This window comes from Acinonyx jubatus, chromosome E4 (genome assembly GCF_027475565.1).
Source record: "Acinonyx jubatus isolate Ajub_Pintada_27869175 chromosome E4, VMU_Ajub_asm_v1.0, whole genome shotgun sequence".
Classification (NCBI taxonomy): Eukaryota; Metazoa; Chordata; class Mammalia; order Carnivora; family Felidae; genus Acinonyx; species Acinonyx jubatus.
In genome coordinates, this window is record NC_069395.1 from 55,889,595 (window position 1) to 56,466,310 (window position 576,716).

General features: G+C 40.6%; 9 protein-coding genes, 3 long non-coding RNA genes, 1 other non-coding gene and 1 pseudogene across 49 annotated transcripts in view; 9 read left to right on the forward strand and 5 right to left on the reverse strand.

Moving 5' to 3' along the window:
* The window catches only part of LOC128313063 (uncharacterized), a 10,156-nt gene extending 6,062 nt beyond the window's left edge, over window positions 1–4,094 (forward strand). The window contains exon 3 of the long non-coding RNA XR_008293219.1: window positions 819–4,094. This is a non-coding gene — a long non-coding RNA (uncharacterized LOC128313063). The remainder of the gene's footprint in view (window positions 1–818) is intronic.
* Window positions 4,095–42,998: 38,904 nt separating this feature from the next.
* Window positions 42,999–43,124, reverse strand: LOC113595696 (uncharacterized; annotated as a pseudogene).
* Window positions 43,125–79,514: 36,390 nt separating this feature from the next.
* On the reverse strand, window positions 79,515–97,608 carry NTMT2 (N-terminal Xaa-Pro-Lys N-methyltransferase 2). Its single transcript, XM_027046326.2, has 4 exons — window positions 97,256–97,608; window positions 86,771–86,946; window positions 80,551–80,800; window positions 79,515–79,786 (listed from the first exon to the last, which is right to left on the reverse strand). The coding sequence occupies exons 1-4, from the start codon at window positions 97,407–97,409 to the stop codon at window positions 79,515–79,517; spliced, it is 852 nt and encodes a 283-aa protein (XP_026902127.1). The 5' UTR covers window positions 97,410–97,608.
* A 35,507-nt stretch (window positions 97,609–133,115) lies between these two features.
* Window positions 133,116–306,350, forward strand: KIFAP3 (kinesin associated protein 3). Of its 5 annotated transcripts, XM_053209388.1 has the most exons (22): window positions 133,116–133,222; window positions 134,711–134,830; window positions 158,729–158,860; window positions 161,647–161,801; window positions 163,845–163,900; window positions 164,447–164,588; window positions 173,000–173,099; window positions 174,150–174,274; window positions 175,954–176,052; window positions 199,332–199,510; window positions 210,548–210,710; window positions 235,654–235,754; window positions 243,570–243,678; window positions 245,146–245,258; window positions 245,784–245,949; window positions 246,585–246,710; window positions 250,749–250,847; window positions 256,021–256,106; window positions 269,370–269,559; window positions 275,345–275,444; window positions 301,835–301,903; window positions 305,883–306,350. In XM_053209388.1, exons 2-21 carry the CDS (start codon window positions 134,751–134,753, stop codon window positions 301,878–301,880), a joined length of 2,367 nt encoding a protein of 788 aa, XP_053065363.1. In that variant the 5' UTR covers window positions 133,116–133,222; window positions 134,711–134,750; the 3' UTR covers window positions 301,881–301,903; window positions 305,883–306,350. The 5 variants fall into 5 exon arrangements, with proteins under 5 accessions (XP_053065363.1, XP_053065364.1, XP_026902192.1 ...); XM_053209389.1 differs by lacking the exons at window positions 301,835–301,903; window positions 305,883–306,350 and adding an exon at window positions 276,755–276,788; XM_027046391.2 differs by lacking the exon at window positions 301,835–301,903 and having other exon boundaries at window positions 133,117–133,222.
* A 6,633-nt stretch (window positions 306,351–312,983) lies between these two features.
* On the forward strand, window positions 312,984–313,090 carry LOC113595689 (U6 spliceosomal RNA). The gene has a single exon (XR_003416260.1). It is a non-coding gene; the product is annotated as a U6 spliceosomal RNA (small nuclear RNA).
* A 5,646-nt stretch (window positions 313,091–318,736) lies between these two features.
* SCYL3 (SCY1 like pseudokinase 3) lies at window positions 318,737–360,543 on the forward strand. Of its 12 annotated transcripts, none has more exons than XM_027046468.2 (14): window positions 318,820–318,958; window positions 319,502–319,608; window positions 323,927–324,157; window positions 331,138–331,323; window positions 333,328–333,441; window positions 335,374–335,430; window positions 336,612–336,714; window positions 337,953–338,064; window positions 340,399–340,476; window positions 342,490–342,629; window positions 344,346–344,530; window positions 354,128–354,299; window positions 358,707–359,401; window positions 359,905–360,543. In XM_027046468.2, exons 3-14 carry the CDS (start codon window positions 323,993–323,995, stop codon window positions 359,962–359,964), a joined length of 2,067 nt encoding a protein of 688 aa, XP_026902269.1. In that variant the 5' UTR covers window positions 318,820–318,958; window positions 319,502–319,608; window positions 323,927–323,992; the 3' UTR covers window positions 359,965–360,543. The 12 variants fall into 12 exon arrangements, with proteins under 12 accessions (XP_026902275.1, XP_053065368.1, XP_026902270.1 ...); XM_027046470.2 differs by having other exon boundaries at window positions 323,967–324,157; XM_053209391.1 differs by having other exon boundaries at window positions 318,855–318,871.
* A 104-nt stretch (window positions 360,544–360,647) lies between these two features.
* On the reverse strand, window positions 360,648–405,659 carry FIRRM (FIGNL1 interacting regulator of recombination and mitosis). 8 transcript variants are annotated; one of them, XM_027046460.2, is made up of 25 exons: window positions 405,426–405,659; window positions 404,665–404,734; window positions 402,537–402,564; window positions 401,371–401,459; window positions 399,282–399,386; window positions 398,647–398,787; window positions 397,059–397,224; window positions 395,541–395,625; window positions 393,528–393,666; window positions 386,246–386,326; window positions 384,761–384,825; window positions 381,654–381,802; window positions 381,255–381,384; window positions 379,551–379,737; window positions 378,728–378,810; window positions 378,327–378,378; window positions 376,598–376,687; window positions 371,530–371,715; window positions 369,231–369,353; window positions 368,110–368,205; window positions 366,206–366,319; window positions 364,312–364,416; window positions 363,591–363,671; window positions 362,543–362,662; window positions 360,648–360,879 (listed from the first exon to the last, which is right to left on the reverse strand). In XM_027046460.2, exons 1-25 carry the CDS (start codon window positions 405,470–405,472, stop codon window positions 360,679–360,681), a joined length of 2,733 nt encoding a protein of 910 aa, XP_026902261.2. In that variant the 5' UTR covers window positions 405,473–405,659; the 3' UTR covers window positions 360,648–360,678. The 8 variants fall into 8 exon arrangements, with proteins under 8 accessions (XP_026902261.2, XP_053065357.1, XP_026902260.2 ...); XM_053209382.1 differs by lacking the exon at window positions 405,426–405,659 and adding an exon at window positions 405,051–405,190; XM_027046459.2 differs by lacking the exon at window positions 404,665–404,734 and having other exon boundaries at window positions 402,537–402,576; window positions 405,362–405,504.
* Window positions 405,526–408,402, forward strand: METTL18 (methyltransferase like 18). 3 transcript variants are annotated; one of them, XM_015062289.3, is made up of 2 exons: window positions 405,526–405,677; window positions 407,033–408,402. In XM_015062289.3, exon 2 carries the CDS (start codon window positions 407,243–407,245, stop codon window positions 408,347–408,349), a length of 1,107 nt encoding a protein of 368 aa, XP_014917775.2. In that variant the 5' UTR covers window positions 405,526–405,677; window positions 407,033–407,242; the 3' UTR covers window positions 408,350–408,402. The 3 variants fall into 3 exon arrangements, with proteins under 3 accessions (XP_014917775.2, XP_014917777.2, XP_014917776.2); XM_015062291.3 differs by having other exon boundaries at window positions 405,635–406,092; XM_015062290.3 differs by having other exon boundaries at window positions 405,649–405,787.
* Window positions 408,403–454,542: 46,140 nt separating this feature from the next.
* SELE (selectin E) lies at window positions 454,543–463,216 on the forward strand. 2 transcript variants are annotated; one of them, XM_015062321.3, is made up of 13 exons: window positions 454,543–454,628; window positions 454,943–455,026; window positions 455,618–456,004; window positions 456,353–456,460; window positions 456,874–457,059; window positions 458,011–458,196; window positions 458,850–459,038; window positions 459,159–459,347; window positions 459,590–459,766; window positions 460,265–460,375; window positions 461,361–461,382; window positions 461,488–461,560; window positions 462,451–463,216. In XM_015062321.3, the coding sequence occupies exons 2-12, from the start codon at window positions 454,969–454,971 to the stop codon at window positions 461,543–461,545; spliced, it is 1,671 nt and encodes a 556-aa protein (XP_014917807.2). In that variant the 5' UTR covers window positions 454,543–454,628; window positions 454,943–454,968; the 3' UTR covers window positions 461,546–461,560; window positions 462,451–463,216. The 2 variants fall into 2 exon arrangements, with proteins under 2 accessions (XP_014917807.2, XP_053065242.1); XM_053209267.1 differs by having other exon boundaries at window positions 454,564–454,628; window positions 454,947–455,026.
* Window positions 463,217–470,222: 7,006 nt separating this feature from the next.
* SELL (selectin L) lies at window positions 470,223–491,838 on the forward strand. 3 transcript variants are annotated; one of them, XM_053209836.1, is made up of 10 exons: window positions 470,223–470,379; window positions 471,191–471,272; window positions 473,465–473,851; window positions 474,772–474,879; window positions 478,904–479,089; window positions 480,277–480,462; window positions 482,031–482,159; window positions 484,731–484,757; window positions 486,092–486,110; window positions 490,688–491,838. In XM_053209836.1, the coding sequence occupies exons 1-8, from the start codon at window positions 470,365–470,367 to the stop codon at window positions 484,742–484,744; spliced, it is 1,107 nt and encodes a 368-aa protein (XP_053065811.1). In that variant the 5' UTR covers window positions 470,223–470,364; the 3' UTR covers window positions 484,745–484,757; window positions 486,092–486,110; window positions 490,688–491,838. The 3 variants fall into 3 exon arrangements, with proteins under 3 accessions (XP_053065811.1, XP_014917778.3, XP_053065812.1); XM_015062292.3 differs by lacking the exon at window positions 484,731–484,757; XM_053209837.1 differs by lacking the exons at window positions 482,031–482,159; window positions 484,731–484,757; window positions 486,092–486,110; window positions 490,688–491,838 and adding an exon at window positions 481,686–481,965.
* LOC113595672 (uncharacterized) lies at window positions 482,271–511,604 on the reverse strand. The gene is made up of 4 exons (XR_003416230.2): window positions 511,462–511,604; window positions 503,612–503,804; window positions 493,987–494,110; window positions 482,271–483,171 (listed from the first exon to the last, which is right to left on the reverse strand). It is a non-coding gene; the product is annotated as an uncharacterized LOC113595672 (long non-coding RNA).
* Window positions 511,605–520,163: 8,559 nt separating this feature from the next.
* SELP (selectin P) lies at window positions 520,164–559,712 on the forward strand. 9 transcript variants are annotated; one of them, XM_027046403.2, is made up of 17 exons: window positions 520,165–520,301; window positions 529,207–529,297; window positions 530,904–531,290; window positions 533,524–533,631; window positions 534,083–534,268; window positions 535,014–535,199; window positions 535,794–535,979; window positions 537,464–537,649; window positions 539,285–539,470; window positions 543,124–543,309; window positions 549,173–549,358; window positions 550,725–550,937; window positions 552,178–552,363; window positions 553,814–553,933; window positions 557,043–557,073; window positions 558,337–558,392; window positions 559,047–559,712. In XM_027046403.2, the coding sequence occupies exons 1-16, from the start codon at window positions 520,299–520,301 to the stop codon at window positions 558,389–558,391; spliced, it is 2,496 nt and encodes an 831-aa protein (XP_026902204.2). In that variant the 5' UTR covers window positions 520,165–520,298; the 3' UTR covers window position 558,392; window positions 559,047–559,712. The 9 variants fall into 9 exon arrangements, with proteins under 9 accessions (XP_053065808.1, XP_026902204.2, XP_014917779.3 ...); XM_015062293.3 differs by having other exon boundaries at window positions 550,728–550,937; XM_027046408.2 differs by lacking the exon at window positions 550,725–550,937.
* LOC128313127 (uncharacterized) lies at window positions 543,061–548,064 on the reverse strand. Its single transcript, XR_008293388.1, has 3 exons — window positions 546,416–548,064; window positions 544,595–544,744; window positions 543,061–543,892 (listed from the first exon to the last, which is right to left on the reverse strand). It is a non-coding gene; the product is annotated as an uncharacterized LOC128313127 (long non-coding RNA).
* Window positions 559,713–561,698: 1,986 nt separating the features above from the next.
* F5 (coagulation factor V) overlaps window positions 561,699–576,716 on the forward strand; it is a 74,489-nt gene continuing 59,471 nt past the window's right edge. For both annotated transcript variants that reach the window (XR_008293389.1, XM_027046402.2), the window contains exons 1-3: window positions 561,699–561,997; window positions 565,972–566,063; window positions 571,713–571,835. Coding sequence is in view for 1 of the 2 variants with exons in the window: in XM_027046402.2 (XP_026902203.2) it covers window positions 561,840–561,997; window positions 565,972–566,063; window positions 571,713–571,835 (373 nt within the window). In the remaining variant the exon portion in view is untranslated. The remainder of the gene's footprint in view (window positions 561,998–565,971; window positions 566,064–571,712; window positions 571,836–576,716) is intronic.

A 576,716-nucleotide genomic window follows, 5' to 3' on the forward strand; every position in this document is an offset into this window, starting at 1 on the left:
TCAAGAAATAAAGACAAGAAGAAGGGAAAGAGATGAAGGACTGTGCTACTCCTATAGGATGTAAAAAAGGGAAGAGAAAGCGTCTTCAAGGTGTGTGAATTTAGGAAATGGGATACACACACACACACACACACACACACACATATGGCTTGTTTATCTTTTAAATTTCCATCCATCCATTCAGCAACACTGTAATGAGCCCAATAAGGCAGGCATTTAGAATTCCTGGGGTGGAGGTGATAACAGCACAAAACTCCTGCTCCAAAGGAAATCACAGTCTCCCGGGGAAGAAGACGCGCAAGGGAGGGGCATGAGCGACAATAACAACAATGACAAAATACGGCCTGTTAGCAAGAAGTACCGTGCAAAGATGGCAGGCAGGGCTCTGCCGGTGGGGAAGGGAGGGCTGGAGAGGGCTTGCGAATGGGGGTGATATCCGAGCTGCGTTCTGAAGAAGCAGTTCGGAAGCAGGCTGGTGGAAGAAGGCACCCCAGGTCAAAAGAGTGGCCTGCTCACAGAGATTGGACTCGAAAGGGCCTGACGATCTGGGGAGCTGGGATAATTCAGCAAGGCTTGAGCTCAGGTGTGCGGCATCATGCTGAAGGCCATTGACTACATTCCACAGATGGCGGCAAGCCATTGGAGGTTTCAAAGGTGGAGAGTGATGTCACTAGATACAGAAACCGGAAAGACTGTTATTGAAGCTTGCTTCTAATTTAGAGGATGGAAAGGAAGTAATGGAAGGAGGAGAAAAGAACAGTAGAGCCTAAGTTTATTTCCACTAAATTCCCATTTTTTTATTGGTCCTGTTCTCCTAGGTTTATTGTATCTGTTTGGCAAAGAAAGGCCCTTTTTGACCTGAGATCAGGAGAAGGGGAAACAAGCATGGAGGATGGGTTTGTCGTCACAGTGGTGTCTTTGGCTTGGAGACGTCTTGGAGCAGTACTGCAGGTGAAAGAGATCTGCTTACATACCAACCTGGATAGGACCTTGACATTCAGGTGATCTCCCTTTTAGTTTCCTTCTCAACATGGCCAGCCCACCGAGGAAAGGGAAACGGACGGGGAACCTCATCCTCTACCCAGTGCACCACTGGCCGTCCTGAGAAATGAAGCTGGGGACTCGAGAGGGAAACCAGAGCCCTCTGCTTCTTTCTGTTATTCCTGACAACAGATGGAAGAGAGGCAAACCCTCACCTCCTGTGGTCACTGCTGATACTCAACTGGGAACCTCGTTCTCAGTAGCTACAGACTTTCCTAATCACTCATCTTAACTAAACCTGACACGGGGTTCTATTGCCTCTCATGAGAAAGGTCTTGGGAGGCTGTAAACCTACGTAGTTGGGAAAAGAATGTCCCGCACCGAAGGGGGAGGAGAGGAGCTACAGATTTCCAACTTTCACAGCTTGTCTGCCTGTGGAGACTGTGCTGCAGTGTGCTCTTGAAATCATTTGGGTGGGCCTCATTTCTGAGGAAATAAAGAGGCCCCAGAACCTCCCGAGTGAAGGAATGATTTCCAGATCGTCAAGTGGAGCAGCCTCTGGCTCCACGAGCTGGATGTGCTTGGCTGTCTTTCCATGTGGCTGGCCAGCGTCCTGAGGTTAGCAAAGCAGAAGGCAAATCTTTGGGGAGCCAAGAGACCTGTGCACGTGCCAGTATTTTTGACAAATGCTTGGTTAATTGTTGCCTGTGATTCCGCTCCTGAGACGCAAACTCTCTACACCAGGCACCAAGAACAGCCTCCTCCTCCTACCTTCCTAGAACCCGGCGGGGAAACTTCATAATTACATACGTTTGAGCTAAGCATCTACCCCACAGGAAATGGACAGATCAGCCCCTGGAGATTAAAGAATGATGCAGGGCATGGGAAAGTAGAGAAGTCTCCTGGGTGAGAAGGAAGATAAACACACAAGTAAACCCAAAGATTTTATCCACCGATTTGAGAAACTCAGGGTTTCTTGTAAGAATACCAAAGAAATGATGGTCAGAAGAAACTTGGGCAAATCGCTGAGAAATCTGGATCATTCCATAACTGGTAAATAATTTAGCATTTGGAAACCTCAACATTCCAGGATGGAATTCAATTTGGGATTAGTTACTGGAAATCATGGCATATACAGTGAACTCAAAAACAAATTATGCATACGCAGAGGTGAAACAGGGATCTAAACTGTCAAATCCATGACCTTCGTGAATATTTTCTTCAAGGTCTAGCCCTTTTACAGTCTTGCCTTTTTTTTCCCCCTTATTCAAGCGATAGACTGAACTGGTAAAGAGCCCATTCCATTGCTCTGGAGGTTGATTTCAGTGGAAATCCATTTTGACTGACTTTTGTCAAAGGGTTTGAATCAAGAGATTTATGCATTAGATATCAAATTTAACCTCTCTCTATAATAGTACCGAGGTACTTCATCGTTACTTCCACCAAAGGGCGATTTTATGAAAAATGACAAGAGCATGTCAAATCAATTTCACAGCAAGACCTTCAGGGTAGTAAGTTCCAACAAGAAAGTGAAGATGATGAGTAATTAATTTAAGGAGTAGGTAATTCACTCTCCTTGAATCCAAACTGCTCAAAGAAAATGGAAACTGTCTTGAAAAAAAGTTTAATTTAAAATCATACAGATGAGAGAGAGATGTAGTTGGGTAAGGGATTGTAAATATCTAGGGAAATCTGTAAATAACCTTGCACAGAATGTTAACTTAGTAAATGAGAATGCAAGAGAAGAATACAAGAAAATAAAAAAAAGCTAAATAACAAAAGTGTCATCAAGAAATCAGTGAATCAGACAAGAATCGTGTTGGCAAATTCAGACTTTAAAATCTGATCAAGACACTTAGGGGCGCCTGGGTGGCTCAGTCAGTTAAGCATCCGACTTGGCTCAGGTCATGATCTCATGGTCCGTGAGTTCGAGCCCTGCATCAGGCTCTGTGCTGACAGCTCAGAGCCTGGAGCCTGCTTTGGATTCTGTGTCTCCCTCTCTCTCTGCTCTTCCCCTGTTCACACTCTCTTTCTTTCTCAAAAATAAATAAACATTAAAAAAAAATCTGACCGAGACACTTAGTATAAGGGATGGAATAAAATTAAACAAAGGCATGGAATAGTCTAAGCAGAGAGGGAGAAAAGAAAAGAAATTGGACCGACTTTTCCTTTACAAAAAAGTAAAAGAAATAACATATCTTGGACAACCATATTGACTTCCTCTAGGGGGGAAAAAAGTGTTTTATTTTGTTTCAGTTTGTGTTTTTTTTTTTTTTAAACTAAGAAACAGCTGGGTCTGTCTGAAGTAAAAATAGTGACCAGAAAACTTGGTTGGGTAAAAGATCCCACCAAAGCTCTGAAATTAGTACAAGGATCTTTGCACACAGAGCATACTTTAAGAAGCAATAGTAAACATTCTGCTATGCTTTATTTGAAGGGGGAAAAAAAGTTAAAAAGCCCTCAATGAAGTCTTTTTCAGACATGTGTCATGGGCTTTTTGTCGCTGAACTATTCCATATTAACAAACTAAGTTGCTTTTCCTTTCATTCCTTTGGCCACAGGACAGACAAAATTCACCAATGTCTCTACCACAGACATTCTCAGATGGTGCTAATAAAAAGAAGAAACCCAAACCAGAATTGGTGGTCCACATTGTGAGAGTTGCTAAATATCATCACAAAGCAATAATTATCCGAGAGCACGCTTGGTGGCTCAACATTCTGAAATGCAAATGTCAAGAGCGTATAATCTGGATGATGTGGCTAATGGGAGCTCATGTTTTGTGTTGGGTGGTCTTCTGTGCTGCCTGGTGGTCTTGTTTCTGCCTGCTATGACAGCACTAATGGTTTCATGTAGTCCCCAGTCCTACACGGGATTCACTTGTCTCTCCTTAGTAATGCACAACAAGTCATAAAAGACAGGCTTACCCAGAAATGACACCGCGAGGATTCCAGACATTTTCTCTCTTGGTGGTGACAGTTCCAAATCAAGTTGGCTCAGTGTTTAAGTCAAAGCATTTTTTCAAGTGGCGGCTCGAAACACAGCTTTAGATCTGGAAAATCAAACTGGCCTCCTCTTGCCTCTTCCATCATTGCTTGTAATAAATATTCAACTCTTGGACCGCAGCTAGAAGCTTATGATAGATGACGCAGAATAGAATCCAACTCTCTCCTGCCCAGATGTAAAGAACTCATCTTTGGTTAGAGAGACTTCACTACCTTTTAATAAGCATAGGCAGATCATTTTACAGACTTACTTGTCACACTCATTTAGGATTTATTTCCCAAGGTCCCACAAAGAGTAGCAAGGGAAAGTTCAGAGCACAGCTGCACAGAATGTCAATATAATCTCTGTTCAGGGGATCAGAATGTGACACACCCCAAAATTAATCCACTCAGCTATCCTTGTTTTAACTCCAAAGTGGGTACCAGAATGTTCATCAGCGTAAACTGACCTGTGAGTCCGTACTTATAGGACATCGGACCAAAGATTTCATCTTAATGAAATTTGGGGGATCATCAGTTGGACTGGGTCTGGGCATTCAGTCCCAGTCCGTATAAACCACCCATCCCTGCAAATTCCTTCAGCACTCACTACCTCTCCCATTCACTGGCCATTTTACTATATTTGGCCTTGTATTGTGGTTAACTTTTCATAGAAATGGCTTTGTTAAACACAAATTGAGTTCCTACCAACCCTTCTTAAGACCTAGGAAAAGCTTCCAAAAAACAATGATACTTGAGCTAACCATTCTAGGTGCTTCTATTTCATCCTGAAGAAATGCCCGACACAGGACCTGTCACACTATATTGTATCAATTTTTCTTCTTGGTCTGTTTCTCCTTCTTTATTGCAAGCTCCTGAAATCAGATACCAAACATATCCGTCATCAATTACTCAGCATCTAGCACTCTGACCAGTACGTAGCAAAGGGTTCATACATTTCTTAATGAGTAGATTAAACTTGGCCATGTTGGACTGGAGAAAGTTATTGCAAAGATGAATGCATCTCTATCCCTTCCCTCAAGGTCTTTCTAATATAAGCTCTTGTAACGGCACAGAGCAGCTGCTCAATAAATGCTGGTCAGTTAGTCAATTCTCAGTTACTTTTCTCCAAATGGAAAGATAATACTACCAAAAAGAATGTATGCCAGTAGAACTAATTACGATTTTTGTTTTCTTGTGATATAAAACCCTTCGTCTTCTCACACAGAATCCCAAGCACCTAAGAACAAGAAAGGACCAAAGCATGGGAAATGTGTGCCACACCAACCATAATATCTGAAGTCAAAATTTGTTCTTACACGAGGAGAGGATGTTCGAAAATAGGACCATCCTGGATCATCCAAGATGTTTGGTTTTTAGTACTACTGATTGCCAGAAGAGTCAAAACACATTCTATTCTTTAAGCATTTCCATTTGAACTTTCACAACTGTATGAAAAAAATAAGTATGAATGCAAAGATAAGGGCTATAAACAGAATGTGTATTTCTGCATCAAAAAAAATACATGAACCGATGAATGCACACATGAATAAATAGTCATTTGAAACCTTCACTAATTTACATACATTATCAAATAGCTTAAAGCATGATATCTAATTTGAAGTCAAAGCTAAAACATACCAGAAAAGGAAATATCTCTATGAACAGATTTAAAAGGAAACTGCTACCCTTCTGGAGCTGACATTATAGTAGATGAAGACATGAAACATAATAATTGAGCAAATTATATAGTACATCACAAGGTGATAGGTTCTAATGAATAGATTAATAGATCAAATAGATTAAAAAATAGAATAGAGCCAGAGGGATCACAAGGGTGGGAGATGGGTTTGAGGAAACTTACAATCTTAAAAAGGTGGTCAGGGCAGGCCTGATTGAAAAGCTATAATTTGAGCAAAGCTTGAGGGAGAAGAGTGAGTTATCCATGTGGGTATCTGGGAGAAGAATGATCCAGATGAAACTGCTAGCTCAGAGGCCTTGAGGCAGGAATGTTCTCGTTGTGTGCCAGAAAAGGTGAGACCAATGTGACTGGAACAGCAAGTGAGGGGGAAATCCTGAAAGATGAGATCAAATATGGGAGACAGGGCAGATCGTGAAGGGTCTTTGGGCCGTCACAAAGACTGGCTTTTCCAATGAATGACGTGTGAAGCCATTGCAGGATTCTAGCTCTAGGATTTGACAAGATCAGACTTGCATTTTCAAGGCATCACTCTGGCTGCTTTACCGAGAATAGACTTTAGGGAGTCAAATGTAGACTCAGGGAGACCATTCAAGGGGCAATGACAGTAATCCACGTAAGGGAAGATCGTGTCTTGGCACAGACTAGTGATAACAGAGGTAGTGAGAAGTGATTTGATTCTAAATACGTTTTGATAGTAGAGCCAACAGGATTTCATGGTGAGTAAAATATGGAAGGAGAGATGAGTCAAGAATTTTTCAATATTGTTCATCTGAGCCACTAAAAAGAGCTGCCAAAAAACTGAGGTGAAAAGATAACAGATGGGGCAGGTTTGGGGAGGGTGATTAGGAATTCGATTTCGTACATATTATGTACATATGGAAATGATACATGAGCATTCGAAATTCAGTAGTGAAGGCTGGAGATATAAATGTGGGAGTCTAGGGTCTTGATGGTGTTTAAAATTATGAAACTGAGTAAGTTCACCAAGGGAATGAGTGTCAATAGGGAGGAGAATCCGGGAGGTTACAACACTAATAGTTCTGGAAGAAGAGGAGGAATCAGGAAAAGAGACCAAGACAGCATAACCAAGAGGGCAGGAGGAAAACCAAGATAGTGCCGTGTTCTGGGAGCCAAGTGAGTAGAGGATATCAAGGACGAGTGTCACCCAACTGTGTCAGAGGCTGGTGCTCTAGCAGGGAAAATGAACACTGAGAAAGACCACTGGATTTTCATCAAGGTTGTTAGGGGCCCTGCCTAGACTAGCTTTGGTGAAAGCAAAAAGCTGAGTGGAGGGAGTTAAGAGGGAGCGGGAAGAGAAAGCTGGAGACAGCAAGCATATACAACTTTCTCAAGAAGTTCTTTCGGACAGGGGAACAGAAAATGAGGTGATAGAGAGAGAAGTGGGGTAAAAAGAAGGTGTTTTGCTGGTGGTCTGAAGGTGCCCCGAGGGGGTAGTTTTCAAGATGGAAGAAATAATAGCATGTTCGTAGCTTTTGGGAAGTATCCACGAACGGGGGCGGGGAGAATTATTATCTAGGAGTCAGAGGAGAGCATTGATGGAGAGATTGTTGTTGAGAAGGTGAAATTGGAGGGGATCTGGTCTTCGTTATTCTGTTGGTGGTGGTTTGTGTTATAGCCTGAATTTTTTGTTTCCCCAAAATGTATATACTGGAGCCCTAATCCCCAGGATCTCAGAAAATGACTATACTTGGAAATAAGGCCCTTGAAGAGGGAATTAAGTTAAAATGAGGCTGTTAGTATGGTCCCTAATCCAACATGAGTAGTGCCCTTATAAGAAGAAGAGAGAAAGACACACAGAGACTGCAGGGATATGGGCACATATGAGGAACGCAGGGAGCAGGAAGCCATCTGCAAGCCAAGGAGACAGACCTCAGGAGAAACCAGACCTGTTGACTCCTTGATCTTGGACGTCTAGACTCCAGAACTGTGAGAAGTATTTTTCTGTTGTTTCAACCACCCAGTCTGTGGCATTGTGTTGTGGTGACTCTAGGAAACCCATACAGTTATTTCTGTTTGGGGTGGTTTTGTTTTTGTCTTACTGTGTGAGGGGGTAGTTGTTTTTTTTTTTAATTTTTTTAACGTTTTATTTATTTTTGAGAGATTGAGAGAGACAGAGCATGAGCGGGGAAAGGGCAGAGAGAGGGGGAGACACAGAATCCCAAGCAGGCCTCAGGCTCTGAGCCGTCAGCACAGAGCCCAACGTGGGGCTCAAACTCAAGAACTGCAAGATGATGACCTGAGCGGAAGTCGGACGCTCAACCGACTGAGCCACCCAGGTGCCCCGAGGGGGGTAGTTTTTAAGATGGAAGAAATAATGGCATGTTCGTAGCTTTCAGGAAGTATCCATGAATGGGGGCAGGGAGAATTACTATCTAGGAGTCAGAGGAGAACACTGATGGAGAGATTGTTGTTGAGAAGGTGAAATTGGATGGGATCTGGTCTTCGTTATTCATCCCAGAGCTCCTCTTAGTCTTGGGCCTCAGTCAAGGACCCAAAAATAAATTTCTGATTTCTTGATGGTTGTTGAACCAGAATCAGTAAACTTAATTAGGGAAAGGAGGAGGCTCTACTAAACCAGACTTCTGGAAAAACAGTGGATCTGTTAACAGAAATAGATTTAAAAAGAGAGAGAGAGAAATTGTCTTTAAGTGGCAGGAAAGAGACAGAAAGACAGAACTGAGGAGAGCCAAGAAAAAAAAAATAGGATGAATTTAACTTTGTCAGTGAGAACTTGGAGCTCCATAAGCTATGTAGGTAGCGATGTTCTTGTGGGTGTCGCAACCGTCGAGAACAATTTAGCGAAATCCAATGAAAGGGATGGAGTCTTACAAGTGAATCTTCCCTCAAAGGTTTTATTTTCAATGAACACTTTTCTTACTATGAAAAAATCCCTGCCACCACACCACCCCTCCCCTTCTTTAAAAAGGTGTAATAGTTATAAAAATAATAATGAGATGAAAAAACGGTTTGGTAAAGGGAAGCCGGTGCAGAACAAGTTGCAGTTAGTGGGAAGGAGAATGACTATTCAGTCTTGGCATCTTTGAGATGTTTAACAATGGGCCTAGGACGGTACAGGAGATAAAGGAAAGAACACTATGTTTATAGAGGAAAGTGGATCATCTTACTATCCCATCTCATCGCATCCCCAGATTAGGATATCTACAGAGACTAACCCTATTTTGCAGTGGTGGAAGAATCTTAGCATAATGAGGCTAAGAGATTTCATTCACTGTAAATATATTTTGAATGGGTCCCATATGTTTCAATGAGTCAGTACCAAAATGAGGACTGGAACCCGGGACTCCTGGTTCCTAGCCAGGACTCTACCCACAAAACTATATTTCTTGTGCTTTCATTTTTGACCTTGAGTTAATTCTCAGGCTCTCGCACACGCTCTTACTCTCGCTTTCTGGTTCTTTCTCCTTGCCTTCCTCATACGCCGTAGATGACCCTTGTACATGTCCTCCGTAAATCACTCTATAAAGGAGCTCTTTTGTTGTTCTCTTCTCCAGGTACCCAAAGGAAGATTATGGCAGAAAACCAGGGCTCCACATTCAGGGAGATAATTGAAGGTCATTCAGCTGAAAATAATTCATATTTATCCATGGCTTCCTTTACCAGAGCATCTGGTTTCTGTTAGTCAGCATGGTGTCCTCTGTTCTGACAATGGTGGCCTACAGTAACCACATTTTTGCTAAAAAGAAAAGAGTGCTTTCTTACATCTGTTCCCGAGATGTTTTTCAACTCTTCCTTGTACAAAGCAATGCTCTGCATTTGGATGAACAAAGACTAAAACTTGATGGTATTAGGTACTAGTGACTAAGCCTGCTCCTGGGAAGCTTCTCTGTTGCTCTCTCTTTCTGTCAAGATCAATCACAGAACTGAAGATTAGGAAAGCGAAGGTCAACCAGTTCGTCCTGCTAACTTTTGCCAGAGCTTCACCATTCTAAGCAGGATTGGATTTCTTCTATTTGTAGAGAGATTTTCTGTTCTTAACTCCATGTATGGAGAATAGATTAACTCACTCACTAAGCTATGAGCTGAAACCTGCAAGCAGGTTTCAGGGTACCTGCCCTCAGTAGGAACTCATTTTTATTTTTACTTGTTTGTCCATAGCTGTCGCTTAGCAACAGGAACTTGTGCCTCTGTTGATAACCATAATCTCTTTCGGCCTGTTTATTTAATAAATGACCCTTTCGCATTACCTACTAGTTATCTCTTAAGAAACTAATTAGTTGGTTAAAGGGACAAAACATGAGAGAGAAGAGAAAGGAAAGTGGGAAATACACATTTCTTACAACAGGATAATGTAGGAAAAAACCAATATCCATAAGTATTAGAAAGACAGAACTTGGAAGTGTTTATTTATTTATTTATCTAAACTTGAGAGAGAGAAAGAGAGAGATTGAGAGAGACCAGGGGAGGGCGGAGAGAGAGGGAGAAAGAGTCCCAAACAGGCTCCGTGCTCAGCACAGGGCTCTATCCCACCACCCTGGGATCATGACCTGAGCCGAAATCAAGAGTCAGATGCCCAACCAACGAGCCACCCAAGTGCCCCTATCTTATTTTCAGATGAATGATATCGCTACAACTAATAGTAATCGCTAAAACTTATCAAAAGCTTTCTGTGTATGACGCGTGACGCCTGACAGGTCTAGTGCCTCATTCAATCCTCACAGCAAATCCATGGAGCAAAAAAGATTCCTATACTGATTTTACATACAAATAAACTGAGTCTCAGATATGTTTGTGGCTTTGGCAGCAAACAGATGGAGCCCTCAAAAATAGGTTCATTGGAGGAGGTTTTAATAAAAACACTGCCGAAGTATAGGCAGGGTAGAAGGCATTCGTAAGGGATAACATAGCACCCTGATGCAAGTCGTGTTGGGGCCCTTGCCACCCCCAAACCTGGGGCAGGAGGCAGTGATTACCAGAAGCCAGAAAGAGAGCTAAGTGGGGAGGACCACCTGACAGGACACCCCTTTGTAGAGGGAAGCAGCTGGCCTGAGGAAAATCCAGGGAAACGGGGCATAGATATCCCCTCAGGCTTCCATGTAGTGAAAACCAGCCGGAAGCCCCGGATCGAGGGATCCTGTGGATAAATCCACAGAGGGCAGACTACTAGGGAAGAGAACAGGTGGGGAGGGTGGAGAATGGACCATGATGGGCACAGCCACCTTTCGAATGTCACAGTGACAGAGCAGGCCGCTAAGTGGAATCAAGGTCACGAAGCGATGGAGCGAGGATTCAAATCCACAGTTGCTTGGCTTTGGAGCTCAGGCTCTTAACCACCATGCTCTAATGCTAATGCCTTGAAATGGCAAAGAGAAGGGAGGTTAATTTGGGCAGCCTACAGTATAGGAGGATATGGAGAGGTAGAGAGGCGGGACCACGCAAAACTAGGACAGTCTAACCTCTGGCTAGACTTCCCTGAATCTGTTTTCACTTCCACCAGGTATGTCTACAACACAAAAGGCAGCCCTTTTCTCTCAGTGCAGCCAATATCATCAGTTTCATTCTAATTGCTTTAACCCAGCCTAGAATTAAAAAAACAAGCCACCCAACCTTGTGCTTGGAGACAGTATCCTGCTCCGGCAGAGTTTTGGCATCATGAACAACTGCCTCTTCCGTAAACCATCCATTGTTAACTGGGGTCAGAAAGAAAGTGGCCATGAAATTTTCTGTTACTTTTTCTTACCGTTCGCACCTTACGTAATAGAAGTACCCCATCGTTTCGACCGAGCCCGATTTGAGACATTTTGTTATCTATGGCGAAAAGAAAAGTGAGGAGAGGTGATTTGATTACAAGAGGGTTCTTCAGTCTATAAGAGGAGTCCCTTTAACACACACACATACACACACACACACACAACGGTAGCAGTGATAATACAGGGGATTCTTCCAGGCTGTGGTCAGCTGACAATAAGCTGAGCCTGAGAGTAGCAGTGCTTATGGAAGTCCACATGAGGTCTAAAGCCCCTTTGAGGTCTAAAGAGATGTCTCATAGCAGCTTACAAAATATTGTTCTGGAACACCCCGTGCCAAAAGCAAAGGTGAAAAACAGGACTGTGAGTTGGAGAGAAAGCCAAGAGAGCCCGAGAGAGCCAAGTAGAAAAGGCACAGTGGGAGCATTTTGGAAGAATCCAGGGTTGTAACAGGGCCTCTAGTTTCATTGACATATGATGTAAGAGTGTATCAAGTTGAGTTAGAAATCAAATTTCCAGAATAAAACTTCACTAGAAGAATAGAAAGACATAGGCTGGTTTGTTGCCTGGATCTTACTTTACTCCTGGAGTAAAAAGGAAAAGAAATGGAAAACATGGGAAAAGATAAGAGACCTAAGAGAACGAATCCCGAAGATCGAACATCAAGTAACAAGAGTTTTGATATGAGAGAATAAATAGAGGGAAAGAAGAAATAATCAGAGAAATAAAACTTATTTTTCAAACTGGAAGGGAAATTCAAAATGGATGGTTCCACCCAATGCCAAGTAATGTAGATGAGAAAAGAAGCACATTTAGGAAAATCCTTGAAAATAGTAAAAAATGAAAAAAAGCAGACCATAAATGCCTCCAGGCAATCATTTTGCAATATATATGTGTGTCAAATCAACACTGTGTATACCTTCAACTTATACAATGTTGTATGTTAATTATATCTCAATAAAGCTGTGGGGCAGTGGGGGTGGGGGGGTGGGTAGGAGGGGGAAGTCTCCAGGGAGAAGAGCAGACTTCTTGTCAGTAAAACCATATGAGAGAGAACAATATCTTCAAGTTCAAGGCCTAGAACTTTCGTTCAGCCTAGAATTTTATTTATTTTATTTATGTTTTTCATGACTTGATACAGATATATTGCAAAACGATTACCAGAGTAAAGGTTAATTAACACCTCCATCCCTTCACATAGCCTCCTTTTGTGTGCGTGTGGTGATAACATTTAAGATCTACTCTCTTAACAACTTTCAAGCATGTAATACAGTACTGTTAATCAAAGTCCCCATGCTGTACTTTAGACCCCCAGAACTTATTAATCTTAGAGCTGGAAGTTTGTACCTTTTGATCAACATTTCTCTATTTCTCCCACTTTTGGTTCCTGGAAGCCACTATTCTGTTTCTATGAGTTCAGCTTTTTTTAACTTCCACATGTAAGGAAGGACATGAAGTATTTGTCTTTCCCCATCTGACTTATTCATTTAGCAAAATCCCTCAGGCCCACCCATGTTGTCACAAAAGGCAGAATTTCCTTTTTTTTTCATGGATGAATAATTTTCCATTGTGTGTATGTGCACGTTTTCTTTATCCATTCATCCATTGACAAACACTTTAGATTGTCTCCAAGCCTTGGCTATAGTGAGTAATTCAGCCTAGAATGTTTTTTAAGTGTTTGTTTATTATTTTTGAGAGAGAGAGCACGCACCCGCGTGTAAGTGAGTGGGGTAGGGGCAGAGAGAGAGGGAGAGAGAGAATCCTCAGCAGACTCCATACTGTCGGAGCAGAGCCCAATGTGGGGCTTGACCTCAAGAACCGTGAAATCATGACCTGAGCCAAAATCGAGAGTCAGTTACTTAACCAAATGAGCCACCCAGGTGCCCCCAGCCTAGAATTTTATAACCAAACTATCAATCAATATATGAACAGAATAAACCTATTTTAAGATAGGAAAAGACTACAAAATTTACTCACATTTACCCACATTTTGTGGGAAGACAAAAACAAAAAGCCTCAGGGGCACCTGGGTGGCTCGGTTGGTTGAGCGTCCCCCTCTTGATTTCCACTCAGTTCATGATCTCATGGTACTTGAGATTGAGCCCTACATCAGGCTCTGTACTGACAGCACAGAGCCTGCTTAGGATTCTCTCACTCCCTCTCTCTTTCCCTGCCTCTCCCCCACTCATGTGCATACTGTCTCTCTCAAAATAAATAAGTAAAAACTTAAATTAAAAATAAACAAAAAAGCAAACAAATAAATTTTAAAAAGCCCCAGGTGATAGGTCTAACCAGTCCAGACAGCTAGACAAAAATTCCCTGAAGGAGGTCTCTGCAGGGGTAAAAAAAAAAAAAAAAAAAAAAAAAAAAAAAAAAAAGAGTGAATGGTGTTGATTTGCTGCCTTTTTTAAAAAGGTGGTAAAAATTAAATAGGATAGACTTCAAGATGCAGTAATTGGAAAAACTCAAGAATATGGTCAATATAAAGCACATATACACAAAGGAAAGAAGGAAACTCGGGATTGATATTTAAAGAGAACCCTATAGGAAAGGCAGAGTCCAAACAGGAACACAACTAAATAATGGCACGATTTCCATCTGGAGTTCTGGGTCAGAGAAGGGCTGGAGACCGGAAAACCAGTTGGGAACCTATTTCAGCTGTTCAGGCGAGAGATAATGTTGGTCAGATCCAAAGTCATGGCAGCGGAATGGAGATGAGTGGGCAAATTTTAGAAATATTTAGGAATTAAAATAGACAAACTGGAGGTTGATATCAGAGAGGGAAAGGCTAAGATAGACTCCTGAGGTTTGGTTTAGAAATCTGGGCACAAAACCGTACCATTCACTGAGAGAAGAATCACGCCAGGAGAAGGCTTCGAAATGCTGCTGAAGGGAGATCCCAATGAAAATGGCCAATAGGTAGCTGGACATAAAGCCTGGAGCATCAGAGCATCAGTGGTTTAACACGTGGCATCTTAAGCAATAGCAGAGGGTGGCTTCCCTGGGCTTGAAAAGCAAAATATCAATGAGCAAACTTCTCGAAAAATAAGCAGCCCAGAATTTATGTGGAATCTTCCTAAAACTACAGCTTACTTGTTTTGATCCATACAGGTGTTGAACTTAAAGGAATGCGTTCTACCTGGGTGGCTTAAGTCGGTTAAGTGTCCGACTTCATTTCAGGTCACGATCTCATGGTCTGTGGGTTCGAGCCCCATGTCAGGCTTTGTACTGACAGCTCAGAGCCTGGAGCCTGCTTCAGATTCTGTGTCTCCCTCTCACTCTGCCCCTCCCCTGCTCTCTCTCTCTCTCTCTGTGTCTCTCTCTCAAAAATAAACATTAAAAAATTTTGTTTTAAAAAAAAGGAATGTGTTCTAGGGCATCTGGCTGGCTCAGTCAGTAGAACATATGACTCTTGGTCTTGGGGTTATGCATTTGAGCCCCACAGTGGGTGTAAAGCTCACAAAAAAAGAAAAGAAAAGAAGAAAGAAAAGAAGTCATTCCATTTCACTCCCCAAAAATAATTTCAGAATAACAAGAATTTGACTTTTGTCTCCTCCAACTCCAGGAAGTTGACACACAGTCCTTTAAGACCACTTCTTTCTCTCTTCAGTCCACTTCTCGCACAGACCACCGTGAGTCTCCTTGACGCACTGGTCTTCTTACCTTTCTACCCCCAACATTTTCCTCTCAATCCTTCATCACAAACTCTTAAAAAACAAAAACAAAAAAGATTCAAGCAAATCAGGACCGCGGCTGCCCGGTGGGGAAAAGAAAAAGCCCGAAGTAGGCCACGCTAGAGTACTTCTCAGCGTCAGGGAAGAAGATTGGAAGTTTGCATTTACCGACAAGCTTTATCCCATTCTATAGGTACTGTTGCTAAAGGATGACCCAGCAGTATTAAGTAGTCAACGTAGTCAGTAGCAAAGTGCTTTCCAGAAGAAAGCCAGCTTCCTGGCCACTAACAGTCCGCACAGGGGACACAGTTCTGGATCTGGCCCTTACCTTGTCGGTGTCTTTCCATTGTCCTCGGTCCTGGGAAGCCTGTCTCAAACTAATCGAACTCCTGGTAGATTGATGTTGATCAACCCAATTGACTGCCTCTTCCTCCACTTATTTTGGAATGAACCCTCCTTCCAGGGTTTGGAATCATGATCCTTCCCCACCCATGATACCACCTTCTCATGAGCAGAACAGTCCATAATAAAAACGCAACTTAGCGAAGCAGAGAATAGAAGCAATTGGAAATACGTATGACCTTAAGCAAAGCTTCACCTGCGTGCTAGAGACGGGGCTGAGGGTGAAGAAGCTTTGCCCCACAGCACCTGAGCTGACCGAGCCTCTGGGTCTCCCAGGTCCCTGTGTCCAGACTGCCCAGTTGTAGCGCCCTTTCCCATTTGTCCAGGCAGAACTGTCTTCTCTGTACTCAACTCTTTCTCCGTAGAAAGTACAACACAATTGGGTTCCAATTACTAAATTAAAATCACATTCTAGAACTGCCTGCTTGAAATTACACCCAGGTGACCTTAACTGGAGTTTTGTGTGTTCCCAAACACTTCAGGAACATATTTACAGACAGTCTCCAGACTTACTCCCACAGATGGCAAAACTTATTTCCCCTATTTCCAATTTAGGAGGAAGCATCTCCTTGCTGTCTTGATTGTACTGCTGTTATTCAACAGAAAAATAAAAATCTCTCAATATCTGCCAGGCCTGTTAACTCCCTCCCTCTCTTCTGCCTTTTGTTTTCTTCTGTCTTCTCTCGCTCTCGCTCTCTCTCGCTCTCTCAAATGTACTTCCTCTAGCTGTCCACAAATCAAGAAGTGTAAAAATAAGAATTTTTCATTTCTAAGTATAAGAGTCACCAGCCGAAGCAGAGATTATAAATAAAATATTTGGAGGTGGGTAAAGTCTGATTTGAGTATTAGTAGGAGCTTTGCGTTAGATGGTTTTCATAGATTTTTCTCTGCATTTTTTCGTAAATTGTTCATCAAAGCCAAAACTTCTGCAAATTGTACTTTGATACGGCACAAACAGAACTTGCATTGATTGATTTGTTTCACGTTCTATCATAATTCCAATTACTATTTTACCTTAGATCTCCTCTAGGGTGTCGGCCTGCCACTTGGGGACATTGAGGAAGGGGTGTGACTGTATTATAACAGTGCCTGGCAAGCAATGTGCTGATTCGACGTGACAGCCCAGGCACTGGCTTCCTGTGCCCTCCCGTCTAGACGTTTCTCCCGCCAGCTTCCTCCAGACCTCACAGCCTTCCCCTCCTGTTTGAGGAGAAACCCGGAAGGATCATTCAGTTTGATGATGCCCGGGCGGAGTGGCCAATAATTCACCAGGACAGAGAAGGGATGAGGTGCGGATGGGGAACGGACGGGGAGCAGCTTCTCTGAAGGCTGGAAAGAGAAGAAGAAAGGGGCCATAATGCATCATCGATGCCCCTCTCTGGCCTCCTGGTTCAGGTATCAGTAGCAAATGTCACTTATGCTTCTGCCATTGTTTTCATTTGGACGCTCGGGCCCTGGATGGAAATCTGGAAGCTCTGCTGAGAAGTTAGCTCTTCCTTTAGCATTCCCGCATACGTGCCCAGACACCCCTCCGCAGACACAAGCGGCGCACCCCGCGGAGGCCACATGTGCGCCCAGGAGCACGTGGCCAGGCAGACAACGAAAACGCCCAGTGGTAGCCAGAACCACGGCAGCCACAGATGCCTCGGGCAGCAGACAACACGTGTGCTTGCAGCCTCACTCCCACGCAGACACAAAGACCCACACACAGATGCCACCACCGCACCCACAGCCCTTACTCACTCAGCTGGGACTCTCCTCCCACGTGCCCTATTTGAATGCAAGACTGTCTCCAATTAGGATTGCCCGAGTCCGTCTCTGCTGGACTAACGGAACTTCTGTCTGTGCCCTCCGTGAACGCTCGCCTTCTGGACTGCTCCAGACAACCGAGGAGGGAAGGGAAGTCAAGTACAGCTCACCGGACACCTGGGGGGAATGGGGATTTGAGGAGCTGGGTGGGAAGGCCGTCAGGGCTTGTACGGCCCCACCCCCGCTGGCTACTTCACCGGATGGACACCTGGGTGGTCGGGGAAATGGTAACAACGCAGTAATTACTAAGGGGGTGACCACTGAAGCTAAATGAAGAAGAAAAATGTGACCTACTATGGAAAGTAAATGAGCTTTTAGAACTAAACAGACTTAGATCCAAGCCTGGCAATGTCATTTACTGACTGTAACCTTGGGCAAGTTATTTAATGTCTGAGTATCAGTTTACTCAACAATAAAGTCTACACTGCAATATTCTTGTGAGGATTAAGTGTAATGATATATGTGAAGTGACTATTACAGTGTTTGGCTTCGTAAACATGTGTTTTATTTTGTTATTGAAGTTGTTCCCAAAGTATCCTATGAGCTCCCCGGGCAAAAGGCAATGGCTTTGATTTTCAGACTAAGCCAAGTTAAAAAGGTCACATGTTCACTCTTTCCTCAAGAATAGAGAGCCACTGGGAGACGCCTGCGTGGCTCAGTTGGTTAAGCGCCCATTTCGGCTCGGGTCACGATCTCACGGTTCATGGGTTCGAGCCCTGCGTCAGGCTCTGTGCTGACAACTCAGACCCCGGAGCCTGCTTCGGATTCTGTGTCTCCCTCGCTTTCTGCCCCTCTCGCACTCGGGCTGTTTCTCTCTGTCTCTCAAAAATAAATAAACATTACAAAAAAAAAAAAACTTAAAAAAGAATAGAGAGCCATGGGTAAGCAATATTTGATAAAGGAATAAACAAATGATTGAATAGATGGATGATTGAGTGAATAGCATAATCGCGTTATACCTGTCATCCTTAGAATCACCAGTATCCCATGCTGAATCTAGCACATCGTCCTAGTGCTAGGGGCTTCTCAGTTTAATGAGAGAGACACCGAGAAAAAAAAACATTCCAATGAAGAGATGTATTGCAGGAGGAGAGGAAGAGTAACTCTACTGAGAGACAAGGGGATGTTCCAAGAAAGTTCTTCTAAGCAGTGATATATAATCTAGGTCTTGAAGGATAAATGAGAGTTTGTTGGACAGCAAAAACTAATAAAGCCACTCCAGGAAGAAAAGAGATCATGGGCAAAGGTAGAGAAGCAGAGAAGATGCGTCTTTGGGACAAAATGAATTCTCTAAAGTGGCTCGGATGCAGGTGACATGGGGTACTAAGCCAAGCGATGAGACTAGAAGGAAGTTTTCAGAACCATCTAAGGAAGACCTTACATAAGGAGTATCTTTGCCTATGAAGACATTACTTTTTTTTAAAGTTTATTTATTATTTTAAGAGAGGCAGAGAGAGAGGGAGAGAGAGAATCCTAAGCAGGCTCCACACCATCAGTGCAGAGCCCTATGGGGGCTCAAACCCACAGAATCATGACCTGAGTGGAAACCAAGAGTCAGACACTTAACCTACTGAGCCACCCAGGCGCGCCAAGAGGACATTACTTTTAATGCAGAAGGCAAGGAAGTGACATGGTCAGATGTGCATTTTAAAAAGACCATTCTACCATCAGCCTGAGGATGGGTTCAATCAGGAAGAGGCTGGGGCTGAGAATATCAGTCAGATTCAGTCCTCACCCTCTTTCATACACATTAAGGCAATGGTATCCACAAGACAAGGAAACAGGGATTCTAAATAGAAGGATACTCAACAAAAATGTACAAGGTACTAGAATATTGATTAAGTTGGTGGAACGAGAAGGAAGAATCACAGATGACTGAGAATACAAGCGTATGTGACTTAGGAAATGTTGTTTCCTCAACCAAACTAGAGAGCTGCTCAAGTTCTCTATTGTTGCATAATGATTTACCCCAGAGCCTAGTGGCTTAAAATAACACAATCATTTTATTATCGGCTCCTATCAGTGTAGAAGCTCCCTGGGCTTAGCTATAGGGTTCTTGCTCAAGGTCTCTCATGTGTTGCAGTCAGATGGTGTCTGTGGCTACAGTCATATCAAAGGCTTCCTCAGTCATGCCTGGAGGCTCACCTTGACTGTCAACTGGAACTTTGCTTGGAGTTATTGACCAGAGCATCTCCATGGTCTAGGCTTTCTCACAGTATGGTGGCTGGGTTCCAATAGCAAGTATTCCAAGAGAACCAGGTTGGAGTGAATGGAGTCATTATGACTTGGCTGTGGAAGTTACATAAGGTCTCTTCTCCCACCAGTCACTTCACCGATCAAAGTGGTCACAGACGTCCACCCTGGTTCAGGGAGGGAGCAGCTCTGGATGGGAGGACTGACAAACAAGATCACAGTGAGATCTGTCGTGGCGGTCCTCCCATGAAAATACAACCTGCCACAAAAATGTAGAAAGGACAGCACATTCGAGCCCCGGTTTAAATGTGTAGGGTTCCAAAAGCCTGCAGGACACATGGATGAAGAAGATAAATGGGAAATAACAAATTTGGTTTGGGAGTTCAGGATTTGTCAGGATGTATGAGGTAATGGAAGTCATGGGAGCAGCTGTGATGGTTATCCAGGGAAAGGGAAGAAAAGAGAGAAGAAGGGAAGAGAACGGGGGTGGGGACGAGAGGGAGGGGAGGGGAGGGCTGTTAACTTTCACGGGACTGCAGGAACAACGTACCCACAGACTGGGCTAAAGACAACGAAACATATTGTGTCACAGTTCTGGAGCCTGCGTCTGGAACCAGGGTGGTGGCAGGGCCATGACGCCTCTGAAGCTTCTCACGGAGGGGACTTCTCTTGCCTCTCACACTCTCTGGTGGTCCAGGTGTTCCTTGGCTTGTGGGAGCATCGCTCCGATCCTTGCCTCTGTCTTCACGTGGCTGCCTTCGCAGTGAATACGCTGTGTCTACATGTCCTTTTACTTATGTGGACACCTGTCATATTGGACTCAGAACCAACCCTACCTTAGTACAGCCTTCTGTTAACGTAGCTAATTGTATCTGCACAGTGACCCTCTTTCCAAATAAGGTCACATTCTGAGATACTGGGAGGAGTCAAGATTTTAGCATATCTTTTCGGAGGGGGACGCAATTTGACGCATAATAGCGAAAAAGGCGAGGATGACAGAACCAGAAGCCCAGGGATGTCGCAATGTAAGGAGGAGACCGAGAAGGAGGAACCAGTGGGGGGGGGGGAAATGAGAAGGAAGACTTGGGACCAAGATTTGGGGATGAAAAAAATGTGATCCAAAAGAATTTAGCCAACAAAAGGCCTGAACGCTCTGCATTTGAATCACGAACTGAGAGGTGATTAGAGACTTTTGTGGGACCAGACTTAAGAGAGGTGGGCAGGAGCTCATGGGTGGGATGCTAAGGACCAAAAGAAAGATAAGGTGGCAGCTGCCAGTCTGCGTCCCGGGGCGGCAGAATTCCATAGAAACTCCTTTCGAACTTTGCCCCAGAGCTAGCTCTAGCTAGTAGCTAGAGTTCTTCTTCTTCTTAGCTAGTAGCTAAGTTCCATACTCAGAACTAAAAAGAATACTTGAAGGCGAGAGGGAGAGAAAAAGAGCATAACTGTGGGGAGCAAGCTGGGACTGCCATTTTAGAACCGTCCTTGTGGTTTCCCCATAAGTGGAAAAGCAGCTTTCCAGCACGATCTGCTCCAGGATGGCTGTTTCAGGGCGAGCACCCAGCAGCCGTTGACGGGAAGCGGAGGGAAGGCGGGGTGAGAGCAGCAGACGCAGAGGCGGGACCCTACAAAGAGCAAATGAGTGATATTTCCTTGATGCCTAAGGAGCATCCAAGCAGAGAGGCGGTTCTGGGCAGCTTCCTTTAAACTTCTTTAAACAGCTTCTAGGAGCGAGAGTCTGGGAGAACGGACTCTTCCCCAACACTCTTCAAGTGCTCATTTCACCCCCCACACCCAGACCCCCTGCTTTCTCACTCTTCTCATAGCCTCTGCTCTCTTCCATTACCTACTTCTAGCTCTTGCTTTTCTCTTAGCTCTTTTCTCCACCCATAGTCGGCCTCGTCACACCCAGACAACCGCCGGGACAAACTGTCCCACTCCCTTCCTGAAACTTCGGTTCCACCCATAACACCCAGGCCAGTAGTCCTCATCGTCGTCCACATTTCCCGAGTCTCCACGGCAGGCAGAAAAAGAGAACGACAACACCTGTGTGGCTCCCCCAGAAGGTGGAGTCAGATACACCCACAGCCCTGAAATCCAGGCCGTGAAATGGTTAGAAATGGCAGAATTGGAGCTAGGGTTTTCCAAGGTGAATATGGCTAGGGCGGCGCTTCCGAAACTGATCGTTTCTTCTCACAGTGGGTGAGAATTTGGATTCTCTCCCGAGGGAGTTGTGTTCTAACTGGTGGAGCGCACCTTGGTACTAGTGATCCGCCTCCTAATTTGTTAGCTTCCTGGGAGAATAGGGTAGGAGAGGGTGGTAAATCCATTTCTCCCCAAGTGTGTGGAATAATAAATGGGACGTCATCTTTATTTTTTTTAATTTTTTTTAACGTTTATTTATTTTTTTGGGGACAGAGAGAGACAGAGCATGAACGGGGGAGGGGCAGAGAGAGAGGGAGACACAGAATCGAAACAGGCTCCAGGCTCTGAGTCATCCGCCCAGAGCCTGACGCGGGGCTCGAACTCACGGACCGCGAGATCGTGACCTGGCTGAAGTCGGACGCTTAACCGACTGCGCCACCCAGGCGCCCCCGGGATGTCATCTTTAAATGCTCAGCTAAGGCACTGAAAAGGAAACGAGTTAAGAAGTGTGGCCCAAAGAAGTAATACAAGTATTCTCATATGAAATCTAATGATTAATATTACTCGGGAGGCAGCAGAGTGTAGTGGGCAAGAAGGTACAATCCAGAGCCAGACTCTGGTTCAGATTTGCTCTGCTGGAGCCAAGTAGTCAACGTCTGGGCGTGACCGTGGCACCAAATCCACAGAGTTAATGCGAAGACTAAGTGAATTAATATACTTAAAGATACCTGCACAGAGTGACACTACATAAATGTTACTTCCTAGTAAGCAAATTAACAGTTAACTAGGTACCTAAAACTATTTTAGTGTTATTTAAACATTCTAGCCTCCTACAATATAGCATGGTGTATTTTAAATTTTTTTTAATGTTTTTATTTTTGAAGGAGAGAGAGAGAGAGACGGAGCATGAGCGGGGGAGGAGCAGAGAGAGAGAGAGGGAGACACAGAATCTGAAGCAGGCTCCAGGCTCTGAGCCGTCAGCACAGAGCCCGACGCGGGGCTCGAACCCATGAACTGTGAGATCGTGACCCGAGCCGAAGTCGGATGCTTAACCGACTGAGCCACCCAAGCTCCCCAAACATGGTATATTTTATATAGCACATAGTATAATAGAACATTTTTTAATTTCTGTCAGTTTTATCTTAAGCCATTTTTCTTATAAACACTTTAAATTTTTTCGATCTAAAATAGGGTTTTTTAAAATGCAGCTTTTTGTGAATGATGTTTGTTCTTTACTCGAATGTCCAGCAACATAAACAGAATATATTTTGTTTTTATCAAAGGAAATAAAATGAGGTTAACATTGAAAATGAACAGCAGATTTTTTTTTAAACCTGGCTTTTGATAAATACACAAGCTATTGTTTTCTACAATAAAATACAGCCAGTGTCTACAATAAAATACAGCCAGTGTTTTCTACAATAAAATACAATAAAATACTGCTATCCTGAGCATGACCAGATTTAATTAATGAAATTTAAAATCCAGATTCCTAACCTCTCTGATGTTTAACGTGTGACTTTAAAGAAATTGATAATCCATCCCTGATTTTACTTTGTAAATATCCAAGTGACATTGAACCAGCTAACTTGGGGTACAAGTAACATATATTGTCCTGCCATCACCTTTAAATGATCTACCAGCCTACACACACACACACACACACACACACACACACACGCACACACACACACACGCAGAGTCAACTGCCCCTTAGTTCTAGATGGATTATCCAGAATTGGGTCATATGACCACCTGTAATTGCAAAGGAGTCGGGGAAAACGAGGAGCACGTTACTTACAAGCGTCTTAGATCAAACATGATTCATCACCTGGGCCTAGGTGTTGCCACCCTGAATGAAGTCAGGACTATGTCCAGAAAAAATTTAAATGTTGGAAAAATTGATCAGAAAAATAAGAAGGGTAAGAATACTGGCTTTGAGTCCAAAAATGCCCAAGTTGTCTCAGGAAAATTTTAAAAGGTGCAGTTACTGACAGTTATATGTACAATCAATATTGATAGTTACATGAGACAGTTACATAGCTTTGAAATAAAAGTAGAATAAATACCACTGTCAAAAAAAAAAATTAGGGCTGTGTTATCAAGGAAAAGGAAAATAAAGCTATTGGGAGGGTAACAGATAATGTCTGTCACAATAATTTACCACTTACTGACAACTTATAGGCACAGGCCTAGCCGCTTGACATGCATAATGTCCTGTAATTTTCAAAAACACTGCAAAATAGTCATTTGTAAATGCTGGCTATTCTCTGTTCCTTTAAATAAGGAAAACGAGCCTCACTAAAGTTGTAAGTACCTTGCCCAAGGTCGAACAACTAGTAAGTGGCAGGCTGGAATTCGAGCTCAGGTCTGATTCCAAGTTCATATTCTTTCTATAGTGTCACACCGCCCATGACTTTACACTTTGTTCCCTGGCCATCCCTAATTCCATCTGGCTACAACACATACCCTTGACTTCATGCTGTCCTGATCACAAAACTACCCCTTCTAAGTCATCTCAATCTTGATTTAGAAGATGGCGTTTTGTCTTTAACTAGGTCAAAATGTTGGAAATATAACAGCGAACAGAACACACAGGTTCCCGATCTTTGAATTTCCATTTTGTAGGGAAGAAAGGCATTTGACATCTAAACCAAGGTAACTCCAGATAGAGTCTTACAGAGAAAATGAAACAAGATAAATGTGGTAGTCGATGTATCTGTGGGCTACAGTTGATGTGATGGCTAGAATGGAGCCCCGATTGCTAGAAGGAGATAGTCTGGTCAAATTGGGGGAAAAGAGAACTCTAGGCAGCTGGCTTACGATGTGCAAAGGCCCTGAGGTAGGAAAGTTCCACGGTACCGCAACTTGTGGAATAATGATTGGAGAAAGACATGGTAAGAAATCGGATTTGAGAGGATCTGTATTTTATTCAAAGTGCAATGGGAATTTTGCCGAGTTTGAAATAAGCAGGGCTAACAAGACCTAAATTTGTTTTCGTCACCACGGTAGCTGTGAGAAGGTAGCTTGACGAAGTGCATCAAGGAAGTGGCAAAATTTGTTTGCTCATTCAGTCTATTTTACTTGGTTTTGCAGTACCACTGCGTTTTGTCACCTTCTCGTGTTTGAGCTCCGATGAACTGTGGCCACTATTTTCTCCTTAAATGCTTTTAAAATACGTGCCTTAACATGCTGGCAAAATTCGCCCTGATATTCAGCATCTCCTCCTACGTGAACAGACTGTATCTACAAGGCAGTCCTGAATCATCAGTTCATTCGGCCTCCGCATCCAGAGCTCCCCGACCCTTCCAGAAAAGAAAGAATTAACGGTCAGTCGCATATCTTTTTATAGATACAGCCTGTCAGAGGTTTAGCTTGGTATCATTTGCCATGATAAATTACAAGCTCCCCCCCGCCTTTTTCTCTGGGTTCATGAAATTAGCATAATAGAAGTAAGATTCTCCCAGAAACTGTGTTCTGGGGTTTGTCAGTGTGTTCCTAATTGAAATTATGAGTGAAGAAAGCGAGGAGAAACACACGTCCCTTTTGGAAGCCTCCACTGTAAATGTACTACGGTTGAATGCTAACTCCTTCTGGAAAAACCATCTTAACTTAGTTGCAGTGGGAACTGATATTAGTGCTAGTGTTCCTTCGAGAGAAATCTAAATGCCTATGACCCCGCCTGTCCCGTTCTGTTCTTTCAGTATCTAAGCCCTTCAACAAAGACTTGCCAGCCATCCTCAGGATGTGCTTTGTGTATCAAGTTTAAGCTTCTCAAATTCTGGTGGAAGGGAGATACGAAGCAGCAGAATGAATTCTTCGTAAATAATTTAAATTTTCGCTGTCATTGATTTGGGTGAAGTTGACTTTATCCACCGGTCACAAGACAAAACTGGGGTCTGGCCGTTAGATGGAGACTTGAACGATGGGCGAAGGACTGAGGCGACTGAGGCCAGAAGGACTCCAAGCAGGAAATCTTGGGCTCATGGATCTTTACGGTCTGAACGATCCTGCTTTAAGGATCCTGCTTTTAAGGGGAAGGTCTGCTTTCGGGAATCTTCAGAGGGTTGAAAACAGACCCCCAGGTGATCAGTGCGGAGAGTGAAGGTTTTCAGTCACAATATCCCATTCAAGCATTCGTGCACATTTGAAGGAAAGAAAAGAAACCACACGATATTTAGTGCCTTTTAAGCCCAGATAAAAACACACACCAACCCCTCGACTTCCTGGCCTAATACGCCTCGGGTATGGTTGTAAAGCCTGGTCCAAACTATAGGAACAATGAACCAGGAAGCCTTGGTGCAATTGCAGGGTTTCTGTAGGTCCCCGATTGTGAGTTAGTCTCAGCGGCCAAAACAGTGGTTTATAAAACGTTGGGGGAAATGGGTTTTTTATTCCATTCTCTAGATTCCAAATAAATCCTGGCTATTAGGGATTGCTGGCCAGTACTTGGTTTATCTACATCACCTCCTGTTAATTAAACAAACACAAGATTAAGGCAGCTGCGGTTGGTTATCCCACACATTTTCGCTTTCGTTTATTTGCTTATTTATTTTTAAGAGAGCGCAAGTGGGGGAGGGGCAGAGAGAAGGGGGCAGGGGATCCGAAGCGGGCTCTGCCTGGACAGCGGGGAGCCCTCTGTGGGGCTCGAACTCACAAACCGTGGGATCATGACCCGAGGAGAAGTCGGACGCTCAACCAACTGAGCCACCCAGGTGCCCCCTATGCATTTTCAATGGCAACGGACTATATTAGTTGCTGTTTTAGGTCTTACTGGTTTGATAAATATATTTGTAGAGCTCAGAATCTCAAACAACTGTTAGGATCTCATTCCCCACCCATCTATTCTTCATCTCATCCTTCATCCTGCAACCTCTCCTTCCTCCCCACCCACACACAGCCATGCTGCTTATGTGCTTTGTCGATCTGAAGGCAATAACACTTGTGATCTAACCATGTGACTTTCTCTTCTTGGCAAGCCAAACAAATCACTGCCTATTTCTGTACTTCCCTCTCCTTTTATCAGTGATCGGGCCGGGGGCGGGGGTGGGTGGTAATCATCCTGGCCGCCTACTTTGTTTTCATGGGTTTGGAGAGGACTGACATTCGTGGAACATTGGAAACAAAGAAGAAAGCTGCTTATAAGTGCCTCGAATTACTATTTTCACATGTCTTAACTGCCATAACGAGAAGGAAAATCTTCCCAATTGGGAAGGCTTTCTGAAAATTAGCCCCACTGCACCAAACCTTTGATCCCCTGGTCAAACTGTCAATCTCTTGAGAACTCAGCTTTCTTGTGAAATTTCCAGGCTGTTCCCCAAACAATTGGTTGCATAAGTTTGAGAGCCAGACCCACAGAGCTTCTCTGCATTTTGGAAAGTTCCCTAAACAGACATAGGTAACGATAGCACGAGCACGGAGACCGGGGAGTGGGGCTGCCCTGCCCTCCCCAGCACACAGCTCGCTTTTTGCTTTGCCTTGCCACCTCTTGTTTTTATTTTCTCCTCCTACCCTTCTTTCTCCAGTCCCCTCTTCTCTTCTATCCTTTGTTTCCTCCCCACACAACACCTCCAGGCCTTGGACCAGGCTCTGACATCACCTGCTTTGCTTCGGCGGGTCTGCCCCTTGACGTGGGGATGCAAGATGTTTCCACCATCAACGAAAACCCAGATGGGACACCATGTATGACACCTGGAGGTGAAGTTCTTGGTGGCCAACTGCTTCAAGGAAATTTTTTTTTTCACAATGTTTCTGAACTTTTGCCTCCCCAAGGAGTTAAAAACGGGGCCAACATTATGTAAAGTGCCATGCCAAATAACTGAAAACAAACAGTTGGTATACTGTCGGACCGTGCTAGTTTTCACTTTTCTGAAGTGTGAGGTCAAAAGTCTGATTCCTTTGTGTTGAAAGCAGGGTTTGTTTGCTAAATTGGAATACATATAAATGGAAAATAGATTGGATAAAAAAATTTTTTAAATGTGTAACAAATTATACATCTAACTTTATTATACATTTATAATTTACTTTGGTGTAGACTCCTTCTTGATTTAATAATAAAAGGCACTATGCATGCTATTCTGTGTGTTTTTTATATCAGTACATAAGCTTATAGCTTGCCAGTTTTATGTACAATTAAGAAGTGTATAAAACTGACTTTTTGCAGTATTTTTGCACTGTTTCCTTTCGATTTTATAGTGTCTTATTTAGATCAGTCCTAATTGCATGTTCCTTATATTTTCTCCGCCCTTGTCATTGCTGTAAAATGTCTTATACGTGACTACAAACGTGAGATCTTTATTCTAGCCTTTTTTGTAAAAGATTATCCATTGATTTCCATATGCAAGAAGCCATTTTAGAGGAAAAAATCATAAATCCCAATAAAACCATAAATAACAATTATAAATAAATTTTAATAATTACCATAATAATAATAAATATAAAATAATATACATTTGTGTTTATTAAATATAAAATCAATAAGAAACATAGGTAAGCAATTATAAATTTGGGAATTGAAAAAATAGATTCAAATATGCAAATTGAGATAAATGGTATTATTGAGACTTTTCATCTATTAAAAGCTTTCGAAATAAATCATAAACTGATTTCAAGGAGCAATCTTAAGTGAGTGATGTTTATCAATATAAATTAACTTAGCGCCTCTTGTTTGGGAGATTCTTATATGTTCTCTCTTTTTTTTTTAATTTTTTTTAACGTTTATTCATTTTTTGAGAGACAGAGCGTGAGTGGGGGAGGGGCAGAGAGAGGGAGACACAGAATCCGTAGCAGGCTCCAGGCTCTGAGCTGTCAGCACAGAGCCCGACGCAGGGCTTGAACTCACGGACCATGAGATCATGACCTGAGCCAAAGTAAGACACTCAACCGTCTGAGCCACCCAGGCGCCCCAATATATTCTGTCATTTGTAAGTGATAGTCTTTGACATTTCATAATTAGTAGGACCTCCTGTATGAGCATAAATGAGAAGCTATATATATACATATAATTGGATCAGAATTCCTGAAGATTAAAACATATCTAAAAAGAACTCTCCCAATGAGCTCATCCCCACACCAAAGGTTTTAAAGAGGTGTCTATAATTGTTCTGTCACCTCCTGCTGCATTCCCCTCTTTCGACTCTGGGAGAAGACTCTCACCTCTTTCGACTCTGGGAGAAGGTTCCATGGACTAGGTTAAGAACCATATACATCAGCCTGTTCAAATAATTATACTTACTCTTTGCAGACACAGTTTTAAGGAAACCAATTCCAGAGATTTGATTTCTATATCACTCTTCCCTAAAAGCACTCTGCCTACATAGGTGTCTTCAGTGAGATCTTCGTTGGCCTTCTCTTTCCCACTTCCCTTTGTCCGTAGCCTGTCACCCACTGGGCAAAAGAAAGGTACAGCTGTCCCCCATCCCTGTCGGTGCCATGCATCGTTCTCAGGTAGAATAATCTCAGGGGTCCCAAATAAAGCAACAATTTTAAATATTTGTGTCACTTCATTTGACCAAAACACCGTAAACTGTCACCACCTATCACACTAAGAAATGCAGTATTTCTTTTTCCCAGCACAATTTTATTTTTATATACACTAATTATAAAAAATTATAATTTATGGAGATCGACCTGATCATTTGCATATGAAAAATAGCTGTAGTGATAATACAGAAGAAAATTTGGGCTCTTAGAACTGTAGGGTTACAGAAATCTTTTCTTTTGCTGGGCTAAGATAGCAAAGGGAATTTAAATTTAGACATGAAATTCTTGACAACGGAGATGATAAAAAAATGGAAAAATTTTAATGTTTGTTGCACAGGCATAGGAAAGGGTAATCAATAAAAGATATTTAAATATAAAATTATGTTACATTGGTATAAAATTCTGAGGAAGAGGTAGCATGGAAATACAATTTTAAGGAGGAAAGAAACTGATGAAAAATATCTAATTATTAAAGAGATTTGTATGCCTTTAAAATTAGATGATGGTTGGGGCGCCTGGGTGGCTCAGTCGGTTGAGGGTCCGACTTTGGCTCAGGTCATGGTCTCGTAGTCTGTGAGTTCTAGCCCTGCATCGGGCTCTGTGCTGACAGCTCGGAGCCTGGAGCCTGCTTCAGATTCTGTGTCTCCCTCTCTCTCTGCCCCTCCCCTGCTCATGCTCTGTGTCTCTCTCTGTCAAAAGTAAATAAACATTAAAATAAAAGTTTTAAAAATTTAAAAAAAATAGATGATGGTTGGGGCACCTGAGTGGCTCAGTCAGTCAGTCAGTCAGGTGTCAGTTCAGCTTGGGTCATGATCTTGTGGTTCGTGGGTTTGAGCCCCTCATCGGGCTCTCTGCTTCTGGTGGGGAGCCTGCTTGGGATTGTCTCTCCCTCTCCCTCTGCCCCTCCCCTGCTGGCTCTCTCTCCCTCTCAAAATAAATAAACAAACTTTAAAAAAATAAATAAATAAAAATAGATGATGGCGTACATAATATTGCTGTAGATATATTTAAAAAGAAGAGTAACGGTTTTACTTTAAAATTCAATTTGAACATGCCAGCAACTATATCTTTTGAAACTATATAAATTTATGATTGAGCATTTTAGTTTTGAACTTTAAAATGTGCAAAGGGACACTATAATCTGTCAAAATTATCTTAAGATACATGAGAGAAACAAAGAAGGTCCCTTATAAAGAGAATGGGCTCTGCCTCGTGAAGCTTACATTCCCAGCTGAAAGAAGCCAGACAGGCAGGGAGGGTAAGCGCCAGGTGGCATTTTGTGTTCTTTCAGGAAATACATCCTGTCCTTTCTCCTCCCACCTGGAGGCACCCACCAAGCTAAGAAAAAAGAAAAGAAAAAAAAAAACAACTCAAGGTAGACTATTTCCCTTCTTTAAAAAAAAAAATAATGTTTATTCATTTTGAGAGAGAGAGAGAGAGAACGAGTGGGGGAGGGACAGAGAGAGAGGGAGACACAGAATCCGAAGTAGGCTCCAATCTCTGAGCGGTCAGCACAGAGCCCGATGCGGGGCTCGAACTCACAAACTGTGAGACCATGACCCGAGCCGAACTCGGATGCTTAACCGACTGAGCCACCCAGGTGCCCCGAGACTATTTCCCTTCTAATCTAAATGGAGTTTAATGTATTAAATGGCAAGAAAATACAAATGGATCCCATAGGTTCCTCTATGTCAAGGGCTTCCAGTATTTCCAAGTGACTAGACTAACCTTGTGCTTCTCCTATGTCCAACCACATGCCATTAGCCAACAAAATACAATGCCTAGCAGCAACATACTAACATTTTATCTAAACGAAATCAGGTTTTATAAATGTCCACCGACTGACGAATGGATAAAGAAGATGTGGTTTATATATACAATGGAATACTACCTGGCAATGAGAAGGAATGAAATCTGGCCATTTGCAAGAATGTGGATGGAACTGGAAGGTTTTATGCTGAGTGAAATAAGTCAGGCAGAGAAGGACACATATCACATGTTTTCACTCACATGTGGATCTTGAGAGACTTAACAGAAGACCATGGGGGAAGGAGAAGAAAAACAATTGCAAACAGAGAGGGAGAGAGGCAAACCACAAGAAACTCTTAAATACAGAGTACAAACTGAGGGTGGACAGAAGGGGGAGTGGGGGAGAGGGAAAATGGGTGACAGGCACTGGGTGTTGTATGTAAGCCAATTTGACAATAAATTATGTTTAAAAAAATAAATGAAATCAAGTAAAAAGTACATCACAGAGAGATTTGAATGAGAAAGAAAAACACATAAAGTATTCAAAAGGGAACCATGGAAGAAAGAGACTATGATCCTGCTATGACAGTATAAAGATCTGGGAACTGATTGGATGTGTATGTTACCTAGAGATGTGTGTGTGTGTGTGTGTGTGTGTGTGTGTGTGTGTGTGTGTTGGGAGCAATTTTTCCCTGTGCTGCTACCTATTTGCAGTGGACTGAATGGCTGAGTCCCCCAGAATTCAAATAATGAAGCCTTAATCCCCAGTGTGCTTTTATTTGGAGATGGGGCATTTGGGAGTTAATTAAGTCAGGTAGACGGAGCCCTCACCATTGGATTAGTGCCCTTATAAGAAGACAAACACGAGGGATGGTCTGTCTCTCTCTTTCTCTCTCTCCCCCTCTGTCTCTCCCAGGTGAGGATACAGCAAGAAGGCAACTAACCATTTGCAAGCCCAGAAGAGAGCGCTCACCGGAACCCAGCCATGTTGTCACGCCAATCTTGAACTTCCAGCCTCCAGAACCATGAGAAACAGGTTATTATTGTTGCAGGCCCCCAGCCTGTGATGCTTTGTTACAGCAGCTGGGACCAGCTAAGACCTTGACCTCTGCAGTGAAGCATGCCCAAAGTCTGCCTGACTTGTTCTTCCCTACCACACGCTTTTCTCTATCTCTCAGGGACAGAAAGCCAAGAGCTAATTCAGAGTGTGTTTCTGCACCAAAGCCATTGCTAAGAACACCTAATGCCTGAGAAGAGAACAGGGAGAAATGAAGATAAGAGAAAAAATCTTAAAGGAAAAGGATGCAAAGAAAAAAAGATGAAACCTGGGGAAAAGTGGGAAAAATCAAAACTAAAACCATGAGAGCATATTATCCAGTCTCATTGGAAAGGAATTCTATCCTTAGTTGGATACAAAGCAAATTAATTTTACCCTTCTTGGCATTATTTTAATGCAGTCATTCAATGCTCCCTAAATATCACATTGGAAAAGCCACCTATTGAGTTTTCTGAAGAAACAGCCGGGATGGAATTTTGGACGATGCCTGAGTGCATTAGCTAATTGGAAGGGTTGTGAACTAACTTTCAGTGGAGAACTAATTTTGAGTAGAGTTAGCTCTTTCTAGTGCTCTTGTAAAGATAAAGGGAGAGAGTAAAACCCTATTCTTAGGTTTCACCCCAGAGGAAGATTTACAGTGAAGTTAATGACACTTAAGCTTCTAGGTCTTCAGCTACATGGACTCTATCCAAGGCCCTGAGAGGCCACATCTGTTTTTGTAAATTTTCAGAAGTAAGATATTTGAGCCACAATCAGTTAAGACCGCCGTCTCTTTACATTCTCACTTTCCTGTCCACGCATTTCCATACATTCCATAATTACGGGGTTTGCGGTCATTTCCGTGTGTACGCAGTGATGACTGGCCGGGCTGGTGTAGAAATGGCATCCAGGCCAACTTCTGTGGCCACCTGTGCTTTCTGACCATTGTCACTACACAAAGGTGTGGGGCCAGAGGGCATACTGAAATGGGAACATGTCCTTGGTCCCGGTGTTGGGAGTACATAGGCAGTTGGGAGAGAAGGAAGCTTGTGATTAAGAAGCCAGAAGCCAGTATGAAGAATATTCCTCCAGTCGTCAGTGGTGTAAACCTTCAGATGTGTCACCAATGATGTGCTTTTCATAGATCAAGACAGACCTTCTTCCCTGACAGGGGTATAATGCAGCATGTAGAGTTATAACACGTCGCACATTACGTTTTCCATTGTGATGGGAGTTGTGAGAAATAGAATGTTAGAATTATCAGAGTGCCTATGTTTGTAGAGCACACACTGGGAGCAGTGGTACAGTGAGCGTGACTGCGTTTGAAGCCACAATTGTATTCACCTAACCCCAAAGGAGTAAAACAATAAATTTCAATCGACTATGCTAAAGGAGAGACTCGGCTATCTTTGTAGTCTCTCTGTAGAAAATATTACAAAAATGTTTTAATGTGAAAAGGCAATCAAAAAGTACGCAGTCAAAAAATGTAGGAAGACAACATCGCAATAGGTCAGGCGGTCAATTAGTAAAAATATTATGTTATTTTCTTGGTTTTGTGATGTTCGCAGTATGGGTCAAAAAAATTTTTTTGAGAGAGAGAAAGAGAGGGTGCAAGTGAGGGAGGGGCACAGAGAGAGAGAGAGAGAGAGCAAAAGAGAGAGAAGCAGGGTTCACCGGAAGCGGGTCTCCAGCTCACCTGATGTAGGATTCGAACTGGCGAACCATGAGTTCATGGCTTAACGACGGAGCCACCCAGGCGCCCCTTTAAATTTTTTCAAGTTCTTTTTGGGAATCTCTTTTCTCTTCCTAAATTCTTGTTTCTGCCTACGTCCTTAAATTGCAGAATCTTCAGGCTTCACGAAACCCCATTTGCTCTGCTCCTGAATCCATGCCTCATGGATAGAGGTAAGTGAATGTGCCTCCTCTTGTCTCTGTTCCAAATGACATCATAAGCTTCGCCTCCTGTGCTTGAGGAGCGATCATACAATCGCCCTAAGAATAGGTAGGAGTTATTAACATGCATTTCTTTTTCTTCAACAGAGTGAAATAAGGGCTTACTCTCTGGATTTCCAGATGCACTTAAAATGAAATAATAATGTTGGGCCAGTCTTGCCCTGCTTTAAATTAATCACTCCAGGAAGAGACATTAAAGCTTTCAGACCACCAGTGTGCATAAATGCTTTAGTGCCCCAGACCATACACCCTCTCTTGATTATTCAGGACACAAGGAAAGTTAAACGCAGTAAATGAGGCTGTTTTATGATCCATTTAAATAATCTGAAAAGGAAATTAATACTTTTATTACTTTTTATAAGTGAAAAACTTCCTTAAAAATCTATAAGAGTTCTTTATGTTAGAGTGGTTAGGACTACTCAAACCAAAACATGGATCCAGAGAAATAATGGAAGGTTAGGGAGAGGATGCATGGCCACACAAATCAAAACGGAATAAACAAGAGAGGCTGGAAAGTAATTTGGAGCTAAAAAAAAAAATCACCTCAAACAGAGCCAAGAAAAGTCACTCGATTAGAAATCAGGTTGTAATTTAAACATAAAATATTTCTTAGTCTTTTTGAATAATATGAATTTTTTCTAGGGCTATGGCACTTTGGAAGGGGATTCTGGAGAAAATGTGGAAATAGTTTGTGACTCTCCGCCCACATTGGTCCCTTCAATACGTCTTTATGTGAGAAACATCCTATTAGTCACTTTGCAAACATCCCAAACTTTAAGTGCCCACAACAGTCCAGTAGAGAAAGTAAAAATGTCCTAACGGGATAGAAAAGTTTACTTCTCTGATGTCATCTTTTACCTACGTCTGCCTCAGTCACTTCCAGCCATCCTGGCTGTTGCTCTGTTTTTGAAATACGCCTCGCACACTCCAGTCTCAAAGCCTTTGAATTAACTCTTCCCTCTGCCTAGATTCTACTCTCTGCTAGATTCTACAGGGCTCCCTCCTTTACTGTATTTAGATATCTGTTCAAATGTCACCTTCTCTGAGAGCCCCTACCCCGTAATTCTTTGTCGCGTTAGCTTGCTTTATTTTTCTTCTGAGCATGTCACAGCTTTTCAGTTCTCTCTAAAAGTCCTTAAGAGCTAATAAGCATTGGGAGATGGAACTTAATCGTTGCATAGCTGAAAAGGAACACGGAAAGTAACTTTGCTCTACAAATGTGTCACACAAATGCCAGCTTCTAATCTGAAGCTCCAGCTGCCTCTGGGCCTCAAAGGGTAAAGGAAGGACACAGATACTAGAAGAGGGAGGAGAAAGTTGTGTATAGAAGCTGCCTCAGGAAAAGCAGTGAACTTTGGTTGAGCAACAGAGCCCACTTTGGATGATCCATGAGAGAGGGAGCCGAGGGATTGATGTCCTGACTTCATTCTCCTCCCTCTTTCCAATCTTCTACCAGGGCTCCTGCTGGGCCAACCCAACCAGAAGCTAGAGAGGAGGGAATCCTTTTGAAATAATCAACATAAATCGATGCTTTAGAAACATTCCTGGGGCACCCGGGTGGCTCAGTTGGTTGAGCGACTCTTGATTTCAGCTCAGATCATGATCTCACAGTTCATGGGATCAAGCCCTGAGTTGGGCTCTGCACTGACACCATGGAGCCTGCTTGGGATTCTCTCTTCCTCTCTGTCTGTCCCTCTCCTGCTCATGCTTTTTCATTCTCTTTCTCTCTCTCAAAATAAATAAATAACCCCCCCCCCCCGCAAAAAAGAAAAGAAACACTTCTAACTGTTAGTGTAATCTGGTTATTTTTAATTGTAATCTGATTATTTTTAATTTGGTCTTTTGCATTTTTAAGAGAAACGCATTTGCAGGATTAGTTTACATCAGCTTAGAAGATTCCTGTCTTATTTTTCTTTTATAGTGGAGAGAAGATGCAGAGCTTAAGAGGAATGGGTCGATGGATGAAGACGTTTCTTTCCTCACTTGCACTGGCTTGATCAGACCATCTGCCAACAGGATCTTGCCTGGAGTCTCGGCTCTACCATTTACTAAATGGTTGGAAATGGTGTGTTTGCCAGGCATGTTTGCTGTTGTGTAAAATGAGGAGGACTGGAGCTGAAGTCAGGAAGTCAGTGATGTTATATGTGATGTGACTTCCCCCATAACCGCAAAGGTCTTCAGTAAAACTGCTAAACTAATAACAGATTTAGGAAAAGCAGGCTTTATGTTTGGATAACACAGGATGAATGCAAAACAAGGAAGAGAAAACTAAGAAGAAGGAAACCATCAGGAATTGACAGAAATTACAGGCATAGTTCCAAACTTGCACAGGCATCAAGTTGGAATCTTAAGCCAAGTTGTTCTAAGTCTGCAAGGGAGAGTAGAACTGACGGGTATTCAGCTGACGGTCCGAATACCCCTAAACTTCTCCAAGGATTTTTATGCTTTAAAATTTTTCATTCCACTTCTTTTAATAATCCCTCTAGTCCAGAACTTCACGTCTAAATTTAAGGTCTTATTTCTGTAATTTCGGCTGAGTCTCATAGTTGTAGCAATAACCATAATAGCTGCCAGGTACCAGCAATGGAGTCAGGCTGTCTGGATTTGAGGTCTCAGCTATGCGACTTACAAGCTCAAGCAAATTACTCACACTCTTAAAACTATACAGTCTTTTCATCCATAAAATGGGACTATGATGTCTGCATCTATCATAAGGCAGTTGTGACTCTCAAATACATTAACATATACAAAAAACCTAACAGAGTACGTGGCACTGAGGAAGTCCTCGATAATTTTGTTATTAATATCATTTCCATATGTTGAGCGCTGTTTAAATAAATCATCATATTTAGTGCTCATAAATAATAACTCTCAGAATTAGCTGTTTTAATCTTCAGTCTACAGATAAAGAAATTAAAAGTCAGAAAGCCTAAATAATAATTAAAAAATAGCTATTTTATCCATATCCTGCTACATTTATTTATTCCTGTGTCAACGTGATCACAGAGAAATAAATGTTTGAATGAATCAATGAATGAATACATTTCCTCCTCTGACCTTTTGTGGACCCAGAGAAGGGAAAGAAATAATTTGTCTCTTAATTCTGCCATTTTTTTTACTGCTCACTCACGCTCTAAAACCAAGGATTTAAGTGCCAATTTCATTAATGTTCTATTTTCTTTTTCTTCCAGAGAAGCAATAAAAATATTTATATGAAAGAGATGTAAACCATATTGCTTCCCAAGCTCCGACACCTTGACGTTTTTCTTTCTTGATTCTTCTACAAGCTGCCTTTGGAACATAATCTATGCCAATTGAAACTATCAAAATAAATTAAAAGTATAATTTTGCAATTTCTGAACCAAACATTCTATAAAAACTCTAATGAATAACATGTACTTTTCCTTTTTCTCGCTAATATAAATTTATTCTCCCAAAAAAGTAATCTAATCTTCTTGGTACAATTTTTCCTACAGAAATCCATACTCTTTATGGCTCATGATTTCCTTACTCTTTTCCAATCTCTCTTCGCAGAATGTAATTTGTGAGTCTTTGAAACTGACATTAAATGATCTAAATGGTCCTGACTACCAGCACTTTCTTTCTCTGTTTTGGAGCTGGATATGTAACTGAGGTTAGTATTAAGTCCTACCGAATAGAGACAGTCCTTCTTCTAGATATAGAATGCTCTACTGAGGGGCACCTGGGTGGCTCAGTTGGTTAAGCGTCCAACTTCGGCTCAGGTCATGATCTCACAGTTCGTGAGTTCCAGCCCCGCGTCAGGCTCTGTGTTGACAGCTCAGCTTCCTCTCTCTCTGCCCCTCCCCTGCTCTCTCAAAAATTAAGCATTAAAAAATTCTTTAGAAAAGAATGCTCTGCTGAGACAGTCATTGGAACATAATTACCATCAAATGTCTACAGTTTCCATTTGTCACCTACTGCTGATTCTAATCTTCTGCTGGTTTTGCAAGTAATTCTTTACTACTAAGCAGTTCAATTTCTTCCTTTCATTTGATTTAAGGATGTAATGAGAAGTACGCCTGTGGAGGCACGTACATCAGTCCCCAAACTACGCTCTGCCGGCTCCTAGACTACTCTGTCCCGTATTAGTAGGAGTCAACATGTACAATATGGACCCGAGGGCATGGGAACTAAAAGGGCAAAGTATAGATCTGACACCTGTCTACTATTGTGTAGCATTTAGTAAAAGACGGACTTCTTCAAAATTCAGTGGATTCAGTCTTCTGTGATAGTACAGTGTCCTCTTCTCTAGACATCATAGGCAAGTAAAGAACTGTAACTTTGTTACGTAAAAGTGACCGACCATCGATGGCTCCCAGAGAAGGGCTCTTGGTTCAGCCTCTTTGCCTACTTGTGACATTGAACACTGGCGGTGCCTTGCTCTTTGATTTGCCTGTCAGCGTGCTCTCAGTTTGCTACCTCTCTTCCAGTGAGCTATCCATCCTCACGAGTATTCCCTAACTTTTGAACCTTCATTCCCACACTCAACAAACAGGCACAGAAGGGGAGATAGAGAGATGAACAGCACCGTCTTTGTCCTCAAGGGGCTTTTAGGCTGCTATGCAGAGATGAACAAGACATTAGATAGTGAACTAATATGTTATCAGTGACTCTGAGTTCCCTGAAGTATGGAATTATTTAACTTTCCCTCAAAGTCTTTGGGGGAGAAAAGGCTGTTGTGTATCTGTGGTTACAATATCTCCGAGCAGGAATTGTCTTTCCCTCTGTCGCCGACTGGGCTGCTTTCACAAAATCAGGGGATTTCAGAGCCAACTCTCCTTTCACAGATAAGTGACTTGAACCGAGAGAGGGAAAGCAAGTGGCCCGTGGCCGCGAGGTTTATAGGAGGCGAAGCTGGGCCAGAACCAGACCTCCCCGTGCCCGCTGCTCCTGCTGTTGAGCCTCGTAGCAGCTCTTTCGGGGCTGAATTTTCCCTGTGAATCCGTAAATAACCCCATCCTCGGTGACATAACGGGTTGGTATTTCCCTCCAGTTCCACAGCAAGGCCTGCGGATCTGAACAGGGGCAAAAATTCACAACTCTCTGGATGGAGCAAACAAATTCTTCAGATTCCATGTCAGTTCGTGGAAGATTCGCTGTGAAAGCCAGCGACCTCTGGCCTGCAGGCTGGAGAAGTGGTTCTAAGCCCATTAAAATTCATGCTTAGAGCCTGATAGATCATATGGGAGCTGCTATAACAGAAATCATTCCTGAGGTCACACGGTGCGTTAACCCCCGTGCTCCCCGACACAGTGATGACGGCTCAGATAAACAATCCTGGATTTAATGAATCCTCAGATAGACAAGTTTATCCGGGAAAAGGGTGAGTGGTCTCCCCCAAGGCTGCCTGATGCAGGATACAGTACAGAAGATCAAACAGTGACAGAAACCTGATGATGTTTGCTTTCCCAGTGGTAAAGATGACACACAGATATCCTGTGACCAAGTAGGAAAAGGGGAGAAGTAAACAAGGAAGGGAGGGGAGGGAAGTGGGGAAGGGAGGATACAGGAGGGAAGGGAGGACAGGGAAGGCAAGGAAAGAAAAGGAGAGAAGGGGAGGGGAGGGTCCTGGAGGGGAGGGAGGAAAAGAGGAGGGAAGGAAGGAAGGAAGGAAGGAAGGAAGGAAGGAAAGAAGGAAGGAAGGAAAAGAAAGAAAGAGAGAAAGGGAAGGAAGAAAGGAAGGAAGGAAGAACGAGAAGGAAGAAAGGAGGGAGAAAATGGCAAGAAGGAACATTGTGTCACCAAACTGACGCCTGTCAGATAAAAGAGACTGGAGCCATAATTCTTCCCAGCGTTTCTAATGGGATTTTAATACAGCATTTGGCCATCATATTTTTTTCATTCCTTCAATGACATACATGCCTGAAGTGTAGCCACGGAGCCTCTGAACTCTGTATATTTCTGTAATACACAAAGAAAACAGCCGTCACATCCATTTTAAGGAACTTTTAAATACATTACAGTGAGGTCCATAGGCCCCGGATCCGAAGGGAACTGCACAAAGCCTGTCTGTACATCATCTGTGACGGGCCTGAATTCCAGCCAAGGCAGGGTTTTTTTCTAAATAATAAAATAAAATACTGTGTTTTTTTAAAGGAACATTATATTTTTAAACTGGAAATCATTGTATTTTGTATCTTATGTGGCATCTGAAAGTGATTTAGTTGAACAATGTGGTTTCTGATTGGTATTTGAATTGGTTCCAGAACATTTTTCATAATAACCATCTTAAAGATCCCAATTATCTGATCCTCTTTCCCCCTTTCACATGGTTTCGTAGGAGGTTTCCAGAGAAAAAGAGAAACCTGCAAGGGCAGGCAAGCCAACTCACATCTAGCTAACCCGTGTTTGCCTGCTAGGCTCGAAGGAAAGGGATTGCTAGTTATTCTGAGTTGTCCAGGATGCATTTATGACTCAATAAAGGAGGCCTTGGCATTACCAGAATAATTACTTACTCAAACAAGCCTATAAAACCAAAGGGCTGCCCCAACTAAAAGGTAAGCAGAGAACTTTTTCCTTTTAGTGCTAACATGTAAACCTAGTAAACTGTATTTAGATTTCTATAAAATCAGGTCTGGATGCAAAATGGCTGCTTGATTTACCAGGTGGGCAGCTGAGTCAATTCCCCAGGGTTCCATAGGGGCTGAGAGAAGGCAGTCCTATTAAATATGAAAGAACGCTCATTCATAAATGGACCCAGCCTCATTTGCGGCTTGCAGAAATTGTGGCGTGGAGGTTAAGAAAGCAGGTCCTGGAGTCAGCTGCCTCTGAGGCTGCCTCCACCGCTATTACCCGGTATCACCCGGGAGCAGAGATCCACATTCTTTGTGTCTCAGCTGTATGGTAGAGATCACGTGATGCCTGTTTTACGGGATCGTTGGAAGAAATGAATAGAACGCTTCATGTGACGGGCTTAGAACGACACCTTGTCTAGAGTGGGGCACACGATAAATGGTAGCTCATATGATTAGATGTAACAGAATCATATTGCAATAAACAGAAGCTTTTATTATTACATACATTAATGACAAGAATAAATAGTTCTTGACCACTAAGCGGCAACACATAGTGCCCGACGCCATGCTAAGCATTTCAAATATGGTGCTTCACATAGTCGTCTCCAGGTAAAGTTCTTATTTTAGGTGAAGTTTCTGTTAAGCAACAGAACTGAAAATAGAGCTATACAACTATAGGATAGAGTACATACAACTATAAATAGTAAATACAACTATAGGATACTCAGCTAAATTTGATTTCAGATAAACAGGAAGTAATTTTTTAGAATGAGTGTGTCCCAAATACCGCATGAGACATGCGCGTAGGTGTGGCCACCCTAACTAGAAATCAGGCCCCCAGGTCGATTTTATCAAGCTCGTACCTTTTTGTTTCCTGTCACACAAAAGGTTCTATCTAGAATGTCACTTATGCCATGTATATTTTATTCTCTAGCATTTTCCCCCAACCAGAGGGTTCTTAGATTAAAAAAAACAATCCAGGAATTGTGTGTGCTTACCGACTACGAGGAAAAGTGAAATGTTCAAGACGAAGAAGCTGAGGCAGGTACAGAGTATAAAGCTGGTGCGTCAAGCCCCGTGTCCTCGAGACGATGATCTCAAAGCACATCCGCGGTTACTGAAAGCACTTAAAAACAAAGTGGCAAAATAACATTTTATATTGAGAAAAAATATGTTTTGCATCATAATTTGCAACTACATACTACACCTAACATGGCTTTTTTTTTCCTTTAATGGTATGGATTCATAATCTGATTCACTCATTCAATAAAAATTATGGTCTTTATGTCAAGTTACTGTGCAGATGCTGAAGGAAAAAAAAAACAGACACTGTCCCGGGCTTCAAGAAATATACACTTTAGTGAAGAGACGTTAAGTAATTAAGTAAGCACAAAAACAAATGCAGAGTTGCAGTCATCACAAGATCTATGAAAGACGAGTACATGGAGAGATGAGCCTAGAAGAGGGGCACTGGAGTCCAGAAACATTTTCCATGAAGTAAGAAGATGCCCTGATTACCTGAGCTAAGATCTGAAGAATGAACAAGATTTGACCAAACAGCGTCAATGGAACGATTAATAGCATATTCAAAGTGCCACAGAAGAAGGGAGCATGGAAAATATGAGGAAATGACAGAATATCTCTTCAGCTGGTGTGGAAACGTGGGGCATGGGCAATATTGGGGGTAGATGGGGCAGGAAATGTAACGTACTGATTACAGGAGACCAGTCCACGGCAACAACTAGACCTAACCCCACCATGACTCAAGACAGTGTTTATTTCTCTCTCCTATAACATTCCAAGGCAATTCCAGGTTAAAGGTTGTGATGAGGGATCTTGGGGAATCCACTGGCAGAGACTCGGTCATCTTTCAAAGTCAACATGAGTATCGCCATCCCAGCCACCTGGTTAGGGTCATGAAGATGCCTCCCAGAGGTTCTTGGAGCCTGGGCCCGGAAAGCACAATTACCACTTTTGCTCACATTCCATTGGCGAAACTCGGTCACGTGCTCACGCCTAACAGTAAGGGAGTAAGGGATGCTGGGATATATAAATCATCTACGTCACAGGAGGAAGGGGAATGGGTATTATTAACGGCCTGCGGTGTCTGCCAGAAGCAGGTAGAGCCAGATGATGTGGAATTTTAGTTTTGTCTCAAGGCCGATGCAAATCCATAGAGGGGATTTAAGCAAAAAGGAGCGCGGTGATCAGATATGTATTTCCAAGAGATGACTCTGGCGACAAAGTGGAGAACAGATCAGAAGGCTGTCAGAACGGCTGTAGGGAGATCATATCTTTGAGGAGGGTGTTCTAGGCCAGAAATCACGGTAGCATGGAATGGAGTCGTTGGTGGTGCTAGAAACAGGGAGCAGGACACAGACGCGACAGCACCAGGCGACAAAGCAGTGGCTAGGGAACAACAGGCAAATATGTAACAAGCCTATTGTCTTTGCTTAATGATTTTCTACTTCCTGTTATCCCCTGCCTCTCCTTTTGTACCACTAGGCTCCTTGATCAGCATCAGTAACAGCGGAGGTATAAGAATCATCAGAAGGAATTCCTCGAATTTGGACAGACCTATCAAAAGGGCTTTACGGAACCTCAGGACAGAGTCCCTAGGGTGCAAATTGGTTCAGCACAGCCTGGCCTTTTTTTGTTGTTGTTTTGTTTTAAATACCAGGCGTGAAAAATGTTTTTAAACTGATAAGAACAGATACTATATTTGATCTTAGCCAAAAGGCCCAGAAGCGATTGAAAAATGTTTTTAAAAACAGACACCGAGAATGAGCATAGGACAGGAATCAGAAAACAGAGGACTCTTATCTCTGTTTGATTGTTTTCTGATACATAAAATGGGGACAATAGTACCTATACCTCCTACTCCTTATGCTCTGGATGTTGTGGGAGTCAAATGCCATGGAAATCGCATGTACCGGGGCACACAGTGGTTCGTGTTAATGGGGTTCCCTGGTGTTTGAAGTTTCCGTAATTGCTCGCTCAGACTCTGGAAGGAGGCATTCATCAAAGTATTTGCACATAAAGGGTTGCATGTTCAAAAGCCTGTTCATTCTTTTCTGGTTTTTACTGTGACCTAATATAACAGTAAGTGAAAGTTATTTGCCTAGTATAACGGCCTACGCAAACACAAGACATATACGAGTGTCGTTCAGCGTGTGGTTTAATTGAAGATCTGGGAGCTCGTTGGTTGAATTTACTGGTGTGAAAGAGGGAGCTGCCCAGCTGGATCTTCCTCAGGACTCCTGAACCTTGGTTTCTCCCTTAGTCATCTAGTAAGCTAAAAAGAGGAATAGGCACACTTATTAACTTCAAAGCACTGTTCTAAGTAACGTGTGTGTGAATAAATATGCACACGTACGCATGCATAGGTACGCATGCATACGTATCGGTATAAATTCGCCTCTCGCCACATTCCTGTCTCGAAGATCCTGTCAACGCCACCTCCATTTTACAGGTGAGGAAACTGAGGCACTTAGAATCTAAGAAACTTGCCCAGAGTCACAAAACTATTAAATAGCTGAGCCGGAATTCAAACTTTGGCACCTCGACTCCAGGGTCCCTGCTCCTGAATCCCATGGTGCTGCATCTCTGTAACAGTCTAAATGCTGAGTGAAGGGCTATATTCTACCCCTATTAAGATTATCCTCATTCTAGTTATTGCATTGTTTTCTCGAGAGGTATTTTCACTGACAGTCATCTGACTAAATTACTCCAAGAATTACCACTTGGCCCCACAGCTATTTCAGGGAGGCTGCTAAGATAATCCCAGATGGGTGGGGGAACTGGAAAATTCCACAACGGACTACAGCCAGCTAAAGTCTTGCCCAGCAAGGAGCAGGTTGCCATCACAGAGTTGCTATGTCTGCATGACACATTCCAGGGCCTTCCTTTCCTAGTGTCCACTGCCTTGTGGGAGGGTTATAGAGAAGGCAGTACTTGAACTGAATCTTGGAAGTTCAGTAGATGCTCATCGACTTGACAAAGGAAAAGGGATTTCAACTAGAGCAAAGAAAGAGAGAAATCACCCAGAAGGGATGAGCAAAGGACTAGCAAGAATGGGGAGAGTAGAGGTCAAGTACAAGAGGAGGCTGCCAGAAGCCAGGTCACGCAGGGCTTCATGGAATTAAGTAACCTTATTCTGTGTAGCTCCAGGAAGCCACTGCAGGGTTTGGAGCAGATGGGTGATAAGTTTAGAATATCAGAGAAAGTATTAGGTTTAGGGGAATGATCATGGTGTCAGCTTTGGACTTTCTGGGATCGAGAAAGTCAACGTGAGCGACATTCGGCGGCTGTGTTCTGTGGACAAATGGACACTAAGGGGACAGTTTAGAAAGAGAGATACGGGCAGGAAACAGATTTGAGACATGACACCCTCCCCACCCCCACCGCCCCCCAGTTCTCTGGCAATTGAAACCAGGAGAGTAAATGACATCTTGCCGGTGAATATATACAAAGAGGCAGAGGACAGAGACTGGGACCCTACGGTCCACATTTGAGGGCGGTGGACAGACGAAGAACGGGTGTGGGGAGAGGCAACGAGTCAGGGGAAATCACATGCGCAGGGCATAAGCCAAGGGAGGAGGGAGCATTACTGAAAAAGGCGTGGGCAAAAATGTCAGATGTCTCAGAGGGGGTCAAATGAGGTGAGGGCTGAGAAACCCTTCCTACATCCATGGAGTGACAGGGCCAGCTCCTAACAGCAGGAGGTGGAAAGTGACTGCGAAGTTAGGAAATGAAAGGAGAGAACAGGTGGAGAGGCTTCTGAGGAAGGAGAGCAGAGACAGCAAGTTAACAGCCATCCTACGTTCTGCTTCTCGGTCGCCTGGTGTCTTCAAGAGCCTGGGAAGAGAGACACGGAGCGACACGGCCCTTGCCTCCCTGTCAGCCTCTTAGAGCAGATCGGGGCTGCAGACACCTTCCCAGCTGCAGTTTCACGTGGGATGCCAGCCCTCAATTTTTAGGGTCATTTTCCAAATCCCTCAGCCGTGCAACATGAGACACGGGACGCTCCTTTGAGACCCAGTCGCCTAAAATATAATGAGAATGTGTGACCGTCTCCGAATGCGGGGCCTTTCGGTGTGCCAAAGGGCACGCTGCCTGAACGGAGTCTGTCTGTTGTCACAAAGCCCAGGTAATTTCACAGGCTTAAAGGACTTTTCGCTGAGCATTTTTATTTTCCTCTAGGGTTTATTAAGTAAGTTTCGTTCATAATGATCATGTCATCTCGGGGGTGTTATTTAAGACAAAAATATTCAAAGGAGCCCAGCCCTGTAGAGGTGTCCCCACTCTCCTTTCACCGTGTTTAAAATGCCCCGGTTTGTTACTTTGACCCCTCCCCTTACTTGTTGCCTCGTGGGACATGTCAGTTAACCTCTCAGGATCTCAGTGGGTTCGTCTGTGTGAAAAGGGGACTGGACAAGATGCTCAGCAAAACCGTATCATTCTACACCAGGGGTCAGCAACCCTTTTCTGTAAAACACCAAATAATAAACACGTTTGGCTTTGCGGGCCACGTGGGCTCTGTGGCAACCCCTCAACTCTCCGGTCATGATATGAAAGCAGCCACAGACACAATGTATACACAAATGAACATGGCTGCGTTCTGATAAAACTTTATTTACAAAAACAAACAGTGGGCCGGATTTGGTCTTCAGCCTGTAGTTTGCCAACTCTTGTTCTAAACTTTAAACGTAAGTCTTTGAAGAGGTGCCTGGGTGGCTCAGATGGTTAAGTAGCTAACTCGTGATCTCAGCTCAGGTCTTGATCTCTGAGTCACAAGTTCAGGCTCCATGTTGGGCACGAAGACTACGCAAAAGAAAAACCAAAATGAGTCTTCCAATTTACTAAGCTAGACCTCTTAGACTCACCTATTAAAATATTCAGGGGCACCTGAATATTCAGCCACGTGGGTGGCTCAGTCAGTTAAGCGTCCAGCTTTGGCTCAGGTCATGATCTCGTGTTTGTGAGTTCGGGCCCGCGTCGGGCTCTGTGCTGACAGCTCGGAGCCTGGAGCCTGCTCTGGATTCTGTGTCTCCCTCTCTCTCTGCCCCTTCCCCATTCATGCTCTGTCTCTCTCTCTCTTTCTTAAAAATAAATAAACACTAAAAATATTCATATACCAGGGACACGGGTAGCTCAGTTAAGGGTCCGACTCTTGATTTCAGCTCAGGTCATGATTTCATGGTTCATGAGGTCAAGCCCCATGCCAGGTTTCTCACTATCAACGCTTGGGATTCTCTTTCTCCCTCTTTCTCTACCCCTCCCCCCACTTGCATTTTCTTTTCTCTCTCTCAAAATAAATAAATAAATTTTAAAAATATATTCATATCCCAGAAAAGGCAAATTATTCAGTTACTGTCAGCCATTATGTGACGGGAATCATAATATTTATCTCGCACACTGCAAATAAGAAAAAGCAGAGTCATAGAAGGTTTAGCACTTCATTGGTAAACCATCTAGTCTACCTCAAAGGGTAGGTGAGAGAAACTAATGATACTAATAATCCAGTCACACTTAAAATTCAGTTTGATCCTATAATTTAAATCATCTAAGAAGTATGTAACGTTTTTGTTGTTAAAAACTCCCAATCTCAGACCATGTGGGTGGCTCAGCCAGTTGAGCATCCAACTCTTGATTTTGACTCAGGTCATGATCCCAGGGTCATGGGATCGAGTCCCCTGCTGGGCTCCATTCTGAGTGTGGAGCCTTCTTGGGATTCTTTCTCTCTCCCTCTGCCCCTCTCCTCAGCTCGCTCCCTCTCTCTCTGTCTCTCTCTCTCTCTCTCAAAAACTAAAAATAAATTAATTTAAAAAACCTTCTTTTAATCTCAAACCTCTTTGAAAGCCTTCCTTTCCCCTGCTTAAAGGTAGTGATGCACAAATGAAGGAGGAGGTTGAAGAGGAGGGAGGTGACTGTGGGACCTCGAGGGCCATAGGGAAAAGCAGGGTCTTTGGAAGCATTGCCCCCTCCTTCCAGCTCTGGGATACCGTCCTGGTCAACAAGGTGCTGTGTACCTTGCTGGCATTCCACAGCTAAGGTCTGTGGTCAGGGTCATTTGCCATCTCGTTGGTCTCCGCTCAGCAGTAACCTTTGGCTGACGTTGCCTCACCTCCACGTCTGTCGGTGGCAGAGACCCCACTGAGGTCCCATTCATTAGGCCCTGGTTTGACATACGTGTGCCTTGCAATCCTCCCTGTGGAACCACTTCAACCCCTCCTCCAGGGCAGTGACACCCCCTCTGCCAGGTTCCATAGGGAGATTCTCAGCTCCTTCCGAAATCTGTCTATGCAACCATGGCTCATGAAAATGTCAACTGCAGACCCTTTCTCTGCCTGAGTTTTCTGCATGATCAGGTCGGTGTGACTGTGACCCAGCTTGGTTTAAGGGCAGCCACTAAGCTGGCCTCCGCCTGTGTCAACCTGTTTCTTGGAGTTCTCTTTGACTTACCTACGGGCAAACGAAGTGAGAAATGTCTGATTCCTTCACTGCTTTACTCTCTCCCCTACTCTCCTCCTCCAATCTCTGGAGCCAAGAAAAGAGGATTGGCTTCTTTTTTTTTTTTTTTAACTACCCATCCATTATCCCCCAGCTGCCTGGGAGCTGCCTAGACCTCAAGGGAGAAGAGCTGTCTTATCAACCCTGGAGGAGTCCCAGAGCACAAGCCCGCCAGGCTGAGTTGTTCAAACGTTAAAGACAGCAGTGAGGGAGTTCGGGAAAACTTTCCTATTAATGCCTGCTTGGCTCTCCAGACCGTTGTTCAAAACCTGTTTTGTGTCCTAGAAGCTGACTCTTTCCTATCTTTCTTCATTGAATTCTTTGCGCAACAAATCATAATCTTTCCCTAGATTGAGGCATGGGTGAATGCATTTGGAGCCCTAAAATGAAGATCTTACACTCTAAGAGGTCAAATGAGGAGTGTATATTTCCAAAGTAGTATGTCATTGCAATCAATCTCTTAATTTATTCAATAGGTATTTTGCCTTTTTCATGAAGACAGCTGCATAAGGGGAAGTTTCTGAGGGAAATAATCTTAGGATGGGTTGGTATTAATGCAGAAGAACATTGAGAGGCAGCTGTCGGTACATCAGGAGAGGCATGCTGGGTGTCCAGGATTCAAAGCATGGCCACGAGGCAGGGGAAAGAGGAGGAAGGTTGTAGAAATGCATTTCATAAATGTGTCCAGGATTAACATAGCCCAATATTACCATGGGAGTAAAAGACCTGAAGTCTGCAATCTAGGAAGAAGTTCTGGAGAGAAGATTGGAGTAACAAGCTAGAGCGATGAATTTGCATTATCTGAGCCCTGGGACCTCAAGAGTCAATACTTTTGGGAAAATGGTGCCAGGGGGTGTAGAACCTTGTTTAGAAACAGAGCAAATTTATTTGATTGTCTATGTGCAGTTCCCTCGACTTTGGGACCAGACTCCAAATTCAGGAGGTGTTGATGGTGAAGGATCCGATAGAATGCCCCAGGGAGAAAAAAGGGAACAGCTCAAGGAAAGCATCCAAATATTTAGTAACTGAATAGATACTTTATATTAACAAATGGATGATTGCTTATGGTCAGAAATGTATACCTACAATTTAAATGCCATCTTGCTACCTACAAAGCCATGGAACATCCATAGGTAATTTACTCTTGACTTTGAAGTGTATTATATAATTTTAGAATTGTATTTTTTTTCATAATTATGCCATCCCATGGCTGACATCAGCATTTCTTGAGCATGTGCTGACTAGTAAAGGGATGGAAGAAGAAGTTAGGAAAACAAGCCAACCTCACATTAAAACGTTCCTCAGAGAGTGCATTGATTGACGACACATAGGATTCACGAAACAATCCCAGGCACTCGTGTATATGGAATAAAGATTGCGCTGATTCCTATCCTCAAGGAGATTAAGGTCTAATGGGAGGGAAATAAAATACGTAAAATTAACATAAATACAGGCAGATGTGCACGGCAATTTTAAGAGTGAGGTGGTCATGTGGAATCAAGAATTAGGCTGATTAGTTGGGGAATGATTAGGTAAACCTCAAAAATATATGTAAAGAAAATGGGGATGCAGTATTCAAGGTGGTTATCAAGGTTATACCTGTAGCATGGAATCCCCAGCATCTAAGAGACTTTATTTCTAGGACTTGTTTACTACCCAATACCCAAAATACCTGCAGGGTTTAAGGATCTGTTACCAACCCTCCAAATTACTATTCCTCTAACAACAACACCGAAATTAAATATGAGAGCTTGCTATAGGGTGATCGCAGATATATGTATGAAGATATGTATCAGCAACTCAACCTTGTCAGGCACCCACAGTGGTGGTGTGGATAGTGTAGAATATTCTCTTGGCAGGTTATCTGCGATCGCAGCCCCCAAAACACTTCTTTGGCCCTGCTTCTCTTCACCAACACACTGTGCATCCCAGTGAGTATGTATCTGTGCTCTGGGGCAGCTGAAGAAGAGAATATATTATGACCTATTTTGCAGCTCGGTGTAAACAGGTTTTTAACGAGCTGTTCTTCTCCAGGCCAGAGGAATCAGGAAGAGGATCTATTTTCTGTTTATGAGCAATGCTTAAGACATAATTTCAAAGCAAGGAAGGAATTAAAAGCAGAAGCAAATGAGAAATCACACTCCTTTCCCAAAGGGGGATCCAGAAAAGACATCCCATTAGAAAAGAAAAGAACCAGAAATTTTTGAAAAAAAACATCAGTATAGCAGAGTCTAGAAAGAGCTTCGAAAGGCTCTGGAATCCTACAGGCTGTGCAGTCATTTGCCAAAAACCACCCAGCAGTTCTCTGGGAAAAAAAAAAAAAAGCCCATAGGGACTGAAAACATTGACTAATAATTCTTGAATCCATTTCCACAATATTATTCATCTCTGCCAAGGTCAAGTTTGGTCACTGCATGGCTGGAGGTCTGGGCATGCTGTTCCCAGTTTTATTTTTACAGTAGTTATGGAGCCCTTTATATTTCCAAGGGCCCTCCTGTCACTTATTACCCACCCGTCCAGACCACCCACCCACGCTCCCACACACAATATGTCCAGACACACCCACAAATACCCAGATTCTTTAAACCTTATGGTGATTCAGTCTACAGGAATATTGTTTGCTCCAAATGACTTTGTTCTACATACTTGGAGTTTCCCAAAATACATCCGTTTCCCTCTCTGGAGACCAATCTGTGGATCTTTCCACTCCACAAACATTTACAGAGCACCTACTGTGTGTAGGGCACAGACGGATGTAGGAGCTAGAAAAGTCTCGCCAGGGGGCCAGGAAGTGACTGTGACTTCCATCCTGTGAGGAGGTGGCCTCGTTTCCCATAACCAACCGGGTGTGGGGGTGGCGGTGGGAGGCCCTATCTGAATGGAAACCATTTCTCTCACCCACCCTTCCTTCTCCCTCCTTCCTTTTCCTTCCCCTTTAATTCATTTCTGCGTCTTTTGTGTCCTTCTCACTCTGTCCTCTCCTTCCTCCCCCTTTCTTTTTCTTCCTTAGAAAATGGGAGGCTTCTAAAACTACTTCAGAGGTTCTGTCAGCCTCGGGAGACATCACCATGCTTTTCCTGCCTCCTTCACAAACCACCCGTGGAATAGGCCCTGTGGCCATACAAACTCTAAATACATAAAAGGAGGGGGAAATACTTGTCCTAACTCAGAAGAAACTGACTTTGAGGAAACTACTTTCCTCCACATCCTAACACGGGTGCCTGCCTGCCAGAAGGAAGGCCTGTGCTCAGGGCTGACAGCAGCGTGAACCTGCAGCCTTCCCAAGCCCCACCCCCACCCCCCAGGCCCTGAGCCCTTAGGATAATTTATGAGGTGTCAGGATATTCCTGCCACAAGGTCAGAATAGAATGGTTTTTACACTTCAGCTGCCATGAAAGAGAAACAATTTAATTCTGTTTTACTCTGGCACTGTCTGTTTTCACAATGAACAGGGGATTTAGATCTCCTCGAGATTATTTGTCTAAGCAGAGACCAAGCCTCTTGCTGACTCTCGAGAGGTCTGATTCCACTCTGGCTGCCTTCTCCTTCCTTCCCAGCGAGGGAAAGAGGCACTCGCCTTTCCTGCTGTACCAGAATGAGGTGGGAATCCATCTCACCCAGGCAAGTGAATAGACCAGATAGCTTGAGTCACCCCATCCTCTCAGGGTTAGTGGGAAAGAGTGGTTCGGGCATGGAAGAGGTAGGAGCGGGCCCTCTCCTAAATTCAGCCGGCCCCAGAGTCTGCCAAGTCGTGGTCTTGAGTCTGGAGTGGTGTTTCCCTTGGCCCGGAAGCACAGCCTCCTGGCTCCTCCTGCAGCTACAGACACAAAGACATTCCGCTGAGCGGCCTGGAGGCCTGCCTGCCGGCAAAACCCAATGTCTCCTCGGAGAGATCTCCCAGTACGGTCTCCATACTCCCTCGCGGCCGGAGCAGGCAAGAAGACAAATGCAAGACAAGCCAGCTTCTCAAGACCCCACCAACCCCCTTCTCCAAGCCGCACCAGGAAGGTCATCTGAGAATCAGAGCAGGACAGATGATCCCATTACGGGACAGTCGCCCCGGATGCTTACGTGGTGGAGAGGGGCTCCTGGATTCTGGGGCCTAGAAGCATCAGGCCCTCTGGGACCAATCCATGCGATCTGCTGGGTTAAACTCACCTCTTAGGGTTTGGCCACGTGGCAGGCTCTAGAAAGACAGGAACCGTAATAGGGTAGCTAGAATTCATCAACCTTTTAAAGCCATTGATGGGAATGAGATAAATCTCTACATGCTGATCGCTAATAATCTTTGAAAAACATGAAGCAAGACAAGCAGAGGTACAATACAGTGAGATTGGTATGCCAACGTGCGTATAAAAAGAGGCCATTTTCTATTAATATACACTTACACGAAAACAGAAGAAGCTTCTGGGGGGTTTTGTCTTTAGAAAAGAGATCTAGAAGACTCAGAGTCAGAATTCAGGTGGAGATTCTCTTCTCGCTTACATATTCTTTTGGATTTCACAAAAACTTTTTAACCAGGGACTCATATTACCTTTACAGAACAAGTTTTTATTTAAAAAAAAAAAAGAGTAAAACCCCAGAGAACGGCAAGGAAACGATTGAAGTTTACAATGCCACTTTATGTCGGGCCGGCCAATTCTCCAAAAAACCACTCCCCTCAATTAAAGCAGTGAATTCTTGGTGGGAAGGGTAAAGGAGCTATTTGGTAAATGACCTCTCCAAGTTCCCTGAATAGTAGCACTTAAATGTGCACGGCGGAGTTCTTCACTTTCTTGTGGGCGAGGAGATTAATCCCCCAAAACAGGGCTCAGTCCATGCATGTAACCTCCTGCAATTTAGCATCCAGGAAGCCTCAGTTTCAAGCAACGTGCCGAGTCAAACTGGCTTGCCCTTGTCACAGTTTCTAATGTCCCTTCTCTATACTACTTGCCACAGTCATAGTTATCCGTTGCATTTCCAGAATGTCATTGATCCGAGGCAGGAGTGTGTATGGGAAAGAGCCTTGGATCCTAGGTCTCGGGTGTAGCTTGGTACATCTTCTCATCTCTCTGGGCTTCAGTTTTCTTATCTGCGAAGAGAAAGGTTTAAGAGGCCCCTGGGTGGCTCACTCGATTAAGCGGCCGACTTCAGCTCAGGTCACGATCTTCTGGTTCGTGAGTTCGAGCCCCACATCAGACTCGGTGCTGACATCTCAGAGCCTGGAGCTGCTCTGGATTCTGTGTCTCCCTGTCTCTGCCCCTCCCCCCACTCACCCTCTGTCTCCATCTCTGTCTGTCTCTCTCTCAAAAATAAATAAGCATTAAAAAACAGTTAAAGAGAAATATTTGCATGAGATGCAGTACCTTAAGATGCCCTAAGTGCTACAGGTTCCTCACTCCTTGAAAATACAGTTGTCAGGCTGCTGGAAGCTGGTGGCTGGGACACACGGCAAGCCTGTCACGGGGGTCCACACCTCCATCTGACCTTCAGACGAATACATGCAGGAAAGTATCTTCTGACGTGCTTCTTTGCTAACCAGAGATCATGGAATTGGTGTCCCAAAGATTCTGTCCACTGGGGCACCTGAGTGGCTCAGTTGGTTAAGCGTTGGACTCTTGGTTTTGGCTTGGGTCACAATCTCACGGTTTGGGAGTTCGAGCCCCTCACCGGGCTCCGTGCTGACAGCGTGGAGCCTGCCTGGGATTCTCCCTCTCCCTGTCTCTCTGCCCCTCCCCCACTTGTGTTCACTCTCTCTCTTTACCTCGCTCTCTCAAAAATAAATAAGTAAAACTAAAAAAAAAAAAAAAAAAAAAGATGGTGTCCACCACCAGACCAGGAAAACAAGGTTCTGGAAGTCCATTCCGCCCTTCCACGTGACAGAAGAAACTACTACATTGTGAAGTAAGGCCTCAAGACTTTGGATGGCTGGCCCACTGCCCGCCACGTCAATCATCTGATAAGCGCAAGTGGCCACTGAGGCCTACATCCCTGGGTAGACAAGACTTGCTCCCTAGATGAAGGCCCCTCTTCCCAATCTCCGTCCACTGCAGCTGGTCTGGGATATTGGAAAGTACTTTCTCCATGTCAGGACAAGGAACTCTGGTACAGCAGCCTGGTACCGCTGTCAGGGTCCCCAGGAGGCAGAGAGGTCGAGTGACGGTGAGAAAGGAGTAAAAGAACCCTTCGGATGGCAGCCCCCAGCGGCCTACTCTGCTCTAACCTCAGATGGGAAACTTAAAAGAACTCGGTTAAGGCAACACCTGGGTGGTTCAGTCGGTCAGGCGTCGGACTTCGGCTCAGGTCATGATCTCGTGGTTCGTGAGTTCGAGCCCCGCGTGGGGCTCTGAGCTGACAGCTCAGAGCCTGGAGCCCGCTTCGGATTCTCTGTCTCCCTCTCTGTCTGCCCCTCCCCGACTCACGATCTATCTCTCCCTCTCTTTCAAAAATAAATAAACATTAAAAAGAAATTTTAATTAAAAAATTTAAAAAAATAAGGAGCTCAGTTACCAGCCAACCTAAAACGCATCTAATTCGTTCTCTACAAATTTCTCCTCCTCCCGGGGCGCCTGGGTGGCGCAGTCGGTTAAGCGTCCGACTTCAGCCGGGTCACGATCTCGCGGTCCGTGAGTTCGAGCCCCGCGTCAGGCTCTGGGCTGATGGCTCGGGGCCTGGAGCCTGTTTCCGATTCTGTGTCTCCCTCTCTCTCTGCCCCTCCCCCATTCATGCTCTGTCTCTCTCTGTCCCAAAAATAAATAAACGTTGAAAAAAAAATTAAAAAAATTAAAAAAAAAAAAAATTTCTCCTCCTCCCACGTTGTTCCCTTTCCAAATAGAACTATCCCTCATTTCTTTCCCCAAATATTCCAATTTATCCTTGCCCTGTGCGACCTATTCTCCTCACCCCTATAACACAGGCTTGATCGGTCTTTCCCGTTAGTTGTGCTCTTGAATTTATAACCTTGCCACAACTTCTGTACTCTAATATAGTGGTGAGAAACACAGATTCTAAAGGGATAACAGAGGCTAAGGGTTAAGAACGTGAACTCTGGAGCTAGAATGCCTGGTTTAAATTCTAGTCTTGGCCTTGACAAGATGGCAGCAGCCAGATGGACCATCAGTGGCTTTGAACCTGCTGGTCATGGAGGACTGGGCCCTGCCCCTCAGAAAAGGGCTGCTGGCCCTTTAGAAAAATCTAACAATGAACAGTTCATGACAAGACATCCAAAAATGTTTGAGCTAGACTGGTGAATGCTCTAGCTGGTAATAATGGAATGAAATTATGGATTCCAGGGGAGGAAAAAGGCAAACTTATGGCTGCCAGCTTTAAGATATTTGGCTGTGGTTCTGAAAATGACCCAAGTTCATTAGCCATTGAATAAGTTACAGGAAAATAGTTGAAGAATCTATACCAGTCAAAAGCACAGACATTCCCAAGGAACTGCACCTTCCTCCCAGGGAGGCTGCATTGCGCCACACTAACCAAAGATCACAGTGGCCCTGGTAAACTATAAACTGGAAAAGAATGTCAAGAGATGAGAGACAGAGGGGCATCTGGGTGGTTCAGTCTGTTAAGCTTCTGACTCTTGGTTTCAGCTCAGGTCATGATCTCATGGTTTATGGGTTCGAGCCCCATGTCAGGCTCTGTGCTGACAGCTCGGAGACTGCTTGGGATTCTCTCTCTCTCTGTCTCTCTCTGCCCACCCCCGCCCGGGCTCATGCACGTGCACATACACTCTCCCTCTCTCTCTCAAAATAAATAAATAAACTTAAAAAAAAACACTAAAAAAAAAAAAGAAGAAGAAGAAGAAATGAGAGAGAAGAAATGAGTCAGTGGGCAAACGTCCATTGGATCTAGCTCTCCATGCAGCTGCCCTAAATGTCAAAAAGCCTGAGATACTGCAGTTAAGGAGCCATGGGACACATACAACATTCTGCCACTTATAAAGCATTGCTCTAATGCAGGTGACAGCTAAAGGACTTAACATAGGTACACTGCTAAGAAGGATGCCTGACCATAGGAACTATATTTCAAAAAAAAATTTTTAATGTTTATTTATTTCTGAGAGAGAGAGAGAGAGAGAGAGAGAGCATGGGTGGGGAAGGGGCAGAGAGAGAGGGAGACACAGAATCCGAAGCAGGCTCCAGGCTTCAAGCTGTCGGCACAGGGCCCGACACGGGGCTCGAACCCACGAGCCACAAGATGGTGACCTGAGCCAAAGTCTGATGCTTAACCGACCGAGCCACCCAGGTGCCCCTATTTTATTATTATCATCATTCTTATTATTAGCTATCTAGGATATTAGAGTGTCTTTGCGGACCTTGACACACTGGGCCAGGCTCACCCAAAAAAGTAAGAATGCTATTTCTGAATCTTTCAGGCCTTTCCAGAGCCCCTGACCACTTCATCCCTTCGTCATGACTAGAGTTCGCCCTGTTTCTTCATGCGCCACGTGGAAAGCCTCATCCATCTTAAGTGACACGTGTTTACTTACACACCTACCCCTCACTTGTCCATTCCCTCTCAAAAAAACAAAGCTTGCCTTGCTCTTTATTTTTGAACCATTCTCCTCCACTTTCCTGCTCAAAGTTCTAGTATTTAGATTAGAATGCTAACAGAATATCAAAAAGTTTGAAAGGAGCAGTCAAACTGATGATAATATTTAATGGGATTCTGGTTTCCTCACCATCTTTTTTGCCTGAAAGCAAAATATCCCAGATGTGTCTGCCTTCCGTTGAGGGAAACTGAGGAAGGCATTTTCCCCTGTGAAATGAATAAACTGGTGTAGCAGACATTGTTCACCATCTACCCAACAGCCATCTGCCCCTCTTACTTACTCATAAACCTCCAAATGTATTTCGGTAGCAAGCCCAGGCTTCCTACTTTTGGGGAAGTTTAGCCCCTTCTCCGGCCCCACCTGCCATTACATTCCCTTTGCCAGCAGTCAGACGTTGGCATATGACCCAGATCTGGCTAATAAAACGGAAGAGAGAGTCTGCTGGGAGAGCCGGGTGGGACAAGCTTCTGGTAACTAGGTTATTGCTTTAAAAAAAGAAAAAACCATCCCACACAGAAAAAGTTGTTTTCCTCCATCCCTAAATGTAACGAGGTGAAAAGATGGTGCTGCGGCAGCTATTTCAGCATAATGAGGTACAAGTGTAAGGACAAAAGCCAACATGCTGACGATGGTAGAGTAAAAAAAGAGAATGAAATGAACCACTGTGATCTCCAGACTTCTTTTTAACTTTTTTAATTATTTTAATGTTTACTTATTTTTTTTTAAACGTTTATTTATTTTTGAGACAGAGAGAGACAGAGCATGAACAGGGGAGGGGCAGAGAGAGAGGGAGACACAGAATCGGAAACGGGCTCCAGGCTCTGAGCTGTCAGCTCAGAGCTCGACGCGGGGCTTGAACTCACGGACTGTGAGATCCTGACCTGAGTCGCAGCTGGACGCCCAACCGACGGAGCCACCGAGGCGCCCCTCCAGACTTCTTTTAGTAAAATGTAAAGCAACTGTAATTTGGTCCTCTGTTACTTGATAGCTGATCCTAACTAATATCAATATGCATTTCACGAGGAATGTTGAGTCCTTTGCAACAGCACATTCATTCCTCCTTGACGATCTTCAGGGAGATCTAATAAATAAGTATTTATTCTCACAAAGATCTTTCTATATTTCAAATTATTGTCTTGCCTCTATTATTTTTCTTTATAGATTTTTCCGTTAAAAATGATTGCTTATAACATGATGTTATGGTTATCTCACCCCAATTAATTCCAAATTTTCACAAGTACAAAATCATTTCCTTCTCTCAGGCTCTGCATTTAAATGATTATAATTTTGTTTGACTCTTTCTACCCCTATATTTATTATTGTCTTCCTAGAGAGGCTTTTATTAAAAGCATGGATTTGGAATCAGAGACCCAGCCATGTGAATGGATAAATTACTTATTTTTTCTGATACTAAACATCCTAAAAATATTGAGGGGGCACATGGATGGCTCAGTTGGTTGAGTGTCCAACTTTTGATTTGGGCTCAGGTCATGATCTCACAGTCATGGGATCTAGCCCCTTGTCAGGCTCTGAACTGAGCATGAAGCCTGCTCTCTCTCTCTCTCTCTCTCTCTCTCTTTCTATCTGCCAATGCCCCTCTCTCCTGCTTGTGCTCTGTTTCAAAAAAACTTTTTTAACAAATATCTAGGGCTGAAACCAAGGTGAAACGAGATGGCATAAGAAAAACACTTCCCTAAGTCTTGGCACAGACTGAAAAGTCAAAACAAAATGTGGAGAAAAAAAGAAAAGGAGGGATCAGGGATGGGGAAGAAGAAAGTGAAGGAGGAAACATAAAAGAAAATGAAGAGGAAAAGGAAGATATCAAGAGAAGAAGAAAAAGAAGGGAAGAGGAAGGAAGAGGAACAGAAGAAAGGGAAAAAAGAGGAAGAGAGGAAAGAGGCAAGAAAAAGAAAAAGGGAAAAAGGAAGTTGAAGTCAGAAAGAAAGGAAAAGAGGAGAATAGGAGGAAAAGACAAGGAAGAAGGACAAGAAGATGAGAGGTAGGGTGCTGATGATGGCGATGGTTTGAGCCCAGAGAAGAACTCTGAGAAACAGGTTAAGGCTAAGGTTAAATGTTAGAACCCAGACAAAGCCCTGACCATCTACACCTTCCTACCGTGCAACTTTTCCCCCTAGAGCTTTGGTATTTATGTGTGACTGACTCTCATGCAGTTCGAATCTAGTTACTCCAAACATCACTACAAAGAAAATTACAAAGGATTACAAACCTTGGGCAATAGTCCTCGTATTTCAAAGAAGAGGTTGATTCATCAAGATTCCAGTGCAATCAAAGAACTTGGAGAAGTCCCTGGAGTCTGTTTCCAGCAAATGCGAGGTATGGCTCAATTAAACCAGCAAAAAATTAAATGAGCGATTCATTGGGCTTCTTCTGTAATGACCAGGTGTCCTCCTTCTTCCGTGATGACAGGACAAGAGAAAAGAGGCTTTTTTTTTTTTCTGATACAAGGCGGGGGGGGGGTCTTCCTGACGGTGAGGGCTGGTAAAAGCCCCATTGGTTACAAGTTATTTCCTACAGAGTCTACAAACACTGGACTGATTTCATGCCACTGGGGTCAAGTGGAACACAGAATGAGGATAGGTAAAAGACTAGAAAAGATCTCTAAGGACCTTCTAGACCCACACTTCTGTAGGTCAGCCCGTGCTTCTCTGTTTTCCATAATGGAGAATTGGGGGAGGGGTCTCCCCATCACTTCCTTAGGTTTGTCTGTATCAGCTCTCTCCTTGCCTTCCAGTCTCCCTCAAGGGCTGCCATGGGCCCCGTGTCTACAGCCCTGTCCTTCCTGCGATGAGAAGCACGTGCACCCTTCCCATTTTGTCTGTGCTTCCGGCTCTCAGTGGTCTGCTTTCTGAGCCCGAGACTCTGTGACTTTCCCTAGTGCTGCATTCCCACAAGATCCCTCTCCGTTTCAGGTTGTGTTATCGTCAGCAACGATTTCTCCCACCATCCACGGCTAGAAGCCCCGGCTCTCTTCTCCCCGCTACAAGGTTCGAGCTTGGTCCAGTGCTGTCCCTCAAGGCCTTCAGCCTAACCCCCGCCCTCTGGCCCTGATGCCTTCCCTCCCACGCTGAAGTTTTCACTCGAGAGTTCCAGTAGGGTGACGTCACCCGAGAAAGGCAAAGGAAGGAAACGCTGGCATTGGCCTGAATTAATAACGGAGAAAGGGGAGAAGCCTAATCTTTCCAGTGCAGAAGATGTGTGCATTGTTTGTTGGGAGTAGCCCTCAGGGAGGCCGAGATTTCAAGCTCGGCATTGACGTGGCGCATTTTTCAATTAGACAATATACTGCATGGCATGTCCCTTCCTCCCCCAGCCCCTTGTCTTTTATTACCACATGACTTCATCTCCCCGTGTGACTGACAGAGCCCATTGGGCTCAACACTGATAAAAAACATCTGGGGGAGAAAAATTGCAATTTAGAAAACAATTAAGGACATCAATTTCAATTCATTTAGTTGCCCGGAGAAAGAAAAGTGCTTTCAAAGACGTAACTTGATCTCCAGGGGTCATGGATTAAAGGGCACGCAGACCCGTTGTTCGCCAGTTGTCGTGCGGAGGAGGGCATCTTAGTTCGGAGGTCCAAACGCAGACATCAGCTCCTATGTTGCAATGTTTAACAAAGGGTAAACCACAGAGAGCTTCCCTAATTTTCTCATTTCTTCTCCTTTTTAAGACATTCTTTCCCTTTTCTTCCTAAATTCCCTTCGAGGAAGGATGTGTTCTCTCTCTCAAATGCTCACCACATGCTCATTTGTTATGGGAGTTCTGTAAGGGAACCTCGGTTTACTGTTAAAGACCCCATCCGTGGGCCTGATTGGGTGTGTGTGTCCGCGCGGCTGTGTGTCTGTGTGTTACCGACTTTTCCTTCCATTTTTCCCCACTAGCTCTGTGAGCACCCGCGGCTCCGTTGCTTTAAAGGGCTCGGAACCTTTATGAATCCAGGTGATAGCTTTGCATTCGCAAAACCTTAAATAAAGAACTTTATTATGTTTTCCAGCTTCATCGAGGAATAATTGACGTACGTCACTGCAAAGCTTAAAGAGCACGGCATGATGGTTCGGTTTATGGATACTGTGAAATGATTACCACAGGAGGCCCAGGTGACATCTGTCTTCTCATATAGACACAATAAAAATAAAAGAAAGAAGAAAAGAAGGAAAAAAATTCTCTTTGTGATGAAAACTCTTAGGATCCCGTCTAAACTTTCCTACATATTGCAGAGCAGTGTTATACACAATATATATATACACGTGTGTGTGTGTATATATATATATATATGTGTGTGTATATATATATATACATGGGTGTATATATATATGTGTGTGTGTGTGTGTGTGTGTGTATATATACATGGATATATATATATATATATATATATATATATATATACACACACAGTACAACTCCTTTACTTTACCCATTTATTCATCGATGGACACAGATTATTTCCCTGTCTTGGCTATTGTGAATAATGTGATGGACACGGGGTTTCCAAGTCAGTGTTTTTATTTCCTTTGGATATATTCCCAGAAGTGGAGTGGCTGGGTCGTAGAGTAGTTCTGTTTTTAATTTTTTTTTTGAGGATTCTCCACACTGTCTTCCATAGGGTCTGCACCAATTTGCAGTCTCAACAGCAGTGCAGGAACCGATTTACATTCCCACCAACAGTGCACAGGGTTTCCCTTTTCTCCACGTCCATGCCGGCGTTTGTTATCTTTGGTTTTTTGATGACTGGTAACGAACGGGCATGAGGGGATGTCTCACTGTGGTTTCAATTTGCATTTCCCTAACGCCCAGTGATGTTGAGCAGCTATTCCTGTACCTGTTGGCCGTTCATATATCTTCTTTGGAGAAACGCCTACTCCTCTCCTTTGCCTATTTTGTAACGGGTTGTTTTTGTTGCTATACACGTTACTTAGGTAAAATTAGAACCAATGCTCTCGTGTCTTGAGCACCTGCTGTAGGATAGCCACTATCATCCCACCCGAAATGTAACATCTACTCTACTTGCCTCAGAAGGTGAAGGAGGGACAGTGAAGTAGCCCCCAAACTGAGAAGGCATCTTGAGAGTGGGAAACGAAGCAGGTGACTCCATACGGTTTACAGAGTTGTAGCTGGGCTAGCTTACGGGTGGGGCAGGGGTCCATGGCAGCTGCACAGTTACTGTCCCCAAGTCCGGACATCAGTCCGCAGATTTTATAGAGCCAAGGGACACGCAGAGGGGCGCCGTGGTGAGATCAGAAGGCTCGCATGTGCCTAGTTGACAGCTAGCTTTGATTAGGTCTTGTGCTACCTGTACGACAGAAAGGGGAAAGACTAAGTTATCTCTAAAAGATTCGTGGGAGGCCAGAGCGAGCTTTGGGAGGCCCCCCAAGCTTTGGCAGGCATTTGTAAGGCATATATGTTAATCTCCAAGCAGCCCAGAACACATAGTTCCCAAAGAGGCCATTGATCTACATGGAAAAGATGGCGGGCCAAAGATGGAGTCAGTGTTGTCAGCACTCCTGCAACTTGTCACATCAATCCCATTAACCAGGTATTATCATTCCTACATTTTACAGTTGAAAACTTGATTCTCTCATTTTAAAGCATTAAGATTTGTGCCCACACAGGGGCGTGCCTGGGTGGCTCAGTCGGTTAAGCCTCCAGCGTGGCTCAGGTCGTGATCTCACGGTCCGTGCATCAGGCGCTGTGCTGACAGCTCAGAGCCCGGAGCCTGCTTCCGCTTCTGTGTCTCCCTCTCTCTCTGCCCCTCCCCCACTCATTCTCTCCCTCTCTCTTTCTCTCTGTCTCTCTCTGATATAAATAAACTTGAAAAAAAACTTAAAAAGATTTGCACCCACATAAAAAAAAAAAGGAAAGACGTGAAGCCAGATTTGTCAGCTCCTAGATCACATGCAGAGCAACAACAGACTAGGAAATAAACTCTGGAAGGTAGGATCTAGTAATAGCTCTGAATTGAAAGTCTCCAGCGATGTTTAAGAGAACATATACAAAATAACTAGTTAGTACTTGGCCCAACGTAGTTCCTCAATAAATGATAGCTCTAATTATTACGTGAAACCATCTCCACTTATCCCCCTGCCCTTATCCTCAATTTCCCTCGAACTTCCTGGTACACACTGCTGAAGTTTTCTTATAGTCCCCACTTAAAATCATCACCTATGCAGTCTAAAGACCTAAGAGCAAGGTCCAGAAGCAGGCATTTGATGTTATCTGACTGCGAAGTAGTAACTGTCAGGAAATCCTACTCCCAGAAGCAGCCAATAGGTGGAAACAGTCCTACAGGAGACCTCGCTCACTTTTTATTAGTCTGCCTTGGCAATCAGCTTAAAACACAGCCACTGCCACAGCATGTGTTTCATTTTGCCCACTGCAGAGAATATAATTACAATAATATATCGTGAGGCCATATGGAAGCGTGAGGTTAGGGCCTACACAGTTTGTAATGAGCCAGAGTTGACTGACAGGGATCACTCGACAAATGGACCACATTGGCACCGGGAGGGCTCGGGGCCAGGGAACATGAGCGAAGAATGGATCTGGTGTCAGAGAATGGATGGTAAAGGAAAGAGAATAAGGACACGTGGGTTAGATGGCATGAAAAGGCAGAGGGGGCTGGCAGAGGAGCCACTGGGGGAGTCGTTCCTTGGTTGAGCCAGGGAGCCTACGGGCTACTGAAACTGAAGGATCTGGGCTCCTGGGTAGGGAGCCTTTCAGCTTAGGAGAGTCAGAAGGTTGCAAGGAAGAATTCATTTGACTTAATGGTAGGGTAAAGGGATAGAAGGGGAAAAAAACCCCAATTCTAGCGGTAGAGTATTTGGGACCCTGGAAAATCTTCACAGTCGAGCAGCGGGGAGATCGCTGTGAACTGGAATGTTTAAGGCACACCTGCTAAGGAAGGTCTCTTGATAGGATGTGGGGAGATGAGGAGAAATCTGGATGACCAGCTGGTTAGAGGTGAACAACTGAACAATATCAGGAAGACAAGAGCGGGCAGGGTAACAGCAAGGAAAAGACTGAACTGAAAATGTGTCTAAAGACCATCCCCTACCCCCTCACCCTCCCCTACGCCCACCCAAGTCTTGTGTTTGGTTTCTTGATGACAGTAGGAACAGGAGAGCTGTTCCTCCTGGAACCGATGGGCTTGCAGAGAAAGAGAAAAGTTGCTCATGTTATGTTGGTTTGGGGTTTGTTTTTATTTTTTGTTTGTTTCCATTTGGTTTGGTTTTCCACCTCTCCAGGTCAGCTCAGGACAAAAAGTCAATTCAAATTCAAAGGTATCGCTGAACTTATCAGAACCATTTGTCTTCCTTGACGTTAAAACGCAGGCAGAAAATGTTGCAAAATAAGATTTCCAGTCCTTCTGGCCCCTGCGGGTGCCAAGAATGCCCCATGACTGCCCTCTGAGAGGCAACAGCCCTTCAGATCATCAGGAAACCCTGGAGCTTGCTAATAAAAAGAAAGTGATTTTCCATACAAAGTAAACAGATCCCTCCTGCACATCTAAATGGACTTGGCTTCAGATGCGGGTGAAGGCTTGGGGTGGAGTTTTAATTTTCATATTACAGAAGCTCATTCTGAGCTTGAATTTTCCCGTAATTCTTCAAAGCACAACAGAACCCCCTGTCAGGATATATCCAGCAACTGCATTCTTGGAGCAGCTATAAATTAGCTTGCCTTCCCTTTTCCCTCTTGACCTTGAGGCTCCTTTCGGGGACCCAACAGAAACCCTTTAGGAAGCAGGAAGTGAAGCTTAGAGGATCCATTATCTAGAAGGATCTTTCCTGTAGAATCTAGTCTTCTTCAGTTTCCCCCCAAATGGAAACCTGCTCTCCAGTATCGACCTATCATAATCGATTCCAAACCCAAAGCATCATCTCTCTGGGCTGAATTGCTTTGTCGTTGCACAGCTGAGCAGGAGATTTCTACACTAAAATTTTCCGTGTGAATTAGAAGACAAAAAGAAAGAGAGAACTCTTTTCCCTAACATCATCTTTTTATTTATGAAACACTTCTGAGCTTATTGGCGCAAAGGCACAACCTAACATAGCATTCAGGGTGGTCCATTTAAAACAGTCCCCTTTAAAGAGGATGGCTTTAAGTGTAGCCCATTGTAAGTGGGTCACCAGATGTAATTGTTATGTCAGTCCTTCCTGGCATTGTAAAAATAGGGAAGACTTTCAGGGGTTGGGAGTGTATGTGGAAAACACAGAGAGGCTGGGGGAGCTTTAGAACCGTGAGAATAAAGGAATCTACCAGGAGGCTTGATAACTGGGAAATAAAATACAAGTAAACAAATGGGAAATGGGTTCAATCTCGATGCTAGTATCTTTGTGGTCACAGGTAAGGCTTCTGTTTTTTCTTTTGTTTTCTTTTGTTTTGGATGTTTTTAACCACCCTGATGGTTGTATTTGTGTTGTATTACTCATTCAGTATATATTTACCCAGCATCCACCATGTGATAGCACTCAACTGAAGGCTGGGAATATGATAACAAAAAGGTAAAGGCAATGCCTTCCAGAGCCTATATTCCAGAGAAGATATAGATATAGATATAGATATAGATATAGATATAGATATAGATATAGATATAGATATAGATATAGATATGATGTGTTGCTGACTACATCAGATACTCATAACGTTTTGGAGAAAAACTCAGAAAATGAGGAGGGAAGGGTAGAAAGAGGAGTATTGGGGAAGTTCCCTTTAATAAAGGACACAAAAGGGACAAAGTATTTTATTCAGTGTTCCCTCTACTCCTCCTCCCTCCACCCACCCGAACCTGACTCATTGTCTCTCCAGAGCTGGTCAGGTCTCACTTCACTTTCAAAGGCAGAGATGGCAGGCGGAGAGCGGGTCCCAGCCCCCTGAGAAGGCCTGGACCAATGTTACTAAGGCTGAAAGAAAAGGCTGGACTGGCAGAGACCTACTGCCTCGTCCCAAAATTTAGGCCTCGAATGATGGTTCTCTTTCCTTCCTACTGGTCTTTGACGTCTGCCTTCAGGACCTTTTTCTGGTATTGTCTACCAGTTGTTCATATATTCTCTCGGGCATAAAGGCCCAGTGTGGGATTTACGAGCTGAATCCAACTCCCAAAGTTTGGCCTGCCTCTTACTTCCAGCTTGGTGCTAATCCACTCAAACAGAAAGAGAGAAGCAGAGAAATGTCAGCGTTTCAGTTATTCACTTACTCAATGGACATTCGTTGAACACCTATTACAAGCTAGTCATTGTGCTGGAAATGAGGCTGTGAACCACACAGATCTGACTTCATATGCTGTGGGACAATGTACAGAAAAGATGGAAGTTTCTTCCCCTACGAAATCCACCTTTATCTCCTGATTTTTATGGGGACCCCATTGAGAGAGTCTTGCCACAGCCCTCATTTCTTAAATCACTGGTGAGTGAAACCCCAAAGAATCCCGGATGTATGAACCAGGAAAAATCTTCCTAGATCTTCAAATAGAGAGTAGACATCCCACCCCCATTATTCTCTTTCTTGTATATTTGCTTCATGGCTTTTATTACAATTAAGATTACAGTTTATTTGAGTACATGCTCATTTCACATCTGCCCTTGACCAAATTGAAAGTTATTTAAGTCTATTTCCCTCCCCATTGTGTCCCCAGTGCCCGGCACGGTGTTTGGAGTGTATTAGGTGCCAAATAGATACTTGTCAGCTCGGCGAATGGGTGAAGAGTTGGACAAATGAACCAAGCCCTTCTTATTCATTGGAAGAATTTGGAGTTAACACGAAAGATTAAAACTTATCTTTTATATATTTCTCTGCAGGAGAGATCATGGTCATCACACTCCAGATTAAAAGCGATCCATCATAATTTCTATCGGAAACGAAAATTTAAATATGCCCCTTTGTACACCTAGTCTCCTGGCCTCACTGTCCATCCTCATCGCCATGGGTTAAACCTGACCTGAGTATCACACACCAGACCCCAGACCAAGGACTGTGTGATGAGAGCTCATCTGTCCTTTGCCAAGATTCTAATGTTCCACTCTAGACAATCTGGGCTCCTGGCTCCCGAAAATGCTTCTTCTGTGGCCAGGCCTTGAGGCCCCAGGATCTGCCCACATTCCAGAGAGGGTTAGGGTTTCTCATTAATCTCTGTCTGACCCTGTCCTCAGATTAGCAGCCACTGAAATGCAATCCCTGTAATGAGAAATGAGCAGCCTGACCCATGTTGTTTCTCTGAGACCCGTTGTCTCCAACTTCTCACCTCTCCCAGGCACAGCACGTTGACTGAAAGAAGCCATTACAGTGTTCTCACTGCCGAATGATCGCCCATCACTCCAGAAAGTGTGCAAAGGAGTCCTTCCTTCACAGCTTGACATCTCTGCCCACATTTGGCATGAACAGAGGAAGCCTCCCAGGGTAGAGAAAGGGGATGCACTTAGGTTCTAGAGAGCAGAGTTGACACTCTTTCCCAGAATGAAAATAAAAGAGCAGGGTCTAGAAAGGATTGATTCTTTAACAATTTATCATTTTATAGCTTGTGCTCATTTATTTCCAGAATGTCATACTGTGGCGTTTGAGGGTACAGGAGGAAAGGGTTATCTAAGGTAGAATATGGGAACATCAGAAAGAATCCAGAGATCACACAGGCTTTGGGGTTGGTAAGGGCAGAGGTAACCTCTTCTAGATCATCTTTGATACAGTTATTCTACACTACTGTATGGTACTGAAGAGCTCAGAGCTCAACTCTAGCTGTGTAACCTCAGGTAACTTACTTATATCCTTTATGCCTCATATGCCTTATATACTGTTCTGTTAAATGGGAATTAATATGGTACTGACTACCTAGGAACATCATGAGGGCCAAGTGAATTAATACATCTAAAGTGTTTATAGGAATGCTTAGGAAATAGCAACAAATACTTGCTATTATTATTTAACATCAAAAGTGTGAATGAGATGTTGGATTGGAAACTTCCAAAGCCAGTTCCACCTCTAAGATTCCAGGATACAAGGGCTCTTTCTTCAGACACACACGTATTTAAAAAAATGAAGGAATCTGTTGAGATGACTCTTAAGCCTGGAGAAGAGACTCAATCTAAATGGAGATAGTGTAACCACTATTATAATTTTTACTATAGCACTTCTCTTGAAGCGATATGTAAAATTCTTTGCGTATGGGTGCATACATACAGAAAAAGGGCTCATAACTGTTATCAAATTTCAAACCTCAAAAATTTGGTTTACTGAAACACACCGTACAAATCAGAATAATCTGAAATGCAAGTTACTTGTGTGCTTAATTACCCTGTGTGTTTTCTATATGTAAACAAACAAAAAATAAAGGAATTACATTGGAAACATTTCTAAAATGTGCTGAAGTTAGTTAAATGGATTGTAAATCATGATAAAGCAATAAAAGCTTGCCCAGGGCGTCCTTGCTGTAGATTTGGAGCACTGATCTAATAATACACTGTAATAATAAAGAAGAGATGAAAAATCTCATGAAAACAAGCAGAGAGAGCCAAAGCCCAAGGACAAGTCTAGAGTTTGACCAGTGGAGGGTCAGCAGTTCTTTTTGGACAATCATCTGATGTAGTGAATGTCTGCCTGCGGCCTCTTCTAGAAGGCGTGGGGCGGGGCCACTCTGGATTATCCTTTTCTCTATAGATCCATTTCTCCAAACCAGGAATCAATGGCAGTGGGAGCATCTTGGGAGCAAGCTCCAAGGCCAGTCCTCTCCAGAGTGGCCACGCCTCTTAAAAATAATCTGAAGGGGAGGGGGAGGAGGGGGGCAGGCACCTGGCTGGCTCAGTGGGTTGAGTCCAACTTCGGGTCATGATCTCATGGTTTGTGGGTTCAAGCCCCACCTCGGGCGCTGTGCTGACAGCTCGGAACCCGGAGCCTGCTTCGGATTCTGTGTCTCCCTCTCTCTCTGCCCCTCCCCCACTCCTGCTCTGTCTCCCTCAAAAATAAATATTGAAACAATTTTTTCAAAAATAATCTGAAGAATCTTCTGACATTATACGTGAGTGGGACAAGGATTTTCTGGATGCTGGGAAGAAAAAGTCATTTCTCTCACCCAGGCATAGGTGGGAAAATTATTAAATCAAGTTTAGGAAACTCTACTCGCTAACTTACTTACAAGTTTTCCTCATGTAGAACACAATATCTAGATCTATCTACGTAGAGGAACAAACGACATAAATGTATACTTATTATAAACATAATACTTTTATATTCCCAGACATCATCCCTACAGATTATATCAAGAGCACAGACTTTGCTATCAAGCAGGCCTGGGTTCCCAATTGTGTTTGGTCCTTTAACCAGCCACTGATCTTGGGCTATTCTCTTAAACTCTTAAAACCAGGGGCGCTTGGGTGGCTCAGTCGATTAAGTGTCCAACTTGGGTTCAGGTCATGATATCATAGCTTTGTCAGGCTCTGTGCTGATAGCTCAGAGCCTGGAACCTGCTTCAGATCCTGTGTCTCCCTCTCTCTCTGCCCCTCCCGACTCACACACACATGCTCTCTCTCTCAAAAAAAAACTAAACTCAGTTTCCAAACTTAAAAATATGAAATCTACATAAAAACATGTAAAACATGTATCTCACGGGGCTATTGAAAAAGTTAAATCGCATCATAGATGTAAAGAACTTAGCATTCGCTGAGTGGTTACTGCTATTAATACCCTACATTTGAAAGGAAATTCCCAAAGCGGGAGTGAGGAGGAAACAGAAAAAAGTACTCCTCCTTCTAACTCTGGAGCCAGGGAAAGGGTCAAAGGGCTAATTATTCCAGAGACACCCTAACATTTCACGTCAAGAAATGGTGGCTTGACTGAGAACCACACCCAGAAAGGACTAATGAATGAATGGGACTCAAAATGCCTCTGGCTATTTCATCGTTTGGCAGGCCTGGCTCTCATCATTTAAATTTCAGTTTAACAATAAGTATTGTCGCAGAACATCTGGCAGACACAGAGGGCCTGTCTGTCGCATTCCTTTTTCCTTCTTGACAAATATTCCTAGAGCGGGTGAGATCCAGACATTCTTCCTTGACATCCTTTTGTTCTTACAATAACCCAGATCCTTTCTGTACGCATGTTTAATCCAGGGGTACGGGAAAATTGTAGCCTACTTATTCTTGCTAAGGTCCCAAGGGCAGGTGTTGGCTGCCTTTCCAAAACACTTTTTTTTTTTAATTTTTTTAAATGTTTATTTATTTTTGAGACAGAGACAGAGACAGAGTGTAAGCGGGGGAGGGGCAGAGAGCGAGGGAGGCACAGAATCCGAAGCAGCCTCCAGGCTCCGCGAACTGTCAGCCCAGAGCCCGACGCGGGGCTCGAACCCATGAGCAGTGAGATCATGACCTGAGCCGAAGTCGGACTCTTAACAAACTGAGCCACCCAGGCGCCCCCCTAAGACACTATTTTAAAGAGTTCCTACCAAGAGACTGCTTAATTGCATTTTATTGCATGGCATAAACATGCTACATGATTGGAAATTTCCTGAATATTTCCTGATCTCAGTCACCAAAAACACTCAGACACCAAAGACAATTTTGGAGTATCTTCCCAGCTCACTTCCTTGAACCTCGTCAGATGCAGCCCACAGCGGGACGGGGTGGGGGCGGGATCTGATACACACAGCCACCCAGCACAGGGGAGTGGACAAGAAATGAGGCTCTGACTTAGGCCAGGCCAGCTGGTGACCCTTTCCTGCGAAATGAGAACGGAGAACAAGATCAAGGGCTACTGGGAAAGAGTCAGGCACTCTGTGAGGCACTCTGGGGCTGAATCCAGAACAGGCAAACCAGGAAGCCCTGCTCGTCTTTGTTTTCTGTTAAGGAGATGAGGGAACAAAGAAAGTCACCCTCAGGCAAAGAGAAAAGGGAAGCAGGTGCGACGGGAGAAGCCAAGACTTGAGATGGAGAGGGTCTATTTCCTGGGTTCGCATGGCTTCCTTGACTCTGGTCCCACCCTGAGGCCCAGCTGCACTCTCCCCCTTGAGTTTTATAAGGCACTCTTGCCTCCATGTACTAAATGTTGCCCTTTTGGCCCAGCTAGACCAGTGATCCGGCGTATTTCCCTACCTTCCGTTTCCCTGAGCGCCCTGGCCCCGCACATTGTACACAAGAAGGCGTATTTCCTATTTAGGGCCTCCATATGATTAGGCCGCTTTACCCGAGTTTATATTTCTACTTTGCCTGCGTCTAACAGAGGCCTTGTCATCGGTAGGGGAAATGCTCGTTACGCTGTTCCTCAGTTTCCAGAGAGAGGCACGATTTTCTTTCCACTTCCAGGAGAGATCAAAAGGAGAAAGGAGGAAGGAGCACTTCTCTTTTATCTTCCCTCTCGCTCTAGTTTCACTGGGGAAAGAAAGCATAGATGCCGGACAAGCTTTTCTTGCCGGCCTTCCATCCTCGCTGGGTCAGGAGAGATTGCAGATCTCGGCAAATATGTCTCGGCAAATATGAACCCTTCAGACCTGAGTCTCTCCTGCTGGGGGTGGGGTGGGGGCAGTCAAGCCCCAAGATCTAGACTTGTGGGGTAGCGGGGAGACGGGCAGGGGAAGAAGTCTTATTTGGGCTCCGGCCTTGCTTTATAGTTCATTACATTAACGTTTCATCTTTGATCTCTGAGTCCATATCTAAACGGGCTAAACTATTTAGAGGGAAAAATATGATCAGTCCCTGAGCATCCCCACCAGGCTTGAAAATACTTTAAGGAATGTTGAGTTCCACAAAAGAAACAAATATCTAACTACAGAATAAGGTACTCATTAAGCCTCTGCTGAGTGATTGCCTGTTAAAAGGTGGATCATCTGCCAAGGTATCTTAGTTATTCTCATTTATTCCCTAAACTCCAACACTTAAAAGTTACTCCTCCCAGTGACTGTGGTTGAAAATCTTCAAGTACTTCATTGATTCCTTTCTTTCTCTTCCTAACTACACCCAAACCATTGCCACCCCTGTTGATTTCACTTCCCCTGAATTTCCCCTGCTCCTTTGGGCACTGCCTAAGTTCAGGCCCTTTAATCTGTGGTTTTAACCACTGCTGGAGCTTTCTGGTTATCTTCCTTGTCCCCAGCCACTTTCTACACTGTAGCAGAGTTCACCTTTGTGAAATAAACCTGGTGAGTTCGTGCCCTGTCTAAAAACCTTTAGTAGCCCCTTTAGCTAATAGGAAAACCTTAATCTAGAGGATCTATCACAATCTGCCCCAACCTACAAATTTCAGCAACTTCATCTTCTTCCATCACTGTCATACCCCAGGGTTTCTGCAAAACAGCCACTGTGGTCCAGTCTGATGCCCCGGCCAGATTCATCTACTCACCATTTCTTAAATTCTGTGTCTTGGCACATGCTATCAAATGCCCAACCATTTCACTATGTCTGGAATATTCTTTCCCAGATTCTCCGCATTAAGAACAACCACTTATCCTTGGAGTCTTATATAAAATTTAAATCATATATGAGATAGGTACCCTCCATACCCCTCATTGCTATTTTCAAACCATTGTCCCTTCCCCCTCTGTCTTCCCTAGACATTCTCGGGATTGAATCTCTTATAATTAAATCATACTGGGGGCACCTGGGTGGCTCAGTCGGTTGAGCGTCCGACTTTGGCTCAGGTCATGATCTCATGGTTTGTGAGTTCGAGCCCCATGTTGCACTCTGTGCTGACAGCTAGGAGCCTGGCGCCTGCTTCAGATTCTGTGTCTCCCTCTCTCTCTGCCCCACCCCTGCTCATGCTCTGTCTCTCTCTGTCTCTCAATAATAAATAAACTTAAAAAAAAAAATCATACTGCCCACTATCCCTCATTGTGATGTCACCAACCAACCCCCCAGTTATGCCCCTTTACTTCCCACTGGTTTTACTTCCTGGTTCACTTTTACTATCTCCAGTCCTGCTAATGTCTCCATTCCTGGATGATCACCATGTACACAGTAGATGATTCAGTAGACTCTCCATTTCTAGAACTCCTCTCTTCCAGTGATCTGACCTTCCGTACTACCTCAGCCATTTATCTGTATGTTCAGAGCCCTAGACCTTCTCTTTACCAATAATCCTTCCATAACACCAATTTAATTCATTCCATTCTCTGACCATAACATCTATCTATCCCTCCATTTCCTCTAGTGACCCAGTTCCAACTTCACCAGGATCTCCAACCCATTGATCTATCTTTTCATTATCTCTAACCTTCATGAAATTCTCTCTCACCACCTTACTCATCTTAAAGTCCGTGACTAATCAATAGACTCAACCTCTTTGTATATACCCTTAATTCCTTGGTGTACTCACTTGGCAAAACTACAACCCTGGCTAATTTTACCTAATTTGTGCCTTCGTTCCCGCCAAAGAATGAGCTGAAGGCCAACGCTCTTGATCATGAACCTCCGGTGAACCTAAATGTTGCTTGATGATCATATTCTACTTTTCTGGCCTATTCACTCTACCGCATATGCGATGGCTACCTTGTTCATTCTTATCTCTCCTCAGACCCACAGCACACCGCCTCGGTCTTCATTCTAGGATGATGATCGTCTTTCCCACTTCACTGACAAAGTTAACGCCAACAAAAAGGGACTTCTCTAAATTTCCGTAACCATCACCACCTTTCCACCAGAATCTATACACATAAACCCTTACCTCCCACCTGCAGCTGAAGAGGACTTAACCATGCACCTATCAAAAGTCAATCTCCCCGCTTGCAAATGAGATCCCATCTTTACTCAGTGACAATGCTCTAGAAATCCTCCCATTTCTTTTCCTGAATCACAAATGTCTCCTTCTCTCTACCAAATCCTTCCCATCAATGTACAAACACATAATTTATTTCTCCCATCTTAAAAACAAAAACAAAACCCTTCACTTACCCTTACTTCCCTTGCCTGATACTGCCTTGTTTGCAAATTTGTATTCCTTCCTGGCAAAACTCTTTGAACAAGTTGTCTATATCCATTCTCTATAATTCCTTTCCTCCCATAGTCACTTATAATCACTGCAAGCCAGGTTTTTTTTTCCTACCCACTCTACCAAAGCTGTTTGTTCGCAGTTTTCCTCTTACTTGACTTATTACAAAGGTTTGATGTAGTCAGTCCCTCTGTCCTTGATATTTTCTTCACGCGGCTTCCAGAACACTCAACCCTTGGTTTACTTTATTGGTCACTCCTTAGTCTCTTTTGCTGCCTTTTCCCTCTTCTTCCTAAGCTCTTAATGATTACACACTTTAGGGCTCACTCTTTGTTCTCTTCGCTATTTTCACTCATTCTTTCAGTAAACTCATCCAGAATCACAACGCTTAATACCACCTCCACGCTAATTTTCCGTCTCCAGCCCAGACTTCTCTCCTGAACTTCAGACTTGCACATTCACTCCACTTCTCAACGTCTTCTCTTGGTGTCATCTAAAAACTCAGAAATGTTGAGTTTAAGCTCTTCTGATTCCTGATCTCTCACCATGAAAACTGCGTTGTCACCCACTTTCCGTACCTCAAATGATAGCAACTATGTTCTTCCGGTGGTTCAGATCAAAACTTTTAGACTCATCTTTGACTTCTGTCTTTATTACACTCCCACACATACCATTCAGCAAATCCAGTTGGCCTTCATTTCAAACATATCCAGAATCCAAACACTTCTCACTACCTCCAGCGCGATCCCCCTGGCCTGAGCCACCGTTACTTTTCTCCCGAGTTACTGCAATGTTCTCATTTAGGAATCGGCAAAGTGGTTTTGTAAAGGGCCATGTAGCAAATATTTTCTGCTTTGGAGGCCATACTAGTCATTGGGCACCCAGTCATCTCTGCTGTTATAACGCAAATGGGCATGGCTGTGTCCCAACGTTAAGTTTGTTTCCAAAAAAGCAATGAGCTGAATTTGGACCCCAAGCCATAGTTTACCAACTCCTGATCTATCGGGCCTCTTTGTTTCCATCCACTATGATCTTTTCTCAAGTCAGACCATGTCACTTCTCTGCTCAAAGCCCCTACACGATCCACAGTCGTATCCCTAAATCTCATACCCATTGCACTCTCTCCTTAATCCACCCTGCTGCAGCTGCACCGATCCCCTCGCCGTTCCTCAAATAGGCCAGGCACGCTCAAGACTTGGGCGTCAGCACTGGTTGTCCCCTCCTCCCCCAGATATCCACACGGCCCCTGTCCTCACCCTCCTCACTTCTCTGCTCAAATGTCACCCTCATCAAGGAGGCCAATGCTGGCCACTATTTGAAATTACAGCCTTCCTCCATGACTCTCATGCCCCCTTACTCTTCTCTATTTTTCCCTTCCCCCCCCCAAACTTACCACTTTCTAACATCAATAATAATTTACTAATTTATATTACTGCATCCCTAACCTTCCTGGAATACAAGCTCCATGAGGCCAGGGAACTTTGGATTTTATTCCCTGGTGTATCCTGAGACCCTAGAGCCATGGATGACACATAGGAGGCATTCCCAAAAGGTGGGATGAATGGAATCCGTGTGGCATCCCTCAAATCCCAGAGATGTAGTGGGTCACTCAAGTCTCTATATTACTTCAATTCTTTTTCCGTGTTATTCTTATAGTCCTTTTTGTCCTGACTCATTTCTATGTAGGTAACCGCCTTTCCTATCACAACACATGATCTTCTTGGACATTTGCTATATGTTTGTTTGCCTGTCACGTAGCAAAAGGTCAGTCATGCCAACGTAATGAACCTACAAAGGTGCCACATATGCGTGGTTCTCTGTCGCCAAATCACTCACTCCACGAGCCAGTATTTGAAAGGTCTCTCCCCATACCCCACTCTCGATACATCTATACACACACACCGCTAATTGAGATCCTTTAAAACTCTTTTTCACATATTTGCTTAATTAGCTTGCATTGACCTCTGCAAAAACACTGGCCTCTGACGATCCTAAGAGGTAGTTTCCTGGCATGGACACCAGAGCATCAAAGAGTCAGCTGGAACGAAGGAAAGCATAACACAGCTGGATTTAATTATTCATGACAGGCAGCCGAATATATCTGACACAGGTCTTCTCCCTAACACATCACTCAAAACAGGCCGGTTTCAGGAAACGGTAGAGAGAGAGAGAGGAAAAAAAAAAAAACCAGGATCAGGCCAAAATGTGTCCATAATACAAAGCAGATCATCTTTCACACGGATGACCTTATGCATTTTGCTTTATATTTTTATGATGGCCCCACATCTATAAGACTGCTGACCCTTTAAGACTCGGCGTGCTCCTATGTTGGGGCTTAGCAGTGGTGGCTCAGGTTCTCGGAAGAGGAGGTGGGTGAAGATCGCACCCATTCGTGAATCATCGTACGAGCCAACGGTCCTCCATGGTTCACGTAGAAGTGCAGGCATGTTTGCAATTAATTCATCTGGGAAGCGCAGGTGAGCACTTTCTACTTGCCTTCGACATTCACAGAAGGATTAACTGTATCTACGATCCAGTTTGTTTCTTTGGGCTTTTGCTTAGCAGGAAACGGGTGAGGATTTTAGGCGTTGCTTTGTTACGACCTACCCATAATTTTAATATTTCTCTCGTATGAAATCCACCCTCTCACCTGATGAAACGATGGGCTTTGGGTTGGCCATGCCCTTGGGTTGGCTCCTATTAAAAGAAGAGATTTCCTAATTAGGCAGAACCCAATTTTCTTGCTGCAGTCTCCTCCCAGATGCTTGATCCCTGAAGTCACTGCCTTCTTGTTTCTGTGCGTTTCCCGGTCCTGGTGAGCTTGCATTGTTGGATCACGGTTTTGACCAGTCTTGCACATCCCCGTGCTCGTACAACTGCAGAAACCCTTGCGGTTTTGTCCTGCTGCTTTGCTCTGATTTACGTTTGAAGCCAGAAATGTAGACTTCCCCTGAGTCTTTTTGCTTGGAACGTCACCTTTTATACGTTCAACAAAAACTTGGGTTTCAGCTGTCCTAGGGCTTATGCCTGTGACTGAGACTCTAACCATGAATGCTCCATTAAAGGGCTCAGAATTTAACAGAGAAAATAGCAAGGAGACTTGATTAGAATGCCACATGATTAGAGCTGTGATATGTTAAGCAGGGAGTGTGAGGGTAGCACGGAGTGAGGGCACCTAACCCAGCACCTAGGGGCTGAGGGAAGCTCTCCTAGACTCAGCAACGTCTAAGCAGTCTGTGCCAGACGAAAAAGGATGAGAGATGTTCTGTACTAAGGAGGTAACATCTATAAATGCTGTGAGCTACGAATCATACCAACTTTAGGGAACGCAAGTAGTTAAGTACAGGAGCAGGCGATGTGGAAAATCTGAGGCTGCGGAGGGAAGGCAGGGCTAGATCACAAAAGGCTTTATATGTCATTCTAAGGAGGTGAGGATTCATGCTATCACTGACGGGGAGTCACTGAAAGCTTACACATGACACGGTCAGGTTTATATTTCAGAAAGACTGGCATCGGTGCGGAGAATGGATTTCGCTCTGTAGCTACTCCCCTGAAACTGGCCCCTACGCCCGCCTTCTCTACCTAATCTTCCTGTGGCTCTGAACAGCTCAGCTCCACACCCCTTTTCCCGTCAGTATTCTCAAACAAAACTAATGATCAGAATCACTTAAGAGCTTATAAAAATACAGATAATCTGAGCCTACTTTTTCGAACTGGATCCTCATGGGAATGGAGCCTGTCAGTCTCTGTTTTATAAAATCTTCCCATGTGATTCTGAGGCAGTTGGACTAGGGACAGAATTAGGGGACTAACAGAGACTGCTACTTGCACCACAACACAGATATGTCGATGAACATCAACAGTGAGTTTGGCTTGTTGCGTTAGATTAAAGATGGCTGGCACTCTAAATATCTTCCTTCTACATGATCTACACCTCTACTCCCAGGACTAGGAAAATCAATCCCTTACTTAAACCCTCCAGAACGTTCTCCTGTTGTTTAAATAACATGTCCAAACCTTAACACAACCCATTAGGCAGCGTAGTCTGGCTCCAATGATCTCTCCTCTCCAGCCACCCTTCCCTCTACCTTGTACTTGTTATTTGCGGGGGGGGGGGGGGGGGGGGGCAGGCGGGGTGGATATTGATGCAATTTACAACCCCAACTTCTACTTTGTCAATTAAATTAAGGGTAGTTATGGAGTTGAGAAATTGTGTAAATCAGTAAAGATCTGAAAACTGTCTGAAAAAGGGGTGCCTGGGAGGCTCAGTCGGTTGAGCATTTGACTTCGGCTCAGGTCCTGATCTCGTGGTTGGTGAGTTCGAGCCCTGCGTCAGGCTCTGTGCTGACAGCTCAGAGCCTGGAGCCTGCTTCGGATTCTGTGTCTCCCTCTCTTTCTTCCCCTCCCTGACTCATGCTCTGTGTCTCTCTCCCTCTCTCTCTCTCTCAAAAATAAATACACATTAAGAAAAACTGTCTGAAAAGAATTGGAAAGTGACTTGACTTAGGAAGAGAAAGGGACTGCTGGTCAATCTTCAAGACTCATCTGAGTTAAAGAGCAAATTTCCACATCCACATTATTTCCATATTATTTCCATGTTATTTCCTCCCAAGCTCAAGAACCCAGGGGCAGAGAATATTGATAACTTGTCAACTACCATTTGCGTATTGGCAAAGCAGAAAGCCAAGAGATAAGAGAATTAAGGGTGCTGGTGTAAAAGAAACAGAAAGTTTCTGGAACGGGCCTAAAAAGATGATTCGGCTAATTTGTCCCAAGGGACAGAGGATTAAAACGTGAATGCCCGTGTTTAGCCGTATGCGGTCTGGTTGGCAATGGTTCACCATTTGATTTAGTTTTGGTCTTAGGCTTGTTCTCCAGTGGCTCTCACTGACATTCTGTCATGTTACCCTAGAGCATGGTGAGTAACAACAGTTAGAAGGTTCCAGAAGCAAAGTAAATCACTTCCCAGGACATAAATGAAACCACCAAGGTAATCCTATAATGAGGTAGCAAATGCTTCATAATGATTGTTTTCCTCCTAAGTTAGAACTCTGACTTACAAACATGATTTTTACGGTTACAGCATATCCATGCGGTAGACCTTCTTTAATTAAACTGATGTGTTGCATTTCGCACAAGACTCCGTCTGTCTCAAAACACAATATATGTCAATATACAAATATACGCCTCAACATGAAGATATTGGAGTGCTTCGAAGATAGGAGCAGTGACATTTAAACATTCTGATAATAAAAATGAAATGCTGTGCTTGAATGGTGTTAGATTATTTTTAATTAAACCAATGCCTTAAATTAATCCCATTAGTTCAGTTTTCAGGTTTATCATTTCCCTTCTTTTCCCAACGTACATTCACATCAATGAAAGCAACGGGGCCAGACGCAATGAGGCAAGCGGTGTCGGAGGCCAGTGGCTAAAATTAGATTATCAATGACATTTACTTATCTGTTCACAGCTGAAATTTCAACGGTACAATGTTTTCTCCTGAAACGAGACGCTTCCTCATCACTGAAATGCAGGTTTCTGTTATCAGATTACACCCATATTACATCACTGGGTGGTGAAACTGACCCCAAATAGAAAGCGAAACCATATATACTTTTTCTGTGAAGAGAAAAGCTAAAGACAAGATTAAGCAATGGGTTTGTTTTCATAAGATTATTTTGACCCGTGCCTTTCGTAATTAGGGTGAGCTTTTACTTCTAAGAGAAACAGTCGTCCCGGAGAGGAAGGGAATAGAATGCATCTAACATGAGGGCAGAGCAAGGCGGGCCTAGACCTTACCCCATCCATCCCGGAATACTCCATAATGCAAATCTTCAGGGACCAGGGCAGTCTAGAATTTGTGAACACTGCTCCCTTTTCTGGTTTTGTGTACAATGTACATTTTGGGTGTATACGGCAGTCTCTTAAAACAGTTTTCCTGATGTTTCACTCCATTTATCTGCCGGGAAATCCACCGAGTGTGTGCACGTACTTATAAAATTAGTGGAAACTTGTACATACTACATTGAGCATTTCCAGACATGCACTGGATCCCTTCTCTCCATCCCGCCACGCCCCCGCCCCCCCCCCCCCCCACCGCCGCCGTGAATTATGAGGAGCGTACTTCTGTCCCAAAGCACCCCTGTGCAGTCCGGCCCCATTCCCACCTGCTGGTCAGGACTGTCCATCACTGTGCAGTGCGAACATCCACACCGGGATGCACTGTTCTGGAAAGCCATCCTGCTTCTTCTGGCCCAGCACCACCAGCCCGCTCTTCCTAATGAGGCTCCGGAGGATGTCCATGTCCCGAGTCACACTGCTGTCCGAGAGATCGAAGATACAGCCCTCCCGAGCCACGTTGTCCTTCAGTATGATGACACCGTTTTCCTTCAGGCCAGCTCGGCACCGGGAAAGAAATACAAGAAGGTCTTTGTCGGTCAGGTACCCTACAGGTGAGGCCAAGTAGATGGGGAAACAGGATGGAATGGTGGGGGGTGGGGAGGGAAGGGAGTAGGAAGGTAGGAAAGATCACAAGGCTAAGAATCAGGAGACCATTGGTTCACTCATTCATGAATTATTTAATAGCCTGAATTGTTCTGGTTGTGGGAGGCTTCGATAGGAGGATAGGTATCGTCTCTGAGGAGGCTCAGTGTCCCATCTATAAACTAGATATTATGCCACCTGTTCTATCTACCTCATAGGCACGAAATAAACTATTGCCTTTCCCATGAATCCCCGCCATCGTCCCCAGACAACCCAACTTTGTCATTACTGCTCTGTGTCCCCTAGATACACACACTGAGACCAATATCTAACTCACTGCTGTCTCACTTCCTGGGAATTTAAATCTAAGGAAGTCCGGTTTTGCCCCTACATGGGGATAAACTCTTTTTGACCCCACTTTTTCAAGTTTTTCAAGTATTTGGTTTTCTTTGCAGGGTTAGGTTGGTCCAAAGGCACTCCATCTCCAAGGATGGGAATTTTCAGGCTCATGACAGAGGATGTCAGGGGAGACGGTGGGAGGACCAGAGCTTCGGGGGGAGTTTCCATGATGCCTAAGGCTGCCTAACTACCCTTAGCACAACTACGACTACATCTCCCCGAACGTCCTTGCTCCCTCTCCGCAAATCCTCAAATTAGCCCCAAGTATTGTCTTCTCTCTCTCTCTCGGAAGGGGACAAAGGCAGATGCCATGCCATGCAGGACTGACCAGAGACCCACTGAATCCAGATGACATCATATCTCCCCAGTGGGGGTGTAAATTCCTGCAGGTTGTAGCAGTGGTAGCTTTCTACCTTGTCCCCGTTGACCTGCAGGTAGTTCTGGGCTTCGACGAGGAACGATTCCATCATGTCCACCAGTTCCACGCTTTTGAAAACCGGCAACAAGACATGCTTGCTGACCCTTCCTATTCCAGAGCCACAATCCAAGGCACAGTCTGTCCCAGCTCTCCCGGGGCCCTGCAGAAAGGTACCTTGTGGGATGCTTCAAGTACAGACACGTACCCTGAGTCTAGGATACTCCGGTTACCTCTTTGAACCAATTTTATTTAGGTCAATTTTCATATAATAAAATGTACTATTTTAAGTGTACCATTCAATGCATCCAGGCACGTACCGACTACCACAAATAAGTTCTAGAACATCCAATTGGCTCTTTCAAGAAATAGCCAACACTGCTAGTGTTTACTTTCTTTGTTTTATCCAAATAGAGGTCTTGAAAAGAATTACAAAGTAAGATTTTAGAAAATAATGTTTTAGGTCTAAAAACTCAGTAATTTCCTCTAAGAAATGGGTCATAGAAAGCCCTATAAAGTAGAATGTTATTAACTGTAAATTTGGGTCAAGCCCACAGCTAAATGGACCTGCATGGTAGCTTATTGCTTTGTGAAAGAGAGAAAGAAAGAAAGAAAGAAAGAAAGAAAGAGGAAAGAAAGAAAAGGGGAAAGGACAGGGAGGAGAGGGGAGAGAGGAAGGGAGGGGAGGAGAGGGGAGGGGAGGGAAGGGAAGGGAGGGAAGGGAAGGGGAGGGAGGAAAGGGGAGGGGAGGAAAGGGGAGGGGAGGAGAGGGAGGGGAGGGAGGGAAGGGAAGGGAAGGAAGGGAAGGAAGGGAAAGGAAGGGAGAGAGGAGACGCGAGGTGAAATGAAGCGAAGCCGGAAAACCTTACAGACAGAATTTTACTTCAAACCCACCCCGATGGCACACAGCACATTCACATGGATAGAAGGTGTTTGTGGCAAAGTCTCCTTATCTCTTTTAATGCTAGAAATTGTTTCCTGTCTTTGTAAGAGAAACTGTACGATGTACTGTGCACAAAACCCCCTAAAATTGTTTTTATAAAGTAGGTCTCGGGGACCCTGGGTGGCTCAGTCAGTTGAGCGTCCAACTTTTTATCTTGGCTCAGGTCATGATCTCATGGTTCATGAGATCGAGCCCCACGTGGGGTTCTGTGCTGATGGTGCAGAGCCTGCTTGGGATTCTCTCTCTCCCTTTCTCTCTAACCACCCCCCTCTTTCTCAAGATATAAAAATAAAAAATCAACTTTAAAAAGTAATAAAAATAAAGTAGGTCTGTACACTAAATTAACCGGAGGTGAAGGATGGATAGATGGTGGAGGAGGAAATCAGCCAATGAAAACTTTCTCAAACTTGCTTCTGTAAAGTAGTATATTCATATGCACATATGCATATATATATATATATATATGGCCAGCTGCACATATGCATATATGCATATATATATATATATATATATATATATATATATGGCCAGCTGAAACTCTGAGATATATATTATTCGGTCTGTCTATATTATCTGGTCTAAATTATTTGTCCATAATTGGGATGACTGCTAAATAGATTTTATGCTAGAAATTATAATAATAAGATCTTGCCAATCAAGATCTTAAGGAGAAAGCCTACTCTTGTTTTCTCAGAAACTAAGGATTTAAGAAAAGATTTGAGCAGAAGGAAACATCAGAAATGCCACTTTCTAGTCCACTCAAAGGGCCTTCTGTACAGCAATAAAGGCACAGTGAAGAACAAAAAGTGAAGACATTTTGGCTTCTTTTCAAATGGAATCATAATAAGCATGATTTATCATGGGCTTATATATAGAAGCTCTTTGCATCTGTAATAACTAACATCAAAACAACTCCACAAGATAATGATTACCCCCCAGTTTGAAGCTGAGGAATCTTGGGTTTCCACAGCTAATGGCAGACCTAGAACTTGAACAGGGAACTGTGTGAATCCAAAGGCAGTTCTACCTTAGAGCAGTCCCCTCAAGCGCCAACTCCGATTCCCTTGATAGTATCTGTCCGATGCTACGTTGAAAAAAATTCTAAGGCTTCACTGAGACTGAGCAGGAAAGAGCTCTGTGATTGACTAGTGATGTCTCCCTTGAGTATGGGAAGGGGGACGTGGTGGTACCCATACCATGTATTTGCCATTTCCACTTACGATGCCACCTCCCTCATTCAGATATTATAACGTAAACTAAACTCATTCAGAGAAAAAGAAGACCTAGGCTAAAGGCTTATGCTGTGAGCGCCATAAAGAAAACATCCCTTAAGTAAATCCACAACATAAACGCGATGGGTGGGATAAGTATAGGAACGTTATCGTAAGCTGTCGAAATGATCTTAGTAGAAATGTGTATACTCAGAGATTACTACAAATTTTTCTTACCATTACTTGGCCTTAAAGTCTCCACAGATCATGTTGTTCACATTATCGTAGCAAGTGGCCTTAGAATTAGAACCATAGAAGGATAAAGCAAAGAGGGCTCAGAGACCTATGCCAGAGATGTCAGATTACAATAGCTGACCTCCTTTTTCTCATTGAACAAATAAACCTGAAGCTGCTCTTGTTAAAGTGAGGCAGAGCCTCACCCGCTCACCCTTCCTGTCATTCTCCCAGTAGGACCTTGAAGGATCTCAGCAAAACCCTAGAGTGCTTAAAGCACTCATGTCTAATTTCCCTACTTTTTTATACCAAGAAACTGAGGCTCAGAGAGGTGAAATGTTTGAAATAGAATTCCCTTGAAAATTCTCACTCTCTGATTTATATTTTTCACCAACGGAGACGTGCGATATTTGACTATAATTACTTTCGAGACAATGGTCATTTACAAATACAGAAAGGTACCTTTCACCCAAATTGTGTGTACTGCTCGCCTCTCACCACTGTGGCTTAGTTGTATTTATTGTATTTCACTGCATACGGCTGCCACTGCCTCCCATATTCTTTCTCTCTCTCATTCACATGCAGCTCGTATGGGAAGGGGTATTTAAAGCCCATTCTCGGGGCGCCTGGGTGGCTCAGTCGGTTAAGCGTCCGACTTTGGCTCAGGTCATGATCTCACGGTCCGTGAGTTCGAGCCCCGCATCGGGCTCTGTGCTGACAGCTCAGAGCCTGGAACCTGCTTCGGATTCTGTGTCTCCCTCTCTCTCTGCCCCTAACCCACTCGCATTCTGTCTCTGTCTCAGAAATAAACAGACATTAAAAAAGAAAATTTAAAGACCATTCTCAGGCACATCTCCTGCCTCCTGGACACCAAGGCTGCCTGTATTGAAATCTGATGTCCTTCTATGAATGTGACTGGACCTATATACAAGGTGTGATTTCAAAACAAGATGTTTTGTTAATTCCATTCTCATTTATGGTATTGTCTTCATACTTATGGATTCATATAAAATAGTAAAATACTCTTGGGAATTTGGTTTTTAGTTTTGATTCTGCCTATATGTTTTGTTTTCAAAGACATCATTGTAAGTTCATTCCTGTGGGATTTAAAACTCAAAAGGAAGTGCTGAATGCCACTGTATGGAAACCGTGAAATATAACAAGTGAGACCCAGAGTTTTTAATCATCCAATCTCTGAGAAATGTCAATAGATAAATACTGTCAAATACTGATTACTTTTTACAAATTGCCACTTTCCCCCACTAGAAAGCTAAAATGAGGACCGTTATCAGCTGTGCCATTGACATCACCTTGGCATCATTTGTTTATTTGCTAAAGTAAACATAAATGCAGCAAGTTTAAACAACTTTTCTCGCTGTCCTCTGTCACTAAGTGTTGAAAGGAAAGCAAAACTTCAAATTAAACAATCTGCCTTTTCCCAGTTGACATAAGGATAAATCATGTCAGATACTCATATTCCATAACTCCTTGTATCTTGACCTGGATACTAATTTAGCAGATTATTGAGGTCAAAGTACAAAAATATCATTTCTTTAAAAAGACTGTTTAGACTCAGTTAGAGGTCACAGTTTCACAATGAGCCTTGTCTCCTAAGAAGGACTCCTTATATTTGTTTGAAAAGAGCAGGCTCCTCTTTTCCAACACAAATATGCAAGCACAAGGCTGTTTCCTTTCCCAGGTCCATGGGCGTTGTATGGGCTCTGTCTGACCAGCATCCCTGTGGTCAGCTTGGCACTCCACATGGAGTGACAAGACAGCTGGGTTACTAACTAAGCTTCTGAAATGCACTGGGATCAAAGTCAGCCTCACCACGAGGCAGGCAGAAGGGAGAGCTTTCGGCCAGGCCGGAGGAGATTTGAGGTCTGTGGTACACACACACACACACACACACACACACACACACACACACACCAAGGATTTTTCTGCTTCATGAGACAAATGGAAAAAATATGTCACGGTTAAGAGTAGAGAGTCTGGTGTCAGACAGGCCTGGCTGGACTTCAGTCCCTGCTCTGTCTCTTACCGGCTGCATAACCTTGACGACTTAGTTAACGTCTCCAAACCTCGGTTTCTACCAATGTAAAAAATACGGATGATAATAGTACTTACCTTCTAGAATTCTTTTGAAAAGTAATCAAGACGATACTTCTAAAGTGCTAGGCAGAGGGACTATTGCAGGAAAAGCACTCCGTGAAATCAGTCAGTGATACTGATTTAGAAATACTCCGGGTTATCCTGACCTACAAACATTTATGGACGTCATCTCCAGCTTCATGGTCCTTCGTGGCCACAGCTGATGTTCAGACACGTCGGCCCCGATGGATGCTCCATCCTGATTTAACTTCTCTGCTCAGACACTTGGTGCTCCATGGAGGTTGGATGTGAAGTGAACTTCACCTTAACACTCGGGATATTCTTGATAGTGCACTTGAAAACCTAACTCAGATATTTATAATATTGATAATGCTTCCCTTATCAGGATACAATGGGCTCCAAATTTCAAACAGATGACTTCCAAATGAATTGGAACGAAACCCGGTTGCCAGTTAGGACTTTGTCTTCAGTAGGACCAACAATAGCTTTGTGGTATCGGCAGCTTTATTAAATCTATTCTAGCAACTAAATGAAGTTCCTGAAACTCTAATGAATGCATTTTATGAAAGCCTGTTATTACTTTTTTTAATTTTTTAATGTTTATTTTTTTTTGAGAGAGAGACAGAGACAGAGACAGAGCATGAGCAGGGGAGGGGCAGAGAGAGAGGGAGACACAGAATCAGAAACGGTCTCCAGGCTCCGAGCCATCAGCACAGAGCCCCATGCGGGGCTTGAACTCACGGACCGTGAGATCATGACCTGAGCCGAAGTCAGATGCTTAACTGACTGAGCCACCCAGGCACCCCAAAGCCTGTTATTATTAGTAGTAGCAATAAATTAGATTTATTGGGTAATAATTATGCACAACAAAGCAAGCACATTTCTTTGCACATTGGCTCATTGGATCTTCGTATTATCCTCTGAGGTAGGTTCGATGGTTAATGCCCTAGTCACAGGTGAGAAAACTGAAGCTTACAGCATTTAAGGAACCATTCCAAGGTTGCTTGTACATTAAATAGAAGAACCTATTGACTATAGAGCTGAAGATTATTGTCCCTACCCTCTACTGTCTTGTCTCCATCTGACAGGGAAGTGAGGAAGCAGTTTCACCCAACCCCGGGGCTACAAAGAGATCACATTCTTTCAAGGCGAAGTCTGAACTACGTATTAAATAATATAAAGAGATTCTACTGTACTTCTCATTTTTAAGCCAAACATAGGCATGCACTTCCTTACTATATTACATTTGTATTGCAGGAAATCAGTAAATCGCCCCAAGATCCCAAATGGCATGATCTCTCATCAGTCATCTGGGTGTGAACGGTTTCATCTGGAAGACTATAAAAGAGATGTCTTCTTAATCCCCCAATCGTAGTATTAGCACTGCTAGTTCCCTTTCCCCTGAAGCATGAGAGATTAGCTGAGGCTATAGGATGGTGAAAGGCCAAGGGGGATAAGCCAGTGGTTTGATGCGACCCATCCCTTCTGAACATTTTAAAAGAGGCTTTCGGGCTCAACTCTTGGCTGAGCCATATGGCTTTAATACGACTTAAATGACCACACAGAAGCATGTGAGCTCAATGTTTGTGAGGACTTTGCTTCCTCATCAAGCTGCAGTTGCATAACTCACCCCAACAAACTTCCGAAGGAAGTCCCGAGAAGCCTGGATATCTGGGATGGACAGTTCAATGAAATTTCCCATCATACCCTCTTCTGTAGCTGGTACTTCTTGATAGAAAAGTTTAGCTCTGGCATAGAACTGCATCTCCCCATTGATGATTTGACTTGTTAAAGCATACAATTTCACTGCAAATGAAATATTAATATTTATCAATATGTATATGACAGAACAAGTTCAATCTTATCACACATGGAATTGTTTCTCAGAAGCCTGCCCATTTGTCATGTGGAGGAAAGGGCACAGTCAGAAGATCTGGGTCTGAGTTCTGGCTCAGTGACTTACTCAATATGTAGCCTTGAGAAAACTTCTTAACCCCTCTGATCTTTGGGTAGCTCATGCATAGTGGCATTTTCATGACTTAATGACCCTATAGTTTAATGAAACTGTAGCTTATTACTGTATATATTTTTTTAAGTTTGGCAGTATTTGTTATCGTAGAATAAAGAATGTCACAAGGACGCCTGGGTGGCTCAGTGGGTTAAGCATCCAAGTCTTGATTTTTGGTTCAGGTCATGATCTCAGGTCATGGTTCATGGGCTCAAGCCCCACTATGGGCTCCTTGCTGAGTGTGGAGACTGCTTGGGATTCTCACTCTCCCTCTCTCTCTGCCCCTCCTGTGCTCTCTCTCTCAAAATAAATTAACTTAAAAAAAACACAGCATGTCACAAGTTTCACAGTGAGTTTTATCTTTGAGCTCCAAGTGTTTTATGAGGATTTAACTGTTAATCTTTACTTCTAATCACAAAGTACATTTGGGGTAGCTATTTTTTCACCTCTTTTTAAGCAACTCACACTGAAATATCTCTTTGTACCAACATTACAGAAAATGTGCTTAAGCTCTATCTTCTGAAAATAAAATAATTAAAAAATGTTATATTTATTGAGCAACTCTTCTGTAGCAGGCAGTGTGCTAGGCACATTCTCATATACTACGTCACTTCATTATTTTAGACACCGCATGAGGTATTATTTTAACACATTTATTTTTTGAAAAACATATGTTCCAACTTCTGAGAGGAAAATTTGCATGCATTTAAGTGATCTTTGTAGATGAAAATACACCTCTTCAGGTATAAAATAGTATGTTATACCTCTTCAGGTATAAAATATAAAAGGGTTGCCATATTAGAGGACATTCAGGAGGAAATGGTAAAGAGTGAATGAAAGGAAGGAATTTCTCATTCAAGAATGTAAACTGAATGCATTTGTCTTTCCTCCTTCCCCATATTCCCCCCAAATTGTTTTAATAACCTCAACACATAACTGAAGAAAATGAGGGGGGGGGGGTCGCCACCGATGGATTCATGACTTCAACAAATGTCTGGAAGACAAAAAAGCAGATGGAACAAAGCTAAAAAATTTGCAGCCTCAGATAGTTGCAAAAGGAAATAAGAGTTAATAAAAAACCAGTGAAAGGGCAAATGCACCCTCCCAAAAGCAACTGATAGCACAACTGTAATCCTGGGCAGGGAAGTATCTTGTCTTAAAAAAAATTTTTTTTTTAAATTAATCGCCTAAGGAGACCTAAACCAGTTAGTATAGGATCCTGGAATACCACTTATTTTGTCATAGAGAGGACTCTAAGCATCATATCTGCTCACACAGGTGAGACTTTAGTAAGATCTACTAAAGACATATATACCAGAAGAAACATTCTCCATTACCTAGAATCATTGACCCTGTTCTTTTTATTCCTAACTGTGGATGAACAATGATTTCTAAACACATGGGGGTAAAGTGGCAGTCTGAAAGAAAAAATAGAGATAAACAATCAGAAATGACCCCAAAGGAAATAGAACTAACTCAAGAAATGGATGAGAATTTGAACCAAAACTAAACAGAAAATTCACATATCCTTGGAGAGATATGAGAACTGGTGCATCCATAAATCAATGATAAGATGCCAAGAAAGCGATAATTCAACAAATAATAAAGACTTCTTAGAAATTAAAGTTTTGATTACCAAAACCTTTGGAATACAACTTTGAGTAAATTTGTCAGGACAGAAACAAAAAGACAGATGTGGAAAACAGAGGTAAAAAGATTAGAGCTATAAAGACTTAATTCAGGAGGCTCAAACATCAAACCAATTAGGATTTTTAAGAACAGAGAAACAGAAGGAAGAAAATTATCAAAGAAATAATAGAAGAAAATTTCCCAGAGCTAAAAGTGATTGTAGGATCGAACAAGTTCTGAGCAGCATGGATAGAAAAAAATAACAATGATGAAATAAATGCCACATTTACACAAATCTTTAGGAAATTTCAAAATGCAAAGAGTAAGAATTAGAAGATTCTAAAGTTATTTAGAGGGGAAAAGGTGGTTGACCCTCAAGGGTTGCCAGATTTAGCAAATAAAAATATGAGACACACAATTAGCTTTTAATTTCAGTTAAACAATTTCATAGTATAAATATACTTGAAATATTGCATATCACATGAGACATACTTACACTAAGATTATTTTTTGATTATTTTAAATACAAATTTATTTGGAGTTTTATATTTTATCTGGTAACTCTATACTCAAAGGACTAGAGTCAGGCTTATAACACAAGTCTCATTAGAAACACTAGACAACAGGGGCACCTGTCTGGCTCAGTCAGTAGATCATGTGGCTCTTGATCTCACGATTGTGAGTTCAAGTCCTATGTTGGGTGAAGAGATTACTTACAAATAAAATCTTTAAAAACAAAGAAGCAATGCCATCAATATTCTTAGGGAAAAGTATTTTGAAGCTAAAACTTAATACCCCATCAAACTGTGAAAGACTATTTACCTACCATGGATTCATTCTTCAGAAGTTTGTTGAAGCAATATTCTAGCCCAATGAGCGTTCAAATCAAGAGAAGATACATGTTAAAAGACAATGAAAGTAATCCAAGAATCCAAAGAAAACAAATTCCCAAATGACAGATACTTAACAGATCTAGAAAGTTTTTATTACAACAGAAACTATGGGCCTCAGAAACATAAGTTCACCCAGAAGTAGAATGCATTGGATTCTGGGCAATAGACAGAGTAGATAAGAAGCAAGGAGACATTAGTGATATTCTAAAGAAGACATATTTTTAATCTCAACCATCACAAATAAAAGATAGGTGGAAACTCCAAGCAAAATACACAACAGTACAAAATGTTCTGATCAGGAGGTAAAGCAAACCAAAATAGACATAATTTGCCAGTAGAAAGAAAAGAAACAATAAGAGAGAAAAGAGAGTCTATTGACATAGTCCCAAATTGTGATTTTAGAAGTTACAAATCCAACAAACACCACTTATATTAAAATATTCCATCATAATACATTCCATCTATGGAGTTACATCAGTATTTTCCGACTCAAAGACTTTGGAGCCACTGTTTGGATCTTTTAATGGTCATGAACTTACTGAAAGGGATATAAGAATCAGTTCCGGTCTACATCATTTCTAGAGACTAACAATATCATATACTATATCTCCCATATATACTATTATACATTGATTGTTTTTAAAATGTCTTCTAAAAGTATTAAATATGTAGATGCTTTTTGCCATCTTATACACATATTAGCAACTGACTGGGGAAATACAACATTAAAAGGAGAGTCTTCATGTTGAGAACATTGGGAACCACTCACCTACACCAATCTCCCTTCTCTAGCACTTGGTAAAGTGTTGTGTAAACAGCAGGTGGCTCAATAAATTCAACAGGGATGGCAAAAATCAAGCATAACTGTCCCCATAGCGTGACTGCTCCAAATTCTTCAGTATGTCTCAGAAAACCAGGCTAGGAAATCACAGTTCATAGTCTTCCCCGAGCTCCATGCTCCCCGGGATCACAAGCGAGCCACAGCCCAGGAGTTTCCTTGATCCAACCAAAGCAGCAAAGCAGCCACACTCATCATCACCTTAAGTCAACTAGTTGGTGAAGTCCATTAAAAACCTTAATCTGGAAATGAGAATGGTCCATTATGCCAGCAACATTTAGACCACAAGTGAATGCCAAGCCCAGCAGGGGTCAGTCTCAATAGGTAGGTTTTTATGGTTATGGGCTTGAGTTCTCATTTTCACCTAATTGACAGGAGCGTTTCACTAAAACGATATATGAGGTGTCATGGCCAGCCCCAGGTTCTCCCCTCCTGATAGCTCCTGCAATGGTGCAAGTTGACTCAGATAAGGTAATCAGTCATCAGCCTGTGCCTTTTTACTACAGAAACACATCTTGTAGCTCATTCTTGTAGGACTGTGAAACTTGGGGTAGTCTAAGACGGAGTTCTTGATATAGTTCTATTCGTTCTTGATATGATATGGTGCTTGTTTCTTGACCTACATTATGGGCTGACCTCCCAAGAACCTTGCAATAGTTTACTTGTTACAAAAAAGAAAGTAGAATACTAGTTGATTTGCCCTGAAGAATCTAGATCCTGTGAACTCTCTGAGGAAAATGTAAATAGCTAAGTGCTTCCATCTGCTGAATATCGTCTTGTCTTTTCATTTCCTTTTTATTCCTTTTTGTTTTTCTAAATGGTTGGTTATAGTTAGTTTAGACTTTATTCCAGACATTAGAACTGTTTGTCAACTGAAAATTTATCTGAGAGGATGGGTAGGCTAAGTTTAGACGTTTAGTTTGAAAAGATTTGAGATAGGATATTGGATCATGCTAACCTTTTATTTATAAGCAAAAGAAAGAAAGAAAGAAAGAAAGAAAGAAAGAAAGAAAGAAAGAAAGAAAGAAAGAAAGAAAGAAGAAAGAAAGAAAGAAAGAAAGAAAGAAAGAAAGAAAGAAGAAAAATTAAAAAAGAAAAGCCCAATTAGGACATGCCCTTATGAAGGATAAGACCTTCCATAAAAGAAATTTGCAGATGAGCCCTTCCCAATTTAGCTATTAAATAATTAATGATAAAAATGAAAGGAAGGAAGGGAGGGAGGGAGAAAGATCTAGGTACCATAGAATATTATTCAGCCAAAAAAACGAAGGAAATCCTGCCATTTAAAACAACATAGATACATGGATAGACCCTGAGGGTATCATGCTAAGTGCAATACATCACCGCAGAAAGACAAATACCATATGATCTCACTTGTACGTGAAATCTTAAAAAAACTGAACTCATATCTATTTTTTTCACCAGCAGGGCTGGGGAGTAGAACTTTATCAGTATTTCTGGTGGAATCCAAAGGTCTGGTGTGCCAGAATGCTAGAGTTATCATTATCAAGTCTCAGAATTGCCCTGAGGGGCCCTGTAGGTTTGATTTGCTCCCTGAATGCCTTAGCCATCTGGTGTTTCTTGTCTCTAAAATAATGCACTGCCTACCCTAAAAAAGTTTTAGAGGGATGTTTCCTTTTCAGCTGAAGATGAGTTCGGTGTTTCCTAATTCTTTTCAGGCTTTAACACCAATGAGGTAACAAAAGGGAGGGCGGGAGGGACAACACACTTTTCCCACCACACATCACATCCCCTACTCACTTGGCTGACGTCTTCCCAACTCTCTATTTCTACTTGAGCGTCCTACCTCACCTACTATCAAATTTTAGAAGACCGGAAGTCAGGCCGAGATAGTGGGGACAGATTTCAGGTGAGAATATCCGCGGAAGGGTCAGAAGCTGATTCAGCAAGTCGCCATGCCTTGTCTGCACCTGTGCGGCATTGTGTGGGGGTCTCTGTCACTCTGTTTCCACTTTCCATGAAAACTGCCAGTGTGGGTCTCCCTACACTGAATTCCTCACGAGAAGGCGATATCTTACTTGTCTGTGCCACCCCAAGACTTACCGTTATGCTTAACCCATAGCAGGTGTCCTTTGACTATTCGCTGACTAAATGAATATTGCCTTGCGTTTTGTTCTTCGAGTAACATACAGGTTCAACAAAATGGAGAGTGGCTATAGGGAAAAGCTGACATAAGTGACACAAGTTACAGTTTTCATATAGTTTGTAAGATATCTATCCTCCTAATTAGGCACACCCATGTAATAAGAAAATAGTAACTATCATTGATCGCACATGGATGTACGCCCTACCTATGCTAAGCATTTATATTAACTGAATAGGTGAGAGATGGTATTATCCATGGAAGAACACGAGGCAGCAAGAACACGAGCCCAAGATCGAGTAGCTAGTGAGGACACAACTGGAATTTAAACCCAGGTCTATTTTTTTTTTAATGTTTTATTATTTATTTTTGAGAGAGAGGGATAGAGAGAGAGAGAGAGGGAGAGCAAGTGAAGGAGGGGCAGAGAGAAAGGGAGACAGGATCCGAAGTAGGCTCTAGGCTCTGAAGTGTCAGCACAGAGCCCGATGCGGGGCTCAAACTCACGAACCACGAGATCATGACCTGAGCCCAAGTCGGATGCTTAACCACCTAAGCCACCCAGGCGTCCCTAAACCTAGGTCTATTTAAATCCCAAACCCGGATCTCATCCGTCTCATGCTGTGTATCTGAAAGTCTGCTAAATAAAAAGGGGAGTTATCTGGTTCTCCATTTCTTTAAAGAGAAAAATAATCTCGCAGCTTTGCGAAGGGAACAGTAAACATTTGAACAAAGCATCACTGTTCAGGGAGTTGTAGAGCAACACCGGCCACGGGGGTGAAATCAATTTGAAAAATGCCAATGGTTATACGCTGAGTTTTATTTGGCAGTCCCACGTGTCTTACAGGAAGTGTTTTTATTAACTCTGGCTTTTAATTGTGATGGCAGAAAGGTGACCATTGTTATCAATTTCCTCCTCAGAGACTTACTCTTCTAGAAAGAGTCAAGTAAAGGGTGGGTACTAAGAACTTGTGGGAACAGTACACCAGGCATTGTACTAAACACTTTCTTACCATCTCTTCACATTTTCTCTTTCACTCCTCACCATGATAACTCAAAACGGGGATTATGCGCATCATTTTGCAGATGAGTGATGAGTGACGCAGAATGATTTAGTAACTTAATATCACACAGAAACGAAGGGTCATGGCCAGGTCCCGCCCCACCCCGATTCTGCTGAACTCTGTGGAACCATTGTTCTAAAGGTGAAGTTAGACCAAGACTTTAACGAAGTCCAGGAGTGCTAGACTCTTGCTCAATATATAACTAATAAATATTCATTGACTTCTGTGTACTTGGAAATACACGGTGGATAGTGCTAGAAGAATTACTGACTGGCTAACTTACGGGAACGTCTCCATCAGGCCTTGCATGAGCCCCTTTGAGCCCTGGTATATGAACTGGAGATGTATATAATTGTTCTCCTGTTTATTTCCTATCTGTGCACAAACAGCCACCTTTGGAAATTTTCATTGGGAGGCAGCAGGATTTTGAGGTTCAAAAAAGGCAGATTTGGAGTCAGACCGCTCGGGTCGAACCCCGCTCCACCACCCAAAGCCACGTGACCCGCGGCAGGTTACTTCACCGCTTCCTGAAGAGGGGTTGTATTCAGTGGCATAGCTGAGCCTTCACTGGAGATTTTTAGGATGCACGCTTTTGCTTCTCCACGAATTTCTGAAGCTAGTCGAGGATATTTGAGCAAAGGTCCCCATGACTGAATGTCCCTGCAGAGCGTGCTGTGAGGGACTGGCTACCCAATGCAGGCAGTTAGCAGGAGGGAGGAAGGAAAGGAGGAATCAAAGAGTCTGGTTAGCCACATCCTTCCCATAATTACCCTAAACAACAAACTCTCTGTGTATACCCTGCAGTAGCCATTCCTTAACCTTTTTTTTTTTTTTAAGGGCTTTATTTTCATTTCTGTGAAGTTTTGAAATCATCAAAAGGCGGGGGAAGCCAATTCTAAAACACCTGAGTGGAGCTGGGGAGGGAGAACTACTGGCTTCGTTTTGGGTTCAGACTAAAAAGCGTTAACACCCACGGCTGCTTGGGAAGTCCCATAGAGTGAGCTGAGCTTAACATCTTTGGTGATACCTAGTCTAAGGAAGACCTACATGGTGACATTAAAAGAGGTCTGGTTCTGAGGAAGGAAAAGGAAAAACAAAAAGAAAAACAAAAACAAAAACAACACGAGTCCTTATTGAGCCTTGACGGTTTTCACGTATGTAACTGCATTTAATCCTTCCGATTGCCCTGTGGTTTTGAGGAAAATGATGCTCAGAGACTTCAGGAATTTGCATTAACTTTGGTGACTTTTCTATCAGCAGCAGTGCCAGAAGTCGCACTCAAGACTTTAGCGATGTGCAACTGATTATTACTAAGGGATCATTTAATCTGTTGCGAGCAGGTATTGATCGAGTTCTTTCTATGGGCCAAGAACCATGGCAAATGCTAACTATATAGATAAAGAAGAGGAAAAGTAAATGAGTCTCTATTGTCATGGGAGCTAGAGCCACTGATGAGGCCAGGCAGATAGAGCAGAGAATAGACCCTGTCCCCAACTCTAAGCAGAAAATTTACACTGTTTCCTGTTTTACTTTGGGCTTACATGGAAGACTTTGTCAAAATGTTTGTCTTTTATTAATAATTTTTAAGAAATTGGAAATCACTGATAAACTATCAGCACATTCACAGAAGAGAAAAATAGGTAAAATCAGAATGACTCTATTGGGTGAAAAAAGGGATTTAGGCAAAATATAAATTATAGCCTACTTGTCCCAGTCAATTTTCATTTGATTTTCAGATGATACGGAAAAGGTTCCTTTCCGATTCACCTTCAGCTACTTTCAGGGGTGTGTTCCTTTTCCTCTCTAGTAATTTGGTTAAATTTTTTTTAATGTTTATTTATTTTTGAGAGACAGAGCACGAGCAGGGCAGGGGCAGAGAGAGAGAGGGAGACACAGAATCCGAAGCAGGCTCCAGGCTCCGAGCTGTCAGCACAGAGCCCGACGCGGGGCTCGAACCCACGGAGCGTGAGATCATGACCTGAGCCGAAGTCGGACGCTCAACTGACTGAGCCACCCAGGCGCCCCTCTAGTAATTATTTTTAAAATCTGGCAGCCATCTGCCCCTTAGTGAGTATCCTAGTAATTGTAATTGATATCTTTCCCCTGATATCTTTCTCTTGATAGCTGAGGCCACCAGGCTACTGTTATCGAGATGGGGTGCACACAAGATACTCAAGAATTAGTTCTGGAAAAACAATGCTCTGCTGGTGTGTGGAGCAACCAGAACATCCTCACCTTCCAAATGGACTGCTCTAGTGTTCTCCAGTTGGATACAAATGAGATGCATGACACATCCTAGAAGAATTACTTGTGGGCGGTGTGATCTACCAGAAAGAACCCTGGTCTTGGGTTCTTGCTTTGGTATCTAGATGAGATCTGTCTAGATTAGATCTCATCATCTCTGATTTTCTTTTCCCTGCTTGAAGAAACAAGATGGGGGGGGGGGAGGGCGGGAGGGGGAGCGGAGGTGCACAGGTGGGAAGAAAAAAATAATGCTACTTTCCTTTCTATCCCATAATATGGCTGTGAGGATCAAATAAAATTACAAATACGGAAAAATTTTAAGAAACATTGTCTAAGTATGAGATGAGTGTATTTGTATGTCGAGAATTAAATATCCCTTCAGGAATGGATTTATGAAAAGAAAATTTTGTGGTCTGCTGGTTATCTAGTTTCTTGAACGCAATACAAAGAATTATTAGTTCCTACGACGTCTGGAAAGCCTGGCTACATCAAGGGCACAATGAGGCTTTGAGACAGCCTTAAGAAAACAGACTGGGGCTGATACATACTGTTTCTGCTTTCATTGGGGGAAAATATAAATCAAAGGGGGACACTTCACTCTTTAATCGCCAGTTATTTCCTCTTCAGTGCTGTTAAGAGTTCCTTGAAGTAACCACTTTCACAGAGGCTGAGAAAAGTAGTGGAGACAAACCCGATAAGCTTTTTATTGCCCATTGTCTAATTCCCTGAAAGCTAGAGGAAATAACGAAAATGGAGACAGACCACTGCCCCCAGTTTTTTCCTTAAAATTCAAAGACCAAAGTAAAATTTGCTCCTTTTCGGCTCTCTATTATTGTGACTCAGGGAAGCCAGAAAGGATTGTGTGTGGAGCGTGGGCTCATACACACATACACACACACACACACACACACACACAGACACCTTGCTCTATTATGGTTTAGTGTTTTTTTTTTTGGACCCTTAGTTGATATACTATTGCATTAATACTCTCACCTTTGTGTTACCTAACCTGCCCCCCCGTCTCGATTTTTGCAGATATTAAAAATGTCCTCTAAAACACAGGAACTGAATTTCTGTGAGCAAACCAACACCCTGGGAAGCAAATCACAGTGGCTGAGGGTGCGTGGAAATCCCAAAGTGGAGGCCTGACCTGCCAGGCAGCACCCGACCCGGCCTTTGCGCCCTGCAAGAAAGAATGCCATTGAAACATTTAAGCCCACTGGCATTGGTCATGGGTTCTTTTTATCTGAAAAAGAGTCCTTGTTCTAACTCCTCTTGCGCGACCTCGCCACGGTCCCCCCTTTCTGGTCCCTTCTCTAGTAGCTCTGACTCACTTACCCAGGGGAATTTTTTCCAGCAGGTAGAGATAGCTCTGAAAGAAGTCATTGCGAATGGCTCTGTGAAGGATGAAAGACATGCTATGTCGACAGAGTTCGTCGTCGGTCTTCTGCCAGCGGGATCGAAAGGCAAAATGGGCTCCCAGGTGGGCCATGGTCAAGGGGGATGAAAATTATTCCTACAGAGGCAGGAAGCTTGCCTGGCCGTTTCTTTGAATTAGCCTTCCCTTCCTACACGAACTTGAGACTGTCATTTTAAACCAGCCCCTGTCCATCCATATCAGGAGAGGCTGTCATGGGGCGTGGGGGAGGGGCAGCAGACACCGGAGGTCAAGCTCCTGGCGCATGCCTCCGTCTGATTGCTTGGGCGACACCGCTCCAAGCCAGCAGGTGCTAAGTAAAGATGAAAACAGGCTGAGTGGGATCCTGCTTCATCCAGGAAAAAGCAGCGTCCGTCTGTAACTTCAAACAGGGACGAGCACAACCCACTAACACCCTGACTAGTTGCTCTAATTTGATTCCTAAATTGGAATTAGCCTAATTTCCATTTCAAAGTGCTGGGAACATTTTGCAGGAGATCCTGTTTCCTGATTTCCATCACTCCCCCTGGAACACAGAATCCTCAAGTTACAGGGACCCTTCAAAGTCATCCTCACCACCCAGGCTCCTCTCATCAGTGCAAATTTGCCCACATCATTTCGTAGAGGCGGATATGGGTTTCCCACTTTTAAGGATTCTCCAAGAGACGCAGTTATATGAAAACCTGTTTTGATGTTCACTACCCATCTCTGCCAGCAAATCTTTCCTTCTAGATTGCTCTAAACAACACCTCATCAGGTTAGCCTGTTTCTTCCTCTCTATCGTGGGGATGGTTTTCCTCATAAGTATTCACTTAGTGTCTGTACCTCTGATAGGCCCTTTACCCTTCCCACATACTTTGTACCCTGGAGGCTGACCTGTATTGAGATCAGCGGACTCTCTTGCCTTCTGGATTCTAGTTGGGTCCAGCCAATGGGTGGTGCCAGCAGGAGACTGGAGGAGAATAAGCCGATGTATTTATTCCCCTGGCACCTTCCCTGTGGAGATGCCATAGGCTGACTTCTTCCTTTGGTGGAAAGTCATAGCTCCTGGCTGGCATCTTCTCATGCAGATATCCTGTCCTACTTCTCATAACTGCTCCCTCCTCTACTGCCTCAGCCCTCCGGGTAGTGACGTGCCATCCTGTCACAAGCCCGGGAGTAATGCGCCATTCCTTGCAATTTTGCTATGCTTACCTACACCTTTTTAAATAGTCCCTTTATTTTTTTTAATTAAAAATTTTTGTTAATGACTATCTATTTTTGAGAGAGAAAGGGAGAGAGAGGGAGAGAACGCAAGCGGGCGAGGGGCAGAGAGAGAGGGAGACACAGAATCCAAAGCAGCCTCCAGGGTCCGAGCTGTCAGTGCAGAACCTGGAACGGGGCTCAAACCCAAGAATGAGAGATCATGGCCTGAGCCAAAGTCAGATGCTTAACCAACTGAACCACCCTGGTGCCCCCTTTTTAATTATTTTAATGTTTATTATTTATTTTTTAGAGAGAGAGAGAGAACACAAGTTGGGGGGCAGAGAGCGAGGGGGACAGAGGATGCGAAGCAGGTTCTGTTCTGACAGCAGAGCCTGATGTGGGGCTCGAACTCACCAACCATGAGATCATGTCCTGAGCCAAAGTCAGATGCTTAACTGACTGAGCCACCCCGGAGACCCATAAATAATCCCTTTATTAAACCAGCTCAAACTCTCAACTTGTGAAGGCTGTCTCTTTCCTATAGGCACCATGACTACCCTTTTATCCCTCTAATGTTCCTAACAGGAGAGTCCATAAGAACTCAATGCTCCATTGGACCCATATCATGTGGGACCACAGACCACCCACCAACCCCAAACATAAGCACACACACAGATGCACCAATGCGCACCTTATGCATTATGGTAGGCAGCATCTAAGATGGCCGCCAAAGATCCCCTGCTCCTGCCTGATAGTCACACATCTGTGTCTTCCTCTTTCCTGAAAGTGGGGTAGACTTACTGACTCACTTCTAAAGAATAAAATATGGCAGACACGATAGGGTATCGCTTCCAAGATTAGGTTGTGAAAAAGCCTGTCTTGGACATTTTCCTTTGCTCTATTGCTTGTTTGCTCTGAGGGAAGCCAGTGCCTGTGGTGAGCTGTCCTGTGGAGAGGCCCACATGGCAAGGAAAGTGTCTCAGTGCCACAGGCCTGGAGTCCAACAGGAGGAGCTAGATTCTACCAACAATCCTGAGTGAGCTTGGAAGATCTTCCCCCAGCCAACCTAATAAAAGACGCCAAGCCAGCTAAGCTATACCCAAGTAACCAGCCTACAGAAATAAATGTCTCATCTTCTAAGCACCTACATTTTGGAATAATTTGTCTCAATGCAGCGATAGATAGCTAATTCACAAATCATCAGTGGAAGTTTTCTAAGATGTGGAATCTAGTCATGATCCTTCTTTATGTTTAATTGACATGTTAGTCTTACTGGCCAAGAAAGTAAGGGTTCTATTTCTTTGACTCTGACTTATTTCCCTTCATTTTCCTCTGCTTCTATTTTCCCATTTCCCTCACCCTACCTCAAGGGGAAGCTATTCAATTTTGATGGAATTGTCCCCATCCCTGGCTTCAGGAATTGCCCAAACTGTAATCCAAGTTACCATTTCCTTTGCTGCAGCGTGTGGTTCATGAAGGGATATGTCATCCCACCCTGAGCCAATCAACACACAGTGTTCTCTCAGGTCCAGTTTTCATTTGGAAGACGGTACATTTATCTAAATCTGTTGTTAATTCCAGCTTGGGTTGGGTTTTCTGTGCTAGCCACCCGGAGTCTCATCTAACACAAATACCATCCTGCTTTATTTGCACTCAATTTTCATGAGGATGGAGAGAAAGCAGCTGACATCAAACAGAACAGGGAAACCACAGGAGCATTTCATGGTGTTAAGAAGAAAGACTTAAAACAAATTTCTTTTTCATGTTTATTTATTTTTGAGAGAGAAAGACAGAGTGTGAGCAGGGCAGGGGCAGAGAGGGAGACACAGAATCAGAAGCAGCCTCCAGGCTTTGAGCTGTCAGCCCAGAGCCCGACATGAGGCTTGAACTCACAAACCGGGAGATCACGACCCGAGCCAAAGCTGAAGGCCTAACCAGCTGAGGGGTGCACGCACCCCAAGAAGAAAGACTCTTAAACAGATTTGTTGAAGTCAGAAACTCATTTCCACCACTTACATACTGAGCAACCTTGACAAATTCTGGGTCTCTGAGCCTCACTTTCGTCTTCTGTAATACGAAGATAATGATAATAGTATATATCTCATATAATTTTCATGAGGACTGAAGATACTCCAAGTAGAACACCACAGTGCCTGGCACACAGTCCATGTTCAATAAGTGGTAGGTATTCTCGTTACAGTCTTTGGAAGAAGGCTGATGATAAATTACAGGTCCTGAAAATACTTAGTACCTATGGCTCTTCTTGGGTTGTTTTCAGTGGGACGCTGTCCCTTCCCATGAAATTTCACCACCCTACGCAGGAGATTATTCTCACTGGATACATTGCGAAGTTGAAGAGAAAAGACATCCAAATGAACTGTGCTATTAGAGCTCATTCATCTATCCTTCAGAATTTTCTATTGCTGGAGGGAAAACTAAGCAGCGGCCGAGGAGAACGAAAGGATCCCCTTGTGTTACCTGTATTTGTCAATGCATCTAACAGGAGGCACATTCTTAACCTCAACATCCATAATGTTTTGACAACCTCTCCTAGGCTGAAAAAGGTCAGGATGTTTGGTCCCAGGAGACAGACTGGCAGCCACTGACTCCAACTGCTCCCCATTCTCTGGCAGTCGATACCGGCAGGTGTCTCGGTTTTTACAGAACTAATTTCTTTCGCTCTAAAATGGACATGAATTACTTATGTTTGGAGAAGGATCATTAAATGCTCTCAGATCTCTATACTGCAGACCCGTATTCCTGAGTGGGGAGGAAGGGCTCACTGGTTTATACAAAATGCTTTTGTCAGCTTTTGTTTATCTCGGTGGGTCGTCTTAGATTTCGCGACTATTTCTCATACGGGTATAGCTTGCACCAGTTTCTGGCTCGTTGCGTTTGTTTCCTTATGCGAATAATTTTTCTCTCCCAGCTGAGACGTTCTGTTTGTTACCCCCTCACAGCACTCACTTACATTCACACAGAGTGAGTGAGGTTATGATATAGATCTCCAGTCTACCACAGGCATCTAATTTCCAGGCAGGAAAGGAAAGCAATGAATGTAGAGGAAAGAAATACAACAGTAGCAAGAGAAGGTGGGAACTCTTAAGTTCATTCAGATTGGTTTGCCTTGTCACAAGGGATCACTTGGTGAGGAATAAACCACTGTTAAACAGTAAATTAGCAGGAAGAGAGACTCAGAAGTAAAAAAGGATACAGGGAAAAAAATCTATAGAGAACATATTCATTCAGTAGTGTGATAAGTTAAATACTTGGAAAAATGCACTCAATGTAAACTACCTATCAAATTAAGATTCCATTATACTTTAAAGTGAAAATTCAACAAAGAGGATAAATAAAGATATTTTCAGGCCAAGATTGAGTTTACCATTCATAGGCATTCAATGAAAGATTAACTATATATATATATATATATATATATATATAATCATATATAATATATCATGATATATCATGATATCATATATATGATGTCATATATCATATGATATATGATAATATATATATATGATAATATATATAATTAACTAAGGCTAAAACGATAAGCCAAAATCAGTGAAATTAAATTTAGGATAAAATCATCAATGTATATTCTTGTACACAGGTTTCAGTGAAAATCAGTGGTGAGAATACGGAATGAGTAATTCTGCTTGATAAACTCAATGTGCCTTTCTGCTAAAATGGGCATGGAAATAGACTTTAAGCTAGGTGAGACATCGCTATGAAAAATAGTGCAAAAAAAAGAGCAACTCAAACAGATCACCAGGCCTCAATTTACCTTGTACTTAGAGTATCTGCCTGTTTCTTTATGTTGCTTTTTTAAGGAAGAGGCACCCAATCAAAATCACCCCTGATTATAACTTGGAAGTCATTGATAAAGCCCATTACCTGATATGTGATTGGAATATATGGCCCAAGAGGAGATTTAGATGACTACTTTCACCCACGGTAGAGCCTCATAGAATACAGAAAGGCTGCGTGTTAGGTATACGAAGCCATCAGATTCAATGTTAGCAGTCAGGTTTCAACTGCACGTTCATTATTAAATGAAAATGGGGCTTGAGGCAAATGACCCTTTGCAGCTGAAGAAATATTTAAGCCCATAATGTTCAGGTGAAGTCATTCAATTCAACAGACGGGAAGGCTGGAGCAGCCCTTGAAGGACCCCTTCCCGTCTTACTGAGGAGGAGAGAAATCAGTTGGGCTGCCTAGTTCTCATTAGGGGGTTTGATTCCCCAGCATTTAAATTAAAAATATATATATTCACATCTCTAATGAAGGGAATAATGTCCCAGCCTAAAGCAACTGTTTGGTGTGTGTATATGTGCATGTATGTGTGTGTGTGTTTGTACTTTTCTCATTTCCCTCACTTATGTTAGTTGATGAAATTATAAACTATAAAATTATAAAACATTACACATAAATTGTACATAGTACATATAAATTATATATTATATATAATTGTATTATTGTGGATTTATTATATGATCTAATCTTAAAATATATTATATATAATATATTATTTATATTACATGTATATTTATAACATGTTATATATAACATAATAAAATATAATATAATAAATATAATATAATAATGTAAGTTATAAAACACTCAACTTCTTATCACACTCTCCTTTAAAATATAATTAAGCTTGATTTCACATAATTTCCATAATCTAATATTTCAACAGGACTTTGGATGGGTAAAAGTGCAAAGAACACTATCCAGGCAAATTAATCTTTGCACATTTTCCTTAACCAAAAAATTAGATAAGTATTAATAAAAGAAAATAAAAGTATACCTCTTTTCTTTATCATACTTAAAGAGTTCAGAAATACGATGAAGTCTCAGGTTGACGTCCTCATATTTCAGTTTTCAACCCTTTTTTCTCCTTTCAGCAGGAAGGCAAGTTGAAAGAAGAAGTAGAAATGTGGGTTGGAATGTGAAAAAGATCTGCCTTATCAGGAGTTATGGGTCTTCTTTATGGATTAGGGAACGAGCACAATGAGATGGGCAAGCAAGTGGGCCTTGGCCTCCCTACCCTCTCATTGGCCAGAGGAGCCGAATTTAATTTTATATATGAGAATTCCGCGTAGACTTGCCCTTGAAAACGGCGTTGTGCTCCCATCACAATACTTCTCGTGTACCTGATATCCTGGCCCATCACAATACTTCTCGTGTACCTGATATCCTGGCTCCTACTTAATTTGTCCCTAGTGTTTTACTCAACAATGTCTTCATAAGTATATGAGCCTCCCTACTTATCCTACTGTGCATTTAGCAAACTAAGTTTGGAGCTAAGCATTCTATTTAAATTAGCCTCTGATATTGTGAAACTGAACATATGTCAGGACCAAATATCAATTTTTAGGAGCCCTAAATACTGAAAAGAATATGCTGCAAAGAATCTGAAAAGAATATATATATATACATATATATATATATGTGTATATATATATACATATACGTGTATATGTGTATATGTGTATATATATACACGTATATGTATATATATATATACACATATATATATACGTGTATATATATATATATTATATACGTATATGTATATATATATACGTGTATATATATGTATATGTATATGTGTATATATATATATACATATACGTATATATATATACACACGTATATATATATGTATATATATATATATATATCAGCTAATCCTGTGGGATGCCATAGTATCAGCTCCAACCTTACATTCTCGCTTCGAGTCCCCTTTTTGTTTCTGGGACCTTGAAATTTCCCCATTAATTTTAAGCACAAGAAAGTATTCACAAATTTTAATTGTTGTCAGGCTACTATAACAAAATACCATTGACTGGGCGGCTTAAACATAGACATTTATTTCTCACAGTTCTGGAGGTTGGGAAGTCCAAGATGAAGGAGCAGACCGGTAGACCCATTCTTTATCCCCAATACCTAGTATTCCGTCATGATTTAATCTATTGAAAAGAAGTACCTATAAAAGGGGAGGGGGGGCGGTAATGGTTAAAAAAAAAACCCTGTATATTAGCAGTAAAGCAGCAAGAAAGTCTTGCTGTTGCAATTTTCCATCTCAAATTATTTTAATGAGGCTCTTCAGTGGGAGAGGGGAAAAAATATCTTCCATTGTACAAGCCGTACGGGGCCCTGGGAAACCAGACATGAAATAGTTGAGATGGCCAGGTTGTCACCAGGGACTAGGGATTAGAACCTGGTCAAAGCAGCAAATAAAAAAAATTTAAAAAGCTCTTAAAAGAACCTGACAAGGGAAGCTTAAATCTTATTTAAAGGGTTGGGTTGTACTAAGCCTTAAAAAATTCAATCCTCTGGAGGACTATATCTCACTAAGAAAGCTCCGTGTAAGTTTATCATGTATCCAACACCTACACATTGGACCTTGGAGACCGCTAGGATAATATTTCCTCTGGATTAGCACTGAAGCTTGGAAGTGACATTCGTACGAGGCACACTTTAAACTCTAGGGATTTTCTGATTACGGAATGATAATTCTGAGGGGGGAGAAAGTGCTTACTGCAGACAGAAGTTGCCATGATTTATATGTGTTGGACAATCTTCCTTTTTCACACAAGGTAACTTATTAGACCAAGGATGTTTTGCTTTTCCTTTTGTTTTTAACTAACGTTGTCTTTTGATCGATATTAAGGATACAGCAGATTTGTGTTTTTATTTTTGTAGTTCCAGCATGCCCAGAAGAATGACTGTATAAATCCTAGCTACAGGTGACATCAGCTATTAAATTGTACACATAGCACAGAAGCATTAGCATGAAATGCCAACGTCAGGCCAGGGTAAGCATTGAAGCTTCACTGACCGGTCCTTCTCTGCACAGGCTCAGTGGACCACTCTCCAACGCTGGCTCTGACGAAAGCCAGACAATAACGAAGTGAGGCTGAAAAGCTGTCCCCCCCTTTGCTCTTGGCGCATCTATCAAGATCTCTGGGATCACTGTGAAATCTCCTATCTTTCCAGTTATAAAAGTACTTTGGATGAATTCAAAACCTAGTGACAACCAAAGTCATAAATTACGTGACTCCCTGGGGTCATTTTTTTCCAGGCTGATTTTAACAGTGCTTTGGCCAGCATGTATATTTTGTGCAGTTGGGAACACTGACGGGTTCAGGGACGTCATTTAAAATAACCGGTCTCTCTGCGCACATTTGTACGCATACATCCAGGGTATCTAGAGAATAAGCAAGGCAGACTTGCATTTGAAGCCAAATTAAGCCTTCTAACTTTTGTTCCACTTTATAACCACAGACCGGATTCCTAATTGACTCATCTCTTTTATAAATCTGTGAAACCTGCCAGTGGTAGGACGGAATAACAGATTATGGCCAGATCACAGCAAATCCATCACCTCTGGTAGAAAACAACTCCTAGATTTACTGACTAGGTCAGTAAAATAATCATTATACAGAGAATTCTTCCCTCTCAACACGAAAATGAGTCTTGAAGCCAACTGTCATAAGCCAACCATCAGAAGACTTTTTTCTTTTTTTACACTTCCACATATTCTATAGAATAAGGAGTAGAAACCTAGTGCAAAAAAATTCCTGGCTGTAATTCACTTATCCACTCTGTCCTCTCCTTGCCTTTTCTGTTTCCCATTGCTCATTCCCTGTTCCTCTCCTCATTGCCTATACTTCCTTTATCTGAACTCTGGAGGTTTTATCACGGCCCAAAACCCATCGTTGGTTTTTGAGGTGTGTGAAAGTTCTGTACATACTCGGAACAGTTTTACCAAATGTTTAAAAAATTAGGATGTGCACATTTTTAGGAAACCGTGAAAACTGGTGGTTCTATTTTTTAATTAGTTTTCTTTAGTTTTGAGAGGCAGAGAGAGAGAGGGTGTGGGGGGGGGAGGGGCAGAGAGAGAGGGAGACACAGAATCGGAAGCAAGCTCCAGGCTCTGAGCTGTCAGCACAGAGCCTGAGGCGGGGCCCAAACTCACGAACCTTGAGATCATGACCTGAGCCGAAGTCAGACGCTCAACCGACTGAGCCACCCAGGCGCCCCAAACTGGTGGTTCTTAAAGTTAGGCAACTCTAGAACCACATTTAAAATCAGCATTAGCCAAAGAGCGACCAGAATAATAGAAAATTACCAGCAATTTTAATATTAATTAATGTTAATATTCAATACAGTGATTGAAAGCAAAATTCCAGATTTGAAGAGCCACGCGAAGCCGCTGTGAACAAAAGGAGGACCAACGGAAGAGCAGGTGAGCAGATCAGTAATGACTTTTGTAGACTGTATTGCACATCATCTGAGGGAAAGGGAGCAAACCCCAAAGGTTAGAACAGTTGTTTGGGAAAATCACGGAACACTGGCAGTCGGAATGAAAGTTGGTGTCTAAAACTATTCTGCACCTGTGTATTCTTTTAAAAATAGTTTTTTTGATCATCTACCATTTTAAAAGGTAAGTAAAATAAGTAAAACACTCACCCTGCTGCTATGTGGAGAACAAGCTATCTGGCAAGACAAGAAGGGAAGCAAGGAGACCAGTTAGAAGGTCTCTACAGTAAGCCAGGTGAGGGATGACCGTGGTTCTGACTGTCAGCACTGGCCTTGTGAATGGTAGCAGAGACAGCTAGAAGAAATCATAGGAGATCTTCAAAATTATGAGAAAAAAGTTATTTCAGTACTAAAATGCTGCTACTCAGCTGAACTATCGATTATGAAGTATTGAAAGAATTTTTTGACATGGAAGAAGGCACCAAAAATTACCTGCCATGCACCGTTTTGCAGGAAGGTACTAAAAAATGTGCTACATTGGATTGTTAATTCTAAATGACACAGAGCCCTTAGCATTTTATTTGAGTAGAGAACACATGAAAGTCATGGAGTTTTTTTTAATTTATAGTCCTTTTCTAGCTCAACAAATAAACCTCAGATGCATTTATAATTTTTCACCAAAAAAAAAGAGAGACATACCATTTGAATATGTTGCCGTGGCAGCAAATTGTTAAGTAAAACAGCCAGTCAGATTTACAGATTTCAGAAGTAACATCCCTAGCTGTGCTATGTTCAGAAGTAGATTTCAGGGGCGCCTGGGTGGCTCAGTCAGTTAAGCGTCCGACTTCAGCTGAGGTCACGATCTCGCGGTCCATGAGTTCGAGCCCCGGGTCAGGCTCTGGACTGATGGCTCAGAGCCTGGAGCCTGCTTCCGGTTCTGTGTCTTCCTCTCTCTCTGCCCCTCCCCCCGTTCATGCTCTGTCTCTCTCTGTCTCAAAAATAAATAAACTTTAAAAAAAAAAAAAAAGAAGTAGATTTCAAAGGACATAGCCACAAATTCTAATGTCCAGGGTCTAAAAGTTTCCCTTGTACAAATAATTGTTCCCAAACAGTTTTGAACAACTAACACGATAATCAAACCTATTTTTACACAAATCTTAAGACTGCAATCCTTAAGACTCAAGACTTCTAAAGGCTTTTCCAAATCATCATTTTATCAAGGTGAATGATAACTTTCCCTGATATGTTTCAGTCAGGGATATACAGTTTTATTGTTGCAGGATTTTCCCGAATAAATGAAGCAGCTTTCAGTTGTATAAATTTCAATGGCTTCAAAATGTATTTGCTATATTTTGCTGTTGTTTGAAGTAAGACCTCTTAACCTTCTTTTGTTAATTTTTTTTTCATTTTGTCTTATAGTCCAGTTTTCCAAGATAAACTCAGTCTTTTTTCAATGCCACCTTTTTTACCAGTACTTTTTCATGAAGTTATGAAACGTGTAAAAAAAAAAAAAAATCAGTTAATTGATTAAGAAAAATGGATTTATGCAACTGAAAAGAATGAGGAAATGGTTGTTCCCCCCCCCCCCTTTGATCTTTCTCATATTTCTTTCACCAGCTGTTTGGAAGGTCTGAGATTGTTAAAGCTAAGAATTGGAATCCTATTAGATAGCACTGAGACAAAAAAAAAAAAAAAAAAAAAAAAAATACCCTCGTAGCTCAAAGTTCACATTATGAAATGAAAGGATAGAATGTAATTATTTAAAAAGGGACTACAGGGGCGCCTGGGTGGTGCAGTCGGTTAGGTGTCCGACTTTAGCCAGGTCACGATCTCGCGGTCCGTGAGTTCGAGCCCCGCGTCGGGCTCTGGGCTGATGGCTCAGAGCCTGGAGCCTGTTTCCGATTCTGTGTCTCCCTCTCTCTCTGCCCCTCCCCCGTTCATGCTCTGTCTCTCTCTGTCCCAAAAATAAATAAATGTTGAAAAAAAAATTTTTTTTTAAATAATAAGGGACTACAGGGCACGTAGTAGTTTTGGATTTACAAAATCTGGGAAAATGGGGAATCTGTCATTGAAGAAGAAGAACATCCCTAATATGAAAATGTTAACGAAAAATCTCCCTACTGTCAGGCATGCAGCAGTTTTAAAGACTCACTGGTCCAGTTTAGAACAAGAGGATGGAAGTCTCCAGGAGGAATCGAATCAACTACCTGATGTGTTGATATAGTGGGAGAGATGAGAAGTGTTAAGACGGTGGGGCACCTGGGTGGCTCAGCCAGTTAAGTGTCCAACGGCTCAGGTCATGCTCACAGTCAGTGAGTTCGAACACCGTGTCGGGCTCTGTGCTGACAGCTCGGATCCTGGAGCCTGCTTTGGATTCTGTGTTTCCGTCTCTCTCTGCCCCCTCCCCAACTTGCACTCTCTCTCTCAAAAATAAGTAAACGATGGGGCACCTGGGTGGCTTAGTCAGTTAAGCATCTGACTTCGGCTCGGGTCATGATCTCACAGCTCGTGGGTTCGAGTCCCGTGTCGGGCTGTGTGCTGACAGCTCAGACCTTAGAGCCTGCTTCAGATTCTGTGTCTCTGTCTTCCTCTCAGCTCCTCCCCGACTCATGCTCTGGCTCTCTCTCTCTCTCTTAAAAATAAGTAAACATTAAACAAAATAATAAATAAATAAATAAATAAATAAATAAATAAATAAATGTTAAAAAAAAGTGTGAGGCAAAATTTGTGATAGGTGGGCATAAACCTTAAGAGACTTATAAAAGGAGGGATTTAGTGATTCCAGAGAAAGCTAAACATCATAAAAGAATAAAAATTGAAATAATAATGACATGGCCCAGCTATGAATGTCACTTATACAATTATAATATTGCAAATAGTGAATATGAATTTAACAAAAACATTGCAATTTAACACCTTGAAAAAAAAACAAGAGTAAAGTATGGATAAGAGACAGGGGTGTGAGAAACCTGAACCTTCATTGTCCACTATAAGGATGTCAACAGGTAATATCTAGAGCTGAAAAATAATGACAAGCAGTAGTAGAGGCATGTTATTTAGAGGTCATCTAGAAAGTGCAGAAGAAACAGCCAAAAGAGTTGCCTCTAGAAAGCACTACTCAGAAATAGGTGGTTGGGCTGGGGCAGGAGACTAATGGACCTTTGGTGAACCCTGTTATCACTACCATCAGAATATATCGACCCTCAGGGTCTAAAATAGTGCAAGCAATTTATTTATTTCGAGAGATAGAGAGTGAGCAGGGGAGAAGCAGAGAGAGAGGGAGAGACAGAAAATCCCAAGCAGAGAATCCACACTGTCAGCACAGAGCCCCATCGTGGGGCTCAATCTCACAAACTGTGAGATCATGACCTGAGCCAAATTTAAGAGTTAGACACTTAACCGACTGAACCACCAGGCACCCCTAAGATGGTGCGATAATTTAAAGGCTATGGGGGGGGGGGTGCTCTAGGTTTCACCAATGCAACAAAGATAGCTAGGATTAGAGAGGAGATTAGCAAAGTAGGACAGGCGCTTGATGGCCTTACTTCTGTTCCTTTTCCATGAAGCTTCGGGGAAAAGGCAGATTAGAAACAAGGCAGGATAAGGGGCAGACAGCATTACTTCCGGGTGTAGCCAAGTATTTAAGGCTCTGAGGCGTTCTTCATCTTGATGACCTACCTCCTTGATACTATGCCGTCCTTGATGGGAGACTGGATCAATAGACTTTTTGATGTTGACCCTGATGTTGACCTAAAGAGTTCCTGACCTGGGCTTAACCATCTACCTCAGTTGTCCTGTTTTCTGATTTTTCCACAGTCCCCTTCTTGCCTTAACCATCTGACGCTTATTGCTAATGTTCCTAACTGTGGCCCAGAAATCTGATGTTAATTCTCTGCATTCTTGATCTTCTTGCAGTTTGCTGCATCTGTTATGTCCTTCATGCTAATCTGTTTCTCTGGCCAGCCTGGTCGCCTAACCTTGATCTTTGGCTGCCACAGTTGACAGAAGGTTTGGTTTAGTACTCACGATACGATTTCTGATTAATACTGCCATACGGTCCAAAGCTTTTCTCCTGACAGTGTTGTTACTGTGCCAGCATTGGTTGGCTTCAACTGAAAAGGGGTGGTGGCCAAACCATATATCCGCAGTTAAACCAGAAGCCTGGACAGGTTAGCTCAGATACTGACAACGAAGAAATTGAAATTTGCTCCTGGGATGAACAAGTCACAATAGGAGATTCTTGGACAAAGAATCTTGGACAAAGAAACCTGCTCTTCAGGCCCTTTTTCCCAGAGAAGGAAAAGAGTCCAAAGAAAGAGCTGGAAAGGTCATACAGGAACGTCAGCTCTCACAGGAATTCCCTGAGTATACTTTAGGGTTGGAAGGCTTACCTTTCAGCACTCCCACAATGTCTGTAAACCTAATTTCATGTTGGAATTGTTAAAGACAAAGAATGTTTAGGCCTCTGGATAATGCACAGTCTGTAAATATCAGCAACCACCTCCAAGTGGATAAAATAGTTCTTGCCTGATTAAATTTCAGTAGATTAATACTGACACACTCATATTTGACTCTCCGAATTCTTTTTTGGCTTTCTTTTGCCCTTTTGTTCAATAGCCCCTGAGTAAATTAATTGAGATGGGACCAAGAAAAGAAGAAAGTAAAGAGGGAATTTAATAATATACTGGGTCTAGAGGACAGAAATATGTGTAATTTCTTGTTCCTTCTTAGAAAGCCCTTCTAATGGATAGTAACTCTCTTCCTTTCTTGGAAAAACAACAAGGAAGGCATCAAAAAGTAGTGAAAACAATACTTTCCTTGTATTTAATATATATTAGGTTCTGGGTCTTTGTACACACTAATTCAGTTAATTCTTACACCAACTCAATGAGATAGATATTTAATGAATAAGGAAAATGAGATTCTGAGTCATTAAGCAATTTGCCCAAGGTCATTCGGCTACTGGTTGAGGAGATGGGACACGAAACAGACTATATAAGCCCAGAGACCATGATCATAACTTCAAAGACATATGACATTCCCATCAACACTAGGAATGGAAGGAGATGATAATTCAAACTGTTAGAGGAATGACTAGGGTTTAGATGGTGCTGCTCAAATCCAAAAAGAAGTGCTCTCCCTTCCTTTATCATTCAGCCAAGAACCCAAAATATCTCCCAGGAAATCAAGTGAGAATTTCAATTCCACCCAACAGTTATTTTCTTGAGTGCCTATTAATCCCAGTCTCTACAGTACAGTCTGGGGTATATAACAGTGAGTTAATAAAGGCATAATATCTGTCTTCAAGAAAGCTCCAGACGTTTTGGAGTATGATAGCTATTATAAAAGTATGATCACTATTATAAACAGGGAAGGGGAGCAAAAACCTGTGGGAGGGAAAAGCAAGGGTGTTCTATGGTCTAGAACACAGCAACTCTCACTTAAGAAATGAAGGTTGAGCTAAAATGTAAGTGATAATACGAGTTAACTAGGCAAAGACTTTGGTCAGATCTCATAAGGTAGCCTAATGAACTAGACCCAGACGGGTAGAAAGCTGGAGAGACACGGCTGTTTCCCTTTGACAGAGCAGCAGGATGGAAAGGAAGTTACCACAGCCATGAGTAAGACAAAACAGTGGAAATTTTAAATGTCAAAAGGCCACATGTGAGCTGGCATGGCATTACAGGATCTCGAGAGTTCCGGACACAAGGACGGTCTGCAATGTTCGTCCACTCTTTTCATGGTGTTTATAACTGAGAGGTCATGAAATGACTGAGAACAAGACAGGAGGATAGAAAGTCATCTGCTTAGTCACAGGTACGCAGGGCATGCCAAAACCTGAGGACAGAGTGGGAAAAGTGAGCGAAGCCTCTGTCTGCTCTGGACCCTGTACTGAGTATAAGGCAGTGGCTGTCTGTCACTGGAGAAGAAAAACGAGACTTGAAAGAGATTCCCTCTGAGGGTCTTGCAAGTAAGGGCTGCTTAAGTCCAAGGGCAGAGGTGGAAAACAAGATGGAATCCCCTCTACCTCCCCTCTGTCCCTCCCCCACCCCGACACACACCCCAAGCCTTGCACCAAGCACTAGGCAACAACAGTCTGATGCTAAGGGAAGCAAAGGAGGGTGTAGAGAGGCCCCACTCTAAAGACACAAGAACACAAATCTCTCCAAATTTAAGGGATGAGGAACAGAACTGAGAAAACCCTCCTGCATCCTGGGCACTGACAAATATGAGACAATAGCAGTCTAATCCTAGAGAAGAGGAAAGAGCATTGAGAGAGACCCATCTTTTGGCACAGATGCACAGGCCTGTTAAATTCTGAGGCCAGGGAAGGACAACTGAGATATGTGTCTTATAGCAAGTACAAGAGAACAATAGCCCACCATGGGGAAAATGCAAAGCCCACGGTGCCCTGAACATAATTAAAGCAACCACTAGACCCAGACCCAGTTCAATTACAGACTACTTTAACTTCATTCTGTAATTAATGACCTCACAGAAAAAGAGAAACACCCTATTCAGAGAGGGCATGTTATTTACCTCATTACAAAGTACACTTCTACTCAGCATCTTCCATTCAATCAACAATTCAAGACTGGCAAAAATCAAGGAAATATGCCCCATCATGGAACTATAAAATGGAACAAACCGAGAGATGGCCCAGATGTTGGAATTATCAGACAGGAACTTTAAAATAATCATGATAAAAATGTTTTTAAAATCTAATGGAAAAATGGACAACCTACATGAAGAGATGGGAAATTACAGCAAAGAGATTATATAAAATATTCAAATGGGGAATCTAGAAATGAAAAAATATAATACCCGAGATAGATAATACTCTCAATAAGTTAGAAACAGCAGAAAATAGAATCTTTGAACAAACCCAGAAGGATATACTGGTGGATTCTATAAAACATTTTAAAAAGAAATACTATGAATATTGTACAAACAGTTCAAAAAAAGAGGGGGAGGGACACTTAGCGGCGGGTCTCATGAGAATGTATTACCCTGATACTAAAATCAAGGAAAAGAAAAACAAAAAAAGAATGAAAATTGCAGACCAATATACCTTATGAACATAGATGCAAAATTCTTCAGCAAACATTAGCAAACTAAACCCAGCAATACATAAAAAGGATAGCACACCATGACAAATTGGATTTAGCACCAGAATACAAAGTTTTTTTAACATTTGAAAAATACTCAGTATAACTCTCCACATCAACAACTTAAGGAAGAAAAGTATTATGGTTGTTTCAGTAGATGCAGAAAAAGGATTTCACACATTTATGATACAAAAATTTTTCAGGGTGTCCAACTCTTGATTTCGGCTCAGGTCATGACCTCACCATTCGTGAGTTCAAACCCCAGTCAGGCTCTGCACTGACAACACGGATCCTGCCTGGGATTCTCTGTCTCTCTCCCCCACCTCCCCGTTCTACCTTTCAAAAATAAATGAATAAACATTTTTTAATTTCATCAACATAATTACAGAAGAAAATATGTGCAACCTTATAAAAGACATCTACAAAAACCTTGCTATTAATATTATGCCTAATAGTGAAATAGTGAATGCTTTTCCCCTAAGACTGGGAACAAAATAAAGATGTCCACTCTAATCACAGGAGATCTAGCTTGTACACTAAACCAAAATAAAAATAGCATTAAAATGTAAAAAGGAAAAATTGTACCTGCAGATGACAGGATTACATGCATAAAAACTCCTAAGGTACTAGAGGCACCTGGGTGCCTCATTTGGTTGAGCATCTGACTCTTGGTCTCAGCTCAGATCTTGATCTCAGGGTTGTAAGTTTGAGCCCCACACTGGACTCTGTGCTGGGTGTGAAGCCTACTTATAAAAAACAAAAAAGAAAAGTAAAGAAAGAGAAAAACTCCTAAGGTATTTATAAGAAACCTACTAGAATTATAAGTGATTTTTAACAATTTTGCATGGTACAAAGTCAATATATAAAAATCAACTGCATTTCTATGTAGCAGCAATGGATAATTAGAAAAATATTTTGAACCGTACTATTTACAATAGCATCAAGAAACGTTAAAATGTTAGGAATAAATTTAACAAAAGACAGGTAAACCTTTTCTTCTAAAAAGTATAGAACACTGCTGAAAGAAACTAAAGTAGACCTACATGAAGATACACCAAATGCAGGGAATTTGTCAATCCATTCCCATCGTCATCACCATATTGATTTAGATTCAATGCAATTCCACTCAAAATCCCAGAAGTTGGGGTGCCTGGGTGGCTCAGTCGGTTAAGCATCTGACTCTTGGTTTCTAGTTCAGGTCATGATCATGGTTTCGGCTCACATCATGGTTTCAGATATCAGGTCATGATCTCCCATGATCGGCTCTGTGCTGACAGTGCAGAGCCTGCTTGGGATTCTCTCTCCTCTCTGCCCCTTCCCTGATTTTGTTCTCTCTCTCTCTCTCCCTCTCTCTCTTTCAAAAATAAATAAACTTTAAAAAATCCCAGAAGGCGATAGATAGATAGATAGATAGATAGATAGATAGATAGATATAGATAAGCTGACTATAATATGTAAACGAAAATCTAAGGACATTAGAATAGTCAAAAAGATCTTGAAAACAAAGAAAAACGTTGAAGAACTCATACCACTCAGTTTCAAAACTTTTCTTTCCACCAACAGTACAAGAGGTTTCTTATTCTCTATATCCTTGCCAACACATGTTTCCTATGTTTTTTATTTTAGCCATTCTGACAGGTCTGAAGTGATATCTCATCATAATTTTGATTTGCATTTCTCTGATGATGAGTGATATTGAGCATCTTTTCATGTGTCTGTTGGCCATCTGGATGTCTTCTTTGGAGAAATGTCGATTCATTCCTCCTGCCCACATTTTAATTGGAGTATTTGTTTTGGGGGTGTTGTGTTGTATTTCTTTATATATTTTGGATACTGCCCTTTATCAGATATGTCATTTGCAAATATCTTCTGCCATTCAGTAGGTTGACTTTTTGTTGTTTGCTTTCCTCTGCAGAAGCTTTTAATTTTGATTGAGTCCCAATAATTTATTTTTTATTTTATTTCCCTTGCCTCAGGAGACATATCCAGAAAAATGTTCCTATGGTTGATGTCAGAGAAATTACTGCCTGTGCTATTTCAAGGATTTTTATGGTTTCAGGTCTCACATTTAGGAAATAGGAAATGGGGATAAGGAGTGCCCTTGTTGTGCTGAGCACTGGGTAATGTATGGAATTGTTGAATCACTATACTGTATACCCGAAATTAATATAGCACGGTATGTTAACTATGCTGGAATTAAAATGAAATAAAATAGTAATTAAAAAAGAATATATATATGTATATATATACATATACATATACATATACAGAGAGAGAGAGAGAGAGCCATATATATATGGCAACTTTTTTAAGCTACAGTAATCAAGTGTGTTGATTTTAAGTTACAGTAATCAAGTAAACTACAGTGTGTTATTGGCAAAATGAAAGAGAATAGAACAGAATGGAAACCTGAAATAGACTCACACATGTAGAGTCCAGTGGTTTTTACAAGTGCACCAAAACAAATGGTTCTGGAATAACTGGATATCCATATGGTAAAAAATGAAAATCTTATAAAATTTTACTTTATTAGTCAGGATTCCCCAGAGAAACAAAACTAATGGGATGATAGATAGATAGATAGATAGATAGATGCTGATTTAGAGCAATTGGCTCATTCAGTTATGGAAACTGGAAAGTCCAAAATCTGCAGGGTTGGTCAGCAAGGCTGGAAACACAGGGAAAAGTCAGTGTCGCAGCTCCAATCCTAAGGCTATTTGCTGGCAGAGGTCAGTCTTTTCTATTCAGGCCTTCAGCTGATTGGATGAGGCATGCCCACATTATGGAGAGCAATCTGCTTTACTCAAAGTCCATTAGTTTAAATGTTAATGTCATTGAAAAACACCCTCACAGAAATATCTAGAATAATTTTTGACCAAGTATCTGGGCACTGTGGCGCAGCCAAGTTGACACATAAAATTAACTATCACAGTTACCTTTCCAGGATTATGAGAGGAATAACATAATACAACTGTTTTAACAAGATGATCTGACTGCTGATTGAAAATAGACTATAAGATGACAAGTGTGAATTCAGGCTACCAGTTAGGAGACTACCGCATTAACTCAGATAAGATATCTTGGAGATTCAAGCCAAGTTGTTAGCACTGGAGCAGTGAGAAGCCATCAGATTCCAGATATAGTTTAAAGGTAAAGCTAATAGAGTTTCTCAACAGACTGGATGTGAGATGTAAAATAAAGAATCAAGAATAAATTAAAAGTTTGGGGTCCAAACTACTGGGAGGATGAAGTATCCCACAACTAATGGAAAAGACTGTGAGTAGTGCAAGTTTTGAGAAAACCTCAGGACTTTAAGATGTCAGATATATAAGTGGAGATGTTAAGGAAGTAGTTGGATTCATAATTCTGGAATTCATAAGGGAGGTTAGAGATATAAATTTGGGAGTTATCAGCATACATGTAGAATTTAAAGTCCAGAGAGTAGATGGAATGAGAAAGAACTGAGTATGGACAGAGAAAAAATACCAAAAACCCTAGGCATTCCAAAATTAAGAAGTCAAAACATAAGTATTGTTCAGATTCAGTAAATAATTTTTAAAGAAAATAAAATTTTTATTGGAAAGCCATCTTTTAATAAGATAGGTTGAGCTTCATTTTTCAATTACTTAATATATCTGTAGATAAATAATTTATAACTAAAATGAAACAGGAATGATCATAAATGCTATTACAATTTCTTTTAATATGTGTAGACACTGAGAAACAGTTCTTATGGTATGGGAATAGAAGTTTTATTACACTATAGCTATATATTTATTTATACTTATCTTCTATATCAAAAATCCTATATGACCTATTACCAAAAGTTATTTTTAAATTTTTTTTAATGTTTATTTATTTTTGAGACAGAGAGAGACAGAGCATGAATGGGGGAGGGGCAGAGAGCGAGGGAGACACAGGATCGGAAGCAGGCTCCGGGCTCTGAGCCATCAGCCCAGAGCCCGACGGGGGGCTCGAACTCACAAACCGTGAGATTGTGACCTGAGCTGAAGTCGGACGCTCAACTGACTGAGCCACCCAGGCGCCCCCCAAAAGTTATTTTTAATTAGATATTAGCTAATGTTTAACTTCCTTCCATTTTGTTGAAAGCAAAAAAGTGGAAATTTTATTTGCAGATGCAGCTGTTATCCAGAAGCAACCATTTACTCAATATTATATTAACATTTCACATTGTCCTATTGATTGGAGCCATAGAGATTTGTTTAACCCAAAAAAGCCTGAATCATAATATTATGCTGAATATGATATCTAGATTGGGACATGAGAAAAAAGAAACAAAACATCTGTGAAAAAGGAAATTAGGAAAGTAACACCTGCCCCTCCAAGATAGGTGCTTTGTCAGGCAGATCAATTTTGAGAACAAATATTTGTCAAGGTCAAAGATCTGGTCATCTATTCCTTTAATTTTTTTTTTCAGGCATTTTATCCCTGAGGAAGTCTTCACATAGTATCCAGGGTCTCTGCATTCTAGTTCAAGACTAGGATAAAAGCTGAAAAGGCTTAGAATCCAGACCCAATTTGAAATGGTGATAACAAAATCTTCCATTTGCACAGGAAGTTTTAGTTCATAAAATGTGTTTATATTCATTATCTCAATACACTCTTTCAGGAATCAGGTGAGATAAGTAAGACAAAAGAACAGAACAAAAAACCTTAAAATGTGGCTTTAGATATTCTCCTTTAAAATGCTTTGGCAACAGTGCTTGAAAGATTTGTTTTTTTATTTCTTCTCTTCTACATTCAGATACTATTATCCAATGATCTTCACCTAAACAGACTTTGGAATAAATATATATAGTGACATTTCAATACTTCCACACTGCATTTCCATTTAGGCCCAAGCTACATGCACATATGAAAATATTCATCCACAAGTAAAGTTAACATAATAGAAAAAAAATGTTTAATTTTTTTCAAGGTTAATAACATCAGGTCCACTTAACTCAGAACTTTCCTACTCGAAGCAGCTTTCCTCACTTCTTACTACAAGTATTAAAACTATGTCTGAAAGTAAAAAGTTATCCAACAAGTAGATTTGAGGATGAATATCAGTCTACACAGTAAATCTGATTTTCCTCAATGAAGTTCCCTGCCTCTCATGCTTATGGATACCTGTATCATGATTTTCTTGGCTAAGCCTTAATTTTATGAAGTCATCTACAGTCCTTCCACAATTAGCTGTGATAAGAGTATGATGGATAACTACACTCACATTTTAAGTCTCTGAAGAAAAATGAAAAGATTCAGGAATGATTTACTTCAATCTACTCTGTGTTAAGAAACACTAGTTAGAAATGGTAAGTGGCGTGGGCATTGATAGCATTATACATAGGCACATGTTAAAATATAATGTATGAAATAAAATTGCACTAGACTGGCACTGATTTAATTTTATATTGTGTAAGACCATATGGCTGAGATCATCCTATGCAATTTAACTCTTCAGCACCATGGTCAGCATCTACTTTGCCTATAAGTTTCTGCATTGGCTAGCAATGAATATCACAGGTATCACTTGCTTTCAGAGGTTAAGGAATCCTTAGGTCAGTCAACCAACCATCCATTTAATCCCTGAATTTTCTCTATTGCCACTGAGACTCTAGCTTGGATGATTAGCATCATTCTATGTTATAGTAATATACACAGTTCACTTTGCTAATGCCATGAACATAAAAAACAACAACAACAACAACAACAACAACAAGACTAATGCAATTCTAAAGCTCAAAAAGAAATATTTATTCTAATTATATAACCTGGTTTTAGTGTCCAGGATATGCTGGTTCATTAATTTACTGATATTACTTCTTACTACAAGCCTCCATTGAGGCAAACTGCTCTAGGTTTCTAGGAACTGAAATAGCTGAGAAGAAGAAAAAAAAAGTATGTGAAAGATAAAACCCTTTATCTCAAAGAATTCAAAATATGTGGTGCAGACAAGGATGCATCAAGTTATAACACTATAACACTGTAATAAATTCTATAATCGAGATAAAAGTGCTAGGGGAGAAGAAGGAGCAATTCATTTTATTTTGAGAATCAATGACTATTTTCCTAGGACAAGTGGCACTGAAAATGAGTCAGAATTTTAAAGAGAATAAGCAAGGGAAGAGAAATCCAGGGAAAGCAAACTATATGAGCTAAGTTATAGAGTACCGAAGAAACACACTTATATGACTCGAAAAGAGAATATGTGGCGGGTAGACTGAGGAGGTAATGAGAAGCCAGATTAGAAAGGCCTTCAAGTGGCATGTAATGTATACAAGTCCAATTACTATGCTGGGATTTGGGTTTGCAGAGCTGGTGCAGAAATACGTGAGGTCATTAACCAGTATCCTAAAGAGTAAACACTGAAGAGATCAATAAATCAAAATGTCACATTCCTGCTGGACACATCAGAGAAATGCTGGTTAGCTCACTTAAAAGGAACTTTTTTATTATTTTTAGCCAGAATTTCTCCAAATTGGATTTGGTCTTTTGGGAGGTTTGGTCATGTGGGAAGAATTCACAGTGAACTGATCTGTGGAGTTCCAAAATTGCTTAAAGGTAGCAGTAAAAAGCAATAGGAGGTAGTGGCTTACTTAGCATAATTTAACAAGAACTAGAAAGTCTCATGTCCACCAAAATAGATTTCCTCTACTGAGATGCCTTGGTTCCTAAAATTATACAATTCATTCTTTTGTTATATTCCTCATTAACATCTTGATATTAACTACTGGAAGATACATATTCCTTTTTTTAAGTTTATTTTGAGAAAGACAGACAAAGAGTGTAGAGGCAGAGAGAGAGAGAGAGAGAGAGAGAGAGAGAGAGAGAGAGAGAGAGAAGCCCAAGGAGTTGCACACTGTCAATGTAGAGTCTGACGTGGGGCTTGATCCCACAAACAGTGAGATCATGACCTGAGCTAAAATCAAGAGTTGGGCATTCAACCGACTGAGCCACCCAGGTGGCCCCTGTAAGACACATATTCTTTTTTTTTTCAATATATGAAGTTTATTGTCAAATTTGTTTCCATACAACACCCAGTGCTCATCCCAAAAGGTGCCCTCCTCAATACCCATCACCCACCCTCCCTCCCACCCCCCATCAACCCTCAATTTGTTCTCAGTTTTTAAGAGTCTCTTATGCTTTGTCTCTCTTCCACTCTAACCTCTTTTTTTTTTCCTTCACCTCCCCCATGGGTTTCTGTTAGTTTCTCAGGATCCACATAAGAGTGAAACCATATGGTATCTGTCTTTCTCTGTATGGCTTATTTCACTTAGCATCACACTCTCCAGTTCCATCCATGTTGCTACAAAGGGCCATATTTCATTCTTTCTCATTGCCACGTAGTACTCCATTGTGTATATAAACCACAATTTCTTTATCCATTCATCAGTTGATGGACATTTAGGCTCTTTCCATAATTTGGCTATTGTTGAGAGTGCTGCTATAAACATTGGGGTACAAGTGCCCCTATGCATCAGTACTCCTGTATCCCTTGGGTAAATTCCTAGCAGTGCTATTGCTGGGTCATAGGGTAGGTCTATTTTTAATTTTTTGAGGAACCTTCACACTGTTTTCCAGAGCGGCTGCACCAATTTGCATTCCCACCAACAGTGCAAGAGGGTTCCCGTTTCTCCACATCCTCTCCAGCATCCATAGTCTCCTGATTTGTTCATTTTGGCCACTCTGACTGGCGTGAGGTGATATCTGAGTGTGGTTTTGATTTGTATTTTCCTGATGAGGAGCGACGTTGAGCATCTTTTCATGTGCCTGTTGGCCATCCGGATGTCTTCTTTAGAGAAGTGTCTATTCATGTTTTCTGCCCATTTCTTCACTGGGTTATTTGTTTTTCGGGTGTGGAGTTTGGTGAGCTCTTTATAGATTTTGGATACTAGCCCTTTGTCTGATATGTCATTTGCAAATATCTTTTCCCATTCCATTGGTTGCCTTTTAGTTTTGTTGGTTGTTTCCTTTGCTGTGCAGAGCTTTTTATCTTCATAAGGTCCCAGTAGTTCATTTTTGCTTTTAATTCCCTTGCCTTTGGGGATGTGTCAAGTAAGAAATTGCTATGGCTGAGGTCAAAGAGGTCTTTTCCTGCTTTCTCCTCTAGGGTTTTGATGGTTTCCTGTCTCACATTCAGGTCCTTTATCCATTTTGAGTTTATTTTTGTGAATGGTGTGAGAAAGTGGTCTAGTTTCAACCTTCTGCATGTTGCTGTCCAGTTCTCCCAGCACCATTTGTTAAAGAGACTGTCTTTTTTCCATTGGATAGTCTTTCCTGCTTTAAGACACATATTCTTAACCATGAAAGAGACCTGCTGGAAAAACATGAAGACATTGGATGTGTGCCAGCCCCCAAAATACACTTGGTATATACAATATATTAATCATCAAATTTCAATAAAGTAAATAAACATTTACTGACTACCTACTGTATATCAGGAACACTAAAATAAACTAAATTAATAAAACATGGATCCTTTCTTTGAAGAGTTTGCACTTAATTGGGAAAAATAGATGGTAAAAAAATAATTCCAATATAATACAGAATGTGCTCTGATAAAAATAAAAACAGGGTTCTGTGGATACTTACTTTAACCCTGTCAGGAGGCTTGGGCAATGATTCATAGAGGAGGCAATAATAAAGCTACTTCTTAAAGAGCAGTTCTTTAAAAGAGAGTGGCAAGGAATATTCTAGGTAGAGAACACAGCATAAGCAAATGCACACCTGTAAAACAGCATCCTTTGTATAAAGAACAATATGCAGGGTGGGTTTTTTCTGTATTATCAAGTCCTAGATAGGTAGTTTGAATATGGGAGATCCTAAAACATGGAAGAATTCAGATTACTCTCTGTTTGCCAATAATATAAGTTTTATTATGGTGGTCCTTACATTTTGACCTGCAAATTTGTTGGTCAACACTTCAACAGAATCAAACTCAACGTTATACTTATTTACTTATTTACTTATTTAAATATGTATTAAGCTAGTTAGCATGGGAAAAAATTTTAAAAAACAACAATTGAAAAAGTCAAATGACAATATCATTTTATATTTCAAGAATCAATATCAAGATGTTATTACCTGCATAGGGAAATGTATGTCATTGTAGCCCAGCTTTACTAAAGATTGATCATTCTCCTATTAACTCAACAGTGCACTCCACAAGTAGTTCAACTGTTATTAAAGAGGTTTCTTGGAATAAATGATTTCTGCAAATGAGAAGGAGAAAAATCAAACAAAAAGGAGTTAAGTGCATTGATCCTAGTGAAGAGAGAAAAGAGTCGAATTCACTCTTTATTAACTTAATTGAGGATGTATTTGCTGAAGACCTCTGATGTGTTCGGTGCCATTTTCAGAGCTAGAAAAATAACAAAAATAAAATAGTCTGATGGCTCAAAAATATATAGTCTGGACAAAGAGGCAGTCACAGGAACAATATGCGCTTGTGACAAGCTACAAAATCAGACAAAAAAAATCAGTTAATTTTACTTGAGAAATTGAAGGGTTAGGAAAGTTTTCATAATGATGACATTAAAGCTGAATCTAAAATGAGTTCATCAGGTGAACAAATATAGGAGGAAGAAGAAAATTCATGGAAGTTCAAAGTGTATTTGTATTTGAGCACTTCCCCAGCTAATGTGGAATGGCTACAGGTATCCCACACAGGGTTATATATGATATGCTGAGTTTAGCTCTTCTGTAGGTAATGGAAATTTAACAGTAGCTCCTAAACAAGCATGTCATAAAGTCTGTGTTTAGAAAGAAAGGTTTAGGGCACCTGGGTGGCTCAGTCGGTTAAGTGTCTGACTTCAGCTCAGGTCATGAGCTTCAGCTTCAGCTCAGCTCGTAGTCCATGAGTTCAAGTCCTGCATCTGGCTATGTGCTGACAGCTCAGGGCCTGGAGCCTGTTTCAGGTTCTGTGTCTCCCTCTCTCTCTCTGACCCTTCCCCACTCACTCTCTGTCTTTCTCGCTCTCAAAAATAAATAAACATCAAAAAATTTAAAAAAAGAAAGAAAGATTTATCAGCAAATGTAAGATCAGTTAGAGGTGAGGCAACCATCTAGAAGTCACTTCTAATTGCTGAAGTCAGTTCCATTTCGCTAATAGACATCGCTTCTTTTGTACTTGCTACTCTCTCTGTGCCCTGACATCGCTTCTATGGGGAGTTCAGCCTAGCACTTTCCCAGGGAGTGAAAACTCATTGCCCACTAGACTCTAAAACCAATGAGGGTGGGGACTGGGCCCCTCTCATTCACCATCAAGCCCCTATATAGCCTGGCACATACAAGGTTCTCAAGAAATCCTTGTTGAATGGATGAATGAATTTGGAAGTGTTTAAGAGAGAGAATCTTCATGATTCAGTGATCAGTTACATCTGTGGGATGTGAAAGTAGAAGGAATCAAAAGTGATTCCATTAACTGAGAAAAGTAGTTCATATGAGAGAATTCTTAAAGAAGAGAATATGTGTTTTTCTTGGGCATGGTGACAATGTGGAATAAAGCAGAAAGAAGGTAAGAACAAGAAGTTAGGGGTAAATCAAAAGAAGTGCTTGTAATAACAGGTGGCAGCACCCAGGAAATATTATTTCAAAAGATCCATGATTTAGGAACCATGATGGACTGAATGACTAACTTGAAATTCTGGAGAGTGGCCTGGGGAGGCAATTTTAACTTGAATTGAATTTTTTGCCTAATACTCACCAAAAGGAATTTGAGCTTCTTTGGGAAGAGTATAAGACACAAAGTCTAATCAACCTGGGAAGGACAGGGTGGAGCTTACTAAAAAAGAGTCCTAAATTCCAAATGGAAAAAAAAAAACTGGCCTCTACAGCTATGATGTGTGATTTTAAATGGCCTCTCCATATTTCTGCTAGAATTCTGGGATTTTCATGCTGGAATGTGATGCTAGATTGATAATACAATGAACAAGATGATTCTCTCTGAAGTATTCTTAAAAATTTCCATTTAGAGAGGAGGAGAATTTTACACCATAGACTATTTCATCCTGTGTGTAGTAGCAATGGAAAGAACCAGCTGTGAACATGTGAAGGCTTTCTAGTAGCTCTCCTATGTATCCAATATCCAGCTCTCCATACCCAACACTAAAAGCCAGAAGTTAATTCCAGAATCTCAGGTGACACAAATTTACTTCTTGTTCTGCTATAGCAATTTGATAAATACACAGAATAAAATTCTTTATTTAAGATTTATATTCTGAACACTTAACGTGGTCCAGCCCTTTGGTAGACTTTGGGCAGAAATTTTGAGTAGTATTATCTTCCTTTTTAAATGTAAAGATATGGTCATAGTCACTTGACTTCTGTCCCCTTACGATTCATATGTTTGAAGCACCAGATCTCGGTCTGTATTTGGAGATGGGGCCTCTAGGAAAGGGATTAGGTTAAGTTAGATCATTGGAAAGAGCCCTGATCTTGGTGAGAGTGGTGTCCTTAGAAGAACAGATGCCAGAGAACTGTCTTTCTCTCTCTTTACATATGAGAGCATCTTGGAAAGGCCATGAGAGGATTCAGTGAGAGGTGGATGTTTATAAGCCAAGAAGAGTTGGCTTATAGGAACCCACCTTACCTGACCTTGATCTGGGAATTCCAGCCTCTAGAACTCTGAGAAAATTAATGTCTGCTGTTTAAGTCACCCAGCCTGTGGGATTTTGTTGTGGAAGTCCAAGCAGACTAATACAACTTGTAAGTAATATGTTCAAGTCCTCTGTCAAATTTCAAGCTTTTTTTTTACAGTTCAGGTTTTTGTTACATGTATTTTAAAAGCTAGTAACCCAACTAGATAAGAAAAATGCACACAAAATAGAAGAAGACAACAAATAATAAAATGTTCAATTCAATACAGTCAAATGCAAGGAAGAGGGCATTATTGGAGATTTCATGGAAGATTGAAGTACTGGTACAACTTTGACTAGATAGTAGAAAGATGGTTGGGTGGAGATGGTGGAGAAAATATATAAGAAAGAGCAGAAACGAGCCTGGACGATTGGGCAGAAGGCTCTTATATTTCATGGGAGGACTGGGATCTGAAGTTGGGATGAATGAAGTACATAAGGCTGGTTGTGGTTTGAGATGACGGCAGAGCCTAGGGCAGGTGCAGCAGGAGAAGCACATCACAAATGTACTCTACTCCACCCCTGAGGCAGCAGTGGAGATTGGGTTATGCCTGGCAGAACGGAGTACCTTTACCACAAAAGCCAGGGGCAGGCTGATGCCTAACCGTCCGTCATTCAAGGAGCTTCCCTGGAACAGGAGTTTTACAAGAGGGTCCCTCACTGAAAAGAAGTGTCTAATAGCTGTAGCCATGGTCCACAGTCAGAAAGTTCTTTAGTAATAGGAAACAAAAAGAGCTAGAGAGAAGCCTGGAGTCTACAACAGGAATGGGTGCCAAAGGGTATGAAAATGTACCCAGGATTTGTTTAGATCAGGTATGGCAGGCCGACAGATCCGAAGATGACTACCATTGAAAAGACGGTTTATTATCTACAATTCTCAAAAGAAAGGGGCCCTTCATGGCTTGCAGAGCCACATGGAGAAGCACTTGGATCTGTCAGGAGGCAGAAGGAAAAAAGGGAAAATTAGGGGTTTGAGGGAAGGAATGAGTGAAGCAGGGTAAGTACATTGCATAAGTTTAGGATGGGATAGACTGAATAATTTCAGTGGGTAGGGTGGTCCCTCGTTGTCTAGTACATGGCCCTGGGGTGATTTAGGGCAGGGAGACTACTGGCCTGGTGTGTGAAAATTTGAAAATGGAGGGGATTGGAGGTATGAGCTATGATTGGTTGGTTTGCATATGAAAGGTGTGCGCATAAGCCAGGCGTTTGCTATCTCTAGGAACTAGATAGCCTCTGTAGGGCAATCCCTCCCCAAGCCACCCAAGATGTCAAATATAGAAAATTAAAAAAAAAAAAAGATTAATATAAAAAACACTTTAAAATATGTAGAATGAAAGAGTGAACTGAAAGAATAATTAAGAGTCAGAAGGCAACATGAAACTGATATCTGGATCTTAAAACACTTGATTTAGCCACTTAGGTTCAGATTAGATAGATAGATAGATAGACAGGTAGCTTTTTCTCCCTGTTGTCCTAAAAGGGGCACAGCATTACCAAGCTGAGATTGGGGAGAGCCCCTATGTAGTTAGGCAAAACAGAAGTAGATTCAAAAACTGCATTTTGGGAAATTTATGAAGTCATTCAGGCCCAAGTACGTTATCCTGCATATGATTGGGGTGAAACAATGCACCTCCAAATTTATAGTTACTATATTCAGCTATCAGCTTATATTACCTCTCAGTCTCTGGCCCAGTAACTTTCAGTTCTGAAGATCTATTTAAAACACATGATTTTAAACCACATTCCGTTAACAAGCTGTTTTGAATGAGTTTCTTTGTATAAGTAATGCTACTTTGTGCTTGATTTGTTCAAAAGCTCCTTAAAATCCCCTGAACCTCAAATGTACTCCCGTGTCTTACTGCCACTCTCATTTATGGAAACACATGTAAAGAAACACAGATATTTCATTTCTTTCTTTCTTTGCTTTTTGTGCCCACAGAGCAAGCTAATTGTGCTCCTTTAAAGCAAAGTGACAGTTTTTGATTCAGGTTGATTTAACTTAAAAAAAAAAATTACTTAGGACAATCAAACATGAGCATTAATGAGAAACACACGCGAGGCTCCAAATATTCTGAGAATGAATGCAAAGCAACATCCCGATGAACGTGGGGTCGGGTTTCCTGGACCGTTTCTGCACATGCGCAGTCGGAGAGCGTGAGAGAGTGAGCGTAGGTGTGTGACCGTTCATGACTGTGAGTGTATCTGCACATGTTGTGAAAGCCCGGCTTCCGCTGCAGCTCCCGGCAGCCTAGCGACGCGATCTTTTACATGTAGCAGGACACACTCCAGGATATTAACACTCTACCATTTCCAAGGGCCTCTGTTCACACCAGCTCCAGAGTAAACACCATGAAAGAAGGAGCCTCAAGCTGCTAAAAAGCACACAAAGCAACAAGGAGAAACAGGTCCAAATCTCATAAAAATGGAAAATGTTTCAAGAACAACTGCCGGTTTGTTCAGAGAGTGCCCACAGAGCAGGAGGGTAAATAAAACTCAGTACCTGTTAGATTTATAGGCAAATAACCATTATCTACTATGTGTAGATGAGTGAATGGTAATTTTATGCAAACCACAATAAGTAAATTCAAACAGTATGAACTAAGCCTGCACAGTAAGAGCAGGAAGTTCAAGGAAAGAAAAATAAGGAAACGGTGTTTTCTGTGTGGTGTATCACCAACCTGGGAAATCCATTACAGAGCCAAAAACTGGAACAGGATTTTATAAAAGCGCTAGCTTAAAATAGAGCTATAAATCCCTTAGGACTTGTGTGGTGATTTCATACCTGAAGCAAAACTCTGCTCCCCACGATCTAATTGATTGGCTTTACATAGAGGATTATGGAGAATTAGTAAGTTGGAATGTTTATATGACAGAGTATACAGTGTAAATTCCTTGGGAGCCTTCATGGGACATTCAATTTTTGAATGAATCTGTTTCAGTCAAGTATCATCAGTAGACAAGCACCCTAACCAATGGAGCTTAGAATTTTAGGGACCTGTGTCTGAGAGCTGCATAGCTTTCTATTCAAAATTGATCTTTTAGAAGATTTTTCAAAAGCGGAACGTTCAACTTTGGCCAAGTTTAAAATCTCTTTAAATTCTGTGAAATTTTTAAAAATCTCTTTTTTTAAAAAAAAAATGTTAATTTAAAAAAATCTCTTTAAATTCTGTGAAATTCTGTAAATTTGAAAGTGAAATCAAGGTTTTTCAGATTCAGATTTCATTGACTCCTAATCAAATGTAGTTTCCTAGGCCGTAGTAGAAGATAAGAAAGAAGGCTTTTAAAGGATTATATAAAATCTCTATAAATGGATTAATTAAAATAAGGGGACCAATTTACTTCTAACAAACCAATTTTAATGAGGCATGTGTCAAAGAATCTAACATTTGTAGATTCCATTTGAAAAGAATGTGAGCATAAAAACATAGTGGAAAGTGTTCTTTAGAGCAAGATGACTATAGGTTTTAGTAAAGTTAATTTTGTTTAAATTTGTTGAAAAGCTCTAGCGACTTCACATTATGGGGTAGATGCATAGCATATTAAATGAGCTTGCAGAGGCTTTGAAGTCAGAAATCACTGGTTTTAAATATAGGCTCTGGAGGGAATGAGGAGAATTGGAGAAAGGAAGGAAAGGAAGAAGGCTGGGAAGAAGAGGGGAAGAAGGAAAGAAGGAAGGAAAGAGCATGCGTTAGGCAGATTATCTGTACCTGGCATTATCAAGATGCTTTACGTATACGTCTATCTTCAGCCGCTAGTTGTGTGATCTTGGACAAATAACTTTATCTCCTTGGGCTTCAGATTCCCCGGAGCATACTCTAGAATGATGGTAGTGGCAGCATAATTTTTTTGGTGATCCTTCCAAATCACATTAGAAAGATAGCATCGAGGGGCACCTGGGTGGCTCAGTTGGGTAAGCACCCGACTCTTTCAGCTCAGGTCAACATCTCACAGTTGTGAGATCGAGCCCCATGATGGGCATGAAACCTGCTTAAGATTCTCTCCCCCTCTCTCTCTGCCCCTCCCCTGCTAGGTTTGTATCCAGTAATATTGAACTTCAAGTACAAAAAGCACAGACAACTGTTATCAACAGGCAAATCCTCAAGGAATATTGTTGCCATGAGCCCTTCCTAAGAAATATACTCAAGCATGAGCTTCAAGCAACCAAAGTGACTACAAAGACATTGAAAAAACACTGGTAGCATTGAGCAATGGGGGTTACTGACAGCAAAAAGAAGTGAACAGCAGGCACTGTGTTCCTTGAGTAAATAATACAGCACCACTTATTATCTTGCCAAAGGAGTCCGGCATGAGTTTGATCAAGCCTCTGGATTTAGCTGCAAATTAGTACAAAATATATTTTTTCAGGAGAAAGAGACTAGACTCCATCATAAGCATGTGCTCAGCAAATCCAGAATGTGGAAAATCTAGAGATAAAAATCTGCTGTCTCCTCAATAGCTATAATGTAAGGAAAAGAAGGGGATAGAATAGAAATATGTAAATTTAAACAGAGACTTAAGAGACATATCAAGTTGTTAAAAATGGGCAAAATCTAACTGTGGTATCTAGGGATGCACACGCAAGGATGTGGCTGCTGTCACAGTCAGGATAATGAGTACTTTTGGAGGCAAGAAAGGGGCTGATGTTGGGAGGAGCTTCTGAGGTGGCTGGAAAAGTTCTGTATCTCCATCTGATTACAAGGGTGTTTGCCATACAATAATTCACTAAGGTCTGCACCTGACTCATACAGCTGTCTATATCTGTGTTACTTTATAATAAAAAAGATAAAAATAAAAAAGGAAAATTTTATGAAACTCGTCTGAGCTCTGCTCACTTATACCAACTATCTCTACTTCCTCGTCTGTAAAATATAATTTTCCCTCTTATAATTGTGTTTCTGTTAGGACCGATGTCCTCAATATTCATCCCCCTTCTCTCCATATGACTGCATAGTTGGTTTTTTTTACATTTTTAATGTTTATTTCTGAGAGAGACAGAGTGAAAGCGAGCCGGCGAGGGTCAGAGAAAGAGGGAGACACAGAATCCGAAACAGGCTCCAGGCTCCGAGCTGTCAGCACAGAGCCCGATGTGGGGCTCGAACTCACGAACCGTGAGATCATGACCTGAGCTGAAGTTGGATGCTCAACCGACTGAGCCACTCAGATGCCCCTGCATAGTTTTTTAATGCAATAGAACAAATTTACCTTTGAGCCAGTAGAACCAATAGAACTGAAACAAAATAAATGTTTACTAAGGTGGAAGTAAATAAAGGACAATCATCCAATCTTCCTCTCCTTGACTACTCTCTCCACAAGGGACAGTATTATTTAATAGAAAAAACATGCAAAAGCCCCAATTTCTATATAGTCTTCACCCTAATGGCCTACATGCAAAAAATTAAACACAAAACCTACTACTTTATGACAAAGTTTAAGAGTAAGTTTCAATTTATTTGATGATTTCTCTCCTTGTCTATAAGTAGTCATTCAAAACTCATTTGCTGAGAGCATTTCCTGTGGCCTGTTTTGTTTTTTCTTTGCTCTGAGTTAATGAACCAGCAAAACAAAAAAGTAGAATATGAGTTTCTTTAATTGATAGAGTTGAACTTCCAAAGTTTTTCAGATTTATTCAATTTTAATGATATTATAACTCAAATGTATAGGCAACAGAATAATCTTAGAATCAATCCTGGCCCCAAATCTGAAGGTCTATAAACAAAAGGTATTCTGGGAACCATGGAAATATTTTAATAAAGTAAAATAAAACCAATCTTACTAAAAATGTTTAAGTTGTTAATGTTTCCTTAGTTCACATGGAGGAATTTCCATCAGCTTGTCAACTTGGTCATGGTGATTAGCTGACAGAGTTCAGTGAGGATAAGAAAAAAGGGACTAGACTCCGGTCCCCTCAACCCTGACCACAAATCCAGCATTCTTTGGCTGCCTCCACCAGGGAAACAAACAAGCAAACAAACACCTAAAACTCTATGTCCTTGGGAGGATGCTTACTATGGAGATTAGGCAAGACCAGATTAAACCAGTCTGCACCCAGGTGGACCCCAGTGCTGAACTTTCACTGACTTTTCCCCTCATTATAATAGGAAAAATCACACCCAGGGCAGAGGTTTAACATGTTAATTACAGGTGCAATTAACATGAAGAAACATGACCTTTCCTTTAAATGCACAGGTGCTGGGGCCCCTGGGTGGCTCAGTCAGTCAGGCATCAGACTTCAGCTTAGGTCATGATCTCACAGTACATGGGTTGGAGCCCCACACCGGCTCTGTACTGACAGCTCAGAGCCTGGAGCCTGCTTCCGTTTCTGTGTCTCCCTCTCTCTCTGCCCCTCCCCCACTCACACTCTGTCTCTGTCTCTGTCTCTGTCTCTGTCTCTGTCTCTCTCAAAAATAAACATTTAAAAAAATACACAGGTGCTGATAAATCCCCATTTCTACTTGCTTAGGTATCACCCTTTTCCACCCAAGTTTCTTTTAAAAAACTCTACCTTTCCTGGGAGAGTCAGCCTGAGGATTCTTGCTTTGTTCTGCCTCCCCTGTGCTCAAGCAAAAGCCCCAATAAAGCCTTGCATGAAATGTCCATTTGGCCTCTTGTCAATTTCTGTTGCTTAGAAAGCACAAGGGCCTGGTTTAATATCAACAAAATGATTCAAAAAGAAATGCACATCACCATGCCCCAAGGAGAACAATTTAGGGAAGTGCACAAGCAGTGTTTTCCCTACTTTGTTTCGACTTTGTTTTGTTTTTGTGATGGCATACTAGCATCTTTTATTCAGAGCAATGTTGACATCCTCACCTGACTCGTTTTGGAAAGAAAAAGCAGTTACCAATGAGGTAATGAGGGGGAAACGCAGAAAGAAGACTGATTTGAGAGAAATATTTTACAACTTGTCAAGTTTGGAATAGGATCATCTTATTTCTCACTCCTCCCTCTTTGAAAAAAAAAAAACAAAAAACAAAAGGGCAACCTGGACAAGGTACTGAAAGATGAGCTAACATGAAATGAGTTTTAAATCTGTTTTTGTCACAAATAATTAATTAATTAATTAATTAAAGCTGTTTTGTCACTAACACAGGAAAGAATCTGACCTCACTGCAACCATTTCTCAGGGTTGTTGATATATACCTACTCTGTCTCCTGATACAGCAAAGTCTACATTGAAGAGAGACAGATTTGGTAGGAAATGTTCAAAATCAGATACAATTCTGTTTCCAATGCGGTTGTTTTTATGCCACATGTGCTGTCTACACATGAAAAGAAAGAAAGGAAGGAGGGAAAGAAGGGAGGAAAAAAATAGGAGGGGGGGAAGAGAAGGGAAAGGAAATGGAAGAAAAGAAAAATCAAAGTTAAAAGCTTAAAGTCAAGTAACATGTGATTTAATGTCAGCCCCCTACTTATGGGACTATGTCACCCACTGAGACATAGGATATTTTGACCCTAGAAGCACAAATTCATTTCTCACCCAACTTCAAAGATATTATTGCTAACTCGTTGTTGCTAGGAACTGACTTGGAATGAACTGGCAGTTCTGGTTCTGTTCTTAATGACCCGGAGGGTATGTCACATTTATGTTACGGCAATACCTTTCTTAAAGAGGTGAGGAAGAGAGAGCACTCCTTGGGGAGCAAATAGCTTTCAACTCATTTCAGCAGAGGTATGTGGTGGTAGTTGTCATACACTTTATAGCTCTATACGTTTTCTGCTACTAAGACTTCGGAGGAAACATCTGGTTGCTAATATAGCCATTGCCTGAATTTACCCTGTTGGGACTTCTACTTTAACTCGAATAGTGCCTGGAACACATAATATGCACTAAACAAATGTGTACGGAATGAGAGATTGGATGCACTTAATATCTACAACTCACACAGAACTTGTTTCACTGTGAGAGATTATGAATTGAAGCAATAAGTGAAAAGAGATGGTGTGTCATCTACTTATAAGAACAAAATTAATGGGTAAGGTGGTTTGAAACAACAGGATCCAGAAAAAGAAAACAAAACCAATTAAAACTTGACTTGGGGTGTAGGTGTGTGGGAAATATGGCTGAGACACCAATTACTTGTTCTCTGATTGCCTATTCATAGACTTTGAACTCCTCCTTTAGGGTAAGGTCTGTATTTCATTCACTTTATAGCCTCAATTCTTTTTTTTTTTTTTAATTTTTTAAAACATTTATTTATTTTTGAGACAGAGAGAGAGCATGAATCGGGGAGGGTCAGAGAGAGAGGGAGACATAGAATCTGAAACAGGCTCCAGGCTCTGAGCAGTCAGCACAGAGCCCGACATGGGGCTCGAACTCATGGACCGCGAGATCGTGACCTGAGCCGAAGTCGGACGCTTAACCGACTGAGCCACCCAGGCGCCCCTATAGCCTCAATTCTTAAATGCCTTGTTTGGAAGCGGCATTAAATGCCTGGTTAATGATTCCATAGTCGTCTTGATTTCTATAGAGGTACATAATAGCTCTACCACAGAATGTATTTGAATTTCATTTATTCACCCTATGTGTATCCACCTACTGGATTTAGGATTTAGTACAATTCTTCAAATCAGGAACTACATCTCTTCATTTTTGCATACTTAAGTCTAAAGCAATGCCTTCTCACAAATTTTGGTTAAATTAATAAATGCAGCTAATCTGGATGAATATATTCAGATCTTCCTCCTCACCATGCCATGTGCATTTTTCCGAAAGCATAACAACAGCTATGCTACAACAGCTATGCTTTCTTGCAGGAAACCTCCAATTGAACATGTATGTATACATTCACATATGCAAATTCACAAACACTGGGGTTTTGTACATGAACGAATCATGTACGACTAAATGCGCACATCTTCCACTTACACTGTGCCCAGTATTCATTTGACTGCATGTCTTTAAGAATCACCAGCTTGACATACCACACAACTATTTTCTCAAAGTATGGTTCAGGCTGTAAGAGAACCTGAGGAAGGAGAAAAGCACAGAGTGTCATTATTTATTGTCCTAGAGGGTCCTTGTCCTCGCCCTTGCAGCAACCCAATGATGTCATAGTTATTGTCTGATGTCATACCTGTTGAAAACAGAGGTTACCACTCTTAAGAAGAGGATGTATTTTAAAGGGTCCTTTTTAATTGAAATCTTCTTTGCTCTAAGATGTGCATTGTGAGCTCAAATTAATTTGAAAAGTGAGAAGATGGCTGCATTAATAGCCAGTGGATGTGGACTCTTTGGACCACCATGGCCATTTGATGATATCCCAAAGGCAGTCACAAGGTAAGAAAGGACTTTCTATGGACTCTTGAAGCATATCAGGAAATTTAAAAGCATCATATTTGGAGACTAAAAACGTAATTCCTTCACCTCTGCCCTATGTTGCTGTGTGGTAAAATATAGAACAATTAGTATTGCCAAAAGCAATCAATTTCAACATGACTTTCCTATAATAAAATAGTTTCGGGCAGCCTAGGTAGCTCAGTCGGTTAAGCGTCTGACTTCCGCTCAGGTGATGATCTCGTGGTTCGTGAGTTCAAGCCTCACATTGGGCTCTGTGCTGACAGCTCAGAGCCTAGAGCCTGCTTCAGATTCTGTATCTCCCTCCCTCTCTGCCCCTCTCCCACTCATGTTCTGTCTCTTGCTGTCTCTCAAAAATAAATAAAAATATTAAAAATAAAAACAGTTTTGTGGCTCCCCATGCCTGCAGAAAATATACAAATATCATATTCTCTTACACCAGATGATTCTCTTACATCATCTTGTCCCTGCTGGCTTTTTCAAAGTTATTTTTACTCAAACTTAATTCTCTAAACACCTCAAACTATTTGCAGTTAGTAAAACATCCCTTGATGTTTCAAGCTTTTATGTCTTTATATGTACTATTGCCTTCTCCTTCCCAATTATGCTCTCTGCTAAAATTTTTTTTCGTCCTTTGTGAGCCTCACCCTAACTCTATCCACCATGATGAGTGGGTTATTCCCTCCTTTATGCCAACATTCTACTTGTTTCATGCTGCCATTATGACAAGCATTAATATGTTCAGCATTTATTTGTTTACATACAAGTAAACTGGTGATTACGTACCTGGTGATTACAGGCTCCTTGAAGGCTGTAATTATATCTGATACAGTAGCAGTTATCATTTATTAGTTGTGACTATGTGCCAAGCACTATGATTAGAAATGTAATTGGAAATCCATGATTTTATACCTTTTTAAGCACTCTTATTAGAAAAGATAGAAGCATAAACAAATTATGCCCTTCATATACAGTAAATGCAGTAGGAGAACAAAGAAGTCACTTTACTAAGTCTGGAGTTCAGGCAAAGCTTCCAGGAGGAAGTTTTGCTTGTTGGGGCAAACTGTGACAGTAACAAGAAGGCCTTCCAAAGCAAGGCAGCCTGACTGTTATAGCTCTGAAGCCCTCCAGGAACCATCCTTGGAATGCAGGTTTATTACTGGGGCTATTTGCATTTAAATGGTTCTGTCATAGAGAGCTTTATGTACCTTTGTATTCTCCTTCTCTTCTATGTTAAATTATTAGACTCAAGAAGTAGCAATCACTTTCTTCAATACTTTGAAACGCCTCACTGCTGCTACAGTATTAAAAATGCAGTTGACCAATTTAAAGATGAAGCTGAAATAATGATTTTCATATAATTGTATGGTCTACAAGATTAACTCATTTTGTACTCACCCAATCTTTTTTTTTTTCTTAGAGGGAGCATGAGTGGGGGCAAGGGGCAGAGGGAGGGAGAGAGACAGAGAGAGAGAGAGGGAATCTTAAGCAATACGGAGCTCTATCCCATGACCCTGAGATCATGACCTGGGCCGAAATCAAGAGTCAGATGCTCAACTGACTGAGCCACCCAGGCACCCCTACTCACCCTAATCTTCTACATTTTGGGTATTTATCCCAATTTTTCTAAATGAAGAAGACACAGCTTAAGTGTTCAGAGTCACATGATTAACATATGGTTTTTGAACCCCTAGTTTACCTAATAACAATCATTAACATTACCATAATCACCCTGTTATAAATTTATGTATGCTACTTCATTTAACATCATAATTAACTCTAAGATACATAAACTATTACCATTCTTATTTTATAGATGAGAGAATTGTAGCTTATAATGTTTAGCTTGCCCACGGTCAAAGAGTAAATAAATGGTGGATCAGATATTCTAACCCAGTTCTGACTCCAAATTCAGGCTCTTAACTATCACCACAGTTTCCACATGCTGAATGGGATTGGTTTCTTCACTCAAAAAATTTATAATCCACTGGGTTGCAATAAGAGGGAAAGGTTAAGTTAATATATATATATTCAAAAACAGTGATGGCATCTGAAATCTTCTTTTTATCTTTGTAATTATGTAATTTAATTATGTTATATCTAAATATGAATTTCCAATTTCCTTGTTTGTTATACCCTTTAAAACAACCAAATTGAGGAATAATTGATATCCAGTAAAGGAAAGGCATTTTAAGTCTACAGTTTGATGGGTTTTGACAAATGTATAAATAACCCAAATGTTTCCCATCCTGATTCAGTCTGTCTGTCCTCTATGCCTGGCACAAACAATCACTTATCTGCCTTTTTTTTTTTAATATATATATATTGAAGAATTTCTCATTCATGATATTGATGTGGTTTGAAGTGGGGTTTGGGAGCCAACAGCCAAGAAAGAATTGTTGAGACATTTTCAGTGCAAAAGGGTGTTTTTATTATGGTATGGAGACAGGGCCCATAGGCAGAAAAAGCTGCACTGGGGTTGTGAAGAGTGACTGATTATATAAGATTTTCTTTCCTATGGAGGCAAGGGACTTTAGAGTCCAGGAAATTGAATCTATAGGTTTCTGGAGATTGCATTTTTCTTGCTAATCATTAAGACAGTTGTAAACTGATGGAGACTTGTGTCCTGAATGACTATGATCTCTATTAGTTAACCATTTGTTTTTCTCTTTTCTTAGAGAAATGTCACCCATATCATGTCACCCCCACCTGGGGGTGGGGTGGGTGCAGGGTGTTAGCTTGTGCTTTGCCCTCAGTTTGCTTTTTGCTTCTTTGCCAGAATCAAACCATCTGTTTCTTTTATCATAATGTTTAAAATTTTTTTTTAACATTTATTCATTTTTTTAGAGACAGAGAGAGACGGAGCATGAGTGGGAGAGGGGGAGAGAGAGGGAGGGAGGGAGAGAGAGAGAGAGAGAGAGAGAGAGAGAGAGACAGGGTCTGAAACATGCTCCAGGCTCTAAGCTATCAGCACAGAGCCCGACATGGGGCTTGAACCCACAAACCATGAGATCATGACCTGAGCTGAAGTTGGATGCTTAACTGACTGAGCCACCCAGGCACTCCCATAATGTTTTTAGATTTATTCATGTTGCTGTGTATATCAGCAGTTAGGTTTTTTTTTAATGCTGAGTAATATCCATAATGTGAATATCCCACCATTTGTATCAATCGATATATTGATGGACATTTGGGTTGTTTCCAGTTTTGTATTATTATGCAAACAGCCATGAACATTCGTGGACACCCATTTCTGTAGACATATGTTTTCATTTCTCTTGGGTAAATATCTAGAAGTGGAATTACTGGGTCACGTGGTAGATGTATGCTTACTGTTGAAGAGGTTGCTAAATTATTTTCCAAAATGGTTGTGCCATTTTGCATCCTCACAAGCAATGTAGAACTCTAACTGCTCCATATTCTTGCCAACATTTGGTATTGTCTGATGTTTTAAATTAACCAGTATAGTGGGCATTTTGGTAGGCAAGATAATGCTCTCGTCCTCCCCCCAAAATACCCACATCCTAATCCCTGTAACCTGTAAATATATTACCTTATATGCAAAAGGGACTTGGCAGATATGACTAATGTTAAGGACTTTTTTAAGATAGACTATTCTGGATTATCCGGGTGGGCCCACACAATCCTTAAAATCCTTTAGGGAAACCTTTCCTGGCAGTGGTCTTAGAAAGATGTGATGACAGGGGCGCCTGGGTGGCTCAGTTAGGTGTCCGACTTTGGCTTGGGTCATGATCTCGTGTTTGTGAGTTCAGGCCCCACATCAGGCTCTGTGCTGATGGCTCAGAGACTAGAGCCTACTTCGGAGTCTGTCTCCTTCTCTCTCTGGCCCTCCCCACTTGTGCTCTGTCTCTCTGTCTCTCAAAAATAAATAAATGTAAAAAAAAAAAAAGAAGAAGAAAGAAAGAGAGATGTGATGACAGAAGGCGGACTAGCAAGATGGTAGTTTGAAAAGGACTTGGTCACTGTTGCTGGCTTTGAAGATGGAGAACAGAGGCCATGAGTAAAGGAATGTGGATGGCCTCTAAAAGCTGAAAAAGACAAAGAAATGGATTCTCCTCTAGAGCCTCCATAAAGGAATAAAGCCCTGCTGACAACCAGGAAAATATATAATTATAAATATATATGCACCCAATATGACAGCACCTAAATATAGAAAGCAAATATTGACAGAACTGAAAGGAGAAATAGCAATACAATAATAGTAGGAAATATCAGTACCCCACTTTCAATAATGGATAGAAAATCCAGACGAAATTAATAGGAAAACAGTAGACTTGGACAACACTATAGACCAAATGGGCCTAACAGATACATAGAGAACATTCCATCTGACAACAGCAGAGAACACATTCTTCTCAAGTGCACGAGTCTCATTCTCCAGGAATGATAGATCACAGGATAGATCACATGTTAGGTCAAAAAACAAGTCTTAATAAACTTAAGAAGACTGAAATCATATCTAGTATCTTCACAGTGTAATGAAATTAAAAATCAATAGCAGAAGGAAAGCTGGAAAATTCACAAATATGTGGAAATTAACACAGTCCTGAACAACTTAATGGGTCAAATAAGAAATCAAAAGGGAAATCAAAAAATATCTTGAAACGAATGAAAACAGAAACACAATATACCAAAATGAATGGGATACAGCAAAAGCAGTACTAAGAATGAAATTTATATTCATAAATGCCTACTTCAGGAAAAAAGAAAAATCTCAAATAAACAACGTAACCTTATACCTCAAGTAACTAGAAACAGGAGAACAGAAGAAAAAAAAATAACAAAGATCAAAGCAGAAATAAAGACTAGATAAAACAATAGAAAAAAAAATCAACAAAGGGGCACCTGGGTGGTTCAGTCGATTCAGCAATTAAGTGTCTGACTTCGGCATGTCATGATCTCGCTGTCCGTGGGTTCAAGCCCCACATCGGACTCTGTGCTGACAGCTCAGAGCCTGGAGTCTGTTTCTGATTCTGTGTCTCCCTCTCTCTCTGCCCCTCCCCTGCTCATGTTCTGTCTCTCTTGCTCCCTCTCCCAGAAATAAACATTAAAAAAACATTTTTTTTAATCAACAAAACCATGAGCTGATTTTTGAAAAGATAAGCAAAATAGATAAAACTTTAGCTAAGAAAAAAAAGATTCAAATAAATAATATTGTATTGTAACGGCATTATATGGTGACACATGGCAGCTACACTTGTGAGGATAGCATAACTTACAGACATGAAGAATCACTGTTATTCACCTGAAACTAACATAACATTGTGTGTTAACTAGACTCAGATTTACAAAATTTTTAACAGTATAGGGTTACCATTTTCTATTTCTTCTTGTCTATAAGTGTCTTTCAAGGTATTTGCCCATTTGAAGTTGTTGAATTTGTCAGTGTAAACTTATGTACAGTGTTTCCTTATCATTTTTATATATACCTGTAAAATCTCAACTATGGCCTTTCATCTCATAAATCAATAATTTCTCTACATCTCTGTCTGTTGCTATCCCTGATCAATTTGACCAATGTAGCAAAACCATAAAAATGAACAAAGTATTTGAACAGAGACTTCAAATATGGTACACAAATGGTAAATAAGAACATGGAAAGATGCTCATACCATTTATCACCATGGAAATACAACTTCAATCAAATGGCTACACACCTGGTAGGATGATTACAGTAAACAAACAAACAAAAAACCTTGACAAAACCAAGTGCTGGTGAGAATGTGGATCAATCTGAACTCCTCCATCATTGGTGGGAATGCAAAATGGCCCAGCCACTTTGGAAAACAGTTTGCCAATTTTGTAGAGTTATTCATATAGTTGCCATAAACTGAGCAGTCTTATTCTTTGGTGTTTGTACAAGAGAAAAGAAAACTTTAGCTCACACAAAAACCTGTATGTAAATGTTTATAGTGTTTTTATTCATAGTCACCAAAAGTTAGAAAGAACCCAAAAGTAGTAAATGAATAAAGTGCAGTACATTCATAAGTAACATATTACCTAACAATCAAATAGGAATAAATTTCTGAAACACAACATGGATGACTCCCAAATGTATTATCTGAGTGACAGAAATCAGGCTTAAAAGGCTACATCACATACGATTATATTTAGATGACATTCTGGAAAAGGAAACGTAGGAACAGAAAACAGATCAGTACTTACCAGAATCTGGGGTTGGGGAATAGGATGAACCCTAAGGAACACAAAGGAACTTGAAAGGATGATAGAATTGTGTTATATTTTGATTGTGTAGTGGTTACATGACTTATGCACTTATCAAAACGCATAGAACTGCACACCAAAAAGAATCCATTTTATTGTATATAAGTTATACTGAAAAAATTTAAAAAGTTATACTGTATGTAACCTGCAATTTGCTCTTTTCATTCAGTAAAATATTTCTAATATTCATCCACGTGGTTTGTGTAGTTCTAGTTCATAAACTTTCTCTGCTGCTTAATACCGTATAATATACAATTTGTATTGTATACAAATAATTCAGATGTATTCATCCATTCTCCTGCCAAATTACTTTGGAGCTCTCTTTCGGTTTTTCTTTTTCTATTATTCACAATACTGCTCTGATAAGTCTAGAACAAGCCTTATTGTGCATACGTGCTAGAATTTTCTGAGCTATGTAACTAGGAGCAGAATTGTAGCGATTTAGGGTATATGCCTGTTTAACTTTACAAAACAATGCAACACATTTCATTCTCAAGTGGTAATCCCAACGTACTCACCCCTGAAATATTTAGTAAACAATTTCCAGCTTCACACTTTCACCAGCACTTGGTGTATTCATTCAGACTTCTTAATTTTTGATTCTGGCTTTAACTGGCATTTTCCTAGCTACCATTGAGGTTGAGCACTCTTCTTGCTTTGTTTAGTTTCTTTCTTGCTATTTCTATCTCCTCTTTATCTTCTTTCTCCATTGTTCCCCACCAGGTTGTCTATCTTTTACTTTTTTATTCATAAGGGATCTTCAAATAGTCTTAATTTAATCCTGTGTTAGTTTTTATGTGATGCAAATTAGGTGTATCATTTTTTTTTTTGGTTTATCTTTTCGCTTTCTCTGTGGTGTCTTGTTGATAATCATAAGTTACTCATTTTAATGCAGTGAATTTATCAATTTTAGTGTTTTCTGTATCTTATTTAAAAAATATGTCTTTAACTGAAGGTCAAAAAATAATTTACATTTGCTTCTGAATGTTTTTAAAGTTTTGATTTTTACATTTAAGGGTTTATTGGATGTGGAATTCGTTTTTTAATGTTTATTTTTGAGAGAGAGTGCACGTGACCGGCAGAGAGAGAGGCAGACAGAGAATCCGAAGCAGGCTTTGTGAGGAGAGCACAGAGCCCAATGTGGGGCTCAAACTCATGAGTTGTGAGATCATGACGTAAGCTGAAGTCAGATGCTTAAAGAACCGACTGAACACCCCCAGTGCCCTTAATGTGGAATCAGTTTTTGCATGTGGTATGAGGTGGAGATCCAATTTAATTTGTTATATATACATAACAAATTGTTTCGAAATTATTTATTGACAATACATTTTTTCCATAATGATCTGAGAATTGATTTGTTTCATACTTAAAATTTACATATATGCATAAGTCTTGTTCTCTGTTTCGTTCCCCTGGGGTTCTATTCCTATGCTTGTCATTATTATTTTCTTATAATATTATTTTCTTATAATATATTTTGATATCCAATTAAGTATATTCTCTGTTTTTCAGGATCATATTCATTATTTATTGCTGGATATGAGATCTAACAGTTTGGTTAGATTAAAGTTAATTTTTGGCAAGAATACTTAATGGATAATTTATTGTGTTTTTATTCATATACTATCAGGTACTGCCACTATTAATGATGCTATCTGCTTATTTGTTTATGATGCTGACAGATCTCTCCATGTAAAGTAACATTGTTTTCCCCTTTGGAATTATCAGGTAAACTGTGGGGTGAAACTTTGCCACATTTCAAATCATTTTGTAATAAATCAATGAGGTACAGGTGAATCCATCATTTGTTGGGGCTTGCAAAATAGTAACCATTTACAATTATTGTTCTCTGTTACTAGTGGCATTTTATATAAAGAGATTTTGCCTACCAAGGGGAGGTAAATTATAGGTGGTTTTGTTTTGTTTTTTTTTTCTTTTTTTCTGGATTAGGGAAGAAGTGAATCAAATGCTTAATTCTTCCCTTTAATTACCAATTTTCAGAGTAAGGATTTGAGGTAGTTGTTGCCTTCGATGAAAATGAAATTTTGTTTTTCTGTTTTTCCATCAATCATTGCATAATATCATAGACGCCTGGATTCTTATTAATGTGTTAAATCAACCACAGTTATTATTCCTTTTGGTATAAATTACCCCAAAGTTGACCAGTGTCTTTTGGACACAATCCCATTAGTCTTTGAGTATTTCTTTTTTTTTTTTTTCTTTTTTTTTTTTTAACATTTATTTATTTTTGGGACAGAGAGAGACAGAGCATGAACGGGGGAGGGGCAGAGAGAGAGGGAGACACAGAATCGGAAGCAGGCTCCAGGCTCTGAGCCATCAGCCCAGAGCCCAACGCGGGGCTCGAACTCAAGAACCACGAGATCGTGACCTGAGCTGAAGTCAGACGCTTAACCGACTGAGCCACCCAGGCGCCCCAGTCTTTGAGTATTTCTTTACCTGCAAGCATAAAATGCCCAGGCTCATCTTATACTTTTCCTGTTATAGACTAATAGCTCCCTAGTTCAGTCCCAGTTTCGGTTTATCTTATTTTCAGCTCTATCTTCCTTTCTGTCCTCTGAGCATTTTGTTTAGATTCTTGTTGTTTTTCCAAGCTCCGATATGCATTTTTTTTTTCCAGCTCTAAATATTTATATATTGCCAACTATGGGCCAGGTGCTGTTCTAAGAATACAGAGGTTAACACAGCAAAAATCATCTTTGCTCTCAAGAAGCTCACGTTGCAAGAATGCTTGTTATATTATCCACGCATTTTAATGGCTATTGTGATCTGGCAATTTTAGGTATTGTGAGGGTTTTAAGGTAATCTAGACATAAATGATGATTTGTAAAATTTCATATCATTTTCCAGAATGAATATTCAGGAAATAAACCAGAAGATAGGAAGCCCTGTTAGAAAAGAAGTGCAGTTCTGGGTATGAAGTAGATAGATGAATGGAAGTGAGAATGGAGAAGAAAAGCTGGATTGCAGGAGTATCTTGAAGAAAGAAAGGACAGAATTTTTTAATAGTTAAATAAGAGCACATGATCCAGAGGAGGATGTCAAAATTATCTCCAAGTATTCTTCTCTGGAAGACTAAGAGAATGACTACAACACTGGCAGAAATAGTGTAGCTGGTGTGAATGTGTAGACAAATAAAAATAATGTCTCTTGGCAGATAAGGACTGTGTCCTTGTATTTAACATTCTATGCACTGTACTGTATCAACTAACCGCATTTGAGAAAAGCAACGAAACAACTGTGTAGACATGGCCCAAGGTGATAGAAAATACATAACTAGAAGAGAATAAGTGACAAGATCACAGGTGAGGAAAGGAAGTGTTGGTGTCTTCTTTGTAACTCTAGACCCTGGTTTGGTGTTTGGCACAAAGCTGACCCTTAATTAATATTTACTGAATAAATGAACGTAAGTCATTTGCATAGATGTGATAGCTGAGCCTATGGGCGTAGAACTGAAAGCAGGGGACATTTACTTGCTAAGGTTCAAAAACAGCTCTTCTTCCCTGTGGCCTGCATTGCCAACAGGTGCCTGCCTCAGGGGAAACAATTCCGAAAGTACCTTTGGATAATTAGAGCAGAAGCTGGCATTTCAGGAGCTCTTTTGCGTGTGCGTGTTTGTTGGGCCGCGTGGTGGAGGGTGGTGCATTCTAGATTCAGAATACCAAAGTGGAAGTCACAGATTTGCAATGAATCAAAGGTGATATTAATTGTATTCATTTTATATGAAGGTCAGCTCATCTCCACAAATTATAGAGCTTCTCAGTGCAATCAGTGCACTTCCTTTTCCACAATGCCTCCAAACGCAAACCTCACTTTACAGGTTATCAGCGGGGGGCTGAGCTGCTCTCTTGCATTCACTAATGAAAAGGTTAATGGATTCCCTTTCTCTTGTTTGAAGCTAGGACCTGAAATTTCGAGTAGGCCTACTGGGATGACTCTTCCAATTTCCATCCTCAAGGGGGCGATGATCAGGGAGCCATTCCTGAACCACACCCGCAGAAATCTGCCGCAGAAACCTTCACGCTCTGCTCCTGGGTGCGTCAGATTAGTCCTAGGGGCCAGCGCCTCATACTGAGCCTGCGCACACGGGCGCGTCGGAGCGGACGCATGCGCCTTGAGGCGGGGCTGGCGGAGGCGGCTCTGGGCGGGTCTGGGTCCCTCCAGTGTTTTGGGGCCTAGGAGCTGTGGGAGGAGCCGGCGGCCTCACCGTGGTAACGGCAGCGCCGCCACCGCCGCCCCGCCTTGGAGGCCTCAGGACTGTCATCGCCTTTGGGTGTGGGGATCCTTGGGCCACCGTCCCCGGAAATAGCACCGCCGGCTTTCTCAGATACCCCCATCCTCCCCACGCCACCGTCGCCGCCGCCATGCAAGGGGAGGACGCCAGATACCTCAAAAGGTGACCACTCCCCGAGGCTCGGTCCCACCTTCCTTGCGAGGCCCTGAAGATATTCTTAGAGGTCCTTGGGTTGGCTTTGAGGTGACAGTGGGCAAAGCTAGGATCTTAAAGGAGAGGTGGAAGCCGGGGGTAAGGCGGAGGGGAGTCACGGAAAGGAAAGGGAAAAGGAGCCCTGGGGAAAAAAGGAAAGGGCCCTTCGGGGGTGCGAGGCTCCCCAGCCTCTTACCTGGCTCGGCGGGACCCTGACAGCATTGCAGATGGTTTCCTTGCCACATCCGTCTCGGGAGAGGGCGAAGGGCTGTGTAAACCGCGTCTTCCTGACCCCCCACCCCGACTTGTACTCCCCATTTTTCCCTAGTAGAATAAATCCCTTGGGAGCCTGAGAATGAAGTCTTCTGGTGCCTCTGCTCTCTGTCTCCTGTTTGGGCTTCACTGCCATCGGGTTTTGAAGCGATGAAGAAGAGAGAAGTGGCTTTTACTTTATGGGAGGCTGGGCTGAGATGGTTCCTTCCAGCCTGTTTCTGCTTTCCTCAATCATTTCATCCATTTGACTGCCATGTATATAGTATACTTTTTGTAGGAGATTCATAATTATCAAGAGGTTTGTTCAGGAGCTTGTCCTGCAGCAGGCCGTAATTTCTTTAGTTTAACAATATCTGTAGTATGAATTACTCTTTAAAGAAAATTGTATCTTTGGGGATTATTTATTTGACTCCTGTCAAAGATAAGGTCATCCCTGATGAAAAAGGATACCTGTCATTGGACCAAGAGTTAGCAGTGATCCAATAGAAAACGATCTTAAGTAGGACTCTCCATTTTTTCTCCATTAGTTAAGTCACTGTTAGTGACAGGGTAAAATACACAGGGGGAGTCACATGTATTATTATTATTATTATTTTTTGGACACAGTTTCCTTATTTAAATATGGGGCAAATATTACCTTATGAGAAATATGTGGACCAAATATGAAAATACTTTTAAAAGATAAAACATGCCATGTAATGTGGTGGCGTTATTTCAAGTCATAATATGCTTTTACTGAATATATTTATCCTGGCCTGGGATGGCCTTAATCATCACAGGAAGATCTTCTAAACTTTAATCAATTCTTAAAAGGGATTCAAACAATTGTAAAATCCTACAATCGACTGCACGGTCTTTGCAGGACTGAGGCATATATTGCCTGCCTTTCTCATTGTATGTGAATATATCTGAAACTGTCAAATAACAAGACTTTATCAGTAAATTTTTGTAGTAGTATGTAATCATAACTAGTATATAGTCAGTATTTAGTTCCTCACTGAATTTTGCCTACATTGATCTTGTAAAATACCTTGACTGAAAATTTCGTGACAGAAGAAAATAGTAAATTCTTTCTCTTTCAACTTCAGATTCAAGATTGTTCTAGGTGAAGAGCTACTATTATACCAACAGTTTGTTTTCGTGTAATACACTGTGCCAAAATATAGTTTTTATTAGATTCTTGTACCTGTATGGACCCTTAGTCATAATTCCCAATCTATTCTTTTAAAAGCCGTGTTATCTAAAGTTCAAAAAATAAAACCAAACAAGTCACTATAATGCTTGAAGTAAAATAAGATTAGAAGTTGCAAAGGTTGAAATATACACTTTTCAGTTCCGCCTAATTTTGACAATATACGTAAATTAAAAGGTGGCGTTGCCTGCATTCAGATTAGAAATATGCAGCTGACGTACAATCATACAGGCCTGATGGTTTATGATGTCTGGCAGAACCTTCCATTTTAATTATTGGTTCTTTGATAATGATTACATTTATGTATTCCTTTTGTAATATTTTTACCTTCACATTTTGTTTCTAACAGTACAGCAACATAGTTTCATTCTCGTTGATTCAGTCTAATTTTAATTAGTCGATTTCCATGGTTTCATGAGGAATTTCTAGTCTTTCTTTAAATGTGTAGTAGATTATAGAATCAAATACAGTTTGATTTTTTGTTTTGATTCAGTAAAACTTAATGAAGACTTACAAAATACCTGGTATATGCCTAGCATAGTTCTGGTCAGTGGAGAAATGATTAAATAGACAAATTTTATGTCCTCAATCAGATATACACAAAAATAGACAATTATTTGTGATTTTTTTGCTTCCTCTTAAAACCCTCTGATGGCTTTCCATTGCTTTTTACTTTTTTGAAAGTTTATTTAAATAATCTCTATTCTCAACGTGGGCCTTGAACTCATGACACTGAGATCAAGAATCATGTGCTCTTCCCACTGAGCAAGCCAAGCACCCGTCCATTGCTTTTAGAGTTAGAGCACTTACCTTTTCAGCTCTCTCTCTGCCTCCCTCCCACCCCCAGTAATTTCATACTTGAGCCTTACAGAAATAACTTCTTTTAGATTCCTGTGTTTTGGTGTAAGGTTCCAAATGCCCTTCCTGTTGTCTGGAACTTGCCCCATTCTTTACCCAGCTCGCTCTTATTTTTCCTGTTTTTGCTTAAATGTCACTTTTTTCAGAAAGCCTTTCCTGAGCTGCCCTTTTTTCATCCCGCAGTCCACAATCCAGGTCAGATATACCTGCTAGGTTCTCATGATACCTAATACTTTGTCTTTACTTACTCTTATTACCATATTATTATTGTTTGTCTTTCCTGCTGGTCTGTAAGCTTCAGAAGGCTAAGGAACTATATATCTTACTTCTCATTGTATCCTCAGCACACAGCACAATTCCTGGATCATAAGTACTCACTAAATAGTTATTAAATGAAGTAAAAATGAGGTTACAAAGAAAAATGGGCCAAATCATACTGGACTTACAAACCATAGTAAAGAGTTGAGACTTGTAAAAGCAGTGGAGAACCATTGAAGGATTTTAAGAGTAAATGACATTTATTCATTCCTTCAATAGTTATTTGAAATTCTACCATGTAAAAGTCACTTAGTCAAGTGATAAAAAGTATTGGATGAATGACATATACTTTCTCTGCCTTTATGTGCCTATAACGTAGTGAGGAATACAGACTTTAATTAATATATAATCAGAAGTAACTATTGTATTTATGGTGAGTGCTATAAGTACATAAGCAAAATCAGTGGATGGCCTTCATGTAAAGCTCTTTTTTTTTTTTTTTTTTTAATGTTTATTTCTGAGAGAGGGAGACAGAGCATGAGCAGGGAGGGGGCAGAGAGAGAGAAACACAGAATCTGGAGCAGGCTCCAGGCTCTGAGCCGTCAGCATGGAGCCCAACATGGGGCTTGAACTCACGAACTGTGAGATCATGACCTGAGCCGAAGTCAGACACCCAACCGACTGAGCCACCCAGGTGTCCCTAAAGCCCTTTTTTTATACAGTATGTTTTCAACATTCATCTACATTTTAGCATTCAGCAGCAATTCATTCCATTTAATAGCTGAATGGTAGTTCATTGTGTGGATATAGCACATGTAGATTATTCATTCATCTATTGATAGACATTTAGATTGTTTCCATCTATTGGCTACTGTGAGTAAAACTGCTTTGAACATTCCTGTACTAGTTTTACTTTGAATACCTTTTTTCACTCTCTGGTATGTACCCAGTTGTTTCTGGGTCATGTACTAATTGTGTGTTTAACTTATTGAAGAACCACCAAACTTTTTCAGAGTGGCTGCACCATTTACATTCTCATCAGCAGTGTATGAGAGTTCCAATTTTCGACATCACCAACAGTTGTTATTTATTTATTTATTTATTTATTTATTTATTTATTTATTTATTTACATTCTGGCCATTCAGTGGATGCGAAGTACTCTCTGTGGTTTTATTTGCATTTCCTTAGTTACTAGTGTGACATCGAGTATCTTTTCATATGCTTCTTGGCCTTTATCTTCTTTGGGGAAATGAGTTCTTTATACATTCTAGATACTAGACTCTTACCAGATAAATGATTTACAAATATTTTGCCCCACTCTGTGATTGTTTTTGCATTATCATCATAGTGTCCTTCCTTATGCAAAAGTTTTTAAATTTGATGGAGTCCAGTTTAATTTTTTCTTTACTTGCTTTTGCTACCATTATTTTGGAAACCATTGCCTAATAGTTTATTTTTTCTTTCTTTCCCTTGCCTCAGGAGACATCTAGAAAGATGTTGCTAAGGCTGATGTCAGAGAAATTACTGGATATCTACACATAAAAGAATGAAATTGGACCCTTTATACCACGTAATTAACTCTAGGATTTTTATGGTTTCATATCTCACATTTAAGTCCTTAGTCCATTTTGAATTTACATTTGTGTATGGTGTCAGAGAGTGGTCCAGTTTCATTCTTTTGCATGTAGCAAAATAAAAAGCATAGCAAAGCAAACAATCAACAAAGCTTAAAGACAATCTACTGAATTGTCTTTATTTCAGTAGATTAAATATTATGTAATATTTAATAATATTAATATTTAATGTAATGTAATATTTAATAATATTAAATAATATGTAATTATGTTACATATTTACATAATTACAAACAACATATCCGATAAAGGGTTAGTATCCAAAATATATAAAGAAGACATGAACAGACATTTCTCCAAAGAAGATATACAAATGGGCAACAGACACATGAAAAGATGCTCATCACTCATCATCAGGGAAATGCAAATCAAAACCACAATAAGATATCATCTCATACCTTTTAGAATGGCTGAAATCAAAATCACAGGAAACAACAGGTGTTGGTGAGGATGTGGAAAAAAAGCAACCCTTGTGCACTTTTGTTGGGAATGCAAACTGGTTTAGCCACTGTGGAAGACAGTATGAGGTCCCTCAAAAAGTTAGGAATAGAACTACCCTAAGATCCAGTAATTGCACTATTAGGTGTTTATCCAAAAAATACAAAAACACTAATTCAAAGAGATAGATGCACCCTATGTTTATCACGACATTATTTATAATAGCCAAATTATAGAAGCAGCCCCAGTGTCCACTGACAGATGAATGAATAAAGGAGAGGCGGTATATGTATTTAGATATATTGCGTATGTGTGTGTATGTATATAGAATGTTATTATATAGGTATATCTATAATAAAATATTCCACCATAAAGAATAAAATCTTGCCATTTGCAACATCACTAATGGATCTAGAGAATATAATGCTAAGTGAAATAAGTCAGTCAGAGAAAGACAAATACAATATGATTTCTCTCATATGTGGAATTTAAGAAACAAATGACAAAGGAAAAGAAACAAATTGAGAAAAACACTTAAACATAGAGAACAAACTGATGGCTACCAGAGGGGAGGTAGGTGAAATAGGTAATGGGAATTAAAGAGTATACTTATAGAAGAGTGCTGAGTAATGTATAGAATTATTGAATCACTATATCATACACCTGAAACTAATATAACACTGTTAGCTATACTGGAATTAAAATTTAAAAATTAATTTTAAAAAAACATTGCCAAATCCAAAGTCATGAATATTTGCCTCTATGTTTTCTAAGGGTTTTGTAGTTTCAGCTCTCAAATTTGTTTTCATTCCATCTTGAGTTAAAAGTGTGATATAAAGTAAGGGTCCAATTTCATTCTTTTATGTGTGGATATCCAGTTGTCCTGGCACCATTCGTTAAAGAGATCATTCGTTCCCCAGTGAAAGGTCTTGCTGCCTTTGTTGAAAATCCATTTATGGTAGATGTAGGCGTTTATTTCTGGACTCCATTCTCCTCCATTGATCTGTATGTTTTTATGCTACTACTTCACTGTTTTGATTATTGTAGCTTCGTAGTGTATTTTGAAATTGGAAAGTATGTCTTACACCTTTGTTCTTTTTTGGGATTGTTTTGGCTACTCAGGGTCCCTTGTGTTTCCATATGAATTTTAGGATCCCTAAAAGAGGCTTTTGGGATTTTGATAGGGATTGTATTAAATCTGTAGATCACTTTGGGAAGTATTGCCATCTTAACACTATTAAGTTATCAACCTGTGAACAAGGGATATCTGTCCATTTAATTCTTAATTAATTTCTTTCAGCAATGTTTTGTAGTTTCACTAAGTGCTACACCTCTCTGCTTAAATTTGTTAGTATTTTATTCCTTTTGATTGTAAGTGGAATTGTTTTTTTAACTTCCTTTTTGGCATTTTCATTACTAGTATATAGAAATGCAACTGATTTTTTTTGTGTGTTTGTAGTGTGATCTGCAAATTTGCCGAGTTTACTGTGATTAGCAGTTCTCAACATATGAGCTCATGTCATCTACAGATATAGTATTACTTCTTTTCCAGTATGGATGCTTTTATTTCTTTTCTATGTCAGTGCTCTGGCTTGAACTTCCAGTAGTATGTTGAATAGAAATAGATGACAGCAGGGCCGCTGGGTGGTTCAATCAGTTGAGTGTCGGCCTCTTGATTTTGGCTCAGGTCATGATCTCCCAGTTCGTGAGATCAAGCCCCATGTACAGAGCCTGCTTGGGATTCTCTGTCCCTCTCTCTGTGCCCCTTCACTGCTTATGCTCTCTTTCACTCTCTAAATAAATAAATAAACTTAAAAAAAAAGTGGATGAAAGTAGGCATACTTATTCCTATTCTTAAAGGAAAGCTTTTATTCTTTTACTATTGAGTATATTATTAGCTGTAGGTTTTTCATATATGCCCTTTTCTTGTATTCCTAATTTATTGAATGCTTTTATTTGAAAGGGTGTTAGGTTTTGTCAAATGCTTTTTCTGTATCAATTGGAATAATCATGTACATTTTTCCTTCATCTTATTAATGTGGTGTATTATATTGTTTTTCATATGTATAACTTCTTTGCATTCCTAGAATAGAACCTACTTGGTCTTGGCTTATAATCTTTTAATATGCTGCTGCATAGTGTTTGTTAGTATTTTGAGGACTTTTGCATCTATATTCATGAAGGATATTGATTTCTATCTCTTTATATAAGATATTTATAAGAGATACTCTATTTTTGTGGTGTGTTTGTCTCACTTTGGTAACAGAGTAATGCTGACCTCATAGAATGAGGTCTGTTTTTCAGAGGCATTTAAGAAGGATTGGTGTTAATTTTTCTTTGGATCTGTGGTAGAAATCACCAGTGAAGTCATCTGATCCTGGACTTCTCTTTGTTTGGAAGTTTTTGATGACTGATTGAATTTCTTTATTTACTATATAGGTCTATTCAGAATTTCTCTTTCTTTTGACTTTATGTTGTTTGTTTATTTCTAGGAATTTGTCCATTTCATCTAGATTATCTAATTTGTTGGCTTACAATAGTTTATAGTATTCTTTTTATCTCTGTAAGGTCAATAGTATCCCATTTTAATTTCCAACTGTAGTAATTTCACTCTTCTCTCTTTTTTTCTTAACTAAAGTTTTGCCAATTTTGTGAATTTTTCAAAGAAGCAACTTTTGATTTTTTTTATTTTGCATATGTATTCTGTATTTGTTTAATCTCTCTGTCTTTATGATTTCCTACCTTCTACAAGCATATGGTTTAGTTTATTCTTTTTCTGGTTCCTTAAGGTGTAAAATCAAGTTATTGATTTGAAATCTTTTATTGAGCTGTAATAGACATAACATTATATTAGTTTCAGGTGTATATCACGATACACTTGTGAAATGATCACCACAATAAGTCTAGTTAACACCCATTACCACGTAGTAATAATGTTTTTTTTTCCTTGTGATGAGAACTTTTAAGATTTAGTCTATTAGCAATTTTCAAGTGTACAATACCTTGTTATTTAACTATTGTCACCATGCTGTACGTTATATCCCCAGGCCTTATCTTATCTTAGAGAGAGTTCAGAAATGGGGGAGAAGGGCAGAGGAGGAGAGAAAGAGAATCTTTTTTTTTTTTTTAACGTTTATTTATTTTTGAGACAGAGAGAGACAGAGCATGAATGGGGCAGGGGCAGAGAGAGAGGGAGACACAGCACCGGAAGCAGGCTCCAGGCTCTGAGCCCCCAGCCCAGAGCCCGACACGGGGCTGGAACTCACAGACCTCGAGATTGTGACCTGAGCTGAAGTCATACGCTTAACCGACTGAGCCACCCAGGCGCCCCTGAGAAAGAGAATCTTAAGCAGGCTCCATGCTTAGCATGATGTGATGAGATCATGACCTGAGCTGAAATCAGTAGTTGGATGCTTAACTGACTGAGTCACCCAGGTGCCCAGGACTTATTTATTTTATCACTGGAAATTTGTGCCTTTGACCACCTTCACCTGTTTTCCCAGCTGCCACCCCCTGCCTTTGGCAACTACCAATATGTTCTGTGTATCTGTGAGTTTGGGTTTGTTTTGTTCTTAGATTCCACATACAAATGAGATCATAAAGAATTTGGCTGTCTCTCTCTGACTTATTTCGTATAGCATAATGCTCTCAAGGTCTATCCATGTTGTCACAAATGGCAAGATTTTACACATATACATGTACATACACCACATTTTCTTTATGATGGACACTTGGGTTGCTTCTTTGTATTGGCTGTTATAAATAATACTGCAGTGAACATGGGGGTGTGTACTATATATCTCTTAGAATTAGTTCCTTTGGATAAACACTCAGAAATGGGTTTGCTGGATCATATGGTAGGTCTGTGTTCAGTTTTTTGAAAAACCTCTATACGATTTTCCATAGTGGCTGCATTAATTTACATTCCCATCAACAGTGTAGTAGGGTTCCCTTTTCTCCACATTCTTGCCAACACTGTCTATTTCTTGTCTTTTTGATAATAGCCATTTTAACAGGTATGAGGTGATACCTTATTGTGGTTTTGATTTGCATTTCATTTATGAGTAGAGATATTGAGCATCTTTTCATGTACCTGTTGGCCATCTGTATGTCTTCTTAGAAAAAAAATGCCTATTCACATCCTCTGCTGATTTTTTAACCAGATTGGTATTTTTTCCTTTTTCTTTCTTTTTTTCTTTTTCTTTTTTTCTATTGAGCTCTGTGATGTCTTTGTATATTTTAGGTATTAACCCATTCTCAGACATATTATTGCAAATATATTCTCCCACTTAATAAGTTGTATTTTTATTTTTTTTTTCTTTTGCTGGGAAGAAGATATTTAGTTCGACTTAGGCCCACTTATTTATTTTTGTTTTTACTGCCTTTGCTTTTGGTGTCAAAAAAAACTTGCCAAGATCTATCGTGAGAAGCTTACTGTCCTTATTTTCTTCTAGGAGTTTTATAGTTTTAGGTCTTATGTTCAACTCTTAATCCATTTTGAATTAATTTTTGTATATAGTGTAAGATAATGGTCCAGTTTCATTCTTTTTCATGTAGCTGTCCAGTTTTCTAAATGCCATTTATTGAAGAGACTGTCCTTCCCTATTGTGTATTCTTGGCTCCTTTGTTGTGAATTAATTGGCCATATATGTGTCAGTTTATTTCTGGGCTATGTATTCTGTTGATATATGTGTCTTTTTTTTATGCAAATACCATACTGTTTTGATTACTGTAACTTTGTAATATATTTTGAAACCAGAAAATGTGAGGCCTCTAGCTTTGTTCTTCTTTCTCAAGATTGCTCTGACTATTCAGGGTCTTTTGTGGCTCCATACAAATTTTAGGATTGTTTGTTCAATTTCTGCGAAAAAAGGCAATTGGGATTTTGATAGGGGTTGCCTTGAATTTGTAGATTGCTTTGGGTGATATGGACATTTTATCGGTATTAATTCTTTCAGTCTATAAACTTGGACTATCTTTTCATTTATTTGTGTTCACTTTCATCAATATCTTATAGTTTTCAGGGTATAGGTCTTGGTTAAAGACCTTCTTGGTTAAATTTATTTCTAGATATTTTATTCTTTTTGATGTAATTGTAAATGGGAATATTTTCTTAATTTCTCTTAAGATAGTTCATTATTAGAGTATGGAAATGCAACTGATTTTTAATGTTGGTTTTTTTTTAACCTGCAACTTTCTTCAGTTTATTAGCTCCAATTTTTTTGTGTGTGGGGTCTTTAGAGTTTTCTCTATAATAATATCATGTCATCCACAAATAGTGGCAGTTTTACTTCTTGCTTTCTGATTTGGATGCCTGTTATTTCTTTTTCTTGACAAATTACTCTGGCTAGGGCTTCTAATACTGTGTTGAATAGAAGTGGTAAGAGTGGGCATCCTTGCCTTGTTCCTGGTCTTTGAGGAAAAGCTTTTAGTTTTTCACTGTCGAGTATGATGTTAGCTGTGTATTTATTATATATGGCCTTTATTGTGTTGTGGTACATTCCCTGTATATTCATTTTGTTGGCAGTTTTTATCATAAATGGATATTGAACATTGTCAAATGTTTTATGCATCTGTTGAGATAATCGTATGACTTTTATACTTCATTTTGTTAATGTAGCGTATTGATTGATTTCCATTTATTGAACCATCCTTGCATCCCTCAAATAAATCCCACTTGATCATGATGTGTGATGCTTTTAATGTAAACTTGAGTTGGTTTGCTAGTATTTTGTGAAGATTTTTGCATCTGTGTTCCTTTTGGGTATTAGCCTGTAATTTTTTTTTTTTTTTTTTTTTTTTGGTGTTCTTGTCTGGTTTTGGTGTAAAGGTAATGCTGACCTCATAAAATAAGTTTGCAAGTATTCCCTCCTGTTCTGTTTTTTGGAAGAGTTTGAGAATGATTGTCATTAATTCTTTGAATATTTGGTAGCATTAACCAGTGAAGCAGTTGAGTGTAGACTTTTGTTTATTGGGACATTTTTGATTACTGATTCAGTGGCTTACTAGTAATTGGTCTGTTCATATTTTCTGTTTTTTTATGATTTGATCTTTGCAGATTGTATGGTTTTTAGGATTTTACCCATTTCTTCTATGTTGTTACATTTGTTGGTGTATAATTGCTAAGTTTCTTGTGATCCTTTGTATTTCTGTGTGATCAGTTGTAAATGTTTGTTCTTTTGTTTATGACTTTATTTGAGTCCTCTCTCTTTTTTTCTTGGTGACTTTATTCTTTGTACAGATTTTTTTCTTTTTTTAATATTTATTTATTTTGACAGAGGGAGTGCGAATGCATGCATTAGAGTGGGGGAGGGGCAGAGAGGGAGACAGAGACAGAATCCCAAGCAGATTCCACGCTGTCATTGCAGAGCCTGAGGTGGGGCTCAGTCTTATGAACTGTGAGATCAGGACCTGAGCCCAAATCCAGAGTCAGATGCTTAACCAACTGAGCCACCCAGGCACCCATAGTAAGTTTTAAATGTGTTACTAAACAGTATAATGAGGGATTAGTTTTAATATACGTATCTTATATATTCAGCCACAATGCCAAGGAGAACAAGCAAGGGGTTTATCCATAATTTCCATCAGCCCCCAGGTTATATAAGCAATTAATAACTTGTATTACCCTTATGTAAAGTGCTATTCAGTGTAGTTTCAACCCTACCAAATTGCTACCCTTAATTAAGCCTCTCCTATAAAGAACTTCTAGAGCTGCCACTCTAGTATTTATACATGAATTAAAAAAATACCTGAATGTATATGTGCTAAAATTGTAACAATTGGTTTCTTCCAGGTTTTTGAGTTTATTTTTTTCTTTGCAATTTCTGTGTTCTACTTTTCCTATAAAAACATAACTTGCTTTAGTGATAAAGAAGCTATTAAAAAATTTAATGAACATACTTTTTAAAAACACATGCACATAAAAAAGCAAACAAAAACAAAAACAAGAACGGAGTGGTGAGATTCTTTGATCAATTTGATTTCTTTGAGAAATGCATGATATCAGACCAGAAGACAATTACGCTTTTCTTTACCTATAGAAGACCGGCTGTGCAAGTGGTGGTAGGAGACTACTCTTAGGATTGCACTTGTGTTTTATCCTTATAATTGTCTTCATTGAATTGGATACAGTGGTTACCCCCTTCTGTATAGGAAATTCACAACTGGGATTGCTCTCCATCTTAACAGGAAGCACGGAACTAGTTTGTTCTATAATTAAGATGCTTTCTGTAGTGATTGCTATAGTACAACTTTTTTTTCTTTTTTCTTTTTTTTTTATCTCTTCTTAGTTCTTTTGATTCCTGTGATTCCTTTAGTTTTTGATTGCTAGCCTCAGCTTGTACCCATTTATCCTGCCTTTTGGAGTCTATGCCATCCTGTTTAATATATGTGTGTGTATCTAATTTCCTAATTATTTTTACCAGCCTGCCTGGTTTCTAGCTGCTTTAATCCCTCACAAGCTTTGTTCTGTACATCTTACTGTCAGTGTAGTTGCTGACCTACCTAGACTCCAGCATTGTATTTGATTTCCTACCCTATCTCTATACTTGACTTTTAGTCATGGTCCCAGTACAGATTCCATATTTCATAAATAATTCTGATGAAAAGATCATTTTAAAACTTACATTGAGAATATGCATAATAGGGCATTAATTTCTAACTAAAGAAAGAGCATTGAGTGTCTAATCATTGGAATTTTAATTTAAGATATTGTCATATTTCTGTTCCTTCTTGTCAGGCTAAAATATCCTACTAGCCAACTTTGACTATAGTGAGAATTTTTTTTGTTCTCGTTGCTTAATCTCTTCTAATATCACTTGTTTTATCACCTTCTAATGTGGCCAAGTGACAAGTAGTGATTAATTTGTCATTGGTTTACTATAACTAAAGATTCATTGTATAACTTTAGAAGCTTGGGGGATGAGGTATATAGAAACATTCTATGGAAACTACTAGTGACATTATAATTTGAAGATGCAGGACTGTAAAACATAACCTCTTAATGTTTTTTTGTTTTGTAATTTGAGTGTGTTTTGAAGATTAGGTACTAATGCTGCAGTGTATATATTTACGTAAAGTGATAGATAATAAATATTGTGGTTTAGATAATTTTGTGTCATTCTGTGAGCCAGTTAATGGGCTAATTGTTAGGCAGTTTTTTTTTTTTTAATACAAATTTCGGAGCAGCTATCTTTATTTTTGAATTACTGATTTTTGTTTGAGGTTCTTCTCTCCAAAACATCTTGTTTTATTCACTTGCAAATTTTATATAAGCATGATTCTTTGTGTAAATGTATTTTTTCCCAGGTATAGCTATTTATTAAGGTACTTTCTGCAAGATCAAGAAATATGTATAGTACAGAGTTTACAGAGTTGGAGAAAAATAGTTATTTTTTGGTCTAAGTCAAAAGTAAATCTAATTTAAATGTGTATGTTAATCCGACCCACATGCCTTTAGAACTAAAAACTAGATAAAAAGCATGGACATTTTGTGAGTTTTTAATCTACCTATGTCTGTTTTTATTTTATATTATAGGAAAGTTAAAGGAGGAAATATTGATGTACATCCATCAGAAAAAGCACTCATTGTTCAATATGAAGTGGAAGCTACTATTCTTGGAGAGATGGGTGATCCCATGTTGGGAGAACGAAAGGAATGCCAAAAGATGTAAGTTTTCTTCATTGGTGCGTAGTTTGAAAGTGGTGAATTTTATATAAACTGTGTAGAAATCTGACGTTATTTAAATCAGCATAGATTACAAATGGTTCTGCCTTCTTCTAGGCATACTTCATCTTAGTGAAGCAGGGACCATAGTAAACTATAAATACAGAGTATATTTATTCCAGAGAAGATCATGTTTACCTAAGCATAGTGGAAAGTTGCTGAAAAATATCATTTCTAATTTATCCCATTTAGTGAATGCATATAATAGAGTATAAACTACTACAACTTGTGAAATCAGAAATAAAAGAGGTTTATATGAGACTTTTTACCTTAATTTAAGAAATTTCTATTTTAGGGGATCCTGTCTGTATTATTCTTTTTCCCCTGGAGTTGTAGAAGATAGTATGCGTTCCAGAATTCCCAAGTGGGGCATGTACTTTGAATTCATCCCTTCAAAGTCTAGCCCTGTGAAAGATGTTGGTAATGTAATGACTCAATTTTCTGACTTAGTGAATTGGGATTACATCTCTTGACATCCTACACTTTCCTTCCTACTTTTATAATACTTTCAGGAGCCCCTTGGGAACTGGCCTTTTTCATTATTCTATAGTTGTGCTGGTGATTGTCTTGACCTCCTTTCATAGTATTGTGGAAGTAGAGAAGGTCGGAGATGGCCTAGTGTTCTCTCCCAATCTTCTTCTCCTTCCGTAAAAAAAAAAAAAAAAAAAAAAAAAAGTTGATTTGGGAGCTAAGTAAGAAGATTTTAACTAGTTTAAAAGAGTGTTAGTATGTTTTGGTGATATAGCACCCTGAAAAGTACTGTATTTAATTTTTTTTAATGTTTTTTTTTTTTTTTTTTTTGAGAGAGTGTGAGCAGGGAGGGGCAGAGGGAGACTCACAATCCGGAGTAGGCTCCGGGCTCTGAGCTGTTAGCACAGAGCCCGACATGGGGCTTGCACTCACGAACTGCCAGACCATGACCTGAGCCAAAATTGGACACTCAACTGACTGAGCCACACAGGCGCTCCCAAAGCACTGTATTTTAAATATATAGCAGTGGTTCTCAACTGGTTGTGATGTTTTTCCCCCAGAGAACATTTGGTAATGCCTGGAAACAGTTTTGGGGGTTGTAACTGGAGGGATCCTATTGACAATCTAGTGGATAGAGGCCAGGGTGCTGTTAAACATCCTAAAATGCACAAGGTCAAAGAATGGTTTGGCTTCAAATTTTAATAGCGCTGTAATTGAGAAACTTTGGTGTATAGCACCCTGAAAAGAAAAGCTGCCTAGTATCTTAGTAAGATCCCTAATCTGTCTTCTTTTTTTGTGTTAGGAAACTAAATTACACATACAATTCATTGAAATGACTAAGTCCTTGGGGCACCTGGGTGTCTCAGTCAGCTGAGTGTCTGACTTTGGCTTAGGTCATGATCTCGCGGTTCGTGGGTTTGAACCCCGCATAGGGCTCTGTGCTGGCAGCTCGGAGCCTGAGCCTGCTTCGGATTCTGTGTCTCCTTCTCTCTCTGCCCACCCCTCCACACCCTCCCCCTGCCTCAAATAAATAAACATCAAAAAAAAATTAAAAGAACTAAGTCTTTGGATAATTCACTAAATTGAAGAAAAATACATATATGCACACATACATACTTATGTGTCCTCTTACACGTTCTCTCTTCCATTAATGTGTTGTGATTACTGCCTGAGTTTTATACATTTTGGGAGCATGTGAAAATCTCTTTAGGTCTTCTTTTTTTTCATGTTTATTGATTAAAAAAAATTTTTTTTAATGCTTACTTATTATTTTTTTTAATGTTTATTTATTTTTGAGACAGAGAGAGACAGAGCATGAACGGGGGAGGGGCAGAGAGAGAGGGAGACACAGAATCCGAAACAGGCTCCAAGCTCCAAGCTGTCAGCCCAGAGCCCGACGCGGGGCTCAAACTCACGGACCATGAGATCGTGACCTGAGCCGAAGTCAGACGCTCAACCGACTGAGCCACCCAGGCGCCCCAATGCTTACTTATTTTTGAGAGAGAGACAGAGCATCAACAGGGGAGAGGCGGAGAGAGAGGGAGACACAGAATCCGAAGCAAGCTCCAGGCTCCGAGCTGTCAGCACAGAGCCCATTGTAGGGCTTGAACACATGAACTGTGTTGAGATCATGACCTGAGCTGAAGTCAGACGCTTAACTGACTGAGCCACCCAGGCACCCCTTGAGATCTTATTAATTTGACTTCCAAAGAAAAGCTAGCAGATCAGTCTTTGCTTTTAGAACCTCAGATATCCACATTTCAGGCAAAAGATTTAGTTCTTAGTTCTTTAACATGTATTTGTTTGTTTGAAGTTTACTTTTGAGAAAGAGAGAGAAAGTGAGTGAGGCAGGGCACAGAGAGAGGGAGAGAGAGAGAATCCCAACCAGGTGCTGCACTGCCAGTGCACACCAACCGTGAGATCACGACCTAAGAGAAAATCGAGTCGGATGCTTAACCAACTGAGCCACACATGCGCCCCCTAGAAAGATTATTTTAAAACAAGATTTCTGAATATGCTGTCCTCCCTAGAAGAGTCAGATACAGATTTTATGTTCTTTTTGTTATCTCATTTGTTCAGTTCAAAGAAATCATTTCTTTGCATTTTTCTAAGCCTAATCGTATCTAATACTTTATTTTACTAAAAGAGTCTATGTCAGGTACCTTTCAGTGCTTTGTGAACTATTTATAAGAAGTATTGTTTAAGTTATCACTTACTTTTATAATACCTGAGTTGAAAAATTTCTGATGTGCTCACAGCATTCGTCTTAAGAGTCTCAATGCCAACACGGATATAACTTCCCTGGCCCGGAAGGTGGTTGAAGAATGTAAACTTATCCATCCCTCAAAACTAAATGAGGTAGAACAGCTGTTGTACTATCTACAGAATCGCCGTGATTCATTGCCAGGAAAAGGTAAGTAGAATTCCTCACTTTTTAATGTATAACCAGAGCTGTTTCTATAGTTTGTGCTTTTGATATTTGGTGGTGTTTTTTGTTGTTGTTATTGTTTTATTTTGTTTTGCCAGTGCTGTGCATAAGTAAACGAATGAAAGAATAAACCTAGTAGTTTTCTCCATGCCAGGCTCTGTATTAGATGCTTCCACAAAAAATGATCTGTTTCTATTTCATACTGTGGCATGTGTGTATGTTTGTATGTGTACATTTGTGCTGAAATAAGGAACGAACTCAAATGTCTGTCATATTCTAGAATAATAAAAGGAGAGAATTTGGGGCAAAAAAACCCTATTTTCTCTAACCCAACCAGATTTATATTTTTTAAATTTCTTATTAATTTATAATTTGAATAGATTACTAAGTATTTGAATGTTAAAATATGTCATATGCTTTAGACTATCCTAAAGATAAAAGTTTTATGAATCTTTCTTAAGAAAATATTACTTTTTTATTCCTTATTGTCTGCGTTGTTGCCATTCTTCTACCTTCAATTTCTTCATAAGGAACCAAGTCATTAAAATATTAGAGCTAAGGAATTGATTATTTTTAGAGAATATCATCAAATAATCTAAACCAAATATGAAACGAAATAACACATTTTGATGGAAAGTCATCTCAGATTATTGAATAGTTAGTTATTCCACTTCATGGTATTGATTAGGTTTACATATCTTTCTTTCATCATTGGTGAGTTCTAAAATATGGTACCTTTGAAAAACTTTATAAATGCTTATGTTTCGATTATACTGAGTAGAAAAAAATGAGAGAAAATTTGTTTTGACTTTTTTTGAATTACTCAGTCTTTTCTCTCCAACCACAGCAAATAAAATGCCTTTTTTCTAATATCACTTTTATTAGTTAATCCTGAATATATTATCTAACATATATTATATGATCAATATATATTTCTGAATGAATTAAGTGATTGTGAATATATCTATTTAAAAGCAAAAATAAGCAGTTGGAACTTGTATCCAGTTACATAACTGGCACTCAATGTATAATTATTAATTCTTAATAATTAGTGTTATAAGGAAAATTTTATCAAGAAACACTTTTATTAAATGTTTCATGATAGACTATTCCTATTAAGATCCCTGTAAATGATGAGAGAGAACTTCTTCAATAAGTTAAATAAGTTCAAAGTGAGCAAAGTAAATCCCATACTCTTGTAAGGTGTGTATGTACTTAGTTTGAGTACAATATAGTGAAAATTGATCTTTCCTAATGCCTAATTAATATAATTCCAAATGCATTTATATTAATATCTTAATAAAGCCTTGCGAGTTTTCAAGGTAGATCAGTCATCTCACCTTCTTCCCCAGAAATTAGATGAATATGAGGAAATTTTCATGTCAACATACATGGATAAATCCATTTGAATCAGTCTGTTCGTATAGATACTAATGTTTGGAGATGTAAGAAGTGCTGTTACCATGTTAAATACATACTTACTAAAAAAATTTCCATTTTTCTTTTTAACTTTTTTTACTTGGAATTCACTATTTCACAACCAGCAACATTGCCCCCCAGAAGTGATTGAAACAAAACAGTAATACTTATTTATGTAATTCATTACTGTAAGTGATTTTTTTCATTTGTTTTTTCTAATATTCAACTCATTAATGTATCTTTGCTTTATTGATTTCCCTATTCCCACCTTAAATGTGAATCAGGAGGGGACTCTTTTGCTTCTTGTTGGCAAGTCTGGCTATTTACCTCCCAAAAAGTTAACCTAGGAGGAATTAAAATTGCTGCATAACATAACTTTGGGATTATTTCTAGATTTTATTCATATTTACTCTCCTTGATATCTCATTATAACAGATTATAGATGAACATTTAAAAAATTTTTTTATTTATTGGAAAAAGACTATTTCATAAACTAGTCAGTTGTAAGATTCCCAGGTTAGCTATAAACTCAGCTACAGAATATAAAAATTACCCAGAAACTCTAAACACCTAGTTCTTCTCATTTAAAAATAAAAAATCTTTTTACAGAAAAAAAAGAAAAATCGAGCAAGCCTAAAGATCCACCTCCTTTTGAAGGAATGGAGGTAAGACCTAATTCTGATCTAATAGAGAACTGATTGATTGTAAGTTGTTGCCTTTTCCCATCAATGATTCATGTACTAACATGAAGTAGATGTGGAAAGTTTATTGAACTTAGAAGCACCTAGAAAAGGTAGATAATGAGTGTTTTTTATAGTCAAAAGTTAGTGGCATATTTTCAGGTATAATTTATTTTGATAAGTTTTGAAATGTTTTAAATATTCTTATATTTAAACATATCCAGTGTGTTTTGAAATACTGTTTAACCTATTATAGTAGACACAAATTATTTTGCATTACATTTAGGATGCTTTATATTAATAGACCCAAGTTTAGCGTTTATGTACATCCTATTTTCATGTGGTTTGTAACTACTTTTGTATTGGAGTCCTAACACCCAAAGGTCTAATTTCCTCCTGGCTACTATGAGTCCTTTGAAAACTTGTCTGTCATTAAAAGGGCAATATGTTGACCACACAGTATCATTCCTTGGCAGTAGCTTTGAGGGACATCATTGTTCTTTAGGAGGACTTCCTCTTCCTTTCTTTCAGATTGATGAAGTGGCTAACATCAATGACATGGATGAATACATTGAGTTACTATATGAAGATATTCCTGATAAAGTTCGGGGTTCTGCTTTGATCTTGCAACTTGCTCGAAATCCTGATAACTTGGAAGAACTACTATTGAATGGTGATTTATATCTATAAATATTAAAAATAGAAAAATTGTTGCATAATATGTTTTTGAAACTTATTATAATAGAGGACAAAGCTAAAATTATACCAAACTTAGGAATGCATTTATTTCCTAGACCTTTATTACCATCTTTCTTCTGAAAATTATTTAATTTTTGAGAGCATAACATTAAATATTATCTGAAAAATTCATTTAATTTAAACAACAAATATAAAGCACTAATGGTACTGTGTCTTCTATTCTGGAAGATTTTTATTCTTTCAGTTAGGATACAATATCAACTTTTGTCATTTGCACACATACGTATATACTTTTACTAAATTAGGGTTCCAATATTAGTTTTTTTTCAGTAGCACAGCAAAAAATATATTAATCTCTGTATCTTCACTTAGATTAAATTTTGATCCTCTCCTTTCATTAGATGTGCTAGGTAATTAAAAAAAAAAAGAGATAATGCTCTTAAAACCTTTTTTCTCAGTAATACCCCTATAGAATTATTTTATTTTATTTTATTTTATTTTATTTTATTTTATTTTATTTAAAGTTTATTTGTTTTGAGAGAGCGAATGCAAGCAAGGGAGGGACAGACAGAGATAAAGTTTATTTATTAATTTTGAGAGAGTGAGTGCGAGGAGGGTAGGGGCAGAGAGAGAAGGAGAGAGAATCCCAAGCAGGCTCTGCACTGACAGTACAGAGAGCTCAATGCAGGGCTCAATCTCACGAACCATGGGATCACGACCTGAGCAGAAACCAGGAGTCAGATGCTTAACCAACTGAGCCAGCCAGGTGCCCCTAGAATTATTTTAAATGTGTGGTTTTCTGACTTTACTTTTGCCAAAATTAAAATATAGAAGGTGTCATTATTATCTGATTTCTATCACATGAGGAAGAGTACCTTTTTGTTTGTCGTCATACTCCTTTTATGGAGGCTGCACAGTACACACCAGTACTTGATAGCTTGGAAAATATATACAAAAGAACTGTCCAGAAAGTCTTAGAACATTACCAATATTCCAAGTAGAAAATGTGTACATTTTAAGTATTTTCAAAATTATACAACTCATATATTAGTATATTCTTTATAAAGAATTAGAATATTAGTAATTTGATCATTTTTTTTAAATTTTTTTTTTCAACGTTTATTTATTTTTGGGACAGAGAGAGACAGAGCATGAACGGGGGAGGGGCAGAGAGAGAGGGAGACACAGAATCGGAAACAGGCTCCAGGCTCTGAGCAGTCAGCCCAGAGTCCGACGCGGGGCTCGAACTCACAGACCGCGAGATCGTGACCTGGCTGAAGTCGGACGCCCAACTGACTGCGCCACCCAGGCGCCCCAGTAATTTGATCATTATTATCTGAGTTTGGAGTGCATTCATTCTTCTAGATCATTTTCATACTTTTACATATATATATAGGATTTTTTCCTATATTAAAATATAGAGTATTATTTTGTAAGAATTTTTATATTAATAATATCGTACTTATTTCTTGGTAATTTTTTCTCTGTACAGTAATATTTTGAGATTACATGCATATAGATACATTATAATGTAATTAATTTTTTATGTTGTTTTTATGAAGCTTTCTATAAGTTTTAGCCATTCCTTTGTTGATTAGTCATTAGATTGTTTCCAGATTTTTCAGTAGGGAATATTGCTTCAGTGAACATCTTTGTACATATCTTCTATATACACAGTATGGGGTTCTTTAGGGTATGTGGACAGAAACAAAGGTCATACATAAATACAGATGATAATGTTTTAAAGGGTATTGCCAAACTGCCTTCCAAAATGGTTGTGCTGCTCTATCACCAGATCAACAGAATATGAAAGCCATCAAACTTTAAAATTTTTGCCATTGTATTATGGTAATAAACAAGCTCTCTTTGTTTTAAGTTGCATTTGCCTGATTTCTAATGAATTTGCTATCTATCGCTAGACTTTTGGAATTTCCACCCTGTGAATTTTGTATTCCTGTCTTAAGTATTTGTGTGTATGTGTATGTGGCTATACGTATATTTATATATAAATGTACATGTCCTTTTTATATATAATTTAGTATGTAAATTTATATATATCATTTATGTTCTTTCTCTTTTATGTACTTGGAAATGGTTTCTGTCAGTTTATTGTCTCTTTTTTTTGGTATCATATCCATTTCCATCTGTTTACTTTCACTCTATTTGTGTCTTTGACTCTAAAATGTGTGTATTGTACAAAGTATATAGTTGGATCACGCCCTTTTTTTAATCCATTCTGCCAATCTCTGCGTTTTGATAGGAGAGCTTAGTCTATTTACCATTAATGTAATTACTCATAAAGTGGGATTGTCATCTAACACTTTGTTTTCTGCATCTTTTATCATTTTTATTCCATTAACCCTCTATTACTGCCTTCTTTTATGTAAAATGGATATTTTTTAGTATACCATTTTAATCCTTTTGTTGTTCTTTTACTGTGTTTTCCTGAATTATTTTCTGAGTGTTTGCCCTAGGATTACAGTTACTATCTTCTATTAAAATAGTTTAGTTCAAATTAATAGTAGGGTTCCAATATTTAATTTTAGCAGCATGCAAAAACTGTGTTCTGACTTACCTCTCTATTCCCTCTCCACTTCTTTGTACTATTATAGTAATGCAAATTACATCATTACACATTACCTGCCTGTCAGCACAGTAATTATTGCTGTGTGAATTTTTTAATTAAATAGAAGAAAAGACTGCAATCAGAAGTAATGTTAAGCTGTCATTTTATTTATATAATTACCTTTACCAGTGCTCTTTATTTCTTTGTGTGGATTTACATTCCTCTCTACTAGTTTTTCATTTAAGCTTGAAGGATTCCCTTTAGTATTTCTTATAGGGAATGTTTACTATCAGCAAATTCTCTAAATTTTTGTTTGCCTAGGAATAGGAATGACTTAATTTCTCCTTGGTGTTTGTGTGCATAGATTTGCCAGATGTTGAATTCTTGTTTGGCAGTCTTTTTATTTTAGCACTTTTACAATGTTATCCACTGTCTTCATGTCTCCATGGTTTCTGATACGAAATTGGATGTTAATCTCATTAAGGATCCTGTGTAACTCTTGAGCTGCCTTCTTGCTACTTGTAACATTTTCTTTGCATTTGGCTTTTGCCAGTTTGACTATGATGTATTTAGGTGTTTACATCTTTTAGTGTGTCTTCTTGGAGTTTGTGAAACTCCTTGGATCTGCAGATTAATGTTTTTCATCAAACTTTGGAAGTTTGGGGCATTATTGTGTTAAACATTCAAGTATCTCCTTTTTCTCTCCTTTCCTTTTGGGAATTCCATGTTAATATGTTTGGTGATGTCCCATAGGTCTTTGAGGCTCTACTTGCTTTTCATTATTTTTTCTTTCAATTCCTTCAGACTGCTGTGAAGTCCTTCTAGTGAATTTTTCATTTCAGATATCTATTGTACTTTGTTAACTCCAGAATTTCTATTTGGTTCATACTTTGTCATTTGTATCTCCTTATTGATATCATTTGGTGAGGCATCATTCTCGTACCTTCCCATACTTGTCTTTAAATCTTTAGATATGGTTTCCTTTAAATTTTTTTTTTTAACATTTATTTATTTTTGAGACAGAGAGAGACAGAGCATGAACGGGGGAGGGTCAGAGAGAGAGAGGGAGACACAGAATCTGAAACAGGCTCCAGGCTCTGAGCAGTCAGCACAGAGCCCGATGCAGGGCTCGAACTCACGGACCGCGAGATCGTGACCTGAGCCGAAGTCGGACGCTTAACCGACTGAGCCACCCAGGTGGCCCGATATGGTTTCCTTTAATTCACTGGATATATTTACAATAGCTTATTTAGTCATATAAGTTCAACATTTGTGCTTCCTCATGGACGGTTTCTATTGAATGCTGTGTTTCCTGAATATGAGACATCACGTCCTGTTTTCTTGCATGTCTTGTAGTTTTTATTGTTGTTACGATAATATTGTACTCTCTCCAGAGCTTGTTATTTTTGCTGTTTGTTTAATGAGTTTCTTAGATGAATTCTGAAAAGTCTGTGATCTTTGTGCAGCCACTGAAGCTTCTAGCTCAGGTAGTTTAGTGGTAACTAATTATTGGATAGAGATTTTTTATTTTACTTTAATTTTTTTTTAATGTTTATTTTTGAGAGAGAGAGAGAGAGAGAGAGAGAGAACACAAGTGGGGGAGGGGTGGAGAGAGAGGGAGACACAAAATCTGAAGCAGGTTCCAGGCCCTGAGCTATCAGCACAGAGCCCGACCTGGGGCTCAAACCCATGGACCGTGGGATCATGTGAGCCAAAGTCAGACACTCAACCAGCTGAGCCACCCAGGTGCCCAGGATAGAGATTTTTTAAAATGCCTGGCCCTAAGTGTCCCAGCCTTTGCTAAGTGACTATGTATGTGTATATTGGAGCATGTCTTCAGTGTTTAAGCAGGTAGTGTACAAGGCTAAGTTAGCCTTTATTTTTTATTTTTTAAATTTATTTAAGTAATCTATACACCCAAAGTGGGGCTCAAACTCATGACCCTGAGATCAAGAGTCGCATACTCTACCAACTGAGTCGGCCAGGCATCCCCAAGGCCTTAGCCTTTAATTCCTACTTGTACAATGCCTCAGGGTTGGCCAGAGATGAGAGATGAGGTCCTCCTTACGTCTTTTCCTGGTATCAACACATTCCTGCACATGTGCCTGGTCTTCTAGATTCTCAGGAATATATTGGAGCTTTTCAAAGACCTTGTGAATCTCTCATTTCCCAGTTTTTCCTTTTTCAAGTTTTTTTGTCAACTTCTTGTTAACCCCAGCTGGCAAGGCTGCTGCATGCAGTTGCAATGTTGCCACCAGTGGTTTTCAACAAATGCCCTGGGTATAAGGCTGTACAAAGCAATTTCTGAGTCAAGTCAGATAAATGCAAACCCTGGAAATGCAGCAAATATCCAGATATGTCAGATAGTGACAGTTCACTGGAGTGGGGGTTTTCAGGAGTGCCAAATTGTTCTGCCCCCTCCAGTTGCTGCTCTGCTTTTGTTTTTCACAGATACTATATTTGTGATGCTGTTGATTTTCAAGGCTTCTGCAAAGTTGCACAGAGGGGATGTACTTATGGCAAGTAGAAATACCACAGAGTTTACTGGTTCTATAAGGTTCAGCCATATTTCTTATTGTTGCAAAATGTAGTTCCAGGGTTCTAAAAAGGTTGATTCTGACCATTTTTACCCGTGTTCTCATTCACTTATGGAGGGGTGGATTTTTGGAGGTCCTTACTTTGGTTGTTTCAGAAATCCTTGCCCCTGGAATTTACTTTTCTTAAGTTTATTTATTTATTTTGAGAGAGAGATTGAAAGTGTGAGAGGAGAAGGTCAGAGAGAGAGAGAAAGAGAAAGAAAATCCCAAGCAGACTCCATGCTGTCAGGCTAGACAGAGCCTGATGCAGGACTTAAAATTAGGAACCATGAGATCATGCCCTGAGCTGGAGTCAGGAGTCAAATGCTTAACTGACTGAGCCATCCCAGGCGCCCCTCATTTTTGTTGTAAGTAGGAGGTAGAGATATAAATTTTTTGCATATTCAATAGCCAGTTATTCCAATCTAGTTAATGAGTACTCCTTCTTTCCCTAAAGATTTTAAATGGCCTTTTCTGTTATATGCCTTCAATTCTTTTATTCATTATATACTTGAAAGCTTATTTTGTGCCATGTCTTGTTCTGATATATTCATTGATATGTTTTAATGCTTTCTTTTCTTTTCCATTGATCTATTTGATAATTTCCATGCCAGTACCACACTGTTTGTTATGTTTTGTTTTATATTTTGACTAGAGTTTTAGAATTGGTAAGAGAAATGTTCTGATTTATTGATTTTTTAAAAATAGGTATTGTTGGTCTTACATGTTTTCTTATATATTATTTTGAGATCACTTTACCATATGCTCTAAAAAATTATAATTAAATTTTAATTATGACTGCATTTAACTTATAGATTAATTTTGGGTTATATTTTGACCTTCATTAGACTTCATAATTTTCTTTTGGCTATTTCTTTATAACCTACGTACAATTCCTATAAGCTGTATTTTTATTGAGACATTTTTCTATTCTACACTAAAGGAGAAAATTGAAATAAAATTTGAAAAATAAATCACTAGCCCTATGCCTAAATTCATGACGTTCTAGTACATCATTTTCCAAAGGACAATTAACCCCTGAACAGTGGAGGGGGTGGTGGTTTAGGCATGCCAGCCCCCCGACCCCAGTCAAAAATACACATGTATTTTTTTGACTCTTCAGAAACCTATCTATGTACAGTAATAGAACAGGGCAACACCTCTACTTGTCCAACCCCAAGTTAACAAAGCTGAATCCTAGAGTGACACTTGTTCCTTGCTCCTGTACTCAGGAAAGTGGGAAATCTTTTTACACATGGAATCTGAGAGAAGGCAGAGCACCTTTACCTGTCTCTCTAGGTTGCGAGCTCCATCAGAACCCCTTTATGAGGTTCTAACGCAGCTTCTGCTTACAGGAGATGCTGGGAGGTGGTGAGCTGCCATTCCCTGGAGGTATTGGTTCCCCACTTTGGAGAGCTTTCAGCACCACGGACAGCACCATCATTGCTGTCCACTCTAAGTCTCAGGCTCCTGCTTGGTGTTCTTGTCCCTAATGTTCTGGACCTGTTACCCTGGGAGGGGGTGAGGGTGGAAGGCAGGTTATTCTGTGATCCTTGGCCAATTCTGGCCAGTGACTGGCCATGCTCCACCACTTCAGCAAGACTCTTTCCCCAGAGCTGGTTCCTTTGCACCTCCCAGTTCAAGACCTCAGTGAACCTAGCTTCCCCATAGATAGTAAATGGGGTGAGGAATGTCAGGAGCAGGCAAGAGCCCTGCTATTCCAGGCTTCTCTGCATCTTTCCTTTGCCTTCCCTTCTGAGTCACTGGGTGACTTCTACCTTATTTTTCAATCATAATATGAAATACATATTTATTGAAAAAAATCCAAATCAAATAAGTGTGTTCAAGGATCAGATGTACATTCTAAGAAATACTGTTTCCTCTGGATTATAGTGATAAAATGCCTTTAGTAATACTGAATTAAACAAAGTTACCAGATGCTTTATTAAGTAGGGCTTTGTGGAACCTTTACATGTTAATATATATTGCCTACCCATTTACTTTGAACAAATAGTTTTGTTCAAAGCATATGGTATACCAGTGCTCTGCATTGTGAATATGAATAACATTATGAAGATACAGGATTGGAGTGCCTGGGTAGCTCAGTCGGTTAAGCATCTGACTTCAGCTCAGGTCATGATCTCATGGCTCATGAGTTCAAGCCCCACATCAGGCTTTGTGCCCACAGCTCAGAGCCTGGAACCTGCTTTGAATTCTGTGTCTCCGTCTGTCTCTGCCCCTTCCCTGCGCATGCTCATGCTCTGTCTCTGTCTCTCTCAGAAGTAAACAAAAAAAAAAAAAAGAAAATATAGGATGGATGTTTTTTAGTTTGAAAAATTCTTCACTAAGTAGATTAATAATACTTGTTTCATAATATGAGTGGTCAAAAAGCACAAATAAATTGAACACTTCCATTACTATAATAAATAATAATGCAGTCCATGAAGTACTGTAGATCCTGAGTACCTATTATAGAAAGTTGAATTATGATATTTATATAACAGGCAGATACTTTGTTTAATGTTTTAATATTTTAAGAATTGGTAAGCCACATAACAGTTCTAATTTGAAACTGGTCTCATTACTTTATGTTTACTTAGCATATGGTAGTTCTCATTAATCAATTCATTAGTTTTTATCTTTCTCAAGATAAAAATCTAGTGAAGATGTTTATTCTACCCTAAAGCTACTTTTGTGGAAGATTTTTTGTTTTATTTATGTTTGTTGGCATTAATTTAACATATTAAAATAGATTTATTTTTGTGTGTATAAACTTTATCTGGTTATTAATTTGCTTAATGAAGCTAGTGTTAACCTGGTAAACTCATTATTTTTTAGACTTATTCTAGTTTTTTTTCCTTCTTCACAAACACATTAAATCAGATGTTAAAAAACAAACCAAATGGCACTGCAGTAGCCATATTACAAGTGGAAATGCAAATAAAGAAATGTCTTTTTATTATTTTGTCACCCATAATATACTTAATATGTTACTTTATCTAAATCAGATTTTACTTTTCTGTTTATAGCTATAGGCTTAAAGTTATATGTTATAGGTCTTTAAGTAAAAGTTATATTTCAGTTTTAAAAACAGCTTTCTGTGTTGGAAAGAACCACCCTCCTTTTTTGACCCAGTTCTATCTGAGCTTTGTTATTTATTAATAAGTAGACATTTAAAACCAATCACCCTTTATACCACAGGCAAGGCGAATGATCATTTTTATATGTTCCTTTTTTCTTTAGAAACTGCCCTGGGTGCATTAGCAAGAGTCCTGAGAGAAGACTGGAAACAAAGTGTTGAGTTAGCTACAAACATAATTTACATCTTTTTCTGCTTTTCCAGGTAAGTATAAAAATTAGGAAATAAAAGTAGAAGTCTATCTCTGTTTCTCTGTCATTGGTTTGGATTGTAGATTACTGGTTTGCCCAGTCTTCCTGTGGGTCTGCCCATTATTTGCCTCTGAACTCTTACTCTCTTTCCATTTTCTGTCCTCTCTGTTGTTCTTTCATTCAGTCTGTCCTAACCCATGCATGTACATGTATATACACACAAAGTAGAATAGTAAAATGGTTTGGAATGTAAGAGTATGGACTCTGGAAATGGATTTGAATCCAAGTACTGCTGTGTACTACCTCTGTGTTCTTGATTATATTACTTCTCTGTGCTTTAGTTTCCTCAGCTGTCAACTGGATAGTCATAGTAACACTGTTTGGGGATGGTTTTTAGAATAAAGCCTAACCCAGAGTAAGTGCCAGTAATGTTATTGTTATACATTATATGTACACACATATATATAACTGTTATGTATCCATATATGCTATTTATACATATGTACTTTAGAAAGATGTTTATTGAGCTAGTGTGAAAAGTTTCTAGCCAATTTCCCAGAAAATTACTTGCATCTATTCCAAAAATGTGCCAGCATTAGCAAATAACTATTTATCGAATAAATACTTGTATGAATGAATTGTGTAGGAAACATATGTAAAAACCTGATTACTGATAATTTTGCTGGTCTATTCTCTGGTATCAATTTTATTCAGTATTAGTATTGTTACATTATTAGTTCTGTTATACGGTAGTCCGAAAGTTTATTTTGAGAGTATCTGAATAGTTAAAATGGTCGTTAATTACAAAAAATGTGTTTTATTTCATTTCTAACTTAAAAATAATTTAATTTCAGGGAAGGGTTTTTTTTAAAATTATATTTACAGCATATATTTAAAGTAATCTCTTAATTTCATGTCTTTCTAGTATACTGTGGGTGTTTTCGTTTATTGAAATAAATATATCAAATTTATTTTCTACATTGACAAGTGTTTACCCAAAACAAATTTCCTGATTCTACAAATTGTATTGCTTTAAATACATACTAAAATCTCTTTTTTAAAGCTTTTCTCAGTTCCATGGACTTATCACTCACTATAAAATTGGAGCTTTATGTATGAATATCATTGATCATGAATTAAAAAGACATGAGCTTTGGCAAGAAGAACTCTCTAAAAAGAAGAAAGCTGATATCCTTTTAGAATGGCTTTTCACCCCAGTGTTGTTGTTCTGAGCTTTGGGTAGGTGGGATAGTTTTGTTTTTTCTTGCCATTCACATTATTTGGAAAAATGAAAGAGTGTTGAAGGTTAAGATGAATATTGAAACTATCAGAGTGAATATAGTTTGACATATACTTTTTTATCTCTTTAAAACTTTGGTTGATAAGCTAGAAGGAGCAGATAATAGTGGTCTAGATCATTGAACTGTGAGTCTCCAAGTGGAGACTGAGATCCTTTGGTCAGCTGAAGTGTGGCTCACTGCTGTTGTTTATGTAATTCTGTCTATGTAATAAGGGGACTTTGATTGGAATGGGTATGAATTTGGTGAACATAGTTTTAAATTCTATTTTACTAATTAAGCACAAAAAGTCTTTTAATACATGCAAATTTGAGAGGCCTGCAGAATGATGGAACCTATGAAAGGAATCTTTAAAAATAACCTATTTTAACCTATCTTTCAGCACAGGAATCTTCTGCAGCCTCCCTTACAAATCAGTTATTTAGTATCTTCGACAATGTCACTGCTTATTGATTTAGTTCATTGTGTAGTTTGACATTCTATTTATTATAGTGTTCTTTTGCTTAGTGTACTAAAATCCACTTGTCAATAACTTCTATCCCTTGAATCCAGTCTTGCATACTAAAACCATATAGAATAAGGATGAAGTCTCTTAAACATCACTTTTCTTATATTTGAAGATATTTATCATATTGCCTCTACAGCTTAGTTTTTCCTAGATTGAAGGCCCTAGCTTATTCATATGGCTTATTCAGCAAGTCATGCGGGTAATTTTCCTTTGAACCCAATTTTTATTGGTCTCTTTTAAAAAGTAAAAGTATTATTCCTATTGTGAAGAATATCATATGTTTCTTACCTCTCCTTCATGGAATCCCCAAATACACTCTCTCACACACACAGGCTTTGACTTTTCCTAATTAGGGTCTTTCCACGTTTAGAAATTTTCTGTTGCTCTGTACTTCTGACATCTAGATTGGTGTTGACTTAAACTGTGTGGACAGCTCAATAATCCTGGAGACTTCAGATCATTTCTGGAGTCACAAGTCTCCTGAATATGCCCAAAATTCCTTAAATAGAAGGGGTATGGAGAGAACCACTAATGGAACTTTTAACCATCAGTAATTTGTACTTTGTGATTGTTGGGTGACAGGAACTGATATCTTAGAATATACCATATTCCTGTAAGTATTGGATACCATTGATTGTAAGATGCACTATTATTTATGAACCACTAAGAATGGAAAAAAATGCTTCAATTAAATTGTGACATGTCATGGATTATAAGACATATCAAAATTTGGTTCGTTAACCCACTTGTTAATCTGTTGAAATTTAGGGACCTGTGCACGTACATAAGACATTTGCATAAAATTTCTGGGCATTCAAGTATTTGATGATACCCAAACATGTGTTCATCCAAGATCTCTAAGAATATCCTTGAATGCTTGGTTAAGAAGTTCTAACACAATTATTGTACAGAGACAAACATTTTAGTTTCAAACTACTGGTTAGAGAAAATAACTGGCTAACACTGCACATAAAATGTAATAGTACTGTCCTTCATAATATTTTTCAGTAGATTTTCTTTGCTTCAGTGAATATGGATGATCCTTAACTTAAGTTGCTTACTTGATGAAGACCCTGAAAACCAGACCTTGAGAAAAGATTATGAAAAAACCTTTAAAAAATACCAGGGGCTTGTGGTAAAACAGGAACAGCTCTTACGAGGTATGATTTCCTAAGCAAAGAGAAACACAACAAAGTGCTGACTCGACATTAATTTTGTTCAATTTTTTTTGTCACATCAGTAAAGCTAATATCATAATAATTGAAAAATCTGTACATTTTCATATGCTACAAATTCTTTTGTTTTTAGCATGGGTAATGTTTTAAGTTTTGTTCCATTATTTTTTCACCAAAAGACCCTATTCAGCTCTTAAATGTATATACATTTATAATTCATTTATTCAGAGAGGATTTGTAATCCAGTACTTGTCCTTTTCAATAAGAATCTAGTCTCTCAAACACTAATATTAACTAATATTAGTTATAATAATACTAACATCTTATTTAGTAACTTTGTTGCTTTCCTAGGAAATTGATATAAAAATTTTCAAAATATTTCTCTTGATTAATAAAAAATAGTCTCTTTCTGAGGTTTATTGAGAGGTCTAACAATTCAGTAGTCTGGATTCACAGTCATTGATAAGATATAGTCTTAAGAAGGTTAGTGAGAATGATGTGGGGCTTTTAAGTATGCATTCCACCCCTGCTTTGTAGTTGACTATTGATTTTTTTCCAGCCTTATTGAAATATAATTGACATATAACACTGTGTTAAGTTTAAGGTATACAATGTGATGATTTGGTACACACATATATTGCAAAATGTTTGCCACAATAAGGTTAGCTAACGTGTCCTTCACCTCACATAATTACCATTTTGTTGTTGTGGTTATGATGAGAACATTTAAGATCTATTCTCATAGTAACATTCAAGTATACAATACAGTATTGTTAACTATAGACACCATGGTGTACATTAGATTCCTGGAACTATTCATCTTTTGTTGACCAAGGTCTTCCCATTTCCCCCACAACACGGCCTCTGTCAAGCTTCAATCTGTTCTCTGTTTTTATGAGTCCAGTATTTTTAGATTCTACATGTAAGTGAGAACATACAAGATTTGTCTTCTTCTGTCTGACTTCACTTAGTATAATACCCTCAGGGTCCATCTATGTTGTTGCAAATGGCAGAGTATCCTCCTTTTTTTATGGATGAATGATATTTCAGGGCATGTGTTTGTGTGTGTGTGTGTGTGTGTGTGTGTGTGTGTGTGTGTGTGCGCCAGCCACATCTTCTTTATCCATTCATCCATTAATGGACACTTCAGTTGCTTCCCTGTCTTACCTGTTGTGAAGAACGCTTCAGTGAACATGGGAATGCATAGATCTCTTGATTTTACTTCCTTTGGATATATACCCAGAATGGTATTGCTGGATTATATGGTAGTTTTATTTTTATATTTTTGAGGAACCTGCATATTTTCCATAGTGGCTGCACCACTTTATAGCCCTACGAACAGTGCACTAGGGTTCCCTTTTCTCTACATCCTTGCCAGCATTTATCTCTTGTCTTTTTAATAATAACCATTCTGACAAGGTATGAAGTGATCTGTCATTGTGATATGGATTTGCATTTCCCTCATAATTAGTGATGTTGAGCACCTTTTCATTTACCTATTGGTCATTTGTATCTCTTCTTTGGAAAAATGTCTATTCAGATCTTTTGCCCATTTTTAAATTAGATTTTTTTTTGGCTAGTGAGTTGTATGACTTTCTTAAACCTTTTGGATATTAACCCCTTATCAAGTAGATGATTTGCAGGTATTTTCTCCCATTCTGTAGGTTGTCTTTTCATTTTGTTGATTTTTTTTTTTTTTTTTTGCTGGGTGGAAGGTTTTAATTTGATGTAGTCCCACTTGATAATTGCTTTTGTTTCTTGTGATTTTGGTGTCATTTCCAAAAAGTCATTGCCAAGACGGATGTCAAGGAGCTTTTTCCCTATATTTTCTTTTAGGAGTTCTACAGTTTCAAGTCCTTAATCCTAATTTTATTTCAGTCCTCTTTCTTTTTTTTTCCTTTGTAGTCCAGTTAATTTTTGTGGGTGGTGTTAGGGGTACCATTTCTTTCTTTCTTTTTTTTTTTTTTTTGGTATGTGAATATTCAGTTTTCCCAGCACAATTTTATTGAAGAAACCATCCTTTCCCCTATTGAGTATTCTTGGCTCCCTTATCAAATATTAGTTGACCCTTATATGGAGATTTGTTTTGAGCTCTCTTCATTGATCTATATGTCTGTTTTTATGCAAATACCTTACTGTTTGATGGCCACTGCTTTGTAACATATTTTAAAACCAGAAAGTATGATGCCTCCAGTTTTAAACTTTTTCAAAATTACTTTAGCTATTTTGAATCATTTGTACTTCCGTACAAAGTTTTGTACTTTTTTGTCTCCATTTTTGTGAAAAATGACATTGGAATTTTGGTAGAGAGGACATGGCTCTATAGATGTCTTTGAGTAGTATGGACATTTTAATGATAGTAACTCACCTGATCCTTGAACACAGTACATCTTTACGTGTATTTGTGTCTTCGTTTTTTTTCATCAGTGTCTATTATAGTTTTCAGTGTATACGTTGTTCACTTCTTTGGTTAAATTTATTCCTAAGTATTTTATTGATTTTGATGCTATTGTAAATGAGACTTTTATTTCCTTTCAGATGGTTGTTAGTGTATAGGATTTTTGTGTATTGATTTTTTTTTTATCCTGAAACCTTATTGAATTCATTTATTAGCTCTAACAGTTTTTTGGTATAGGCTTAAAAGATTTTCTGTACAAGATTGTGTCTTCAGCAAACAGAGACAATTTCATGTCTTCCTTTTCAATTTGTATACCTTTTATTTCTTTTTCTTGCCTAAATGCTTTGGATAGTTTTTCCAGGACTATATTGAATAAAAGTGTCAAGATGAGCTTATTGTGAATCTTACAGTAAAAACTTTCAGAATATGATATTGTTAGTGGGATTTTCATATGTGGCCTTTGTTATATTAATTACTTTCTGTTCCTAGGAGTTTTATCATGAAAAGACGTTGAATTCTGTCAACTGCTTTTTCTGTATCTATTGAGATGACCATGTGATTTTCATCCTTTTTTGTGTTAATGTGATTGTATTTTTTGATTTGTGTATGCTGAACTATCTGTGCATTTATCCGTGGGATTTATCCCACTTAGTCATGGTATGTGATCCTTTTAATGTGCTGTGCCTTCAGTTTGCTAGTATTTTATTGAGAATTTTTACATCTCTGTTCCTCAGGGATATTTGTCTATAGTTTTTTTGGTGTTTTGTTTTCCTTGTAGTGTCCTTATCTGGCTTAGATAAGGATATTTAGATACTTAGATAAGTACCCTTATCAGGGTAACGCTTCAATTTTTTGGAAGAGTTTGAGATGGATTGGCATTAATTCTTTAAATGTTTGGTAGTTATCCATGTAGCCTTCTGGTCCTGGGCTTTTCTTTTTGCAAGGTTTTTGATTGCTGACTTAATCAACTCGTTATTGGTCTGTTCAGATTTTCTCCTTTATGATTCAGTCTTGATAGGTTGTATGTTTCTAGAAATGTATCCTTTATTCTAGGACATCCAAATGGCTTGTAATTGTTTATGTTAATCTCTTAAGATCCTCTATATTGCTATTGTATTCGTTGTAATGTCTTCACTTTCGTTTCCATCTTTATTTCAATCCTTTTTTTTCCTTTGTAAGTCAATTAAAAGTTTGTCAGCTTTGTTTATCTTCTTAAAAACCCAACTCTTAGTTTTGCTGATCTTTTCTATTGTTTTTCTATTCTCCATTTCATTTATTTTTGCTCTGATCTTTGTGATTTCCCTCATCCAACTACTTTAGGCTTCATTTGTTCTTTTTCTAATTCCTTGAGGTGCAAGGTTAGGTTACTCATTTATTTTTCGTCTTTTTTCTTTCTTTTTTCTTAATACACATTTCTCTTGGCACTGCTTTTGCTGCATACTTTAAGTTTTGTTATGGTATGTTTCATTTTGGTTAGTTTCAAGATATTATTTAATTTCCCTTTTGATTTCACCTTTGACCCATTGGTTATTCTAGAGTGTGTTGTTTAATTTCCACATATTTGTGAATCTTCCAGCTTTCCTGTGGTTATTGATTTCTAGTTTTAAGACATGATGGTTGAAAAAGATACTTGGTATAATAGCAACTTTGTAAAATTTGCTAAGACTGTTTTGTGACCTAACATTTGATCTATTCTAGGGACTGTTCCACGTGCACTTGAGAAGAATGTGTTCTCTGTTGTTGTTGAATGGGATGTTCCGTTTATGTCGCTTAGGACCATTTGTTGTAAAGTCTAGTTTATGTCTGCTTCCTTATTTATTTCTGTCTGAATGATATATCCATTGTTAAAAGTGTGGTATTGAAGTCCTGTAATGTTATTATATAGATGTCTCTTACTCCCTTCAGATCTGTTAGTATTTGCTTAATATATTTAGGTGCATCACTATTGGGGGCATATATATTTACAATTGTTATATCCACTTCATGAATTGACCCCTTTACCATTAAAAATGACTTTCTTTGTCTCCTGTTATAGTTTTTAAGTCTGTTTTGTCTGATACAAGTATAGCTACCATTTTTTTGTTTCTATCTTTTGGTTTCCTTTTACATGGAATATCTTTTTCCATCCCTTCACTTTGAGCTTATGGTATGTGCCCTCTCATATATCATGTTACTGATTAGCATCCTTTGATTTCTGCTTATAGAATTCCTTTAGCATTTCTTGTAAGACAGGTCTAGTGGTGATGAACTCCCTCAGCTTTAGTTTATTTGGGAAAGTATTTTGCTTTTATTTTTGAAGGACAACTTTGTTGTGTAAAGTATATTTGGTTGGCATTTTTTTTTTTTCAGCACTTTGAATATATCATTCCACTTAACTCCTGGGCTGTAAGGTTTCTGGTGAGAAATCTGCTTATAGTCTTATGGGAATTCCCTTGTAGGAAATAATTTTTTTCTCTTCCTGCTTTTAAAATTCTCTCTTTGTCTTTGATTTTAAATGATTTTGTTATAATGTATCTTGTAGAACATCATCCTACACGTTCTAATGTATTCTACATATTATAATGTATCTTATAGAACATTATTCTCCATGATTGAAATTTTGGGGTGAGTTATATCACGATGTACTTATCTCTCCCCAGATTTGGGACATTCTCAGCTATTATTTCTTTAAGTAAATTTTCTGCCCCTTTCTTTTTCTTTTCATTCTGGGACTCCAGTGATATATAGATTGTTTTTCTTAATACACAAGCTTTAGGTTAGCTCCTCCTGCTATGCATCTTCATTTCCAATGCCCTGTGCACTTGCATTACCTGTGACAATACCATGCAGGCCAAAGAATACACATTTACAGCATAATTAGAGATTCATCCATCTTATATCCATAGTTCATTTCTTTTTATTATTAGGATGGTCTTTCATTCATTAAGGGCTAGTGGAATGTTTCCAGTTTGTTTTTTTTTTTTTTTTCAATTACAAATAACGTCGCTGTGGACATTCATGTGCAAGTATTCACATGGACATTTGCTTTCTTTTCCTAAGGTAAAATACTTTGTGATGGAATGCTGGGATCATAGGTGTATGTTTATCTTTCTAAGAAATTGTGAAATGGTTTTATGCATGATTGTACTATTTTATCTTCTCATAATCAGTACATCAGGGTTCCATTTGTTTCACATCCTCACCAACAGTTGATGTGGTCAATTTCGTTAATTTTAGCCATTTAAAAATGTATGCAGTGGTATCATATTGTGTCTTAATTTTCATTTTCATAGCAACTAATTGTATTAAACATCTCTTCGTGTGTTTATCTGTCATTTTGTATCTTCTGTTATATCATCTGTTAAATATTTTGTTTAATTTTTTTATTGGATTGCTCTCTTATTGAATTTTGAGAGTTCTTTATTTGCATTGGATACAAGCCTTTATCAGACTTATAATTTGCAGACATTCTCTCCCAGTTTTTGGCTTATCTTTTTATTCTCCTAAGAGCATTTTTTGGAGATAAGAATTTTTAATTAAAAAAATGTTTTTGATGTTTATTTATTTTAGAGAGAGAGAGAGAGAAAGAGAGAGAAAGCACAAGCAGGGGAGGGGCAGAGAGAGAGACATACACAGAATCCAAAGCATGCTTCAGACTCTGAGCTGTCAGCACAAAGCCCGACGCGGGGCTCGAACTCACAAACCATGAGATGATGACCTGAGCTGAAGTCAGATGCTTAACTGACTGAGCCACCCAGGTGCCCCGAGAATTTTTAATTTTTATGTAGTACAATTGATTTCATATTTTCTGAATTACAATTTTGGTATTGTATCTAAGGAATTCTTTTCTAACTGCTAAGATTTTATTCTGTGTTTTCTTTTACAAGTTTTATGTCTTAGGTTTTTATAGTTAAGTCTAAAATACATTTTGAGTTAAGTTTTGTATGTGGAGTGAGGAATGGATCAAAGTTCTTTATTCTTTTTGCTTATACATATACAGTTATTCAAGCATTATTTGTTGAAAACACTATCCTTTTATCCTTTATCTATTGGATTTTTTTTCTATTTTTGTGAAAATCTTTTATCCATGTATGTGCATTCTCATTTCTAGATTCTACTTTGTGCTGCCCATCCTTTTTATAGATCTTGATACCAACAGCACAGTATCTTCAGTATTGTGGCTTTATAGAAAATATTAAAATGAAGTAGTATTAGGCCTCCCAATGTTTTTCTTTTCCCCAAAGGTGTTTTTGCTATCTAGGTATTTTGCATTTTCATATTACTGTATAAGCAGTGTATTCATTTCTACCAAAAAAAAAAATCTGGGATATTGATTCAGGCAGCATTGAATATATATATTAATTTGGGAAGATTAATAAGAAGAATCTTAACAATATGAGTCTTTTGACACAAGGATTTGTCTCTACATTTATTTAGATCTTCTTTAATATGTCATAGTGGTATTTTATTGTTTTCAGGTTTTTCATATCTTTTGTCAGATTTACCCCTAAGCACATTTCATATTTTTCTTGCCATTCTATATACTCTTTTTTTAAAAAATCTCAAGTTTTGATTATTTGTTGCTAGTATACATAAATATAATTGGTTTTTATATATTGGTTCTGTATTGCATAGCCTTGGTAAATTCATTTATTAATTACTTCTAGTAACTTTTTTTAAAGATTCCATTATATTTTCTATGTAGATGATTATGTTTTCTATAAATGAAAATAGTTTTATCTTTTCAAATCAGGAAACTTCTTATCATTTAGTTTCCTTGTCATTAATTGCATTGATTGATTTTTCAAATGCTATATCAACCTTGGACTCCTGTATTAAAATTCACTTGTATTATCCTTTTTATATATCAGTGGATTAAATTTACTAAAATTTTGTTTAGAATTTTTGCTTCTTTTTTTTTTAAGTTTATTTATTTTTATTTTGACAGAGAGCAAATGAGGTACAAGTAGCAGGGGAGGGACACAGAGAAGGACAGACAGAATCCCAAGCAGGCTCTGCAGAGCCTGATGTGGGGCTCGAACTCATGAACCATGAGATGATGACCTGAGCGGAGATCAAGAGTTGGATGTTTTAACTAACTGAGCCACCCAGGTGCCCCTAGAGTTTTTGCTTCTATATTCACAAGGGATATTTGTGTGTTGTTTTCTTTTGTTGTAAAAATTTCATGAAATGCTGGCTTCATAGGTTGAGTTGGGATTTATTCCATCCTATTTAACTTTCTAGGAGAGTATGTGCAGAATTGCTATCAATTCTTTAAAGGTTGGGTAAGATACTCCAGTAAAGCCATTTGAGCTCTTGAATTTTCTTTATGGGAAAATTTTAAGTTGCAAATTCAATTTCTTTAATAAGTATTGTTCACATTCTCTTTTTCTTCTTGAATGAGCTCTGGTAGCTTGAATCTTTAAAGGAATTTCTACCTTTCAGGTTGTTTTATATTATTATTCCCTTATTAATACCTATAGAATCTATAGTGATATAACCTCTCTCAATGCAGAAATTGATGTTATGTCTTTTTTTTTTTTTACTCCTGATCTTTCAAGTTGGAAGATTATCATTTTTTAATCTCAAAGAACCAACTTTTGGTTTCATTGATTTTCTGTACATGTATATTTTTTATTTCATTGATTTCTGTTCAGATTTTTATTATTTCCTTTTCCGAACTTATTTTGGGTTCAGTTTGCTATTCTTTTTGTAGTTTTTTAAGGTGGAAGTGGGATCATTTATTCAAGATCTTCTATATTAAAGGTGTGTAGGGCTATAAGTTTCTCTTTAAGCACTGTTTTAGAACTATCCCACAGATTTTAGTATGTCCTGTTTTTATTCTCATTTTTATTCAGTTCAAGATACCTTTTAATTCCCCTTTTTATTTCTTCTTTGACTCATAGGTTGTTTAGAAAGGAGTTATTTTGTTTCCAAATATTTGGGGATTTCTCAGAGACCTTTGTGTTACCAATTTTGAATGTAATCCCATTGTCATTAGAGAAAATACTCTTTTTAAGTTTTTATGCAAATTCCAGTTATCATACAGTGTATTATTATTTCAGTTATATAACAGTGATTCAGCATCTCCATACATCACCTGGTGCTCATCACAAGTGCATTATTTAACCTATCCCCACACCCACCTATTTAACCTGTCCCTCTATCCACCTCCCCTCTGGTAACCATAAGTTTGTTCTCTGTAGTTAAGAGTCTGTTTCTTGGTTTGTCTCTCCCTCTTTCTTTTCCCTTTGATCATTTGTTCTGTTTCTTAAATCTTACATGAGTGAAATCATATGGTATTCATCTTTCTGTATTATGCTTAACATTATATTCTGCAGCTCTATCCATGTCATTGCCAATGGCAATATTTCATTCTTTTTTATGGCTGAGTAATATTCCATGGTATATCTATACCACATCATCCTTACCCATTCATCAGTCAGTGAACACTTGGGGTGTTTCCATAATTTGGCTATTGTAGATAATGCTGCTATAAACATCAGGGGGCATGTATCCCTTTGAATTAGTATTTTTGTATTCTTTGGATAGTGCAGTTGCTGGATCATGGGGCAGTTTTTATTTTCAACTTTTTGAGGAACCTCCATACTGTTTTCCAGAGTGGCTGCACCAGTTTGCATTTCCACCAACAGTGCAAGAGGGTTACCCTTTCTCCACATCCTTCTCAACACCTGTTGTTTCTTGTGTTTTTTTATTTTAACCATTCTGATAGGTGTGAGGTGATATCTCAGTGTAATTCTTTTAAGTGTGTTTATTTTGAGACAGAGAGTGAGCAGGGGCGTGGCAGAGAGAGGGGGGATGGAGGATCTAAAGTGGGCTCTGCGCTGACAGCAGAGAGCCTGATGCGGGACTAGAACTCGAGAGCCGAGATCATGAACTCAGCCAAAGTTGGATACTCAACCGACTGAGCCACTCAGGTGCCCCTCAGTGTAATTTTGATTTGTATTTCCCTCATAAGGTGTGGTGTTGAGCATCTTTTCATGTGTCTGTTGGTTATTTGGATGTCTTCTTTGGAAAAATTTCTCATGTTTTCTGTCCATTTTTTACTTTTTTTTTTCATTTTTCTAATCACTAACTGAAATTGAGTCTTTTATTATGAGTTCAGGCTACAGATCCCCCTAAGATTAATAGGACTTGTAACTTCATTGCCGGTAGAAACGTCAGAAGTTTTCATATCACATCATAGTTGATGTAGATACCTTGAATTACCATTTATGTTCCTTAGTATTTAGAAAATTATGGCAATTATCAGATAAGCGTCTATATCTTGTTATTAAGTATGTCACTAATGCAGCACATTTATTTCTGTATTGCAAATTGATTCTTTTTTTTTTAAATATGAAATTTATTGTCAAATTGGTTTCCATACAACACGCAGTGCTCATCCCAACAGGTGCCCTCCTCAATGCCCATCACCCACTTTCCCCTCCCTCCCACCCTCCGTCAACCCTCAGTTTATTCTCAGTTTTAAGAGAATAAAAACTTATTCTTATGGTTTGCCTGCTTCCCTCTCTGTAACTTTTTTTTCCCCTTCCCCTCCCCCATGGTCTTTTGTTAAGTTTCTCAGGATCCACATAAGAGTGAAAACATATGGTATCTTTCTCTGTATGACTTATTTCACTTAGCATAACACTCTCCAGTTCCATCCACGTTGCTACAAAGGGCCATATTTCATTCTTTCTCTTGCCAAGTAGTACTCTATTGTATATATAAACCACGACTTCTTTATCCATTCATCAGTTGATGGACATTTAGGCTCTTTCCACAATTTGGCTATTGTTGAGAGTGCTGCTATAAACATTGGGGTACAAGGGCCCCTATGCATCAGCACTCCTGTATCCCTTGGGTAAATTCCTAGCAGTGATATTGCTCGGTCATAGGGTAGATCTTAATTTTTTGAGGAACCTCCACACTGTTTTCCAGAGCGGCTGCACCTGTTTGCATTCCCACCAACAGTGCAAGAGGGTTCCCGTTTCTCCATATCCTCGCCAGCATCTATAGTTTCCTGATTTGTTCATTTTAGCCACTCTGACTGGCATGAGGTGGTATCTGAGTGTGGTTTTGATTTGTATTTCCCTGATAAGGAGCGACGTGGAGCATCTTTTCATGTGCCTGTTGGCCATCCGGATGTCTTCTTTAGAGAAGTGTCTATTCATGTTTTCTGCCCATTTCTTCACTGGGTTATTTGTTTTTCGGGTGTGGAGTTTGGTGAGCTCTTTATAGATTTTGGATACTAGCCCTTTGTCAGATATGTCATTTGCAAATATCTTTTCCCATTCCGTTGGTTGCCTTTTAGTTTTGTTGGTTGTTTCCTTTGCTGTGCAGAAGCTTTTTATCTTCATAAGGTCCCAGTAGTTCATTTTTGCTTTTAATTCCCTTGCCTTTGGGGATGTGTCAAGTAAGAAATTGCTACGGCTGAGGTCAGAGAGGTTTTTTCCTGCTTTCTCCTTTAGGGTTTTGATGGTTTTCTGTCTCACCTTTAGGTCCTTTATCCATTTTGAGTTAATTTGTGTGAATGGTGTAAGAAAGTGGTCTAGTTTCATTCTTCTGCGTGTTGCTGTCCAGTTCTCCCAGCACCATTTGTTAAAGAGACTGTTTTTTTTTCCATTGGATGTTCTTGCCTGCTTTGTCAAAGATGAGTTGGCCATACTTTTGTGGGACCAATTCTGGAGTCTCTATTCTATTCCATTGGTCTGTGTGTCTGTTTTTATGCCAATACCATTCTGTTTTCATGAGTACAGCTTTGTAGTAGAGGCTAAAGTCTGGGATTGTGATGCCTCCCACTTGATCATGGTGAATAATTCTTTTTACATGCTGTTGAATTCAATTTGCTAGTATCTTGTTGAGAATTTTTGCGTCCATATTCATCAGGAATATTAGCCTGTAGTTCTCTTTTTTTGCTGGGTCTCTGTTTTGGGAATCAAAGTAATGCTGGCCTCATAGAATGAGTCTGGAAGTTTTCCTTCCCTTTTTTATTTTTTGGAATAGCTTGAGAAGGATAGTTATTATCTTTGCTTTAAATGTCTGGTAGAATTTCCCAGGGAAGCCATCTGGTCCTGGACTCTTATTTGTTGGGAGATTTTTGATAACTGATTCAATTTCTTCACTGGTTATGGGTCTGTTCAAATTTTCTATTTCTTCCTGTTTGAGTTTTGGAAGTGTGTGGGTGCTTAGGAATTTGTCCATTTCTTCTAGGTTGTCTATTTTGTTGGCATATAATTTTTCATAGTATTCCCTGATAATTGCTTGTATTTCTGAAGGACTGGTTGTAATAATTCCATTTTCATTCATGATTTTATCTATTTGGGTCCTTTCCCTTTTATTTTTGAGAAGCCTGGCTAGAGGTTTATCAATTTTGTTTATTTTTCAAAAAAACCAACTCTTGGTTTCATTGATCTGCTCTACATTTTTTTTAGATTCTATACTGTTTATTTCTGCTCTGATCTTTATTATTTCTCTTCTTCTGCTGGGTTTGGGGTATCTTTGCTGTTCTTCTATTTCCTTTAGGTGTGCTGTTAGATTTTGTATTTGGGATTTTTCTTGTTTCTTGAGATAGGCCTGGATTGCAATGTATTTTCCTCTCAGGACTGCCTTCTCTGCATCCCAAAGTGTTTGGATTGTTGTATTTTCATTTTTGTTTGTTTCCATATATTTTTTAATTTCTTCTCTAATTGCCTGGTTGACCCATTCATTCTTTAGTAGGGTGTTCTTTAACCTCCATGCTTTTGGAGGTTTTCCAGACTTTTTCCTGTGGTTGATTTCAAGTTTGATAGCATTGTGGTCTGAAAGTGTGCATGGTATGATCTCAATTCTTTTATACTTATGAAGGGCTGTTTTGTGACCCAGTATGTGATCTATCTTGGAGAATGTTCCGTGTGCACTCTAGAAGAAAGTCTATTCTGTTGCTTTGGGATGCAGAGTTCTAAATATATCTGTCAAGTACGTTTGATCCAATATATCATTTAGGGCCCTTGTTTATTTATTTCTCTGTCTAGATGTTCTATCCATTGTTGTAAGTGGAGTATTAAAGTCCCCTGCAGTTACCACATTCTTATCAATAAGGTTGCTTATGTTTGTGATTAATTGTTTTATATATTTGGGCATATAGACATTTATAATTGTTAGCTCTTCCTGATGGATAGACCCTGTAATTATTATATAATGCCCTTCTTTATCTCTTTTTACAGCCTCTAATTTAAAGTCTAGTTTGTCTGATATAAGTATGGCTACTCCAGCTTTCTTTTGACTTCCAGTAGCATGATAGATAGTTCTCCATCCCCTCACTTTCAATCTGAAGGTGTCCTTAGGTCTAAAATGAGTTTCTTGTAGACAGCAAATAGATGGGTCTTGGGTTTTTTTATCCATTCTGATACCCTGTGTTTTTTGGTTGGAGCATTTAGTCCATTTACATTCAGTGTTATTATTGAAAGATAGGGGTTTAGAGTCATTGTGAGGTCTGTAGGTTTCATGCTTGTAGTGGTGTCTCTGGTGCTTTGTGGGCCTTGCAACATTTCACTCACAGAATCCCCCTTAGGAGCTCTTGTAGGGCTGGTTTAATGGTGATGTATTCCTTCAGTTTTTGTTTGTTTGGGAAAACCTTTATCTCTCCTTCTATTCTGAATGACAGACTTGCTGGATAAAGGATTCTTGGCTGCATATTTTTTCTGTTCATCACATTGAAGATTTCCTGCCATTCCTTTCTGGCCTGCCAAGTTTCAGTGTATAGGTCTGCTACTACCTGTATGTGTCTACCTTTGTATGTTAGGGCCTGTTTATCCCTAGCTGCTTTCAGAATTCTCTCTGTATCCTTGTATTTTGCCAATTTGACTGTGATATGTCGTGCAGAAGATCGATTCAAGTTATGTCTGAAGGGAGTTCTCTGTGTCTCTTGGATTTCAATGCCTGTTTCCTTCCCCAGATCAGGGAAGTTCTCAGCTATGATTTGTTCAAGTACACCTTCAGCCCCTTTCTCTCTCTTCTTCTTCTTCTGGAAATCCTATGATATGGATATTGTTCTGTTTGATTGCATCACTTAGTTCTCTAATTCTCCCCCTCATACTCCTGGATTTTTTTATCTTTTTCTCAGCTTCTTCTTTTTCCATAATCTTATCTTCTAATTCACCTATTCTCTCCTCTGCCTCTTCAATCCATGCTATGGCCACCTCCATTTTATTTTGCACCTCATTTATAGCATTTTTAAATTAATCATGAGTATTTTTTAGTCCCTTGATCTCTGTAGCAATAGATTCTCTCCTGACCTCTATGCTTTTTTCAAGCCCAGGGATTAATTTTATGACTATTATTCTAAATTCTTGTTCCATTATGTTGCTTAAATCGGTTTGGATCAATTCATTAGGTGTCGCTACTTCCTGGAGCTTCTTTTGAGGAGAATTCTTCTGTTTTATCATTTTCGCTACTTTTCTGTCCCTTATGCATTTTAAAAAGCTTGTATGCTGTACACCTGTGAGCACTGCTATATTAAAGGAGGGTCGTACACTGTCCAGGGCCTGGCCCTTCAGGAAATGTTTTTTCGGAAATTGTTACTTGGTCTCTGTTGTTGTGACTTTGGTTATTTTATTATCCTACTCATAGTAATATTTTGTACCCTCCACCAGGTGTGCTTTGATTTGTTCCTTGGAGTAGTCCTGTAAAGGAAAACATATAGACAAACAGGAGACAGAAACATGCAAACACACAAACAAATAACACAAATAAACAAAAACAAAACGCTAAAGACTAAAAACAAAACACTGACTACAAGTAGAGAAGAGGGTGGAGGCGGTGCTGATGGAAGAGCATATATAAGGAGAGAAATGACAGGGGCAGGGTGGGGAATTCATGTTGATTAGGCAGAGAGACTAAAAGGCTTAACCCGGAGAGAGAGAAAGGAAAATAAAGGAGGCAGGGAAAATGAGACGAGATAAAATTACCCAGACAGAGAAACTGTATGGCTTGATTAGACAGACCAATAACCAGAGTAACCAGCCTAGGGGAAGGAAGAGATAAGGAGGGGAAATGGCGCGGTGGGGGAGGGGGGGGGCGGCGGGTAGAATATATCTATATATCCAGAATTGACCTAGAGTTAATCCAGGCAATGCTGCATCACTTGTTGGGAGGAGCTGTCCACAGTGTCTGTGCTGCTCAGGTGGTTACACAGTTATCCACTGCAAGGGGGTGTGGTTTGGCGTATTCTGAACCCACCTCCACTATGGGCCCCAGGAGTGATCCCTGAGGTCCCACTGTGGTGGTGGTGGTGGTGGTGGTTTGGTGCGGGGGTGTGGGGGGATGTGGCAGGAGAGGGGGTATGGTGATCTCCCAGTCTCTTCCCCACAGAGCCAGACCCAGTAGAGTCCATTTGAATCGTCCTCACCGTGCCCTGGGGTGCAGACGGGGCTGTCCTTCTCACTCCACCAACTCCCCTGACCCTGTGCTTGGCTAGGATTCAAAGTCGCCCCAGCTGGCTTGTTCTGTGCCACTGCGCTTCAGGGAAGACCGACTTCTATTGCGGACTGAGAGCTGTCGCCCTCACCACGAGCCCCCTGGTGGCGGATGCAGGCAGCCTTTGTCTTTTACCAAAGCACTCCAGGGAAACGGCCACCTTATCCTCCTGCAGACTGAGCCCTTAGCTCAGCCACTGTTCCGGGGGTGGCGGAAGCAGGCAGGTTCTGTGCTGTCACGCAGCCTTCCAGGGAGGGAACCACTTTCTCCAGCTGCAGACTGAGCCTCTGATCTACCACTGCACCCAGGGCTGGCTCCCCTCCTTCCCAGGTGCGTGAACAGGGAGCCAGGCCTCAGTCTGAAGAAAGCCCAGCAGTTAGAGATGGGATCCCTCTCAGCCTCAGTCCAAGGTCTTTCTCCTGTCCAGTTACAGTCCTGCACTTCCCTAGCCGCTCTTTCTCTTCCTTTTGTTTCTCTGCAGAAGGGGGTCCCTCCCCTCCGTGCCCACGTGGCCTTTTTTTTTTTTTTTTTATCTCCCCCAGTTCGCAGTTACCCACCTATCTTTTTTCCAGCTTTCCCATTTTCTTCCTAATAGTTTCAGTCTCTTTTCCTCCCAGGCTCTGGTGTTCAAAGAGAGACGTGGGACTTATGGATCCTCCTACTTCTCCACCATGTTGGCCCAGATCCTCCAGTCTTTATTTTAAAGTCGTTTGTCCAATATAAGTATTGTTACTCTGGCCTTCTTTTGACATCCATCTGCATGATAAATTTTTCTCCATCCCCTCAACTTTCAATCTGGAGGTGTTGTTAGGTCTAAAATGAGTCTTTTATTGGCGGTATATAGATACATCCATTCTTATACTCTGTATCTTTTGATTGAAGCATTTCGTCCATTTGTATTCAAAGTAATAATTGATATGTATTTATTGCCATTTTATTACTTGTTTTGTCATTGTTTCTGGAGATTTTTTGTGATCCTTTCTTGTATTTCTCACTTTTGGTTTCTCCTTTGCACTCAAAGAATCCCTTTTAATGTTTCTTGCAGGGCTTGTTTAGTGATCCTGATCTCTTTTAGTTCTTGTTTGGCTGGGAAACTCTTTATCTCTCCTTATATTCCGAATGATAGCCTGGCTGGATAGAATATTCTTGGATGCATATTTTTCCTATTTGCACTTTGAATATATCATGCCACTCCCTTCTAGCTCTAACTTTTGTTGAGAAATCTCTAGCTACCCTGATGGCTCTTCTCGTAAAGTAAGGATTTCTTTTGCCTTACTGCTTTTAAGATTTTTTTCTTTTATCACTGTATTTTATATATTTAATTTTAATATGTCTTGGTGTTGGGTCTGCTTTTGTTGATTTTGATAGGAGTTCTCTGTGCCTCCTGAATCTAGATGACTGTTTCCTTCCCCCAGATTAAGGAAGGTTTCAGCTATTACTTCTTCAAATAAATTTTCTGCCCCCTTTTCTCTCTTCTTCTGGGATGCTTTAATACAAATGTTAGTATGTTTGATGGGGTCACTGAGTTCCCTAGTCTATTCTTGTGTTGCATAATTCTTTCTCTCTTTTCTTCTGCTTCATTATTTTCCATTATTTTGTCTTAGGTCATTAATTCATTCCTCTGCTTCTCCCAGCCTGCTCTTCAGTGCATCAAGCCTGTTTCCAATCTTGTTTATTGCATTCTTTGTCTCTGATTAATTCTTTTTAACTCTTTTATGTCTGTTGTAAGGGTTTCACTGATATTTTCCATTCTTTTCTCAAGCCCAGTGAATATCCTTATAATCATTGCTTTAAATTCTCCATCAGGCATGTTACTTATATCTGTTTTGCTGTGACCTTGTCTTGTTCTTTCATTTGGGATAAGTCCTCCATTTTGGCATTTTGTCTAAGCCTCTGCCTTCTTCTGTATATTAGAAAAGCCAGTTCCTCTGTTCCTCTTTTCCTGAAAATAATGGCCTTATAATGAAGAGGGCGTGTAGTGCCCAGGGCCTGGCACTTCAGGGAGTGTCTTTGGTATGTGATGCATGTGCTCTGCTATTGTGTTTTGGCTGTTCTGTTTTTCAGACCACTTGTCTGTAGAGGCTTTCCTTGCCTGCAGTGGGTAGTGTTTGGTACCTCACCTGAATGTGGCAAGTTTTAACTAGATGTGCTGCGATCTGCTTGTGAAATGAGACCTGACACCAACTCCACCAGAACTGAGGCCCCTGCAGAACTCTCTGGTCAGGAGTGTGTGAGCAGGAGTTTGTGTGGGTCTTCTGCAGGAGGGGCCCCGATGCTGCACTGGGCTGTGCTGGAACTGAAAAGCAAGGTTGACTGATGTGGGCAGTTCCACTGGACCACAGTGGGGTGGGGCCTGGTTTGTGCAAGTTAGGCAGTCAGTGTCAGTGTTGCTCTGTTTTCTGCAAATGGCTCTGTTTTTTATGCTGAGGGGTGGTGGGAGGGAAATGCTGCCATCCAACTTCTTTGTTCCCATAGAGGAGTCTCCTTGAATGCTGCCTCTCAGGGATGTGCTCAGAGAAGAGGGAATAATCTCCCATCTGTGTGCCCCAGGCATCATACTCTGCTCCTGGGTTATTTGCCTGCCTTGTCTTCAGGAGTAGGGCAGTGCCCTAAGGGCTCTATCCTAGCCAAGCCCACTGAACTTTAAAACTCCAGGCTTTAAGTCTTGTTTGCAAGAACTCACAAAATTCAGCCCCTTTTTGTTTTCCAAGTCAGTGGCTTTGGGGAAATATTTGCCTTGTGTGGGTGTGTACTCTCTCTCTATCCCTCTTCCTCCCTCCCTACCTCTCTCCCTCTCCCTTTCCCCTGTTCCTGTCCCTCTCCCTTCTCTGTGACCATGGCTTCCTCCCCTCCATAGCACCCATGGTCCATTTCTCCCCTAAACTACGTCTCTGCACTTTCTACCTTTTTAGATGTGGCCTCTCCTCTCCTTTTAGTTGTGGAGTTCATTCTGTCAGTCTTCAAGTTGATTTCTGGGGTATTTAGGATGATTTGATAGTTATCTAGTTGTGTTCATGGGATGAAACAAGCCTAGGGTCCTCTTACGCCACTGCCATCTTCCGCACTCTTCTGAGAAAATACTTTTTATGAACTGAATTTTTAATTTATTGAGACTTGTTTGATGGTCTAGAGTATGGCCTCAGCAGATGTTGCATATGCAATTGAATGTGCATTCTGATCTTGTTCTGTGGAGTGTTTTGTAAATGTCCATGAGAAGTCAGTTGCTAATGTGTTCAAATCTCTACATCTTGTTGATTTTCTTTGTATTTGTTCTATTAATTATTCCAAGAGTAATATTATAATATCTGACTATATTTATGGATTTAACTATTTTTCCTGAAGTTCTGTTAGGTTTCGCTCCATGAATTTTAAACTTTTTTTATCTTAAGGATGGAAAGATACAAGATCGTCACATCCTCTTGATCCTTACCATTATGAAAATGATCTTCATTATCCCTGCTAATATTCTTTTATCTGAAATCATTTTTCTCTTGTACTAATATAGACACTCCAGCTCTGTTCTGACTAGTGTTAGCATGCTGTATATTTGTCCATCCTTTTAAGATATTTATATCTTTATACTAAACTGTGTTTTTTATACACAGTACATAGTCTAGTCTTGCTTTTATTTATTTATTTTTTATCTTTTTCCCTCTTTGTCCTCCTTGTCTGCATTCTTATGGTTGAAGAAGTTTTTTTAACTCTGTTTTATCTCCGTTGTTGGCTTAGCTATAACTCTTTTGTTGGTTGCTTTAAGGTTTATTAAATATATAAATATTTAAATATGTTAAATATTTAAATATATTTATATTATATATCTTTAATTAATCATAAGTTGTCTGCCTCCAGGTATACATATTTAACCTATCAGAAGTTAATTCTGCCTTCAGATAATATTGCACCACTTCATCTGTGGTATGAGAACCATTACTCCTGTTTCTTCCCATCTCAACTTTATACTATTATAATTAACATTGGTTATATTTATATATTATAAACCCTACAATACATTATTATACATTTACATATAAATGATTTTGTTTTAAAGATATTTAAATATTAACAAAATAAAGTTACCATTTCCATTGATTTTGTTTTTTTGAGTAGATTCATATGCCTGTGTGGTGTTTCTCTTTCTTCCTGAAAGATTTCCTTTAATATTTCTTGTAAGACAGATTTTGTGATGATGAATTATTTTAATTTTTTGTGTTTAAAATTCATTTTTTTCCTTTTTTGAAATATTTTTACTTGTTTAGAATTTAAGGGTGACTTTTCTTTTTGTTAGTAAAGATGTTGTTCTACCATTGACTTGTTTGCATTGTTTTTACTGGTAACTCTTCTGTCATCTTTTTTTCTTTTTTGGTCTGCATATAGAGTTTCTTTTTCTCTAGTTGCTTTCAGATTGTCTCTTTATCATTTGTTTTGACCAGTTTGATTATGATGTGCCTTGGTGTAGTTTTCTTCATGTTTCTTGTTCTTAGGTTCATTGCCTATATTGGAACTGTGGGTGTATAATTTTATCATATTTGGAAAATTATTGGCTAATTATTGGATAATTATTTCCAAAATTATCATATTGGAAAATTATTTCTTCTGGGACTTCAATTACAGGTATATTAGGCCACTTTATTATTTTTTTGTTTGTTTATTTATTTATTTACTTATTTATTCATTTATTTATTTATTTACTTACAGCGTGCCTGAGCAGGGTAGATGCACAGAGAGGGAGAGAGGGAATCCCAAACAGGCTCCACACTGTCAGTGCAGAGCCCAGTGTGGCACTTGATGTCATGAACCATGAGATCATGACCTGAGCCGAAATCAAGAGTCAGATTCTTAACTGGCTGAGCTACCCAGACCCCCTGTTAGGCCACTTTATACTTTCTACGTAATTCACTGATAATCTTTACATTTTTGCTGTTTTTTTTTTTTTCCTTTTTTAATTTTGGAAAGTTTCTGTGGCTATGTCTTCAATTTTATTAATCTTTTCTAATCTCTAAATTACTATCCCACTTAGTATATGATCTCAGTCATTAGAGTGTCCATTGCTAAAAGTTGATTTGAATCTTTTTTATAGCCTCCATGTCTCTACCTAAGTTTCAGAACATCTTGAAAATGGTTGTCTGTTAATGTTTCTATCTGAATATTCTAACCTTGGTGTCAATTCTAGGACAGTTTCAGTTAGCTGAGTTTTCTTCTCCTTACAGGTTTTATTTTCCTGCTTTTGTAAATGGCTTTTAATTTTTGATTGAATTCCTGAGAGTATGAAATTTACATTGTTTGGTGTTGGATATTTGTTTATTCCTATAAATATTTTTGAACTTTCTGCTGGGACATAGTTAAATTACTTGGAAGCAGTTTGATTCTTTTGGATGTTTCTATTATGATTTGGTAGCATGGATATAGCAGCGTTTAGTCTAAAGATTATGATTTCCTACTTTCAGGGCAAAACCCTTCTGAGTACTTTACCTAATGCCACATGAATTATGAAGTTTCTACTATGGCTGGGAGAAACAAGCATTATTTCCAGCCTTGCGTGTTCACCATGTACTTTGTCTTCCAATTCTGTTACTTTGTTTGGCTTCCAGCCTCAGATTCCTAATTCACATGGTTAGAACACAAGGTAGTTCTCCACAGAACTCCAGAATTCTCTCTCTGTACAGCTTTCTCCTCTCTGGTACTCTTTTCCGTGAACTCTAGCCACTTTGGCTTCCCTCGTCTCTTGGTTCCATCTCTTCAACTCTGGGTGTCTTTTGGGTTTGGCCAGGATTTTCCCTCTCTGTGTCATGTCCTAGAGACTCTCAAGGCAGTATTCTGGGGCAATCATAGAGCCATCTCATTTATTTTTTGTCTGTTGGGTCAGTGTCCTTCATTACCTGATGTTCATTGCTGTGAAAACCTTTATTTTGTATATTTTAATCTGGTGGTGGTTGTGGTTGTTACTGTTTCAGGTAAGGGTTTAAATCTGGTGCCTGTTATTCTGTCGTACTAATTTCCTAGAGCTGCCAAAACAAAGTATCACAAACTGGCTCATTTAATAAAACAATAGAAATTTATGCTGTCATAGTTTCTGCAGGTTAGAAAGCCAAAATCAAGGTGTTAGCAGGACCGTGTTCTCCCTGAAGGCTCCATAGAAGAATCCTTCTTTGGCTCTTCCTAGCTTTTGGTAGCTTCCCATAATCCTTGGTGTTTCTTCGCTTATGGCTGCATCGCTCCATTCTGTGCCTCCATCTTCACATGGCTGCCCTCCCATTGTAGCCGTGTCCTTTGCCATTCTTACAAGGACATAAGTCATTGGATTCAAGGTCCACCCTGATCCAATATGACCTCATCTTAACTAATTACTTCTGCAAAGACCCATTTCCAAATAGGGTCAAATTCTGATGTTCTATGGGACATGAATTTTGGAAGAACACTATTTAACCCATTATATCTCTTTTGGTTGCAAGCAGAATTCTACTATTTGCTTTTTCAACACAATTTCATTAAAAAAATTTTTTTAGAGAAATCGATTCATTGAGTGCTAAAACACTGTTTAAATCAGAGAGTATACAATACAAATTTTTTAAGTCCCAGTTTTTTAAGTGTATTTCTTGGTTTGAGACAGAGAAATGAGCCGTTTGTTGTCATGAGTATTAGGAGAACAGAACTAAAATACGTCAAAGATAGTCACACACATCCCACAATATTTACAGGGAATACCTTCTGTCTTTCCATGGAAAGACAGCATGGAAAACAGGGTCAGAATCATCCTGTAGAAACTTCCTAATGAAAACAACCCAGTCAGCTTATCTTAAAGTTGAGCATGGCTGCCACAGAACCCCATCCAGGGCTCCCATGCTTCCTTTGCTGCTCCAAAGATACTGTGCCAATTGGGCAATGCTTGTGTGCAGCCAACATATGGGACACAAAAAGTCCAAGGTCCCTAGAACAGGACTAGGTCCTGGGGACACTCCCCTCCCTCCCAGATCCATCTGAAAGATACTTTAGATTTCAACACAACTTTAAAACCTTTTAATAGTACCTTGCATGGAGAGTCAGCATGATGCAGTAGTGTAAATACATGAGCTTTGGATTCAGATAGGCTTGAATTTTAATTTAGCTCTATCACTTTCTTACTGTGTGGCTAAGGCAAGTTATTTAACTTCTCTGAACCTGGGACTGCCTGTCTGTAAAATTTATAATACTTCTTTTCCCACAAAATTTTCTTAGAGATAAAATGGTTTGCTGTTTATATATCAACTAGTACAGTGCCTGCTATACAGTAGCCTTAATTAGTATGAATTCCCTTTACATCTCCAATATTTGTTAAATAAATTACATATTTACAACTATTGCATATATTTCTTATTTTCATAAAGATATAGAGATGGTTTATAAGAACACATGAAATGCTGTAAAGTAATGAGTAAACCAAGGCCATAGTACTATGTTGATCATAATAGCCTAAAAATTCTGACAAACCTTTCAAGTCTTAACTCTGAAGCTTCCTGTCAGTCAAGGCAAAATGGAAAATATTGTGTGTTACAAATTCTCACTGTCAAAAGGGATGAATCATAGGAGTTTCTTAGGAGAACCTAAACATTTTTATTACAGTATCTAAAAGAAATTTTACTTAGAATTAGTAAACAGTGCCTTAACTTTGTCTAGTGTCACAACTGTGTTACTGAATTTAGTATGACCATTATCTATAGTAACTATCAGAAAATCAGTTTGAGTATGAAAAATAGATTTTAGTATCCTCACACTTAGCCCTGGCTATATTATATGTTTTGGATTATAGTTCTTTTTGTTGTTATTAGTGAGCATACACTTTTATATTAGTTTCAGGTGTGCAGTATAGTGACACTATACACACAGTATTTCCATACATCACCCTGTGCCCATCACAGGTGCACTCCTTAATCCCCATCACCTATTTGACCTGTCTCTCCCTCCCCTCTGGTAACCATCAGTTAGTTCTTGGATTATAGTTCTTTTTAACGTAGCAGCTCCTAGTTGTTGAAGTTTTACCTTGTTTTCTACATGTATAAAATTATTTTTCCATCTACCTGTCTTACTATTTATTAACATATACCTTTAATGCCATTTGCTTACAATTAAGCTCTAAGCTCCGAGAAGGTAGGAATCATTATCTTGTTTTGGTTAGTGCCCTTCTCAGGATCATAAGAAAATGATTGTGTGTGTGTGTGTGTGTGTGTGTGTGTGTGTGTGTGTGTGTGTGTATGTATATAGTTTTAATTTTTATAACATATGTATTTCTCAGTAACAACAAATGTTTTCTAATGAGCCAACTAATAATAAATTAAAAACTTTTAAATATAATCTTCTTAGAACTACATCTGTTACTATGCTGAGTAGAAATGCTTTATTAAATTGTTGATTCAGTATGCCAGTCATTTTACACTCACCTGTTTTACTCTTTTAGTTGCTCTTTATCTGCTTCTGAATCTTGCTGAGGATACACGCACAGAACTGAAGATGAGGAACAAGAACATAGTTCACATGCTGGTGAAGGCTCTTGATCGGGACAATTTTGAGCTACTTATTCTAGTTGTGTCATTCTTGAAGAAACTCAGCATTTTTATGGAGAATAAAAATGATATGGTAACTTACATTTAAATAGTCCATGTTCACCATTTTCAAGTTAGAAATATTTTGATAAGAAATAAATACATTATTCCCCTACTGAGATTATTCTGAATGAAAATTTTACAATGGCAGTAACTCTCTTAAATGGCTTCATTAGGAAGTATATTCCTTATTAGTTCATACTACACTAAATTGAAACTATCTGAATAAAAAGTGTTTCCTAATATATTGTATAGGATGAGTCTTTCCATATTAAACATAATATGTAGAAAGTAATTTAAACTTAACATTGTCCTTCAGAAGCATCTGGTTTGTTATTTTCCTTTAAATTATTTTTTTCTCCCGCATTTCTGATATTGGTGTGCGGAATTGCAATCTAGCCCAGTCTTTCCTTTTTCGCCTACCATCCCAGTTGGTAGCCACAACTTGTTGATTCTACTTAAGTGTCTCTTGAAGCTGTACCTCCTTTTTATTCTCCGTGCTGTTGTATTAGTTCATGCCATCTTTATTTACACCCTCTTCCTTTCTTGTTGAATATTATAGTAGGCTTCTATTTGCCATCTTATATTGTGTTGATGGGTGATCTTTCAGAAATACAAGTTGATTATATAGTATTTCCCCTTCTGAAAAGTATACACAATTCAGAAATAATGTAAAGGTAGAGTAGAAATTATCTGCTTTTTTCCCACATCATTAAAAAAGCTTTGTAAGCACAGTGTTACACTGTATAGATATTATATTAACCAGAACTTGTTTTCAGATATTTAAGTTGTTTATAATTATAGCTATTTTAAAAAACACTTGAGTGGACACATTTGTACATGCATCATTGTCTATATTTCTGATTAATTTCTTAGGATAGATTCCTAGATGTGGAGTCATTAGATCATTGGCCTTAACTGTATTGAGGACCATTTTAGAAGTATATGCCAATACAAGTCATTATATGACTGTGTATTATTGGTATAAGTAGATTCTCTTTCAGATAGTCTAAATATATAGTATTTCTGCCTGTTTTTTCGTTCTTTTGAAGTTAAAAAGTACTTCTTTAGGAAGTACCTTATGCTTATTGAATGGCACAGCGTGCTCTTTGAAAACCTGAGACTGATACATCAGATTTAATAAGTGCCTTGAATTCTGATACTTGAAATACATGAACTTTTATTTTAACCACAGATATTTAGTATCTGTCATTTTCATCATTAGTATATAATTATTGATGATCACTGTATGCCTGATACTAAGATTGAATTTACTTAGATTAATAAAAAATATGTTTTTTGTTTTCATTGATATTATTTTAAAGAAGAATATGATGAGATGATGATATATACACTCTTGAGTAGAGTGTAGGTAAATAATTGCTTTCTCTTGCTACAAGTTGAAATAATTCTTCCATTTTTGTGTTTAGATTAAGTTCACCTTTAGTACGTTTGCAAAATTCAAATTAATTTGCCATCAGCATGTATCTACTACATTTTGGTTAGATTTGTATTTAGGAAATAAACTTTTTATGTGTTCATTCTATCAAAAGTGATCTCAAAATTATTATTAAAAATAATTTTCTGGTAAGGTCATAGATTTGGAATATACCATATAAATTGTCTCATCAAATCTCACTTTTTATTGAGGAGGAAAAACTGAGGTTCAGAAAAGGTCATTTTTCCAAGGTCATAAAAATGATGCAATTAGCCAGATTTTTACCATAGATGGCATGCATTTCATCTTTCACTGTGGAAGAAGTACATTTTATTTAAAGGCATTGGTAGAATCAGGATTTTCAGAGCTTGGCTAGACCTTACATCTATGTCTAGATCTAGCTAATTTTGCAGATAAATTAGCAGAAAATCAGAGAGGTTAAGGAATTTGCTCAAAGAAACATCTGTGGGTATTTGGCTTCCTACTCTTTCTCTCTGCTCCCAGGGCAAAACAAAACAAAAAATCTTTATGTTTTTTAAAAAGATATTTTTGGCAAAGATTAAGTATCAGCAACTTTTAAATGTTGGCCTCTAGGAACACTGAAAAAGAATTGGCTGAAATAAATTTGCTGATAGATTGTTAATAAACTGTCACTTTATATAAAACATTTAGTAAAAGTACTAATTAATTATAAATTCCATTTTATAGACATAGATTTGAAAGGGCATTGCATGTTGAGATAATTATTAAATTTAGCTTGTGGGATTGGGCTTTTATCAATCAAAAACACATGATTAGAAGGCTATGTCTAGTGTTTAACCATCTGATTGGACCACATGGTACATACTTCACATTCCATTTTTTGCAATGGAAATGCAAATTAATTTTTTAAAACTCTCATTACTTTATTAGGTTTGCTATAACAACCATTGTGTAAGGTTCTTATTTCAAAAGAAATATATTAACTTGATTTAATTAGTAACAGATGAAGCCTGTGGCAATTTTATTTAAAAGGGGTGGAGAGGAGGAATTGTTGCTCTATTTTTGAGGATGTATTATGTGTCTAAATAAAGTGTTCATTTTACTGTTGATGTGAACTAATACTGACCTTTTTAGGGTTAATATATTTTAAAGGAAATTTAATTTACTTAAAAAAGTCTTTCAATTAATGATTTAAATTGACTTTGCCTATTTACTAAATAAATACAATATAACAAAAAGGGAATAAGAAATATTAGAGTATGATTTTAATAGGAACAAGAGAAAGGGTATATATTCCTTAGATTTCTTATTTTCTTACTAAGTTTGAGAGGTTTTTTAAAATATTTTTAAATTTTGAATAGGTCTTTTAACAGTTATTATGTCTTGTAAGTATTTTCTCCTTTTCTATGACTTGTCTTTTCATAAAGCAGAAGGTTTTGTCATGAGGTCCAGTATATCAAAAAGTGTTTTTAATAGATTGCATTTTGGTGTTGTACCTAAGAAATATTTGCTTAACTCAGGATCCCAAAAAGTTTTCCCTGTTTTCTCTGAGAAATTTTGTAAGATTTGTGTTATTTTTGTTTTAGTTTAGGATATCCATTTTAAGTTAATTTTATATGTGGTACAAGGTATGGATCAAGATTCATGTTTGAATGTAGGTGTCCAGTTGTTCCAGCCCCATTTGTTGAAAAACCTGTCCATTCTCCACATAATTGTCTTTGCAATTGCTTTTGTACTTCTGTTGAAAATCAGAACAGGCTATATATGTGTGGTTTTATTTTTGTACTCTCTCGTATTTAATTTATCTACCTGTCTGTGCTTTCACTGATATATCTTTGTCTTTATTACTGTAGCTTTATAGTAAGTCTTAAAATCAGATAGTATAAGCCCTCAAATGTTATTATTCTCTTTCAAAGTATTCTGGCTATTTCATGTTGTTTACCTTTCTATATACATTTAGAATCAACTAGTCTATTTCTTAAAAAAATAAAAATAAAAAATCCTGGAATCTTGACTGGGATTGCATTAACTCTATCGGCAGGATTCAATATATTAACCATACTGGATTTTCCTCCATGAGTATGGTATAGCTCTCCATTTATTTAGAAACTTCTTGATCTTTTCCATCATTTTATGGCTTATAGCACATATATTTTGCACATATTTTGTTAGATTTATACCTAAGTGTTTTGCCATTAGAAATAATAGGGGTTTTTTTGTTTTGTTTTTTATTTTAGGGAGAGAGAGCATAAGCGGGAGACAGGGGCAGAGGGAGAGAAAGAATCTTAAGTAGGCTTTATGCTGAGTGTGGAGCCTGACATGGGGCTCAATCCCATGATCCCAGGATCATGACCTGAGCTGAAATCAAGAGTCAGACAACTCAATGACTGAGCCACACAGGCACCCAGCTATAGTAGTTTTTAAAAAATAAATGGTTTCCTGTTATTGACGGATAGCATACAGAAGTTACATTTGACTTTTGTGAATTTTCCTTGTGTCTTATGACCTTGCTGAATTCAGTTTTTTAATTATAATGGCTCTTTGTAGATTATTGGAGATTTGCTAAGTAGACAATTATGTTATCTATAAACAAATGTTTATTTAATTCTAATCTGCATGTTCTTTCTTTCTTTCTTTCTTTCTTTCTTTCTTTCTTTCTTTCTTTCTTTCTTTCTTTCTTTCTCTCTCTTATTGTACTGGTTAGGTCCTCTAGTATGATGTTAAAAAGGAATGCTGTAAGTGGATACCCCTTTCTTTTTACTGATCTTAGGCAGAAAGCAATTCTTTTACTATTAAATATGATATTAAGTAGGTTTTTTTGTAGATACTGTATCAGTTTACTTAAGTTCTATTCTATTTCTGGTTTGCTGAGACTTTATCAGGAATGGATGTTGGATTTTGTTAAGTGTCTTTTCTACATCAGTTGAGATGATCACATGGTTTTTCTTCTTTAGACTGTTGATACAGTGAATTGTGTTAATTGACTTTAGATATTGAGCCAGTCTTGCATTCCGAGGAGAAACACCACTTGGTCACGATATATTATCTTTTTATATATTGTTAGATTTGATTAGGTAATATATTGTTGAGGATTTTTGTGTATGTGTTTATGAGGGAATACTAGTTTATAGTTTTCTTATGATGACTTGGTCTGCTTTTGCTATTAGAATAACAGTGTTCTTATAGAATGAGTTGGGGGAGCATTCTGTTTTTAATTTTTCTGGAAGGGTTGGTGTAGAATTGGTATCATTTCAATCTAAATATTAAAAAAACTATTAATGTTATTTATTTCTTTTTGAGTGGTAGCTTTGTAGTTTTAATCTTTCAAGGAATGTATCCATTTCATCTACGTTGTCAAATGTATGGGCAAACAAGTTTTTGTACTTTTTCCTTCTTACGTTTTTAAAGTCCAAAGGTGTGATGTGATTATTCCTCATTTCATTACTGATATTGGTAATTTGTTTCTTTTCTCTTTCTCTGTCTCTTTTTTTGTAAGTTAGTGGTCTGTCAATATTATCGATATTTTCAGATAGCCAGCTTTTGGTTTGATTTGGGGAATATATTTTCACTGAATTGAAAATTCTAGGTTGACATACTTTATAAATATCACTTCATTATTTTCTGGCTTTCATAGTTTTTGACACGAAGTGTGAGGTAATTCTTATCTTTTGTCTTCTATATGTAATGAGTCTTTTATTTTCTATCTGCCTCCAAGATTTTATCTTTGCTTTTCAACAGTTTGAACATATATCTCTCTAGGCGTGTGTGTGTGTGTGTGTGTGTGTGTGTGTGTGTGTGTCTGTGTGTCTGTGTGTCTGTGTGTGTCTGTGTGTGTGCTGTATTCTACTTGGGATTCTCTGAGCTTGTATGTGTGGTTTGATTCTTTCCTTGTTTTTAGAAAATCCTTGGCCATTATCTCTTCAAGTATTGCTTCTGTCCCTTTCTGTGTCTCTTCTGCCAGATTTCAGTTATACCTGTTAATCCATATGATATTGTCTCATGGCTCTTTGATACTGTGTTGTTGTTTTATTCTTTTTATTTTTAAAATTAAAAAAAAATTTTAGTTCAATTTGGAAGATTTCTATTAATCTACCTCCAGGCTTACTTATTCTGTCATTAGCTATATCACATCTGCTTTTGAGCCCATGAAGGTTTTCTTCATCTCTGTATTGTGTGTGTATGTGTGTGTGTATTTAACATTTCCATTTAATTCTTTTAGTATCTTTTTCTTCAAAATTCTGTGTTCATTCATATTACCCATTTTTTTCCAGTAGAGCCTTTAACATATTAATCATGTTCAATTATTACTAAATAATAATTCTCTGATATGATTTTAAATTCTCTGATAATTATACAGGTCATATCTAAGTCTGGTTCTATTCACTGCCTTCAGTGGGATATTTTCTTGCTCTTCATGTATCATAATTTTTTATTGAAACCTAGACTCCATGTGTTGATTAGTACAGATTGAGATAAATATTATTTATGTCTGGAAGACAGTGTTCATGTTCACCCTCCACTTCAGACTTTCCCAGTGTGTCTGTGCCTCAAAGAGGACCTCTCACTTCATTTTAACACTCTCTCAGCAATGTACTGCTATTACTTGTTACTTGGCTTTTGCCAATATGGTGCCGGGTTCAGAGAGGGGGAAAGAGGAGATTTTTTTGTTGTTCTGATTTAGCCTTCAGGCAGTCTTAGGCTGGTCCCATGCCCATAGTTATACTTGTCAGCAGTGGGCTTCTGCAGTCATCCCATCAACACCTCTCCTCTGGAAACAGAGGAACGGAAAAGAACAGAAAAGAACCGTTTCTTTCCCCCAGCTGCTGTGGGTCTTTACCTGTGTTTTGGATGTGACAGGTTTTGTCGTATTTACCCAAGAAGCTTAATTAAGTCTTTTGTTTTTTAGGGAAAATAGGAGGAAAAGATCTGGGCAGCATTTTATGCCTCTTCCCTAATGGCAGCCGTTCCCCTCCCTGAGGCCCCCTCGACTAAGGGGGAAGTTTTCTTCCATGTCCTGTTCTGTCCCCAGTTTTTCTTGTGACCTTCCGATCAGGTCCCAGGAAAGACCTTGTGAGTGGTTGCAAACACCCTGAGCATCTGCAGCGTCACATTTCTATAGTCAGGCTTCTTCACAATTTATTTAAAATCTTCCATGCAATCTTCTCTCCCAGTTCTGCGGCAACTCTGTTTTTTTCCAGTGAACCACCCTGTGTATATAAACCAGCGCTCATGGCCCTTCTCTCCTTCAGGGTACCTACCTTCCTTATATTTCAGGCCAGTTGATTTCCTTGGAACCTCAGCTCTTTGATGTTTTGTTTTGTTTTCTTTTGTTTTGTTTTGTTTTTTAAATGTTTATTTTTGAGAGACAGAGAATGAATGGGGGAGGGTCAGAGAGAGGGAGACACAGAATCTGAAACAGGCTCCAGGCTTTGAGCTGTCAGCACAGAGCCCGATGCCAGGCTGGAACTCACGGACCGCGAGATCATGACCTGAGCCGGTCGGACACTTAACCGACTGAACCACCCAGGCACCCCAATGTTTTTTGTTTTTTTTTTAAGTTATGATTTTATATCTGGAATTTTCTTCCAGTTAGGGTGGGAACCACATCTTGTCCAGATTTTTATATCCTAAAAGTAAGTTTGAAGTTCTGCCTTTTTTTTTTTCTTTTTCAGAAGACGGGATATAGTTTTTATTCACTTTTATATCTCCCACCCTGTCCAGCACAGGGCCGGACACATAGTTCTGCCTATTTTTCTTAATCACTATGCCTCTACTTGACTACTTCCATAGTATTTTAATTAATCTCCCTATTTCTATTCTTGCCTCCTTCCGATACATTTTCCACTTTGTAATCAGAAGGATAGTTTTTAAAGAGTTCCTTGAATACTGAATCTTCCATATCACCCCAAGGCCTTTGCACATGCTATTTTTTTTCCATCTAGGCCACTCTTTCCTCTGCCTCTTCAGTTACCTTTAGATAACTTCTGTTCATCCAGGAGATTATTTTTCCTTAGAGAAGCCTTCTTTGACAACTCTTCACATTGAGATTATATCAGATCCACTCATATTTTTTCATGGTACTGGCTTTTGTTTAAATCTTCTTAAGTAACTGTATAATAATTTCTTTATTTCACTCCTTCTAGAATATAAGCTCCATGAAGACAGGTATCATTTCTCCCTTGTTCACCAATATGTAACTGGGACTTCAGTTAAAAAATATTTGTTAAATGAATAAATGAAGCTTAAAAAGTTGTTATTTACTGTAATCAGTGAAGCTAGTGATAGAATTATGGTTCTGTATAAATTTGACAAATCTTTTTCACTGACCTCTATGGAAATTGTAGGAAGGTAACAAAATATTTACCTGGCCTACTCAGAAGATTAAACTAGGAGAAAGGGAGAACCAAAATTAGAGTCTTTGGAGATGGATTTGTACTTTTTAGTGAAGAGCTCTAGATAGGATTACAGTGTGGCTGTGGAGTGAAGATAGAGGTCTGAAGGAAAAATCATTGTTGGTTTGTCAATTTAGTATTTTTTAAGAAAACCAGTGTTCACCGCTTAGCATGGAATGAGAGGGAAAAAGGTATATTGAGGGCTCAGTTAGCAATGTGACTTTTATGAGGTCAATGAAAGATTGCAGTAAAGGTATGGCAAGGCAAATAAATGCTTTAGTTTTCTAATACAAGAAAAGTAGAGCAACATTACTCATAAGTCTTTCGGTAATGATCAAAGAAACATGTAATTATTTAATAATTTCTCTCCTTTTTAGCCATTGCTTTGTGACAGAGGTGTGAGATATTTTTATAGCCAACTTGTTTTGATTGCTACCTTAAGAAAAGTGAATATTGGGGCGCCTGGGTGGCTCAGTCGGTTAGGCGGCCGACTTCGGCTCAGGTCATGATCTCGCGGTCCATGGGTTCGAGCCCCGCATCGAGCTCTGTGCTGACAGCTCAGAGCCTGGAGCTTGTTTCAGATTCTGTGTCTCCCTCTTTCTCTGACCCTCCCCTGTTCATGCTCTCTCTCTGTCTCAAAAATAAATAAATGTTAAAAAAAAATTTAAAAAGAAAAGTGAACATGGGGCTTATGTTACCAAAAAAGTTCTGTTTTCTATGAGTTCTCACTGTAAAGCAGGCTTCTCTCGAAACAGTTTTATGATCACCTAGAATGAGGGTGAGCAAACTTCTATAAATGGCCAGGTAGTCAATATTTTAGTCCTCATTTGATGTATTTATTTTTGGTTCATGTGGTCTCTGTTGCAGCTTCTCCTCTCTGCTGTTGTAGCATGATAGCAGTCATAGTCTGTAAACAAATGAGTGTGAGTGCGCTCTAATAAAACTTTTTTTACGAAGACTGAAATTTGAATTCTAAACATTTTCATGTGTCATGACATATTATTCATTTGATTTATGTTCAACCATTTAAAAATATAAAAGTCAAAACCATTTTTAGCTCTTTAGCTAGTTTAGCAAACTAGCCATAGTTTGCTGACCCCAACCTGGAGTTTCCACTGTTACTCGTAGACCAGCTTCTCTCCTGAGGTTTTGTTTTTTGTTTTTTGTTTCTTTTAAGGTTTATTTGTTTTTGAGAGAGAGAGCACAAGTGGGAGAGGGGCAGAGAGGGAGGGGGACGGAGGATCCTAAGCAGGCTCCCTGCTGACGGCAGCAAGCCGGACATTGTGGGTCTGAACTCCTGAACCGCAAGATCATGACCTGAGCAGAAGTTGGAAGCTCAAACTACTGAGTCACCCAAGTGCCCCTTCTCTCCTGAGTTTTATAAGATTTTCAAATACCAGATGACTACCAGGTCAAATTAAACATGACAAAAATAAATTTTTTTTTTTTGTCCTCTTTGCCCTATACCCGCTTTTCAGTTTACAGATCTTAGTTAATGAACCCACGTTCTCCTTATTGACTGTGCAGAAAAGGGCTTGGGATTGCTCTCCTTAGATAGGCCTTCGCACAAGGCTGACCCGTGGCTGGCATCTGGGAACTTGGATTTCAGGCGTGTTTCCACTGTTACCTAACTGATAAGGGTCTTTTACTGTGCCTAAACTGTTTGCACAAGCAATGTGGTTTTTGCTAAACACCTGCTTTCCTTCTGGGAATCTAGAATTTTAGTTTGTGCTGGCATAGGGTTCCTGTGTGACCAGCCCCCAATAAAAACCTTGGGCACTGAGTTTTAGCCTCATTTCAATATTGAAGCACATCCTGGATGACTGTGTGGGGAGAGGATTCTAGGAAATTTACACCTCTGGACTTTGCCTCCATGTGCCTTTTCCCTTTTATGATTTTGCTTTGCCTCCTTTCATAATAACAAATGACAGTCACTGTCAAGGTGACTGCATGCTGAGTCCTGTGAGTCCTTCAGCAAATTACTGAGCGTTGGGGTACTCTTGGGGACCCCCGTCACATTGACCAGGACACAAACCTGAAAGTCATCTTCAGTGCTTCTACTTCACTTCTCATTCAGATGCTTTGACCATATCTCCTAAACATCTCTCAAATTATTTCCTCTTCAACCTCGTTGTCCTTTCTTTGATTCAGACTCCAATCACCTCTCACTTGTCTACTGCAAGATATCCTTAAGTGCCTGCTTTCGATGATGTCCCTTACTCATTTGTTTGTGTCCTATTCTGTGTATGCATATGTGTATATATGTATGTATGTATTTATATATTGATCTTTATGCTACTAGTCTGACCACATCACCCTCTGGACTTAAAATCATTCAAAGCATTCTTCTTAGCACTAAAAGTTTTTTGTGATTTGTTCAACATCTATTTAATAGGCTCCTGCCATTCCCCAACTTATATTTTATACTATGTCCATACCAAAGCACTTGCAGTGCCCCAAATAAGCTATTTTATGCCTAAGTGTCTAGCCACTAGCTTTTCTACCTGGATCTCCATTGCCTTTCTTAACCAGAGACTAAGTTATTAGACAGTTTTAAAAACTTTATTCCTAATTTGAAGTCTTTTCTACTCTTCTAGATAGCTTGGTATTCTTTCCATGTTGCTTCAGGAAGACTTCATGCATTCCATTTTTATTATATTGGTTTTTGTTTTTGTTTGTTTCTTTAGAAACAGCGTGTGCACATGTACTTACAAGAGGGGGAGGTACAGAGAGAGAGAGGGAGAAAGAGAATCTCAAGCAGACTTTATGCCCAGCGCGGAGCCTGACTGGGGCTTGTCTCACGACCCTGAGATCATGACCTGAGCCAAGGTCAAGAGTCAGACGCTTAAGCGACTAAAGCCACCCAGGCACCCCTATTACATTGTATTTTAATTATTTGTTCTATTTGTCTGCTCTGTTTTTAGACTGTGGAATCCTTAAAGGCTAAGACATGATCTTGTTTGATCTAGCACAGGGCCTGGCACTTTGTAGGTGGCATTCAAGAATGTGTTTTCAAAGTCTCAGTGTAATTTGGCTTCAGTTGACACTCTTAAGTGAAGGAAGGATGGGATAATGTAGAAATATGTGTTTTCTCCTCAGAAGTGTGATTTTACAAAAGTTTATAGATTAAAATGAGTAAACAGATTAACATATAATTATAAAATAGATATACCTAAGGGTAAAAAAATAATTATTTGCAATCTTTTTTGTCGTATTGTACAACTGAACCTCACTGCATTTGTATTATTGTATTACATAGGTGGAAATGGATATTGTTGAAAAACTGGTAAAAATGATACCCTGTGAACATGAAGATCTGCTGAATATCACCCTACGACTTTTACTCAACTTATCCTTTGACACAGGACTGAGGAATAAGATGGTACAAGTTGGACTGCTTCCCAAACTCACTGCACTCCTAGGTATGTCTTTTAAAATCTAATGATGGGGTTGCTTGGAATTTCCAACACCATTGGAAAATTGAGCTCTGTGTTGAAGTCTGCTGAGCAAAAATCATTCTGTATATGTTCTTTGATTGGGAACTCAATACTAAAAATAAGCAGAATGAATGAAAAATGATGTGAGCCAGGATTTCCATGGTGCTATAGAATGAAGGAATAGAAACGTTTAACTCTGACTTCATTTGCCCATGTGAAAGTGAAAAGATAAAAGTACTACCAAGAAAGCAAGAAGGAAAAATTACTTTCTCTTTAATAGTATTTTTAAAAACAGGTATCATTTAATTCTTGCATTCTGCCATACTGTTAAAATATTGCTTTTGAATACACAAAATTGGGGAGCCTTTTTGTCATTAAGTTGAAAAGGGCATTTTTTTAATAGCATGGGTTAGAAAATATTGCATTGGCACATTTAGTTAATAATACATTGTTTTCTTTTAACTGTTAGCAAGATAACTATATAGCAAAGATGGATTGAATAATTAACTCTTAACGCTCACACGTAAGGCTTCTTGGAAGAGGATTAAAAAGTCCTTTATGATCTGTTCAATGTCTGTCTTCATAGGTACTTGCTACTCCCCAACAGATACTTTATTATGTTTATACTGCACATATAACATATATTGAACATATATTATACTGAACTATACAGTTCTCTAAACAAGCTCTTTATACCTAAGTACTTGTCCACCTGCTTTTTTTCTCTACCTGGAATGCCATTGTGTTTTTTAACCAGAAAGTACAATTCTTACCCATCTTTTAAGACTCCGTTCCTTTGTTCAGCACTGCGGTTTCATTTTTTTTTTTTTTTTGTAGCTTTCTCCTTGTTTTCAAATATTTTTTTAACTGTTAACCACTAGTAGTGTAATAGAAGAGAATGATTTAAAATTAAGTTTATTCTTAGCTGTCTAATATCTATGAATCTAGTCTCTCACTGACATCATTATTTTCTTTATAATACTAGCAATAACATTTATATTGAATGTTTACTGTGCCAGTCATTTTGTTTTGTGCTTTCTTTACATTATCTCGTGGAATCCCTGAGATCTTTACTCACATCTACACAACTGATAAAAGGCACAGCCCACATTCAACCTCAGTTGTGTCTGTTGCCAAAGTTGGATTTCTTAACTACTACATTAAACTACACTGTGTAGTATATTAAGTAGACCATGATTAAGTAGAAAATCCAATTCTGCAACTCCCCTTAAAATAAAGGAAGTTTTCAGGAAACTTATTTCTTAATCCTTTTCTCAGAAGAGGAAAACCTTTCACCAGTCAGTCCAAGAACATTTGGCCTATTGACCAGTCCACAAATATTGCATAGGACTTTTATTATACAGTGTAGAAGGAACTCTGTTGAGAAGCACTTTCAAAAATTGCTTTTGTGGAACCAAAGCAATACATTTAACAAGGAAACAGGAAAACTTGAAAAGTAAAATTGATGGCACTTTGAATTTAATTCATGTAATCCTTTATCTAGCATGAATCTAGCAGAATTATGTATCAGATATTGGGTTAGATTCTCAGTGTATGCAGATGAGTAAGTTATATTTCTTGTCCTGAAGGAGTTCATAGGCTATTTGGTTTATTCTGTATTTAGTGACCTACTTTTATGAAACAAATGATTTAAGAGAGATTTGGGGGAAATTACGAACAGGATACGCAGTCTATATTTTATTAACAAATAGTAAATTTTGTGATATGAGATATAGCATTAAATAAAATAATTTCTTTCATCTCTTCTAGAGCTCAATTTCTGGAGTCAGATTGTCTTATTAGAATTATGGCTGTCTTCTAACTATGTTGTGTTGGGCAAGGTACCCAAACTCTGACCCAGTTTTTGTCCATCTCTAAGATGGGGATAATAATTATAACCAACTTAAAGTTCTTTTGAAGCTTAAATGAGGTATTGTATTACGGAGTGCTTAAAATAGTACTTGACACATAGTATCTTCTTAATAAATATTAGCTATAAATCATTTTTTTACCATCATCACCATCATCATCATTACTTAAAGTGGACATTCTATAAGTGTTGCTGACTTACCTTGATCTGAATACAAATACCTTCAAATAGGTATTAGGTCTTTATTGACGAACTAGGTAGCTTATTTATTTTTACTCTCCTGGGATGTGTGCGGTTTGATTCAATTTCAATGCAGTAAAATGTTGAAGATCTACTATGGCAAAACCCAGTGTTAAGCACTATAGGAAAATATTTTTCAATCTATGGATATGTTGAAATTCAAAAGAGAGAATGTTTCCTTACTGGTCCTTCATCGGCAAAATGCCATTTGAGATGCACATTGACTTTAGCCAAGGTGATGTTTTTATAAAGGAAGAAGAATAGAGGCTGTAGAAAGTATTTCAGGTAAAGTGACCAACATTACCTAAGGCATAGATGGTGCTAAGCCAGTGTGAGGAACAATAACTAAGAAGATAGTAGGAGATAACTTTGAAAATAAATGGGGTTTATGTTCTTATGTGGTATTTTGAAGGTTAAGACTATGCTAATAAGTTATACTGAATTTAGCTGATGGTGGGAATCATTGCAGGTTTTTAAACTAGTTGGGTCACAGAGTACTGCTCTAGAGAAATTAATCTGACATTATTCTATTGGATGGACTAGAACTAGAGTCTGCAGAAGAGCATAATAGTCTATTGTAACAGCAAGACCAGAAGTACAGAAAACATGGACTAGGAAAGAGGTAGTATGTCAGATGTGAGGCAAAAGAAATACATATTACAGGTAGACTTAATGTGACATGCTTACTTTTTGAATGTAGGTGATGATAGGAAGAATTCATACCCCGTGACTGTTAGAAGTCTAGTGCCAGGGACAGAAAAAGAGAAGTGTGAGGGAAGTAGTTTGAGGAAGCTAGCAATAGATTCAGTGTGAGACATTTTGGAGACAAGTAGAAGCATAGGTCTGTAGGTCCGGAGGGGTGAGGGTTAAAAAAGGAACACTTACCTTATAGAAGAAAAGTGGGAAGAGGAAACCACCAAAGGAGACATAACAGCCAGAGAAATGTGTTTATTTTTTGACAAATACATAAAAAGTATATCAAGTTTAGGCCGTTACTGAGAAGCCATGATAATCTAGGACTCTTCATGCTTCAGAGATGAGGTTTTGAGTAGGAAGAGCAACTGAAAAGTGTTTACCTTGTTTGAGTTATTCTTTCAAAGTGTTGTTACTTCGTTATTTTCTTTGAAATATCATGAATTCCTAAGGCATCGGATTTTACTACACCAAGGAAAGTACAAAGCTAGTATTATTCAAATCTTGCATTACATAGGTAGAAGTAGAAGATCTGAAAAATTTCTACCTCTGTTATCTGTAAAAACAGATTAAAAGCAGAATGATTTTGTTGAGATGCTTATGGGTAGCTTACCTTCATAACTTCTTGGCTTACCTTTGTATGATAAATAAAATAGGTTGATAGTTAAATCCTTACAAGAACAGCCACAAAAATTTTCTGGGAGAACAAATTGAAAAAAATATGGAATGGTGTTGTGATTTGAATAATTGTTAAAAGTGTACAGAAATTTGGGTACAGCTCAACTTTTTTGCCATATGGGGAATCAGTATACTTTGTAAACTCATGATAACTTTGATCTATCTGAGGACTAATAAGTAGGCTCTAAAATCCTTCATCTTTAGGTAAAGATTATGTCCCATCTTTTCTTCCCTTTTTGTTCACTGCTCACAAGTTATTGAATTTTAACCTAAGCAATTTCTTTCTTTTCAAATGTTCATGTATCTTTTGCTTAATAACTTTGTTTAGTTCCACCTTTTCATTCTCTACTTACAAGCCATGGAAGCAATGGCAATCATACATAGTAAACAAAAGAGAATATCTACTGATATTCCAGGATCAAGGAAAGGGAGAAAATGTACATATTGAAGAGAAATTAAAATATACTAGAGAACAGTGACTTCAGCTTCTGTAAAATGCTTCAGAATGCCTATAAGTATTTAGAATATACAGGTTTACATCTGTTTATGTATCATACATTCTTTTAATTATTTTAAAGACACTGTTGTTTTCTACTTTTTCATTTAAATTATGAGTTAAATAAGCTTCTGTGGGCCTTTTATAAGGTGAGCCTATGGGGAAAAAAAGCATTTCAAATTCCAAATAACTGACTTCAGTATGAGTTTTTAGAACATAACCATTTTGTAAACTTTATAATTGTTTGTATTTATCATCGTCCAAAAATGGCCCTTTTATTCATCACTTCCCACGAAAAACCTGTCAACTGTATTAGTGGAAGACAAGGCTATGATTATTAATAAACAACCTTAAGATCCCAGTACCTTAAGACACATCAAAGGTTTACTTCTTCCTCATATTATATATCCATAATAAGTGAGTAGAAAGTGTTGGTCCGTGTCACCATCAGAGACCAAGACTAACAGAATCTCTGGGTCACCATGGCACCAGGGAAGAGAGAAAGAGAAAAGGCAGAGTTGTAAACTTCTCTTGAAGACTTCCACTCTGAACTGACAAATATAATTTTTGCTTACACTTGGCAGTGATAACAGCAAGTCACATGGCCATGCCGAACTTTAAAGGGTTGGCAAATGTTTGGAAGGATTAGAACTAGAACATTGGTGCGTTAGCAACCTAACAATCCTGAAAGGTATTTTCCAGTTTTTCTGAATTTTCTTTTACTTATTTTTTCAGATTTTTATTTTTATTTTTTATTTTTTAATGCTTATTTTTGAGAGAGACAGAGAGACAGAGAGAGAGAGAGACAGAGATAGAGGGAGACACTGAATTCAAAGCAGGCTCCAGACTCTGAGCTGTCAGCACAGAGCCCGATGTGGGGCTCGAACTCACCGAACTGTGAGATCATGACCTGAGCCAAAGTTGGACACTTAACTGACTGAGCCACCCAGGCGCCCCAGATTTTTATCTTTAAGTAATCTCTGTGCACATGTTGAGGCTCAAACTCACAATCCTGAGATCAGGAGTCACATTCTGTGCTGACTGAGCCAGCCAGGCACTTATGAATTTTATTTTAGCTGAGTTTCCAGGATTACCAGAATCTGTTAAAAAAATACATCCTGAGACATTATAGCAATACTACCATATGTAGTGTATCTAACTACTATAGTACCACAGAGCACATTAATTAAAAGCTAGAATTCTGGAGCCATACTATATGACTTTGAATATTGGTTTCATCTGTTATTAACTATGTGATACTGTGTAAATTATTTAACCTATGTGTCCATTTTCTCATCTTCAGTATATAGATAATAATGCATGTTAATAAGGAAAGGTTAAATAAGAGTACAGTGTTAGGAAATTATATAGAATACAAACTATAGATATCCAAGGAATGGGTCTTTCTGATAAGAAAGTTTTCTCAGCTTATAACATTAAGGGTATTTAATCATTTTATATAAAGTTCTTTAAAATTGATTACATGTTTCTTTTCATAAATGTTTTCTTAAATGTACTTTTAATACCATAAACGTCATTTAAATTTTTATTGAGAAGTATAGTATGGTGGTTAGTACGATGGGCTTTGGAACCAGAGTACCTGCGTTCACCTGCTATATGAGTTTTTTTAATCATTGAGTCAAGATAATTTATTATACAGGAATGTAAATATTACTGTGCTCAACTATTTCCCCTTACTAAATGGCCTCAGAATTCCATGTATTTAAATGTTTTATGTACAGGTTTTCTGTTTTCCCCTCTTATTTTTAGCTGTCACTTCTCATTTCTTCTGTTCCAGAAGCAATTCTATGGCAGCAATTTTCCTCTCTCTAATGATATATTTCTAATCTCTTGTGGTCTTGGAAACTGACAACTGAGCTTATTTGAAGTGTATACTTTGTTAAAAATGAATTCCAAATGAATGCCCAAAGGGTTCTCTTCCCAGTAACACACTCCTCTTAGTAAGGTTTATTGCAGACTTTGTAACATTTCTTTTAACTGTGAAGAAACCTATTTTGCTTGTTCTCTCTGCTGTATCCAAAGAAATTGCATTGAGTGTATAAATGATTTGCTGATAAGCTATTAATAATAGAATAGTCATTTTTATACTTGTTAATGTATATGTTACTTGTGTGGAAAAATAAATCATTAACTCCTAACACAATAAACTAAATTTCTCAATTGAGCAATTCAGTGATATATTTAATATCTCTGGTCTTTGGCCACTACAATTATATAGAAATTGTAGTAAGGAAGCATTACACAGAGCATAGATTTTAAAGGGATAGGATATAATTAGTATAGAGCAATGACTTTCAAACATCTTTACCCCAATCTATAGTATAGTTTACACTACAACCTAATACTCACATGTGTATGTGATATATATATGCATGTGTATATATCCATATGTGTATATTTATATACATTACATTTTACTTCTTACATCTATTACAGATTTTAACATACGTAATTTTTAAAAATGTTCACAAAGCAGTATTTACCATTTCTGTGTGCAGTGAACTGTATTTTCTATTTATTTTCTGTTCATTGTTTATTCTCCTTATGACTTATATTAATTTTGTGTTCTGATTGATTTGACATTCATTTGGAAAACATTGAACTATGGGAAAGTGATTAGATTTCTTTCCCATCAAATGTTCAGAAATCTTAATCACTGTCTCTGCTGGATTTTTTGTGTGTTGAACAGTAGATTATCTAAATTCTTCTAGGTTATTCTTGGCAAGTAGTGATGGGAGTGATTCCATGGAATTGAAATTTTTTTTAATGGAAAAAACCTTTTGTAAATCCAGTATTTGAAGAATTTGGAGTACATTTTCTTCCTTATAATCACGGAGAAGGAATTAAAGAGCATAGAGTAGAACATGAGTGGTCAGGTTGGTTTTTTATTAGAAGGAAACTCAGTTCAGGTTGATAGAGGACTGAATTAAAGAGTTACCTATTTTATGTATAGAAATTGTTTATTTTTTAAAAGATGCAAAAAATGTAAAGCCACTTTTGTAGGGCTACACATGTGGAGAACTTTTCAGAAGTGATTTTTAAGGGATGCTGTTTCAACTGGAAATGCTATCAGATTTTAAGTAGGTTTTCTTTACTATTATTTGGGGACCCCATAACTGAAAAATCTTTTTATATTTAATGATAGATTATTTTAACTAGAGTACAATGAATCATGAATCTTTCAGGCTCTAATAAAGCTGTGCTATATGAACATTTAATCCCCTTCTCTTGCATCCTGAAACATTTAACTAGTACATTGCGACCCCTGCTGTTGTCAGAATTGCTGAATAACTGAGAAAACAAATGTAATTGAGGAAGATTTTGTGATTTGACTTACTTTTAAAGGCAGAGAGGTTTTGTTATAGCTCATCTGTTTCGCCTCATCGTGAGGCTGAGTGAAATGTTACTCAGTAAAACCAAAAATTATTTTAAAATATTGTCATATAAAGCATTTCATTTAGGGATTTTGAATTTAGCTTTTCTTTTGACATCAGGGACACAAAAAATGGATTAATAAAGAATTTTAGAAATCATTATTTAAAATTTTCTTTCTCCACTTTTCCTGAAATTGATTTGTTTGAATAGTTTTGATCCTTTGCTAGGCATAGAAGTTCCCTCAAGGGAATAAACCTTATAAAATGTGTAGGTCTCATCCTACATATATGAATTTTTGCATTTGTTAAAACAAAAATGGACTAGTCACAGCCAGCCTGATGGTTAAAAATGTTTCAAAATTTTTGTTTGGATCCATGAAAACCCTTGTATCTAAGTATCCCTTTTTTTTTAAATGCCACCAAAATTATTCCATTCTTACTTCATTTTTGATAATGTTACTTTCCTAAGATTTCATAAAGGACTCTAAACTTACCTCTGCTTACTATTTCAGTATCAGTTATAAAATCTTTTCAGTGTTATTCATTCCCATGCTTGACACATAATTTCTTAGGCGTAGAAACTTCATATTACCATCTGGGAGACCTGTCATAGCCGGGGGTTTCCACAAATGTGATTATATGCAAATTGAATTGGACCTAGAAAGTTTGGCTTTATTTAGCCAATTGTTAGTTCAGTCAGGTTTTTTTATGATATAGAGTTAATTTTTTTTAAATGTTTAGAGATTTTTGGCTCATCTAAGAATCAAATCATTATAAAAAAAAATTCTCTGTCATAAGTTCTTAAGCCATTTGACCTTGACGTGTCTCAAGAGTGCTTCCTTATGTCAGAATATCCTGGGTTGGGAGTTGGCAAGGAAATGCTTCGTCATAGTGTGTTCTTCAGTTTCCTGGAGAATGCACTGATAGTGTTTCAAAAGTGACTTGAAAACTAAATGTTCCTAGCTTTTCATCTGATGCACCAGACAAATGTTTTTGCACCTCTCAGTTGCTCTGGCTCCGATGATTCATAAGCTAATAAGTACTGCTTGATGTGCTTGGGGGTGATGTTAAGTAAAGGAGCAAGCATAAGTCCCCAACTGAAGTGCATTCTTTGGGAGAGCCTACCTAGTTCATCATGAAATAGTTTGTACAGAAAGCTTTAAACATCACGTAATGGGAGAGATACTTTATTACAGAATGCATAATCAATATTAAAAAAAAACTGTATTTCACTGGTAAACTCTTTTGGACAATTTTGAGTTTATTTACAGTATTCTTTTTCCTTTTTGAATGATATTGATATGTATTTTAAAGTGAGTAATGTTCCAAGTTTTCCTGTCAGCTTTTCAATTTTTAACTTGATTTTCAAAGGGACTTAAACTCAAGGGAATAAACACACACATAAAATGTGTAGGTCTCATCCTACATATATGAAATTTTGCGTTTGTTAAAACAAAAATGGAATAGTCATAGCCAGCCTAGTGGTTAAACAGATTAGATAGCTACCTATAAATTATAGGCAATCCTCACTTCCCACAGTTTCTCTGCTACTTTGTAAGTTTTCCCTGTTTATCAGGAGACTGTAGGAATTCAGTGGTTACAGAGCATCAGTTTTCAAACTTTGGTCTCAGGACTCTTTTCACTCTTAAAAATTATTAAGGACCTCCAAAGCACTTTTGTTTATTAGAGATTATATCTAGAGATATTTACTATATTCATAATTGAGAAAAAAATTAAATATTCATCTTAAAATAACGAAGTTGCTACACTTTAACATAAATATGTTATGAAAACTCTTTCCAAAACAAGACAAAAATTAGTGACAAGAGTAGCATAATTTTATATTTCTCAAATTTCTTTTTTTTTTTTTTCATTGTGCAAATTTCTTTAAAGTCAGGCTTAATAGACAACAGCTGGCTCTCCTAGCTCCCTCAACACTCTGTCGTGGTATCGTATTTCGTATATGTCTTAGCCTCTTATGAGAGAATATGAATTTTAAAAAGGAAAGTAATATATTAGTATTGTTATAAAAATGGTGTGACTTTGGGGATCCCCTTTAGGGATCCTCAGGCTGCACCTTGAAGACCAGTGAATTAGAGCATTCCTTTAAAGCTTTTAATTCCTGTTAAATGCATACATTCCCGATTCTAATAATACACCAGGAGTCTCAAATTAGCAGCTTAAATCCAGCTAGAAGACATGTTCGGCTTTACCAAAATATAGTCTCTTAATTTTATCTTTGGATTTCTAGGCATGATCCAAACTCTCCCATTCCCCTGAGATAAACCTTACTTTCTCGTAGACGTTTCATTATATTTCTTGCCTTGCCCTTTAGACATTTTGAGTGTTCAGCCACTCACATCTTAGAATCATTTTTATCACTTTCTTTGGTGCTTTGTGAAGAAGGGTGGGGAATGTATGACATGATGTCGGAGAGTGGAAAAGGAAGACCCTGAGCACAGAGGGACAACAGCTACAGTACATTCTGGATAATTAACCAATACTAGACTTTTCATGCTGCCCAGCAGTCATACTACATTTTCTTCTTTATCTGGTCCTCCCACTCTCCTAAGTGAGAGTTTCATTCCTATACCTTCTCATAAATCCAACACCTCATGTTCATCCTAGGCTCATTACCTTGTTCTGTGCCTATTTCACTATAGGAGCAGTCAGAAAAACTTCCATGAGCTCCTGTTGCCACACTTACCCTCCTACCTCTGTCCGTACTTGGCTTCCCTCACATTATTCTGGATGAACCTGCTGCTAATCTCATCATTGACCAGCATTCCCTCTGCATCCCATTCCCTGTCACCGACTCAAGGTTCTTGCTCCAGCAGTTCTCCTCCCTTGCATGAACTTTTCCCTCTCTGGAAGATCATTCCCGTCGACATATAAATATGCTACTATTTCTTCCATCTTGATATTCTTCTTTACTCTCACTTCACTCTGTCATCTTTCAACTACCATCCCATTTCTCTTCTTCCCATTATTGCAGAATGCCTCAAGAATTGCGGTCATTCCCTATCTCCCAGTTTCTCTCTTTTTGCATGCATTCATATCTCTTCTTGTCTGCTCGGTGCTCTTTGCATCCCACTCCCTCTTTCTCCTCTCTTCTCTAGCCACTCTCAATTCCCCCCTCCCTCACTGTTCTACACTTTTTAATCTTTTCCAGTTGGACTTTCGCATACACACACCCCCACGGCATCACTGTGGTCAAGTTCCAGTGACCTCTACGTTGCCAAATCCAGTGGTCAATTCCCAGCACTCCTAGTACTCCATCAGTAGTGAACATTTGGTAGTTTCTCTCCTCTTCTTTTTTCATTGATTTTCCAGGACACAGTACTCTTCTGGTTTTTCCCCTAAGTACCCAGTCCTTCTCAGTCTCCTTTTCTGCTTCTACCTTATCTCCCCCGTCTCTAAACATTAGAACACCTTCCAGGGCTTAGTCCATAGAATTCTTCTCCATCTATACTTGCTCCCTTGGTGACTTCATCCATTCTGTTTAAATACTCTGCCTATGTGGACGACTCCCCAATATAAACAAAGATAGATAATTTCCACTGTTTTCAGTCTTTTCTCTCTCCATAAAATGGAAACTTTGTAATTAACCAGCCAAAACTGGGGAAGTTCTCCTTAATTTCTCTTTTTCCCTCTTACCCTCCATCCAGTCTGTCTGGGCAGTCAGCTCTGTCTTCAAAACATAGCTGCTACCACCCTGTTGCCAGCCCCATCTTCTCTTTTCTGGCTTAATACAGTAGCATCCTAACTCGTCTTTGTGCTTCTACCCTTGCCCCACATTCTCTCCTTAACACAGCACACAGAGTGATCACGTTAAAAGTTGAGTTAAATCGTGTCATTTCTCTGCTCAGAAATCTTCAATGACTTCCTATCCAGAGAAGAACCAAAGTCCTAACAACGGCCTACAAGCATTTATATGTTCTCTGTCAGCTCCTTACCTCTGTAACTACATCTTCTAGTACTCTTGTTTTTGTTCTTTCTGCTGAAAACTCATTGGCCTCCGTGCTATTCCTTGAACCCAGTAATGACACACCTACCTCATGACTTTGACACTTCCTGTTCCTTCTGCCTAGCATGTCCTTTTCTAGTTGTTTGCACAGTTCATTCCCTCATGAAAGGGCTTTGCTCTCAGGTTATTCTCTTTTTCCTTTTATTTTTATTCATAGCACTTAATCACCACATGATCTATCTTTCATGTAATTATCTTGTTTATTGTCTTCACCACACACCCACTATCACCACCATTCCCATTGGGTCCCAAAGACTATAAGCTGCATGAAAATATGGATTTGTATCAGTCTCATTCACTCCTACATTTCCAGTGCCTACAACAGTGTCTAGCACATTGTAAGTTCTCAGAAAATATCTGGTAGGTGGTTGGATGGATTAATGTATGAAAGGAGCACATGAAAGGAATGACCATTAAAAGAACTGAGCTTGAGTCTCCTTCCTTCCCTTCACCCCTTATTGGTTGGGTGACATTAGGCAAGTCAATAGGTGTGAGCCTTTTGTCCTGTTTAGAAAATCCATCCCACGGGATTGTTTTGCAACTCTGATGAGAGAATTGATATCTATTTATTTCATAACTAAAAGGCCTTATACAAACGTTAGTTATGATAAGGTGGAAGAAAAGGAAGGGAAGGTTTGAGGGTTAATGGTCCCTAAATGAAAAAAGATGAGCACAGTAAAAAGTCTTCTTACCTCATAGTTTTGACTATTCTATGCCTGGTTATAGGGGGTTTGTTGTAAACCTTGAAATAGCACTTGGATTTCACTTATATGGTACAGATATCTTCAGTGAATTTTGTGATTCAAGGCAGGAATCTTCTAATACAGTGATAACTCAAAGTATGGTCCACCAACCAATGCACATTCATAAACTGTTTTTTACTTGTCTGAAATGAGTAAATCCAGAAATTAAGAATCAGAGTTTAGACAATTTACAGCAACTTATGTATATAATATTATGTCTGCTGAGTACAATACATTTTTTGAACTTCTGTGTTGCATATATTTTCTTTAATTTTGTTTTCAGTATAATTTATAAAAGTGTTGGTCTCTGACACATGGGAGGAAAAATAAAAACTTGACCCTAAACCACAGGTAGTTTGAGAAGCACTATTCAAATAGATGAAAAGACAGGTTTGATCTTAGATTAGCATGCTGTTCTTTTAAAGTATTCAAAAGCCCATACATGCACCTCTATGTTTATAGCAGCATTATTTACAATAGCTGAGATACAGAAGCAGTCCAAGTGTCCATTGATTGATGAATGGATAAAGAAGATATACACACATATACAAACACCACACACACACACACACACACACACACACACACACACACACACACAGTGGAATATTTTCCAACCATAAAAAAGAATGAAATCTTGCCATTTGCAACAACATGGATGGAACTAGAGAGTATAATAATAATATTAAGCGAAATAATTCAGTCAGAGAAAGACAAATACCATATGATTTCACTCATATGTGGAATTTAAGAAACAAGACAAACAAGCAAAAGGAAAAATTAAGAGACACATCAAGAAACAAACTCAACTGTAGAGATCCAACTGATGATTATCAGAGGGAAGGGGGTGGGGGGATGGGCGAAATAGGTGATGGGGATTAAGGAGGGCACTTGTCCTGATGAGCACAGGGTGATGTATGGAAGTATTGAATCATTATATTGTAGACCTAAAACTAATGTAACACTGTACCTTAACTAACTGGAATTAAAATGGAAACTTTTTAAAACCACCAAAAAGCAAACAAAATAAACAAAATAAAAAAACAAGCCAAAAACCCAAATGTTGAATCCAGCATCACAAATTACCCTGCCTAGGGATACTTCTTTAGTTCATTTATGAGCAGACAGGAGAATGCTTCCTAAAAAAACTGAGGAATTCGTAGTGTTACCTAGAGATGTTGGTAGCTTTTCAATATATATATAGTAGTATAGTAATAGCTAAAGATCGAACTCACACTCAATAAATATTCATCATGTGCTTAACTTGCATTAGGCACATTCACATGTGATTTATGAATCTCTGTGCAAGTTAACTAAAAAAGTTAACTAGCCCAGACATCTTTTTCAAGTTGCCCTTTAATCACCAGAGGCATCAGGTCATTGATACGTGTATAGCACTGCATACAACTAGTGCGAAAGTTTAGTGTGTAATTTAAATCTTGATTTAAATTTCTAGCTGTATAACTTTTGACTCTTCCAAATTTGAAAGTTGTGAGCATGCTAATTTACATGACTGGTTTGTGCTGAAACTAACTTTATTGGTTATGGCAGGAAAATTAGGATTCTGAGATTCAGTAGCACATCGTCACGCCTGTTTCACAGTTCCACATGAATCATTTCAAAAAGGACCCAAATTTCAGTCACAGCATTGCTGGACCATATTGTCTTCACTGCAAGATAAATTAGGGTTTCCAAGGTGTTCTAAATGGATATAAATGTTTCTGCATTCTGTGAGTAGACCCAGAATGGTTTTGAGAGTAGGAATGGCACCTGATTCATCTTGGTCTAGATTACATTAGGTAATCTGGGTTTCAGGGCATTTTCCAAGGCTGTAGAAAGATTTTATCAGCGTGTAGCAAGTCAGACCAGGTCAAGAGTTAAGTGATAAATGTTTGATTTCTTCCGGTTGAGACAAGTCTGATTTCCCTTATTGTGGGAGATCACCAGAGCAGAGACTGTTGGACTCTAAACTTTGATCACTTAAAAATTAAAGGTTATTTCTTTTGACCATTCTGTCATATGTCCTTAAAAGAAAATTGAAACAGTTAGGTTCTGAACACCTTTGAAAGTCCCCCATAATATTATTTTTCATTGTAATTAATGGCTTAATTTTTATTTTATCAAAAGGATCCTAAAATTAAGAAATAAAGCACGTCTTTATTTTGTGGAGAGAGTAATATGTAGTACACGACATTTTTTTGGCCTGTTTATTAAAAATTGGTGGGAAATTGTCAGAATAATGTTTTCTAATTAGGAGGTGTTTTCCAGTTTTTAAAAACTAGGTTGCCTTTATGATGGTTTAAGAAACTTAAAGTAGACTTTTTAAAATAACTTCATTTGGCCTGTTTATTACAAAACTGTTATGGAATTTCACACATCTGTTTCAGTATGCAGCTCCTCATAGACTACTGCACTGTTTCTCAATTTTAATAGGCCTCATTTATCCTATAAATAAACCTACATTTTCTTACCTGATCAAGTGAGCAAACAATAGGGGTCAGATGTGGCAAACACTTTAACAAAAAGCACATGTTTAGCCGTCAGGGTGAGGTAGAGTCATATCAAGATTGCTTGAAGTTATTAATGGCAGTAAAATTTATGCTTCCTCCTGTTTTCCCAATTAAATCAAGAAGCCTTTTTTCTTAGGATTCTTCTATCACCAGCTGGTTCCAATACTCTGTGTGTGAATATTGCCTGGGGTGTCTCCATTTCTACAAGGTAAAAGCTGACCGAAGCACATTAAGTCAATGGTGTGGACCTGTAGGCTAGAAAGCAGTCATTGTTAAGGGCTTTATTTTGGTCCCTATCGTTGGTACCACAAGAGTGCACATTTTGTAGGGTGTATTATAAGTTGTTGTAGTATGCTTTAGACATAATAAAAGGCCACTATAGACCAGGTAATAAAATAATTAAAATATGTTGCAAATATTTGAAAAATGAACTATATGGCAGAATGTGCGGTTGTACATAAAATGAATGAAAATGCATCAAAAGTATTTGATTTTAGAGTACTTAGTGAATATGTCTTAATGTGACTGAGCTGTTGAGCTTACTGGTAGCTTTACAATTTCAGTTTTTTATAGTTTTTATATCAAGTCATTGGACACAAAAATCATTTATCCATGAAACCCTGTATCACAAGACTATTGTTACACTTGTTTTCATACTGATCATTGTAACCTACATTCTGTAATGTTCCCCCTTCAGCTCATGATTAAAAGCTCTTGGTTTTTATCTATTCATCTCAAATCTTTATACTGTGAACAAATCTATTCTAAAAAGGAGACTGTCCAGTATAGTTGTAGTCTTAAAAATGATCTCCTCAAATTCAAATTTAAACTAAGGCTGTCTGATCATACTGAGCATATATATCTTATCTTCTCCTGGGGCCTTTGTGACTTCAAAGGGAGTTTTCTACTTTGAATGAAGACATGGAGTGCAAAAGAGAATGGGAATCTGGCTAATAATGTGGCCCATAACTTGTGTTCTCACTCTGTTTTTACAAAGTGTTGGGCTGGGTCTACTGCAGAAGCGGAAATTTGGCTTTGAGTTCTGGTGTTCAAACTCATATTTCTGCTTGACTGAACTGTGAATGGAAAATCCCAAGTGTCTTACAAAATTAGTAACTAACTGGTGTTTTTACTAATCACTTCGGAGATGAAAAACTGAAGACATTTTAAAATTCAAAACCCATCAGCATGCGTTTGCCCTTTAATTGGCAGAAAATCGATCATGAGAGCAGTCCAGAGAACGTTTTTTTTTCCTCCTTCAGCTGCTCCAGCTGAACTACAGCTGCAGATTTTTTTAAAAAGGAAAAAAAAGTCTTGAATGTACTTTATAAGTGCAGTAATTCCCACAAATCAGTTACTGGAGTTAATGACCAGTTTGTTAAGGCATTAACTGCCCTCAGCTGGGAATGACCAATTTGGGGGGAATGGCTGCACAACTGCTAAGATAATTCACTAACACTTTCAAATAATGATCCAGCTAATTAACGGTGAATTCCTGTGGAAATCCTATCGAAGTACTTATGACCTCTGCGTTTAATAGCCAGTGAGTTCATCATGATTCATGTTTATTACCGTAAATACCAAAGGAATCATAATGACTAGGCCATTTTTTTTCCACCCTGGCCTTATTACTTGAACAGATTTGACTAATCCACCTCTAGTCATTAAGGACCTAGTTCTCAAAAATATTCAGTCTTTTCACTGCTCTGCTCAAAATTCACAGGGCCTTTGGTGCTATGCCAGCATACGGACTATTGGCAGCCTGTTTTTACTTGGGAATAATTGATGTCTGTAAGTCTTAAAGGAGCCCTTTTGAAATGCCTGCCATTTGTAGGATGTAGAGGAATCATAGCTGGTTAGCTGCAGTTTATGGTTCTTAGTCATGAATTCTTATGGGAAAATCATACCCCCAAGCCCCAAATTCATTTAGGATATACAAGATTTTTTTTGAGGTTTATTTTTTAAAAACTCAGATATCCTTTCTTCCAATCAAAGAAGATGATTAGCTTATAATGAAGGATAAGCTCTTAATTTTACTTAGACCATTTAATCTCTCTTAATGACTGTTTATCTCTTAATGACTGTTTATTGCTATGTGATCTGCAAATTAGCCTTTAAGTAATAATAAATGTTGACTGCCAGAAAGCCATTACTTTTTGTGTGCAGCTGTGTTTGAGGAGATGAATTTAGGTTATTTCCAGACATCTTCCCACTCCGGGTATGCACTTTTGTCCTAAAATATTTTGTCCTTTTTTTACAGCTGTCAGAATATCTGCTAGATGCCATGAAGTTATAGGCTGTATTTTCATCAAGCAACTAATCATTTATGTAATAATTAATGCTTCAGTGAATAATTACAGTTATATACTGTAATATATTGCAATCTTCATTCATATATTGCAGTTCTTTAGTAGAGAAAGGAAATATGTGATTTGCAGCAATAAGATGTGAATTAGAATCATCAAGGTAACATGGGTTAGAAGATCATGTATAGGATATTTGCATCTTTTTTCTGAGTTAAAGGGCAAATGTCAGTTTCTGTATTTTTAAATTCCCTAAAAAAATACAAAAAAAAAGGAAGAAAATTTTTTAAAAAGTTTTTGATGTTTATTTGTTTTTGAGAGAGAGAGAGCGAACAAGCATGGGTGGGGGAAGGGAAGAGAGAGGGGAAAACACAGAATCCAAAGCAGGCTCCAGGCTCTGAGCTGTCAGCATCCAGAGCCTAATGCAGGGCTTAGAACTCATGGACCCGAGATCATGACCTGAGTCAAAGTCAGATGCTTAACTGACTGAGCCACCCAGGTGCCCCAGAAAATCAATTTTTTTAATGTTCGTTTATGTTTGAGAAAGAGAGTCCATGAGCATGTGAGTGGGGGAGGGGCAGAGAGAGAGGAAGAGAATCCAAAGGGGGCTCTGACGGCTGACAGCGCAGAGCCCGATGTGGGGCTCGAACCCATGAACTGTGAGACCATGACCTGAACCAAAGTTGGACACTTAACCAGCTGAGCCACCCAGGTGCCCTGAAAATCAAATTTATAGGTATTTGTAAATCACGTGATTGGGTTCCAGGGAACATTTACCCAGACAAAACCAGAAGACATATCAGCAACTTGTGTTATATTGACCTGTGAGTACAATATTGTAGTCCCTTAGATCTGTCATCACCTCCTTTCCCACTTTTCGCAAGGAAAAAGAATACCTCTGGTGTAATGCCTGTCATATTTCAGTTTCTTTTGTTCAGTTGTGCTCGGCCTAAACAAGGGGGGAAGCATGGGACATGCCACTTGCAGGTAAATAAGTAATGTAGCTAATTGTGAGCTTTGTCTGCAGTGTTCTTAGACTTCTGCCTGAGTCCTTTCATCTTCTTGATAGCCGATCACCTGTATAGTTTCCTACTCCAAGACTGAGTTTAAGTTCTATTGCAGATGCAGAAGCATGAAAGAGGGGTGAGAGATTCACAGTGTGTTTGTGGTAGTGGTGGAGGACGAATGTGTACTGAATCTGTATTTTGATTATGTTCTTTTCTCAAGTTGCACTCTTATTAAGGAATTTATAACCCTGTAAGAATGAGAGAATGATGAAGGGCTCCTATCAGATAGGGGTCACTTAGTGGAGTCTTGTAGTAAGGTAACTCTCTTCAGCCCATACTTTGGGAATAGTAAAGCTTTACGGGAAAGTGACTGAATAGAAGGACAAGTGGCTTAGTTGCAGGCTCAGAATATACCTCTGGACCCTGCCTAGCTCATCTTGGAGAAATCTCCGCTGCTTCTCAAGCCTGCTTTATTTCTGACTATGATCCGATCTTGAAAAGAGAAAACCCCACTGTGTGTGTTACGGGCACACGATAGTACTGTTCTGTTGGTAAAACAGAAAAAAACATCCTTGTTCACATAATAATTATAGTAAGAAATGATATGTATTGAATTGGTTTATTACTGTGTCAGACTCAGTACTACTAATTGCTTTACCAGAATTCTCTTAACTAATCCTTACGTAACAACCCTTTGAGTTAGGTACAGTTGTTATATCGATTCCGCTGATGAAGAAATTGAATCACGGAGAGTTTAAATAACACTCACAGGCTCTATCTCAGGTGCAGGAGTCACAGATTGAACCCAGCCTGTCAGAGCCCGAGCTCTGAACCACAGTGTTATGCTACCAGGGCCACTCATCTTTTAAGCTTCTGTAGCACCTTGTGTTTTTTCATAAACTCAAACACTGCCTGATGGTAGCTCTGGTCCAGTTTAGTGAAAGTGAGCTTCAGAACTGCTGAAGATCTAGTCCCCGAAACTGCTGGGGGGATAATTCCTTTTGTCCCTGTCAGGAACTTCCTTGGCCCTTCAGAACCTACTGTATCTGGGCACAGGTCTTCCAGTAAACAACTGGTTGTTGTTGTGCATTTCATCTTCTCTTCCCCTCTTTGGCCACCTTCCCACTGTCTTCTCTAAGACTCCCAGGTCTCATAGAGTCCCTTCTAATTTCATCTCCTTCCTGTACTATGTCAGTAAGGGATAATGATAATAACAGGAAAACCACAAGCAGGCTTTGTAGTCCCATCTAGATTTGAGTCTCAGATTCATGGTGGTGTCTCCTTTGGAAGGATTCATAACCTTAATGAGTATCATTGCCTCATCTCCAAATCAAAGATAGGATCTACCTCCTCACAGGGTGAACGAGAAGATATATGCCTAACATACAGTAGGAACAGTATCACTGTTGGCTTAACCCTTTCTCTTTCCCCTTTTCTCAAACAAATACAGTTCTAAAAAGATTGGCTGTCTGCCAGGTTTTCAGGACAGCACTGCTTCCCTGGAGATTCCGCCACAGGCCTTCAGTTTTCAGCATGCATTGGGGCATGATTAGCATTTTAGGTACATATTATGGGGGGGGGGGGGAAGATGATGGGAACTGGGGACATGTTCAGAGGTGTTTTTTTGTTTTTTTCTTAATAGTGGGTCACGATAGAGAAGAATTAGGAAGGCATTAGAGAGCTGCAAGGAGTTTTCACCTTGGGCCACGAGTGTGGAGAGAGGAGAAGAGACAGCACACAAGAGCAGATGCAGGACTGGCTGAAGAATGAATCTTTCTGTTTCTTGAAACTAGATATTTAGTTATGTTGTGAAAAAAAAAAGTTATTGCCATATCTGAGATCTGTTTCTTACATATGTGATTCATCTGCTTTTCAGAAATTATTATAATTTTAGGACTCTACTCCAGGCTTCCTATTCTATCACGTATCCTATATCTTTGATTTATCCTTAGGATATATTACCATTATATAAATTATATTATCAGTGTGTATTATCATTAGCTCTAAAGGAGCTTCCTTGTTACCTATCTTATCGAGTACAGATCTCTTAAAAGTGAATCTTTTCTCTCATCTTATATGAATGATGTACCACCTTAGAACAGTTCTTAGAATTCTTTTCATTGACACCAGCAATAGACTCTCCTCAAGCATGGACCATTTTATTCCTGTTTCCACATTGAATTCTAATTTGTTTGGTGATGTACTTTGATCTTGAAGAATCTTTTTTTTTTAATTTTTTTTTTCAACGTTTATTTATTTTTGGGACAGAGAGAGACAGAGCATGAACGGGGGAGGGGCAGAGAGAGAGGGAGACACAGAATCGGAAACAGGCTCCAGGCTCTGAGCCATCAGCCCAGAGCCTGACGCGGGGCTCGAACTCACGGACCGCGAGATCGTGACCTGGCTGAAGTCGGACGCTTAACTGACTGCGCCACCCAGGCGCCCCTAATCTTGAAGAATCTTTTTATTGGTTATTGATTCTTTGTTTCTTTTACCATTTACCAAGTTGTGTGCTTTGGAATCCTACTTTTCAGTGAACCCACTACATAGAGAAAATATCTTCAAATAATATTTTGTTAAAAAAATATTTTGTAAAAGTTAAGTAGGATTAGAACATACCCACAGCTGAACAACATATAGAAAGAAACTGGAATAGCAGGGAAAAAGAGATTTGCCTTCAGAATATGAAAGTTTGTTGGGGTGCCTGCGTGGCTCTGTCGGTTAAGCGTCTGACTTCGGCTCAGGCCATGATCTTGTGGCTCCTGAGTTCGAGTCGCACATCAGGCTCTGTGCTGACAGCTCAGAGCCTGGAGCCTGCTTCAGATTCTGTGTCTCCCTCTCTTTCTGCCCCAGCCCACTCACACTCTGTCTCTCTCTCTCAAAAATAAACATTAAAAAATTAAAATTAAAAAAATATGAAAGTTTGCTGAAGGACCCTACTTGAAAAGATTTAAAAATATCTCAATACCTAGAAAAAAAAGCTAAATACTGTGAAGTATTATCTGACCAAACCATAAGGATACCCTCCTCCTTGGAGAATAAAGTTGGAATTTTTCACTTTAAAAAAATTTTTTTTAATGTTTATTTTTGAGAGAGAGAGAGAGAGAGAGGGAGAGAGAAAGAAAGAGAGGCAGGCAGAGAGAGAGAAGGGGAGACACAGAATCCAAAGCAGGCTCCAGGCCCTGAGCTGGGGTTCAAACTCACGAACCATGAGCTGAAGTCAGACGCTTAACCAACTAAGCCACCCAGGCGCCCCAGATTTCTTCTCTTTTAACCTACGTATTAGAAAACCTGTACAGGAACACCTGGGTGGCTCAGATGTTTAAGAATATGACTCGATTTCGGCTCAGGTCATGATCTCACAATTGGTGAGATTGAGCCCCACCTCAGGTTCTACGCTGACAATGTGGAACCTGCTTGGGATTTCTCTCTTTCCCTCTCTCTCTCTCTGCCCCTTTCCTACCATCATGCATGTGGGTGCACACTCTCTCAAAATAAACAAACATTAAAAAAAAAAAAGAAAACTTGTACAAAGATTTGTTTGCCTATGACAGGTGTGTTTTATACTAGAATAAGTGTAAATGCATGCCTTCAACAGTGGGAAAATATGCTTTAGTAGTATCTGTGAATCTTTTCTATTTCTATATTTTCTATTTCTATAGATTTCTATATTTCTATAGATTTCTATATTTTCTATTTCTATATTTGCTTTGATCCCAAGAACAAAATGTTGGAATTGGTGGTGTACCCAATTTGTCTATACTTTTCTCATTTTGGAGTAATTTTACAATTTTTGCCTCACATCTTCCAAGTAGAATTCTTACCCCTAAATACTTAGTATATATATTTTCTACAGCTAACTTGTGTTTCTGAATTTACTAGTCTTCATCTTCAGATTAAGTGTACTTTCTCCTCTGTTCTTATATCTCACCTTTTCATCTAAGCCTAGGGTCATTATCCTTAGAGCTTATCTTTTGAATTCAGTGTCTGTCTTCTCCACAGATTGTGTAGTGACATTTTTCAAATAGTAGAAAGGACCTGAAATTTACCCAAAATGATTTCTCCTGCACTCTTTATTCTGCAAATTTTCTATAAACTATAATGCTATAGAGAAACAGACATAAAACATGAGATAAAATAAGTGTTATTTCACATATAAAATGTAGTTTCTGCATGTGTTGTGTTCCAAGTGGTTGAGTTAGTGAATTCACAGATTTTTAGTTAAAATGAAAATGTATACTAGTATGTATTCATCAGATAAGGAATGGATTTTTTGTTTGTTTGTTTTATCCCAGGGAGTCATTTTTATGCTGATATTGAAAGCCGAAGGAAACAGGCTTTAGCCAAACTATTTTGAAAGATGCAGAAATCCAGCTTTTAAAAAAGTGTTTCAAAAATGTGTTTTATTCTGTCATATGTCTGTCAGTCAGTATAGATCAGTCTTTCATACCCAGTATTAGAAAGCCATTTCATCTTATCAATTACAAAAGTATTTTAGTGTTACTGTAACATAACCTGGTGAAGATTTTAGAATCAGAGTTTAAATCCCTGCTCATTTACAAGGCCATGTAGCAAATATATATTTTTCTCTAAGCATTAAGTTCCTCATCTGAAGCATAGGAATAATATTTACTTGACAGATTATTGTTTTCAAGATTCATTTTGTTCTCTCTCTCTCTCTCTCTATATATATATATATTTTAATGTTTATTTATTTTATTTTGAGAGAGAGCACAAGCAGAGGAGGGGCAGAGGGAGAGGGAGAAAGAGAATCCCAAGCAGGCTCTGCGTTGTCAGCACAGAACCCAACAAAGGGCTCAAACTCATGAACCATAGGATCATGACCTGAGCCGAAGTTAGGAGTCAGATGCCTAAGTGACTGAGCCACTCACGTGTCCCACCACGTGATATATTTTTATGTAACATATAAGCTCAAGGAAAACAAAGAGTTAGAGCTAGTCACTATATTTTTTTATTTACTTGTAAAAGATCTCCTATAACTTTTAAAATATTTGCCTCAAATCTGAAGCTCTTGTAGAAGTTAGTAATTTCTGTCTTTGAATAAATGTGTTTATTTCTCCTGTTTTAGCCTCTGATTTATTTTTTATTTTTTTTAATATTTTATTTTTAACTAATCTCTACACCCACCATGGAGTTCAAGATCAAGAATCACCTGCTACACCAACTGAGCGAGCCAGGCATCCTTAAAAATGATTTTTAATATTTATATAATGTTATATAATTATAACATGCAAAGCATAATAATTGCATAATGTTTAGATAATATTACCTAAGCATATCACCATTTATTTTATGATTTTCTAAATGTTGGTTATCTAGATTATTTTCAAATTTTTAATTATAAATAATAACCCATACCCCTGAAATCACTGTTGCACTATAAGCTAACTAACTTAGATATAATGAAATAAATTAAAATATTAAAAAAAATAATAACCCAGTGGACATGCTAGTCCATTTATTTATTTATTATTATTCATTCATTCATTCATTCATTCATTTAATTTCCATCCAAATTAGTTAGCATATAGTGCAACAATGATTTCAGGAGTAGATTCCTTAACACCCCAACCTCTGGTTTTTTAATGTAACACTGCTCCTTGTTTTCCAGCTTTATTGAGATCTAAATGACATATAACATGATATAAGTTTAATGTATGTGATGTAATGATTTGATATATGTATATATTGAAAAATAATTACCACAGTAAGGTTAGTTAACACATCTGTCACCTCACACAGTTAACTGTGTGTGTGTGTTGGGGGGTGTGTGGATGGGTGTGGGTGTGTGGTTAGAACTTTCAAGGTTTACTGTCAGTAACTTTCAAATATATACAATACAGGATTGTTAACTATAATCACTATGCTGTTTAAATATTAAAATCAGTCAGTGGATATTTAATAAGAAACTACCATGTGTTCTACTAAGCCTTGTGAGAATACCAAAGTTCACATGGTCTAAGAATTTCTAACCATCTGGAAAGATATGCCTAATATATCAAAAAATTCAATAAGAATCTAAAACAGAATTTTAAAAAACACTACATATTTTAGTAATTTTGTGGTATGGTAGACACAAGGATAAAGGTGCTAAGTTTATCCTCCATGTTTAAACTTTTAAAATCTTCATATATTATTTATCAATTAAATTCACTTACCTACTTGATTCTTTTAAATTCCACATATCTTCAAGTATTTGTCATAGCCTAGAATTTTCAAAAAGGATATTGTTTCTTGATAAAACTTTTTAGTTAAACAAGTTTTCAAATTCTAGTTCTGTCACTGACTTAGAGATCATAAATAGGACCTTAAAATATGACCTATCTGAAGGCAAGAAGGACTGCATGATACATAGAATCCCATTTTATTGTTCAATCTATGATATATCATTTGTTTCTCTTTCTCAGTTTTGAGGTGTATTAGGCCTCAGTACTGAGGCGGTCCTTAGTCTATTTGTAGGCCTTAGCGTTTTATAGTCATGTATTTTTTTAATGTTACAAATACTACTGTACTTCTTTTATCATTTAGATTATTTTTCCAGTTTCTGATTCATAAGAATTAAATATACTTTCTGTTCGCTATTTTTCTTATATCATCACTGTTAGGAGCTGTGTTAATCACATATTTTCATGGAACATCAGGGTGAGGATGCCAGTGATCCAATCTGGTTCACAGTAGGCTACTGAAAACAATAAATTCTTTGGTTTGTGGTTAATTTTCTTTTTGCAAAATGCACGTTGTCTCTTGGAGATTAATGATATTTCACAGACAGTATATTCTAGACTTTAAAACTGAAATAGGGAGGTCAAAATATTTTCTAAATTAGAGGTGTATAAGCATTTGATTCAGGAGGTTAAAAGTCTTAATGTATTAATTTGAGTGTGTTATACCAAAAAAATTAATTATATCCATGATTTAATCATGTTCATGATTTCTTATTCCCAGGTAATGAAAACTACAAACAAATAGCAATGTGTGTTCTTTACCACATTAGCATGGATGATCGCTTTAAATCAATGTTTGCATACACTGACTGTATACCACAGGTAAGTGGTTTAAGTGTTTTTTAAAAGCATTAAAAAAAATAGGTATTTTCCATTTTCTTCTCTTGATTTTCCAGATACATTTTTCCCTAAAAAAAATTCCCTCTTAAAAATAATACGAGTTTGTGATAGAAAATTGGAAAATAGGGAGCAGTATAAAAATGTAAATAACTTTGTTATCCCAAACTCAGAGATAACCATTTAACATTTTGGTATATTTCCTTCTACAGAGTTAAAAAATAACATATTGAGATTATATACAGTACGTAATTATATATTACTTTATTTACTTACTAGATCACAATGTATTCTCCCATGTCATTGAAGTCTTCAAAAATTATTTCTCATAGTTATATGATATTCTGTTGCTTAAATGTATCATTATTTAATTATTGTTAAATTGTGTGTTTTTTCCAGTTTATCACATAAAAACAGACGTAAGTAAATTTAGGTAAACAGTTGAAATAAGGTGGAATAAATATCATGGTATATAAATGCTTATCCACATCCCTGTGTTTTTCTTTAGTTTAAGTTCCTAAAAGTAGAATTACTAAGTCAAAAGGTACAAACACTCATGTATTTGACATATTTTCTTCTAAGAAGGCATGTTTGTATTTCCAACTAGCATGTCACTTTTTTCCTTTTTTTAAATTTTATTTTAATTCCAGTATAGTTAATATAAAGTGTTTTATTGGTTTCAGATATACAGTAGTAATTCAGTACTTCCATATACACCCAGTGCTCATCACAAGGGCACTCCTTAATCCCTATCACCTATTTCACCCATCCACCCACCCACCTTCCCTCTAGTAACCATCAGTTCTCTATAATTAAGAGTCTCTCTGTCTCTTTTGTTTTTCCTTTGCACGTTTGTTTTGTTTCTTAAATTTCACGTATGAGTGAAATCATATAATATTTGTCTTTCTCTGACTGCTCTTACTTAGCATTATACTCTCTGGCTCTATCCATGTTGTTGCAAATGGCAAGATTTCATTCTTTTTTATGGCTGAGTAATGTGTGTGTGTGTGTGTGTGTGTGTGTATAGAAAAAAATGTACAAATTATTCATGTCCTTTGCCAATTTTTCCATTGACATGTTAATATTTTTAGTATTAATAAATGAGATCCAAATATGAAATAACTATTTTAATTCTGTGTCATATTGCTAGTATTTCCTAACTTTGCCTGTTCATTTGGTTTATGTTCAGTGATTTTAAATGATTTATCAAAATTCTTTTATCTTTAAGAAAGATTTTGCTATGACTCAGTTGCTTGATATATTTCATATGTTAGGCCTTTTTATCTTGAAGTAGTTCAGTGATTTTTTTTTTTTTTACATGGACTATGTTATAAGGATAGAGATTCTATACATATTATACATTATTTTGCTCTTAGGGAATATACATTCACAGAATCACTATTTTGCCATCAATCTTTATTAAACTGAGCTCCGTTAATTTGAATATCTGATGATTGGAACACTGGTTGGGCCAGTTTCAAATATTACATTACTTTTTATAAAATGGTTTCCTAAAATAGAAAAAGCAAACTTGCAGGGTGTATGGCAAACAATAAAAATAACACTTTAAAAAACACTTCAGGGAGCACCTGGGTGGCTCAGTCAGTTAAGCATTCGACTTCGGCTCAGGTCATGATCTCACAGTTTGTGAGTTTGAGCCCTGCATTGGGCTCTGTGCTGACAGCTCAGACCCCAGAGCCTGCTTCGGATTCTGTGTCTCCCTCTCTCCCTCTCTCTCTCTCTCTCCCTCCTCCTTCCCTGCTCATGCTCTCTCTCTCTCTCTCTCAAAAATAAATAAAGATTAAATCTATATACAAAACAAAAAAACAAAAACCCAACACTTTAGAAGAGTATGAATAGTAAGTCACACTTAGAAAACTATTTCCTCTTAAGACTCCTGCTAGGCAATTCCTCATTAAGCTAATATAAGTTATTAAATGTATATTACTTGAGAATTAATTAATGTATAGTAAAAAAATCAACCATAATTTCTCTTTTTATTCTTACTGACAATCTTTTCATTCATCCCAAATTAGTGAGATAGTTCTAAAATTGAATTTGCTATTCCAGAATTTTAACACTTTATCTACATGCAATTAAAAAACTGATAAACTCTTAAGGGTAATTTCTTAGCCTTTTATATCAAGAGGATAAATTAATTATGTTTATAGGAAATAGACATTCTTCAAAGAATATAGAGCATATCTTATCTAACAAGGCAAGGCTTCTTATAGAGATAACATATGTCAGAAGTGTAGCCAGTGCAAAGTGTAATCAAATTCTTTGTCAAACAAGTTTTCAATAAAAGAGTAGCCATGTCAAAGGGAGATTACAGGTGATTTACTACAGTCTCACTCCATATGTTCCAAGGGTTTCTGCTTTGCAGTTTCAAAGGGTGTTCCTTTTCCAATCCCATTCAGTGTCAGAACTTCATTGACTACAGGATATGAATTGGAAAGCAGCCAAAGAAGAATAGTATTCTTGCCTAGATTGACTGTTTTTATCCAGATTAGACTTAAAGAAAAAAACATTAAATAAAAAAGAAATAAATGTAAAATAAAAAGGGATGGAAAACTTACTCTTGGTGAGTCTTCAAATTGGAGTTACCCTCTTTTAGAATATATAATCTTAACCATAAGACATAAAACTTTATTTTAAATAAAGAATTGGAAGTAAGAGCCTCTTTAGGTCATTTCTGAAAAATATTATCACTGCACTTGAAAACTTTGTATGTAGAAAATTCTCCCATACCTTTTCAAGAACAATATTCATGCATGTTTTCTTGACTAATGATTTTTAACTCAAACGTTTCTGCAGTGGGGTTTTCAGAACATTTCAGAACATTTATGAACTATATTTCATAAACAAAACCTTCCAAAACCTATTTAGTAGTCAATATTTTTTATTTTTTTAATAAAATTTAACCCTTATAGGAATGGTGAGGTGATGTTACCAAATTACATCATAAACATCCTGAAGCTTTTTAGTATGAAGCAATATTTTGAGAAACCAAATGGCACTCTCACATATATTTGGTCCTAACATGCTATCCAGCCTATGACTTACACTTATAAGGCTCAATTTTGAAATAGTTATTGAAAAGTTGACATGGCTTGATTGCCACCCAGTGCAACATGCATTATCGAATAACAGAATTGTGGAAAGCAAGTCTGGGATTAAATTGCAATTTCCAAGCTTCCTTCCTAAGTTAAAAAGATACTCCTTTCAGAGGTAGAGGCTGCTCAGAATAATGTTTTTAAATATAGCAAAGCTTTAAACTACTGGCTGGGGCGCCTGGCTGGCTCAATGGGTAGGGTGTGTGATTCTTGATCTCTGGGTTGTGAGTTTGAGCCCCATGGTGGATGTGGAGATTACTTAAAAATAAAATCCTTAAAACAAAACAAAACAAAAGAAAAAAACTTAGTGGCAGCAGCTGATTGTACTTATTAAATAAAGCTATATCTAATGTTTGGATCTAGAATTAATGTAATACTTGGTTAACTTTGAAATTATGCACATTAATATTTGTTTAGTAAAGACTGTCAAGGAGCACCTGGGTGGCCCAGTCAGTTGAGCATCTGACTCTTGATTTTGGCTCAGGTTATGATTCCAGGGTCATGGGATCGAGCCCTGTGTCGGGCCCTGTGCTGAGCGTGGAGCCTGCTTGAGATTCATTCTCTCTCTCTCTCTCTCTTTCTCTCACTTTCTCTCTCTCTCCCTCCCTCCTTCTCCCTTTCCCCCTCTGCCCCTCTCCCCTGCTCTCTCTTAAAAAAAAAAAAAAGAATGTCAAGCATTATAAATGAAAAGCCTAAAATAACTTTGAAAGAAGGAAAGCAGTGGTTCATTAGTCACCCATATTCATTTTAATGACAAAAAAAAAAGGTGGAATATGGTCTTGTTCTTTAATTACATTAGATATTTATGTAAAGGAGCTTTATAAACCATAAAAGACTATACAAAAATACGGTACTCTTAGTAAAATATCAAATCATTCACATTATTTTGGATCCATTCACTGTCCATTTTAAATACTGCCTTATATGCATTTTATAAGATAAACCTGTAATTAGACTTTTTGTAAATTATTTAATACTCAGAGTAGGTGCTTATATGTTCAATATGCCTCATAATCTCTCCCAGTATTATATTGCTTTTCTACTTTTGTACTTTAGTGCCTCTAATTACCCAATATATTGTAATTTTTTTTCCCTATTATGTCACCATTCTGCAAAATTTGGGGTCCAGGGCTAGTCTGGCTTTATAGATGATCTTAATGGTCTCAGTGGGTGAATTGTTTCAGGTAAGCATTCTTGGGGATAACCAGGAGTTAATAGTTGTATTCTAATAATAGTTAAAAGTACACATTAACAGTTCATTGTTATTTAGACCTCTAAGATGCATGTTTTGTTTAAATAGGTGTAAATGCCATCCAGATGCTTATAAAAGTATTTATTGGTATTAAAATGGCCAATCAAAGTGCATGTTTAGGTAATGATGTCATGGCGTTATTTAATATTTTACCCTGGAACAGTGTGTAAGAATCTTCATAGCGATCCACATGTTTTCTACTGCAGTTGTCCTATTTGGCCCCTCTTTGATCTACATGCTTCTTTTTAGCTGAATGCTGGTAAACGTCCTTTCTGACAGCCCCCTTTGCTCCTGCCTGCCATTATCTGCTGAAGTTCAGAAACCAGAGCATCACTTCAAACAGCACAGTTAGGGAGTAGCCAGTCAGAAGAGATTCCTGAGGCATGCAAAGTTCTGCCATAATCATTCAAAGATGTTTGGGTGGGGGGATGGGGGTAGTAGAGGTGTATGTGAATTCAGAGAGCTGTGGGAGTTGGCCTCTGGTCACTGGTAAATAAGTGAAGTCAGGTGCCAGAGAGTCTAGACACAGTGATTTCAGTCTTGAGTCTTTGGTATCTGATACTCAATATGGGACCTGTCTGATTGAGCACTATTGCCTCTTCATTGCACAGGCTGAAGCCCTTTTAGTGCTTTCCTGTTAAATTAGTAAAAGATGACAATGGACATAGTTAAAACAGAACAAATCTAGTTTTAATATTTCCTAGTTGTCAGCAATTACACTTACTTTTGAAGTGCCAGGGGTAGCAATCAAATTAGAGACATAATGTTGCCCATGGAGTTTGAAGGAAACTATTATTTTAAAATGTGAATGCTTTAATTAAAATTGAAGTGTTTCTCTTTCCTATTATGAAAAACTAATTCTATATCATGATACATTTCATTCACATTTAGTCCTAATTTCTCTTGATTTTGGGGGGGGGTAGTTGGATAAGATTTCAAACTGTGCATTATTTTTTAAAAATGTAGCCCCTGATTACTTCACCACAGGATTTAACATAGAAATTACCAAAAGCAAACAAAACCCCTCAGCTTCTAATAGATCATCTCTAACCCCATTTGCAAGGGCAATTTTCATACTACAAGGTCAATTTCAAGTAAATAGCAGCAGATAATTTGCTTTTGTAACAGATTTTTGTTATTATAAAGAAGTTTCTTACATCAGTAAAAATTTGGAAGAAATCTATAGTAAACTTTTAATTAGAGTATGAAAAACATACTAATTCGAGGATTACCACATACATTTTTATTGATTTGTACTTTTAATTGGCAATTAACATATAGATAGGTAGCAAAATCTATTAAATGTATATCCAATAGATTAAGATTATTTTAGTTTTGCCATAGAATTTTTTGGTTCTATAATATTATTAAGTGTTAATGATTCCTTATCTAAAGATTCCATTAGTAGCAACATTTGTGGTTAAAGAGCTGCCCTCTGGAAAAAGACATGATATATTGCTAACTACTCACCTGTTACAGTGTTTTGTAGTTTTCAACATATAGATAAGTATAGTTTTGTTAGAGTTGTACTTACTTAGGTATAATTGTTTGGAGCAGTCGTAAGTGGGTCTGTGTTAATTTTGGTTTCCAGTTGTTCACTGCTAGCACATAGGAATACAATTGATTTTTGTATGTTGACCATACATCCTTTTTGAAACTTAAGTTATCTGAAATGTACAAAGAGAATAATTAAAACAAGATTTAACAGAAGAGGGTCTAACCAGTCAACAAATAGCTATTATTCACTTCCTGTATATACAGTGCTGTGTTGGATTCACAAGGGCATGTTGATCTAAAAAGGTATTGTATTGTAGTGCCTTGAGGCAAAACATAAGAAATTGTTAGGTAACAAATTTTAGGACTGACTTTCCCATGTCTTAGCCATTTGACTTAGAGAAAAATGTCTTTACATAGTATACACTCAGTTAATCTGCTGATTTACCAGTCATAGAAGACTAGCCTCTAAAAACTATAGCATAAAGTTCATTTCTCCTTTATTATAGCAACCATCTTTCATCATGACAAATCTGGGTTACAGATAGATGGCATAGATAGCCTACCTTTTCCTAGATTTCTGCTTTTCTGTCTGTTGCCTTTCAGACCCACCTTCTCTTTCTTTTATCATTAAGTAGAGTTCTTTTCTCATTTTATACCCATGCCCATATGATTGGATCCAGCCTGGAGCTTCAGTAATCAACCATATGTAACAATTCCTAAATCTCCGGTGCAAACATTTCTTATAAACTCAGGGTTGCATTTATAACTTCTACTGAATATCTGTACCACATTATCGCATGGGCAGCTTATTAAACTCAACTCATCTAAAACCAAAATGACTGTCTTCCCTTTAAAGTCTTCCTCCTCGGGGCGCCTGGGTGGCGCAGTCGGTTAAGCCGGTTAAGTCCGACATCAGCCAGGTCACGATCTCGCGGTCCGTGAGTTCGAGCCCCGTGTCAGGCTCTGGGCTGATGGCTTAGAGCCTGGAGCCTGTTTCCGATTCTGTGTCTCCCTCTCTCTCTGCCCCTCCCCCGTTCATGCTCTGTCTCTCTCTGTCCCAAAAATAAATAAACGTTGAAAAAAAAAATAAATAAAGTCTTCCTCCTCTAGTTTCTCCTGTTTGGTAAATGTGGACACCACTGTCCATGTTGGTGCTCAGTGCAGAAACCTGGGAGTCATCTTTGACCCTTCCTCTCCCTTAACCCCAACATCTGGTCAGTTATTAAATCCCATGTTGATTCTCGTTCCTAAATACAGCTTTAATCCGTCCTTTTATCTCCATCCCCGTGGCCCCATGTAGTCCAAGAGTCATCATCTTACCTGGACTTTTCCTCTAGGCTCCTAGATGGTTTTCCTACATTTTCTCACTCTGTTTCAGTCTGTTTTCCACACTGGCCAGATCTTTTTGAAACACAGAACTTATCCTGCTATTTTACTTACCTAGAAGCCTTTAATGGCTTCCTATTATCTTTACAATGAAGCCCCAAATCTTTAACATGTACTTCAAGACCCTGCATGATTTGGCTTTTACCTTCTTATATCTGAACACTATTTCACTCACTCCCAACCATGCTTGCCTTCTTTTCTTCTTTCTTACCTTGTATCCTTTGCACAAGCTATTTTTTTTTTTTGCTCAGAATGCTCTACTTCTACATAATATTTTAAATTCCTTAAATGCAAAGGCTGTATCTAATATTCCTCCTGTATTTTCCATTGTACTCAGTAGTTTACATCTAATAGCGAACATCTAGTAGTTCATCAACCATTTATTCATTCAGTAGTCCATAGTGAGAGCTTACCACTTATATGTTGAAATGTATTATATTATTCCCATCACAGTATCTAAGATAATACACTGTAATAAAATACATCTGGTGTTTTTGATGCTTTTCTGTGTGGTTTTTTGAATAAAATATTCCATGTGCTTTTTGCTAGTTAATGAAGATGCTGTTTGAATGTTCAGATGAACGAATTGACTTGGAACTCATTTCTTTCTGCATTAATCTTGCTGCTAACAAAAGGAATGTACAGCTTATCTGTGAAGGTTAGTGCCTTTGAGCTTCATAGATAACCTTTAATCATATGGCAACTGGCAAATTCTGGAAAAGAAACAAGGAATTAAGAATTACAGTAGCTGTGTAAATCCTATTTTTAAGTAGTTTTAAAAATTATAGCTTTAATCTTTAAAGGTCAGATAGATTCAGAACAAATACTCTTATATCATGAGTAGAAATACTTACCTTTAGTAATATTTTATAAACCAGGGTTTAGTTACCCTTAATTAAATTTCATTTTTAAAAACATTTCTAGATGAAACAAAACTTTTTATTTGCCAAACAATCTGTTACAGTGTAAGAAAATAACAATAAAAATGTATCAGATATTTGCTTCTATAATACCTTTGTAAAATAGCTTGTCGTGCATTATGATATTTCAGAATCTGCTCAAAAGTTTTTTTCTTATTTGGAAAGTATACATATTTGTTTTCTGTTTTTTGTTTTTTTAAGGGACAAATGAGCAAATAGGAAAAAATTAAAATCTTTCCTTCCACTAGCCACAGATAATCATAGGTAAAATTTTGGTACAATGCTTCTGCAGATTTTTAAGATAAAATTTGGTTTTTGTATCTATATATGGTGACTTTTTTTAAGTTATATCTTGAATCTCATTCCATGTGATTAGATATTTTATATAAAATAATTGCCAATAGTGGCAAAATAATCCTTTAAAGGATTTTCTATAATTTAATCAGCTATTTTGGATATTTAGTTTGTTGCCACTTCTTTTCTGAAACAAACCATGTTGCAGTAGTTTTCCTTTCTCTGAAACTTCATATTTCAATTTTTACATTCTTAGGATACATTTCAAAAAGCATTTACATTTTTAAAATTTGTGGTGCATATTCCATACACAGAAGAGCACATACTGTGTGATACCATGTATATGAAATTCTACAGCAGGTAAAATTGATCTATGTTTAAAAAGAAGAAAGAGAAGGGGCGCCTGGGTGGCTCAGTCGGTTAAGTGTCCGACTTGGCTCAGGTCACGATCTCACGGTCCGTGAGTTCGAGCCCCGCGTCGGGCTCTGTGCTGACAGCTCAGAGCCTGGAGCCTGCTTCAGATTCTATGTCTCCGTCTCTCTGCCCCACCCCTGCTCATACTCTGTCTCTCTCTGTCTCAAAAATAAATAAAAACATTAAAAAAAAATTTTTTTTAAAAAGAAGAAAGAGAAGGAAAATAGGAAGAGGAAAAGGAGAAGTAAAGTGATTACATTTGGGGACGAAAATTGAGAAGGGACACTTTCTGGAATGAATGGAAATGTCTGTATCTTGATATGGGTATGAATTACCCAGGGGCACACATTTAATCAAAATTAATCTGTTGTACACTTAAGATTCAGGCATTTTACTGTATGTAAATTGGGGTTTTTTTGAGAACTGTAAACTAAACAAATTTTATTAAACTTAAATGAACCTTAATTCTATTGGAGGAGTTTTCTGGTTTTTTGCAGGAAATGGCCTAAAGATGCTCATGAAGAGGGCTCTGAAGTTTAAGGATCCATTGCTGATGAAAATGATTAGGAACATTTCCCAGCATGATGGACCAACTAAAAATTTATTTATTGTGAGTATAGTTTCTTTCTTTTTATTAAAACAGCCTGAGAATTGAAGCTTTAAAGTCCTACATTTGGAAATAAAACTCTTACTGAGCTCTTATCAATGTTAACTCATGACCCAAGTTGGTTCTTTTGTTATAAACTTTCTTGTAAGTTTAGCTTCCAGAAATCCCATGCTCAATTTTAGAGTTGTTTTCACTTTATGATCCCAACCCCTAACACTTCTGTCCTCACTCTACTTGTCTTGCCTTTTAAACAAGTGACTCCTGAGGCACCTGGCTGGCCCAGTTGGAAGAGTATGCAACTCTTGATCTCAGGGTTGTGAGTTTGAGCCCCACTTTGGGTATAGAGGTAACTAAAAATATATATAATAAACTTTAAACCAATGATTCCTATAGCAATTTGGCTCAAGATTATTAAAACAAGAGAATCACATTTGATACTTACTTTTTCTTCCTGTGGATTACATTATTAGATTGGTTCTTCTGCAGAAATCATATTTTAAATTTGTATTAAAATTCTGTTTTATTTAGGATTATGTTGGGGACCTTGCAGCCCAGATCTCTAATGATGAGGAAGAGGAGTTTGTGATTGAATGTCTGGGAACTCTTGCAAATATGACCATTCCAGACTTAGACTGGGAATTGGTTCTTAAGGAGTACAAGTTGGTCCCATACCTCAAGGATAAACTAAAACCAGGTCTGTGCTAAGTATTTCCATTTTGCGTAATCATTAAGTTATTTCTATTTCTTTCTGTTGCGGCTGAGAGCAACTGCCAGAGCAGTATTTTGTGACCATTATTATACTAGGTAATGTGTTTTCTTCCCACACCTCAACTTTCAGCTCTAGTTCTAGTTTCTTCCTCCCAGAAAGGTGATCACTAGGTCTCCTGTTAGATGTATGTACTCTTTTTCCTAAAAACGTGTTATCTTAATACTGGTTTCCTTTCCCTTCCCTGCTTATTTTTTTGTCCTGCCTTTTAAAAATTACCAAATACCATATCCTCTTTGCATGCATGCATACCTGTGAACACACAAAGTTGTTTGAGCCATTCAAATGACTCTTCGGTTTTCTGTATTTACATTGTCATTCATTTACATTTTCAGAGAGGTGTTATCAATCACTTCAGTGCTGCCCTCCCTTACTATTATGAACCATCTTCTTCATTGAGCATAGAAATGGGAAGAAAGGACAAAGTTATAAGCATGTTAAGGATTCATAAGAACTGATTTAATAGCTTACAGTATATTCTCTGTGCATTGAAGTTTTGGCAGTATAAATGGATTTGGATCAAGACATTTCAATGAAAACTTTCTGTGGTTTGACTTTATTAGGTGCTGCAGAAGATGACCTTGTTTTAGAAGTGGTTATAATGATTGGAACTGTATCTATGGATGACTCTTGTGCTGCATTGCTAGCCAAATCTGGGATAATCCCTGCACTCATTGAATTGCTAAATGGTAAATTATAATTTGTTTCAATTTACTTTTGTTAATATATGAACAGGCTATTTACATTTTTAAATATAAAAGATCTGCAGTCATGAAATACTAATATTCTGTCCTTCTGTTGAGCTTTGTGTTGATTGAATTGGATCTCCTATCTTTTTTTAATGTCTTGATTTCTAATCAGGAAGGTTCATTTGGAAGCATCCTATTCCCTTCTAGGTCCAATGTTGTCCTCTAAACGTTCCGTGGTGAAGAAAATGTTCTCATTTGCACTGTCCAACACATGTGGCTGTTGAGTACTTGAGATGTGGCTATTGGGACTGAGAACTTGAATTTTGTATTTAATTTTAATTCAATTAGCCACAGTGGCTATGGTTACAGAATTGGGCAATGAGGCCTAGATGGAATTTTTCCCTTAACTTCATACTGCTTTTAAGGGGCCAGGGTTCATTGTTTTCCACACTGCATACAAAATCTAACTGAATCTAATATTATTCTATTAGCGTCATGTTCTCTAGGACTCTGTGTTAGTCTACTCAGGCTTCCATAACAAAATACCATAGACTGGATTGCCTAAACAAATAAATTTATTTTCTCATAGTTCTGGAGGCTGGGAAGTCCAGGATCCAAGTATCAGCCAATTTGGTTCCTCGTGAGGCCTTTCTTCCTGACTTCCAGAAGGCCGCCTTCTTGGTGTGTCGTCACATCCTCACAGGGCAGAGTGTGAGCTAGCAAGAGCGAGCACACACACAGTGCTCTGGTATCTCTTCTTAAGGGATACTAATCCTGTGGGATCAGGACTCCACCCTTATGACCTCATTTAACCTTAATTACTTCCTTATAGACCTGTCTCCAAATTAGAGTCACATTTAGGTTAGGGCTTTAAGGTAGGGATCTTGGAAGGTATGGGAAGCCTAAAATAACATTCTAATCTCAGGCTTTCCTGCCAGGTATAATAAATCTGCATTTTGTATTATTTTTCATAGATTTTTTTGAAGTATAACAAGAAAAATACAAAAATAGAGCTCAATGAATTTTCAAAATGAGCACACCCATGTTACTTCCACTCACATGAGGAAATAAAATATCACCATCACCCTAGAAGTCCCTCTTCTGCCATTTCCCAGTCATTATCACCCTCTCCAAACTGGTGTCTATCCTTTCTTTTGTCACATGTAGATTACTTTTGCCTGGTGCTGAGCTTTATATAAGTAGAATCCAGGGTTTTTTGGTCATACGTTATAAAGTGAGATTCATCTATGTTGTGTTAAGAAGTGTGTTTCTTCTCATTGCTCTGCAAATATACGACTGTTTATCCTTTCTACTATTGGCAAACGATAGGGTGGCTTTTGGGGGTTTTTTTTTTGATAGGAGAAGGGCTATTATAAATATTGCTTCTATGAACATTCTTAAACTTTTCATTTGATGAATATATGTATTCATTCCTTTTGGACATATGACTAGGAGTAGAATTGTTAGGTCATAGAGTCTACATAAGTTTAGCTTGAGTAAATAATGCCAATCTGTTTTTCAAAGTAGTTGAGTCAGTTTTCAGTCCCACCAGCAATGTGCAAAAGTTCCAGTTGTTCTGCATCGCCTCCATGTCTGGGCAATATCAGTCTGTTTAATTGTAGCCTTCAGAGTGGTGGTTTTAATTTGCATTTCCCTAATGACTAATAATTGAGTACCTGTTTGTGTTTATTGGCCAGTTAGTTATGGCTAATAAAGTTAAATACCTATTTAAGTCTTTTGCCCATTTCTCTCTTTTGAATTTTTAAGTTTGATTTATAAATTCTTTAACATAATGCATTTAATAGGTCATCTAGAGATAATACCTCCATATTTTGAAGTGTTCCTACATGTTGTGTGTGTGTGTGTGTATATATATGTATACGTGTATATATGTATATATGTGTGTATATGTACATATATGTATATATGTATATGTATATATGTATATATACATATATACACACATCTATATACATATATATGTATATATACATATATACACACATCTATATACATATACATATATGTATATATACATATATGTATACACACACATATATATGTATATATACATATATACACGTATACATATATATACACACATATATATATACATATATGTATATATACATATATGTATACACACACAAATATATATATATATATATTTACTTTGGTCCACCCTTCGCCCAGCCAGGAGTTTTCCAAATGAGAAACAATTAAAAGAGAGACTAGGTGGTTGGGAGTTGTAAATGAAGACAATGTAGTTGGCAGAGTGAGAATGAAGATTTTGTGATGAGCTGGAGAAATCTGAAACAGAATGACTGGTTTTCTTGAATTGCTGTTCCCCCTTGATTATGATTGAGGGAGCTGAGACATGTACAAGGCAAGCTGACAGAGCCAGCTCACAGTGTCTTACTGTGTCTTAATGTTCTCTGCCATGAGGTTATCATGAACAGAGGCTATATGCTTCTCTTTTTAAGAAATACATGGATTTCTGGGAATATAGTAAATAATACTCTAATAATTTATGATGTCAGGTGGTGACTACACTTACCATGGTGAGTATTGAGTGATACATAGAATTGTTGAATCACTGTTGTACACCTGACATAATTCTATTAAAACCTTTGTGGTCAAGTAAGGGGTTACTGTATACCGAGAGAGTAATTAGTAGAATTTTAGCCCAAGTAGTCTGGGAGAGTGGCACATTGGCAAGTTAGTGAGGGAAATCCTTTGGAACAGATTGGACTTTAAGGGTCCCGCACTTTATTCTACACAAATAGCTAATGCTCTGTTGACCTGTAAATCTGTGTCTAACAGGTATCATTGAACAAATGCCAGGAGTTGATACAAAACTATTAATAAATGAAATTTCATAACCAGTACCTAAAAATTAGATTTCTATAAGTATTTGCTTTTGCCATTATATATTAATCAGTGGATATCAGCTAACCTATTAAACTATTCTTTATATAATATTAAACATTAATTAGCTTATGATATGCAACATTCCTTTTACTATTTATATAATCAGTTACATTAAAACTAAAATAACTTATTTCATGACAATAAGTAAAATTTAATGTTGTTAACATTATTCAAGAATATTACCTCTTGGGGTGCCTGGGTGGCTCAGTCGGTTAAGCATCTGACTTAGCCTCAGGTCATGATCTCACAGTTTGTGAGTTCGAGCCCTGCGTTGGGCTCTGTGCTGACAGTTCGGAGCCCAGAGCCTGCTTCAAGTTCTGTGTCTTCCTCTCTCTCTCTGCCCCTTCCCCGCTCACACTCTTGTCTCTCTTTCTCCCTCAAAAATAAATAAACATTAGAAAAAATTTTTATAAGTTTTTCTACCAAAACCTTAGAATTTAGAAGGTGTGATTTTTTTTTAAGAACTGTTTTTCTCATGAGGAGTCAACATTATACAGACAAAATATAGAACAGATTTATTTCATAAATTAGAATTATTTAAAAAATTCTTACAACGGACAAAAAACAAGTGTTGGTAAGTGTCGCCATTTCACGTTAGGGCCAGAGAAGTTAATTTAATCAAGGTATTTATACCTGGAGGCAAAATCTGGTGAGAATTAATTACAGAGAAACACTGGTACTGTGTGTGTTCTTACACCAGTCTTGTCCTTCAGTGCTTCCGAAGTCCAGCCTGATCTTTTGAGACCATCTCAAGTAGTCTGATGTAAACTCAGAGCAGATATAATTTCTTTTTTTACAAAATCTTAGTTTTATCTTTGTATTTCAAAGTAATTTTACCTATGTAGTTTAACTATAACCAAATTTACTAAAACTTCTGAAAATGTGTTATAAAATTTCCTGATCATCATCATGGAATGTAGAAAAATATCTAAATAAAGATATAAATGATATATGCCACCCATATATTATAAATAATTTAAATTGATTACCCTTTACTTGTCTCCTGTCCCTTTTACTTTTCTCATTCTCCACTATTCCAATCGATGTATTTCACTTTTGTATAGAACTATAGAATTCTCTTATTTGACGTTTTCTGCTTCCTTTCAGCCCAACAAGAAGATGATGAATTTGTGTGTCAGATAATTTATGTCTTCTACCAGATGGTTTTTCACCAAGCCACAAGAGATGTCATAATCAAGGAAACACGTATCCTTTTAATGTTTACGACAGATAATGACATTTCACATATTCAGAAAAGATGCATCTTTACATATTTTTTCCTAGCAAATGTTCAAATGATGTGGGAAATACCAAGCCCCAAAATAATTTCAGAGGGCAAGCTATTTTTCATGGAAGCTCTTGACCCCAAGTTAGCGTACAGGTAGAATAGTACAAGCGATTTTATTAACTTATTGGGCTGTGATTCCTAAGAACTTAACAAACATATCAGAACTTTCTTCTCTGTTAACATAATTTAACTATCAGATGTTCCTGGTACTATTCTTAGTACTCTTTCAATCTTAACGTGTTCACTCTACAAATCTATTCCCATGGCTTCAGCTACCAACTATATGCTAAGTATTTAGTATCTTCAAATTCTCTTTCTTGAGTCCCAGGCATTTGTTTCTAACTGCCATCTGGATGTCTTCCACCTGTTGAAAGAGCTGTTACATGTATTACAATCAAAGAACCCGAATTCTAAGTTACCTTTGCCACTTACGAGCTGCAGGACCTTGGATATGTTATTTAACCTCCCTTGAGTATAAAATCTTGCATCTATAAAATGACCATAATCTGATAAAAATGATGGGAACATCTCCTGCCTCATACGATTGTTATAAGTACTGATGGATTTAAAGTGCCTGTAATTCTTTCCAACACACAGAGATACTCAATAAGTGAGAGTTTATCATTATTGCATTGAAAAGGGTACTTGATAATGCCAACATCCTCCCCTGTATCCTCCTTCTGTGTTCACAGTGGATAATAACAGTACCATCCATCAGTCTCGTAGCTGAGCATTTTGTGTCTGCTTACCTCTTTTATGACACATAATTGGACATTCATAATGCAGACATCTGCCAAGTTCTAATCATTAACAGATAGTGTTTTAAGTGCTAGATTTATAAAAAAGTCAGTCCCCGTACTCAAAGAGTTTATAGTCTAATTGGAGAGACAGACAAGTAAATAAGAAATATTAAATTATAACCCAGTGTAGCAATGTCATAAAGGTATATGCATTGGGCAGGAAAGAATATGTATATCCAAGGATATATATAGAACCGAGTCGGGGGATGTCATATAATGCTGGCAGCAGAAGTGATATCTAAGCTGCATCTGTGTGTGTGTGTGTGTGTGTGTGTGTGTGTGTGTGTGTGTGATTGTGGTCATCTGCATGTTTGTGTACCCCCCCCCAAAAAAAAACTACTTTTGAACTCCTCTAGTAAAATACTTATTTACCCATGTGAAAAATCTAAACTTAAGATAACCTTAATCTGTTTTTCTAGAGTCCCCCCTTTAACTCTACAGTGCACAATTTTCTCTTAGCACACCCAAATTTTTCATCATTTATCAGATAGGACCCATCTTCTTGCCTCTTCGTGTGCCTTATCAACCTCAAATGCATTTCTCTCTTTCTTTACCTAATAATCTCCAGCTCATTAAAGGTAGATTTATAAGCCATCTTTAAAGTTAAGCCTTTCTAATCCAGTTAAGCCTCCCTCCTTCCCAGTAGGAGTAATTTATTTTCACCTCCAGTAAAGAACTTTAAATTGTATATTTATATGCCTGTCTTTACCAAAGGTTTTGAGCTCTTCAAGCTCGAGGACAGGCTTTTGTTTTCCTCATCTTTATCTATACTCAAAATTTAACATAGCACCTAGCATGTGGGTAGTACTTAGGTCAGTGAACCCATGTGTCTAAAATTAATTAATTTTAAAATTAATACATTGGAAGACTTTTTTTTTCTTTTGCATGATGATGGGCCATCGCTCAAAACATTATTTTAAAGTCCTCTGATCTTACATTCAAAGTCAATGACACATGCTTTAAGTATCATCTTTGGAGAAAATTGCCTTGTTTTTGAGATTAATTACTGGAGTCTCTGAGAGTCAAGTCTGAGTAACAAGTCTAAACTCAGAAATGTTGATTTCAGTATGGGCTATCAATAAGGCAAACACTGTTTTGCCTTAACTAGAGAGAGCTTCCTTTATCATAAGTAATATTTTTTAAATGTGGCTTATAAACTTACTCAGGAAAATAAATTCTAGATACACTCTTTTGAGCAGTATTAACATTAGAATAAATTCCTTCTCCCCAGTGGTGTTCCAGGGATTTTTTTTTTTTTTTGTATTAATAGTTGCTTCATGAAAAAAGGTTCTGTGATAAATGAATTTGGAAAACACTGAATTAAACAGGTTTTCTTGCTACAGGGTCTTCTTGGAAAACTTAATATGCTTTTCTGGGTTGAGCGAATCTGAAATGATATTTTATAATAGAATATTTCTATAACTACAGAAGACACTATAAGAAACACATGTTAGAAAATATGAAAGTGAAAGCATAGCTTTCCTAAGGTAACTTCTTTGAAGGAGACCTTTGTTTACATGTCACACCATAGGGTTTTTTTGAAGACTAAGGAATTAAGTATTTATGGTACCTACCAGGTGCTAGTGCAGAGTGAGTAAGTGTCTCTACCCTAGTGTATCTATTTAAAATGTACTCTCAGTACCTTATTGTCAAAGTTCACAGTATTAAGACCACTTCCATTTGATTTTTCTTGTCAGTGTAACTTTATTTTCTCCCAGGTTCAATTTCTGTGAAGCCATTGAATCTGAAGTGAGTGCTTTTTAAATAGTTATTCTGACGAATATAACATGTTGAAAATGGAAGGAATGGGACAGAAAAGATCTGCTGATTTAAAATTTTTACAAAAGCATCAAGGAATACTTCTTAGATCCAATGCTTTCATCCATGCCTTGAGATTGTAAAGATTGCTAGAGTGCTTTTGCCCAGTGTTTTGGTGTTGTTGATGTCAATGATATCTAAATATGTCTTGTTGTCTTTTGTCACATAATTAGGAACTATTAAAATATTTCACTATAATTTTAACTACTTTATCGTGATTTTGACTATACTTAAATTTTTAAGTGAAGATTTATTATATAATTATTTCCTTTTCCCGTTTTTAAATTTAGATTAATGATCAACATTATTTGATCTAATTTTAAACAGAATGAAAGAAACTTGATGTTTAAGAAGGCTGGTATAGACTTATATTAGGTCAACATATGATTTATATTAAAATGTTTGGGATATTAAAAATAGCTCTCTGCACAATGCGTAGAAATTGAGAATCTGAAATTGAGAACCAATGCTATTGTAATAATTTTCATACAATCCCAACAATGGCAGCATGGGAAAATAAGTCAAATTTGACTTGGTCCTTTTAGATTCTCTCTGAGAATATATTATTCTGTATTTTTTTCTACATTTTAAATGTATCCTCTTTTCCCCTTGAGAAAAATAGTAAGTAGCACCAATGAGTAGAAGATTAGGGTTAACCTCTGTCTTTGCAATTGCTGTGAAACTTGATAAAATTTTTTTCGGCATTGTAATCAGTGCTGCAAAGAATGTCATTTGCTTGTGTACATGTGTGCTAGAGTTTCTTGGAGGAAACACCCGGCTTCTGTTTCAAATACAATTTTAACAAAGATCGGCTGTAAATATTGGAGATCAAGAAGTTTTTCTTCACTGCCTTTTTTGGATTCATTGGGGTTTCTCTGTTAATTTGAGTTTTCTGTTTTTCCTCTGTTTCCCCCTACTTATTTGTAGGAGTTAAACCCAATTTCAACATGTATTCTCTCCAGTTTTAAAGGACTGTATTCTTCTACTTGTAAGTCTAACGTCCCATATCCATGGTATGTGATAGTGTAATAATTCACCTCATTTTTGTAACATTTTTCTAACATTTGAAACTGAATTATTATTTTAACTATTGCCTTTTAAAAACTAGTACTTATTCAAGACTTAGAATATGTTGACCTATTCCCTGTTTGCTATTTTTTTTCTTGAATTCCATTTCTCTATCTCTCTGAGTTTCATAATTACGTTCTCTTATACTGCTAAATGAGTATCTATGAATAATAAAATATATCTGAAAATAACTAGCATGTTCTCTTTAATAATCATTTAGCAGAATATGGAGTTTTAGATTGCCAATTATTTTTCTCCACAATTCAAAGGTATTTTTCCGCTATCTTCTTGCCTGAATTGATGACAGTGTGCCGTCTGTAGTCTGCTAATTATTGATAGCTGTCAGTGTCTGATGACAATTTACTCTTTTTTCCCTTATAAATGACTTGATATTTTGGCCAATAAGACCAGAGGAGCATTTCTGTATTTTTAAAGCCAAATAGCTTTATTAGAATTTGAGTTGGTATTCATCATCCTTGCTTGATTTCTCCAAGTATCATATGTGATCTTTCAGTATATAGTTTTGTCTTTTTTTTCCCCTAATTTCAGGAAAATTTTCTTGAATTTTAGTTTTTAGTATTTGTTCTCTTTTATTAAAAGCTTTTATTGTCTTCTTTGGAATTTCTATTATGTTGGATCTTCTTTGCCTATCTTAAATAATTAGTCATTTTCTAATATTTTCTCTTATTTGTTTTTAAATTTTACAAGTTTTCTTCCTTTTTAGCTTCCATTCCTCTTGGAGTTTTATCTGTTTTTATTTACTCATGTGTTACTATAAATTTAGTTCTTATATATCTGGAATTATTTTTACCTTTATTTTTGGTTCTTTCCTGAATTATTTAATTTCTTTGAGTTCTCTAACTTTGATATATATTGTTCCTATACATATATTCTACTTCCTTACATTCTTTTATTTCTTTTTGAAGTATTGGGTTACACCTTTCATCTTTTATGTGAAAATGTTATATTTTTCTCATAATCATCTACAAAATTTGACTGTGATTCTTTTCTGTTGTTATTTTTATGTGAAATTAATTTTCTGGAACTTTTAGGTGGGCCAGCTCTCTCAGGAAAGCTTAACAAATAGCTGTGTGGCTCTGGAGCTCCCTCTTCAGTTATTTTCATGAAGATATTTTCAAAAAGATGGCCTTGTACTTTCTGAGACTTACTGGTTCTGTTTTCCTTACCCTTTTTTATTTAGTGTTTTTTTTCTTTCTTATTTCTATTAATGAAATGAAATGAAATGTTAAATGTTTATGGTCAGCTTTTATTGATGACTCAGTTTTAAAACTTGAAGTTAGATTTCCCGGGGCAATTTGAATTTAGAGAAATGTGAGATTTTTCTAATATCCTTGAATAGGCTCAATCTCAAACACAATTTGCATCTTTAACCACTTTTATTCAGAGGCTCCAGCGTATCTCATAGATCTGATGCATGATAAAAATAATGAAATCCGAAAGGTCTGTGATAATACTTTAGATATTATAGCGGTAAGTAATTCTTCTTCTTATGCAAAGTGTAATAATAGTCTTTATTTGGTAGAAAAGAAAACTCTGTACATCTTTTTTAGAATTTGGCATTTAATATAAATGCAAATTTGTATTTTGATGAGTCTCTGAAAATACAGTGATATTAAATTCATATTTTAATCATTAAAAAATGATTAAAGGCTTTCAGCCTTTAGGCTCCTTGAAGAGGTCTACATGTCTCTCAGAATCATTTGTTTTTCAGAGAAGTTATTACATTGGAGCAGGGGTTTGATGAGAATTTCTACCAGAATTTAATAGTCAGTTTTGCAGTTTGACCATTAAACTTTTTTAATAAGACAAATGTTATATCAGTTATTTTTTCAGTGCTTTGATTTTTGTCATATGCATACACTTGTTTTGCCAGTTGCTTTGGAATGATGAAACATACAAAAATCATGTTATTCATGACCTTAGAAGTTTTGAAAGGATGTATAACTGAAGGAATATAATCAGAAGGGTGATCTGAGTCCTGGATTAGAAACTTGCTCTCTGTACAGACTTTTTTCAGAAGTCATGCTCCTGCTGACCACCTAGTCTTCTGCCTGGACTTGGGCCTTGCACCTGGGATGTGCCATACACTAGATGACTTTAAATGTTTTTCACCTGTGGCATACACAAAGTGCTTCCTTCTTTGAACTGGATTTATACCTTCTATTTTGGCTCACTTGATAATAAGTTTCTTGAATATACCCTATTCAGTAGTTTTCAAAGTTTAACTTAAGCTTTTTAAATGATCAGAATAACATTTTTAATGTTTGTTTGTTTGTTTGTTTGTTTGTTTGTTTTGAGAGAGAGAGAGAACACATGGAAGCAGGGAGCAGGGAGGGGTGGGGAAGAGAATCCTAAGCAGGCTCAAGCATGCTCCAGGCTGTCAGCGCAGAGACCAATGCAGGGCTGTCTCATGAACCTTGAGATCATGGCCTGAGCCAAAATCAATAGTCGCACGCTTAACCGACTGAGCCACCCTGGCCCGCCTTAGAATAACATTTTAAAGAATCAGTTAACAACTTTAGTAGAAGTCCTCTAAGTTGGCATTTATGCTAGTGATTTCATTATGAAATCAGACAGTCACTATCAGGTACTTCCTTGCCAATTTCCTGGATTTTATTTCAAAATTCATCTTATTTGATGTCATCTATTTTTCGGATTGGACTGAGTATATCATTACTGGCTTAAAACTAAATGAGTATGTTGACATTTTTAGCTTTGATCTCTAAATTAAAATAAGGAAACTTTGCATATTAAATCCTTATTCCAGTAAGATGTTTCATACATGTAGACCCCTGGTGACAGGGTTTATGAATAGAAAATATTTATTTTCCTAGGGAATAATTTCATGGCTCATATACTATTTTCTAGTAGATCACTAAATTTAGTGTTGTGTATAAAGTAGGTAGTGTAAGAAAAAACTTCCTCAAGTTCTATTTGTGATTATCTTACCTTAAGCAATGAAGAAGGGAAAGAGATGTCAGTTTGTTAGAGAATGCCTTTAGCATACTTTTAAAATGGTCTTATTTGAGAAAAGTAGATGGAAGGCAGTAATGTTTAGATATGTTTGGTGTAGAAAGTAAATTTGTGATAGTTCCAAAATGCCAGCTCAGTCTCATTATTAAAAAATTCAGTATAAAATATGAATATAAAAACATTCCCAATAATTTCTAAACTCTGGGCTGAAATCTCTCATCTTTTTTTTTTTAATTTAAATCCAAGTTAGTTAATATATTAATATATAATGATTTCAGGAATAGAATTCCGTGTAAAGTCTCTCATCTTAAACGGGAATTTTCCCCACCCTGTGTCTACCTTTCTTTTCTATTCTAGATGGCTGTCCTAGCTCTCTCTTTCTCTCTAGAACCAATGTTTTGAAAAAACTGTCTACATATTACTTCCTTCATTTCTTCAGTTCCCCTCATCCACCTTTCAACCTATATGAATTCTAGCTTCTGCCTCCTTTGTTGCACTGATACGGTGCTCACTAAAGTCACCTGGCCTTCATTTTTCTAAATCCAATGAACATTTTTAATCTTCATTTTACTTTGTTGATCTTACTGTCCTTAAAGGAACTTATAAATCCTAGTCAGAGTTAAAAATGTAAAATCACAAAGAAAATTATTTTAGGTTATTATATTGTTTGTTGGTAAGGCCTCTAAAGAAGAACAGTCAATAAAATGAAACTGCTGATATATCAGCTACCTATATATGGCTCCCTAAGATGCCGTCTGATCACTTAGTATAACAAAAATTTGAATAAGTATTCTGAAGGTTCACCTAATCACTCTATGACTCTCTACACGAGATTTAACAAAGTAAGTACTTGATATGATGCCAAGTAAGTTTGGACTGTTTCATTTCACACATTGGGAAACTTTAGTCTAAAAAGATATTTAGAAATAATAAACTTATTAAACAGAATATTTAAAGATATTTGTGTGTGAATTATATGATTTAAAAGTCCTGCTCTGCTACCCAACTTCATCATATTCACAGCTGAGTTTCTTAGAAGAAAAGAAGTAGTCTAATATAGATGATAAAAGGGCTAGAAACACCCCGCATCCTGCTGGAAGAATGTTTCCTTACGTTTCTGCTACTATACACGTATAAGTGTCCAGGCCCTGGTTCAGTTTTGGCTTGATAGTAAGGAACTGCACCATTTCTCAGAACTTTTTCTCCCCTTCTCAGTTGGGTAAGGGTTCTGATCTTCAACTTTGGCCTCTATGATGTGACAACTTGGTCTAATAGAGTATTGCATCTAGAATACAACTAATTCTAGTTCTTTCACTTACTAAATAATCTCAGACATTTTATAACTTTTTGAAGATTCAGTTTACAATGACACTTTTGAGGATTAGTGAGTTATTGTTAGGGTTAGAGAAAATACATATGAAGCATCTACTACATGATGGTCACTCTCTGTTTTGTTCAAACTAGACCAAAACTCAGACCTAGTTGAGAAGTTAATTTTTTTGTGTGTTTATTTTTGAGAGAAAGCAAGTGTACGTGTGCGTGCACATACACATGGGGGAGGAGCAGAGAGAGAGGGAGACAGAGAATCCCCAACAGGCTCCAGCTGTCAGCACAGAACCCGATGCGGGCGTCAAACTCACAAGCCATGAGATCATGGCCTGAGCCAAAATCAGGAGTTGGATACCTAACTGACTGAGCTGCCCAGGTGCCCCGAGAAGTTTATATGTTGATTAAATTCATGGACCAACATTTTCTTTCCTTGGTACGATTAATTATCTATGTTATTTTCTGTCCATTTAAATATTTTAAATGGTATTGGAAAATAATCTGTTCACTGTTTGGATTTTAACTGTGGAAAATTATTTGGAGTATGTATTTTGGCCAGATATATTAATATTACTATTTATATTTTAAGATTATTCTACAAAATGGCTGAATTTGGCATTTTAAAGCTCCATGTCACAGCAATTCTAAATAGGGTAATTAACCAAAAGGCCTTGATTAGGACAGTGTGGTAAACAGGAATCTGCCTCTTCTAGTGTATAAGTGCCTTATCTGTTAAATTACCCACATTCTGAATCTGCAGTAACTTATTTTAATTTGGACTCAGTTTACCGGCTAACCTCAGACCAGAGTGACACTCCTACCTGTCTCGGCCTCCTTATTTGGGAGAAATTTGAGGAGTGGGCTTTTTTTAATGCATCAGTAAAATGACAGCTTCTCAGGTTCACTTGAGACATAGCTGCCAGTCCAGTTCTTTGAGCTCAGACTCTATTACTGATCATGACTCAGGGTGCTATTTGCTTGTCCTGAATCTTTTTCAAGAGTAAAACAAGAGGAAATTGGCTTAATTCAAAACAGGAGAAGCTTTGATTAGACACAGCAAAGATGATGAAACACTAGAAATAAGCTGCCAAGGGAGAATGTGAAGTCTCCATCCAGTAAGCATTAGTAATAACTACATAACCAACTTTCTGAAATAGTTAGAAACCTGCCTAGAATGGGAGTGGATGATCTCTTAAGATTCTTTTCACCACTAGGCTTTGATATCCTAGTGTTCTCAGCATGGCTGTGTTCTAGAACAATAATAAATCCAAAAAAAAAAAAAAAAAGGAAGAAAAAAGAGAAAGAAAAGAAAAAGAATGAGAATATTTGTAGTTTAAGGCAATTTATCTTTAAGAAAACAAACTTCATTTTTACTCAGAACAACACGGAATAGTTAAGAAAAATTCAATACCTTGTGGTGCTTGGGGAAATATGCCTTCTGCTGTAAAGAACTTGTCCCCCAAATTATGGAAATGTTACATTAGTGATGATTTGTTTAATGAATTTGGGCCTAATCCCTCAATTGGCAACTTAAAACAGATGTGGGGTGGTAGTACTCTTTGTACCTGGAGGGTTATATGGTTGGTGATGTGGTCTCTATGGCCTCACGAGCAAGTTGTCACCTGTCCGACTAGGCCTTACGTGTAGCTTTGGGAGGCAGGGATTGGAGTAGCTGCAGTGAGTAGGGACACAAGGAGAGGAGCCTAGCTTCGTTTTCCAAGGGGATATATGGCAGTTGATCGTTGTCTCTTCTCTTCCAAGCCTTGGGAATCCTGAAGAGAAGAACAGAACCCTCTACACATAGAGAGCTTCTAAAACCCCAATTAGATTTTTATCCCTAAGTACTTCCTCAACTTTGCATGAAGCATTTGAGGACCTCAGGAATTCTTTCCCAGTTGGTAAAAAAAAAAAAAAATATCCCTCCCCTGACATTATTGGGTTGTAAAACATTTAATACATGTTTATTAAGGACGTACTGTGTCAAAACACTAAGGCACTGGGAATATAAAACTCAGCAACACAAAGTCCCTAGAATACAAAAGTTTACATCCTAGACTCTAGAGAATACAGGGTACTGTCATCCAGAGGTGAACTTGCCTTCCAGGAGCGGTACTACTCTATGGCCCTATCAAAAGATGTTCTGCACTAATGGTACATTGTATCTACAAGGTGTTTATGGGAAAAGGGATGTCCCTAGGTTCTCTGGTAAAGGATTAATGTCTGTTGTCTTTCTTACCAGCCACAGGCCCCTGTGATCTGATACTAACACAAGTTTGTGTCACTGAGATTTTGAAGGACAGCCCTTTCTCTTTTAGTAAGTCTGTGATCATGGGCAAATTGTGTATATTTTAGTAACCTGGAATTAATATCTAGTTTTGGTATTTTAAACTTGAAAAATTAGGTGCTGTCTTTATTCCTGGATAGTCAAAATTATATTTAATAAGACTGATGTTTTAAAATGAGATAAACCATTGTAGGTTTACATATAAACTCTAAGACATCAATTGGTATGGTCCCCACAAAAATTGCCAGGCCAGCCTGTGTCCTACAGAAGTTTATTAATCTTGCCAGCAAGGGAAAGCAGTTTAAAAAGATGTCTTATGACATCTTGGAAGGGACAGTTGGAGAAACTTTCATAGGATTAGATTAGGATTAGATTTCATAGGATTAGATTAGAACCGGGTTAGAACTCAGGTTATTTCAGGGCAGGCTTTCAAAAGCAGGGAATGGGTGGGGATTGGGTAAAATGGGTAGACAGCAGCCAGTTTTAATTGACTTACAGGTTGAGTATGGGCACAGAGCAGAGAATTTTTAAGTGAGTAGTTGACAGAAAACTACTGAGGTGTTCTTTCCAGAACAGGTGGAGTTGGTTCTTGCTTCTTTTATAGTTTTGGTACCAGTTTTCATTGGCTCGGATTTGTAAGTGAGATTTTTTATTTCTCAATTCTATATAATCAAATTGGGTTTAGAGAGATAAGTTTGGTTAACCCTCTTTTGGAGTTCATTTTTATATTGTATAAACCTGAAAGGCATAAATTTAGGATGTTCTTCTAGCTCGTTAGAATAGAGAGTATATATATGTATGATATGAATGTGATCGTATGTATATGAATGTATATGTGTTCCTTGCTAGCTTTATGCATGTTGTTGCTTTATTGTGTGTGGTTTTCTTTTGATTGGCAATACTGGATTCAAAAGAACCCAAGCATAGTACAAAAGATAAAAATCATGATTTCTTAATTCAATAAATTTCATTTAGTTCTATCTTTAACTTTGTGGCCTGACTGAACATGATATTTGAAATGATATTGCACAGATGAGCCTCCCCAGCACTTTAAACAGAGGTCAAAGAGAGCATTATATTTGAGGTCTGGTTAGAAAATGTCATTCATAGTCAAGACTAAAGGACAAACTTGGGATAGTACTGTTGAGAAGTAGGTAGTATGTGCCTAAAAGTCAACAGTTCTGTTATGTATGTGTTTAATTATGTGTATATCTATATTTACTTATCCTATACATATCATTGGGGTAAGTATTTTCTACGATATAAAAGGCATCTGTTTAGCGACTATTACCTTAACCTTAATGAGCAACTAAATTACTCTAGATCTGCTTTAATTTAGTATGAAGAAGTGTATTAAATAAACCATATTACATTCTCAATTAGGGGGCTGTCACATTAAAGGAGAAAGGAAAATCTGTTTTCCATCAGCTGTGTTAGAACACAAAGCAGATCTATGTAGCTCTATGTTATCCTATAGTGTGTTAATCAGATACAAGGTGTGACGGAAGCCAGTTACAAAGAGTTTTTCTGATAGTGAACAGGCTCTGATAATAGGCTGGGTGAGGCTTCACAATGTTTCTATGGTTAAGTAGTAAACAAAATGATGTAGGACTTCAAAAAGGATGGCACATTCCATTTAAAATCAAACCATAAGTCTTTCATGACACGTAGTTTTTATGGAAACTGAGTGCTTAAGATCATGTCAGGAGCTGAGAAGAAAATAAAAAAGCATGTGTACCTTTAAATACAAGACAAACTCAAGTCTCAGAGCAAGGCTATCAGGGTACCCTTTTTGTGAAAAGAAGTATTTCAAAAAGGAAGAAAAAATAACTGTATTCCTGGTGTATTTCCACAACAGCTTGATAAATTTTTTATGACGTATCTTGGCTGTGGTTGAGCAGTAACATCCCTGAATTCCCAGTTATTTCCTGACAATGGGGGAAGGGGATACTTAAGAGGGAAGGGGATTTGGGTGAGAGGGGTTAGGAAGAATAGATTTTAATTGATATATGTTGAATTTATTAAATGTTTGACACTGGATATTCATTTAGAGTTGATATTTAATTTTTAAAAATAAACTCCTTAGACTGCCAGTATTCTTCAGTTTGGGGGGATAATTATTTCAAAAGCTTTATGAAATAAGGGTATTAATCATACATTTTTTTGTTTATAGAATGTTAGAACTTTAGTAAATCTTACCTAGATTTGTTTCATTTTAGAAATGAAGAATCTGAGACCAAAAGGTATTAAAATGCCTTTAGAAGGTTGTTCGTATCAGACCTGGAAATAGAACCCAAGTCCCCTGATTCCTAATCCACTGTTCTTTGTTCTATACCATACCGTAATACCATCAATTCCTATAAATTCAGACTCCGAGACACAAAGGAACTGGCTTTGCCATGGCTGTTGAACTCTATTCATTGAGGTTAGATACAGAAGATAGCTAAGTGCTGATCCATTGGAGCATGATAAAGCTTTTACTGGTTTTCACTAAAATGGGAGAGAGAGGAATTAAAAAAATAGTGAGAGGAGGTCCAGGGAGGGGCACACAGAGAGAGATGTTAGGGCTGGGGAGCTGTTACAAATATAAGGTTGTTAACATGTTTTGTCTTGGATAGGTAGATCTTCATTTTGAGATTGTCTTTCTTACATTTATAGTCTTAAAATGGTCTTTCTTCTCTAAGTCAATAATAGGTAGTAGTTGATTTACATATAACATCAGTCCCCCAAATTTGTTTTTGAAACTTTTCTGAAATCTAAAACTTGGGACCACTGTCCAAGCCTATTAATTTAGTACTAAATAGACTCTCAACAGGCATAAGCTAAAATAATTGATTTTTAAGAAATCTGGAACATAGGGGCGCCTGCCTGGGTGGCTTAGTCCGTTAAGCGTCGACTCTTGATTTTAGCTCAGGTCATGACCTCCTCGTTTTGTGGGTATGAGCCTTGTGTCAGGCTCTGCGCCTACCTAGGTTTCTCCCTCTCTCCCTCTCTCTGCCCCTCCCCTGTTCACACTCTCTCTGTCTCTTTCAAAAATAAATAAATAGATGACAGAGAGAGAGAAGGAAGGAAAGAAGGAAGGAAGGAATAGGAAAGGGAAGGAATAGGAAAGGAAAGGAAAGGAAAGGAAAGGAAGGAAAGAAGGAAGGAGGGAGGGAAAGAAGGAAGGAAGGAAGGAGGGAAGAGAGGAAGGAAGGGAAGGAGGGAAGAGGGGAAGGAAGGAAGGAAGGAAGGAAGGAAGGAAGGAAGGAAGGAAGGAAGGAAGGAAGGAAGGAAGGAAGGAAGGAGAGAAGGAAGGAAGGAAGGAGAGAAGGAAATAAGGAAAAGAAAGTAATCTGGACCATAAAAATCAGTGTTTCAGAGACATAAAAATCAAAACCCAGCATTTTAGTTGTGAAACAGTACTATCTCATTTTCACTAATGTTGACTATTAAGGAAAAGGAGAAATCAATTATTTAAACAAATACTGTGTTCCTCATTCCATGCTTCATTCCAAGATGCTGTATTTGTTAAACATTCAAATACCTAAGGCCATATTATCACAAACTAGAGAAAACTTTTATGGTACAAGTACTACATATTAATAATGTCTCATACTTAGCTTCTAAATTTTAAAAACACTTTTAAAAAGTATTTCCTAAAGTTAGCTATTAATATTGGACTTAAGAAAGTCATCGAAAACCGATAGTGTATATAGAGTATTAGGATTCTAGCTAGCTAAAGGTATGGGTATTTTTTTCTATAATTTTCAGCTTTCAATAATGAAATAGTTTTATGGTTATAAATATTTCAAAAAGCTATGTTATAACTTCTTGAGATTTTAAGGGCTTGATACTGGTTGGTCAAGGGTTTTTGCCATTTTCTTTGCAATGATCTATGACAAAAAGCCACACATAGTTGCTAACGGTTACCTCATGAAAACTCCTCTTGTCATTGTAGTGGATTCATTATAGTAGGAATCTGTAATCATTGGATCATCTGCAAAACATAGTTTTCTATATCTTAAATGATTAAACAGCTTGGTACAGAATAACATATTTTGTCTCCTGTTTCCTGAGGGAGAAACTGTTGTTTTCTAAAGACCTAAGACAGCCATAGTGTTTTCATTGCGATCCTGTAAACAATAATCTGCACATTAATCATTATGTTAGTAATAGAAAATCGAATCTATAGTTTTATAGTACAAAAATACTTAAAAATTTTTATTTTTAATAAAATGACAGTATAATCTGCACCATTGCTGCTATACTCTTGGGCATTATAATGTTAAGATATGCCTTGGTTCTATGAGTTTATTCACTCATAAAGTGACCAAAGAAATATGGTGAAAACTGTAAAGGAATTCAGATTAACATAAGGTAGTCTGATTACATTTAGTGCTAGGTCTGTGCCAATTCACTGCCTTGGAAAATCAGCTTCCCCAAGACACTAACAAATCAAACTTTAGTATCAAAAGTTAGCTGTAGATGCTTATGGATATTTTTGGTTTGTGTGTATAGACTTCTGTCAGATGGATAGATAGTCTGTGGATAGGTGGTCTTTTTTATCTTAGAAACTAAACCTTGTATGTGTAAGCTCATTAATGAGAACATTGCTCTCAGCTTGAAAGGTGATAAGAGGCTTAAGTTTGCAGGGCATTTGTGAAGAAAATAGCATCTTTCTACATTTATTACTGTACTTTTATTAGAATAGGGAAATCTTATGAGGAGCTTGTAAAATAGTAATGCCTAGAATAAGCATGATTTTTTTTCCCTTGTGCAGAGTATTATTTACTAGATTAAATACACTTTATGGATATGTAATTTACTTTTTAAATTATGTTTATTTTTGTAACATTTCACAGAAATTTGTAAGAGGCAAGTTTTACTCTCAGTGAAATAGCAAACCCCATATTTTAATATGTTTTGAGCACTTGACTAGGTTTTATATCCTGTTCTTACACTAGGAATCCTTAAGCCTGAACCTAAATTAAAACAATCAAGTCATACATCTTTCTGTCATCTTTATTGAACACTTCTTCATTCAGATAATCAGATTTAAAGTATTTCTATCAAAATAAAGTTAGTTTCTATCAAAATAAAGTGCCTGGGTGGCTCAGTCAGTCAGGCTTCAACTTCGGCTCAGGTCATGATCTCTCCGTTTGTGAGTTTGAGCCCCACGTCAGGCTCTGTGCTGACAGCTCAGAGCCTGGAGCCTGCTTCCGATTCTGTGTCTCCCTCTCTTTCTCTCTCTCTCTCTCTCTCTCTCTCTCTCTCTCTCTCTCTTTCTGCCCTTTCCCCACTTATGCTCTGTCTCCCTCTCTCAAAAATAAACATTAAAAATTTTTAAAAAGTAAAGTTAGTTTCATACCTCTTGCCAAGTGAAACAAACTAGTACTCACAAAAGAAACAGTACCTATCAAATTAGCTCCAGTATTTAATGTAGATTTAATAGGATTATAAGGCATAATGATATTATAAGGCATATTCTGGGAGTTTTGATGACCTGTAACTAACTTATCTTTTAGAACAAAAGCCAATTAGTATGGAGAATTTCTTCCCCAAAATACCATTTTACTTTTTTTATGCATTAAATTTTTTTACCTTAATGGACAATAAGTTCATCCTTTTTTTCCTGTAAGTATATGTGATCATTCTTCTTAATCATCTAGCCACTTCTAATATGATAGTAATATATTTTTGCAACCAACTTTGTAACTAATACATTCACTGTGCTACATAGGGAACCAAAAAAGTATACTTGCAAAGTCATGAATTTTAAAGAGGTTCAAAATTATATTTAGCATTTGGGCTAAATTATTTTAAAGCTAATCACACTGCTCATACTACATAATTAGCACAATTTAGTATTCTGTCTAATTTTGGAAACCCAAAGTGAACCACTGAAATTGTAGCCAATGAAACTGCTTGTAACAACTGTGCCATTATTTTTTCAACTCCCTCTTTCCCTAACATCCTTCCATGTACAGCCAGGTCAGAGAGAACATGATTGAGAATATAATGTGTTATGTAATATACTTAACCAGACCAGAGCCACTTCTCTCCCATCACTGCTTGGTCAACAACTCAACACATTCATAGACTCTTAGAGCTGAAAGTTGACCGTGGAGTTCATTTATTATATTCTCATTACTGAAGAATCCATTCTACAGTGACCCTGACAAATACTCATTTATCCTCTGCCTTTTTCACATTGCTAGCCCAAGGTTTACAAAGCTGTAATAGCCACAACTAGCAGTGTGCACTTGATCAAGTTAATTCAGTGTTCTGGAGCTCATTTTCTCATTTGTAAAAAGACGATAATTAATAGTACCTAATTATAGTACCTACCTAATTCAGTTAATTAGGTACTTCAATTAATGTACCTTCTTCAATTAATTAACAGTATTGACTAACATTAAGTGTTTTCAATATAGATTTTCTAAATGTTTTACGTGTATTATGTCATTTTATCAGAAGAACTTACATGTGATCAGTAGATGAATGATTGTATAAATTATCATATTTATATGATACGATATGATCTACTCAGTGTAAGCATATCAACAAGATGGCATTTGGATTTAGAATTTATTGTTTATATCTAAATTGTCAATTTCAAATGTAAGTTAAAATTGTAGATTTAACTCGGAGTAAAATCTTAAGCAATTTAAATATTGAAATTATAACAAGTGGATTAATACATGTTTATTTTTAAAATAAAATACAATAATGTTTATAAACGCTCTTTCATACAATTAAATTTTAAATAATTATATTAGGAAATAGATTGAGGACTAATAGGAATGTTAATATTTAACTATCAAAAAAGAAAGCTTAGGGGCACCTTGGTGACTCAGTTGATTAAGCCTCCAACTCTTGGTTTCAGCCTGAATCATGCTGTCATGGTTCATGGGATTGAGCACCACGTCAGGCTCTGTGCTGACAGTGACAGTGTGGAGGATGCTTTGGATTCTCTCCCTCTTTCTCTCTCTCTCTCTCTCTCTCTCGCTCTCTCTCTCTGCCCTCACCAACTCACACTTGATCATTTGCGCGCTCTCTCAAAATAAATAAATAAACATGAAAACAATTTAAAGAAAGCTTAATAATTAGGACATCCCAGAAATTCCTTCTATGATGACAGTTTTTTACTTGAGCCTCAGCTTTCTATGAAAATTGCTCGTTGTTTAACTACAATGTGTACTTGGTCCACCTGTTAATTATCATGGTCATCTTGACTGTTGGAGGACAGTACTATTGCCTGGCACCTTTCCAACTCTTTTAGATAACTATAAACAAAAATGTTAAAGATATGGCAGAGGAATTTAAAACTAAGACTCTAGAGTTATAATGACAAGAAATACCTGAAATCTTTTTTTTTTTTTTTTAATCTATGCCATCAGTGGTACTGTCCATCCATTGTTAAGTGAATACACTAGTCAGAATAACTACAGTCTTTGGGAAAAGTAGGGAGCTAGATAGGTTGATCTGTAGCTAATAATAACTTGCCTATATAACTTGCCTATATCAGAAATGTTCACCAAGGAGGTTCTCTGTGAACAAGTATTATAGATACAGCAGTGAAGAAGCCAGTCTTGCTCCTCGGGAGTTCATGATCAGAGGAGGAGACAGACATTTAAAGAAATAATTATGACTAAATAAGATAATGTTATTTTGTGGTTGAAACAAAATTAAATTCTGTTATTTTAATGGTAAACCATTTCAGTAGTTAGGAGACATTCTTTTCAAGTGCTTTCTTTCCTATTAAGAAGTATTATCTAAAATAAGGTATCATGAAAGATACCATTTTGATGCTTAACCACCTATCATTAGTGGTAATTAACATTAAAGGTAACTATTGCCACAAATTTCTTTGGGAGCTGAAGTCTGACTGCTTACCTAAATTCTAGTAATAGAGAATTTGTGAAGTTTAAACTTTTCCAGTTTTTGCCGTTACCATTCGCAATTGGTAATTCAAACAGATGCCTTTAACATACGTCTTTAATTGGTTTTATTGATTATTGTATAGAATAATTCTGAACGGGTATTTTTAATGTTTCCTCTGACCCAAATGAAGAATCTCCAAATTATTATTATAACCTGTTAACTGAGGGCCAAGGGAGTAACTTTATAAGCTTATGCAGTAATACTTGACTCTTTGTTTTCAATAGGAATATGATGAAGAATGGGCTAAGAAAATTCAGAGTGAGAAGTTCCGCTGGCATAACTCCCAGTGGCTAGAGATGGTAGAGAGCCGTCAGATGGATGAGAGTGAGCAGTACTTGTATGGTGATGATCGAATTGAGCCATATATCCATGAAGGAGATATTCTCGAAAGACCTGACCTTTTCTATAACTCCGGTAAGACGGTAACCAAGGCGAAATTAAACAGTTTGTGTGCTATAAATAGGGATTTTGGTCTACCAGCCTTGCTCATTCCCAAGCTTTGGAAGCACTTCTTATGATATATACATAGACTTCTCCGAATGATTTCAGAAGTACCATCCATACACACCATACAAACCTATTAACTCACCATTATTTTTTTCCAGTTAGTCTTGGATGTGCTCTCCAGAAAAAAAGGTTGTACCTAGGAAAATTAATTACTCTTAGTTTATTGCTTTCTACAATGTATAACTTAAAATGACATCCTCAAGGTTGCTGATCTCTGTTGAAAATGTAATATTTTTTCTCTATCCTGCATTCATTTAAATATGTAACTTAACTAATTTATGTTTTGTTTTCTAACATATTTCATTTGCACAGTCTCATTTTGCCATGGGTTTGCTTTAGTCTTGAACTAATAAACTCTGCTTGGTTGGGAAGATTTAGACACCTTACAGTAATATTTTTTTTCCTTTGAATTCTGCTAGTGTTTTCAGGGTAAAATTTAATTTTTACATAAATCATGCATATATTATAACTTTGTTGATTCTGCTATACTGCCTTTTTCCAAGGATGAGTTTGGCACAAAGACTGGTAAGCTCTTGCATATTCTGGTTTTTGAAGTGTTGCACTGTTGCCAATATTAATATTACTTCATTGAAGTCATTTAGTTGAGAGGAAGAAAGGATTTCTAATTAAGATCTGTAGCAGATTGGATATAAAAAGCATCAAAGTAATTATGTCTGAATTGGTGGCTTACTTTTTCCCCCTGCTATGTATTCATTCACACTTTATTTTCATAATTTTGTTTTGTGCAGATTGCCCATAAACTATATTATTTTTATATTTGATATGGATACTAGAAGCTTGTAAAATTGATACTTTACTTTAAAAGTTAAATGAATTTCTTCCTAACCAAACTCTACAGTAGTTATGAAATACTGCTTTGTGTTTTAAACCAGATGGAGTAGATCATTAATTTCAGCCAACCAGAATGTCTTAGTTCAGTAATAGCAAGCAGCTGTTCCTTACATATTCAGATATTCATGAAGTGAAATGATGTAAAATATATACGATATAAATTTTTTTGTTAACAGGAATCAGAATGTTTTGGAATCAGGTTTCTTGCTTTGAAGATTGATAGCTAGTTTTCAGTGTGAATCGATTACTAGTTTCCACAACTGAAACCACCTCGGTATTCAACTTTGTTTTAGTATAATTAGAACTTCAGGACAAATTTCTAAAAAATTATACTATATTCCCAAAATTGATTCATTTACATTAACCTCTTAAAATGAAAATCATAAACATTTTTTTGAGGTGTTTTATAATTAAAATGTACAACTTCTGCTTTTGTGGGAGATCTGAATTATATATATATACTTTATATATCGAAGTTTAGAAATAGCCACAGCTGATGGAAAAAAAACAAATTTAAGCATATGAGAAGTGGAATATTATCATTAGATATCCTTATGGTTGTTTTTTAAATCCCTGTAGCCTGATGACATGGTAGACATTTGATAAGGGCGATTACATTGCTGTGAGTTTAAAGATAAAGATCTCATATCAAGCCATCTGTATTATTTTAGTCCATTGAATAGTTCAACTAAATGAGTCTTTGTGCGCTCTTTCTCCCTCCCTCTCTCTCTCTCTCTCTCTCTCTCTCTCTCTCTCTCTCTCTCTCTCGATATGTGTCATTAAAATTTAGATAATACCAGCCTCTTGTCTTTTATTGTGTGTGGTTGTATCTTCAGAAACATCAGGTAAATTTGTAAAACTGCAGATTCATTTGAATGCTTGAGCCATCTTATTTAAGTCTTTGGTCTCCATGGAACTGTAGGGGTTTCCGATAAAAACAGCCTTAGTAGCTTTTAGCCACAGAGGTTAAGCTAAATCACCTGTGATTCCCTGGGTCTTGTCTGTCACTTTAAGATGAAATAGCATTTGCTGCTTCCTAGTCATTAGTATTGCCTTCTATATTTTCAAACTATTAAATATGTCAAAATATGTGTTTTCTCTTTTGCTTTTATTTTTTTAAAGGATCTTGCTGTTGTCCTATGAAAATAGGAATCTAGTATCTCCTTTAGTTACAGTATTTTTTTCTTTAGAGTCTAAAATTATGGTGATTATAGTCGCTGAGTAATTTCCTCTTCCATCATGAAAATGCTGCTTTTTGCTGAAAGCAAATTTACCCACAGAGAAAGTATTATTTATAAAGCTGAGTCACTACTACATATTTCTAAATGACTTTTTACTTTGTTTTTATTGTTTATCAGTTTGCTGAATCTTATTCTTAGCATTTAATATGTGGATATATTTCTGGAATGTGAAGTTGACAGTACTTTGTTTCTATCTCAGGATTATTGTAAAGCCATAGTTTTATAATAATAGTTTATACTAATAGTTTATATAAACTATTTTCATAGCTTTTGTGATATCTCTTATCAGGTATAGCCCAATAAATTATGGTTTATCTTAGTCATTTCTTTCTCTCATTCTCTTCATTACTGATACCTATTTTCTGCCACACAGCCACAATTTCATTTTTGCCTAGTTCACTAAGGAGCCCAATGTTATGTTTTCTCTTGACTTAAAAAAATAAAGTTTATTTTAGTAACAATATATAAGAAGATATTGAGGTTTTGTATTTTTTACCTTTCTTCACAATGTCTATAAGTCAGTTTTTTAACTGACTTTCAAAAATCAGAAAGTTCATAAATTACCTGTGCTAACAATAAATGTGCTTAGATCTCATCTTTGTTCCAGTACCTACTCCATTTTACTCATAGTCCTATTATCATCATTACTAGGAGCATCTCAGAAAGGTGTGTTGTATAACTGTGGTCTAAAAGGTTTCATATAATTTAATAACCTAAATGGGTATAATGCTCTACAGCTTACAAAGTGCTCTGGTGTAGATCATCTCGGTCTTCTGTTTGTTCTCTGGTAGTTTAAATGTTACCTGAAATTCTTTGGCTCCTTATTGCTATCTTTGAATCAGTGTTAGAGTAGGAGCTTTGGAAGGGCACTCTTAGATTTATCTGGACTTGGAGTCAAAAATATACAATTCCTTTTTATCTTTTCTATAAAAGAATTAATTTGGAATGCAGAATGCTGAGAAACAAATAGGGTAGCTCCAAACTACCAAAGTTCCAACTTCCAAAGAAGTTGAGGTGTTTGAGTTGAGGATTTTATTTACTTAGGGTATAATTTAATTTTTATTCCTCATTCTAGTAAAGAAAGGTTGCCCATATTATCAGAGCTGCCTAAATTTTGTTAAGGCATTAAAGGGCACAAATAGAAGCTATAGTTTACTGAATGAATTGCTGTGCCCTAGAATTCTTAGAAATTAATTTCAGAGGTATAAATTTACTGTTTCGTACTTACATAATGTCATGTTTATTATATCATCCTTATTGTATTCTGGGTTTATAAAATTGCTGACTGATCTTTAAACTCAGACATTTTTAGTTTGATCTCTATTTGATGAGCTCCCAGTTTGTAGTCTCCTGTATTCCATTTAGCCTTTTGCTACTCTTTTTTCCCTTTGAAGACAATGGGAGCTCCGGGTCAAAATGAAGATGTTGAGAAATTGACAGTTTTTCATTTAATTTCTTCTTCTTAATCTGGCTTACTTCATTAGGTCATGTAGTATAAACTTTTAAAATTTAATTCCAGTATCTTATTGTTTGTATTTATTTTCTGGGTGTTAGAATCTTTTATTCAACTGGCAGGCTGAATATCTTTGTATTCATTTTCAAAGTGTGATATGTATTTTATCTTTGCATTTTACTTAGCTATGTTCCTCTGAAATTGGCAGGTTTCTTAAACCTTGATCTTCAGTTATTTGGTTTTAATTTAACAGAGGAATTTGTTGATTTTTGTGATCTTAACCTTGTTAATTTTGGCCATGCTCCTGAGAAGTCTTCAATCCAGATAAAATTGTTTTTTTAACTGGTTAACTGTCAATCTGTTGTGTCCTGGCGGTTTCCATAATTTCAATTTTTTATAACTTTTTGTGTTTAACTGGTCTTTTGATTTATTAACATTTAGAGGACAGAGAAACTGGACTAAATATTAGATACTTTTAAGCTACCTCTTAAGCATTTAAAATTTACTAAAGCAATAAGAGAAATACCAAAGATATTAACACTTCAAAAATTATGTAATAATACAAATCTTTAGTTTGTGAATGTAACAAATGGGTATATGTAACAAGTAAGTATACTTGTCATACGGAAGTACAAATCAGCTCACTCATTCATTTGCTGACACTATTACTTAATTCTGCCATTCACTTGATTTGTAGTAACTTTACTCTTCAAACAGATTTTGTCATTTAATTGCTACCTATCTTTCAAGACTCAAATCAGTTATACTGCTTCCTCCCTCCTCTCCAAGTAAGATTTTCTAACCCGTGCAGAACACAGTAATCTCTCTTTAGCTTCCTCTGCCTCCAGCACTTTCAGTACATACATTCATTCCTGTTGTATATCATTTATTAGTGAAATGTGTTATTTAATTGCATCTTAAGTGTTTGTCTTACATTTCACTTAATATAAAATTCTTAGAAACTGCAATTTTTTGTATTTCCCACAGAACCTAGTAAAGTGTTTTATGCAACTGGTAGGTGTAAAATGATCATCTGGTGACTAAACAATTTTGCTTACTATGTGCCAGGTTTATAAACAATGTTGTGAGTATGACCTAGCCAATATTTATCTATAGGTCACTTAACAACCCAGGATACTTTCAGAAAAGGAAACTTTAAAAAGCCTGAGCCCTTTGCAGATAATTATTAAAAAGCCATATACTGAAATATATTTGTTCTATGCCTATGATAGTCCTGACGCCATCACTTAGAACCTTTTTCCTCAAATTCTTTTCTTATTCTTAACTTATTCATCATTCTATCAATAGTACGTTATCTTATTGCTTAGACTGGAGCAAATAAGAAAGTAGTATCACTCTAAAATCAACAAGAAGTAATAACAAAGACTTAGATATAGGAAAAGAAGCACTTTATAAGCAAAGAAAAAGAACTCAAAAACTAAAAACTAAAAAACTACTAAAACTAATGAATGAGTACAGTAAGGTTGTAGACACAAGATCATTATACAAAAAACAATTGTACTTCTTTTTTTTTTTTAAAAAAAGGTTTATCTTGAGAGGGGGAGGGGAAGGGCAGAGAGAGAGGGAGAAAGAGAGAATCCCAAGCAGGCTCCACACTGCCAGTGCAGAGCCCGATGCAGGGCTCGAACTTGATCACTAACGCTGAGATCATTACCTGAGCCAAAATCAAGAACTTAACCAAAATCAAGAGCTTAACCAACCAAGCCACCCTGGTACCCCTGACACCAGGTTATTTAATGTCTCCTTGTCTGTATTCATTTTGTTTCTCTTAGCCTGGACCATCCTTACTGTCCCATACTACCTTACCTCACCCCTTATCTTTTTTCTTTTTTCTCCAAAAACTATTAAGTCCCTTGAAGGCAGAGATTGTCTTATTTATCTCCGTGCTAGTATTGTACTACCACATAGTAAATGCTCAAGAAATGTTCAGTTGTGCTGCGTTGTTGTGAGCACTTAAGTGTATATGGTCTTTTGCTCATATTTCCAGCGAGAGCAGCATGTCGTGCTAACATTTCTCTTTCCAGATTAAACATATAGGTTATTTTCTTCTGTTGCTTGATAGAATAGTTTCCTTCTTATTCCCTACAAATATGTTTCACTGGTTACCAATTTTCCTTCTTTCTAGATGGATTAATTGCCTCTGAAGGAGCCATAAGTCCAGATTTCTTCAATGATTATCACCTTCAAAATGGAGATGTAGTTGGGCAGCACTCATTTCCTGGCAGGTAAATAGTCATCCAAGAAAAATCTAATATATGGTGCTTCCCTTGTTTTTGAAAGGCTAGAAATCTCTTCACTCCCCATTTCTCTATCTTTTTTCATTAAAGAGGAAAAAGTCCTCAATATTTTCAAGAACATGCTTGTTTTATTTTGAATTAACTTATGAAGTCACATATTTTATATTTAAAAAATGGAGATGGCAGATCTGAAAATAAAAATGCTTCATCATTTTGGAAAATACAGGCTGTCCATTGAAATACTTTTGCCAAATTAATGAACTCGGATTGTTTCCCTAAGTGCTCCCCAAAGCCAGTAAAATACAAGAACACGATTCATGTATTTTAATAATTATTCAAACATCACTTTAAAAGCTGATTAAATTAAAGACTGTTCTTCCCTGCATGGCATTCAAGTAAAATATTTAAGAAATATATGGCATGCCAGTGTTGTTTTACAATTATAATAAAGATTCCCCTGGCAAATATCCTACTTCATTACTGGTATCATAGATTTTTCAGATGTTATCAGAAAGTATGTACATTATTTTCTCCTTCCTATCATTCCTAGAGATGCAATAGTTTGTTGAAATTTCACATTACACTGGTTCTATGAATATTTGGGGTCTTGTTTAAATTATTGATTTAATTTCCTCTTCTAAAATTCTACTTTTCATTAATATCAATTATTTTCTCTTTGAAGGATGTGTTTAATGTATTTTTTTACATGAAAGAATGCAGTTGTGACCAATATGTTATGATTTTTAATGATCACGTATAGTAAGCCATTTTAATCCAATAATTATTACTGCAAGCAATATTGATCATCTGTGTGTAATCTATTTTATGAATATCCATCATATTTACTTTAACCTGCACAGCAATGTTTTAAAGCCAGTATTATTATAGCCATTTTACAATTGAAGAAATCAAGGCTCTAATATTTTAGCTTAAATGACCAACTATCACAGGTAGGGTGGCAGAGGAAAAATTTGAACTCCAGTCTATATGTGTCAAAGCTTATATTCTTTCTGGTAGATCATGATGCCTAATTTGGAAGAAAACACAGCATACTATAGTGACTTTTAAGTGTGTGTGTGTATGTGTGTGTGTGTGTGTGTGTGTGTATGTGTTTTTAACCACAACTCATATTAAGCAATACATTTTATGTTGCAACTTAGTGTACACATATATACACATATATTAATATATACACACACATACATATATATTTGTTTATATACATGTATATACCTATGCCTGTAAGTAAGACAAAAATTTTTAATGATAGTAAGAAGGAATTCTGTTTTAAAATGCAGATTGCAACCAACTATGTGATTTCACAGCTCATTGATGGTTGTGACCCAAAGTTTAAAAGCATGGTGGAAAAACATAGGAGTATTACATGAAATGTGATATAACATTATATACAGTTCAGTATTCTATAGTGGATTTTAAATAAATAATATCACTTCAGAAATAGTTTCATTGGTGACTGGATTGTCATGGTAGGAAACTCCTTGCCTTAGGACATAAAAGTTAAACATATTTAAACATCAGAAAGCATACGGCTTTTGATTGCTTCTGAGGTTTCTGTCTATATTAGCTATAATTATTTCAATAGAGGCTCTGTTTAATCATTGTAACTACTATACTCGATCATGTGACAATTCACTGTAAAAATGTTTTCTGAAACATAATTGGAAAAGGAAGAAATTATTTGGGTATATAATCCTAATTATTTATATTGAAGATTTTTGCTGATAGCATCACAAGATTAATTATGCTGGCATATTTGTTTCAGTATGGCACATATGTGTTTCACTATTTTGTTCACTATGAACAAAAACATTATTTTGGTATCTCCTGCAGATATTGCCAGTCTAAAGAAAGCAGACTGATACTACTCATACATTACTTATTTCAGAAAGACTTGCTTTCATTTTTTTTTACATAATTATATGATTAAGAACCTGAACACTTTCATTAAAATTGAGCAGTCAAAACAGTGAACTTTCTGTGCTCAATTCAGCAAAATCTCTCATTTCTGGTTTTCAAAAATGGTCATTTTATAAAACAATGAAAATTTTTTGAGAGATGGTGGTACGCAGTGAATAAATTATACACTGTTCAAAGATTTCAGGATTTTATTCCTCAATTCTGTTAGTAACTTTTTTAAAACATGACTTCAGAGAATCCTCTTACCTTTGTACCTTCAGTTCCTTTTCAAGGGCAAAAATATTTAAGTAGCTTCTTTTACATCATAAAAGACACAACACAGTAATGTTGGCTTAAAGGATTAGCTAACAAAACTTACTGTAGACTCTTTTTTCAAATCAAAAGAGTGAACTACTTATTTATTATAATCATTTTGACTTGAGAATTGTTTGACCTGTAAAAAGAACTTCTGAGAAAGTTAAGTCTTTCATCTCTTGTCTTTTGTAATTTTTTAGGCCTTAAATCACGTAACTGTATCATTTTCTCTTTTTATTTCCAGAAGAAATAATTTACAATGAATTTCCTCAGTTTTTTAATAGGTAATAGATCAAATAAAAAGGGACTCAGTTGTATCAGCAGAGATACAGAGAAAGTATACAATATAGCCAAATACCCATAGTTGCTTTTTATTTTATTGACCTGCTCTGGAATCATTTACTTTGTTTTATTCAATCATTTTTGGTTGGTTAGGATTCTATCTTAATAGGATTCGTAGGCTCTTCTTTGATAGTAACAAACCATGCATCTTAACTCTGGCTTACTTTTTAATTCTGCAGAGATTTAAGTATTTTAAAGTGCTACATAATTATTCACATATTTTGGCATAATTTTGCTGCATAATGTCCCAGATGTGAAATTTTAAACTAATGGCTACTTTCAGCTTCTGATATCCAATAGGTAAATTTAAAGCCTATTAGATCAAATAACATTGACTTACAATACTACTTTTGAAACTTTTTACTTTAACAAATAGGAATATTTTCAACAAAATAGGAATTTTTTTTAAAAAATGTTAACAGAAGCTATTGGACTCTTGTTCTTCATCACCATTGGAAAGATTCTTGAGAATATGCAGACTTAATGGGCAACATGAAGAATTTGGGTTAACTATGAAAGTGTAATGTCTTGATTGATTTCTGAATGAGAGGAAACGTTACCTATTGGGGGGGGGGGTTCCCTTTAAATCAGGGAAGTTGTCCAGATGACTTATAAATTCTTTCCCTGTTGTTCTTTATCACATGTGTTTGATAAATAAGCACTGTCAAGTTACCTGGAAGAAGAATTGTTTTTTAAGTTTATTTATTTTGAGAGAGAGAGAGAGAGAGAGAGAGAGAGAGAGCAGGAGAAGGGCAGGGAGAGAGGGAGAGAGAGAATCCCAAGCAGGCTTCATGCTGTCAGCGTAGAGCCCTGTGTGGGGCTTGAACTCACAAACCGTGAAATCATGACCTGAGCCGAAATCAAGAGTCGGATGTTTACCCAACTGAGCCACCCAGGCACCCCTGGAAGAAGAATTTTTTTACAGTTAATATAAAAAAATGTGAATTTTTATCTTTATTATTGTTTTTAATGGTTTGAGAACATGAAGCAAAAGCACGCTCTTCAGCCAGTATTCGTGGCTTCTCAGTCTTTGTGGTTTTATATGTTTGTTTCAGTGGGTTCAGGTAAAGTACATGATCCCAAGTTCCTGAAAGACAAAGAATACGTTTCTAATTTGTATGATGCAAAGTTTTTATTTTTTAATTGTTCAAAGAAAAATTCTTCCCTTTATTCCTAAAGTGACAAAGTTTAGTAATAGGACAAATCTGTTAAAATGGGGACACTGAGCCAGATTTGGAAAATCGTTTAAACCATTTAAATTGGTATTTTTCTTAAAATCCAAGTCAGGAGGTCCTTCTTAACCTGAATGCCTACATTTTTGTAATATAGCAAGGCAGTTTAATTGGAAACAGTGAAAATTGTTAAACTCATCTATCCTGTTCTACAGGGGAGACTGAATGTTTGATAAAATAGATACTGGCAGTTGGACAGCAAATCCTGGGTTTTAGACATGTGTCACTATCAGTTTGAACCTTTTGGCGCCAGAATTTCCCAACACTTGGAGGTGATGCAAAATACATTAGGGCTCTCAGGTTAGCTATAGAGTTGCCAATCCCAGAGGGTTAGATGTAAATCTTCCCCCCAAACACATCTGAACTGGTGTTAGAAAGTAAAGTGGAACTTGCTATTGAAGCTAATTAAAAATAATAGGAGTAGGACTAGCTTTTTTCCCCCTTCTATACAATATATCCGTACCATATTTTTGGACCGTTTTTTTTATTATAACTCTTACTTTTCAAGACTAACAAGAACCTCATGTTGAGTATTTTTAAACTGCTTCCAGCTTTTACAAATCAGGTTTTGTTGCAGTAAAAATGGTCCATTTTTCTTTTATAGGAATCCAATTTTCATAAACTGGAAAAAAAATTGCAGAGACTGCTTAGGTTTCCTTGGGGCTTTGAAAAATATTTTTCAGGCCTGGAGTTCTTCTTTGTGGTTGGCACACTGATGTCATTGACTGACCATTTCACTGGAGTCAAAGCCATTATCTGAGCATCTGATTCTCACACTTTCATTTTCTGTACATATTTTAGGTAGCCTGCCTCTTTTACTCCCCTTCTTAGCATACTTTGACATTAACTTTCTGTTCATTATATGTATTATATATTATACATACACATTTTTTTATTCTGTTCTAATTTATTTTTTTCAAACATTAAATCACAGTTGGAATGGCAGTTGCACTTTAAAATCCTCCTGAATAGAACTGACAAATTATTTTTTCAATATATAAAAAAAGATCTTTTATCCACGGTTTTAAATGTATAACTTTTTCCTGAGACAAGGACTCTACACATGTGAAAATTAGGCTAATTTCTTTAGTTCTAAGGCCAGTATGCTCAGCCATTCAGCCAGTTTTTTCACTTGAAAAGAGTAACCTCAAAATGACATGTTCTCAATCTAAAAGGCATTGTGTGGTGTTCACAGAACTACATATTACGCTTAGAACTGAATATCATGAGATTATTTCAAAGCAGTTATTCAAAGGAGGAATCAAATTATTGTCTTTGTTACAACCCTTCACTTGGCTAGTCAGGAAGTTCTTTTCTATTGAGAGGAATGTAAATATGCCTATAAAAATTGATATCAATTTTGAATGATAACCCAAACTCTTCCATTCTAATAAAGTTTTAGTGATCTTCATTATTGAGTAAGTAGTATAGAAAGTATATGGAAGGATCAAAAGAAAATGAAAAGAACCTCCTAGAAGTAGTTCCTTTGATAGACATTGAGACCATCCATTTGTTCAGCAGTATTTTAGGAACTAAATGAATTGGTATATACTTATGAAATCTTTTAAAGATAATCATTAACTAAAATACTGCTTTATTTAGTGTGTTATTAAATTTTTATCAAAAATTATTATAGCTTGGGGCACCTGGGTGGCTCAGTTGGTTGAGTTTCCAACTTCCACTCAGGTCGTGATCTCACAGTTCATGAGTTCTAGCCCCGCATCAGGCTCTGTGCTGACAGCTCAGAGCCTGGAGACTGCTTCGGATTCTGTGTGTGTGTGTGTGTGTGTGTGTGTGTGTGTGTGTGTGTGTGTGTGTCTGTGTGTCTTTGTGTCTCTCTCTCTCTCTCTCTCTCTCTCAAAAATAAATAAGCATTAAAAACGAACTTTAAAAAAATTATTATAGATTATTATTTATAGATTTCTTTTCCTATCAATTTTGCCCAGAGAAGAACATTTATGAGAAGCCTTTAAAAAAACTCCTGACTTTAGTAATTTTTTCCAGATATGGTGGTTACAAAATAAAGCAACCAAATTCCATTTTCACCTATCAATTGCCAAAATTTTTTTAATACTAATTCCCACACATAGAAGCAAAGAAGTACTCTGATACACCTCTGTGGGAATTTAAATGGATAAAACCTTTGTGGAATGCATTTGGTAATCAAGAACAAGATCCTTACATTGTTCACTTCCTTTAGCTCTGTGATTTCATTTCTAACAATTTATCCTTAATGAATCAATAAAAAACAAACACTAGATAAATGAACTGTTAAAAAAAATAAGTGATTGGGGTGCCTGGGGGGCTGTCAGTTAAGCATCTGACTTTGTCTCAGGTCAGGATCAATCTCATGGTTTGTGGGTTTGAGCCCTGTGTCAGACTCTGTGGTGTCAGCTCAGAGCCTGGAGCCTGCTTCAGATTCTGTGTCCCCCTCTCTTTCTCTCTCTCTCTCTCTCAAAAGTAAATAAACATTAAAAAAAAATCCTTTTAAAGTGAGTGTGTGTCAAAGAAAATAAATACACTGAGTTTAGTGAGTGTAGTGTACACCTATCTAATTGTGGAGTGAATGTTATTTTTAGCAGCTGCTTTTGTGTCACATGATATTATCCATATATTAGATTATATTACTCCAGGGTTCTGATTTAAGAGCATAAATATGAAGGGGGCGCCTGGGTGGCTGTCGGTTAAGCGTCCGACTTCTGCTCAGGTCATGGTCTCCTAGATTGTGGGTTTGAGCCCCGCATCGGGCTCTGTGCTGATGGCTCGGAGCCTGGAGCCTGCGTCGGATTCTCTGTCTCCTTCTCTCTCTGCCCCTCTCCTGTTCGTGCTCTGTTTGTCTCTCTCTCAAAAACAAACAAACATTAAAAATTTTTTAAAAAGCATAAATATAAAGGTCAAAATAGGTAAAAGCAGATCCATTTAGCAATAGATAATCACTTTACATTAAATTCTCCACTTTTTAAAGAATTGACCACAGAGACCTTTTCGTTTGGTTTTTCCTTATAGAAAATTCTGTTTAAAAAAATGTTATTTACCTATAATGTTTTGGTAGCATAAAAGTGAGTATACTACTGCCACATCTATGATTTCTAGTAGTGAAAGTTGACGGTATTTTTGGAGTATTTGGTCATTCTATTTATATTCAGTTGCATGTATAAAACATGACAATAGACTCACTGATTTAATCTTAATATGTAAACATATTTTCATTTTAAGACAAGCCTATTATTAAAGAATGTATAACATTAAAAAACAATAACTTACTAAATGCTTTGTATATACAAGGCACTATTATACCTTTTATCGACTCTGTTCTTGGCATACACATTTGTATAGGTCCCTAATATTTGTTCTTAGCTGTATCTAGTTTGAGATATTTGCAAGAGTTGCTTCTCAGTTTAAATGCAATTATGTTAAATCATAATTAAAACAGTTAGAGGAGAACTTCTTTATAGAAGCCAGTGGGGTTGGGTAACAGACAATATTCTATTTAGTTTTGAAAGTTGCTCTGTTTCAGGGTGTATTATTGGGTCTAAAAATATCTAGATCTGTGCAAATTTTTATTATAATTGTATTAAGTTACCCAAATAGCATTGTTTTTAATATATGTAAGCATGTATTTCAAGATTAGTAATCAGTGCTATACCTAGTCATTTTAAGTTCTTCCTCCTTTCGCCAATATTAACCAAACAGAAATGTATGGTAAAACTTCTTAAACCATTTATAAGAAATAACACTATGTGACAGGTAAAATTATATCTAAGGTAATGAAATTTTACTCTTAAGCTTGTGGAATGGTGAAAACAGGAGAACACAAGATGCAATAGCTGTGTAACACAGTTCTGATGGGAACGTTAAGTCAATGCAAATAAGTGACTTTTACACTATGAGACTCGGGCTGTAACATAATTTGTATTACACTAAATTGCACTTTTCTTTTTAAATACATAGCCATTCTGCCAGTATATTTTTTTATTTCAGGAGGTGACATGTCTTAGGAGCCTTCTAAAAGTTTCAAGGAAAAATGTTTAAGGCTTTTTTTTTTTTTGGTCTAAATCAGAGTGTACAAAAAATAGTAACTTGCACTTATGTATATATCATCGTGTATTTCATTTGATCATTGTGTGAAGTAGATAAGGGAAAGAGTAGTCCTGTCTCTATTTTAACAAAAGTAGAAATGAAGGCTTAGAGATTTTTAAGGGAGTAGTCCAAAATAGTGAAGCCTTTACTATTATACCAGTATGGCCTCCAAAAGGCAGGCAGATTTATTAGTCTAACAGTGAACTGTGCTTTATAGTATCTTAGAGTAAATGTTATTAAAATTCGGAGTAAGATATGTAGTTTCCGCTGTGCAGCACAACATTGTTTACCTACTTTGCTTTCATATATTTCACATAGTTTGTTGCAAACTGATGCTTCAGATTGCTTGGAGGCAAGTTGCTAAAAATGTATGAACACATTAAGTAATTAATTACTTAAGTAATTAATAGTGAACTAATAAGTAATTTAACTACTGTTAAATTCTCTTAAGTACTTCTTAGTTCATTAAGTTCTCCACAGAATAAAGAAAAATAAAAACAAAACAAAATAAAAGTTCTCCACAGAATCCAATCATATAAAAAATGAGGATGAAATGAGCAAAATAATCTGTCTCTAAGGGTTAATATCTCGTGCAAATCATTTATTTAGCTAATTAATGTACATGTTTATATACATGATGCTGTTGTTTTGAATCCTCATATGTTAGTCTTAATTGTCTTATTTGTTTAGACATTTTATAGAGACAACAGTCTTCCTAGCCTTAAACAAAGGCTTATTCTGCTGCTGGGACACTAATGATTTGCATTTCCCAAGGAGAATTGAATTAGGTTTTATTAGTAAATTGGGCCTATAACTTTTAAGGCCAGATTTTTATTAGATTATCACACATCAGCATTAGCAAATTGTAAACTTTACTGAAATATAGAAATACAAGCCAAAATTCAAGGCTTAGAATCCTGGAAACTTGGGAAGATGTTTTATCCTAGAGAAATTATACTCCTGACTTGTGAAAATATTTTAAGTGATTTACTTTCGTTTGGAAATTTAGAAGCAAGAGAAGAAGTTGGCAACAAAACTGCTCTCGTTAAGTTTGTGGTAATTTTCAGTCTGGTGATCTGAGCAATACGTGTTAGCTGTATATAAGGCCCAAAGATGCACCAAATGAAAACGAAATTTACTGTCACTTTATTAGGACTTTTATTTAGAAGAAATGCAGCATAACTGAGTCTATAAATAAAAAAAGTAATCGGACTACGACTGGATCCTATAAAAATGTTAACACATCAATTATGGTGTAGCTTTGTACTAGAAGAAATGACATGGAAGTTAATCCAGTCGTGGCCGGGAAGTTAATTATATCACCACCTTTTAAGAAGGATTATCTAGTGCTAAAGTTTATACATTTTCATATGTATTAATTGTATTTCTTTGACTATACAAATATATAAAAATTAGTTGTAAATTTAAATGTAAAGAAAATAGGAAGTCCATAAGCAAAGATGACTGCTTTTGTGACATGTTTGACCTGTGAACAATGCACTTATTTAAAAAAAAAAAAAAAAAGTGTTTTTTTTTAAGGGAATAGGATGTAAATTGCCATTATAAAGCCTTGCTTATTGACATTCTAATGAGAATAACAAAACCGTAAGCAATTTGTTTGATAAACACAACCACTCCCTCCAAAAAAATAAGAGAGGAAAACACATCATGTCTTTTATTTCCTGTAAATCTGGATTTGGTGATATTGAGTTTACTCCTCAACTCAGAGATACTCTCTAATTTAAAATTGATTTATTGTAACCCATCTGTGTTTTGATTGATTCAACCATGTGATTTAAGTATTTATGAACAATTGTTAAAAAAAATTCCTTAGGTTAGAAATGTTAAACCAAATATTTTTATTTGTTTTAAAAAACATGAAATCTAGAGCCTATAGGTTTTTAAACGTAATATTAATTAATTCCCATATTTTCCATATTGCCCATAGTCCTTCCAGATGTGCTGTTACAAATAGCTCACCCCTCAGATATGAGCCATATGGGTTCTGTAAACTGATTTGCACTTATTTTGAATAGGAATTGTATAGATTGCAGATGAATTATTAAACTATATTTATAATTGCCAAATAAATCTAAGAGCAAAATATTAAACTGTAGTAAATGAGAAAAGAATGTGCAAATGAAGACCTGCCTGCTTTAATAAGTTGAGTGGGTTACCTTCTCAATTTCACCAAAAGAAAAGAGTTGCCTTTTTTTTTTTTTTTTTTTTTTGGTTATTGTGTTTAAAAAAAAAAAAGGTCTATAAAACTGCTTACAGAAGTATCTAAGACAAAAACAAGGAAATATAATGTTCTAAACTCAGCCGGTCCAAACCACTTGAGCTGCTATGACAGCTCATAAAACTGAGAGTAGTTTTTAACTGGGCTCTGTTTTACATTGCCAAAGTGAATTTTCCTTGCAGGAAGTAGCCAGAGGGTTTATTTAGTTTCCAGTCCATGGCTTTGATCTTTCTGTACTGTCACATCTCGGGTTACATAGCCCTTTTTCACTGCAGTAAATCTGCAACAGTTAATGAGAATAAAATTTCCTCCTTCTTACTGATCGCATGCTGTTAAATGCCAAACCACAGCCAACTGCATATTTGCAAAATTTTAGCTACAATGTATGAAAACAGTACAATCAATTTAATCTTGTTGTCTTTGTAATTCATTTTATTGGGCTTTCTTCCTTTTTAAGTGACCTACTTTATCAAGTAAGTGGTTCCAAAGCCAAACCTGGGAGGAAGGTTTAGAATGTTTAATAAACTGAGAGGAGAAATTTCGGTGTGTGTGTGTTGGGGAGGAGGGGTGAAGCGGTGAGTGCACGTGGATCTGTACCACCGTTAAGATTCAAATTGGGTCTACTTTAATGCTTTCGAAAGACCAAGCCTCTTTTTCTCCTCAAATAACAAGCTGGTTTATTATTACTTTGATTATGTTGTATATTCTGTTTCAACATAAATTTGTACCTAATGAGTTTATTTAATAGGTTAGAACATTGTTTTTCACTTTTGATTGCATACATTTCTTTTGAGTCTATAGTACTTAATGGAATTTAAAGGATTTCAAAAACTTTGATCCCTACATTATAAGAGCTGTCCTTAAAGTAAAAATAACATTGTTACCAGCATCTGCTGAACCATCTCATCAAATGGGTCCTTACACATACTGGTGATATATAAATATCTGTTGAATGAACCAATGGAAATTAAAAATCACATAAAGCAAGCTGAATTTTGTACATTATTAAATACATATATCTTCATACTGAAGTACAAGAAAATCTTACATTTTTTATTTTTCATTTTTGGCTACAGTGAAATCTCTCAGTTGAGGCATTATTTGATTCAGTTAATCTATGTTAAATTTATTTCACTCACACCTTTAATCTTCAGTCTTGTTTTGTAGTTGGCAACTGGAACTTACAGCTCAAGAAATTCACACTTAGAGGCCATTTTAGATGATAGCCATTGATATATGTACTTTATTAATATTATGTATTTATATAGGTCATATATATATATATATTATAAAATTAAATATAAAAGAAAGCTGGTTTTAGTTCCTCATCATTGAAGTCACAGGACTTCCACTTTCACAGGACAAGGTATTTCTAGTCTCATAAAAATCAAAATGTTGGGATAAATCAATAGTGTGTAACATCCATTCATTGATTTACATAACTCTCAAAAAAACAATGACTAAAAATGTATTGAAACTCAGAATATTTCTAAATTGGAGGCAGTAAAGTCACATCTCCCGATAAAACCGAGAGAGGACCCACTTTTGGAACAGTACCAGTTGTTAGATACCACAGTAAGAAAGGAGGGTTGGAGGGGCGCCTGGGTGGCTCAGTCAGGTGAGCATCCAACTTTGGCTCAGGTCATGATCTCACAGCTCGTGAGCCCGAGCCCCACGTCAGGCTCTGTGCTGACAGCTCAGAGCCTGGAGCCTGCTTCAGGGTCTGTGCCTCCCTTTCTCTCTGCCCCAACCCACTTGCATTCTGTCTCTGTCTCTCTCAAAAATGAGTAAACATTAAAAAAAAATTAAAAAAAAAAAAGGGTTGGAAAGGAGTGGTTTGAAAATTTTAAGAGAGGTGCCTTACTGCCCAAGGCCTTTTTCAGCAGGTGTTAAATATAAGGTAGAAATGTTGAACTTTAAAATTTTAGTTCTCTTAAAATTATTATGTTTTCAAATAAGCCTATCTAGGTGTACTTTCACTGTAACATCATAGTTTGCATGTGAAAAAAATGAGGCTAAAACAAAATTTTAGACTCTATCTGTGGGGAACACTGTTCTATAGTTTGTTTCTTTGTTTTTCTACAACTTTAATTCTGTATCAGACCATTAGTCCGTAAGCCCCCCAAAATTCTGGATTTGAAAGTCCACAGAAAATTTCTGCACAAAATAAACATTTTTTTTTCAGTTTTTGTTGTTCTTTAAAAAAAATTAAAACCTAGGGACGCCTGCGTGGCTGAATCCATTGAGCGTCTGACTCTTGATTTAGGCTCAAGTCATGATCTCGTGATTGATTCCTCGGTTTGAGCCCTGCATTGAGCTCTGTGTTGACAGTGTAGAACTTGCTTGGGATTCTCTCTCTCCTCCCCTGTCTCTCTGTTCCTCCCCCACTGATGCTTTCTCTCTCAAAATAAATAAATAAACTTAACAAAAAATTTTTTTAATAAAATAAAAATCTTAAAGTGAAGCTGCCCACAAAAGTTTGTTTCTGGAACATGAATAGTCAAGTCCAGTTTTAAATGAAATTATTGGAAAGGAATAGAAACAATGCAGGCTTCAATACCATATAGACTTCATCTTTATTCTAATTGTATTGTTTGGAAAGTTATTTTCTAAAATGATTTTGCATCTGTCTGCAGTCAGATATGTTGATTAATAATTATGATATGTATTGAAATATATTTGCTGAGTGCCAGGCAATATGCCAGTTGCTGTTTATTACATTCCTTATCTAATTTCATCTTAACAGCTCAGGGAAGAAGACATTATTATTAAGGAAACCAAAGCTTATCAGGTTAAGCAACTTGCCCACAGGTAATCATTCCACCACCTAATCTCTTCTCTTACTTTTACCCATCTTTCTCTCTTCCCTTCTGCTAGAATGAAGGAAATGTCCTTTTTTTTCCAAAGTCCAGTCGGTTCATTTTGCTCCGAATTCCATCCCTTCTTGCCTTCTCAAGGACTTCTTATTATTTTCATCATTTTTCATGACTTTTCATCATTATTTTCCCTTCTTCTGGATCATTCCTGTCAGCTTACAAACATAATCTGGAATCCCCCTCGTTAAATTCTCTTGGGCCCCACAGCACACTTCAACTACTGCTCATGTCCCACTTCTCTTCATAGAATACTCCTCAAAAGACTCCCATGTACTCTTCAGTTTCTCCAGCCTAGTCAGAATCATCGGTAATCTTCATGTTGCCAAATCCAGTGGACCTTTCTCATCTTTTTTAAATTTTTTTTTCCAACGTTTTTTTTTTTTTATTTATTTTTGGGACAGAGAGAGACAGAGCATGAACGGGGGAGGGGCCGAGAGAGAGGGAGACACAGAATCGGAAACAGGCTCCAGGCTCCGAGCCATCAGCCCAGAGCCTGACGCAGGGCTCGAACTCACGGACCGCGAGATCGTGACCTGGCTGAAGTCGGACGCTCAACCGACTGCGCCACCCAGGCGCCCCATCTCATCTTTAACCCAGCAGCATTCGGCACAGATGTCCGGGCCCTGCTTTTTGAATCTCCCTTCTTTCATCTCAAAATACCCCATTTTTCTGATTTTCCTCTAAACACTTCTCCATTCCTTCCCAGTGTTCTGTGCTGTATATTCCTCCTCCCTTTCCCTTTAAACACTGGTTACTTCAGGGCTTCGGCCCTGTTCTCTAACAACACCCTTTTGGAGAGCCCTCTCTTCTACCTACATCCACTACCTAAAGGATTTCATCCAGATTCCATGGCCTTAAATCTGATCTTAGCTTAAATATTTATCTGAGACCTTTCCTCTGAGCACCCACCATTCCTGTCCCTGTTTAACATACCCAATTGAATGTTTACTAAGATGATCAAACATAAGTTTTGATTTTCTCCATGCAAATAGGTCCCTCCCCTAATCTTCATCTCAGTGAGTGTCACCATCATTCAGTAGGTCAAGGCATAGACTTGGGAGTCTTTCCTGATTCCTTCCTTTTCCTCATATATTCCTTCCTCAGAGAGTCTTTTTCCGACAAAACTGTCAAAAGTAGCACCTTCTCCCCGATCCTGTCCTTACTGTCGGTTTTAGCACCCTAATCATCTATTTGTTGTTCCCTTGTTCATCTCCCTCCTTCCACAAGAATGTCGTCTCCAGAAGACCAAGAACTTAGACTTTCTTATTCAAAGTAGCATCTACAGTGCCTGGCATACACTAGCTTCTCAGTACATATTTGTTTAATAAATGAGTTATAAGGGTCAGAGCCATTAGTTTAAACACATATATGTCTTGCTCCATTTCCCATGCTGTATTTTACTTTCAGTGTTGTTTTGTTACAGTGTCTTAGTTTTATATTTATTCTTTACTTTTTCAGTATTCTTTCAAATGTGCAATGTATTAAATATGCAATCAAAATATATTATGTGCTTGTATTATAAAATTTGGGATAGGAACCCATGCTATATGGGAAAATTCTATATAGGATAAAAAACTGTCTTCTGAATTGCAGTATTTTATAGATAAAGATACTTGCCTTTGTAGTTAAGACTGAATTAAGAAATTCTCAGTTCACATATATTATACTACATATCTGTTTGAATCTACTAAGAAGTACTCCTCTCTACTGACTGTAAGCATTCTGTACCATAAAAAAGTGTTAATGCCAAAAGAAACTTTAACATCCCAGTATTACAAGTTTTGCATTAGTTTTCATTACCAAATAGCTTATGTTCTATTAGAAATAAATTTTATGTTATACTTAAAATGAATAAAGGTTTTCTTTGATCTTGTTTCATTCCTATTACTGGGTCTTAATAAAAATGACCTGTTAGCAGTCAGTAAATCAGAAGTATAACATGTTGGAGGTTATTTTGTTATTTCCAAACGATACCTTTAACTTTTACTTGAATTAAAGACATTTAATGAAATTAGCTTTATAATGATAAATGAAATCAACTTTATAGAGTATAAAATAAAGATACAATCAAGGTAAGGATGTGCATTAACTGTTTTAATACTTAAATTTTCCTATACTCAGTAACCTTTTTGATTGACGAGCACTGGCTAGTTTCTACGGATAAAGAGATCAAAATCACTTCCCTTTGAGAAGCTTATAGTTCAGGGTTAAAATATAATTTTTTGAGATAACTTACATTATCCTATTTATTATTCTTTATATCAACTTTCTTTTTTTTTGAAAACTTTTAAGGGTAATAAGAGGCTTAGAAAAGGAATTAAGGAATTAATACTAAGTACGCTGTCAGTATTTGGACATGGTTGGTCTAATACATGTTCCTGCCCATTTAAAAAAAACATGAGAGAGAGAGAGGCAGGGGGGAATGGTAGAGAGAGGGGGAGAGAATCCTAAGCAGGCTCCGTGCAGTCAGCACAGAGCCTGACACCGGGCTCCATCCTACGACCCGAAATGTGAGATCCTGACCCGAGCCAGAGTCAAGAGTCGGCCACTTAACAGACTGAGCCAGCCAGGGGTGCCCCATTCCTGTATATGTACATTTCTGTACATATATGTATTATACATTTCTGAATTGTCCTTAATCTTTAGAGGACACAATCTTTAGAAAAGAATGCCACTCTACCTTAATAAACAGTTTTTTAAGAGTATGCTATTTAGAATATTGCAGTTTCTTAACTTCCATTACAAAAGTATGCCTTTAGAAATTTTTTAAGGAAAAAAATCCGATAATCTGATGATGTTTTATGTCAATTATATCTCGAAGCTGGAGAAAAGTAAAATTTTAAAAAATGTTAAAGATACTGTGAAGAATTTTCTTAGATAACAAAGTAAATAGAGTGATAGATTCAGATTTTTTGCATTTTAAGCTAAGCATTGCAATACTTGACAAAGAATCACATTATTATTGAAATATAGCCCCTGAATTATATAGACTGTTTAATAAAACATTATACTTTGATGGTCTGGTAATTCCGTAGAATTTAGTTACTTCATTAGAACAATAAGTACTTTGGAAAGATTAGTCCAGACAGCAGCTTGTTGTGGCTTTGTAATAGAGACAATGCCTCTTTACAAACACATCAGTGTCCTACAAAACATACTTTGAATAATTGTGTGATTTGAGGAAAGGCATTGTATCAGAGTTTGATGTGAATGTTGATTTCTGATGCCACCTATCTCTACTCTTACTGAATAGAAACCTTTCCTCTTACATAGTAGGTAGGTGGGCAGGTAGGTAGGCAGATAGCTGTTCCCAAGGGAATACATGACCCTACATTTTAGTCTTTGATTTACACTGATATCATAGCTATTGATGAATTCTCAAAGCTTTTAACTGAAAGAGTTTCAGGTTACACACGATTTGTTTCAGGTTTTCTCATTAAATAAAAAAAGACAATAAACCTCCATTGGTAGTTGTTTGGAAATGGAAGAGATGTCTGGAATTAAGGGGATTGATTATGTACTATTATCCTGTAGATTATAATTCTGTAAGGATTTTAGGCCAACATGCAGTCTTTAAGTAGTAGCCCAGACCACTTAGTAATTTTATAACTGCTTAGTGCCTCTAGCAAATAAATAGAACTCAGACCTACTTCAGAGAGACAAATGGGACGGTCTGTAATAAAATCAATTTTCTTTTTAAAAATTTTTTTTAATGTTTATTTTTGAGAGAGAGACAGAGCACAAGGAGGGGAGGAGCAGAAAGAGGAGACACAGAATCCCAAGCAGGCTCCAGGCTCCGAGCTGTCAGCACAGAGCCCAATGTGGAGCTCCAACACACGTACTGTGAGATCATGACCTAAGCTGAAGTCGAACGCTTAACCAACTAAGCCACCCAGGCACCCCTGTAATAAAATCAATTTTCAAATGTTACTTTGTTTTTATATTTGAGAAAAAATGATTGGTAATTTTCTAAAATGTATACATCTATTTAACTGTTAATTCTTAGTGAATTTAAAATCTGTGTATGTCTATGTTGGTTTTCATGTAAAAGTTATACCTTTCTACAGTCTCATTTCAGACTGGAGAGGTACGATCAACAAATTATTTCTTACTCCCTTTGATTGAGTTAAATATTATAAAATAATTAGTCCTTTGAATAGACTTATAAACAGGAGCATAATTAATGATTTCCTGAATATCTTCTCTTTTGTGAACATATATCTGCATTCTGTTTCAAGTAATATCTAAAGTTTATCTAAAGTTGATACATCCCATTTTTTCAGAAATTCTTTCCATATCAGGTTCTTCCAGCTAAAAAGAAAGCACCTTGGCCTGTCAGAAATTAAAAGGCAATACAATCTTAAAAAGGAATCCAGATTTGTGTGGACAGTATCACGTGGCTAATTTAGAGCCCCTCAAATGTGAAAGGATGGGAGGAGTCTTCTATGAACATAGTTAGGCAAGTAAATTTTTAAGTTGCAACTGTAACCTAAAACTTACATCTTTTCAAATTGATACAAGAAACCCCATAAAACTATATTTACATGGGTGTTCAAACTTCATGCTAGGATCTTTTTTGAAGTGGTTAAAAAAAAACTCACAGGAATTCTTAAAAGTCTCAAAAAGTTGTGTTTTTTTTTTTAAAGTTCTCTGGGTTTTAAGGACTCTATAAATATTGGACTATTGTAATTCAACTTGTTCTCTGTATACACTAAGGGGAAAAAAGAAACGATTAAACTTTCTTACAGTTGCATCTTGCCTTTTTCCCCTCAAGTCTTGGGGTGGGGGGTACTGTTTGCCATCAGCAAGTGGGCACCATAGTCATTTTAAATAAGTCAGTTTGTAATCTTTCCTTGTCCTGCATACTTGAAAAACCTAATCTAGCTATACCTATATGCTAGTTTGAAATACTGCCTAAAACTCTATACTGCCTATAATCTCAAAAATGTACAGTCAGTGCATTACTGTGTCCCTGAAGATTTCTCCTGATAGTTGCCCAGCTTTGCTTATAAGTCCCAGATTGTCGGGCTGGCACAACCCCAAGATAATGAACATCACGGAATGAAAATACCCTATCCTAGACACGTCCGTGACCTGTGCCCTTTTCTAACAGCAGTAAACCTGAGTACAGAAATGTATGCAGTTTGGGAAGTGATGATTTGTGTGGAATAACTAAAAACCTTACCCTTGATTTACTGCTTTCAAAATAAACTCACTGAATATAAAATACGGTAGAAAAGCATGCAGAGAGACATTCGCGGTATTTTCATCCCAACATGTGTTGTATCATTTGCATCAATCATGATATAGAATCTGAAGGGTTTTGCTTGAATAACCTTATTTATACAAGCAGTCGAGTCTCACTATGGTAAAAGGAAGATATGATTGGCCTTGGCATTATTTTAGTGCAATAACAATTAGTTGCCTACGTATAGGCATAAATCTCTATGAATTATGTAACAGCCCTATAAAAGCAAACGGAAAGCATGTGTAAGAAGCATGCCAAATATGATCGAGTGTCTTTTAACTGTCTAGGTCATGTGGCAGGAGCCAGAATTTCATAAGTATTTTTAGGGAAGGCTCTATCATTTTCATATGTCATAACAATAACAACACCAAATATATAATCTCTTAACTGTTCTTATAAGAGACTTGGACGTATAATAATCTCAAGGCAGATGTTAAAAGGGATAGCCATTATTCGTACTTTACAAGAAGAAATTATGACAGTTACAAATATAGGCTGAAACAAGTTATATCAGTAGAAGCAGAAAACATATCCAGATATTCTGGGTTTGAGGTCATTGCACCCCAGTAACTTTAATAAAATTCAGGAGTTGTTGATAAGTTTATACTTAAGTTAGTTTTGCTAATAAATATACTTTCCATTTCTTAAGGGAGAAAAAATGCCCTTGTACATCAGTGATTTAAAAAAAAAAGTATCATGTTTTCTTATGTTGCTTTGAAAATAACTTTAATTTAAATATGGCAATAGGGTACAAGTCAGAAAAGTAATTGTTAGAATCGTATACATTCCAGTCTACACTGAATTAATTTGCTTGGTATCATTGCAGCATGTGCCCAAATTGTGCTGGCCCCGTTCTGTGAAGATGGTATAGAAATACCTGGCTGTATCATCAGAACTCTACAATCTGGTTGAACAGAGTGATTTAAATCAGTCCATATCTTGACAGTCATCTTACAGTTAGCCTTAGACATAAACAGAAAATGATTTTGGGTTTTTTATTTTTTTACAGACCCATGACATAACAAACATATTCTCAAGGACAAGAGAGTTTATAAAAACTTAAGAGTAGAGATTTACTTTAGTACCTGTTTTTCTAGTGCTAAATACAATGTTGGTATATTATATAGTATACTGAGATTTTAAATGCTCTAGAGGACACTAAATAGCTATGAAATATTTATCTGACCTGTAGTGATTCCTGACTTAGTGGCTGAAAGTATTTATGTAACAGTGTCCAACATAGATGTTTTAAAATATCACAATGTAAGGCAATGTCTTTTGTTGTATATTTAATATTATAAACCTATTTTGGATCAAATTTTCACACTTCCATGCTTAGCTATTTAAAAATACACACTTTTGGGCACCTGGGTGGCTCAGTCAGTTAAGCGTCCGACTTCGGCCCAGGTCATGATTTCATGGTTTGTGAGTTTGAGCCCCATGTCAGGCTCTGGGCTGACAGCTCAGAGCCTGGAGCCTGCTTCAGATTCTGTGTCTCCCTCTCTCTCTGCCCTTCCCTGCTTGTGCGCACGCTCTCTCTCTCTCTCTCTCTCTCTCAAAAATAAACATTAAAAAAATAATAAAAATACACACTTTTAATTTGTCTAAACATAGTTTCTATTATATATATACTCGTGCCCTCAATTTTAGAAAAATGTCACTTGGTTTGATTTTAGGTACAAAAAAAAGTCTTTACTTATCAACCACCATTTGATTTTTATTAGCCTAAAAATTATTGAGACAAACGAATAAGTAGAGTATGACATATATTGGAAACTTTACATTAAGCTTCGTATATTTGATAAGATTTTTGAGATTGGTTTTTTTTACAACACTTATCTACCTCTTATGTAAGGTAGTAAAAGAAAGTGAAAAGGTTTAAAGTATATCAAAATATCCCCAAACTGTATTATTTATTTGAGGATTTGAGAGACAAGGTATTAACAGAAGCTTAACATTAATTTTTCATTTATGAGAGAGTGATCTGTAGCACGCATGTTAGATAGCCCTGTTTACTCTGATTGTGTCCATATGTCGGATTTCTGTCTGTTTCATAAAGAAAGATGGGGAGTTCATATAGCCCATTTTACATAGTACTCATGATAATTTTAGGTTCTATTCTGTATCTTGAACTTGTTCGTTTTGATAGTGCATTATCACTTTAAGATTCTGGATTGTGCTTAAATTACAGTAACCGAAGGTCATTATTCATATTTTTGCTGGGCTGAAAAGTTTTGAGTACTAGCATTAACGTTTGAATTATGCTCAAGGTCTTAGACTTTGCGGCATGTTTAGTTTCTTTTCATTTCTTATTAGTATTTTTCAGTGCTTAATAGTCTCCTGCTCTCACCTCCAACAAGAACTTCTCTCTGTTCAACATCAGAAACATTTTCCTATTTGGCATGTGCTTTCTAGTTCCCCAAGCAGTATAAGCAAATTGGAAAGTTCAGCTGTCATTCTTGGAAGGTCATAGATCACACTAGCAGCCTGAGTAATCCAAGAGGTTTTAAGTATCACAGCATTTAGTTTAAAGTGAAATTTGCTCTGACAGGGCTGGCAGACCAATAGGAAAAAGAAATATTTGTGCTTGGAGAAGTGCGTATGTAGAGACCAAGAGTATAACTGATGGCTGGAAGTGATTTCAGTCTAAAAAAACAAATCATTAAGAGAGTGCATAGGGGTAAAATACACAGTTCATATTTTAAAGAGTCTCAAAATGAACCAGCAACTAAGGTTAGCATTACATAGTAATTAGCTGTGGTGTTCAGGCTTTAACTCACTCAGTACCAGACAATATGGTTAAACTATCGCTGCGAAAACATTGCTACTTATGTTATATTCACTACTTTAAGCCTACAGCAGTAATTTTTGTACCTTAAAAAACCAAGGTATTATGACAGATTATATAAATGTTGAACCAGTAACAGACAAACAATTATTCAAAGGAGGTGCTAATGACTCGGTTTATTGACCTAGGGGTTACTTAAGCAGCTCAGTGGGTTCCCTGAACATTTGGTGTTATGAAATGAGGTACTGCTTGATAGTGTAGAACTGACAATTTCAAGAAGTCCTTGCACTTAATTGAAGAACAAGTTAAAGATGACTAGAATGGCATACTTCCCCTAAAAGATTATTGTTAAAAGTTCAAGACCATTATAGGTTTGAGTAAATACTCACTTCAGCTTGATAATCACATTTGACAGCTGCCATGAGGCACCTATGAGAGTATTTTTCCTGTTAATTGCTACAAATAAGGAAAAAGAAAATATCTTCTCATAGCTCCAGTTATTTCTTTCAAGTCATTGTTCTCTTCAAGCGGGCCAATTCTGAGTCACAGGAATACAAGGTTGATAAATTCTTTTCTCGAGTGTGCAGAGCAGATAAGGAGTAAAGTGGAAGGGACTTCCAGCAAGATGGTAGACCCGGCTAAGTTAGAAGGCGCCCCCATATAGGTATATTAAAAAGGTGGATTAAATGTTAACAAAAATTTACAATTCACAGCCAAATTCACAAAGATAGGACACACACACACACACACACACACACACACACAAAATAACCACGCATGAGAATAATGATGAACTCGGTATAGGTTATATAGTAAAGGAAAATGAAACTGAATTCCTGTATAAGGCCTGGAACTTCAATGGGCTGCCTTTTTCTCATCATTTGAAAAAAGGACTAGATGGTTGTAATTCACCAGCCTAGAGAAATGGCCAAAACTTATCTTCTGCCCCAAGGCCCTAGGAGGAGAGTTACCCAGGAGAAAGAAATCACAAGCTTTCTCCATGAGCGTGTGTGGGTTCAGAATTTATACTATTCATCCAATTTAGTGAACCCCAAATCAAGTAATTTTCATTAAAAATGTTTTCAGGACAGTGGAACCCCCTGGAGCCTCAATGTATTATAAACAAATACAGAACCTCTCTATAATAATATTTTCAAGTTCAAGGACTAACAGACAGGCAAAAGCAAATGAATGAATAAAGGCAACTTGAAATTGAACACAATAAAAAAATTGCAAAGCTCATGAAGAAAAGTATTGTCACAAAGGAGAATTGTCAGGCATAACAGTAAGAGAGTTAGGATGCCCAGGAACTAGAATTAATAGAAGACTCTCAATTAGACCATAACATTTTTAAAAAGACAAAGGAATTTAGAAAATTAGTGCAATGTCATAATATGAAAAAGTGCCAACTATAACGTCTCAACATAAAAAATGCAATCATTAAAATAGGTCCTGGAGATGGGTTAAACAACAGATTAAGATGCATAATAAGAGAAGTGTGAATTAAATGAAATTAGAAGAGCATCAGTAAAATGGAATTTCTTTACCATTTGGAACAAATCAGTGACTGTTTTACACGTGCTTCTCCCATCATTACTACAAATTAGTTTTTATCTGAAGCATCATAGTATTGTAACTAAATTGAAAGGATCTGTCCCCAAGGTGGTATATATCCCCTTAGAACTGACAGATGTCTTTTAAAAAACTTTTTCAAAATAAATTCCAGATGAGTACTTTAAGTACAACCTCCCACTACTCGTATCATTTGCCCTTGATTTTGGGGAAAATACTACTTGGTTCGATTCCACTAAAATATTCTTTAAGAGTCATTAGCCATTTAGTTTTATCATAATAAAAGGAAAATTGATACTTATGCATGTAAAAGATTAAGAATAAAAACTAAATGGGAAATGACAGCTGAACTTGATATATATTGGTAAAGCGCATCAGAAGACTGCTTAATTGTGTTCATCTCAGTAATACAAAGGCTCAAGTTCAACAACTAACACCTATTAGCAGCCTAAAATATGCATTTGTCGCATATAAATTTAGAGAGACAAGGTGCTTTTGACAGGTTCAGTGAAAATTTTAGAAGCTGTCCCTATAGTAGTAGTACTTAACATGCACGTACATTACATTTTTCAGTGTCCAAGACTCATAGGCCCCCACCTTCGCAACCTTTTGGCATATGAATGACATTCCTATTTAGCTCTAAATTATTTCACATTTATAAAATGAGAACATGGACTATATGATAAATGCAATGGAAACCACGTTCTCTAAATGTTAAGTAGGCTAAGAAGTTTCAATTTGATAAAACTTGCTTTATAACTTTGTAAAAAGTAAATGATACTCAGTGATAAGACAAGCTCTCCATCTAGTGTTTGGTTTATAAATTACAAGCATTGAGATCTTGATTTAATCATACATCTAATGCTGGGTGCAATTTTATAGGCTTTATCCCATTCAGTTTATACTTCTCTTGTTACTATATATAAGAATTTCAGAAAAATATGTTCTCTTCTGCCAGAATAGTCTAGTTCTTCCTACTGAATTCAAAGGCAAGCTATTTCTATAGTCTGTGGTATTCATCTACATGGAATACTACGGCTTCTTAGTTATTTGATGAAGCATATTTCTATGGCAAAATTGTTTCATGCCAGTTAGCTATAACCTCTAAAATTTCAGCCAGTTTTGATATTCTTTCTTTTCATTCTCAGTTCCTAAATGGTAAAAATATAACTAAAAAACCCATTTCAAAAGAGAAATTGATACCATTTTTTTAAATGTTTATTTTTGAGAGAGAGAGAGACAGAGTGCGAGCAGGGGAAGGGCAGAGGGAGGGAGACACAGAATCCGAAGCAGGCTCCAGGCTCGGAGCTGTCAGCACAGAGCCCCATGCAGGGCTCAAACTCACAGACTGTGAGCAAGATCATGACCTGAGCCAAAGTCAGCTGCTTAATGGGCTGAGCCACCCAGGCATCCCAGTGATACCATTTTTTTTTTTTATCATGAAAGGTAGCATATTTAATTATCGTTATTTCTGCTGCTGCCTCTGTGGGCTCTCACTGTTTCACATATGGACAGCCGTAATATTCTCTATTAAATGCTCCCCATGTTTTTGTCTAACACCATTAGTTACCACAGTTCTCTTTCTAAAACACGTAAGTTGTTCCCCTTTTTAAAAAATCGTAGACAAATTTCCCAAAGTATATAGTTAGCATGGCATAGGAAGAGCTTTCAAAATCTAGTCTTAACATCCCTTTCTAGCCTTATCTGCTGCCACTTGGGTTCAGCTTTCATCGTAACCCTGACTTTAACCATAACAAACCAGAGGCTGTTCTTCAGTGCCTTCTCTCTCCTGCTCAGGCTGCCACAAGTGAAATCCAATTTGTCCTTTTACATTCATCCATTCATACAATAAAATACTTTTTGAATGCCCACTGCATGTCAGATACAGTGCTAGATGCTAGTGATATAGCAATGAATAAGACAGTGACAGTCTTTACCTTTATTCATGGTACTTATAGTCTCATAGGAAATAAAGTAAAAAGATACATAGATAGGTATAGATATAGTCATGAAGTGACAGATGCATTAAAATAAAAATATTTTCTGTGAAGACTTTCTAGTCCCCTAGGTTCTTTTGGAACAATTTGTACCTACCTCTATTATACTCTATACTAAATATTTGTTCTTCTTCTATTCTTTTGTAGCAATTTATAAATGTACTACGGGTAATACAACATCATATTATTATCAGAATTTTGTTCCATGTTTAGTTGCCTCCAATGCATGGCCAAGGGATCATGTCTTACTTATTACCTTCCCAGTACCACATCTTTTTTTTTTTTTTAACATTGACTGTCAATACTATACTTAACACATTGTAGGAACTCATGTACTATTTGGATGGATGGATGGATGGATGGATGGATGGATGGATGGATACAAAGGATCACTATTACATTTCACTACCACAATTACGTATTACTAAATTTCTCATGACAAATCATAGTAAAGCTGAAATTACTCTGATCAATTTATAATCTACTTAGGAAGATAAAAATACTGATTTTGATTCTATGATAAATATATTGGAATATTTGATAAAAAGAATGAACTGTTCCAGAAAACTATTATCAGATCACATTTCACACAGCTCTATAATATCCTTCCTCTGAAAAAAGTTAGCCTATTTAAGTCCTTTCACTTGACAATCCCAAAAGAATTCTAGCCTTCGATATTATCCCATGGATCACAAAGGTAGTTAATAAGAATCACCACCCTCTACTTATAAATATATTGCTCTAAAGGATTTTATCTTAGGGAGAATAGAATTCCTTAAAAAAAAAAAGACGCAAACCAAAAAGATGAAATTCAGTGTGAAAATTTCATGTGTGTGTCTCTGTGTGTACATACACACAACTATACACACACATCATATACATTCAGTGTGAGCCATTTTGTGGTAACGACTCTTTAAAAAATTTAAGATCAGTGCATTTTTAGCCTACATTATTAGAGAGTCAGAAACAGGATCTCATTGTATTCTGTGCTGGTTTCAGACCACATAATAAGTACAGTATCACATCATTTTCAGCTTCATTGTAAGATAAACATTGAAAAAAATCATTATTTTATTTTTTAATATTTTTCATAGAGCATGTGTGCAAGTGGGGGAGGGGCAGAGAGAGAGGGGGACAGAGGATCTGAAGCAGACTCTGTGGTGACAGCAGAGAGCCCAATGTAGGGCTCAAACCCACAAACCGCAAGATCGTGACCTGAGCCCAAGTCGGACACTTGACCGATTGAGCCACCCCAGCAGCCCTCAAAAGTTATTTAGAGAGCAAATCAGATAGTAAAGATTTGAGAAACCATGTCATGAGGATTGAGTAAACAAGAGTTGTGAAGTAACCATATTAAAGAAGAATTGGATTTCTTTTGTGGTTCCAAATGGTAATTCTAGAACTAATACAACCAGATTACAGGTCAAGATATAGAACTTTCTAACAGTGTGACGGGCCCACAATGGAAGAACTGCCCTGTGAGTCTCCCATTCCTGGAGATGTTCTGCAAAGAATTCGATAGACCCTGTCAAGGATGTGGTGAATGGAAGCACAGTCTAGCTTATTTCTAAAAATATTTCCAAGCCAAAGATTCTGTGACCTGTGAAAAGAGAACTTGGCTTGAATTTATTTTTTATTTTTATTAGCATCCTTTAATATTGTCATCATTTGCTCTGCATTCATTTTGCTGACTTGGGAATTTCAAAGAAGATAAAGACGTGTGTTGCTTTCATCGAATTTTAATAAAATAATAATACTTTTCACTTATGCAGCACTTTCCATCCAAGGATTTCAAAGTGCTTTACAAATATGCACTAATTAAGCCTCACAAACAGCTAGAGGTAGGTGATTTTCTTCCCTTCCTACGGGAGCGTCAACCCTGGCACAGAAGTCTAAGTAGAGCCCCAGAGTGCTTACGATTCTTTACTGGCTGCCGGTCCCCTTGTGATGTGCTGCATGTGAAGGGCCACTTGTCATGCCTCGATTCCCTTTTTCCCCCCTCTCTGAATCATCGCAAGTTTAGAAATATAATGAATGCTGTTAAAAATTTGTTTGAAGCCTTGTAAATATTACAGCAAAATTCCGTCTCCTGCCTGCTGAATGCTAATTAGGTTTCTAAATATTCATGTAAAAATAAAATCCTGATGTGATTTCTATATTTGTTGTTGAATTTTAAATGTAATTTCTTAGTTACAAAGAGTTTGTCATTTTCCTTTCTAGGTACCTCCAAATCATTGTTCTTGGGACAGAAAACTTAGTAGCAGATGGATTTGGGGGGCCCTTAACCTTTCCTAGTTGTCTTTTCACAACACACAGTAACCATTTTCTTTGAACTAGAAATAAGATATTTTTAAGAAGAGATTGCATTTTGTTATTTTTCTAATTTAAAGGTCTAAAAATGATATCTAGACATTGAGGATAATGGTTAAATGACACTACACAGTCCTATTAAAAAAAAATAGTGGTCTAGTAGTGGCATTTTCCGATCTAGAGGACACACGGCTTTTTATGTAGGTTAGGAATGCCTGGAAGAAAGTATGTACACATGGAAACACATGTGAGCTATTAGATTAAATTCCAATATAAATAATCAAATGTGCAAACTCTCATCTGAAGAACAGTCATACAGGGCAAGGGCAGGTGCACCATATCACAGCTTAGTTTCTCTGGGTTCTCAGGGTCCCTAGTGAGGGCATGCAAGTTACTGTGTACTCTGAGTCCTTAGTGGATCAGGAAAGCACAAGTTTTGCTGCCACACTTCCCTTTTATATTCACATTTCTATCTCCTTCTAGACAAACTTACATAAAGAATCTATCTGTTCCTGTTTCAAGGAAAACTTATGATTAGGTGTTCCTGGTTTTGAACCAGATTCAAAAGTAACAAGGCTACATCTTTATTCCAAGGGAGAAAGCACAGCATGTATCCACATATCCCAGAAGAATATCTAGCTTCAGGTTGTAGCATCCTGAATAGTTCAGTATCCCCTCTATATTAGAACCAAACGAGAGATTAGAAAATCAAGCTATTCTGTTTCAGAGTGAATTTTATTTAAAAGATCTTGTGTACATAGAGCTGATCTTTCATAATACGAAAGGACCTAGGACTTCTGTCAAAGTACCATTCAAACTGGTCATAATGTTTCAGATATTCTTTTCTTTAAACAGCAAGTTCATCTGTGATATGTGATGGATCATTACAGAAAAACTCATTGTTAGAGTTTCTAATTTTTCTCCTTAAAATTTTTTTGCAAATGATATCTGTGGAAGTTCAAACAATTTGGCCAGAACACACAGATGTCTCTGGGTGAACTGTTGACTGCATAAATAGAACTTTATTACAGTAAACTTGCAGGCTCAGAAACTGAAACTTGCCAGTGTTCAAGGTTCGATCTTACTTTAACTTGACTTGGAGTGCAAATTCTTACCAACAGTGTGATAGAGAATGTCCTTAAAAAAACAGCTGAATGTCCATTTGTCAATTTACATCAGGCAGATTGGATAATGTCTGAGTGTATTCTTTACCCTCTTGTCAAGCCACATGGAAATACAATGATCAGAAGTTTGCCTACTGATCATAGAAATCAGTTTTGCAGTTTGCATGTATAGTGACCTCACACTCTCAGAACCTTTTTTAAGGTCCCTTCCTCAATGAGGACAAGCCTGCCAAAAATCAGGTATTCCCAATAGTGTTATAGGTCACCCCAAGGAATTGCTTGGGTTGGTACCAACATTGCCACTGGGGAGCATCTTGTTCTGTGCCAACATGGCCAACAGTCTCCCTTCTGAGGCTTCTCTTCTTTTCGATAGAATTACAGTAATAGTGCTACGAGTTCCTCTGTGAGATGTTCTGTTTTTAAGGTGTCTTTGCGTATTTTCTTTACTGATCTACTCTGTGCCTCTTGTTTCCAAGCCCTTGGAAGCCTCTAGATTGATTGAGAAACAAAGATAAAATTAACTCGAGCTTAACCTAAGTCTCCTGCTATTAGGCCTCGGAAGAGATGCTAAAAAACATAAGCAGTGTCTGAAGGCAGGTAATAGATGAAAAAGGAAGGAGTTGAAATGCATAAGCTATCCAGTCAACTTTTACGTAATTGAGAGTTGTCTGGATACATGAGTATTTGTTGGCCTTAGTGCTTCAGGAGAAAAAAATGTCAACGGCCGACTTTTCCTCTAATTTTAAACTGATGCAGGTGTATCTGTGTTCATGGACTGCATTAATTTCTGTAACATCTTTAAAGCTACCTCTAGAGCAGTGTTTCCCTTCATCATAAAACTAATCTTTCTTCCCAGGAGGCTAAGGTAGGAAGGATGTACTTCTATTTTGCCATTTCAAAATAAAAGTCAGACTTAAAAATTGCAACCAATTTTTGGGAGAATCATAGACACATATTTAGAAGAAGCCCAAAAAGTTTGTTTCCTTCAGGATCACTCACTACAAATGCTGACCTAAAACTTAAATCTCAGAAATTCCATTTCCCTGAGCAGTAGATTCACATGAATAATACGCCCTATATGTGTTAGGTTTTTTATATTTACTATTTGGTCCTATCTCAGTATACACATGCACATATGTGTACACGCATACACAAATCATTTAAAACCTTTAATATTTTAATAGTTACTTCTACTGTGTTTTAACTTAACCTCGTTTTGAGTTTTGAGAGGAAGGTAGTGCCTACATGAGTACATTTTTTAATCATACTGAGATTTTACTGATAAAGTATGTTTCCATCTAGTATATGCCTCAAATAATCTTAAATCATTTAAATATGTTATTTTTTTCAAAGTTCATGTTTCTATATTCTAAATTGTTTTCCTTTGATTGCAAATAAGCTCAGAAGCATTCACTGCATGAGCTGTGCATGAGCATGTTCTAGCTGCCATCTTTGCCTGGCCAGATAAGTACCTTGTCATTTGGCTAAGTGTTGGATAATTCTCTGATCCTTAAAAAGTGCCTTGGAGAACAGATTTTCTTTTAAATTTACTAATAGATGAAAGAATAATTTTTAAAGCAATAAAGTTTGTCCATGTATCAAATGTCATTATAACGCCGAAGGTCATCTTTAGGCTTCTATTATTTCCATAGAATAAACTGACAAAATTTATAATTATCTTGTAATTCAAAAGAAATGTATGACTTTTTTTTTTTTTTTGAGGAGTCAGAGAAGGATTTGCAGATCAAATCTGACTAACTCAAATGTTGTAAAATTCCTTGTCCTGCTCTAGTCATAGGCTTATGGTATGATTTGACCCTGAGTGAGAGTTTTACTGCTAAAACTCAAAATGCATGCATTATTATTAACAATCCTATATGAAAAAAATTTTATTATCGATAACAAAACTCATTTTACAAGTTTTAGTGTTGTCGTTCCCTAACAGTACTATACTAATAATTGCTAGCACATAAAATCTTTTCATATTCTGGCATAAAAGCCATATATAAATGTAATTTATGAAAACTTTTCTGATCTGTCCTCCTCTTTGTCTTGAATACTACCTGATGACAGAGGTTTCCAACATTTTTAACACACACTGTTAGAAATATTATGCACATTTTTGTGGCTATATTAATTCAGTAAAATTAGTATTAAATATATATTATATATATAACGTGTGTGTGTGTGTATATATATATACACATACATACACACACACACACATATATGTGTATATATATATATGAAGAAGAAAAATGCTTAATGATAGCCGCATTAATCAGTTTTGCTGCTAGGAAGAAAATCTTGGAGGTGTCAAGTTCCCGGCCTCCTGTGTGGATGTGTGATGAAAAATATAACTTATCATTCCTTTTTCTCTTTTCAGCCTTGGAATGGATGGCTTTGGCCAATCAGTTGGCATTCTTGGACGCCCTGCCACAGCTTATGGATTCCGCCCTGATGAACCTTACTACTACGGCTATGGAACTCGATAAAGTCATCCCTTTCCATATGTACTCTCAGCTTAGAAGAAATCTGTGTGGGTTGGGCTGACTTTGAATCTTGACTAATAATGCATGTTGATATTATTGTGGGTCTGTGCTTCTTTTTATTTTTTCCATGTCGTTAGCTACAAGTTAACTCTGACCCCTCCGTCCTCTGTTAAGTATAGTTGATGTTTGACTTTGTTCACTCATCAAACCACATCTTGATGATGAATAACATTGCCCATGTTATTCAAGGAGACGCAAAAGAAAATGCTGAAAAGCAACTAGACTGGAAAACAAACACTACATTATGTACATTAAGTGACTAATTTAATTTCTATTAAAAAGAAGGATAAAGTACAAATGAATTAGCAAAAGTCATGTGTTTCTATTTAATGTGTATCATTAAGAGTTTCATGCTTATATAGGGTGCGTATGAATTTTCTTTTCCCCTGCCCTTCCCCCTCCCCCCCCCCCCCGTAAACTCTTAAGTGTTTTGTGTGGTGTGTGCTACTTTAAAGTTTGTAAAAAGAATGTCACCTCATTTTTCCATTCCATCTGCCTTTTCAGGGTTGCTTCCCCAAGTTAACAATGAGTTTTCAATCTACAGTGGAACATGTGCCACAGGCTGTGTTATGTATGCGTGGAGTCTCTTCGCGATTTGAATTCCTGTCTTTCTGATTTTAAGGCAGAATACCTGAGACATCTGTTAGTGCACATGAACCTAGATTCGTATTGGGCTTTTAAATGTTATTACTCATGGAATCTAAAGTATGGAAAAGCTGTAAGTCTCATTGAGGACAATTAAGGGATAGAATATTTTTCTCACCCATTTCCCATTTGTGTACTTGTCTTTATAAGATTTAGGTAGTTAGAAACAGACATTATAATTAATAATGAGGTTTGAAAGTGATTCATATAACAGTGTTGGAGATTTACTCGAAAAACAAAGCAAAATGAATAACTATAATCTAGAGATATTTGCTTGAGTGCCTGCTATGGAAGGAATTATATGAGGCTTTGAAGGGAATTGATAGATCAAAGATAAGACTTCTGTCCTTGAATTGAAAATCTCATTGATCTACTACACAATTTATTTGGCTTGATATATGTTTTTAGTAGAATAATAGAGCTGGAAAGGGCCTTTTAAATAACCCAGTCTATCTATGTATTTGAGAAACCAAACACATAAAAATTTTAAATATCATAAACAGATTTTCTTAATTACCTGCTATGTATAAGGAAGTATATATGCTTCTAGGGAATATATGAATCTAAGATATGATTTGTGTCTTTGAACTCAGCAACCTAATTGATCTTTCTGAAAGCATACATTTATTTGTCTTAGTTTCCATTTTAACCATTAAAGCTGGTAAGGGTCTTTGATGCAAAACCCTGTCATGCTGTTTCAGCTGAAAAATTTGTGGCCAGGAGACATCAAAAGACTTGACCAAGCTTATATATTTGGTCAGTACCTGACCTGTCTCCATGTTTCCAATGCAGTAACCTCAATACTAAATATTATTTATCATACCTACAAAGTATAAAACATGCAATATAATAAGTGACATTAATAGAAAGATAAAGCAAACATTCTAACGTGTAACTTTCCTCATACTATTGTAAATTGATTTAGGAAGAGCGTCACCAACGATTCCTAACATTTCCAGGGCTGTGCTCCCTGAGGTTTACCTGCACGTGCTCTCTCTCTCTCTATTTTTTGCATTAGTTTCAGAACTTCACAAAGTTAGAAATCGTGAACTCTCCATTCAGGCAGGAGCTGGTTTACCTTTACGTTATTTATGAAGGAATATATTACTAAAGGAATAAGGAAGAATATCTAAAATTCTTACTTCAGACAACAAAAGATTTTGGCCTTGGGCACTTTTAGAAATACCATTTATATGTAAGTCAAATATCCTGGCCTCACTAAATTTTGACTACAGATTAAAGTCACATTTACTTTAATGACTAAATTGCCATGGCTTTTAGGCCTTGGTGTATAGCTGGAAATTATTTCTCCTCATGAGTTTTTTGCTCTTTCTGAGAGTTCCCGAAGGTCCTTTCTCACGTAGGGCCAGGAATAGGTTCCTCATGTTCTGTTTCCTCCTCCTGTCCCCTCCACGGCTGCATCTGTGTTGGTCACCTTCCTAAGATTCATGATGCCTACCACATGGGAGAGCCACCATGTCCAGTCGGGACTTGGGGAAGGAGGACACTCTCTACCCCTTCCTATTGCCTTCCATACGCGGGATAAGCACCTAGTGCTTAACTCTGCACAGCAGAGAACTGAAAGCTATAAATTTTGCCATGACTTTACAGAAGCTTCAGAAATGACAGATGGGGTACATCACACAAAGTAACCTGGTACTATTACCACTTGCAGCTCTGATCACAGCTGTCAGTCAGAAGCCCGTCACTCGGCCTTGCGTGCCAGGGCTCGCTCCAGGCCATGAGGGGTATGCTAAGAATCTTCAGGATAGGCCTAAGCCAGATGGTCAGAAGGTCCCACAGAAAAGAATGGTTTTTCTTCAACACAGTTGAAGGGCTGCTTTTAGAGTCTTTGTTTCTTGTAACAAGATTAGCTGTGACTAACCTCCTGGTCTTTAGTCATGAAACAGAGAATAAGAGAAAGATAAACTGATCTTCCTACTTTTTTCCAAGCATTTCCTGGAGGGGTCTTGTCTAAATCCACCCAGCTGTTCTTGATTATTGGCAAGTCTTCCCAAATTCTGTCTTTGAGGATACCTTGAGGTTTTCAGTGAGGTGAGTTGTTGGGTTCTTTTGTGTCTATGCTAGTTCTGTGTTATTGCTAGTTTAATGGGAATGTAGAAAACACTGGTATGTCCTCAGATATCAAAAATCCCACATATACATTTTAGCCACGTTCTTGAAAGTCTACTAAATTGGAGTGATAATGCATTAGGCTTCAACATACGTTCTCTTTGGAGTACAGCAGAACCTCCCTACTGTTTGGGATAAAGACTTGCCGGAAATAGAGAGCCATTAAAGAATAGAATTAATACTGAAAAAAAAATCAGTAATATGAAAGAAAAATTCTAAAAGCTCTCTGAGAAAGCAGAGGAGAAGAACATAGATTAAATATGAATAATATAGAAGGTAAAAATCAGAGCACCAACGTTTGACTGGTTGGTTTTCCAATAAAAGAGTCCTTTTAAAAAGTATAGGAACGGGGTGCCTGGGTGGCTCAAGTCGGTCAAATGTCCAGCTTCGGCTCAGGTCATGATTTCACAGTCTGTGGGTTCGATCCCTGCATTAGGCTCTATGCTGACAGCTCAGAGCCTGGAAGCTGCTTCAGATTCTATGTCTTCCTCTCTCCCTTCCCTGCTCGTGCTCAGTCTTTCTCTCTCTCTGTCTCTCTCTCTCTCTCAGAAATAAACAAACATTAAAAATAAATAAATAGGGCGCCTGGGTGGCGCAGTCGGTTAAGCGTCCAACTTCAGCCAGGTCACGATCTCACGGTCCGTGAGTTCGAGCCCTGCGTCAGGCTCTGGGCTGATGGCTCAGAGCCTGGAGCCTGTTTCCGATTCTGTGTCTCCCTCTCTCTCTGCCCCTCCCCCGTTCATGCTCTGTCTCTCTGTCCCAAAAAAAAATAAACGTTGAAAAAAAAATTTTAAAATAAATAAAACGGTATAGGAACAATAGCCAAGAAGATAATAGAAGAAAACATCCCTGAGCTAAAAAGGATTTTTTCCCTACAACATATGAATCATTTTAAAAAATGGGTGTGACATCTATCTTGACATATTCTGGAAGAATTCTTGAGGAAATGAACTGAAATTTCCTTAAGAATCCTGAAAAGAAAGAAAAAATGCCTTCCAAGAAACAGTACGTTCAGACTTTTGACATTAAGTGGCCCTAAGAACATCCTGTGACCCCAGAGTAAGTTGCAGGTGTACCTAGCAGGATTTCAGATCTGCAATGAACAATAACTTCCCATTGCACCCCTTTCAGAATGCAAGTATCCTTGGTGATTATCCTGTCCCTGTCTCACCTTTGTGTGTTGGGTGGGAGTGGACAGGGGAGGTGGCAGATAACTTCTTTCAGTTCACAAGTCTCTGAATCAAGAGGAACCATACTAGAGGAAACCCTGAAAACCACACCCAAGAAGCCTCATCCTCACTTGAATATGATTTTACGATGGTATCTTTCACTACAAGCCAGAGCCTAATGCCACAATGATATGAGACTTTGGGGGGAAGAGGTGAGCCTATTTTGCATGGGAACAGAAGGTCAATCATTGGGGCCAGAAGGCAATGTGTATTGATTGAAAAAGATGGCCGTGGTATTCGTCAGCTCTTCTCATCATGAGGTAGACTGTTTTATCACATCTTAAATTTGGGCTCACCCTGTATCTTGCCTTGACCAACAAAATGTGGCAGAAACAACATAGGAGTCCAGGGCCTAGACCTCAAGAAGACCCACGGCCTCTGCCTTTGCCCTTGTGGATCGCTCCCTGAGACTGACATGCTGTGAAAAACTGGGAGACAGAAGCCCTGCCGTCTCGGCTGAGTACACTCCCTCAGCTGACCTCTCACCCAAACGCAGTCTTGTGAATTCAAGCAAGACCTGAAGAAGAACCACCCAGCCAACCACAGAAAGTTGACTCTCTGCTGTTTCAATTTTTGTAGTTTTGGGCTGATGCGGCAGGTTGTATTTTCAAAAGATGCCTGCCCCCATATATTCCATCTCACACGCTCATCTTACAAAGTGATATTGATACTCCTCCATTTAGTAATGGAGTCTATGCCTCTTCCTCTCGAACATGGATGGACTTTTTTTTTAAACTGTTTCAACCAATAGAGTTAAGCGGAAGTCATAAAGGTGAAGGCTAAGTCATAAAAATACTTTCAATTCTGCCTCCTTCCCTTGGGATGCTCATTCTGGAAGCCAGCTGCCATGATGTGAGAGGGCCAAGCCACATGGAGAGGCCACGTGTATGGGCTTCAGCAGGTGGCTGCAGCTGAGGTCCCAGCAGACAACCAGTCAACCGGCAGAGGCGAATGAGCTTCAGGTGATCCCAGCCCCCAGCCCTCAAGCTACCCCAGCTGAGGCCACATGAGCCAAGATGAGCTGCCCTGCCATGCCCTGCCCAAAGCCCTACAAATTTGTGAGCAAAGTACGCGGTGTCTTATGTACTAAGTTTGTGATGTTTTGTGATGTGACAGTTGCTTCTATCAGGGATACATCCAAAGGCCTATAGAAATCCTCCAAATCACAAGTACTAGGACTTCCTTAAGCCTCTCACTTTCTCTTCACATCCATCACCACCACAGGTATTTTCCATAGATAACGAAGATTATGAATTCACAAGAGTTATTACCCAAATGAAGACCACTAGAGAACCTACCACTCTGAAGTGTGAATAATTTAAATTCATCTCTCAGCAAAATTATCAGTTACTACAAATCATGATCTCTGAAAGCATTGAGAAAGATTTCCTTTGCCAGATGTCCAATATACAGGACTTCCACTATAAAAAAAATAATAATAATAAAATAAAAATAAATAATTGTTTGTATTTGATCATCACGACCACTCGATATAGAAACTCTGCAGTTCATTAACTGTGAGAAGAAATGTTTAACATGCACATCACCTCCTCTACTCCTTTTCTCTTCCAAGCCTCCTAATCTTGCTAGGTTGGCAGTTTGGGAAACTGAAGGAAATGATTCTGGAATCTGGAGGTTGATAACTGCTACTTAAAAGCAGAATAAGTATCTCGTATGAGTCCGCTTTTTCCTCCTAATCTGCAATTTACCAACGTCTCAAGTGGGCTGTGTAATGAGCACTGGGCAAGTGTGTGACTGTTAAGTCAAACCCCACAGAGCACGAATACCCGAGCTTGCGCCAGGTGAACGTGGGGCTGCCCGTCAAGGCCTAGATCCCAGGAGGGCTGGCTAAGGAAGTGTTGCTTTTCAATTCGCTTAACTTTCAGAGCTCATTTACTTCCAGTGCTGGGTATGAAGCAATCTGTTTTAATTCAGTGATTTTGAAAAGGAGACCCACACAAGTTTGGGGAGCTCAAGGTATCTGCAAACTCCAGAAATGCGATGAGACACTTTGGAAAGGGAATCTGAGCTTGTCAATCATTTCTCGTTGAGATTAGTTCAGTCTACCTACTTGGAGCATTTCCGATGCCATCTTTATGACTTGCCAATTAATTTTCAGTTTTTCTGACACTTGATTTTCAACAAGGTCACCAGCTAGACCCCAAGACCCGACCTTCACTGCCCACCTGCCGGTACTCACCGACTTTTGTCCCACATTTTTCCTTCAGCTCTTCTTCCCAGCTTATCTCTTAATACAGGTCAAGTGGAACTGAAACTGCCCCTCCACTGATAGCGACCTCCAGCAGGCCCGGACCACCCAGGCCGGTGTGAGCAAAACCCCCGACTGGCGCCTGCGCAGATAGAGCGACCACTAGAATGACTGACAACTACCTGTACCTCATTATAATACTAAGATCTCCGCCCAAGAAGGAGCACAAACCTCGTTTACATAATATACAAAGTATGTATAGGCCTGTTTCCTTAAGGCGCATGCGCAGCCTTAGGCCCGCCCCTACATCCCAGGACAAGGCTTCCTTATCTGAATATTCGTTCTAACCCTAAAGAGGGTTCTTTCTAACCCATCCACCCTTGCTGGAGGAATCACGGCTTTGGAAACCTTTCCCGGTGATCTCTGTATGTGCTGCAGATAAATTTACTTTGTGCGGCAACTCCTCCTGATGTAGTTTCTATCTGGGACTTGCCGCGCTGTGAACTCACGTTAGTTCAGTTACAATAACACAGACTATGACACAAGTCCCTGCTATCAATGTAGAGTTCTCTTTTGTTACAAGTGTTGCACAATGACCTGATGAATATATCCATTCTCCTTCACATGCACACCTGTGCCTGCTCACACACATTACGTGGGCTTTATTTTTTAATTGAGAAATAATTCATGTAAAAGTCACCATTTAAATGCACAATTCAGTGCTCACTTGGGCGGCACATATACTAAAATGGGAACGATACAGAGAATATTAGCCTGGCCCCGACACAAGGATGACACACAAACTCCTGAAGCTTCCATATTTAAAAAAGAAAAAAAGTACAGTTCAGGGACGCCTGGGTGGCTCAGTCAGTTAGGCATCGCACTCTGGATTTCGACTCAGGTTTGTGAGTTCGAGCCCTGCGTCAGGCTCTGCACTGACAGCACGGCGCGTGCTTGGGATTCTCTGATTCTCTCTCTCTCTCTCTCTCTCTCTCTCTGCCCCTCCCCTGCTCATGCTTGTTCTCTCAGTGTTTTTTAGTATACCCGTAAGGTTGTGCAACCTTCACAATGATCTAATTCCAGGACATTTTAATTACCCCCCCCCCCCCAAAATTGCCATACCATTTGACAATTCCCATTTCCCCTCTACCCTCAGGCCCTGGCAACCATTCGTCTGCTTTCTGTCTCTATGGATTTACCTGTCCTGGACATTTCATAGAAATGGAATCAGACAATATGTGGCTTTTTGCGTCTGGCTTCTTTCGTGTAGCAGAAGGTCCTCAGGCTCCCTCTGTGTTGTAGCATGTATCAGTACTTCTTATATGGAGGAATGATGTTCCATTGTATGGATATACCACATCTTGTTTTTCCATTCATCACTGTCGCCACTCCTTAGGCAGCAATACAGCACTCAGAACGAAGACACAGTAAAGTTCCAAGTGCACCCATCTACCTAAGCGATGGGGTTACCACCATGGGGAGCAGAAGAGTGCCGGGGTACTGAGCCCCCATCTGAAACCTGACCAAGCTTATTCCCCAGCCTTGCCTTTGTTGTGAGTTTGTCTGATGGCATCTCCCTCTGTTTTAGTTGTTCTCTCCCCAAACTTTTTCGTGTGATCACGTTTTCATATAATACCTAATCATTCTTCCTTGGTCTGATTTTCTGTTATTAAAATGCCTGTTTACAAACTTTGTGTAGGGTTACTCTGATCTCAGCACTCGTCTACCTGATTCCATTAGGTCTTTCTCAGTGTCTTGAAGGTAGGAAAGGCAGATGAGCCCTTCTTCCACTCTTGCCTCTTCTCGAAAGAGCAGGGGGGGGGGGCTCCTGTGTGGCTCAGTCGGTTAAGCATCCCACACTTGATTTCACCTCAGGTCATGAGCTCACAGTTGTGGGATCGAGCCCCACATCAGGCTCTATGCTCACAGCCGGGTGGAGCCTGCTTGGGATTCTCTCTCTCCCTCTCTGTCTGCGCCCCCTCCCTCAAAATAAATAAATAAACATTAAAAAAAAAAAAAGAACAGGAAGCAGTGGTGGTGCCATCCTTTGCACTTTTGTGACACAGGCGTCTTTCCTGTCTGCTTGGTTGTCCAAACCAGTGTGGTGACAGTGTCACTGGATTCTATTTACCCCATACGGTGGGAAAAAGTAAATGAAAGAATGAAGAGGATCAGTGAAGAAAAACGTTGGGAGAAAAAGCGAAAATAATTTTTTAAGAACTTTGGTGCCTAAAGTGGGGGCCAAAGCCTGCAGGAGGAGCTCTGAAATCTCTGGGAGAGCTTTGCTTACTTTTTTTAAAACCATGTTTGCTGACCATGGGACAGACTCTTTGTGGACTCCGTTTGTCCTCTGAGCACTCCCTTGTTCCATCTCCATGCTTCTTCCTCGATTTAGAACACAGACTGGGGTGAGTGTTTGCAGGGAGCAGGGGGTAACTCGGGAGGTAGCAGGAGTCACTCAGGAAGACTCGGGGGAGTGGCAAGAACAGGGACTTTTTTTTTTTTTCTTAAGGAAATCGAGCAAATAATGTTTAACTTATTCTGAGCTAGAAGTGCAGCTTTGAAGCCAACTGAGAAAATCGCAGAGAATCATCCATCACTATTTCTCGGCTTACGTGTGTGACATTAACTCAATTGCCATCTGTACCTTATCAGGAAATGTGCACGTGCTATATCCTCCCGTCTTTCCTATCAAATGCTTCTCAGCTACTATTGCATGCCCCCCCCCGCAACATTGTTACCACATAATGAAGAATCACGAGGCCAGTTTTATAGATGTAAGACCGCAAGAGCTTCCAATCTAAGTCTACATTTCAGCTCCTCAGTCCTTTATTAAATTCAAAATTATAGAAGTAACATATGCTCACTGTAACACATAAAGCAATATGCAGATACATATTGCAAAAGAAGTAATCCCCTCTCTAACCCCATACAGGGACCATTAACAGACTAGTAGATATCCTTCTATATTTCCACTCATTCTGTTAAGAACAAAATTCAACCAAATAAATTTGGAAATCTAGCTGGCTTCCTTAAACGATTCCAGAATGGGGCAGAATACCATCTAGCAAGCAGAGGGGAGCTCTGAGCAGATGTATAAAGGGAAGGTTTTTTATAGGAAGGAGGGTGGGGCTGGAAAACTATTCTTTAAAAAAAGGGAGAGGGGGGCGGGCACCTGGGTGGCTCAGTCCTTTAAGCATCTGACTCTTGATTTCGGCTCAGGTCATGATCTCACAGTTCATGGATTCCAGCCCCACATAGGGCTCTGATGTTAACAGTGCAGAGCCTGCTTGCAATTCTCTCTCTCTCTCTCTCTCTCTCTCTCTCTCCACCCCTCCCTCACTTGCATATTCTCTCTCCCTCTCTCAAAAATAAACTTAATTTAAAAAAAAAGAAACTACCCTTTTGTAAGAGATATTTACATGTAGAAGGGAAATCCCCATTCATAAAAGAGGGATGACCCTAAATCTCTAGAAACTTATCAATGGAGAAGAAATGGATTTAAATCTACCTACTACCCTTATCCTTGTTTACTGGACTTTTCCTGGTAACCTTCCAGGAATGTCTCCCCCACCACAAACCCTTCTGTCTTTAGCTGGAGATGTGATTTAAGGTGATGGCTTTGGCCATTTTGGTGAGTTACTTAGTTTTCCTGGGTCTTTCCCATGTGTATAGGAAGTACTCATGTTATTAAACTTTTGTTTGATTTTCTCCTGTTCATCTGTTTCATGTCAATTTAATCCTTAGTAGAGCTGCAAGAATCTTGAAGAGCAGAGTAGAATTCCTCCTCCTCAACACCTTGTTTTGTATTTTAATAGAACTTACCATTGTGAAAACTAACCTTTGTTCATTTATACACTTAGTGTCTATTTCTCCCCTTATCCGTCAAACCCCTAAAATTTGAGGCCTGTGAGAACAGGGAATTAATCTTGTTTCGTTTGCCGATGTTTCCTCAGTCGTTACAGCAGAGGTTGATACACCATGAGCATTTATAAAGTATTTGCTGGGGCGCCTGGGTGGCTCGGTAAGTTGAGCATACAACTTCAGCTCAGGTCATGATCTCATGGTTTGTGGGTTCAAGCCCTGCGTCTTGGAGCCTGCTTCAGATTCTGTGTCTCCCTCTCTCTCTCTCTCTGCCTCTACCCCACTTGTGCGCGCTCTCTCTCTCTCTCAAAAATAAATAAACATTAGAAAAAAATAAAGTATTTGCTGTACTGAGTAAGTAAACAAGGAGCAAATGTCAGGAAAGCCTTAGAGGAATCAGCGAAGTGTAGAGTCATTTAGTTCCTATCTAGCCTCACACAACAGTAGCTTGAAACTTACATACTGAAGCCGGGGCAGGGAACTTCGCAAAACTAAGATAACTTTTCTAGTATTAAGCTACTCACACACCCTCAATCACTTAAAAAGGAAAAAAAAAGTTTTATTTGGGCCCCTTGAACCCACGTTTTTGCAATGATTGTGTCTTCTTCCTTCGTAGTGGTCAGCATAGTACATGACACAGAAAAGGTATATGTTAAATATTTGTGGAATAAATATTAGTGTGTAACAACATGAAGTTTAAATTTTGCAACATTTGTATAGTGTTCACAGTTTCCAAAGCGATGCCAATATTCCTTAAAGCATGGGTGTCATGATGTCTGTTGGCGATTTAAATGATTTCCGCATTGACAGTGGAATATTCTGTGTGGGTTAATTGGTTGAAGCTATGCCCTAGACGCAGCATTCTAGTAATCAGGAATCTACACTCCAGAGGTTGCTAGCTGGAATCATTCCAGAAAGGCTACATTCCAGAGATGGAGCTACAAACACTTTAGCCAACTGGATCGCTGATGGCACTGGATGCTTTGCTAATTATCATGATGAGTGTCAGAAGTGAGTATTTATTGGCAAAAGTAACAACTTATTAATTATCATGATGACTAGTAGAAATGGGCTCTCAAAAGACTTCAAGCTGGGTGAATTGTTTAAAATATTTTAGAAAATGCTCTCCACATCTGAGTGAACAGGGTCTAAAAATTCAAGGTGTCCTCAGCCTTCGGAGATTCCATTTGAGGCTGCATCCCTAATGGTGCTGGCTCTACCACTGGTCTGTAAGATCTCTGGTTGCCAGATGGTGACTATGTGGCATCATCCACAGGTGGCCCAGAAATGTGATGTGCTGCCCAAGGAAGCCAAAGGGTGGAGGGAGGGAGGTGAACCCGTTTCTGCCTCTCAACTTTCTAGTGCAAGGTGGTGGTCACACGGCCTTGGGCTGTATTCTCCAAAATGGTGGTCACTACCCACAGGTGACTACTGAGCATTAAAATATGGTTAGTCCAAATTGTAAAATATACATAGCAGATTTTGAAGACAGTACAAAAAATGTCAGTAACACAGTATTTTTTTTTTTTTTTTTACTATTGAATGCATATTTAAATGACAATCTTCCGGATATACTGTGTTTAAATATATTAAAATTAACTTCACCTCATCTTTTTTTCTTTAGTAAAAGATTTAAAAGTTTTAAAGACTTAAATCTTTAAAGATTAAAAAGTTTTAAAAACATGAAAAGTTTTTAAGGTGGCTTCTAGCGAAGTTAATATGTGGCTTGAATTCAGTTTCTATAGGCCAGTGCTGACCCAGAATAGACAGCTCAGCCATTGTCAAGCTTATCCGGCAGATTAAATACTATCTATATGTGCCTACCTCCCAATAAACATGTGTTTAATACATTTCTGAATATGGAGCAAAAGTTGGCCTAGTTGCTTTCTTTTAACCTCAGGAGGAAATTGTGGTGTCCTTATCCATCTTAAACCTTTTCAGCGACCAGAAACTTTCAGCTCCCAGAAAGAAACTACAAGTTTTGGATGATCAAATTATTGAGGTCAGCTGTCAACTGTGAGGTTGTATTAAGCAGTAGTGATGGCTGCCACTACTGCGATCATACAGATGAGAACAGGGAAACACACACAGAATCCTATGAAGTAGAAACCATTAACATTAACAGGTGCTATTAACATGATTAAGCCCAATGTACGCTGAAATAAGCGTAACTTCAAACTTCCCGACTCAAAGGTTTAAGCTTGAACCACCATCACCTCCGCCAGCTTCAGCCGCAGTTCCGCACGACTTCAGCCCACGCGGCGCAACCAATCGCGGCTGCGGGGGTGAGTGACGTCACTCTCCTAAAAGTCCAGGCCAATTTCCATACTTCTTTTCTGCGACCAGCCCCTTTACTATTTGTTGGAGGCGACGGCGGCCATTTTGGATTCGGGCGGGTGTCAAATTAAAACCGCGCGGCTAAAAGCCTAAAACTTACAATCAAGACAAACTCGCGAGTTCAACTCAAACGCCAAGAGAGGAGACATCTTCACAAACCAGCCAGGCCGCTGGGAGCAGGGCGCGAGGTGCCGACCGGCACCGGCGCCCACACTCAAGATGGCGCCGGCCTGAGCGTCACCTGTGCCGCCTCTCTCTCTCTCTCGGTTCCGGGTTCGTTCGCCTCAGTGGTGGCGTCGGAGGGCTGAAGTCTGGCGTTCTGTCCGGTTTCCGGACCCGTCTCTATGGTGTCGGAGGGAGCATACCCCCCGAAGATTTGTGGGTGTAGTGGCCACAGCCTCACAGGGTAGGCGAGGGTGGCTGGTGTCAACAGGGGGCGAAGAGGGGACCGGAGCCAAGACCCTCGGCCGCCTCCCCCGCCGGCCTCCCGCAGGTAACAGGGAGCCCTGCGCCGCGTCCTCCGTCCGTGCGGGACCGGGCCGCGGGGGAGGGGCCGGGCCGGGCGCGGAGACGGTGGGCGCGCGCCCCGCTCGCGGGTCCGCGCTCGGCGCGGCGCCGCTGCCGGTTGAGCTGTGCTCTCCGCCTCCGCGCAGCCTCCCCCTGCTTGGTGCGGGGCGCCCTTCGCCTCTGGGCTTCGGGGGCGACCCCCGCCCGGCGCGTTGCTGGCGGCCGGAGCCAGCGAAAGAAGCCGCGGAGCCGGGCCTCGCGGGCAGGTGTGGAAGGTGAGGGGCCAGCGAGCGGGAGCGCCGTCCCCGCCCACCCCGAGCCGGGTCGCGGTGGGACCCCGCCGGCCCCCGGGCAGCCCTTCCCGCCGCGGGTCGGGCGAGTGTGCGCGGTGCCGCCGGAGCGGTGGGAGCCGGGGGTCGCGCCCGCGCCGGGAAACCGCCTGCGTTCCTGCTCCAAGACGAGTGCCGGGCCCCCGGAGGCCCAGCCGGCTCTGTCCTTGCCTAGTGCCTTTTTTTTTTTTTTTTTTTAGAATAAAGATGAAACATTTCTCGGAAGAGCGTGTTTAGGAAACCATGTGAATACTGAGTCGGGTCCTGAATTCTGGAATCACCGTTACTGCTGTTTTTAAGGACCTGTGTGCGTACCCACGTAACATTTCAAATCCTAGCTGAAATCATACTTACTTGTTTTGGTCCGTAAAGGCGTCTTTACGTATTGCTGGTCAGCTAGCAATGCTGGACTGAGTTCATTACAGAGAACGTGTACTTGAAACAGATCACAGCAAAAGGCCCGAGTAATGTTAGCACCAGATAACAAAGTAGATGAGTCTAGGGCGTCCTTAGAACTCACGATGCAAGCCTTTATCTTTTGAACCTCCAAGCTAAGAGAGCTAGAACCAAGATCATCTCGATTAATTGCTGTGGAAGAACAGAGGGAGAGAGAGTTCCCCAGATGACATCGATTTCTTAGTAGGAGTTGCCCGGTGACCTAGACAAGCGCTTGCATAATCCACAGGTGGCCCAGAAATGTAATGTGCTGCCCAAGGAAGCTAAAGGGTGGAGGAAGGTAGGTGAACCCATGTTTCAAGAGCAGACCTTGCCGACCCAACATCATATTAGAGAGAGAGGGGATGGTAAATTCTGCAGAATATCCATGCTTTCCTTTTCTGTCTTCTTGTAACTTTTTTTTTCTCGTGACTTCTTGACTTCAAAGCAGACAACAGCACATCTTTTTGTTGCCACCTGATGAAGTTTGCCCTACACTTAGGCTGTAATCCTACTCTAATGTGAGCATTGCAGTCCTGACGTGGGAAGACTTCTGTCCACGTTAATCACGCTTTCAAAACAGTAAAATGGCAGCCTTTGTCCCAAGAAAGGGAGTCTCGTCTTGCCTTTTTTCTTTTCTTTCTCTTTTCTTGTTTTTAATGTTTGTCGATTTTCAGAGAGAGAGAGTGCGAGTGCGAGCAGCAGAGGGGCAGAGAGAGGGAGAGAGAATCCCAAGCAGGCCCCGTGCTGTCGGCGCAGAGCCTGACATGGCCTCGGTCCCACAAACCATGAAATCCATGACCTGAGCTGAAACCAGGAGTCAGAAGTTTAACTGACTGAGCCCGTCAGGCGCCCCCCCCCTTTCTTTTTTTTAAGTTGTATTTCTTGGGGTCTTAGACCCAATATATCCACTGCTAAGAAAAACTGGTTTTAACCGCTTAAAGCTTTCCTAACTCTAGGTGTCGTTGGGCCCAGTGTTCTGGCAACGACGTAGTTTGCTATTGAGAAATGACTAAGTAAACTATATGTCCCTTGCTGTGCCTCTGCCGAGTGCCATTCAGTCAGCCAGAGCACCGCCCCTGCATCCTGGTGGCCGTCTCATCTCCTTTGAGGACGAATGCTAAAACTACATGAACACCGTGCTTTCCTCCCAAGAGGATTTTCATTTTCTTGCAGTTCCCCGTGTTGGTTTTGAAAAGCTGTATTTTGCGGCTAAGAGAGAAGGAAGTTAGACTGGCCTCCGTTACACACTCTTCAAAGTAACACTTCTCTGACTAATGCCTCCGTTCTCACAGAGGAGTTCTAGAGAAGTAGGCATTTTCTGCTGATGAAATGGCAGCTGGGGTCAAAGAACATGGACCACTCAAGCTGCCCCCTCGTGCCAGCCCTGGTTGTAACGCTGTCCATGTGGCGGTGAGGAAGTGCATTTCCAGCTGGGCTTCTGGAAGCCTCGAGATGGAGGGTAGTAATGCGCCCCTGCAGATCTGACGAAGCTACTCCCAGTGTTTGCTCTTCCTTCTGCCAGTTGCCTTTCTCTGTGCTTGCCAAGTTTCTGCTTCTTCATGGCTTTGGCCGGCCATGGCCCTGACTCCACCTCGTGGCATCCTTTTACCTTCAGCAAATAGAAATATGTCTTGCGCGTTCAGATTCCCGAGGCAGATAAAGACCTGGCCGGGGGTCCTAGAGATGGCTAATGTGTGAATTGACTGCCCTTTGGCCCAGGGTAGGCACCTGACCCATTAACTGTGTCCTAGAGGAGAGGGGCAACATCCAACTACTCAACGTGACCTTCGCTGTTCAGCGGGGGTGTTGTCACAGGTACCATGCCGTCTCCAGAACAGGGGAGTTAACGGGAGCTGGTTTTCTCCGTGGGCCCAGGTAGACACTTCATTTGTAGTCCCGGTAGAAAGGTGAGCGTTACACATAGTTCGGATACTTGGCATTTTTAATACTGTTTATCCCCCTGCTGTTGTTAAGGTCAACTGCAGAATAGGGAGGAGCCCAGTGGATTTGTTACAAAGACAACTTCGTTCTTATCCTCAGAAGTATTCTTGGATTTTTGAACAGTTTCAATTTTAGATAGTTTTAGCTTTGTCCATGTTGTGTTCTTTATATAACGATGTGTGTGGGTCTGTAGGCACTTGGAATTCTCTGTTTTAGGCATGTGTCTTCAGCAGCCCCTCATACTTTGGTAACACAGAAAGTGTTGTGTGGAACTTCTCTAAAGTGGAACAAAAAAATCTAAGTAGAGGGTCTATGTATAATGATTGTTGGGTGTGTGTTCAAAGGGTGCAATTTTTAAACTGAAATTTTTAAAGGTCTCTGTAGAATTTTTGGCCATGTTATTTAGAACTGGCAACTTCTTACCACGTCCACCAGAGTTAGTAAGAACTCTTTTTATGTTTTATTTTTTCTATTATGGTAAAGCCAGAACTGCAGACTGACTGCCACAGATTCTTCAAACGTGTGTTATTTGTCCCGTACAGGTTTAAACACATTCGAGCCAGCACTGAAAAATACGGAGATTTCCACATAAATATTCAGGCTCTTGGATCCTTATGATAAATGACCTGATCTGGCAGGCCTGGCTGGGACATTGTGACGGCTGCTCCCTGCAGAGTGCAGGCCTTGTCAGCAGCTGCCTGTCACACGCAGGGCCCTCTGCTCCTCCCCCAGTACTGTGGGGCCACTTTGCAATGCCTGCTGTAGCCGTGGAAGTTTGTACCCCCGTTGTAAAGAAAGGTGTGTGCAGAAAGGTGTGTGCTTAGTGTAGAAGGTTTGGAAATGCAGGTGCATGTCTGTCTGTGACTTCCTCGTGATCCGACACAGACAGCAAACCTCTATTAATACTTGAGCATTTTTTCAGGCCTTTCTATGTCTGTGTGTATCTGTATGTATATAGACACATACACAGATACAACTTTATTGAGGTATAATTGATGTGCAATAAACTGAACATATTTAAACCCTACAATTAAAAGTTTCGGTATTTGTTATCACCTTTAACCATAATCAAGTTAGTGAATAAATCTATTCCCCCACAAGTCTCCTTACACCCCTTGCAATCCTTTCCCCTCTCCTGGTCCCTGTAACGGGGCTCCTACCCCAGGCAACCACTCACCTGTTTTCTATCACTGCGTTTTCTAGGTGTTCCTGTCTGTGTGGGTTTTTTAGCATCTGGGATGATACAGTTTTGCACCTTCCTTCCTTCTTTCCTTCCTTCCTTCCTTTCTTTCTTTTTCTTTTTCTTTCTTTCCTTCTTCCTTCCTTCCTTTCTTTCTTTCTTTTTCTTCCTTCTTCTTTCTTTTTCTTTCCTTCTTTCTTTCTTAGTTTCTTTTTTCCTTTCTTTCTTTTTCTTCCTTCCTTCCTTCCTTCCTTCCTTCCTTCCTTCCTTCCTTTCTTCCTTTCTTTCTTTCAGTTTATTTACTTATTTTGAGAGAGAGGAAAGGTGCAGAGAGTAAGGAAGGGAGAGAATCCCAGGCAGGCCCTACACTACCAGCACTGACCCTGACTCCGTGCTCTAACCCACAAACCGGGAGATCACTACCTGAGCAGGAAATCAAGAGTCCCAAGACTGAGCCACCCAGGCACCCTCTTTCTTATGTTTATTGTCATCGTGTTCAGTGAGTTGTCTCTATCCCACTGTTTTCCTGGTGCTCCCGGGCCTTTGCCCAGCGCGTGCACTCTCCATTTGTTAACACGTTTTTCATCATTGAGAGAACTACTCTCCAGTTTGTTTGGTTCTTGTTCTAATTTTAAGTTATTATAGACATACAGCAGTTTTCTCATTGGTGAATAATGAGGTTTTGCAACAGGCTCCTGTGAGGCAGGATATGCGAGCAGGTTAGGGAGCGCGGGTGATCTTATTCTGGTTTTGATCAGCTGGCGCTGTGAGCGTTCCGTGAGTGTGTGTGTGTGTGTGCGCGCGCGCGCGCGCGCCCGCGCACATGTGTGGGGGGAGGGTCGCGAGGGGCAGTAACTGCACGTGGCCTGGTAGGTGCGTTTTCTCGTAGAGCCTCAGTTGTTCCTTGACAGGCACCGCCGGTGACTTGGGGAGCACTTGGCCAGCATTTGGCGTCCTTGTTGTGGGCGGCCTGGCCGATGGGGACTGGAGGACCGGGTGGGTGGGTGGGTGGGAGCGGCGGGGCCCCCGCACGCAGTGATCTCCCCTCCCCCCCGACCCCCTGCAGGTGGAGGCTTATGTGTGCAGGTGTTTTCCTCCTTCCTCAGCTGTGCCGGGCCTCCCGGCGGAAGGCATGGGCTCGGAGAGCAGCGCCCTGAAGAGCTACGCGCTGACGGAGCCCGCGTTCACCCTGCCGGCCGGCCTGGCCGTGCACCCCGCCGCGCTGCAGGATGGCCGGCGCGCCTCGGTCTTCGTGTACCGGAGAGACCACGAGGACCGCGTGAACAAGGCCGCCAAGGTACCGCGTGTGCGGCGGCGCTCGCGTTTGGGGGGGGGGGGGTGGTTCACTGGCTCGCTTCCTGTTAAGAAATACGAAGCGGAACTTAACGAGGGTCACAGGAGGGCGATCCTGAGGAATCGTGTTTTTGTTCATGACCTTCGTGGTTGTCCTGGGGTGCGGGGGGGGGGGGAGGAGGGCTCAGTCGGTTACGCGTCGGACTCTCGACTTGGGCTCAGGTCATGATCTCGCGGTTCGTGGGTTCGAGCGCCACATCCGGCTCTGTGCTGACAGCTCGGAGCCTGGAGCCTGCTTTGGAGTCTGTGCTTCCCTCTCTCTCTGCCCCTCCCCTGCTCATGCTCTGTATCTCTCTCTCTCTCTCTCTCAAAAATAAACATTAAACAACAACAAAAAAAGAACATAGTTGTCCTCCCTCATGGGAAAATCTCCAACTTGCAGGACATGTTGGAACCAAAAAGCTTCGGAAAACGCAGGGTGAGAGCTTTTATCATATTGTTTTAGTGAGGAAGTTCGGAAGGTAATTTTCCATGGCTAAATTAAGGTAGAGTTTAATTGAGTTTAGCAAAAATCTGTAAGTGTTGACATTTTGGTAAGTATACGATTTAATTTGTAAAGTTTATTTATATTTATTTTATGTCTTTTAACTTTTATTTTCATTTTTAGCTTTTTAGTTTTTGCATTTCAGGTTTTAAATTTGAGTATAGTTGTTGACACACAGTGTTAGTTTCAGGCGTACAACATACTGATCCACCTTCTGTATACAACATACTGTGCTCACCTTTAGTGTATTGATGACGGACCTAGAAATAAAGTAGTTTAGAAACTGCAGGTACTATTTTTTCTTTTCCAGGACTATTGTGATGTCCCACAAAGAATGTTGGCCTAGGTTCTGGCCTGGGTCCCTTGCCAAGGGACCTTAGTCGCTTCATTCACTTTTAGAGGCTTCAGTTTCCTCTTCAGGGAGGGGGTCCTCCTGGCTTACACCTTCCAGATGCTGATCCTGGAAGGGGACCAGTGTATTAGCAGGTGCTTGTGCACTGTCGGGGGACCCCAGCCTCTGATTAGAAAATGTGATTGTACCTCGGAATATAATTCAGTAGAACAACCCTAAGTGTCTTTATTTTTTTTTTTTAAGTTTATTTTATTTTGAGAGAACACAAGTATGTATGAGCAGGGGAGGGGCAGAGAAGAGGGAGAGAGAGAATCCCACACAGGGTCCACACTGACCGCCCAGAGCCTGATGCAGGGCTTGAACCCACGAACTGCGAGATCATGACCTGAGCTGAAATCAAGAGTCAGACACCCAGCCACCTGAGCCACCCAGCTGCCCCTGTTAAAACTTCTTTTATAGTAATTTTGCAAAAGATAAAATGCCTTGCTTTACTGTCGTATTCTTACTTGCAGTTAATATCTGACATACTTCCTATTATCTTCATCTCATAAGGTAGCACGTTTTTTAAGTAAAAAAATGAGGGTGACTGTTATTAGTGAAGTACTAGAGATTTATCATCTTTCTTAGCTTTTTTTTCTAAATAAGTTCATAAGATTATTTAACATTGTTTTGTTTATTTATTTTTGAGAGAGAGAGAGCACAAGCAGAGAGGAGCAGAGAGGTGGGGGGGAGGGAGGACAGACGATCTGAAGCAGGCTCTGTGCTGACAGCACAGAACCTGATGTGGGGCTTGATCTCCTGGTTCGTGAGATCGTGACCTGAGCCGAAGTTGGACGCTTAGCCAACTGAGCCCCAAGGTTTTTTAGCACTATGTTATTCTTTATGATATGTGTGCCAAGAAAGTTGAACAACCCAGATCACGGTGTTTTTAAACGAGAAAAGTAAAGCTGCACTGTCGGTGTCCGAGGGCTCATATGCTGCAGGGACTGTGAGTTTGAGACAGAAGATTTCTCCCCCCCTTAGTACAGACCCTTCTAAACCAAGGCTGAGTCTTTTCCAGTACTTTATACTTGTCTCCTCTATTCTTCAGGCCATCTTGTGGCTTTAAATACCTGAGACCCGAACCTGAGAAATTTGAAATGTCTACAAAATGATAAGGCGTTTCAGTGCAGGTCACAGTTCTTGAAAACGTGTCACGTTTCATTGGGTTATAGGACCTTGGTGTTCCTAGATTCCTGAAATAGTAGAACAGTATGTCCAGCTCACCTCACTTTCTCTAGAGTTCAGGCTCCTGGTCCTACCTTTGACGGTTTTGGTGGCCACTTCCGACAGATGGACAGTGTTTTCCTCACGTATACTGTTAGGTCGTGAGTGTAGTGTTCCTCTAGTATTATAAATAAACTACAGTCACAATGCAGGGCAGCCTGTGGAATAAGATGAAACATGGTATAACCTTTCTCTACAAAACGATACTAGACGTTCTTCAAGTCCATCAGATCCTATCATTTTATCTTGAAGTCACTAGCTATAATAGTATAATTTTCTCACCGGTGGTTAGGACTCATTTCTGAGGAATAGTAAGGAATGATAACTCCTAAATCAGAGTGTGGTTCCCGTAGTTTGCTCTAATCCCAGTGCTTAGGTGGGACCTCGTGGTGAGGACAAGCTCGTGAATGACCCTGAGTGTATTCATAACCAGGCAGCCACGTTAACTCGAGGAGTGCGTTTGTGGACGCTGTGCACCTGCCTTGGGAGACACTGTGCTCTTCTCCATGACTCAGGCCGCTTTCTGGAAGGGTTGGTCAACATATTTGGGGCTGCACAGTGTGTGGTCATGAGGAAGAAATAGAAGATCGCTTGCCTTCCCCTTGGGGAATGCTTTACCGCTCTTCCTTATATACTGACATGCTCTTTCTGTTCCTCTCCCCCTTCGCCCTTTTCTGTGCTGTTTACAACCCTTATTCTAATAAATCAACTGCCCTCCATTGTCAGCTGGTTCTCTTCCAAGGTTCCTGATCATCATCCATTCAGAAGAACTTAAGAAGTGCCCCCAACCCCCGGGTGTGTTGGGCCACATCCAGATGGCGCAGGCTCCTTCCCAGCCTCGGCTCTCCCCAACAATTTCCAGACTTCAGGTTCTCGTCCTTTCTCTTCTGGTGCTTATGTCTGTCCTTCTGCCCCCAACGAAGTAACTGCTGAGCTCTCTGGTCTCAGCTCCAGGTCCACATTCCCACTTGCCTGTGGAATATCTCTACCTGGATACTCCCTTAGCACCTCAGGTACAGGCTTTCCAACACAGGATTCTTTATCCCTTCCTCTTCCTGTGTTTTATTCCTAGTGTCTCATCTAACCTCTAGCTCCAGAGTGTGCTTTCTGTCTTTGTCTCAGATTTGCATCTCAGCAGAAGAAGCCAGAGTATTTCTCCCTGAGAGTTCTTGCTCTCTCGTTTTAGGCGTCCTGGTTACTTTGTTATATTTCTTTAACAGAATGAAACTATGGCTTGCTTCCTGTCAAAAAACTTGCAGGTGGACGTGAGCTGGTAACTACTATGTTGTGCAGTTCCCAAAGTGAAATAGCGAACCAGAGATAGAACTTACAGTAATGAAAAGTTAAGCCGCTAAGGCTTGAATTAATTCTCTGGATAGCTGCGTCCTAACCTGTCCTAAAAAGTAGACGTAGTTTATATTCACGACTTGACTCTCACACCTAACGTCTCTGTGTGGGCCTGGATAAGTACAGATGTTGATAGGTTATCCAGTGCTGCTCATGTTGAACGATAAAAGTCCTTGCTCGGAATCCTCTGAGAGGATTCGCCTGGAGCAGAATGGGCGGAACGGGGATGTGGTGACTCAGGGGCAGGTACTTTCGGCCCCTCCCACAAAGTCGCCTCCCTCCACCACAAGAGCTGTTGCTCTCTTTGGTCGATGCTCACTGAGAACATCTCCCAGTCGCATCTTGTCACCCCCTCTGTTCTGGAGCAACAGAATCTTGAGTCAAGAAGTGTTTCTATTTGATTCGTAATTGCTGATTTCCCTGTGAGTCTGTATGCATAATTTATGCAAAATATCGTGTGTGCTGAAGGGGAGAGACACATGACGTTCTCGGCCAGTTAAGTGCCGTGTTCAGAATCACGCTATGAGTTATTCCTTTCTGCCTTTATTAAACACACAAGCACTTTGGACTGAGAATTTTCCTGGGAATGTAGGGTTAAAAAAATAAGCAGATTGCAATTTATTATTTCATGTATTAATTAGGTGAAATTTACTGACTCTGTATTTAATGCCAGTACTCAGCCCGGTGATGTTTCTTCTGACTTACTAGTCTGCCCTGACTACTAGAAGCATAAAACTTCTTTTACGTACAACCAAAGGAAAATAGAGTCTTGAGAAATAAAAGCTGAATGAATAATTTTTCCTGAACAGGCAAAAGTAAAAAGTCAAAAGTGTTCCATGCTGGGTTTGCAGATTACTTGAGATGATTCTTAAAATGAAAAAAATATGAAAGAGGTTGCATAATTTTATTCAGAAACCATAGCTCCAAAGACCCTTGCAAGCAGTTCTGTCCACTTAAGCTCAGACATTCAGCCAACTTGCTAGCATGACTCTTGGCTCATCTGGGTCTTTGCTGTATTTGCGTCTATATGTACGAATTAATAGTTCATATTTAAACTATTAGTTTAAGAATTAAAGAATTTTCTAAGTATGTATGTATGTATTTATTTAGAGAGAGAGAGAGAGAGAATCCCGAGCAGGCTTTGCACTGTCAGCTCAGAGCCTGATGTGGGGCTCAAACCCACAAACGGTGAGATCATGAGTTGAAACAAAGAGTTGACACTTAACCCACTGAGCCACCCAGGCACCCCAAGAGTTTTCTTAATTATTTGTTATTAGAGTGACTCAGGGAGGGTAACAGCTTTCTTCTTAAAAACAAACAAGAAATCCTACTGGAGCTATTCCTAGAGTTGTCAAAGTTTGGGATTATTACAAGAAAAGAAAAGAAACTGGGCAAATTCATTTCCTCAGAAGATTCTCCTGTGGTCTCACCTAATAGGCTAGTTTGAAATGACTGATATAAACCTTGAACCAGCACTGTGTTCCAGACTCTCATGGGAGCTCGCATTCTTCCAGAAGGTATTTTGGAATGTTCCATGCTGAGTGCTCATTTATGAGATGAAACCGAACATTATATTGAGGGTTTTTGTCCCAAGTGACGTCTTCCATGCGCCCCCCACCCAGTGTGATGACAGGTTTACAAGCCTTGCTCGGTGTCCTGCAGGTTGCACAGGCTTCTCCCTCTAGCTGCCTCCTGAGGTTTTTTATTTATCTGATCTTCACCAGTTTGATGATAACATGTACAGCTGTGGTTTTCTTTGCTTTTTCCTGTTTGGTGTTCATTGAACTTTTTAAATCTGTAAACTTTAGTATTTGGCTGAATTTGGAAAGTTCTCAGCCATTACAATTTTTATGCCCCCATTCTTTTTTGGGGGGGGGGGTGAGGGAGTCCAGTTATATACATTAGACCTTTGTTTTTGTCACATAGGTTCCCGAGGCTATGATTATTTTAAAAAAGAACAGTTGGGGCACCTGGGTGGCTCAGTCGGTTAAGCGTCCAACTTCGGCTCAGGTCATGATCTCGCGGTTCATGAGTTCGAGCCCCGCATCGAGCTCTGTACTGACAGCTCAGAGCCTGGAGCCTGCTTCGGATTCTGTGTCTCCCTCTCTCTCTGCCCCTCCCCTGCTCATGCTCTGTTTCTCTCTCGTTGAATTAGTTTCTAATATTTTATTTTTCCTTTCTAAAATTTCTACTTATTTTGGAGCACCTGGGTGGCTCAGTCAGTTAAGCGTCCGACTCCGGCTCACGTCATGATCTTACGGTTTGTGAGTTCGAGCCCTGCGTCAGCTGTCCACCCAGAGCCTGCTTTGGATCCTCTGTCCCCTTCTCTCTCTGCCCCTCCCCCCGCTCGTGTTCTTTCTCTTTCTCTCTCAAAAATAAACAATTATTTTTAAAAAATAATAAAACTTCCACTTGTTTTAAATAACAGTTCTTTCTCTGCTGAGAACTTCTATTTATTTCGTAACTGTTTTCCTTTACTTCTAGGGGAGAATGGTTATAATATAATGGTTACGCTGTTTTACATTTTTTGTGATAATTCTAATATCCGGTGTATTTTGGGGTTGATATTTGTTGATTGTCTTTTCACTTTTTTTGTTGTTGTTAAGTGAGAGCATTTTGGATTGCATACTGAACATTTTGAATGTCCTGTCGCATAGACTCTTGGTTCTGTTTTAATCCTCCGGAGATTGTTGGTGTTTCTGGTATTTGAGGTTTTGACTGCAGGCCGTCAGTCCCCTCAGGTTCAGGCTTCAAGTTTTCCAGCTGCTCTCCACCCGCTCTTGCTGTGCGTGGTGCTCAAACCCCAGGTCGTTTCTCAAAACTCTGCTGCGCTGGTGTCGGCCCGCTTTGTCCACGTCGGTTCGGGACTTGGTCTGAGACCTGTGCGCGGACAGACACCTCGAACGTCTCCTTCTCCAGTCCTTTCGCCTCTGGGATGTCCTCGGACTCAGGCTTGCCGTGGTTCCTTCCCGCCGTTCTTCTGGCCGGAAAGGTGGCAGGGTCTCTGTCAGAGTTCTAGCCACGTTTGCTGCACTGCTGTGCGTGCGGGGCCCGCCGTTGGTGCGCAGCTGCGAGAGGTGCCATCCCTCACCCAGGACGTGGACCCCCACGATGTGTCTTCTCCTCACTTTGACTCCGCTCCAGAATCTGAGTGGTTTGTCGAGTTCTCCGGTCATTATTTTGGGCACCTGCTTCAGAGTCGATAGCAGTGATCTTCGGGAGGTCTGGGCTCCTGGGGGGCTCACACTGCCCTAAGGGAGCTGCAGGTCTCCGTAGAGTGACTTAAATGTTGGTAAAGTCAGAACAGGTCACAGATGTTCCTTCACCTTGTTTGGAGTTTTGGGGGCAGGGGAGCTGGACAGGACCTTGACTACGAGGATACGTTTTCTGACTTTCACCCCGACTTATGTGAAACTGCCGTCAGTCTGGTCTTGAGTCATTAACTTCACCACCCCTTCTGTTTGTGTGTTTAAAGCATCTGAAGACACTTCGTCACCCTTGCCTGCTGAGATTTTTATCATGCACCGTGGAGGCGGATGGGATCCATCTGGTCACCGAGCGAGTGCAGCCTTTGGAAGTGGCTTTGGAAGTGCTGTCTTCTGCGGAGGTCTGTGCCGGCATCTACGACGTACTGCTGGCCCTCGTCTTCCTTCACGACAGAGTAAGCGGCCCACACGCAGTGTGCTCATAGGCTCTGGTATAGACCAGGTTGGGCGGAGTGGGGGGCAGTCATGGGACGTGTCGAAATCCTAAGGCACCGTTCTGACTCAGAAGCTTCCTGATGGAAACCCGCACGTCGGAAGGCACGGGGGTGCCACAGACAGATGGTTTGTGGACGGGTGGTCAGCCCTCTGACTCTGCGCAGTGTTTCCTAGAACTTGACTCCCTTGACGATGGTCTCCCTCGAGTTTGGGGTAAGCCTTTCCCTAAAAATAGCTGCAGCTGTATGACTGTTCTTAAGACAGAGAGAAAGCCTTGACGCTAATGCCGCTGTGGGCATTTCCAGGAGTTTTGTTCCATTTTAGATTTTGAAGAAAGAAATGACCATTTCTTCAGAAGAGACTTTCCCTTCTTTTCTAGTAGGTGGTGCCACTGAGAGCCAGCCTGTTAACACTGCAGTCAGGTTCACTGTCACGGGGATAAGGGTAGTTCCTCTGTTTACTTCTGGTCTGTTTCTGGACAGTATTATGGAGCTGTTTCTTAATGGAATTTGCATTCTGAAGTAAGAAAGCCTTTGGTTGTCCTCCAAGATTAAAATGACCAGTCACAGGTTAGAAACATTTGCATATGACTCATCTCAGTGTATGTTTTTGGGGTTTTTTCACTTTTCCTATTAATGGGGGACAGATTCCAAATATCACTTTGGATTTATCATCTCTTAAAAGCTTGTCTAAGATGCATATAAAGAATTGCAGGGGCGCCTGGGTGGCTCAGTCGGTTAAGTGTCTGACTTCAGCTCAGGTCATGATCTCACAGTCTGTGAGTTCGAGCCCTATGTCGGGCTCTGTGCTGATGGCTCAGAGCCTGGAGCCTGTTTCGGATTCTGTGTCTCCCTCTCTCTCTGCCCCTCCCCTGCTCATGCTCTGTTTCTGTCTGTCTCAAAAAAAAACAAAAAAAACCAAACAATCATGAAAGAATTGTTAGGGCTTCATGTGGAGGTATATTTTCTTTGTTGGAAAAAGTGCGTGCACGTGGTGAAAGGCCTGGACAGTGTGGGAGCACATAGAGGGAAGAGCAAGCCCCCCACCGTGAGTCCACGACCCCACCTCCGTCCAGGGGCGACCACGGTGATGAGCCTGGTCGTCCGGACATGTTCCGTGTGTGCATAAAGCAAATGTCCCTACGCCTAGTCTCCTTTATTTCTCAAATGCAAAAATACCATCCGTACTATTCTGAACCTTCCTTTAAAACGGATATATATATCTTGGAATGTTTTATATCAAAATATGTACACACTTTTCTGGCAAGTAGGATATTTAAAACGCACTTGTCTACTGAAATGATTTCCAGTTTGGGGGAAAAAACATACATGTACTTGAATTCTGTTCTCATTGCCTTCTTCCTTCTTACTTATTTGACTGTACTATGTTTTCTGGTCCCGTATTCTGTCACATCTGTGCTCTGTGAGATATTTCTAGTGGGCCTTACCGTTAGTCCATTTTCCTCTTCTTCCGGCAGAAATTTTTAAGGCCTCCTGACAAGATTTCAGGGGAAGATTTCTGGGTTCGTGCTAGAAGGTAGGTGAGAAAGAATTTAGAGGAGAAAGTTAGTACAGCCTAGGGGAACAAAGATAAACTTCACCTTTAAAGGGAGGCACACGCTCCGGGCCATGACGACGTGTACCTGTGTGCGTACCATCCCTCCTGCCTGGCGTGGAGGCGGGGACGTGCAGAATCTGTGCCCTGCTGTCATGCCTTTATTTCATTAACCTGCCTCACTGGGCAGGGGAGAGAACAGAAGCCTGTCCATCGCGTTTTTCCTTCCCTCCGACCTCGTAATGCATACGCAGGCTTGTTCGGTTTGTCCCTCCTTAAAGTTGTGCTTCGTTTATTATGCCACAGGTGGGCGGACTTGCCTTAGCTTCTTTCCGCGATCAGTTTTTAGTTCTTTAGAACTTCTGCCTCACAGATTCTAGCGGCAGCCTCTTCCTGTTCTTTTTCTCCAGGGGCACCTGACACACAACAACGTCTGCCTGTCATCTGTGTTTGTGAGTGAGGACGGCCACTGGAAGCTGGGGGGGATGGAGACCGTCTGCAAAGTTCCTCAGGCCACACCCGAGGTAAGCCAGGGGACAGGCCCTCTGTGGCACCCGGAATCGGATAGCATTTTAGTGGGCGGTTCTTACCTCGGGACCCTCCTTCGGTGTTCAGGTGATCCTAGCTTTGGACACTGGACTTTTTTGTCGATGCCAGATTCACAGAATTGTAGGAGTTTATTCTTTCAGAGGCTTCCTTTATCCTCGTCTCCTCGATTGGTAGCTCGGGAACTCGAGACCGAGGGGTAAAATGGCTCGGTCAGATTTTTAATTAAATGCTCTCCCCTTCTACTCCTATAATACCCTGTCCTTAATGACACCACTTAATGTTTAATATTGAAATTACCTTTGTGTGTCCGATTTCTTTCCCAGTATTTGAGCTTCTTGAGGGTGCGAGAGTCTCTTTGGCTTATTTTTACATCTCCACCCGGAATAGTGCCTGGCATGCATTAGGTAGTCAGGAAATGTTCATTAACAGCCGTCCAAGTTGTCCGAAGTCCTCCATCGTGCGCTAACAGCCGGAGTTAGGACGCGAACATCTCAGCTCCTCGTGGGCTGTGTTGTTGCTGCTTCTGGTACCTCTTAATGGTTTTGCCTGACCAGGTTCTACACGTTGCCCTCCTAGGTTGATGAACCTTTCTGTTCTATTTCTTGTTTTTAATCGTTTTGCACATTGCCACTAGACTTGCTCTTTCTAAAAACAACAGTAACAACAACAACAAACCCAGTCCCATCACGGTAGCCGTACTAAAGTGCTGGCTCTTTGGCATACTGACTCAGTCCGGTTCCCCGTTCTCTCGTGGGGCCTCCACAAGGGGGCCATGTTGAATACGCACCTTCATGGGCTCTCGCCGAGGTCAGACGCTCCTTCTCCCCACAAAGGTGTTCCTCCGATGATTTCTGCCCCAGGTGGTCCCTTTCTTCTCAGAAGTCACCTTACATCTCAGTACAATGGCTTGTAACTCACTCCTTGACTTCTCTTCCAAATTCTTTACCATGGTGTGTAAGGCCCTTCACAGGTTCTCCCCGAGCCTGCCTTCAGCTCGACCTACACTTACAGTCACTGAGCTCCTCTCGGGCCGCACCCACACCCCGGTCTACGCAGCTCAGCTGTGCTCTTGGGTGGGCGGTGCCTTTCACCCGCTTCTTCCTGTGTGTGCCTTTCTGTCGCTGAGATGCTTTCTTCCCACAGGCTCTCTGTGGCATGTGAGATGAAGCTGAAGTCTGTGTTCTAGCTCAGTCTCTTTGTGAAGCCCTCCCCTGGGTACTACTCCCCGCCCAACGAAATCAGTCTCTCCTTCTGTGCTTCCATATGGCACTCAGCACCTGTTACTGCGGTTCTCAGTTTACATTCTAGGTTGTGAGCACCTGGCCGGCAGCAGGGACTGTATCGTATTCCCTTTGTGCTCCTAGTGCCCTAAGTGGTGTGTGGGACATAGAAGCACTTGAAAACTAATCTTCGAATCGGTGAATGAATGTACTTGTTCTGTGGATGTTATCTCCGTAGTTGACAAGGTCCTCAACTTTTATATCTCATGTGGCAGCAGGCCTTAAGATTGACCTAATTCAGCAGGAAGATTATTGATAGATTTGTTCTATGCTAGAAAAGGCTTTCACTCGTTAATAACTCTGCAGGATGTGAAAGTATTCCTAATTATCAGTGTAAGGAAAGCAGGTGCAGAGATGCCTCTGACCAGCAGAGGGCATCCTAAACCAGCTGCAGCGGAGAGGAAAGGGCACTTACAGGTGTTTTCTGCTAAGCCTTGTGCTGTGCCAGGTACTGTATTCACATTTTTTAAGTAGCGAGATTTTAAGTTTGTGTATTTAACATGTGTGTCAGTTAGAAGGCTTCATTGCTGCTTTTTGCATTGCTGGTTGCTTCTGTAACTTGGTGTAAGACATTGGTTCACCAAACCTGTGTATGAATTATTTTCCCTAATTTATTTCTCTGTCTAGTTTCTGAGGAGTATTCAGTCAGTAAGAGACCCAGCATCTATCCCTCCTGAAGAGATGGTAAGATGATATGCTTCAGCTGTAACGAAGGCTTCTTTGTATGAAACTTAAAAGAACCTTTTGTCTGCCCCCTCTTTCTTGGCTAAGTTGTAGATGCCTCATAATTCCTTTGGCCGTGACGGCGTCTGAGATTAATCTTATCACCACAGCAGGGAGCCTTTTTCTGGACAGTCTGCATACATTTTTGGGTCGTGCAGACCCCTGTGTTACCATTAAATACCTCCGTGTGAACAGGGTTGGTGCTTCATCCCCATTTCACGGTCTTGGTGTTTTGTTGGAAGCCCTAAGAGCTGGGGAAGCAGCAGCCCTAGCCGTCCCTGAGCTGCACCCAAGCCACTCGTCTGCCCGCCGGTCGTGAGGTAGGGCTCCAACGTGCACGCAAGCATGATTATTGACGTTAATGATCTTGTCTGACAAAGGTCCATCTACAGATCTCTCCCCTAGGTTGATGAACCTTTCTATTCTTTTTTTGTTTCTTATCTTCACCACCAGCTGCCGGTGAAGAAAGATTATATTTACCAGGACACGCGAAGGCCGTCGCTCCCTCTAAATTTTTTCTTACAATTACCGTAAAACAGACCACGATCCCCAGAGACATACAGGAACTACCAACCCAACTATAATCTTGAATATAGACCTAAGACTTGAAATAAATCAGGTTGTTCCAAATCAGTACTATGTGTATGTACTAGTGTTTTTCAGACTGACTTGTGGGTTTTAAATCAAGTTAGAGGTCCTGACAGTTATTGGGGGGGGGGGGGGGGGGAGGGGAGAAGGAATAAAATAGAAAATATCAGTAAGTCTGAGTATTGTTTTATAAAAGTTTTGTTTCCATTATGTGTATTTATGTGTGTGTGTGTGTGTGTGTGTGTACTACCACCACTAACAATAATAATAATAATAAAATTTTTAAAAATGTGGGTTGCCGTCAAAAATATCTTTGAAAGCCACAGACATATATCATATTTAGGCCCTTTTTCTCTTTTGGCCCTTGTTTGATATTTTAAAATCTTTGATAAATTGCATTCCCTCATGGTTTTAAGAGCCTGTAAGCCAGTGTGTGGTACTCTATAGTTGGCTTTGAGTATAATCAATGCAAAAATGGGAGAGTGCTTCAGAGAAAATGTAGATCGGGTTTCTAAGGCAGATTCTCTAGGTTTAATGATCTTTACTGCTTTTAGTCTCCAGAATTCACAACTCTGCCAGAGTCACATGGACATGCCCGGGATGCCTATTCATTTGGGACATTGGTGGAAAGTTTGCTCACAGTCTTAAGTGGACAGGGTGAGTTGTTGCACTATTACATCCACAGAATAAGCAGGAAGGTCATTCACAGCCTGTTCTGAGTGGATTCAGAGGACCACAGTCTTTGACCATAGTAAGGAACCTGTTGCTTACCAGATAACTTGTGTATGGCAGATCTTAACAGCGCTGAGGAAAGAAGCTTTGATTTCTTTGCAGAGTTTTAAAGAATTTTAAGTAGGAACCACTTTCGACTCTGTTTATATCACGTGTTATAATCTTATCAGTCGGTATTGGTACTTGTGGTCTAAAGACTCTGTTCCTTATTGAGTCAGCCAAGTAAATGAGTGCTGTTATCGATTTATATGTAACGATCTGAAGAAGAGAGGAGGATTCGGCACTTTTTATTTAATCTGAATCAAGCTGGACGTTTCCTTATCTTTATTCTTTCCAAGTCCTTTTGAGTTTTTTCTTCTTGATGTAATTTACTCATTACCTTTTCTTTTGTTGCCCCGAAGAGCCCAGGCTCCTGAACACATTGTTTTCTTGTCTCTTTCGAGCTCTTTGATGGCGCGCCTGGTGGCCTGCTTCATTCTGGTCCAGCCACCCCAGGCCTTAGGTTGTCCGCCCGTTAACGGGCCTGGGGGGGGGGGAGGGCGGTACATGCCTCGTTAGGCCCCTTCCCGGCCTGGCTCGCACTTTGCCGAAGCTTTGGGCACTTCTAACGCAACTTCTTTTACCAGGCTTCTGCAGCATCCTGAAGTTACAAGCACCCTTCGGCTGCTCGCTATAAATTGTCTCAGCCTGAATACTTGAGAATTAAACCCCATTAAGGCCCTAAGGCATGCCCTGTGGGGAATGAACCCACTACTCCTCTGTGTCTAGAATGGTGGTAATTATGCACCATCCTGGAGAGAATAGAAAACACAGTCATTCAGATAACTTTTCTTGTTCTGTGGGTGAGGAACCCTGGTCCATAAGGCCCTCAGACCAGCCACTTCTTAAACTTCCTCTAGGCCCGAGCTGAGTTACACCTGCCGCTGGGAGATAAGGACACAGAGGTGAGGCCCGTGGGGGTGGGGCTGGATGTGTTGGCAGATGAATTTTCTACACCTGCCAAGGAGTGTGGCTTCAGGTGAGCCGGAAGCTGTTTAGCAACAGCCAGGGCTTTGTTTGTTTGGGCTTTTTACAGGTTGGTTTTTGCTCCCGTCAGTCTCCAGCTATAGAGGTCCTGAAAGGAGGGAGAAGGCTTGGAAACTAACTGTACCTCTGGATTTCAGTTTCAGCGGACGTTCTCTCCAGCTTCCAACAGACCTTGCACTCAACCCTGCTGAATCCCATCCCCACATGTCGGCCGCCGCTCCGCACCTTACTGTCCCATGACTTCTTCAGGTGAGGGCACCCGGCGGGCTTCCCCGGCCGCTCGCAGGTGCCGCGTCCCGTGGTGGGGTTTCGGGGCCCCCGGGTCACACAGTCCCTTCTGTTGGCATAGGAGAGGTCAAGTCACATCCGCATGGGAGGATAGGGGGCGAGAGTGGATTGCCTCTCGGGTTCCTACCACAGGAAGTTCTAGAAATCTTTAACTGTGGTGAAGGCCTGGGTCTGGAAGTTACAGCCAGAGCCCTTAGAAGCCACGCTGCATCTAGTGGGTGGCACCGGTCAGGTAATCGAGAAACTTCATAAACACGGCCGCTCCTTTCTGCTGCCATTGTGTTCTAGGAGTTGGTTGTTGTTGAAAAGTTTTCTTGTTGGGGGAGGGGGAAGGAGCTTGTTTGTCTTCAGGCAGAAGATTGTCGTGTTTGTTTGGTAATGCGTGATGGAAACGCAAGGAAGTCGATTTAGAGGGAGGGGCACAATATAAGGTTAATACTGCCGCTGGATTCAGAGATGGTTTTGGACCTCTCTTCAAGGTTAGTTTCAATTACGTGTCCTCCTTTTCTTCATTTCCGTGACCGCAGAAATTCCGCACGGGTTAATTTCACATTCATGACTTTTAGTAGCAAAACTGATGTTCTGTCCTTTTGAAACTAAGCATCCTTACGTGTCAGCGGTTGGAGAGCCCGAGACAAACCGGAGCGGAGGGAAAGCCGGTGCTCTCCTCCGAGGGGGTGAATTACCTCTCCCATAGGACTAGGGTCCATGTTATTAAATGGGGCACAGGTAGTTTCACTATAATTACTAGGATTTTATTGGCCACTCTGGTTTCATAGAAACTGTTCAAAACCTTTCCCGTCACAGGAGTCTTTTAACCAAGGTGTTTCTGTGTCCTTTTAGAGGATTCATAGCAATATCTTACTTACCTTGATACAAGGTCTCTACAAAGAATCCTTCATAGCAAATAGATTCTCTCCAGTGTTTGATAAAAGAGTTGTTTAGTAAGAATTGTATTTTTGTATTTTTTTTTTAAACGTTTGTTTATTTTTGAGAGAGAAAGAGCACGTGAGTGGGAGAGGGGCAGCGAGAGGGGGACAGAGGATCCGAAGCGGGCTCCGCGCACACGGCACAGAGCCCTGACGCAGGGCTCAAACCCATGAACCATGAGATGGTGACCAGAGCTGAAGTCAGACGCTTGACCAACTGAGCCCTCCAGGTGCCCCCCAAGAATTGTGTTTTAAACAGAGACGGGAGAGAAAGCCAGAACGCACACCAGCTCCCCCTTCCTGAAATCTGACGGTTGCCCGTGAGGAGAAGCCAGCGGGAGGACCCGGGCCGGCATCTCTTGCCGAGGCAGCTGCGCGAACTCGATTAGGCTTCGGTTGTGACATTTGTGCTTTTCTTCTGCTACTAAAGCCAGAGGGAAAGGGGTGCAGGTGTAAATGGGGAGCCCCAGGTGGCTGGCCATGCGGTGGGGCCGTGTGCTGAAGCGTCGGCCCCCGGCCTGGCAGCCTCCTCCCGCCGGACTCGATGGAAGCCGCCCTCCCCCCGGGGGGCCCACAGGCCCCACTCCCGCCCCCCCCACCTGGCTGAGGAGATGACTGCACGGCTTCCGGCAGGAGAAATGGGGAGCCTCCCGTGACTGGCACGGACATGCTGGTCTCCCCGGCCCCTTTGATGGCTCTCACCGGAGCGGACTTGAGGTTCAGTGGCTGTTTTGCAATGCTTCACTGCATCGCTTCCATTTCTTCCAGGATGGCTCCGCTCACCACATCCTGTGGCAGAGCAGGTTCCCGTGACTGTGGTTGCAAAAACACCGCCGAGGTGGCGGGCGTCAGTGTGCCCACCGTGTGTGCCGGAGCCTGAATCCTCTTCGCATATCTCTTTGCTGTTCTTAAGACGCCAGATGCTCCACGGGCTCGTTCGCAGTATTTGTCTCTTGAGCGACTCAGTTATAATAGAGTCTTCTTTTTTTTAAGAGGTTTTTTTTTTTTTTTTAAACGTTCATTTATTTTTTTGGAGAGAGACAGCGTGCGCGCGGTGGGGCGGGGCACAGAGAAGGAGAGGGAAGGAGAGAATCCCAGGCAGGCTGTGCTGCCAGCGCAGAGCATGACGTAGGGCTCGAACTCACAAACCACAAGATCGTGACCCTGAGCAGAAATCAAGAATCCGATGCTTAACCAACTGAGCTACCCGGGCGCCCCTATATAATGGAGTCTTCGAACTGGCAGAGGAGAATGTTTCCTTGAGTATTTTTACAGCCCGGTCTGTGGTTATGGCTTCAGTATTGAATACACCCTCTCTAATTTGCCATCCTGCGTGTTGTTTTTTTTTTTTCTCTTTGGCATTTAGGAATGATTTTCTAGAAGTTGTGAATTTCTTGAAAAGTTTAACATTGAAGAGTGAAGAGGAAAAAACTGAATTCTTCAAGTAAGTCCAGAAAGTTAAGGGCTTAAAATTCAGTACCTTGGGTTAAGTCCGCGTAATGACTCATCTCCGGAGACATGAGTCCGACGTTTACTTTCTTGGACAAAGTTTTTTGAACGTTGCCTGCGTGTCGGGCTTTCTGCTGGGCCCTGGGATGGCTAGTTAGTGCTTAAGCGGTGACCGAGCTCGCGGGGCGTCCCGACGGCCCAGAGGTCGAGGGAGGAGGTGGTTAGAGAAGAGGTATGGCAGGCAGAGGGCACCGCGAAGTAACGCACGGAGGCGTTGTGCCTCGTGTACAGAGCAGCAGGCAGGCGGGTGAGTCCGCGCGTTCCCACACCGCAGTGGGTGAGAGGTGGGCACCCTCGGACGCGGCCGTGAGGAGCATTGCCGCTGTCTGTGAGCGGAGCACGCGGGCTGTGAAATGGTCGGATCTCCCTGGAGGCGGCTCCCTCTGTTGCCCTTGGAGGGCGCAGAGTGATTTCTTACGGGACTTGGGTCGGCCGGTGGCCTGTGGTGGGCCTTGATGGGAGGCCCGAGGTGAGGCAGCGATGGTACGAGGAGGACGACACAGATGAGCCCCGCTTCTAATGCTGGCAAGGCCATGGCGATCGTCACCAAGAGCGTCGGAGGATACCCGAGGAGAGGCCCTCGCGCGCAGGGAATGTGAGGAGCTGGGTGTTCAGGGCGTCGGCGTGAAGGGGTCGTGGGACTCTAGACAGAGATGCGCGTGGGCTTTTGACCAGGTGGCTCTGAAGCCGGGGCGAGACGCGCGCAGCCGATGAGCCGGAGAGGAGTATTGGGGTTCACCGGCCTGCCGTTGGTGACGGTTTCCCGGAGAAAGCGGTAGCATGGGGGGCACGGCACGCCCAAACTGACCCAGAAGGCCCCCACCCAGCCTTCTAAGACGGTGGTCGAGGAATGAGACGGAGCAGTGATGGCCAGAGGAGGTGCGGGGGAGGCCGGGAAAGCTGGCGTCCTCGGCAGAGTAAAGCTCAGGAAGGGCAGGGGACGCTGTCAGGCGCCCGGAGAGCGCCCCGTCTGAGGAGCTATTTGAGGGCGTGGGGAGCCTAGCCGCGCGGGCGGAGATGCGCTCGGAAGGCAGGCGAGAGCGTGGGCACTGGGGAAGACCTGCGGGAAGGTTTGGAGAAGGGCCAGCGGAGAGTAGCCGAAGAAGGGGATGGAGTCGGGAAGGATTTTTTTTTTTTTTCAACGTTTATTTATTTTTGGGACAGAGAGAGACAGAGCATGAACGGGGGAGGGGCAGAGAGAGAGGGAGACAGAATCGGAAACAGGCTCCAGGCTCTGAGCCATCAGCCCAGAGCCCGACGCGGGGCTCAAACTCACAGACCGCGAGATCGTGACCTGGCTGAAGTCGGATGCTTAACCGACTGCGCCACCCAGGCGCCCCGGGAAGGATTTTTTTTAAGGGCAGAAGAGCCGTGAGCACGTTCGTGGGCCGGGGCACCGGGCTCGCAGAGGAGGGCAGCCCCACTGGGGGTCCTGGAAGGGGCCGGGATGCCAGGGCGACAGCTGCGTGGGGGTGGCCATCGGAAGAGGTGGCGGGAACCGAACGAGCCCGGGGGAGCCCTGTTGACGGCCTCTCCGCGCAGCAGGAGCCGGACCATCCGCACAGGGTGGCTGTGCAGCGGCCATGATACTGTCCCTCTCCCCCCCACCCCCATTACCTGTGTGTTCTTGACAGAGGGCTTTGACGGGTGTGACCTTAGGGAGTTAGTAAGAAAAGCCTGAATTTTGTTTCCTGTGGAAACTTCAGATAATCTAACATCCTGCATCCTTCGTAGCGTGAATGGGACCTTGTGTGTGCGCTGGCGGCCTTGTCTCGCACCCCCTGCGTTTTTTCTTAGATCCCCTGCATCGGCCGTTCACCTCCTCTGGCCACGTTTCCCCGTGCCTCCCTCTGACTGAAGTAGGGGAGGGCTGCGTGTGTCTACACTGGACGAGGAAGTGGCTACAGTGGCTTCACCGGCTGCCCAGGCTTTTCTTCTTTCCCCTCAGATTCCTGCTGGACAGAGTCAGCTGCTTGTCCGAGGAGTTGATCGCCTCGCGGTTGGTGCCTCTTCTGCTTAATCAGTTGGTGTTTGCAGAGCCAGTAGCCGTTAAGAGTTTTCTGCCTCATCTGCTTGGCCCCAAAAAAGGTGAATTTTTTTCAGAGGATTATTGGTAATTAAGGACTTCGGGTGTTATTAGTCCTTATTTGAGCAGACTGAGATTACTGCATGGTGTAGTTAGAGTATGGCTCCAAAAGAGTCATTGGTCCCTGAGGTGATTATCTTGACTCAAACCTGGGTACCAGAGCCCACGGGGTAAATAAGGAGCATCTTCTTGGAGAGTCAGATTTATTGTAGAAGGTGGTATATTGGAAAAACCATACATATACACATACACACACGCACACATAAACACGTAAGATTCAAGTATGCAACGCACATGAAGTTTTAAGATAAGGCGTACGTCCTCACAGGGCTTTTGCATTTGCAGTTAGGCCTGTGCCTTCTTTTTTTTTTGAATGTATTTTTTTAACGTTTATTTTTGAGAGCGCGCACGTGAGTGGGGCAGAGCAGAGAGAGAGGGGAACAGAAGATCTGAGGCGGGCTCTGTGCTGACAGCAGAGAGCCCAGTGTGGGGCTCAAACTCACGAACCGTGAAATCATGACCTGAGCTGAAGTCAGAAGCTTAACTGACTGAGCCACCCAGGCGCCTCTTTAATTTTGTTTTTTTTTTTTTTAGAGAGAGTGTAAACGGGGGACGGGCAGAGGGAAGAAAACCTTAAGCAGGCTTCACGCTCAGCGCAGAGCCCGACACAGGGCTCAATCCATGACCCTGGGATCATGAGCTGAGCTGAAATCAAGAGCTGGACACTCAACTGACTGAGCCACCCAGGCGCACCTAGGCCTGTGCCTTCTGGCTTCCCAAGAGCAACCCACTTATTTTATATTTTCAGTGGAAAGACTGAAAGGCAGGAGATGACTTTCCTACCTGGAGCTTCAGTTTTTTTCTGAATGGGCAATTAAGGTTGTTATTCTGATACTCTGTAACTTCATAAGCACTGTAGATGGGAACGTACCAGGTTAGAGAATTTATTTTCTTAAAAGATCTCCACCCAACAAAGCAGCAGCATAGGTAACTGTTTTACAGCATAGAATTTTGTTACAGCCTTTGTTATTCCCTGAGGGTTTTTGTTTCTGTGTCTGTTTTCAGTTCAACTGTAGCCGACACACATGACATCCGTCTCAGGTCCTGGAGTTTTTCTTCCCAGCTGCCATCCCTTTACTCAGTAGATCTTAGATGGCGGTGTGCTTCTGAATCACCTGGTGACCTTTTTAAAAATGTGCCTGTATGGCCGATCCACTGATGGTGGGGCAGCCGGGGCAGGACTACATATGTATTTATTTATTTGTAAAGGCCCCCACATGATTGTGACGGCGATCTCTGATCACTGCTACCATAACTGGCAGGAAGAGAGGACCGCCCGGCATCAAACCCCATCGTGACATTTAACACCTCCTGGTTCTGCAGATGAAATTGCAGCCACGGTCCTTGATCTACCCTCGTTATATGAAATTCCTCACTGGTTAAACACAGATGTATAAAGAGTTACTGATTCAGGAGTCTCTTAAAATACGCCAGCTTTCTCTGTTGCAGGTTCAGCGTGGCACAGTATTTCACAAGGCAGAGCGTGTTTAAGGTCGTTGATCCTTGAGTAATCTGAGTCAACCAGAAAGGTGTCCTTTGCTCTGGGGCCTAGAATGTGTGGGAAGCTCTGGGCTCAGTTTCTAAATTATCCTTCATGCTCCTTTTGCTGAAATGACCATTTGCTTCTTCACACGGAACCGCCTCTGATCGCGGGGTAGACAGCGCGCGGGGAGAAGTGCCTTGCCTGCTGTCGCCGGCTCTGTTCCGGTCGCGGGTGATCCCTGTGCTGCTGCAGCTGTTTGAGGTGCACGAGGAGCACGTGCGGATGGTGCTGCTGTCTCACCTGGAGGCCTACGTGGAGCACTTCACTCCGGAGCAGCTGAAGAAAGTCATCCTGCCACAGGTCAGCGACGGCCGGCGGGCGCAGGCTGGACGGCCGCTGCTAGTTTGGGGGCTGAAAGGAGGGGGCGGGTTCGCAGCGCTGAGGTGATAGGTTAGGGGGTCGGGAGGCCCCCGTCGGGTTGAAAAGCTCCTCGGATACCCAGGGCTGAAATTCAGACTGCGTTCCCATCCCCTTCACATAGGCAGATCGATTAAGGTGTTTGGTCTTAAGCTGGGAAAAACCGGAGTTCTGTTTGCTAATTCTTTTGTTTGTTTGTTTTTTTAAGTTTGTTTATTTATTTATTTTGAGAGAGAGAGAGAGAGGGAGCACAAGCAGGGGAGGGGCAGAGAGAGAGGGAGAGACAATCCCAAGCAGGCTCTGCACTACCAGCGCAGAGCCCGATGTGGAGCTCGAACTCACAAACTGTGAGATCGGGACCTGAGCTGAGGTCAAGAGACAGACGCTTAACCGGCTGAGCCGCCCAGGTGTGATTCCTTGGGGAAAGGACCAAGAACCCTTTGTGGATGTTTTGTGACAGAAAGTATACGTGTATACTTATAATTAAGTATAATTAAATACCATATACAATGTGGTATAAATACCATATACCATATTTAATTATGGTATAATTAAATACCGTAAACAAATTAAAATATAACCGAGAGGAAGATGAGCTTATTCCTACCAGTGGTTTTCAGACTGTCTATCAGCCTCTGGGGAACCAGGTAATGAGTCACCCACTCTGGGGCTCCGGTTTATGTCGGTTTGCCATGGCTGACCTAACAAATAACCACAAACTGCATGGCTTAAAGCCGTAGAAATTCTCTCCCGGGTCTGGAGGCCGGTCTGAACTCCAGGTGTCAGCTTGACTCCCGCCGGTCCCTGCTGTGTCTTGGCTCGTAACTCAGGCCCGTCCACTTCGTGGGACTTAGGGCCCACTCTAACCCAGGGTGACCTCATTTTAAGGCCATATTCTGGGTTGCTGCGAACTTTTAGGAGATAATATTCGACTCAGTAGGAGTTCTTTATTTCTTTATTTTTTAAATTTATAGCCAAGTTAGCATATAGTGCAACAGTGATTTCAGGGGTAGATTCCTTAGTGCCCCTGACCCATTTAGCCCATCCCCCCTCCCACAACCCCTGCAAGCAACCCTCCGTTTGTTCTCCATATTTATGAGTCTCTTATGTTTTGTCCCCCTGCCTGTTTTTATATTAGTTTTGCTTCCCTTCCTGTACGTTCATCTGTTTTTTATCTTAAATCCCTTATATGAATGAAATCATACGATATTTGTCTTTTTCTGACTATTTCGCTTAGCATAATACTCTCTAGTTTCATCCACATAGTTGCAAATGGCAAGATTTCATTCTTTTTGATTGCCAAGTAATACTCCAGTGTATGTATATACCACATCTTCTTTATCCATTCATCCATCGATGGACATTTGGGCGCTTTCCATACTTTGGCTATTGTCGATAGTGCTGCTGGGGGTGCCTGTGTCCCTTCGAGACAGCACACCTGTATCCCTTGGATAAATACCTAGTAGTGCAATTGCTGGGTCATAGGGATAGGGTAGCTCTATTTTTAATTTTTTGAGGAACCTCCATACTGTTTTCCAGAGTGGCTGCATCAGTTTGCCTTCCCACCAGCAGTTCAAAAGAGATCCTCTTTCTCCGCATCCTCGCCGACATCTGTTGTTGCCTGAGTTGTTAATATTAGCCATTCTGACAGGTGTGAGGGGGTATCTCATGGTGGTTTTGATTTGTATTTCCCTGATGATGAGTAAAGTTGAGCATTTTTTCATGTGTCAGTTGGCCATCTGGATATCTTCTTTGGAGAAGTGCCTATTCATTTCTTTTGCCCATTTCTTCACTGGATTGTTTTTTGGGTGTTAAGTTTGATAAGTTCTTTATAGATTTTGGATACTAACCCTTTATCTGATATGTCATTTGCATATGTCTTCTCCCATTCTGTCAGTTGCCTTTCAGTTTTGCTGATTATTTCTTTCGCTGTGCAGAAGCTTTTTATTTTGATGAGGTCCCAGTAGTTCATTTTTGCTTTTGTTTCCCTTGCCTCCGGAGACGTGTTGAGTAAGAAGTTGCTGTGGCCAAGGTCAAAAAGGTTTCTCCTCTAGGATTTTGATGGCTTTCTGTCTTATGTTTAGGTTCTTTCTCCATTTTGAGTTTATTTTCGTGTCTGGTGTGAGAAAGTGGTCCAGGTTCATTTTTCTGCATGTCGCTGTCCAGTTTCCCCAGCACCATTTGCTGAAGAGACTGTCTTTATTCCATTGGATATTCTTTCCTGCTTTGTCCAATATTAGTTGGCCACACATTTGATGGTCCACTTGTGGGTTCTCTATTCTGTTCCATTGAGTTGAGTGTCTGTTTTTGTGCCAGTATCATACTGTCTCAATGATTATAGCTTTGTAATACAGCTTGAAGTCCGGGCCTGTGATGCCTCCAGCTTCAGTTTTCTTTTTCAAGATTGCTTTGGCTATTCGGGTTTTTTCTGGTTCCATACAAATTTTAGCATTGTTTGTTCTAGCTCTGTGAAGAATGCTGGTGTTATTTTGAGAGGTATTGCATTGAATACGTAGATTGCTTTGGGTAGTATTGACACTTTAACGATATTTGTTCTTCCTATCCAGGAGCATGGAATCTTTTTCCATTTTTTTGTGTCTTCTTCAATTTCTTTCATAAGCTTTCTATAGTTTTCAGTATGTAGATTTTTAACCTCTTCAGTTAGATTTATTCCTAGGTATCTTAAGGGTTTTGGTGCAACTGTAAATGGGATCAATTCCTTGATTTCTCTTTCTGTTGCTTCATTCTTGGTATATAGGAATGCAACCGATTTCTGCGCATTGATTTTATATCCTGCAACTTTGCTGAATATGGATCAGTTCTAGCAGTTTTTTGGTGGAATCTTAAGGGTTTTCCATATAGAGTATCATGTCACCTGCGAAGAGTTAAAGTTTGACTTCCTTCTGGCCAATTTGGATGCCTTTTATTCCTTTGTGTTCTCTGATTGCTGAGGCTAAGACTTCCAGTACTATGTTGAATAACAGTGGTGAGAGTGGACATCCCTGTCTTGTTCCTAACCTTAAGGGAAAAGTTCTCAGTTTCTCTTCCCATTGAGGATGATGTTAGCGTTGGGTTTTTCATATATGGCATTTATGATCTTGAGGTATGATCCTTCTGTCCCTACTTTCTTGAGGGTTTTTATCAAGAAAGGATGCTATATTTTGTTGAATGCTTTCTCTGCATCTATTGAGAGGATCATGTGGTTATTGTCCTTTCTTTTATTGATGTGATGTATCACATTGATTGTTTTGCAAATATTGAACCAGCCCTGCATCCCAGGTATAAATCCCAATTGGTCGTGGTAAATAATTTTTTAATGTATTGTTGGATCCGGTTGGCTAATACCTTGTTGAGGATTTTTGCATCCATGTTCATCAGGGAAATTGGTCTGTAGTTCTCCTTTTTAGTGGGGTCTTTGTCTGGTTTTGGAATCAAGGTAATGCTGGCTCCATAGAAAAAGTTTGGAAGTTTTCCTTCCATTTCTATTTTTTTGGAACAGCTTCAAGAGAGTAGGTGTTAACTCTTCTTTAAATGTTTGGTAGGATTCCCTTGGAAAGCCATCTGGCCCCGGACTCTTGTTTTTTGGGAGATTTTTGATTACTAATTCGATTTCCTGACTGGTTATGGGTCTGTTCACATTTTCTATTTCTTCCTGTTTCAGTTTTGGTAGTGTATATATTTCTAGGAATTTGTTCATTTCTTCCAGATTGCCCATTTTATTGGTGTATAATTGCTCATAATATTCTGTTATTATTGTTTGTATTTCTGCTGTGTTAGTTGTGATCTCTCCTCTTTCATTCTTGATTTTATTTATTTGGTTCCTTTTTCTTTTTGATCAAACTGGCTAGGGGTTTATCAATTTTGTTAATTTTTTCAAAGAACCAGCTCCTGGTTTCATTGATCTGGTCTGTTTTCTTTTTTGTTTGTTTGTTTTGTTTTCTTTTTTGATAACATTGATTTCTGTTCTAATCTTTATTATTTCCCGTCTTCTACTGGTTTTGGGTTTTATTTACTGTTCTTTTTCTAGCTCTTTTAGGTGTAAGGTTAGTTTGTGTATCTGAGACCTTTCTTCCTTATTTAGGAAGGCCTGGATTGCTATATGCTACCCTCTTCTGACCGCCTTTGCTGTGTCCCAGAGGTTTTGGGCTGTGGTGTTACCATTTTCATTGGCTTCCATGTACTTTTTAATTTCCTCTTCAACTTCTTGGTTAGCCCATTCATTCTTTAGTAGCATGTTCTTTAGTCTCCAAGTATTTGTTATCTTTCCACATTTTTTCTTGTGGTTGATTTCAAGTTTCATAGCGTTGTGGTCTGAAAATATGTATGGTATGATGTCGATCTTTTTGTATTTGTTGAGGCTGAAATGTGTCCCAGTATGTGGTCTATTCTGGAGAACGTTCCATGTGCACTGGAGAAGAATGTGTATTCCACTGCTTTAGGATGAAATGTTCTGAATATATCTGTTAAGTCCATCTGGCCCAGTGTGTCATTCAAAGCCATTATTTCCTTTTTGATTTTCTGTTTAGATTATCTGTCCATTGTTGTAAGTGGGGTATTGAAGTCCCCTATTTTTATGGTATTATTATCAATGAGTTTCTTTATGTTTGTGATTAATTGATTTATGTATTTGTTTGCTGCCACGTTTGGAGCATAAATGTTTACAATTGTTAGATCTTGGTGGATAGGCTCCTTGATGATATAATGCCCTTCTTCATTTCTTGTTACAGTCTTTATTTTAACGTCTAGATTTTCTGACATAAGTGTGGCTACTCCAGCTTTCTTTTGGCGACCATTAGCATGATAGATGGTTCTCTATCCCCTTACTTTCAATCTGAAGGTGTCTTTAGGTCTAAAGTGGGTGTCTTGTAAACAGCATATAGATGGGTCTTGTTTTCTTATCCATTCTGTTACCCTATGTCTTTTGATTGGAGCGTTTAGTCCACTGACGTTTAGAGTGAGTACTGAAAGATATGAACTTATTGCCATTATCTTGTGTTCAGAGTTGGAGTTTCTGGTGGTGTTCTCTAGTCCTTTCTAGTCTGTTGTTTTTGGTCTTTTTGGTTTGTTTGTTTGTTTTTGTTTTTTCATCTTTTTTCCCTTCAAAAATGCTCCTCAAAATTTCTTGCAGGGCTGGTTTAGTGGTCACAAACTCCTTTAATATTTGTTTGTCTGGGACATGTTTTATCTCTCCTATTTTGACTGACAGCCTTGCTGGATAAAGAATTCTTGGCTGCATATTTTTCCAATTCAGCACATTGAATATATCCTGCCACTCCCCTCTGGCCTGCCAAGTTTCTGTGGATAGGTCTGCTGCAAACCTCATCTGTCTTCCCTTGTAAGTTAAGGACTTTTTTTTCCCTTGCTGCTTTCATGATTCTTTCCTTGTCTGAGTATTTTGTGAATTTGATTATGATATGCCTTGTTGATGGTTAGTTTTTTGTTGAATCTAATGGGAGCCCTTTGTGTTTCCTGGATTTTGATGTCTGTGTCTTTCCCCAGTTTAGGAAAGTTTTCCTCTATGATTTGCTCACATAAACCTTGTACCTAATTCTCTAATTCTTAAATTTTGCTTTTTTGCCTTAGTCTCCCTCTTTTTTCTGCTTCATTGTTCTCCATAAGTTTGTCCTCTATCTCACTGATTCTCTGCTCTACTTCATCCATCCTTGCCACCGTGGCAACCATTCAAGATTGCAGCTCAGTTATAGCATTTTTTGTTTCATTCTGACTAGCTTTTACTGCTGTTATCTCTGCAGAAAGGGATTCTAATCTGTTTTCAACCCCAGCTAGTATTCTTATTATCGTGATTCTAAATTCTGGTTCAGACATCTTGCTGGTATCTTTGTTGATTAAGTTCCTGGTTGTCATTTCTTCCTATTCTTTCTTTTGGGGTAAATTCCTTCATTTCATCATTTTGAAGGAAGAAAAGGAATCAGTAAAAAAAAATTTTTTAAGTAAAAACAACACAAAAAAATCAAATAATGCTAGATCCTAAGTGTATTTTGGTCTGGTTGTTTAAAGGAGCTTGGTAGATTCAAGAAAAAAGGAAAAGAAAAGAAAAAGGAAAAAAGAGAACAAAAGGAAAACGTTTGAAAATTAGATATAATGAATACAGTGAAATAGAATAAAATGAAATGATGGAAGTAAAATAGAATTTAAAAATTTTAAAAAACGTAGTAGAAAAAAGTTAAAAATCTTTTTAATAAAAACGGAAAACGAAAATAAATGTTTTGTCTTTATTCAAAAATAAGAAAAAAAATTGAATAGATGCATCAGTGAACAGACTGAAATATGATTGAAATTACATCGGTTTCCCCTAAAAGTCAAACAATGAAGTTTGTAGTGCATAAACTAAGCAGGCGGAGAGATTCTTGTTGTTCCTCAAATGTGCGGTTGCCTTTTGAGCAGGGCTTAGTGTAATGGCTCCATTCTCCACTAGGTGGCACTGCTTCACTTACTGGGGAGGATTGTTTTGGCGCACGTAGGCATGTATGCGCATGTGCGGGTGAGATGAAAATGGCATAACCCAGCTACCCGGTCTCACCCTGTCTCTAGTATCAGAACTCTGTGTTCTTCCCGACTGGCAATCAAGCCTCATTTGTCTCCAACTTCTGTCCACTCCCCGCTTTTATACTGTTCTTGACCAAGCCATCAGGCTGCCAAGCAGCACCTCCTCCTGAGTTTTATCTCAGATGGTGGCTGTGTTTCCCATCCCCTCATTTCTGAGGGACTTTGGCTTTGACCTGTTCTGACCCTCTGGGGGAGGGTCTCACCAAGCAATGGCCGGGTGCCCACCTGCCCCAGAAAAAGTTCACGTGATTGTGTAGCAGCGTTTCAGTGATTATGGAAAATCACAACGCACATCTGGCACCAGGCTTCCCCCTTATCATCCTTGTTCCAGTGAATGTGGTTCTCCAGGGTCCGGTGGCACCTTTGCCTGTGTGGGGGCCACACAGCCTCTACCAAATGTCCTCCCAGCAGGGGAACCACCTCTCCCTTCTGTGGCCCGTGGCATCCTCGGGCCACACTCTCTGCCCCTGGGGATTCGCCCTTCCCACCACAGCACCACCAGGTATTGAGCTGTGGAGCCTCAGACTCTGCACTCCCCCTTTTTAGAGTCTTAATGGAATTTAAACCCTCTCCTTTCTCCCCTTTTTTGTTCAGTCCCTTGTGTACTCTTCATCTTCTCTCCACAAGCAAAAACAGCTCCCTGCCCTCTGCGGCTTCTCTCTCCCCCAGCTCACCTCTCTGCACCATGTACCTGCTGAGTTTTGTGGTTCAGGTTGTGTGTATCGTTTTGTTAACCCTCAAATCGGTTTTCTACGTGTGCAAGATGTTTAGTGTTAATCTGGCTGCATTTCAGGGACAAGAGACACAAAAAAAACTTTCCTTCCTGTTCCGTCATCTTGGCCCCTCCCTCAGTATGAGGTTTTAACAGATTTTGTCAGCCATGTGGTATCTTTCAAATAATTTGTTTTCCTATGAGATTAATGTATTTATAAATTATTTGTAAGGCCTGGTTTTATGCCAGGTCTTGTACATAGGTCCTGGGGCCATAGGGGTATATAACACACCTTGCTTTCAAGGAGCTGGGAGGTGAGAAAGATAGGTGTTTGTCACCTGTTGCTGTACAACCACCCCAAAACTTAGTACCTAAAACACTTTTTATTTAAAAATTTTTTTTTAACATTTACTCATTTTTGAGAGGGAGAGACAGAGCATGAGCAGGGGAATGGCAGAGAGAGAGGGAAACACAGAATACAAAGCAGGCTCCAGGCTCTGAGCTGTCGGCACAGAGCCCAACGTGGGGCTGGAACTCATGAACCATGAGATCATGACCTGAGCTGAAGTCTGATGTGTAACCGACTGAGCCATGCACGTGCCCCAAAAGTCATTTTTTTCTCGGAATTCTTTGCATTGACTGGGCTCAGGTTGGGAATTCTGTTGCTCCACATGATGTCAGCTGATGAGCAGTCCCCTGGGGCCCATTGAGGCTGACGCACGCAAAACGGTTCCTTGACACCTTGAAGGGGATGGCTGGGCCTCTCTCTCCACGTGGTCTCAGGATGTCTCGGGGCCTCTGTTCCCCTTCGTCCCATCTCCAGCGAGGGAGGTGGACTCCTTACAGGGCTGCCCGGGGCTACCAGAAGTGCCAGGCAGCCTTCTGGAGGCATAGGTTAGGAGTGGACAGTGTCACTTCTGTTATGTTCTCCTGGTTCGAGCGAGTCACAGAAGTCAGCTGAGGTTCATTAAGAGTGGGTTTGCATAGGCCATGGATACTGGGGGACCACGGAGGCCTGGCCGGCTTTAGGGTCAAGCAGCGCAACATGGCACTTGGTGCTTCCATTTGCAGCAGTAATTGTTACCCTGATGTAGTTGTCTCTGAACATATAGATGAGGGACGAAGCATCCTCCCTCTGAGAGGAGTCCTCCTACGTCTCAGAATTGGCCCGGAGCTGAGGTCAAAGAATGCGTAGGTTTTCAGTGTGTGAAAGACCGTGAAGACTCTTACTGGAGTTCTGTCCTATGTAGGGGAATAGCTTGGCCGATTTTTATGCGCTAGAAAGTTCCTTTTGGTAGTATTGTGGAAGATGGACTGTAGGAGGGGAGAGGAGGTAGGAGGCTGTTAGAATAGTCCAGCTAAGAGAAGGCAATGTGTGGGGGACATATGACAGTGGTCATGGGAGAGGGACATATAAAGGGTAGAAGGGTAGGACGCAGCTGCTCACGAGAGAGGAGAGGCTTGAGGATGACTGAGGTTTGTGGCTTGGGTGGTTTGTTATTGTACAGTTAGCCTACTTGATGGAATTCTCATCATTTGTGAAAGAAACACTTTATTTGTACAGCTTTGTTCTGAGAACGTGCCTGATTTGTTAGCATTGGACCTGAACATCATCTTAGTCTTGCTGGAAGTCTTGATCTTAGATAAATGAGGAAACTAGAAACTAGAAAAATTAAACGATTGGTCAGTCTAGGTGTCTGCAGTTAGCCCCTCTGCCACAGTTACGGACTCTTGTCACTCGGCGTCTTTTGATTGGGGCATTTAGATTCTCCCAAGAATTTGGAAAATCCTCTACAGCAATACTACCCTGAACACCCCGTCTTAGCCGATCTGACACTGAGCAGAGTCAGGCCTGGTTGGTATTTGCTGGAGTCCTCCTGGGAGTACTGGGTGCTGTCGGCTTAAGAGACTGGAGATGTCCAGAGCACTCAGCTGCCTTTGTTCCTGGGGCGGGAGCTGACAGGCATCATGAACAAGCCTAGAACCTTTCATAGCAATTCAACACAATAATTTTATGCGATTTCCAATAGATTTATTTTTGCTTTTATTGTGTTTTCTACAACGTGTGGGTCTGTGATTGATGGGGAGGGGGACCTATTGGGCCTTGCCCACCAGTAGTTTGACAGCTGCCGACTCGGAGCACGCGTGTAAGAAATGAAGTCATCTGAACAAGCGCGGTCTGACTGCAGCCCAGGTGCTGGTTTATGGGGAAAAAGACAGGCCGTGTGGTCGTGTGCACTTACCACCTGATTTACTCCTAGGTCTTGCTGGGCCTGCGTGATACCAGTGATTCCATTGTGGCAATTACTCTTCATAGCCTAGCAGTGCTGGTGTCCTTACTTGGACCAGAGGTGGTTGTGGGAGGGGAAAGAACCAAGATCTTCAAACGCACAGCCCCAAGTTTTACTAAAATGGTGGACCTTTCCCCAGAAGGTAAGAATGATTAAATGGGCTTTTTATTTTAAATATTGTTGTTTTAATGAAATTTTTAACATTATACAAGTAAGGCAGGTGGGTTGTCTTCAGTCAGAGGATAGAAACAACTAAAGAAAGCATAATTTCCCTCTCCCGGTTCCTTCTGGGTGTATAAGGTAATCAATTTTAATAGTTTAGTGGGAATCTTTTCTTCCTTTTCTTAGGCCCATAAAGATACACAGGTATCTTTGTATACACACACACACCCACGTATCAGATTTTTTAACAAAACAATGAGAAAATACTGTGCCCAATTCTACAACTTAATTTTTTCGTGTAGTGCCTTTTCAGGGACTCGTCTCCAGGTCAGTATGTAGAAATGTCACTTTTTTGACAGCTGCCTAATATTTCATTGAATACATTTCATTTAGTGGTTTCCCTGTTGATGGATATTGCTTTCATTTCTGGATTTTTAACCACTACATTGCTGCAGTAGATGTCCTTGTACTTGTATCTTGATGTAGTTTGCCTTTTATTGCTAGAGGATAAGGTCCCACAAGTAGACTTACTGGGTCAAAGAATATATTTAAAATTTTATGGATACTCTGTCAGTTTCTAAAGGTTGTAGCAGCTCTTAACAACACTAGATGTTTAAGTCCTTTTGATTTTGATGGCCTCTTAGGTAAGTAGCTGTTGATTTTTAAGAACTTCAAGAAATACTTATTTCTGGCATATTCCAATTGGATATTACATGGCACGTAGCAATAATTGCTGGTCTTTATAGGTTGTAAAAAGTCAAGAATAAAAATTTTGTATCAACGGCATTGCTTCTTTGCTCCTTGATACAACCCTGAATAGGATGGTGACCTTGTTAGGAAACACGGATCTCCGATTCAGTTCTCACGGATGGTGAATTAGCACAGAAACCATTACAGTAGAAAAGAACTATCAGATAGACTTTTCTCTAATTCTCATGCCAGGAGAATTTTTTATTTTATTTTATTTTATTTTATTTTATTTTATTTTATTTTATTTTATTTATTTTTTTTTATTTTTTTAATTTTAATATTTTTTTAGTTTTTTAATTCAAATCCAAGTTAGTTAACATATGGTATAATGATAATTTCAGGAAGAGAATTTAGTGATTCATCACTTACATAGAACACCCAGTGCTCATCCCAACAAGTGCCATCCTTCATGCCCATCACCCATTTAGCCCCTCCCCCCACCCAACACCCTGGCAGCAACCCTGTTTGTTCTCTGTATTGAAGAGTCTCTAATGGTTTGTCTCCCTTTCTGTTTTTATCTTACTTTTCCTTCCCTTCCCTATGTTCATCTGTTTTATTTCTTAAATTCCACGAGTGGAATCATATGATATTTGCCTTTCTCTGACTTATTTCACTTAGCATACTTTAGTTCCAAAAAGATTTCATTCTTTTGATCGCTGAGTAATATTCCGTTGTATATATTTACTACACCTTCTTTATCCATTCATCAGTCGATAGACATTTAAGACTCTTCCCATACTTTGGCCATTGTCGATAGCGCTGCTGTAAACATGGAGGTGCATGTGCCCCTTTGAGTCAGCATTTTTGTGTCTTTTGGATAAATAGCCTAGTAGTGCAGGTGCTGGACTGTAGGGTGGTTCTATTTTCAGCTTTTTGAGGCACCTCCACACTGTTTTCCAGAGCACTGCACCAGTTTGCATTCCCACTAGCGGTGCAAGAGGGCTTCCCCTTTCTTTGCATCCTCGCCAACATCTGTTGTTTCCGGAGTTGTTCATTTTAGCCATTCTGACAGGGGGGAGGTGGTGTCTCCTTGTGGTTCCAGGAGGGTTTTTAAAGCAACGCTGGCTTCCTGAGGTTTTGATAGGTCCAACTCTTCTTGGTGCTGATGAAATCATTGTCAGTCAGGAACTCAAAGAGGGTGACGAAGCTGCTCCCTCACTGACTAGGATATGTTTGGAGCACGTTGAGTGAATGGAGTCTGTGTGGTACCAGGTAGTTTTGTTTTGTTTTTTGTTTTCAAGCAGAGTACACCAAACAGCAAATGAGAGATTTATTTATATTTCATACCAGAGGAATCTGTAGGGGAGGAAGGGTTTTGGGATGCAGTTTTGGGATAAGGCTGGGGGCATCAGTCTCTGAGGGCAGCTTTGTTGCATGTTGAGTCCCCACTCCAATCTGTTTTATTTATTGGATGCAGTTTCCTAATTGTGGACTTTCTATAAACTGTTGACCTATAATCTTAGTAAGAAACCAAAAAGGCACCAAAGTAGAACAGATGAATTTTTTTTTTTTAATTTTTTTTTAACGTTTTACTTATTTTTGAGACAGGGAGAGACAGAGCATGAACAGGGGAGGGTCAGAGAGAGGGAGACACAGAATCCGAACCAGGCTCCAGGCTCTGAGCTGTCAGCACAGAGCCCGACACGGGGCTAGAACTCACAGACCGTGAGATCATGACCTGAGCCGAAGTCGGCCACTTAACCGACTGAGCCACCCAGGTGCCCCGGGATGAATTTTTATTAAAATAGATTTTTCTAAAGACTTTCAGTGACTTAGCTAAGCTCTTCATCCATGATGGCTGCCGAGCCCTGGTGACTGCCTGCATTTCATTTTTTGACGCATTTCAAGTTTATAGTTAAGAGTGGACCTTCTTCTGAACAACATGGGGGAATGCTGGGGAGGAGCATGTCCATAGGAGGGTACCCTTGGACTTTTTTTCTTCCTCCTTCTGCTCCCTTGCAGTTTACCTATATGGTCAGACTTAAGAATATGGGATAATAGTGAGATTTATGAAAAGGGAAGAGAATTGGAGAAGGGAACATTGGTAAGAGACACTGGTAGGCCCTCGCGGGGAGGATGGTAGCAGAAGCAAGCAAGAAGGTGCTGGGCTTGTAGAGGTCAGACCCTGCAGGGCCCGGCAGGCCTCACTGTGATGACTTACCCCAGGCCCTTCCAGGAAGAGGAGGTACTAAGCCAAAAATTTTGCTGGAAACTTTTTGACCAATGTCCACTGTGGAGTATGAACTTTTAGGTAAACTGTTAAAGACAGCATTTTCTGGAAACAACTTTTTTCCCCAATTGGAAGTTAAATGTCTATAGCATAAAATTTACCAATTTTAACTGTCTAGTTTTGTAGCATTAAGTACATTCACGCTGGCGTTCTTGTACTCTCGGACTTTCAGTCTTAGTAGAATCAATTATGGTTTTAAATCACCAAAGTGTTCAAGAGCCGTTAACTCTTATAAGCAGGTATCCTAAAGGTTCTGTCTAATCCAGCTTCTCAGCTAGCTCTTGAATCCTTTCGAGTCCCTTACCACCACTTAGACACTCAGCCCGTCCGTAAACACCCGGAGGACAGGCGTCCATTCCGTAACAGGTGTTTCTTCAGATATTTGAAGATGCTCTCTTCCTGCAACTTCTCTTTTGTCTGTGTTAAATACACCCATTTCTCTTAACTGTTGCCCACCTACCCTGTTAGAACAAGAAGCAATTTCTTAGCCCTTTTACTTTGGGGAGTTTTTATGTATCTTTATACTGTCCCATGTACGTCGTCATCTGTAGCCAGCAGGCTCAGATGCGCCAATCTTGGAGAACCCCTCCTCTGGGGTTTTTCTGGCAGCACGCCCAGCAGCAAGAAGCATGAGCAGAGCGATTGTTCCAATACTCTTACACAGACAGGGAGAAATACTCCATTTATGTAGCTTTTCCACTGTTTGGATGAATGTTTTCCTGAGTATTAAGTTTTAAATTCTGAAAATTAAGGGCACCTTGGGAATACTGAGGCTGATTTTCTCGTATCACTTCGGACTTTGTAGTCAGCTGGGGTCTCATCTGCTTTTCCTGGACTACAGGGTACCTACCGACCATTTCTTCGTGACTGGTGAGGAGAGCTGGTGACGGGTCTTCGGTGCAGCATTCTCCAAATTGGGTCCGAGGAGGACAGTTTTGTTAGATGGCAGTAGGTTTTCTGTGAGACAGAGTGGCGTGGTTACGTTTGGGAAAGCGTTAGGAGTAGCATCCGGCCGTGTTGCACCAGACTCCATGGCCTTGCCCACGTTTGAGAAATCTCTTTAAAATGAGGGTATGTCCGGTTGAGCACATGACACTTTTTGGGGGTGACACTGCCTGGCTTAGAACCTCTGTTTATAGACGGTTACGCCAACAAACGTTGGAACATCTGGGAAAGGATCGGACGCTCCGCCTGCTGCTTGGTGTGCTTCCCTCAGAGTTCGGGTTAAGCATTTGAGTAACTCAGTTCTGTTATGTTCTGCGGGGATTCTCTTTTGTAGCTACAGTTTAGTAGCCTGGATATTTCTATGAAATGAGAGCCAGACCTTGTGTGCGTGTTAACCTTTTCCTAAATATATGGCTGGCTCTTAACATTTTATGAGGGTAACTTTTGTACTCACCCCCACAGGTGATCAATATTCTCAGCCTATCAAATTCCCCATGAACGGACTCTCCGATGTGAAAAGTACCTCAGGAGACCGTGAAAACTTCCCATCAAGTTCTAAGAAGTCTGAGGAGTGGCCCGACTGGAGCGAGCCGGAGGAGCCTGAAAACAAAGCTGTCAGCATACAGATTGGTCCCGTGGAACCCCGCGATGCCTCCACGTCCCCGCTCCCTAACTTGAACACGGAGGAGGCGTCATGGGATGACTTTGAGCCCAGCAGCTTAGACAGTGAAACAAACGCAGGAGGAGGAGTCCCCGCTGTGAGACCTGGGGCCGCAGGGGGACCTGAGCCCATTCCTGCCTTGTTTTCACTCACTGAAGAGCCCAAGCCTTCGAAACCCGGCCTGTGCCAGAAGGCCGGTCTTGCGCCAAGCAGGGATGACCCGGGCCACACCGAGCCCCCAAAAGTGTCACCAGAAGGACGCCTTAAGGTTCCATCTGAACTGGGTTTAGGAGAGGAGTTCACCATTCAAGTGAAAAAGAAGCCAGTACGAGATCCCGAGTTGGACTGGTTTGCGGATATGATCCCAGAAATTAAGCCTTCGGCTGCTATTCTCATTTTGCCTGAACTGAGGACAGAAATGATGGTTTCCGGCAAGGATGACGTCCCACCAGTGATGCAGTTTTCCTCGAAATTCGCTGCAGCAGACCTTACCGAGGTGAGGATCGGTAAATCGCGTGGCTAGCGTCAGGGTGTCCTCGTCCGTGCCGGTTGCCCGGTCTCGTTTGTCACGCCTGCCGTTTTCCCAGGGAGGGAAGCGACTGACGCGCTCAGCTGCTTAAAATGAGGATACGGGCGGTTCCTGTACCCGAGGGCTTTCCTTCCCCAGAAGGATGTAGCGTGCTCAGCAAAGTGTTTAACTGGCCACTGGTTATGACCAGGATAATCTCTTTATGGGGAGAGGGATTAAGCCAAGAATAGGGTGTCTTCAGATTGATTTTGGATTGATACGGTCCTCGGGAGGTTATCTTACAAAGCTGCGGCTTTATGATTCTGGAACCAAAGCGATCCTCCCCTCAGCTTCCTGTTCACAGGGAGGGAGGGAGTGTACTGAGCACGAGGAAGTCTGTTCTGGCGTCGAAAGGCAAGCGTTAGGCTCCTTTCGATTCGGAAATGACTGGTTTCAGCAGGCTGCCCTTGGTTTGCTTTATCTTGCTGCAGGGAGAGTCCGAAGGCTGGGGAGACGAAGGGGAGCTGAACTGGGAAGATCACAACTGGTGACAACGGGCGGAACTTTAAGGCAAAGGGTTTCTTTAAAAAATCCAACTAATACCTCAAAAGTGGGCTCTGCAGACTGGAAAACCCAGGAGCACCGTTTTCCCCGCCTGTGCCAACTGAAGCGTGAGCCCCCGAGTGGCGGTCGGCGCCCCGGCACCGGTCCTGTGGAGGGGCCTGAGCGCGTCTGCCTGAGGCCAGTTTCTGTGAAGGGCAAGCAGCCGTGGAAAGGTTGAATTTACTGCTTGTTTTCCAGGACAATTCCAGAGGTAACGAAAATAAATACAAAAATTCAAGCTGATTAGCTTAATTCTGTGCCATTTCTTTAACAGAAGAGTAAGCTTTACTACGAGATACAACTTACTGAAAAAGTTTTAGCTATAAAGTCTATAAATGATTTTAGATTGCTGAGGTTTCCTTAGGCAGCTTATTTGTTTACAGATGTACGAGTGAGGGGCCCTGTGGGGACCTGGGCAGTTCCTGACTGTTCCACATGTATCACGTTGTACCAAAGCTCTTCATGAGAAACCTCCCCCCTCGACCTGTTCTCTAAATAAATGTCCAATAAAGACTATTTTCGCTAGATTCAACTTTACAAAAGTTGTTTTATATGTGCTAGAAAATGCATAGTTCCAGCAGTGCATTCATTTACAAAACACAGAGCAGGCTGACAAAGATGATTCTGAGGCGGGGGGGGGGGGGGGGGTTGGTCCAGTCCATTCAGGGGCCACCTGAGAGTACAAGTCGTTTTAGCCTATCCATCCTTTCTTGGAGCATCTCCAGTTTCACTACAAGCCAGTCTGGAGCAGGAGACTTCTGGAGTAATAGTTCCACCGCCTCCAAGGCCACGGACGCCGCCTGTAGTGCTGACCCACACTCTTCTTCCGCAGGGAGCTCACGACGGGCTCTTTTTGCGCAAGGCTGGCAAATGAGAAAAACCTGCGATAAGTAATGCCATGATACCCATCTCAGAGATGATAAAGAACTTTCTTTCTGGAGTTCTGAAACTGTGAAGTTTTATGTGCTAATTTTATTTAGTCATTGGTTCACCAGGGGAGGAGGGGAACCACCACCCCTGCAATCACCTAGAAAACTCTGGGAAGGCATTTCTGGTTAGTTCCACTAACATTAGGGCCCAAGGAAAGTAAGAGAAACGCCTGCCTCATCCAGTCATTTCCAGTGAGTTTCTTTGGGATTATCTTGCAATCTGTCCTGACAAAAAAGCCCCAAGTATGAATTTTCTAAATGGTTCCAGTTTACTTTTTAATGCTAAGTTTATAAATGAGGAGCGCTGTGGTCTTTCGGAAACTTTTACGGCCAATTCCAGAAACTGTCAGGCTTTTAGCATCACCGCACTGGGGTGGGAACTGGGGCTGAGCCACCTTTTGTGATCACGGCCTTCCTAAGGAAGGTCATAATAAATTCGAGAGAGAAAAAAAAAAACATGCACAAGCAGGGGAAGGGCAGAGAGAGAATCCCAAGCAGACTCCGTAAGTCAGTGCAGAGCCCAATGTGGGGCTTGAACTCACAAACCATGAGGTCGTGACCTGAGCCAAAACCAAGAGTCGGACATCCAACTGAGTCATCCAGGGCCCCACGGTCATAATAAATTCTTGGGGGCTTATTTACACTGATATGTAACTTTCAGGCTTGAAATCTGTAAAACTAAGTCTTTCCTGAAAACTAGTTATAAACAAACTTTTCTTTTTACAAAAGTTACAACTAAACTCACCAGAATATCGTTCATTTGGACTGCGATTCTGTATACATGTGTATATCAGTGCTCAAAACAATATTCTGAATATCCTTAGGGGTATCAGATTTCTGCCTTTTAATAGGTAGATGTGATTTCTAGACACTGCCCAGAATTATCCGGCTGGGTTGATGAATGAAACAAGGGATCAGCCTAAGCATTTTGGAAGGTGAGTTCATTGGTTTTCCGTGGTTCAGAAACTACTGTTTGTCACTTCACTGGTAACAAATACAGAACTTTCCCAAAAGTTACTACAAACAATTGAAAGTCCTGTTGAAAGAGTAGGGATAGTATGATGTTAAAACTTATTTGCAAGGGTGCCTGGGAGGCTCAATTTGGTTATATGTCCGACTCTTGGTTTCGGCTCAGGTCATGATCTCACAGTTCGTGGGTTCAAACCCCACACCAGGCTCTGTGCTGACAGTGTGGAGCCTGCTAGGAAAGAAGAAATGTGATTTTTAAAAGAGCAGCTACTGTAAAACAGAATTTTACATTTCTAGATCTATTTGATTATATTTTAAAAATATTTTTGAGAGAGAGAGAGAGCGCTTGAGAGGGAGAGGGACAGAGAAAGAGAGGGAGACATAGGACCTAAAGCAGTCTCCAGGCTCTGAGCTGTCAGCACAGAGCCAATGGGGGCTCAAACCCACAAACTGTGAGATCATGACTTGAGCCAAAGTTGGTCGCTTAACCGACTAAGCCACCCAGGTGCCCCGATGTGATATTTTGACATTCAACAGGCCAGGAACCATCCTGTTTTTTTTTTTCACTTTTATCAGTAAAAAGGGCAGAATCTCTCTTAAAGCTTGACCCATACTATAAAGTCCATACCTGTAAAGATGACCGCTTTGCTGCTTCTACAGCGACGTTAGCAAAGCGTTCCCAGAAAATGGCTTTTTCCTGTTTCACACGTTCCACCCTGGCAGCCGCGGTTTCATCTACAAACCCAGTCTGCCACAAATCGTGAAAAATCAAGTAAACACCAAGCATTCTCTAACAGAAAATGCTGTGATATTCAGAAAATGAGAAGACGCCGTGCATGTGTGTGTAAGCACCCAGTATTAAACTATTCTGGCTTAGCCTGTGAGCTAGGCAGGTTTTGGAAGGTGGACTCATCTGTAAATGCACCATCTTCGTGTGATTTGGATAAAATCACTCTCCAGTGTTCTCCTTCCCTACAGAAAAGCCGAAGTGTCTTCTTTCCGGGAAAAACTGATAGTCTGCGAACCTTCATTGTACAGGGTGAGAAACTGGTAAAAACAACATGTACGCACATACTTCACCAGCTGATGTGTGAGGTATACGTGCGTATAAACAGCCACATGGCCCAGTTTAATAATGGGCGTAGTACAAAAAAAAAATCAGTAGTTGAGCATAATGCACTTTCTCTGGTCTTCTAAAATCTGTGGCTTAATGTTCTGCTGGTGTTGCAATTAGCCCCTTATGCCCCAGAACTGCCCCCATAGAAGTTCCAAGGTGTGCACAGACATGGGAGCCAAATGACTCAACAGTTGGGTTCTAACTATTAAAAACAGCTTTAGAAATGTCACAGTTTGGAAAACTAGGTCTTTGTTGGCGCAGGAAAGCCGTGTAAAATTCTACGTAAATGAGAGGAGTAAACGCGGCCTCTCAGGCCCCCGGTTCTCCATGCGAATCTAGGAGGGTAACGTTGGGGTCCCTCGGTCCTCTCACTGCCTGAACTCACAGCGACTCCGCCTGGTCTCTGACCTGTCATCTGGCCCCGGCTGTTTAACTTGTGTCACCCGTGTGCTGAGCACTATGAACAATTTAAGAAGATACTTAAGTCGGTTACAATCATACAATTTTAAAAAATGACGAAATACGTGATCCCACTATTTTGATCTACGTAAATAAATACCTTCTCCAGAAAGGATACAACTTTGTTCTTGGTTTCTTCGGAACTGAGACACTGTGGGACTATCTCTTCATGATTTGTTCCCTATCAAAAGATTGATAAACGAGATCGATTTTAATATATTTCAACAACTTGCAAAGACAAATACATGAGTTTTAAGAGCAACTTAAGAATGCATTTTAAAAGAAAACTATCCGAGGACACTCAGAAGACCATCAGCTCACAGTTCCCTTCAGGGCGCCTCAGGACAACGCAGCGTTCTACACGGGCACGGCACTGTGAGCTTTAGTCACCTCTGCCCGGTCTCTGGGCCCCTTATGAGCACAGGCGTGACTGCACAGCGACAGGCAAGAAGGCTCACCTTCTCCATGGACCTGAGCTCGCGGGGCTCTCTATCTCCCTAACTCCTACGATAGTTTGAGATGAAACGTGTTACTCATTTCAAACTCAAAAATACTGTCTGGAAGACAGTGTCCGAGTTAGTAGGCCTGGTCTGAATGCTCGGTTCTGGTTGTTACCACCCCTGACCTTAGGAAAGTCCCTTCATTTCTCTATGCTTCATTTTTAGATCCTGTAAAATAGATCGTTAGCAATACTTCCTCCAGCAGAAAATTTTAATGACCAAGATCAAAAGTAGCTCAATAAATGTTTCTAGAACATTTTAGAATATTGCAAATATTAAACTGTTTTGGAGGTCACTATGATAGGTTGGTCTTATAATTACCTGGGCAAACTGAGTAAACGCCTCTAACGTATGTTGTTCTAGGATCCAGTTCCTGTCAGCTAACAGTAAGGCAAAAATAGAAGATAGGTTGGGCAGAATTTTGTCCTACAAAGAGAACCAAACCTTATTAGAGGAAAATCTCAGTAGAGTACATTCACTCTTCTTTATTTATTTTGAGAGAGAGCACGAGTGAGCAGGGGAGGGGTAGAAGGGAGGGGAGAGAGAGAATCCCAAGCAGGCTCCACGCTGTCAGCAGGAAGCCCGATGAACCGTGAGATCATGACCTGAGCCAAAATCAAGAGTCAGACACTTAACCAACTGCACCATCCAGGTCCTCCAATATTCACTATTCTTAATGTCAGGTTTCCTTAATTCTGTCCCCGTTAGGTCATGTCACTCCTTTGTTCAAATGCTTCCAACAGCTTCTCATTTCCTTCGGAGTAAAGGCTGAAGTCCTTACAATGGCCCGGAAAGCCCCACTACCGGTGTGTTACCTCCATTGGCTTCCCTCCCTGTAATCAGACACGCTCTCAAGAGGGATCAGGCTTACGATTGCCCCCGAGTGCAGGACGCTTCCCCCAGATACCCGCATGGCTTGCTCTCTCAGCTTCAGGATTTTACAGCTCACCTCGGTGAGGACGCCACTGCCAATAACCCGTTTAAAACTGTACCACATACACATTCTCTCTTTCCCACCCTTGCTTTCTTTCTCTCCAGAGCACATACAATATTTCATATGCTATGTCACTCCTTCTTAGTTGCCTTCCGACAGGCTGAGGGTGGATATTTATTAGTTTGTTCATTAATGAATCCCCAGTGATTAAAACAGCACCTGACACACAGCAAAAACTCAGCAATATTTTTCTTGAATAAAATGTCATCTCCTGGCTTTAAAGGCTCTTATACGCTGATGAATCCACCAAATTTTTCAGGCCTTTGCTCCGGGGAATATATAATTTCTGCTAATAAACCATTTGTTCCACAGCATCTGGGCCCATCAGGGTGCATACCTATTCATGAATGAGACAGTATTTCGGAATTTATCTTATGCTAAAAAGACAGCTCGAATGCAAACATCTTTGGATACTTCTGTCCAGAGTTTAAAAGAAGCTGTCAACATCTACCTTTCTCTCATGAAACATAACCTTGTGTGTGAAAACAGTATGATACCATTTACTTGTGAGCAAATAAGAGCCCTTTAGAAACTAGCCAGTTAAATGTTTCTATTGCAAAGATTTTAATATCTACTGAGATAACATCCATCATACTTTTGCTCCAATTACATGACAAGGTTGTCATCACCCATGGACGTGAAAAAAGCCACTAACTATCTAGACTGACCACAGTAATAAGGAAGGCAAAATTCAGTTCAGGAGGTTGTATCTGGAAATTAAGTAGTATATTGTCAGACCCCTGCAGTATAATTTATACATAAATATCCATTTGCCAATTATATATACTTTGCAACATTTTAAAAACATTGTCTTAACAAACAAGTTCTTTCTCATGGATATAAAACCAAGAGTATATACAGTTTGATAAATTACCCAATTTCCTCATTATATACTATTCCCTAGAAGACAAATGTCTGCCTTCCTCAGAGACATTGTGTACTAAAGGCCAACTGGAATGAGACTCTCAGGCTACCGCCAACTCTAAATTATTTGTATGTCAAAATGTATTTTTCTAAAAAGAAAAAAACTTACAATGAGTTCTATTTTGACAAAGTCATCCTCTCTTCACAAAATACATCCCCCCCCCCAACTTTCATTGTCAACAATCCACAGAATTTCAGACAGAAATCAGAAGCCTGAAAATTTTACTAATTCTTACAGAGATTTTGTTAACAAAAGAATTAAAGGAATTTGGGGAACAAAAGCATGAAGAATATTACCTGGATAGCTTGAGGTATAAAAAAATTTCCCAGAGAAGATACAAAATCAAGCACTGCCAAACAAACATGGTCAGGAGGCTCTAATTTAAGCAGTGAGGTCTGCAAAGTTACTACCTAAAGTGGCAAAGAACAGTTAGAAATGAAAACAAGTATTTTGTAGAGACCTAATGAGTAAGATTTTGATGGATGTGTGGAAGGGAAAACACAACAAAACCCAAAACAGCTGAACACTCAACAAAGCCTACACTTCACAAGTGGAATTTGAAGAAAAACAAATGCCTGACCCAATTATTACAGTATTCATCCTCCCAATTGCTGTTAAAAATAAAAAAGTATCTTCCTGAAAAATTACATACCAGTGCTCTCCTTTCAAATCCTTAATAGTTGTTCTGTATTATAAATTATAGTGACGGAAATTCATTATTTAAAGCAGGGATCGGCAAACTTTCTATGAAGGGCCAGGTGGTAAATACTTTAGGCTTTGTAGGTAGTATGTTCCCTGCTGCATACGCCTTGTTTTTTTTTTTTTTGTTTTTTAGTTTTTATTTTACAAACCTTTAAAAATGTAAAAATCATCCTTAGCTCTTGTCCTATAAACAGGAAGGGAGAACCTAGCCAGGAAGCCATAGTTTGCCAATCCCTGGTTTAAAGGAACACAGAGATAAAGTCTCCTATAAAAGAAGCAACACCTAAATGAACAATTTACTTATGCTGAAATTTTAGAACTTTAGTTATGTGGGTTTTTTAAAGGTAGACACAATTCTATCAAAATTATCCATATTTGATTTTTCAAAAAAGATTAGAAACTTCAGAATCCACAAAGTCTGAGTCAATGATTTTACTGTATTCTCATTCTCTGTAATTTAGTTAATCCATGTTATGCATATAGAATTTGTAATTTACTTACTATAATACATATATACATATATTTAATATAATACATATACATATGTACATATATACACATATACATATTATGCATATATAAATATGTAATTTTTTTATAAATATGTAATTTAAAACTGCACCTCATTAGTATGTATTTGTTAATGCCAAGTTGTGAATGTGCACAACCGCTAACCAAGCTACTAAAAAACAAAGTGTTAGTAGTTCTGCTTTCCAGCATATACGGTCCTGTGATAAGGTATTATTCCTTCCATCCTCCTCCAAGGAATGATTAGTTTTACCTCGTAACTGTTTATTTCTTAATGTGCCTGTAAGCTTAAGCCAACTCTCGATTTGGGGGATCAGTTCTGTCCAAGATGGACTAATTCCAAAGCCTCTGAATCATTTCAGAGGAGACGGAGGCCTTTTGCCGTCTCCTCTCTGTATCGGCTTAGAAACGCCAAAGGCAGGCAGTGACTAGGCAGCATCAAAAGGATCCCCCCGACAGTGACCTCGTCCTGCCTGCTCCAGCCATGCAGGCTGGGGGCCAGAGAGAAAATTCAGTAGTCCTTTACGTCAGAATCATGCTTTCAAAGAGACCGTGAAGATGGTCCCTAAGTCCACATTGCTTATATTCTGCACTCCCACAGCTGCTGAAATACATTTGAGCACGGTATGCATGCAAAGTTCACATATGAGCTATGACTCCTGGTCTCAGAGATGTTCTGGGGCAGTTAAAGCTTGGACTATTTGGCATCAGGGAGATAGGAAAGAACAGATATGGGCTGAACCAACAGCCTGTATCCTAACCATACTCTACTGGATGAGTGAAAGAAATGAGGGGACCGCCCTAAGATAAAGCAAACCTGTGACGTCTACATTCAGTCCAGCAGGAAAGGGGGAACAAGCAAACTGAGCAACAAATCGCTAAAAAGGGCTGTTTCTACAAAGCTATTTTAGGTCATACCAGTTCAATAATTTCCTCAGCAAAGTATCAACAATTTGTTCACTGTTCTTACCTGACTTATCAGATGAGGATCTAGAGTTTGAATGAAAAATCCCAACAGTGAAAGTAAAAGGCTAAGTGTCTGCTGAACATAAGGTTGACCTGTTACCTTAAATAAGAAACACAAAATAATTTTGGTGAAAATTTTCAATTACATGAAAATAGCTACCTTTTAATGAACATTTATTATACACTAGGCAATATGCTAAGTGTTTTATATTACCTCACATATACCTTATAACTGTACGAAGTAGCTCTTACTACCCTCACTTTACCAAAAAATAAGAAAAAGGGGCAGAGAGGTTAAATAATTTGCTCAAGATCACATGACCAGAAATTCCATTTCTCTTCTCTGTAACTGTGGTTTCTATCATGATATGGTAAGCTAGATCACCAGCAGAGAGATCCTCAATGAATATTTACTGAATGATTTGTGAGGATTGGGGGAAAGCACTTCCTGAAGTTAAAATACTAAAGAAGGGAAATTTAACCATACGTAAATTTTAATGATAAAACATTATCTGCAAAACCATTTCTATTATTTACCAAAAGTGTGAATGTTGCCTTCAGCTTCCAGCAGCTGGCACTACTCAAAGAAAACAAATGTCCTATTTAGATTTTTAAACTAAATGTCATTTGGAAACCACAATCATCTGTGGGACACCCATCATCCCAATTCTAGCCTGTCACCTGGCCTCTGCCATCGCTGGGGAAGAGGAACACAAAGCAGCCATAGCCATCCACTTGTCCCTGCCGCCTTTAGGCCAGGTCACTCTCCACTGCCCAAAAGATTTCATGACCCCAGAACCACAGAAACAGGCTATACTAACCCAACAGAGAAGAGAAACAATACCAAGAAGGGTTTGATTTTTTTTAATAGGGTCCAAATGGTCATGAAAATAGTTAGCTGGACTGTCACTCACTCTACTAGGCTCTAGTTTTACTAGTGGAATCCTGTCACACTCAAAAAGAACTGGTTCAAAGAGCACAAATAGGTATTTTAAGTTCTGATTGCAAGTTCTATCAAGCACCTAAAGAAATTACATACATTTCACTCTACAGGGAAATTTTGGTGCTATTCTTTTTTCAGTATTTTATTTGTTCTCCGGAGAAATTATCAGCTGCTTTCCTTACCAGCGTAGTGTTTAAAAATGCCCAAAGCTGACTCCCAATTTCCAGAATTGCAGTCTGCTGTGCAATATCCAAAGCTTCACTAGCAGAATTACACACAGCAAGCAAAGCAGAAAGCTGTGTGTTCTGTAAGTGGAGACAGAGGGAAAGAACTGAGGTTAGATCCCAGTCTAAAGGAGCCGAGGCCCCAGAGGTTATGGATAACTTGTAACTCTGCATAAAAACCCGTGGCCAGTGTGTGTTCTAAGACCCAATGCCATCTTTTCAGCTACTTCATTAAAACATTTTATTAAAAATAATTTTCCTTATAGACAAACATCTGCTTCATTTTCTACATTTTTTTTCCTTTTAGGTTAAAGTTTAATATCAAAATGGAAACAGCATTGTATTTTAATACAATGATACAGACTGTCCATATAATCAAGCTAATTTTATAATATTCATCAACTAGAGTCTATTTTTTTCACATGACGCACCTAGCAATCTCTTACCATTACTAGATTTTTATTATTGCTGTTGTTTCATAATTAATCTTTAAAATTCCTCAACAACACTCTGCATTCAATAAACAAATACAATACTTGAGAAGTACACTATCTAGAACTTGAAACTAAAAACCGTCTTATCTGGATCTGCTCTTATCTATATATGGAATCTCTCTCTCTGACTGGCCAGGGGTGCAGTGGGCTGCACGTAATGATTAGTAACAATGCCTTTAACCCATCATACTTCAACAACATTTAAGTTTGAAGGATTAGCACACAGCTTTTAATTTAAGATTTACCTATTTCCTTCTACAAATAAGCATGTAAAATGACCTGCTGAAATAAAGTTTTGGTCAGGGCAAAGATATATTCAAGTTTAGAAAACAGGTGCATTATTTTGCCTACTCCAAAAAATGTTTTATCTTCAACTGCAAAGATCAGTGCACAATAAATGTAAAACCTGAACAATCTAAGTTACTCCTGTGTATTTCAAAGTTATCTCAAAATAAATGCAAATAAAAACTTGTATTTCCTTTAATATGTGTGTATGTTTTAAATTATCCTGATAATTTAAAAAATTATTTTTAATAAAATTTTATTTTATTAAAATTATTTTTTAATAAAATGTATTAATGAAGTAGCTGAAAAGATGGCACTGGGTCTTAGAATACAAATTTGACACAGGTTTTTATGCAGAGTTATAAGTTATTCATAACCTCTGGGGCCTCAGCTCCTTTAGACTTAATTATCAAGAGCCATGAATAGAACAGTGTCAGAACACTTACACTCAGTGTGGAGATCTAAGCCTTGAAAAAACCCTGACCTCATAATTTAAAATTGCAAATAGACCCCTAGCCCCTTGAATATCCTGTCCCCATCCCTGCTTGATTTTTCTCCACTTATCCCAAACTAATCTAAAACATTTACAAATATATTCATTACTTATCTTACTGTCCACACCTGAGCTAGAGTACAAGTTCATGAGAACAGGAATTTTTGTTTTGTTCCCTATTCTATCCCCAATGCCTAGAACAGTGCTTGGCACACAAGAGTGTTCAAAATATGTTTGCTGGATGAAATAAATGAAGGAGAAAATGATACTAAAGTGGAAAACTGAACCACATGTAGTATAGTCAATTTTTCAATTTTAAAAAATCGTGTAGTTTTTACTTCTTCTAGATGAACTTCTTTTATGTTTCATTAAGAGGGAACATAAAGCTTGTAAGAACTACATAAAGACTCAGATGGGGCGCCTGGGTGGCGCAGTCGGTTAAGCGTCCGACTTCAGCCAGGTCACAATCTCGCGGTGGGTTCGAGCCCCGTGTCAGGCTCTGGGCTGATGGCTCAGAGCCTGGAGCCTGTTTCCAATTCTGTGTCTCCCTCTCTCTCTGCCCCTCCCCCGTTCATGCTCTGTCTGTGTCCCAAAAAAAAATAAATAAACGTTGAAAAAAAAAAGATTTTTAAAGACTCAGAATAGGTGTGTCTAAAATGGGGGCTGCATTTTGTCAAATAGAAGAGTCATGTCTGCCTAATCTAATGATGTGTCAGCAAAATCACTGCAAATAAAATATTTCATACTGAGTTTCATCTTGGTCCAGTGTGTCTTGAACTGCAGACCCTCAGTCCCCAATGTAATTTACATCAAGATGGAGTGTTTCTCACAGACCCCTTTACAACGAAGAATCTGAAAGCTTGCTAGTTTCTAACCTGAGGGCAGAGACTGTATCCTTCTTATTAACAACCCATCACTAGTACCTTAAGTAGTGCTCAATAAACAGTTACCAAATGAACCAAATCAATCAAAATTCTTTTCTTACCAGAGAGTCAAGCTCTCCCAAAGTACGACTATTGCTTAGCCACTCCGTACACCGTGCAATGCCTACTCCGACGACCTCTTGTGCGGCTTGTTTCCTAAGCTCGGCAGGTAATGCCTGGAAGGAAATATATTGCCACAGAGACAGATTTTCTGCTTCTCTGGGGGAAAATTTCTGGATAAACTCCACCTGAAAAAAATTGAAGAGTAACAGAAGACGATCTGATGAATGGATACACAAAAGCGGAGAACTGGCTCCCACTGTTTATGTTTTTAAAAAGCTTTTAACTGACAAGGACCAGACCAAGGTAAATGACACAAACATGCATTATTGTATTTGCTGTTGTTGCATTTGTTTGCAAATGCAAAACGCAGTTTAAGTGGAACATGATATGTAGGCACTGAGAGATGTTAAAAATAATCGATTTCATTATTAGTCAGGTAGCTATTTTATCCTACCCAGTAAGTCTATTATTTTCCTAAGAACATGTGTGCTCGTGACCTTGTTAAGTCAAAAGTAATATTCCAAGGTATGCCAAAAGAGCGATTCGGCCAACCCTGGCGGCTTACTGTTATCTCAGCTGATTAGAACAAAGGACCTACAGAAAGAAGCAAAGCTCATCGGTTCGATTATTCCACTAGGCTAGTTGGCTTTGCTCTCAGAGGACACACAGAATTTGTTTCACAAACGTAAGCCACCAGTTCAGAATCATGTGGCTAGCAAATCCATTCTACCACTGAAATAATTCAAAGCCTTTGCCAAGTTAACAGAAAAACAGCACTAGTTTGTTAAAAATGAGGCATCAGCAGACTAACTAAAAACAGAACACAAACATTAAAAAAACAAAAAGTTAAAATAATAGTTTCCAGTGGAAAAACAGCAAAAATAATGGTGCACTGAATTTCTAAATTAAATATAACCTAGGAAGTATATTAATATAATTTTTTAAGAAGAATAATTCAATTTGTAGTATCTCAAATCTACTTGATGAAAACTTCCTATATTAAAAAAAAAAAACCCTACCATGTTAAATTTGACAGAGTAATTTTCTCACATTGTGTATCATATTTATATTTGGATTTTGTTTGCAGACAACATTTAGCTGTCAAAACAAGGGAGAAATTGTGTGGCTATCTTCTGGGACAGCTGATAAAGCCAGAAAAATGGACCCTGTGATGAGCTATGTGTCTATTATAATAAGCAGCTTTATTCATGAAACCAAACTGCATCAGGAGGGCCAAGAGAAATGTGCCAACTGATAGACATCAGCTGAACATGACCTTTCTTTATAATAAAATCCAGTGAGTGAATGAACTAGTTCCCTTGCCAAAATAGAAATTACAAATAATAATGCCCTGGACAACATAAAAGGGTAGGTGTTGACAAAATTTATTACATAGAAAAAGTGATTTATTTACTATTTTGAGTTTGAAAACCCCAGTCTCAATACAATTTTAAATATTCAGGGGCACTGGGGTGGCTCAGTCAGTTAAGTGTCTGACTCTTGATTTCGGCTCAGGTCATGATCTTGTGGTTGTGGGTTTGAGCCCCACATTGGGCTCTGCACTGACAATGTGGAACCTGCTTGGGATTCTCTCTCTCTCTCTCTCTCTCTCTCTCTCTCTCTCTCTCTCCCTTCTCTGCCCCTCCCCCATGCTCTCTCTCTTTCCCAAAATAAATAAATAAAACTTAAAAAATATATTTAAAACTGCCAGTGCTAACAACAGTTCATAAGGAGTGAAGTAGAAGTGAATAATTTGCAGAGACTTAGGACTTCCCTTGTTAAAATTGAGAAGAGAGGAAAAATACAACCGTGGGCTTAAAATGCAAATACTGACAGTACTTTTTTCCTTTTCATAGTACTTTTTATTTTAGATAAAAATGGCTACACAACTATCAGTCTACTTAAACCACGTATATTAAATCCTTTGCTCTCAGTAACCTTGTACTTTTGCTCGTTTCTATAAAACAGAAATATTATTAACAGTTACACACTGAAAGAGATAATAGGATATCAATAATTACTCTCCATATTGAAACAGAAACACATTTTAATCTCCCTATTTACTGGCAGTTCCCCCCAAATTATTGCCACACTTTTTTTTTTTTTTTTTAAGTAAAACATCACTGAACTGGGATCAACTATTTTCGCTATGTTAATGCTGCACCACTAATACAAAATCTGGGTTTTTATTTCACCTTTTAAAAAGATACCATCCTGTGTGCAAACAGTAATTACTTCCAGCTTCGCTGCTTGTCTCTCCTTTTCCCCAGCGCGTGCTCTCCCCCTTCACCCCTGTCCCAGCCGCCCTTCCTCCCCCATCCTTTAGCCTATGTCACAAATGCCTCCATCTCCAACAGCTTCCCCTATTCCCCCCATTCCCACCCATACCTCCCCACAAATGATCTTCTAAGTTATGAACACCCAACAAAACCTGATTTGTGCCAGTTTTGGTACTCCTTACGTAGCACCTTTCACCATGAGCACTTTAATAAATTTGTAGTTTCTACCAGATTATATGTTCTTTCTGGTATCATGATATATAGCACAGTGGTTTCCAAGTTTTTTCTTTTAAACAAAGCGCTATTAAAAATTAATGAGCGAGCTTTACACACCTCAACAAGAAAAGCAGATTTCACAGCTACAGGGACAAGGAGGCAGACCGGCACCCTGCGAACAGGAAGCCCCGGAACAGCCGCCTGCAGAAGAGCTGAGAGAGGAGCCGGGGCCGGGGCGATATAAGCACAGCTTTTGGATGGAGTAAGACGGATCTGGCACAGATCCCGGCCCAGCCGTTCGTCATGGTGAGTTTCCCTGAGCTACTGTGTCTTCATGTGCAGAATGAACGTTAACACCACGGATCCCACCCATGGCTGACGCGGGAACTCCAAGAAGTGAAGTGCCCAGAACGCAGCCCAGTCCATCTCAAAGAAGGCCCGTTCCCTCCCTCCTTCCTTCAGGAGGAGGGATCACGTCCTCAGGGAAAAGGAGAAAGAGCAGAGCCTGGCAGGAGAAGGAACACTTGTGAAGTGTTCCCTTCGAGCAGCTCGCGTTTCGAACCTCAAGTCTCAGCTCTGTCTAGGGAAGGTTAGTACCTCAGTTTTAGGATTAGCTAAATGCCACGGACTCTCAGACAAGAATTCAAATTCAGACATGTCCCTTTAAATTTAAGCACAGTAAGCTGACCAGGAAACCAGTATTTGATAACTGAGGGAAAAAGTTAAAAGTAACCTCTCAAATATTCCTAACTTCCAAATCTGATAGCCTCAATTATTTGGAAAAACTTAGACAACTGAGGAGTGTCTAAGATGTCTCTAAACATTAACTAGAGTTTATTTACAACCACATTTCTAGACCTCGCTTAGATCATTCACCCTGAGTTGTAGTATTCTACAAGTTAAAATTTCACAACAACACTGGGAAAAGGACAATTTTATTCCCATTTAATAAATGAGAAAACTGAGGTTAAACGGACCCTCAGGAAGGGCTTCCCAGTTCACGGGGCCCCTGTGAAGAACAGTGTCCCAGAAACCAAGAGAAAGACCCCTGAGAGGGGAATAAAAGGGATTAAAATCTGAAGGGACGTGGAGCAGACAACTCTTTGGGGGTTTTGGAGAGGAGAAGAGCAACACTTCTGTGTTTTCTAGAAGGCTAGCAGGTGGGCCCGGTGTGCTTTCGGCATCGGCACCACCTGCAAGGAAGGGGGCTAGGAGGCCAGCATGGCTCCTCTGGTGCCTGTCCAGCTTCTCTCAGGCAGGAAAGTAGACATGGACTTGAGGCAAATACTCTATTCAGAAACGACTCCCAATATTTACTGAGCACCCTTGTAAGCACGGCACTATGCTAAGTGTTTCGCCTGTATTACGTCTGGGTCGTTACAAAATTTTTCAAAATAGTTAACACATATCCGCCATTCTATAGACAGGGAAAGAGGTTTGGAAAGGATGCTGTGCCCAAGGTCACAGTTAGACAGGATTCAAACCCCCTTCACTGACCTAGTGGTTCCCAAGCTCGTATCCATGTCAGAATCATGTAGGAATTCCAACGACAATAATAACACAAATGCCTGGGCCTCACTGTACTGCCTCCACTCTGCACCCACCCCATTCACAGGAGAAGGTCCAGGAGCCTAGATGTTTCAAAAAGCCCTAAGCAGCTCCTGAAACAGCTGCAAAGCGCTAGTCCAAGGGACTGCACTGGCCGACACAGGTGTCCGTAGTCAGAGACTCTCCTGTATCGTGGCAAAGCTGGCTTTCCTCACAAGAGCAATCAACTAAGGCTCATCGTACTTTCCATCTTCCCAAAAAAGTTCAGCTTATTTGCCGTAAAAAATAAGAGACATCATTAAGGGCATACAGATATTCTCGGTCTTCACAATAAATTAAAAGGGGAAGAAGGGCATATAGAACTTTCTCATGTCAATATCTTAAATGGCTGAGAAACAACGGGAAAGATATATTTTGGGAAGACAATGACTGTCTGTAACTTGCAGCAAAGACAGCGACAAAGGCTCTCTCCTGACCAAACTTAAGTCAGGCTCTTCTTCCAAGCCTCTTCTCAACTCGTCTTCCATCTGGGATTGTGTCCATCCCTGGGCTTGCAGCATCCAGGTTTAGCAAGAATTCTGCTAAGTCCTTTTAGGAAGCATCCTCAGCCTTGATATTTTATCACCTTGGTCTGTGTTTAGCAAGAATCACCACTTCCTCTCAGCAGTTTTCACCTCCTGACCTACACCTTGCTCCCTGAATGTGAATCCCTCCCAGTCTGTGCTGTATTCAGACTCGAGCCCAGTTCTACACTGAGGCCTCTTTTTCCCTATAGCAACAATCCCAAAATAAAATCCACTTTTATCACTTTGACTACACTGGATGGCTCTCATTTTTCTTTAACAACATCAAAATCTAAACCCACCTAAAAGCAATAAGCAAAGCAATCAATACGTTAAAAATTTATACTCAGATCATGTCAACATTCAAATGTACCATAAATGGGGCAATGGGAAGCTTTCAGAGAGTCTGAATCCAATTCTCAGCAGCTACCCAAAGACAGTGACTAAGATCATATCCTTGCCTGCTGGGGTGGGGCCATGAAGAAAAAGAGCCGCCTGAATAGTATCGATAGGTTGGTGAGCTGGTAACATTCTCCAGGACAAGATTTTATCTGGGAAAAGACAGGAGAGGAGAGTAGACTTAAAATCATAGTTTTTACAAGCTTTCAAATGCCCAAATATTAGCAGCAGCTCTTTTGGAATATAAGATTATAAATAATTCAGATTTTTTATTTAGAGCTTTTCTTAAATAAGTTGTTTTTCTTTCATTAACCTAGATTATTTTTATGAGAAAAGGGTTTTGACACCATATTTAAAAACAACCCTTTGGTGTTGACCACTGGATGTTATATGTAAGTGACGAGTCACTAAATTCTACTCCTGAAAATATTAGGCCACATGCTAGCTAACTAGAATTTAAATAAAAATCTGAAGGAAAAATAAAGAAAAATAAAAACAACCTTTTGGGATTTCTATTTTGAATCACTATTTTGATGATAACTTGATATGTTAATCCCCTACTCAATGACAGTTCACGGAATTTTGTACGATCTAAGCACAACAGTGCAGAGACAGGTATAACTCTAAGACAGAAGCTCCATTAAAAGATTTTATAAGATCGGGGTGCCTGGGTGGCACAGTCGGTTAAGCGTCCGACTTCAGCCAGGTCACGATCTCGCGGTCCGTGAGTTCGAGCCCCGCGTCGGGCTCTGGGCTGATGGCTCAGAGCCTGGAGCCTGTTTCCGATTCTGTGTCTCCCTCTCTCTCTGCCCCTCCCCCGTTCATGCTCTGTCTCTCTCTGTCCCAAAAATAAATAAAAAACGTTGAAAAAAAAAAAAAAGATATTTATAAGATCAATGTCCTGGCAATCAATTCCTATCATAATGTACTAGAGCTTTTATTTGGTTTGAAAAATAATATACATAACATAAAAACTACTATGGATCTGCTTTGTACAAGATGTGCTAAGGATTCAGAAGTGGGTAAGTGCTCCAGACCACTAGCCATGGAGACATACAGACCAGCTGTTCAGGTCACTGGACCTCACTGGATTTAGTCTACAACATCTTTCAACAGTAAACTAAGAAATATATGGCATAATAGCTACTAAGAAATGAAAGACACATGGACCCACATAAGATCTTTATCACAGGTCAGGGACAAAAAACCCAAAATAACAAACAAATCATGACCATATCATATGGAATATATCAAACATCTCAAAATCTGGAAACAAAAAAAGATCAACACTGCAAAGATTAAATCATCACTACATCATTTTCTCTTTATATCCGTTCACAAAGCATGTTTCTTTCCCAAAAGGCGTAAGTTTCTGTCACATTAGTTCCTCTCAAAATCATTCTGACCGAGAGACAATAAAATCAAGAGGCACCTTGTCTAAGTCATATTAAAGGGAGAAAGAAAAGAATAACTCTCAGTAAGCAACATTACAACTATATTTTCAACTTTGCATTCAATTTTAAATTTATTCTCAGTTAACCTAGTCTTTCTTTCTCAGACCAGTTAATGAAATCCTGTAAGATTTTGAAAATATGAGACAATTTCCGCAGTTTTACAGTTTCTGATACATCTTTCTCAATAACGTCAGAATTAAAGCACAGCAAAGAAACTGCCAAAACAATTTAGCAATCAAACTATTTCTCCTTTTGATATTCACATTCTTTAAGATTATCGTATCCTTAAAGGAACTGCATGGAAAGTAGGTGTTTTAGACCTTGTAATTCTCCTCACCAGATGAGCCACTATGGTGACATGGTGTGCACAGAGTTCAGCAGTCCCATACCTGTGATTTAAGAGAAGACAATCTTTATGAAATAATTCATACAATTATTCAGAAAAGCAAGGAGATGAACTTCTAAAAAGCACTAAATATTCTAACCTGCAATTTTATCCATGGCCAAGGAACAGCACAATATACAAAACTACCTAGGCAACAGTTATCTATCGGCTTGAACCGAGAAACAAAAATGGGAACCTAGTTCCTAATTAGTGCTACGCTATGAAATCAAACCATTTTGGGCAGCTGGTAAAGGGTTATTGAGACAGAAATTTTCTTTAAGCTTACATTATAACATCATTTACTCTTAGTTACTACTATAAATCAATCCAAAAACCAAAAAAATACATCGTACCGTGAAAGGAAGCACCATGTATCCATAGCTAACAAAGAGGTGATCAGATTAGCACTAAGCACAGCATTCAACAGAGCAACATCCTAATGAAAAACAGAAAGTTCATGATAAATTATGATTACTATTACATTTCTCAAAATAAAACAACAAAACACCATCACAATCCAAATAACAACAGATCCTCAATGGGAAGGTTCAACTCTCTACTATCTGAAAGAACCTATAGCACCATTGCCTCAACACTGATGAGCACCTACTGTATGTTAAGCATTATGCTGGGCTATGGAGATTCCAAAGTGATTTTAAATGTGTTTACTCAATCATTAGGATCCACAAAGATTCTAGTGCTAGATATTAACCACTGTAAAACATCTTAAAGGATACTGATCCTTATGTAAATCCTAAGAATTTCTTCCCCACAATTTTCTCAACATCTTTTCTAATTTAATTCCGTTAAAGAAACTCAACATTATGCCTAAGATCTACAGACTTGGTACTACAATCTACTACTTACTTCTCCTTCTCTTTATGGAACAGAATTAGGTAAAGTTCGAACATTTTTTCTCTTTTCACTCCATATTTCCATATCTTGCCACCTAAAATGTTTTCTCAAATGTTCTGGCTGACCATTACATCTGAATACCACAGGGCTCTAGGATTACCATTTCCTAAGACACAACTGAATCATAGGGTGAAATGTGCAAACTCAGAGAATGACATCTGAAAACATGAACTGTTCCTTTCTTCTGCATATAAATCAAAACTTCAGTGAAAAGAAAGTAGAAGGGTAGTCTCAGTGTAGCCCAGCAGATAGCAAACTTACCAGCTCAGGAAACAGTGAGGGATGAAAGGAAGCGACAAATGTGCACAGATGAACACAAACATGCTGATACAAGGTGACAGCAACCTCCGCTTGCCCTTTACTCTTTACTCCTTGTAGGTGAACAGGGAGAGAGAGTTCACCAGAACACTGCTCAAAACTGTAGAAAATGGCTTTAAATAGAGATACCCTGCAGGGACATTGAGAGCACTGAACGTTATGAACATTTTAATAATTAGCAGGTATAATAATAATATGACATAAGGAGGGTTATTTTAGCAAAGCAAAATGTCTCAAGAGGTATGTATCAACAACAGTTTCCACTGTGTGTGAATACATAACCATAAAAATAAAATATAATCATTGTTTGACAAATTTCTTTTTTTTTATAATGTTTATTTATTTTTGAGACAGAGAGAGACAGAGCATGAACAGGGGAGGGTCAGAGAGAGAAGGAGACACAGAATTCGAAACAGGCCCCAGGCTGAGCCGTCAGCACAGAGCCCGACGCGGGGTTTGAACTCACAGACCGCGAAACCATGATCTGAGATGAAGTTGGACACTTAACCGACTGAGCCACCCACGTGCCCCTGTTCGACAAATTTCTTAAAGGAAAAGAATTTTTGTACCTTTTTTTCCTTTTTTTTCTAACCAAATGTTTATCATAGTACTGAACTACACAAAGTCACAGACAAAAGTCATCAAAGAACCTGAAATTTAAATATGGATTAGATACTCTATATAAAATAGAAAATAGGTATAAGAAAGGGGTCATTCTGAGGCGCCTGGGTGGCTCAGTCAGGTAAGCGTCCGACTTCGGCTCAGGTCATGATCTTGTGGTTTGTGAGTTCGAGCCCCGCATCAGGCTCTGTGCTGACAGCTCAGAGCCTGAAGCCTGCTTCGGATTCTGTGTCTCCCTCTCTCTCTGCCCCTCCCTCGCTCACACTCTGTCTCTTGCTCTCTCAAAAATAAATAAACATTAAAATGAAAAGATAGAGGGGTCATTGTAAGATTGAAATGGTTTAAGAAATCTTCATAGAGGATTTAAATAACAAGTTAGAAATAGGCAAAATATAAACAGGCAGAGAAGACAAAGCACGAGGAAAAGGCAGGCAGGAGTAACCAGCATGACTAGAGCAAGCAAGCGACAGGACAAGCAGCAAAAATGGGTGATGGCGGCAGAATGCGATGGACTTAAGATACAAAGCTAAGCGGTTCCGCCATCACGCTTTTGTTTTTGAGGAGAACAGGAGGCTCACAGTTGAGCTTCAGGGGGACTAACCGGGTGGGTGGCACGCGGCACGGGCTAGAGGAGAGGGCAGACATTACAGCAGGTATAACCCAGGGAGTAAGACTACTGCCTGGCGGTGGCATGGGGGACAAATACGCGTGAAATCTCCCGGGAGGGAACTTACAGCATAGAGCATTGTTTCTCAGAGCTCAGTTTTAAATGTTAGTAAACGCATCTGCCCTATTTCTCTCAGCGTTTATAACACTGAGTATTAGTCAAAACCTTCTAAAACACTGCAAATATTTTTAGCATCTGTTACAGGTTTATATATTTTGAATCTATATCTATAAGTAGCAATATAGATGAGGTCTACACAGGAGTAATTAACTGGAAGACCTTAACTTCAAATTCATTCCCAATGGCGGACATTTGAAACCCTCTCTAGCATGACTGAACATCACCACCACGTCAGCTACCTGGTTTTCGCTTCCAGGAGCTGGCGTTCTGTGCACCACAGGGCCTGCACATCCTCGGGCTGAGAGGGCAGCTTGTCCATGACGACAACCAGCAGAAGACACTGTGGGAACTGTAGTTCACATGGCAGCTCTCACACGTAATAAGAACACATTCGTTAAGTTACAACCAATTGGTAAAAACATACTCTACGTAATTTCAACAGAAATCTGCTCGTGATGTGTAAAGGAAGGTAGAGGCATAATTGTTTTCTTGGAACATATTTTTCATTAAAAAAAAAATAGAAGGAATTTTAAATAAAATTTTTAAAAGGGATGATTGATTATGTAAGGGAAATAACCCTACCTCTAACATGCAATAATTACTGAAGGGTTTAAAAGTAAATCTGTTTTGAAGCTTACCTAACTTACTATCCAAAACCACCTGCACGAAAGGTTGAAATGTGAGAAGCTGACTGATGAGCGGATCCAGTGTAACTAGGAAAGTCCCTGCTATTTCCTCCTGTTGTGCTTTAGAAATCCTGGCAGCATATAGGCTTGGAGGAAACTTGCTGGAAAGGCAGGGAAAAAATGCATCCATTAATAGGTCTCTCCTAATTTTAGGTAGACATGAATATTGTAAATTCATCTTCTAGCAGTGAAAATATAGAAAAAATAAGTAGCATGTATTTTATAACAAAATTCAAGGTACTAAATTGATATCACAATTGTATGAGGACCTCCAAACTAAATAACATGACTATAATTCCACAAAATTAAGTTTCATAACCTTATAGAAATCTTTGGTATTGTTTTGATGCATTTTAATACCATTTGACAGCAGTGTCCTTAAAAAAAGACCATGAAAATATGAATTATCAAATAACCAGTAAAAACATTACATATAGAAAGGTATTTCTGATAAATACTGGCTTACACACTTCTATTAAAAGTTGTTATAAAATAATGCAGAATACTGAATTTACTAGGAAATAATGCTCAGAAACAAGGGCTTTGTGAGAATTAAATGGTATACTAGTCCTGAAGGAAGATGCAAAGACTTTTTCATGGAAGATGTTTCAGGAGGTACAGTTAAAACGAAACTTCAGCCAAACTTATGTGAAATAAGATGTGTATTCAGTACTTTCTGCCATGTTATTTTAATTGTGGCAAACTTGAGGGTACTTGAGAAAACCCTGTCTAGCAGGAGATAACAGCATTTGAAGGGATGCACTTAAGATACACATTTGAGGCCTTTGAAGTGTGATGGAAAAAGCAACAGTCTGTCAATTATTAGTTGCTTGAGTTTGGTTCATTCATTTGACCTCCTTGAACCTCAGTTTCTTCATTTGTGGTGTTGATTCAGAGTGGCTGTGAAGATTAAATTATAAGTAAGGTGAAAGATAAATAAAAGGTAATGAAACTCCACAGACTTGAACTATAGCTACTAAGCATCAAAGCAAGTACTTGTTTTTCAATCAAAAATTTTTTTAATGTTTACTTATTTTGAGAGAGAGAGAGAGAGAGAGAGACAGAGAGAGATTGTAAGTAGGGGAGGGACAGAGAGAGAGGGAGACACAGAATCTGAAGCAGGCTCCAGGCTCTGAGCTGTCAGCACAGAGCCTGATGCGGGGCTTGAACTCATGAACTGCCTGACCTGAGCTGAAGTCAGATGCTTAACCGACTGAGCCACCCAAGTACCCCTCAATCAAATGGTGTATTTTTAAATTGATTTATGTGACAGCTGTTTATTAAATGCCTGTGTATATGCTCCATGCACTGTTCCAGAAGCAGGTAACACAGTGGTAAACAGAACGTACCAGATCACTGCCTTTACAAAGTTCACATGCTAACAAAGGGGGGCAGTTAGCAAACAAGGAAGCAAGTAAATCCATAATATAACAAATATTAATCATTTGAAGGTTTGTACAGCAAAGTCCCATGATCTCCTTAATGTCTTATCGCTCACTTTGACTATGGTATGGACGACAGACTAGAGGGAGGCAAGGGAGGAGGGAGACAGTGGGTGGGATGCTCTCCATGGAAACCCAGGTAAGAAACAATAATGGGTGACATCAGATGTGAGCAGTTCTGGTGGTGAGAACTGGCTGGGTCCTGTATACATACATACTGAACCCATATACTAGGTATATCTATTTATACTGGAGGGGACACTGACAATTTGTTATTGGGCGAGATGTGGATACGAAAACAAGAAAAAGTGTCAGAGATGACCAGGTATTTCGGCCTGATGAGTTTGAAGAACGAAGTTGCCTGGGGACTGGCTGCTCAGGCCACCCAGCTGAAGCCGAGAAGAGGACCTGCTGAGAAGGCACAGCCATGAGGTCAGAAGAGAACAAGAGGGAGAGGTACCTACAAGCCAACGGAAGGAAGTGCAAAAGGGAGGGTCAAGCGCTGTGAACAGGTTACATACGTGGAGGCTTAAAACTGACCACCAGATGTAGCAATGTGGACGTCACTGACGAGCTTGACAAGAGCTGTTTTGGCGAAGTGGTGGCATCGACAGCCTGACTAGAATGGCCCCAAGAAAAAAGGTAGAGACAACGGTATAGACAGACAACTCCTGGGACTTTTGCTGTAAACAGAGGCAGAGAAATGGGAAGGCATTGGAGGAGGCTGTGGACTCGAGAGGTGTTATTCTGTATTCTTACGATGTCGACCATGGGGAAAGTAACCGCATGCTGGTATCCAGATGAGAAAGGCCTAGTAGGAGGGAAGACTGGTGATGCAAGAGGGAAGGGAACAACTGCTAGAGAGAGACCCCTGAGCAGGCGAGTTCAGGGGACCAGCGCGTACAGGCCGGACTTAGGCGGGTGCGGACACTCACTCACGGGTCAGCGACCACATGGACCGAGACACAGGCGCGACAGTCAATGAGCGGAGGAAGCCATGCCTTCTCAGTGACATACTCAGTGAGGACGTTAACTGGCAACGGGGAATGGGGAGGACGTGTCAGAGACGTGGGAAATTTGAGGAGGGAGAGGTATGAAAAAGGGGTCTAGAAGACTAGAAAGCACTGCTGGACAAATGAGATGACAGAGTATCTTAATGTCAAACGGAGGGCTCTTTGGAGGGTCTGTCAATTTCACATGTCGCTCAGCCCCTACCTAAATAATACTTTTCTGGATTTCAATGTTTTCCCTCAGATGGAGTTAACTACTACACATCTTAAATCTCACAGAAGTTAAAATAAAAATTTACAACGATAAAGAACAATACATCCATGTATACAGAGGCTTTTTTTTTTTTTTTTTTTGCCTTTAGTATTTATCACCATACCAATTATTCATCACTCGGGTACGAGATACTAGTTAAGAGTAAGTAAAACTCAATGGAATCTATTCTTTAAAAGCTTCCACATCTAATTATTTTAAGCAAGCAGTTAAAAGTTTACTGAAACAGTAAAAAAAAAATTACTTTCATGTTTTATTTTGAATGGCATATGCTTGATCTCTGCACAGTTCAAATGGCACTGTTACATTTTAATGATCACATGGCATTCTTCTTACCTGTGTATCTGAAGATAAAGCTGGTGCAATGTGCAGCAAGAATCAGAGAGTAAAGGAAGAAATTCCTAAAATAAAACAACTCTAGTCATTCTTTGAATGCGCTGTGGTTTTCTAATACACATCCCCTCACAAAGATATGCAAAATAAAATCCTGGATGTGCCGCATTAAAGAAAAAAAGAGGTTCTTGCACGAGGACAACAAGGAGGATGAGGCTAATCAGCACCTAATTTGCTGTTAAAACTGTCACTACAACCACAATTAGCAGAGATCGCTTCCTGAGACCCTACTAAGCGCTCAGTACACATGTAGCAAGGGACTTTGTATCACTTTATTTAATTTTAGTCCTCTCAAAAATCTTAGATTCAATTCACAGAACAGAAAGCTAAAGCTAAAGTATCAAGTAACTCAATCAAGTCTCACAGCTAAAAACCAGCATGGCTAGGATTCAAGCACAGTTGTGCAGCTCCATTATGGTTAGGCTACCTCTCAGGAAGTAAAATAAATAGTTCCTGGTGTAATATAGGGTACAGAAAAAAGCTGATTTTTCTTTTTTAAAAATTAAAAATTCCTGAGAGAAAAGAAAGGATTAAAAACGGCATGATTAGGTGTAATTTTGCCTCCTACACACCAAGCAAATTATCAGATGGGTAACCACCCATCAAGTGCCATTGGTGCCAGGACCCTCCCACCACGGGCCCTGCCAGCTGCAGGGAACCCAGGGTGCGAGCAGCCAACCGGGAAGTGGCACATGCCCAGACCAGCTCGGGCAGCACACCCAACAGGAGGGCAATGTGCTGGTAGTCTGTGTGCCTGCGCGGGAGTCCCAACTACAAGAAACAGTCACTGGAGACCCTCATCTTCTCCTCCAAAGAGAGGAAGACAAAGTTAAAGACAAATTCTACACAGACAACCAACAGTTGTTTTTTTTTTAAATCACCAATATGTATTAGTGACGTTTCCTGGACCGGGTGCTATAAGCATTCTCTGCTCTTCTCTCCACATAATCTTCCTTGATAACTTATCTACTCCATCCAGGTATCTTCAACTATCACTACTATCTTAAGGACTCCCAAATATGCAAGTCTACTTTAAATTATTATACAGCTTTACAACTTTGAACATTTCAACTTTAATAATTAAAAAATTCAGAAATATAGTAAAAGTAATTTATGAACAGTATTTAAAGCCAAATTGAATTATCTTCTGATAACTGACTTGTGCTTATAGAAGTAATTTTATTTGTATTTATACTTAAAGAACTGATTTTTCCAGAGAATTGAATAAAAATAGTAACATGATGGTAGCAACTTAAATGATATAACAGGTGCTCAACATTTAATAACAGTATTTTTAAAAAACCTATAAAACATATTCTTCACAAAATAACTTCAACAGATTGATCTTTTGGCAGGAATGATAAAAACAGGACAATTTATAATTTATTATAGATTTCACATTTACACATTTAACAAAATAAGCCTTACCTTAGTATAGTGCAAAAGGGAGTTGGCAAAGAAGCGACACAATTTCAGTGTTTTCTGAAATAATCTATAGTCAGCATTATCCTGTTCCAAAAAAGGAAAAAAGCATAATAAATAAGAAAAGAGTAAGAAATTAGCTAAGCTTGTAAATGAGACAGTATTTTCTAAGAAGATTTCTTAATAAACAGAACATAAGCATTTTCCAAGTAAACATAACTCTCTGAATTGTTAGGAGCAACATAAACATTAAATGATAGAGATATTTCAAAAAATTAAACTCTACTGAAAATAAATTTTACTTTATAATAGCAAAAGGGGTGGTCATCCCTGGTTGATCTGAAAGTAAAAGAAATTTAACTACCTTATTATGTTTTGCTATATGGAGAGCAAACAGATGATCAAAAAAGTCTCCAACCAATAAAAGAATGATATATGAAAGAAAACAGATAAAAGACTTCTCATGTCAGTTCAAAGAAAAGAAAATACAAGTTGCCAATAAACTAATATTGAAAGAATTCAATTTACAACCTAATTAGATATCTTTTAAAGGGAAAGGGGGCGGGCTATTAGCAAACATAAAAAAGACTGATAATATCGAAAAGTTGCTGAAGAAGTGGGGTAACACCCACTTTATCGTTCATGGGAGCATAAAATACAGTCTTTGCATTATTATTTTTAAAAGCTAAAGTATTGAATTCCCTTGACACAGTAGTAGTTCCACTTAGATCCTACAGAAATACTAGCTTGCACAGGGGCGCCTAAGTGGCTCAGTCAGTTGAGTGTCCAATTCTTGGTTTTGGTTGAGGTCATGATCCCAGAGTCATGGGATGGAGTTCTGTATCGGGCTCCACAATGAGCATGGAGCCTGCTTAAGATTCATATTCTCTCTCTCTCTCTCTCTCTCTCTCTCTCTCTCTCTCAGGGCACCTGGGTGGCTCAGTCAGTTAAGCCTGACTCTTGGCTCAGGTCATGATCTCACGGTGTGAGTTCAAACCCGGTGTTGGGCTTTGCACTGACAGCGCGGCACCTGCCTGGGTTTCTCTCTTGCCCCTCCCTTGGCTCCTGCTCTTTCTCTCTCTCTCAAAACGGATAAACAAAACAAAACAAGAATTAAAAAACAACAACTCTCTCTTCCCCTGACATTTTCCCCCACTCAGGCTCTCTCTCTCTCAAAAAAAGAAAAAAAGAAAACAAGAAATACATGCTAGCTAGCACAGAAATGCAATGCAACATTTTTATATAGTCAAAACTGAAATGAACCAAGTATCCATCAACTAGAGAATGGGTAAATAAATTCAAGGTATTTTCATAAATAATTGCATAAAGCTATTAATAAAAGAATTGGGGGTGGGGCGCCTGGGTGGCTCAGTCAAGTAAAATGGCCAACTCTTGGTTTCAGCTCAGCTGATGATCTCCCAGGTCAGGAGTTCGAGTCCTGTGTAGGGCTCTATGCTAACAGTGCGGAGCCTGCTTGGGGTCCTCTCTCTCCCTCACTCTCTGCTCCACTCCCACTTGCTCTCTCCTAAAAATGAATTCATTAAAAAAAAAAAAAGAATTGGGTAGATTTATCTTCACAGACATACAAAGCCCTGAGGTAATTAAGTAAAATATCAAGTTGCAAAACAATATGTATATAATCCTATTATTTTAAAATGCGTTATAAAATGTTAATATTTGCTTCCTAACCCCACAAAAATAAATCAAAACTTTACCTACGGTTCTCTCTAGAAGATGAAAGTAGGATTTCACTTTCCACGTTAAATATTTCCGTAACATGTGAGGATTTTGTGAGTATATATTACATTTGTAAAATGATACAACAGTGGGCGATACCAAGTTAGCTATGTGCTTGCAGGGGAGGTAGAGACTACGGAGTCATGCTGCCTGGATTGAAATCCTGGCCCTATCACAACTGCTACATACCCTGAGAAGGTTATTAAACCTCTCTATGAGGCTGCGATGTGTGGCTTATACCATAGTTTAAAATGAGGTTTACACAGTGCCTGACACTTTGGGCAACTTAACTCAATAAACGTGGGTTGCTTTGTCACTCCAATGTGTAATACACAGTATAATCCAAAAAGCTTTAATCAGTACCATAAACTTAAGCCAAACAGATTCCTTATTGTCTTTAATTCTGAGAATAATTTCATATGAAATAGCATATACTAACTTTAATGTTAATCGATTACGTTGGATTCCTTTCCAATACAGCAAAACCTTAAATAAACCAATCAAAACAGAAATGGATGATTCATTAATTAAATATGACCCTTCATTTTGACCTTTATTAAAAATATCTGGAAACAATAAACAGTCTTCAGCAGAAATAGGTTAGATGAAAATTCACCTTCCTCTGATAATAACAAACATGAATTTTCTTAACAGAGTGCTATGAATCTACACTGACCTTATAATACACTTAATAAATCTTTAAGTTTTATTTAATTTGAGATATAGAGAGGGAAAGTGGGGGAGGGGCAGAGGGAGACAGAGACGGGGAGGGAGGGAGAGAGAGAAAAAGAGAGAGAGAGAGAGAATGAATCCCAAGCAGGCTCTGCACTATTAGCACAGAATCCAATGCGGGGCTCGAACTCACAAACTGTGAGATCATGACCTAAGCAGAAATCAGACATTTAACTGACTGAGCCACCCAGTACCCCTACACTCAATGAGAAATCTTAAGCTTAAGGGCTTAAGTGTCTCTTGATTTCGGCTCAGGTCATACTCTCAAGGTCGTAAGACTGGGTGTGAGATGGAGCCCTGTGACATGCTCCACACAGTGTGTGGAGCCTGCTTGGGATTCTCTCTCCCCCTTTCTCTCTGCTCCTCCCTCAAAGTTGCACACACACTCTCTCTCTCAAAATAAATAAACATTAAAAAAAGAAAAAAGAAATGTTAACCTTAGATGTCATTCACAAGAAATCTTCCCTGACTTCATGACTGGATTCCTACCTTTACTCCCACAAGCCAACACCCAGCTCTCCAAACATAATTATTCTATAATTACCTGTTTATTTTTCTGCTGCCCTAGACTATAAATTGTTGAAGGCAGAAAATCTAACTTACACAGAATAAGCACTCTGGAAATGCTTATGAAATGAATGGCCAGTGACACACTACTTATTATGTTTGCCTACTTTCAATTTTTCTTTCTCATTCAAGGAGACCATTGTACAGATTTGGTTGAAGGGTCTAGTTTTCCTTCATTACTAAGCATACTAGTTAAATATAGAGCTTTTATTCTGACATTTTTAAAAGTGAGTGTACAACTGATCATCCCATCTCGATTTACTGAATAGTTCAAAACAAAAAGTTTGCATCCCAGTGTCAACGAAAAGGGGTGAAGATATAAGCAAGGAAGATCATTTTCAGTGTTTCAAAATACTGAGCATCCTTTCTTTAAATAAAACAAAAATACTAATAAAATCTAAATGCAGCATGCAATAAAGTTAAGCATAGGCATATAGATATAAAAGTACACGTCTATTACCAACAAAACGAAAGGCAACCTACTGAATGGGAGAAGATAGTTGCAAATGATATAACCAATAAGGGGTTAATATCTAAAACACATAAAGAACTCCTACAACTCAACACCAAAAAAAACCAAACAAACTGATGAAGAATGGGTAGAGGACATGAATAGATAACTTTTCCAAAGAAGACGTACAGATGATCAACAGGCACATGAAAAGATGCTCAGCATCACACATCATCAGGAAAATGTAAATCAAAACCACAATGAGATATCATCTCACACCTGTCAGAAATGCTAGTATAAAAAAAAAAAAAAGAAATAACAAGGGCTGGTGAAGATACAGAGAAAAGGGAATCCTCATGCACTGTTGGTGGAAACACAAACTGACCAACAGTGTGTGTTGGTCAGAATGTAAATCAGTACAGACACTATGGAAAATAGTACGGTGGTTCTTCAAAAAATTAAAAATAGAAGCCATACAATCAATTATCCCATGTCTGGGTTTTTGATGAAAACAAAAATGTTAATTCAAAAAGATACATGCGCCCTGATGTTTATAGCAGTATTATTTATAATAGCCCAGATATAGAAGGAACCTAAGTTTCCAACTACAGATGAATGGATAAAGAAGATGTAGTATATAAATATATATACCACAGAATATTACTCAGCCACAAAAAAGAACAAAATTTTGCCCTTTGGGACAACATGGATGGACTAGAGAATATTATGCTAAGTGAAGTCACAGAAAGACAAATACCATATGATGTCACTTATATGTGGAATCTAAAAAACAAAACAAACAAAATAAAACTGAAACAGGCTCATAAGTGTAAAGAACAAACTGGTGGTTGCCAGAGGTGGGGGTGGGGAGGGGGAGTAGGAGGATGATGGAACAGGGTGAAGGTCAGTGGGAGGCACAGGCTTCCAGTTATGGAATGAAAAGTTATAGGGATGAAAGGTGCAGCATAGGAAATATAATCAATGCCACTGTAATAACGCTGCATGGCAACAAATGGTGACTCTATGTATTGTGCTGAGCACTTCATAATGTATACACAAATGTCAAGTCACTGTTGTACATCTGAAACTAAACAGTAAGTCAACGATACTTCATTTAAAAATAAGGTATTTTATATTTACATATTTAGAGTAAGCCATATATTTATATGTAAAAAAGTATATTCTCTAAATACAAATTTTACAAGCATTATACAGACAAAAGTAGCATTTACAGTGGAAATTAAATTTATATTTAAGAGCTTTACAAATAAATTTCCTTATCTTTACAGAAAAACTAAATCATTTGTGGTTAAAAAACTGTATGTTAAAAAATCTAATATGACATTCTCTTTTTGAACCTGTTCAAGACTTACCAGAAAATAAATATCAATCTTAGGAGCTGTTATAGGTTGAACTGTGTCCCCTAAAAAGATATGTTGAAGCTTAATCTCCAGGACCTAAGAATGTGACTTTATTTAGAAACAGGGTCATCACAGATATAATCCGTTAAGATGAGGTTGCACTGGAGTAGGGTGTACCCTCAATTCTGAATGACTGGTGTCCTTACAGGAAGATGAGGTGAAGACACGGGGGGGGGGGGGCGGCGGAGAACACCACATGACGATGGGAGCCGGAGCATGGGGTTCTACAGCTGCGAGCCAAGGAATGTCAGTGACACCAGAAACTAAGAGATGGAGCAGACTCTACCCTAGAGCCTTCGAGAGAACATGGTCCTCCTGCTATATTTCAGACTTCTCTCCTCGAGAACTATGGGAGAATAAATTCCTGCTGTTTCAAGGCACCCAGTTTGTGGTTTGTTATGGCAGCGCAGGGAACCTGATACAGGGACTGATACATCTGTATGCTTCCAAAAGTAGTATATTAGCTATTAAATTTGGTGGTTTTATTTTGATGTTTTTGAAAACGAAGTGAGAAAACTGCTTCAGGACTTTAATATAAATCGGTCAATTCCTCAATATCAATAGTGAACAGCAGAGGGCGCTGCTGACCAGAATTATGAGTTCAAAACAGACAACCTACACAGACCATCTCAAAGCTCCCTTTCAGGCAGTGGGCAGTCAATAGTGTTAGTCACTTTATCAGTCCCAAATTTTCACAAGGGAATACATGAAAATTTCCTTGGGCAGTTAGGAAAGTTTATAATTTAAATTCTTTAAAAAAAATTTTTTTTTCATGTTTGTTTATTTTTGAGAGAGACAGAGACAGAGCGTGAGCAGGGCAGGGGCAGAGAGACAGGGAGACACAGAATCTGAAACAGGCTCCAGGCTCTGAGCTGTCAGCACAGAGCCCAACGCAGGGCTTGAACTCACGGACCTTAAGATCATGACCTGAACCGAAGTCAGACGCCCAATCAACTGAGCCACCCAAGCACTCCATATAATTTAAATTCTTTGATTTCTATATACAAGCCGTTTCTAACAAGCTGAACTTAAATTCTTTGTGTACAAAGAGCCACCCTAGTCAGGCCTCAGGACTTCTTTTCTCTTCCACTATACTGTTGCTTGGGCTCTCCCTGTCTCTCTCCTGTCCCGCAATCTCTGTCTAATCTTACTTTCCCAGCACTAGCTGGAGAGTCTCTGGGGTCAAGTTAAGCAAGAAGGAAACTGGGAAAAGAGAAGGTCGGGGTTGAGGATAAAGGTGGAGAAGAAAACAGCTTTCCTGCCACTGACACAAGATACCCAACCAAATGTCTCCTCCTCACAGGAAGGTGAGGGGAATTGGCAAGGGCAGTAGGAGGACAGAAGTGGGGATGGAAAACAACAGGGGAAAACAGATGTAAGGGGAGAACAGATAAGAGAAAGAGAAGCAAGAAGGAAAAGGTTAGCCCCTTCCTAAAGCCACTCCTCAGTTCGTTCTTACCAACCTCAGTTTCAAACTCCCATCCTCCCCTAGGGTCTGTCTTTCCAGATCATCTCTGCCCCAGGAATTGCAACCAGTGCTTAGGAAAGGGATGAATCCTTACATGCCCACCTGCCTGAAGGCAAGGCAGGAAGGAGCACAGGTACAAAGGAATTGCCTGTATCAGTTAGCAAGTCTACAGCAGGAAAGGAGGTTACGGTTACTTTAAGGAAGAAATATTTAACTCATTTTCCCACTGAAGTTATTACATACAACTCTTAGGTCCTGACCACTATCAGTCCTATAATTTAGGGTCATTATGAGTTAAATAAAATTTAAAGGGCTAGTCTGAGAACAAAAGGCACTATGTATAAATCGATTTAGGAAAATGAACTATAATTCCCAATAAGCTTATTACAAATTTTTAGAGTACAGTATGTTTCATGAATGGGATGTCCACTCAACGCTGTAACTTTCTGAAATCAAAATAAACGTAAGCGCGCATCAATCTGAAAACACCGATACATACATATGCCCAGGAAAGTTATATATCACATCATTACAGATTGCGATAGATTGGTGAAAAAAAGGCTGACTGTGGCTGTATCAAGACGACCTTAAGTGAACACAGGACTAAGGAGTTAGATTTTTGTCCGAGGGTAGAAAAGAATCAAAGGATTCTGAGGGGAGTGCCTCAACCAACCAGTCATTGTGTATAAAGGGAACAACTAGTCTCTAGAGGGAATAAGAGCTGGCAGAGTCTAATGCAATGTTTGGGGTGAAAAGTAATCACGGGCTGTAAATAATCCTAGATTGAAAAAAACAAAAACAAAATAAGTGAAAATCCTTTAAGGTAAACCGATCCATAGATTCAAATGAGATTTAGTTAACTGCCAAAGGAAAAAAGAACGATTGTTCAACGTGCTGTTTAGACTATTTTACCTGTGCATCTGACTGCGTCATCTGCTCAGCTAACTGTAAGCATGAATGGAAGGAGAAAAGAATGTCTTCACACAAGCGGGTAATTATATCTTTGTGTTTCAGCTGACTCTTTATAACCGACTGGTGCTTAAGGCTCTGCCTAAATGAATAAAGAGAAACAATCACAAGTAATACATCAAGTAACATAGGACCATAGAAACAGGACTTGAGGGGCACCTGGGTGGCTCAGTTGGTTGAGCATCCGACTTCAGCTCAGGTCATGATCTCACGGTTTGTGAGTTCGAGCCCCGCGTTGGACTCTGTGCTGACAGCTCGGAGCCTGGAGCCTGCTTCGGATTGTGGGTCTCCCCCTCTCTCTGCCCCTCCCACGCTCATGCTCTCTGTCTTTCGATAATAAACGTGAAAAAATTAAAAAAAAAAAAAAAAAAAAAAAAGAACTAGGACTTGAAGTAACATGTAAAAATCACAATGGATCATATATATATTAGACATGGCATAATTAAGATATGCTGATGCTACTTCTGAAGGTGTCATGTTAGCTTAGTAAGTGGCTATTTTTTTATTGCTCCTTATAAAATGTTAATTGAATTTAATGCTCCAGATATTCTGCTAGGCCCTGGGGATGGAGAAGTGAATGAAAACACAATCTCTGCCCTGCCTGCATGGAACTTCTGGTCTAGCATAAGAGAGAACATCACATAATTTTAAGAATAATTACAGTTGTGATAAATGCTGAGATAGAAAAGTCCAGGGTGCTACAATAGAGAGACCTGAAATAACTTATTCTCAGGGTATCTTGAGGATGTAACGCTGAAGCTGCGAACTGAAAAGATAAGCAGGAGTCAGCTAGCTGTGGACTATGGGAGAGGAACATCCCAGGCAGAGGGAAAGAGCATGAGGAGGCCCCAGGATTGGAGAGTTTGGTATGTTTGAGGAAGTAAGAGCAGGGAGAGAGCAGCAGAGATGAGCTGGTGAAGAAGGCAGAGGCTGGAGAGGATGAAGTTGTATCTCTTAGTAAACTGGGATGGATTTTAAGCAGTAGAGTGACATGATCTAATTTACATTTTCAAAAGATCAGACTGAACACTGGCTAGCAAATTAACTGGAAGGGTCCAGGAGTAGAAAATATTTGATAATGATGATAATGTGGTATTTCATTAGGCACTTGCTACGTGCCATGCAGAGCTGTAAGCATTTCATATTGATACACTCAAATTAACTCTCACTATAAACCCACCAAGAAGGTGCTATTGTTATTACTCCCATTTTCATATAAGCAAACTAAGGCTCAGAGAAGTTAACCATCTTGTCCGAGTGCTCAGGAAGAGGAAGTGATTTCAGAATGGACTCAAACACATGCAGTATGGGCTCTGAGTTGACACTTTCAACCACTGCACCTTTACTTGTTGGCAAATTAGTAACCTCCTGGTGGTGCAAGAGAAGTATCTAAGACCTAAAAATACTACACTGGCCTTTAATGTTTTATGTGTGTGTATAAAGTAGAGATTCTTAGCCATTTTACATCTCAAGTCTACCTCTTCCCACCCCCGAGAATCTGATGGGTACTCTCCCTGGTAACCCTTCGTAACACTCTAGCTAAAATTACTTTATAAGTGAAATTAAACTTCAACAACTCAAAGGCATATAACAAAGGGATTATATTTAGCTCTAATTATGACTATTTATCTAAGCCTGGAAACAAAACACTTGATGGGTTAAATTACAGTAGCAGTAGTCAAGTGGTTAAGCCCCATGGCCCATTATTTCAGAAGTACTAGTAACAAAGTCTAAATATTTTTTTAATTTTAGAAGTAGCACAGTGGAGAAGTCCAATTCGGTCTGGGAGCTACATGTACAATATGTGAATTACCAGACAGCAGCGTCAGTAAACATTATTTATACACACCCATACAAAAATGTTTTAAAATGCAACCTACAAAAACTTACAAATAATTAAGAATTGGAATATAGAAAATACATTACAAAAAGTAAAAGCAAAGAAAAACAACTTACTTAATTATAAATTTCCAAGTATTAGCATGAAATGCATGGTCCATGCTGGAAATAACAGAGCAGATATCCAACAATGAATGAATAACTACAAAAAAAAAAAGATAACAGAACTCTTAGGACATTCAAATGTCATATGGGGTGAGTTTGCCCTATATTTAAACATATCTACTGAAGAATTTTGACATCTGTTAAATTAGGTAATGCAATTAGAAAAAAACTGATTCAGAAAAATTATTAAAAAGTATCACACTTTTGATTTGTTTTTATAAATACAGAAAATTAATTTCTGACATTTACACCTACCTAAATAAAACTAAATGATCTAAATAAAACTAAAATGTTCGGTGGAATAAAAGTTGTGCCCTGTTATGACTGAAATATTCTATAGATATTCTAATCCAAAATGACAAAATAAGCTGCAAAGGAAAGAACTCCCAACAGGGAAGAATGAAAGTAAATCTGCACAGTGTTTAAGGAAAGCTTCTACTCTTCCATTTTATTTGTAAAAATGGCCAGTGACTTCCCCTTCTGTGTCCACACTCTTGGGCAGTTTCCTTCTACACTGATCTGGGGCTTAGCCACATGACTTGCTTTGTTCAACAGGACAATAACTATAAGGACAGCAAAGACTTAAAAAGTGCTTGCACACTGGGGCTTATTCTCTCTTGATGACCGAGCCTGGGCTGGTCTCCTGGACGATGTGCCACACAGGGCTGGCTCAGTGCTTCTGCCTCTGCCAAAAGCCAGATACGTGTGAGGTCACTGACCACAAAAACACAAGTGAGACAGGTGCACCATGTGGAGCAGAGAAAGCTGTCCAAGCTGAACCCAGCCTAAACTGCTGACTCACAGAACCGTGAATAAATACAGCAGTAGCTGTTTTAATCCACTAGATTTTGTGGTGGTCTGTTACAGACCAAGAGGTACTCCTAACATACTGCACAAAACCAACTTATCTCTTTATGCTGAAGCTATGTATGCAATTTTTGCCCTCATATTACTGTTTTTCAAACTCTGGGTGGTAGAATTATGAGGTAGCAATCAGCAATTCTTTAAAAATGAAACATGTAAAACAGGTTATTGTTTTACGTATAATAAATGAACGTGCATACATACACATTTAGAAACATGTACATATATATGTAACTAGATGTGTTCTGGGAAGAAATGCAAACTTCATTTCCTACTGAGCTAATGCTTTAAACACTCTAAGAACTACTGCCTCAAAATCTAAATTATTTTACAAGGTATACAGTTGCACAACTTTCTTGGAAAAATCATGTATGGCGAACACTGACAATACACAAATCTATGTTAAGGCATCACATAGCAATTTTATAAGTTCTAAAAGTTAGAAGACTAAAAACTTATCAGGTAGTGTTTACTTTTTTTTATACATAATAAGATACCATGAATCATTCGAAACAACGTTTCGGTACCATTCGGTTCGGTAACTGAATGGATATGCAGTTTAGTCAATATATGTCATATACTAAGTAGGAAGTTTTCTTCACTTACCTATCACCATATTCAAAATATCATCATTGTCATCTAATAAAGGGTCCATGCAAACCATATCCAGTAGTTCCATTAGCTGCTTTTGAAGAGAATAGGCCTCCTTGAAAAGAGCCTGGAGAAGGTCTGAAACTAGGTGTAAATGCCCAGAATAGACAGATTCGCTATCCTGATCACAAATAAAAATAAAAGAAACAGCAAATCATGAAAAGCTCAAGAGCCAAATTTACTTTAACTCATTCTATCAGAGCTCATAACTTTAGTGCTTTTTACTGAACCACGTATTTATTCATTAAACAAATGACCATTCATTATGAACAGTGTACTTCAAGAGATGCAGGCACATATAAAATAGGTTTTTTTTTAAACATTTATTCATTTTTGAGAGAGTGCGAGCGAGGGAGGGGCAGAGAGAGAGGGAGACACAGAATCCAAAGCAGGCTCCAGGCTCTGAGCTGTCAGCGCAGAGTCCAACGCAGGGCTCCAACTCATGGATCGCGAGATCATGACCTGAGCTGAAGTCGGACGCTTAACCAACTGAACCACCCAGGTGCCCCTAAAATAGGATTTCTGACTTCTGAGACCTTGCAAATATAAAAAAAAAAACTAAAAGGGAGATACACAACATTCGGTCAGGTGCAGACTTTTAGCCCTGTCACCAAAGAGAAGTGTTAGTTAAACTAGCGATTTTTATTCACCGAACCATACCAGTATCAAAACTGCCTAAGACCCACAAATTGTAGGCCAGCTTTGGTTCTTTAAAGCTGCCTCAGGAATGTAGAGATGGACTGAAAAAGGGCTGGTGTCCTTTCAGAGGCACCCAATCATTAAGGAATTCATCTCATCCACCAATGCCATGACAGAACAATTTCAGGATTCCTGTGATTCAACACAAATCCATCTCTCTTCTTTCTTTATAGCAAGGAAATAGAATAAAACAACAAACATAAAACCGCAAAAGCCCATTTTTAATCACTTCCTTGTAACCACTTATTTTGAAGCAAATATTTACATACGGGCATACTTCAGAAATATTGCAGGTTCAGTTCTAAACTACTGCAATAAAATGAGTTAAATAAAGTTTTTGGTTTCCCAGTGGATATAAAAATTATGTTTACACTACACTGTAGTCCATTAAGTGTGAAATAGCATTATGTCCAAAAAAACAATGTATGTACCTTAATCAAAAATTATTTATTGCTAAAAAATGCTAACCATCATCAGAGCTTTCAGCAAGTTATAATCACTAATCACAGATCACCATAACAAATATAATAATGAAAATGTTTGAAATATTGGAAAAATTACCAGAATGTGACACAGAGACACGAAACAAGGAAATGTTGGAAAAATCGCACCAACAGACTGGCTAAACATAGGGTTGTCACAAGCCTCCAATTTGCAAAAATGTGCACTATTTGCAACGTGCAATAAAACAAAGTATGCCTGTTCATGGTTCTTTGTTCTATGGAAAAGTTTATTCCAATAATATAGGCTGATATGTAAAATCTTACGTACAAACACTATTTTCTTCAGCCCTTTTGCCTGCGGATTCTAGGCCATTTAAAGTACACTTACACTCATTACTCACCTTACAATGTACAAATGTACTTTTGATTACATGTAGGACTGAGGAAGGAAGACTATGAATATTTTCTAGAATGATGGACTCCTGTGTGGCACAGATATGCTGAACACATCCTGTAAGAGCTGCTAAGAGCTGCACCATTGTCTGGAAATAAGGGAAGAGGTTTCATTCAGTTAAGTTTTTGTGCACAAACATAAAGGTATCAGACGATACGCTGGGTACTAGGGATACAGCAGTGAACACAATGGACACTCTGTTCCTTCTGTCATTGAACTTCAATCTATCAGAACTACGTTATCGGGACAACTAGCTAGCCATTTGGTTAAAAAACAAAAGTTGGAATACTAACCCACACATCAAAGCATATGGTAGGTGTTCTCCATATACACTTGGAAATTACAGGTAGGACATGCTATCTTGATTATTTGCTGTCTTATACACGTTTGATGTTTACTCAGCATGAAACTGTATTAAAAAATTCAAAATTTCTTTTTTTGCATTCGTATCTTTAATTCTATAAGTTTAATTCCAGCACTGGACCACTACACAAAGGATATATCACTTAATTAATATCAGTACAAAAATTCTTACACTGGTTAAGCTCCTCCTCTATACCCTTTCTAATATATTTGACATACTTGTAAAATATTCCTTAGAGTGGTCTGGATTTCTAAATTATGGCTTGACAGTCCTCTGGCTTGACTGGTTAACTCGTACATCATGTCATCAAATGATTTCACAGTCTGTGAAAACAAAGCACATTATAAATAGGAGTAAACACAAGAAAAGGAAAGACATATTTTTTAAAGTGAAAAAAATGACTGGCAATTTTTCATTACTAACAGCCACGGGATATTATCTAGCTTAACAACTGCACTTATTAAAGTAAAAATATATGTTTTTATATATATAAAGTATTCATATGATATAACCTCTCTAAAAAAGCCTCAGACAGAAATTTATTTGCTTTCCATTTCTGTGGTTTGAATCTATTTAATAACATCCATTAAAGGTAAGTGCTCCTCTACACGGTAAAAGTTGATGGTCTTAACCAATCAACACTCATATGGGTATTTACAAGGGTATTTTCTGCTAGTGATGATGAATTGGTGAACTACTTGTTCGCTTGTATTCTAAGCAGTTCCTCTTTTTGAGCAACTCAAAATACCATTCCTGGGTTAGGGCTACAGTACGTGACCTCAGAACTAAGTTTTTTGGTCTGTGAGAAGTTAGCTATCCTAAGATCTTAATACTCACAATTTAAATGGTCTAAACATTGCAAGAATAACAACACAATGTCATTAAAGAGGATGTTATTTCCCAAAGGCAAGTTAACACTCAACATCCTTATTTTAATCTATATAACAGCTGGATCTTTTTCTGGTGGCCAAGAACAAATTCTAAGAAACTTTTAGATAGAGAACAATCAAGTGAATATGAGTAACAGGAATTTTGATGATTATCTGCTTCAAAGGTAAATTTAGAAAACCATTCTAATAAGAGATAAGGTACCATTCAAAAAATGTTTAATTTTGGAACCAAAATACCTTTAATTTCCTAAGTTAAAAAAAAAAGAAAATTGCCTGTGCTTTTCAAAGAAAAAGTACACTATATCTATATCTATTACTATATCTATATCTATATCTAAAAGGTAATAATGTAGATGGTGAACTTAGTGTTTTCTCTTGGTTATTCTAAGCCTTCCTGAATAAAATTTGGCTCCATTTTTCTAGGCAATAAAATTTAACAATTATTAATAAACTCTACAGAGAAGATACTTAGCTAACTTCATCATTCATCCCCAAATTTTCACAGAATAGCTTTATTTTTTTTTTTTTTGACCTGCACACAATAAAGCAGCTTCATTCATAATTGCCCAAAGTTGGAAGCACCCAAGATGACTTTTAATATGTGAATGAATAAACAAACCAAGGCACATGCAGGCAATGTAGGCTATCTTGCATTCTGTCGAACACAACTGCAATCTGGCCTCGTGATATTTTAGGAATATTCTCGTTTATTTCAGAGTAAGCGTGTTTTTGGAGCCTCAGATCAACATCCATTTTCCGGCCATCAGTCCTCAAGTTAAATTGCTGGCACCAGCTCCGCAATGTGTCCCAACATACTTTATTAACCGGAGGCAAACTGGTTGGCAAGGGAAGGATCGATGTATTACAACAGCTATGTTTTGGATAAGGCTTGAATTGTTCACTCATTTGAGGATGACAAACTTTATCGTTTGTCCCAGGCACCTCCATGCCAACTTCTGAGGTTGAAGAAACACTTGGCTCCATTTGATGTTCTTCCTTAGGTTCCTCATTAACTGGAACCAACGTCAGCACCACAGTTTCTCCCTCTAATGCCTCCTCAGATATATTCTGCTCGTTGTTTTCATAAATTGAGTATGCCATTTCCAGGGATACTCAGGGAAGGCCTCACTGAATAGCTTTAAAATACAAGAGTGTTTAAAGTAGCTACAAATAATATAAATTCAATTAATGAAAGATCTATACTATTTGAAAATAGAAGTTTTTAATCACCTAATGATCACCCTAACACCATGTTCTCACATGAGATCTATTTCTTACTACCTTATTTGTATTTCAAATATGTGTGATACATTTGGAAAAATGGAGCCACAGTTAAGAATAAATTATCTAAAATTGAGGCTAGATATAAACAGCCTTTATAACATGTACATTGATTAAAATAATAATAGTACTATACCTTTGGCAACACTTGTGAGAAGAAAGTCTGTTCCAATGTCAGGTGGTTCATATGAGGTAAAAACATTTCCACGATAATTTTTAGAATTTCTATAAAGTGAAATAGCAACATATTTTGTAAGAAAATTAAGTTGTATCAGCCAACAAAGATCACTGCTCCTTCCCCAAATCCAAGAATCTGTAAGTACTACTAATCCAGAACTCTGTACAGTTTCAAAATGCCACATTCTATGTAGAGAAACTATTAAGTAGCTGAAATAATAACACAAAAACAAAAACTCAAAAAAACAAAAAAAAAAACCCTGTATGTCCAGCCACTGAGGACCACTTAATGGATGTGCATACATCTATTGAATAGGATTTGGTATCTTTAAATTATTAAAAATAAATAAATAAAATTATTATTAGAGATCATTTGAAACCATAAAAAAAAAATTCACAATACTTTAAGGTTAAGTGAAAAGTTTCCAAAATAGTATAGTCCCAATCTTAATACATATAAACATGAATAATAGATAGCCTGGGAAGAATATACAGAACCGAGATGAGAACGTTCTATACCAAAATCTTATTGACCACTTCAAATTAATGGGTGTTCCATTATCTTTTCTGTTTTTATGCATGTTTCAAATTTTCTACAATGAATAACTCTTATACTCAGGATAAAAAGTAATTATCACTTTAAAAAATTAAACCCAACAGGCTACATAGATTGAAAATTATAAATATTCCACAACCAAGTGAAATGTAAATAAGCTAACTCAAAATAATGAGTAAACTGTGGAGTCCAGACTTTAATTCATCCCTTCTCCCAGCTAAGTAAGTAAATAAGCCAACTAAGATTAAGAACAGAGATGAAGATGAGAAAGTCACCCTGAAAGCAGACCGCAAATTATGTTTTATATAAGTCTGAACAGTGTCACAACTAACATTTAAAATTTACAACGTGCTTCTTACATGTGCATTATCAATAGATTTGGTATCCACCCAAAATAGAATTTAAATAATTTAAAGGAATTGGTCATTTTAAGTAACTGAAATTTACAGAGGCTGGAGCACTACAAGAAGAAGACATTTGAAGGGAATATGAAACTGTTATTGAGATACATACGACTCAGACCTTAATGACAGCAATGTAAATCAAACAATTAAGATAATTTTACTTACGAATATGCTCGATCCAATTGTCAGAATGCTGATACATAGAGTAAAAAAATTAAGGAAGATACGAGTATCACAGTAATAGAATATTCACTACTAAGAATCAATCTAAAAAGTAGCCTTCTTGAAGTTTAAGCAATGATCAGTAAGAAACTGAAATTAGACTCAAACTGAAATTAGACTGGCTTAATTTTGCCTTTTTTAAAATTTTTTTTTAATGTTTTTATTTTATTTTTGAGACAGAGAGAGACAGAGCATGAACAGGGGAGGGTCAGAGAGAGAAGGAGACACAGAATCTGAAACAGGCTCCAGGCTCTGAGCAGTCGGCACAGAGCCCGACGCGGGGCTCGAACTCATGGACCGCGAGATCATGACCTGAGCCGAAGTCGGGCGCTCAACCGACTGAGCCACCCAGGTGCCCCTAATTTTGCTTTTAAAAATGTAATGTTATTAGGTAAATAAACTACAATATAATGAATATACCCAAGGAAATATTTTCAAAATTGCTCAGGGATAAAACTGTCTTCTCCAACTACGTGTAGTCGACATACCTTTGACAGATGAGGAACAATACTATACTAATCCATAGGCTCCTGGTTTCTAACACAGGAAAGAAATTTCTTCTCCTGAGCACCTCTCCAGTACTTTATTTGCACCTGTCTAAAGCCACTCAACACGTTCTACCTTCTTTTCATATTACTTGTGGACCTATCTTACCAACCTGATCAGTCTGAGATTCTTCTGCACACAGCAGATGCTTACAAATAAGTGACCAAAAATTACTCTATGTTCATTACAAAAGTGAACAATAATCGCATTATGAACTGTACACTTATATACCATCAAGAATTGTTGGAAATGTTTTACTGCGTAATAATAATTAAAGAATATGTCAGCAAGAAAAATGAATAAGGTATAATCCCATCACACTAATACAAGAATGGATTCTTCTGACACCTTACTTTGTATATATGGATTTTACCGCAGCAATCAAAATGAGGCATAACTCATCTTAAATCTTTCTTGCTTCAACATTTGTTTTGAGTGATATAGAGCGAGCAGGGGAGGGACAGAAAGAGAGGGAGACAGAGAATCCAAGCAGGCACTGTGAGCGCAGAGCCAGAGGTGGGGTTCAAATGCACAAACCACAAGATCATGACCCCAGCTGGAACCAAGAGTCGGATGCTCCACTGACTGAGCCACCCAGGCACCCCCTAACTCATTTTAGTTCAGTAGTGTTGGATTTGTTTTATGGAAAAATTTCAGTAAAGGTCCAAAAGGTTCTGGCCTCTTCCAAAATTAAACATAAGTTATGCTTACCTGGACATGCAAGTAAAGACTGGAAAATAAATGTAAAACGCAAAACATGAAAATAATTAGGTTTGGATGATGGGACTATAGATTAAAAACTTAACTTTCATTTGTTGAAAAGTGTTAAAAACTGGGGCGCCTGGGTGGCTCAGTCGGTTAAGCATCCGACTTCGGCTCAGGTCATGATCTCACGGTCCATGAGTTCAAGCCCTGCATCAGGCTCTGTGCTGACAGCTCGGAGCCCGGAGCCTGCTTCAGATTCTGTGTCTCCCTCTCTCTCTGACCCTCCCCATTCATGCTATGTCTCTCTCTGTCTCAAAAATAAACAAACATTAAAAAAAAATTTAATAAAAAAAAAAGAAGTGTTGAAAACTGGGGGAAGAACAAACAGGTTTAGGTTCTTTTGAACATTAAGTTTGAGATGCAAAACCAAGTGGGAATGTTGACTTTCAATTACTGATGTCATCCATAAACCTGAGGGGGAAAAGAGGAGCCGTGTTCCTTATCTTTGTTCCCCCAAAGCATAACACCCTGGCGGGGTATGTGTTATGTGCCCAGATGTTCTGGGGTGGGAGGATGGCTATATTTCCCAAGTCAACATCCTTGAGGATGGCAATGCACAATGACTAAGAAAGATCTCTGGCACCTAAGTGGGATTTTGCCACTGCCTATGTGAATGACTTCTGCGTAACGGTAATACGTTACATTTGGCTTTAGTTGTAAAAAAATTATTTGAGACTCTCTAAAGTGAAGCCCCTTTTTTTCTTTTCAGTGTGGCTTTATGTTGAAGGTGAGCTCAAAGATGTTAAAAAAAAAAAATTACCTTCCAACACGGAGGGATAGGATTCCAGGCGCCATTTACAACCGCAGGCCGACTACAAAACAGTATGCACCTGCGCAAGGGACGCATTAACTAATTCGAACCCGGGAGATGAAAGCCAATTACAAAAGGAAGCAACTCCTAACCAGCAATAACGGAACAGAGTTCTGAGAAGAAGAGTAACATTTTTAGTGACTGGAACTCTGCACCATGGCAGAACTACATCTTTTAATTCTCCTAATACTGGGAAAGGTATTCCGATGCCCCATCCATTCGAGAGACAGGAGGTCAGAGTATCTACCTCTTAGGGAGTCAGCGCTCACCTTACAGCTCAGGTCTGAGCACTTGCCCTCCCCCCGCCCCCCGTTACCCCAAGGAAAGGTATTTACATTTAATTACACGTGACGAGCACAGAAAAACCCAAAGGCACAAACGCCCGGAAAAAAACCCGCCACATCCACTGCCAAAATCATCGGGTCCACTGCGAGCCCTTCCAGTGCCGGAGGGAGGCGTGCCTTCGGCCTGGGCAGCCCCGGTCGCCTGGGCTCCCCCTCCTTCACTCATCTCTCCAATCGACGAGGAAAGGAGAGGGTTCAGGCCGCAGGAACACAACACGGCCCGGCGGCGAACGTGACGAGGCCGGAGAAAGGCTGGAAGGGCTGCCCCACACCCCATTCCAGGTGGAGGTGACAAAGGATATAAGGAGCCGGGGCAGGACAGACGGCAGTTCCCGGCGGCATAGCTCCTGCGACCAGCTACTTAACTCTTCCAGCCGGACGGCGCTCGCCGCGACCGCGCGTTCCTGCGACATCTTTCACCCAGGAACACGCCTTCAAACCCGTCCCGCCAACGCCAAGACCGGAAACCGCCGCCGTCCCGGCGGGCCTTGCGAGCTCTCCGCCGGCACCAGGACCATAGAGAGGAGGCGGGTTGCTACCGTTCCGCGGTGAGCTCGGGCCGCGCCCGGCCGGGAACAGAGCCGGGCTTGTCTGGCCCGCGGAGGACTCGACTCACAGGTGTCCGCTCTCGGTCCCGAGGGTCTGCGCCGCGAGCTGGGCCCTTCCTGGGCGGCGAGCGTTCTCAGGGCTGCGATGCCGGAAACGTTGCACTGAGGCGCTTTGGGGAGGTGAGGGCGGAAGCCCCCAGATTTGCTCGCGTCTGTCCCCCGGGGCGTGAAGACAGCGCACCTGCGGCCGGGGTGGCTGTGGGCCCTGAAATGAATCCAAGCCCCAGGGCGCGGTGGGGTCGAAACAGGCACCTTTTTACCCGCTTCGCGGGGCAGCCCGACTTTGTACATCTTGTGTTAAGGGGGACAGAGACCCCGCCTGCCAGAGTTGTCCAAATTGAAGCGGAGGGTGTATAAAGTACCCAGCGCGGTAGATACCGTGAGGGGGCTCAGTACATTGCTTCCACTTTCGAGGGGCCTCTCCGGTCAGTGCCCTTACTTTGTGTTTCTCTACCACCAAACGAATCTTTACTAAGTACTCCAAAATTCTCCTACTCCCGTACACCCAGGGCTGCTGGTCCTTGCTAAATGTTTGTAGGCGGGGGTCATTTGGGGGAATTGACACACACCAGAGCCTCCCTGTGCGCGTTCTTCTAAGGGATGCTCATTTGCCAAAATCAAATCTTGGAGACCTGTTACTTGAAACAGTTACAGACTGAAGTGAAGAGATTCTGGCGGTTTAGGAGGTAAACATGTTTGGGCAAGGTCATGATTAAGTGGAAGACTCAATCAGGCGTGTCATTTCCTGCCCGAGAATTTTGGACCCCCCCCTCCCCCCCCCAGTTGTTGATCTGTTGTCCTTTAGTTTTTACAGTGTATTCTCTTCGCCATTTTTTGGACCCTGAAGGGTGTGTGTCTGTGTTTTCAAACCTTTTTAAATATTTATTTATTCATTCATTCATTCATTCATTCATTTATGAGAGAGACAGCATGCGAGCTGCGGAGGGGCAGAGAGAGAGGGAGACACAGAATCCGAAGTAGGCTTCAGGCTCCCAGCTGTCAGCACAGAGCCTCACACCGGGCTCGATGTCAGGCATGGTGAAATCATGACCTGAGCTGAAGTTGGATGCTTAACCACTGAGCCATCCAGGCACCCCTGTGTTTCCAAATCATTTTATCTCCCTCACCGTTCACAGCTTTTACAGCAAAAGCAGCTGTATGGTGGAGAGGGGGGCTGTTTAATGTTAAATTTTAGTGAAATATGGCATTTTACCTTTTCTTAGTCTTTTTGTTTGTTCATTTTAAAGTGAGCAAGCTCTATGTGTGGCTTGAACCCAAGACCCCGATGTCAAGAGTCACGTGCTCTATGGACTGAGCCAGCCAGGCACTCCTCATTTTACTTTTTAATTTTCTTTTTTTCTGCAGACCTAATTCAAAAGAAGAGCAGAGACCTCTAAGAAGTCATTTGGAAACATCTCTAAATATTTGTAACTGTGTATAAGCAGCTAAAGAAAACTTAACCCGCAGCAAAACTAATTGAATAATTGAGGCAGGTTTATGTATGTGTCATCAGTTCTATCCAGAAGCTGAAGAATCTTCCTTTGAATTTAAGGATTGTGTACATTTAGTGACAGAATGACTTTTCAATTTAATTTCACTATAGAAAACAATCTGGAAAATGAATTAACACCCGTTGGACATGGAGTTTTGGCCCTGGATTCCTCCAAAGAGTCTTCAGTCTCAGAAAGTAAAAAAGATAGGGACAAAAAATGTTCTACCGAACAGTTTGACTTGCCTCAGGATCATGTGTTGGAACATAAGCCAGTGGGAAATGCAGCTCCCTCTCAAGACACAGAGAACTCACTCAGCGCAGCTAACAGTTCAAGTAACTTAGAGCCATGTGAAAAACATCCCTGCATGAGAGTTGCCAAAGAGCATGCTATGCCCGAAGATTTCAAGAAAGTGTTAGAAAATAAAGTCATAGAAAGGTTACCAGGTCTCCCCCATGTTAACGTATCGGTAGTGAAAACCGTCTTGTTGAGAAGGAACTGCCCTGGAGAAAACATAGTTTCGCAAAGTTGTTCTTCTCACTCTGATCTGATTACAGGTGTTTATGAAGGAGGCTTAAAAATCTGGGAATGTACCTTTGACCTGCTGGCTTATTGCAAAAAGGCCCAAGTGAAATTTGCTGGGAAAAAAGTGTTGGATCTTGGCTGTGGAGCAGGGTTGCTGGGTATAAATGCATTCAAGGGAGGGGCCAAAGAAATTCATTTTCAAGATTACAACAGTATGGTGATTGATGAAGTAACCTTACCTAATGTAGTGGCTAACTCTACTTTGGAAGAAGAAGGAAATGATGTCAGCGAACCAGATGTGAAAAGATGCAGGAAATCCAAAGTAGCACAAGAATTATGTAAATGCCGGTTCTTTTCAGGGGAGTGGTCTGAGTTTTGTAAGCTTGTACTAAGTAGTGAAGAATTCTTTGAAAAATATGATCTCATTCTTACCTCAGAAACCATTTACAACCCAGATTACTATGGTTCTTTGCACCAGACATTCCTCAGATTATTAGATAAAAACGGACGGGTGCTTTTGGCCAGCAAAGCACATTATTTTGGTGTAGGTGGAGGTATTCATCTCTTTCAGAAATTTGTAGAAGAAAGGAATGTATTTGAGACTAGAACACTCGAAATAATTGAAGAAGGACTAAAGAGACACCTAATTGAAATGACTTTTAAGTAACCCAGTTAATATCCACTGAGTGTCCTAAGTGAAATAAAGAGAATAATCAAAAACTTGTCTTGAATGTTTGATTTCTGCTTCACTATTATTTTTTCTGAAAGTATATTTGTTTGCTTATCCAAGTAATATACCAGCAATCTACTAACTATAGTCACTAAGTGAGACAAGAAATAGTGTCCCGAGCATTTGATGAGATCTAGGAGGTTATTTCGTGGGAAAGTTTTCTGTCCCCACCTTCATTCTATTTGACCTTTCTACCACCTTTCACGTTACATAAATTTGTTTTCAGAGAAAACTGACACTTCTTATTTCAAGTTTGAGTTTCTTCCCAGGCTTCATTAGTGTCTATTTACATGAAGTGCCTGGTCAGATCACCATGCCCTTCATTCTAAGGGCATACATACACATCACCAAATGCTAGTGGACCTAAATATGAGCCTGAAGGCCTTAGGTAACTAGGAAGAAGTTTTTGTTTTGTTTTTATATTCATTTATCTCATATAATAACAATGCTGAGCAGTTTAATTCACACTAAGGTGGAGGAAATAAAGGGGAATCACGGTAGTATTAAAGTGACACAGAAAACTAAAAAACAAAAATTTTCTTTAAAGACAAAAGATCACAAGCTGATGACCAAAACTTTCACCTTAAAACAGAAAAAGAAGGGGCGCCTGGGTGGCTTAGCCAGTTAAGCGTCCGACTTCGTCTCACGGTTTGTGAGTTGGAGCCCTGCATCGGGCTCTGTGCTGTCAGCTTGGAGCCTGGATCCTGCTTTGAATTCTGTCTCCCTCTGTCTCTGCCCCTCCCCCACTTGTTCTCTGTCTCTGTCTCTCAAAAACAAATGCAAAAAAAAAATTTTAAGAAAACAAAAAGAAGAGCAAACTAAACCCGAGGCAGAAAGAAGGAACTAAAGATTAGAACAAAGATAAGTAGAGAATAGAAACACAATAGGAAAAAATCAACAAAGCCAAAAGTGGGGTCTTTGAAAAGATCAACACACCGGATAAATCTTTAACTAGACCAATCAACAAAAAGAAGTCTCAAATTATTAAAATCCATGATGAAAGAGGGGATATTACTAAGGACCTTATAGTAATGAAACATTTTTTAAAGAAATTACACAAGATCTAACTAAACTAAAAGACACTGTGCTCAGGGTTGGGAGACATACTATTGTTAATTCCCCAAATTGACCAATTCAATACAGTCCCTAACAAACCCTCACCACACACACTTACCAACTTTTGTTATCTCTTGTCTTTTTCTTGATAGCTGCTCTAACATCCATGCATTTGAAAAGCATCTTACAACCTTGAAAGGCATAAAAACAAATATTGAAATATATTGAACTTAGAGGGGCACCTGGGTGGCTCAGTTGGTTAAGTGTCTGACTTTAGCACAGGTCTTGACAAGATCTCACAGTTCGTGAGTTTGAGCCCCGCATCTGGCTCTCTGTTGTCAGCACTGAGCCTGCTTCAGATCCTCTGTCCCCTTCTCTCTCTACCCCTTCCCCCCACCACTTGCTTGCTCTCTCTCTCAAAAATAAACATTAAAAAAAAAGGGGGGGGGTGCCTGAATCGCTCAGTCAGTTAGGTGTCTGACTTCGGCTCAGGTCATGATCTCCAACTTGTGCTTCAAGCCCCATGTCAGGCTCTGTGCTGACAGCTCAGAGCCCGGAGACTGCTTTGGATTCTGTGTCTCCCTCTCTCTCTGCCCCTCCCTTGCTCACACTCTGTCTCTCTCTCTCTCTCAAAAAAAAAAAAATAAATAAACATTAAGAAAAAAATTTTTAAAAAGAAAAAGAAATATATTGAACTTAGAATTAGGCCTTTGAATCTCTGTATCACAGTGTTAAAGCAAGATTTTGAAAATCAAACTTTTTAATTTTGATACCTATGCATTCATATGCAAGAAATATATGTGAAAAATAATACAAAGAGATCTCGTAGAACCTTCACCTGTTCCCCCATTTTCTCCCAATGGTAACATCTTGCAAAACTATAGTACAATATCCAAACTAGAAAATTGACATTGATCCTGTCAAGACATAAAAGAGTATCGTCACCACAGAGATTCCTTCCTTTGCCCTTTTTAAGCCACACCCACTTTCCTCTCTGGTTCCTTCCTTAAACTTCTTGAAACCACTGACCTGTTCTCCATCTCTGTAACTTGTCATTTAAAGACTGTCACACAAATAGAACTACAGTATGTAACCTTTCAGAATTGGCTTTATTTCAGTCAATATAATATTCTACAGATTCATGCAGGCTATTGCGTGCATCCATAGTTTGTTCCTTTTTTTTCCTTTTTGTTGTTAAATAGTATTTAAAAAAAACTTGTAATGCTTATGATTAACCCCGTATAGCCAAATAAGTAGGAGACCCGAGGGAAAAAGACTAGCAAAGGAAAACCCCAGATTCTGGGGAGCATGGTCTCCTTACTAGTTAAATAGGAAAGACGAGACAAACACATTTTGGTCCTAGTGTGAAAATTTTCACATTCGACACTCCTGAAGTTGGGATCTGCCTTCCTATCTATAACTATACCATAAGTGTTTTGTTTTTTTTTTTTCTTGGCTGTACCTAAAATAAAACTACAACTTGGACTCAATGAAACATGATATTTACCGGACATCAGGTAGGCACTTTATATACCATCTTGCTTCATATAACCTTGTGAAGTATATTATCATCCCCAGTTTGGTAAGATCCCAATAGCAAATAGTTTTCAGCATTTACTATATGCTGGGCTGAAGAACTTTACATAGACTAACACTTCATATTCATAACATCCCTGAATTAGGTTATAATTACTATCTGCATTTTATAAAGGAATTGAGACTCAAGGAAATAGGTGATTTGATCCCAATCATTCCTCACCTTGAGCCAGAATCTTAACTGAAATCTTTTATTTTTATTTATTTATTTATTTATTTATTTTGAAAGAGCTAGAGAGAGCACAAGCAGGGGAGGGGCAGAGAGAGAAGGAGAGAGAGAATCTGAAGCAGGCTCCACACTCAGCACAGAGCCCGACCAGGAGCTCGATCTCACACCCCTGAGATCATGACCCGAGCAGAAATCAAGAGTTGGTCACTCAACTGACTAAGCCACCCAGGTGCCCCGTAACTGAAATCTTCTTCAAAGCTTTTCTCTTTTCACCAACCCAGTGCTCTTAACCTTCCCAATGCCTGTTTTTCATCACAAATGTTCCTTAGCACCCTTTTATTATCCTGAAACAGAGGTCATAGTTAAGCGTATTTACACACATTAAAAATTAAGAGACTCTCTGGGGCGCCTGGGTGGCTCAGTCGGTTGAGCGTCCGACTGCGGCTCAGGTTGTGATCTCACGGTCCGTGAGTTCAAGCCCTGCTTCGGGCTCTGTGCTGACAGCTCAGAGCCTGGAGCCTGTTTCGGATTCTGTGTCTCCCTCTCTCTCTGACGCTCCCCCGTTCATGCTCTGTCTCAAAAATAAATAAATGTTAAGAGAAAAAAAAATTAAGAGGCTCTCAAATACAGAGAACAAACAGGGTTGCTGGAAGGGTGTTGGGGGGGGGAATGGGCTAGATGGGTGATGGGCATTAAGGAGGTCATTAAGGATGAGCACTGGGTGTCATACGTAAGAGATGAATCATATATGTAAGCGGTTCTAATCCTGAAACCAATACTATACTACATGTTAACTAACTTGAATGTAAATAAATAAATCAGATTTACATAAATCCCTATGTATATGTAATCATATATATACACACACACACACATACATATGTATATAAAACAATAATGAAGAAAGTCATAAATAATTTTTATCTTATCAGGTCAATGCACAGGTGTAGTGACGGAGAAGACAGGTGGTAGATACTTGTGCCTGGGGTACCATTACCGTAAATATCACAACAAAAAAGACTTAAGATACAAATTACGGCTACTAATTCAGGAGAAGGATGCATAACAAGCTTTCTAATCTAAATAGTTTAACTTAATCATCCAAAGAGGCATATACATTAAGACAATGAGTCTTGGAATTCAATACCTTGGGTTAAAATTCAGTTTCCTCATCTGTAAAGCAGGGTTTATAATAGTGTCTCCCTAACAGAGTTCTTTTTAAAAGTAATAGTTAATATTGAGCACTTATCGTGGTTCCTTCCAAATGGTTCCCTGTATAAACGGAAATTATTATTTTGAAAAATTCTCAATATTTAGTCATCCCGTTTTCTCAGATCTTTAAGGATGAAGAAAAACACATTTTGTGCAGTTGTTTCTAAAAACTCAGCCCCACATAATCTGTGTCTGCCTTTAAATTTCCCATTTCTCAGACATGTCTGGATCCTTAGCTCCATTTCCACAGCGGCACAGATGGCTTTCGGCCCTTGCTCAGAATCTGAAATATTTGAACCGGTGGTTAGAGCTACAGAGACAAGTATTCCCATGTGACTTCCCCCTGGACACTGGACACTGTAGTGCTGATCATCGAAGGGGCACTGCAGTCAGGTGGCTACTGAAACCCGTCCCTATTGCCCTGGCGCACAATTCTGGAAACCTAACATCTCCAGCTAGCCATAAAGGACACGTATAGGTCTAGCAATTTCCTCAGCCCACTCTGACATCTCCAACAGGCTGCCACCAGCGAGGGCCAACTCCTGCTCCCAGTGTAACAGACATTCATCATTCAGCCATCGCTCAATCTGAGGCTACAAAGGACAGGTCAATATGCCTTAGAACGTGACAATAAACTCACCGCTCTGAGAAATTTACTTAGTCAAAGAGATACATAGAAAAAAATATTCTCCTCATTCTGCTGGTGGAAATCTGAGGCGGGAAAGGTCTTGGCTCATTCAGATTCTTTATTTGTGTCTAAAATGTCTAGAACTCAAAATTCTTCTAGGTCTCTGCTGGCCTAGCCTAAATAACTTCTGGTGGATCTCTACCAACTTGATTCTGAACTTGTTTTTAATAGCATGAAGAAGACTGTTTGGGGCAGGGGGCATTTTTTAGGGGAGAATTTGTGTGAAAAGTTAGAATAAAGCCTACAAACTCAAACCATACCCAATTGGTCACTGGCACACCACATTCTCATTAACCCATCTCTATGCCAACTTTTTTTATTATCCAGCCTCTGTGTTTTAAGAATCTTCAGAGGGAGTCGCATTTTCAGTGATTTGCTTTTCTCTCCAGAGCTTTCCACAAATTGAACTGTGTTTCCTGTTTCCTTTGCTGTTTTCAAGCTTCTCCAGGAGTTTTTATAATAAGAACCAGAAAGATTCTCTGTTCTAAGGAAACTACCCCAGAGAAACATTTTCTAGGAAGAGTGGCACAGATGTTTCTAATGCTCTCAATTTTAGTTCCTTTAACAGGAAATATGTTCAAACCTGTATTTTAAACATTAAGCCACCACTCTCTTCACTTTGCGATTATTTTTTATTTTTCCAGAGTGGGAAAGAGATCACATTCTCTGACCTCCCAACATTAGAAATTCTCCTTCCCTGTCTCTGCAGTCCTGTAGTTTAGCATAAAGAGAAATAACCTTAGTTAAAGTGAAAATCATTAGAGATTTTCATGGCTCGAGATTTTACTTTGCTGTCATCCATTTTATCACATAGACATTTTACTCAATTGCTTAAAATAAATGACAAAGCCAAATGTGAAAGCCTGAATAAAAATTAGTTTACCCAAAATGGTTTAAAAAGACATCCTGGAGGCCCTTGGGTGGCGCAGTCGGTTCAGCGTCTGACTTCAGCCAGGTCACGATCTCACGGTCCGTGAGTTCGAGCCCTGCGTCAGGCTCTGGGCTGATGGCTCAGAGCCTGGAGCCTGTTTCCGATTCTGTGTCTCCCTCTTTCTCTGCCCCTCTCCTGTTCATGCTCTGTCTCTCTCTGTCCCAAAAATAAATAAACGTTGAAAAAAAAAATTAAAAAAAAAAAAGACATCCTGAATGGGCCCACTATTTGGTCATATATAAACATGTATGCACAAGTTTTCTATCTCTTGGAAATATTTTAGCAAGAGGAAGAATTGACCCCTCCTGGGTGCCAACCCTTCATGTTGAATTTTCTCCAACACTTGCAAATCACAGAGCATTCTGCCCTACTCTAAAGCCTTAATGTGTTCTCATTCCAACAAGAATTCACCAAGTACTTTGTACAGAGAAGACAATTTGTGTCTTTAATAATTCCTGTTAAAGAAATGCAATGCTTGGAAGAAAAGTTGCATGTCGTGTAGTAACTGAACACACTTCCAGTTACACCCCATTTCTCCTGGATCTTTATAGAAGTGATGCGATGAAGAGACATATCCCCAAATATATTTGACTTCTGTGTACCCCTTTTACTGTGACTTGTGCATTTCCTTTGTTAATTAAGGGACTTGGTCAAATTTAATTAATGAGGGATCAGAGATGAACTAACAGGAAACAGAACAATCTAGATAACTGGTAGCTTTGGACTCAAGACTCAGAAGAAGAGAGATGTATGACAGCAGGCAAGCAAATAAGCAAACAAAGCCAGGGAAGGTAGGAAGGAGAGGGGATAAATTAAGAATGATAGTGAGACAAACAGGGAATTATATGAATTAAAATTTAGAGTAGCAGAAAGAGTTCTGGAAAAGGTAAGATGGCGGAACTCAAGGAAAAAGTTCAATCAGGGAGTCAAGAGTTGCCTGGAATTTGCTCAGTAGTTGAACTTTTAAATGAATGACTAGAGGAGAAATTGCTGGTGACTCATGGCAGAGGAGCCAGTCAAGGGACAGGGTTGGGTTGTGGGACTAAGGTAAGAAGCCAATGAGAAGCATTGAATGCCAGCCCAAATGACTTTGCAGTGGCCACAGCATTTCATCCTAGCCAGTGTTGGTTTATGGGACTACACTGCTGAGCTTTATACACAGAATGACCATACATCCCAGGATGCTTGAAGCACTCCTAGGTTATGCCTGTTGTCCGTCTGGCTTAAAGTTCCAGCACTCTCAGGGGCGCCTGGGTGGCTCAGTCAGTTAAGTGTCCGACTCCAGCTCAGGTCATGATCTCGCGGTCCGTGAGTTCAAGCCCTGTGTCGGGCCCTGTGCTGACAGCTCAGAGCCTGGAGCCTGCTTGGGATTCTGTGTCTCCATCTCTCTCTGTCCCTACCCTGCTCGTGCTCTGTCTCTCTCTGTCTCAAAAATAAATAAACATTAAAAAGTTTAAAAAAAATAAATAAAAAATAAAATAAAATTCTTGCACTCTCAAAAGTTTACCGATTCGGGTGAGCCTATTTCTATCAACCCACTGCAACACTATCCTTAACTTTACAATTGTGTGGAGTAAGTTGTAATTGAAAGAAAAATCACTCCGTAAGTATTAGCCTCCAATTATGTGTTAGGCATTAAGCTTGAAAATGGCACCGAGCTTTAAAATGAGATAAAATGATATGTTACTTGCTTCTAGCGAGCTTCCAATCTAGGGCGGAAATAGTGACACGATTACTGAACCTCTTGTGTAGATGTTATACATTCTGGGTAGGCTCCTGACAGGCTTGTCCTTTGAGCTGTAGAGGAAGACCATATGCCTGTAATGGGGTGTACAAGGGAGACGATGGAAGGGGGAAAGGATGGATACTGATTATTTCCCAGTATCAATCAGCTGGTGACAACTTGGTAGATTTTCAGACAGAAACAGAAGTTGGAAGATTGATCACAGAGTTAGAAAATTTTGCCTTTCTTCTTTTGGCTCTGAACTTCAAGAATTAAGACAGTCCTGAAGGGGCAGACGACCTCTGCCAAGTGGGGGTAGGCTATGGGGAGCCAGAAGCGGAAGATGACTAACCTATATCTAATAAGGGGAATGCTAGAACACTCCCCTCCTCTCTCTAGTTAGAGTCTTTCTCTAGCTAGATCGTAACAACCTCTTGATCTAGAGTCTTTGTCTAACTAGATCCTAACAATCTCTCAATCTGGAGTCTTTCTCTAGCTAGATCGTAACAACCTCTTGATCTAGAGTCTTTTTCTAGATAGATTCTAACAATCTCTCCATCTAGAGTCTTTCTCTAGCTAGATCGTAACAACCTCTTGATCTAGAGTCTTTGTCTAACTAGATCGTAACAATCTCTCAATCTGGAGTCTTTCTCTAACTAGATCGTAACAATCTCCCAATCTAGAGTCTTTGTCTAGCTAGATCGTAACAATCTCTAGATCTAGAGTCTTTCTCTAACTAGGTTGTAACTAGATCTCTAACAGTCGTAAAGGCCAGGGGTTTTATTTTCTTAGGGGGAATTACCAGTTCCCTTACATAAATATGCAAGCAAACTAGTCACATGCAACAGGAGAGTGGCAAGAAGGGCAGTCAGTGTTGAGCTAGTGCCAGCATAGTGGAAAAATTCTTCCGGGCTGGTGAGGGAAGACTTCTCATGAGAGATAACACTTGACCTCGGGTTCAAAGATAAGTGGATTTTCAACAGATTCATTGATGAGTGGGGTTGGAATTGCAGAGAGGTGAGTGCTAACAGGAAGGACTAGTCTGTGAAAAAGCACTGGACCCTGGGAGCATGTTAATTCATTAATTCATTGAATATTTATTGAGCACCTGCTCTGCCATTTCTAGGTGCTGGGGCAGGAGAAGAGTCTGCATTTCTAACAAGTCTCAGGTGATGCTGATGCTGCTGGATTATGGACGGTACCCCCAAGAAGCAGAGCTCCAAATCATGGAGCTACATGACCTAGCCAGAGGTGAAGCTGGCTCAGAAACTGATAAAAGCTTTGAAAGTCAGTATTTTTCCTGTTAAAGGTCGCCATCAGTTAAATTTCTTTGAAACTTCATCTTACCAACGTAAACCATATGCTCTACGCACACTTTTTAAAAATGGCATCCTTTTAAAATAATCTCATGCAGGTTAGTACTTTAGTTTTAAATTGTATGATTGAGACTGAATTCTCTAAAGAGTGAGCTCAGTCTTTTAACAACCTACACCCAAGATTCAAGGAAAATGCCACCCAGCCTATCTGTTAAGTCAGTAACAGATCCCTGATCATAAACCTTTGGGTTTCACTTACCGCAGGTAATGATCAATCTGTAGAGTGCGTTTATTTCTTGCAAGGAGGTGACCGTGATGTATTCCGAGTGAAACTTAGCCTCAGGCTCTTAATTTAGTCTGGTTGACTGAGAGATTGCTATGTCTATAAAACCCTCAGGGAAAGCAACAGAAACCTTACTGACATTTTCACACCAGTATGTTGTGACTTTCTGTTGTTCCTTAATCACTAAGCACATCTCAGAACCAGCAGCACAGAGCCAAGATAAGCATCCAAGAAAGCAACAGGCTGGGTGGTGTGGTAGAAAGGCCACTGGAATAAAAGTCAGACAGACCTGAGTCCTAGACCTGACTCGTGCCCTTGGTAACTGTGGCCATGCCTTTCATCAAATGACTAAGATCTAACAGTTTTGTCCTCAGTCAGATACTGGTATTTGTTCTGTTTATCCCCCCACTGAGTTTCAAATGTAATATTGTATATTAAAGTTTCCTATAAATTTGTGACCTTAGTCTTTAAAACCACTGGTCTTGACTCATGTTTCCTTATTGTTCTCATATTTGACTAAAACAAACTTTACTAGTGCTGCCACTGCCTTTATTTAGTTAATTGCTTCCTTTGTTTATCTCTCTCTGTAATCGAGGATTTCCCAATTCACCCAATGCAAATTCAACCAATGCTAATCCATTCAACCCATACCACACACAATAGTTTTCACAGCACACTAATTTCATCTCTTCTCTTCCTTGATTAAAATCTTTAATCGCTTCCCATTTTCAAAGACCGTGATCTCCAAATGGGGTGATATAAGACACCATGTTGTAATACCGGAAGAAAATACTGGACCGTAACACGTGTATTCATTTTTTTATGTAAAACATAAAAAGAAATTAATTCTTGATTTATCTCCATGGTATAAGACACACCAGGAGGTTAGTACCATCTCTGAATACTCCCCTAATAACTGTCTCTGTCTTTATTTATATAACATCAGGACCATGAAGACCATGTCTCTAAGAAAGAGCGCTCATGAAGTCTTCACAAAGAACGATAAAAGTGGCGCCATCATGGAAGACTTTCCAGGGAAAATGTTAAAGGGTACCACTGGTTATTCCCAGGGCAGACTGCCTGACAGACTTCTGGAAAAATGCTCTAAGTGCCTGAAAAAGGGGCCAGTGTCTTACCACATCACTCTTTTATCTAAGAAATTTTAGAAGCTCTCTATTATCTCAAGGATAAAGTTGTAATCACTTAGTCTGCATTCAAGATTCTGCTTAATGTAGCCACACACTACCATTGCTGTCCTGTCTCTAAAATATTGGTATACCTATTCCACCCAAAGCAATCTTTCATTATCAAAGGTTACTCACCCCATTGTGACTACCTGCTCTTCTTTTCACTCTTAATTTTATTTTTTCTTTCAGTTTTATTGAGATATAATTGACATACAGCCCTGCGTGAGTTTCAGGTGCACAGCATGACTTGATTCACATGCCTTGAAAATTGATTGTCACAAGTTAATATTCATCATCTCGTATAGATACCAAAAAAGGAAGAAACAAAAGGAAAAGCGTATTTTTTCTTGTGATGAGAACTTTTAGGATTTATGCTCTTAGCAGCTTTTTTTTTTAATTTTTTTTTCAACGTTTCTTATTTATTTTTGGGACAGAGAGAGACAGAGCATGAATGGGGGAGGGGCAGAGAGAGAGGGAGACACAGAATCAGAAACAGGCTCCAGGCTCTGAGCCATCAGCCCAGAGCCCAACGCGGGGCTCGAACCCACGGACCGCGAGATCGTGACCTGGCTGAAGTCAGACGCTTAACCGACTGCGCCACCCAGGTGCCCCGCTCTTAGCAACTTTTAAACATACCATACATCAGAATTAACTATAGGTATCATGCTGTATATGACACCCCCAGTACTTACTTATCTTATGACTAGGAGTTTGTACCTTTTGACCTTCTTCTTCCAATTCTCTCACTCCCTACCAATCTGATCTCTTTTTTTAGGAGGTTTTTTTTAATTCCACATAGGAGATCTTATAGTACTTGTCTTTTCCTGTCCAACTTATTTCGCTTAGCGTGATGCCCTTAAGATCCATAATGGAAGGATCCATTGTCATAATGGAAGGATTCCCTTTCTTTTTTGTGGCTGCATACTATTCCATTGTGTGTGTGTGTGTGTGTGTGTGTGTGTGTGTGTGTGTGTACAACATATTTTCTTCTACTTATCTGTTGATGGACACTTAAACTGTTTCCGTATCATAGCTATTGTGAATAATGCTGCAACAAATATGGGGGTACAGATATCTCTCTGACATAGTGATTTTGTTTCCTTTGTATGTATATACCCAGAATTGGAATTGCTAGATTGTATGGTGGTTCTATTTTTCCTTTTTTGAGGAACCTCCACACTGTTTCCCCATTTTTCTCTTTGATTTTAACATTCTACCCCTCATTTGAGGTCTACCTTAGGCCCTCCCTCTGTGAAGCCTATCCTAATCTTTTGATCCACTATACTGGCTCTTTTGTCTGAACTTTTCTGTAATATGGCTGCGTAACTCCAAATGAAAATGGTCATATAATTTATCACCCACACTGGGACACTTGAGAGTAAAATGAAGCAGCCTTAATAACAGGCTATCAGATATAAACAGGTATAAACTAGGACATCAAGTATAAACTAGGACTGTTGTGTGCAAAACAGTGCCCCCTGGTCACAATAATGCTCATTACTCTCCCAGTGATGGGAGAGCACAGAAAAAAATCCTCCAGCTATCTGAATGCCAAATTTTGCTCTGAAGTTAGCAAAAGGCTATAATATATGAAAAACTGGTAAGTGGAATTTTAAATAATTTTTTAATTTTATTTTATGTTTTACTTGGGGCTGGCTTGCTTGTATTTTCAGGGAAGTATAGGACAGTCACACTGTAACCAACCATGATCCTTCATCTCAAGCCGATAGACACAGGCACATGATGCAGCAATTCGTGCCTTGGTACCCTCTGGGTCTTTGACCTTCAGATTAGTCAGTTGTGCCCGGTGTAGACCATCCACACACTCTTTTCGCTGTCAGTTCTCAGAAGATTATTTCCAAGCCTGAAACAAAGGAAATCTGGCCTATTCTTCATGATGTCCCTTGATTGTTATTTTATGCTGAATCAAATAAAGCACGGCCTCTTTAAGGAACTGCCATATCTTACTGGGCACCATTGTTTCCTTTAAGGCCCTACTCTCTTTAGTGGGTACTGACAGGGCTTCCATTGGGCACCACTGGTTCCAGTATCTCTTGCCAAGCACCAACACTTTCCAGAGGGCACAGCTCCAAGATACCAAAGCTGTTCTGATGTGAATGCACACAGAACTTTCTGCTCTCCCCCCACCCACTTTTTTGACTATATCCTGTTAGTGCAAAAGCTTCTTCAGGTATATTGAGAATGTTTTTCTTCCCTCTAGCAAGACATTCACCTCCACCTCTGGACTCTGTTATGAGTTCATTACAGATATGGCAGGTGCAGAACTGGGAGGAAGTTGTCGTAATGAGAAAACAAACCTTCTTCCCATCCCCTAAGGATCTGCTACAGAACCAAGCTCTTTCTTGAAAATGGATTAGTCCTGTCCCAGGTAGGATTGTCAGAAAAAATACAAATATTTTACTGGATATACTGCATATATGCATACTAAAAAAGAATTTGTTGTTTATCTGATACCCAAATTTAACTGTATGTCCTGTGTTTGTTATACCTGCTAATTCTAATAAACCTACACCCAGGGGACTCCTCAGTCCTTCATAGTTGTCTGTTGGTGAATCCAGTTAAGACTCAAGCCAAAAGTCCACCTACGTTTGTTTATACCAATGCAAATGTTTGTCTAGTTTCCTTCATGGTAGATCAATTGACATAGAGGTCAAGAATACGAAGAATGACACAGAAGAATCACATTGGAAGTACAAATATGCCCTGTGTTGGGAAGGAAATCACCTTTATGCTAAAAAGGAACTGACCATTTACTGTCTTAAGTGACCGTGGCCAGTCCTCACTCATGAGGTAGCAACATGCCTGAGCTTGTAAAAAAAAAAAAAAAAAAACCCTGAGCTTGGGCAAGTATGTTAGAGAGCCTGTAAAAAAAAAAAAAAGCCTGAGCTTGGGCAAGTATGTTAGAGAGGTAAGAGGGAAAGCAGGGGAGTATGACATCTTGGAAATGGACAGATGAGTGGAGGGAGAGATTGCCAGTGTCAAGTGCTGTAGGTTGGCCAAGTAAGATGAGTGCCGTTGAATTTAGCAATGTGAAGGTCAGTGGTGACATTAGTGGGAGCAGTTTTGGTGGAGTGGTTGTGATGAAAGGGAAGCATAAATGGAGTATGTTCAAAGGAAATCAGGAGGAGGGCAACTAGGGACAGAAATCACGTATGACTAGTTTGAGGAGAAGAGGAATAAGGTGATGGCTGGAAGGAGAGGTGGGATTTGGGGAAGAGTTGCCTAAGCTGGGGAAAAAATAAAACACCGGATGACTTGATGGAAGAGAAGGAAAGAAAGAAGGGAAATGCTGGAGCAATGGCCCTGGTTGACAAGAGATTATATTCAAAGCCATGTGGAAGGGTTGGCCTTCGAACACAGAGAGTGCATCCATGGTAACAAGAGGAAATGCAAAGTATATGGTACGGGGAAGAACTTTGTAGAACTTTGTAGAAATCTTCATTCGGGGGCGCCTGGGTGGCTCAGTCGGTTGGGCGTCCTACTTTGGCTCAGGTCATGACCTCGCGGTCCGTGAGTTCGAGCCCTGCATCGGGCTCTGTGCTGACAGCTCAGAGCCTGGAGCCTGTTTCGGATTCTGTGTCTCCCTCTCTCTCTGACTCTCCCCTGCTCATGCTCTGTCTCTCTCCGTCTCAAAAATAAATAAATGTTAAAAAAAATTAAAAGAAAAAAGAAATCTTCATTCGATGGCTCCTATTTTGTCAGTGAAAATAGCAATGTTATCCGTTAAGACTGAGGGCAGGGAAGAAGATACTGGAAGTCTGAGGAGAGAGGGAATGGTGTGAGCAGTCATCTAGACACTAGGGGAATGACTAGAACATGGGAAATGTACTCCGATTAGCAGGTGACAGTGTAGGGACCACTTGAAGTTCATACTTATGAATTTAAAGGAAGACCAGTGAGCAAGGTTTTGTGGCTTTTCTCCACCCATGACCAGCCACAGGGGTGGAGGCAGAGTAATAGGCAGAGAATGAGATTTACATAGCTTTGGGATTTAGCCAAGAGAAACCAATGGCATAGAGTTCAGCGACTCATCTGTAAAGTAACAATGGCAAGTTGTTATACTTGTTGTATACTATATACAAGTTATACTTGGAATGGGTCTCCTCTCCAGTGCAAAGAAACAGCCCTGGAACTGTGAACTGCCCAGCAGACCCTTGATAGTAACACTTAGCAGAATCCTTGCACGGTGTGCATTGCCTGAGATAAAAGATCAGTGTGAACACACACGTACGGTGCCTCCAACTGTGCTAAGAAGGTGATCTGGTCGAGATATAGTCCTTCATAAGAAACGCTTCTAGTCTTTCCCACTCATTGGCATTTCATATCTTTTTTGCATCTTGCCGACTTGGATCAAGATGAAAAATGTAGGTTGGTTTCATCTGGGGGGATTTTTCCGTGCACATTTCAATGCTTCGGGCTTTCCTATATTAGAGCATTGCTGTTTCCTCAGTTTTGATTGCTGATGAGGATAGAAATAACGTATGGTCTCTGGCGGCTCTGAAAATTTCTGCACATTGACTAACCCATCAACTACCTTTGCCAAACTTCCACTCTGTCAAGTCCCTGTCTGATATGAGTGTAAGTCACATACTTTGTATGACTTTGTATTGGGTAGGTACTAAGCACTAAAAACCTTTATATCTAGCTGGTGAATGAGAGAAAACATTTTTCTAGGAATCTAGAAAAAAGCTAGAGTCTGGGTGGTTAGGGCAGGCTTCACAGAGGTAGGTCTTGAGGTGTAGAAGCAGCTAGATTGAAAAAGAAAGGGAAGCCACTTTCTAGAAGGTACTGCTATAAAGAAGATTTGTTAAAGAAAGGCTGAAAGATTTGTTAAAAGAATTTGCTAAAGAAACTGCTATAAAGAAAGATTTGTTGAAAACGGTTGAGCCAAATCCTAAAATCTTAAGACACTTTGCCTTTGTCTTTGAGACGATGGAAAACAACTTAAGGTTTTAGCAAAGTGTTGTGAAACACTGACTCTCTATTGCTCTCTTAATATAAATTAATTTTTAAAAATCCTGATGCTAGAGCATTCTTACAGAATGCTGTTAGGGCAGGCTGTAGTTTGAAGAGGGGTTGGAAAGTTAAGAACAGTCTTGTAAAATAAATTGTGTGATGGTGCCACAATTTATAGTCTCAATCCATATTTTTAAAGCATTTGTATCCTCAGTATTAAAAACAATTCCACAACAGATGTTCTTGTGTATAAACCTTTGTGCACACTCCTAATGATGTTGGCCAGATTATCAGGTCTAACTGTATAAATATTTTTTTAAGATTTCTGATCCATATTGAAAAATTACCATCCAGAAAATTTGCACCAATTACCTGCCCAACATTTGTGCGTGAAATGTTTTATTTTCTTCCCCCAGAAAGACAGCTTAGTATTTTTACATATTTTGCCTCTTTCTGGGGGAAAAAAAGGGATATTTCCTTCTTTCAGAGCTTATTGCTTTGAGAGTGAGATGAAGCTTTTCACATATGTATATGATAATTTGGATTTTTAAAAACTTTTTTTTTTGTTGCGAATTGCATTTTCCACCATTTTTCTTTTCTTACTTTCAAAGTGAATTTATTTTGAGAGAGTGAGAGAGAGCATGAGTGGGGGAAGGGAAGAGGGAGAGGGAGAAAGAGAATCCCAAGCAGGCTCCACACCCAACAGCACACAAAACCCCACGCAGGGTTTGATCCCACAAACCATGAGATCATGACTGAGCCTAAACCAAGAGTTGGACACTTAACCAACTGAGCCACCCGGGCACCCCCACAGTTTATTTTTCTATTGGGAATATTCATTGTTTTCCAATTGTATATATTTATGTTCATACGTATTTACAAATATATATATGTCACAAATACTTCAGTTCTTTTTCTATTTGCTGCTTACTTTTTAACTTGGTCTATAGAAATTCTTGATATAAATTAATTTTTAAAAATCAGTATTTTAAAAACTTCTCTGGGCACCTGGGTGGCTCAGTCAGTTAAATGTCCAACTTTGGCTCAGGTCATGATCTCACGGTTGGTGAGTTCCCTGTTGGGCTCTGGGCTGACAGCTCAGAGCCCAAAGCCTGCTTCGGAGTCTGTGTCTCCCTCTCTCTCTGCCCCTTCCCTGCTCTCACTCTCAATCTCTCTCTCTCTCTATCTCTCAAAAATAAACATTAAAAAATTGAAAAAAAAAACTTCTCATTTATGACAACTGGCGTGATGTCAAAAAAAAAAAAAGTCCCATCAAAGATTATATGTCTAATCATCCATATTTTTTTCAAGTACTTGGTGATTTCCCTTTTTTAAAAAAAATTAAAGGTAATCCATCTGAAATTTATCTTAGTGTAGAATGTGAGGTAGGAATCTACTTTTATTCTTCTTCTTCCCCTCCAATATGAGCTAGTTATCTTAACCCTATTTAGGGCTACTCTTTCATTGATGGTTTGAAATGTCATGTTTATCATAATTTAAATCCCTATGCATACTTTAGTATGCTTCCAGATTTTCTATTTGGCTTTATTGTTTTGGCTTATTTTGGCAAAGGTATCAAACTGTTTTCATCAGTGTACCCTTATGATGCAATTTTATATCTGGCAGGAAAGTCTTTCCTTACACTTTCCTTTTCAACTCTTTTCTTTTGCAGGGTGGGGTAGGGTGTTATTGACTATTCATATATGTTTATTTTTTCCAGGTAAACTCTACAATCATTCTGACCATTTATAAACTATTCCTTTGGTATATTGGCTGATGTTATATTAAATATACAGATTCATTTGGTAAGAGTTGGAAGACTTAGAATATTAAATATTCTAATCCAGTATTATGGCACACCTCCCCAGTTATCCAGATTTTTCTCTTAAGGCCCTATGTCTTCATAAGCCCTAAAAATTTATTGAACTTATTCCTACATATTTTCTATATTTTGTAATTGTTAAACTTTATGGAATTATTTCCCTTATATCTTAAGCTAGTAGATTCTGGGAAGTAGAAAACCTATTTATTTTAGACATTTCCCTTTTCTTGAGAATTTGTCTTCTTTTGGCTTTATCTCACTTCTCTTTACTGAAATACCTCAGATCTCATTCACCTAGAGAAGCAGCTCAGAGAAGCAGAAAAAGCTTTGGGTCGAAACCATGCTTTCACTCTTACTTCTGTACCTTAGTAACTGCATAACCTTGAACCAGTTAGGTAGCTGGATCTGAGCACCGCTTTCTTCATCTGTAAAATGGGGATAATGAAACTGATCTCATGGGTTTTTTGTGAGGATTAAATGAAGTAATATGTGCTACACATTTACCAGGTTCTTGTCCCTAGAAAGATGCACTTAGCACGTGTTAAGTAAACATTGGTTGGGCAAATATTATCAACACAGAGCCATAATCCCCTTAAAGTCAACTGCGAGTGGTTTTCCCTTGCACTTTTCCAGAGAAGGTAATCCAATAACAGATGAAGCGCTACCCAGTAAGTTCTGGTCTAAAATCTGGTGTCATGGAGATGCCCGCACAGATGGTATGATTGGAGGGGGCCCAGGTCATTCATGCATACTTCCCAACCCAAGGTCCAAAACATTTGAAATGGAGTAGAGAGCCTGCTGTTGCATCGTGTTTTCTTCTTGGGATTCCTTTGAAAATAGAATTACATTAGGACACTAATAGTTTCATTTGAATTATTTTATTGAACCACTTTTTAGTGTGTATGTGTAGAGGCGAGCCCTAGGGACAGTGACAACTGTGGAGGCTATGAAGGGAGAAGACACACACACCCAAAGAAGGACGCCAAATATTAATTTGGCTTGCGTGACATTTTCTGCAGTAATTGCTCTGAGAAAGGGACTCCATTTGCAAATGAAAACCCCTCATTTTTCAGTTCAGGATATTTCCTATTAGTCACTTACCATCATGGCTTATAAATCTGCCCATTGTAGGTTTGCTGACTATACAGCAATTCTTCAGAGGCTGTTCAGCCCTTGGTAAGTTTATGATTTTCACAATTTCGGGAACAAAGGGCAGAGAGGTAAGATACATAAGGCAAGAGGTTGGGGGAAACAGCTTACATCCTTTGTCTTGCCGTGTTAGTCACGGAGGACTATTGTCTGATTGCTTTGGAAAGTGTCTTCTTAAACCAGATCTTGTTTGAGGATTGTTTTTCCGTTGTCTAGACGAATCAAGCAAATTAGCAATTTTCTTGTTACTGACAGAATTCTGGAAACAGTTAATCCTAAAGACCCCAGTGAACCTTGGACCTTTCTAAATGGGACTTCAAGCTTTCTATCCTGAACAGGAAACAACTTTGTAAGATATTAGCCACAACCGATGAAATACCAAACATTTTCCACCAAAAACATGTCAATTTCAATGATCACATTTTAAAATTCTAAGCAAACAATGTATTCAAATTTCAGGGACCCGCACAATGTCTTACTTTCATGTTTTACTGACATGGAAGTTAGAACAAAGCCCTAAAGCCTCTTGTCTACAATGTTTATTTATTCTGTTACCAGTGTCCTTTTTTTGTGGCAAATCACAAGTTATTCATCCACCCACCCATCCTATCATTCAGCCAGTAAGAATTGAGAATATACTTAAGAGCATCGGTGTATGCTAGGTAGTATAGATGTCCCAAACTGTTTACATTTCCCATGGACAAAGAAGGTATGTTAAGACTCCATGTCTCTATTCCCTTGTACAAAAGAGTCTCTATTGTCTCTACTTACAGTTCATTTGTTCTCATGTTTCATTACTTCCTTCTGTTCCACCATTTCAATGGACTTCTGTCTCACCATTTCACTCAATGGACTGATCACTTCATATTTCCAAATCCAATGGTACTTTTCTGTCCTTACATTACACAACTGCCCAGGAGTTGATGACTGCCTTGTTAAAACCCTCTCTTCCTTTGCCTTCTATGATGCTACACCTTCTGGCTTTTCTCCCGTCTCATTCCCTGCTCGATTTCAATCTCCTTTCTCAGTTCATATTGCTCTGATAACTGTCTAAATGCACCCAGAGCTCTAAAGCCTTCATCACCTCTTTATCTTCACTACTCTGAGTATCTCATCTACTCCTACCACTTTAAATACCATGCATAAGCCAATGACTCTCAAGGTATTTTCTTTGGCTCTTTCCTTTCTACCGAGCTCTGCTCATATGCAAGTACCTGATTGAAATCTTCACTTGTATGTCTAAACGTCCTCTTAAGATATATTTGGCAAAACAAAGCTTGTGATCCTCATTCTCCTTCCCAACCTCCTTATCTCAGTTCCTAGCACCCATTCATTCGGTTGCTTGGGCACAGACATAGGAATCACTGTTATTTCCCCCCCTTTCCTTACTTCCACATATGACCCATAAACAAGTTGTATTAGCTCTACCTCCAAAAGAGATCTTAAATATGTGCCATTTTAATTTATTTCCACTGCTACAATCTTAATCCAATTCCAAAATGGCCCCTTATTTATTTCATTCCTGTCTCTTCATAATTGATTCTGCATAATTATCTTTTTAAAATATAAATCCAAGCTCCCACTCTAACTGAAAACCTCTAATGGTTTTCAAATGCTCCTGGAAAATAATCTATGATAAATTTGTATAAATTTTCCTATGCCCTATAAGGGACTATATTATCCTGCCCTGTTTATAATTCCAACCTCAGCATATCCCATTTTTTCCCCTCTTTGCTCACTGCATACACTACAGGCACACTGTCATTCTTTTTGTTGCTTGAACAAGGAGTGTGCGCTTAACTTTTCACTGTAAACTCCTGTCCCCGTATCTTTACACACCTAGCTTCTTGGTGTCCTTCAGGTCTTAGCTCAAATGTGCTCACCTTCTCAAAGAGACCTTTTCCAACCATTCCAAGCTAAGTAGACTTTCTTCCCTCACCTTGTCAGTGTCCATGACCTGTATTTTCTTCGCAAGAAATATCATTGTCTGAAATCACCTTGTGCAATTATATGTTTGCTTGTTTATTGTCTACTTTTCCCTCTCTGGAATGTCAGGTCTATGAGGTCTTGGGACTTTAGTTGTCTTATTCACTGCTATATCCTTTGTGCTTATAATAGTATCTTGCACATAAAAGGCTCTTAATCTGCGTGTGTTGAATAGATGAGCAAAGGACCTTTTAGCTGTTTGCCGCTGCATGGATAATAATGCCCAGGATACTTACCACCTGGGGCTTACAAGCTTCTCACTGCTTCCTTATCTGTCTAGCTTTATCCTTCACTATTCAGATTCCCTCTGGACTCTTCTTGGCTTTGACTTGTATTTTCACCATTTACCGCTCTGTATATATGGCTCTCTGTCCTCGGGCACTCTTCCCCCTCTGTATCCATCTTCGCCTGGCTCATTCCTACTTCCATTTTAAGTCTGAGCTGGGACTCCATTTGCTGTGTGGCCATGGTTGGTAATCTTGCCAAACTGCTTCCGTTCAGACCAGAATGCTCCGAGTCCACATTTAGAAAGTTCAGAGGTCTCTTTGCCTTCTTGGAATTGGGTGTTTCCCTGAGTGTCAATAATAAGACAAACATTGGTGGTTTTGACTGAGACAATGGTGTGACAATTCCTAATAAAGCCTTGTTTGTTTATTTACTTACTTTTAAGTCAGCTTTATGCCCAATGTGGGGCTTGAACTCATGACCTTGAGATCAAGAGTCGCATGCTCTACTGACTGAGCCAGCCAGGCGCCCCAAAGCCTTGTTTTAAATGGTCTGTTACCATAGCAATCAGAAAATAGTCCTAGTGACTAATATAGTAAAAAAAAATAATAATAATTTAAAGGTTAGGTTAGACAGGGTGTTTCCTATACAAACTAATGGTTTTTGATTTCTTACTTTTCTGCCCATGGGCCCCTCAGCTCTTTTCTGCGTGTTTTCTAAGTGATCATGTTGGGGAATTGATCTCTAATCACCAAATTTCATGAGCATATTTCTAAGTCAAAGTCAGATATCTGATTAATTTAAGCTGGGCAATAGCCTTGAAATTGAGAATGGGAATTTGTGATTTGTAAAAGATATTTCTTTCTCCAGGGCAGACAACTGAGGCAGAAAAAAAAAAAAAAAAAAAAAAAAAACCAAGCAGGTATCATCATAAATACATGCTCACTCTGATCTGCAGGTTATCTTTCCTGGACTTCCAGATTAGAATAAGTGTCTCCTGCTCTGTGTACTAATGCTTCTTCTATCACAAAACTTAGTACGTTATAGTTATTTTTCTGCTTGTCAATCAGCAAATAAAATCTCAAACATGACCATACTCTACTTAAAGGCAATCATCTTATTCTGACTTGGCATTTAATAAATACTTGTTGAATCTGTTGAATGGGTGGATGATTGAATGAAGATTCAAAGTAAGTCAGTCAACGTGGAATATCACAAGATCATCTATGAGTAAGTGTGAATTACAGAGTCAGAGGAATGTCTTCAAGTTCAGAATAGGTAAAAATCACTGGGCTGAGGTAGTTGTGGGATGCTTTGTACGGGATGGGACAAGAGCATGGCTTTGGAGGGTAGATACAGTTGAGTGACTGGATGAGTAGAGAGAGAGGATACTACTCCAGAAACAGTCAGTGGCAGAGAAGACTTAGGCAAGAGGCACAGGGCCAGTGAGTGGACAAGAACTGCGGTGGCATTGGTCCCAGGCTGTCAGGTTGAGGTCTGACGAGGGAGAGCTTTGATGCCCAGGCTAGGGAGTCAGAGCCTTTTTCCTATAGACAATAGGAGCACATTAAAAATCTTTAATTGTACAAGTGATAGGCTGCAAATTCAATTTAAGGAAAATGTATCTTGTTTTGGAAGGAGGAGGAACCGGAGATAGAGAAACTAGTTTGGAGTCTCCCATTCGGTGCAAAGGGAAGGCTTAGATTCGGCAAGTAGCTTGGCAAGGCAAATTTAGAGGAGAAGGATGGCAGCCAATGGTGTTGATACAACATGGTAGGGAAGTGGTGAGCCACACGTCCTTTTCCTCAAAGAGTAAGTGTGCTTGAATTCCTGGTGGCCTTTGTGGACTCCTCTCCCTATATTCTTTATGTGCACCGAGTCTCAACGCCCGTCATCAATTCTAAACGAAGACCCTAAAATCCTTAAGATTGGGAGTTTCCTTCCACCCTTCCTCCCTCCCTCCCTCCCTCCCTCCCTCCTTCCTTCCAGTATAATAGATATATTCAAGCAGGCTGGAAACTCAGGCAGGACATGATGCTGCAGTCTTGAAGCAGAATTTGAAGAAATTTTGGGAAACCACAGTTTTTGCTCTTAAGACCTTCAACCCGGGCGCCTGGGTGGCTCAGTCGGTTGAGCGTCCGACTTCAGCTCAGGTCACGATCTCACGGTCTGTGAGTTCGAGCCCCGCGTCGGGCTCTGGGCTGATGGCTCAGAGCCTGGAGCCTGCTTCCGATTCTGTGTCTCCCTCTCTCTCTGCCCCTCCCCCGTTCATGCTCTGTCTCTCTCTGTCTCAAAAATAAAATAAAACGTTAAAAAAAAATTTAAAAAAAAAAGACCTTCAACCGATTGGATGAATTTCATCCACATTATTGAAGGTAGTTTACTTCAAGTCAACCGATTTTGTATAAAACTATAGCCCAGTTTTCAAAAAGTTGGATTTTGACATTGGTACAATACACAGAGCTTTACCAGGTTGCATCAGTTTTATAGGCATGTGTGTGTGTGTGTGTGTGTGTGTGTGGTTCTATGCAATTTTGTCACATGAGTAGATTCATGTAACCACCACCAGAGTTGAGATAGAGAAATCTTCAACCACACAGCTCTCTTTTGCTACCACTTAATAGTTACATCACACCCTTATTCCACTCTCCATCCCAAATCATAGGCAACCACTGGTGTTCTCTATTTGTATTATGTGTTATATTTTAAAATGTTACATAAATAAAATCGTACACTATGTACTTTTTTATTTCACTCAGCATTAATTCTCTTGAGATCATCCATGTTATTTCACATATCAATCAAATTATGTAGCTCATAACTATGTTTCTTTTTATTTCTGAGTAGCATTCCATTGAATGGATGCACCACATTTGTTTAAGCATTCACCTGTTCAAGAACATTTGGGCTGTTTCCAGGTCTTTATAAATGAAGTTTCTACAAATTTTCATATACGAGTTGTTCTAAAAACAGACTTTTTTTTTTCATTTCTCTGGATAAGTGCTCAAAGTTCAGTTGCTGGGCTGCATGGTGAGTATATGGTTAGTTTAAGAAACTGCCCAACTATTTTCCAGAATGTCTGTACCATTTTACAGTCCCACCAGCTTTAGGCTATGCTTCTCTCCTAAGCTCCAGACCTTTGCTTCCAATTGCCTATTTAGTAAATTGACCTGGATGTCTCAAATCCTCGAACTTAGCTTGTTAAAACTTGAGCTCATTATCTTCCCTTACACACCAATAGTCCTGTATTTTTTTGCGTGGACTAAGATAACCCTTTAGTACACAAACCAAACACTGAGAGCCGCCTAGATGCCTCTCCCATGGACTCTCTCTTTCTCTCTTTCAAAATAAATAAACATTAAAGAAAATTATTTTTAAAAAACCCTATATCCATCACTTGGGTTGGTACATTTTATCTTCTATCTCTCAGACAGAGGGGAAGACTTTTTAATGTTTATTCATCTTTGAGAGACAGAGAGAGACAGAGCATGAGTGGGGAGGGGCAGAGGGAGAGGGAGACACAGAATCCTATGCAGGCTCCAGTCTCTGAGCTGCCAACACAGAGCCCAATGCAAGGCTTGAACCCACAAACTGTGAGGTCATGACCTGAGCCGAAGTCCAACGCTTAGCTGACTGAGCCACCCAGGTGCCCCAGGAACAGGCATTTTAGAGTTGGTAGTTATATTAATGCTTGACGCATAGAGATGTGAAAAAGACTAGCTGGTCCCCTATAAGTAGGTCCGAGTTGCCAAATGAACTCAAATCCCTCTATATGGTAGCAGACTGGAAAAGAGAGACCTATTCTTGGCAAAGCTCTAGCCTCAGATTTCGGCAGAAACTGCAAATGAATTCTACCAAATGTATAAAACAACTTATTTTAGCAGTGTGGACAGTCAATCGTATATAGCATCATCTGCTGCCTTAGATCCCCTGCCAGTTACACTAATTTGTAAAATAGTCCCTAAAATAGTCACCTAGGAGTTTAGTTAATAATAATTGTACCTTGGTGACACAGTTAGATTCCTGAAGGAAGTTTTCAAGTTGTCTGTGGGATGGACCAGAGCATACTTGCTCCTGCTCAGCACAGGGCATTCAATAGAATCTGAGAGTCATTACTCGCTGGAGTTACCAGCTGCACTTATCTGAAGTCAACCACATGAGTCTAGGCACCCAACTAGATCTTTCTTGTCCGAGCCACAATTACCTTTGGATCAATCCCCAGAGACACGACTTAACGCAAATCACACTGATGTTCTGAAATAACGTCCTGCTGAGAAGTAAAATAAGGAAATATACGACGGAGTCAGGTGGCAATCTACTCTGCGGCTCCCTCTTCCAGTCTTCCCTTCCAGTTGGATAGCCAATTTGACTTCTAGTGGAAAAGCCATTGACTCTTTTGCTCTGAGTACTCAAGTCTATTATGAAGTCGCTTATGTGGAAAGAAATCAGCACTATCACGTCCCTAGGGGCTGTGCAGTGTGACTGCTTGGCATAATTGTGGGTGAGGAAGCCAACTCAGCTTTGTAACAATAGGGAATATGTTCAGGAAATCCCCCATTTAAGCTCATTTCCAAGCGGTTTTGTGCAACTAGTGCGATGGGACATTGGAGTCCTTGCAAGTCAGAGCCATTATTACTGTTATATCCTTAATTATGACCAGGTTCCAACAGGCTACTGTGACTGCAGCCAGAGACATGTGAGAAAAGAATCCAGGGTCCTACCCCTTGTCCTCCCTTGGAACACAACTCATTTCTAATCCCGTTTTTCTTCCCAGCTACTCAGGGTCCAGCTTTGGTTTTCCTTTGGATATACTGGCCATAGAGTGAGCCTAAGAAAGTGAGGCTGGAGGTCTGGGCATAATGGTTTGCCGTAGAGCTAGCTAATCGTCTGAGAAGCTTGTCCAGCGTAGGCCCAGATACCTGCAAGATTTTCAGGCAAGAGCTCACTGTCTGAATTCTTTCTATATTAGCGTTCCATTGTTGCAGTAATAAATTATCACAAATGTAGCAGCTTATAACACAAACGTATTATCCTACAGTTGTGTAGGTGGGAAGTCTGACACGGACCTTACCTGGTTAAAATCAAGATGTCACAGCGTTTCATTCCCTGTCTGAAGGCTCGAGGGGGGAGATCTGTGTCCTTGCTCATTTGAGCTGTAGGCAGAATTTGGTTCCTGGCGGTTTTAGGGTGGCGTTCCAGGCTTTCTTGCTTATCAGCTGAGTGCTTTTCCCAGTTTCTCAAAACGGGACCCACATTTCTTGGCTTGTGATCCCCTCCCTAGTGGGTATACTCATTCTCTCAATTCGAATGTCCTGTCGTTTTTCCTCTGCCTCATCTCTTTACAATGTAGCTGGGAAAGGTTTTCTGCTTTTAAGGTCTCATGTGATTAGATTGGGTTCACATTGGCAATCTGGGGTAACCTCACCATCTCAGGGTCTGTACCCTTTTTTTGGTTATTTGTATATATATATATATATATATTTTAAATATAACTTATTGTCAAATTGGTTTCCATACAACACCCAGTGCTCATCCCAACAGATGACCTCCTCAATGCCCACCACCTACTTTCCCCTCTCCACCACCCCCCCATCAACCCTCAGTTTGTTCTCAGTATTTAAGAGTCTCTTATGGTTTGCCTTCCTCCCTCTCTGTAACTTTTTTCCCCCTTTCCCCTCCCCCCGGTCTTCTGTTAAGTTTCTCAGGATCCACATATGAGTGAAAACATATGGTAACTATCTTTCTCTGCCTGACTTATTTCACTTAGCATAATACCCTCCAGTTCATTCACGTTGCTGCAAATGGCCAGATTTCATTCTTTCTTATTGTCAAGTAGTATTCCATTGTATTTATAAACTACATCTTCTGTATCCATTCATCAGTTGATGGACATTTAGGCTCTTTCCATAATTTGGCTATTGTTGAAAGTGCTGCTATAAACATTGGGGTACAAGTGCCCCTATGCATCAGCACTCCCATATCCCTTGGGTAAGTTCCTAGCAGTGCTATTGCTGGGCCATAGGATAGATCTATTTTTAATTTTTTGAGGAACCTCCACACTGTTTTCCAGAGTGGCTGCACCAGTTTGCATTCCCACCAACAGTGCAAGAGGGTTCTGTTTCTCCACATCCTTGCCAGCATCTATAGTTTCCTGATTTATTCATTTTAGCCACTCTGATCAGCACGAGGTGGCATCTCAGTGTGGTTTTGATTTGTATTTCCCTGATGAGGAGCGAAGTTGAGCATCTTTTCATGTGCCTGTTGGCCATCTGGATGTCTTCTTTAGAGAAGTGTCTATTCATGTCTTCTGTCCATTTCTTCACTGGATTATTTGTTTTCCAGGTGTGGAGTCATATCAACAAAGTCCCTCTTGCCATGCAATGTAACGTACAAGATTCAAAGATTAGAGTTTGGGCGTTTGGGGAGAGGGGTGTCGATTACTCTGCCTCCTACATTATCTAAAGGTAAGGATTCATTATTGATTTATTGAACACGTATTCATTTAGTGCCTACTATACACAAGACAATCTACAAGGCACTGGATGCTCTATCCTGTTTCACTTGTGAACTGTGAGAGGTGATGGAAAATTTATGCATTGAGCAAATTTACCTACTGAATTTTCTCTTGAGCCACACACTCATTGTCTATAGGGAGAAGAGGACTGGGAAGGAGCTGATGACAGAGGAGACTCTCAGACAACCATAGTAGTTGTGTGTGCTCATCTGTCTCTAACTCCCAGGCTGATCCAGTTCACTTTTCACAGTTTAGGGGCTGGGTGTGAAGTGTGGAATTAATGATTTGGAGGTACTGCTGTGAAAGTTATCTTTAATTCAGAAAGAATCAATTGATGTAACAATACATAAAAACTTCAATGTGTGGGTCGTCTGGGTGGCTCAGTTGGTTAAGCGTCTGACTTTGGCTCAGGTTATGATCTCGCAGCTGGTGAGTTCGAGCACCCCGTCGGGCTCCGTGCTGACAGCTCGGAGCCCGGAGGCTGCTTCGGGTTCTGTGTCTCCCTCTCTTTCTGCTCCTTCCCCGCTCATGCTCTGTCTCTCTCTCAAAAATAAGTAAACACTAAAGAAAAAAAAAGCTTCGATGCATGCTATGGTGTCATGCTAGCATGCATACATACAGGTTTTGCTCTATGAGAGCTAACAATGCAGGTCAGGAGATGTGCACTTCAAACAGTCTGATACCAGTGCAGAGCAAGCGTTCATTTAATTAGAGCAAAAGTCATGCTTCAGCTCGCTGGGAGACTGAAAAGACACAACCAGTGTGAGCTAGTGAAACAGAAAAGTTTCTTTACTTCTTGTGCATGTCAGAGGTGGGGGAGGGAGAGGAGGATCGGAGTTAAAACTACCAATTGTGGCCAAAGAATCTCATGGATTCATGGATTCTACACTTGATCTTAGCCAAAAGGCTGAGACTCGATCATCAATTAATGGATTCTAAAGAAAAGACGGCACTGTCATTATATATCCTTTCCCTGTTATCTGTCACTTCTTTGAAAAATAACATCTAGGAAAAATTACATCAAAATGTAACTGACGTCAAACACTGACAATGCCAAATGCTGGTGAAGACGTGGAACAACAGGAACTCTCATCATTGCTGGTGGGAATGTCAATGGTACAGCCACTTTGGAAGGCGGTTTGGAAGGCCGTTTCTTAAAGTTGAAATATACCCTTACCATATGATGCAGCAATCACACTTTTACATGAATTAAAAACTCATATCCACATAAAATTCTGCACATGGATGTTTACAGCAGCTTTATTCATAACTGCCAAACTTGGAAATAACCAAGGTGTCATCACTAGGTAAATGGATAAGTGAACTGGAGTACCTCCATACAATGGAATATTATTCAGTGTTAAAAAGAACTGAGATATCAAGCCATGAAAGCATATGAAGGAGACTTAAATTATTAACTGAAAGAGGCCATCTGAGAAGGCTACATACCGTATGATTCCAGCCGTATGGCATTCTGGAAAAGTCAAAACTAAGGGGACCATGGTGGCCAGGAGTTGAGAGGAGGGAGTGACAAGTAGGTGGGGCACAGAGAATTTTTAGGACGATCGAGCTAATCTGTATGCTACTATAATGCTGGATATATAGCATTATAAATTTGTCTGAATCCACAGAATGCACAACACAAAGAGTGAACCCTAATGTCAAGTATGCACTTTGGGCAAGGATATATCACTGTAGATTCATTGATTGTAACAGGTGCACAAATGTATGGAGAATGTAGATAATGGCCATACACAAGGAGCGGTAAGGAATTATAGGGAGCTCGGTACTTTCTGCTCAGTTTTGCTACGCACCTAAGACTTCTCTAAAAATAAGGTCTATTTAAAAACATCCTATTGCTACTATTGGGGGCTTGTATTTAACAGTATAGGGGACACTTGGGAACAATCAGTCAATTTAGAAGTACAGACATATGTGACTCAGGAAGTAAGAAAATAAAAACCACGTGGCTGAGAAAAACAGGAAACGAGGAAGTGTACAGGAAGTAGCTGAAAGTCCTTTCCAAAGAAAAATGCTGTTCAGAAACCAGTTATATTTAGAGGCTTCCAGCTTCCAGTTATGGAGCAGTAGTTCCTCTGAGACCAACTCTCCCACAGACAAGAGCCATAAATTCTGGACTCTGGAGAGCAACTTGCAGCCGGTAGACATTGGAAGGGTGTCCACATTCGGAAGAAGGGAATAGCACAAAGATGAAAAAATTTCCCATTTTTTCAGGTTTTTACCTCAGAACAAGCTAAAACTTAGAAAGTCCAAAATCTTATCGATCTGAAGAATCAGAAGGCAGAATTCAGGGCAGTCATGGGAGCTGGAAGGACGGAATCCAGAAAATGAGACATCTGGAGAAAGGGAGCCCCAAATTCTGTATATGTTGTATCCAAATCTTCAGCCTACATGTATACATGGCAGATGTCAAGCATATGACTAAGGGTTAAAGAACTGAACAAAGATATCTGCTGCTGCCTATTGTAGAGGGGCTAACGTCTCAAGTTTCAATTCAATTAAGTTACCTGCCTGGTAGAAAAAAAAAATCATACTCTTTGGAAAATCCAGAGTCTCCACAATAAATAGTTCAAAATGCCCAGGTGGCAACCAAAAATTATCCCACATATGCATAAACAAGAAAATGTGACTCATACTTGACAAAAGGCCATGCAATAGAGACCCAGGTGTTCAAACCTGAGACAGTGACTTCAGAGTATCTATTATAATCATGCTCAATAATGTAGAGGGAAATATGGTCATAATTAATGACCAAATAGGAAACCTCAGCAGAGAAATGGAAACTACAAAAAAAAAATGGGGAAATTCTAGAACGAAAAAATAGAGCACCTAAAATTTAAAAAAATTCACTGGCTGGACTCCACAGAAAGTAGAGAAGACAGAATAGAGTTAATGAACTTGCGGTTAGTTACATAAGAATTATTCAATCTGAAGAACAGGAAGGTTGGGCACAACAGAAAAAAGAAAGAGCAAAGCATCAGAGACCTGTAGAATTGATAACGTGGATGGTAAGAGGAGGCACAGATGCTATTCTTTTTACTGGCTATAACCCCCATTTTCTACATTGTAAGTGCAGGCTTCCAGCCTATAGTAAATCTGCTTTCAGGAAGATGTCACATATTTGGCTCATAGTTTTCTTTCTATGGGGTCTGCTGTTCCTATCCTCGGTGGTTCATTCCCAGCTTTTACCGAGCCTTTTTCCCCCCTCATACTAACCACTGTACTAATTGCTCTGTTCCTTGTTTTCTTCTGCTCTCTTTCCCCGTGACTGACAACTTTCTGTAGTGTTACACTTGGCTTTCTACTTTTTTGTTTATCTATCCTAGGTTTGGGGTTTGTGGTTACCATGAGGTTCCCATATGACACCCGAGGTATAGAGCGGTTTATTTTGGGTTGATGGCTACTTAAGTTGGAACACGTTCTAAATAAAAGAACTTCTTTTTTACTCCCCCAACTTCACATTTTATGTACATTGTTACATTTTTTTGTCTTTTGGCTATTATGAGCAGTACTGCAATGAACAACTTTTTATATGTTTATCTACACAGGTATTTCTGGGTCAATAGGTAAAATTCTGATAGCTATTGACATTTCTCCCACAACACACTGTCACGATTTTTACACTCAACCAACATTTCACAACCTCTTACCTCTTCATTTGGACCCTGTGCCTGTCCTCACTCAGGCTGGTAGGAGCTCCATTTTGATTCCCGTATCCATCCACGTCTCAGTATGGTTAGCAGTCGTCAATCACTGGGGGCTTATCTACCATCTAGGACATCCTGTGAAAGACAAAATATTTACTGAAAAATGTGTAGTCCTCTACCTCCTTAATAATACCTCCCTAATTTATATACAGAAAACACAAATAGAACCAGTTTTCCAAAATATGGTGTGAACATGTGTATGTCAGACACCAAGCAAGATTTATTTTTAACCATGTAAATTTCAGCATTTCCTGAGGGCTGGTGGTGGAAGATGGAGATAAAAAAAAAAAAAATAGAATGGAAGTCATTTTTCAGGATAAACCCTTTTAAGTCCATACTCTCTGAGCCCGGAACGTGCCAGTGGAGTTAATGACACTCCTGCTATCATCTGTCAGAATAATGCTAATAGCAATTTCCTGTGTTTGGGTTATAGACCTTACAAAACCCTTGAGAGGCAGGTGGGGTATAGATTAATATTCTCACTTTCCCAATGAAGAAACTGAGGTTCAGAGAACATAAGAGTCTTGCCCAGAGTCACACTGTAAATGGCAGAACAGGAATTTAAATGCACATCTACATTCTAGTGGAATGGACAAGAAAGACTGAAGGCAGATTAAACAGCACACTAAACAGATAGGAGCAAGCCTGGCTATCTTCCCTCTGCCTCCATTCACAGAAGGGTGAGCAAAGTGCAGTGAATAAGGGAAGCCCTGAACGAAGGTAATTAGCAAATAGCTGTTTCTAAGGGAGGCGCCAGCTCCTGAAATCTCACCTTGTTTTCTGCTCTGGAACCGCCATCTTGCCTAAGGTCTTCTCTCTGGGGGGACAGTGCTCTTCCCTCCACGCTGGACCTCCCAGGGGGAGGTCTTTGCCTTACCATGCGTGGGTATGAGGAACAAAAAAAGTTCATAACCATTTATTAACTATCTTCCATATGCCAGTCACTGAGCTAGATTCCTTAATACCACCTCATCCAAACTGGAATGAGCGTCCTCATTTTACACATGAGGAGACTGCCAAGGCTCCGGGAAGAACAGAATAATCAACCATGTCTCTATTCCCCTCAAAGTGGCAAAACTCTTTTGCATTTTAAAATTCAAATGGTGCCTCAAGTGTGAAAGGAAAAAACAAAATCACAGCGGCAAAATCAACCATAATTCTTCAATCTAACAACCACCTTTCGTGTATCATCTCCTCCTTATATGCCCTTACTTTGCTAGAAGTTGCGGTTGGTGAACAAATTTGAGAACAACTTCTACAGCTCGCTTTTAAAATTTAGCATCAGGATGACCTTCCAACTTGCCACGATCCTCATAACAAGCATTTTACTGGTCGCAGTAAATTTAAATTTACTGATTTCCGTAATGGACATTTAGGTTGTTTCCAGTACTTGGTCGCCCAAATCAAATTGTTAGGTCGTGTGCTAATAGTCTTTTGTTACTATTAAATTATTTCCTTAGAATAAATTCTCAAGAGTCATATCATTGAGCAAAAGGGTATAAACATTTTTATAGCCCTCCTGCATTACTAGGCAAAAGGCCTGTATGACTCTAAGTGGCACACACAAATAAGGGCAGAAGCAGACATTTTCCAAAGAAACCATGCTGCTTTCCATTTCCGGCAATGCAATGAACATCCAAGTTAAAACTACCAAGATACTGAATTAAATATAAAAACTATCTTCTTAGGGGAGTGTGGGCGGCTCCGTCAGTTAAGCGGCCAGCTCTTGGTGTCGGCTCAGGACATGAGCTCACGGTTCGCAGGTTCCAGCCCCACATAGGGCTCCACACTGCTTGGGATTTTTCTCTCTTCCCCTCTCTCTGTTCCTCCCATTTAGTCTCTCCCTCTCTCTCAAAACAAACAAGAAAACAAAAACAAACAAACAAATAAACAAATAAATGCCATTTCCCCAAGGAAACCTTGTTCCCTTTAAGTGGAAAAATGTACTTAGAAATCAAGCGCTGGGCAATTGATGTGCTTATTTCCACTAGGATATCACTGAGTCTAGGCCCTATCAGTGGATAGAGCTAGGAGATGTTTTATTAATTAATTAATTAATTAATTAATTAATTAATTTTTAATGACTTTGTACAGATACCTCACCACAGGGCCTTTCTGTCATTTGTCAAATACACATTTATATTTCTCATCTCCGGCAGTGATAATCTTAGTTTCTGATACCATCAATATATTTATTCGCTTACTCAATCTTATAAGACACAAAACATAGCTCATCAATGTTACTACCAATGAAATCCTACGAGCTAAAGTCCAAGATATTTTTGCAATTCTTTTTGTTCTTAGAATCTATCCACTGAGCATGGACAGTCAGAGTACTGTGTCACTGGTATTTGGATTGGCTCTTTTTGCCTTCTCTGAGTTCATGTTAGTTTATTTTTATTTTTGAATATATAAACGTAAATATGGTCTCAAAGTCAAAACCATCTGTAGACACATACCCAGAGAAGCCTCACTCTCTTCCACCCTGTCCCTACTAACACCAAGAGATAACCAATCTCATAAGTTTCTGATTTATTCTTCTTAAAAAAATTTTTTTTAATGTTTACATAGTTTTGAGAGAGATGAAGACAGAATGTGAGTGGGTTAGGGGCAGAGAGAGAGGGAGACACAGAGTCCGAAGAAGGCTCCAGGCTCTGAGCCGTCAGCACAGAGCCTGACACGGGGCTCAAACTCACAAACCGCGAGACCATGACCTGAGCCGAAGTCAGACGCCCAACCGACTGAGCCACCCAGGCGCCCCTCTGATTTATCCTTCTTGTGCTTACTATTGCAAATAAGCAGATGACCACATATTTTTCTTCCTTCCCTTCTTCCATACTGAAGGGGGCACACTATATACCCCTTGGTACCTTGATTTTTTTTAATGAACAACAGAATTGAACAGCACTCCATTGTCAAGATGTATCATAGTCTATTCATTGTTTCCTATTTTGTCCATTTGGAATGTTCCCAATATTTTGCTATTAAAATTTTACCATCATGTATAAGCTTGTGCATATATACTTTGATATTGTTGGAGGGTATCTTCACCCCAAATTCCTAGAAGTGGGATTGCTTGGTCAAAGAATAAATGCATGAGTGGTTTTGCTAGATATTGCCAAATTCCCCTCTATAATGGTGGTTACCATCCTTACCAGCAATGTACGAAAGCAATGTTTTCCCTCAGCCTCACCAAAAGAGTGTGCTGTCTAGCTTTTGAAGAGATCCTTTCTTCCAATAGCTTTCCTCATCTGGTCCCTATTTGCCTTCCTCCCACCTTCCATAATTTTTGTAATTTTTTTCTTTGCTTTGTTGGGACTTCCTTTGATTCTGTTAAGTCTCCAGAAATAGCATAAACTAGGCATATATCATATTTGCCTTGGAATTTTTATATTTACAACATTTTGAGAGAATCTGCTTATTAGTAACCAGTCTGTTCTAAGGCAGGAAGGCTCTGCTACAATAGTCTTGGAACACCTAACCAAATAAAAAATAGTTCTAAAAACGATTAGCTCTGAAAAATTCACATGCTATTATGCTGAACTTTGCAAAAGCAAAGCCAAATTTCTTCTGGGATCAATCACTCAGCAAAACCAATCTCAAAACAAGTTTTTGCTACCCTGAACTTTTGCATGACTATGTGCAAAAGGAAAAATGAGTGTCCAGACCAGCACCAAAGTTATAAGATAGATGGAAAAAATGATAGGAAAACATCTTATATGTCTGTTCATGTAGGTAGGAGGCTGAGAAAGTTAGTCTTGTACAAAACGTTTTCCTTATTTTTATCAACAGGACTATTTTTGTTAGAGGAGAACCAATGTTTATAGAAACACTTGTCTGTAAGTGGGCCCTTGACTTACAAAGATCATTTATTTGCAGATTTGAGTATCGAATGGACACGACGTTTGGTAATTGGTAATTTCGCTAAGACTGGGATTTGAATAGTTGACACAGCACACAAGAAGGGCAAGGATACATTGGTAGAATCTCCCCTAGCTAGCGGGTGAGTCATTTTCTCTAGGACTTTGTGAGTTTTAATCATATACACATAGTTTATGGAGAAAGGGTAAATGCTATGCATTTTCATTTAGACTGTTCTCAATATTCTGTTATTAAAAGTCATGGCCAGAATGATTAACTGTGTGGATATTTTTTCCATACTATTACAGGTACATCCAAGAATGGTATTGTAGGGTAAAGGTATCCATAATCAAGTCGATTGGGGAAACACTGAGTTAGACAGACATGAAACACATTTCTATGCTGGAGGACTTCTCAGAACCTTTAACATGCTAAGGTGTATCAAGACTCTTCAAGAAAGGAGCTATACTATGCAGGGTTTCCAAGCTTATTTGCCTGTGATATTTTTTTCACACCTCTGGAAAGTAGCGTTCCTTGGAACAGATTTTGGGAACCATTGCCGCGGTGGTGGTTATACACGTTGGGGGCTCTCGTAGGCCTTGGTACCTTTCACAGGAAGGTCAAGTGCTTTTCCTACTTCACCTTCCAGAGGTTCAATCCATCCTCTCCAGACTTTCTAGAGGGCTGTATTGCTTTACCATGGGAAGTCTTTCCTATTTCTTCTCTTTCATTCCATCCAGGCCCTGTTTCTCAAGGAAAAGACTTCACAACATTAGCCTGGAAATCTCCCACCTGCCCAGGCCGATAGGGCCTATTTTAGGATTCAGGCATTTGCTAATAATTGTTTAGTCCTGATCCAAAGGCCGGGCAAATTCTCAATTGCCGTCTGGCCTACCCAGCTCAGCCCACCTCTGAATAGCGAAGTCTAAAATCAGCGTTCGAACGGCATTTTACGTGATACTATTTATTGAGTGACTCTATATGCCAAGTGCTCTATTCATGTTATCTCATCTATTTTTAGTTCTTTTAAAAACCACAGCTTGACAAAGTAGAAAGAATTCCCATTTCACAGATCCTTATTATTTTACAGATGATGAACCTGACGTTCGGAGAGATTTAACGCATTGCGGAAGGTCACATAGCCAATTTGTGGCAGCACCCACAATGTTCTTTGGCTTTGCTGATTTGCATAACTGCAGCGACCAGACTTTTCTTCTATTTCATGCTGCTTCCCAGTACTTCGGCAAAGTGAAGCTATTAGTCAGTTGTCTATTAGATAAAGAAAACTCAGAAGAATGTACTTTTGCTTCAATTTTCCAAATATTTCAAAGCAGGGAAGTGACTCATTTCTGACCACTCCAGATAATCGCCTCATTTCTCCTGAGGGTTCTATCAGTGGGAATTACGGCCCGCTCATGTTGGAGAAAGTGTTTCATTTCCCCGAGTCAGACAAGGCTCTCTTAATTAAGGGAAACATTCCACTTGTCAGAATCATAAAGACGCTCCGGTGCTGATTGCCGTTAGCCAGACTGGCTGGAGGCATCTCTCCGTAAGATAAAGTGATAAAATTGAGCTTCTTAAAAAGGTATTGTTCATCTCTTCCTGTCTTCCTATCTGTTAGAAGCAGAGAGAAGGCCTTGCCGGCTTCGTGAAACTGCCCTCTATATTCCTGTAACATTCCCCAGGGGAGTGGGTTTTTGAACTCTTGTGCTCTCTCCAAAATCAACATCGTTGAACAACGAAAGGAACCTCTGACCTTCAAAGGTCGAGGAAGCCAACATCCAGAGAGCAAAAAAATTCTACTTTGAAAGCCAGCCGCGAATCTTCCTCCGCAGTCCTCGTGCTGCACGATGCCTGCATGCTCCTCGTTGCCAGATTTATCTTGTCATCACCCCAGATGCTCTGCGCCCCATAAACATCCACTTGGCGTCAACTAGCCAGTGAAGGGATGCGGCTGGCTACCTGGACTCCTACATCACACGTAGGTGGCCCTTGTCTGTGGACACAGAGGCTGCGCTGGGGTGGCTGACTCGGTGGGGGAGGGGTCCAGACCAGGACTCTTCCTCCTCGACGTCCTCATCATAAAAGAGATTGGTTTCCTCCATTTGTGCTAGCACTGTCCAGCTTTGATATGAAGGTTATAACTTCCCAGAATTCGTTGGGAAGGTTCCAGATATTCTAGTAGAATTTGAAGATATTTTAAAAATATTTTTAAAGTCCATTTCTTTATTTTTGAGAGAGAGAGAGCACAAACAGCAGAGGGCAGAGAGAGAGAGGGAGACGGAGCATGAGCGGGGCGAGGGGCAGAGACAGAGGGAGACACAGAATCCGAAGCAGGCTCCAGGCTCCGAGCTGTCAGCACAGAGCCCCAATGCGGGGCTCGAACCCAAGAACCGTGAGATCATGACCTGAGCCGAAGTGGGGAGCTTAACCAACTGAAACACCCAGGCGCCCCATAGTAGAATTTTAAGATATTTTTAAAAGGGTTTGCAAATGCTACGGGTCAGAACAATTCCTTATTGAGAAAAATCTTCTACTGCTTTCAAATATAAAAACACATAATATTTGAGCCTCATTATTTTCAGCGTGACGCATCCCCCGTAAGAACTGTTCCTTGCTCTTCTGTGATCTGACTATAGGCAGGCGCTCAGCATGAACAGGGCTGTGGAAAAGGCTCCTCAAACTTGTCACTTAGCTTCTCCAAGTTGGCACTCAGGTTGGTACTAGGAGATATTGAGGCGGGTAGCTTTCTCCCATATGGTTTTCTGTCTTTACACCGCACAAAATTAAAGTAGAAAGAACACTTCCTCCCTGGGACACCCACTGTTGTGAAATGCACGATTAGGACACAAGAGCAAACGTTTTACAGTTCGAGTGAATTCGTTCATTTATTAATTCAACACATATCTGTGACCATTTACTAAAAGCCGGGCTGAGCTGGGGCTGGGGATGCGACAGAAAATACAATGCTGTATGAGAAGTCATCATTACGAGGTCCAGAATGACCCCCATTTTTCAGTAAAAATTTGACACCAGCAACTAATGGACAGGAAATAAAACGGGATGATGGCAAACATCAACCTATTGGCAAAGGACCCCACGTAATAAATCAGTCCTTCCATACCTCTCTTTTTTAGGACCATGAAGTTCCAATTTATCATTGGCCAACAGTGTTTCACATATACAACACACACACCAAAAGATAAGCAGCCAGTTTATATCAAAAACAAAAGAAGAAGAAGAAGAAGAGGAAGAAGAGGAAGAGGAAGAAGAAGAAGAGGAAGAGGAAGAGGAAGAGGAAGAGGAAGAAGAAGAAGAAGAAGAAGAAGAAAGCTTTCTCTTTGGCCTCATTAACCACTTTATACCAACCAACTACTGATAGTACCACTAGGTATAAACACACAAAAAAGTTCCTGGAATACTCGGAACAGGATTTGTTGCTGTTGCCTTTTTTTTTTTTTTACAAGTTTTATTTTTCTACTTCGAGATTACAGCAAACGTGGTCACACCATAGGTAGAGTCGGAAGTAGGACAGAAAACACGCTGAAGGCAGGTTAGATCATCCCAGATCCTTAAAAATGGCTGACCCCTCACAACAGGTACAAAACTATAAAAAAAAAACCTATAAGACTACAAATTGCAAACCATTTCCCTTTTTAAAGCACCTTCAAGAGAAAAAGCAGGGCCCTGGGAATATTGGTTCTTCTGTCCTCCCCTGGTGCCCACGTTCGAATCCTGACATGGGGCATCCACGCGGAAGGGGTCATGGCAGCTTTCCCGTCATTTATTTATTTACTTATTTTTCATTTATTTTTAGTTTAACTTTCCCTTTTTGCAGACTAGTCCTCCTCATCGGTCTTCTGCTTCATGGTATCAAGCATCATCATCCTCAGCACCCTTAGTGCCCGCTTGCCCATAACTACCTCTCATTTCTCATCTTCCTCTCCTTCCCCTTCCTCTCTATGCCCTTCCTCTCCATCGCCTTCCTCCTCCATCACCTACCTCCTCCCCTTTCTTCCTCTCTATCCCCTTCCTCCTCTTCTTCCTCTCCATCTACGTTCTGCCCCTACTTTCTTCATTAGCGCTCCCACCAGCAGGCGCATCTCCTCATTCCACCGCCTCCTCCGCAACTTGCTACTTCCCCTTTAGATCCTTGGTGGTGATCTCGGACCTAGCATCCACTGCCACATCTGACATAGCAGGGCTCCCCAGTGATCCCGTGCAGCAGGGTTTTTAAAACAGCAATCATCAGGGTAATTACAGCAGAGGCAGAGTGGTAGCCAAGAACATACACATAGAAGTTGGATAGGCCTGGTTTGGGTCTTAGTTCTACCGCTCACAGGCTATGAGATCTTAGGCAAGTTATCTATCATCTATCTATCTATCTATCTATCTATCTATCTATCCATCCATCTATCCATCTATCCATCCATCTATCCATCTATCTAATTACTATGTAGTTAACATACAGGGTTATCTTAGTTTCAAATGTATAAGATAGTGATTCAACATTTCCATACATCACCCAGTGCTTATCATAACAAGTGTACTTCTTCATCCCCATCACCTATTTCCCCCATCCCCTCACCCACCTCCCCTCTGCTAACCATCAGTTTATTCTCTATAGTTAAGGGTCTGTTTCTTGGTTTCTTGCTCTCTCTTTTTTCCCTTTGCTCCTTTCAGTTCTTAAATTCCACATTTGAGTGAATCATATGGTATTTGTCTTTCTCTGACTGATTTATTTTGCTTAGCATTATACGCTCTAGCTTCATCCGTGTCCTTGCAAATGGTAAGATGTCATTCTTCTTTATGACTGAATAATATTCCATCGTATATATGTGCCACTTCGTTATCCATTCAACTACCGATGGACACTTGGGCTGCTTCTATAATTTGGCTATTGTAAATAATGCTGCTATAAATATTGGGGTGCATGTATCCCTTTGAATTAGTGTTTTTACATTTTTTGGGTAAATACCCAGTAGTGTGATTATTGGATGTAGGGTATTTCTATTTTTGACTTTTTGAGGAATCTCCATACTGTTTTTCAGAGTGGCTGCACCAGTTTGCATTCCCACCAACAGTACAAAGGCTTTCCTTTTCCTCCACATCCTTGCCAACACTTATTGTTTCTTGTGTTTTTGATTTTACCCATTCCGACAGGTGTGAGGTGGTATCTCATTGTGGTTTTGATTTGCATTTCCCTGATGGTGAGTGATGTTGAGCATCTTTCCATGTGTCTGTTGGCCATCTGGATATCTTCTTTGGAGAAATGTCTGTTCATTTCTTCTACCCATTTTTAAAATGGATTATTTGGTTTTGTGGTGTTGAGTTGTGTAAGTTCTTTGTAAATTTTGGATACTAACCCTTTATCACATATGTCACTTGCAAATATCTTCTCCCATTCAGCAGATTGCCTTTTCATTTCATTGATTATTTCCTTCACTGTGCAGAAGCTTTTTATTTTGATGAAGTCCCAATAGTTTATTTTTGCTTTTATTTCCCTTGTTTGGGCAAGTTATTTAAACCGTCTAAGCCTTAACGTCCTCAGCTGTAAAACGGGGACAGTACTACCTAATTCCTGATGTTATGATGATCACATGACATGGTATATTTAAAGTTCTTAGTGCTGCCTCTGGTGTGAAGTGACCAAGTAACAGGGTTACTGGGTGCATGATCATAATTTTTATTCAAGTATAGGGCGGACAAAATGAAGTGTCTGCGGACGGGACATCAGTTCGCAGAGTGAAGAAGTAAGTGTGATATAAGAACTCCTGGGGTTGCGTGATTCAGGAAAGATGACTGCCAAGGGCACATGGTGGGGGACACAACAGTATCTGCTGTACTTTGTATCTTTAATTCCTACTTAAAGGTCTGGACCATCCATGGATTCAGGGGATTAGTCCAACTTCTAAGCAGAGGAGATGTAATAAGCACCAAACCAGACAGCATCACCACAGAATTAACTTCAGCCCACTGGTGCTAATTTAGGCTAGCCATTCACCTACTTCCCGGGTTGCATCTCTGTGATTTAGTCCCTACTGTGGTAGGTAGAATGCTGAAGGTGTCCTCATCCCCCGATTACTGTCCCCTCGCTATCCAATCAAACACTAACCGAGGTACTGCTGGGAAAGGTTTTCGCAGATGGAATTGAGGTTATGAACAAACAGAACCTAAACTAGGGAAATTATCCCGGATTCTCTGCTCTGCAGAAGCAGAAACAGCAGAGAGAGGCAGCAGAGTGGTGGCCAGAAGAGCAATGAGGCAGAAGAAGAAGTCGGAGGGATTTGAAGCGATGGGCTCAGCCACCGCTGGGTTTGGAAGGTGAAGGGGTCATGAGCCCGGTGATGCAGGTGGCCCCTAGAAGCTGAGGAGGACTCCTGACTGACAGCCGGCAAGGAAACAGAGACCTCCGTTCTACAACCCCCCCAAAACTGGATTCTGTCAACCGTCTGAATGACCATGGAAATAGATTCTTCCCAAGATTTCCCAAGATGAGCCCAACTGGCTACATTTTGATTTTGACAATGTGAAACCCAGAGCAGAGAAACCATCAACCATACTTGTGACCTACAGAAACGATGCAAAATAAATTTGTAGTCACTTGTTACAGCAGTGATAGGAAACGAACACACCCATCTTGTCCCAACGCAGCATACAGAAGATCATGTCATTTCCACCTGCAAGCACCTGCCACTCTTTGTGGGAGACTTTGTGTGGCCTCAGGAATCCCCTTGGAAGTGCAGGGGAATTAACCCCGTCCTCCCGGGATCAGCCCTCAGCCAATGACAAAGTGGAATTGGTGGGTCCACCCCAGCTCCATCACCCCTCCTTAGCGCTATTCTTAGGTATGTCCCAGAGTTCCCTGGTGGGGTGAGGCCTTGTTCACACAGTGATAACCTGCTCATTAGCCCACCCTGCACTAGGCTCCTTCCTTTCCCTGTCTTACTTCCTCACTCATCTACTATGCTTCCTGGGATCACCTCCCAAATAAATGACTTTCACCCACATCCTTGTCTTAGGGTCTACCTTGAAAGGAACCCAACCTAAGACACTGAACTCACAGGGCCAGCTAAGGGTGTAGGAAGTGAAAAAGGTTGCTTTAACGTATTTTTCACATGAGAACTAAAGTAGATTTCCCGCTGGGGTTGCAGTCTGAGCAGGCAAGGAATGAACACAAAAGACTTGGTCTTTAGAGTAACACAGACATGGATTTGAATCCCTGCTGACCATTTAGTAACTGAGAAAAATCACAGGCATGTTGTCTAACCCCTCTGGGTCTGTGTTTCATCCTCTGTAAAATGAACTTGATAATGCCTTGCCTTTTATCTTGTGAACTCTGTGTGGAATAAAGCACCTGGTACACAGTAGGCACTTTATATGTGGCATCGTTATTAATTATTAGCTAAGAATAATGAGCATTCGGATGTCAATTTAAGTTTGGATTCAGATTTTAAATTTAAGTTAAATAAATATAGAAATATTTAAACCTGAGGTTTACATTTAATTAAACTGAAATTATAACATTACGTGATACTATAGCCGGCAGGGACGGTCGCCAAACACCTTTGGTTCTCAGATGGGAAACCTGAGGCTTAAAGAGACAAAGAGCTTGCTTCAAGTCACAGAGCTAACTAGCATCGAACAGCAATCTCTTGCCAGTCAAAAAGTGACCCGACCCCAACTTTTCTGATGTGAAACACCGAGTGTCAAGCTAAGAATAGTCCTTTAGGAAACCTCTGTGTCACAAAACAAGCAGCATGGTGGCCAAGGAAAACAAGCAAGGGGACTTTTCTAAACTCCAGGGGCATTTTCCTCGGTCTGTTAACCAGCGTCGGCAAACAGTCTGGCTACACTCAGGAAAAGCTCTGTCAATTCACCAGGCTGCCTACACTTGTTCCTTTCCGCTTTGGAAATTCACCAGGGTTGGCTCATTTTGAAGATACTCCCATTAGTTCGTTCTTAGATCCCAAAACAGTAAGCGGAAACCTCAAGATAAGGCGTTGCCAAATAGGAAGCAAGGAAACACATTAAAATTGTAAGTCTCAGAATCGTGTAGGAAGTTCCAAGGGGGAAATCAGTAGAATTACAGGGTCCTTTGGAACAAGAGGAGGAGAATAAGTGAAGATCTACATACTCACGTTATTTCTTTAGCAGCGTTCTCTTTCCTTGGTGAAAGCCCACCGATTTTCCACGTATAAGAATTCCAAGCATTCACTCATCCCAGATATTCCTCGTTTTTGCCCAGCACTGTTACAAACGGGGCCTCTAGCCTTCCAGCAGAGAAGGTGTCTGAACTACAGTGACACTCCGGTCAAGATTCTGGTACCTAACAACTGAGCACCAGCCATAAGACTTTCTTGATATTCTCTCCTGAATTAGGTGGCCCTGGGCCATTATATCTCTAAGTGGGGTGGGGTTTGGGCGTCTGCATCAAAATCACCTGAGATGTTCATTGAAAGTGCAGGTTCCTGGGTCCCATCCAGACCCAATGAGTCGGTGTCTCTGAATGTTGGACCTGAAGGCGTGCATTTTAGACAAACTACGCGGTGAGCCTCCTTCCTATGAAAGAAGTCTCCGAGCCCCACTCTCCTCCCAGGTGCGGGAGCTCAGGCGGAGAGAGAGCCCAGGGCTCCTGCCTGACCCAGCTGTTCTAAGAGAGCTATAAACTGCAATTGAGTGAACGTGCCCTCCCGGGGAACCAATTTGGAGGGAGCCTGACCAACTTTCCATCAAATAGGCTTATGTTTGGATCAAACAAGAAATGCCATTTTGTGCCATGATCTTCTTAATTTCGTTTAGCAATTTTGGGTGTGCAAGAAACATCACATTTGAATTCTGTAAACAGAACTGTATCTATATTGGGATCTCTCCTCCCTGACTTAGACTGTATGGAAGCACACCAGGTGTTGGCAGAGTAGAACGTGGGAAGAGAAGTCGGCAAGGTTTTTTAAAAAATCAGTGTTCAGCAATAGGGCTCAGCAGGGAGGGAACCAACCCAAAGTGTCAGGGAGGCCGCTGCCCTTGCCTGGCGGCTCCCTTCAGCAGCGAGGACCCAAAGCTAAAGCCACACCTTGAAAGTTGGTCTTGTCCCATGTGGTTCTGGCCGGTGCTGCCTTCTCTTAAGCCCAATAGTCTCCTGCCCGTAGTTTTTATCTGTCCCCAGCTATTGATAGTGTACAGGATGGCTCTGGATAAAATTGGAACATTGGTCTCAGGAACCCCCAAATCATTTTTCTGGCTCTCTCTCTCGCTCCCTCAGGGATGCCTCTTTTCCATAAAAGTGAGAACGAGTCTGGGCACAGAAGGAAAAGTGGGTAAAGTCCTTGATGCCCATTAAAGGCTGGAGAGCAGAGGACAAGCAACTTCCAGGAAAAGGGATGAAGAAGCCAAGAAGTGTGGCGCCTCACAGACGACAGAGCTGTGGTGGTGCAGCCTAGGGTGCGCCCGTGTTTGCACTGCCTTCTTTCCCCTTCTCTCAGCCTCCCCAGTGTGGAGGCTGTAAAGGAGCCAGAGTTGGAACCGAGAAGTCTCTGGACAACAACAGCATCTTCAGAGCCTGGGAGACTCGATGGGGCCTAGAGGCACCTCTAATCAGCCTGTTGCTCAGAGAAATTAGGTTTATTTGTGTGTGTGGGGGGGGGAGATAATACCCAACAACCCTGGCTACTCAACTCTCCCCCAATTCCTTCAACTCGTCTTCCATCTCCAGCAAGTGGGCGCCCTCACGAGATCCTGACAGTCACTGTCACCCCCCTCCTGCCCCTCACTGTGCTGAGGTCTCTCCATGAGAGGGAGGCTGGGTCTGCTCACGGCCTCTGCAGCAACTCTCTGAGCCTGAGGAGAGCCTCTTAGCCCCCAGTACTCAGGTGCCCGGTTTGCTCGCCCAACCTCAGGGGCATATTCTGGGTGGATGCAAGATAACCATAGGGGTGAGTAGGTTTGGAATATCAGACCTCTGGGGATCAATTACCTTTACTGCCAAATTTATTCCACTTTTTATGTCTCTTATCCCCCCTTCTGCTATTGGGGCTCTCTCTCCGGAAGTTCTCTCGATGTAAATTAAGCCACAGAGAGAATTTGCTTTGAAATTGGGATCTTCTGGAAAGTGGGTGTAGAGGTCAACAAGTTTTCCTATGGAAATTCAAGTGATCCCCACTTACCGTCTCCAGCATTTAAATTAGACAAGATGCGGAGCTGGGGGCATTCCGTCACCCCCAGAGAAATGTCAGTATGGAAAGCAGAATAAATGATATCATTTATGTCTCCTTCATTTGCATTTGGACACAGGATTCTTTAAACGGTGCTATACTTACTGTAAAAGTAATAGAGGGCCATTGCAAAAATTGTTGAAAATAGTCGTGAAGAATATCAAACTTCCTCCCAATCTTGCCATCCAGAGATAGTCACTGTTAACATTTTGGTACAGTTTTGTTATTTTTGGCACATTCATAGCTTAAAAGTTTTAAACAAAATTTGAGTCAATTAAATACGAGTACATATAGCTTTCATCTTCTTTTTTTTTTTTTCACTGAAGAAATCATGAATAAATGTTTTCCAGACATGGACATCGAAATCTGTTTCCCATTCATCTTATTTTTTTTTAATTTTTTTTCCCAACGTTTATTTATTTTTGGGACAGAGAGAGACAGAGCATGAACGGGGGAGGGGCAGAGAGAGAGGGAGACACAGAATCGGAAACAGGCTCCAGGCTCTGAGCCATCAGCCCAGAGCCTGACGCGGGGCTCGAACTCCCAGACCGCGAGATCATGACCTGGCTGAAGTCGGATGCTTAACCGACTGCGCCACCCAGACGTCCCCATTCATCTTATTTTTAAGAAACAAAATATGTCAAACATTTATTTCTAGTAATTTAGCTATACTAGCTAATTTATTAGGAGATATTATTTCTAGTAATTTAGCTATAACTATGCACAGAATTAGGTTAACAGATACCTTGTGACAGGTACCTCCGTGAGACAGGTACCTTAAAATGAGTTGAATTGGTAGGTGAGAGAGAGAGAGAGAAAAAACATTGGTGGCCCACTACTGACAGCCACACGTGAGAAAATTAAGAATAGTGGTCCACAGATCATAAAACTAAGTCTGAGTTTGCCTGCGTTTATGAAATCCTGGTTACTACCACAATTACACGAGAGATGCTGCTGATAGCAAAGTTTTTAAACTTTTTAAAGACATCAATTTATGTTATTAGAATTAATTCCTCCCCATTTGTGCCATATTAATAGGATTCACGTAAAATAAAAAAGCATGAGGGGCGTCTGGGTGGCTCAGTCGGTTATGCCTCCGAGTTGGCTCAGGTCATGATCTCACGGTTCACGGGTTCGAGCCCCGCGTCGGGCTTTGTGCTGACAGCTCAGAGCCCGGAGCCTGCTTCGGATTCTGTGTCTCCCTCTCTCTCTGGCCCTCCCCCGCTCATGCTTCCTCTCCCTCTCTCAAAAATAAATACACGTTAAAAAAAAAATGTTTTAAAAATGGTATGAACAGAGGTGAATTAGCTTGGAGGCCCAGGGTTTCTGACATCACTGTAATTTTTTGGCGTTATGGACATTCCCGGGAAACTTTTTGGATGCTACTGGGGAATTCCTGTCTCCTGGGTTTGGATACATCCTCCTATTACTCACAGGAAGCCAGCGCCCCTATAAAGGGGCTGCCGCAGGAGCAGTGCTCTGCTGTTCTTGGCTGACTTCACCCAGAACTGCCAAGTGGCACAAGACAGAAGCAGCCAGCGACACGAGGAGTCAGACGCGGACGCCACCGCCTCACAAAACAGTAAGTGCAGCGTAAGGCCATGAAACAAGATTACCCATATGAACAGATAGGCAGAGAGCCTTTGGATAAACGGCCTGGGCAGGTTCTTGTTGTATTCAGACTTCGTTAAAATCTGGCTTTTCTCTTGCACCTAAACGATGAAAATCTTAACTTGCGTAGGCATTCATTCCCATCGACTTCTTTGAAACAAAGATGGGAGCGCTGTTATCTTTTACCTAAAATCTGCTGCTGCTGAAAACATCATTGTAGAATGAGCTCAGTGACTGGCTACCTAAAATTTCTTTCTGTAATGAATGTTGTACTTTTTCGCCCAGCAAGGCATTTCAAGACTCATCTTTTGATGACAAGAACCCTGGAAGTCATGACTGCTTCACGACTTCTCCCTGCTCTCACTCTTGGTAAGTCAATGTCATTCGTTAGACCAAGGTTTCTCATCCTTGACATTATTGGCAGTTTGGACAGGACAATTTCTCCCCGTGGCGGGGGGGGGTGGGGGGGGGCTGTGCATTGTAGGGTGTTTTGCAGCATCCCGGTCTCTCCGCCCAGGGTGTTCTGCCCCGGGCTAAGGGCAATTTACTTTACCCCTTAGTGCCTCCCAATGTGTCAAGTGCTGATCATAAATGGCCTGCTTCCCAGAGGAATTGTGAGGCTCCAGCAGCACGGAGAGGACCTCGGACAGTGCTTAGTGGCGCATATTCAGTACTCAAGAAAGCTCAGTTATTCTGATTATTATTCTACTGTAGTGGATATACTGGTAGATGGTGGTGGGCAAGTGCAGGGAGAGCATCAAGCGGGGGGCTCAGTCCCCAAAGATATGCACAGTGAATGGCAGTTTCTCCATCTCTCCCCTTTCTTACTTTGGAAAAGAGGAAAAAAATTTGAGTCATCCAAGGCTACCGCATGATGAAAATAAGAGTGCAAAGCCCAGTTAAAAGAGTCAAACCACAGCAGGACTAAACGTTCCATGCCTTTCACGCTTTCCTCTTTAGTGCTTCTCCTGCTTAAAGGGAGCAGAGCCTGGTCTTACAACGCCTCCACAGAAATCATGACTTTCGACGAAGCTAGTGCGTATTGCCAGCAACGGTACACGCATCTGGTCGCGATTCAAAACCAGGAAGAGATTCAGTACCTGAACTCCATCTTGAGCTACTCGCCAACTTACTACTGGATCGGAATCAGAAAGGTCAACAATACGTGGACCTGGATAGGGACCCAGAAGCCTCTGACCGAAGAAGCCAAGAACTGGGCTCCTGGTGAACCGAACAATAAGCAAAGCAATGAGGACTGTGTGGAGATCTACATCAAGAGAGACAAGGACACGGGCAAGTGGAATGATGAGAGATGTAGCAAAAAGAAGCTTGCCTTGTGCTACACAGGTACGGGGCTTGGGGCAGCCCTGGGAGGCAGTTTCAGGGTGGGGGGCGTCTTGACAAGGTGCGGACAGTGTGCAAGAATCGGTCTCCGCTATGGTAATTTTACGTTCTAAACTACAGGGCTTTAAAACATCGTTTGGGAGATTGCTTCTTTGACATTAGCAATCAAGGTCCAACCTCGTTGAGCTTAAAGCTCGGCTTTGGCATTGGGTGAAGCACTTCTATTAAGATCTCTGGCAGTCCACGTCCCTGGCGACGTCGCCAATGATCTCTGTGGCACACTCATGATGCGAAGGAACACATTCTAAGCACAGTAATGATCTTCCTCCCCACGGATTGTGTTTCCTGCAGCTGCCTGTACCCCCACATCCTGCAGTGGCCACGGCGAGTGTGTGGAGACCGTCAACAACTACACGTGCGAGTGCTACCCCGGCTTCAAGGGACTCAGGTGCGAGCAAGGTAAGCGTCGTGTCGCCTTTGCCTTCACTTGAGTTGGTAGCGCCATCCCGCGTCCCAGCTGGCTCTGGCGTCGGGTCTGCCTGTCTTCCCTTCCCTGGGCCACGTGGTGCCCGGTGGCAGTCAAGAGCCGAGGTCGTGAAGTCAGAGTCAGACCCCACCCCCAACCAGCTTCAAAGCCCAGATTTACCACTCTGTCTTAGGGCACCTGGACCAGGTAGTTAAAAACCCCCGAGTCCCAGCTGTGTCATTGCAAAAGGAGGCTAATAATGGTATCAGCTTCAACGGTGAGGCTGATCGGAATGAATGCATAGTGCCTGGCACATAGGAAGCGTAAACAGTAGTTACACCTTCCAGGGTTTTCTCACTTCATGCAAGATGACAGAGAGCAGCACTGATGTGGTTTCTCCTTTCAGCGGTGACCTGTCAAGCGCGGGAAGCCCCCGAGCACGGAAGCCTGGTTTGCACCCACCCTCTGGGGACCTTCAGCTACAATTCTTTTTGCTCTGTCAGCTGCGAAAAGGGCTACCTCCCAAGCAGCACAGAGGCCACGCGGTGCACGTCCACGGGAGAATGGAGCGCCCCCGCTCCTGCCTGCAATGGTAAATCTCTCTCCGAATGCCCAGAACATTCTCAAACTCACCCTTCATTGCCTTGTTTTGTTTCGTTTTGTTTTGGATCCAACGTCACAACGTTTCCAAGACTCGAGGGAAAGTTCTTTCGGTTGTTTTTAGTAGGACTTCCCTTAGCCAATATGTATGGCCAATAGGGTGCCTGCTTGGTTTGAGAGAGGTTTATATCCCATGTTTGCAGTGGATGCTTCTCCGGCTCTGGTGACTTGTAAGTGAGTGCCCATAACAGCAGAACCCACTTGAGAAATCGTAATGACTTATCTTCTCCTGTTTAATCTCTCTCATGCAGTGGAGGTGGATTTAAGACCATGGTAGTCAAGCAGCCCCCATATCTATTTTTCTCTTCAGTCTTTTTAATCTTTTAAGAGAGACAGAGAGAGAGGGAGGGAGAGGATCTCAAGAAGTCTCCGTGCCCAGCACAGAGTCCAATGGAGGGCTCAATCTCAGGCCCCCGGATCATGACCTGAGCTGAAATCAAGAGCCGGAGGCTTGACTAAGCCACCCAGGCGCCCCTCTCTCTCAGTCTTATCTTTCTAGGCCAGAGACGGAAGCTTTTGGCTTCCAGGTCCCGCTGGGCTGACATAAATGAATGTCCTGTGTATGTCAGGACATAACAGGACATAAATCATGATCTAGAATCTGGGTTTTTTTCTTCGTTTTCGCCTTACATAACATAGATCAGGGACATCGTAAAGTAGACCAGAAACCACTCAGCATAGTCAGAGTATAAATCAATCAGAGAAGATGAAAGTATTAATAAAAAAGCATAAAAGTTTTACTGTGTGCGCGCATGTCCCCAAGACTTATCTTAGGACTTTGGGATCTGCCGTTTGAAGGCTGCTTCCTTGCCCTGTTATAAACTCCCATTCAATAGGCAGCGAACATATCTGTAAATTTCATGGTGCTCTTTCAAATCCCCAGTGGTCGAGTGCGATGCTCTGACAAATCCTGCCAACGGAGTCATGGACTGTTCCCAAAGCTCTGGAAACTTCCCATGGAACACGACTTGTGCCTTTGAGTGTGAAGCAGGATTTGAACTAATGGGATCCCAGCGCCTGCAGTGTACCTCATCCGGGAAATGGGACGACGAGAAGCCAACGTGTAAAGGTAGAGTCGCTCCACATCAAGATTGACCATAAACATTCTTTTTCTCAACCTGTACTTGAAATTGCCCATAACTGGCAGGGATGAGAATGTGTCGAGGATGGCGTCATACGTAGAGGCACACTTAGTCCCCGGATAAGCACTAAAACTTAATTCACTGTAAAGCAAGAGCAACAATGTGGAAAGCAAGCAGTTTTCGCTGTCGGGTACTGGTATTCTTGTAGCCAGATACAGCACAGAATGATTTCCAGTGGCACGAAGCCACAAGACCCGAATCAAGCTGCAAAGCAGACACATTTCATGCGCTACCTTCTTACCTTCTTTGCATTTTGGCATCCTCTGTAAGCATCCAGGACCCATCAGTTGCTTTCTGACTACATAACCTTTTCGTCCTGACGGTAACTCCTTCGAGTGTCAGAGCAGTGCTCAGGAACCATTGGTTCCCTGAAAGGCCTCCCTTTACTGAATGCCATTGTCCGTGAAGGGACTGGCGTTCGGAGAAAACACAGGCATCTTCCCAGTTGTCCAGGGAGTCATGAAGAGCCTTGAGACCTCTGAGTGTTGCTTCGTCTATGATGAACCGGGTTCATTCATCAAATGCCAAGGGCCCTCCAGTTCCTCCGCAATGTTTTCTGACCATGATTTTGGTGTCTCAGCTTTTCAGTGCAAAGCCTTGTCCCGCCCTGAGAGAGGCTACGTGAGTTGTCTTCCTGCTGCTTCTGGAAGTTTCCAAAAGGGGTCCAGCTGTGAGTTCTTCTGCGAACAGGGATTTGTCTTGAAGGGATCCAAAAAGCTCCAGTGTGGCCCTACAGGCGAATGGGACAGTGAGGAGCCCACGTGTGAAGGTACAGTTTTTGTCTTTATTTTAACACAAAAACCATGGGAGGGCTGGAGACGCGACTACGTGCGAAACCTGCCGCTGCCCGATACAAATTTCTAATAATGTGCTCGCTCGTGTGTTCCAGCTGTGAAGTGTGATGCCGTCCGGCAGCCCCAGCGTGGCTCGGTGACATGTACCCATTCCCCCGCTGGAGAGTTCACCTACAAGTCCTCCTGCGCCTTCAGCTGTGAAGAAGGCTTCAAATTGCGTGGGTCAGCTCAAGTTGAGTGCACATCTCAGGGCCAGTGGACGCAGGAAGTCCCTTCCTGCCAAGGTAGGGCTGAATTTAGACCTTAAGGGGCCTAGGTAGGGCTGAATTTAGACCTTAAGGGGCCTAGGTCAAAAACTTCAGATGTATCTGAACCTCGATTGCCCCACGGGCCTTGATCCTAACTTGCTACCAGCTGAAAACTAAGTAGTGCGTCTAAGTTACGCCTGCTGATGGCTTTTCAATCAGGGTTAGACATTTTCCAGTAGATCTTTATTAACCGCCGCGCGTGTGCCTGTCGTTTGCAGCCGTACGATGTTCGGGACTGGCAGCGTTGGGAAAAATGAACGTGAGCTGTGACGGGGAGCCCGCGTTTGGCGCTGTGTGTGCGTTTGCGTGTCCTGAGGGGTGGACCCTCAACGGCTCCGCAGCTCTGACGTGCGATGCCACGGGACACTGGTCCGGGACGCCGCCTACCTGCGAAGGTGAAGCATTGATTGGTGGTGGTTGCCTGGGGGGACTAGACGGAAGAAGGGGAAAGCGAGGAACCATTCATTACGTTCAGGCCAGGGGGGTTGCCAAGGTGAAAAAGCTGGTGACCATTTCATTTTATGGGCATAGAGGGAGAACCGAGGAGGTGACACGTGGGCGGAATAGGTAGAACTGCGACGAGGGGGAAAAGGGGATCCAGAGGTAAAAGTAGGGGGGAAAGGAGAGCAAGGGAGGGAGAAGAGAGCGCGTGCGCAGTAGGGACCCAGGCGCAGTGGGTTCTGTTCTTCAAGCCTGGCAGGTGAGGGCGCTCCTGGCCGTGGCCGCAGACAGGCCTGCGCAGGTGGCTTGGGTCGATCTCAGAGGGCTGTAGTGCCCTGTCTCTCCCTCATGCATTGAAATAGACGGCTTATCCATGTGCCAAGAAAAGGGCACAGAAAGACTTTACGTTCGGTTCCTTCTCGTGAAAGTTCTTCCCTCCTCTGTCTCCCTAGCTCCCACTGAGTCCAGCATTCCCTTGGCTGTTGGACTCACCGCCGCTGGGACCTCCCTCATGACGGTAGCATCATTTGTCCTCTGGCTTCTGAAACGCCTGCGGAAGAGAGGTAAGGGAGCTTGGGAACATACTCCAAAAATGTTTTTGAAAAATGTATTTTTTTTTTTCCTCATTGGTGAGTCATGTTCTCTCTTGCACGTTTCTAACATTTTCTTTAATGTTTATTTATTTATTTTGAGAGAAGGAGAGCACAAGCAGGGGAGGGGGGCAGAGAGAGAGGGGAGAGGGAGAGAGAATCCCGAGCATGGAGCCTGATGTAGGGCTCGAACTCGCAAACTGTGAGGTCATGACCCGAGCTGAAATCAAAAGTCAGACATTTAACCCATCGAGCCACGCGGGTGTCCCCTCTCTTGCGCATCTCGGCAGTAATTAGACTCTAGTTACGAAACACTAATAAACTGCAGTATAATTGAGCAGTGGTCCTAGGGAAAGAGTTTACAGTACAGCTTGAAGTGGGAGGGGTTTCAGGAAATAAAAATGTTAGTTGTGTTCACAGCAGACAACTCCAGGGGGTGCCATTCACATGGAATTCTGTGGTTCCCCTCGGAGTGGGTGCAGTGAGCCTGCCATGATGGGTGCTCCCAGGAAGTGGCTAAAACGGCTCCAAAACATTTATTTGGAATACAGACTTCAATGGGGGAAATCTCCTAGGGAATACGCCAACGCACGTAGCCACACTCACGGCTTGTTTGGCTCTACAGAATATTTGACATTTTTAAAAATTAAGTTCTGACATTTATAAAATAGGAACCTTCACGTAAAATCTAGATTTGGGACTTCTCATGAAAAACGGGCAGATGAACTTGGCAAGCTGAGCGGGTAGCTATTGGCCAGCATTAGAAAGCTGCTGGGCCCCTAGGATGAGTGTGCATTTCACGCCCGCTGTCCCCAAGCTGTGTTTGCACTCTGATTATTACAGGGGCCCTGAAGGCATTGGGTTTGCAATCCCTGGAGGATAGAGTCATATTGTTTCTGAATTTAATACGGCCCTGAGAGTCTTTTAGTCCAACTTAATGGTTTTCTTTTTCTTGCAGGAAAGAAATTTGTTCCTGCCAGGTAAGTTGCATTCTTGTCCAAAGCATGCCTTTGAACATTCTACATATTTTTCCCTGTTCATGTCGGAAAACGGTGCTTTACTTAGTGTTTTTACGTACTCCACAGCAGCTGCCAAAGCCTCCAATCAGATGGATCCTACCAGATGCCTTCTGAGTCCCCTTAAGTCTAAAGGAATCAGGTAAGACTTGAAAACCACACATGATTTTGAGAGAGCATATCCTCCAAATCTGCCAGTTTGTGGGGGGAAAATCACCACCTTCACGGTGTTGGATGGAAAACTGTTTCATTTCTTTGTAGAAGGACAGGAACAAGGATCTGGGCTTTATTGAGTCATTTCACTTGTGAAAGTTATTAATAAAAATGATGACAGCTAACCTTTATGTGGCACTTAGTATCTTCCAGAAACTGTTCTGAGTTGGGAATTCTAGGAGATAGAGACTTGTTGCTGTATTTCCTGTTATACAGATGAAGAACACGAGAGACAGACAAGTTAAATAACTTGCATAAAATCTCAAAGCTAGTGAGTGACATAGCCAGAATTCAAACCTAGGCAGTCTGGTTCTAGAATCTGTGCTCTGCTTTGTGAGAATTGTGAAGGGTCAAGTCCCCCTCACCTCCCCCCCCCGAATAGATTTTGTTAATTAATAGTCTTTATTTTTTAAGGCAGTTTTAGGTTTACAAAAAAAAATTAGCAGAAACTGGACTCCCAACATACTCCCTCACCCTCCAATTTCCTTTGTTATCAACATCCTGTATTAGTGTGGCATTTTGTTACAATTGATGGGCCAATATTGATACGTTATTATTAGCTAAAGTTCACCCTTTATATTAGTGTTCTCTCTTGGCTTTGTATATTTTACAGGTTTTGACAAGTGTGTAATGACTTATATCCGCCATTAGAGTATCATATAGAATAGTTTCGCTGCCCTAACTGAATAGGGCTTTGAGGTTCATAGGTGGACTCCCCCGTGATAGTGAACACGGTGGTCCGTGGTAGACGGTGAATTTTGTTGTTGCTATGGATACAGAATATTAAGCATCCTGATGGCATGCTCTCTCTGTTCGCAGGAACACAGTTTCCTCCAGGGAACTAGAGCAATACCCTGAAGATGGCAAGGACAGAGAGCACTCCTCTGGTCTCTGGCCCTCCTCACCTCCCACACCTGCTGCCTTTAAGCTGGGAGCGAGGCACCCATGAGGACTTCACCCATCCAAACTCCAGTGAGCAAGGCCAGTCTGCCATCAGCGAGTCAGTCTTCTCTTCGCTGTTCTCTGTGTCTGGAAAGTACTGGCTGATGGAGGGAAAACATATTCTCTTCCAGGCAAATGTGAAGGGACCCAGGCTCCACGATCTCAAGAATTCCTGTTCTATCTCTCCGCCCCGCTCACTGTGAGATCTCAGTGGAGAACCACAGGATTTTGTGGCCTTGCTTCTTTCTTTTGCCCCTCACGGTGTCTCTGCTGATTACACGGTTGCTGTCATGGGGCTGAAATATTGTCAAGAGTTTAGGGGAAACCGCTTGGCCAAAGATATTCTATCACCAACATGGAAAAAAATGACAATTTTGTAATGCCCCCAGGCAAGTGCATGGGGAAATCCTACTTAATGCTCTGTGCGAGGATGACTAAAGCACAGTCTTAATCACTTTTCTCCCTGTGGGATTCACTGCTTTTTAAAGTGCCGTAAGAGATTGTGCTCTCTTTATTTGCATTGACGACAGAACAATCTTCCCTAATTCTTAATTCAGTGTATGTGTTATAGAGACTCTAAAATATGTACACATTAGGACTGCAACAGGGTAGAAGCGACTTATCCTAGATCTTTGTTCAGTCACAGTTTCTAATGTTCCATCTGTAGTAAATTTATTTCAAAAAAGGGCAAGTACTGTTTATAATGTTAACCAGGGTGAAGTTCTAAATTTTTTGTTCCCGTTGCTTTTCAAAACATTAGTATCAGCACAGTAGAATCTGAATGGCACGCACTCATACACTGTCAGCTCTTTTTCCAGAGGTAGGTTGTTTTCCATGATGAAAAGCTTCCACGGGGCCAAATGTTCTGATTTGCTAAAAGCAGAAATGCAGACAGACGAAGGTACAACTCTTTGAATGTCTCTGTTGACACAAACATGTAGTCATACGGATGTGCTTTAGCATTTCTCCAAAGACGTTTGTCAGGGGTGACGTGTCCACATATAATTCTCATATATTACATTAGATTTTAAATCCATGATAGGGACTCACCTTGTAAAAGATTTGTCTGGTGGGTTTTTTGAAAAGTGGAGACTTTTAATATTTATTCCCTAATTGTGTTATTCTGTTTGTTAGAGTGTTCGTGAAGAGAGGAAAGTCAGTATGAATGAGCATATGTATTTATTTATCAGGGAATTTAAAATTCCTCAGGGATCCCCACTGATCGTTGGCAGTGAGAAATTCTTGGCCAGTCCATTGCCCAAGCTTCTCGCTCCGTCTTGCAAGTTACGTGAGAATCAAAACTCTCCCACACGTACATTAACTTAGCATGTGTTGAAAATCAAAGTTTCTGACAAATGCGGGCTGCGTGTTGGTAAAGGCAAAGCCCTAAGTAACCAGAGAGGTATGCTAAGTGTCAGAACGGTAGAGAATTTTAAGGGGCAAAAGAACTCTGGAAAATAAGGGAGAGAGAAATAAACAACTACTGCCAGCAGACTACCTATAGAATGAATTATTATTTTCTCTGAAATTGTTCGAATGTTGTAAATATTTATACTGTGATGTAAATAGCTGTGTGAAATGCAAATATGGTCCGTGTTTTAAACGGTTTTTAAAACGGGTTTTAAAAAGCATTTTAAATTATGATTCAAAATATTTTATAGTTTTTTAAAGTATGTATTTATTTAAGCTTATGCCATACCTATTTTGTATGTGATGTGGCCAGCGCAAAGTTTGATAATAAACGTGTTTATGTTTAGTGCTGTGTGTAGGTTCTTTCTTAAAAATTCAATTTTATTTGGATAAAATTCGCATGCCGTAACATTCACCCTTTTTTCAGTGGATGGTCCGGTAGTTTTGGTACATTCATAAGAGGGTACAAACATCCCTGCAAAAGAGTTGTGGCTATAATCCAGGAGATTTTGTTCTTCTCCCTAATCTCCCAATGGTACCAAATCCTATCAACACTTCTTTTAATAACCCGTAACCAGCCGTGTTCTATTCCCACGGACAGCCTCGGAACAGACCCTTGTCACCATCCCTGGATTACATGATAAAATCCCCATGAACTCGTTGGTCTCCAGTCTCTGAATCGGCTGCTGGGAGGGACTGTGGACCCAAGTCACTGACACAGCCCACAAGTCATACAAAATCTAGTCTTTTCCTGTCTCCCAGCCTCACTTTACACCATGCCTCTTTAGACATTGCATTCCATCCAGGATGGAGAGCTGTGTCTGCCCACTTTGGTGCCTTTGAACACACTGGGTTGTTTCACCTGGAGTTACCTACCCCCATCAAGGACAACCTACCCCGCCCCCCCCCACACACACACTCCATTCTTTGCCTGCTGTCCTACTCAGGTTTCAGGTTCTCTGCTCAAATGTCCCTTCGTGACAATTGGCTCCTTAGAGTAGCTCACCTCTTCATGATCTCGCAGCCCATATTTTTCTGCCTTCCTTTAATTACAATTAAATAATCTGTGTAATTGTTTCATACTTGTCTTTTCTACTAGATTCTAGGTTCCTTAAGGGTAGGAACACATTACCTTGTTCATTGCTGTGTTCCTAGAATGTAGCAGATTTCCGACACGCGGTAGATACTCAGCAAATATGTTTTGAACGAATGAATCAATCGGTGGATGAACAAATACAGATCTGGGCTCATGATAAGGAGCAGGACCCCTTTTCTCAAAGGGAATGAGTTGTCTCAGAAGGCAAGGTTTAAAACCCTGTTAGGGAGACAGGATATGTTTGGCAACAGGACGCAACAGAATGAAGAACAGAAGAAGAAATAGAGGAACTAGTTAATGGCCTGAAGGTTCAGTGAGGTAGGATGAAGAAGTGTCCCAGTGAGATACTTGAGCACCAGATTTACAAGAATAGGTGGCCACGATTAAAGAGTGGGATGCTGGAGTACGTGATTGTAGAGGTGACACCGTTTTGGGTGATGTCAAAGTTGAGGCTGTGTCCAGGGAAGAGGGTAGTTGAAGCTGGGGGGGGAGGATGTTATTGGAGATCTAGGCCCCCAGTCGTGGGGTCACTGGTTGTTGTGTGAGACTGTGCATTCCTTCTACCCACGATAAACTCATGTTGGAAACTGCAGTGAACACAGCCTGGGTCGGTTGCAGGCATCTGTGATGGGGGTGTAGGCACAAGGGAAGGGCACTTCCTTTTATGGACCTAGGGCTTCTGCTTTCAATGGCACTCAGTGAGCCTTCCTTCAGCCATCTCATGGTGGGCAAATAGTCCCCCAGCATTGGTTTCAATCTCTCCAGGGTTTTGTGATGGCTTAGAATGCTCGCCCACTCACTCTAGTTCTGCCCTTTGGGGAGCACAGAGTAACTGAAAGACTACTATTCTCCACCCCCTCCCCCGGCCACCCTTCAAGGGACTGCTAACATGTCCTGTGACCTTGCCTACCCCAAATCTCTTCAGATTGAAGGTGCACCATTTTTAAAATTGTTATTGAGGTGAAGTTTATAAAACATAAAAGCAACCATTTTAAAGCGTACAATCTGGAGTGATACCTAGTGCGTTCCTAAAGTTGTGCAGTCACCACCTCTATCTTGTTAAAGATACTCTCATCAAAAGGAAATCTTGTACCCATTAAGCAGTCGGTCCCCATTACCCCCTCCCCTCCCCGCCCCTGGCAACCGCCAGTTTGCTTTCTGCCTCTATTGATTTACCTATTCTAGATATTTCATATGAATGAGATCACACAATATCTGGCCTTTTGTATCTGGCATCTTTCACTAAGCATAATGCATTCAAGGTACATCCTCATCATAACCTGTATCTGTACTTTGTTCCATTTTGTGACTGAATTACATCCCACAGTATAGATGAATACGCGCTCAATTTAAGCCAAACTTCTCATTGTATTCTCAAGAAAAATGTTTTCAACAAACACAAAATCCATTCATAGGACTCAGAAGCATCCATTTGAAAAATGCTTTGATAAACGCCAAAACCACAGCACGGAGGCACTCAGTGAGAGGAACTTGGTGAGGGGCATGGTGATGTGGTCGGAGTTCTCTAGAAATCTAACTTGATATAAGGTCAGAATTTAAATGTATAGGAGAATGAATAAACTGCATTTTTTACCTGACCATTTCACTAAATAACTCTGCCTACACTTCAGAAACCAACATTGGATGGACCCGAGGTTTCTTCTCTCCATCAAGGGCCCGGAATTCTGGTACACCATGTAGACATAGTTCAAATCTGGAGCCTAAAGGTAGTTGTGTCTGGGTGCCAGATGACCTACACTGGCTTTCTGAAGAAAACCCTGGATTGCTATATGGTTTTCAAAGAAGAACAAAAATGTCCAACAAACCGTAGAACAACAAAGATATCCAACAAAAGAGTAAGACTGGAAAAAAAAGAAAGGCGATATAAAGTCTTTTCTTAGTAAAAGAAAAAGACACTTGTAGCTTATGACCCAAAAGGGGTTCGTTTATCCATTTATTTATCCATTGGCTCAATTGACATTTATTGAATGCTGGGCCTTCTGCTTCTGAAAATGTAGAGGATTGATATTCTGAAAACTCTGCTGCTCTGACCTTTTGCATTTCCAGGTGGATTATAATAACCTGTTTAAATGAATAGCTGAGCTTCCAAAAAAGAATGGAACCCCAGAGGACAAAAATGATTAGGAAGCAGGCACCTGACCAATGTAAGAGCTTGTGAGCCAATGTGAGAACTTTAGATTTTACTCTGAGTAGTCTGGAAAACCGCCGGAGGGGTTTGAGCAGAACAACGGTCTGACTTGTATTCTCTCGTGCTGGGTATCTTCTTTCCCTCGGCTACCCTCCCTCGCCATCCATGCATTCTCAGGCCTCCCTGCCCTATGTCCCAGGAGGCTGGTTCCTGCAGACTGCATCACTGGTGGGCTGGTGCCTGATTGGTTGGACTAATAAGAGGCCCTACAGGAGATCAAAGAGAAAGAGGAGAGAGTGGTCAGCCTATGTCTTACTCAGCCTTTCCCTGCTTGGGTATTCTCTCTAGAAGCAGTTGCATCTCTCTTCCACTACAGCTCCTGATGGGCAGCCTTTCCTGGAGGGTTGCAATTCTCATTGGGTTCTGATAACACTGTCTCCTCCCTTGAATCTTCAGTCCCAGGGATACAGCCGCTTCCTGCTACTTCCAGTCCCTGGATGCCTCATTTTCTCTTGTTTATTTTCTTAGTCTTGCCCAGCCTACGTAAGTGGTCTCTCTACTAAAGGCTCTTCAGCAGGTGAAGGCTTCACTCACCAGGGGCGAATTCTGTTTCTGGCTGGGACCCTGAATGATATGCATTTTAACCTGATCACTTAAATTGTTCTGTTGAAAACAGACCATAAGAGGAAAAGGGTAGAAACATGGAGTCTTGATGTGGGGGGCTTTTGCAATAATATAGATGAGAGATGATGGTGGTCTCAATGAATCATAGAATGGAAGCGATTGAATATTTTGATGGTAAAGCCAATAAAATTTGCTAACATATTGGATATGATTGGTCAGAAGAAGAGGGAGAGCTCAGTTAACTCCAAAGCCTTTGGCTAAAGTAACCGGAAGAATGGATTTATAACTTGGAGAGATGGCAAGAGGCTTGGGAAGAGGAATTCAGAAGTTCGGTTTGACACATGTAAAATTTGACAGGCTTTTTCAACAACTAAAAGGAGATATCCAGTGGGCATTGGGCTGGGAACAGTCCTGGCTGGAAATACAAATTTGGGACTCGTCACCATTTAGGTGGCTCTTCAAAGTTAAGAGGCTGGCTTGGATCACCACATCAGTGAAGGGAGAAAAGAAGAAAACAGCAGTGAGCTGGAGCACTGCTAAGGCGTGGAAAATGGAGAGATGAGGGCGTATCAACAAACGAAACAGAGAAGGAACAGTCCGTGAAGTAGGAGGAAAACCAGGGGCTGACTGGTGAAATAAGATGAGAACAGAGGGTCGGTTGTGCTGGCTTTAGTGAAGGGGAGGACCTTGGTGGGAGCAGTCTCAGGGAAGCGCTGTGATTGAAGATCTGATTGGGCAAGGGTCAAGGGAGAATTGAAGAAGACTTAGAAACACAAGTCTAGACGTTCCTTCGGGCATAACAGTAGGCATATTGGCACTTCACAAGGCGCCTTGGCTCCAGGTCTGTCCCCACTTCAGCTTGTCTTCCAAGATGATGTGCAGCCTAATAATCAAGAGCATGAGCATCAGAACCAACCGGCCTGGGGTCCAAACCCCAGCTGTGTCTCTTACTAGCTTTGGGACTACGCCCAACTTTCTTAAGCTCTCTGAGACTCTTTTAAAATGGGGGCGATGACAGTGCCTGCTGGTGAATAGTAGTACTTAACCTTCCTAAAGGTTAAATAAGGTGATACATATGGAGGGTTGAGCTCTATGGCTATTGCCGTTGTTACTGATGTCTTTCAAAAAATACAAATCTGGGGGCGCCTGGGTGGCTCAGTCGGTTAAGCGGCCGACTTCGGCTCAGGTCATGATCTCGCGGTCCGTGAGTTCGAGCCCTGAGAAACAGAGCCTGGAGCCTGCTTCTGATTCTGTGTCTCCCTCTCTCTCTGACTCTCCCCGTTCATGCTCTGTCTCTCTCTGTCTCAAAAATAAATAAACGTTAAAAAAAAATTAAAAAAAAAACAAACAAATCTGATTATGTCATAACTCTTACTTTCCATTGCCCTCCATAATATAGGTCCTAATTTCATATGAAGTCTAGTTCCTTCACATGTGACACAAAAGAAACACAAAAGTACTCTAGGGCCCCAAACTCCTTAGGGAGTAAAAGGGTGGAGCTGCTTTGCGCTCTTTAGAGCTTAACTTTAGGAGGTGCCATTAACGAGGACTTCCACTAGGGGGCGAGCAAGGAAAGAGGGAGAAGGAACTAGACGTCAACCTGTCAGGTGAGCAGAAGTTTAACAGACATCGTAAAAGGGAAGAAAAAATAGGAAAAAAACAGAGAGGGAGGCAAACCATAAGAGACTCTTGAGTACAGAGAACAAACCGAGGGTTGCTGGAAGAGAGGTGGATGGGGGATGGGCTAAATGGGTGATGGGCATTAAGGATGAGCACTGGGTGTCATATGTTAGAGCTGAATCACTGGGTTCTTCTACTCCTGAAGCCAAGACTACACTGTATGCTAACTAACTTGAATTTGAACTTGAACAAATTTGGTCCGAAATGCTGTTTTAATTGCGTGATGTTTTCAATTATCTGGGGCCCTTTACCATGGACGGCCAAGAGTTAAGTGCAGTATTTATTCAAAAAGAGAAGAGAGAGAGATGGGGGGTGGGGAGGAGAGGAAGAGGAGGAGGAGGAGGGAAGGAGGGAGGGAAGAAAGGAAGAAAAAAAGGAAGGATGGAGGCAGGGAAAAAGGGAAAGAAGGAAAGAAGGAAGGAAGGAAGGAAGGAAGGAAGGAAGGAAGGAAGGATGGAAGGAAGGAAGGAAGGAAGGAAGGAAGGAAGGAAGGAAGGAAGGAAGGAAGGGAGAGGGGATGGAAGAAAAAATGGTAGGAGGGAAGAAGAGAATCTATCAACAATGGTCAGCAGCTCTACTTTTCTCAGGGTAGTGAGAGAGGCCAGACTAGGAAAGGGGTGGGGAAAGAGGAGTGAGAAGAGATGGGGGAAGGTAAGGGGAAGGGGAGGAGGAGGATGTGAGACTGAGTCAGGGAAATGAAAGAAAGCAAGCCTTTTTGGTGGCACTCCACGCAGCCTCCTGAAGCACAGCTCGCCCAGCCCAGCCGTGGGCAAGGACCCAGACGCCCTGGTGCTGAGTTGAGAGGCTGGAGTCCGGAAGAACTAAAGAAGGGATGAGCAAAGCCAAGGTGAGCTTTTCAGCCTCAGAGATTTCCAGACGCTCAGAGAGAAGCCCTTGGGACTGCAGGGGCAGGGTTCATTTTTGGTTTTCATAAAGCCAAGAATTAAAAATCCTGAGTTAAAGAGTGCTCCCAGAATTTTTCTTCTCAGATGTGCTGATTTCTCCTCATTGACTCGTTTCTGGTGAGAGTCTTGAGGAAGTACTCTCTTGTTGAAATGAGCACTTTTGCAGCTAAACACTGGGGCTACCTGAGAAGTGATATAGTTCAGAAAATACAGTTTTAAGGTGTGCAGAACATTTGTGGTTTGGGTTGTGCAAAATGTATTTCTTTTTTACTTGAAAGAAAATGAATTGCTCTTCTTTATCAGTGTCTGGCTATCTAATTCTTTTAAGTATTCGAAGCAGTGAATCATTATAATCCAGTGTAAGATTTTAACATTTAAATCTCAGACATCAATAGTTCATGAAGCATCCAAAAACACTTTAAAAAATATACATATTCAATATCAAATAGTTTCATCTAATAGCTCAGCAGAAGGGAAGTAGAAAAATTACTTAAATGTAGAAAAAAAATCAGAGTTGTAACAATCAGCAACCTGAGGCTAAAACGTGAAAAGAACGAAAGAACGAACTTTGAGTCAGTTTTGAAGCAAATTTAATGCTACCTTTTCATGCTCATCTAAGAAACCTCTTACTTCAGGCAAGGTTAGTAAGAATATGTATTTTATTTTGAACTTTAAGAGAGTCGTAGCCATCTCCTCAAGGTGCTATAAACTTGTGAGTTAAGAATATAAATCTAACTATAATTTTCTTTGCAGGTATTTCCATGGAAATGTCAGAGAGCTCAGAGGGACTCATGGAATGTCTTCAGGTTGTGGGTCTGGACAGTGCTCTGTTGTGGTACGTTACGGTATTGATATATTGCTAAGCCCTTTTTCACTTATGTTTATTTTTCTTAAATATCCACTGGGAGCACACAGTCACAGGGAAGATGATTAGGTAGATAGTTAATTCTATCCTTCTGTGAACATCTTTTCCTTCCTGTCACCTTTAGTGACAGCCCAGAAACCTCCTAAACCTGCCACACCCTTGTTGCAGGGTCCAAATCCTAATAATACCACTGAAGTCTTAATTATGAAGAAATAAAGTCAATTAAGAAATATCTGATGGCACATTTGCAATCTGTACCAAATATTTATTTTTGTAATTTTTTTCTTACATTTATTTATTTTTGAGAGACAGGGAGAGACAGAGCGTGAACAGGGGAGGGGCAGAGAGAGAGGGAGACACAGAATCTGAAGCAGGCTCCAGGCTCTGAGCTGTCAGCACAGAGCCCGACGCGGGGCTTGAACCCACGAACCGTGAGATTATGACCTGAGCCGAAGTTGGACGCCTAACTGACTGAGCCACCCAGGCGCCCCAATCTGTGCCAAATATTTAGCACGGTACTTTCTATTTTTATCATTAGTTTAGTGCACATCAGTGTCATTTCTATAATTAAAGGGTGAGCTCCTTAAGGTCAGACGCCCCCGCCCCCTTTTTTTTTATTCTTCTCCCATTGGTGTGACAAGTTTTATGTCTGATTCTTGAAGACTCTCCAGCAATTGTTTTGAGCTTTCCCATTCCTAAGTAAGCTAATGTCTTCTTACCCCCTAGCTTGGATTTTCAGCTCTGGCCAAACAAATGTGCTTTCCTCTGTCCCTCACACATTCTTTACACCACGTCTGCCTCATGTCACCTGCAAAGCTAGTGCTCATTTCATTCAACAAACATTTTCTGAGTCCCTGCAACGTAGCAGGCACTGTTCTAGCACTGAGGAGACCCCCGAACAAAACGATTTCTTCTCCTGCGAACATATATTCTGGTAGAATGCTCCTTCAAAACTCCACTCCAAATGTTTATTTTATTACACTATTTACTCATTAATCATATCTGGGTTTTTTTTTCCAGTTATCTGTTCATTTCTGATATGTTTAATTTGATCAAGGTTAATTGTTTTCTTTGCACCTGTTCAGGAGGAATCCTTAGGAGACTATAAAAATTGGATCCATGTTCTCTTTGATATTTCTCTATGGTTTTTGCCCTACACAGTGGAAATGCAGTAGATGTTTATGGCTGTGAAAATATTTACTGTAACGGTAGAACAGTGTTTCGCATAGATCATACCGTGCTTAGAATGGCATATGCTACCACGAAGTCATTGTGTGTTTCTGGGGTTTTTTTGGTTTTTGGTTTTTGGTTTCTTCTTTTTTTTAAGTAGGCTCCACACCCAGTGTGGAGCCCAGTTCAGGGCTTGAACTCATGACCCTGAGATTAAGACCTGAGCTGAGATCAAGAATCAGATGCTTAACTGACTGAGCCACCCAGGCACCTCTTGGTTTTGTTTCTTTAAAGTCCTCAGATTCGAAGCACCCATATGGTCATTAGACACGCTGGGTATCTTTGTGTGCAGAACACGATCTAAATCAATTTCATAATCCTGCATCATTTGGTTTTGTAAATTATTCTTTTTTAAAAAACCCAAAAAACATAGTTACATATATAAGGCTTGGGCTATGTATTAAGGCTTTCCCAGAAGCAGCTCTTCCTGTGGTAAAAGATTATCTTTTTGAGATGAAGAGATAACTAAAAGTATGTTATTATTCCTGTCCTTATTTTCTTCTCTAGTAGAAACATAAATATTGGCTTCTAAGAAATTATCCCAGGATAAAAAAGTGGATAGTAAATCTTCTGCATATAATTAATAGAAATAGAAAAGGAAAGAAGAATTTCTAAAATACATTGGTTGAATTTCACTTGGAAGAATTTTGAGAAAAAAATTATGAAAATAAATCTAGGAAGCCACCAGATTTATCTAAAATAGAGCAATGCACAAAAACTATTGAATGTTACCATGAAAAGTAAATAGAAACCAAAGGTCTAGTTCTACCTCAAATCTGCAAATGACCGATTCTAGGACCCTGAGAAGGTAACCCATATACCCTTGAGGTCTCGGTTTCTTCACGTCTAAGTGGCGGGCCCAGCATGGATTCGCTCTAGATTCTTTCCAGCCATGACTGTGAGCCCGCATAGTTCGCACTGATGTCTTTCAGATTTCCTTGCACGTCACGGGACCGACTGCTGGACTTACCACTATTCTGAAACACCCATGAACTGGGCAAGGGCTAGAAAGTTCTGCCAAGAAAATTACACAGATTTAGTTGCCATCCAGAACAAGGGGGAGATTGAATACCTGGAGCAGATGCTTCCCTTCAGCCGCTATTACTACTGGATAGGAATCCGGAAGGTAGGGGGAACATGGACTTGGGTGGGAACCAACAAGTCTCTTACCAAAGAAGCGGAGAACTGGGGACGTGGAGAGCCGAACAATAAGAAGTCCAAAGAAGACTGTGTGGAGATTTACATCAAGAGGGCCAAAGACGCGGGAAAATGGAATGATGATTCCTGTCACAAGCAGAAGAGAGCCCTCTGTTACACAGGTAGGCGGTGGCCAGAGTGGGGAGAGTGGTGGCGTGGATCCCAGGGGTGGTGGGGGTGTTAGGGAAGAAAGCAGTTTCTGGTACCTTTGGAAGTAAATCCAGTTCTCGAAAAAACAAAAATAAAAATAGAATAAAAGCATGTGCACGTTAGGTGTGGGAGGCTGGGTCCAACACCCAAAAGTGACATCTTTAAATCAATCTGCATCAATATGACAAATGCATGTGAGAAGTGAGGCAGGGAAGCGGATACAGAGATGTGGGTCTGGCCAAGAGCTCAGGCTCACACGCCCCCTCATTTCCTCCCTGCTTATGGTGGGGGGCTTTATGCTCAGGTTTTGTGCTTGGCCTAATCTCCCATAATTCTATATAATTAAATACTGCCATGTTTTGTTATCTGTGGAGGATGAAAATTTGTTTTCAGTTCCCAAACGGTATTTTTCCAAGTCATATTTCATCAGTGAAACATAGTTAATTTGACCTCTTGTACATTGGGCTCTCTACTGACCTAACAAGTTCGAACTTCTTAATCTTTCTATAGTACTTTCTAAAAAGAGAGGGATTGTCAAATATACTGCAGAAATGGTTGGGGTTAGGCCATCACTTAATGTACTTATGACATTTAAAGCAAAATAATTCCAAGAGTTCAAAGTACATCAGTGAGTTTCCCCAGAATGTTAGAGAGTATTGGTGTCAGTAAATTCATTCTAAGTATATGTCTGTAGCTATATGGCCAGTATATGACATAAATAGAAAAATCCTGACCTATCTTTTGGTGCAAAAATGCTATGAATGTACAAATAAACCTTTCCTGTTTATTAAAGTAGTCTCAGCCAAAAGAGTTATCTGTATCCAAAGAAATGACTCTGAGTACTAAGAAGTAATCATGTTCAAATCATTTATTTCATCCCCCACCTTTAAAGCTTCTTGTCAGCCCTCATCATGCAGCAACCATGGAGAATGTGTGGAAACCATCAATAATTATACCTGCAACTGTGATGTTGGGTACTACGGGCCCCAGTGTCAATTTGGTAAGCCCCTTTTCTGTCTTTGTTTCTTTCTGTGTAAACTTACAGGGGTTATTGTAGCCTATAGAAGTCGATAGGGACAAAACAATACTAGCCATTCTGAGAAATGAGAAGTTTTTATCAGAAGGATAAGCTTGCACAATGTTGTTGCCTTTCCTGAAAGATTTCATAAGTCAGCATGAAGTTTCAATTCACTTCTTAGCAAGTCTTTTTTCAGTGCCACAGAGAATACAGAGTTGGGAAAAAAGCTTTAAGGATGATGATAATGAATCAAGCATGGTAGATTCCTGTTCTTAGGGAACCCAAATCCAGCAAATTGGTTGGACTTATTAGAACCCGGAAGTCTGAAAGAAACATTGTCATTTATTGTTGGGAGGGTGAGTTACCCATTAGGTAATCTAGCTTTTGTATGTAAGCCTCAAAGTCATGACAGGGCATGGCTGAAAAGAAAAGTCCATGGGCTGCCTGGGTGGCTCATTCGGTTGAGTATCCGACTTAAGCTCGGGTCATGATCTCACGGTTCATGGGTTTGAGCCCCACATCAGGCTCTGTGCTGACAGCTCGGAGCCTGCTTCGGATTCTGTCTCCCTCTCTCTCTGCCCCTCCCCTGCTCATGCTCTGTCTCTCTCTCAAAAATAAAATAAACATTAAAAAAAAAGAAAGAAAAAAGAGAAGTTCACATAATGATACACAATATAGGTCAGAGACATATAGTAATAAATCCAACACATTTATTTGGGCTGTATATTTTGGGGGATACAATGACAAATCTATTATAGATTCTGTCCATGAAGGATTTGCAATTAGCTAGTGGAAATTATATATGCTTATAATTTATTTTGATGGAAAGCAAGGTATAAGCTGGAAAATTAACTGCCTAATGAAAGAATATGGCCTTTATTGGATAATGGGAACCCACTTAGTATCTTGACACCTGCATTTGGGACAATTTTCCTAGAAGCAATGCATAATACGGATTGGAGAACCAAAAAAAAGAAGATGGAGGGGCACCTGGGTGGCTCAGTCGGTGAAGCATCTGACTTCGACTCAGGTCATGATCTCATGGTTTGTGAGCTCGAGCGCCAGGTTGGGCTCTGTACTGACAGCTCAGAGTCTGGAGCCTGCTTCGGATTCCGTGTTTCCTTCTCTCTCTGCCCCTCCCCCATTGTGCTCTGTCTCTCTCTGTCTCTCAAAAATAAATCAATGTAAGAAAAAATTTAAAAGAAAGAATATGGAGAGAATCAGTAGGAGTCTATTGAAATCATTCAGCGTCACGGTGGTAGAAACAGAAAGGAAAGAGTACGTAGACTCAAAGTCAAGGAGTCTTTGACCCAGTCAGCTCACTACTGAAAGAAGCATCAAATCATTTCGTTGTTATTGGTTGAGTTTCAAAACTATGGTTGAAGTATCTGGTGCACAGGATAGAAATTAGAAGAAGAGAAAAGCAATGTTTGTAAAGAATAAAGAATTAAAGCCAAAATAAATTTAAGTGTCAACCAACTGGTGACAGTCTAACTCATTTCACTTAATTCCTACCCAATACTTTCCTTCACACCACTCCTGAAGTTTCTTTTTTATTATTTCTTTATTGATACTTAATATTTTAGTATTTTTATTTTATTTTATTTTATTTTATTTTATTTTAGAAGAAGAGTGCACATAAGTCCCCCACTCATGTGCACTCTTTTTCTAAAATAAAATAAAATAAAATAAAATAAAGGCAAAGAGTAAGGGAGGGAGGGCAAAATAAAGGGCAAAGAGTAGGAGAGGGAGAGAGAAACAGAGACAGAGACAGAGACAGAGACAGAGAGAATCCCAAGTAGGCTCCACACTCAGTGCAGAGCCCAATGTTTGGCTTGATCCTATGACCCTGGGATCATGACTTGAGCTGAAATCAAGACTTTCAATCAACTGAGCCACCCAGGCGCCCCTGATCTTTAACTTTTTAATTCTTATAACATTGGCATGCCCATTTCACTCCTTTTTGAACATTTTACTCTTTTTTCTGTCTTAGCTTTCATCCTCTCACTCTTTTCTGGTCTTCTTTCTACCTATAATCATTTCTCCTTGGGTTTCTTCATAGGTTTCTTACCAACTTCTGTGGACTCACAGATTCATGTGAGCTTTGGACTGACAAATCCATTTCCAGCCCCGAACTCCAAATATGCTAAGCGTATCTTTTGGGATGCCCAAAGGACTGTAAAATCAATCGTCCCAGCCAGCTTTCTTTTTTTGTATTTCTTATCTCAGTATGAGGCACCACCATTTATATGGGTGCTCTGTATGAAATTCTTACACCTCCCCTTACTTTTATGCAAAGTAACACACTATTCATTTTAACAACTTACTGTTTCTCTCATTTGCTTCCCATTTGTCAATTCTGCTACTACTGCCCTCATTCCTTCTAGACTATTGGATTCATTTCTTAGGCGAGTTCCACAGCTTTAAATTAGCTCCCCTTAAATATACTATTCATGCTACAGGCAGGCTGATCAATGAAAAACAATCAAACAAATACCACACGTATATCCACCCTTCAATTTCTACCTATCATTTGTCCTATAAGATGAAATCGAAACGCCTCAAGGCATAGAGAAATGCTTGATATACAGTAGGAACTCATTAAATCAAAGAGAAAAGATAAGAGCATTTTTTCTTAGCTTCTACCTTTCTTTCTAATCTCATCTCACATATTCCCTTCCTCCTCCTTCCTCCGTGTAACAACAAAGTGCTTGTAGTTCTCCACCCTTTTCATATGTGCTTTGTATTTAATTGACTTGCTCGTGGCTTTCTCTCTCATTTTGCACATGGCTAACAGACCTGTTCATCTTTAAGGCATAGTTCAGGGATTGATATTTTTTTTTCCAGAAAGCTTTCTTTGGACCCTAAGATAGGCTAAGTACCCCTGTTCCATGTTCCAGTAGGTCCGCATATTTCTTTCTTGTTTATCCCGCATTTGTTGAAGTCATCTATTTGCTTATCTGTATCCCCTGGTAGACAAGCAGCAGCTTGAGGTCAGTAAATATTGTTTACAATTTAATATGTCAGATTGAGACTATGCCTGAAGTATATAAAGCACTTGCTTGTAGTCATGAATAGAATTGGAGAACATAATTTAATTTGGACTTGTACTGTATATGGAAAATATAAAAATTCTTCCAGTTCCTAAAGTCCTTTCTTCATTGAAATCTCAAAAGCAAGGTCACCACAATGGCTCAAATTGGATAAAGAATAGGACACAAGAGTTGAAATATTTGCTCAAATGGCATGGTGGGGCCTAAAAATGTGAAGACTCATTTCCAAGGCTCAATTCAATCTCCTATGCCACCAGTCAGAGCAGGGAAATAGATACAGTTTCTGGAGAGGGCTGTCAAAATCAGAAGAACTGAAGGTCTGGAGCCGAGCTGGAGAGGGTAAAAACAGGATCAAGGCCAAGATGCTTCCTAAAGCTTCCCCACACTTTTCCCACACCTCCTGCTCCCAGCACTCTACTCTACCTAGGAGTTCTGATGTCACAATTATTTCCAAATCGAGCTGGTCATTCCCACTTAAACCTATCTAGGTTTAATAAGTCTCTCCTCAGGAGCACTTGAGTGGCTCAGTCAGTTAAGCATCTGACTCTTGGTTTCAGCTCAGGTTATGATCTCACTGTTCATGAGATCGAGCCCCACGATTCTCTCTCTGCTCCTCCCCTGTTCTCATTCTCAAAATAAATAAACACAAACAATTATCTTCTCAGATAATGCCAACAATAAGAAGAAGACCAGCTGATGTTTAATTAGGACTTCCTATGAGCCAAGTTCACTTCTAAGTCCTTGACTTACATTAGATCATTTATTCTCCACACCAACTCTAGGAAGTTATTACAATTACCATGACTCCTCTTTCATAGATGACGAGACTGAAGCTGGAAGGATTAGTTCACTTTGTGCAAAGGCATTTGGTGACCAAGTGCCAAAGCTAGGATTCAAACCCAGACACCAGGTGCTCTCCACACTAGCCAGTACTGTTTTTTTTCTTACTGCAGTGGTTCAGTGTGAGCCTCTGGAGGCCCCTGATCTGGGTACCATGGACTGTAGTCACCCTGTGGGAACCTTCAGCTTCAGCTCTCAGTGTACCTTCAACTGCTCTAAGGGCACAGACCTCATTGGGGTTGAGGAAACCACTTGTGGACCTTTTGGAAACTGGTCATCTCTAGAACCAACCTGTCAAAGTAAGTAAGTCTTCAGACTAGAGGCTCTGTCATGGCCGACTTGGGTTAACTGAGAAAATGCAGCAGAGACTTGTAAGGAGTCTCTGTCCTTTTGGGAACATAATTTAATCTAACTTAGATCATACTATGATGATTTTGAAAGGGATTATTGTTATTCAAATCAAAAAGAAAAACCACAAATAAAAAACAACAACCAAATACCTCTGAAACCATCTCGTGATACATACATAATTTTCAGTAATATGCAGTGTGATTATAGTGTACTTTTTACTTTAGTTTTCTCATCGTCATGGCACACATAGTCCAGATGAAACTCAGTTAAATGTTGATTGTTCTCTCCCCTCAGTAACACCTATTTTATGTGGTGTCTTACCTAACACCAACCAATTTCCTTCTCAGGGTGTAGAATTTTTTTGATTGTTTTATTTGGTTTATTCTTGAAATCATTTTTTACTTTTCATCTTCTATAAACTCTCAGGGGAATAACAACTGCTGTGAAAAACAAAAACATAGTCTCTTGATCTTTTTTTTCATTTGAAATATGGTGGGTTTTTTCTTCTTAGCTGTTAAAAAGACTATCCCTGTACAGGAGAAAACTGGTGACATCTGAGCTTGTGAAATTCTGGTTACGTTTTCTACATTTATGCATCTGACGCACTAATTTTAAGTGGTTTAATTCTAAAAAAAACTATCAAAGTCATACTGAAATCATTGAATTAAATTGTCAAACCTACTGAATTTTACAAGAGCTGAGTGAGTTGCTTCAGAGAATTGGGGTGTTTTTCAACACTTCTTGCTTTAGATCAAGTGAAAGGGTGGGAATTCTCTACATTCACTGAGGATACTCCATAAGCACTCTTGAGGCCAAGGCCATGTAGTACTTCCAGGAAGTGTTGGAGACCTACCAGGACTGGAGCAGCAACCTGGAGCAGCCAACTCTCCCCTCCTCTCCCCACCTCCCCACCCGCAAGGGTTTTCAGTGCTCCTGGCTTCACCTCTGATATACAACCGCCATCATTCTCAAGAGTATAAAATCTGGAAACATTATCAGAACTAATTTTTAGAATTTAGAAATGTCTAGATTCAATTGGGTGGTTCCACAGTTGAGTGGAGCAGCTTTGGCTAAAAACCTTTGGTGAAAAGAGGGCCTCTACTCAGAAATATTGATTTTTTCCTTTTCATGGAAGCGATTTCCTGTAAGCCTCTAATGGCACCTGATCTGGGAACCATGGACTGTAGTCACCCCCTGGCCAACTTCAGCTTTACGTCCACATGTACCTTCAACTGCTTGGAAGGAACTGAGTTAATCGGGGAGAGAAAAATTATTTGTGGACCATCGGGAATCTGGTCAAGCCCTAGTCCAATATGCCAAAGTGAGTAAGTTTGTCCCGATGTGTTGACAACTTAAAGAAGGAGCTGCTGGATGGGAAGATGGTGGGGAAAGATAGATTAAACTTTAAAATTTTCATTTTGCTACATTTATATGGCTTAAAAACAAATTTGTTCACATTAATTTACTATAAAATCCTTAGCTCTTCTTGCCTCTTCCTTCGATGACTGTCATTTCTGTTTTCAGCCAATTTTTAACTCATCGTATCTCAACTCTTAACATCTAAATGCGCTGTCTCTGACTTACTTCTTTTATTTTCTGACTTCTTATGCATTCTTCCATTCCACTAAAATCTCACTTCTGTTAGTCCATTAAAACGTTTCTACAAAAGTCCCCAGTGACCACCTAATTCCCCAAATAGTGTATACTTACCAATTATCACTAAGCCGATGCCTCCCTCATCTGTGTATGAGAAGGACTGTCTTCCTCATTTCCATATACTCTCCACTTGACACAGTGCCTGTACTAAATAAGTTGCTAAATAAATGCACATTAAATTAGCTTATGAAAGAATAGCTACTCATGTCTGCCCCTGAGATCATCTCTACCAGTGGAAAAGTTTTTAAGTGGTAGGATCAGTAGAAACTACCAGAGAAGCTGATCTCTGTATGGCCCAGGGCCAGGGAGTGTGGGAGGGAACTGGGGAGGAGGCATGGGATCTGTAGGGGAGGATTGTGTATCAGGCTTATGGGGCATTTCCTTTTAAGGCTGGGCCAGTGTCCATTTCCTCATCCTCATGGAGCCTGTAGACACCCTCTCTTTGGATCGTCTGGGAACTTGAGCCTTTTTCCTGTGATATATTTGGGTGTGGGGATGGAAGCACCTTGAAAGGGTTTGTCAAAGTAACACAAAGAATGGGGGACACAAACGCTACACTAACGTGCAAAAATAAGTTTCTTTAATTGGTGGTATCGGAAGATAGACTTTTTCGTATTGGTATTTTTTCAATAAAAGTTCCCAAACGTTCACTCTTACAAGAGGGTACAGGTGGATCCATTTACTTATTTGTGAAGGAAGTGGGACTATGTAGTAGGACAACATCATTCGAAAGACAGTTCAGCGTAGGTCCTCAGCATGTAAACAGCAAGTACATATGTTGGCCCAACTGCTTCAAAGGGAAAGCATTAATAGGTTCCCTTGACTGTTATGTCACCTGGTTAAGATGACCGGCTGTTATTTTTCCTGAAGTCATATTCTATGTTTTAGGTCTTCTCTGTGCAGCAGAGTCCCAACTGTTGAACAAGACCATGGAGATAAATACGATGGTGACCCCTTACTCAGATTTTTAGGTACTTCTTCCAGGAGTTCTGTGAATCGCAAATCTAGGGATTAAGAATTTTACAGGCACTGGGCTAGAGAAACTTGTCCTGTCTTTGCCTCTGCTGCAGAGTCATCATGGTCCTTCCCATGCCAGTTTCCCCATCCATCAACTGGCATCAAATGGACTGTTACCGGGAGACATAAGGAGGAACAAAAGCTAAGGCCATGAGATGGCACGAAGGATATAATGCTGCGGCCTCATGCTATGTGCCTTACTGATCTCTCTTTCAGAAGTGGACCAGAGTTTCTCAATGATCAAAGAGGGTAACTATAACCCTCTCTTCATTCCGGTGGCAGTCATGGTTACTGCTTTTTCTGGGTTGGCATTTATCATTTGGCTGGCAAGAAGATTAAAGAAAGGTATGTGAGTTTGCCTTCATACGAAAATAATACGACTCAAAGTGGATAAAAATAGGGGTGCCTCAGTCGGTTAAGCATCCAACTTTGGCTCAGGTCATGATCTCGCTCGCGATTTGTGAGTTCCAGCCCTCCGTGGGGCTCTGTGCTGACAGCTCAGAGCCTGGAGTCTGCTTTTGATTCTGTGTCTCCCTCTCTCTCTCTCTGCCCCTCCCCTGCTCATGCTCTGTCTCTCTCTGTTTTTCTCAAAAATAAATAAACACGGAAAAAATAATTAGAAACAAAAGCAAAGTGGATAAAAGTATAGAAACCCACAGGAAATTAAGATTGCTAGATTGAACTGAAGCAGGATACCAAGTTCTGTGTTCTATAGACATCATTGCTGGGGATGTGGGAAACGGCCCCTACACCCTTTCATTAAAACAAGGTGGCTGATTTGTGCTTTTCATCTGACAAACCTTTTAAAAACGCCTACTGTCTTCAAGGCACCTCACTAGTGCACTAATAGACAAGTGAGACATTTTAATGGTTCTTTGCTCTTATTTAGTTCTGAAAACTGGATGCATAATCTCTGTCCCCTTAGGAGCCAGCATGCCTTTGATCTCAGTGCTACAGTTCCACTAGAAAATGAATCTAAGGTCCAATGAGGTTTTTAAGGCCCTATTCTCCAAAACCTGAGCCGTGTGCCTGTCTGGCTTCTGACATGTGGGAATTGCATTGTCCCTGGTTTTCTCCCCAGTGTGTATTCACTGAGGTCACAGCTCTAAATAAATGCACTGTGTATTCGTGCTTCCCTTCGCTCTGGCCTAGAGAAGAAAAGGGTATAAGAAGAGCTGTTTGAGAAGCTAATACCTGGAACAATACATGGGACGCCACCAGGGAAAAACAACCGTGTTACTCCCCTCACCTCCCTCCTGAGGATGTCCAAACCTTAGAGTGGGACTGGCTTCCTGGTTACAGATCCACAGTCTGTGGTAGGTCCTGGGTGTGCACTGCCACATTTGTCCAAATTCGCCTGGCAGAAACATTGAAGTCTATGAAATTCATGGACATTAAGCAGCTTTTAAGACATCCCTGCTTTAAGTTCAGAGGCCATCAGTGATCTCAAAACAACTGCTAACCAAATGCTCGGTGTTGCATTTCTCCGGAGTCAGTTGACTGACATTTTAATTTTACTTCCATCAATTAATTAGTATGGAGTCTCTTCAATGAACATGGTATATAAAGGCTGCCCCTCACCCATCCCCACTGCCAATTGCAGGAGTAGAATCTACCAATCCCTAATGCTCTTCTACTATCTTTGGAATCTTTCATTCCAAATTTAAGAATCGGGATACTAGGTTAGTTTTATAACCAACCCAGAAAGACCATGGAAGTGGTCACTGTTGATGTGCAAGAACTTCATTATTAGCAGTTTAAAATGTCTTTGCCCCTGTTGTTGGAAATTCTGCTAAGATTGGATCCCATCATTTTATAATATGAGACTAAGTACTTAAGTATTCCACTAAGGGAAGAATGAGATTTTTCTCCCACCATTGATTATCCTTTCCACTGAAACTTCAAAATCTGACCCCAGTCATCCCTTTTTCCCTCCTGCCTTGGGTGATGGTGACAGAACTGAGGGGTAGAGAATGCAGTGCACATTTATACGCTGGCCTCTGGGATAGGAGGCTGGTATCTAAATAACCTTTGAGGATTTGGGGCTGTGAGTCACCTTAATAAGGACGATATCCCCAAATTCCAAAGTCTCTTAATAAATTTTCGTAGAGAGGGCGCCTGGCTGGCTCCGTCAGTTAAGTTTCTGACTCTTGATTTCGGTTCACATCATGATCTCATGGTTTGTGGGATCGAGCTCTGCATCGGACTCTGTAATGGCAGCATGGAGCCTGCTTGGGATTCTCTCTCTCTCGCCTCTCTCTGCCTCCCCCCACCTTCTGAAAATAAATGAAAACAAAACTTAAAGAAATGTTAGTAGAATCAAAAGAATAGAGTGCATTCACTTGTATTTAACGGCAGGGTGTGGGGTGGGGGTTAGCTGGCTAAGGTGGTTCTATAAGCAGTGGTGAGAAAAGCAATGGGGTTGTTTTTAAATTTTTTACCTTGGAGTCATTTCTGTACAAGATCTCAAACTGATAACTTGAAAACTACATGCCCCTGCTGTGGGAATAAGTGTGGGGCAAACAGGAAACAGATAACGGGCAGTTAGGCTAGGTACATTCATGCCAGCAAAGAGAACAGAAGCCCCAGAAAGAGCACTGACTTTGTAGGAAAGCCAGGGTATCTTTAATGTAGCATTTCAATGGTCTTCATTTGTGGAACATCTTCTGATATTTCCGACTTCCAAGTGGCTCTGTCTTCCAAAGATTTTAGTTGTAAGGTAGTTCTTTGAAACATGAAGAATGTTTTTCCTATAGAAACAGTGTTAAGAGTGATGGGTAGGTTCCCGGGCTAACGCCTCAGAGCTTTTCTAACCATGTAGCTGACACATTTACAAGAAAAAAAAGTTAAGAACAGTAAGTCCACATGTATGTGGTAGTCATCAACTCTGAGAATTTCCTACATGTTGTGTTTCAGGTTCAGTAAGCTGAAAAAGGAGGACAGGTGAATATTTAGGACACAGTAGCTGAGGAAATGAGCAGAATCCTGACTCTTATCCTGTCCTCAGAACCTGTACTTTGGCCCCTGCCCTAGTTGTCTTGGTATCCAGACTTTAGCTCCTTTCTTCTGGAAGAGAAATAAATGCAGGCTCTAGAAATGTGTGCCCTCTGCATAGACTTATCTAGAAACACTCTGTTCCCCTAGATAATCATTCTCAGATGAGTCATCACCATTGGCTCTGTTAGAAAGAAAGAAAGAAAGAAAGAAAGAAAGAAAGAAAGAAAGTAATGACATAATGAATAATAAAACTGAAGCAGTGATTTTAGGCCAAATCTCCCAAATCCTGTTATCAGCAGGGGCCAGAATCAGAGATCAGACTCCCATTCACACAGGCCTCCTAACACCACTGGTCTTTGAGGCTCTATTTTTTTTTTTTCTCTTGGTTGGAAGAATTCCCCACCTGAACCAACAACCCACAGGGTTAGAACAGGGCACGAAACTGAACATATGCCCTTAGTTCCTTTTTCTTCGAAAAGAACTCTCAGTAAGAACACTCTTGCTCATGTATTGGTATGTGTTTTGTTGTTCCTAAAAGGAAAATATTAAGATAAACAAACAGCCTCTGAGGTTAATTCAGATTTCATTCTCCCTGCTCAAATGCATCCAGCCCATGTCATCAGCAGGCTGGATTTGGGAAGAAATGTTTAAAATGGTAAATTCTAACATTTGAAAGGTTTAAAAACAGTAATTGGGCACTGTCCACGTGCTAGGCCCTGGCCTAAATACTTTGAATACATTTTAGTTTATCAACTCAATGAGAGGGAGGTAATTACCATGCCCCTTTCACAGATGAAGGGACCGTGGCTTCAGAGGGTGAGTAGCTAATCAGAGGCACACTGCCGACAAGGTGGTGTGAGACGTAGGGACACATATTCTTACGATGCTACCAGCTAAGTCTGTTAGGGAGGAACCTGCAGGTGGGAGGAGATGGCAGGTGGGGAAGGGATAAACACGGGTATGGGGGTGTCGGAACTGACAGGCAGGCAAGTCAAGCTAGGCTGCTGTCTTTGTGATCAGCACCGAAGATGGAACAGAACCCTGAGAAGCATCTGTCCCAGTGGGTCTATTACGTCTGAGAATCTACCACTGTTTGAATTAGAACACTAAGCCAACATCTCAAATCCCCTTCTACACAGGTGGGGTCCACCCAATGAATGTATAATACATTTCAAAAGACAGTTTTGAGAGTGGGACTTGGCCTTCTCTCTTACTTACCAAGAAAAAAAAAGAATTGTCTACATATGCTGATGGTATTTTTCTGTTTCTTCTGTTTTTAGGTAAAAAGTCTCGGGAAAGGTAAGTAAGTTTCATCAGTGAGAAGTTTCCGCCTCTGTTGATCTTTTCTCTACCTTCCTTGAGATACTTCCTGTTAGAGCTAGATACCTTAACTCCTTAGTAACTATTTACATGGGGTCTCATTCAAATGAAATTTCCATATAGAATGATAATCCACTAGCCTCCCTTAAAAGCTGTGTTTTTGAAGTCTGTGTGTGTGAGTCATTTTGTTTTAGTGCTGGTGGATTGGAATGAATGAATGAACACGTACAGCCCTCTTGAGAAAGGGCAGTTATGTGAAGGGAGCTCTTTCTGATTGTCCCTGAAAAATTTTTAGAGGACTAGAAGCATTATGACATATCTCTTCTTGTCCCAGTTGAATGTAAGGGCAATACCAAATACAGTATTCAGGAAACATTCAATTGGTCAAGGATTTATTGAGACATTAATGAGTCCAGGCCCTGAGAAGGTATCATTCTAGACCCCAGGCCTTCAGTGCCTAGGACAAGAAGGTAAATGACTACTGCTCTGATTAGCACTGACCTTCAGAAATGTGGAAGAGGTGGGGAACATCGATTCTACCTGCGGCTTCCCCAAAAAGGCAATTCTTTTAGCTTGGTCTTAAACCTCAGATTTTTTTCAGCTGGAGGAAGAGACCGAGAAGAGATGCAAACATGTGAAAATGCAATGGTCCGTCTGGCAGAAGTGAAGAGGGCAAAACATTTCTTCAGTTTCTCAGATGTTTAGAGACTTGGAGAAGGAGAGTATAAGTAAGAAGAATGATGGGGATGGGGCTTTGGGGGCACACTGAGCACCCAGTTAGAAAACCGAGCTCCTTTAAAATGCTGGAAGAAGCGAGATGGTCCCTGAGAAGGTTGGTTGCTTGTTCAGACAACCACGCTACCAACCACAAATTGTTGTGAAGAAGTTCTTACAAGTTCAGTGAGCTGTAGCTCTGAGTGCAAAAGAGAAACTGGGGAGACATAAGACAACATGAGCCAGATCATAGACTAATTTATAAGCCATTTGAAGGAGTATGGATTTAATCCTGAGGTCTTTGGGGTAAAGCAGGAGAATGTCAGGCTAACATTTGCATCTTATGAGGATCACTCTGCAGACAGGGGAGTAGGGGGAGCCTGGAGGCAAAGAATTGTTTTGGAGGCATTTAAAGTTATTAAGTTAAAGCTGATGGTGCTTATCTAGAGAAATGGCAGTGAGGTTGAGTTAGTTCATGAGGTAGAGGTGAAATCAACTGAATATGGTTATTAATTGGCTAAGCGAGAGAGAGAGAGAGAGAAGAATCAAAGAAGTCATCGTGGTTCCGATCGGGGACTGGCAGATGGTTACTATCAATACAATACTCTTTACTGAAAAGGGAACACAAAAGAATGAGAGGTTTTGGAAGTGAAGGTCATGGGTTCAGTTGTGTCGGTGTTGAGCTTTAGGTGTCTGTGGCTCACCAGTTGACTGCTTCTATCTGTATCACAGGAGCCATCCAGGGGCCAGAGAGTGGATTTGGGGGTTCTCACGTCCCTTGATGTTAGCTGCTATTTCGGGAGCAGGTACAGTCATCTGGGGAGAGTGAGGAGCAAGGAGCGGGAGAACAGAAGAGGACGTGGGAGAGAGGGCAGGAACAGGGGTAGCATCTATATCAAACAGGTCAGTGAAGGACAAGGAGATGGGGAGGGGTTGCCAGAGAGGCAGAAGGAAAATGAGGAGAGTCTGGGTCATGAATGCCAAGGAAAGAAGGAAACAGAAGTGGTTTCAAGTGACTTTGGGAGAACCAGTGAGTTCCCACTGGATGTAACAAGGGTATCTGCAGAGTCTGTTGTCAGGGTCGAGGTCACGGAGGAACTCTGATGGCCAAGTGTCGAGGAATCAGTGGAGATGAGGAAGTTGAGGCAGAAAATGTAAGCCATCTCTTTTTAAAAAGCTTGGCTAGGAGATGAGATCCTTAGGAAGGTAACTGGATGAAGAAATCGGGTCAGTGGATGTCCTTTTATTCTATTTTATTTTAGTGCCCTATCTTCCATTCGACAGTGTAGATGGGGTCCTAGACCCTTCTCTGGGCTGGGCTCCTTATCTCTGTGGGCAGGAAATCCACAAGATGTAAAGATTTCTTTCATGCTCACACCCAGTGAGTGAAAGTCTTTTTTGGCACAATCCACCCCGAGCCGTTTTCTGGTCACAGGAACCACTTATTTTTTAATTGCCACTAGATGGAAGCAGATGAATTCAATTTTTTTTTTAGAAAACCTTGGGGGACAGGAAGAGAGGCTGACAGGAAGAGTATTAGCATTAAGTGAATTACCACATTCGGCTAATTGCCGTATGAAGTTTAACGGCTCACTGATTTTGACAATGAATCAATCAGTAGTTTTTTATTAAATACTCTTGTGTTGGAACAATGCTAAGCTTGACTGAGACACCAAGAGGAGTAAGTCCATGACCCTGACCTCAGGGAGGTTATCATCTAGTTGAGTGGCGAAGACAGAAAAATAAAAAAATTATATATTTTCAGAAAAATATAAGGCAGAGTATAGTAATGACTGGCGAACTCTGTGTTAAAGGACCCTGTCAATATAGAAGAAGCTTGGTGATCACAGAAGATCTTATAAAGAAGGTTGACCCTGGTTGAAAAATGGATAGGGTTTGTGGGTATGGAGAGAAGCAGGGAGGACAGACTACAAGGAGATGATGGAAGCATGGTATGGCAGCAGGGATATGACAGCATGTTCAGGTGCCAGCAGCTAGAACTATCAAGAGCCAAGGGTGTACAGGAGGTATAAACAGAAATTGGAAGGGAAGGCTGGCCCCATCGATGTAGGTCTTCAAATGCGTCACCCGATGCTAGAAGGACTAAGCAAAGAAGTATTATTTGCCCAGATGCCTTGCAACACCTCTCATTTATTGATCAAGGTGACTTTAATTCATTGAATTATAAAATTTTAGGTCTTGAAAGGATCTTCACGGACATGATGTTCACTCTCTTTATAACGGAGCTAATGAATAACTTTCCTATGGGCCCTGAGAGAGTGACATAGCTAAAATAATTATAAACATTTATGAAACATTAATTCCATGTTGCACACCTCTCTGTGAGTTTTGCATGTTTGAAATCATTAAATATCGCCTGCCAGCTTGTAGGTGGGGGGAGGTGCTATTCATATCCTCATTTTACAGGTAAAGGAAGAGAGGCAAAGAGAAGTAAAATATCTAGCCTGAGGTCACTGAATAAATGACAAAGCTGAGATTTGTACCCATGTGGATCCAAAGATCCTGCTTTTAATCCTTACACTTCTAGAACTCAGGACTCTCGACTCCAATGATAAGAGTTCTAAGTCCCAGACACCTGCTTTCTGTAGTGATGTGATAATGATTTCACCCTGAAACCATGTGTAATGGCACCGAGGAAGGGTGGGATGGAAGAGGCAGAGTGTGTTTCTAGAACAAGCCAAAGGTAAAAATGAAAACCATCACATTAAACACTGAAGCTCTTTTTTGTTTTTTTGTTCGTTCGTTTGTTTTGTTTTTTGTTTTTAAGCTCTGCAGCCAACTCTCATAGTCTTTTGTGTTCATTCTTATTAGGTCTTGGCTGGTGAATGACCAACTCCTGGGGCATTTGTGGTTTCAATTCTTGCCGGGTTATTTTCACTCTTCTGCAAACTGGTTCTGTTTACCACCTCATTTGGTTTCTAGTGTCTAAATTCTGCCTGGGTAAAAGCTACACCCAAGATACACAGGAAGATACGATGCCAACCTCAGTGGAGGGTATATGTGAAATTTTGTTTTCAGAAACATTTTTATCTCTGTATTGGCAAAAGCACGTTTGCAGCTGCTGAACTGTGGTTTACCCTGGCAGTTCATCATGACAGCAGAGTCTCGGAATCTGCTTCTCCCTTTGAAAGGTGCTATTAAGACATGCCCTATTTGGTTCCCTTTCCCCTACCCCTAGCCCCCTCCCCTCCAAGGATGAGACAACTGTGCCACACACACACACACACACACACACACACACACACACACACACAAAGTGTCATTTGTGTCATGAAACTAGATTTGTCACTGCCTCCCTAAATCACATCCCTCCAGAATCAAGCATTTAGAATTACCACCACACCTTTCATGAGTTTTGATTTTTCTCAAATTTCTCTTTCCTTTTGAGCATTGTCGTCTTCTACTGCTCACTGACTTCCACCGTCCAAAATATATCCCAAATGCCCTTCGTACTCATTTGATCTAAAGACAAAGCCTGTGCCCCCAAAGTGTCTCCAGGTGTGGCCCACGGACCAGCAGCAGCAGGAGCAGGGATGATGCAGAATCCGGGGCACCGCCCGGATCTACCGAATTGGAATCTGCCTTTTAACACCACCTCTGGGCGGCAAGCAGCTGCAAGTGTGACAGGTGTTGCTTTAGGGTTTTCTTCTTCTTCCTTTGCCTGAGTGAACGTCCTGTGCTCGTCCAACTCACCTGAGAGGCATTTTCTTCACTCCTCTTCCGACTTTTACACCGAATATCGCCCTTTACTACGAACGCTGTTAAATTTTGCAATGTTTAAGGTCCTGGTTTTAATTTACATTCTCTTGTTTTCCATTCAGCGTGGACGATCCGTATTAAATCACCCTCTGTAAATGAAAATTCTCGGGATCCTAACGCGTCACCGGATCCCCCAAATCCCTCCCTGAAAAGTTATCGCGCGGTGGTGTCTCCTGCCCTGAAGATGAATGTGTCGCCCTCAGTGCACCTGGAAAGATCTCTGAGGAACCGGCAGCAGTTTCTGCTCCCTTTGCGCCCCTCCCCCACCCCCTTGTGGTTTATATAGCGCACTCTGTTACTCTGTTTTTCGTGGAGAAATGAGATCACAGCGGGGGAGAAGATTGCTGGGGAATATAAAGATGCCCTATTGTGCTCTCTGTCTTGCACCTACAGGCTCGGTTTTGATGCAAATCACATTTTATCTCCAGTTTCGTAGGGGTACATCTTTAGACATAAGTTCATCAAATTGATGCTGTCCTCGCTTTCCAACGGCAGCAAAGTAGTGGGGTTCTGCCCCGAACAGAAAAGGTCCTGCCACGTGCACGGTAGCCTCACCTCCTCTGTAAATGGAGGCCATCCTCTTCAACTGCCTCCCGCCTCCCCCACCTTCTTCCGCCATCCCCTCTTCCCAGTTGGCTGGTTTCCACACATAGCATCTCATGGGCACCAAACGAAAAGAGAGAGGAGAGAGACAGCGAGACTGCACTGGTTTTTTGGGTTTTTTGGCTTTTGGTTTTACTCGTTTTATTAGATCCACCGAAACATCTTGTACTCGGTGCCTTTTAAAAAATGACCACTATATTTTTAATAAAGAAACATCCCCAGAAACATCACCAGAAAGACTAGTCTTTCATACTAGTCTTGTCACAGCTAGTCCAAACCTGTGGCCTCCTGCTGCAAGATTAGTCTAGGTTTTGTGCTTAAATAGTCTTTTTTTTTTTTAAACATATAGTTTTGTACTTAGTCTCTCTAAAGAAAATGTTACCACGGGGCGTCTGGGTGACACAGTAGCTCAAGTGACCAACTCTTGATATCAGCTCAGATCATGATCTTGTGTTCATGAGATCAAGCCCCGTGTAGGGCTCTGGGCTGCCGTCACGGAGCCTGCTTGGAATTCTCTCTCTTGCTCTCGCTTTGCTTCTCCTGTACTCTCTCTCTCTCTTGCTCCCAAAAATAAATAAATAAACAAATAATAATAATAATAAATAAATAATGTTACATAGTCTGTTATTTAGAAATTTTCCATGGTATGTTTTCTCCCAGTGAAATTCTTCCCTCCTTCAAGGCAGAAATTGTGTCACATCCCTGGACGGTCGAGCTTATTCCTTGACATTCAGTAAATGTGTGTTCACGTAAGTCAGAAAGAGCTTATGGTGTACTGTCGATATAAGCTGCAGAAAACCCTCTCTCCATGGCATGATGCTCATTTAAGGTCAAGGGCTAACTTCTCAGCAGAGACTAGGGGCCTGGTAAAACCTAGTTGGAAACACCTTTCTGCCCCATGGCCAATAGTGCTTTCATACAAATTTGTACACGCTATGAGAATGATTTTTTTGGTGCTGATTATGTTTTCCTTTCTCAAGTCCATCTCAGACTCTGCTTTATAACATGGGCTGTTGCAAAAATTCTCCATGTTGTACGCTATAAATCCAGGCTATCCCATTCACATTCATGTAGTTTAAGATACATCCCCTCGAGTTGTACAGTGCCCATCCTGCACAGACTCACATGGCAGCCCTGATTGCAAGGTCTTTTTCGTCTAAGACATCAGGATCAAAGAGCCCACATGGTGGTTACTTCCTGGGGATAAGATGTGCGTACGTTGAAAAACACAGTGCTTTATTTAAACCCTAAGGCTACGATGTGATCGTAGGAATTATCTCGTGCTATATCCTTAAACAAAGATTCATAGCATTCATAAGAAAATAAATAAGGGTTCATAAGATAAATTTCCCCAAAAACCTTGAGTTTGACCTTCCTGAGACTTGGTTTCCTGTTTCCTTACATATAACATAAGAATGAAAGATGCCTTGTTTACCTTGCACAGTTATTGCAACGGTTGAGTAAGGTATGATATTGTTTTCTGAACTGAACCTTAAATGGAGATTGTTTTCCACCCAAATCTTGCCTGTCATGCTTTCGTGGTGTAGGATTCTGGATTTTATGCAAGGCCCCGAGCAGAAGCAGATATGAGAACTTGTCCTGAGATTAGAAAGCAGAGGGTCCTTCATTTGTGTCCAGGTAGGAACCCAGCGCTCCGAATTTCACAACAGTTCAGCTCTGCTACCTGCACGCTTGCTGGGATGACACAGAAGGAAGGGCACGGGTTGGGGAGTCAGTCCTACTCAGTGGGAACTCTGCCTCTGCCTCTATGGTGTGACCGTCCAAGTCATGGTTAATGAATTTCTGGTTTGCTTATGAAATGGGGCTGCCATTATCTTCCTCACACAGTTGTGCCCCAGATTCAATGAAATAACCCCTTTCTCTCATAACCCAGAACACCAGCTTTTATGAAATTGACAAGGGTCCAAGGGACACAGAATTATCCATTCCTCTGGATTTGTTCACCAGAGCTCATTGAGCCTGGGCTATAATAATTTAGTTTCCTGCAGAAACATTTCATTAAATGGATATTTAATTTTTTGACCTTAGCTCTTATCAGAAAAATCTGTCACCCGAGTGTCACACACTTCCCTCGTATGCCCTAGTATTCACCCCTTGACCTCCCCAAGACTGTGCTCTGTTCTTTGGCACAGTCTGAAACAGACCTAGCTCCATGATGATTTAATGAGAAACAAGGAGTCAGGTAAGAATCTTCATATCCAAATCATACTTTGGAAAATTAATAAAGTTATCCTTTAGATGTCTATCCTCTTCCCTCTCAAAGATCCTATTCTCTTCCAGCTGACTGTATCTTCATTTTGTCTTTTCCCCAAAGTTCTTTGAAGATTTCTCTGCCTTGACTCTAGCAATTTGATTTTTCCCTCTGTTTACACACCCCATTCAGGAAAGCAAAGTCATTAGAACCGAAACAACCCATAACCCATGACAAGGAACAGGGAAATTACTAGCAGAAAGAATGAGATTTTCACATCTCTTTGGCCTTGGCAGTCTTGTCTTAATCTAGTGAGATCTCAGCATTTCGTGAGGTACAGCCTTCCCTGCGTGACCCTGAAAGGTTAATTGGAATTAAGCTTTACTTGATATCTCGGTTGAAACTTGGTCCAAGCAACAGACCTGGTGGTAGTGTTTCCAGCACTAATAGTTGTGATAGCAGGAGTTGTCATGATGATGATAATAATGGGGTAAGGGAGTTTTTAAGTTAGTTCTCTTAAACTTAGTTGACATCCAGTTATCTTACCTGATATCCAAATCCGTATCCTATCAGGAGAAAACTGTCTCTTCTTGATGAGGCTCTACGGCAGAAGAACATTACAAGCAATGTGGCCACACAGGGCAGAGCCCTGCCCTGAAGGGCCCAGCATCTAAAAGTGGAAAGAAAAAGATGTGTAACTGGAAGTCAAGGCAGCATGTGCTATGGTCTGCCGAAGAGTGCAAGCCCGAGATGCCGCGGTTCAGAGGAGGGACGGACCACATGGCAAAGGGCAGCAGAATTTATAGATAGAATTAGACCCTGAATGAAGTCTAATTAGGAAACAGAAGGTGAGTTAAGTATCCAAGACAAAAGTGTTGAAGTCAGAGATGTCAGATAGGTCTTATGGGCTTAGCAGAGAACCAGCAATGAGACAGGCAAAGAACAGCTTTAAATCCCAGACGAAAGCTTGCAAAGTGTTTTCTGTAGTTTCTGGGAACCCTTGAGCAAGAGAAGGACAGAATCACAGTGATATTCTGGGAAGATTAACGTGTCCAAGGGTTTGAGAATGGACAGAAACGGAAGCAGGGAGACAAGTCAGAAACTGTAATTATTCAGGCATGATGATTAGGGTGGGGCCAGGAAGATTCCAGTGTGAAACATTGTCCAGGCTTTGGTCTCTGACTAGCTGGGGTCGAGGGACAGGGAGGGGAACTGCAAGGGAGTTCAACAAAGCATTCAGAAAGGAAAAACATAAAACAAAGGTTCTGGTTAAATATGGTTTATGCAAATGTCCTTTTTTTTTTTTCAAAGACCCTGTAGGAAAGTCCCTCCTTTGTTATATTTCCTCTTCGTGAACATTTCTCCTTTATTGCTAATATAGGATTGAGTCAAGGATATAGTCAAAATGGCTTTGGATTCACAAAGACAAATGGTGGAGACTGAGGATAGGAAAAGTCCCCGAACTCAGGGTTCTTCAAAATGTGGGTTGTGGGGGGCTCCTGGGTGGCTCAGTCAGTTAAGCTTCTGACTTCTGCTCAGGTCATGATCTTGCAGTCTGTGAGTTCGAGTCCTGCATCAGGCTCTGTGCTAACAGCTCAGAGCCCGGAGCCTGCTTCAGATTCTGTGTGTGTGTGTGTGTGTGTGTGTGTGTGTGTGCCCCTCCCCCGTTATCTCTCTCTCAAAAATAAACATTAAAAAATTATTAAAAAATATAGTGTGAATCAGTTCTCACTCTTTAAATGAAAGCAAACTTAGGTTCAAAAACACAATTTTGATAGAGACCCTGATGCATACCAGCCGACCCAGACTCGATGTGCAGGGAAGTTTCTGAAAAGGCCTGTCAGTTGGTCTCACTTGGACTGTGTGGTCAGTTTCATGTGGATTTAGACTTAACAGGCGGAAGACATATTGGATGGTGCACATGCCTTGCACAATTGTGCTAAATACTCCTGGAGCATTGTATGAACTTTCTAGAGAAATCAATATCTCTTTGAAAGCATAGAACCACAGGACTAGTTTCTAAACTTTTCTATTATGAGGAACTCTCATTAAAATTACAACATTGCAAGATAGTAGTAAACCCATTAGTTGAGAAAATACAGATGTATTTACAGATGATTAAAAAACAAAAATAAAATAAAAAAAAACCTCTTGCCTGGAGGGTAGTTAAGGCCCAGAGACTAGAATCCACTGCTTGTTCCTACACTACAATTTCTTTAAAGAGTTCAATGCTATAGATAATCAGCCTTTTCATCTTTTTCAGACTGTGTATTCACCTGCAATGCCCATGCAAAAACACCTATGCTTTGATTTCATGGATAGATATAGGATATTTCACTTAACAACTAGGCAATTCTACTATATATGGAATATATACGGAAGTAGATCATATATTGTACTATAAAGCAAGTGTCAATAAATTTCAAGGAACTAGAATCATACAGATCAGAGCCTCTTCCATTTGTTATAAGTTAATAGTAGAAAATAAACTTTAAAAAATCCCAGTATGCTTAACAATTTAAATATATTTAAGTAACTCAAAAGTCAAAAAAAATCACAAAGAAAATGTTCAACTATTACACTTGAATGGTATTAAAAACAAAGCACACCAGCAACTGTGGGGTGCAGCAAAAGAAATGTCAAGGAAAATTTGTCATTGTGACGTTTATGTTAGAAAAGTGAAGAAGGCTAAAAACTAAACATCTAACTTAAGAAGTTAGAAAAGCAAGCGATAGCATAAACCATAAGAAAGTAAAAAGATGAGGGGTGCCTTTGTGGCTCAGTTGATTGAGCGTCAGACTTTGGCTCGGGTCATGATCTCATGGCTTGTGGGTTTGAGCCCCACGTCATGCTCTGTGCTGACAGCTCAGAGCCTGGAACTTGCTTTGGATTCTGTGTCTCCCTCTCTTTCTGCCACTCCCCTGCTCACACTCTGTCTCTCTCTGTCTCTCTCTCAAAAATAAATAAACATTAAAAAAAAGAAAGTAATAAGATGGAAATAATATATTTGAGAGCAGAAATTAATATAGAGAAACAAAGGAAAATAGGATCAAAGAGGATCAAAAAGTAGACAATCTAATAAAAAAAGAAAAATGTATAAATTTACAAAATTAGGAGTACAAAAATATATTTTTTTTAATTTTTTTTTCAAAGTTTTTAATTTATTTTTGGGACAGAGAGAGACAGAGCATGAACGGGGGAGGGGCAGAGAGAGAGAGGGAGACACAGAATCGGAAACAGGCTCCAGGCTCCGAGCCATCAGCCCAGAGCCTGACGCGGGGCTCGAACTCACGGACCGTGAGATCGTGACCTGGCTGAAGTCGGACGCTTAACCGACTGCGCCACCCAGGCGCCCCCAAAAATATATATTTAAAGATCATCACAGATAATTTTTTTAATTAAGAAAACAGAACAACTCACTAAAAATATATTTGGTAATAGTCAATCTAAACACATTTGCTGGAAAAAAAATTACTTCTCAACTTTCCTCCCCCCCCCAAAATAGGAAGACTGAATGGTCTTCCATAATCATTGAAAAATTTGAATCTGTAGTTAAAACTCTTGCCACAGAGAAAATACATATCAGGCTCAGATAGTTTTACAGGTGAGTTCTACCAATTTCCAAACCAACAAAGAAATCCCAGATTTTCCCACATATGTTCAACAATTTCTAGAGCTCTAAAGAACCATTCCCCAATTATTCCACAAGGCCAAAATATTCTTGATTCAAAAACCAGATAAAGACTTTGTAAGATAAAACAATGATTGTCCAATCTCACTCACGAATATACGTGAAAAAAATTTTAAACACAGTATTAATAAGCCAAATACAGCAGAAATGAAAAATATAACCTCATGTTCAATTTAGGTTTATTTCCGGAATATAAGGAGAGAATTCACATTAGAAAATCCTTAACTATAAATTACCAGATTAATAGATAAGAAGAGAAAAACCATGTACTCGTCTCAAAATTACACACAAAAAAGAATTTATGATTTTTAAAAAGGAAAAGAAAGCCATTTGGCAAGCCAGAAATGGGAATTGCCTTAACCAACAACAACAAAGAACGAGGATTCTCAGCAGATACTTCAGCAAGCATTATCCTTTGTGATGAAATGTTGGAAGCTGTGCGTCTTTAATCAGGAGTCATTCAATGATACTGACCAACTGTGGGATGGACATCCCCCCCTCGGATCTCCTGTTCGAGGGCAGAGTTGACTGGCAATCCCAGCTGCTGCCACTCTGGATCCACCACCAATTTCACGCTGGGGCTACACATCCTTCCAGCTGCTCCCGGCCAATGACTGATGACATTTGTGATACAGTATAGGCTCATCGTAGGGGTGTGGGGCTCCTCTTATGCAGGACTTGGCCTTGAGGATTTCCTGCTGGTCTGGCCAAAGCTGTGTCAGGGCTCAGAGTCTCCTCCTGTGTCAGGGCTGCAGAGTCTCCTTCCCATCCTCCCTTCCTTCCCCCCTTCTCCTTCTCCGAAGGCTCTCCCTCCCTACCTCTGCTTTGCTCCCTTTGTCCTCCATGGGGGTTCCTTCCAACACAGCTCTTGAGCCAGAAGGTGAGTTAAATATTTAACTGTCTGCCCATCTAAATGCCCGTGTCTTGGAGAACCTGACCTGACACGCTATCACTGCGTCTAGTCACCATTACACTGTGTGCTGGGGTCTGGCTGGTGCCGTCTCTGGTCCTCAGTTCTAGATGCACTAGACGAGTAGACTTTCCTTGAACTGGCTCTACACTCTCTTGTTTCTAGATCTTCACTGGAGCTGTTGCCTATACCTTCCCCAATCCCCACTTATTGACTCCCAGCCCATCCTACAAGACCTAGCTCATGAAAGGGGATTTCTCCTAAATCCCCGCTTTGGAGTAATCTCTTCCTCTACTAACATGCAACAGCACTCTGTGGGATTATAGTACTGATCACAGTCTGTCACACATATCTGATGTGTGTGTGTGTGTGTGTGTGTGTGTGTGTGTGTGTGTGTGATTCTTCTACCAGATGATTAGCTCCTGAAATATTGTCCCTGGCCAGATAATTAACTCCTGAAAACTGCTCACTGTTGAGCTGTGCTCAACAAATGTTAGAATTAAATCAAGGTTTAAAAACAAATGTAATCCATCTATTTATGTCTTGTAAATAAGAAGAAAGACATCTTGGGGCACCCGAGTGGCTCAGATCGTGATCTTGTGGTTCATGAGTTTGAGCCCCGCATCGGGCTCTCTGCTGTCAGCACAGAGCCCGCTTTGGATCCTGTCTTCCTCTCTCTGCCCCTCCCCTGCCTGTGCTCGCTCTCCCTCTCTCTCTTTCTCTCTCTCTGTCCCAAAATAAAAAAAATAGAAGGCTAAAAATATTAAAACACTCGAACACAAAACGTTCTCACTCATTCCACCATATTTCATTATAGGGATATTAGAATAAATGTCAGGGTGGACCCAGACCCTACAGAGTTCTGGTCAGCTGCAAGGTAATCTTAGCTTTCCTTTTCCAGGGAGGACCCTGAAAAGATCCTCCCTGGAAAACAAACAAACAAACAAACAAACAAACAAACAAACAAAAACACAGCTGAAACATGTGATTAAACCAGTATTCGGGAAGTTCTTCTTTACATCTAGCTCAGATTGTATTGCTGCAACCTCAGTATATTTTCTCTTCTTTGGGGGAACTGGTAGAGACAGATGTGATCGGCCCGCTCTTCCACAAAGGGAAAGCCAACGTTCTAGTCAACAGTTAACCCGAGATCCTTTCACGTTGACAGTCCTTGAGTGCTTTCAAACATTTTAACAGAATCTGGTGGTGGTCCTGAACTACTGCTGCAGGATAGGGTCTGCTTCTCCTGGTTAGGGTTTGCATTTCGCCCATGTATGGCGGTGTTCTAGACTGAGCCACTTCCTCAGAGCAGGGGAAAGATTGGGTGGGCCATCTGGAAAATTCCCTGAGGTTATAGGCCACCACTTCCTCTTCCTGCTCTATTGAAAAGTAAAGCCTCCCTGGACGAGCCCTAGCCGGTCCCCAGCTTGGCCTTTCAGTGACTACTCATCTGACACTTTCAGATGATGCCCAGAAGAAAGCCCTAGGGAAACCCGAGGCTGGGGCCCGATTCACACACTGGCAGCAACAATAGCAGAGGCGGACAAATACCGCATTCGGGCAGCAGAGTGTGCCGGCGGAGTGAGGGAAGATAAATTTAGCTTTCAGCTTTGTAATGCTGACAAGGAACATGCCAAGAAACTCACTTTTCCTCACAAGCCACTTGTTATTGCCAAATATCCTGTTCATCTGATTGCAGAGGAGGGTCTGTGTGTGCTCTGTAACTCTGTCCTGACTGTGGGCGCCCGCTGAGGAGCTTGTGGGTTAGCAAGAGACAGATGGCGTGCTGAATGGCGTTGGTGGTACCCAGCTCTGGAGCATGGCAGATGTTGACGAATAATAAAGCAGCACATAGCTCGATCACCAATACCCACTTGTTCATGCAGAGGTTACCTTACCCTTCTTCCTCTGCCACTGCTTTTATTGGGCTTTAGAGAATAGTGAACCTGGAATTTCAAAGGGTTGAGCTTAAACCCAGGTCCCAAGTTTATAGCTGCGCCTCATTTTCCATGGCTTTAAGAAGGGAGTATCACTTGTAGAAGGTCTCTGCAGCTAATATTAACCCTAATTTGCTCTTATGGACCCCAAATACACCCAACCCTGAGAGACTCTGATGGAGGGCTGCTGCATAATTATCATGACCGGCAAAGTCTTCTGTGGAAGGGGCCTCGGGGCTCCTATGCTGCGTTATCAGGGGGACACCATTTATGTTGGATTCCATATGGATCGCACCCCCTTGGGTCATGGAAAGCAGTCACTCTGGATACTATAATGTAACATTTGTACAAAAAAGAATCACTGCCATTTATCGATAAACTGTCACAATCCATGCAGTAGTGTTGCAAGAAGGAATTATTATTTCCATTTTATAGATGGGAAATCAGAGGCTCAGAAAAGCTCTGTAAGTTGACCTCCCCTCCCCCCTAAAAAAGTCAACAGTTGAGGATGAGGACATAAGGTTTGAAATCTGTTTCCCTGACTCAAAAATGTGGATGTTTCCCACTATTCTGTCAATCTCAAATACCTCAGCAGTAAATGGGTATTCCTTCACCCATTCAATAGATATGTATCAAATACCATTAATAATGAACACACATTATGTACTGGGCTGAGGATACAGGATGAAACAAAACTGACTGTCCTTGCATGCACGGAGTTTACTGGAAAGGAAAACTTTGGGCAACTAAGACAATAGCTAATACGTTTGGGCTTAATATATGACACACATTGTCCCACATATTTTACGTATAGTTCACTTATTCCTTATACCAACCTGGAAAGTGGGTATTATTTTTGTCTCTTTTTTACAGACAAAGAAGCTGAGAAAGAAGAGTAACTCGCTCAGGATTACGTAGCTGGTCAATGACAGATCTGGGATTTAAATCCAGGGGGCTTAGCTCCAGACTTTGTGCACTTAATTCCTGGCAATACTAACAATGATCACGTAAATCGCCGTTTCGTGACTGCTGTGACACATGCCATAAAGTAAAGGCATGCTGTTAAAGCACATAACATTGTATTTATTTTTTATTCACCTGTTTTCATTAAAACCTATTGATGCATTTATATAGAGAAAAATCTAGGGATGTGTGTGTATATGTGTGTGTGTGTGTGTGCATGTATGTAGATATTTTACATCAAATTCTTAACCACACCTATCTCCGGATCCCAAGATTTCAAGCAACTTTTTAAAAATTATTTATGATTTTTATAATATCTAATTTTTATTTTTTTTGTAGTTTTTTTTTTATTTTGAGAGAGAGAAAGAGAGAGCCAGGGGAGAGGAAGAGAGAGAGAGAGAGAGAGAATCCCAAACAGGCTCTGAGCTGTCTGATTCTTACACTCCTAGTTAAGTGACCTTGCCCCCAGCATTTAATCTCTCTGAGGCTAGATAGAGACATTGATATAGATATGTCAGTGCTGCAGGGTTGTTATAAGATTAATGTTCATTGTGAGATTAAACATCATATATGTAAGGTACCTGGCTCTTTGCTCAATAAATATTAATTTCTCCAGTGAGTTAAACATCTTATTCTAACACAAATGCTCAGATTTATAACCCAAAGCATGTCAACCCTCCCCCACCTTCTTTTGGGTGAACTGTGTTAGCAATACTCAGCAGGTATTAAGAGAAAGAAGTCTAGGGTGATGTATGTATATATGTGTGTGCGTGCACGCGTGTCTGTATGTACTGGTTATACAGTGAATTCTTTACTATTATCTCTGGGTGATAGGTTTCAAGTGAACCGTTTCTGGCCCAGTCTGCCCTTTGTCAGAGCTGGCTCTGGGAGTGAGAAATGAAGACACGGCAGCAGATGGGGGAACAGATCTTGAGAGCAAAGAGAGAAGTCTGAAACTTCCATTCTGTGGCATACATTCATTTGCAGATTGTTTTCCCTGACAAGTTTTAAATACTTCCTACTCTCTCTGATAGGAAATAGAACCAAATTTCTCCTCCCGATACCTTTCTCTGCTTTACCAAGTGTGGTTAAATGCATGTATTGGTGTTGGAGGCACATTTTTGTCTTCTCAGAAAAAAAGAGAAAATACCCTATTTAAGGGCTGGAATCAAGGAATAAACCCATGCTGCTGTGCTATGTGGAGAATAAACCTATAAATGTAAGAAACCCACGACCCAAAAACGACCTAATAAGCCCAAGTTCTGAATTTTGTATTCCAGCTCCCCCCTCCCCCCCAAATTTGCCCATTCTTAAAATGATTGATGGCTTCTTTTCTGGAAAGGTGAAACCACGATCAAGCCAGAATGCTGAGGCTAACTAACTTAGCCAGTTGTTATTGCTAGTTTGAAATGTTTGAAATATAAAATGCACACAAAAAAGGGTAGATGTCAAGGATGTATATATAGCTTGATGAATTTTCCCAAACTGAACACATCTGTGTAATCAGCACCCATTTCAAAAAAACACACCCCAGAAGCTTCCCTCCTTACCTCCTCTAGTCCTTAACTGACCGCACCCACCAAGGGCAATCCCTCTCCTGGTTTCTAGCAGCATAGGTGGGGCCCACCTGTTTTTGAACTTTATAGAATCTTTCAGTTTCAGTATACCTCCACTTTTTTTTTTTTTTTAATTTTTTGGTCTGGTTTCATTCAGTCAGCATGAGACTCGCCCATGTCGTGTAGAGAGGGTTCACCATCACTGCTTTTTAGAGCAAACTGTTTCTCTGTGTAAAATCTCTCCTGTCAGATATTCGCTTTCCACACATAAAAATAGTTAACATGCTGATTGTTAAGGCTTTCTTTTTCCAATTTCTAACCCTCCCTCCCCAAATGGGGTTTCCTAAAAGGGTTCGGCAAGGAAACTTTTCACGATGGAAAGGAAGACGCCGAATTCCCGTTAATTCTGGTTTGTTTAGAGTTTTCTACAATGGAAGGTACTCACAGGGGAATTATAAGGATGCCTGGGGAACGGCAGCCACTATTCATCATCCACATTTGCCAGGTTAGTGTAACCGGCTTCCTGTGTAATTTTCTAGTCGCTTGAGGACAGGAAGGGACGCTGCCCCCACGTGGCTCCTGTGGCAGTGCCCAAACCAAAGCGGGGGCCTGGCCCAGTTGTGACGACCAGTCTCTGGTGCTGACCTATTCTGCTTGTCACCACCTGCTCTCTTATATTGCCCCTCAAGGAGGCCATGATTTTGACCGTCTTTTTCATCCACAGGTACATACCACCTAGGAACGATGGAATCTGCTGGTCTGATTGTTTGTTTCGCCACCACTAATCACCTCCGTTGGGATCTTAGCGATCATATGAGTAAGGCAATTTTTCGAGACCATGCCATGACGCTTTGTGTGTATTTGTGTCTGTATACCTGAGATCCTTGAAGATTGAGCATCTCTAAAGTAGAAGAATGTAAGTTGAACAATCGAGTCACACAGGGAACCCTAGTGAGAATATGAATCTTCTACAGGCCATAGGGAACAGTTTATGATTCCATACTCAGGGGTAGGGTCTGTTAGCACCATCAGAATTCTCCAGCAGTCAGGTTTGTCGCGCGCAGGAGATTGGGAGGACCCCAGAATCTGGTGCCTCCCTCGTGCCTCTCTTTACCTGCTTTGTCATGATCGCACTGGGGAAATTCAGCTTTCCTCACTCTTCAAAATATTGGTCATCTCTTCCTTTTTCTTAGGCAATTGCTTGAACAACTTGCCTTATGTGAAGTGTTTGCTCAACAATAATGATCGTATTATGCACGTGTATCTCTCCCAGGGATGATGGCATGTTAATAGAAGATCCTGAGTGCCTAAATCCGAAGAACAAATACCAAGTTTATTGGTTAACACAAAAATAATAATAGGCATTATGGTATGGAGCATTTGCTGGGTGCCGTGTGCTGTGTTAAGCTTGATAAAGGTATTATCTTCTTCAATCCTAGTCCCCTCACTTTATGAATGAAGCATAAAGCTCTAGTAATTTTCTCAAGGCCATATAGCTGACAAGTGGCCAAATTGTAATTGAGTTGAAACCAAATCCACCTGACTCAAGAACCAAGTTCTCAATCATAACAACATAGAGACTCTTTCATATTCTGCATTTCGTTTTCTAGAGCAACAATTCTGCGTTTTACTGCTTTCTGCCATTATTTTGTTAGCTCTGTCACATAATGTGAACTTGTTTTTTTCCTCATGCCTGTTCCTGATGCCACTTCCTCTTTTCACTGAATCTAGCAGATAACAAGTTGTATGAAATAGTCTTCTGACTTTTCAGATTCATGAAGTAAAGCACTTTCTGGAGGAAGGTTTTTGCTTAGCTTATGGCTTGGTTTCTCTGGTGTAGACAATATTTTATAACTTTTCAACCGTATCATATGATCTTTTTATTGTAGTATACTTGATATACAATATTATATTTGTTTCAGGTGTACAACATAGTGATACAACATTTATATACACTGCCAAGTAATCACTACCATAAATCTAGCTACCATCTGTCACTATGCAAAGATGTTACATATTATTAACTCTATTTCCTATGTTGTACATTGTATCCCCACGTCTTTATTTTAGAAGTAGAAGTTAGTACCTTTTAATCCCCTTTCCCTATTTTGCCCATTCTCCCACATTCCTCCCCTCTGGCCATCACCATCAGATTATTCTCTGTATTTATGAGTCTTTTTCTATTTTTTTTTAGTTAGGTTTTTTTTTTTTTTTTTTGGCTGTTGTTCATTTGTTTTTCAGATTCCACATATAAGTGAAATTATATGCTATTTGTCTTTTTCTCTGATTTATTTCACTTAGCATAAAAACCTTTAGGTCCATCTATGTTGTTGCAATCGGCAAGGTTTCATTCTTTTTAAAAAAAATGTTTATTTATTTATTTTGAGACATAGAGAGAGTGTGCATGGGGGAGAGCAGAAAGAGAGGGAGACAGAGAATCCCAAGCAGGCTCCGCGGTGTCAGCATAGAGCCTGATGCAGGGCTCAAACTCACGAGTCGTAATATCATAACCTAGCAGAAATCAAGAGTTGGATGCTTAATGGACTGAGCCACCCAGGTGCCCCAAGATTTCATTCTTTTTTACAGCTGAGTAATGTTCTATTGTATATATACACCACTTCTTTATCCACTCATCTATTGATGGACACTTAGGTTACTTCCATCTCTTGGCTATGTAAATAGTGTTGCAATGAACATGGGGTGCATACATCTTTTTGAATTAATGCTTTCATTTTCTTTGGGGAAATACCAAGAAGTGGAACTGCTGAATCATATAGTAATTCTACTTTTAATTTTTGAGGAATCTTCATACTGTTTTCCAGAATGGCTGCACCAGTTTGCATTCCCACCAATAGTGCACAGGGTTCCCTTTTCTCCACATCCTCACTGACACTTATATCTTGTCTTTTTGGTAATGGTCATTCTGACAGGTGTGAGGTGATCTCTCAATCTGGTTTTGATTTGCATTTTCCTGATGATTAGTGATGTTGAGCACCTTTTTTGTGTGTGTCTGTTAGCCATCTGTATGTTTTCCTTGAAGAAATGCCTATTTAGATTCTCTGCCTGCTTTCAAATTGAGTTGTTTGGATTTTTGATATTAAGTTGTGTGAGTTATTTATATATTTTGGATATTAACCCCTCATAGTTATATCATCTGCAAATATCTTCTCCCATTCCGTGGGTTGCCTTTTCATCTTATTCACAGTTTCCTTTGCTGTTGCAAAGGCTGTTCAGTTTGATGTGATCCCATGTGTTTATCTTTATGGTTGTTGTCCTTGCCTTCGGAGACACTGAGTTTAGTTTTTTATACGGTGTAAGAAAGTGGTCCGGTTTTGTTCTTTTGCATATAGTTGTCTGGTTTTCCCAACACCACTTATTAAAAACTGCCTTTTCCCCATTGTATGGGTTCCTCTTTATTCTGAAGCATTTATTTTCCCTACTATTTAGTTTCCATGATTTTGACTTGTTGATCTTCATTGTCTGTTGTCATTCACAAATTCGAACAGATAGTTTTAAGTAATCATCTTACACACTGAAGCTTCTTAGGACAGGGGTGAAGTAGCAGGCCGTACAGAGTGGAAACCCTGAACTGCCAGCAGGTGGGCCACCAGGCGGGGGATCCCAGGTCCCATTTCGGAGGAGTAGCGTGTATATATATATATATATATATATATATATATATATATACACACACACACTATGTAGTGTGTGTAAATATTTATATATACACACACTATGTAGTGTGTCCCCCCACGATGCACCCACATGTCAAGATTTGGCAATTTAGAGGAGGAAGCCAGACGGTGGCAAACTCTTACTCATTTGTGGGGCAGGATGGAGCCTTTGTGCCGTCGTTGCGGTCACTGGAAACACGTTAAATTACATTAAGGTATTGAAGACAAGGAGGTCGCTGATGTTGCACTTACCCCATCATCTTCCCAGAATTCCTGCAGCCTGAGCCTCCGATTATGGAATCTTTTGAAGCCAAAATAGCCCAGGGAGTATAGCTTTTAGAAGAGAAGCATCCCTGTGATCACATCACAGCTGCTGCCACTTGGCCTGAACAGAGCCCCACGGTGCCAACGTGCGTGAACACGCAACACGCACTTTGCTGCTGCTGTTGCAGCTCTGACTTGTGCAGCTTTGTGCCCAGGTAATGCGTGCTGTGTGGATGTTCTGGAAGCATTCGTGGCACCACAGAGGCACACAGAATAATGTACAGTGGCTTCTCTCTGGGCCAAATGAGGTCTTAGAAACCTGCCTGGTGACATGGAAAGAACATGACCTTTGAAGTCAGACTTTGTGGCCTTGGATTCAGGAAGTGGCTCTAGTATTTACTAGATCTGCAGTCCTGGACAAGGCAACTAGCTGGTTTAAGCTTCCATCTATCATCTGTGAAGTGTCACTGATAGCCTGCAATCAATATATCATATTAGTAATTACTGTTTTTAAGTCAGTTCCTCCCACTAGGCTGAGGCCCATAGGCCTCACCTACATTATTATGATCTTGAGGTATGATCCTTCTGTCCCTACTTTCTCGAGGGTTTTTATCAAGGAAGAATGCTGTATTTTGTCAAATGCTTTCTCTGTATCTATTGAGAGGATCATGTAGTTCTTGTCCTTTCTTTTATCGATGTGATGTATCACATTGATTGTTTTGTGGATATTGAACCAGTCCTGCGTCCCAGGTATAATCCCACTTGGTCGTGGTGAGCAATTTTTTTAATGTATTTTTGGATCCTGTTGGCTAATACCTTGTTGAGGATTTTTGCATCCATGTTCATCAGGGAAATTAGTCTATAGTTCTCCTTTTTAGTGGGGTCTTTGTCTGGTTTTGGAATCAAGGTAATGCTGGCTTCATAGAAGGAGTTTGGAAGTTTTCCTTCCATTTCTATTTTTTGGAACAGCTTCAAGAGAATAGGTGTTACCTCTTCTTTAAATGTTTGGTAGAATTCCCCTGGAAAGCCATCCGGCACTGGCCAGATGTTTTTTGGGAGACTTTTGATTACTAATTCGATTTCTTTACTTGTTATGGGTCCGTTCAAATTTTCTATTTCTTCCCGTTTCAGTTTTGGTAGTGTATATGTTTCTAGGAATTTGTTCATTTACTCCAGATTGCCCATTTTATTGGCATACAATTGCTTGTAATATTCTGTTATTATTGTTTTTATTTCCATGGTGTTGGTTGTGATCTCTCCCTTTCATTCTTGATTTTACTTATTTGGGTCTTTTCCTTTTTTTTTTTTGATCCAACTAGTGGCTAGTGGTTTATCAATGTTGTTAAGTTTTTCAAGAACTGGCTACTAATTTCATTGATCTGTTCTACTGGGGTTTTTTTGTTGTTGTTGTTTGTTTCTTTCTTTCAATAGCATTGATTTCTGCTCTATTCTTTATTATTTCCTGCCTTCTGCTGGTTTTGGGTTTTATTTGCTGTTCTTTTTCCAGCCCTTTAAGGTGTAAGGTTACATTGTGTATCTGAGACCTTTCTTCCTTCTTTAAGAAGGTCTGGATTGCTATATACTTCCCTCTTCTGACCACCTTTGCTGTGTCCCAGAGGTTTTGGGCTGTGGTGTTATCATTTTCATTGGCTTCCTTGTATTTTTTAATTTCCTCTTTAACTTCTTGGTGAGCCCATTCATTCTTTAGTAGGATGGTCTCTGGTCTCCAAGTATTTGTTATCTCTTCATGTTTTTTCTTGTGGCTGATTTCGAGTTTCATAGTGTTGTGCTCTGAAAATATGCAGGGTATGATCTCGATCTTTTTGTACTTGTGGAGGGCTGATCTGTATCCCAGTATGTGATCTATTCTGGAGAACATTGTAGGTGCACTGGAGAAGAATGTGTATTTCACTGCTTTAGGATGAAATGTTCTGAATGTATCTGTTAAGTCCATCCGGTCCAGTGTGTCATTCAAAGCCATTGTTTCCTTGTTGATTTTCTGATTAGATGATCTGTCCATTGCTGTGAGTGGGGTGTTGAAGTCTCCTACTATTATGGTATTACTATTGATGAGTTTCTTTGTGTTTGTGATTAATTGATTTATATATTTGGGTGCTTTCAAGTTTGGTGCATAAATGTTTATAATTGTTAGGTCTTGTTGGTGGATAGACCCCTTAATTATGATATAATGCCCTTCTTCATTTCTTGTTACAGTCTTTATTTTAATGTCTAGATTGTCTGATATAAGTATGAGTACTCTGTCTTTCTTTTGGTGACCATTAGCATGATAGATGGTTCTCCATCCCCTTGCTTTCAATCTAAAGGTGTCTTTAGGTCTAAAGTGGGTCTCTTGTAAACAGCATATAGATGGATCTTGCTTTCTTACCCATTCTGTTACCCTATGTCTTTTGATTGGAGCATTAAGTCCATTGATGTTTAGAGTGAGATATGAATTTATTGCCATTATGTTGTTTGTAGAGTTGGAGTTTCTGGTGGTGTTCTCTGGTCCTTTCTAGTCTTTGTTGCTTTTGGTATGTATGTATGTATGTATGTATGTATGTATGTATGTATGTATTTTCATCTTTTCTCCCCTCAGAGAGTTTCCCTTAAAATTTCTTGCAGGGCTGGTTTAGTGGTCACAAACTCCTTTAATTTTTGTTTGTCTGGGAAACTTTTAATCTCTCCTTCTATTTTGAATGACAGCATTGCTGGATAAAGAATTCTTGGCTGCATATTTTTCCAATTCAGCACATCGAATATATCCTGTCACTCCTTTCTGGCCTGCCAAGTTTTTTGGATAGGTTTGTCTGCTGCAAACCTGATCTGTCTTCCCTTGTAGGTTAAGGACTTTTTTTCCCTTGCTGCTTTCATTATTCTTTCCTTGCCTGAGTATTTTGTGAATTTGATTATGATATGCCTTGTTGATGGTCAGTTTTTGTTGAATAATGGGAGTCCTCTGTTCTTCCTGGATTTTGATGTCTATGTCTTTCCCTGGGTTACAAAAGTTTTCTGCTATGATTTGCTCACGTAACGCTTCTACTCCTATTTATTTCCCTTCCTCTTCTGGGACCCCTATGATTCTGATGTTGTTCCTTTTGAATGAATCACTAATTCTCTAATTCTTAAATTAGATATCTCTAATTCTTAAATCGTGCTCTTTTTTTCTGCTTCATTGTTCTCCATAAGTTTGTCCTCTATATCTCTGATTCTCTGCTCTGCCTCAACCATCCTTTCTGCTGTGGCATCTATTTGAGATTGCAGCTCAGTTATAGCATTTTTTATTTCATTCTGACTAGCTTTTACTTCTTTTATCTCTGCATAAAGGGATTCTAATCTATTTTTAACTCCAGCAGTATTCTTATTATCATGATTCTAAATTCTGGTTCAGACATCTTGCTGGTATCTGTGTTGGTTAAGTCCCAGGCTGTAGTTTCTTCCTGCTATTTCTTTTGGGGTGAATTCCTTCATTTCATAATTTTTCAGGGAGAAAAGGAATTAATGAGGTAAAAAAAATTAATAAATATTAAAATTAAAAAAATTAAAATTAAAAAATTAAAAAATTAAAAACAACACATACACACATCAAATACATGATGCAAGATCCTCAGTGTGTTTTGGTCTGGGTGTTGAAAGGGGCTTGACAGATTAGAGAAAAAAGGGTAAAAAAGGAAAAAAAGGAAATTGTTTGAAAATTTGAAAAAAATGAATACACTGAAGTAGAAGAATAAAATGAAATGATGGAAGTAAAATAGAATTTGAAAAAAATATAGTAGAAAAATATTAAAGAAAAAAATTTTAATAAAAATTGAAAAGAAAAACTTTTTCTCTTTGTATTCAAGAAAAAGAAATGAAATGAAAAAGAGGGGAACAAAAGAAAGAAAATTGAATAGATGGACCAGTGAACAGACTGAAATACAAGTGAAATTACTTCGTTTTCCCCTAGAAGTCAAACTATGACTTTTCTAGTCCATAAACTAAGCAAGCGGAGAGATTTGTGTTCCTGAAGAGCGAGGTTAGCCCAGTTGGGCGGGGCTTAGTGTAACGGCTCCATTCTCCACTAGATGGCGCTGCTTAGCTTACTGGGGTGGGTTGTCGTGGCGCTTCTAGGTGCCTATGCGCATGCGCAGGAATGGTGACAATGGTGTGGCCCAGCTACCCCCTCTCTAGTATCGAACTCCCTTCTCCCGGATTAGTTTAGCAATCTGCACCCGTCTTCTGTCTTCGGCTTCCGCCCACTCCCCGCTTTACACTGTCCGTGACCAAGCCCCAGGCAGCACCTCCCTCCTGAGTTTTATCTCAGATGCGGCTGTGTCTCCCGACCCCTTACTTCTGAGGGACCGCGGCTCTGACCCTTTCTGCCCCTCTGCAGAGGGTCTCACCGAGCAATGGCCGGGTGCGGGCGCACCGGGAGCGTTCGCGGGACCGTGCTGCTGCTGACGCCCCGAGACTGCAGCCGGGGGCCAGCCTGCCCCAGAGAAAGTTTGCGCCATCGTGTAGCAGCCTCGTTTCTGGGATTATGGAAAATCACCACACTCATCTGGCACCGGGCTCCGCCCCCAGCGACCTTGTTCCAGCACCAGCGAATGTGGCCATTCTCCCGGGTCCGCCGGGGTCTTTGCCTGTGCGGGGGCCAGGCTGCCTCTACCAGGTGTCCTCCCAGCGGGGGAACCGCCTCTCCCGTGTGGCCCGCAGCCCCCCGGACTCCACTCTGCTCCTGGGGATTCGCCCTTCCCACCCAAGCGCCTCCAGGTATGGAGCTGCGGAGTTTCAGCCTCTGCTCCCCCTGTTTACAGAGTCTTCGGGGAATTTACAGCCTCTCCTTTCTCCCTTTTTAGTCCAGTCCCTGCGGCTGTTTCTACTTTTCCGCTTTCTCTCCAGCTGCTTTTGCTGGGGGGGGGGGGGGGGGGTGCTTTTCCTGTATTTCCCCCCTCCCCACCCCCCACCTCCATCCTCTCTCTGCACCCAAAAGCGGCTCCCTGTCCTCCCGGCTTCTCTCTCCCCCAGTTCACCTGTCTGCACCGCCTACCTGCTGAGTTCGGTGGTTCAGGTGGCACAGATTGTTGTGTGGATCCTCAGATCCGTTTTCTAGGTGTGCAGGACGGTTTAGCGTTGGTCTGGTTGTATTTCAGGGACGCGAGACAAAAACCTTCCAAGCTGTTCCGCCATCTTGGCTGCTCCCTGACCTCCTAGTTTTTAATAAAGACTTTTATTTACCTAAAATGTAGCAGCCTCGTGTTCAGCCTTAAAGCAGTAAACTTCTCAATAATCGTTAAGTTTGACATTTGGATACATAATGGAAACTTTTTATTTTAAGGGCATGTGTCCCATCAGTTGGAGTTAGTACTTTAAAAAAAAAAAAGGCAGCTCTTCAATGGAATTCATAATGACATAAATGTTTGACACAGGCATTACTTTTATAAAATATGCTGGAAATCACATCCTGTAATTTTTTTAGATGAAACAAAAATAACAAGATTTCATCAGTATGGGATAGTTTAAATAAGTTATGCTGCATTATAAAATAGAATACTACTTGGGGCGCCTGGGTGGCGCAGTTGGTTAAGCGTCCGACTTCAGCCAGGTCACGATCTCGCGGTCCGGGAGTTCGAGCCCCGCGTCCGGCTCTGGGCTGATGGCTCAGAGCCTGGAGCCTGTTTCCGATTCTGTGTCTCCCTCTCTCTCTGCCCCTCCCCCGTTCATGCTCTGTCTCTCTCTGTCCCAAAAATAAATAAGCGTTGAAAAAAAAAATTAAAAAAAAAATAGAATACTACGCAGCCATTATAAAGGCTGATGTAGAAGTGTGTTTATTAACATGAAAAGATGTCTTTAGTGTGCAGTTTCGTTTTAAAAACTAATATACAAAGATAAAACTTGAATCCATTTTTGCCGCAAATTTATCTGTGAACATATCAACTAAAAAAGTCTGAAAGCCTACCAACATATTAACAGTGATTGTCTTAAAAAATACAGTGGTTGGGGGATAGGATGTTTGAAAGGATGGATGGTTTACACGTCTTCTTTTTTGCCTTTTTGTATGGTATGGATCTTTCATAAGAGAATATATTACTTTTATGTTTGCATTCTAGCAAAAGACTATTTTATTGTGGAAACTTACTTTCATTAATTAGATTGACAGGTGAGCTACAAAATTTTAGTTTTCTTGTAAGAGCAAAGAGCGAAACAACACATCAGCCATAGGAAGAGAGCACTTATTAAGCACAGTGTGAGTACAAAACTGTCACCCAAATGAAAATCTCAAATTACGCCTTTTCCTGTCTCTTCATTGTTAAAAGGAAAGCAAATCCCTAAGTGGCCATTGTACCTTTTGGTAAAACAATTCCCTTTTATCAGGAGCCAGAATCGCAAAATTATTTGAAGATTAAAACTTTGGACTTGATTTGATTGCTTCCAGCCAAGGGACTTTATAACAACTGCTGTTTTTCCAGCTCTTTATTTTATTCTAATCTATTGTTTAATGTCTTAGTTTATATGTATTTCAATACATTTTTGAGAACCAAGATATTTACAAGGACATAGTTCAAAATTACCTCTGCACTTGACAGACTCACTCAGGGGTGGTCAGGCCAGCGGGATGTCCAGTTAAAGTTTACCCTCGTTCTATTCAGGCCTGGGGGATCTGCGTCCTCTGGGTAAGAATCCACTTGGTCAGACTTCTTAGTCCCACCTTCAGGACAGAGATACTGCTCAGGAAGCCATTCCAAAAACACACCTCCAAATCTATCTGGGGGAAAAAATGGGATTTCTTCAGTTTTATTACATTTATGTTTAATTTTTTTAATGTTTATTTTTGAGAGAGTACGAGTGGGAGGAGGGGCAGAGAGAGAAGGAGACACAGAATCCGAAGCAGGCTCCAGGCTCTGAGCTGTCAGCGCAGAGCCTGACACGGGGCTCGAACCCACAGACTGTGAGATCATGACCTGAGCCGGAGTCAAAGGCTCAACAGACTGAGACACCGAGGTGCCCCTATTATATTTGTGTTTAAACAGAAAGCTGTGTCGTGCGTAAGTAAGTGTGTGGCAGGAAAGCACTGAATGTGACGGCCACGGACGAGGTACCAGTCCCACCAGGGCTATGGAGAAGCAGTGGTGGTGACAGGCCAAGAACTGATCACGGCTCTGAGCGCACGGCTTGTGGAGAGAGGGACTCGCTCAGAGGCAGGGAATCTGACGTGCTCAGGTTGATGGTTAGTGAGTATACTAGGAGTGGGAGGATATAGGAACAACTGAGACGCGGTTCCTGCACCGGAGAAACTGACCGCCGCTGAGGGAGACGAGGTCCAGGCCCAAGCAGCAGAGCCAATGCCTGAAGGAACCCAGGAGAACCCTTCCAGAGCCCGCAGCCGCCTCCACACAAGTGACCGTCTCACGGCTGCCATGTCAGGCTCTGCAGAAAATACAGTTCCTCTTCTGCAGAGAAGTCCTGCACGTACTTGAAGAGACCCTGCCCCAAACTCTTTTCCTTTCACCACGCAGGAGATGATGTTTGCCTTTCCTGATACTCATCCTGATTGTCCTCCTCAGCTGGAAGCCAGGCTGACCAAGAAAGAGGGTGGGATGGGTGCCTCTCTTGCATCCCAGCCTGTCCTTCCACTGTCCGTTGGCCTCCTCTCCCTTTAAAATCCCGCCCTCTCCTACTCTTTGCCTTGATGTTGTCTGTGGCCCCCCCGTGGTCAGGTCTCCTAAGGATTTGGTCCCACCCCCACCCATTTGACTCCTTCCAGGGCCTCCCTCACTTAGTTCCTAGGGACTCAACCCTCAGCTTAACCTGGCTCAGACCCTGCTCCCTAATAGAGTTCAGACCCTTCCTGCCAGTGTAAGGCAAGGGTCTCGAAGGAAGTCATATGTTTTTGACTCTGAATTTAGGAATTCAGGGGAAAGCATCAAAGAAAAAAAATGTTCAACATTTACCAGACCCATAAGAAAGGTATTACAAAAATTTTTTTTAATGTTTATTTATTTTTGAGATAGAGACAGAGCATGAGCGGGGCAGGGGCAGAGAGAGAGGAAGACACAGAATCCAAAGCAGGCTCCAGGCTCTGAGCTGTCAGCACAGAGCCCAATGCGGGGCTCGAACTCACAAACTGCGAGATCGTGACCTGAGCCGAAGTCGGACGCTCAACCTACTGAGCCACCCAGGCGCCCCAGAAATGTATTGTAGTTGAAAATAATATTTTTTTTTAAAAAAAGCCTATGTATATGTGTGTGTGTGTGTGTGTGTGCGCGCGCGCACGTGTGCATCAGAAGGAACTGTAGATGCATTTCTCCCCTGCAATCCCTCTCTGCTTAATCTGAAACTGCTCAGTTTCTAAAACCTAATAAATATTAGCATTTTCAGAAATAATAGAATTGGCTATCTGGGAAGATTCACATCGTCTAGACTTGTTGCAAGTGCGAGATGCACTTCGTGTGTAGCCGGTTCCCAGCGAGCTGTCTCCCTGGGCTCAGGCTGCCCTTCCGGTCTGTGTGGGTCTGCCCCGTCTCAGGTCACCATCTCTCCCTTCTGTGCATGTGACCTACATCTCCAACCAGACCCAGGGCACCCAGAGGCAGCTTTCTGCGCAAACTCAGCAAACTGACTTTCAATAGCTGTGTCAAGTCCAAACCCTAAAACAATGTCCTACTCACAACAGCCAGTCAATAAATTGTTGATGATGATGCTGTTACATAGACCGATGCTTGCCTGAGAGGTCTCACTGCATAATTTGCTTAGTTCTCAGTTTAAAAAAAAACAAAAAGTTCATTAACTAGAGGAGCACTTTTCTGAACCACAAGAGGTGCCTCTGAATGCCAAATTAGTGTTTTTAATTCTATATTTGGCTGCCCTGCCTCTAGAATGCTGGAGGTGCTAAAAACAGACCTACAGAAACTGTGAGGCTGTTATTCGTCTCAAGAGCAGTTCGGGTCATCAACCCAGCTTTACTGGATGAAATTGTGTGATGAAAATATGTCAGGTAGGTTTCTCTCAGTTTGATATCCATTTAGGAGATGTATCCCCAAAGAAATAACTGACTGCAGAGAGCAGGCATAATTGTCATTAGAGGTAACATTCCCTTGTGTGCATCGAGAGAAAGAAAATTATGTGATCCAGATATGAGCAGCTCTTTAATCTTTTATTATATGCAAAACAGCGAGGCTCAGAAATTAGCCTGTTCTACTTCCCATCTGGTCTTGCCTTTTTTCCTCTGAATCGGAGCACTTTTACGTCTGCCTCACATTTCCAGACAACAAATACAATCAGCAAGTTGGCTACAGTTTCCCTTTCTGATCAAGGCAGTTTTAACCCAAGCAGGCTCGGTAACAGAGCCTCGGTGACCTGAGACGTGACACCACGTCCTGACATGGATGTGAGAAGTAGCTCGATTTCCTTTCACTCTGGACTCATCTTTCATTATCAGAGCTTTTGAGCATAGAATACTCGCCAGACTACCAAGAGAAGTGTTTCCTTTTTTTTTTTGAAAAAAAAAAAAATGTTTTGAGAGAGAGAATATGCACGCATGAGCAGGGGAGGGGCAGAGAGAGATGGGGGGGGTCAGAAGATCTGAAACGGGCTCCACGCTGCTGACTACAGTGAGACTGATGTGGGGCTCAAACTCACGAACTGTGAGATAATGACCCAAGCCCACGTCAGGCGCTGAACCGACTGAGCCACTCAGGCGCCCCATCTCAATATCCTTTTCAATAAAATGCCGATCGTAATAATCTCTGAGTAGTTGGACCAACTGTGCCATGGAATCTGCCTCAGAAAGTCATTGTGGGGATTTAAGTGAGATACAGATTTTTAAACGCTTAGCATAACGTCCGGCCTAAGACTAAGTGCTCAGTAATGGTAGCTCATAAAAACAGTATCTCTGCTCCACTTCCTCAGTGACTTTTAAATAGTCTATTCGTGGTGTTCATTTATAAACAGGTCACCATTGAATTGTGTTGCTAGTGTTCTATTGTAGGTGATAACCTCTCTGTGGTTATCACAGCCTTCTGGTAATCAAAGGGCCCCAGATACCGTAGGCTCTTGGAAGAGTAAAAATACTTTTAATGTGTAAAACCACTTCCTAGTTAATCTGCTGAGTTTAGAGTCTCTTCTGCGTGTCCGTGTCCAACCGCTGAGCTTGAACAAAAGAAGCTGGCTTATTCCACCCACCCGAAGGGTCGTGTCCTTCCAGCACCTTTTCCAAACACCTCTCCACTGCCCCCAGCAGGCAGTTAGTTCGCTGTCCTCTCATGGGGTCTGTGCAAGGATGGGTGTATATACTGGCTCCTCCGTGATGTTCGTCATTATCTGTCTCTATGCCTGTCCCTCAAAGGTCTTTGACTCCTTCAGGACAGGACTGTGTCCTATATTCATTTATGCGATAGCACGGAGCACATCCTCACAAAAATATATGGGATGAATAAATGAACCCCTGGGTAGGGCTGAGAGGACATAAACATGGTTATGTGGGTGAACATGCTTACTTTCGGAGACCTTTGCCAAGATGACTGATTTCACTGCCTTTCCTTCCCTTTCAAAAACTGGAGAGCAAAGATAGAGAAGAGAAATGCTTAATCATAACACCACAGGCCAATTGAAATGGAGTTTCAGCAGGAAGATTTAGAAGCTCGAAAAACTGACGTAGGATGTCTTCTGAAAGCTGTACGGGGAAGATTGACGTATTTGTTCGGGACAGGGTCAGCTATCAGGGGAGGGACAGACACTTCAGGCGTATAGGCCACAAGGTCTCCCCTTGTGTGATAAGTTTTTTTTTTTTTTTCTTCTCCCATTCCCTCCTTTCTGGGAAGTTTTGATAAAGTCCATTTAAGCCATGGGAAGATTGACTTTATCCTTCGTTGTTCATCTTTATGTTGTAGGTGTATCTGTACTTACATCTACTTGTATATTGGGTTTTTTTTTTAGTTGTAACTACAGCAGAAATATATTTTAAAGCATCACAAAAGTTTATGATATATTATCAAACAAAACAGAAAAAGCATCGTAATGAATGTATAATGGGATGCCAATTCCATTCCAGTTCTGTGGCATCACAGGTGATTTGTTTCCACTTCCCTGTGCTTTTCTGAATTTTCTTTTCTTTGTCTTTCTTTTTAAAAAAATTTTAAAGTACTTTTTTTAATTTTTAAAAAAATTTAAAATTTTTTAAAAAAATGTTAAATGCTTATTTATTTTTGAGGGAGAGAGAGAGCACGCAAGCAGGAGAAGGGCAGAGAGAGAGGGAGACACAGAATCCGAAGCAGGCTCCGGGCTCCGGGCTGTCAGCACAGAGCTCAACGCAGGGCTCGAACCCATGAACCCATGAGATCATGACCTGAGCCGAAGCTGGATGCCCCCGCGACTCTGCCACCCAGGCGCCCCTTAAATATTTATTTTGAGAGAGAGAGAGAGAGAGAGAGAGAGCGCACGTGAACACAAGTGGGGAAGGGGCAGAGAGAGAATCCCAAGCGGGCTCCATGCTCAGCATGGAGCGCAATGCAGGGATCAATCTCTTCAGTGTGAGATCATGACCTGAGCTGAAATCAGGAGTCAGATGGTCCACTGACTGAGCCACCCAGGTGCGCCTCTTTTTTGTTGTTGTTAACAGCAAATATATTATATTAACAACAAGGGGGAAAACCTGTATGCTCTTTTTTTATGTTCTTGTCTGTCATCCTGCAGCCTATGATGTAGAAAGTCCCCTCGTTTCTCTGAGTAGAGGGACCAGCTGTGCAGGAGGAATTAACTGCCTTCCATCTCACCTGATGGCAGATGGTGCACGTGCTGACAGCTGTAACGTGGCCGGAGACCGGGCACGGTCCCAGTGCTCCCTACTGTCCAGCCTCCTGTACCACCCTCCCCGGGGCTGCCCAGAGACCCCCAGGCTGCTCCAAACCTTGACTGGCCTAGAGCGTTCTCCCCACCTGATGTAGTGTTTATTCAAAGTGAGACCCCGGCTCTGGAGTCATTCTCTCTGGGGAGCCTTCCCCAGGTCAAGTTCCTATCATATCCTTTCACGGTGCCTCATTTTTTTCTTTCTGCATTCGTTTGTGTGGTTTTTACGTAATGCCTAATGCCTCCTCCCTTAAACAAGTAAGTGTGAGGTCCGCGAGGATTTCACCGAATCCCTAGTGCTAGCACACTGCCTGGACCCTTGAAGGGATGCAAATATTCCTTGTGTGTCTTGATTCCTTGTGTTAATGGCCACATAAGTAGAAACAACCTAAAATTTCCACACAGACGATATCCACGTGAGCAAATGGCATTCAGCCTGAACAGCTTTTCAACAAAGTCAAGTTGTCTTCCTGCCATTCCTCTTCCCCCAAATCCTTCTCTCCTTCCCTCAGACTCCCTAAAAACAGCATTATCTGACTTAAAACGCATTGGCTCAGTCGGTTGAGCATCTGACTTCGGCTCAGGTCAAGATCTCCAGGTCCGTGAGTTCGAGCCCCACATCCAGCTCTGTGCTGACAGCACGGAGCCCACTTCTTCTGATCCTCTGTCCTCCTTTCTCTCTGCCCCCTCCCTTGTTTTCTCTCTCTCTCTCTCTCTCTCTCTCTCTCTCTCTCTCTCCCCTGCTCACCCTCTCTCTCTTAAAAAAAAGAAAAAAAAAAGGAAGGTAATGCCAAAAAGAGGGTCTGGAGAGTGAAAGTACAAAGGAAATGGAAGCAAGTCTCGTGAAAACCACAGCTCCCGTGTACTTGGCCCCCACCGTGGACAAGGTATGCTCCAAGTCCTTCCCGTATAAATCCATCCATGGCCCTGATGCGTCCATGCAGCGACCACAGTCCTTGTTTATTACTCAGATAGCTGAGGGAACTGAGTCACAAGGAGGGTAGGAACTTGCTAGGGCACACCCCCGGCGGGCGAAGAGTAACACCCATTACTGCACAACCAGATTCCCAAGAAAATAAATCAAGAGTTAGGGTTTTCCGACCTGACGCTGAGTCCTGGAGACTTGATTTTGCTGGCTGATAACTCTGAGCCAGCAGAGCTGGCTGTCGAGCGTGACCGTGTGCCATTGCTTCAAGCATCCGACCTCACCACAACCCTGTGGGGTGAGTTCTGGTACCATCGTTCTGTTTCACAGGTGGGAAGACAGGTATAGAGAGTTTAGGTCATTTGCCTAATGGTGAGACGCCTGTGCAGCCAACACCTATGTCAGGCAGCTGGGCCACAGAGCCCAGGTCTTCAGCCCTGAGCCCACAGCCTCCTATCCCCACACACAAACCTTCCAGTTTTACATCTTTTTTTTTCCCGATACAAGAAGCAGAAACCCTTTCCTAACAACGACCCATGTCTCTTTTATATTTCATGTCAAAACTGTTTCCAGCAATCGCCCCCAGTAGCCAGGATTTTCTCAGTGGTTTTTTCCTTTCCCACCTTAATTATTTTTATTACAATTTTTGGTCCCTTGCCTCGCTTCTGGAATAGTCAACATTCACTGAGATTTCACAGTAACTGGAATATTTACACTAGGACATTATGATTAAGACAAAGCATGTTTTCCAGTTGTACGACCTTAAATTGGGGCTCGTAGCATAATCAGAGGAAACCTGACTCCTTGGGGGGGGGTGGTGTGGGCACTATTCCTGCACCACTTAGCCCGGGATGTCCTGAAGTGATTCACACTTGCCCCTGTCTCCAGACCCTCCCCCGCATTGAGGTAGGTGACCCCTGTCCCCTTGGTGACCACTGCAAACTATTATCAACCACTCCTGTGTTATCAACATCCAACTTCATGTGAAGGGCTGTGGTGAAATTCTGGAACTTGAATAGGAAGTTGCTTTTCTAAACAGCCTGACACAGAGGGGAGGCAGGGAGGCTATAAAGTCTGGGTTGGGCAGACGGCCTAGAGGAAGCCGAGGCGCAGAGGAGATGGTAAGTTCGTTTCTCTGTACTCTGGGAAGTGGACGAGATGCTGCGTGGAGGCTGAGTCAGGCGGGCAAAGGTTTAGAGAGTGCAGAAGAGCAGTGGTCGTGGCACTTTATGTTGAGTAGCCCTTTAGACTGTGAGCATCTGAAAACCTGCTGTCTGCTTTGACCCTCCCAACATCCTTGGGAGGTGAGGTTGCTATTTCCATGTTACAAATGAAGTCGCCGCGCCTTGCGGAGGTGAGGTGTTGCACCTACAGCCCCCCTATTAGGCTTGATGTGTCTGCATCTAGACTTCTGCCCTCTGGCTCCACGGCGCCTGTTTTTCCTACTAGAGCTTACAGAAACTCTCGTGGGCACAGATCTTGGTAAACCCTCGACCACCTTCTCCAGGATCGGTCTTCTCTGTGGCTTGAGGGCAAGGCTGAGCAAATGCCCTGTGGCACACCTGTGGGTAAATGCTCTCTCATCTGGGCTTTCCTAGTTCCTTCTCTGAGCCCTAGGAGTCAGCTGGGACTCTCGCAGAGTAACCACATGGTTTCCATAGCTGCCTTAAGTCTCAGTGCTGTTAGTGACTCAGTTTCCTCATCTGTAAAATAGACATACTTACAGTGCTCTACTTTTTTTTTTTAAATTTTTTTAACGTTTTTATTTATTTTTGAGACAGAGAGAGACAGAGCATGAACAGGGGAGGGTCACAGAGAGAGGGAGACACAGAATCCGAAACAGGCTCCAGGCTCTGAGCTGTCAGCACAGAGCCCGATGCGGGGCTCGAACCCACTGACCGTGAGATCATGACCTGAGCCGAAGTCGGACGCTTAACCGACAGAGCCACCCAGGCGCCCCTCTACTTTATTTTTTAAGTTTATTTATTTATTTTGTGTGTGAGAGAGAGAGTGTGTGCAGGGGAGGGAGGGAGGGAGAGAGAGAGAGAGAGAGAGAGAGAGAGAGAGAGAGAGAGAGAGAGAGAATCCCAAGAAGTTTCCGTGCTGTCAGCACGAGCCCGTTGCTGGGCTCAAATTCAGGAACAGTGAGATCATGACCTGAGCCGAAGTCAGGAGTCTGATGCTTAACCGACCAAGCCACCCAGGTGCCCCTACTTTATGGTGTCATTTTGAAGATTAAGTAGGATTTGCCCTGAAAAGTGTGTAAATCTGAGGCTGGCACATGGTAACTGATTTGTCAATGTCAGCTATTATTGTTGTGAAAAAGAAAAAAATTCGTGGGGGTTTGGCATCCAGGGAAGATCCAAGGAAAACTAGGCATTCATGAACTTATCAACAGATAAGATACACACGGTTTTACCCCCAACTTGCCAGGAGTCTCTCCCACAGTCCCAAACCCTGCAGTCCGGAACATTTCTGTTGTTGGAACCAACGGAACATCTCTGTTGTTGAGCTCCTTTCTGCGGGATGCCAGAAGAGAGCAGCACTCACACATGATTTCAACCCCCTCTTTGCTTTACTATCGTTCACTTTTCAAATATTGGCAATGGGGATTTTCTGTGTTGGGGAGAAATAGAGAGAAGAGGACTAGGGAGAGAGGGGAAAGGAGTTTGAGTCTGTCCTGAGTTTGAACTCCAGTGACAAAAGAACGTGGATTGCTTTTGTCTCCTCTTTTGCATATCAGACATTCCCGGTATTGGTCAACTTACATGGACAAGGACTTAGTCATCTCTTCCTTCTATTCTCTTTGGGATCCTCCTCTATTTCGGAAGTGTATTAACACATTGGATTGTGGAGTTCTTTGAGATTCTGGTGAAAGTACAACTCTCTGTCCCAGATGAAAATGCAAACATCCACATAAACACCAAGCTTTCTGGGCAAGGACAGGGGGTTCCCCAACCCCCACATGGGTCTCAGGTTAGGAAACCCACCCTATCGCCTCCTTTGCTTTATGCTCAGAAGCTCCTCCACTGGCATCTTGAAACTAGGTTGGAATACTACTTGGCAATGAGAAAGAATGAAATATGGCCTTTGGTAGCAACGTGGATGGAACTGGAGAGTATTATGCTAAGTGAAATAAGTCAGGCAGAGAAAGACAGATACCATATGTTTTCACTCTTATGTGGATCCTGAGAAACTTAACAAAAGACCATGGGGGAGGGGAAGGAAAAGAAAAGTTGGAGAGGGAGGGAGCCAAACCATAAGAGACTCTTAAAGACTGAGAATAAACTGAGGGTTGATGGGGGGTGGGAGGGAGGGGAGGGTGGGTGATGGGTATGGAGGAGGGCACCTGTTGGGATGAGCACTGGGTGTTGTATGGAAACCAGTTTGACAATAAACTTCGTATTTTAAAAGAAAGAAAGAAAGAAAGAGAAAGAACGAACGAACGAACTGGTAGATGACTTGAAAAAAATAAATAAATAAAAGAAACTAGGCTGGAAGTCTGCAATCCAGGCCTGATGGTTCCACCTCTAACACTGGTTTCATTATTCCAAAGACTAGACCTCTTCCTTCGCCCCTGAGCACATTTGGCCCCTGGGATTCCGGAACCTCAACCCTTTGTGTGTAAATTTGGCTTCAAGTTCAGAGTGGCTTCAGTTAACCTCTAGGACCTGAGGAAAGAGGTTAAGAGTTAGCTGGTGGGGTATTTTCATTCAGATGGATCTCAGGGAGGAGAGCCTTTGATTGAGAATTTGCAGTTAAGTTGCACTGATGTTGGGAGAGATGTAGTGGGCTAAGAGCAGGTCTGGATTCTCTGCCATTTTACACCGTAACCATCTTAGGTATGTGGCTTCTATTTCTTCCTTCCATTACCTGTTTTTCAAAATGTCACTACATGGTTCACACTCTCCTGGGCTGACCACTGGCTCTTAGAATATGTAGCTTCAGAATTCTGTAAGCAGAGGCTTATTAATCAGATCCTCAGAAGTCAAAATGACCTACCACGTGATGGGCAACACTGAGAAAAAGACCCTGGACCTAACCCTAGAGAGTAGGCCGTGGTGGGTTCATGAATGGCATTTATTACATTGTCTGCTAGGTGTCTCGCTTCTCTAGCTGAAAAGCAAACAGAAATGTTACAAAGTCAAATACAAAAGGATTCTTTTATGTTTGTAGGGATGTAGCTCAGCCAGGTTCTGATGGACTTTCAAAAATTAGGTATGCTGCTTTATTTTTAATGCTAGTATATCAACCTAAACAATGGTGATCGGTAGTCTAATATAAACACGTGCTTTGATTCTTAGTGTTAATGTCCGGGGCTCCTTTCTGTCTTTATTTCTAACTTGCTGTTGGCTTGGAGACCTCTTTTTTCCACTGTGTTTCATGGTCTGCCTTTCAGCTGGGACTACCAATATCCGTGCTATGCCACCACCACTCCCATCCAGAACCTGAGAGAAGTGTTGTGTCCATTGTAATGCCTTGTGAAACCTGGACTCTGCCACCAGCACCTTGCATAGTCCTGCCTCCCCAGCAACCCTCATATCTACCTCCCCACTTTGCATTCCCATTGACCCCAGCCCAAGCCCGTCCCCCATTTACTCCCACTGGGACTAGTACAGCAGTCTCCTCTCTCCACAGTTCAGCCTCTCTACCTCTGAGTCATCAAAGCCACCATGGTTACGTGCACCTGTTCAGAACACTGACGGTTGGATCCCTTCTGCTGACATTTATGTCAGACCCGCAAGATCGGGCCCCAACTCACCTTTCCAGTTGACCTCTGGGACCTCCCAGTTCTTCACACCAAATGACCACATCATTGCCTCTCTTAAAATTCACACACCCCGGCCTCGGACTCCTCTTTGCACTTAGAACCAAATCTCACCCCCCAGCTTTAGTTCCCAAAGCCCGGAGTGATCTGTGACCAGCTTCGTGTCATGCCCTTCTTGCTCATTCCATTCCAGCCACACTGATGGCTTCATGTTCTTTGAACTCTCCACACACACCTGGCTGCCACCCAAAGCCTTCACATTCGCTTTTCCTTCTGTCTTCAATGCTCTTCCTCCTGCTTCTCCCTGGATGGCTTCTTCTGGCCATTCTGCTCTCAGTTTCAACATCATCTCCTCGGAGAAGTCTGCCCTGAACTCCCTGCCTGAGGTGACCACAAGTCCCTGTATCACATAGCCTCACCTTATTTCCCCCGACTTCTCGCTAGCTTCCAGTTTTCACGTTTACTTGTCATGAACTGCCATGTATTTATTAGTGCTTCATTATCTGTCTTTTTCAATAGATCATACATTCCGTAAGACAGGAATGATGTCTGTTTTTACCATTTTAATGCCAGTGCCTAGAAGAGCGCCTGACACATTGTAGGCACTTGGCAAATCAGTAGTCACTGAAATAGACAAGGGGCCAGGAAGTGCCTGTCTTGGTGACCGGTGGGGAAGGATCGATCATAGAGAAGGCTCCTTTCAAGAGAAGATGTTTGGACTTATAGAGCCAGGCACACATAGAAGGAAAGAGTGCTCTGGGCAATAAGAAGAACATTGGGCACATACAGTGCCTTCTGGAAACTACGAGATGTTTCGTTACAAATGCATTGTAGAATTGGGGTTGGGGCGGGGGGGGGAGAGGCACAAATAAATTGAAAATTAATGGCAGGAGATGAGACTGGACAAATAGAGGCCACATTTTGAGGGGTCCTATATGTGTCATCTCGAGGAGTTTGTAGGTATTGCTCAAGGGGTAGGAACAGCCGATGGATTTTAGGTAGTGAAGTGATGCGGTCAGGTCTTTGTGTTAGAAATATCACTCTGACTTCATTATAGAGAAACAATGGAAGATGAGCAACTTGAGGATAAGAGACCAGTCAGATGATGTCCAGGAAGGAAAGGATGATGTGTGCACTAGCTCTGTAGCAGTAAGCGGAAATCCAGAGAACGACCAGGTACCAGGTCAGAAGGTAAAGCCAGTGGGATTTGATGACGGGTTCATGAGAAGGGTTTGGGCAAAGGAGAGAAATGTGCTTTCTCATCCCCAACATCTAAGAGCTGCTGCTATTTGATACGCTTCCCAGCTTTCCTGAAACACACGACCTATGTTAACAATCCTTGATTCCCACACTTCTCCACATATCCCTCTATCTTACCTGCATGGCGTGAAGAGAGTGAGTCCTACTCATTTTTTCCCTCACGCGGGATGTGAACCATCATGCCCCTTGCTTCTCTCACACCCAAATAGAATGAGAAAAAGTGCCAAGATCATTTTTTTGCACCGATTTCTTATGCTCTTCTGCCTAATAATATACTTTCAAATGTGATACAAATACTGCTGTAGCCCTTAAATACTTAGGTCTAATGATCACATATTTTCCAACATTTTCCTACTCTTATGTCCTACTCTTATGTACACCCTTCTGTCTTACTTTCAGTCATTTCTCTGCCATTGCTCTTTATTTGTTCATCCATTCATAAAATATTTATTAAGCAGTAAGCACCTGCTCTCTACTATAGCTGAGATTCAGACCTAAGGCAGAGCCCTTTCCCTTGAGAAGCCTCCGCCAGCATCCTCCTCCAGCTGGGCGATCATTTGTTTGCTTTGCACTTGGATTGCAGACATCACGCTCAAGAGGGAAGTCAGGGATGGAGATACAGTGTTGGGGCCGTTGGCAAAGAGATGACCAGAAGGTGACCTCAGGACAGCAGATGAGTGATAAGAGAATAGGGTCATGGAGGGCAGAACCCAGGGAAATGTCTATCTCTACAAGTGCCAGAAGAGGGTCGAAGTAGATTCAGAGGGAGACTCCTCAAAATTGCTCAAGATGCAAGAGAAGAATCAAGAGAAGGAACCACGGAAGCATTTTAAACAAAAGGAACTACTCAGCAGTATTTATTGCTGCAGAAAGGTCAAGGAAAATAACAAGGGCACATGTTCACTGGGTTTGGTAATTAGGATTTCAGTGATGAAGGTAGCAAGGGCCATTTCACAGGCTGGAGTTTGGAGGAGGCCGGAGAGTAAAGGGAGGCAAGGAAGTTAAGGAAGCTGAACCAGAGGAAGGAGAGAAATCAGATAGCATCGGGGCAGAAGGCAAAGGGTCCAGGGAGGGACTTTGTCAGTTCTGCTCTAAAAGTGCCAAGCTGTGGTCTACAATGTAGACGGGAGAACAGAATCCCTTTCCGCGGTATCATCTCTCCCAACTTAGTGCGCCGCTCGCAATGCCGGCAGCTATGGGACTTCTGCTGGCATCCAGTACCCAAGCCAAGTGAGGGCAAGGGATAAACACTTTCTCCTTCCACTTTCTCCCTGCCCCTCTCTTCACCCCATACTTGTAGTTCTTAGGAAAGGTAAAATTAAAGACAATCGCGGTGTGAAGTGGCTTCAATGAAGGGTTACGCAGGCACAGGATGTTATTCTAATGACCCAGTCTCAGACGGCTTCTCGGTGACTTCCAGTTTGAAGTGGGCTGCCAGAGAACATTAAAGATCAGCAGAGCGCATGGCCATTTCTCCTAGAGTCATTTCCTCTTGTTTCAACACTAAACAGGCTTAATAACACTAGGACACGGCCCTTAACTTTCCAGGATCTTAGATCTGAAGACGACACTGTAGAACAGGGGCAGGTGTGGAAGGCCTGCCCACCCCAAGGAAGCCTCAGAGGAAAACGACCACTCAACGGCGTCATCCATTCTCCACATACAACCCTTGTCAGTTTCCAGTGAGCCAAGGTGCTGCCTTACAGTTAACAGAGATTCGAACTTGCGGTCCATTAAACGTGGACAGACTTAGTGGATCTATGAGTCTTCTGAAACTGTCTAAAAACATTGCAACTGTGCTTTTTTTTTTTTTTTTTTTTTTTTTTTTTTTTTAAGAATCCTGACGATAGCTTTTATCTGGCTTTCAAAGGAGTTCAAAAGTCCCGCAAGGGTAATCACTATGCTAACCCAACATCCATCCAGGTGAGCAAGCTTAGGCAAATCATCTTTACTCACTGAAACTCATCTCAAGTATTCACAGTCCAAAAGATCTGCTGCAGAATGCTGGAGAAATGCTTAACTGACCTGGCATTAATCTTTATGGCCTCCTTCGTCTCTCAAATAATCTGTGAGGAGTCATTCTTAATATTTAGTGATTTTTTTAATGGAAAAATATGATCAGATTAAAGTAGGAGATGCGTAATGTATTTCCCTTTCTTACATGTTGTGGTTGATCAGAAGCACCTACCAAGTCCTCTAAAACCTTGAAATGTTTAAAACCATCTCTCTCTCTCTCTCTCTCTTTCTCTCAATTCTGTTTAAACCAAACCATATTTCAAAGTTTAAACAAAGAAGTTATGACATGAAACAGCTCTTTTAGGATAGTGGCCAGAGTTGGACGCTGATAGGGAAGCAGGAGCCTCCCCACACACTTCCTTGAGCTTGCCCCAAAGCCAGAGAAACCCCTAGAAACACTCTGCACAGGGAGAAAACCACTTCCAAAGGGCACAGGGAGAGCACCATTAGGGTGAAAATACTATACTTCTTCTCTAGTCTACTGGAGGAGCCCAGTGCAAGGTCAAAGGTGAATATTGGGGTCCCCTTCATGCAGCCTACACTATTGTGCTCTTTAGCAGCAATGCTTCTGTTCCTTGTGCCTCTGAGAGAATTCTGGAAAATTGTGTAACGCCTTACACCTGTCTAAGTGGAAAGCTAATATTTTTCATCATCAGTTTTAAAATTAACAAGCAATGGGATTTCCAACACATTGTAAAGATTAGCCTTTTACAATAAGTAAATGTCCCATCATGTCTTTTATTCCAGTGGAATTAAATACTGTAGTGATCTGATAGCCCTCATCACTTAAAAAAATATATAAGCGAGCTCCTAATAATAGGATATTTTATATTATTCATCTTCTCTCCTCCTCCTCTACAAAATTTTTACCTAATACAATACAACTTTAAGCTTGAAGTCTTTTCTTGATCACTAAATCTCACTTCTTTTACAAAAAGGTAATAATAAATCCAAATTTAAAAGGTTCAACTTTTTGAAAGCATATGCGATTTTAGACTCACCAACGTTTAGTACTTTCATGTGCAGCATGAGGGAGTTGGCCAAGGTGAGCGTTCCCGGAACTTATTTGTCTCGAAACATTTTTTAAATTTTTTTTTCAACGTTTTTTTATTCATTTTTGGGACAGAGAGAGACAGAGCATGAACTGGGGAGGGGCAGAGAGAGAGGGAGACACAGAATCGGAAACAGGCTCCAGGCTCCGAGCCATCAGCCCAGAGCCTGACGCGGGGCTCGAACTCACGGACCGCGAGATCGTGACCTTGCTGAAGTCGGACGCTCAACCGACTGCGCCACCCAGGCGCCCCTCGAAACATTTTTTAAGTGTTAACAGATTTCATGAAGTCCCCACAGAAGGGAGCCCATTAAATATAGTACTTGCTATTGATCCAAAGGGAATAGGATTATTATACATATTAATAAATATTAAATATATAGGTACCATGCATATGTATTAAATATTGAACAGTACTGTGGACATAGGCCGCCATTGTAAAGCAAGGAGACAAGACATAGGTCAATAATACAAAGCAGACGGCATAGCCCAGCACCATTTGTCGATGCCCTGTGCATCAAAGTATAGGTCAGACGTATCTGTGCAGATCCGGGAGTTTGCGTGCAACTTCCTATTATTTTGGGGTATGGCATAGTGGTTCTTAAAGGGAGATTATTGCATAATAATGACAATACTCTTCTTACACGAAAATTATAAAATGTTTCGTAAATGAAAAATCTTAGTTGCACAAAGTAGTTACTTGATAAATACTTATCGAATGAAACAAGAAACAACTTCTGTCCTCAGCCTGGGTGCAGAGCAGGGCTCGGAGCAGAGCAGGGAGAAACAAGAAGGAAGCAGAGCACTTGAACCTCCACCCTGCTGGAAACAAGGAGGATTAGAACTCAATACAATGATTACTAACAGGGATTTGGGGGGCCACATTGATTTCACGTGGGTACTAAAAGGAAGTTTTCCTTTCTTGTTTCAGGCCAGCTGCCTAAAAGCCATCTGGAACTGGAGATTTCAGACGGTGATCTTCAGAACTGCCCAACTCCTTTGCTTCAGTGCCCTCATCTTTGGTAAACTTGGTGTTAACCTTTCGTCTAGGCCTGAGTAATGAGGGGAAGTTAAGGATGCTAGCCAGTTGTTACAAGGAATGGGAAAACTGTTCCCGCCCAGACGCCTTGAAGAAAAATGCACCCAACACCATCATATTGGTGGAAAGGCTCTGGGACAAACCGAAATGGACATATCCAGGACCAATTAGCCACTGGGCACAGCAGGCCCTGGCCCACAGTACTGCCAGGGACCCACAAAAACGTCTTAGTATACCATACTGATATGTATGTCTTTCTACTAATGCAATTATAAAATATAGTTTTTAGTATTTTATTACGGAGGAAGGAGCTTATAAAAGAAAAGCTGCCCAGAGTCCATGAAAGTCAATAACACAGCCCTGGTGATGCCAAAATAAAGTCTTAGGGCAAAACAATGCAGTAGAGGTGTCAGTGGGGGAGGGACAAACATAAATGACCCTCGTGCGGGCAGCAGAGGACAGGGTTGAATAGGAACAAGACTCTATAAACAGGAAAAAGAGGCACTTCCAGGCCTGATTGCTTACATTGTACACCTCTTCGTGTGGGATCTGGCCTCTTCTGGCCCGGGTGAGCTCCCACTGGCCACGTTAACAACAGCTTTCATCAGAGTCCCCCTTACACTTTCAGAGGGCACAAACTTTATTGCTACTTGCTGCCACAGGCATTGCTTCAAACGGCTTGTTCTAAGCCCTATTTTGCCACGTGAGTGAGCAGAGATGGAGGGCGTAGCGTAACTTATCAAAGAGGAACAGTCAAGAGCAGTGGAATGAGCGTAGGATCGCAGGCCAGGAGATCTGGGTTGCGACCTGCCTCTGCCACAAACACGTTGTGCTTCACTCAACAAGTATTTACTGAACACCTGTTGAGCACCATGCTCTGTGCTTGGTGTTAAGGACCCAGAGATAAAATTCACAATCTGGCCGGTGTGGACCGTGTCATATGAAGAGACGTTCCAACGCCCAGAGGGCGATAACGGGAAGTGGAGGCAGAGATGTGCCTACCCGGGGAAGTCGAGGAAAGCAGGGGGAGGAAAGGTTTACCAGGCATAAGTGGGGAGGGAAGCCAGACTAGCAGGGAGCATATGCAAAGCACAGAAGTGGGAGTTCTGTTTTGCTAAGAAGGTAAATATGGCGGGTGATGAAGCTGGCCCAGCAGGTAGGCTCCGGATCATAAAGCATCTTATTTTCCACGTGAAGAGGTTGAACCTGTAGATATGAGGCAGCCACCAAGACATTCTGTGTGTCCTTTAAACAGGACATATTACTTACTATGTCTCTTCCGTTTACCAAAGGAGACTAGATGCCTCATAAGGTCCCTTCCAACTCTGTTCTCTTATGATTCCAAATCTTTTAGCACCAAGCGTCCTCAGAACAGTACATTTTCTTATTTTGACTTCACATATATATGTGTTTGGGTGAAAGATGGAAACCACTCTTCCTTCTTAAGACGACTAGATTAGACACAACATAGTCATATTTTAGCTCTTCGTCTTCCAGTCAGAAACCCATCTGACTTACACAGAAGCGTATTTATGCTCACGGACTCCCGGTGAAGGAAGCTAACCTGGCACTCGCTCTCCTTTACTCAGAATTAATAAAGCAGAAAGAAGTGGCAGCGTGGACCTATAATTACAGCACCAAGGCATATTCATGGAATTATTCCCGGATGTTCTGCCAGAAGCATTACACGGATTTAGTGGCCATCCAGAATAAAAAAGAGATCGCTTACCTCAACGATGTCGTGCCTTACTTCAACTCTTACTACTGGATTGGGATCCGAAGGATCAATGATAAATGGACCTGGGTGGGAACCAAAAAGGTCCTCACCAAAGAGGCTGAGAACTGGGCTGACAACGAGCCCAACAACAAGAAGAACAACCAGGACTGTGTGGAGATCTACATCAAGAGCGTGTCGGCCCCTGGCAAGTGGAACGATGAGCCCTGCTGGAAAAAGAAGCGGGCACTATGCTACACAGGTAGGAGCTTCTGTACTCTGAAGTTTATCTGTTTCAAAAAAAAAAAAAAAAAGCCTTCCCTGGTTCACTAATAGAGCCACTGAGTCAATAACATCGGGCCACAAAGTCAGGTATGTGAAAACAAAGAATAAATGACAGTTGGAGTGCTTGGGTGGCTCAGTAGGTTAAGCGTCCTGATTTCTGCTCAGGTCATGATCTCACGGTTCATGCGTTTGAGCCCTGCATCGGGCTCTACATTGACAACGGGGAGCCTACTTGGGATTCTCTCCCTCTGCTTCTCTCTCTCTCTCTCTCTCTTTCTCAAAATAAATAGATGAACTTAAAAAAAATTAAAGTAATTAAAAGAAAAAAACTACAATCATGCAGCATTAAGGAGCACCTTGAAGAATATAAGATCAGGAGTAGAGAAACCTGGGTTTTTCTGAAACTAGAAGGACATTTTACAATCATCGGATCCACCTTCCTCAGTGTATAACTGATTAAATAGATGCTCAGGAGTTTCTAGTCCCCTAAAATTTATATCCAGAGCTTTTCAGCACCACGGCGCCCTCATATAATGGGCAGTATATGTTGGAAGATAACTTGGCCCCTAGGAGACACAGCTATAACTGATAGCTATTGTACATCACTACGTTATTGTGATGTTATTAGTTCATGGGTCGTAAGCCTGTTTCATATTAGTTTCATTTAGTCCTAGTGAGAACTTCATCAGTCAGGTCCTCTCATTTCATTGATGAGAGGAAGGTCCAGGCTATGAAGGAATCTGCTTACAGATTCCCTTCGACGGCAGCATGCATTCAGGTGTGCTGGTAGGGACCAGTGGCACGAGGGAAGGGAACTGACAGTGAAGAGACCCTGCAAGTATGTTTGCTTCTCAACAGTGAGCGGTTCCCGAGTAGGCAGACATGCGTGGAAGTGTGGTCCTCCTGGGGTCACGTGCCTATGCTGGAACTGGTTGCATCTCTCTGATGTGGCTTCTCCCACCCCCTGTAGCACATGAGATCATTCTGAGATCCATAGGAAGCTACGAGCAGAACAAACCATGTGTGCTCCAAGAACATAGGGCACGGGTATCACGGCTGTAAGACATTGGTGGGGTCAAGGTGAATACGATGGAAGATGTGGACCAGACCTCTATCGCCTCCTGCATCTTCCCTGTACTCGGACCCTTCCCAGGGCCCCCGTGCAGCCCCACCAAACTTGCCGGCTGCCTCGGGAATGCCCTCTTGTAGAACCGGCACGACCTCTAGAATTCGAGCCTCTCAGAGTTGAGAGGGAATGTAGGTAGACATCATCTAGCACAAGCCTGAATGTGACATATGACTTCCCTCTTGTAATCAACCCTAAAGTGGCCCAATGTGTGCAGAGGAAACGCCACCAGAAAATATAGCCACAGGCCTTGCCCCCAGCTATGACCTCATCAGAGACAACATTCTCAGAACCCTCCATCGGGTGCATGATGCACACGCCCACAAAGAGTCTCTTGTAGGAAAGGAACCTCAGCCCTTCTCCACTGGGACTCACTGAGAAGGGTGTGGCTAGTCAGTCGTACTCTGCACTACCTAAGCCTGGCATATTTAGGCCCGTGAAACATCTCTCCGTGGGATTGTTTGTCCTGTACCACGAGGAGGTCTTAAGTGTCTCATGTGGTTCCCCTGCCCCTCCATTGTGCGGCGCTGGGCACAGATTTGAAATCAACAGTGGAAGGCTTTGGCCCTAACCCGGGGCAGGCTGGCCTCAGAGAAGTCACTTGCCTGAGGTCCTGTAATAGTAGGCAGCAGAGCCAGGACTCTGATGACATATGTGTGACCCCCCCCCCCGCCCCGCCACGTCTGATGCCCAGCCTTTATGTTGTAATGCCCATCATAGGGGTTTCCGTAATAATACAACTCTATGCATATTCTTGGTTAAAAAGCCACAATCTATTTTGTACCACATAGAGGAGTTTCTCTGTCTACACATCGATCAGTGGCTCTTTGTCTCTCTGGGCTACACAAAGCAATCCCTCCTTAGACAACAGCTTAAAATGGAAGCTATGCAATGCTCTGGTAGGCTCCCACAATGCCCTTTGCAGGGAACAGGCTGGCGCTCCAGAGGACACTGTAGTTTTGTGTTGCTTGGGTAGCTCAGTCTTATACCAAGAGGGGCTGGGTCTGTGGCTTGGAAAGGAATCTAACTTCTCTTCACACCTCCCGGGAATGCGTACCATGCTGACCCTTTTGCATCCGTGCAGCGTCCTGCCAGGACATGTCCTGTAGCAAGCAAGGAGAGTGCATTGAGACCATCGGGAACTACACCTGCTCCTGCTTCCCTGGATTCCATGGACCAGAATGTGAATATGGTGAGGGCGCTATTTTGTTGATATTATTGTGGCCTTTGGTCTTGTGCCGGAGGTGGTCCAGGAAGCAAATCATGTTGGAGACTCTCCAGGGGGTAAAGCTCATCCTGGTCCTCTCTGGGGTCAGTCGGTCAGCCCCACTCAAATTGTCCCAAGACACACCCTCTGGGTGAAACCTTTTATCCGTAGACCATTGGTTCAAAACAGCCTACACGGTAAAAGGGAAGCAAAACAAAGGCTGATTTTGCTTGCCTGAAATAAAAACCACTGAAAGACTGATTATATCCCAAGATGTAGCCAATACAAAGGAACCAAGTGAAGATGACCAGGTTGGGTTAGACTAAGCCCAGAAAGACAGGATTAAGAGGGTCATACAAATAGTTCCAACGTCCAGCAAACCTGACGTTGTCTTTAAACCTACAATGAAAAGAAAATTAATGTTTTGTCCCCACAGTCCAAGAGTGTGGGGAATTTGGTCTCCCCCAACATGTGCTCATGAACTGCAGCCACCCTCTCGGGAACTTCTCCTTCAATTCAGAGTGCAGCTTCCACTGCGCCGAAGGGTACGAATTGAATGGACCCAGCAAGCTGGAATGTTTGGCTTCTGGAACGTGGACAGATAACCCACCGCAATGTATAGGTATGTGGACCCTACTCTTTCCATCCTCGATGACGACTAGAAAATAAGGGGAAAATAAGCTTTCTCCATTAAAAAACACGAGAGGTTGGGGCGCCTGGGTGGCTCAGTTGGTTGAGTGTCCAACTTCAGCTCAGGTCATGATCTCATGGTTCATGGGTTTGAGCTCTATGTCCGGCTCTGTGCTGACAGCTCAGAGCCTGGAGCCTGCTTCGGATTCTGTGTCTCCCTCTCTCTCTGCCCCTCATGCTGTCTTTCTCTCTCTCTCTCTCTCTCTCTCTCTCAAGAAAAAAAAAACACCTTAGAAAAATGTGAGAAATAATGAGCATCTACATTCGATGGGGAATTCTGATTTTTACTACTACCCGTCAATGAGAGTGACACTGATTTTGGTTTTCATGATGTTTTGCATCTATAGAGTGAGGTGATCACCTTAACTCTTGATTCTCAGGCAAAAGCATCACAAAGGGACCTCTCTCCCTTTGCTAATTGCAAAGTGAACAGTATAATAATGAGGACTTAGGGGTTGAGTCTTATTAATTTGATACTTTGACCTTGCTTCTTTAAATGCAAAATGGGGATGTTTGGATCTTTCCAAATGGCTCCTGAAAGTACCATTGAACCAACCAGGTGTTTCACCTTGCCCATCACTTACGGAAGGTGCAGACAGCTGCTGGGGCATCCTAAGGTTTCACAGGTGCTGGGCATAACCCAAGGGCTCACACCTTTGCTCTGTGGTTGTTTGTAGCTGCCCAGTGCCCACCCCTGAAGACTCCTGAGCGAGGAAGCATGACGTGTCTTCCCTCTCCGGAAGCGCCCCAATACCGGTCCAGCTGCCACTTTGCTTGTGAAGAGGGATTTGCATTAGTTGGGCCGGAGGTGGTGCAGTGCACAGCCTCGGGGGTGTGGACAGCCTCACCCCCAGGGTGTGAAGGTGAGTTTCCGGTGGTTGGGGATATGCGATGTCTACCGTGCCAGTCCTTGCTGTGAGTACGGAGGACGGTGGGGGTCTATGGATAAGCTGGCCTGAATCACCACAACTTGACTCTCCTTTCCACCTGCCACTTAGTACATCAGGATGGGAAAAGAGGGCCAGGCTCCAGAAAAATCAAGAGGCTGATCTGACTACAAACAAATTTAAAAAGTCCTCCCTTGGCCCAAACTCAGAGCCCTCAAGCAGTTTTCAGAATGGCTCCATTCATAAATTTCACGCAAGAGGGAAAGGATGGCATCTACATCCTTCTAGTGTCTTCTAGATACTAGAAGACCTACCACAACAGGTTTATAGAGATAAAGGAATAGAGGACATTATAAAAACCTTGGAGGAGTCTTTTTTTTTCCTAAGATTAAGGTCACCCTGTGGATGGATTGTCCAAGTCTGGACAAATCATCATTAGGGTCTCCTGACCCTTACAGATTCCTAGCTCTACCTGGATTTCCTGGAAGTTATATCATTACTTTCCAGCTGTGGGTCTGGGTTTTCTCCTTCCTTAGTATCTTTCTCTCTGTCCTTGGTTGTTCTCTCTAGTTGTGCAGTGCCCGCTCCTGGAAGCCCCTGGCAAAGGAACCATGGACTGTGTTCATCCCCTCACTGCCTTTGCATATGGCTCCAGCTGCAGATTTGAGTGTGAACCTGGCTATCAAGTGAGAGGCTGGGCCAATCTCCGCTGCATTGGCTCTGGCCAGTGGACCGCACCCTTGCCAGCCTGTGAGGGTAGGATTTTCCTTTAGTAGTCCTCTTCCACCCAGAAAGGGGCCATGGCGCAGTGGAAAGGCTCAGGGTAGCCTCCTTCAGGTTCTGACATTGGAACAGGTTGTTCAGCCTCCAGGACGCATGGTTTTCTCATCCATGAAATGAGCTAAGGTGCTTTTGTGAGAATGAAGTATATAAAAAGCACACAGTTAAACAGCACGTAGAAAGTAGCTAGCGTTAGACTGGGCATTCAATCAACCTTCATTTCTGCCTCGTTTTTTCCCTTTCTGCCTCACTGGCAATACAAGCTGTGGGACAATGTCCTCTACTTGAGAGGAAGCCAGAATGGTGGCTATTAGGACAAAGAGGGGGATTCCCCATTAGCGTTTGGAGGTGACTTTGACAAAGGAGCGAGGTGCGCTGCGTCCACAGGGGCCGTGATGCAACCCTAGACGGTTACACAACAGCACAAAGCTGAATTCTGTGCAGTTGCCTCCTGCCCTCAGCTTCTGAGGCAAAAAGGGTGAATAGGGGAGCAGGAAATTGAAGATTGGATTAGTGAGTGCCCAGGAGATGGAGATCACAAGCCCAACTCTGCTACCGTCCGGATACAAGACGTCAGGGAAGTAACTCATTCCTGAACCTTCCTTTTCTCATCTGTAAAGAGAGAAGCTCTGGAGGATCTTTGGTTCTTTGATGCTCCGATTCTGTAACAACCAGAGGTCTAAGCCCAGGGTGTGATGGTGGTCTTCACACTCTGAAAAAAACCCAGGAATAGCCTGGAAATGAAATGCTTTATCAAGGAAGCACATGAGGAAACTGGTCTGTATCAGAGCTAAGGCCACTCAGGTCTCAATTCTGTGCAGGAACTGTCCTTGGCCTGCACTCGCTTGGCAATTGAAGTCTGATGACGCTGACATCCTGTGTTTCAGAGATAAAATGGTCCCACTCAGGACCATTTTATAAACCTAGCTAATAGGATGTCAACAATAAGCCATGTTATTTCAGCTTTTTCCTTAAACGTCCAGCCTGTTATATATCTCCTCCTGCCTGATCCAGTTCTGCAAATATCATCAGTAAATATTTGAAGAGTACCTTCGAGGTACCAAACATGGCCAGGCTGTGGGACGCAACTAGGAACGGCTAAGCCCAGCCTCAGGGAGACTGTGGTCCAAGGGCAGGACCACAGCAGTCTCCGCACAGTGCAGGGGCTGTGGGGAGCACACTAGGGGAGTCCCTACCCCTGAGCTGCTGGGAGGGGGGCAGTCAGGGAAGGCTTCCTAGGGACAGTGAAGTCTAAGCTGAGATCAAAGGGCAGGTGAGTGACCCAGGCAAAGAGGGCACGGGAAGGTGTTCCAGGCAGTTTCCCTTTTGGAAAAGGGAGGATTCAGGGTTCTGAACGTACTGATAATATGGGTAGGAAGACGCATCTCTTGAGTGGCTCTTGTGAGAAAGAACTGAGCCCTTCCATGACCCAGTTTCAGACGACAACTTTTTCCATTTAGCCATTGCCTGTGAGCCACTGGAGAGTCCGGTTCATGGAAGCACGGATTGCTCCCCACTCTCGGGACCGCTGCCATACAACACCAGCTGTAGCTTCCGTTGTGCTGATGGCTTCAGGCTGAAAGGAGCTGACATGGCCCAGTGTACTGACTTGGGACGGTGGACAGCGCCCGCCCCGGTCTGTGAAGGTAATGTGACATCGGCACGTTCCTTCTGTGTCTCTCAGCTTATTATGCAGTTAGCAGTCATTGATTTATTCCTCAGACGTTCACTAAGAACTACCCGGCCCTTTGTGCTGGCCCCAGGGACGAAATGGTGAGCAAAACACCCGTTCGTTACAGCATATTGGAACTCAAGGTGAAGGTTTCACCGATTGAAACCCGCTGAGTGGGTTGGCATGAAGAAGATGGGACTGGGAGGAAGGAATGATGCGTGAGGAACAGCGTAGAAGAGTAAGGGGCAGGGTGTTTAGTCTAGTTGTCATTCCCCGGCAACAAGGTTTTGGTCTCTCAGAAGTTCAGTGTCTTCTGTAGAGCGGGAGTATTATTATCTGCCTCACCTACGTGCCTCATTACTGTTGTGAATGAATGTGGGTAAAAAGCAAGCTTGAAATTGCTATGAGTTGAGGGTGCCTCGGTGGCTCAGTTGGTTAAGCATCCAATTCTTGGTTTTGGCCCAGGTCACGATCTCACGGTTCGCGAGTTCGAGCCCTGTGTGGGGCTCTGTGCTGACAGCGCGGAGCCTGCTTGGGATTCTCTTTCTCCCTTTCTCTCCGGCACGACCCAGCTCATGCGCTCTCTCTCTCTCCCTCTCTCTCTCAAAATAAATAAATTCACTTTAAAAACTCCTACGAGTTTTACAAATGTATGCAAAATGATAATAATGTTACCTTATAAATTATATGTCTGTGATCTGATTTTACAAAGTGACCTTCTTTCAGTAGTTCATGTTTTCAATATTTTGCTCTTATAGGAGAACAAAGACACAGGGAAGTCATTAGGATTATTTTTACAAGGGGTACCCCACACAGAAGTCAGGTCCCAGAAGTGCAATGTTGGCATTTCACGTTGCTATTTACTGGGATCTTTGGGCAATTGATGTGAATCCCCTGCATCTGTGCTGACAGCACAGAGCCCGACGTGGGGCTCGAACTCACAAACTGCAAGGTCATGACCTGAGGTGAGGTCAGATGCTTAACCGACTGGGCCACCAGGTGCCCCCGTGGATTGATTTTTTGCTATTCATTTTGATTACATACTTAGCATAGACTTGTGGGTCCAAAAGTATGAGGTTTAAAAAATTATTCCTGTATGTTGCCAAAATGCTTACGATGCCTCAGAATTTTCTTCATAAAATCCTTCAAGTGCCATTGTGCCATTTCTCATCCTCCGGTTTAAACATGCCCCGTTCAGAAATCCCTGTTCTTATAAGGGAAGGGAAACAAAAGTCATATAAAAAACAGGGAGGGGGACAAAACAGAAGAGACTCAGAAATAGGGAGAACAAAGTGAAGGTTACTGGAGGGGTTGTGGGAGGGGGGGATGGGCTAAATGAGCCAGGGGCACTAAGGAATCTCCTCCCGAAATCATTGTTGTACTCTATCCTAACTAATTTGGATGTAAGTTTTAAAAAATCAATTTTTTTTAAATTAAAAAAATTTTAAATTAAATTCATTTTAAATTAAATTCATAAATTAATTTTAATTTAATTAAAACTAAAAGAAAAAGAAATCCCTGCTCTTGGCCCTAGACGGGATTAGGGGTCAAAATGAACGAGAGCTTGTGTGATCCCCTCTCCTCACTCCCTTACTTCCTCACCTCTCAGCGCTGCGGTGTCAGGATCTTCCGGCTCCAGACCAGGCCCAGGTGAACTGCTCCCACCCGTTTGGAGCCTTTCGGTACCAATCCACCTGCAGCTTCTCCTGTGACGAGGGCTTACTCCTGGTGGGAGCAGGCGAGCTGCGGTGCTTGGGTACGGGGACCTGGAGTGCTCCTCCCCCACAATGCCAGGGTAAGCTGAGTTCTCTCCAGCGTCTGGGAAATCCAGGGTAGGCTGCATTTTAAAAGGCTATATTTTCGCGGCGGTGACCGTCTAGGGGCCAGAAGCTTGAAATGGACCGGAAAATTAAGAAACACTTTTCGTCTTGTGACCCAGTGATCCCAAATGCGGGGCCAGGCAGGTGACACCAGTGGCAGGGTATCTGGTAATCAGAGCTAGGGAATTACCCCTGTGCACTCCTTACCAGGACCTTTACTAGGACCTGGAAGCCTCTATCAGGAACCAGGTAGACTGTTCTCACGTGGCTGAAAGCAGTGCCTAGAAAGGCCAGAAGGAAAAAAAAAAAAAATAGCTTCAGGATGGCTGTATCAAGGCTGACCCAGCACTCTGCTCCTGGGAACCATGGAGTATGACCTCTGGGTATAACAGTGCAGTAGGAGAGGCAGGATCTACAGGTGCTGCAGATATCCTCCAAGATCTGTGTAGGAATGGAGAAATAGACCCAGGGTAAAGTGAAGAGTGATGTAGAAGGAAGCAATTAATCTATAAATGCAAGATTACAGGATCCTCAGTAGAGACAACATGCATATTCAGCCTCAGCATGTATATCCACATCGTATGGAGCTGAAAAGAAAGCCAGGGTAGTCTGCCAATATTTTAAGAACCAGAACTGTCTCTGGTCATTTGTGTTTGCCAACTGAAGAACAGATAGAGGCTTTTCATACCCCTCGTGCCTTTTTCCACTCAGTGCATCCAGTTTTTCAGGCTTATGGCAATTGCTTTTACGAAGCAGGGTTTTCATTTATAAAAGCTACGGAAAAGTGAGAAATAAAGAAACACACACAAAACAATCGTCTTAAATACTCTCAGCCTGAGATAGGCATGGTTGGCATTCTTGTATGACTTCTTCCAAAATTTTCCCCACTCATTTTTCCCTCTATGCAAGTAGTATTTTCGTGATGCAGATTCAATTTTAATAATAAAGTCAAATAGGGATGATACTAGATAATTCTGCATTGTTTGCCTTTGCCTGTCACTTTGCACAGGCTTTCAACATCTGAGTGAAAGCAGACAGACATGTGTTTTTAATGAAGAGGAAACCATTTGCTGTTCAGGTCACACTCAAGTGCACACACAGACACACACACACACACCACAGCTAAGTTAGGACAACAATGAATGAATGAATGAATGAACGAACTCAGCAGAGTTGGATGTCCTGCACTTCTAGGCATCAGAGAGCAGGCAAGCCACTGGTGCTGGGGTTGAATACACCTTCCAGCAGGGTCTGGAAAGACCAGAGCAAGGCTTGTGATTTCGCCTTCTCGGCTTTAATCCTGGCTACATTGCAGCCTGGATATATTCCAAAGTCCATGGAACTTTGGGGAAGAACTTGGAGTCCCCTAAGAGGGTTATCACAGGGATTAGAATTCTTCCACAGAATTCTATCACAGTAATCCGAATTACAGTTCGTTGCCTCACATTGTCCTGCCTGTGTTTCACAGCAACGAGGTTGACACTCACCACAGCTTCCTGTGACCTCCCAGTTCCCTTCTGCTTTTAGTTCTTTGTTTACTCCGACTGAACTTTCTCCTATTATTGCCGGGTGAGATCAAGTGAAATACCTGAATGTGGGCTGGGCAGGAAGGCACCACGAGGCTTGCAATCCACTGGCTGATGTAAGACTTATGAGAGAGTGTTATCAGACAGTTTCCCTTTTCAGTGTCCCCTTTGCCCTGTTGCCTTCTGACATGCACCCCAGCTATCAGCAGGCATGGCCACAAAAGCTGGACACGGACTCCAGGTCATCGAGACCCTCCTTTGTGTCCTTACAGTCTTCTTGTCTCCTCTCCTCTCTCCCACCCCACACACATACACACTGAACACAGAAAGACGTTTCAGGTGGCAGAAAGTGCCTAGATCTTTGGGAAAGTCGATCAGACCGAGGAGAATGTACCTGGAGAGAGGAAGAGGTGAAGGGAAGAGAAAGGTATAAAAACTGCGCTTGGAACCTCAGGCAGTTCAAAGTCAGCGGCTGGAGAATGGCCTCAGGTTCAGCCCTGCTGTCACTGACTATGGTTCTGTCAAAGCAAACAGTGAAAAAGAAACACCCTAAACCATACGTTTTCTCAGTCTTCATTTTTAAATGTCACCACGTTGAATCTGGACTTTATAGTTTCATTAGTTGGCAACTATTAACATTTACACACAGAGTGTTTTTGCTTTTGTAAAAATTTTGGAAGGTATGCAATGCTATTCTCCACATTTTCTTTTTTGAATTATTTAATTTAATTTCATTTTATTTCATTTTATTTTATTTTATTTTATTTTGGGGGGGGCAGACAGAGAATCCCAAGGAGGCTCCGCTTAGCACAGAGCCGCACACAGGGCTCAATCCCGTAACTGCGAGATCACGACCTGAGCTGATATCAAGACTTGGATGCTCAACCGACTGAGCCACCCAGGTGCCCCTATTCTCCACATTTTTAAAGCGAAGAGATTGAGGCTCAGAGAGGTTAAGTGACTTGCCTAAAGTCACAGAGCATGATCTCCAACCCAAGCAAATGCCCTGGAGCCTCAAACTCTATATGCATAAACTACGGTAAAGAGCCATGAGATCTAATTTACCTTTCTTTGTAGGTGAACATGTACAGTCACTGGGGCTGGTCCCTGTAGGATGACATTGGTGGAAAGAGCTTTTGCAGATGGTCAGTTACGTTATGTGCCTACCGCATGTCAATGACTTAAAAAATATTTTCAAACTTAATTTTTACATATGATTTAACTAGCTTATTATTTTATAACTGAGGAGCCCTGCAAGGCAAGGAGTATTATGTTTCCCATTTCATAGATGAAGCAACTGAGGTTCAGAAAAGTCTAGAGACACATTGCTAATAAGTAACAGAGCCAGGGTTTAGACCCGGATTCTTTATACTCCTTGGTTGGGGAAAGTAGATTTTGTGGGAGGAGAAAGTATTTTACTTTGTTTTCCTACTTCCAGTCATTTGTCATTGTTTTCTGGCAAGGTCACTAGGTCCCTTTCTGAAGATGTCAAGGAAGCAGCCACTTCCACTCCTGTGCGGGGACAACTGAAATGAGCTGTGTCACTATCTTCCCAAAGCACCAGTTCCTTTTCAAATGACCTTGAGGGACTCCTGGGTGGCTCAGTCAGTTCAGCATCTGACTTTGGCTCAGGTCATGATCTCACAGTTCATGAGTTCAAGCCCGATGAGAGGACATCCGGCTCTGTGCTGACAGCTCAGAGCCTGGAGCCTACTTCTTCAGATCCTGTCTCCCTCTCTCTCTGCTCCTCTCCCACTCACGCTTGGTCTCTCTCTCAAAAATAAATAACATTAAAAACAACAACAGCTTTAAAATGACCTCTAAAGCTCCCTGTGGGTGAAGGTTCCAGAATGACAATCAACTGTCAGTCGCTATTTTATACAACCACGACCTCTACCTGGTGCCACGACCTCTACCTGGTGATAAAGCGGCATGAAATTCAAACGATCATTTCTAACCGAATGCTGCCCCTGTGGATTCAGCACGCACATGCACACACACACACACACACACACACACACACACACACATGCGCGTACACGCTGATGTCAGGTTGCCGTGTTCTAAAATGATCCTTCTCTCCTGTACCATGCTCTGGGTAGCCTTTACCTGCACACCTCTGCTAAGCCCTCGGAATGGAACAATGACCTGTGTCCAGCCTCTTGGAGATTCCAGTTATAAGTCCAGATGCCAATTCACCTGTGATGAAGGATTCTCTTTATCTGGACCAGAAATATTGGATTGTGCTCCATCTGGACATTGGACAGGTCCCCCACCAACATGTGAAGGTAGGATCGTGGGTCTGTCCTTTCTTACGGCTTCTCGGATAATATTATAGAATGAAGAATCACCAGGGATTCATGTAAAACTGTTCTTAAGCTAAAGGAAACACACTCTCCACAGAGCATTGGTAATCTCTGTATCTCTCTCTTTGAATATTCTTCTAACTTAAAACATTGCACAGTTTTATAAAGCATTTTAATTGTCATCATGACACTTGATGTTTACCACCGTTCTGAAATATAGCGAGGAAAGGCAGTATCCTCTCCATTTTCCGGAGGAGAAGCAGAGGCTCAGAGAGGTTAAGTAACTCGCTGAAAGTCACAGGTTCATAAGTGATGAAGTTCAGCTATGTCCCTGGAACTTTTACTTCCTTATCAAGTCTTTTTCTGCGGACTTAATTTATTCCTCCATGCACCGTCTGTGAGCACTGCTAACGCCTAGGGACCGAGCTTATGCAAGGATGCGGATGATTTCATCCTGGCCCCTTGAGGATCTCAGTCTACTCGTGCACCTCTCTCCTGGCTCTGCCTCCATGTGGATTACGAGGTCCTTGAGGACAGGAACCGTGCCTTCTTCATCTTCGTGTCCCTGCAGCAATTAGAATCAAAGTGGCTGTGTGACAAATGCCGCTCAGCTGAAGCTTATCATTGACTGGTTACATTTGCTCAAGCACAAGCCCTATTGCCAGTGGATTGGAGGAGCTGGATCCTATCTATCTTTGTCTCCCCCAAAACATCTGGCTACGAGTTCCTAGCATGTAGTGTGCTCTAAAATAGGAGTTTGCTGAAGTAATTAATTCATAGCTCGCATTTACTTTCCAAAGGCACCAGTGGCCCAAGTTATTGTTCAGTGTGCTCAGTAATAATAAGACCAGCACTACCAGCTAATGTTTATTGCTTGTGTAATAAGTAGCAGCTATTTCACAGGCAGGATCTCATTCAATGCACATGAAAACCTTGAACATGGTTATTATGATCCCCATTTTAATGTTTATTTATTTTTGAGAGGCAGAGAGAGACAGAGAGTGAGTGGGGGAGGGACAGAGAGAGGGAGACACAGAATCCAAAGCAGGCTCCAGGCTCTATCAGCACAGAGACCGACGCGGGGCTTGAACCCATGAACCGTGAGATCGTGACCTGAGCCGAAGTCAGACGCTTATCCTACTGAGCCACCCAGACGCCCCACGATCCCCATTTTAAAGAAGAGGAAACGGAGACTTTGAGAGGATCCACAGCAGGCAAAGGCCAAGTAGCTGGGCAGTATGGAGCTGGACTCCAACCCAGGTCTCACCTGATTAAAGGGCTGGTGTTTTCACCACTACCCTGCACTGCCACCCTGTGGCAGCATTCCGAAGTCCCTTGTCGGTCTCCTAAGGGCGCTCTTTTCCACTGGCCAGGTTGCCACTCTAAGGGTTGAAATTGACTTCAGAGATGGCAGTGCCTGGTGATCAGACAAGAGAGAATGTTGATAGAAATCTATTAGTTATATGGAAAAAAAAAGCTAAAATATCGTTTATTCCTTCTTGTGAAATGAATGCTAGATTAATACCCAAAGAACTGTATCGCTCTTCCCCGAAGTCCTGAGCCATAAAAGTCCCATCACACCGTGGGCTTCAGTTTTCTGGATTCCAAAAGGAGAGGAGTGGACGCAATCATGTCTGAGGTCTCTCTTGTGGTCAAGAATTCTGGGGTTAAAGACGTAGAATGCTGCCATCTGCTGTCAGAACGCTATACTACAGGCACCTGAGGAATCTAGACCGTTTACGGGGGATTAACACTAAGGGTTTGTGCTTCCTCACTTGGTTTTCATTTGCTCATCCACCTATTCCATTGACATTTACCGTGAGTTCTGTTTTCCCACATTCTGTGGTAAGGCTAAAGAATAAAAAAGCGCCTAAGAACTATCTCACTAAAATCTGAAATCATACATGCAACCACTATGGTTGTTATAACTCTATTCTCTGAAGCCTGTCCCCCCCCACCCATACACACACCTTGCCAGCCCCCTGTCCTCCACGAGAGGAGGCATTTGCCCCCCACCATGCAGACCAGCCCCACCTGAACCAGTCCTGACCACGGACAGCAGCCTTAGCCAACAGCAGGCCTCCGATTCCTCAGCCTTGTCAGAGCCTGATCTTGAGCTCTGGTTTTTGGGCCTGTGTTTGCACCCCACTCTCCAAATGCATTCTCTAGATGTGGGCAAAGAGTCCTTCTTTTTTTCTTACGTGCCTGAACCCCTAAAGTTTTAACCCTTCAACATTGACCCCGGAACCCTGATTTTTGCACAGTTTTGCAGCATCCTAGGTTATATCAGAGGGGTGTGGTGTGAGGGCCACCAAGTTAGCATGGCCAGTGTGGCAGTGGAACGTTCGGTCTCTCACGTCAGAGTGCAGTAAGAGATTTCCTTCTTGAGTGGTTCCGCAGACATTTCCTTTCGAGTTAGAACACCAGTTCCTGGCCTTCTGGGACTTGGGCGCTGCCTGATATCCCACTCTCCTCGCTGCCTTAGTCCTCTGGGACCCAGAGTCCTTTCCGGAATTGCTTACATATGGTTGCTATGACCCTCAGGTCCCCAACTGTCGGGGCACTATCTTGATTCGGACCACGGCTCTCCTCATCACTTTGACATTGACGCTCTGGAGACCATGTTTGGACGCTGGACCCAACTCCTAATCATCAGCCTCCCCCTAGTGGGGAAAGGAGGTCCTTGTTCCAAGTCCCAGTCCCAGCTCTGCCCTTTCGGCCATGTCCCTGCTCACCCAAGTCCTATAATATAGCACACAAGTACCCTCGAAGCTCTGGCCTGGCTTGCGTCTCTGTTTTTCTCTCCCCTCCTCCAACATTTCTCTGACTACATGGGGGTTCCAAGTGTTCATTTCGAAACTTGGAGTCTAGAACAGCCAACTTGGTTAAACTTATCATTTACACTGTATCTTCTTTCCAAAAGTTTCCTGACAGAAACGATATCTAACTCAAAAGAGATAATACAAAGAAACAGAGAAGAATTAACTAAATCTGTCTAAAATAATACAAACCAGTATGCTGTCAGTTGACGACAGAGTGCCAGTGGACCCGACAATTTATGCATTGACGTGCAGTCACATACACTTACTTCATGGGTTACAGGAAGATATCTGTGAAGGTGGTTGTGGTAGACAGCGCTGTCTCAGAAGTCCATGAAGATAGAGCACTAATCATGTGATAAAAGCAATCCTTATCTGTTTTCTATTCTTCTTGTAATCACTCAGGTTTGGGGACAGTTTTACAGGAGGCTTAAGAATAGGACTGTTTTTTCAAGTTACCCAAGAGGTCATTCTTTGGTAAAAATCTCTTCCTCTACGTCTGCCCTCAGCTCTTCCACAGATGTAGTTCGGCCATGTTTGCCGGGAGCCCGTGATGTTCCAGATGGGAGTTAGACTTCCCATGTACCTCATCAAGGCTGCCTCAGGCAGGAAAACCTACTTCCGCACTTGATTCAAAGTCAAATCCTTAAATTTATTTAGAGGCCTTTGTTTGGGCGAGGTTCATTCTTACCTAAGAGGGTTCAGAGACTTTCACATACAAAACAAAAACAAAAACAAAAACAAACCAAAAAAACCACACACACACACACACACACACACACACACACCTGTATCGACAATCTTGGCGGAACAAGACTGACAAAATGCAGACCAAAGCAAGAGCCCCCAGTGGATTTATTGCTGCGGCAAGTCTCTTTGTGTACTGAAAGTCACTTGAATCAATTTTTTAGAACAGTCACTTCTCTTCAGACCAGCTAAAAACACTTGTTAGAATGCATCCAAATTAAATTGTGCTCATGGGCTTTTTTGTTCATTTGACAAACGTTTCTGGAGCCCCTACGATGTGCCAGACCCTGTCCCGTGGATGCGGTGTTGAAAAGACGACAAGGTCCCTGCTCTCCTGCCGCTGACATTGTGCATTCCCTGGGGTTTGAGAATGAAATCCCAAGAGGCTGAAAAAGTTGTTTTAGTGAAAGTGTTCACAGATGATTTAATGTCTGTGACGTACACCAATAGATTTTTTAAATTTTTTGTAATGTTTATTTTTGAAAGAGAGAGAGACAGAGCGTGAGTGGGGGAGGGGAGGAGAGAAAGAGGGAGACACAGAATCCCAAGCAGGCTTCAGGCTCTGAGCTGTTAGCACAGAGCCCAACGTGGGGCTCAAACCCACGGACCACGAGATCATGACCTGAGTGAAAGTTGGACGCTTAACCCATGAGTCACCCAGGAGCCCCACCAATAGATATATTTAATAAATGTTTGGTAAATGAAATTGACCTACCAACATACATTTATTAATTACTCAAAAATCTGAGCATTCTAAACTAAAATTCAGTGTGTTATTTCAGTTATTTGAGTGGACTCAGGCCATGAGGATCCACAATCTTTTGGTGGATAGCCTGTCACCGGAAAACACGTGGGGTGATATGGAAAGGCCAGAAATACCACATTCCCATGAAGTAATTACCTAGGACTTCAAGAGGTTTTCTTTTCTTTTGTTTTTAAGGCAAAAGTGCTAAGCAAAATGAGCCTGACTGACCGAGGCACTGCTTTCAGAAAGCTTGGATTTAAAGAAAGAGTAGGGGTGCCTGGGTGTCTCGGTGAAGCGTCCAACTCTTGATTTCAGCTTCAGGTCATGATCTCACAGTTCACGAGTTCGAGCCCCACTGTCAGTGCGGAGCCCGCTTGGGATTCTCTCCCTCCCCTCTCTCTGCCCCTCCCTTGCATGCTCACTCACTCTCTCTCTCTCAATAAATGGACAAATAAGTAAATGAAAAGAATAGTCACTCAGTTTGTCAAATATTTCATAATAAATAATAGTCTTATGTCAGAATTTAATGGAGAAAAAGACATGATCCTAACAGAAATATACAACTGCAATAATTTGTAAAATGATTTTGAAGGAAATGGTTTATTAAATTAAAAATTCCCGTATTCATCCACTTGGCAAACGATTGCCGAACACTAGCTCTTGAGCCCCTGAAGCGTGAGCTGTGAAAGACACAAAGTCTTATGGCTCTTGGGTTTTAGAAGCGTTCCATCCAGTAGGTGAGGGGAGACGGGGCATGTGGTAAGACAACATAGGAGTTCAGACGAAAAACTGATGCGTTCGTAGGAGAAGCCTTTAGGCTGCGCTGATCAGGAGACACTCTGCGGAGGCTGCATTCAGTCGGATCCTTCAGGATGGGTGGGATTTTTTTTCAATGAAAACGGAAAGAAATTCAGGGCAGCGTGAGCCAAGAACGAGAGGCAAGTCCACATGAAGTCAGTTCAGGGAATTTCCAGGGACTAATCTAGCTTAGCCAGGAGCTCTTCCGCTTTCCTGTTCTATGGAACTGTGGTATTTGAAAAAAAAAAAAAAAAAAAAAAAAAAAAGCAGCCTGAGGATCCAAATGGAGGCAAAAGTTTAGGACAGAGGATAGTCATTGTGTTTTTAGATATGTTGAATTTGAGGAGATGGCAGGCTACCTAAGAAGCGGCCTCGGGCAGGGCAGAAGTGAGTCCTGGACTGAACCCATCCAGACTGCATAGGGAGAGCCATGGGAGGCACAGGCGCAGAGAGAAAAGGATAAAACTGTGGGTTCTTCAGTGTGACTGCTTAAATCCTTGACTTCACTTTTGTCCCTCCTACCTACACTTCCCTCTGTGTGCCCGCCATCCCTCCTCCTGCCTCTGTACTAAATGGCCTGTGTCCTATTTTTTGTGGGACACCTGCCACCTAGCAAAACACCTGACCTAGTAGGTGCTCAATAAGTGTTTGTTCAATAGATGAATGAATGAATTCAGTGCAAAACTGGCTTCTGAGGAAACTTGAAGATTGTGACCTAATTTCTTTGACTCTCCAGCCATCAAGTGCCCAGAATTATTTGCCCCAGAGCAGGGAAGCCTGGCTTGTTCTGACACCCGCAGAGAATTCAGTGTTGGCTACACCTGCCATTTCTCCTGTAACAAGGGCTTTAAGCTGGAGGGATCTAATGATGTTGAATGCACAGCTTCCGGAAAATGGACAGCACCTCCACCAACCTGCAAAGGTAAAATACACTCACTGAGACCACTCTTCTTCTGGAAACGTCTTCAAAAGTAACAAAAGCCCATATAAGCTCTTACTATGTGACAGGTATGCGTGATTGCATTATTATCGTGAAAGCTTTGTTTCTTGTTACGAAATATCTGTTGGGATCTAGGAAACATAGCCTATGGATTTAAGAATTTATAAGCAGTGACAGGACTTCTCACTTTTGTGAAATAAAAGATATATTGGTGCTTTTTTCTTTTTCCTTCTTTTGAGAGAGAGAGAGAGAGAGAGCATGTGCACACATACACACGAGCTGGGGAGGAGCTGAGGGAGAGAGAGAGAGAGAAAGAGAGAGAGAGAGAGAATCTTATTTAACCAGGCTCCCTGCCCAGCACAGAGCCCAACGCAGGGCTCGAGCTCACAACTGTGAGACCATGACCTAAGCCAAAACCTAAGCCATGACGCTTAACCGACTGAGCCATCCAGGCTCCCTGAAGTTATATTTATTCTTTTCTTGTTAAATGTTTATTATTTGAGGTAATGCGAGAGACAGAGTGCACGTGGCAGGTGGGGGGGGGGGTGGGTGCAGACAGAGGGAGACACAGAATCCGAAGCAGGCTCCAGGCTCCGAGCCCTCAGCACAGAGCCTGACGAGGGGCTTGAACTCACGAGCTGTGAGATCGTGACCCGAGCCAAAGTCGGACGCTTTCTCGACTGAGCCACTCAGGCGCCCCAATTCTTAAGCAGAAATTTTCTTTCGTAATTTTGGCCTCTTTTGCTCAGAGACCTTTACTGAGTCGATTGCATGTTCTCCATGTATTCATTGTGATGAGAAGTACAAGGCGTGGGGGTCACTAACTCAGTTTTTCAAATCGAGGAACTGAGAGAGAGGTCATGAACATCTTTCTGTGACATGGAAAGTTAGCGACAAAGCCAGTGGCATCGTGCATACCTTACATTTCGTGCTGACCTTTGACCAGCAGGCAATGCCACGTCCCAATGAAGCAGCGAGGGCAGGCAATTGGCCTGTGTGTATTTCGCTTTCTACTGAATTTCTACGTTTTGGCACCAAATCTTCCTTTTTCTTTCTTTCTTTCTTTTTTTTTTCTTTTGTCAGTATTGGTAACATTGACCTCATGCCCCACACCCCGTTCTTCCTGGGGCCTAGAGCATTACCTCCCCAAGGGTATTTTTCAGTATTTTTTTTTTCTCACCTGGTTTTCCATACCTGAGATTGCCAGTCTTCCTCAACGTCCTTGAGAAGCTGTCGCTAGAGCCTTCGTTGCTACAGAAAGAGTGGAAGGTGCTTACGCCACGTCAGTCTTCACCCCGTTAAGTCCCGTGTGACTGGGATCTCTCTAAATGGAAACGCTTTTTCACAGCAGGTGTGGTATCAGCTCCTCTCTCAGAGGTTCGATGCCCAGCCCTCATCACTCTGGAGCAGGGAACAGTGTCCTGTAGGCATGGTCTGGGAACCTTTGGCCCGAATACCACGTGTTACTTTGGATGCCACGCTGGATTCACCCTCACGGGAGGCCGTGCTCTCAGATGCAGGCCTTCGGGACAATGGACGGCGGGAGCTCCCAAGTGCAGAGGTAATGGCAATGGGGCAGGCGGTTCAGGTGCTATCTTCCAGCTGGTGCCCACGCACAGTGTCGCCCCTACCTGTTGAAATCGCATCCAGCCCCAACGACCCCTTCACGTGTCGGCTCCTCGGTGAAGTCCCCACCGATCCCGGTGAGAGGTAACCTGCCGCAGGCGTGTCGCCTCTCCCCTTGCTGTGTCACAAGCGAGTGGCCTGCTCTCGAAGACGTAAGGGAGGAAACGCTTGTAAAATGTCCCAAGTGTGTGAGGACAGCAAGTTGTGAAATACATGCTGCCGTTCCACGAATTGTGTGATAGTGTGAACATGCCGTATTTTCATAGCTGGAACCTGAATGAAAAGATATGCCATGTATGATACCTCTGGAAGAGCTGTCACCCCCTGCGGGAGGTACCGTGTCTCTCCCGTCTTTGTATTCCCCATGAAGCACAGGAACAGCGCTTTGTAAATGTCACCATTTCTCAAGAATGTTTATTTGAGTTCAACTTTATTTCCTGAGCTTTAGTTTCCTATCTACGAATTAGGGACAATAACCCGAAGTTCCCTGAAGATAAGTTTGATTTTTTTTTTAACGTTTATTTATGTTTGAGAGAGAGAGAGACGGAGAGAGTGCATGTGGGGGAGGGGGAGAGAGAGAGAGGGAGACACAGAATCCCAAGCAGGCTCCAGGGTCCGAGCTGTCAGCCCAGAGCCCGAGGCGGGGCTCGAACCCAGGAACCATGAGATCATGACCTGAGCTGAAGTCGGACGCTCGACCGACTGAGCCACCCAGGCGCCCCTCCCTGAAGAAAAGTTTAAAGGGGGTGACATTCTCTACTTCATTCAAACTTCCAGAGGCCAGCCATGCTGAACGCTTACCAAGTGTCTCAATAAACACGTGCTGACATGCCAGCAAATCGCCCATGGCAGTAAGAATAACATTTAGAACAGCGGTGCTTTTGAGAAGCCAAATACTGAAAATAGTATTTTTGTAGGTAAGATTGATGGAGCCACTCGGAGGTATTTATTGAATGCTCCCTCCTGGTTCTTCAGCTGTCATCCTCTGAGCGGACATCTCAGTATGTGTGATCTTGGAGGAGCTGGTGTGAATGTCAGCAGTGGCTCATCTCCCTTCTGATCTTTCACATTCCTACCCCAGCCGCTGGCAACGCTAGCCAGGTTGCAAATGAAACCAGAATCTCTGTTACCTTCCTTCTGAATGTTTGTTTTTCCCGCATTGCTTCTTTCTGCAGCCGTCAAGTGCTCCGAGCTGCGTGTTAGCGAGCCAGGCACGATGAACTGCTCCAACCCCAGGGGAAATTTCAGCTACGGCTCCACCTGCAGCTTCCGTTGTCCGGAAGGCCAGTTACTTAATGGCTCAGCAAGAACCGCATGCCAAGAGGATGGCCAGTGGTCAACCCCCATGCCAACCTGCCAAGGTATGGATTAGGAAGTCGTTCGATAAGGAACATAACAAAATCAGTATTCCTTTTCTGTGTATGTCTTTAATTTTTTTTTTCTTTCTTTAGTTTAGAGGAGAGGGCATAAGTGGGGAGAGGGGCAGCAGGAGAGAGAGAGAGAGAGAGAGAGAGAGAGAGAGAAAGAGAGAGAGAGAGAGAGAGAGAATCTCAAGCAGCCTCCACACTCAGCACGGAGCCTGATGTGGGGCTTGATCTCATGACCCTGCGATCATGACCTGAGCTGAAATCAAGAAATCAGATGCTCAGCCAAGGGAGCCACCCAGGTGCCCCTGTTCTGTGTATTTCTGACAGTGGTCTCACTTTCACTGGGTTTCCCCTATGTTTAATAAATATTTCACAATGAATCAAGCAGAATCTCCTTGCCTCCCGCAGAGCAGTGGGAATTAAATTCAATGACTCTACAGACAATCCCCACTCCAGTGCGGAGCTCACATTTGTCAGATGCACCCTCTCATGTCTTTATAACCTGTGTGTAATAAATACATCTTGAAGTTTCAGAACGTTTTTAATGGGAGGTTATTTCGTGAAGATTCCTAATTAATGATCTCAGAAGAATTTTCTGTACCACACGCCTCTAAAAACACACGGGGGGCGCCTGGGTGGCACAGTCGGTTAAGCATCCGACTTCAGCCAGGTCACGATCTCACAGTCCGTGAGTTCGAGCCCCGTGTCGGGCTCTGGGCTGATGGCTCGGAGCCTGGAGCCTGTTTCCGATTCTGTGTCTCCCTCTCTCTCTGCCCCTCCCCCATTCATGCTCCGTCTCTCTCTGTCCCCAAAATAAATAAACGTTGAAAAAAAAATTTTAAAAACACATGGATCTGTTTAAATGAAGCTTCATCTGTTTGTAAGGCTTATCTCACCCACCTTCCTTTTTCTTTTTCATTTTTTTCTCTACGGCTTGTCAGGACTACCTTTTGTTGCATAACTAAGTCTTTGATTGCCAAAGAAAAAAAATTACCCATGGTTTATTTTATTTGCTTAAGTTTCTACTTCTTTAATCATTTAATTCACATTTTTTTAGATTTTTATTTTTATTTTTTTAGTATAATTTATTGTCAGATTGGTTTCCATAGAACACCCAGTGCTCATCCCAACAAGTGCCCTCCTCCCTGCCCATCACCCACTTGCCCCTCTCCCCCACCCCCCGTAATCCTTTCATCCACTTTATTAGGGCCCCTTCACCTGACTCCCTTGGAAATTATGTTTGATGTTGAAGCATTAGGAATAGAACTGGGCCCCGGTTAGCATTCTATTGCAGTAGTCTTATGGCTTCCGGATGTCTGGCGCCAGGCTGTCAGCACAGGACTTGATCTCACAGCTCCGAGGCCCTTCTCGGGGCCCTTCTGGAAGAATGATGGTCTTCTGCACAACATGCTTCTCATGCCCCGCGTGTATGTTTGTTTTGCAGCAGGGCCGCTGACTATCCAGGAAGCCCTGACTTACTTTGGCGGGGCAGTGGCTTCTACGATAGGTTTGGTGACGTGTGGGACCCTCCTGGCTCTCCTAAGAAAGCGTTTCAGGCAAAAAGGTAAATAGGAAAGAGTCTTCTCCTTCTTTTCTTCTTTAGTGTCACGAGGGAGGGGCCATGAAACCATAGCGTCAGGAGTTCATGTTTGAAAACATGTTTGCGTTCAAAGGAAACAAGCCCAAGAGAAGTTATCTTGGGAACTGACCTCACATCAGAATCACCTTTATAAAAAAATTACAGGGGCGCCCGGGTGGCTCAGTCGGTTGGGTGTCCGACTTCGGCTAGGGTCATGATCTCACTATCCATGAGTTCGACCCCTGCATCGGGCTCTGGGCTGACAGCTCGGAGCCCGGATCCTGCTTCTGATTCTGTGTCTCCCTCTCTCTCTGCCCCTCCCCTGCTCATGCTCTGTCTCTCTCTGTCTCAAAAAAATAAATAAAAACATTTAAAAAAAATTTTAAAAATACAGATCCTTATAAAGAGAGATCTGGAAATTGGTCTGGAAAACTGAATTTCTCAAAAGCCCTCCCCTCCAAATTCTGATGATGCCCCTTGGCCCATTGGCATTTGGAGGCCTCAGGTCTAGGTAACCTTAGTTACCACCAAGACCAACTGGAAAGGACCATGCTTCCCTCCTCATCTTTCTTTCATGCAATAGTCATTTATTGGCCGGCAGTGCTCGGTAGTGGGACCCAGGGTAATGGCCATGATGTTAAAGACTGTGCAAGCCCAGTAGGGAGATAGATAAGTGAAATCTAAGCTAATGCTGAAGTAGTACCTGTGTGAGGCCAAAACACACCCTGGATATGACTGGAACACAAAAGAGAGGTGTCCCAACCAAACTGATAGGTCTGCAAAGGCTCCTTTAAGCTCTACTTTGGAAGAATAAGAAGGATTTCCCTAAAGGGAAATAAATGGAAATAGAGTTCCAGCGGAGAGAATGCTGTGTGGAAAGACCTGAAAGGGGTAAGTGGCCAGGCAAGCGCTACGTTCAGCATTTTGGTGCCTCTGAACCAAAAATGCTGTGGAGGAAGCGAGAGATAGAGCCGGAGGCGTGGAGGGTAGCTGCTCAGTCATGATCTGGGGTGGCACACTGAGAGATCTGTATGTTCTCCTGAAAACTTGTGGGGCTGATGCAGGATGGAAGCAGGGAAGTGACCCAATGGATGAAGACGCTCTATGAGGGAGGCTGTGTTTATCAGACTGTTCATCAAAAAAGGAGCTCTAGGGGAGCCTGGGTGGCCCAGTTGGTTAAGCGTCCAACTTCAGCTCAGGTCATGATCTCATGGTTCGTGGGTTCGAGCCCTACATCAGGCTCTGCACTGACCATGCGGAGCCTGCTTGGGATTCTCTCTCTCCTCTCTCTCTGCTCCCCCCCTACCAAATAAACTAAAAAAAAAAAAGAAAAGAAAAGAAAAGAAAGAAAGAAAGAAAGAAAGAAAGAAAGAAAGAAAGAAAGAAAAAAGGAAAGGAAAGGAAAGGAAAGGAAAGGAAAGGAAAGGAAAGGAAAGGAAAGGAAAGGAAAGGAAAAAAAAAAGAGCTTGGCTTAGGATGAAAGAAGGGAACCATCTCTTATGGATTAAAACATTCTTTCTTTGTCTGGTCCGGATGCTCAGTCATGAGTTCAGAAACCTCTCTTCACACACTAATGGGGCTCTTCATCATTTCTCATGGAAGGTAACAAGGGGCATCAGAGGGGTCAGGAATGCTCAAATGCAGGTGACTGAGAATGGCTGTCATACCTGATGGAGCTCTCATGGAATTGACTTTCAGCTCTGATCATTAACTGCTCTAGGGCAGACCCTCTTGTTCCGCACCTGTAAGTTCTCTCCATTCACAGAATCACCATCACATTGAGGCTGGTGTTCTAAAGTTCCTTCACATACTCTCCTGTGGATGGGTGAGTAGGACGATAGACAAAGAAAGAGCGTCACTCTGCTTAAAGAGCTGCAACCAGTCCCTCTGTGTGACATTTCTGTTTCTTTAACCAAATCCAGAAGACCTAGGACCTATTCTCCATAACCATGTAGGAATCACATTATTCCTGCCTTCCCTGCCCCCCCAGTTCTTTCTTTAGATTTGAGACGTTGCCAAAGAACCCTCCAGACCATGACGAGAGACCAGCAGCCGCCCATCCTCCAATATCTTTAATAATAAATAAATCTGGGCGCCTGGGTAGCTCCGTTGGTCAGGTCATGATCTTACAGTCATGAGATCAAGCCCTGCGCTGACAGCGTAGAGTCTGCTTGGGATTCTTTCTCTCCCTCTTTCTCTGCCCCGCCCCTGTTTGTGTGAGTGCTCTCTCTCTCTCTCTTTCTCTCTCTGTCTCAAAATAAATAAATAAACTTTTAAAAATAAAAATAAATAAATTCATTTGTGAGGATAGGGAATTTTCCTTGACCCACTGCAATGTGATTTTAACTTTATAGGACTCTATGGTCAAATAATAGGAAAATGCTGTGTACTCTGTTCCTCTCCTGCAGATTCAAAATGCACATTCATTATCACATTGAAGGCTCAATAGTGCTCTGTAATAAATATACTTGTTCCCCTTCATTTGGCTTAGTGTTTTCTAAATTTATTTAGCCATAAGATACTTTCTCCTTTTATCTGTCCACGGGACGATGGGCAGGCCGGCTGCCATATTTAAAGTTTCCACTCTGCGAGCCCATTGTTTGGATTAGGACAGGAGGCCCTGGTCACCCATGTTACCAGAGAAAGAAAACAACAGCCTTTGTTATGTGGGTATGGATTTGTTTACACAATCGACTTCCCAACTAGTGGCTGGGGGAATGTGACACAGGTTGCAATGACAGGGGACCTCAAGTGCCAAACAAATGGGTTTCAAGAACCAGCGATCTCAATGTCAACAGCAACCAAAAACAGCCGAGAGGCTGACGGCAAGGACCAGAGGACAAAGAAGAGGTTGTCACTGAAAAGCAAGAGAGGAAACATGAGTGGAGTGTGGATTACATACTGTCAAATGTTTTCATTCAGCCCCACACGGGTCCCAATGCACAGCTTGTTCCCAATGCACCCCTGATAATGAGCCTGTGTGAAAATCAGTAACAGACTTTCCCCAATGACTCTTACCACTGATGACCTTTCTCGTTCATCTAGTTTTTTTTTCCCTTTAAACCAATCATTTGTGTCTTCTTGCTTATTCCAGATGATGGAGAAAGCCCCTTGAACCCTCAAAGGTAAGAGAGACATGTTGCATGGTTGAGTAAATTTTTCTAGTTTGACTTTGTAACTCACTGTGATATATCAGAATGACTGTACATAATGTCCCCCTTTTGCAACAAAACTTTTGCAAAATCCCCCTTACTAATTCTAAAGTCAAATACACAGATAATATATCCTAACTACACACAGTGTTTTTAAAAAAATCAGTGATTTACTCATTGTAAAGTAAAGGAGAAATGAAAGGGAAAGTGATACATGATAGAAATAAAACGCTAAAGCCGAGGGACTACTCTAGTGGATGTGATGAGGCTTGCACCTTTGGGTCAACACCCGTAAAGGCCAACAGTCAGTGACCAACAGTTTTTAGTGACTCAAACAGCATCAGAGGCATTGCCAGCACCAACATGATTTTTTTTTTAATGATGAATGACTCTGGTCAAGGATTGGAAAACCTGTTATAACCTTCTCTCAATTCACATGGCAATTGTAATTTAAAAGACACAAAAAATACGCTATTATATTTAAAGCAAGATAAGTTCTAGACTCAGAGGTTATTCACTTACAGGAATATTGAGTAGATATCCTAAAACTGTACGGAGTGAAGGATAAATCTTTTGCGTCGTGTGCCTATTAGGCTATCCAGTGCCCCTGGCCCTTTCCCCCACTAAATGTCAGTAGAACTCTTGATCATTGTGAAAATGAAAACAAACAAACAAACATAGGGGGAAGTACTACCATGCTTTGATAACTATTGCCAGATGATCACATATCAAGCCTGGGTATTTTCTAAGGATTTCTTCTCCCCAGGAAGAGGCATAGCGGGTACTCAGTACCTACAGCTCAACAATAACTTAACAGGGGTGTACGTGCAACGCAAATTGCCCAGAGCTGTTAAATGGCATCTCCAAAATACTGCAGGCATTTAATTTTGTTACCATTTTTTTTAATGCTTATTTATTTTTGAGAGAGACAGAGACAGAACGCGAGTGGGTTAGGGGCAGAGAGAGAGGGAGACACAGAATCGGAAGCAGGCTCCAGGCTCCAAGCCGTCAGCCCAGAGCCCAACGGGGGGCTCGAACTCACGAGCTGTGAAATCATGACCTGAGCTGAAGTCAGACACTCAACCAACTGAGCCACCCCGGAGCCCCAGTTTTGTTAGCGTTTCAAAGCAGAATTCCGGGGTCGGGTGTTCATGCATGATGTCTCAGGAACTCTGTGCTGTGCCGTCATCAAGGCCCCAGAACCACATGGAAAATCTTTGTGTTTCTGTCCTTTAGCCACCTAGGAACATACGGAGTTTTCACAAATGCTGCATTTGACCCAAGCCCTTAAGGTAAGTCACCCGTGAAGATATTTTTGAAGTAAGTGAGGGGAAGAGAAAGAATACTAAAACTTGACTTTTTAGTATATAATCAGGAGTTACATTTTTAAGCATGTATTAAATTTTTAAGCCTTGAAGGAAATTGCGTTGGCAGCAGGGGACAGGGTACGTCAGTAGAGTGACAATAGAAAGTAAGTTTATGTGAGGATTCCCATTTCCTCCGGGATAGAAATGCTCTAATAAGACATAACTTCTTTCAGGATGTGTGACATTCCCATTAATGGCCACTCGGTAGTATTAACAACACTGCGGACCTAAATTTCATATATTAAAAAACAAAGAAACAAACAAACAAAAAAAACACCGCGGCCTTGCTTGATAACCACAAGTCACACTCCTGGAAACATTCTACAAACTTTCATGCAGCCAATCCCCTATGTGACCTGCTGGAACACAAAAATAATTGGTTACTTTCTCTGTCCCCCAAAGCTCAGTATGAGTAGTTGAGTTTCCTAAGGAAAGGAGCCTAGATGGCAGATTATCTAGAATCTAGAAAGAGCTTATGTTGATCCTCGGGGACAGAAATGCTAAGAGCTAGCTAGCTAGCTTGCTTGCTTGCTTTGAAGGAACATGTAATTATTTCAATTTCTTTCGTCTCATTTTCAGAGACCTGTCCTCCTGGGTCACCTCACTCAACCTCCATAGGATCCTATTTTTGAACATCAGGCTTCCTGCCAGACTGGGCTGTAACTGTGGCATATTTGCTGCAGCTTTCTGGAAATACTTGTAAAAAAAAAAAAAGGCATGAAGTTTCCTGTAGATTAGTCCTGGATGACAGCAGAAGGATTGTGCCACAAGCCCGAACTCTCCACCCACCCTTCCTGCTTCACCTCTTCCTTAAGCCTCAGCAGCCAGGACTGGATGCCTGCAGTGGTCTGTGGGTTTTGCCCAGCTGTCCCTTTCTTGAAAGACTCATTAGCCAGAGACTGAAGCCTCTGACTTACCAGAAGACCAGACTGTGGAAACATAAAAAAATGCCTCTATTTTTGGATTGGAGGACGGCATACTCTACTTTGTTGGGAGGCAGGTGGTGTCTGTGACTTGAGGGGACTTCTAGAAGGTCTCCTGGGGTCTCCAGTGCTTGCCCTTCATGAAGCTTATCACACCCTGGCTGCAAGCCTTCCAAGAAGCCTCTGGTTGGCACCAGAGGGTGCAGAAGACCGAGAATCAAGACAGGAAGGCACGTGTCGCCTTCCCTCCACCGGTCAGTCCGCCCGAAAGGACCTCAAGACCAAAATTCAAATGTGCAATTAAAAGGATTCTTCCCAAATACCACGCTCTATTATTTGACGTTTTGTTCAATAAGGTCTGTGTACATCATTTTGTTTACATCAATGTAATGCATAATTACTGCTGTCCCAATGGTAGATTGACCCTTCATTCAGTCGGCAAATATATACCACACCCCCCCCCAACACACAAAATCAGAGAACAAAACAAAGTCAGGAAATCAGAGAGGCAGAAAAAAAATCTTTATCACCTGAACGTTCTGTAAGAAAGAACAGATGTTCTTTATTAAACCACATGTTTAATGCATAGGTTGTTGAAAGTTACACAGTAGCTATCCGGAACTGATGCCAAAAAATAGCCAAAGGGGACAGTTGCCTTGTCTCTGTGAGGCAGTAAACGTGTCATGCAGAACAAACAACACGTGGGTGCATATGCAAATAAAAATGGCAAAACCGTCTAGCTAAAGGGTTACAGTAACTTTGCAAGAGCTTCAGTGGTAACCTTGGCGGATTTAGGGACTCGCTGCTCTTAAAAAGTTTCTCATATCCTGTCGACAGCATCTCTGACTGCTTATCTTAGGCCAATCACTGGGCTGGGTGTTGCAGGACGGTGGCCACCGGCCCTGTGTCCGGAGTCAGAATCTGCCACTTGTAAAAGCTCCTCTGGGGAATTCTGATGGGGCACCGGCTTTCAAACCACTGCTGTCACAGATACAGAAGAGTGAGGCCCTGTTCCTGCTCTAACAGCTGATCATCTAATTGGGGAAACGATAGACATCCCGGCAAAGTAACAGAGGGCGAGCAATACGAGTGTTTTGTTTGAATACTGCTGTAGGAGCTCATAAAGTGGGAAAGGCAACTTGAGTCCAGAAAGAGACTCGGGAGATACTCCTACCGGGAGATGGGTAGGACTCTATTTGAACTCAACCAGTGGGCAGCAAAGACGAAGAGATGGGCATTGTAAGTTGGCAGAGTAGTATCAGCAAAGCAGCAGACAGAAAGAAGCCTGCGTGGAGGGAGAGTGAAGCCTGGAGGGGGCCCGACGTCACGTGACATCACCTCGTGCGAGGTGCCCCATTACAAGGTATCCAATCTACCGTGACAAACCGTTGAGACAGAAGCTTGGAGGCCCGCAGGTTCGGGGAACCTCGGACAGCGATAGTGATGCTTCGGACAACCTAAGCCTCCGATTTTCTAGCAAGGGCAAAATAAGATCTTAAGGCCCTGTGAAACAGCCCAGTGCTCGGGGAGACACAGGGGGGCCCCTGCAGCGGGAAAAAACACAATCGGAGTAATACGCGTGTGCGGGCTCCTCTCAGCTGCGGGCAAATCGGGCACCTCACAGTATTCTTTTATCTTGCTAACAACTGCATCGGGGGAAAGACTCTCATCCCCCTCTTGGGCCGATGTTAAAACCGGCTTGCGTCGCCGGCCCAAGCCAGCATGGCGCGGGGAGGGGGACTGAGGTCTGCTCTACTGATTGCCTCTGCGGTGCTGCCTCCGTGGCCTCGGGCCCTCCTCCAGCCAGAGCTGGGCGCGGGCAGCAGTCAGTGCGGTGGTCCAGGCCTGCCGGCCCCGTGCCCGGGCTCAGGCCCCCGCTTCCTCCCCTGCAATTGCAAGGTGTCCCTGTGCCCCTACCACAGCAGAATACCCTTTCCCCCAGATCGGGAGACCGACGCGGCTAGGGGCGTGGGGTGACGCCGCCCTGGGAACTGCAGAGGGCGTAGCAGGTGTGGACGTTTTCGCGGTGGGTGGCGAGGGGCAGCGGGCTCTGCAGGTGCAAGGGCCGGACCGCTTTTGCCCTCGGCTCGTTAACCCCTGGGCCCCGCCCCTCCCGCGGGGGCCTCCATGTCTGCCCTTCTCTCCACCTGCGGTAAAACATTCACCAGCCCCTCGCCCTGCCTCCTCCCTCCCGTCCCCGCGGGCGCGGACCCAGCCAACCCCCTTTGGCCTGGAGGGGCGCTAGGAGGGGAGGACGGCTGGAAGCCGCGGCGGCCTCGGCGCCCCGGCCGAAGGGCGGGAGGACACCGCCACCCGCAGCCTCCCGGGGCGCATTGCAGCCGCGACGGCGGACCGGCCTGCTGCGCGGGGCGCGACCGGCGGCGGACGCGAGCGCGGCCCAGGTCCCCGGCTGGCGGCGGCGGCGGCGCGCGGGAGCGGGGAAGCAGCCATGGCCCCGGGCTGCCCGCGCCTCTGGGTCCTGGTGGTCCTGGGCGCCGGCTGCGCAGGCTGGGGGCGCCCGGGGGCCGAGGCGGCGCGGCTGAGGCAGTTCTACGTGGCCGCGCAGGGCATCCGCTGGGACTACCGCCCCGAGCCCGCAGACCCGAGGTGAGGCGGCTGTGGTGGCCGGTGGGCTCCCCCCCCCACCCCCCCCGGGGAGCATCAAGTTACCTCTTCTAGGGAGCTTTTCCTTTGCAATCGCGGGGCTTGCGCAGCAAAACAGAGCGGAAAAAACAAAAAAGCAAAAAACCTTATCGCTAAGTTTGGAAACAGAATTGCCAGTTTTGCTTCTAGCGGGGCAGCGTATTCCACGATGCAGTGTGTGTCCTTCCGAGGTTATGGGAGACACAGGTGCCGCTTTCAAGAGTTGGTGAATACAGTTTCGTTAGAGCGGCTCACTGGGGGTTGAGTGCGGTGATGGATGCAGAAGCACCTCTTTCGCCCTTCCTGCGAAGTCCCAGGCCAGAATGTTGGAAGGCTCGTGTTTTTCTAGAACCTCTAGTTACATATTATTTATTTCGTCCTCCACATGGCTTCCTCTTGTAAAACTAAAGATGTACGCTTTGGCCTTCATTACAAGCAGAGTGTCCAATCGCGGTCGCCAAATTGCCACAATTTTGTTGTGTTCTTACAAATGACTTTCAAACCATCATCGGTCCGTAAATGTGCAACATGTTTGTTCCTTTACCTTGTCTTCCGCGTCATGTGGCTCGTTTTATTCACATTCTTAGTCCCTGGGATAAAGTCTACCCCGGGCTATTTTGGAAGGGTCCCTGTTACCAGACATACGTAACGAAAAGGTGGCTGAAATAATAAAACTCTATCTTTGAATTGCAAACTATTTTTCCTAATTGAAAGGTTAAAAAAATAAGACTTCCCAGCAATGAAACATTATAGGACCTACTCACTATTTCCAGTTATATTTTTATACTTTTTAATGGTAAACCTCTCAGTGTGACTCAAGTTTTTTTTTTAACTTAACATCACAGTTTACATGATTGTGAAAGACATGTTCCTCTTTTACAATTACAAAACCAAAGCAATCTGCCAAAAAATAATGTAATATTTCAAGATTCTTGTAGCGTATAGCATTAGATCCTTCAAAGAATTGCTTTGTAACTGGGTTATTTTGGAGGGTACTACATACTATCTTGGTCTTGTAATAAGAAGAAATCCTTATTCAAAAAATTTATTTTAAATATTGTCTTTCAAGTCAATGATCTATCTAGATCGCACCCACAGCCTTAGGAAACTGCCAGAAACCCCGAAGAAAATAACAGGCTTCCCAACATTAATCTCTGTTGCTCGTGGGCAGACAGTAACAGCTTGCTGCCTTCGCGGGGGCACCCCGTGCTTGTGCTTGGAAGTTTGTTCTTCCTTCTGTAGTTGACTCCAAAAATGACAAGCAGAACCACACAGGGCAAAAGCCTGAGTCACATGGTGAGTCCACAGGGCACCAGGACTGGTTATCCTATCCCCTCACCCTGTGGTTGAGTTTCCAGAATTCGCGTAAGAGTCATAACCCTGGTGCCAATTATTGCGCCCAAACCATGGAATGATAACCTAGGCCAACTGTCAATATCTTTGAACCTCAAATCATGTCATTTCTCTCTCTGGCACTTTCTAGTGAAAAATCTAACCCGTGTATCTGGCTGCTTAAACTCAGAGCTTGTGCTCAAGTGGCCTGCACCCGCAGCTGAATGGCACTCACTTTAAGGAGATCGGTCTAGACAATTCCATTCTTTGCCAAAGTGTATTTTAGCACAAAGCAAAGATCTCCCCTCTTACTTCATCCAGTATTAGCAGGAGAATGCCTTTGAGAGGTGACATATATCCATTATTCTTGTTTGAAGTCTGAAGTAAATGTTTTTGAAAATTTCCCTAAGGAAACTTGTTCAGTCCACTTACACGTATGTAGGTAACAGGTATTGAAAACGAAAACATATATTCTTTTCCCCTCTAGGGTTCTAGCTTTATATGATTCTTATTATGATCAAATCAGTTTTAGAGAATCCTCATAAATGAAAAATTCATCATGCCTGTTGTTGGAAATCCTATTATTTTCAGCTCTCTACTTAGATTATTTTTGAATAGCAATTCAGTTGTTCGAAATCAAAACAGATATACCTCAGGATGTACACACAATATATACAGTGAAATATGGTAGAAAATATACCCTTATTGAACAAAAATTAAAATACACACCCCACACAAAAGTCTGATTCTGCTTAGTGAAGCTTTTATGCCATCATCCGTGGTCATGTATTTCAAGATCGGGGGTGGGGGAGGGGAGGGTTGTTTTCGAATGTACTAAAGATTAAATAAATATAAATGGATTCCAACATGAGGGACACAGCTACCATATGGAATCTTAAGATTCTTGGGTTCTAAGAACTCTCAGAGGTAATTTTGTTCATTTTTAACATCGATGTTTGACCTTCTACTCCCCCCCAACCCTAAGCACCAATCCCACCCCCCAAGTGGTTGTCTAGTTTCTACTGAACGCTTTCAGTGACTGAGAACCCAGTACCTTGAATAGCTAACTACTCATTTCCAAAACACTTTACTCCTACTTCCTTAAATTCTGCCCCCAAACATTAACACAATTCTTGTATCCCACATTTTAAAAAGTTTAAGAATTACTGCAATTAACGATTTTTCTGCTTGGTAGGAAAACATGGAGACTAAAAACCAACTTTTATTACCTCTTAAAAATATGACTAGTTAGCACAAATTGGATATTTACAACGCGCTGGCTCCAGGCCCTTTGCAGGTAGCCGTTTATGTAATACTTGTAACAGCCCCTTGAAGATTTTACTATTATTCTCATCTCACACTTGTAGAAACTGAGGCACAAATGGATTAAGTACATTGTTCAAGGTTAGACAGCTAATAAGGGGTAGGCACGGGATTCAACCCCAGACACTGAGTCCACAACGTGTTGTCTTAACCACTGCACTGTATAGACACTGCAGCAAAGGTGGTGAGTATCCCATTCTGTGATGCCCTGATTTTAGGGGGGGGGCCACCCTGTCTGGATTAGGAAGCCTCACAAAGCCAGTTTGTTCAACGGGTTTAGACAGTTTTGAGAAATTTCCCCCAACTACCTTCCCATTTACTTTCATCTGGAAGACCGCAGTAGGAACGCTGTGCCCAGCTTTAGCGATGCCGAAGGAAAAAAGGCCAGAAGCAAGCTCAGTGCTCTCCCTGACTCCCCTTCTGTGATACTTTACCATGAATACAAGGGTTTCACATCTTTGAGTCTTGGCTCTGCCACTTTTCCATTGATCCTCGTCAGGACAAGTTACTCAACATTTTCTGAGACGTGGGTTTTTCATTTGTTTGTTTCCAGGGTGAATCCCCAGGGCTTTTACTCCATTAGCCCATCTCCAACTTCTCAGCTAGAAATAGGGTCCACCAAATCAGTGATTTTTTGCCATGTTCCTCAGGTAATTTACATATGTATTTGATTCATCAGTTAAAGAATTGCCCATGTATTTATTCATAGAGGATTTGGTTGTGGGTTTAGTCATTTAAAATCTAAGCCTAACGTTTGGGTTCACACGATGATCTTAGGTCCTTTTTTAGAAAATGGATTCTGGGGCGCCTGGGTGGCTCAGTCGGTTGAGCATCTGACTTCAGCTCAGGTCGTGATCTCGTGGTTCATGGGTTCGAGCCTCGCATTGGGCTCTGTGCTGACAGCTCGGAGCCTGGAGCCTGCTTCAGATTCTGTGTCTCCCTCTCTCTCTGTTCCTCCCATGCTCTCTCTCTCTCTGTCAAAAATGGATAAAGATTAAACAAAAAAAAGAAAAAAAAAAGAAAATGGATTTTGAGTACATTAGTTAAGGCAGACTCAATTTGGGAAAGAACAGTTATTTCAACAGAATATTCTTAAAGAGATCAATAATTGTTTTATTAACTTCACGTATTATTCATGTTTATAAAATCTTGGGTTTCTGAAACACAATTGAAATACTGGTATTCCTACCACATATCTGAGGACACGAGAAAGCCATCTGTCTTGTGATGAGATATAGATGTCTTATATGCCTTTCAAATTAATTTTTGTATTTTATTTCTAGTTCGAATCCTTTTGAAACTTCCTTTCAGAAAATTGTCTACAGAGAGTATGAACCATATTTTCAGAAAGAAAAACCACGATCCAAAATTTCAGGTAAGCCCGAAGTATACTATTTAATTTTGAAGATAAACCTCTATGAATAATTTGATATTCATATATATGTAAACCGTCTATTTAGCACCATGTTTGTAGAAATGCGTGCTTTGGTTGTTTTTAACCAGTTCAGGCTACAGAATGTGTGGGGTCCAAGTGCAAAGAGAAAATGTGGGGCCCCTGGTTCATATTTTTGAGAATTTCAAGGCAGGGGGCCCTTCTTGCCCATGAGGTGACATGGCCAGGAAGCTGGCTGTTTTTGACATTGATCAAAAAGCTCGACAAAACTTTGAAGTGTTTGAACTTTTAAGTTTATTCACGCATTGAACAGACTACTGTTGAGCACCCACGATGGGCTGGGCATTGAAGCAGGCGGTAGTGGACAAGACAGAACCTTACGTTGTCTTTCTTATCCTTGAGTGTGGATGAACCTTAACAAATAATCCGGTGCCTCCGTCTGGGTCCCTAGACTCACTCAAAGGAGCCATATATGGCTGATTCTTTGCATCGGTTTTTCCATCTCTTCTGTTTTATTTGTGGTGTGAGATGTACAACAGCTATCAGTTTCAAAGGGAAATCTCTCCTTTTCCCTCCTCTCTTCTTAAGTCAAGGCAAGTGGGTTGAGTGGGTTTTTGGGATCTTGAATATGGTACTATATTCCACAGGAATGATAGAGGCCGTTAAGAGAGAACTTCCTCCAGCTGGGCCCCCTGGTCAATAATTCCCTCATCCTCCCACACTAACCAACTGAAGAGGGTCAACTTTCCCAAACGCCTCCTTCTGTCTCTCCGTGCAAACCGTTCTGTCCTGCCTCCTCTGACCGCCCTTTACCTTCAGTCTTCCCTTGGCTGGAGCCTGCCCTTCAGTCACAAATCAACAATTTCGGAGTTTTGCAAACAAGAATACAGTGACTTAAAATACCTAAGGGCTCAGGGGAAGAATCCAGTGGAAAAGGGGAGGATAACAATATCTGAGAGAGAATAATTGCTGGAACCAGATTCACAAGAAACAGGAAGTGAGGGGATTCAAAGCTTGGGCCCAATTAGCTGGAGATAGATGAGATACCACCTTCATGGGGGCTGGCGAGGCAACAGACGATAAGGTTACCAATAAAATTAAGTTTGTAGTTGAGGGCAGAAAGCTCAAGGATCTCCCGTCCTCTGTCACAGAGTCTATTCACTTTCATAGCTCTGGCTCCATGCTTTGTATGTACGACAGATACTTCAGAACTATTTAATTAAATTAAATTGTAGGTGGGTGAGGGGAAAATGAGCTGGGAAACATATTCATTAGGCCTGGAGAGAAGCAGAACTGGGCAGGTGTTTAGAGCCTTGCCTTGTGTGGCTTTTGCCAAGTGACTGAATTGAATCTCTGGTCTGTGTAAGCCACTGTGCTGAGTGATGGAAAGGCCAGTGCCAGCCTGGAGACTCTCTTTTAGCCACGAAGGAGTCATTGATAGGTTTTGGAGAGGAGAGTGCTGTGATCAAAATCCTTTGAGATGATTAACTTTTGAGGACATTTCCTGATTCAACCTCATTAATTAGAAGTAGACCTTAATCAGGGCGCCTGGGTGACTCGGTACTTTGAGCGTCCAACTCTTGATTTGAGCTCAGGTCTTGATCTCACGGTTCGTGGGATCGAGCCCAGAGTGGGGCTTTGTGCTGACAGCGTGGAGCTTGGGATTCTCTCTCTCCCTCTCTCTCTGCCCCTCCCCCATCTAAAACTAAATAAATAAACAAACTTAAAAATAAAAGTAGACCTGATCATTAATTTATGTGTAAGCCCTGTGCACTTACAACATCACCTCTCTGTCAACCCCTGTATTTCTCATTACGCATTTGTTTTATGTGAATTCTGAGGCATTTTAACACCCGTTTTAAAAGGAGCTCCTTCCTGAACTCCCCAAGTCACTTAACGATGAACCCCTGAAGGGCAAGGGTAGTATTTTATTCACTGGATCTCTACAGTAGCTGATAGAGTGGGGCAAATTTGGGGTAAAGGAAAAGCCTGAGAAGCTCTGGGTTTAAACACTACCATTGACTATGTGACCTGCCCCATCCCCCAGCCTGGTCCTGTGTCATTGGTACCTTTTCCCTGTTTCCTCCTCCACCCATCTGGCGGGTACGATTCTAGCCGAACCTGGAGCCAGTCATGTGCCACTTCTGCAGCGTGAGCCCAGGAGTCATTCGAATTGCGGGTGGGGGCTAGGCTGTAGGACCAGAGGTCTGAAGGTGCCTGTCCAGCGAGGTTTGAGGACCCGCGGACAGGTGGAGGGGCCAGTCTCATTTTCGGGAATCCTGTCTGGGGCTTGAAAATGATTAGTTTTGACTCCGAATTTTTTCCAGGAGGATTAAGAAATGTTTGCCCCTGAAGGGGCTTTAAAATAACCCCACGACGGGCTTTCCTGTTTTCTGTAGCGCGTTGTTCACCTTGAGAGCAGGGGGCTGGTTAGCTGGCTTCATAGCCAGCTAATAGTTTTCAAGTCCAAAACCATTTGGTACATGCTGTGCTACCTTCTTGGGACCACAAGATAGGCGGCTCCTTCCCCCCACCTCACTGTCGGCCACTGAGGAGAGGGTGGGATGGGTCTCCGGCCATCTGGCCGATGGAGGAGCTGAACGGCGGCTCAGACAACGTCCAGGCCTGTGTTTGCCCACGTGCGGGGAGGTATTTGGGGTGCACTTACGAACACATCGCTTTGTTTTGCCTTAATTCCGAAGAAACCGAAAGGGAGGCAAATAAACATTCCACGTCGCTCACTGCAGCAAGAGGTCTTATTAGGTTAAATAACTTAGAAGACTTATCCTGGGCACCGGGCATTTGCAGCCCCATGATGCCAACAGACAAATTGCCAGGGCGAGGCGCCCATGGCAACGAAACCGGTGCACGCTGTGACACCATAGCCCTCTTGTGGGCTCCGGGGCATCCCAGCGGGTGGGAATAGCCAGTGGGGGCTTCTGTCGGCAGCTAGGACAGAGGGCAGCAGCCAGAAGAGAGAGGTCAGCCAGTGGAGCCAGATGTGGTCAGGAGTCAGAAATGGTGTAGACACTGGAACCATTTCAGGAAAGGGGGGCTTCTGAACCCGCTCTGTGCGAGGTGGGAGAGAAAGGTTCAAGAGTCCGGAGATTTGAGTTCTCACCCCAGCAGTGCCACCCAGTGACTGACCTTGAGCAAGCCACCCTCCCTGCCCCCATGTCCTGGGCTTTGTCACTGTCTCCAAAACGAGGATTGAACGACATGACCTCACTGGCCCTGTGCAGAGCTAACCCAGAAACAAACAAAAAGCTTCAGGCACATGATCAGCATAAAGTCTAGCACTGGGAGCTCAGCGAAAGGAATAAGAAAACTGGGTCCTGGGGCAGCTGGGCGGCTCAGTCCGTTAAGCTCCCAAGTTTGGCTCCAGTCACGATCGCGTGGCTCATGGGTCCGAGCCCCGCATTGGGCTCCCTGCTGTCAGAGCAGAGCCCGCTTCACATCCTGCCCCTCCTCTGCTCGTTCTCTATCTCTCTGTCTCTCTCTCAAAAATAAATGAACTTTAAAAGAAAGAAAACTGTGGGTAAAAAGATAGGAGCAGAGAAAGATAGGGCCTCTGTCTCAGAAGTCCCATTTTCTCTTTGCCAATAGGTAGACATCCTATCTTTCAACATCCACGGAAACACCTTTCGACATCCATTATCATTTCGACATCCTGATCTTCATCATTCCCAAGGGGCAGAACCCCTTCGGCCATATAAGGTGGCGTATTCTCAGGTCCCAATAGTTAAGACGGGGACACCTCAGGGAGGGCTTTCATTCTGCCTGCCACGCCCACCAAACAAAACCTTCCCACAGTGGCCTCCCTTTCAGAGAATAACACCTTCCTGCACCCAGCTGCCCAGCCAGAGTGTCACCGACCACCCACAGCAACTTGGACCCCTTACCCTCCACCCATATCCCATCCATTGAGCCTGGCAGTCTGGTCTCCTAAGAGCTCTCTAGCATGTTCTTACCACCTCCGCTACTGTAACTTTACGGTAACTCACCAACATCACCCCCCTGGAGCCTTCTATCTGCTCTCTCAACATCCACTCTGGATTCTCCTCGGCTCATCCTCCACCAACACAGCCAGAGATTTAAAACCCCAAATCTGGTCCATGTCTCACTTCTGCTAAAAACTCTCTAATGGCTTTCAGATACTCTTAGAGGAAAACTCTAAACGGCCTAGAAGGCCCTAAATGACAGGGCCTCTGACTATGCCTTCAGCCCCACTTTCTGCTCCTTTCTCTTGCCTGTTAAGCTTCACCTTCGCCATGGCCATCTGCCAGTTCTCCAAAGAGGCCAAGTTTTTTGGTGCCGCGGACCCTTTGCACGTGCTAATCCCACTTTGGCTTCAGTTAAAACATCGCTTCCTCAAGGAAGTATTTCCCAACCCTGATCCCCTCCATGCATCCGAGATTGGACGAAATCCCTCTATAAAATGTTCTTCAGGGTGTTCTGTACTTGGCTTTCATAATACTTACCATAGTTTGCCATCAAATGTTGGTGGGATTATTTGTTAAAATTTGGCTTTCCTACCTTTTTTGTAAGCTCTGTGAAGGTGCCTATTTTACTCACCATTACAATGCTGACAGCTAGGACAATGTGGGCACTCAATGAATATGTTTTGAGTGAATGAATACATATAGCGTGAGGGTGGACTATTAAAAGGTGGTTAAAGGCCCAGTATGTAGAGTCTGATAGGTTAGCTGCCTCTAATTAGCTACATGCTATTGGGCAAGATGTTGAAACTCTCTGAGGCTCAGTTTCCTCATCTGTAAAATGGGTATGTTAATATCTCCTTGAAGATTTGCTCTGTGGTCACAGACTTCAACTGGCATTCATGGGCAGTGGTGATGATCATTATATCGATATTATATTGCTCTCCTGTGATTCCTAGTGGAGAGAAGCCAGCCCCACAGAGTTTACAGATGGCTTGGCAATGAGAGCGGTCAACTCTTGTCACTTGTCTGAAATAGGACTTCTGGTGACAGGTTCTCAAGATTTAAAGGACATCAGAATCAGTCAGGAGCACATGTTCTTCACAAAACCCCAGTGATTTCCCATTTCACTTAGGAGAAAATCCAGAGTCCTACCATGCCCCCTAAGCCTCACATGACCCACCCCTCCCTCATCTGTTCTCACTCTGCCCTCACCATTTCTCTTACAGTTCTTTGGATCCAGCAAGCTCACTCTTGCCTCAGGGACTTTGAACTTGCCTCAGGGCCAGAGTACTGCATGATTTGCTCCCTCACTTCACTGAGGTCTCTGAGGTCTCCCACCTCAGGGAGATCTCACAGAGCCAGTCACCTTCCCTCAAACCACCTTGTGTAATTGAAAATGACCATCTTTCTTTTCTTGACCAAAGACAAAGACAGTAATCTCCAAGAAATGATGGTGGGTCTGAATGGGGGCGGACATGGTCAGAACTATTCCCCCTCTCTCTTGACTTGTTTTGGGCACAAGCCAAGCATTTCTGCCTTCCTGTCCTTACCTGCCTGCCATGTAGAGGCAATGAGCTGGTCAGCCTCAGGACCAGGAGGAACGACCGCCATTACTCATGGGGTTCATGCTTAGCAGCTCTGTCTTTGGTAGTCCTGAACACAGACCCATTATAAATCCTTGTTTCCATAGGACTTCTTGGGCCAACTTTGTATGCGGAAGTTGGAGATATCATGAAAGTTCACTTCAAGAATAAGGCAGACAAGCCCTTGAGCATCCACCCTCAAGGAATTAAATACAGTAAATTCTCAGAAGGTAAGAGGAATTTAATATCCCCCTGTCAGCGGAAAATGTACAACTCTAACAGCAGTGTCAAACATTGAAAAGCAGATTGTTAACCACATGTTAGAGAAATCTTTCCTTCAACTGGTAATTACGAAAGTTGTTGCCTTTGTAAGTTTCAAAGAGGAAAATGAACAAGTTCTGGGGTCATCTAGACCTCAGGTTCTCACTAGGTTCTTGCTCTTATAGTTGGATGGACAAGCTACCTAATCTTCCTGAATTCCAGTATGTTCATCTGTTAAATGAGAATAGTAATACATGCACCTTGCAAAATGGTTTAAGGCAGGGAGGTCCACAGACTTTTCTGCGATGAGCCAGATGGCAAATACCGTTGGCCTTCGGATCTGTCTTGTAACTACTCAACAATACCTTTTCGCGCAAAAGCAGTCACAGACAACGTGTAAGCGAAGGAGTATGTCTGGGTCCCAGTAAAACTTTAATACAGAAACAGGCAGCTGGCTGGATTTAACCCATGAACTGTCATTTGAAATCATGAGATAGGACTAGCCTGAAAGAGGGCCAAGCTAACACAAAAAGCACACTTAATACGTGGTATTTTGTGGTGGTGCTTGTAGAAGTATGATTCAAATTTTGGACATAGTGACGTGGTTAAGAACGTACGCTTAGAAGGCAGACTTAGGTTCCCATTCCAGCTGTATCGCTTTTGACTCTATGGCCTTAACATCTCTGAACCTCAGTTTTATCATCTATAAAATGGGAATGGTTATACCAATGCCGCAAGGTTGCTTTGAGGATTAAGTGAGATCATTTAGGTAGTGGACAACACATGGTTCCTGGAACATGGGAAGCCCTCAATAAACGGCAGTGATGATAAGACAATGAGGGCAAAGATCACAAGGACGAAGGTGATAAAAGTGACTACATCAGACACATGATAGTAAGCACCTATTGTTGACATCATTCTAGTTGTTTCCGTTATGCTGACGTTCAGACCACAATACTGGTATAAGCACCGATACAAGAAAATTGTATCTATGTTGTAATAGATATTGGTATAATAACAGTTTTAAATAACTTCAGGCCCTTCATGATTCACAAATCTTCTTCCTCCCCTGTGTTCCAGCCATCATACCTTTGAAGAGAGCAACTGAGTAGGAAAGTGGGTTGTAGTGCCGGTTCTAGAAGGAGACTGCCTGGTACAAATCCTGGCTCAGACACTTATTAGCTGTGTGACTTTTGAAAAGTTACTTAGCATTTCTCTGCCTCATCTTTCTCATCTGTAAAATGATAATAAGAATCATACCTGCCCCATATCGGTTTGTTGTCATGAAAGCCTTGAACAATGTCTAGCATATAGTAAACACTTGATAAACATTAGACGTGATGGTAACATTGAGTCTTCAATCAACATGGATTCCAGTTGTGTTATATCTCAGTGAAAAAGCTTTAAAATATGTTCAAATAACTCCATATTTATCTGACAATTTATGGCTTACAAAGTGACTTTTACATTTATTATTTCTTGTGTGAATTGATTCGTCAAACTCATTCCAACTAAGGTATATATGACTGATAATAGGTCAATGAACTACCCTTCCCAGGACTATTTGCATTAGTGCTTGATCTTTGGATTAAGGAAAAACAATGAAGGATTAACTGTGAAATTTCAGGCATCTTAAAGAACCAATTTGGCAAGACTCTGAGTGAGGTAGCATGCACAGGAGTCTCTCTTGTGTTCTTAAAATCATACGGCAGCATAGCAAACAACCATTTAACCTACCTATGAGGCTTCCAGATGACTACATCAAGAATTCAGCAATGGAATGTCAGAGGGGAAAACCCCCAAAATGTCACATCCAGGTTCCATTTCAAATGGGGGAGGAGATAAGGTTTGTGGACTTTGTACTCCAGCGGGGCTGTTTGCACAGGGAGCAAACCTTGCACCATTGCCCCCGTTTCTTTACTGTTTATTTGTTCCCACGCTCCGCCACAGCCAGTCCTTTATGAGCAACGATTTAAGATGCTCCCACCCCTTCCACTGGCCACCCGATTACTGCCATGAGTCTCCTAAATCTGAGAAAGGCAAATGCAGATTGGTGGGGAATGTGGAATTTTTATTTTGGAAGTGAGATGCAAATCTGGTAAGTAGGTTGAGTGCCCTGCATGGTAAAAGACAAGCCTGTTCGTTTTAGTGTACCCTCCGTGTTAAAATAAAATATCCTCTTGCCTGACACTCACTCTGGCCCAGAGCCTTCCTCTATGGTTTGAAGTAATTTGGGGAGTATGGAAATCAACTAACTACATACCGAGTCAGCTACATGAGAATCCAGATTCTTTTCTCGCAGAAGTAGGTACTGGAGAGATGGCTTGAGAGAGGACTCAATCCTTGCCCCTATGGCCGCCTCATCTAACCAGGGAATGACACCACCTTGACACTAATCCTACTTCTCTGGGAATTAATCCTTGAGCCCCACCAAGGATGTGGAGACCTACTCTCATTAGCTAGAAGGAAAAGATAGCCATGGAAAGAATGCTGGCTTTAGAACCAGGATGACCTGGTTTTAAATGTGGGCAATTTCTGGGTGCCTGGCTGGCTCAGTCGGTTGAGTGTCCAACTTTGGCTCAGGTCATGATCTCATGGTTCATGGGTTTGAGCCCCACACTGGGCTTTGTGCTGACACCATGGAGCCTGCTTCAGATTCTCTGTCTCGCTGTCTCTGTGCACCTCCACTGTGCGTGCTCGCTCTCTCTCTCTCTCTCTCTCTCTCTTTCTCTCTCCCATTCTCCCCAAAATAAATAGACATTAAAAAATATTTAAATTTGGGCAATTTCATTTACCCCTAACCCTTAGTTTTATATCTGTGAGATGAGCATAGCAGTTCCTCCCAATGAAGGTTATTTTGGGGATTAGTTATAATATATGTAAAGTTCTTGGCACGTGTTTGACACCCAAGGTCAGCCATTGTTGGTGTGGTTATGGCATGGCTTTTCACAGTGCAGGTGTTAAAGTTTGTTTCCAGAAGCTTAGATGAAGGAAGGCCTTGGCCTTGAATAGTGCTAATCATTTTATCTGCACTTGAATGAAATAAAACTCATAGATTTTAGATGTTAAAATGAACTAAAATTGCACAGAAAACCTCAGTTATCTGGAGCACAGAAAAGTCATTTTGAATCATTACATTTTCCAGATGGTTTGGGGTTTATTTCTTTACGTGTTTAAGATCCTTTAAAAATTTTTTTTAATGTTTATTTATTTTTGAGGGGGGGAGGGGCAGAGAGAGAGAGGGAGACACAGAATCCGAAGCCGGCTCCAGGCTCTGAGCTGTCAGCACAGAGCCCGACATGGGGCTCGTACTCACAAACCATGAGATCATGACCTGAGCCAAAGTCCGATATCTAACTGACTGAGCCACCCAGGAGTCCCATAAATACTTTTTTAAATCACTTTGGGTATATGTTGTCCTTCCCCAGACTCTCTTGAAACAGAGGATGAGAAGTAAAACTCTTATCTCTAAGCCATTCCTTCCAATCCACCGTGAGACTTTGCAAACACCCACAAATGTTAGAATTATGTGCAGTCTAAGTAAATGGACTCTAAACGAAAGTCTACATTGTCGCCTATGGTGTTGTCTACAGGTAAAGATCCTGAGCTGTCACTCACGGGTTTTGTAACATCTGTTTTGGTTGGCCAGAAGCCTTGTTGCTTTTCGAAATGTTTGGCTGTGCTTTCGTTAGGTTGGAAATCTGAGTTCTAGCCGGGAAAGAGGCTACTCGGTGTGAAAGTCTCATCCTGGCCTTTCATCCATAAGCTGGCATCACCCGACATACATGCCAGGTTGTCGTTGGCATTGCCGAACACTTCTGGTTGTACCCCCCTCCCCAGGTGTGCCCAAGAGAGACCTCAGTCATACATAGGGCAGGATGAGTAACCCATTTGACAGGTCGGACAAGCCATGATTTGTAAAAATGCTCACAAGAACATTTCCTTTACACATGTATTTAAAAGGAGTGTGTGTGTGTGTGTAGAAAGAGAGAGAGAGAAAGAACTAGTGGGGGAGGGGCAGAGAACAAGGGAGAGAGAAAGAATCTCAAGCAGGCTCCGCACTGTCAGTGCAGAGCCTGATGCGGGACCCAAACTCATGAACTGTGAGATCATGACTTGAGCAAAAACCAAGAGTTGAACTCTTAACTGACTAAGCCACCCAGGCACCCTTGATAAGAGTATATTTTTAAGGCAGGAAATAAAATATCTTTAGCTGTACCAAATCATTTAAAAAGTTTCTATCACTGAGAGTTTCAATTTGAGGTTAAAATTTCAGACTCTGTAGACTGCACGCCCCGAACTGTTTGTAATGATGCACCATCGAGCAAATTTTGTTCTTCAGTAAGATTTTTGTAGCTGTTTTGGTCAATTAACTTTTAAAGTTCGTTTCAGAATGAATCTTAATATTATTCTTTTATTTGCTTTATATCCTCACTTAAATGTGTGAGTTGCGTTATGAGTATTAGATCACAAGATTAGTTTTATAGTATTCAGCTATCTGCTGGTAAGCCAACTCTGAATAAAGGAAGAAAGAAGAGGGGCACCTGGGTGGCTCAGTTGGTTGGGTGTTCGGCTTCGGCTCAGGTCATGATCTCACAGCTCGTGAGTTCGAGCCCCGTGTCGGGGTCTGTGCAGACAGCTCGGAGCCTGGAGTCTGCTTTAGATTCAGAATTTTTAAAAGAAAGAGAGGAAGGAAGGAAGGAAGGAAGGAAGGAAGGAAGGAAGGAAGGAAGGCAGGCAGGCATTTTCCACCAGAGGTTTGCATCTAGTGTTGCCAAATTCTCCATATGAAAACTTAGTCTTAGGGTTTTTCCAAAACATTCCAATACTTGACATAATGTAGGCAATGA

Bases quoted from the DNA above. Each gene is read 5' to 3' on its own strand.
- SELE (XM_015062321.3), top strand. From the start codon at position 454,969: ATGACAAGAACCCTGGAAGTCATGACTGCTTCACGACTTCTCCCTGCT. The intron at 459,039-459,158 runs GTACAGTTTTTG...CGTGTGTTCCAG, and splicing joins TGAGGAGCCCACGTGTGAAG to CTGTGAAGTGTGATGCCGTC. The intron at 459,767-460,264 runs GTGAAGCATTGA...CTGTCTCCCTAG, and splicing joins GACGCCGCCTACCTGCGAAG to CTCCCACTGAGTCCAGCATT.
- FIRRM (XM_027046459.2), bottom strand. From the start codon at position 405,472: ATGTCGCAGGAACGCGCGGTCGCGGCGAGCGCCGTCCGGCTGGAAGAG. The intron at 378,379-378,727 runs GTACGATGTATT...CTTAAATCACAG, and splicing joins ACATGGTGCTTCCTTTCACG to GTATGGGACTGCTGAACTCT. The intron at 364,417-366,205 runs GTAATATTCTTC...TTCTCTTTGTAG, and splicing joins TTATACCTCAAGCTATCCAG to GACAAAATTCTGCCCAACCT.
- NTMT2 (XM_027046326.2), bottom strand. From the start codon at position 97,409: ATGGCCCACCTGGGAGCCCATTTTGCCTTTCGATCCCGCTGGCAGAAG. The intron at 80,801-86,770 runs GTGAGTTATGCA...ACCTTTCTGCAG, and splicing joins TCCTTCGGAAGTTTGTTGGG to GGCCCCGGGAGAGCTGGGAC. The intron at 79,787-80,550 runs GTCAGTCCTGCA...CCTCACCTGTAG, and splicing joins CTGGATTCAGTGGGTCTCTG to GGTACCTGACCGACAAAGAC.
- METTL18 (XM_015062289.3), top strand. From the start codon at position 407,243: ATGACTTTTCAATTTAATTTCACTATAGAAAACAATCTGGAAAATGAA.
- SELP (XM_027046403.2), top strand. The intron at 531,291-533,523 runs GTAGGAGCTTCT...GCATCCGTGCAG, and splicing joins GCGGGCACTATGCTACACAG to CGTCCTGCCAGGACATGTCC. The intron at 550,938-552,177 runs GTAATGGCAATG...TTCTTTCTGCAG, and splicing joins GGGAGCTCCCAAGTGCAGAG to CCGTCAAGTGCTCCGAGCTG.
- SCYL3 (XM_027046474.2), top strand. From the start codon at position 323,993: ATGGGCTCGGAGAGCAGCGCCCTGAAGAGCTACGCGCTGACGGAGCCC. The intron at 333,442-335,373 runs GTAAGCCAGGGG...TTCTCTGTCTAG, and splicing joins TTCCTCAGGCCACACCCGAG to TTTCTGAGGAGTATTCAGTC. The intron at 335,431-336,611 runs GTAAGATGATAT...TACTGCTTTTAG, and splicing joins CTATCCCTCCTGAAGAGATG to TCTCCAGAATTCACAACTCT.
- KIFAP3 (XM_027046391.2), top strand. From the start codon at position 134,751: ATGGCTGCATTAATAGCCAGTGGATGTGGACTCTTTGGACCACCATGG. The intron at 243,679-245,145 runs GTTAGTGCCTTT...GGTTTTTTGCAG, and splicing joins TGTACAGCTTATCTGTGAAG to GAAATGGCCTAAAGATGCTC. The intron at 275,445-305,882 runs GTAAATAGTCAT...TTCTCTTTTCAG, and splicing joins CAGCACTCATTTCCTGGCAG to CCTTGGAATGGATGGCTTTG.
- SELL (XM_015062292.3), top strand. The intron at 471,273-473,464 runs GTACGTTACGGT...GATGTCTTTCAG, and splicing joins CTGGACAGTGCTCTGTTGTG to ATTTCCTTGCACGTCACGGG. The intron at 480,463-482,030 runs GTGAGTAAGTTT...TCTCTCTTTCAG, and splicing joins CCCTAGTCCAATATGCCAAA to AAGTGGACCAGAGTTTCTCA.